Source organism: Pezoporus occidentalis, unplaced genomic scaffold (genome assembly GCF_034315485.1).
Source record: "Pezoporus occidentalis ecotype Australia unplaced genomic scaffold, CSIRO_AGI_Poc_V1 ctg40, whole genome shotgun sequence".
Lineage (NCBI taxonomy): Eukaryota > Metazoa > Chordata > Aves > Psittaciformes > Psittacidae > Pezoporus > Pezoporus occidentalis.
In genome coordinates, this window is record NW_026915725.1 from 4,017,520 (window position 1) to 4,594,235 (window position 576,716).

Sequence of the window (576,716 nt, forward strand, 5' to 3'; positions counted from 1 at the left end):
TGATCTATGGAGTTTGAATTTTCAGAGCCTGTAGACATATGATGCTGATAATTGAAAGTGGTATCTATTTGCTATTTACTTGGCCTACAACTATAAATAATAACTGAAATAGAGTACCCAGCTGTTAATGGAATCATATCTGCAATCACAATTTGCATAAATGCATGAAAGGACTGGCTATTAATGATTACTTTTCAAATTACTAGATTGCTTTATTTTCTGGGAAAATAAAAAAAAAACCTTTTGTGTGATACTATTAGGGTTTCCCAAGTACAGGAAAGGGGGGTTGTGAGGGGGCAGGAAGAGAGATACCTAGATACCTAGGTATCTGAATACTTATGAACAGTGATCAGTAAGAGCATATAAATGGTCACACTCAAAATAATGATTTGCCAGCCATGCCAAGAATCCATGGTTAGGGGAAACCTCCATCAATAGCAACCCAAATATATTACTCTGTCAACATGGTCTCTGTTCAGGTTTATTTATAAATCCTTCCCCCCCCCCCCCCCCCCCCCAATCTCTATGATAATGACTAGTTCTGAAATAGTACATCTAAGTGTGTAGTCAGGTGGCACAGTAGTTCCTTATTAAGCTGTCAAGATTCGTATTGTGCAAATATTTAGAGTGCATTATACGGTAAACCAGTCAGGGCTCACCCAGCAGAGGTGGACATTACTAAAACATTCTCCTACAAAAAAAAAACAACAGTGCAAGAGACAGAAGTCTCCACACTGAATTACAATCCTTTTGATAAAAATCAACTTAGAATTTCTCAAGTGTATTTCACTGAAACACAGCAGTTCTGACAAAGAACATGGATGTTCTGTTTCATGGATGAACTGATTACACTGATGATCTCTAAACTGAGGAGGAGTGGGGAAGTGATACCGAGTCAGTCAAAAATGTCAGCCTCGTGAGAGATTAGAGCAACTTGCTTCATTCAGTCTGACAACACAAGAAAACAGCAAAATGATATTAATGAAATACCTTAATAGTTCCCAGGGGAAGGAAACATAGCAGGAAAGGGAAAAGATGATTGCAAAAGTTAAAGGATGGTATTAACCCAAGGGTAATGACTGCATAAACTAGACAAAAATAGGCTGACAGGAATGTAAGCCTGGCACACCTTGAATAGGAATAGTGGGATGAAAAAAGTCTAACTACTTTTGTGATGAAGTTGTATGACTTCACTAAAAGAATCACGTAGTTGCCCAAGTGCCAGCTTGTAATACATAACTGATGCCAACAGGGATTTCCTCACCTATAAGTTCCCAAGATCAAATATCTGTAACACAAACAGAACTGTGTCTACCTCCAATTTGCCCATTAGCTCTGATGAGCAGAATTAAAACAAGGTGGTGACAACAGTGGTGTAGTTATCTACAGAAACAGACAACTTATGTCTGGAAGCATGTCTGTCATTGAAGATCCATATTTTCTAATCTAAGAAATGTCTTCTCAGGGTACAGAGACTACTACTCCAACATCGCTTAAGGCTCACAGCCCAAGGTCTGATGCAACTTCCTATTATCTCCAGCACCAGAGGCAGACATATGTTTATTGTATAAAGGTATCACTTCTGCCTAGAAAGCATTTTCCAGCTCATTTGGTTCAACTACGCCTTTTTCAGCACTATCATTCTATGGTTATCATTTTAACACCCTCAGGCCATAAACCTGATTGGAAAAATTCTTGAAGAAAAGCAGAGGTACTAATAAATTAAGAGTTTACTGATATACGCACGCATACATATATACATGTGTATATCTCAGAGTTCATCAAGAATGCATACCATTGAATTGTTTGCTTCCTTTTTATAAGTATAGCTTAGATTAAAATCTTATACAAAAAAACCAAACTACTATTCCATATATCATATTGCTACGTTTGTAAGGCTTAACTATTTTGTGCTATTCAGCTGCTTTGTTTCCTATTTTCTCCAACATACGATATTTCATCTTATTTTTTTCCCTAAATCTTCTAAAACTCCTCCTCACACTGTTGTACATCACAATGACATTTCCCAGTCTTTCAGCTTTCTCCCATTTTATTAAAACTTCTGCAACATTCTAAGTTGTTCTCCTGCTCGGTCTGTAGCGTAAAATTTGTATACAAGCTCTTTAGAAGGTAATCTTTAGCAGGAACTGGTATCCATTTATATTATGCTCTAAAACATTAATAAGAAAAATGGCATTACCCAAAGGAATTCAGGATCACCATAAGATTTGTTATAAGTGGAAATATAAGAAAAAGTCTTCAAATACTCAGAAAGCATTTAGGGTATTATCCAAGGATTGGCGAGGGGGAAGGAGGGGTAAAAAAAAAAAAAAAAAAGGCACAAAAAACAACCAAACAGCCAAACAAAAAACCAAAACTCATACCCAAAACCACAACCCCAAAAATATTTCATTGAAGATCTAACAAAAAGTGCAAAACCAAAGAAAAGGTGTCTTTTTTGCAAGTGTGTGGCTAAGTACAAGTAGGGAGAGCTCAACAAGTGCAGCAAGTCAGCCCTCTTGTCAACTAACACCACCACCACCAGATTTTCATAGCTCTAGGAAACATGTAGACAAAAAGATGGCCAAGAAACAAAAAGACTTGCAGGGAAAACTCTAAAGAGCAAACACTTGAGGTACTGAATCACAGGCACCCTGAAAGCAGAATCAAGATCTAGAAAAGGAGGAGCAGAGAGAGAATTAAGATGCATAAAGCAGTAAAAACATGCAGGATGTTAGAAAAGCATAAGAATAGGCAGTAATCAAAGGGTTTTTTTGAAAGTGGTAGAGAAATTCTGCAGAGAAATTAAAGACTTAGAAGAGAACAAGCAGATTCAGGCACTTTATCTGTTTTGAAAGTTAATTTAGCAAACAAGCAGTTCTCAAAAGGGGAAAAAAAGGTTAAAAACCTGCTTGAAATTACATCAAGGCTGGATTTATCTGGTTTAGCCTAGTTAATGTCATTTAAGCTAATACAAAATAAATTTGCTGTAAATGAAAAAAGACCGCTCGTTCATCCTTTCCACTTAAGTAAGTTTATTGAAAAAGTTTTAGACATTTAATTTATGTTGTTTTTAAAAAAAGATAAGCCTATGAAGAAGTCCAAACAGGCTCTGAAACACGGCCAGAAAAGTTTTGCATTTTTAAGTCTCTTTTTCATGTCAACAGAAAGTTATCTGCTTAAGCAGAAAATGGATTGCAGTCAGTAATTCTCCATTAAGTTTTTGTAGAGCCAGTTATCAACACACGAAACAGCGGAAAGAACTCAATAAATGGGATTAGTTTCACCATCTAAAAAACAGTGTTCAAATTATGGTGCCACTACTAACTTTTTCAGGGAAAGTGTTACAGAATAGAAACCATCTTCAGAGAAATCAAAATTTTACCAAATTTAAACTAATCTTTTAGTGAGAATATTGTAACATTTTTGCATATAATCAGAGTAGGGAGCATTACAACACCAGTGTATGTATATTTAACCTATTTCTGCCCTGTGGAGAAGGACTTGGGGGGGTTGGGTGATGAGGAAATGAACATGAGCCAGCTTCAGTGTGAGTTCACAGCCCAGAAAGCCAACAGTATCCTGGGCTGCATTGAAAGGAGCATGAACGAGCAGGTCGAAGGAGGTGATCCTGCCCCTCTACTCTGCTCTTGTGAGACCTCACTTGGAGTATTGTGTGCAGTTCTGGGGTCCTCAACATAAGAAGGACATGGAACTGTTGGAACAAGTCCAGAGAAGGTGCACGAGGACGATCAGGGGACTGGAGCACCTCCCGTATGAAGACAGGCTGAGAAAGGTGGGGTTGTTCATCCTGGAGAAGGCTGCTTGGAGACCGCATAGCAGCGTTCCAGTATCTGAAGGGGGCCTATAGGGATGCTGGAGAGGGACCCTTCATCAGGGACTGTAGTGATAGGTCAAGGGGAAATAGGTTAAAACAGGGGAAGTTTAGATTAAATATAAGAGAGAAGTTCTTCACTGTGAGAATGGAGAGGCTCTGAAAGAGGATGCCCAAGGACGCGGTAAATGCTCCATGCCTGGTGGTGTTCAAGGCCAGGTTGGACAGAGCCTTGGGGGACATGGTTTAGTGTGAGGTGTCCCTGCCCATGACAGGGGGGCTGGAACTAGGTGATCTTAAGGCGCTTTCCAACCCTCACTATTTGTCGTGGTTTAAACCCAGTCAGGCAACTTGTTCACTCACTCCCAGTGAGTGGTGCCGAGCTGACAACAATTGACCCCCCCCCCCCCCACCGGGGCTCTCCCCTTCCCCGCTCCCAGAGGAACGGGGAGGAGGATCGAATGGATGCAACTCCTACGGGTTGAGACAAGAACAGTCCAGCAACCAATGTACAACACAAATCACCACCGCTACTATCAACTACAACAATGATAAGGGAAAATAACAAGGGAAGAGAATACGATACCACCGGCCAAGAAACGAGTTCCACCTCGAAGCCCGTGATCTTCCGGGTAACTCCCAGTTACCCCCCACCCCGGGCATGACATGCTGTGGTATGGAATACCTCCCTGGCTAGCCTGGGTCAGGCACCCCATCTCTGCTTCCTCACGGCTTCCCCTCCTCCCTGGCAGAGCATGAGCCTCACAAAGTCCTTGGTCAGGGTAAACATCATTTAGCAACAACCAAAAACATCGGTTTCACCAACATTGTTCCCAGGCTGGAAGTCAAAACACAGCACTGCACCAGCTACCACAAAGGAGAAACATGCCTGCTACTGCTGAACCCAGGACACTATTCTATGATTCTATACTGTTGTTATAACTTATTTTCTCCTATTGTACAGTTTTAGTAAACGCCATTAATTTTAATACAAACAATCCTCCAAATTTGTTTATGCAAGAACAATTTTATCCAAGTATTAAGAAAAACATTCAAATTGTACCTTTTATGTATTCACAACTATTCAGCCAAGGCTCCATTTTGAGAGCTCCTTCCCAAAAATATGCTATCTGTGTTATCATAAAATCATTCTAGCTTTCAATTGTCAAATTGGAACTAAATGATATCTGCAAAGTGGAAAGTCAAGCAATTGCATTACCCCCAATTGATCAGGTTTTAAACAATAATTGACAGAATTCTTTACTTTGACATGGAAGGCAATGAGTGTACATCACCTGCTTCCACTTAAGTGATACTAACTCAAGAGTTAACTTGAAAGAGGACTAAGATATTAATACATTTGATTAGGATTCCACGCAAGGGTTCTTAACACCCATCTCCATTTGCTAAAAGAAATTATTAAAAATAATGAAGAGGTCAAAATCAAGTCTCATATAATGTCCAGTGTACAGCATGAACACCACAGTTACGACTAGTGATGGAAAGATCAGGTGACAGTCCTAGATCATTACAGACTGAAACAAGGTAACACTTCAGGAAAATTTTTGGTATCATAATTTCTATCCTTGTAATGACAGACCAGAGCACATTCAAGAAGACATAACAGGTGCTGATAGAAGAGAAAGTAAATAAAATAATCAACAGGAGGCAGAAAAGACTGATTCCCATGTGACCCCTATGCTAAATTTTTCTTAGCAACTAGAGTTTGAAGAAAATAATATTTCAATTCTGAACTGTTAAAGCTCAACAGAACTGTCCTTTTCTCCATCAATCCCTGTAGTAAGAGGAGAAAAATTTACCAGAAGTACTTCCAATCCATAAAGTAATACCCTTGCAGAAGGCAAAACTATAAATTGGCATGAAGTAACTCTGATCAGGAAAAAATAAAATTCGAACTCCTACATACTATATGCTTCATCAGAGAATTGGAGCAACAGTAGAATAATTATTTTTTCAGCACTTACTTTCCAGTCCAAAAACTTCCAATACATTTCAGCACATATTGCTTCCAGAGTCTTTTCCAAGTCAATAGGAAATTCTTCCATCACGTCATTATGCCAAGCATTTTGGTTCTGTTTTCTGCTCCTCTAAGCCCTCTTCAGCAGTAACTAGTTTACAAAGTAGCACAAATGCAGAGCTATGGAGTAAAACTCATGGGGCTGAGCCCCATTATGTAACATGAACTATTACATCATAAGAATAAATGCATTTCACAAGGTGTTTAACTCAAATTAGCTCCAGTCTCATTCCATGGACCCAAACCACCCATCAGTGTCCAAGATGTATTAGGTGTGCTCCTGGAGCTCATCCTCTTCTCTAGTCTCATGCAAAAGTATCCATTTCATACTCTCCATGGCTGGCTGCTCTGCTTTAGGTCAAACTGTGTGTAGGAATAACTGGGACATTCTTTTAATAATGCACCCTTCACTGGAGCAAAAATGCTCTTGTGCTAAGCATGTTTCATGTTCTCCAAACAAGAGAGGTCTTCCCCTCACCCACAAGAAATATAAATAGATCTAGCTTTCTTGCAAAGTTTGGAGAGAAAATATATTAAAAATTTAACTGGAACCAAACTAAACAGTTCTGCTATTCATCTCAACTGTATACATTTGATGATTCATCTATCCTAACCTTGGTTGCTAGAGGCTGAGCCAACAACCAAAGACTTTTCAGGTAGTAGAGACAGACAAACACTTTTCCAGGAAAAGTCACGCAAAAACATCTGAGTGAAACAACTTCAGAGGAGCCTGAAGCTTACTCTGGCATCACTTCAAGGTGTGCAAGTGAGGACAAACAAATCCTTCCCACGGTCTACCTGCCTGTTTATGTCTGTTAGCAAATGACATTAGTTAAAAAAGGGCAAGATCAGGAAAAATCGGGAAGAAAACAATCTCCATGGGCTTATCTTCCATAACTGGAGCAAGAATCAACACAGCCTAGCACTGCAACTTCAGCAATATTTATCCCTAGTCCTGAAACATGCCCATGTGCCCAAGAGCTTGAAACTAGGCTGTTAAGACCTAGATGAAGTTGCAACAGAGCACACACACTAGTAACTAAACTGGAAATTAATAAATCTATTCACTAGGTTCTCCCATATTTTTGAATCTGGCTTAAAGACGTCTCTGGCATGGCACTGGTCCTGAGAGTTTCTCAATAGTCATGCTTGCTTCTCACATTACCAGATTTTATCTCCACAGAAAGATACAAGAAGCATGATACTACAAAACTTTCTTGATCAAAATTCCCATTTACCTCAATTTCCTCATCTGCAATCAGATAAGTGATCTGAAAATTTCTGTATTGCTCTGATACCTCCTGGTAAGACTAAAGAGAAACTAATAGACCCAAGTAACGTCACCAATTGTAAGTCAACGTTTAATATAAGGGGAATATCTTGAAAATCAAAGAAATAGTATTTTGCTAAAAGTGAGAGGGGTACTCTCAAAATCAGAGCTGGAAAGTAATTGAAAATGTGACATTCTCCACAAAAACAGGTCCTTCAAAACTTACTTTTAGTGCAATTAATACCGTGTTGAACTTTATGCAGAAAAAAAGACACATGCATGGTTTTGGAAAAGGCTCAGGAATTAAAGCAATTGAGAGATTAATGAGAGAAGCTTAACACACAATGAAATAGTGTAAAATTCAGAGTGTGTGCTTCATTTGGAAAAAAATTAAAATAAACCACAGGGTCACTGCGTGGTGTCGCAATAAAGACCTTTGTTCCAAGTTTAAAGTGCTTCGTTATGCTTCTTAAATTAACCCAGGTAACATTAGAAATATTATTTATAGTAACCACTTTTCAGTTTGAGCTATGCAATACTTAAAGTAATTTCACACTTCACAGAACAACAGGAAATATGTCAGTTATTTTTATTATTTTGTATTCTACCATTGCAACAAAAATCCCCACATTTAAAAAAAATTAATTTAGTGATTTATCTAATCATAAAATCTAAGCTAAATTAATATGAATCTCAGTCTAGATGCAATAGTTAGTTCATGTGAAAATGTAACACGTTCTCATAGATCATCAGAAGGTTAGAACTTTCCTTACTAGTTCTAACATCTTGTTAGCATTGCTTTGTATTTTGAGTACTTTGCTTACAGTGAAAGATCATCAGTGGGTTAAGCAAAGAAATAAAAAAGCAAAACAAACAAAACTGCCTCCTATGCTCTTCCTAAAGAGGCTGCCACTAACACATTAATTGTTCCACTATCATAATAATTCTCTAGAGCAGCAACTGTAGATATAGCTCAGAGGGTCCTTGAAACTTCTCCAAATGATATTTCTGTAGCCACCTCAGATAGGGAATTAATCAGAAAGACCACAATGACACTATTCCCATATCCCAATCATACAAAGCAGCACCCCAGAAGTCCTGATTATTTCTAGGAAAGTGTGTGGAGTTCACAGACTGAATGAGCCCCAAACAGCTAAAAGAAATACATAAATCTCGCCAATCACTGGAAAAATAGCTAAATCCCATTCACAGCCTGAAAATCCTAAATACTTTATTTTAGAATGTAGCCTCCAAATCCTCCTGATTTCCTACCTTCCCCCTACAGTTCTTACCCAACCCATTGCTTCTCCCCAGGTGATTAATCAGGTAATCCACTACCTCCATTAAAGCAAACAGCTTTCAGCTGATGTCTTGGAAAAAACATCATGGTTTTATCTACAAGCTGTATAGAAAATGGATAGATTTTATTTTCTTGTAAAAGCTTCAAGTGTCAGAGAATCAATGTCAGAGCAGCTGCCATGGCAAGGGTCTACCACCATGGGGGTTGTTCTCCTACAGCAAGCAAGACTTGAGGGACACCACTCATTACTGGTCTCTAGCTGGACATTGAGCCACTGTCCACAACTCTTTGCGTGCAGCCATCCAGCCAGTTCTTTATCCACCGAGTGGTCCATCCATCAAATTGATGTCGCTCAAATTTAGAGACAAGGATGTCGTGTGGGACAGTGTCAAACGCTTTACACAAGCCCAGGTAGATGATATCAACTGCTCTACCCCTGTCCATCAGTTCTGTAGGCTCATCGTAGAAGGCCACCAAATTGGTCAGGCAGGATTTCCCCTTAGTGAAGCCATGCTGGCTGTCACCAAGCACCTTGTTGTTTTTCATGTGCCTTAGCATGCCTTCCAGGAGAATCTGCTCCAAGATTTTGCCAGGCACAGAGGTGAGACTGACTGGCCTGTAATTCCCTGGGTCATCCATTTTCCCCTTCTTGCAAATGGGGATTATATTTCCCTTTTTCCAGCCGTCGGGAACTTCACCTGACTGCCATGATTTTTCAAATATGATGGACAGATCATCATGGAAGTTATCTAATACCTCCAGCTTCCTCACCTGAAATAGAGCTGTCTTTTTCTCAGGGACTATATACATTTCTCAGACTTTTGCTGTAGAACATGCACTAACATGGGCTAGGCTACAGTGACTTGGCCAGTAGAAAAATGTTAATACAAGCTGAAACAGGACAAGACAAGCCTTGATGAATCCTGAGACCCTGCACCATAAAATTGTCACAAAAGCTATGGCCTGTGACTAGGAATAGCAAATATCATATATACTGGCTTATGCAAAAGGGTCAAGAATAATAAAATATTTTCACATTTTTATCTTTGACAATTTCCATAGAAGTTGTTCAGACCTATTCTGAGAGCCCTTTCACACAAAAAGTGAGTGGAGCTTTACACCAGTGGCACAAAATTGTAGATCTACAAATTTGAAATCTTCAAGATGCTGTACCTAACACTGAAATTGAGCACATTCCTATTCCCTGTAAAACTCTACTGATTAACAAGACTTCTTTTTGTCTTTATAAGGCCAAAAGCCTCACTGACTGCAATTAAGAAAATCTGAGGAATCCAGATAATAGTGAAGCAATTTCTGTATAACTTTTATAGGAGACAAAGTTAGAAATCTGTTAGTAATCAACATCAAAAGATGGTTTCTTGACAGTAGTGAGAGCTCAACCCTAAATAGTTAATCTTCAAAGATGGGTAAATGGATACTAACTGATTTAATGCATATTAAAATTCTGGTTTGGATAGTAAATTCCCAAGACACAATAAATAAATGATTGGACATCCATCACTGCAGGAAAATTACATTTTTAGCATGAATTATGTAGAAATTAGGTAACTCATCAAAGAATAGCTTTATAGCTTAATAGCATGTAAAGTTACAGTTGCAGAGGAGTTAGAAGTCCAGCATAATGTTTCACAAACAGATAGGAATTAATTTATAATAAGCAGTTTGTTATTTTTCATATACATGGTAAATGCAGACCACACATTAGAGTCCATCTTCAATATTCTAATAAGATTAGATGAAGGAATTAATTAATGGCAACTAAATTTAGAAAAAAAAAATTAAAAATCTAATAATAAGATCATAAGATACCCCAGTACTTGAAATGGAAGTAGTAATAAGTTCAGACTTGTCTGTAAACAAGTACCTACACAAGCTCCCTTTAAAACTAAGTTTTAATAATGGAAGTCTTCAATTAATAAAAGGAGTTAGAAAAAGTATCAGGACCTTCCCAAGAAACAGATTGTACCCAACTATCATGGTGATTGCCACTTCATATGTGGGAACAAGAAATTAACAATATCCCTAAAACGGATTCTCATGAGATTTAAAGTATCAGAGCTCCTCTAGATTTTTGTGGATTTGTTTCAGACTTTATTGCTCTTCAGTACCCTTGTTTTTCTGCTGAGGTTGTTGCCAGCAAGGTACTAGGTTTTGGCTGTTGTTGTTTCTGAGACGTAAGCTCTGGACAGCTTTGACATAGCTGACTCGTTTCACACGAGACAAGCAAACAGCAACTGGCAGGCACTAGTGAATTTCAGCCCCTGGTGGCCCAAATGCAATGTTTGCAGCAATAGGTGAATACACTGAGAAAGTAAGTAGCACAAAGTTTCTGGTACAAACCTACCAGTGCAGATCTGTAGTGTGGCTGGCTGAAAAATATGTAATAAATTTGAACTAATGACTCAGGTAAAATTAGGGGCTTCATTTCCAAATGTAACCCAAAGAATTCTGAATAAATAACTCCAAATCAAAGAGATCAACTCAAAACCTAATACAGAAAGATCATCAGGAAATAAGAACAAGTGTCAGAATAAAGCCCAGTCCTGCAGCTGGCTGAACACAGGTACAGGACATATTGACAGAAATTAGGCATCTCTTTCAGGTTTCTCCTTGCACATGATCCATTTCCCCTCCAGCAAATGGGTCACTGACAGGATAACTACACTGCCAATGTTATAATCCTTCCCAGAAGGAAAACCAGGCCATACTGAGGGAGTAATATCTACCAAAGTCTAGAAAGACAGTTTGGAGGCAGCCAACCTGTACACTGCATATCAGCCTGGGAAATCCCAGCCTTTTTCTGGTCACCTCAGGCCTTGAGCACTGAGAAAAGTTTGGTCAGAAGGGGAAGCCAAACTGACAAACATCTTTGCTAAAACTTCTTGCCCTGGTAGACACAAGTCCCTCACCAGTCAGGCCAGGAGCTGGCTTAGGAAGCTAAAAACTGGTAGTCTGCATCAAATACAGTATGGTGTCTTATTTTCCAGTGTGTGAAATCTGAGGAGGTTTTGAAGATGGCAATTGAAGAGGAAACTTCTGCTCTCTGGTGATAAATTAAGTTCTGAGAGTGTAATCAACAGCTGTAGAAATATATTTTCTCTGGATTTTTTTAAGAAGAAAAAAAAAAGTCAAAACCTGCCAGCGACATCAAACGAAGCCTCAATTTAGGGCTTAATTTTGTTTTTAGCTTTATTTGATGGAACTGGTTTCCCAGGGCGTAATAGACATGAATGATTTCTTGGATTTTGGTTTGGGGGTTTCTTTTTTGTGAAAAAGGAGGCTGGAATCTGAGCTGTTTATTTCCAGTGCCTAATTTGTTACTTTTAAGACACTGAAATCCTTAGCATCCCTATACACAAAAGTAACATAGTGATATTTACTACTGATGCACAATTTAATTATTTTGGACACTCAGACCAGATGATCAGACTAACCTGCTTTTTTTTTAACTCGCTGTCCTCTAAAAATCAGAGTGCCAGAAAATAAAGCTAAGACTAGAAAGACAGCCTTAGAACAAAACTTCATGAAACAAACAATCAAAAGGATCAGAAATCTGCCAGAATGGACAAGACAGCTTGGGTAAGGGTTGCTACATTTGAGCTCTGTACAAATGTCCAAACAAGTAAATTAAAACTAGTTTTTCAGGCAATAGAAGAAAACATCTCTGCTAGCAGATCCACCACTAAAGGCACATTGTCAGAATTCTCAGTTAATTTAATTTGTTAGCAGAATTACTTTCAGAAATTTAAAATAATGCTGTTACATGCCTCCCACAGTCGCTCACAGCTAAAAGCACTTAGAAAGCGAAAGAATTGTGTAGCAAAATGAAAACAAATCTGTTGCCCACACAAAAGCACATACATCTCCATACTGATAGAAATGGGCTTTTATCCAAACATTTTGCTAGCACCACAACACTGTTAATCTTTGAGTTCAATATTGAAAAAAATAATTGGGATTGTTTTTAGGCTAGACTTTCCGAAATTGAAATCTCATTGGGTTTTGGAAGGAGAAAAGGAGGGATAGCAAGTTTTTTCACTGGTGACTCTGCTAGGAAAAACAATCCTTTCTCTTTGTTTTCTTAAATCTGTATGGAAGAGGGAAGCTAAGAAAGTGCAATATTACTTTTTCATATGCTGTAAATGAAGTCAATCTGCAGGATTTTTACCTCTTTTCACAGACTGGCATCTGTTTTAAAGACTTTACCTTCTCTAAGTTTTTGTCCAGGTTTGGTACCAGAATACCCCAAAACAGAGTACAAGGGAAAACAGGGAAAGAGAACTACACAGCTGCAGCTCCCATACCACCTTGAGCACAACAGGAACATGCAATATATGCAAGTACATAAAAGTTACCTATGTGACACAAGATTTGCCAAACATCAGGCTTGTGGAGGATGAAGTGGGTGCTAGCTAGTGATAATGTATCTATGCATATGCATGTATGTGTACATTCACATGGTGTAAAACTCAGAACAACTAGGTTCCCAGATTTGCTCCTGAATGCAAGCTGTATTTGACATTAAGGCTGCTAGTGGAACAAGTTCTACTGGGTCAAAAAAAAGATGATTTGGATGAAATAAATACAATTAAACAATCTTTCTCAAAATTCTGTAGAAAACAGAGGTCATCTAGTGTAATGCTGAGAAGAATGAATCAACTCTTCTCTCATACACAGAACTAAAATGCCTATAATATTAAGTGGAATTAAGATATAAACTTCATTATGACAATAAAAGTTAAGCTTTAAAGCCAAAAGAAGTGTTCTTTTAATTACTGACAGTAAGTAAAATATGTGTGAATCTGATATAAATTGCAAAACCATTCACTGTCTAATAGAAGTTTCAAATAGGCTTATAGATGGAAAGTAAATGAGCTGGAAAAGAAAGACCAAATGTGCTGGGAAAGTTCTTTTTTCACATTGTGCTTTGTGTGAATCTGAAGAGATCCCACTGCACTGGCTTTTTCACTTTAGTTTAGAAGGAAATGTACTGGCTTAATGGAGGAACATATTTGCATTTCATTTCTTAACCTTTTTAAGCATTTAAGAATATTAAATACATTTTCTTGACAGAAGTACTAAAAATACATATTTCATTGTCAAAGTCATATACCCAGCATTATAATAATTATTTGCAGGCTTTTTAATCTCCAGGTACGTAAGAGATATTTATTTTAAATATTAAATAACTTGTTTTATTTTACTGAGACACAAAGTGAACGTATAAACATGAAAAAGAGATTAAATCCTGGCTGGACCTGACTTTAAATTAAATTTCAACTTTCTATAAAATTTAAACATTTTTAAGAGTAACAAGAAACCCAAAATGAACACATGGCAGAATGCAGCTAGTATTCTTTACCTCCTCAGCTAATAGTTAGGATAGGCTTTAAAGCCCATGCAGCTGAAGGAAATCCTGTCACTCATTTCAAAAAGCTTTGGATCAAACCCTACAGAAGTTACCAGGACTATTTACAAGTATAATATGAAAGTGTAGTCCTATGCTTAACTGTGTTGCTAAGCCAGTGTACTATTCTGCTACTGATTGTAAACCCCAAGTGCTGCGAAAAACACTGATCATCAGCTCATACCTCCTTAGTACGATACTTACCTGGGGTTACAAATGCTTTATCTTTCTTATTTTTCTTCCTCTCTTATTCTTCCAGGTACCCAATTTCAATATTTTCTTCTAAATTTATATAAATCTTATTTTTTTCTTTTTCTTTGAGTATCTGTCACTCTTGTTTTCTTCCTATAATATATATAAGAAGAATATATATAATATATAACTGTGTAACTAGTGCAGGAATATGTATCTGACCACACTCCCTCCGGTTTCTCTAAAGCTTTTCATTACATGAAACTGATGATGTTTTCTGATTGACATGCTTAAGATAAATGAGATTTTTATTACAATTAATGAAGATGGTTAAGACTTTTCCTTTCAGCTCCTCAATGAGTAAATTTAAGATTCTACAAAGCCCTTTTCTTATTATACTCATAATTACTATTCCTTTACGACTTTTTTTTTAATTAAGTTGGCTCTGGTTCTCAATACCAGACCATTTTACTAAAATTCATAAAAGTACATTAAACAAAGTATGATGGGTTGCCCTGTGGGGTCCAAATGATGACAATCAAATGACACTGATAACTGTGATTCCTGATCCAATTATTGATATTCCTTTAAAAAAAAAAAAAAAAAAAAAAGGCGAAATCTTGTTTCTGAGTACACTATGAGTCAGTAGAGAAGGATGTTTTGTTAGCACCCAGTGCCCTTCATCCAGGACTAAAATTTCTTTACAGGTTTCTCTCAGGCCTAAGTTTCCACCATTTGTTCTCACTGTGGCTTTGATTTTCACTGCCGTATCCTTAGTTTTTCTCTCAGATACAAACACATTTATCCACCAAGAGAGGGAGAGGCAGCTGCTTTTTTGGTGCATATGTGGTTTAGTTTTCTGAGTTTTCAACAATGCCAAGTACGAGCACTATGGGTGAAGGGTTTTGGTTTAGGTTTTCAAGTACACGAAACAGCTAACATTTTGTTTCATTTACTGTAATGAACAGCTATTTCATTCACAGTGTGAACAAGTTTTAACTCAACACTTACAATTCAAAAAAATCATAACAGTAGAAGAGCTAACCAATTTTAAATTGCTCTGCCCACCTGCTTCTGCTGCCAGTGGTGGTAGAACATAATCGCCGCAAGTATAGCTTATGTCATTGTGTCCATTCCTGACATAAAATAGATAATTGGGTGATTGCATGTTTAATATAGGTGATTTCAGATTTTTAAGGGTTTCCTGAGCTCACTTTTTATTAAGATTTTGGCAGGTACATAATGATTTGTACAATAAAATAAAGTCTTGATTAATCACCTTAGACTTTATTATATCTAAGTTATTTATAATTCTGTTTTGGCAAATATGTTGTAACGCATAATGTTATTTTCTGCATTTTTAAGAGAGCTTTTTATTTTGTACATTGTTTATTTTAATGAAATATAAAGATGTTGGAAACAATTTGTGTGTGTGATACAAAATAGACAGGCTGTTAATCATATGGATAATTTTACAGTATTGCCATATAATTTTTTACCTAGAATCAACTTGTGCTTAATTCAGGATGAATACAGAAAGAAAAAAACTGGGTTTTTTTTGCTTTTTTTCAATGAATGAATGACTTACTTTGACTCCTGACAGCAGATTATGGAGGAAAACCAAAGGTAGAGGAATGGATTTGGGTTTTGGTCCTGAAAATGGTTAAATCCCTGCTCAATTTTCTTCTGAAAGACGTGAAACAATTTCCTATGCAGAACTGAAAAATTCACTCAGCTATTCAAAACTTTCACACTAACTTTTTGGTTAGTGAATTTACAGCTATTGAACATATGGGAAGTTAGCTAACAGTCACTTGGTGCACATTGGCCTGAGGGGAATTTCATTCTGATGGGCACTTACAGTCATGCTTTATAAGACCAATGAGCAAATCATGACAAAGAAGCTGACTTCAAAAAAAAAAAAAGAAAAAGAAACCACTAAAAAAAAAAATCAAACCAGCAACCATAAAGTAATTTTTTTAATTGATGGATATCAACTCAAGCTGACAAAGCATAATTTAAACCTCGAACAATAAGCGTTAAAACAATACTGTGTCCTCAAATACACAAATACACCGATTTCTAAAGTGCCAGTTTCCTAATAGCTGTATATAATCCAGGTATGAATCCTCCTCCAGGAACTGCAACATGCGTAAAAGAGGAGAGACAAAATCCTGGACTGATTTACAATAATGACAAACCTGATGTCATCATATTTTGAAGGAATAACAATCACTCTTTTACTGCTCATCACTTTCCTGAAAATTCATTAATTGGTAAATTAGAATTACTATTTTGTTACATAATATAACAAACTTGCCACTGTGAAGTAATTGTGGATATTTATTTAGGAAATATAGCAGAGAATAATACAATTTTCCACTTCTCTATAGGAAATAAACTTCTGTTCTACTTCCATCTCACAATACTTCGGATGGTCTTGCTAATATCGTTTAACTCAACAAGAAGCTAGAAATCATGATGAGTTTTGTTGGAATTCTTTTTTCAAGTCCAGCACTTTGCCAGTAGAATCTGTATTTGCTGCCTTTGTTTCTGTAACAATCAATTATGGGAACATTTGCCATTAGTCCACAGCATGCACAAGCATTATATGACACTGAAACCATTAAAGTTCTTTTGGAGAACTGACTGCTGCTCTTTGCTATATTTTGGGTAGATAAACAATATTGTAAGAAGTGCATATCTGTTAGTTATTGTATATTTATTGGGTGTTTAGTTATGATTTCTTTCTGTGACATCAGAATATCAACAAAATATATGGAAGAGAAAACTTCCTGTCATGTACACATCCTGGTAAAACAGCGTATCTATTTGATCATAATTTGGTGTGTGCATATGCTTTTAGTGAAAGGTTCATAAGCTACAGGGCATATTACTGATTTCAAATCATCATACACTACATATGAACAATTTTTTGTGCAGTGGAAAGTTACACAATGGAAGTATGAAAATTTGTTCTATTAGCAAAGAAAATATTACTGGCATTATGTTTTACTGTTCAACCCTAGAAAGTAGATTTGCAATTATTGTCTGATTAAAGAACATTTTCTTCTTGCATGCAGTTAAAACTAATTAATTAAAAAGTACAAAACAAGGCACTTGCAATAATTTAACTAAAATACAATGAAAAATAGAGAAGATATTTTTGTATAAATTTTGACTATGATTTATTCATTCTGCTCACAATAATACTCGTTTCCTTTTGTGTTGACTTACCATGCTTAAAATGATAGGGTCTTTAAAGGTGATGCCACCTCCAGCAGCTTGGATTCAGTATGTCAAGTTCACTGACAGGAATAAGACTCAAATCCAGTACTGAAATTCACAAATATATCTTATCAGCAAGACAAACTTGAATATGGAAATAGTTAGCTGTGTCAGAAGAATGATCATTGTGCCTTTAAGGAAATAAAAGTTGCACAGAATTTGCATACAGTAAATGAAATATGGTAATTTCTCTGTAAACAGATGTGTTTTCAGCTTTGATTTACTGTCACCACTAAATGATGAGGATGTGCATGAATACTAATACGATGGTACTAAATCATTCATTTACTAGAAAAAGGTACTAGAGACAGAGAGAAAGGAAATGATCTTACATTCATTGAAAGAATTCTATTTGATGAGAGGTTAAGTAGATGGAGAATCAACTTAATTAACTTGATGCTGGAAAAGAAGGTAGGAAGTTCATACAGAAAATTTTAAAACTGTGTGGATATTGATTGACTGAAAACATAGGGAAAAGTTACTCATGGTTTCAGAAGTGTACAGAGAATTCTTCTTTTTGCAGCGTTATTTAATATGCATTTTATAGCTAAGAAACTTTCAAACACGTTATTTCATGAGCAAGTATAAATACTGTGCATTACTTATGTCTTAGGCTCAGAGTGGTTTAAAAAAGAATTTTAAACTTGAGCAAACATCTGTAACTACATCTGTGGACAGACACGTTAAGTCAAAGTAGACTGATTTTCATGGATACTGATCAGCCTCATATGCATTACAGTTAGGCAGAATTGGGAGTATTTAGGACTTCTGACATCAAATTATTTTTATTTCCATACCTAAATGCAAAGTATATGTTTATACCCAAAACAGTAAAGATAATAAACTGCTTGTGATGCAAAACTGAGGCAAATGCCTGAATCCAAAGAGCTCATGTAGAGTGTACTGATTTGGAGGTCAACCTTAAAAATTGTCCTCTTCTTATATTCTTTAGTTACTTCATGAGATATTAGGACTTTGTTTACAGCACCCAGGGCCTTTCCATTGTAAAGACTTTCCTGACATATGTTTAAAATTGTGTTTTCTTACAAGTGATTACATTGGAAAATACTGACTTCCCCTGAAGTTGAAGGCAAATTTCCCATAGAGTTCATCAAAGTGCAGGGTTTCATCCTTTTCATTAAGGCAACTGTTTCTGTAAGGGAAGAGGTAATTAAATGAGCTTTTAAAATTCTTTATTTATAAGAGTCAGTAAATTTAAAGTTCTAATATGAACTTTATCTTTTTTCTTATAACTCTTAAAAATTATTTTTTAGTCCTAGAGATATGCTCAGGTAGTCAACTCTGGACATGAAAAACTTACCAACCTAAAAGAATAAAACTAAGCTTGAATTTGTAAAATATGAAAAAAAACATTCCAAGGGAGGTTAAAGAAAAACATCAGAAAAACAGTCGCACTGTGCTTTACCTTTGACATTTTGTATATAGCTATAACCACTGAAATAAGAACGTTCTTGCTGTGTTCTTGCTGTACATCATCATATTTCAATATTGCAGCTTTTGTAAATTATTGTTACAAAATGATACATTTTGCTATATGGCTGAAATTTGAAGAACAGAGAATTGATATCTATGCACACAAAAGACAGATCTGTTCTCATTCTGTGACAAGTTTTCATGTGTTCTGATTAAATCTTCTCAAGAAATTGCCACCAATATCCAAGAAATAAACTCTTTAACCAGAATGACAGGTTAGAAAGTTGACATTACTTTATTACGGTACAGGGTGCATGGAGGATCACTACACCTGTTACACACATTGAGAAGAGACAGCTTACAGGATTATGTATCTTCATTATATACATATTCATTATAATTCTGCAAAATACCCACATAATTCCCATTACTCATTGCATATGGTAATTTTGGTAGATAAGGCCACAGCGCAGATGCAGGTGCAGTGAATTTTGAGGAGTCATCTCTGGGGGTCATGATGGTCATTTGGGGAGAAATACCCCCACTCATTTTACCCTTTTATGGAAATCCGTTAGTTAAAGACATTCGAATGTTTGTTCAGTCTTTCCAATTAACTGCATGTTCTTGCTTGGTATAATTTAGGACCTTGAGAGGCTCTTCAAGCTCTCACAGACATCTTGTTCTCTTGTTGCATGTCTTCCTTATCTCTATATACAGTAAAATTGTAGTTTAAGAATCCTCGTAGCCCTGTGTCTAAGTCTCTATAGTCAGTGAAATACTAATTTAATTTGATATCATCTATACAGTGAAACATTAATTTAATTTAGTGTCAAAATGGCAATGAGAAATAATCCAAACCTATTTGAGGTTAGTTTTATCCAGCCTGGCTGACCAGTTTGAATTTTAAGAGACAACTGAACGCTAGTTTTGTCTTCAGCCTATGAAAGTAGATGTCAAGATAGATACTACTTAAATGAACAGTGTGAAATTCTAAGCAGTGTTGCTAATGTCAGCAGATCAATTGCAAAAGGAATGGGAAAATAAAATATGAATGGACAATCCTAATAGAATAAAGAGGATCTTTAGAAAGATTTTTACACCAAATTAGTTAAATATGCGATAAAGTACACATGCACTACACGTTTTATTCCAATTTTTTATTTTGTCAGGTTTTGATGATGGTCAGAGCCATTTCTGTTCAGTCATCTTCACAGCCCTGTTGTACCCCCTATGCATTCTTTCAATGAATGTACATTCTTCTTAGGCAAGATTAAGGAGGAAAATCTGGATACTATAATGCTGAAGCGGCAGTTTTGTGTCCTGGAATCCTAAACACTATTGGAAGCTGGTCTTGTGCATGTGCTGATTACATAGAGAACAGACTTGTTTAGATCAACAATAAAAATAAAATATTCACCTAATATTAATCAACCCTAAACTCAATGCCCTGACCAAACCCTGTTTTTTATGAGTTTCATACAGATAACCAGAATGTAACACTCTAAGAAAGCCCAAAGTCTTCCACACATAAAGATCTTTGGATATGCAAAAAAAAAAAAATTGTCTCAGAGTCCTTTGCCTGAAGATTAATTTGTTTTTCATATCTCAAGTGCAATAAATTATGACTGTGATTTTCAATCCAGACATGGGGATATTTTTATACTTCTTTGCCACCAGATCCAGCATCTTTACTGTCCTCTCTGAAATACTTTCATTCCAAACACTCATCTCCTACCTGCATTAATTCATATGATTATTCAAAAAATAACATTTAAAAATCACCTTAGCATAAACAAATCATGTAAGTTTCCACACCTAGAAAGCTTTGAAAGGGTTATACTAACAGATTTTAAAACAGACTGTGGAAAAGTTAAAACAGCTACTTTAGAACATACCAACAGTAAACATATGAATATTTAATACAGTATTTTACATACCTTTTTCTGGAAAAAAATTAGATGCCGTTGGTGGTTCTTTGATACTGAAATAACAGACTGTATAGAACATTACAGATTTCTGGGTTCAAAGATATTTTTTAACTAAGGTATTGACAAGCAATTCTGGAATTTCATTAGCAGGTTTAATGACAAACTGCTCAGTGGAAGTCAAATGCTTATACTCCATTTACTCATTTTAGAATTTCTATTTTAAAAATATAATTTTATTTATATATGAATACCAAAATGTTGTGCTAATATTCACAGACATAGTTTTGTTCTATCTCAGGACTGCGCACAATGATGTTTTTCTCTTCTATACAGATAATTTTGGAGCATGCATCACATCAATTTTGAAAGAGTCAAATCACTCATATTGCAATCCCATACTCACTAAGAAAATAATCCCTCCTTCAAAAAAATATCATAAAATAATCAGCCTTCAATTATTGTTTGAGTAATGCTCACTGAATTTTCTTTACATGCCATTAATATCCAGTATTTGAAAGTAATACAACAGCAGCCATAAAGGTCCATATTGGAATGACAAATGCTGTATGCATCACCAAGACAGATTTTGCCTTGAGTGATTTTATCAGCTCATTTTGAAGTTTCTATCTGACATTTAAGTTAGCTATTAAATATAATTATGGGAACCATATGGAGGGCTAGTGTAGACAGAATAGCCTAATAAATGTGATCTGCCATGATGGCATGCCTCTGGATTATTTATATCTTCTGTTTGATTGCAGTCTGAACTAGCAATTTCTTTACTAATTTTAGAAAATTAAAATTTAAAGGCTTGCACTATTACTTACATATGATTGTATTTGACTAGAATTATCTCTGGACATCTGACTCTAGAACTCAGACTAATTTCTTAGACGAAAAGAAGACTAGCAATTAAAGTTTGTTTACAAAGTGAGAAGTGGCCGAGTGAGAATGAACTGCTGCTGTTTGGTATCTTCACCTTAAAGCATGTAAAAATGGAAGTGCAAAAACCAAAATGCTAAGTTCAGAGAGTAAGTGTAGGAAGAACTCTCACACCTTCTTACAGACATGAAATGAAATATTATTTCTGGAACCATCAAAATAAATAAAGCCAGGAATTTCATGTTTAACTGTACATGGTCAGCCACCTCAAAATACACGACACCCTACAACACAGTGAAAAATAAGGAATAATTCCTGCTGATTTCTTGGACCGAAAGCAGCAATAATTTTACAAATTCACTGAATTCATTATCTGAAATTATTTGAAGTTTTGAAGAGAAGCAGGAAATTTCCATTATCTTTCCATGTGTCATGGTTTAAACCCAGTCAGGCAATTCGTTCACTCACTCCCCCCCTTCTTGCCCTCCCCCTACTCCCGGAGGGACGGAGAGGAGAATCGAAAAGAATGCAACTCCCACGGGTTGAGATAAGAATAGTTTAGTAACTAAGGTATAACACAAATCACTACTGCTACCACCAATGATAATAATGATAAAGGAAATAACAAGGGAAGAGAATACAACACCTCACCACCAGCCAACCGATAACTTGCCCACCAAGCCCAACCAAGCACCGACCGATACCTCCTCCAACCCTGCAGTCTCCCAGCCCTTCCGGCTCACTCCCAGTTACATCCTGGGCATGACGTGCTGTGGTATGGAACACCTCTTTGGTTAGTTTGGGTCAGGTGTCCTGTCTGCTTCCTCTCAGCTTCCCTTCCTCCCTGGCAGAGCATGAGGCTCACAAAGTCCTTGGTCAAACCAAAACATCCTTGTTATCAGCTCTGTTCCCAGGCCGAAAGTCAAAACACAGCACTGCACCAGCTACCAAGAAGGAGAAAAATGACTGCTACTGCTGAACCCAGGACACCATGTCTACCAATTTCTCTCTTAAGCAATAATTATACTCCTTCATTTACCCATATTTATCCTGTGAACTCAGCCTTCCAGGAATTCTGATCTCAAGTTAGCCTCTGTTCACCCCCATAATTCTGCATGTTATCTCCTTCCTGAGGGTCCCAGCATATTCTATAACGCCTGTAGAAAATTTAACTGCCTTTCTCCCTGCCAAGGTTGGGAGAAGGAAGAAATCAGAAAGCCTGAGTTTCCCATAAGTATTAAACATGTGCTGTTCCACTGATCTCCCATTTCAGAAATCATTTACGTAGGTCTATGACCCACTGTGACTTGTCAGTTTACACTCCAATTAAAATTCTATGCATTATGGCTGAATAGTGTTTAAATATCTTGGCTTCACATCCCTAGGGCAATTTAAAATTCTTAAACATCACCTAAAGTTATTACAAACATTACTGTTTTCATTTTCACTTACCTGTGCGTGTGAGCTTTTGACCTTGCCAGCCCTTACCCTGCACGTAAAGCAATAAAATTGGAGCCTCTATCTTGTCTCTATTCCAGATTTCAGCTGATTTCATTAGACTTACATAATTTCATAATATTTCACTAGGCTTAGACCCTCAAATTAATCTAGCCACTATTAGTATATGAATCATCAGACACAGTCTGGTCATTTAAAAGCAAGTCACACACGTTTACCAACAAAAATAGTTAGGTACTCCAAGGAGAAACCTGAAGAACCCAAGGATAACAACGAATGATGGAAGATGATCACCAGAGACAAATGATGTGCAGTCAATTTGAATCAAGTAATATTTTAAAAATGGTTTGATTGTTGACTTTGTTTTAGCTCTGAAATCAATTTTAACTTGTAGTTAGCTTTTTAGAAAGCATTTGAACTGTACATCTTGTACAGAAGAGAGTATCCCTGATGCATCAGTGCTAGATATTCTTTGACCACACACTTGTTTTCTTTCTTCCAAAAGCCCTGAAGGAACAAAACCATGCATATGAAATGGAAGAAGAAACTGTAACCCAGAAAGCCTTAATATACTGTAGTCTTTTCAATTAATAACGTTACAGGCAGTTGAGCACCATGGAATTGGAGACTTCACGATGCGCTACTCCACATTTCACAGGAAAAAAGTATGACATATGGAGTCTTATTACTTAGAAGAACAATGGAGCCTGAAGCCCGTGCATTACTTTTGAGCAGCCTTGGTGAAAATGAGATCTCATTTCCTCATTATGCAATCCCACATCCTTCATCTAAAACCAAATGAGATAATAAAGTAAGAGAGATGAGATATATTTTCTGCATAAAGAACCATATAATCCTTTATCTCATTTAAATAATAGATTCATAAAATCCTTTTTTAAACATCCAACTAAATGATGCTGTGAAATAGTAATTAATCTGCATACTTAATAAAACTAATACTACATTCTAAATTATATCCAGATTAATTGATATCCCTAGAGATACACCAAACAACACCAACATGTGTTGTGGTTGGCTCTTGGACCTGAAATTTGTAAAGGACTGTAGGTAGCAACAGGTCTCTGCATTGTGCAAATACTGTAAAGTGATGCATTATCTGCACAGCATTAAAATACTGGCTTTATTTTATTCTTGCATATATTTTCATTGAAGAGGGGACTGTGCTGATGTTTGAGACTAAGAAGCAACATCCTTGGTGAAGGAAGAAATGTTGAGAATCAGTGTGATGGGATGTTTTCCAATATATCGAAAGCATTTGCCTCACACTTATACTAGGAGTGGGGCCTAAACAGGCCTTTTTCTCTTGACATCTTTGTAGCTGTGTCAAGCATAAATTCATAGTAAAAAATAAAATGTCAGGTAAGAATATTGATTAGGAAAACATAAGCCATTAAAGGAAAATCTAAATTATCCTGACTTTCCCTGGAGAGGACTAAGTAAATGGGAAATTAAGAACTGAACCAAATCGAATGCCTGACAGACTGAGTGTTCAGAAATAATAGGGACAGCACCAAGAAAATGTTTCCTGTTCACTTCTAGCTATAAAAGATTTTGCACTTCTATCGTTTTCAAGTACTGCATAGCCAAGAATTAATTTCTCTCTATTACAACTTTGCTATGTAAAGGAGGGCCTTCAGGATTTTAAGAATGGAGAAACAAGACATAAAATTTAAGACTCAAATCCAAAGTAGACTAATCAAAATATCTATAGTGAAAGTTAAGTAAAATATATGCAAGTAGTTTCCAATCTGAAATCCTTTAAATCATGGTTGTTCACTACCTATTTCTGCAGACCCCTTAAAGCTCTAATTACTTCAATAATTCATATGAATGGCTCCTGATTTTCCAAAAAAAAATTGTACTTTCTCAGAAGTACCTTATTGTTGACAGTGCAAAGCAATCTTATTATCTAACTTGTCCCTAATTCCAGTCATGGTCTTTAACCTATCTTCCTCTTGGGAGTGCAAGGGGAGTGTGTCTTCTAATAGGTCATTGGGCTGTCTGCAGCATTTTACTACATACTTCAAAAAGGGCAGTGGAAGATATATCTAAAATATGTAAACACTCTTTGAAAGGAGGACTTGACCTAGGATTCTTTATTTTAACACCTAGAATAATATCCTAGCAAAATGTGTTTTAGCTTCCTATTCCAGACAACACCAGACACTCTAAAAAGGGGCGCATTAGGATAGGGTAAAATGACAGTACAAAAGACAGTATCATATGAATTTCACTCATGTCTAATATATGAGTTTAGCAGAGTTAACAGAGGAGGAGAAAAACTCATCAGCTATCAGTTAACAATGCCACATAGCCACAAAAGAGATATGGTGAACAGAGATAACTAAGTATAACTCCATTATCCAAACCACTAGTGACAGTGCACAAATAATTTGCAGAACATTAATCCTCCATTTACAGAAAAATTTAATTACAACAATAAGCATAAACTACCTAGACTGAGGAGAGCCATGAAGAGAAAAAGCTATAAAAAATATCAAGCAGTAGTTAACTGGTTCACATAAGTAATGATCAGAGAACACTAAAAAAACAAGATGTGTGTATTTAAAAACAGTAGACTAAAAATAGTAAATTTTTTCCTTCCAAGAACTACTCCCACAATCATTTGCAGTATAGTCAAAGCATTTTTACCGTCAATAGTCTCAATGAAATACTGATGCAATAGTACACATTTATTTTCAGTATATTCAGTGTTTTCAGATATTTAGAATCCTCAGCTCACTTGCAAGCCTATACTTATCAAGTCACATACATTTTCTGTACAATACATTCCATGAACAAAACCCATCCTGTTTCTAATGATTTATTATTTTCATTCCTGCACATGTTTCACCTAAAATAAATGCCATTTGCTTTCATCACATAATACCATTATGAAGATTCATCTTCATATTTTCAAATCAAATAGACACCGTAATGGCAAATTGATTGCATGAGGAATGGTGGCTATCAGAATATATTATCATTAAAAAATGTGTACCTAAAATGAGGCAAATTTAAAGCAATGTTCTACAATCTCATTATCATGACAAATGAAGACTAAGACATTTTACCCTGACATTCTGTTATATAACTTCCAAAAGGGATCAAAGTGCACAGCTATTAGTATCACTTTAGAAGGATTCTTTTTCTTTAGTAGTGCATTTTGGATAGAATCAGCTTTAGGAAAGTTTTACCTAACTGAATTGCACCAGTTTTGATTACACTTTAGAGCAGCTTTATCTTAATTCTCAGCAAATCAAATTACATGACAGTTACTGCAACAATACACGTGCTGTCTGAATCAACATTCCTTTTGAATTAACCTTCCTTTTCCTCTGTTTTTAATACCAAGATGCGCTAATGTGACGGCATTACTTTTGTTGTCATGATTAGCAAATAAAGGTTTTCAACACAGGTCAGGAAGGATGTACCTTGAAATATGCTGCACTCCAGAACTAGAAATTGAAGCAAGGTGTAATAAAAATGTTGCTTTAAAAGAAGAAAAAAGAAACTGAATTACTGAGCTATATATTCTGTGAGAGTAAAATACTTAGCAAATGCTAGCCTTTTAAAAAAATGAATATCAAAAACTGTTACGGGATTACTTATCAAAGCCTAAATGCTAAACTGAAAATTGTTTGCAACTCATTTATTATAATGTATCTTACTTCTGGAGGAAAGTAAAACAAAATCAAAACTGAACAGCAACAAAAACAACAAATTTTTTTGCACAAACCATAGACACAATTCTGACAGTGGAAAAAAAGGGCTGTATCTGTATAAATTTTGGCTGATGGAACCATTCTTCAGAGAGAAGTGTAACTTTAGTACTGATTGTTACTTCACTGAAGGTAGAACCATGCCAAAGCAATGGAACAATATGCATTTCTGGCCTCTATCACTGTGATTTTCTAATTCTCAGCATCATTTGCATAGGTGTGGTGGAAACTAGAACAATAATGTTAAAAAACAAAATAGCAACATCACTAAATTTGATGGATTTAATCTGTGCAACATAATAACTTATTTCTGTTGTTTATATCAAATGGAATGGAACAAACCAAATCACTAATTGAAACTGATATATTATTGGAAATATTAATCAGAGCAGTCCCATAGAGAATTAACTTGTTTTGGTTGGATTGGTGGAGACAATCTCGAAGCAAAATTTTATTCCCATATATTCTTATGGAAATTGACTTTAAAATCATTATCTTGCATATTCACATGATTAATGATATCTTTTGGGCAGGATGTAGTGAACAGAAAGCACCATGGCTCCAGGAAATAAACTTTATCTGTATGTATCTCAGTGCAAATGGAGGACCTGAGCAGATAAAGGTGACTAAGACAAGATTAGTCTTAGAATTAAATTAGTATCTGACTGCATTCCTTCCAGCTCTATGCATATTGGAAAATACACCAGCTGGATTGGGAGATTATAGTTTGAGAAAATTCATTATAAACTAAGACAAAAATATATCCACAGACAGAATTTTTAGAATAAAATAAAATTCTAATTGCAACATTTCCAAAATTATCTCCCTATAAGTGTTCACCAGCTGTTTCTAATGTTATTTCTTTATGAAATAGTGAAAGACTAGAAAGTTACCCTCGAGTACTTCTTCAGGCAACAAGACATGTATTAACTTCATGTGTCTATTCACCAATTCCAATTTCTAAAACCAAGTGCAGAATGGAACTGTCAGTAAAGCAATGAAAAATAGTCAATTGTAGTTCTTTATTTGAATAAAAAAATCTGTATCCTTACTCCATCTTGTCTCCACCTGCTATATCACTTATGATCCTTCTAACAGGTTTCAAAGGGACCTTCAAGACCATCTAGTTCCAAAACCCCTGCAATAGGCAAGGACAACTTCCATTAGACCAGGTAGCTCAAAGCCCCATCCAGCCTGGCTATGATCTTTACTACAAACATAGCTTCAGCAGTCACCTCTTTGCTAGGACATGCAGACGCATTTCTGCCATCAAATTTGCCTCATTATATTCAAACTGAAATGTCTGCCAGACTTCTGACATTTTTTGTCTCCCCGTGTGTAAGCTAACCATGACTAAAATCATCTTTTCCACAGAAATCGCCACCTCAGACTATATTACTCTGGAAAACATCCTTTTTATACCTGCTACCTATAACACCAGTTAACACCAATAATCTAGGTGTCATCCTAACATCTGTCCACAAATCCATGTGATCTACCCACTTCCTGAAATGCCTTTATGGCAAAAGCTTCCATCATGACTCAGACACAAGTATTCCATTCAGGCCTTTCATTTTTTCCAATCTTGACAAACACAGCTTCAGTCTATTTCAAGCTATTCAAAGTGTGTTTGTAAAATGACAATCCTGAATTTAATTGAATCATGCCAATTTTCCTCTGAGTCTTGAAGATGCCTTAATTTTTTCACTGCAAGTATACACTATACATCTTCATCTAAAAGCCTATTCTGCTTTCAGTGGAAAAGTCAAGGCAAAAATTGGAAATAAGAAAGCAATTAGAAACAAAAGACTGAGGAAAAATAAAAATAGAAATTAAAATAAATTAGAAGTTATGAGGCATATAGAACAAAATATATTGGGGAAAACCAATTTTTGGCAGAGCAAAAGAACAAAAAAAATAGTTTTAAGCTATTGGAAAGAAATAAATCTAGCAACACTTTTTATTTGCTATCAGATGGATATGGTAACAATAATGACTGCATCAAGTAATGAAGAGAATGAAGAGTTCAATAAATACTTCTGGTTTATATTTGGGAAGAAGCAGGATAATGTACAAATCAGTAACTGTGGAAAAATTCACAACTAACAATAACTCAAGAGGTTGTTAATCAACACTTAGTAGCGACGGCTACATTCAAACAAGTGGACAGTATCTGACCTGTGTATATTCCTTCAAATAAATCTGGGACTCCAAGGAAATGTTACAATATTGCTAAAGAATTGACACTGGGCTAAAGTCACAAAAGCAAAGAGGATGACAGGAATAATTACTGACATTAAGTGAGACAAACTCTTGGAAAACCTGTTACAGAAATCAAATAATTTAATTTTTAATTGGTTTGCAGGAGACTGATCTTATCAAGGAAAATTGGCTTAATTATTCGATGAAATGACAAATTTGTTTAAGTGTACTTACTGTAAAAGTATAAGACTCTAGGAATAATAAAGGCATTTGAATTAGCACTGTGAGTACATAATGAGAAGATTACAAATTGGCCTATTAGCTAAGCATGAAAGGAGTGTGTGTGAGACTCATCAACAAATGGAGATTTTCTAATAACATCTAGACTGAATAAATTCCACTATCAGTTGTCAGACAGGAATTTAAATGTATTGCTTGCAAGATAGCATACAAAATAATATAGAATTCTTGGTTCAAGGGATCTTTACAAAACCTTAGATTTAATACAGCTATATGTAAATATCTACAGCTAGAAACAAGGAATGTAGGACTCACTTGGGAACATAAAATATACAGGTTGCGTAGGAGCTATACTAAATAGCCAGCTCCCGAGTAACCACTGGAAGGCAAAAAGGGTTTAACACAACTGTTACTTGCAAAAACAAAGACTAGCAAAAAGGGAACAGGGATTATTTTACTTCTGCTTTATAAGACCATCAAACACTGGAATATTCTGAAAAAAGCCTACCTGGGAAGTAAAATTTTCCTCGGCTAATATATAGGTATGTTTTAAATTAAGAGGGGAAAAGAAAAAGAGAGAAGAAGAAAGAGGAGAAAGAGAAAAGAGAAAGAGAAAGAGAAAGAGAAAGAGAAAGAGAAAGAGAAAGAGAAAAAGAGAGAAAGAGAAGGAGAGAGAGAAGAAGAAAGAGAGAGAGAAAGAGAGAGAGAGAAAGAGAGAGAAAGAGAAAAAGAAAGAGAGAGAAGGAGAGAAAGAGAAAGGAGAAGAGAAAGGAGAGGAGAAAGAGGAAAGAAAGGGGAGAAAAAGGGGGAAAAGAAGGGAGAAAGAGGAGAAAGTGGGAAAGAATAAGGGAGAAAGGGGAGAGAGGGGAGAAAGGGAGAAAGAAAGGGAAAGAGAGAGGGAAAGAGAGAGAGAGGAAGAGAGGGAGAGAGGGAAAGGATGAAAGAGGGAAAGAGTGAAAGAGGGAAACAGGGAATCAACTTCATAAGAAAAGAATTCTGCAGAAATCTTCCTCACAAAACAGAAGAAAAAAAAAACACAAAACAACCCCAAAACATGAAGAAACAATCTCTTAGCTGTTGTGCACGACAGATACTCCCTGAGGCTCTAAATCAGAATTCTATCAGCTATCATACTGTTTGTATTGCTTTGAAAATGGGGTGGGTTTTTTTGAAAGTTTTGGTTTAACAAAGAAGAATATTATTCCATTAAAAATGTTTCATCTATATTTGGTGTCTTAGAATAAATATTTTAAAACTGAAGAAATTTTAAAATAATAAAAATAAAGCTCCATGAAAACATTCAAGTGCTTAGCACCTTAGTTGAGAGAAAGCACCAGATACGAAGAGGCTACTTAGGTTAATGAAAGAAGCTTATGACAGCAGCTAAAAATGGAAGAAACAAGGAATAAGAATCTTTTATAAGCAGGGTGATTAAGCACTGGATGGCATTTCCCTAAAACAGTAACAGACTCTGCAGCTCAGTTTCTGATGCCTTCTAATCAGAAAATTTTTCTTTTTCAGGAGGTATGTTTTGACATAATGCTGTCAGGTAATTCCTTGTTCAGCATCTGCAAATGCCATAATCTCTTTTCAGTTAGCTTTCCTTGAAGAGCAGCCTTTGGCATTTCAGTACTGGATTAAAACAAGAAGAAGACAATGTTCCCTGTTCAGATTAGAGTTTGCAGTCCTACCCATAATGCACACTTAAGCACATGGTCACCTGGAATTTGCCACCTTAGAGGAGGATTCTGGAACTACAGCTAAAAAATATCTAAGCCAGATAGACATAGGCTCAATAAGTGTATCATGACATAAAATGCAATACCACATGGTATAAAGGAGGTTTACTGGGTGGTCTACTATGATCTAGTAATCTGTTCCAGCCTTAAATTTTCAGGCACTCTGCAGCCTTTCTTCCTTACTGGTTATTTCTGCACAGTTTTAATTCTGGTTCTGTGAGGGTTCTGCATAGTGCATTGTAGCTGGGTTGTGTGATAAGAGTTGTCTTTGCTGACACTGACAGTGCTTTCCAGATGTATGTGACAGTATAAAAAGCAATAACTAAGATCCACATTGCCCTGTAACTGCCAAGGTTATTTCAATAGCTGCAGAAACCAGTGTAATAACAATAGAGAGGGTTATATATTGACATTTGAATTCAACAGATTTCTCCCTTTACCCTCACATAGCAAAGACATTCCTCATAGGAGAACTGTAGCAAAGAATTATGCACACTAGTTCAACACAAGAAGACAAATTCCCCTTTTTATATCTAAAAAATGTTATGAATGGAGCTGCTCTGAATAAAGAAGTTATGTTATTCCATGTGGGATATGTCCAAATACTTTTACTATCCTTTGATAGATTTCATAACAAGAAATAAGTTGCTCCCTTGCTGTTGTATTTGATTAGCATTCCACTAAAGCAAATTCTTTGTATCCAAAGAAAACATCTTTTTTTTGGTTGAAAAAGAAAATCAATTTGATCAAGAGAGCATATAACTGCAAAATTGTCATTCTGTCATGCAACTGTATGTTTCACAATGTGTCTCAGAAAAGGAAAGGAAATTGCATTTAATTTAGTTATCTTGTTTTATGTACAGCCCTCATTTCCTCTTTCTTCCTGCTATCGCATACATTTACTTAATCATCTATTTCTGCCTCATGGAGCAAGGCAACCATTCGACCACCAGGAAACAGATGAAATAGGATGGGTTTACCTCTGAGTTACAGACCTCATCAAATTACCATACTTGGTAGAAACCTTACATTTAAAAAAGATACACTATTTTATACAACTTTATGAAAGTATCAAAGCCACTGAAATAGCAAAGAAAATAATGCTTTGTCCAATGCTTACTACAATTGCTCCTATGGTGCTTTAAAAACATGAAATTAAGAATCAACATTCCCCTGGAAAATAAATATAGAGACTATGTAAGTAGATCACTCATCCACTGCAGCATTGCCTCTAGACAGCAATTGCTCACTACAGCAAAGAACAGATAGTGAGAAAAGAATCTCATATCCACCTGAAATGGCACAGGGAATTTGGGAAGGCAGAACACAATTGTCTGAGATGAAATTTTGTCAGAATGCTACAGTTATACCAAGGCAACATTAATGATCACTTTGAAGTAGAAAAGCAGGACTCATATATAATATATAAACTAAGAATTCAGGGTGTAAGACAAATAGAGATTTCAGTTTTCCTGCGTCCCCTAATTAGCACACTAGAATAGAGCTTCTTCCTTTTGAGTCTGTGTTGGTTTTTTTTTTTCTCTCCTAGTGATCATCACTATAATACCTAAGGGGCAGACCTAAGAGAAGACTGACACACCAAGAGGGATGGACATCTGTACTACTACCTCTGGTCTCTTTCCTTTGTGATTCAGTGTATTGTCTCTCATCTCTTCTGATGAAACATATTTTGGTCAAAATTCTGTATCAGCAATGTAGCATAATGTGAAACTGGTCTACTTGCCTGAGACAAAATGCCTGCTTTACCAAAACTCAGAGTTCTTGCTGTCTGATGACAACGTGAAGTTGCATCTCAGTACTGATCCATAAACTCTTCTGTGGCAAAGACTGGCAGTAGCTGGCAGTGACTCTATTTATTACGGGATAGAAAGATGGAAGTTCTAAAGCTGACATGGTGATGTGTGATGCTGTGATGTCAGCTTCTATGACTCCACATCATTTTCCAAACAGTCTTTTCACCGCATTCCTTGATCTTGACTAGCTTATGGAGCTACTTAGAGAACAAAACCTTCTTTGTCTTGAAGACCAAAACCCTTTTGCAGTGGCAGACTTATCTAATGGGTAGTAATACAAGCAATCAATCTGAAATCACATAGTATATTACCTATATTCCACATGAAACTAAATTAAAAACAATAGGCCAGGTTGGATGGAGTCTTGGGTGACATCATTTAGTACAAGGTGTCCCTGTTCATAGCGGGGGGATTGGAACTAGATGATCTTAAGGTCCTTTCTAACTAACTTTTCTATGATTCTGTGATTCTATGTTCCTTTAAGTCAGATAATATCCCACAAGAATTAACAGTCCTATCTTTGAAAAGATGGAAAAAATAGCTTGTTTATGAACAAATGAACCTCTGACAAACACTATCCAAAGACACACTGAAGCTGTTAATATACCTGGTCTGTAAATATGCTTCTAGTAGACTGTGTCTTTATTTAGTACTCGCAGAAATTAATTTATAAGTGACAAAATGTTCTCCATCCAGGACATTTTGCACTCTGCTTGTGGGCACAGCTACTTTTCTAATGTGTTCCAGTACTGACTAAAAATGTGCTGTCTGCCATTATTTCCTGTGTTCTTACTCCTTTCTTGCTCCATGTATTGAAGTGAAAATACACATCAAAAAAAAACCTCAAAATTCAATTTCTTAACGAAGTATTGATTAAGGATTCTCAGTTTTGATATATGCATATAGTAATGGTTTCAATAACTACTGACTATAATTATAAAAAGACAAATATATTGAATAATGGAAACAAACATATCCACAAACAAATATGTATGTATAAAAAAAAAGGTATTTTTCAAAGAATAAGAACTCTGATGAAGTGACACTGACCACTACTAAAAATAATAGCGTGCACAAAGAAGTTCTAATGACCTAAAGAAGACAAGGCAAACATTACTCAGACCATAATTCATAGCTATAAGCTAGGACAGGGACCATCCAACACATGTAGCTGTATTCACTAAAATTCAATATCACTGCACTGCTGTCCAGCAATGTGCTTAAAAATCTTTAACTTTTTCCCCTAAAGACCTTTTGGACAATGAACTTCTTAACCCCATGCAGTCTTCTCCAGGCATACACATCATTCTGGTTGTCTATTACCTGAAAAGGTCCTGATGGGGTCAAAGTCATTATCTATAAATTCTGAACACTATAGAGAGAGATGGAAAGAAAATGGTACAACTTCTTCATATCCCTAAAATATAGTTTTGGATAAAGAGCATTTTTTGTAAGTATGAATAAATATGATACACAGATGATGTATCTTTGTAAACACAGAGTAGTCTATGGACTTCAGTACCTATTTCATAGAATCATAAAATGGTCTGGGTTGGAAAGGACCTTAAGATCATCTGGTTCCAATCCCCCTTCCATGGGCACGGCTGCCTCACATTAGACTTTGTCACCCAAGACTGTGTCCAGCCTGGTCTTGAACACTGCCAGGGATAGAGCATGTACCACTTCTTTGGACAACCTGTTCCAGTGCCCCACGACTCTTATAGTAAAGGACTTCTTCCTTATATCTAACTTGAACTTCCCCTGTTTAAGTTTTAACCCATTGCCCCTTGTCCTATCACTACAGTTCCTCACAAAGAGTCCCTCTCCAGCTTCCTTATAGGTCCCTTTCACATATCAGAAGGCTGCTAGTGGCATAAGGGCTAATAATAAATCTATAATAAGTATTCCAAAAAACAGAGATGAACAGCCTATGGGGGCAGAAAATGAAACCATAAAAGAAGTTCTTAAAGAAGAGAGGTCTTCAAGACATTTATACCTTTAATCACTGTTGAGATATTAGAAAAGTTCCCATGACTAAAACTTCCCTTGGAATAAATTGAAGAATATGTGTCTGATAAAAGTGTCAGTAGAGGAGGCTTTAGAAAAATACAGAAAATAGGAAGACAGAATCATAATATCAGAAAGGTTCTGAAAATTTGGAAAATAAAATCTAAAGATTAGAAACTGGGCGGCTGAACAATATTCCTTAAAATTGTATTAGTACCAGGTGAATGAAACACAGCAAAAAAGCTCTGGTAGCAAAACATTGACAACTTTCTGACATCTGCACGTGGGAAACTAGTATGACAATCATAGAACCACGGTAACACATAATAGCTGAAGTTGGAGGGAATCTAGAGATCATCCAGATGTAGTCCAACCCTCTACTCAAAGTAGGACAACAGAAGCTGGTTGATTACAGCAATGTCCAGTCAAATTTTGAATGTCTTCAAGGATGAAGACTCCACACTTCTCTCGGCAACCTGCTCTTTTTCAATCACCAACACAGTAAATATGTATTCATGTCTTGCTTGCGCTGGATAACCTGGTAGTGGATACAGCACTCCAGATGTGCCTCACCAGGGCTGAGCAGAGAGGAAGGATTACTTCACTCTACCTGCTAGCAATGCCTTTCCTGACACAGCCCAGGAAGCTGATGGCCTTCTTTGCTGTGAAGGTGCATTGCTGACTCTTGCCCATTCTTGTGTCCACTAGCATCCCTAGGGCCTTCCCTGCAATGCTCCTTTCCTGATGGTTGGCCCCAGTGTGTAATGGTACATGGGGTTTTTCCTCCCCAGGTGCAGGACATGTCATTTCCATTTGTTGAGCTGCATGAGTTTCCCGTTTATCCCTTTCTCCAGCCTGTAAATGTCCCTTTAAATTGCAGTGCAGCATCCTGGTGTATCAGCCACCCCTCCCAATTTTCTATCATTAACAACTTTGCTGATGGTGCTTTCTTCCAGTCCTCAGAAAACTTCCCCAGTCAAAATGACCTTTCAAAAATTACTGAGTGGCCTCACAATGACATCAGACAACTCCTTCATCTCCTGGGGCTGCATCACATCAGGTCCCATGGGCCAGAGTATAAATGGTTTCTTTAAACATCTTTAACCCGATCCTCATCTACTGAGGGTAAAAACTGCTTTCGCAGAACTTTCCCTCTGGTCTCAGGGACGTAAGGCTCCTGAAGGCCTTATAATAAAGATGGATGTGAAAGACACAAGCCTTTTCTGTCTTTTATCTCTAGGTCTCTTGACCCATTCAGTACTGAGTTCGTGTTTTTCCTAGTCTTCCTTTTGCAGATGATATGCCTGTAGAGGACCTTCCTGTCACCCTTCATAGAATCATAGAATAGTTAGGGTTGGAAAGGACCTTAAGATCATCGTGTTCCAACCCCCCTGCCATGGGCAGGGACACCTCACACTTAACCATGTCACCCAAGGCTCTGTCCAACCTGGCCTTGAACAGTGCCAGGGATGGAGCATTCACAACTTCCCTGAGCAACCCATTCCAGTGCCTCACCACCTTAACAGGAAAGAGTTTCTTCCTTATATCCAATCTAAACTTCCCCTGTTTAAGTTTTAACCCGTTACCCCTTGCCCCACCACTACAGTCCCTAATGAAGAGTCCCTCCCCAGCATTCTTATAGCCCACCTTCAGATACTGGAAGGCTGCTATGAGGTCTCCACGCAGCCTTCTCTTCTCCAAGCTGAACAGCCTCAACTTTCTCAGCCCATCTTCATACAGGAGGTGCTCCAGTCCCCTGATCATCCTCGTGCACCTCCTCTGGACTTGCTCCTGCTGGGACAAGTTCCATGTCCTCCTTATGTGTAGGACACCAGAACTGCACACAATACTCCAAGTGAGATTGCACGAGAGCCAAGTAGAGGGACAGGATCACTTCCTTCGACCTGCTGGTCACGCTCCTTTCGATGCAGCCCAGAATACAGTTGGCTTTCTGGGCTTTGAGAGCACAATGCTGGCTCATGTTAAGTTTCTCATCAACCAACAGCCCCAAGCCCTTCACCACAGGGCTGCTCTGAATCTCTTCTCTGCCCAACCTGTAGCTGTCCCTGGGATTGCTCCCACCCAGGTGTAGGACCTTGCACTTGGCATGGTTAAACTTCATGAGGTTGGCATAAACCCACCTCACAAGTGTGTCAGGGTCCCTCTGGATGGCATTCCTTCCCTCCAGCGCATCAACCGAACCACACAGCTTGGTGGCATCGGCAAACTTGCTGAGGGCACACTCAATCCCATTGTCCATGTCAGCGACAAAGATGCTGAACAAGACCGGTCCCAACACCGATCCCTGAGGGAGGGACACCACTCGTTACTGGTCTCCAGCTGCACATTGAACCATTGACCACAACTCTTTGCGTGCGGCCATCCAGCCAGTTCTTTATCCACCAAGTGGTCCATCCATCAAATTGATGTCTCTCCAATTTAGAGACAAGGAGGATGTGTGGGACAATGTCGAACGCTTTGCACAAGTCCAGGTAGATGACATCAACTGCTCTACCCCTGTCCACCAGTTCCATATCCCCATCATAGAAGGCCACCAAATTGGTCAGGCAGGATTTCCCCTTGGTGAAGCCATGCTGGCTGTCACCAAGCGCCTTGTTGTTTTTCATGTGCCTTAGCATGCCTTCCAGGAGAATTTGCTCCAAGATTTTGCCAGGCACAGAGGTGAGACTGACTGCTCTGTAATTCCCTGGGTCATTCATTTTGCCCTTCTTGAAAATGGGGGTTATATTTCCCTTTTTCCAGTCATCGGGAACTTTACCTGACTGCCATGATTTCTCTAATATGATGGCCAGTGGCTTCGCAACTTCATCTGCAAGTTCCTTCAGGACCTGTGGACGGATTTCCTCAGGTCCCATGGACTTGTGTACGTTCAGGTTCTTAAGATGGTCTCGAACCAGATCCTCTCCTACAGTGGGCGCACGGTCTTCATTCTCACAGTCCCTGCATCTGCCTTCCAAGACTTGGGTGGTGTGGTCAGAGCATTTGTCAGTGAAGACTGAGGCAAAGAAGTCATTGAGAACCTCAGCCTTCTCCAAATCCAGGGTAACCAGTTCTCCAGATAGCTTCTGGAGAGGGCCTACATTGTCCCTAGTCTGTATTTTATTTGCAATGTACCTACAGAATTCCTTCCTGTTATCTTTCACATCCCTAGGCAAGTTTAATTCCAACTGGGCCTTAGCTTTCTTAACCTGGTCCCTAGCTTCCCAGACAACATCCCTGTGTTCTTCCCAGGCCGCCTTTCCTTGCTTCCAACTTTTATAAGCCTCTTTTTTTTCCTTCAAAGTTTCCTCAGCAGCTCCAGTTTCGTGCCCCACACCAGTCTCAACATCAGGTATGCCTTGCCTTCCCTAACCCCATTCCTACATGTTCAGAAGGCATCGCTATATTCTTCCCAGGAAACCTGTCCCTGTTTCCAACTCTAGTATGCTTCCTTTTCATGTTTGATTTTAGTCAGGAGCTCTTTGTTCATCCTTAGAGGCCTCCTGATGCCTTTCTCTGACATCCTGCACATTGGTATTGGTCAATCGTGAGCCTGGAGAAGGTAATCTTTGAAAATCCACCAGATTTCCTGGACTACTATCCAGGGCCATATCCCATGGGATTCTTCCAAACAAGTCCCTGAACAGGCCAAAGTCTGCTCTCCAGAGGTAAGGGCTGTGACCATGCTTTTTGCCCTATACTGTGCTTTCAGTATCCTGAACACCATCACTACAGCCAGAGCTGTATCTGACCTTCACATCTCTAGTGATCCTGATTACAGGATAGACAAAGTCTCCCATGTGGACCAGAGACTGCCAATATAAGGTTCCTCCAGTTGTGTGAAGGAGATCTCACCTATTTCTTCTTTCTGCTCAGGCAGACTGTAAGCAGATGTCCCCCACAGCATCGTATACTGGTGTGCCTGCTAATCATGACCCAAGAAGAAAATGGATCATTAGGCACATAACAAGATAAGGAATCTTGAGGAAGCACTAATATAGATTCTGTAGAAGGAGGCCACGGCCTCATGTTCCTTTGGAGTTGCCAGAATAAATTGAAATGAGTTTCTAGACTAGACTAATTTGGTTAATAAATCATTTGCTTAGGCTTTTCTGTGGTGTCTTTTTTTTTGAACAAAGTCCCTGTCAAGCTGCTGTAAGTGTCATGGGATAAGAGAGAAAGCCCTCTTGCGGATTCTTTTATGCAAAATAGGAAGCAGGGTAAGGATAAGAATAAGCTCAAAAGGTGGCTCATTTGCATGCTAGAGGAATTTTAGCTGAATCTCTAACTCTTCACACTCATAAAGGGTTGACTATGGCAAGTTCTCATAAATCTGTAGAAAATAATAAAAGTAAGATGACAACATCTTATCAAAATTGTAAGCTCAGGATAGTAAATACAAAAAAACAGAAGCAAATGACTGAGGAAGGGCATGCTGGAGTTAAGTCACTGAGCAATGCATTGGAAGGTAAATTACTGATAAAGATAAGGTAATGCACATAGGAAAAACAACACTGACTGGATGCATACACATGAAGCATTCTGGAGTAGTTATTACCCCTCATGGAAAAGATATTAGAGTTTTTTAATAGGTTAGATATGATACTTTAAGAAAAGCAGTTAAGGTGTTAGTAATTTTTAGAAAAGGAATATTGAACATAGTAAAAAATACCCCTATATCACAGAATAAATTCACAGTACACTTGAGAAGCGTGTTCTGCTTCTGTCACTGAAAAGCTAGGGTACAACTAGAATAGGTGCAAGAAAAGGAAACAGAAGTGTAAAATACCTCACACTGAAAAGGTAAGTCAATAAATAAAAGGTAACTCAAAAAATTTGGACTCTGAAGCCTGGAAAAGAATTGTCTATTGGGAAATAGGGTAAAGCTTTACAGAAACATGACTGATGGGAGATAAGGAAAAATAATTTATCATTTCCCATTATATAAAAAGCAGAAGACATCAAATGCAAGTAGCAGGTGGCAATTCAGAATAAAAAATAGAATATTTTTACCACATAAATCAGAGATAAACTGCAATTCATTGGCCCAAGATGCTGAGGATGTTAAAAGTTGACTTGACTTCAGAAGTGACTAGACCCATTCATTGAACAGAAATCCATCAGGGACTTCCAAACAGAAAGTAATGAAATCTAGATTAATCTCTGAGCTGTAGGTTGCTGGAAGCTGGGAAAGTGTATTTGGGAACTACCTCTTCAACATTTCCTTGTTTCTAACCATGTCCTTACATGGTTCCTTAGCTGTATGCTATAAGCCATTGTCTACCTCAATGAAAACAGGCCCCTGCTGAAAGAGATAACACCAGAAAAGCATAGACTGGAAAAGTATGGTTGCAAATGAAAGAAAAATCTCAAATTCATCTGACATGGGAATTAAAGGGAAGTAAATATGCATTAGTAATATGAAAAGATGAAAACGAAAAATATTTTTTAAAATCACATTTTTTTCCATGCCCTAAATTTTCAGGAAGCTGTACAAAATCATATGTTTGCCCTGTATACTCAGGAAGCACTATCATCAACCAGTTCTCAAAGGTTTTCATACCCTCAGAAAATAGAGAAAAAGGGGCAAAAAAAAAAATCACCGGAGAAAAGTATTTTGCCCGCCCATTTTTGAGACATAACTCTTGAAATGAGATGGTCTGAGCATGCTGCACTGAAGACGCACAGATTTAAATCAGGAATGCTTTAGTGTAGAAAAGAGCATGAAAAACATATGAAACAACCTGACATCCAAATGCCCTGTATTCTCTATTTCATCAGGTATCCCACGTCTATGGGAGCAAAAGAGATAGATAGAGGGAGAAGAGGCAAGACTAAAGGACAGACGTAACATACAGTATCATATTTGAGGACGGTGTATACATTGGTTGACCCTGGAAGGAGGGTATTGAGGTGTAAGTAAGTCTGTGATGAACAGATAAATGGAGAAAGCTCATTTTCTGTAGTAGAAATATGCTTTGAAAATGAGTGAGTAAGATGCAGATATTGAAGTCAACCTTCTGTAGCTATAACATATATTTTACAAGTTAGGTGGGGATTTTGCCTCCAAAAAATGCCAAAGCCGTTTTGGATTTTTTTCAACTGCCTGATTTATCCATGAGTCCATCTTGCCTCTGGTTTCCTTCATAGCATTGAGTCTGAAGGGATTTTTTTGAGGAAGTCTGAGGTGTCCTCAAACTGCTCTGTATAACAGCATGGCACACCTTTTCTCCTTTTTTATCTTATATTTTTCAGCTTTGAAGATCAGAGTATCTTCATCTCCACCAGTAAGTAAATGAAAGTAACATTTCTCTTTGTCTTACAGAAGGCTGTATAATCTTTACCTTTTGCACTCTTCTGTTAGCATGGACTGCTCCACAGTCCAGGAAGACACTTTTTCTTCACAGGGGTAAGAGCTCAAACAGGCAGGAAAGATTGGAGAGCTTCACAAAACTGTTTGAAATGTGCCTTGCATGTGGAATGCACATTCCTTTGTGACACACGGGAAAAAGTGCTACAAGTCACAAGACAACATGGACTCCCATAAACCAGGTATCTTAACAGATCTGTCTGAGCTCAAGAAATATGACCTGTGCCTTTCTTGACTTTGTTTCATTATTTCAGAGAATATTTACGTTCCACAAAAGTCTGTTCTCTGTGCAAGCACGCAAAGCAGACAGTCATTAAATGTTCAATGCGTAAGCTTACCAGGAGAGCTAAAGAAGCTGGACCCCACCTTCTCAGTAGCATAGGCCAGTCAGAGATGGCCATAGCCAGAATGGCCATACAGGGAGCACAAATTGTTTCAAGTGAAGTCACAGAATACCATCACTAGGTAATAAATCCAAATGGAAGAGAGAAACTATAAAGTAACAGACAAGTATTATGTTTAGTACCCAAATATTCCTCATTTAGCAAAGTCTAGATGTCGATAGAACAAGCTTTTCTGGTTCCACTCTCACTTATTCTCCTTCAATTTGGAGGAAGCTGTTTTGTTAATTTTAGGCTTTAGAGCTCCCTCAGACACTCCATAAACAGAAACTGGAAAATGAAGCAACGAAAACACCAAAACACCACTATTTTCTTCGCTCTGTTACCAGACAGTTATGTCACTGTGTATTTACTTGAGCAGAAATGGCTAATTTTGCCTGGGTCCCCTCCTTACTCACACAGCTATTTTAGAGCTGCCAGTACAGACACTGCCATCAGTTACGACAGAGCTGCTGCAAGAACAGGGCACAATAGCTCATGCTTGTCTCATCTTCTGTCTGACAGCCTGTTTCAGTCTCAGTGGTACTAAATCATACACTCTATCAAAAACAACTTCAGGCTCTATGAAGCTCAGACATGCTTGGCTTTGTAATGAACAGCTCTTGATATTTCTTAGGGTTTTTTCATTTCTTGATTAGAGTTAGAGGTTGTTTTTTTCTTTTTCCTAGAAAGAAAGAAAGATTTTTGGTCAGGATGATGTTGTCTCATTTGGAGACTCACAATTTCCACCCTGGATCTCATAAATCATGTGCTTAACTCAAAGAACACAAGTAATGACTCTTGACTGACACCACTACAGTCCACTTTTACCCTACTATATAATTCTCTGTAAGTAGCAAATGCAAGATACTGCAATGTACACTACAATAATCAGAGCACAACTTCAGAGCACGAAAGCCTACTTATATTTGGAAACAGTGTCACTGATGTCAGAGAAAATGCTCAAGTGAGATAGCTGAACAGCCCTATCACAGATTATCTTTCCAAACTAGCATACATATTTTCATTGGATAAATGATACAGCTTTCTCTATTCACACAGCATTATATTTTTAAACCCACAAGTTTTATACAATCCCTGTACAAATAACATTAACAGCAGCATGTTTCCTTTTTTTAATATCAAAACCACACACAGAAAAATGAACCCTTGTTTTTGTTAAGGTTTCTTCATCTTTGTTACCAAACAAAAGATATTTCAAAGGCATTTAGAAAACTATGGTTCCCTGCATGTGAAAATATGCTTTGTATGCTCTCTCTTTCTACATTTTTAAACTCTGAGATGGTAGCTTTCACCCAAGATTGCAATTACTGTGTCATAGGTAAGGACCTTAGGTACCTGTTTTAAACAAACACAGATCTTTTCTTTTTTTCTTTTTTCTTTCTGAAACAAAAAGCTTATCAGCAGCAAAGTGGAATTTTCCTACTCTTCATTATTAAAGCAGTTCCACGAAATGCTGTCCTAATAATTGTTCACATTATCAGTCTTATTAGGGTATGATAAACTAGCTTCTAGACTTCTTAAATGACACTAGTCTACGTCTGCCCTACACGTACTTAAGTATTATGTAGATGCTCACAAGACTTGACTGGGAACAAGCATTGCTGGACAATATTAAGTGGTTCAACTTATGTGTAAGTTAAGAATGATAAATTATTGACCACCCATTAGTTCAAGCTGCTGCAAATTTCTAACATAACCATATACTTTGGGTAAGTACAAGATTTCAGGGCTTTCTTACAGTCATTTATTTGTTGCCAAAGACCAGGACAGGCTTCCTTTGCAGACCTAGATGAGCAATGAAGGCATTAGTATTCTTAGCTGCTTGTCACTGACAGCTGGATGGGTATTGCTGCCTTCATCTCTCTGTGTCTGGAGGCAAGTGCAAATGCAGCCTCACCCTAGTAACTTGAGGCTGCTTTAACCTGCCTTTGTCTGTTCTGTAGGGGGAACTGTGCGTATGATCCCTTCTGTTAGATGAGATATGGGGTGATAACCCCTGACAAACTGCAAGGAATAAAGAGGGCACTGGTGTCTCTTGCCAGCATAGATGTATGTAGTGTCTGCCCTGCCCTAGGAAGAAATAGTGTCACTACAATTAAAGGTCTTATTTCATACTAAAACAGGTATATTGACATAAAAAAAAAAAATCTCTTTTTTACTTTTAATTCTAAAAGGCAAGATCTTTGTAAAAGAAGTTGAAGTACCCACAAGAGGAAACCAGTTGTTCCAGTTTAACTAACCTGGTACAACCTTCCCTTGCAAAAGCTTAATTTCTAACTGTCAAGCTGACATTTTTTATAAATGTTTGTTTGTTTTATAAATGTTTGTTTAAAAATCATTAACTCCTCTTCTAGAAAAGCAGACTTGTAGTATTAAATATGAGTGATGAATATGTTTGTAGGGTTGATTGGTTGGTTTGGTTTTGATGTAGTGTTCAATCTTAAAATTCTGTCTACAACTGTTAAAATCATCCATATATGTAAAGGCACAACACAGAAACATCTACATCTTCCCCGCTTCACACCCAGTTATTTTTTATTCACTTTTGGTGTGAGAACTTTGATTACACCAGCTATGTGTTTCAGTATTATTCAGAACAGACCCCCTCAGGAGATGGGCAATAGCACAAGAACAAAAGCCCCACAAACCAATCACTATTCTCCTCTCACCCACTGCTCAGAAATGCATGCTTTCCTCCACAGTTCTTTTAAAACATTTCATCAAAGTGCCTCCTAATTTTGCTATGCCTTGGGAGATTCCCCACATTGAAATCACAGAGCTAAGGAGGTAATTTGACCCAAATAGCACTAAATTGAACTACCAACATAGTCCAAATGATTAAAAACCTACCAACAGGAACCTTCTCAGACCAGGAGACATGTCCAGTTTTGAAAAAGGTCCTGATCTTTGTAGAACACTTTAGGATGTGCTGCAAACAGCAAATTGATAATTTCTTTATCTCTAAGAAAAAAACAGTGACAAAATAGATTTCCAGTGCTGTGTACAATACTGCGTAGCTCTAGTTTCCAACATCGTCCAGAGTGGAAGATCTGTCAGACCAAACTGTGGTTCCTTTCCAGCTTATGTGCCCAAAATACCTTCCCACTGGTACAAAGATATAGGAAAGAGACACAATGAGCATTTTGATCTCAGGTGATGGAGTCAGCTAACAGGGAAGGTGCTATGTGCTCAGGAGATAGGCAATGCTCCTGAGGGACAAGCACATGCTTAACAAACACTTTGTGCTTCCTCACTTAAGAAATACTGAATAGAAGAGTGTGACAGCAAGGAAAGGAAATGCATACCCTTATATTGTGTGAAGTCCAGCTGCACACCACATTACAGTGACTTTCTTGGGTTTTCTGTGTTTTGATTGCCTGCTGTCCCATCCACCTCATTTCTCAAAGGTTAATGAGGCTAAGCAAGACAGAAACAAAAAGGTCAGCCAACAAAATGCTGATCTATTGACAAAGCCTAAGGAATGCAAAAATAATGCAGAACTCAAATACTGTTGTGTCTGCGTTGGTGATACCATGCTGGAACAAACCAGTACATGCTTCTTCAGAAAATTTTGCTGGGCATGAATTGAAGTGTCTCTCTCTCAAGTCCAAAAAGCTGAAGCGATGTATCACACCCCAAAGGCTGAAGTTCCTATTTCATTGTAACTGTGACAGGGTGAAGAATGACAAAGGAACTAGGGATGAAATCTGGAAAGTTACTGTAACTTTCTAATTGTGCATTCATTGGAGCAGGTACCTGTGGGAGAAGAATAAGGTTTGCCTCCCCACTGACCATGTCACCTCCGCTCTTCACGTCCAAACTCAGATCTTTCACCAAGGCCATGTAAGTGCCTGTTGTCACAGAAAGTGCTGCTCTCAGAGGTGGTACAAACAAGTGCATTACAGCTGGAGACTTGTTCTGTAATAAGGCTGAGAGTAGAAAAGGGCAGAAAGTCTGTCCTTCACTCCAAGTGACAACCAAGAATAATGCCTAAAGAGCAATTTATGATCAGAACATTTTTCTATTGTAAAAATTTTATCACTCAGGACCCCAACTTTTCATTGGAAATGGCACTTCAGTCACTAAGAATAAATGTCTGGTCAAAATGAGCAAGGAAAAAACCCATCCATTCCTTCCCATCACTATCTGAGCAGGGACGTAAAGCTGTTATTTTTATTAGGAAGAGGGAGGATTTGATTCAGAGCTCAAGATTCCTGGAGTTATCTGTTTCAGAAAAATGCAAATTTTTAGTTTTGACAATATTAAAAAAAAAAATAAATCTATTCCTAGCTTTGCAAGCAGACTGGATATTGTTTTAAAATATTCTGCTTTTTTTACCTAACACAGATCTCCACCTTTGACAAGCAACAGTTTAAAAGAAAGCAACAGTTTGCAAAGCCCTTCCTGGACTCCTTCTCTAATTAATAATGAAGCTGAAGAAACTACTATTACTGAAAACTACCAGCAAACTGTAGGACTACAAAATTACACCAAAATGGTTAGAGCATCAGATTTGAAAGAATAGTCTATAAACAACATGCATGCCTGCAATGATAATGTGGAGAGCTGGTGTGTAAAAAATACTGGAAATTTATGCTTACAATACTGCCCTTTACAGTTAAATTAAAAAATTTTTAAAGTTGCTTTAGCAGATGACTTCAGCAGTAAAGCTGAACAGTGAAGGAAGAAGAACAAAAAAGCAAAAAAGGATTGAAAATGTGTTTCCTTAGCAAAGTGAATCTCCTCTGTTCTTAAAGGATAGATTTCATTATCCAGACCATGTTATATGCTGGAGGCTAAAAAAAAAAAAAACAAACAACAAACCAAAACAACGAAACAAACCAACCAATATATTTGATTCCAGTAATTAACAAAGCATAAAATCGCACTGAAGATCTCAAAACACTGACTCATGTTTTATAGCTCTCTACAATTTTTTTCTGTTTTATTGCCTTTTGTAGGGATGGTAAGCGAGGCACCAGCACTTGTCACTAGACTGCTAAACAAATAATGTATCTTCTCTTTCCATGGACCACTGGAAAGAAATTGCTGCCTGGTGTTCCTATTACTCCTCCCTTGACATAAATTGTGAGCCATTTACAATGATGTAAAAGGACAAATGATTTTTCTTGACTGGAAACTTACTTGCTGAATACTTCGGAGCTTTGATTAGTGTTTTTGTCCCATTTTGTATGAGAGCTATGAACTTAAATATAATTGGTACTTGGCAAATGCATCAGTATAGCGGACAATAATAAGCTGTGGCTGGGAACAACTGAAGGTTTCAAATTGCTAATGGCATAAATAAGACCTGTTACAGTTCTGGAGGCTGAATTATAATGGCAATTCCTCCATCCTCAGTCATGATGATGATGGAAAAAGCTACTATATATTCAGAAATTTTGAAAATGAAATAGTAAATACAACACTGTATCAGTAGTTGTGGTATCTGTCTCCTATGACTAGGAAGTACTTTACTGAGATATTTCTTCTGTGTTGAATTATAAATAGATGTTATACTGTCTTGTAAAAAAAGTAGATATATGAGAAGGTCAGTGCCCTAGAGGGAACTGGTCGTGATCCTTGTGTCTGGGGACCCCAGGCAGTGCAAACACAGCCAACATTCACAAGGAAGTTTAAGTTTAAGGAACTTCTTGCACTATATTGCACAACTAGATTTAGGTTAGATATAAAGAAGTTCTTTGTTGTGAGGGTGGTGAGATACTGGAACAGGTTGCCCAGAGAAGGGTGAATGCTCCATTCCTGGAAGAGTTCAAGGTCAGATTGGACAGGGTCTTAGGTGACATGGTCTAGTGTGAGGCAACCCTGCCCATGGCAGGAGGCTTGGAACTACATGGTCATTGAGGTACATTCCAACGTGAACCATTCCATGATTCTAAGAAAAATGCAGGGACATCAGTTTCCATACAGAAGCAAGCTAGGAAAGCAGAAAGAGCACAGCAGAGGAAAGGGAGGGTGATCTATGCTTTTTTTAGATAAAGTTGGAAACTACTCATTATTAATATCGATTCATAGAAATATAGAATCATAGAATAGTCAGGGTTGGAAAGGACCTTAAGATCATTTAGTTCCAACCCCCCTGCCATGGGCAGGGACACCTCACACTAGCCCCATCATAGAAGGCCACCAAATTGGTCAGGCAGGATTTCCCCTTAGTGAAGCCATGCTGGCTGTCACCAAGCACCTTGTTGATTTTCATGTGCCTTAGCATGCCTTCCAGGAGAATCTGCTCCAAGATTTTGCCAGGCACAGAGGTGAGACTGACTGCTCTGCAATTCCCTGGGTCATCCACTTTCCCCTTCTTGAAAATGGGGGTTATATTTCCCTTTTTCCAGTCATCGGGAACTTCACCTGACTGCCATGATTTTTCAGATATGATGGCCAGTGGCTTAGCAACTTCATTTGTCAGCTCCTTCAGGACCTGCAGACGGATTTCCTCAGGTCCCATGGACTTGTGTACGTTCAGGTTCTTAAGATGGTCTCGAACCGGATCCTCTCCTACAGTGGGCCCAAGGTCTTCATTCTCACAGTCCCTGCATCTGCCTTCCGACACTTGGGTGGTGTGGTCAGAGCATTTTCCAGTGAAGGCTGAGGCAAAGAAGTCATTAAGAACTTCAGCCTTCTCCAAATTCAGTGTAGCCAGTTCTCCCGAGAGCTTCCTGAGGGGCCTATGCTGTCCCTTGTCTGTCTTTTATTTACAGTGTACCTACAGAATCCCTTCCACATCCCTAGCCAAGTTTAATTCTAACTGGGTCTTTGCTTTCCTAACCTGGTCCCTAGCTTCCTGGACAACATCCCTGTACTCTTCCCAAGGTGCCTGTCCTTGCTTCCACCTTTTATAAGCCTCTTTTTTCCTTCAAAGTTTCCTCAGCATCTCTTTATCCATCCAAGGAGGTCTCCTGGCCCTCCTGCTGCACTTCCTTCTACTTGGGATGCAACACACCTGAGCTTGTAGCAGGTGATCCTTGAATATCAACCAACAGTCTTGGGCCCCCCTGCCCTCTAGGGCTATATCCCATGGAACCTTACTAAGCAGGTTCTTGAAGAGGCCAAAGTCTGCTCTGTTGAAGTCCAGGGCAGTGAGCTTGCTGCATGCTCTTCTCACTGTCCTGAGGATCTTGAGCTCGACCATCTCCTGATCACTGCAACCAAGGCTGCCCTGGAGAGTCACATTTCCAACGAGCCCTTCCCTGTTGGTAAGCACGAGGTCAAGCATGGCACCTCTCCTTGTCAGCTCCTCTATTACTTGCAGAAGGAAGCTGCCTTCCACACAGTCGAGGAACCTCCTGGATTGCTTGTGCCAGGCTGTACCATCCCTCTAACAGATATCAGGGTGGTTGAAGTCCCCCATGAGGACAAGGGCCCGTGAGCGTGAGGCTGTTCCTATCTGTCTATAGAGCGCTTCATTCACAGAGTCCTCTTGATCAGGTGGTCTGTAACAGATCCTCACAGTGATGTCTCCCCTAGCTGTTCTCCCTTTAACCCTGACCCAAAAATTCTCTATTGATTGCTCACCTGTCCCCAGACAGAGTTCCATACTCTCCAGCCTATCCCTAACATAAATAGCAACTCCCCATCCCTGTCTGCTGGGCCTGTTTTTCTAAAGAGCCTGTAACTTTGCATTCTAACACTCCAGACGTAGGAGCTATCCCACCGTGTTTCTGTGATGTCAATGATATCATATCCCTGTAGATGTGCACACATCTCTAATTCCTCTTGTTTGTTCCCCATACTACAGGCATTGAAGCTGGCTCATTGGTTGGAGCTGTTGACAGAAATATCTCTGCATTGCTCCAAGCATTTATTATAGGTGCTGGCAACTGACTGGGTGTGTTGGGATGGAATGATGCCCCCCTCCCCCAACATATCTAGTTTAAAGCTTTCTTGACCAACCTGGCAAGCCTCCTACCACAAACGCGGGCAGACCAGCTCTGCCAGCCTCCAGTAGACCTGGCCTCCCAGGTAGTTGGTGTCCTTGATATCCCCTTTAGAAGGGGATGAAGTTCTTGTGGTGCACCTAAAGAATTTGCTGGGGAAGACAGTCTGGGTTATTCCTGCTTCAGGTAAAGAAAAACCCACTCTTGGGATTGCTTTTGCTCAGTGACCCAGTATACTTGGTGGGTAATGAGGGAAGATGGGGAAGTCCGAAGTGTACCGCAAGGGCATTTGATTTTAGGGTGAATTATTTTTGGCCCAGTGGGCCCATGACACTTCAGGCCATCAAGGCAGAGATGCAACATATAGATGGGCCCGTGATCTGGACACCGTGATGGTGGACTTAACAATGGACACTATTGCCCAGGTTATTCATGAGTGTGAAACATGCTACAGTTAAGCAAACTAAATGGTTAAAGCCTCTTTGGTATGGAGGACGATGGCTGAAGTACAAATATGGGGAAGCCTGGCAGATTGATTATATCACACTCCCACCAACCCGTCAAGGCAAGTGCCATGTGCTTACCATGGTGGAAGCAACCACCGGATGGCTGGAAACATACGCGGTGCCCCATGCCACTGCCCAGAACACTATCCTGGGCCTTGAGAAACGATTTTTGTGTCAACAGAGAGAATTGAGTCAGACAATGGGACTCATTTCTGGAATAACCTTATAGACACTTGGGCCAAAGAGCATAGCATTGAGTGGGAATATCACATCCCCTACCATGCACCAGCCTCTGGGAAAATCAAACAGTACAATGGGCTGTTAAAAACTACACTGAGAGCAACGGGTGCGGGAACTTTCAAGCATTGGGATACACACTTACCAAAGGCCACCTGGTTGGTCAACACCAGAAGATCTGCCAACAGGGCTGGCCCAGCCCAGTCAGAACTTTTACATACTGTAGAAAGGGATTAGTTTTCTTTATCACAGGAGCTGGAGTAAAGTCATCTCTTTCACTCCATCTGGGGACCTGCTCACCAGAGACTGGAGTCAGAGCTTTCATGGGACAAGCATCCTTGACCTTTGTTCTCCTCTTCAATTCATGCACCCATTCCTCCAAAGCTGAGGTAGGTTTTCCATCCCACTTTCTCATGTCTTCTCTGTGCCCACAGTCTACGGCTGCACCAACCCCAGCAACAAATACATCAGCTACTCAAACTCTGACTACAACAGACAACGCAGCTACTCCAGCTCCAAGTACAGCAGCTACACCAACCCCAGTGCCAACTACAGTAGCTACTCAAACTCTGCCTACATCAGAGTAATCAGTTCATAGCAATCAACTACAGTAATATTACTGGCGCATTATTAAACCTGTTGGAAGTAAATTTTCTTGCTGTTCCCCAGACTCTAGCATCGTGCTATTTGAGCAACGTTTCAAAGTCTAAATCTGAAGACCCAAACATGTACATTTCTCTGTCCCATGTGACCAGAGATGAATGTCTGAAAGTCCATGAAATAATGTCTGAGGCCAAAGACTAGGGATTTACTGTCTAAAAAAAAAAAACCTTTACTGTATGGAAAGGGGAAGTGGAGCTGAAGGGACCATGAAATGGCACCTGGAAGAGATGCAAGGAGCCCATCTAATCCAGCCCTCCACACGTCTAGTGGCTTTGGTTCACAAGTGAGTTTTGTTAATGTCCACATATTTTCTCATGCACCAGCTTTCTCTAGGGCAAAGTCTGTACACTTTCAATTTTTATAATATATTACTTTTTTAACCAATAAACACATATTCACATCCCTTGTGCAGGCAAGCACATAAATAAAGATTATGGTAACTATGTATGAAGCAGTAGTTGAATAACACATACAAGAACATAATTTAAAAGATAAAAAGATCATCCAGGTTGCTGAAAAGAATGGATGAGGTTACTACAAGGTTATGTGGCCAGGTCCAGGCAAAAATACTTATCATTTCATAGGTGTTATGTACCAGATGAACCATTAGAATTATTTAGTCTAAAATTTACATCACAGAAGTTATAAATGTTACAAAACATTTCCCAGATCTTACTTGCAGCCTTGTAACATTAGCCCAGAGGAAGACAAAAAAGGTAACAATGAAATATTTTTCTATTGTTTTAAGGAGATAGACAATGCAATATAGTTCTTACCACATCAACTACACTGTTACAGATACGTTCCTGTATCCTGTTAGAGAAAACTGTGAATACAGGTAAAAGACTATTATACAAAAGCACGTCCATGGGGGAAAAATTGTTATTTTCTGCAGGCATTGCAGATTTTCTTTAGGCATCAATGATTGAATTGTCCAAATAAAAACCTCATCAATATTAAAAAGAAGGCTATATTAATTACACAATAAATTACCTAGCTCTTGTTCATTTGATTAAACATAATGAAAAATCAAGTCAGTTGCAGAAAATGAGAATGAGGTAAATTAACTGGTTTTAGGCATATCTTTGTAGGCATGCCTGTGTCTTTAGAGTATGCAGTGAGGCAAATAAGCAGGTCTGAACCACCACCCTTGGCACAGCCATTCTGAATCCCTCCTTCACTGCAAGTGCAGACTTCTTCTAGTTATAGTTCTTGTAGCTCAGAATTAGTCCAATGTTGAGACCCTAGTAAATTTTGAGGTGGCACAACAGATTGTAACACTAACATAGCTACTAAAAATGGAAAAGCTGCAAGCATTTTACTTTTTTCCAATATATTACTATATATTAAAAAGTATTCAAAATCTATATTAAAGCTCAGTCTTTAGAGGGACACTCAGAACACTTAGAATGTATTTGCATGTAAACAAAGAAAACAATTCTTAAATGGAAGATCTAGTGTCTTCCTCGGTGATTTTCAGTTCCTGTTTTGATAATCAAATGGTGGTTTTCAACTGCAGTATGGAGGCTCCAGTTAAAGAACTGGTTTGCTAAATCAATTTTAGGCTCCATTAAGCTCATGGGGTCCAGTTGTCTCTTCTGAATCTTGAAGTATGTGCAACATTACTCATTCAAATTATGTTTTACTAGAATTGGGAGTATTCCACATACCAGAGGATTGAGTTTACTCTTGTTCTGCATGGCCAAACTAGTTTTTTTTATAGAGCTTTAATTTGATTTAAGCTCCCATTAAATTAAAGCAGAACAAATGTTATTATCTATTTTAGTTTGAGTGTACACAAAGAGTATTTAAGTTCAATTTAAACTGTGCCTCAGAATATCAAAGATTCAGACACCTGGTCAAGTTAACATCGTTAAACAAGTCACTAGTCAAAAACTAGGCTGTGACAGTCTGCTCCAAGCGTATAGCAAAAGGAAGCAGTGACACTTTAATCTTGTTTAACTGTAACTTAAGTAGACTTAACTCATGACTTGTCATGTCTGAAGAGTGTATAAATGAGCAATTATCATGGTCGAGTTGACACATGACAGGCTAACTTGCCTGTCTATTCCTTAAATTAACAGGAAATCATCCTTTTGGTTTTCTCTAATTAAATTGAGTTTTTAAATTATTCCTTTAGTTAAGACAAACAAATCCTTTTTTGTGTTTCCATAGCAATGAGCTAACTGGCATTTCTTCAGGGGGGAATCATAACTTATACACTAATTTAATTGAAAGAAAAAAAGAAAAAGGAAAGAAAAAAAACTGAATAAATAATTGAATTAAGAGACTGTGCCTATCGCATGCTGAAAAATACTGCTTTCTTCACAATGCAGCAGTTTCACATAAACAAATTCATCTTCCTTTTGAAATAACATTTGTCTTTGGAACAAGATGCTACCAAATAATTTATGTTTTCATTAAATAACTATTTAATTTTGGCCTGCTGATCTGCTAAATTTGTGGTTGCATAGTTGGCATAGCTCCGTGAACTTTGAGAAAAGTACTAATTCATAACTGATCAAGAGTTAAGCAATTTCTATTCATCACTTTCATAGTGATTTTTATTTTCTTGCCACTTTCTATCACGTAATTTCCTTCCTTTACATTTCTCAGAAATAATTATTTTTTCTTACTGAAAAATAATTCCTTCCAGAGATAAGTAGCTTTCTGGTGCATTTAATTAATATCAAACAAGAAAACACTGAAAACATAACCAGTCCCGTAAATAAAAAAATAAGGAAGGGACTATCATAAGTTAATACAACATGGAAGGCAAATATAAAACTTTAAAACAAATGCAATAAAAAATACCCATTGGATTAACATCTGTGTTAATGTTAGAAATATTAACTTAATTTCCCCCAAGCTATTTTATCTCTATTTCCTTTTCCTCATCTCAGCAGTTATTCCCAAATTCTATTTTAAGCAAATCCACAGCAAAGTTTCTGCACTAATCCAGAAAGGAAAATGGCTTATACTATTGCAGCCCATTAAAAATTATAGAGAGTAGGATGATTAGAAAGATGTCAAGTTACTGCTGTGTAATTGTCCTGGGTTCAGCAGTAGCAGTAATTTTTTCCCCTTCTTGGTAGCTGGTGCAGTGCAGTGTTTTGACTTTCAGCTCGGGAACAGAGCTGATAACAAGCGATGTTTTGGTTTGGCCAAGGACTTTGTGAGCCTCATGCTCTGCCAGGGAGGAGGGGAAGCCGGGAGGAAGCAGAGACAGGACACCTGACCCAAACTGACCAAAGAGGTATTCCATACCACAGCACGTCATGCCCAGGATGTAACTGGGAGGTAGCCGGAAGGGCTGGGAGACTGCAGGGTTGGAGGAGGTATCGGTCAGAGCTTGGCCGGGCTGGGGGGGGGGCGAGTTATCGGTCGGCTGGTGGTGAGATGATGTATTCTCTTCCCTTGTTATTTCCTTTATCATTATTATCATTGGTGGTAGCTGTAGTGATCTGTGTTATACCTTAGTTACTAAACTGTTCTTATCTCAACCCGTGGGAGTTGCATTCTTTTCGATTCTCCTCTCCGTCCCTCCGAGAGCAGGGGGAGGGCAAGAAAAGGGGGGGAAGTGAGCGAACGAGTTACCTGACTGGGTTTAAACCACGACAGTTCTTTTTGGCGCCCAACGTGGGGCACGAAGGGTTGAGATAACGACAGATCTGACCGGATTAATAGTCACTCGTCACAATGCTGATTTATTGGATCTCAGAGTTGTTTTGCTTGATCTCACAGCTTCAGAATGTTGTAACTTACGTAGAGCCGGTATTTGCTGTGATAGTGTTTATCAAGTATGGGGCTTGGGCTAAGGTTCTTGTCTCACTGTGCTTTATGGCAATGGCTTGTAATACGGGCGGGCTCCAGCAGCAGGGCGGGACGGACGTGGCCGTGGACTTGTACCTGGCCGTCCGGCTGCTCTTCACCGTCCTGGCCCTCACCCTGCTCTCCATCTTCGTGAGGCTGTGGGGAGCCGAGGGGGAGCGGCCCCGGGAGCCGGCGGCTGCTGAAGCGGCCCGGGAGAGCGGCCCCGGGGACCAAGCGGCGGCGGGAGCGGGGCCGGAGGCCGCGAGGGGACGGCTGCCGGTGGAGGAGGTCGGGGCGGTCGAGGAGCAGAAGGAAGCGGCTACCGAGCAGCGGGAGAAGGCGGCGGAGGAGCCGAGCCCCGCGGAAGAGCCGAGCCCCGCGGCCGAGCCGAGCCCCGCGGAGGAGCCCAGCCCTGCGACGGCCGAGAGCATTTCCCGGAAGCCGCCCGCCGAGCCCCAGGAGGATGCAGGAGACCACGCAGCATTTCCCAGCAAGGCAGAGGAGGAAGAGCTGGACTCAGGAAAAGAGAAGCTGGCGGTGGGAGAGCCGGCAAGCACAGCAGCTGCACCAGCCCCAGTGACAAGTACAGCAGCTACACCAGCCCCAGTGACAAGTACAGCAGCATCAACTGAGAGTTCTGAAGGTTCTGAATGGCCTTTGGGTATCCTTGGGACCTGCCTGCTGATTGTGATGGGGATCAGCATGTTGGCACACACACAGAGTGTGTGCTACCCACGACCATTTTGTCTGATCTCAAAAGTTAAGCAGAGTCAGGTTTGGGTCTTGTCTGGGGTTAGACGACAATACAGGGGGACCAAGAGGTTTTCCCCAAGGCTGGACAGTCATGAGTGGCAGGGTGTGTGGGACAGTATGGGCAAGTATCTAGTCCACTGGGCCCCTCCAGTGCTTTGGAAGCATCGGAGATGGAAGGCAGCTGTATGGAGTCCCCAGCAGCAAGCTGCAGAAAGTGCTTAAGGGGACAGTGAATTATTTTGAGCCTGGTGGGCCCATGGCACTTCAGGCCATCAGAGCAGAGATGCAACACAGAGATGGACTCATGATCGAGGGGTGGATTTAGCAATGGACACTATTGCCCAGGTTATTCACGAGTGTGAACACTGCACACAGTCTCTCCTGCTCTGAAAGACTGTTACAAGAGATGGAGCCTGGCATCATGGACCAGATGGACGCAGCAGCTTTATAGGGACTGGTCCATGCACTTAGATAAGAGTGATGGTATATTGAAAAATGTGGTACCTGAGCGTGACGTGAATGGTATGGAATAAGGGGTGGATAATGTCCTGGGTTCAGCAGTAGCAGTAATTTTTTCCCCTTCTTGGTAGCTGGTGCAGTGCAGTGTTTTGACTTTCAGCTCGGGAACAGAGCTGATAACAAGCGATGTTTTGGTTTGGCCAAGGACTTTGTGAGCCTCATGCTCTGCCAGGGAGGAGGGGAAGCCGGGAGGAAGCAGAGACAGGACACCTGACCCAAACTGACCAAAGAGGTATTCCATACCACAGCACGTCATGCCCAGGATGTAACTGGGAGGTAGCCGGAAGGGCTGGGAGACTGCAGGGTTGGAGGAGGTATCGGTCAGAGCTTGGTCGGGCTGGGGGGGGGGCGAGTTATCGGTCGGCTGGTGGTGAGATGATGTATTCTCTTCCCTTGTTATTTCCTTTATCATTATTATCATTGGTGGTAGCTGTAGTGATCTGTGTTATACCTTAGTTACTAAACTGTTCTTATCTCAACCCGTGGGAGTTGCATTCTTTTCGATTCTCCTCTCCGTCCCTCCGAGAGCAGGGGGAGGGCAAGAAAAGGGGGGGAAGTGAGCGAACGAGTTACCTGACTGGGTTTAAACCACGACAGTAATTAGAGCATCAAAAGCTATGAAAGCCCAAATGTCACATGCCAGATGCTTTTTCTCCAAGACAGCAGTCTCTACCAGGCTCAGTACTTCCAGGCCTGCTTGTAGAGAAGTTCTCAGTTCCTTGAAAGAACAATTGAACAAAAATTCAGCTTCATATAAATTATATTCATAAGGCAGCTTCACTGTTTTTCCAATGGATATAGGAAAGAGCCCTTGTCTTTATGTAGTTTTACAGTGCATGCAGGGGAGCTTTAAGGTTAAATATTTTTATCTACCTTATCATGATTACTGGAGGTGAATAAACTAGATTCAAAGACATCTCTTTTAGTCAAATTCCTAACAGAAATGTATTTTGCTAAATTAACATCAAAGAGACATTTGGATGAACGTCGTTTATCCAAAATCTTGATTCTCAGGGAGATTCAGTACAGAGATACAGTAAAACCTCATTTGGGGCCTCTGCCATTGGTTAATTAATGGAAGTCCTTTATCTGCAGGTATATGAGTAAATTTATTCAATTGAATCAATATATTAAAAAATAGAAAAAAAATCAAAACTTTAAAGCACATTTACTGGAAGCTATTGCAGTGATAGGTGGCAGAACAACTCAGTGGTAGAAGTCTCACATTATGTTTGAGTTGTTCACATTAATGAATTTCAGATAATCTGGTGTTTCATGCATGTGTGCTTGACTCGGGTTTTTTAAAGTCATTAAGGTGGTGAGGACATCATAGACTTCTTTGTAAAGAGTTGTTTAAATACAATTGCTAAGGAGACTTCACAGATGTTTAGAGGATTTTGGTAAAGATATTAACTCCAGCTAAGCACTTATAAATTCAAGGAGACTCTGTCATTTTTGGCATTTACAAATAATTTCGAACAAATGACTTTCTCACAAATTCCAACATACTGGCATTAGTGGAGTTACTTACTCCTGCTGCTAATGATTTTTAAAGTTTATAATAATAATGAGAAAATACAGTTAAGCAAAACACAACCTGAATTAGAAAAAGGCCACAACAGAGTAATATAGAGTGCATGCTACCGTCAGTTATAGTATGATACAAAAGAATTCTCTATGAGAAAGGCTACTGGTAAACACGGGGTTTACAAACAATAAATAGAAATTCTACATATCACTATAATGCCCTGCTCTGTTTTTAACCATGTAAATATTTTTTTCTGTACTGATGAGAAAAATGATAAAAAAAGTATACCAAACAAGTCAGAAATTGAATCACCCTCTTTTTGCCCCTTGAGGACACAACTAAAATAGCAGGAACTCGCATAAGCAGATTTATAACCACAGAGGCACAAATGTACATTCACACTGATTTTATTTACATGCGCACAAATGCACACAAAAAAAAGAAGGGCAGTCAGATTTCATGATGCAGTTGCATAGAGTTAATTGTTAATGAGAAGTATCAGATTATTTTCCCTTCTAAAGTGTAATCGCTTAGCATTCCTTCATCCTTCTTCCACATAGTGCTGTGTGATCTATAGCAACCTGTACAGAATGAAACTTACTGTTTCCTAGTTTGCACTTGGCTGCTCTCCCTTCATCTCAACAGACACTTTTGAAGTCCTACGGGGCCTGTTTCTGTTGTTAACACCTACCAGTGCTAAACTGGAAGTGTTGCTGAGACCATTTCCTACTTTAGGGCCAGCAGATGCACCAGATGGCAGATATTTTCCCCCTTCCGTATCACTAATCTTACACACAAGGCAAGTAATAACCCAGTTGAAGACCTGCTGAAGAGCCACTGAATGCAGATATCTGCAGTACAGTGACCCCATCGCTTTCCATGTCAAAAAAAGCATTCAAAATTGGACAGGGGAGACTATCTGCCAAAACAGTTACCTAGACCAAAGTGGGAAAGTAAATTAGCTAGCAATGCTGAACAAAATGATCTAGTAAAATTAAAACCACAAGCTCAGTAATATTATTTAACAATCCAGAAAAGAAGTCTGCATGTTTTTCAAACATTAATGGTTGAACCAAACAATTCATGAGAGTCATCATCTTCAGTAGAGAGACGGAGGTGTGTGCCCTGCACTGTGGAATTACAAAGTGGCGGTTTCAGATAGAAGTCAGAATTGGGCCTTAGCTATGAGTCTGGTGCCACTTAACCTAAGGGAATCAATGGGCAAGCAAGTCCATAAAAGAAAGAGAAGGAAATTATGAAAAAAAAAAAGGCAAAGGAAAGTTGGAATATCAGGCCATCTAGTCAACTTCGAGGTGTCATATTGGTAGGGGTATGATTTTCCCCAAAGAGAAAAGCATTTGGAAGGAATAATTAGAGAGGGGAGTTAATTCATATTTTGTTCAGGAGTAAGGTAGCCACCTCAAACTGAAAGTGAAAGAAATGGAGAATGAAAGAAGGAAAATTCAAGGAAGCTGTTCAGGCTACATTTGACACCTTCTCTACTGTTTACTATGAAGTTCTCGGAACATCTGATATTAACACTATGGAAAGCACAAATTAAATTATCTTCCAGAGGAGGAATTCAGGCAAAAATACTCAGAAGTATTTTTGCTATGTGCATGATGGTTGTACCATATTAAGATTGCATCAAATATTTCTTCATTAATACTTTGAAAGATTTCTCTAGTTCCTATATTAACCCAGGTTCATTAATCAGTAGCAGGCATCTGCACTTTGATCACACATAACAAAAAAATGAATACACTGAGATTTGTATAGTACTTAATTATAATCTTTCTGAATGAAGTCTATTATGGTTCCTTATTCAAATACTAGTGAGTCCAATTATCCTTGTATCACATCAAGCTGAACACCTAGACAATGGCCTTTGCTAGGTTATCTTGTTGCTCAATGAAACTTTCATTTTGCAACAGTTACTGAAATATCCAATTTTAGAGGCATCTTCATAGCTTTCTTCTGTACACAGTGAGTTGATTTTCTATTCTGCAGCTGTCAGATATTTTTTGCAGATAAAATGTCATTAATTCTCAGTAAGTTATGCTGAGGCTAGCTCAGAGAAAACCTCAGCTGATTTATGTCTTCATACCAATGACCAAAAAAAGCTGGAAATTTTGAGTTAGTTTCCCTTGGAGTAACAGAGTTTCAAACTCAGTTAAATGGATATTGGAAGAAAAGTATCTTCAAATGAATCTTGAAAACCAAAGTGCTTGAACCGAATACAATTAAAGTGTAACATCTCCTTTATGCAGGTGTGCCTGACACAGCAAAATATGCTCTGTCAAGAAGTGCCACGGAGAAGCAATTTGCAGATTTTGTATCTGCCTAATTAAGGAAGGGGGGAGGAGTGAGAATTCAGACAAATTTTAACTATTCATCAGGTAATGAAACTAAAAGTAATGTAGCTAACAACCAAGGACCAAAGATAAAAATTTCAAACAATAACAGCTCCCAAGCTGTTAAAATCAAAACAAGATGCATAAATGGCATGATAATGCACAAAACATGCCTAAAAAGTAGAAATCACAATACTGGGAAAATGGAGACTTACAGGACAGAAGCAACAAAGAAAATTAAAAACACTGCTCCTCTGAAAACTATGTTCTATCTTGTTCGATCTGGTTACCAAAGGAATAATGAAGAAAAAGTGTCTGCAGATTTAATTGTGATAAAAAATCCAAGGATTGACCATTGCTTTGAGAACGAACGGTACAAGTGTCTTTGTGGGATCCCATCTTGCTTGAATTTCCATCTTTCTGTTTCATGTTTGAGGAGTTTTTAACAAAAATGTTCTAGTCACCAATAACATAAATTTCTCTGTGCTGGCTTTTCCACTAATAAAGGCTGCACAAATCAAACTACATCTGCTCACCTCTACTGATAGCAGCACTTCCACAAACAGCTTTCTGTTTGCATGACAATTGAACAAAAATGAAAGTAAAGCTGTTGCAGAAGATGATGACATTTTCATTTTTCATAGCCTGCAGCCATGCTAAGTTAAACAAGTGTGGAAGTGTGTTTACTATCAGGCTGTTGTTTCCCCAGCATAGTGTTGCCAGTGAGTCTGACAGTGCTATGAATACACCAACCACCTTCTTTGCAGACTACAAATGATTGACCTGTTTTAAAGATGGTTGTCTGGGTTTTTAGTTTGTATGGTGGATTGTTTTTTTTTTTTACAAAACCCATTTTAAAAGTGTTTCTAGCAAGTAGCATTAAATACTCAACCATGTATCAGAATAAATTCCACACAGATAGATGAAACCATGTTTTTTCACTGAATTTCAATACTTGCCTTTGAAGGCTGAAAAATTCTGAAATTTGCAACAACTGTCAGGACTGTCAGAGATGAAAAAAAGGATGGCACCATGGCTCTACAGGCAGAGGAGAAAAATAAATAAATAAAAAAATCAAAGCAAGCTACAGAACTTCCAGCAAATTTATCAGGAGAGCAGCATAGAGAGTGCAGAGCATAGATTTTTCTTTTCTTTTTTTTTTTTTTCTCCATAGACAAGGAAGTACTCACTGAATAAAAAGGAAAATGTTCTTGATTGCTTTTTGTCAGGTACATGTTGCTTATCTAAATAAAACTTTTGTTTGAGAGAGGTTAATAAAGAAAAAAAGCAATGTGCAAAACAGACATGCTGAAATGAGAATGAACATTTTCCTAGGTTGTTTTTCATAGGCTCTAAGATAGATTTGTTCTGTTTTTAACAAGACTGTGTTTACAGTTTCCAAGATTAGCCGCTAAGCAACTAATCAAGTAGCCCTCTATCACCCTGACACAAAAAGGTTTGGGAATAGTAATCCTTTGAATAAGAAGATATCAGCATTCGGAAGCATGCAGAGTTATAATAAAAATTTCCACTTCACTTAGTGCATTGTTTCTAATTCTTTGCTTGAAAATCCCTTTCCACTGCAGAAATAACAATAGTGTCTAGACTTAGTGTGCTTCAACTACATCTGGTGCTTAAATGGCGCTGTCCTCAAAATGTTAACTGAAACAAAACGATTTGCTGTAGCTGAATACTTTGTCTATTTTTTTTTGTAGCTCTATTTACAGACAGAAGCAACTGTGCGTATTTCTAACTACATACTTCTTACAGCTTACATGATCAGTCAAACTGGTTTGGTTTATAGCCTGACATTGGCTATGTAATTTTTCAACACAAGCTGTAGAAGAAGGTTGCTAGCACATCACACGCACCACATAGCAATGTGCAGTGTACCCCTACATATGCATTTCATAATCCTTCTTTCCACTGTGGGCTGCAAGCAGAATAGGTGTTGCAGGAGACAATTCTCACTAGTTCTAAATGGGAGGATCACATTTCCAAATACTTTTGTTCCTCTTCCAAGTCATAATATAGAATATAGTATGTAAATGATAACATAGTATCGCAAATACAATTTGGGACTATCACACATTCACATTTTATATATCGTGGATGAAAATACTTGAAAAATTTTTTTAAATGTATTTTTATCAAAAATATCCTTCATCCAGGTATCAGAAACAATCATACACACTGCAGAAAGAAATCATATATGCCACTTGGGGAACTAAAGGATGCAGAGCTTCTTATGCAGCAATTATAGTGCTCTATTACATGCTCATATTTTTTTCTGCTGGTGCTATACTTCAACTTAAATTAGCAATTTGCAGGACAAAGAAATATGTGAAATTTTACTTCCTACCACTTTATATTAGACCATTTTTATTATAGCTTTCCCCAGGACAACAAAAGAAGACAAAAGCAGTGTATATCCGATTTATATGACAGCCTGAATTCAGCTTGCAAAAGCACAATCATCAAACAGTTATTAAAAGGCAATGAGTAGCTAGAGATTTGATTGAAATTAACGAGAGTCCCAGGTGCCCTGAGTCTTTGAGAGCCATCCAGATTGTGTGCAGTTCCTTGGAAAGGTGCAACTCCCTTGTGCAACTGAAGGGATCAAATCCTAACATCTTTGAATACTGTAGCACAAAGTTGAAACCATTTTCTGTCAGTTTCTGTGGCTTCTTCTAGACACCAGGGAAAAAAAAAAAACAAAACACAAAACCATAAATAAAAAAAGAAAAGATTCAGGGCTCAGGTTGTGGTTATTGAGATGAAAAATAAAAATTACATGGAGCATAACCCCAGCCAAAGAAAACTGCTGACTTCTGCAGCAAGCTACTAACCATAGAGGAAAGAGAGTGATGGAAAAACAACATGCCTAAGCTACAGAGGTGGAATTACCTGACTTGCTCCTCTCTAGAGTCTAGAAAACACTAGAGCGTGTAAAACAGTACAATGTGATGATGCATTTTTAAAAAGTGTGAAAGTTTTATGAAGCTAATGTTATTGTGTTAGTTTTATCAGCTTCTTCATAATTGCAAATGATGTCTTTTTAATTATTGCACTAAGTCTCACTCAGAACTTTAGAAATTGAAATCACATGGAGTGGAAAGCTCTTAGTAATGTAGTGTTAAACTAACAGCTCTTCTGACAGATTTGAATCTCTGCTGCGAAAAAAGAAAACAAAAGAAAAGAAAATAACCACAGCTGCTGCTTCCATCTTTACATGCAATGTTGAACTGTGTGTTTCTCATGGACAGGCTAGGTAGAAGTCACAGATGAATTTTATAAAATGGCATGCGTTATAACCTGAGAGACATCCCAGGTATTGGGACCACAAACCTGAAATGTTTATGAATTATTAGGGAAAACACAGCCAAACAAGCCGGATGACTAAAGTATAGAATTTCTATGTCTTCCATGTCAAAACTTCGCAGAATATAAATCAGAGTCCAAACTACTGCAGCCTTGAGTACAGTTGTTTGCCAACAACTCTATTAAGAGTGGCAGCAAAGGCAAACACATAGTAAAACAAGAATACAAACAAACCAAAAATATCCATGCCATACACGTGATGGAAACAAAAGTTATAAGTCCATGTGAAGTAATACAAATGCACAAAAACTCCACTTGGATAGTGAAGAGCTGATCTGAATGGGGCTACTAGAATGCCATACCAGGGAGACCTTTTCTCTGCGACTCCCTTTACCATTACTTAATCCAATTCAGTCAATGTACTCTTAAAAAAATGAGTTTTAAAATGTAGTTTTACATTTGCCCTTAAAGAAGGATTATACAAATCTCACTACAGGGTTGAACTTCACCTAGGAAAAGTTTCTACTATTTGTGGCAGAAAAAACCTTGTGAACATGAGTAACTCCTAGCAAGACCCTCATTAATATTCAATCAATGGCAGTGGAGGGGAACAGGGATCTCTAGAAAAGCCTTATTCCCATCAAGACTAATATACAGTAAACAGCAGAGCTTCCAACCATTGCACTCAAAAAACTGTAGTGCCTAATTTTTAGTGAGAAAAGGAGTGCTGAATTTTTGGCACCTAGCAGTCTCTTTAGAAAAACTCAGGTAATTTCTGTCAAAACACACATTGAAATTGACCGAATTGCTAGCTAAATGATTGCAAATTAATGTTAACCATATCATGTATTGTTTATGGCCTGGGCACTTTCTTCTCTTACAGAAATTCCTGTCTGAATAGAAAATTGTAAATCTGTGTTAGTTTCTGTTGCGTGGCTTCTGACTTACTCTTTTGCACTCAGAGGCTGGGAGCAGCAAAGCAGAAAAGCTTCAAAGAGCCACGGATTTACAGATGTAGGGAGCTTCAGCTGTAACCTGTGGAGCCCCAGACAGCTCTGTATGTTCCGTCTCTTCTTCATGTCTGTTCCAATTCTTAGTTGAAGTGTATCTTGTGATAGATGAAGTCTGTATTACTGGATCCTGAGTATTATGGGTTTTTTTTTTACTGCTAACAGTAGTGGGGAATCAGACCAGTTCTTCAGGATGCAGCTCAACAGGCTGGCACGTACCTGCACTGAGACAGCCAGGCAATGTCAGGCTTCGAGAAGATGCTTTGCAAAGCCAGCATATTTATTTTGCAAATAAGAAATGCATCAAAAGCCATGACATCCTCTGCAGTAATGGTACAATCTAAGAAAGCAAGGGATCTGGAAGAGGTTTGCTAAGAACAGTAAGTTTGAGAAGCTACTCGTCCTGCTAACTTCTCCTATGGAGCCTATGCAATCACCAAAGCTGACAACATGAGCTGTGCTAAAGCCTCAACTATGTAATTGCTGTTACTAAGAAAGTGCCCTGCTCTACATTATAATCTGTAAGAAATTAATAAACAGCTACCTCTTTTTGCTTAAAACTACATAAATTGAATAGAACAGGTAAACAAATAATTCTAAGAAAAAGCAATATCATATGTGGCTAACTTCTATTCCTAGTCTTGTATATTATCTAACTAGTTGAACATAGAAACAAACAATTTAAATTGTATCGTCTTGTCACTTTCACTCTAGCGTTTCAGGAACATAAACTGTGTCTCTAGTTACTGAAGAGTATCTGGGGATTTGAAATCCAGAGTGAATACTCCATCTCGTGGCAGATCATTATGTTCCCTGTTGACAAACTTACAAACCCAAGATTGTATAAGTCTGTTAAGACTGTTGTATAATTCTGTTAAGATTGAAAATGTAAAAATAGGTACCTTTTCCCAGAAATAACTCCACATATGTATATGGTTGTAGAAAGCAATTACGATTTGAAATCCCTAATTTGCAGTAACACTTCTCCCCACCTAAAAGAAGACCCCAAACCCACAAACAAACAAAACCCCCACCAAATTAACAATAAAAGAAAATTCCTACACTATAAAAATAACCCAGCATGTGGAATTCTGATATAAATTCTTCACAGCTTTCACAGAAAATACACCTAAATGGAATGACTGGATTAGTTAATCTGTCTTTTTGTGTATTATAGTTCTTTAGGTGTTGATCAAAAGCTTTAAAGCATACACAAAATAATGTAGCCTTCCAAAATTAAAATTTGTTCTCCAAGGAAAGAATGCGTAGTGCTACCTTAATTCTCCAGAGGTACACACAGATAGATATCTCCTGATCCACACATAAATAAAATGAAAAATCAATTGTCAAACCACTCTCTGGATCATTTACAAAACCAGTATTGTCCCTTATTCTAAAGAATAAAATAGAAGCCCTTGAAATTACTTGGATCATATCAATATCAAATTATAATACTGAATCACCCCAAGTAATACGAAAGTCAAAGAACTCATAAAACTTAACAGTAGTTCTTTGACTATTGGGAGCATGGCACCAAAGTATTCTTTTCCTGATAGACATGTGAACAGACAATGACAGTTCTGAAAAGTCCTGGGAAAAAATCAATAATAAAAAAATTCCCTGAAACTACTTCATGTCTCTTGGTTGTTACCCTTAAAGACTTAATGAGATACTCTTCTTTGTGGGTTAAGATTGTTTAAATCTCTTAGTTCTCTAAGAAATCATTATTTTCCTTCAAGAGCTTTTGCTATATCTCCACAAAGTGCTTTAGGAGATGTAACAGGTAGTGAACACCAAAAATAATATAGTTTATCCTCCCTGATATCCATTGTGGGAACACATCAGGCTACGCCTGTATTATTAAAGCCTTATCTGCATTATCAGATTGAAGCTTGTTTTCAGAGTCTCTGCAGTTTGCTCTAGCCATATACCAACTCCATATCAGGGTACATTTGTTTCCATGGAAAAGAGCTATACATTTGCAGATTAGATAGGAGCTACAGCATACTGGGAAAAGTGAGTTTGCAGGCATTCGGAATGCTTGCAAATGTCCTTCCTCAGCTTCAGACTACAGCTAGAACCTTTGTCAAAGGAAACATGCATGCTTCAAAGGGAAAAATCTATTATTAAACACTAATACACTTGACAAACAACTCTGAAGAAGCTATCGTACTATTGATGTCACCAGTTAACATCTTATGATCTAGATTCATTTTCAGAATAATACCAAACTGAAAAGTTTATAGAAAGTCTGCTCTCTGGTCTGGACATCTGTTTTCCTTAAGCGCATTCAGTCATAGTCTGATCAAATGAGATGCATAGAGTACAGCACTGTGCTCACAGACCATCTTTCCTTATCCATGGTGGAATACACAACCAGAATGCACCAGTACTGCTAGTAGCAGACAACTGGTTAAACTTGTTGTAGAGGTAAAAAAAAAAAATAAGGGTGAATAATCATTGCAAACTGAATCCAATATCTGGCTCTTTTGTCTTTCATGTTCAAGACCTTATGTAAGGGAAGTACTAAGCTAACATAAAAGAACATGAAAGTCATCCAGATGTCTCGTTGTATTTAATTTGTGGTACAGCATATTCCACCCCATCACATTACGCCCTTGTCTTCATGGGGGATTTCAACCACGCTGATATCTGTTGGAGGGAGAGTGCAGCCCAGCACAAGCAATACAGGAAGTTCCTCGATTGCGTGGAAGATCTTGCAAGTGATAGAGGACCTTAGAGGAAGAATTGCCATGCCTCTGGGTCAGGACAATCCCAGGCACAGCTGCAGGCTGGGCAGAGAAGAGATTCAGAGCAGCCCTGCGGGGAAGGACTTGGGGGTGTTGGTTAATGAGAAATTTAACATGAGCTGGCTTCAGTGTGCGCTCGCAGCCCAGAAAGCCAACCATATCCTGGGCTGCATCAAAAGGAGCGTGACCAGCAGGTCAAAGGAGGTGATCCTGCCCCTCTGCTCTTGTGAGACCTCACCTGGAGTATTGTGTGCAGTTCTGGTGTCTTCAACATAAAAAGGACATGGAACTGTTGGAATAAGTCCAGAGGAGGGCCACGAGGATGATCAGGAGACTGGAGCACCTCCTGTATGAAGACAGGCTGAGAAAGCTGGGGCTGTTCAGCCTGGAGAAGAGAAGGCTGCATGGAGACCTCATAGCAGCCTTCCAGTATCTGAAGGGGGCTACAAGGATGCTGGGGATGGACTCTTCATTAAGGAACTGTAGTGATAGGACAAGCAGTAATGGGCTCACACTTAAAAAGGGGAAGTTTAGATTGGATATAAGGAGGAGGTTCTTTAATATGAGAGTGGTGAGGCACTGGAACAGGTTGCCCAAAGAAGTGGTAAATGCTCCATCCCTGACAGTGTTCAAGGCCAGGTTGGACAGAGCTGTGGGAAACGTGGTTTAGTGTGAGGTGTCCCTGCCTATAGCAGGGGGGTTGGAACAAGATCATCTTAAGGTCCTTTCCAACCCTAAGCATTCTACAACCCCCACCCCAAACCTTGCTGTTTTACATCCAATTGAAGATGAATTATCAAGATGGACAGGAAGAAAAAGAAAGTATTTTTTTTCCTTTTTATTTTTTTTCCTCACAATATCAAACAAAGCAGAACTCTGGGATTCATTCTAAGTCTTTACTACTTTTCATTTCCATGATATCTATGGTCATCTGCCTCTGGTTACACAGCTTTCTCCACCCTTCTAGACACATACAATTGTGTTTCAGACACTTATGATCTTCAGCTAGAGTCATCATGACTAGCTCATAGCTAAGAATATCAAAAAAATAGCAACTGCCAGTCTTAAATACTATACCTGTCTACTAAGTGTCAGAGGTCACCATAAATACATCAGACAACTACTCCACTGTCTATACAGGCTCTCCAAAGAATATTGCGATTCAAAAGCCCTTTTCTGGTATGCACAACCTGCATTGGTTTCAGAACTACTTGATTGATCCCCCAGAATTTGCGCTGAAACATCTATTAAAAACTGTAAGAATGGGCATGAAGAGCCAGTTTTGTTTTTAACACTATATTTATGCCAGGAATCTCATATGAGAAGTATGACAGAACATTTATAAGAGACAAGGAGAATGCCGTATGATCTTTTTGTGATTAAACCTTCCCAATATCAGCACTTGGACAAAACTACGAAGTAATATACAAATCAGTATTCAGTCAAGATTATGCAGTCAGCATGATCAGCTGATCAGCTTAACACATTCCCTTGTGGTGAACAATAGTAGCTGCTTTTTTTTAATGATTTTTTTTTTTGCCATTAATTGTTTTTCTAAGAGATAATGAGTAGAAAAGAAGAATCAAGTGGTTCATAACTAAAAATTTTTCTCAACCCTATTACTACTATTACTACATTATTAGGCCTCTTAACTTCAGCTGAAAGAGTTACCAGATATTATGAAAAACTAAAGTACAAACAAAAAGACAAATAACTAACAGAACCTTAAATTCAGTGGTCTCCAAGAAAATCAGTTCTCTGATTATGTAAAAGATTCCTGGAGAAATTAAAACAAAAAAAAGTTTAATTTAGAATTAGAAATAAAAGAGCATTTATAAATCCCTAGGAAGAAAGTTTACCTTACTAAGTTTTAAAATCATCAGAATTGGATTACACAGGAAAACTAATATAAACAGGGTATTTGCAGGAATTCAGAATTAGTTTCTGATAAAATCTGATTAAAGATAACCACAGAAACGTTTTCAGTAATATAAGCAATCTACCACCACTATTTTATCTGCTATGATCTTGCTTCTACAGACAGGACATTTTTTAACCTAACTGAAACAAAATTAACCCAGCTTCAGATTACATTCTAACTGAATTCCTTTTTCTCTGTCAATTAGACATAATGCTATTCGCTTCATGCTCCCTTACTAAACAGACAATGTTTACAGCCCTAGAGCACATCACGAATTCGTGCAGGTGAGTTAATTTCTATGTATGTAATCTGAAATGCAGTTGGGGTGAAAAAGATGCCACAAGCATACAATTACTATGGAAGTATATTCTTCATTTGGACAAGTTAGGGGTTCTGGACATCATAAAGTTATCCTATATATAACCAGACCTGTTACCCCTTCTATTCACACTCTATTCCAGGCTCACTCAACACTATTTGTCCATCACATAAAGACTTCGAGAAAATAATCCTGATGCTATGTCTCTTGAAACCAGTGAGAAACACTGCAAAAGAATAATCTAAATTTTATAAATTTATACACTAACGAGTTCCGAAGCAGTTCTAGTTCTTTGAATATTTTCTATACAAAAAAAACTCACATTGCACATTCATCACAATAAATGCTAAGTTTTATAGCAATGAGTCAAATCAGTAAGGTGCCTTGTCAAAAATACATCTGATCTGGATATCTGGTAGAATTTTAATGGCATCAGCTACCAAGACAGGAAAGGTTAAGAGGTTGTTTGATGGGCTTTTTTTGTTTGTTTTGTTTTGTTTTGTTTTTTAAGGGTCCAAATCATAAAATTTATATTTTTTTTTAAAGTACAGAATGGTAATTTTATCTAGAAAAGAGTACCTGCCTTGTAACTTGCAGACCTACAGGTAAAGCCTTTTTCACCTACTTTTCAAGAAGCCTTTGAGGATTTCATCACAAAAGATACAAGGGATTTCCTTGTGGCTTATTTTTAAATTATTACTATTGTTCTATAGAATGACCTGCAGCCACACTGTGTATGCTATTCTCTGCATATCTATACTGTAAATTGGGAAGAACAGAAAGAGAAAGAAGCTTAGATTGCTATCTGGAACACTAACAAACCTTTCTGTAGTGACACACCACAACCCCTTTCTACTGATATTTTAAAATAGACATTGACAAATTGGAAAACAGTCAGAAGAGAGTAGCAAAAGCTAGTCCAGATTTGAGAAAGATATTTTGTACGAAGATTTTTTAAAAAAGTCTGTTCAGTGCATTTTAAAGAAGTTTACAGTCCAGAGTAAGCTAATTAGAAAGTATTTGACAGCAGAAAGCTTACTATGCTGGCCAAATGACCCCTCCCCTCCAAAGTCAGCTAAGAAGCAGCATGTCAGCATTTCCTCAGTCCCTTTTTTGTGAACTACAATTGTTAAAAAAAAAGAGGTAAGAGGCAGGGGTGATAGTGCAGTAGAAGTTTGAGTAGAAAGGGAAAGATGAGAGATGGATCATTTGGTTTAGTATGCTAATATATGTGAGAAATGGTGTCTAGGCTGAGGCAGGACCCATAGGTGAAGCACTGTATGAGCCCCCAGCTGTTGTAAAGGCTCAGGTTAGACACAACAGTGAAGCAGCTATTTATTTAACATTTTTGCAAAAAAGGGTGTCCTCGCAGGTAGGCAAACACAGATTTTTGATTTATAATTCCTATCCCATCTGCAAGTTCTCACTCTTGTTTCCCAACTGGTTAGGTACTCTGAGATTTACAGGATGGTGCGTTTAATCTACATGCTAGCTGTCCTGCCTCCAGTTACATCTCCCCTTACTTGATTTTGTATGCCCCTTCCTTTCATTTATCTCCTTTTATGGTTCAATTTCATAACTCTCTGGCAGACATGTAGTACCCCAACTTACTGTTTAACTACAGAACCAGTTTGCACCAGCTTAGTTTCATAGGTTGTACAAAGATAGCATTCTTCTTAACTACCGAGTGTGTCTGTTTCCTAAATACAACATTGTCTTTAATCACAGTGTCTGAGTCATGGTATTTTAAGCCCTTTGTTTTGTTTCCTTAGTAACTTAGCCCCAGCCCCAATGTTGTGAAGGCCCTAACTTTTTATATTGTGAAGCCCCAACATTGCGAAGCCCCAACCCCAATATTGCAATAACACTTTCTCTCAGAATATAGAATGATGAATAACTGTTAATTTGTACTACTGCTTTCATTATTAAAATAATCATAGTATTTAACCCAAGGGGGAATAAAATTGCTTATCACCTCCAGCATTCACAAGTCTTTGTCCCTTCTTAAAATGCAGTTAAATCACTAATCTGACTTATTTTCTTTTAAAATGCTTATGTACAGTGTACCGCCTATAACAGAATGCAATAACTTTTATCCCAGCACCTTCTTTTTCCAGTAAGCTCATTTTTCCCCTGCTTATTCAAAAACTGCATGTACTTTATCCTTCTGATTTTTTCAGGCCAGTATGGGGCTGAAGCTCATTCCAGCTCTGCTGCTGGGCAGAGCTGTAGCTGAGGAGCACCAAAGACACTCAGGACTGTAGAAAAGGAGGGTGGTAATACACTGTCTGCAAGAGTTAAGAATGAAGTCCAGAGAGTCAAACATGTTGCTGATCAACATCTGCTTTTCATATGTCAGTTCACGGAAACTTTAATAATCTAAGTAGAAACATACTGGAAAGCAAGATAACTTTCAAAGACATAAAGGTTGCTGGAAACTGGAGGAGCATAGGAGGGTAAAGCTCAGTTCTCCAGCTCTTTCGTAGGTATTCCTTATGATAAAGAGGATACTTGGGTGCAATTTTTGGTCTAATTCCATACAGCCTTTTTTAGGTAGGATCAAGCAAAACACAAAATAAAGCAGGGGAGAGGTATTAAAATAAAACTCATCAACTTGACTTACGTATTTCTCATCAGTTTCTTTTACTATCTTTTCCCTTGTATCCTTAATACTGAATGAGTTCCAACCAACTAACTAATTTATTCCCTTTTAAATTTGTCAATGCCTTCATGAGCACTCACTTCAGAGAACTGCACAGCCTGTGGCTAGAGTGAGCCAGTCTTCAGAGGGAACTGATGTAGGCCAAGCTGTAGCAGCCATGCTGAGTTTATGCCATGCCACATCAATCATTTACACTTGGAAAGAAATGGAACAGAGATTCAGTACCTGCACTTCGCCAAGTTGGCCATATTTTCTTTTTGTTAAATACATTCTTTTCCCTTTTGGTTCTCATTAAAGATCAAGACAAGTTTATGCAAAATGACTGCACACACTTGAGAATCAACAGCACTCTTTGTCATGAGCCAAAGCAGTACTTCTGTGCTACTATAGTTATGTAGCTACACAAAGGAAAAAAATAGGACTTGTTTCTAATCAGTTCCTCATCTGTTCCTAATTAGAAGAGCCTGCCTTTATGCAAAACATGTTGTAATTCTGAACTGAATACTTAAATGAGTAGAATATGTGAAAGTCATTGTAGAAAACTTGATTCTCAGAAATAATGTGAAGTTCTAGCTGCTGCCATGCACACCACTGGAGGAAATTTCAAGAGCCCTCTGTCATAAGACACTTCATAACTCAGCATTTAGGATTACTCTGATGCTACAATTGTATTTCACAAAGCTAATTTTACACATAAGCAATGACACCATTAATCGCAAGCTTATACAACTTATTATAGAAAAGGTTATGTCCTTACAGAGTTTTCACTCCATCATCTATTTTTTAATACCTATTTTCAAAATACCCTTTTTTCAAAGTGGTTTCAGAAACCATTATCCTACGCCCTTGTCAGACATAACAGCATACCAATGGCCACGGCACTGACTCCTGAAAGAATTTATTTCTTACAGCTTCTTGGAATAAAAGCTAAACAAACACCAAGATTTCTTCCTTTATCAACTTCCAAATTCCGTCATAACTCTGGCAACATTTAGGCTTAGTCTGTTGAGGAATCAAATGTGAATTTGAGCAAATTCCATCTAAAAAAAAAAATTAAATACACTTCTTTCATTAAAGGTGAAAAAAATGAGTAAGTGGAAAAGGTTCAAAACATTGAAGACAAACACAATGATGGCTGTTTATTAAGTATGTCTCTATATTAAACCTCATGGCACTCAAGGAATTCATGCTGAATTTTAAATACTCATGCTTCAGATCTTGGCAATACATTGATTACTGCAGTTTAAATTGAGGACATAGGTTAAAGGTATAAATGGAATATCTACCATATCTACTAATTAAGAGAAGAAAATAAGATCCATGCCTCTGATGATGACCGATTTGATTTGGGGGTGGCAGAGGAGGGCAAGAACTTTTTGAATTTTTACACTAGTGCACTTAAACTACATTTTTTATCGGAACAACAGCATATCGGGCTTCCATTTCCACCTGCATTTTGTTTTACTGGCCTTTTCCGCTTCTGTATTGTAGGCGGCATTTTAAAAATGTCCTAAAAGAATACAAGTAACTTCAAGATCAGCTTCTTTTCTGGTCTTTTGAGTCAAGCTACTCCCCTCCTCCTTTAAGTAAAGATAGAGTTCTAGTAACTTCTCAAAGACATGTCTTATAAAATACCCACATATTTTTTTAGATTTAAGAATAAAATTTGATTAAATTTAAAAGAACATAATTAGGGGCCTTAACCCAATTCTAGAAATACTTTTGAGGTTTGTCTTGTCGTATTTACAGATCCTTTAAAATAGCAGGTGGACAATGATATAACTGCCAGCATTCATAGCCAGGCAGTGCTAGAAAACATTCCCATTAATTTGACGTAAAGCTTATAGAGAGGAATGTAATTATTTGCAAAGCAGGCATGTAGCAACAGCGACAGCAGGAAAATCCTTGCTCACCTTCTCTGTTTATAAAGCAAGGAAACCCTCCTGTAACAGCAGAAGGTGAAAAAATGCTTGTATTAAACTTCTCTGAATGAAGACAAAGAAATACTGTCATAAAGATTAATTTATAGAAACTAAGTGAATTTTGCAGGGCTGACACCCTTATAGAACATGAGAATTATCCCATTACCACTTAAATCTGACAGAAGGGAAGGCATAAATGAGCAGTAGATCCTCTCATTTGGCACTTGCTTTATAGAAAAACTACAATATTTTCTTTTCTTTAATAACTTAACTTCGTCATCATAGGATCACAGAATCATAGAATATATGAAACTGGAAAGGACCCATAAGGATCATCAAGTCCAACTCCCTGCTCCTTGCAGGACTACCTCAAGTTAAAACATATAGCTACAAGCATCATCCAGACACTCCTTGATCTCTTGACAAGGTTGATGCCATGCCCATTTTGCCAGGGAGCCTGTTTCAGTGACTGACAACTCTCTGAGTGAAAAGCCTTTTCCTAATATCCTATCTGAACTTCCCCTGATGCAGATTCATTCCATTTCCTCATGATCTATCAATGGTCATCAGAGAGAGATCAGCACCTCCAGATCCGCCTCCACAACCCCCCCTGAGAAAGTTGTGTGCTGCTATGAGGTCACCCCTCAGCCTTCTCTTCTCCAAGCTGAACAAAACAAGTGGCCTCAGCTACTCCTCGTAAGTCCTGCCCTTGAGACCTTTCACCATCTGGTTGCTCTACTCGGCAAACTCCCTTACTGTAAGTTCATCTATAAAGACATTAAAGAGAACTGGCCCTAAAACTGAGCTCTGGTGAACCCCTGGAGATTGACCGCTAGCCTGATGTACTCCTTGAACCCAACCATCAGCAAACTGTATTATGAACTTCTCTAGCTGTGTGCTGGACCTTGTCTTATCCAGATGGCTATTGTGAGAGACACTATCAAAAGGTTTGCTAAAATTTCAAGATTACCGAAGAACCCTCACCTACCTTGAGGAAATATTCCTTGTAAAAAGACCAGTATATCCTTCTTCAAAAAAAAACCTTCAAATACTTCTGAATTATACACAAACACAGTGAACTAAGCATCTTTTTAAGTCTACCTACTGATAAACTACAAACCAAAGCACAAAAACATACATCCTTTTCAATGGAATATTGATTTCAAAGAACTAATGATATGGCATGGGATGGGATTAATCTGATTTGATATAAATGCCTACACTTGAGCTAATCACCCATCTTAAAGCAATAGCCAGTAGATACAGTTAAAGGAGGGCAGGTCAATAACGTTGACATCTAACACAGGTGAAGTGAATCACATGCTAGTTCTTTCACATGACTGCAGAAGGAGCATAGTGTAACTAGCTTAACTACTAACAAGGATTGTGAAATGTCTGAATTTAGGATTGATTACTCTCATCCAAAATGTCTACCAGGTATTTTTTCTGTTTATGTGGATTCATTTATCCACTTTTTTTGCAGAGTTGTTAACACCCAAAGAATATAGTAGCAAGTAAGGATTGATGGAACGAGGCTGAAAACCTCAGTTGTTCTAAAACTCGTGCTAGTCACGGGTCATCAGTGCTTGGAGCATCCAATTTCTGCAGGAACTCTGCTACACCCTCCTGCCTGGGTCTTTGAGTTTAAAAGCATGGGCTGAAAGATAGATAAAACTGCAGAGATATTGCCCTCTGGATTTTAGATAGCATACAACTATTATCTGCAGAGAGAACTTCATGTTTTGCTGAAACAGATGTTTAAACTATTGTTTCAATCACAGCATTGTGAAGGTATCTTTAAGACTGAGATTTGCTTCAAGTATTAGTTATTAGAAACCAGAGAACAAAAGCAGGAAAAAAAATAATATTAGATATTACCAGAAGTAATAGTCCTTTTTATGAGGTCAGTGTAATTGTTATCACCAAGAAATTGGTGAGAGTAGCAAACTTCAGTTTATATTAGTATTAACAAATAAGAAGGAAGCCCTTCAAATTGGTGGAAATACTGAGGAAAAAAAAAAAAGCAAAGCACAGCAAAACAAACAGTTACCAGAAGGACACAGTTAAAGCAACTGAAATTGTCCAATTGTTTTCTTAACTGTCAAGTTTTCAGTCATGATGAGAGTAAAGATTCTCTTACACAAAGTAAGAAGCAATTTAAGCTTAACTTTATAAATATCATCCATGACTTCTAAAAATAAAGGTTGCACCTTTCTCAAAAGGGGAGCTAAGTCTCCTCGAGCCTGCTTTGTGCAGCAATTCTCCTCCTCTTTCACACTGGGCCTTACTTTGTCAAAGGAGTATTTCAACTCAAAAAGCAAGTATAGTTGCACGCATCAAAAATATGCTCATTCTAAGTAAAGACAAATTATTTTCCATTTGAACAAGTGAAGAGGAATTTTTCAGGAGTCTCTGATAAATATAGGTCCATAAAGATAAGATCAGGGCTTTTGTTCTCAAATCACATATTACTGCTTGATACTCCCTGCCATGTGACACAAAATAGAATCATAGAATCATAGAATAGTTAGGGTTGGAAAGGACTTTAAGGTCATCTAGTTCCAACCCCCCTACCATGGGCAGGGACACCTCACACTAAACCATATCACCCAAAGCCTCATCCAACCTGGTCTTGAACACTGCTAGGGATGGAGCACTCACAACCTCCCTGGGCAACCCATTCCATTGCCTCACCACCCTAACAGGAAAGAACTTCCTCCTTATATCCAATCTAAACTTCCCCTGTTTAAGTTTTAACCTGTTACCACTTGTCCTATCACTACAGTCCCTAATGAAGAGTCCCTCCCCAGCATTCCTGTAAGCCCCCTTCAGATACTGGAACAGTAAGATAAACCTCTCTCTCTCTTCAGAAAGGTATGATCCAAGCAGACATCAGAAGAAACAGATATAATTTTATTCCTTTACATGGTGTATGCAATAATAATAATAAAGCCCAACTCCATTGTTTCCAAATGAGATATTTTTATTCAAACAGGAGAGGTAAGCCAGGTCTGTGGCATTCTAAGCATGCATTACTTTTTCCACAATTGACTACATTAAGAAATTATGTTAGTCAAAGAACTGTAGTCAAAGAGGAGCGGCTGACATGCATTTTCTGAGTAAGTCAACAAGTGAGAAGCATTTTCCTTTTGTCCACAGTAAGTTTCCTACTAATTGAAGAAAAAAGAATATTAATCCATTTGGAATTGTATAACGAAAGAAAATATCAGCTCTGGTTAATTTTTGTTGACATTTCCTGTCATCTAGGCAGCATACATTAATATTTGGTGGTAATATGTTTAATAAATAACCTTTATCTATTTCTTTTTCTTCTGTGTTCTCAGAGAGGTTTTAAAACTTTTATTTTTCTCTTTGCCTGTTACAGAGTGTTTAAAACCTCTTTATCATAGTCTGAGTACCTGAAAATTCTTTCAGTTCTTTGTGCCTTCCTTTGATGACTTTGACTGATCTAATGCAATAGTGTTTATTAAAAGTAGACAAGAAAGCTGAAACTTGATAAGCACAACAAAGTTGTTTTATTAAGCCATGTTGGGTTCCTCTTTTTCCCATACATAGATGATGCCATTTTTGGAAAAAGACCTGCAGTGTAAGCTCAAGATGCAGGCAGTTATTAGCAGCAGCATGCTAGTAAGAATTATTTTTTCCTATCATCAGGAAGAAAAAGTAATTTTAGTGCCTTGTTGGTTGAAATTTTTCAGCAGTTTATTAAGCCAATAAGAATGCTCATGGGCACCCCTCTTCATGAGAAAAAAAATAAAAGTAGCTTTTAACAGCACTAGCTTTGCAATCAATACTCTCATTGATTTTGTGTCATGATCTGAAGACTGAAGAGAGAGAGGTGTTATGTTACTGAATTATGTTACTGGATGTCCTGAACATCTGAGCACCAGGACAGCATCTAGCCTGCAAAGATGAGGAGTAGTCCTGTTGTGTCACCTCTCCCTCTAGCTCTGAGAGAAGGATGTGCACCCAGTGCTTCCATCTGGCTCACTCAGGCTGCTGCCGCCTAACCACAGGCAGGACTTGGATACCGATGGGAGTCAGAGCTTTCACAGCTTCCCAGGTGGTTCAAGCAGGGAAGTGGAGGGCTAAACTGGCATGACAGTGAAGGCAGGGAATGGGGTTTATTATTTTCTTTCTTACACAGTGGCTCACTTTGCAATGAAATAAATGTATCTTGCTCATATGAAGGCAGAGGAAGAAAGAAATAAGGAGCTTCCAGGGATTTTTGCTTTTGACTCTGAAATGTCCATGAAGGCCTTGGGATAATCATCCTCTCAAGTCTGTAAAAGCTCCCACATAGAACTTGGAGAAATGTCTCTAGGAAAAAAAGGCAGATGTAAACTATTGGAGATTTGACCAGTGTTAAATCTTTAATTGCAAATAGCAGAGCTGAGAATTCATTTCTTTATAAATGAACAGAATGAAAATTAAAAGCCTATTCATTGGCTATGAAAACGATGACTAAGTTTTATTAACAGCAGTGGCTATGTAGAGGTTTCAGTAATTGATTCTGAGAAGAAAAAAACAATTGTAGCCTGGGGAAGACTGAATGTATAAATGTAATAATTCTTTTTTCCCAGACGTTTTCGCTACAGACTTGAGCAATCAGGAGCCAGCTTTCTCTCCAGCAGAAAATAAGACAAGCACTGTTTTAATGTTAACAATTTTTTTCAGGCAGACCACTGATTCTGGAACAGGTCAGTAGATACGCAGCGTAATTTGTAACCACTTTCTACCTATACATGGGTCAATGCACAACATATGTTAATTCTACAACTATGATGCACCACTAACTGATTCACTATTGCCAGTGTGATCTTCACTCGGAAAAGATCAGAGTTGCAGGAAAAAACACCCCATAAAATCTCAGTCTCCTTTGATAAATAAAGATTACTTGTATGGCAAGTAACTTTTAGGAAAGAGATAACAGTGGTTTTAGAAAGTATCCCCAGACAGTGATTCTCCAGTAGTAACAAGGGCAAACTAAAAAGTGTTGGTGAAGGTGAATTTCATCCTTTGGAAACTGGCATATCCCACATCTCATCCTTCATTCTCCTATTTTAATTCACTCAAGTTAAAAAAAGAAAGAAAATCCAAAACAAAACCAACAAAAAAACCCAAAACCCCACAGAACCCCCCACCCCAAAAGCCAACTCCCAACCCCCTACAATCCTCATTAAAAGGAAAATAGGTGAACCACGGACTACCAGATACGTTACATTTTGTGCAATGCAACAGCACAGGCATATTTGAGAAAAAAAGGGTTGGTTGGTTGAAATTGTAGATAATGATGAAAAGCTGGATAATCTGTAAAAAAAAAGGTTGCTGTTACTCTTGCAGTCTGGGAGACAAATGCACAGGCTAAGGCTGCGGGAGGATTCAGGATGATGAAAATTTTTAATGTAGGAACTTCGCTATAGGTGTTCTACTCAATTGCACTTGTAATTGCCTTGTCTCTTCCTTGGCTCACCGATGCACAGGTGACGTCCTTGGCATCGTACCTTCTCTCCTGGCTGCATTTGCTGCTTTCTGGCCCTCCTAAGCAGGGAGGTAACGGCTGCTTCACAGGCAAGGAAGAAACGGGCACCACTGAGAGGGCGTTTGGAGCCAGTAGCGGAAAAATCATGAAGGATGGAGAGGGAGGTACTGAATTATGCAGATTTTATGAGCACGTTGCAAGCATGCCTGAATCTCTCAGGAATAGATATCCAGGATCCATCCCGCTTGGTTCTGTGAAGAAAAGCAGTTTTCTGGTTTAACACAACTGCTTTGTGACCAGATGTAGACACCTCACTCAGAAAAAGCGTAAAAATCTGGTCCAGTCCTGAACGTTGGAGATGGAACATGTGTCACAACAGCTGTTTCTGCACAATGCAGCTGCTGCTATTTTCTGTCATGTTACTTTGCTCCTGAAACTCACCTGTTGGGCAAATATAACAACCTAAATAATATTTGAACAGAGTGTACAAAGTGCTGTAGAGCTAGTTAAAGAGGAATTTTATATGATGCCTTTGAAATATCTCTACTAGGTATGCAAAGAAATCTATGAAACCAGCTGGTTTTGGGTTGCATTGGAAATAAAAGTCTACTCTCAGGAGGAATCTGACTGCTACTTCCTAATTTTACATGATATTTTGAAGAAGATTCAATGTACAAAAGCAAGATAAGATACAATGTATAGATAAAATACTTTTATTATTCCTTTTGAGTGGTGTTCCAAGTTACATGCTTTATAAAGATAAATACCAAATAAAAAAAAGAAAATAAGATCACCTCTGCACCTAAATCACTAAATGACTGTAAAAAAAAACAAAAACAACAAAACACAAGCAAACAACCTACAATACCTCTTAGGTAACACTGGTTTTTTATGTTTTATTTTTTGTATTTTTTAATATTTCATCCTGATAATGAGGCTGATTTACTCACAACTGATTTCATGGCAAGAGAAGCACACACAGGGCAGGCTGCCGCTGAAAAAGCTTTTTTAGACAACTCTACTGTGTCAAACGGTAAGGTGACATTGGCATATAGACAAACGTTAACTGGGGACAAGCATGCAAACCCATTTTAAATTCTGGTCCAAGCCAGATTTGAATTCAAGCTGGTACCTGAATACAACAAGCTGGGAAAGCTCCTTGTATGCAATTCTGTCCCACTCCCCCCAGAGCAGCTAATTTCAGTCACATCACTGAGGTCTTCTAAGCCTCAGTTGTGCCTGCAAATAACTCCTAAATGCTCTCAAGCTTTCTGATGCACATTATATCTCTTGTCCTTTCGCATGACATTTTCTTCACATTCTTTCATATAACATTCCCTAGTATAAGGAAATGGTTGAACATTTCACTATAAGAAGTGAATGGGAGGGTATGTAGCCAAATTGGGAAAAGAAAACTAACCAAACCATCAACACTTATACATAACTTCCTGAATGAGAATTACAGTATCACCAGTCTAGTCTACCACTCCTCAACTCTTGTTTACCAGGTAGCAACTGTATTCAGATAGTTCTCTCCTCAGAGTACTGATTATCTGTTAACATCTTCATGAAATACACCTAAACTCTACAGACTCAAAACATTATTGGCAGTGACTGTGCTAATATGCTGGCTCCAGTGTAAACATTTAGGAAGTATCCAAGCAGTTTTGGAGACATTTCAGTGTAATGCTTTCACCATCAGTAGACTTGCTAGCTTCCCTTAAAACAATTCTACTTATTTTAACCTTCTCGGGCTAGGTCATGTTTTTGGTTGGGGTTGATAAAGACAGAAAGTCTTAACCTGGTCACAGAAATTAGTGGAACTGTTAATGTGTTTTATACAAGCAAACAAAATAATTTCTTTGCAACTATCTCCTCTTATGGGAGTGAAGTTAGACAAACCTCTGGGGAGAGATAGTGACAAAAAATACACATTCAGACACAGCTGTGTTTGCGCATGATTTTGTTCATTTTTAAACACAATTTAAATTTAATGCATTATGTATTTTTAAGGAGACATTGTCCCTACAGATAACAAAATCTGCAGTCCCAAAGAGCTCAGCACAGCTGCACAAAGTTCAAGCCAGAACAGATGATGCTTTACAGAATGCACCCCCCATTAAGCAAACTCGCTAGAGAATATCCCTTTAAAGCTATCCATTAAACATTAGGTGGTATATACAATGAAATAAAACAGATTTTATTATTTAACAACTTCTTAGCAATTAAAAATGCATGCTCAATGTTTAGACAGTTTAAATGGCACTCAAGTTTTATACACTAAGTCAGATGCAGTACTTTTGTTAACTTTGAATGCCAAAACACAAAAAGCAATATTGTTTGGCTCTGTCCATGCTTCACAGAACCTTGAGAGTTTTAAGAGGGTTCAGAACTGATGATAAACTTACTTTGTAGCTTAGTAAAGCATATTTATGGGGCACATTTAATTTTCACAGGTTGTCTATCTATCTCACCAACATGACCTGAGTTTTTCAACAAGTAATGGAAAACTATATTGTGCTTCTTTCATGAATTTGATCTTGTTTTATTGTTTCCTCTTCATTGCTTTTCCTTAAATTGATGGTGATAAACAGACCATCTTACGTGAGACTTTCGCAGTCTGAATAAACCCGTATTTTGTACTGTATACTGGATAACCTGTGAACTCCTTTGTAGCTGACAAAGTAGTTCACTGATTATCATGGAAGATCACCAAAGAGTAACAGAGCTAAAAACCTAGAGCTTTAGTAGCAGGGTCTTCAGAATTGAATGAATTGTGGAATATTAATTTGAAACATTACATGCACATAGAATAAACTGTGCAAATTCTGTCAGAAACCTTGTTTCAGAAGTGCAGGTGTCAGGATTTCTACAGAGTGATGAATTCATTCTCAACTGAAAGAGAAGCTTTCTTGGCATATCAATCACTCCTGCAATCCTTACTTTACAGTGGTGTGAACATTTTTTTACAGACACTTGACATCTGTAATTTTCATGGTTTGTAGCAGTTAATATGTTGTTCTAGCTTTTAAATTTTATTGCCTCCAAGATATTCAACCCCAAGGCTTGCCAGCTTCCAATATGCAGAGTTGAAGTCATGTACTGAGTCTAAATTCCTGGCTGTTTGAAGAGTCTTTCTTTAGTACCTTTTTAGGATCTATGTTGTGTCTTATGCCTTCAAAACATGTTTTGCTGTCATAAAAGTATGCATCTAATGTTAACTTTTGAGCTGCCTTTCCAATGGCATAGATATTTTTCATCTTCCTAGTCATGACTGAGAACAGAAACCTGAGGGGTTTTTTCATCAATATTTCAGAAGTCTGAAATAAAAGTCTATTTATGTACTCATTTGCAACCAGACATTCATGTATAGAATACAGTTTGTTCTATGAGAGCACAGAAAGACCTCTTTTTCCAGGACACCAGTTTATAACATATGCTTCCTATATTTTGATGGCAAATAGAAGGAAAGGTGAGGAGGAAAAATAGGCTTAATTAAAATATAGTTAAATTTAACCAAACATCTTTAAGACTTTAAATTTTAAATTCCCAGTGACGCTGGGCAGCATTGCATAGTATGGTATACTAGATTAAATAACTTGATAAAAAGGAACTGTGATTCTTTGATCTCTAGAGGAAGCAACTGAGATCAAATAAGACCATGAATAACACTACTGAATAACCTAGTTTGAATCTTTGGAAAAATATTTTTTATATCACAAGTCCATCTCCTTAAGACTTCCTGCAGTATATGGTGTGGGAAGAACAGAAGGTAGGACTGGTACATGCAGGGAGAATTTAAAATTCATATTGCCTATATTTGCACAGGTCTCAAGATATTAAGCACTATTTTATGTTGAAGAAACTGTTCAAATAAAAAATGCATGCAATACACAGAAAAGATTGGTTACTCATGTGAGAATATTTAGAATTACAATACTCAATGCTATTCAGATAGCCCAATCTATTAAGCTTATCTTCAGCTCCACTGTAATACATAAATCTTGAAAAGAAAATTCAAAATCTTCCTAGTTGATGCTTAGAATCTTAGGAAGGAAAGAACAGAAACAAAGAATCCATAGAAAAAAACATTCAGAGAATGACAAAGAACAGGGAAAATCCCCAAAACCTACAGTTCAGTCACCATTTCTTTTTTTTCATATCTATCAAATACCACCTTTAGCTTTACTGTACCTGTTTTGCCACACACTCCCCCAGCTCCACTCCCACTCCCTTTTCTATTGAGTGTTTTGCCCTTATTGAGATTAAAAACCCAAGGATTTAAACAGAAACACAAGATCTTTGAACTAGAGCTGTTGTTGAATTTAAAGTACTATTACTAAAACTTGATCTCCATGATGTGATTGTCCTATTATCATGCTATGTGCTTCAAAAGCCCAACATAGTGCAGCAGAAATAATTTTATAGTTATTTATGAACTGTATATAGCACTGAACAGCTGTGAGAGTTAGCAGGTTGGCACAAAGAATCAGAATAAATGTAATAGCTCCCCATTGCAAGTTCAGATCTCCTAGAGGCTAAAATAGAGTATTTTTCTACAGCAAAGAATAAACCAGAGTGAATACTTTGTCACTGAGCTTAATATTAGGGTATGGAAAAGCTGAGTGAGATCTGGGACAAGAAGGTTTTGTGAAGCTTTTGTTTGTTAGTAGTACTTTTGTGGAGTTTTGTGAAGCTTTTGTTTGGTAGTAAACATAAGGGTTTAGAGTTTACATGTATGTTTCACACCAATTACAGACTTAGAATTTCTACTGAATTTCAGCTTTCAGTGAACTTTGAGAAAATTATAGTAAAATCCTTGGTTTCCACCATGTTTTTGCATGAAGACTAAATTTGAGAAATCGCTGAGGGATGTGCTTATGCATTTCTTTAATTTTGTTCTGGAGTTTTTTTGGGACATAAAAAGAATTTAATAGCTTCTCATTGTGTTGTTCATTCTTCCAAAGCACAATTTATTGTGATGAGATTTCTCACACGTTAAATGCAAGAGATTTCCTACATCAGTCCCCTGTGTGTACATGATGGGGGGCAAGGAAGAAAGGACAGATTTCACACTTGCAAAGGAGCTGCTCTTTTCCTGCATCTCTCCACCTCACTTCCTTCAGGAAGAGCATAGAGAGGATGCTGTTAACACCAATGTTGTCATTATCAAAGTCGCTTTATGGTTCCTTTTTAAACAAATCTCCTCCCTGATTCTCAGTGTGATCAAATGAATGCTCAAACTGGTGCCTTGGGCGCGGAGACATGACTGCAGCTGCATTGGCTAACACAGGCAAACACCAGCACTTGGTGTCCAAATTAGTTCAGACCAAGACAACTGGAGAAGGCTCTAAGCCAAAGTTCGAAGTTGGCCCCGTTTTGGTCAAGCAATGAACTAATGAGCCCTAAAGATATCTTCTGGCCTCAATTATTCTACTTCTATTCCCTCTGAGTCGAGCAGACTCCTCTATTTCCTCACCTGGGCAGACTTAAGGCACTTCCACCTCTAAGGCCTTTTCCCTTCTTTACCCCAAATCATTTCACCACATAGGCAGCATTTTCTGTCAAACACCCTATAAGACAGACAGGAAAGCAGGCATTTGCTTTTGAACAGTTACTGAATCAGGGAGGACATGAAACTAAGAAAATACTCTGAATATCTATTAACAGCTGAAATGTCCCGGAAACACAAAGGACAATGAAGAAGGTTTAAAGCAGAACTTCCATTTCTGGCTACCAGAAGTGGATTCAAGGAAGAAAGGAAAACAGGCAGAGGACACTATTTTTGCAAGCAACTAGTTCTGAAATAGCTTAAGTACATTTTTAAACACACAGTATGAAGAATAGGCAAAGGCAGGAGGAGACTCCAACTACAGACTAAAAAGATAAGCTTCTGATTTTTAAAGATAGTCTACGAGGAATCAGAAAAAAGAAACAAAAATGGAGTGTGAGACAAACTGTTAAAGAACTAGACGCAGAATTACTCTTTATATAAATAATACATTTCCCAGACAAGTATCACTCGAGGTAAAGCTTAGGACATACAAAGCAAACTACAGCATCACAAACATGACACCCCCCAAACCCAGCAAAAAAAAACAACAAAAACAAATGAGAGAGTGAGAAAGAAGGACTTGTAGACATTAACAAGGTAATCAAAAAGTCAAAATAAGACAAATAGCTGCATGTAACATTACATTTTGTGACAGACTCACAGACTAAGAATATGCCCGTCACTTATAAATAAAACAATAAAGGGGATCCCGTAATTTCTCAAGCAAATGCAAACATTAGAGTAGAAACAGCATGAGCATGGCTGGAAACAGCATTGTTAACATATTGGAAGGAATGAACATGGTGATAAAAAAGTGATTGGGCTATCAATTTTAAAGCAAACAGAACGTTCATTTCAAATTGAACACAGACAAACAACCTGGTATTACCATGACACGGTAATTGTTGCTCTTGACAGAAAAGCTGCAGGAAAACAGATGAAACTCAAATGTTGTAATAAAGATTTTATTCCCAACTGAAGAAGTTTATAAGTAAATGAACAGGAAACTAAGGCAAGAGAAAAGGTACAATCTGTATATAGCATTACCAAGGTGGGGGAAAGTCTTGAATAGAGTAAAATATGTGACACTGTCTGCATTTCAGCATTGGGAAGCTCAGAAGTGGGGTGTCAAGCCAAAGAAGCTGTGAGAAGAGTCTGAGGATGTTCCTCAAGCAGCATTCTGAGAGATGGCCTGAGAGAGCACATCTACTTTATGCTCCTCAGGCACAGAGAGCAGGTGAGACTTTTCTTGTGTGTGGGACTCACCACCTGAAGTTGGACATCTGAGACAAAACAGAGAAAGATCACTGCCTACTGGCTTCTGAACGAGTGGGCTGACCTGTTACCATTTCCCACCTGGTTGGGCACTGCCTGCTTTGGTCCATATGTATTGTATTTGTTTCTGCTTCATTAGGATTCCAGAAATGGGGTTTACAAGGATGCCCAAATACAAAACCTGCACACCAATCTTTAATTGAGCTATTTACCACACAGTGCCACTTTACAATCAGTGTTTTTGAAACAAACAAAATGCAAAAATCCCATTACAAGATTCCACCCAAACACAAGTAATGGCAGATATGTAACAACTATTTGGAAGTGAAGTGCATATATCCATAGGATTACTACTATTTATGTGCATTACTCCAATGGGAATTTTCATAATGTCTGTGCTTTTTAAAAGTACTTAATAGGAATTTTATTGAAACTATTCTGCTCTCAAAAGTTTTATTCAATAATTTCAAATGTGTTCAGAATGCCAGTATCACCGAAAAAGGACACAGTGCGGGGATAATTGACCTTGTCAGCTAGAAGCAGTCTTCTCTTTTCCTTGGAACATTTAACTCATAGATGCAGTCAATTACCTTCAGGTAATGCCTGCTTCAGGGGTTTTATTATCCTTCTCCTTTGAAAGGAAATAGATTTACTAGCCTAAGTTAGATTTATTTTGCCTGAAGTTCCAGTGGCATTTTAGCATAATTTAAAATTTTCTCTTATTCTAATAGTAGGATTTAAAAATAAAGCCACTGATATCTGTGTTTCAGAGCAATCAAATATTTATGAATCTTGCAAGTATTTTTTCCATACAGAATATAATTAGAGTGTATATTAGATTTATAAGTTCAATGACTGATTTTTACTTATCACAATGTATCAGACAACTTTTAATCTAAAACTGAGTCACTTTTAATCTAAAACTGAGTCTATACCTTAGAATTGGTTGAGAGAGTATTGTGTTTTAAGCCCAACCGGTAACTCAGAACCACGCAGCCGCTCACTCACTTTCCCCTGTCCCTTCCCGACTCCCTGTGGGATGGGGAAGAAAATCAAAAGAATGTAAATCCCATGGGTTGAGATAAGAACAGTCCAATAAATAAAGTACGACACAAAACTACTACTGCTAATAGTAGTAATAATAAGGGAAATAACAAGGGGAGAGAATATAAAACTAAAAAGGGAAGGAAAAAACACCCCAAACAATAAATAGCAGTGACACACAACACAATTGCTCACCACCTGCGGACCCATACCCAGCTGTGCCTGAGCAGCGATCTGGGACTTCAGGTGACTCCCCCTAGTTTATATAGTGGGCATGGTGTGCTGTGGTATGGAATACTCCTTTGGCTAGTTTGGGTCAGGTGTCCTGTCTCTGCTTCCTCCCAGTTTCTTGTGCCACTCCTCACTGGCAGAGCATGAGATTGAAGGGTCCTTGGTGAGAGTAAGCATTACTCAGCAACAATTAAAACATAGAATAGTTAGGGTTGGAAATGACCTTAAGATCATCTAGTTCCAACCCCCCTGCCATGGGCAGGGACACCTTACGCTAAATCATATCACCCAAGGCCTCGTCCAACCTGGTCTTGAACACTGCCAGGGATGGAGCATTCACAGCCTCCCTGGGCAACCCTTTCCAGTGCCTCACCACCCTAACAGTAAAGAACTTCCTCCTTACATCCAATCTAAACTTCCCCTGTTTAAGTTTTAACCTGTTACCCCTTGTCCTATCACTACAGTTCCTTAATGAAGAGTCCATCCCCAGCATCCTTGTAGCCCCCTTCAGATACTGGAAGGCTGCTATGAGGTCTCCACGCAGCCTTCTCTTCGCCAGGCTGAACAGCCCCAACTTTCTCAGCCTGTCTTCATACAGGAGGTGCTCCAGTCCCCTGATCATCCTCATGGCCCTCCTCTGGACTTGTTCCAACAGTTCCATGTCCTTTTTATGTTGAGGACACCAGAACTGCACACAATACTCCAGGTGAGGTCTCACAAGAGCAGAGTAGAGGGGCAGGATCACCTCCAGCATTGTTCTCACACTAAAGCCAAAAAACAGCACTGAACCAGCTACTAAGGAGGAAAAAGAACTGTTACAGCTGAACCCAGGACAAAGAGCCTGTGAGTCTCTAGTTTAAGCCAGAAATGCTGGCAGAATAAAAATAGGGCACAGTAGTATGCCATGGATCACAGCTCTATCACCAATACAGTCTTTGCCTAGGAGTCTGTGTTCAGTGCTATGAAATCCCAGCCAACAAGAAGCCAGCAGAGTAACAACTGTAAACAAAAAGGTCGGAGTGTAAAGCCCAAGGCTCACACATGGGCCCCTTGTTAAGTAGCTGTTCAGCACAATTAAAACCCTCAAATTCCCTTCTCTCCCAAAGAAGCACAGCAGAAGGAAGACCCAGATTTACATGAGCAAAAAATGGTCTGACCTTAGATGAGAGTACTTTTGCCCCTCCTTATTTCAAGTACTTTGCCCCTCCTATATAGTTAATTTTTTTTGTTTTATTTCTTTTCTTTCTCCTTTTTTTTTTTTTGTAAATATTTACAAATCTGCACAAAGGCTAGCAGAAAGAGTCTCGGCTGCACCGAAGAGTATCAAACCAGCAGCTGAATTTAACTGCTTATTATTCAGACATTCACAATTCATGCTAATGTAAGATCCCATTCTCATTACAGCTAAAGACAAAGCAAATGATAATGAGATTCATAGGAAGCAAAAGAAACTTTCTACAGCACTTGCAGAGAATCAGTGCATGGAATTGCAAGCAGTCCAATATTTTTTTCATTAATTCCTAATTAGACAGTTCTATAAAGAAGAATGAGGACTGTTGGATTACACATCCTACTGCAAGTCCCCAGACACTTCCTATATTGTGTTTATTTTCACAGAAGCAATAGTTTTTAATTCTACAGTAATTACTTCCCAATTTTCCTCCAGAGCAAAAATATATTAGATTTCCTACTAAACTGAAAATGGATTCTATCAAGCAGCTGCTGTCTTGCAATTCACTGATAAAAGAGCAAAGGGAAAACAATTTAAGAGTCTGCATTCATCTTGGAAAGGTACTGAATCCAACAGCAATTGTTGAGTGGGAAAAAGTAGGGCTAAAAACAGTTTGGGCCTTTGTAGAAACAACAGTAATCTTATTCAATATTCACTAGACAGACTGTAGTATGTATTTACATCAATTTTCTTTACCTGTAAGAAATTTGTATCTTGAAAAAAAAAAATCCAAGTCATTCATATTTTCCTACAAATTTGATCATCATTCTTTTAATTGACTTCTTCAACTTCTAATTGTGGTGTACTCATCTGAAATCTATACCAAATTTCTAGTTTGCCATTTTAGCAAAATGCATTCAGTGTTTTTCCCAACACTGAAGTTCAACTACTGGTGGTGATTGAAGATACACTGTTATCAAAATTTAAAGCTTGACCCAAACCCCTTTTTCTCAACATGGGATTAGAATAACAAATCTCCAAGCCTAGTTTCTGACAGCAACTTCCTTCTTGAACCAGCATCAAACTAGTGAACTTTCTGCTCCCTTTCTGTTGTCTACAGAATAGAATAAAACCTCCAAGGAAATAAGGGAGAAGCTGATGGGAAAATGAAAAACACTCAAATGATCCAGTGAAAACACTGCTTTAAAAGTGCAATCTTGAAAAACAAGGGACTGGAAAGCAGTTTTGTTTTGCAAAGAAAACTGCCATATTTTTCTTAAAACTAAGATAGAAGATTAGCCAGTTAAGATTTTTTTAAGTAACTATCAGTTTTAGCAGCATTGCTTTTGAAACATGTTTTCTGAGATTCTTTTCTAAGAAAGAACACAGCAGGCATTTTCCTGACCAACTTTTTTTTATTCATTTAATTTTGACAGGTCGGTGGTTACATCTGAAAAGGTTTAACCAATATGTTTGCTATGTTTCATCTTTGTACCTTTTATTTCAGCTTCCAGTGTCTTCTCTGGTAATCATGGCCATTTCTGGAGAACAGTGCAGCAAGACCAAAGTCATCTCTCAAGGCAGATCCACCTCATTCTTTGTAGATACAGTGAGTGTGTCATGAGCCATTGTGCAGGGCTAACAGCTTCTGGGGGCTGGACAGTCCAGCCACAGAACAGGTATACCTATTCAGTCAGGGTGTGGAGATCTATAGGTCAGCTTCCGTAGAAAGCATGCTTAAACTTTGAAGCCTATGTGGTTTTGACACACCCCTGAGCTAGTATATCTATCTGAGCAGCTTTGGGAACAGAATGAAATCTCACCCTTCAGATTCAGAGCACAGCTGAGCTAGGTCATGACTGCTCCTGCCCACACTAACAGACACCTAAAGTTTTACCTGTTAAAATCTTAGGGGCAACTTGGACACAGAAGTTACTGCTGCAACTAGCTGTGAAAGATAAGGCTACAGAAACAGAAAGTTTCAAGTTCTTGCTCACAGCTTCATTAAAGAACATCCTTAGAGAAGAGCTGAAAGAAATCATGGTCTTCTAGACTTTACTCCCTCCCCAGATGCCCCACACTGTTCATTACTTCTTTTCTTTTTCAGTATGGAGAATGAGCTCTTTGAAACCATACAAGTCAACTCCACCTGTAATGAAGACTGGCCAGCAGTAATAACATAAACAGTTCTTTAAAAAACTGTCTAAACAGAAATGCAAAAAAATAAGAAAATATAAAGAAAGAATTACAGCTTCCCATTTGCATTTATATAAGATTGTTTTTTTCTCTTGTTCATATTTCAAAGTATTTGACAGAAAATAATTTTAAATTCTTTCCATGCGCAGCCCATCTGAGGATTGAATACTGTTCCATTATTTTGCTACATCATAAAGCAAAGATTTAGCAGGGACAGGAGGAGAGCTGTTTTGCTCTCTTTCCAGCATTAACATTGTTTCTACCTGTTAACAGGGCACTAGTTCTAGTCTACCACTTCAGTTGCAAAGTTTGTGGCTGCACTGCCACTGCCTTGTGTGAGGATTCCTGCTTCCAGATTCATTTCACCTGGCACAAACTCCAAGTTTTAATCAAAGAGAACTAAACAGGACTAGCTAGCCTGAATTCTGCTGGATGTGCAAAGAGAGAAACGAAAGGAGTGATCAGAAAAAGATGGACTGAGGAAATATAACCCAAGAAGCATAGCAGAAACTATGTAAGAAAATTGTATTTTCTTCTTCATGTGCAACACTGCTCATCGAGTAACTGCATTCTATCACTGGCTGTGATCCTATCACTGGCTTCCCTGCACTTCCTTACACCTTTCTCTGTCTTCATCCTCACTGCACACCATCCATCTTTAAAACCCCTGGATATTGCCCAAGGGTTTTAGTATTTTGGAAGGTGCCAAGCACACGAGATGATGCTGACATTACACATACACACTGAATGAACACATTCACATGTATAGCTTGTGTCTTTCTAAAAATATAATCAGACCAAAAATTTTCCAAGTATTTTCTTATTTGGAACAGTGTTTTGTACAAGTCTTTCTTCAGGCTTGAAATAAAAACAGTAACTTGTGAACTACAAATAAGCTAAGAACAATTGTTTTTAGTTTGATTTTGCTCATCAACAATTAAGAGAGCAGGCAGCTCTAAGTGTCAAACAGGTGGATGCTAGAGAGGTGAATGTGGTGTAGTACCTCCTCTGGGTTACTCAGGGAAAAGCAGTGTCCTTTACTGTGTCCAAAGTGTCCTTTTGTCAAAAAAAAAAAAAAAAAAAAAAAAGACATTATTTGATCATTTTATACAAGTAACATAGTTGAAGACCATCATTTCACCACCATAAGGAGGTGATCATGAACACTCATCAAGAATTCGCACTGGCAACCAAGCCTCAGGTACAACCCAAGACTGCACAAATTCTACTGTCTTCATCCAAGTCATCCATAAAATACACCTTAGTAGAAGCTGGCATACTATTTTGTTAAACAGCACTAATTTTTCTTTACTATGATTTATCAAATCTGAGGCAAACGCATACAGCTTTCCAAATGACATTATTACTGAAGAACTGGTAGCATGCTGCGCTTCCTTGCTCCATTCCAACCCTTTCCTCAGCAAGTAGTAGTATATCAACACTACAGTTTAATCTTTCTTCTAGTCTCTCCTCTGACCCCTATCTGAACTTCAGAGAAAGGAAAATATTGTAGGAACAACTGCATCTCAGATACTTCACTTATTTGTATGAACACTGCAACATTTGGTACCACTCTACTACATTCCTTAGCTCTCTGATTTCATACATTTTTGATAAATACTGAACACTTATCACCAATTATACAAAATAGTGAGAATTACGCACCGTTTCACAGGAGACATACATAACATCAAATGCAAAAAAAATGACAGGGACAGTGAAACACTGTTGGTAGTACTGCACACTGGGACCATTGCTATTTTGAGCACTGCTTACCATTAAAGATGATCTAAACCTTGCAACAAAACTGTAATTTTACCTGACTTTAGCCGTCATAGGCAATAAATACTTAGGAAAAGCTACTAATTTTCATCACAGCTAAACAAACAGAAAGGTATATTTTAGAGATACAACTGACAAGTCGAACACTACAGATTCCAAACGTTATGGACAATTTGCCTTGCAATTTCTGAGGAGAAGTAGCATAACTTTGCAGACCCTTAGAGGAACAACTGTCAATTGACTAAATCTCAAAAAAAGGAGCAGCATGTCAGGGACAGGAGACAGAGGTTAGTATAAAAATTAACTATGACAGGTATTGTATTCATTTTATCGTCTCTGTTCTCAGATGGAGCAACAATAAATGGTGTGGAATAGAATTCTAGCCACAAATGATTAAGACAAAATGCTTTCAAGCCACAGAACTGAGTTTCAGTTTTACCATAAGCTTCCCTTCCACAGAAGGGATGATTCAGCCTCCCTCTCCTGTCTGCTTTCTCCATTGTATCTACTCAGTCCCCATGATTTAGCTACTGATACACAACCACTTTATTTTGGCAACGGACTCTTAAAACCCCTCACACTGATGCTGAAGCAGACAAGCTAATGCAGGTTTGGCGCTGTTAAAGTGATCCTTTCCTGCCATCTAGGGGACACATACTGGTGTGCAGAGGATTGTCTTCACAGTTACAGGAAAACTTTCTATACAAAATGCTTATCCCCACCCAGCAAAACAAAACTCAATTGAAGAGTAGCACAACTAACAATAAACAAACCTAACTGAAGAGACCATATGCATAACAGTTTAATTCTGTCCTAATTCTAAAATTTTCTACAGTAAATTTCAGTTAAATTCCCAGCAAAAACATTGAGGTGATAATTTAAAGCCCACTATGCACAGCCATGATTTCCAAGCTACTCAACTACATGTAAAGCCTTCTGATTTTCCTGGATACCTCAAGAAAGCAAGACCTATGCTGCTATAAACCGTATGTAACTATCAACAACCAACATAGAGAGGAAAAGGTTTGAGATGTCTGAGGTCCCCAAAAGTGAGGAAATCAGCAAAGCATATCTGCATGATACCTATTATAATGAAAATGTAGCTCAGTGTCAGAACTGAGCTGAACATGAAGCACTTTCTCAGAGCCCCATCCTCCTGCCTGTATGGTGACCACACATACTGTGGACACCGCACACCTTTTTATTGCTCTGCCCTAAGCAGCAAAATATAGAAACACTCCATGTCTAAAGGCGGAATCATAGAATTGTTTTGGTTGGAAAAGACCTTAAAGCTCCTCCAGTTCCAATCCCCTGCCACAGGCAGGACACCTTCAATGAAACCAGGTTGCTCAAAGCTCCATCCAACCTGGCCTTGAACACTTCCAAGGATGGGGTAGTCACAGCTTCTCTGGACAGCCTGTTCCAGTGTCTCACCACCCCCATGGTGGAGTAAGAACTTCTTCCATATATATTTTAGAAGTTGTTTAAGGTTGTTTCAAAGCGCAAGTTCCTATTGCTAGTGTTGGCATCATGGTTGTGTTTTTCATACTTGCTTCCTTCACTGTTGCCTTCTGTGCTCTTTCACAGGGCAAACTCTACAAAAAGAAACAGCAAATTCAGCTAAATACTACACATAGTCAAATGCACACACAAAAATCTAAACAATTTTTTCCTCCTCTTCTGTTTGGATTTGCTTTGTTCTTACTTTGAAAGGGAACAGTCCATTAAAACAAACACCCTCCACTAAACCAAACAAAGACTCTGCTTCTCATGGCTGAAACGATGTGAAAGTTTCTTTAGGATCAAAGTTGGAGCTTTTCCCAAAATGAACAGAAGCAGGTGTCCAACCAAGATGTTTTGTGAACTGGCTACAGTTGCACAAGATGCAGGCCCAGAGACTGAAAAATAAATGCTTTTCCCAGCCTCTACACATGAAAGCGTTACGCTACTTTGATACCTCTTCACCAAAGAACACATGCACAAACCCCCCAAATGTAACAGAACTCTATTTTATTTAGATAAAAATAATAATCAAAGAGTAGCTATGCCCAAGTCATCTTCCCATTGCTGTGTACAGTGTGTTCAAACAGCTGGAAAGAATCACTGGCTTGGGGATACTGAAGCTCTTTACCACCTATACAAGAAACTCCCTAAAATAAATAAAAAACCACATGCGAACCCCTTTACAGCAGGACAACATAAATCCATGTAAGACACCTCAATTTGTTGAACTGGAATATAGTATATGCTTGTGCAGCACAAACAGAAGTTTGACCAACACTGCTGCTGAAAAAAAAATCTCTCTCAATACTGTATGTATGAAAATAGTTATTCACAGAAAAAAAAGGAAGGTCTCCTGCAAGATCAGGATAACAGCACACACCTCAGAACAAAAACCCCAGTGGTGAACAGCAAGCCTTACATTTGATACAGAAAAAGTTTGCAAAGATCCAAACTAGAAAACTGCTAGTGCCTATAGGCATTAGAAGAAGCTGCGACATGGATGCCAAGTGTTATGACAGCCTGCCTTGCTAAACTTTGGGAAAACCGCGCCCTTGTACCAGAAACTGTTTCCCAGGTTCTGCAGAACATCCAGCTAGGAGAGACTCTTTAGATCCTCAGATTAAGATGCCAGCAGTGTCTTGGAAATGAAGACAGCGAAGGGCTAGAGGGTAAATACAAACAGACAAACTTGAGAGAAGGTTCTTAAGCTATGCTTCAAAAGAAAAACAAACAAAAAAAACAACAAAAAAACCCCCAACAGTTAAATGAAATTTGATTTAGCAGAGATCTGTATGAGGAAAATGTAGCTTCTGTACCAAAACCTATAGCGTATGACCACCTTTTTTTTTGTCTAGAACCCCAAATGCCTCTGTCAACATCTTTAGACAAAAAACATAAAGTACACCCTTTATGCAAACTGCCACAAACAGACTTATTAACTGGGGAAAAACTACACCATACATACTCAGGACCTTTCAGACTGAACCTTGCACTTAATGAAGCAAATTACAAAGAAGTCACTTTCAGCCAAGGAGAACTTCTGTGCCTAGAGAAGCTGACATATTCCAGCTTCAGCTTCCTGTAAAAGAAAGCAATTTCATGTCAGATTTAACTATTTGCAGTAACATCCATCTAGTCTTACAAAAGTTCTGAGCTACCCAAAATTCCATTATTTTGTTGGACTGTATCTACAAAGTTTTCTCATTTAACATATGCTTTTATTTCCTCTATCTTCGGAAACTGAAACCAACAAGAATGTGAGTTTTCTGGGTTTGTTTTTTAAATGTGATAAAACGTATGGTTTCAGGAAAAGTGTTTCAGGAGGTATATCCCTATGCAAGAGATGCATCATGGCCATTTCCTCCTAATCAAAGTTAGATGTATTACTTGAGGTGAGAGACTGTATTTTTTTTTTATTTTAAATACAAAATCATGCCTTCCCCCCCCAAACAATCAGAGGGCCATACACCCACACAGTGCTTTGCACAAATATTCCAGACTACATTCTGAATTACATAAACCTAAACTTGAATTACAAACTGAAATTAAGTCACCAAACAAGAAACCTCATTCACAGCATCATTTTATTTTTTTCATTTATCATTTGCTTCCCTAACAACAAATCTTATTATCACACATTAGAACAGTTGTTAGCATGAATATCAGAACAAGAACTTTTAGTATCACATTTTACCCTTGCCTTGCATTCCTCTCTTCTTTAAGCAATACTTTTAACTGATCTATTTTCTGAGCACTGACCTGACACTCAACATAGATTCACTCTTAAATGTGACTTTTGCTAATCAACATTAATACACAACTTCATTCAATCAGTCACTGCTCCCACATGTATTCAAAGTCTTCGCTTTAACACTTAGGACAACTTTTAAAACGTCATTAAGCTTTGTTCAAATAAAAATGAAAGCAAATTGAAATTTACACACCATAAAATTTTATTAAAGAAAACTCAGTCTGCTTGAATTATCAAAACAAGATTTACAACAAAAACATTTTGTCATTAAAGGCCTACAGTCAATTAGCAAAATGGTTCTAGTAACTAGACTCCATATGGGATTCAGGCATGCAAAGTGCAGAATGGTGCTTTTGGAAAGTCTGTCAAGCATTTATACAGGATAGATATTGGACTGCTGCTGGGATTTTACTATTTTATGTCCACTATTGTTTTGTGGGGTTTTTTGTTTTTTTTCTCAGATATGGTGGTTAGGGTTTTTTTGGCACCTAATGTTCGCAATTAACTTCATCCATAGCTTTAGATTCCCTTTACAGATCTAACTTCATCATTCATCCTCTTCAAATTGATTTAAGAGTCACTAGGTCTGCTCTTTCACCACTTGTTTTTTCAAATGGAAGCTCTTTCCCTTTTCAACTTTCAGTTCCTAAATTTCAGGTGAATGAATCCAATTTGAACACCATCAATGGTTCTCTGCTCCAGCAAATAAAACTAAAAACAAAAATTAAGGCAAAATATTTTCTCAGCAACAGAATCTGAAAACATATTTGGCAGTAGGAAAATAAACATCAATATTAGCTTTGCTCTGAAGTCTCCAGATATAGCACCGTGACTCTGTCCTGTTTATAAATCTGGCTTCCCTTTTAATTTTGCATTCATTTAGGAAACAGCAGTCTCACGAAAAGGTGAGGAAGGCTCATGTATGCAGTATTTAAAAATTTTAACAGGTTACAGTAAGTCTATACATAACACTGGCTGCCATGATTCCAAATTTAATTATCAAGAAGTTTATTTTAAAAAAGATATTCAAGTTCTAAATTATTAAACCAGCACTTATTAACAAATTTTTAACCACTGTAGAGATGTATTTTTAAGTTAAAGAATCATCTTGGATCTATGTACCACAGAAACTAAGAATGAAATAGATTTCTCTTGAGGCAGAAGTTCAATTATATACCAGGTTAGAAGCCATCACAGTATTAACTACAGCAAACTCATGAATGTAATTTTTTAAATGCTGAACAACTGTAACTCCTGTGCTGGCTAGGACTCTGCTAATGTTTCAGGAAGCCCAGTTGGAGATATGGTTATCCTCAGAGGCTAAAGCTATGCCAGAGTAAAGTCAACCTACTCGCTACTTTTTGTTGTTAAACAAACTGTGCTTATTTATGTTAGTCAGTTATACAAACTATTTACAAAGAGGAAGTGTGAAATATTGACGATGACAAAACAGTTTAAAAAGCTATCATTGAAAAAGTTAGAATACATATTCAGAGGAATTCCAATGCTTAAAACCAGATTCACATATGATCATCCAGTTGAAGATTAGTGTGCTAAAAAAAAGTTAAGAAAATACTTTGCATTTCAGTTCAACTGCACTTGATTCAAGTACAGCCTGGGGGTTGGCTGATATAAATTAAACATGGTCACTGCTTCAGCAGCCAGAAGTACAGAAAAATGTACATGTTCACAGGATAAATAGAAGTCTCTTCTTTTTTTGGGCATTAAGGGGTGGAAGTGTAGGAAAAGCAGCTATCTCACTCCAATGCGGGAAGTCATCCACTCCAAGCCTTGGCATAATCTGGAAGACAAGAGATGTTATATTGGTACTAGTTCTATCCCAACATCTTTAAAGTATTTCCTACTTGGTTTTATGTTTAAAAAAACATCTACTTAAAATAAATAACAACAGATGGAATTGGGACTGAAACCTGAACAAAATAAACAGTGTTTTAAACTAAGTCTACTTAGGTTTTAACCACAAGAAGGTGAGTTCAAGCATGCTATTTTACTGAAGCTCAGCATTCCTTTTTTTTCCCTTTGTAAATCTAAAAGACACTATTCTTAATATGCTTACTCATAAGTACATGGAACCAATTAAGTTTTTCTACAGGTTTGCCATGGAAGACTGCTAACTTGAAGGCAGAACCTTTACAAACTAATACCAAGAGACAAAGGACAGGTTACCCAGACCGAATTCGTTCATGAAAAGGCAGTGTATCAAGAATTACAAAATCCCATTACAAAATTAAAAATGTTTATATTCACCACCAAAATTGCACGGAATTTAATCTGCCTACTTGCTCAATTTATTTACAAGTCCTACACTTAAGAAGACGGACTTTCCTTTAATTTACTAGAGATCTAGTTACCTAGTTTATGTTACCTTTAAGCTTTACTTTTGTAAAGTAATTCAAGACTTGGCTATCCCAAGGTGGCTAGCTAATCTCCCTAGACACCTGCCAGATCTTCCCAAGGAAGATTCAGCTCAGCAATTTAACTCTAAAAATTGTTACATGAGTAGGTCTCACTACTGTCACAATGTAAGTATTCCAATTATTGACTTACTTTTAACCCCCCCCCCCCCATAAGAAAGCAGCAGCCTAGTATGGCCAATGCTCCTAAACAAAAATTCGTACTCATTCATTTCAACCTTCTTCCAAATGCCAAGTTGTTTGAAGATAAATCTAAGGTATTATATACACTAAGTATTCAAAAGCACCTTTAGCAAAATGGATAGAAAGTTAATTCTTAGAATGAATCAATGCAACCCAAAGACTAAATAACCCTCTCCCCCCCCAATTTATTCTTATGAACATATCCCACACTAAGAAAGTGAACACTACTAATCACTCTACAAGACATTTCTTATGTTAGAAAATACTGCATGCTAAAGTGAGGAAGATGCTCTCACTTCCCAAATACTCAGTTTATTCACTGCTTTAGATGTCACAAGACCACGTTACTGTAAAGGTCATACAACAGCTGAAAAAACTCTATTACACATGAGAAGACTCCTTTAAGAACTAAGATGAAAAATTAGCACACTTCAAACTAAGTAAGCAAGACACTACCCAAGTTGTTATAGACATTCAAAAATGCTTTTTGATCTTTAGAGGCAAAGGATCTAAGGAAAGCTCAGCTTTCCATTTTAGTAACTGCTGTCATAAGGTATAAAAATTTAAAAATTAGCTACATCAATCAGATACAAGTAAAAGCTTTAATATTTGTAATAATTTTGGGTTATGCCAGATCTATGTACCTTTTCATCAAAATTCTGTTTGAATGCTTATCAAAAACCCCAACCAACCAGTAAGAAACACAAACATATCCACACCAACCCCTCCACCTTAGAAGCTTATGGTAGATCAGAATGGAAAGGAAGAAGACAGTAGCTTATTTCTCCAAACAAAGACACACAGAATGAGAGGGTAGCACACAGAGATTAAACACCTATGCCAACAGCTACATATCTGGGGGATGGGGGACTGGGGGGAGTGCTGTGTTGTCTGGCTTTGGTTTTGTGGTTTGTTTTTATTGTTACTGACTGGTTTGTTTTGTTTTTTTAACAATAAGCTGAAAGACCTTCATACAAATTTGGTCTGATCTATGAAAAAAAAATCCCACAAGATTCAATAAAGAAACGAAAAATTCAAAATGCTCCTCTGACGGCAAAGATCAAAAAACATATTCTTTCAGGAAATCCACATTGGTACCAACAGGCTTCTAAATCAGTATTCCATTTACCACGTATTACTACAATAAGCAGTAAGCATTTACCCTTCTCCTGTCAAAGCACAACAAGACTGAATGTGCCACGGGTGATCCTTTATGGAGCTGAGGGTGAGGTATGTAGATATCTCAGCAGCTGTCATGCAACCTTTCATGTCCTGCTTGTTCGCAAAGATGAGAACTGCAGCCTTCCGTAAATCCTAGAAGTAATTTGAAGTATTCAGAAGAGGTATAAAATCAGCCAGCCAGCACAATTATCACTGGAAGAACATTCCAAAATCTACATTAGATACTATTCAAATGGAAAAGCCTGCCAGTTATCATTCCCTTGAAATTACTTTCAACTTCATTAAACAAGTTCTGTAGTGGTTAAAACAATAATAATTTAAGAAAGCCACCTACATTCTTGGAAGTTTTATCCTACTGTCACAAAAAAGGAGCTCTAATAATGCTGCAGCAGCTTCAGTAAAAACAGAAACTAGTAAGAAGTTGGTTTGCTTCTTTACAGAAATAAAAGATTCCACACAACGATAAGACAGGAACTGGGGTATATGGCTTTAGGAGTGCAAAGTGTAAACAAATACAATAATCAGGAAAACAACAGTTCTAATTAAAAGTGTTCAACACACTTCATTACATTTTAAGACTATTTCTTTATCAGAAGAAAAACAAAAACAAAAAAAAACAAACCCCCAACCACCAAACCTTTATCGTCCACAGTTGAAAATCCACTCCTACAAGCAGTCCAGTCTAGGCCTACCAACTGTTTTCAAGATACCACAACCTCTTAAGAGCATATAACATAAATAAACTACATGGAAACTAATGAACTACATGGGAAAACTTCTTCTCAAGAAGTCATATTTTCCCCCTTTTTGGTCGTGTATTTGCTCCTTTCTACCAGACCCAACCTACATTACCTGTAGAAGTAAAAACTCATTCAATGAAAATCTCTCCAAGAAATGAGCTCAACAGAATTACTTGCATTGTATGAAATAATCTTCCTTCAAAAACTGAAGGAAGTTACTTAGACTTAAACCCCCTAATTTACCTTGAGAGTCATCACAGAAACCTTTAATGCACTTTAGCTAATCTGACGTAGAAATTATTCTAGGATGTTTAAGGGAGTTGGCCCAGTGTTGGACAGTCCTCAATACAACACATAATAATAAAACTACAAGCAAAATAACTCAGAAGAAAACTGAAGCTAATTTATCCATAGTATTATATATGCTCCTTAATTTTAAGGAACAGGATTAAAACAAACAAGAAAGAAATGGAATTGCTGATTTTCTAAGATCAGCAATCAGGTTACCCACTGCAAATAGTTTCTTAAAATTTTAACCGTTTAACTGAAAGATGAGAGGGTGTGGTGAACAGTAATACCCAGTTACATTAACATGAAATTCAAAATATTTTACAAATTCGACTTGTAAGTCACGTGTGATTATAATCACGCAAGCCCTATCAGAAGAGTGCTTCGTAATAATGTTCCTCTTTATTTATAATTTAAATGGTTTTAAAATGTGACCAACATGCTAGGCTCAGAAAGTTTTTTGTGACAGTATAATTTTTGTTAACATAAGAAGCATGTAATGTCATCTGATTTTCACAACGGAACTATTAGCCCAACTCCCCATCATACCTCATGAGCCAGCATTCTATAAAGTTCTTCTTTTGTTATAGAAAGTCGCTCTCTATCAATGCTGTCAACAACAAGAATGATGAACTAGGAGAAAAAAGAATAGTACAGTATGTAAGTACAAAGTGTAAATTACAGAAAGCATGTTTTCAAGAGACCACTAACCACAAGTCTTCCTATGTAAGAGAGCTAGACTTTCACAGCACACTAGGAAACAGAACAAGAGCATTGTTGTTACAGTCTCTTGCTAGAGTCTTGGGAATCATACATGAAAATTATAGGTATGAAAAAAAAATTGTGCTTGTACATTTCAGCACTGCTATTAAGGTCTACATTCACATACCACGGTTAAATCTCCTCGGTGGATTTTCAGGCCCTACATCCTAAGATAATAGTAACATGGGTACCAAAAGCACCTACACATAGTGGATTACGTTTAAAATGTGGATGACAAACTTGCTACACAGCGATCAATGAAAGCAGCTATTACTGTCCACTACTGCCTGCATACTCAGAAAGCTAGGAAACTGAAATTGAAATTCCCTATTCTTAAACAAGCATTTTTAACAATTCAACATCATGTTACTCACAGGCTTAAGAAATGTTACTTCAAAGTAGACCTCAGAAAGGTATGAACCTGTAGGGTTTAGCATTATGTTGCGCAACACCTTAACCTTTGCGAAGGGCCTGTGCAAGTTGGCTTCTCACCACACTGCACTCTTCCACCTAGGCACTTGGAAATGGCTACAGCAGTGACTTTACCCTTATTGTTCCTGCTTGGCATGTGATTCGCATGGCCATTTACTTGTGAATCCTGAGACACTGCTAGGTCTGGTCCAGCAAGTCTCTGATGGGAAGCGATTCTCACTGCTATGAAACCCACTTTCTTACCCCACTCTTTCTATCCCCTGTTTTAGATCTTCTGTTTTATAGCCTTAAACTGGAGAGGAAACAGACATGCTCGTAAACATTACACAACAGTATTTGTACACAAACCATTACAACTGATTAGTGTTCAACACTTGCCCTGCTGAGTGTACCCCAAGCAACACTAACAGCATCATAGGTAAGAACAGTGAGTAGGGAGATAAAGCACATTCTGATGGAAATTATACAGATACTATAAAATAAATACATAAATAAATACAGTTAACACATGCTATGTTAGAGAGGAACCAAAGGGGATTACATTCCTCTCACTTCCTTTTCCCTCAAATCCTGTGTATCTAAGCCTGCCTCAACATCCTTTCTGTAAGAATATGATCCAATTCTAAAACCAGAATGCAAAATTAGCCTTCTCAAGTTGAAACTAGTTAGGACAGGTTTGCACTGAAAAGCTTATTTGTGGGATTTTTACATTACTGCAAATTTTTTGTTTAGATTGTTTCAATTTACAGATAAGGAAAGAGAGAAAAGAGAGACAGTAACAAAAAAGAAGCATCAGAAGTAACTACTATAATTTTCCAACATATGCTCCGAATCACTTTGCTTTATAAAACTAAGGCGATTCATTACCCATTGAAAATGACCACAAAGTATGAAAAATAAAGTCAATTTAATGCTGCTGTGACTCTGAGACGTCTAAGCAGATGAGGAACAACAATAAAGGAATTATTCATATTGGGGAGGCTAGGATTAGCATACTAAACAGACAGCTTTTCTTCCTCAAATGTTTCCAACAGACAAAGCTTCTAAGTAAAAGGGAAAGTTCTTTCCAAGTGCTAGAAAGCACTGGATTTCAAACACTTACTAGCCAGGATATGACAAAGAACATCACAAAAGGATAAAAAAAAAAACAAAAAAACTAATACATGCATCTCCCCAAGTTCCAAAATAAAGTTTCTCAATGGACAAGTGTCAGGAACGTATTATTATTGTACCAGATACTGCTGGCAGAAGTCTCTTCACCCTCATGAGTATGCATGTGTCTTTGATGTAGCCATACTTGTCTAGATAAAAATAAGTTTAAAGTATTAGAGATAAAGGTTGAGATGTCATCACCAGGCTTTCAGTAGGCAAAAAGGTTCTGAACATCTGGGCTGGATCACTCATCTCCCCTCTCTCAAAACGGGACGCAGGACAGAAAACCTCACTTTACAGGAGGACAGAATGATTATATGATGAGAAATATGTACAAGAGACCTGCTTTTAGCAGAGGTCATAAGTGAAGTCTAGAAGTTTTTTACACCAATGTAGAAGTCTCAGTGTGAGGGTGCAGAGATTTACATGTATGTTGTGTTGATAACCTTTTGGCATCAAGAAGGATGGCAAAAAAAGCAACCTTCCAAAGGACAAGTGTTGATGAGCTCTACTTACAACCTTTCCAGCAATGGCAGCTTTACCAGTACCTCATAAGTACTGCACAGTACTGACTTGCCTTCATCCCTTGGATAAAAGTCACAAGCTGATGAGCTTTTAAATACTGCTGCTTAAAATAACCTTCATTTCTCATCCTTAACAGTCGTCACCTCAAAAATATTTCAGACTAGATGTACAGAAGTTAAATTACACACTGCAAATCCACACCAAATTTGCAAGATATATGGCAAAATTTTTCTACTTGAAAAACATGCAAAAATCCTTTCATCTTCATCAATCCTTTCATCTGAAACAGGATTTTGATATAATTTGACTGTCAGATCAAACAACATTACTGTAAAGTATACACAACAAATACTTCAAATATTACCAGAAAATTGGCTGCAAACCAGACACAACTTACACTTTTTGGGTTTATTCTTCCTCAAAAATACTTAAAAACATTACAGCTGAAATCTTTATAGAAATTTACCAAAATTTCTAACACATAAATATACTTTCAAACAAACATTGTATCTGTAGAGTAGCTTCTCATACCTCTGTGTTTGAGTAATAGGTATTCCATGATGACCGTAACGATTCTTGTCCTCCAATATCCCACATTAAAAAATGAGTGTTTTTCACTACTATTTCTTCCACATTGCTTCCTATTGTTGGAGAAGTATGAACCACTTCATTCATTAAGCTAAAGGAGAAAATATCACATGATAAAGACATGCCAGTAAAATTCACAAGGCTTGTCACAACTCAGTTACAACAAATTTGTTCTAGAAAAATGTACATGTATGTAACTTTGACAGAAAAAAAGAGATTTAAAAAACTACACATATTTCAAGAAGCTAAAAATCAAATTTTTTTTATAGAAATAAAGAAAATATTGAAGAGCAGTTCTTCAGTAAAAAGATCAGTTAAATCTGAATTTGGACTGAAAACTGTGGTTGGCAATTTCTACTGTGCTTTTGTAGCAGAGACTGTAGACATGCTTGAAGACATCAACAATGAAAAATAAGCACATAAAAAAGGCTTATAACTAATGGATAAACATCGGCATTTTAGGAGATGTCCTCTTTTTAAAGGACACTCTTTAACTGATACTTAAAATGCACTTGTTTCAATGTAATAGCTGCTATGCTAAAGTTCCCAAAGGAGGGGAACATTAAATTGTGCAAAATATAAATCAGAATGTAATTTTATTAGAGCAGTCAACTTTGTAATTCAGTATTAAAAAAAAAAAATCCAAAGAACTGTTTGCTTACATTGCTAAAATGTCTTTATTCTGCCTTTAAGCTTTGACAAAAGTGCTTAGAAAAGAGTTTTCTTGAAAACATTCTCTGCTGCTTTCATATGCAAATATATACATACGAACTTTGCTACACCCTCCTCCTTTTCCACAATTACAACAGTAATTATGTCCCTGCCAATATTCTTAAATTTATCACACATACTGTAATGCTGGCAAGACTTGGGTGCAATGATGCTATTGAAAAGGTAGGAGCTTGGCAAGATGAAATAATATTCTGAGGAATCCTTCACCATGAATTTCAGACACTGGAATCAGGAGACACTGGAAACATTTAGGGACTTTTTGCAGAATGGCTAGAATTTCCAGTAACTTAAAAATAATTTTCTTCTTTTGTGAGACCTCACTTGGAGCATTGTGTACAGTTCTGGTGTCCTCAACATAAAAAGGACATGGAACCATTAGAATAAGTCCAGAGGAGGGCCACAAGGATGATCAGGGGACTGGAGCACCTCCCATATGAAGACAGGCTGAGAAAGTTGAGGCTGTTCAGCCTGGAGAAGAGAAGACTGTGTGGAGACCTCATAGCAGCCTTCCAGTATCTGACGGGGCCTACAAGGAAGCTGGAGAGGGACTCTTCATTACGGACTGTAGTGACAGGACAAGGGATAATGGGTTAAAACTTAAACAGGAGAAGTTTAGATTGGATATAAGGAAGAAGTTCTTTACTGTAAGGGTGGCGAGGCACTGGAATGGGCTGCCCAGGGAAGTTGTGAATGCTCCATCCCTGGCAGTGTTCCAGGCCAGGCTGGACAGAGCCTTGGGTGACATGGTTTAGTGTGAGGTGTCCCTGCCTATAGCAGGCGGGTTAGAACAAGATGATCTTAAGTTCTTTTCCAACCCTAACTATTCTATGATTCTATTCTCTGCAGTTCTTGGTGGAAGGATTATTTCTATGCTTACAAATAAAGATAAGCTTTGATGGCCAAAGAATTTACAGTCCACTTTGTGCTTGTATGAACAATTTTGCTGTTCAATTTACAGTTGCACGCTAAAACACTGTAGTTTCTTTGCTTATTCTTTACATACTTATTCTGTTTAGAAATAATATTATTAATGTTCAAACTGTGACCTACAACCCTAGAGATTTCATCAGATTGCAACACTGAATTATCAATGATTAAACAGTGACAAATATTAAAACATAAACAGAAAGAATAGTTCATGTACTTACAATTGGTAAAGAATAGTAGTCTTTCCAGCATTATCAAGTCCCACTATGATTACTTTGTGCTCTGCATATACACAAAAAAGACAAGAATAAATTAATGGAAAAAGCAACAGTTATAATTCTGGTTAATCAACTTTCCTTTGCTCCTTACTGAAGAAAACAACTGCTTGCTTGTCTTATTTCAATAGCTTACACAGAATATTGGTGACTTCAGCGGGGGGGTGTGGGGGGTGTGTGTGCGGAATTCCCAAAGCCTCATCCTCTCTTGATACTACAGTCGCAAGAAAAGTCAGTACTGGAAGTCTTCATAAAGGAATAGTTATAATACAATTGCTTTGTTTATATTGTCTCATTATAGAAAGAAAAGTACAATAAAAAAAATTAACTCATAGCAGTGTATCATCTTAAGGATATCACCAAACAGCCAAAGACTGCACAAACTATAAGGCTAACTTTTAAGGCTCAGTAACAGCCACTTCTTAAGGGACCACCATCATCCACACTGTAAAAAATACGAGGAAGCTGTATTTTGAGTAGATCACAAATTTCAGTGTTACAATTTCTAAACTGAAAAGTCACAGAATGACAGAATGACTGAGTTTGGAAGCCACTTCTGGAGTTCATCTGTTCCAAGCCCCTTGCTCAACCAGGTGCACCTACAGCCAGTCACCAAGGACCATCTCCAGATGGTGTTCAAGCATCTGCAAGAATAGAGACTTTATAACCCTTCTGGGCAACCTGTGCCAGTGTTCAGGCACCCTCATAGTAAAAACGCGTTTTCTGGTGGTCAGAGGGAACCTCCTGTGTTTCAGTTTGTGCCCACTGCCTTTGGTCCTGTCACTGACCACCACTGAGAACAGTGTCCTTTTTGCACCCCCAAGCCTTCTCTTCTCAAAGCTAAATAAATTCTCGGAGGTCTCTCAGCCTTTTCTCATAAGAAAGATGCTCCAGTCCATTAATCATCCTGTGGCTTACCACTGGACTCTCTCCAGTATGCCCATCTCTCTTGTACTGAGGAGCCTGGAACTGGACATACTACTCCATATGATTACTCACTGATGCTGAGTAGAAGGGAAAGATCACTTCTCTCAATCCGCTGTAAAGTCCAGCTTATACAATAGTGATCTTCTAATTGCTGCAATGTTATTTTTCCAGGCACAGGGGAAATAAAACCAAAACTAACAAAACCCCTCAGAACTTATATGCTTCGCTAGTTAATCCTTCTTGTAATTTCAAACACAGAAGCACAGCTAATTAGAATGGCGGTTCTTTTGATACATGGATGAAGTTAGAAGATACTGATCCACCTACTGACAAAAAGGCAAATCATTTGAGAGCAGAGAATTTACAAATGGATACTACACGTAAAACCTGAATAAAAAGTATGTGAGCAGGCTCCTTTTTAAAGGGGTAATTTAAAATTCTAGGGCACTTATTCCAAAGCATAACATGGTTCAAAGCTTAAAGACGTCCTCTAAAATACCACATTCAACCTATAAGACATAAGAACAAATTACTAAAAGGTCAAAGGAGCTATCATAAATATAAAATTGGTGGGGTTTTGCCTGCAAGTGGGTGGTCTAAGGAAGAATCACAGTGGTTTGTTTTGTTGTGGTTTTTTTTTTTTTGGGGGGGGGGGGGGGGGGGGAGAGGGCTTTTTGGTTTTATTTTTTACATCTATTTATATATAATAACCTAAGTCTTTTCATACTGAAAGTGATTTTAATGAAACAATCTGTTGCTTAGAACTTTTAGAATTTTTGCTATGTGATGTGGCCTTAACAAACGTTGAAATACATTTCCTTTTATCAGTCCCCCTACTACTGCATCCTGACAACACATTCTAAGGCAAGAACTTTTCCTGGACTTAAGTAGTACTTTTAGTACATAAGCAGCAGCATCAGTAATGAATAACCTTCCCCAATAAATAAATGGTATGAAATCCTCTCTGCTTCTAACTCTAATAAACCATGCCACATAGCTAGACTGCCCATTTCTTGTTCAAAGTCAGCTAAGTTTAAAAGGTTTTCGAAGTTCAAACAGAACTCCCCTTCTGTTCTTTTCAAAACAGCCATGTTATCAACTATTGCTTGGAAGAAGATGACACTACTTCTGCAACATTTCATCTGAGTTATTTTAAAGGAAGAAAAGGAATTCCGGACAGGTATTACATTGCTCTTTCCCACTTTCACATCAGAATACAGGGTCTTACTTAGGAATGAATGAGAAAAGCATTGGATAAACAGCATCAAGCTACTTAAGGTGATGGGGGGTGGGGGGTAATCTCCATCAAGATGACTTTTTGAAAGCCACTGAAGCGTGAGTGGTTCAACACAAACTGGAGAAAAAAAAAAGGCACAGCTACGTGTGTTACTCCATAGTCAGGTAGCATTTTATACAGCAACTGAATACGCACAAACAAACAGTCAAACAAGTGTTAATTTTGATTTGGGGATTGAAATAATTAGATGAAAGCATTGGTATCGCAGATAAATAGCAGCTTCCACCTTTAATTAATGGCAGTTGCTTTCAGGACTGTCATCTGTGGTAATGGAAACCTCTTCACTTGCAAACATATTCAAAAGCTGAATTTCTGTCTAGTTTGGTTAGATTACAGAATTTTTACTTGTATATGTGCATTAGAGAAAAAACACGTGAACTTAAAAACTGACAAACTAAGACAACAAAATTTTAGCAAGACAAGTACTTGTTTACAAGGACAATTAGTAGAAAATAGATGCTACATTAAAGAGAAAGGACAATTATGGAGTAAACCATAGGCAATGATTTTTGCTCGTATTTGTTTTCTGTACTTACAGACTAACCCAAGTTTCTCCCTTTCATTGGCTGGTATTCAAACTCAGTTTGGGTTGTATTCATGAATATCTTCCCAGTCCACCATGTTCTTGGCAAAGGAAGAAGAAAATCCGTAATAGAGTTGCCAGAGCAGAAGAGCAGAGTCTTTATACATCAGGTAGAAAGAGGGGAAAAAAATAAGTAGAAAAAGCAGGCATATGCAGGGGGAAAAAAGACAGTATTAGACTACTGTTTAAAAGAATCCAAAGAATTCTGTTATATCAACCACTCCTGGCAGGCTGTTAAAAACAAATTAAAAAAAAAATAGTATTTTTAAAGAAAATTCCTGGCAGCCTAGTATTACAAAATAATAGGGCAGCAAAGATGATCTTGCAGATATTAGAAGGAAGACATAATAGGCTCTTTTCTTCACTTGTCTATATTTCTCTGCGGTAAAAGGACCCAAAACTGAAGATCCAGTTCTCACAATTTTGCCCTTTCCTCTAATTTGCAAAAATTAAAAATAAAAATCCAAATTAATGATGAGCAAGGCTCTTCCAACATATCTGAAAGAAGAAATGAATATAGGAAAGGGTTTTCGGGCTGTGAAACCCCACATCTAGTTCTGAAGAATAACAATCTTGGAAGCTTCAGGGCTGAAGACACAATGCAGACAGAAGTTTGCTAAAGAGGTGGCAGGAGAAATAGCATTTTACTTAAGTTCAAAGACATTTTCATACAGGGATTCATTCTGCAAACTACAAGCTACCTTAGAGTCTTCTTTTAAACACAAAAATTGCTGAAATATGTCTTGCATTTCCAGACTTGAGTACAAGAAAGTAGAGAAACTATCAACAGTGCTTAGCAGTCAATGGAACCAAAATCCATTTGGTTTTCTAAATAATGGTCTCTGCTACCCTGACTGTACATACCGGTAACTGTCAGCAAGCCTAAGTAAACTGTGGAGTTTCAGAAGTTCAACCTCCCTGACTTGGAGCTTACCATTATTCTGCTTACAGCACTTTTTTAACACCCATAGCATTTATTCAGAGGACCTAAAAGACTGTGAACAGCTAACATAAAAGAATTTAAAAAGATTTGAGAACTTCTTTAAGAACCCTATCAGCGACACAAACACACACAAACACAAAGGAATAAGGTTCTGAAAACCGTCAGAGTTGCCTTTATCAAGGTTGTGAACACTTACTTCTGGTTTTACCTTCTGGTTTTATTAAGAACATTAAGAGACATCTTGACAGTATTGATGGAATGATAACTCAAATAAGCTTTATTCAGCTATGTGTTAATACAGGCAGTAAGTTAGTTTACCATTTATTTGTATTACTACATGTTGCTTAGAAGACTGTGCCATTTGAGTACTGAATCATAGCTTAAGCAAGTCATTTTTTAAGTCTTTTTTAAACATACTTTTCCAAGTTATTTAAAACTAAGTGTAACTTCAATCTGAACTTATAACTAGACTTTAAAGAGCTTCAGAGTACAGTATTTTAAATTTAAATAAAAAATAAAAAATTAAAAAAGAACCACTGGGCAATTTTTTGTCAGTTTCAAAAATAAAAAGTTAGGCAGCCATGAGTAAATCACCTAGAAGAAAGGCAAAAGTCTATTTTTAAGCCAACTATTTCTCTTATAAATAAAGTATCTCTATTTCAGTTTGCATTGTTCAATAATTACTTGATTAAAGAGACAATGTATATTGAGAGAGCTGAAAGACATGTAAATGCTTAGTGTCCTCCTTCTCCCAGGCTTTAATCCCTGCACGGAAAAAACACAGAGAACAGAAACCAAGATTAAGTAAGGCCCTGGAAGAGTTCTGACCACTACTACCAGCACCACAGAAACAAAATCCACGGAAATAAATAGATATTCCCTGATGGACTGTGCTCAGGGCAGGGCCTGTTAGCCTTCCTCTTTTTCATTAGTCATTGACTCACAGATCAACAGAGGCATTACCCAATTTCCTTAAACTGTTCTGCATGAAGCTTTTCTTGTTGCATAATCCCACACACTAGATTTGGAGAGTACATGGTAGAAAAGAAGTGCATTCTGCCAGGGGAGCAGAAGAAAGAGCTAAAGGATTTCCTCTTCTAAAAGTTCCTGCGTGTCCTGGGTTCAGCAGCTTAAATGACACTGTTACAGCTCAAAGCCACACGCTATTTTAACCATTCCATTTTCTACCATGAGCCAGTCTGGGTTTGCCAAAATCGGCTAACCATAATCAAAATGGGCGGAAACAACTGCAACAATTTCTGCTGCATGTACAAAGAGCTGATTCAACCCCCTAGAAGAAACACGCAGACGCTACCCAAACCATAGGGCTAAAACAATTGAATACAAACGTTGGAAGAGGTCAATAGACAGTATCAGCCAGCAGACAACAGGGAATGTCTTTAGAAACAGACTAGGTCAAGTTTCTTGACCTTCCTTTTCTAGTACTTCATCCTTAACATTGGAATGGATGGTAAGAGAATCAAACTGCAAGAGTAGTAACAATGATGTGCAAATTAATAAAATTACATTCAGTGCTTCAGGAGGATCTAAGTTACATTTATCACAAGGTTTTTCTGCAAGGCTGAAAGCACCCTAAATGAATACAATTTTCTGTACATCGCACATTTACTCTAACTGCACTGAACTCCAAAGGCACAGAAACAAACAGGCCCTATTTTAAGATGTTACCTCAAGATGTAACATTTTTCAGAAAGCTACCATCACTTCTCCCTGTGAGTTAACAGTTTTGGCTCACCAGCAGATACTCCTTTAACTTTGTCCAGACATTCCTATCAAATACCTTTCAGATTTAGCATTTTCAGCTCAGGTATTATTCAAATTTATGCAAAGCAAAGCAATTAATACTTGAGTGAAATGCCAAGGACTTTCTGTATTTTCTAGCACTTCGGCACACCTCCTCCCCCATGCTCTACTTGATGGAAGGCAGATGGTACTTTCTAAATCTTTTGCTTTGTTTAACCTTTCATTATGCCAGTATCAAATGCTTCAGACTATCAGCATAACCTGCATTAGCCACAATGAATTCATGCTATGCTCCACACATATCAGGGTCTGTTTGCAGCTTTGAAATACTCCCTCTATATAGTCAAAATCATTGTGTGAGCTACTGCACTAGTCTACCCAACAAGCAGTTTCATGGGACAGCCTATGAATTCTCCAAGAAACTGTCTGGATTTGACATAACTAGAAGAGTAAGCAAATCCAACTCAGTAATTACTATCTTTTATTATTACCAATAATATTATTTAGAGGAAAATAGTCCGGTAATTAGAGAATAATTTCCTACTACATGGGTCAAAAATTTAAGGTTAAACTTTCTAGGATGAAATTTCAATTTTAGACATGAAAACAAGCTTTCTTCTCTATGGTCACCACAAGAAGAGCAGGCAAGAAAAAACCAACAAACCAAATTGAAGAAAAGATCACAATACCCCTCAGAAGCCTCTTACTGGGATAAAAGCCAAATCGTAAGTATTTCATGGTACTGCCTCATCTTAATACTTAACTGTGATACTAATTTCATGAATGTTTTAAATGTGTGAAAATTAATTTTCCTTTCAGGAATTACTATACAGTAACAAAGACGATATGTTTTCCACTAATGAAATGAAATCAATGTAATCTAACAAAAACTAAACATGAAACTGCCCCTCTTACTTCCTTCCTAAAGTTAAACAGTGACATCATAAGGTACCATACAGACCAACATTAAAAGCCACCGATCACTTTCCTGCTTATAGATGTCTCTTCTTAGTCCTTCACAGAAGGAGTTGGTATTTGACAAAAAACAGGACAATACTTAACAGTTTTCTGGAGAATAGGGGAAACCTTGAATCTTACCAAATGGGCTTTCCAGTTAAGAAAAGTAAGAATCTTCAAATCAACAATAGCAACAAACTCAGAAGACTCTCTCAGAAGCCTTCAGGAATGATGTACTTGGATGTTACATGTGGGGGAAAGATAAATGGTCTAGATCTCCCTCCCACTCCCATCCCATGAAAAGATTGTTTGACACATGGCTGTTGTCAGTACACACACTGAGGTTTTGCTCTTGTATTTATAGAATTAGAATGAGTTATGTCCATGTACAATGACTATTAAACTATTAAAGAATCACCAGGTGTACCTGCTTCCCAAAACTTGCAAATTTGTACTGGCAACAAAGTGAAGCACAAAAACCCTTAAATGCATTTTAAGTAACTTTAAGGTGGGAATAAGGCGTGCACTTGGAAACCTGATGAGGGAGCAGTAACATTAACAGCAGTTTGCCTCCCTCAAACTCCGGGCCTCAATGAAAAACGATACAAACAATAAACTCCTTGATTATTTTATTTTCTAACCAAAAAAGGCTAGGTAAACAAGAATCATTAAAATAAACAACAGATAAAACAATCTTGGATTTTCATAATAACTATTGGTGGCAGCCACAGCTTTGCACTCTGGTGCGCTAGGTGGGAGAGAGCGGAAAACTATCTCCTTACGACCTCTTTATTTCTAGCTTCAGAAGCGATTATCATGGGTCAGTAACCACTAGCATCTTTGCCAAAACAAAAACAGATCTGTACCTCAAAGGCCCCAACACAAGTCTGGCGTGGGTCTTTTTTTTTTTGCTTTTGTTATTTTATTTGATACTAAAGATAAAAGTAGCATGATTTTAACAGTATACCCCCGACTTCAAAACGTCTGCAAACACAAACAAGACCTTCATCGTACATCAAAGCTTCAGACGCTACAACGGTGAAAAAAGCCATGCCTGAGAGGCAGCATTCACCACTCTGCGAACTCAGGAGCACATCTCGCCTGAAAGGCTGCCCGGCTGTTAGGAGCCGCCAGAGAGGAAGACGGAGGAAGGGACCTCCTCAATGAGAGAAACAAAGCAACTCCGAGCATGAGGGGCCGCGGAACCGGCGCTCACGGCGCCGCACAAAGAGAAGCCCAACTTTTGCCCGGGCACGTCTTCAGGGGAAACCCGGAGGCCGGAGCAGGCCCCCAACTCCCGTGGGCTGCCTGCGGCCCTCTCAGCCCCGCGGCAGCCTCTCGCCCCGCCTCAGGGCGCGCTGGCCACCCCACCTCCCCGTGGCTAGCTCGGGGCCCCGCGCCCACCTTGGCTACCGAAGAGACTCCACAGCTTGGCGAAGATCAGGCCCATGCCTGGCCTCAGCTTCCCCCTGAGCCCCCGGGCTCAGCCAAGCGGCGGTGACAGACTCCCTTCGGGCGGACACAGCCCGCAGCGGCCCCGGGGCAGCTGCCGGGAGGGGGGGCAGAGGGGCCGGGCATACAGCGGCACCGCCCCTCCCCGGCCAACGGCCTCACAGCGCAAGGGGCCGTCCTAACGCCTACGCGGCTGTAGCAGCGCGTCACTTTGTGCGTCATCACGTATACCCACGGCGTGTGGCCTTAGCGGTAGCGGGTTAGGCGTGTGTGGTGCGGCGGAGCTGGGGCAGCGTGGAGGGGCCGGGTTTTTCCCCGGGCTGGTGGTGAGAGCGGTGATTAGGAGCTCTCCACCAGGGAAGGGTGTTGCGGGTTATGCTTGTCCCCCGCTCTGGTAGAAGCGGCTCTGCAGCAGTGTTTGGCCCTGGAGCGGGAGCGTCCTTTCCCTCGTCACCGCGTTCCCCGCCCAGGTAGGGGCGGTCTTCGCTGTGGCTGGGAAGGACCTGTGGTTTTCAAGGCATTCGATTCTTTCCTGCAAAGCATTTAAAAACAGCGGTGTGTTTTTTCAGTGCTGTACTGAAGCACTTAACACATCGGAGGGGTGGAAATAGCCTGTTTTCATACACGCAGGAGCGTTTAAGCTTGCTCTCGCTGGGGGCAAGGGGGCACCAACACCCCCCCCCCCCCCAAACAAAATCAACATGTCGTGGTTTAAAGCCCAGCCGGTAACTCGGCACCACGCAGCCGTTCGCTCACACCCCTCTTTCTTACCGTCCCCGGGCGGGATGGGGAGGAGAATCGAAAGAATGTAAACATCAGGGGTTGAGATAAGAACAGTTTAGTAACTAAGTACAATATAAGACTATTAGTAATATTAAGGGAAACAACAAGGGGAGAGAATATAAAATCAAAAGGAAACAAAAAACAACCCAACAATAAACACAAGTGATGTACAACACAGTTCTTCACCATCCATCGACCAACCCCCAGCCTGACCCGAGCAGCGATCTGGCTTTTCGGGTGAATTCCCCGTTTATGTACTGGGCACGGTAGGGAATACTCCTTTGACTAATTTGGGTCAGGTGTTCTGTCTCTGCTTCCTGCCAGTTTCTTGTGCCCCTTCTCGCTGACAGAGCATGAGGGACTGAAAAGTCCGTGATTAGGGTAAGCGCTACTTAGCTACATCGGTGTGTTATCTGCATTGTTCGCAGACTGAAGCCAAAACACAACACTGCACCAGCTCTTAGGGAGAAAATTATTTCAGCCAGAACCAGGGGACACACACACACACAAAAAGGCGAAAACAAACCCCCAAAATTAAATGAACCCCAAAACTCCGTCAGGAACGCTTTGTCAAGAGTTTCCTTATGAACCAAAGCTGTACATTGAACTTGTGATGCGAACTACTGCAGCGTCGCAAGCTCGCTGCTGCCCCATAAGGCGGGAACACGCCGCTCTGCCGCAGGTACCTGCCGTCTGCGATCCTAGCAGCTGAATGCACAGCTCGATACCCCAGAGAGGGAGGAAGACATTGCAACGACCCAGCCTACAGCGCCGCGGCAAAGCTGGATCTGCCCGCGGGGCAAACTCCTCCGGCGGCAGGAGCTGTGAGGGCGCTGCTTATCCCGGCCAGGGATCAGGCAAGCCCTGTCGGCCCCGTGCTTTGGAATACTCCCACCCCTCTGAGGCACGTCTGGGGCCATAGTAACAGCCAAGCCAGCAACACCCTCTCGGCCTTCGAGCAAACCCTGCCGCGGCAGAGGCGGAACTTCCTGCCGCTGCGCCGGAGGAGGAGGGATTGGCGCGGTGTGCGGCGGTAGGTGCGGGGCTGGCGGCGTGTGGGGGTCAGCGCGCCGCCGCTGGAGGGCGGGACACGGCCAGGCCCGATTTCAGCGTGCTCCGTTCTTCTTTTAGCGTCCCGGCGAGGGGCCTCGTCTGTGGCTCTCTCAATGCCCGCCGTGCCTGAGGGGGCAGCGGAGAAACATCCCGCTGATCTGCGCCGCTTCCCGGCGCAGCCTGGGTTGAGGTGCCGGGCAGTGCCTCCCCCCAACCCCTCCCCGAGGTGTGTTCAGAGACGGGGCTGATGGGGAATGAAGGAGAGAGCCCCAAATTCTGCTTCCCACAGCAACGAACCGGCTTCTTCCTCGTGTGGGAAGGGGTGGGGAAAGGAGGAAGTTTGAAAGTTAAATTTTACTCGGTATGGCTGGGCGGTGGCTACGTTTGACAGCTTGCAGTGCTTATTCACGCAATTAGGTCAAAGCCCTGTACCGGCAGCGCATCCACCGCGGCAGCTCCCAACAGGGGCACAGGGGAGTCTGTACGGACATGGTGAACAGGGGGTGATGCTCCTTGAAGGGCTGTCTTCTGAAGTCTGCCAGAAGCCTTTCCTGGGGCAGGGCGTACAGCACAGCAGGTCTGAAAAAAAGCCAACAGCAAGGTGGTGCAGGTTTTGAAGCTGCTTCGTGCTAGTTCTGTTTGAAGTCCAACTCTTGTATTTGAAGAGGCGCTGACAGTCTCCCTCTTCAGCTTTTCTTCGAAAGTATTCATTAACTGTGGTTAGAAGTATCATGCTTATGTGTGATATCTACCCCATCTATACAGGGAGAAGTGAAATCTCCTTGGTTTTGTTCTTGTTTTTCTGTTGGCCCTCATTAAATGTCATGTATTCTAATATACTTCCCATCCTGTTTAGAAGGATAGTGGTTTCTAACACATTATAGCTTTTCTATTTTGGTATGAAATTTCAAGCGATAGAGATTCTGCATTATTGGCATAGTTGTCTTGTTAATTTGTATCATGGGGCTAGCTGCCCTTTATAACACATTTAGAGAACTTCATTGCAGTTCTGTCCTTTGTGCACAGTGGTTTTGACCAAGAACTTTTGTTTCTGACCACCTGGTGGGTTGTGTTTCATGGTGGCACTCTGTCACATCTTAAAATAGGTAGAAACAAGTCCTGTTGCCAACAGACTGTCAGGTTGGTTTTCCATGAAGACGTAATTGTGAGATCATCTCAGTCATTTTGTGGGATTCTGTGGTCATCATAAAATACCTATTTAATTTCCTAAAAATATACCATCATAATGTTAGTACCAAAGTCACTGTTTCACAATTCATTCCATTACAATTTCTTTCTTTCAAAGGCTGCTAATCTTGGGAATAAAACTTGAAACTCCTACTGATAAAACTGAAAGGTGCCTTTGTTTGAGCTCAAAAGTTACGTCTAAAGATAAAAAGATAACATTCTTTTAGCATTAAAACTTCAGCTGGACCTGAAATATATATAAAAAAAAAAAATGGTGGAGAGGGGGAGTTTGTATGATGAAAGTGACAGATAGCCTCTTATTCAAATATAATGAATACCAAAGTTTCTGATTTATCCTTCTTATGGATATAGTAAACCTCAGTGACAGGGGGTGTTCTCACTTTCCCTCCACTTATGCTGGTGTAAACTATTATTTTTTTCAGGAAATCTTATTTCAGACTGAAGTATATATAGTTTTTCAATATACAGGCAATATAGGGGTGTGCAGATACAACTTGGGAAGATAACTATTTTATTACCTACAGAGAAAAATAAACAGAGAATAATGAGAAAGAAAAAAAGCTGCATCAGGGCTGAACTACCATAGGAACTTTATAGCTGGGCTTTCAGAAGGAATTAAAACAGTCCCTTCATTATGAGGTTTGGATAATTTTAGGTACAGAGGAAATCTAAGACGTTAAGCTTGAGAAAAAGAAATCTGACAGTGAAAAATTAGAAGATTATCTGTAAAAATGAACAGATATGATGATGTAATAGAATAAGAATTTCAAAGAAGTGACTTAGAAGAGTCAAAGCTAAATTCTGTGAGAAGCCTTTGTGAATTAATTCTAGGACTAAACAGCAAGTTCTCCCCAAGGATAAGGATACCGAGGAGAGATTTAACAGGACACGATTTGGAGGTTGTGATGCTTTCTTCACATTTTAAACACTGATGGAATAGTCTGGGAAGGTATGGCTGGGAAAGGTGTGACAGCAAGGAAACCAGTAGCCTCGTTATAAGGTGATTGCAAGTGCTAACCATGTTAATGAACATATTCTGAAATGCAGTTAACAGTAGTGTTACGATCATATCCTGAGCAGTATTTGGATTTTTGAGAACAGTAAAATTGCATTATTAAACCAGAAGAATCAGAAACTGCAGCTTAGTTTGTAATTTTATGTTACGCTTATATAAAATTATAGAATATGATAAAAGCTGTGAAGCAGATATTTTGCTTATTTCATTTTTTCACCAGCAGATTTTAAAAACAAAAGGAAGATGTCTTTTTTCCCCAAAATCTTTTTCCAACGTGAAGTTGATGAGTATCTCACCAAAGTGTTTAGAAACAACGAGGTATGTGAAATAGATATCACATCAGTAAATATTCACTAATTGAGCACCGTTAATTTTTCTTTGATTTAATATGTTGTGTGACTTCAATGCCAGAAATAAAGTATCATTTCCATATTAGACACAGATTGTTGTATACAGTTCTCTTTAAAATACAGAATTATTCTTTATGCCTGTTGGCTCAAAGTAATATAAAAATGTTTAAGCTCAATTTAGCATAAATCTGAGACTTCAGGTTTGGACCCCACTGAAGAAATGTCATAGAAAATTAACCACTTATTAATCACATAATGTTGACAGGAAATACTCCCTTGCTGTAGTGTAGAACCAAAAATACTATAGGCAGTCTATGAATTCCTAATGTTAGAGAATGCAGAAATGACAGTTTTATATATCGGGGTAAGAGTTTATTAATTCACAGTTTTGAATCTACTCTTCCATCTTGGTAAGACTGTACAGTATCACAGAGCTCGCTGGCAGTTGCTTTTGGTACTTGCTGCAGCCTTTTTACAATGGTCTTGCTAATGCTACTGTTTTTCCAGCAATTCCTTCTCAATAAGTTTATGAGGCTTTTGGAATCTGGCCTCTAGACATAGACATTCCTCACTACTGCATACCAGACAACCATATTTCTCCATTTCTGCAGAATGTTTATTCAGTTGTTGGGTTGTTTTCTTTTTTTCTTTTTTTTTTGCATTGAGCAAGAGGCTGCTGTGTGAATCTCTTAATATAAAACCTCTTCTTTCGCTTTCAGCTTATCACTGCTTTGGGTACACAGGAGGCAGAGAGTCAATACCAATCTCTCTTAAGTCATCTGTCTCATCCACCAGCTTTCTCAGCTGTTAGAGTTAATACCCACTTGGCCTCAGTGAAACATGTGAAAAAATTGCTGTTTGAAGAGATCCAGAAGGTTTGTGCAATTTCTTTGTTACAGCAAAAATAACAGGGTATTTCATCTTTTGCCTGATTCTGAGAGCTTTTCATTACTGGAAACTATAACTTAATACATGTCCACTAATATTAACATTATGCAGTCATATTGACTTCCTGTCATCATTAAATGTAAATTTATTGTCATGCAGTATCATCTAATACATTCAAGAAAAGCAATAACAGAGGGAAAAGACAACCAAATCTTTTTCATCTGGCAGATCCAAACCTTAGATAGGATTGGGGTACTACTGTGCTAAATACTGTAAAGCCATTATAAGTTTAGATAACGTGGTACAAAGAGATAGAAATTGTAGTTCAGTATGGAGTGTTCAGCATGTTTAGAACACTTTAAGTTTAAAGGAGAATGGCTGTACGTCTAATTGAACAAACTGTTCAGGAAAGTGAGAAAATCTGCATGTTTTAGAAACGGAAGCCAGAGTGATGCCTTGCAGTTGTATTTTCTGGGTTTTAACCTGTTTTTAATCTTTATATGATTTCCTGGATTTTTACTTACCTTAAACATTTTTTTATCTAATAATATGTAAGACATTATGCTTAAGAAGTAGGTTATTATGAAACTGTATCCTGTATCTTCACTCTGTCTAAAAATATCCAGTTCTTCTTTAAGTAAATTATTAATATTAGTGGGAGTACAGGGAGTTACTGTATGACAGGAGCCAAGACATTTCTGTGATGCAGAGGCAGTTGACAGTATTCTGCTGGCTGGAATGGTAATGAGTTATGCTAATTTTAGCTTGATTGTAGAAGTCTGAAAATGGGTATTGCAGTATGATATTTTGCTTCAAGGGAAAATGCTTTTCTGAAAACATAATTAAGGCTGGGTTTTTACAAACTTTTTATTTTGAAATGTTACATTAGAAAAGGAAGCCACATAACAGTTTTTAACAAGAGTATGGTCATGGATTCTTTTCTTAAGAGAAAATACTTACTTACACGATACAAGTTAATTTATAGTTTTGCATGCTTTAAGTTTATATTTTAGAAGACTCAGCGAGAAGACATCATCTCTTTAAAGTGATAGGGTTATGAGTGTCAGAACACTGTCCCACTCCCTGAAGTAATTGTCGCCTTGTTATTTCTCAGTTTATTAAATATATTAAATGTCTTTTACACCAGTATTTTTAACATGGAGTGTCTCCTCACATGCTATTACCCAGCCTCTCTTTAACTGTTTCATTACTTTGGGGGGATTTTTTTGTATGCTACAGCTATAAAATTCAAATGGAAAAATAGTTTTCAGTCTAATTAAGCGATTAAGAATTAGATTTTTTAGTGTTGCTTAATAATTATGTTTTTTAATGAAACAGCAATTTAAAGGACTATGTGTTCCAGTTCTTGAGCACCCGAAACTCCAGGACATCTTATTAATTCCTGTAATTGGACCCAGGTTTGAAATTTTCCAGTCTTTTGGCATGTCATAACTCATATTTCACTTACAGATTTCTTGTTAAACAGTTATGATAACTAACTCACTGTAAATGAAACACAAGTTTGTTTATATTAAGACCTAGTGGACAGCACATACCCTAACCAGGTGAGAGTTTTAGTTCTTAAAATATGTAAGAAAACAGAGAGAGAGATCTCTCCTTATTGACGAGAGCTTTTATATGGAAAATGTAACATTATGTACATCCTATCTGGAAAGCCAGCTGAGTGGCAGACAGAAGAACTAAACTTTTGCAGTGGAATATGAACTGTAGCTACATACAGCTAGGGTTTTCTTCCACAAGAATCAAGTCCAGAGCAGAATTTAGAGAGACTGTATCATTAATCTGAAAGGATTCATCAATCAGTTTTATCCCCTACAAAGTGACTATTTGTTCTTCATTCTTAAGATGTGTTTGGGTATTTCCCATGATGCATTTGTGTGTGCCCCTATGGAGTTTCTTGACTGTTCTGTTGAATTCATTGATGGGCCTTTTATTTAAAATATTTTCATAATGAAGACTAGCATGCTTAAGATTCAGTTTATATCATGATTAGGTAGAGATTCATAACAGTTTGTAAATGCTGTAGGCTCTAAAATAGCATTTAATTCTATTTGTTCTTTGTCAATTCTCTCTTGTAGCATCTTTCTCTGAACATTCAGTTTTATTTATATTCAAATACGTTTACATTTTAGTAAGTTTGATTATGTATCATCTTGTTCACAGTTCTTCTGGTGGAGTTCCTAGCACTTGGCTACACATTTACTATAGAAACATTTAGCAGTTGTTAAACACAAAAAATTCACTTTACAATCATCTGGTCTAGGAAGGGATAGAAGATTATTTCTCCATCTCAGTATAATTCATTTGTATTCTAGCATCAGGTTCATAATAGTGGCAGAATGTACCAGAATATGTTTTATTTCGAGGACTGGTTTCCTTCTTGGCTCCTTCCTTTGATTCCTCTGGGACTAAAATAATTCTTTTCAATCTAATACAGGATAGTTAACTATTCTATCTATTATAATGTGACAAAACCAGTATTTATGAACTAGATTTCATTTGCAGGGTATTTTTTTTTCAAGTATGCTTTTTCTCTTTTAATTTAAACTCAACTGCATTTTGTATTTTTAGGCGAGATTTAAAAAAACATGCATCTGAAGTCATTGTTGGAGCCCAGTGTGGATATGCAGTGCTTCGAGGAGCACATGTTTATGTCCCTGGAATCATATCTACCTCAAGATGTAAGAATTCTATAATACACCAATTTAAGTTGTAAAGAGGACAGAAAAAATGTCACCACTTGATGACAGTTTCCAATAAATGGTGACATTTTTCTTCCTATTCACAGTTGCTTTTTCAATATGTAATTCCTAGCAGAAGTTTTAGTTGTCCAGGAGTTCAGTTTCTTATTTTCATTTGAAAATAATTTTAAAGAGCATGTTGAAAGTAAAATATGTCTCTTTATGAGATTTTTTTACTACTGAACACTGAAACTTTTAGTATGAATGTTCAGTAGAATAAACCCACAGAATTTTACCACTTGCCAGTCTTGTAAAAAAAGAACAAAAGTACAAAAGGAATGCCACAACAGATACATCTGGATGATAAATTGATGCATGTTGATTATTTCATAGATACTACTTTCAGATATATATTTTTTTTTTATTCAGTCACAAAGACACTTGCCTTCATGATCCTGTCAGATTCTAAGTTAGAGATCTAAAAAAATAGATTTTTTTAAAAATCCATTGGCAATTCATTTGCTATTGTTTATGAGTGAGAGATCTAACAAAAAGTTTCTATTGATGAGAAAAATTTTCAGTTTTAATGGCAGATTTTTTAAAAAGTGGAAATTTTTGTTTCAGTGCCTGATGGGCCAGTATAAAAAATCTACATATGCATGCTTGGTGTTCAGCAGCTTATTTCTTTTTTATTTAAAGGTCAAATTAACTTTATGTAAAATCAGTATAATTTTGGATGATTCACCTCATTATTGTATTGTGATGAGATCTACTAGTCATCATGGGTCTTATTATTAAACAAAGTGAGTCAGGAAAGCATTTATCTAGCCACTTAACTTCATTCCCTTTTAGGAAAAAACCTTCAAGAAGTTTTAAGCATGTGCTTAAGTCCAATTCACTGAACAGGGATGTTTTTCATTCTAGGAAATGATAATGAAATAAGTATATTGCCATGGCAGTTGTTGAAACTGCTTATTTAGACAACCTCATAAATATTCAAATCCCTGTTTGAGTCAACTAGTGATTTATCATAATTGCTGCATGTAATTATGCATGCAACATCAATTCAAAGAAAATAAAAGATACTATAAAACTTTAGAAACACTTCAGGGGAATTGCAGATAGGAAAATAAAGTAAAATAAAATGGCATCCTACGTACTTGAGACCAAATATAATAAGGCTGTATTAAGCACAGATGGTCTAAATAGGGAAAGAAAGAGTACAGCAAAAACACATACTTAATCACTGAACTTGAAACCCAAATGAGGGTAAACTAATTATCAGAGGGCTTTGAGTTTAATTTAACTAATCAGACTCTAAGCTTTATGTTTATAGAATGCCAATATAAGCTACAAAAAGCTTAAGAGCCATACACAGTATCAATGCATTTCAAAAACACGATTGTCAGAAGAGAGTGAAATAAAATCCTTTATGTTTGAATACTGCAAAAAATCACTGCAAAAATGCTTAATGGAAGAGTTAAATTGCTGCAAGTTTTGTTCAGTGAAGTTTAAGCAGACCATAACAGTAGGCTGTTCTATGATTCAGAGAGTTGTTGGGACACTGAACTGCCATTAGTCTTACTTGTCGTATCTTCTTGTTGCTTTGGCTAGTCTGACACATCAGGAGTAATTTTTAAAAACTGTTTATTGCTGACAGTGGAGACCTTTATTTTTAAGCTTATTTTTTCAGCCAGTCAGTGCATAGAGCTTGCTTACTATTATAAAAAATCACCTAAACCATCTTTCTTCATCTCTTTCTGTTCTAGCTTAGAAAGTTTGTTAAAAAGTCCCTAGGCAACTTTTAAAATTTGGTGTATATTTACATACTTTACTGTTCTGAAGGATTTAATTCCAGATGTAAAACTCTTTTAGAGGATTATTGATAACAGCAGTTGCCTTAGAGCGAAGAGAGCACCACCAGAAAAATTACTTCAACAAGAATATATAGTCATTTGTATCAGAGCAGTAGTTGCAGAAGAAGCAGCTATGGCTATTGTGTATCTAGCTATTGAGAGATCATTGGACAAATTTAGTATTACTGCCTTTGTACAGTAAGTGATGCTTGCAGGCTTGGAGCATACACAGAGGACTGAATCCTGAGGAGTGTGCTTAGAACTTATAGGTGACCATGCAGTGATAAAAAACCTCGGAAGATCTGTCTGGCCTCTTTAAGAACAAGACACATGGTCTGATTTGTAACCTTGTGTCTCTCAATAGCTCTGGTCATTTAGTAGCCATTGTTCACCATTTATTCTTTCAGATCTTAATATCAGTCTTTTTGTTTTATAACATTAAGAAAGTTTAAAGTTTGCTATGATACAGGAGTTGAAGTACATACTCTACTGAAAAACCTGAATTATTTGGTCACTGCAGTCTTGTCAAAATATTAATTTCAAAATTTCCGTTCTTTGTGCAGTTCTGAAAGCTGGAGATCTGGTCTCTGTGTATTCAGATATTGAAGGGAAATGTAAAAAAGGAGCCAAAGAATTTGAAGGAGTCAAAGTTTTCCTTGGAAATGGGATTTCCGAACTGAGTCGCAGTGAAATCTTTAGTTCAAAGGGCCCATTAAAGTAAGTCCATAGTGACTGCAATCTACACCTATAACTGCAAAGGGAAGGAATATAGGAAGACATTTCAAAATGCTCAGTACCACTTATAAAACACAAGGCGGCTTTCACCGAGACCTGTGTTACATGTTGGGATTTCCAGTAATTTTTAGGAAGTATTAGTTTCTGGGAATATAATAGAATTGTGCCTCCTGCTGTCTTCTGTAACTCTGGAAATAAGGAAGCAGTAGTGTGATATCAATTCTGATTAAAGTACTACAAAAGTACTGCAAAGTACTAAAGTATTAGAAGACTCAACATTTAGTTTCAGGGTAGTACCAGATACCAGTTTACTTGAGAGGCAGGAGAAGAGAAATGAGAGCCTTTTCAGAATTTATGTAGGATATAACTTCAATAATGTAGAACAAACAGAAGTGACAAACATTCTCACTATGGAAAAATTGCATTTCAGTAAATTGTTCTGTATCAACAGAACAGTTTCCTATTTGGAAGGAACAGAAGTACAGCCTTGCTGTTTTCTCTCATCTCCTAAAAATATTTGTAAAGGGTTTTTTTGGTGGAGCAGGGGATAGAACATAAGGTCAGATACCTTAAAAAAAAAACAAACCAACAAACAAACATTTGCCAAGGTAGTTGCCTATTTCAAGATTACTTGCTTTTCTCTTTTGTTGCCAAAGCATACAGTTTGTTCTCTTGTCATCTAAAATACTAAGGTATGCTATACTAAAATACATACAAAAAGCAGGGTAGAAGAGCATGGACATTAGATTAATGACCAAGACTTCATATCCTGAGAACAAACTACAAATGGTCTAGTTAAAAAAAAAATAGAAATTACACTGTCAGAGAATTTCTGATACATTAGAGCTCAAATATAGTAGAAGTAGTGGTAGGATGTACCTGTTAACTTGATGACAGGGAGTGGCAGCATGTAACACAAAATCTGGTGTCTGCAAGTTTGCTTTCTCCTTGTTTGTCTTGTTGGCCATTTTCTTTTTGTCTTAGTGAAATCTTTGTCAGAACTTCAACCATATTTAAAATTTCTAGGTTGCTTCTAAGCTCAAACTTTTGTGTTGCAGGCAAATCAATATTCCAGTAAGGTTTTTGAAATAGCTTTTCTTTAGTTACTGAAATCTGAAATCTCAGACCAATCTAGGAAAATGGAGGAAGACCTAAATGAGAAATCATATGCCAGTTCCCTAGTGCATACATGGCTAGCCAAAAGCAGTTATGGCTTGAAATTAACACAGTCTGGTTTAATGCATTTCTTTACATTACCAAGGCTTGGATTAGATCTCAGTTTGTCTTGTGTACAAAAAATAAAAATTTGCTTTTACAGCTATTTACAATTTATAACATAGTACCTTTATTGTTCTGGTTTACCCAACTTAATCATGTAGTTTTTCTTAGTTGATTTATATATGTTTTCATTTTTGTGAGATTATTGTTCCAATTTTCTATTTGTAAGTGTAATGATTTTAATTGAATACTGTTATAAATAATAAATCAGAGTAGTTGATTTATTTTTTTTTTTATGTTTTTCAGTGGGCTGGGCATAAGAATGGTAGAGCCAGTCTACCTTAGTCCTTCTTTTGACAATGTGCTCCCTAGTCAATTGTTTTTACAGGTATGTTTATTACAAAAAGTAAAGTCTGTACTATTTGCAGAATGATGAATGTTCTCTACTTTATAAATGTGGCACCTAATTCACTCTTCGGGTTTAAAGAAAAAAAACATTTAGAATGGAGTCAGTAACTGCGTGTTTAAACATACTGCATCTGAGACATAGTAAGGGACTTCAAAGTGACTTAAATACTCACTTAAAAACTTAAAATTCTTTTTGCACAGATACTTCTAGTAACTTTCAGTTACCACTATTGACTGGCTGCCAGCTGGAATTTGTGCCACTGTTTACAACCCTTTGTTCCAGCTTGTTTGGCTTGAATTTGCCATGTGTGAGGTGAATTATTGTGACTTTTTTTGAACACTGTGCTAAACAAAGACAACACATAACAAAGACAACTTTAAAAGGTTTTTGTATCTTTGTGTTGAACCAAGTTAATCTTTCAGCGTATTGCTATATTGTGTAAAATGCAGTACTGTGAACAGTTACTGCATATTATTTCTCTTCAATGCATCTGCTATGTTTATACCATTAATAGCACAGTTCAGCTTCTCAGTACCTTAATTCAGCAAGTTTAAACTCCTGCCTGTTGATCTTACTGCTTGTTGCTATACTACACCAGTATGTTCATACAGTAAATACCAGTGTAAAATAATTGTAATATACAGAGTTGCTCAGTTTCTCTGATAGTATCAGCTTATTTTATTTTGACTCTTAGCACTGTAGTCTCCATAGTCATGAACCCTTAAACTTCAGTCATAGATCTTCATATAAAGCTTTAAATAAAAAAAGAGCCATTGGAGATTTCTGACCCATACTGTCTCCTTTATGTAGTTGCAATAGTTCATTTTCACTAGGGATCTGACAGCAATATCATAGGTATCTTCACTGCTGAATGAATTTTTGTTTCAATGAGTCTGTCATTCCTTGATACAAGACTTGATATAGGACATAAGGTTTGAATTCTCCCTTATTTGTTGTTTTGGGTTTTTTTTGATAGAACTTGCCTTCTGTGGTTGTGAGCCATATTTTAAACCCTCAGCCAGGAGAGAGAATTTTGGATATGTGTGCTGCACCTGGAGGAAAAACAACTCATCTTGCAGCATTAATGCATGATCAGGTAAGAGAAGACTCTTGTCTTTCAGTTTGTTCTTTTTTCTGAGAGTCTCTCAGGAGAAGGAGTTACCTCTTTCTATCCGCAGTACAGTGCCTGTGTAGCAAGTTCACTGCTTTAGCAACAGATCTAACTTTGAAGCACAATCAGTTGTAAGTGTGAATGCGCAATAGGTTGAACAGTGATAGGTGAGAAGCAGCAGCACATGGTTTAAACCCAGCTGGCAACTAAGTACTATGCACCCTCTTGCTCACTTCTCTCCATCTCCCCAGTGGGGTGGGGAAGAGAATTGGAAAAAAAGGTAAAAGCCCATGGGTTAAGAACAGTTTAATAACTAAAAAAAAATTAATTACACTGTCTATCTTAGTTGTGTTACCCTTCCATAAGCCCCTAGAGTGCCATCACCAAATAGAAAAAAGTCGTCGTGTTTTCTCAACAGGTTCTATTTGCTATGGCCAGTCTAGTGGAAGATTGTGGCCTTTGGGGTTTTCTTGAAGATGGTATTTCTGTTCTGGATTTTACTGATGCTACTTTTTACTTTTCTTTGTGCTTACAGATTTCATCTAGCAGATAGTGGTGTGTGTCTGTTTTGATTTATCTTGGGAGAGAAAAAGAGAAATCTTACATAAAATGAATAATGCGTAATTGTGATTCCTCTACCCCCACATCTAAAATTTGTTCTAGTATTTACTGTATATCCCAAAGTAACTTGAGTGACAACTACTGCAAATCTAACAGTATATTGAGCCTGAGCAAGCCAGAGGCATGGATGTGGGCCTCATTTCCTCAGCAGTGAGCTGGATGTAATCATGTTTCTTACCATCTCCATGCAAATTTAAAATCTGTTGACCTATTTTACCGTGCATTTGAGACTTCTACCCCCTTTTAAATGCTTCCATTTTAACCTATTTCCCAGCAAAACAGTACAAAACAAAAAGAAAAAAGCAAAAAAACCCCACTTGCCGTTAGTCACAATATAGGGTCCCTTGGGGAGTGACTATGCATCTAGTGCCAGTCAGAATGCACACAGCTTCAGACTAGTACCTAGCCTGATGAGGGTATCATGGCAAATATGGGTGAACAAGGGCTGTGTGAGTGTGGATTTAAGAATAACAAAATTCTGCAGGGAAAACTAAGCTTCATTCGTTACACTGCTCATGGCAGGGGAAGGAAATCAGGAACTTCACATCCATTTAATCCCTATGCATCTGATGAAGAATTCATCTGTTTTTCAGGGAGAAGTAATAGCCATTGACAAGATAGCTAACAAGGTCAAAAAAATTAAGCAGAATGCTGAATTGCTGCAGTTGAATTGCATTAAGGCTTTTTGCTATGATGGAACAAAGGCACTTTCAGTTGAGAAGAGAGAGGATGAACAAGGTAAAGTAACTCGGGTCGTAGCTTTTCGAATAAAATACTAAGGTTTTGCACTAATGGTGTTAAAACTGCCACAGGTCTGCAAGTCCTTAAAATCTTGGCAGATACTTAAGTTGCTTTAGCACTGTGAATTCATTTATTTTCTAGTCTTTTCTGATGATCGTCTTCTCCATGAGGCAAACACAAACCTTAAACTATCTGTCCTTATCACAACCTAATATGCTCAAAGGAAGTGCATTTCTTTCTCAGATAATATCAAAGACTGAAGAAGCTTTAAACCTTCTTTCGTGGTAATGTTTAACCCCATGCTCTGAAATGATTGACTTACTCTGAGAGAAAAAAATATTTTGCAGAATTGTTCGGCTTTTCTGCCTTAGAATCCTATTTGTAAAATGAGTTATTAATACCTAACTCCCAGGAGTGCTGCAAGGTTTAGTTCATTGATGTTTGTTCAGCTGTTCAAGAGAAAGTTCTATAGAAGCACAGTGTATTATTTTAAGTTCATTTAATTTGCTTTTCTGAAGTGCTGTATTTATGATACTGGTTCTGTTCCCATGATGGAATGATTTAAGTGGTATCTTCTGTCTTGATTATTTTTAGTTTGTTGTGCAAAGTATGCTGTTCTTTCTCACTGTATATTATCCCAGTCACTGGTTAGCCTAAATAGGAATCGGGTTGCATAATTCACCTTCACTGTCTCTGTGCCTTACTGTTACTTCTGCTTTGGAGGAATAAAGGTACTTTCTTAAAGTCTTTCTGTGAACATAAAATATTGTAGGTGGTATGTAGCACTTACACAGATGAACAAGAGCTAGCTGTATTACTGAGAGATTATGAAGGCTTTTCTGTAGGTCCCTGCAAGTAAGACATGGCATATTTTGAACGTTTTAGTAATGGATCAGACGTAGATAGATAAGACTCATTTTGTAGTGCTAGAACAAGCTAGGTAGTAGTAGTGTGAAGTCACTCACTTGTTTTCACTTGTAACCCAGCTTGAATATTTGAGGAACTGAAGGAAGAAGGGAGGTAAAGCATATATGTATGTCTCTCTTCCTCATTAGATACTCACAGATATACGTATGGAGCCATTTTTGCCTTGGTGATGCTGATCTGAAGCGTCTCTGTAGCCCTAAGGCGATAGAAACTTTTGGGCTGTTGAGTCAGTGGGATTCAGATGAAAGGATAGGCTCTGCAAACAGAAGTTACATACTCCCTTATCTACCCAGGTGATATTCAAAAAGTGTTCTTGTCTTCACAATCCTTGTTTACTGAATTGTTCTGCTGTGGGGACAGCACATGTCACACATTAGAACATGTAATATTTCATGTTATTTTGAAGTGCTTTATTTCTACAGAAATATATGCATTGCAAGAAATAGTTATTATATAGACAGTATTATTACTGGCTGCCTTAATTGCAGGCTTCTCTTTGTGAAGATTTGCACACTTGGTTCAGTTATGAGCTGACTGGTTCATTGCAGCCTATATGTACAACTCTGTAGCCAGCACCTCTGACCAATCATATTTCAACATTTTGTTTGATCATTTTTACATTTTACTTTTGAATTATTAAGGTTAAAAAAATCTTATTGCCTAAAGAGATCATGTATTGTTTGAGCTCACAGAACTAACTTTTTGGTTTTCTGGAAGATGAAATCTACCACAAGCAATGCTGAGACTTCTCTCCAGCTGAGAGACACTATCATCTATAGCATAAATGTTCTGTAGATACAGTAACAGCTTGTCCTTATCTATGGTGAAGTCTCAAAGTAAAAACCAGCCACATTTCGCATTACTGCTTTTTACAGAAGGACCTCCATTCTTACCAGAGTCATTTGACAGAATTCTCCTTGATGCTCCATGTAGTGGGATGGGGCAGAGACCAAACATGGCTTATACATCAACTTTAAAGGAAGTGACCTCTTACAAACCACTGCAGCGGAAGCTTTTCACGGTGGTATGTATTAATCATTGAGTAGATGAGCTAAACTGACCATAAATGCTTTTGCAACATAAAACTTCATACTGAAAAACGGTACCTCATTTTCCCTGCCTTTTCAACAGTTAAGTAAAGAAGTGTTAGGATCCAGTTAACCTCTCAGCTGCACCATATCTGCTAGGTGAAATCAATTCACTGGAGCATGGGAAAGGTATATGTAAGTTATAGTAAATAAAACCCTTTGTATTCACAGGGAAGTGGGCATTTCGGAAGGGAGAGCCACTGTGCAGGGTGAAGTGGATAGGTTGGAAGAGTGAGTTAACAAGAAACTTACAATGTTCAGCAAGGACAAGTGTAAGGTCTTGCACCTAGGAAAACACAGTCCAAGAGCTGGGATCTGCCTGGCTGGGAGCAGCTTGTAGAAAAGGGACTTGGGGGTCCTGGTGGACAACAAGCTCAGTATGAGTGAACAGTGTGCTGCTGCAGCACAGAAAGCCAACAAGATGCTGGGTTATATCAACAAGAACACCAGCAGAGATAAAGTCATTGTCCCACTCTACTCAGCACTTGTCAGGCCACACCTGGAATACTGTGTTCAGTTTTGGGCCCTGCTATGCAAAAAAGATGTGGACAGGCTGGAAAGAATCCAAAGAAGGGCTGCAAAGGTGATCAAAGGATTGGGAAGCTACCCCATGAGGAAAGCCTGAGAGAACCAGGTTTTTTAAGCCTTGAGAAAAGGAGGCTCAGGGGAGACCTTATCACCATTTGTGGAATTTACAGGGTGACTTAAAGGAGTTGGAGATACCCTTTTTACAAGGAGTAACATGGAAGAGGTGAAGAGTTTTGAGTACAGGTTACTCCTGGGGAGATTCTGATTGAACAGTCAGCCATCGGAACAATCTTATCAGTCAAGTGGTGGACTCCTCAAGTGTTCAACTTTAAAGATTCAGCTGGGCAGGCTGCTGGGCCATCTAGTCTAGGTCATGCTTTGCCAGGAAAGGTTGGACCAGGTGATATTTGAAGTTTTTTCCAACCTGGTATTCTATGATTTTTTTTTTTTCATTCCTTCAGTTTCATCACTTTTAATTTCTAGTAAGTCATGGGGCAGGTTAAAGTCTTCTGTCTGCAGCAGCACAGACTCTTGTAAGTTCACTGCATAGTGCTGTGAGGTACTGCATGAGGTATGAGGTGGAGTACAAAGCCAGGAGGCTGTATTTTTCATGCTAGTAGAGGTGTGCTTGGGCTGATGCTTAAAGACAAGATTCCATGAAGCTTTTCTAAAGCTGAATTATATGTATTCAGAGGGAAGCACAGCTTGAAAAGCAGTGTATCTATAGCTTCCATGCCAAATATGTGGAAACAGTTGACATGTAATATCGCTGATAAAAATACTGTGTATACATGGCTGGCAGCAGGTGATGAAAACAGAACTAATTTGTATGGGATATGCAGAGCTGTACAAATAACAAATCTTACAAGATGAATCATCACAGTGGCATTAATAAACTGCAAGAGCTATAATGCTGATTTGGGAAGAAGAATCTTTGTAATCCGTGGGATCCTTTACTGTATTTCCTGAGAAGAATTAATATCCTAATGCCTGTCTCAGACAGAAAGATTTGAGTTTAATTAAGTGCTAAGTTTTCATATTATAGCTTAATGGTTTCTTGGTTAGTGTTGCTTAATATGAAAGTTTTTGCATTTAAAAATAAGCTGAACTGGTGCTTATTTCTCCCTGCAGGCAGTGAAATTGCTGAAACCAGGAGGTGTTTTAGTATATAGTACATGTACAATTACACTCTCTGAAAATGAGGAGCAAGTTGCTTGGGCCCTGAAAACTTTTCCATGCCTCCAGCTTCAGCCACAGGTAATAGTATTTTCAGGGTATTTCACACAATCCAGTGAGCTTGTTTTGGCACTCTGAAGATACACGCTATATTTGCTATCAATAAATCTTTTTCACTGCAGACAATTTTAACTGCTGTGGATAGAAATAACACAAGCATTTCTGAGGCTCTTTCAGATCTATTTACATGTTTAATTTAGCTTCATTTAGGGATCGTTAAGTAGTTTCTCACTGTGTGCCATGGTTGTTTTGATTTGTACAAGTCATTTAAAACACAAAAGGGACAAGAGATAGTTCAAGACAGGGTAAAAAATTCTCTTGCAGTTGTTCTTTAATGCATATATTTTGTTATCTTTTTTTTGCACATTCACAGAAGAGGTGAAAAATTTTTTATTAATGCCACTGAAGTAGTGAAGACTTGCCTAAAGGATGGGAGATAAATGGAAAGAACCTTATGTTTTGAGGAAGGAGGATTTAATATGTATGGGAGCTATATTTGCATTATGTAAAGGAATGAGGGAACAAATTTATTTCAGTCTCACTGTCCCAAGAATGTACCTTGTCATTTTTAGAGTCACTGTCTACCATTAATAAGTAAGTCTAGGAGGAGGTAATATATAGGGAGATAGTAGAATCTTTTATCTATACTAAATACATTAGAAAAATATGTTACCTTTATTACTACCTTGAAAGAATTTATCATCAGGCCATATGCATCAATCTTCCTCTTTGTTGATGTGGTGAGTTGGGTGCATTAGTTGTTTATCACCATAGTTTGAGGAAGAGTCTAACCTGTTTAGCTAACTTATATATTGTGATGACTTGCATCTGTCTTAAGAAGTTTAGATGCATCTTTTAACTGAAATTTAAAAAATATATGCAACAGGTGTACAATAAAAAATTGTTTGAAGGCTGGTAAAGATTTAACAGAACTGAAGCTTTTCTTAAAAAATTGTGTCAGGGTTTTTCCGCCTGTTTTCTCACCATCCATTTATTAGGAATGTTTTAGTTCCAGCTGTTTCAACTGAGATTATACATTTACCTAACAGCATAAAAATTGTCCTTGATTGATCAATAAAGCAAAACAGAAGGCATGTTAACTCAAATGCAAGATTAATTCCTGCTTAATGAGCTTCCTCTCACCAGTAATATCAGTCTTGAATAAAGCTCTAATTTTCACACACAAATGCCTTATCTGTAAAAATTAAGCTTTGTTTATAGTATATTTTAAATGAGACGATACTGAATTGTTTACCCACAGAAAGTCTCCAGTATTTTACAACCAGTTCCCTGGTAGTCAGGTGATCTTTTCCAATGAACAGGAACTGCACTCTAGGGTTGACTTACCTTATGTTCATTTATGTATTTCTCATATTATTCTAGTCTCTCAGTGAAAGCTTCCTTATATAATCAATTAAGTGTCTCCCATTTTCTCAAATTAGCAACAGGTCCTGGAATCATGTTAGGTAAGGAATGAACAGGAGACAGAGCCTTGGGTGTTGATCTCGTAGGTGGAGGTTACTGCATGGCAGTTGATCCTTTGTCTGTGCAGACTTACTTACTTCCCCTTAGGGGCTTACATGAGAGATAGATATTGTGTATCAGCTTAAATGCAGTAAATTAACTGGAAGGAAAAATGAAAAAGTAGAGGAGAAAACTGGTCTGTCTTTGAGCAAGTTGCTTGACCCAATGTAATAGTGTTTTCCCTAGGCTTCTAACTTTCCATCCACTATGAGTTGCTATCCTTGTCTCCCTTTGTATATTGTTTTTTCTCAATTTGCAAGAGACACCTCTTTTTGTCTCTTACCTGGAAAGCACTGAAGTCCTGCTGAGAGAAAGGAAGGAAAGAATCAGGCTGCAAATGCTCGGCTGCCCAGCTTTACAGCATACAGTATGTGGTTAAGCAACTGTGTCATGTGCTGACTGGGTGAGCTTGTGTTAGCAAAGTGGGATGGCTCAAAAAAAGTGCTTTGTGGTAGGCTGCATGATAGACTACACTAGATTTACAAAGGAAACTAATTTTTGATATTGCAATGCCAGCTTTTGTACATTTTGTTGTATCTTCTTACTGAATGCATGTAAAGAACAGTCCACTTAAGAATCAGGTTTTTCCAGGAATCGGTATATTTATACCAAGAAGCAGTCAAGGCTATTCACAGGAAATACTGAGAAAAGGGCAGTGATTTTAAGCCCTTCTCCTCTCCAGGATTTTGATGCCAAATGTTATCTCCTGAATTCAGATAGTGAAACTGTTCCCTTTATCTTTCTTTACCATCGTATACCTACACATGTAACAGTAGTCCCATTTACCCATTAGTCTAAATTACATGAAAAAAAATCTGAAGTTGACATTTTTCTGCTGCTTCATCTTCCAAAATAAATAATAGCTCTTCAGGTGGCAGAGTATTTTGGTATGGGGCTTTCAGTCTCCAGTTGAATTTTTAATGTGAAGAATCCAGTTATTTCTACTACTGTTACTGAGTAATATTGGTAACTGGCTAAGGATTCACTATTTTTGACTTAACGTGTAGCTATCAGTCAGTACACAGAAGCTCTGCGTCATTTAAAAGTAGTAACTTAAAACCTTTAGACCTTATTGTCTGGTGATAACAACCTTCTTGTGATGTTTCTGTCCTTTGAGTAATGCATTGATTTAAACCCGTACACCTGTCCTCAGTAAGTGCACTAAATTCCTGGGCTGAAGTGAATAGGGTGCACCACGACCTCCTCAAAGTAATTTGGACCTTATATGTATGCTTTTATACATCCTGGCCAGCTGAAGCCAAGAAAAGAAGGGCCACATTACTTTTAAATCCTCCCCTGGTATGAATGATACACACCCAGCTTGTCCATATGAACAGGGAGCTCTGCATATACTTACCAGAATACATTTAGGGCATTTAAGAACTTTACTCATGCAATAACTTGCTTTTCCTTGTTGCTTAAAAAGGAGCCTCACATTGGAGGAGAAGGCATGAGGGGAGCTGGACTGCCGCTTGATCAGTTGAAGCTGCTGCAGAGATTTGATCCATCTGCTGTGACATTGCAGGGAATGGATATTAATTCTTTGCAAGATTTCAGGGAAGATGATCTGATTTCACTGGCAAATAAGGACTGTATAGGATTTTTTATTGCAAAGTTTATTAAATCAAACAGTAAATAAGCATTTAAGAATGGCACCTGAAAAAATACCTCTGTGCGTCTATGGACAGTTGAGACATGAAGTGTGTTTCTCACTGCTGCAACGTTGCCAAGCCAACGCGCTGACGGCAGGGTTGCTATGGCAGCCATAAAATCTGCCAGCTGTTCTGCTGGGAAAGAGCCACAGGTTGCAGAAAGAAAATCATGTCTGGGGGAAGGGCAGCATCATTTTTAAGTCTGCATTTGCTTTTGAATTTACAGGAGGTCAGTGCATGAATGACAAGTATGATCACTCACACTGCTGTCTGCCCTGTGTGAGTAGCTTATCTAGTGCAGCAAGTGTAGGAAGGGGTTTCTTTGGAGGGGAAGTGAGCTAATTTATGAAATGCAAACGTAAAAAAAAATAGATGGGAACTATTATTGTGAATCTTAGAAAAGGTTGTTTCTCTGGAGGTTTACCAGTAGGCAATGTTTCATTAAATGAAGGTTTCTTCACGAAACACTAATATTTTACAAAGAACTGTTTTATAAATTGATACTTAGAACCTCATTTCTCTTTTATTTTAATACAAGCAAGATTCTCTGTACACATAGTATATACACAAAATACGATTAGGCTTTGTAGCATGTCTTTTATAGCAGCATGAATATATTAAACCATCTCACTCTGGGAATGTAAATAAATATTGTTTCAACATCAAACTTCCCATGCATTAACTGTATTGGTTCTGAAATAGCCTATTGGACTGGCTGACAAGTGACAATTTTAAAATCAAACATTTGCAACAGAAGGGGCTACAGTTGTGATTAATATATCAAAAGACAGAAAACAATGCATAAAACCATCTGAAATGTTGCAAATCACCTTTCAAACAACTAAGAATATTGACTCTTCACTGGTTAGAAAGCATCACCAGCTAAAATCATAGGAAAATTGAAACTGGGGAAGCATGCTAATGACAACTGCCTTAATACACTGCTCAAAGATTTAGTAATCTAATTTTTTTAAATTAGATGTACTTGAAAATTCTGTTTCAGTTCCAGTATTCTCTTAGTACTGCTAGAACTGACAATAGCACTGAAATCAGAGAGAAAAAGTTAGTACAATTCAAAAACATAACCTGACATCTGTGTGTGTTTAGTTTTTCCTCTTAATCATCGATTTCCAGTTTTTAAAAGCATTATCTGGAAAATGTCTGTTTTTTTCACACGATTATTTGGTTGGATTAGAAAGAGTGATACTTCTTTTATTTGTCTTTATACTGTCAGAAGTACTTTTGCATTTGCTCACAATCAAAACAATTTTTACAATTCTGTTTCTCAGTAGTTTGGTTGTTTACTTATATTTGCTGTAAATGTTTGGATACCATATGTTTTCTACTGTTCTTAAATAAATGTCCCTTCTGCCACAGTTGACTAGTACATCCTCTGAAAGGCTTACGCTAGCAGAATAGGAGGATGGAATTCCTGTCTAGTACTTGTCTACTTTCGTTGGTCACTCCTTGCAATTAACCACAATGTGTCTAAAGAAGATTTAAAATAATTTTGATTTCATCAGTAGTAGGTGAGATATCCTGTTCAGAATCATGAAAGCTCTTACTATAAATTACAATCTTTTTCATCTAAATATGGCTGAAATAATTACTTGGTAACAAAAGGGATTAGACTTTTATTGTAAGTACATGTTGAAATCTTTACCTCAGTACTAGTAAAAAAGAATTTTCATTTTGCAGAATAAGTAAATTCTGTAAACATTGATCAGCACACATAGACTATATACTGAAATTTGTGTATGCATGTAAAGCAAGGAACTTTGCCTCCAGTTTCAGTAGTAGGATTTTGCAACTGAATTTGAAAGAATTAAGATTGCTGAATGTGAGTGGAAGACTTGTTGAGACCTGCCCCGATTTCTTTAGTTTTGAATGATAAACAGGCTTTTCAAGAAGGTGGTATTACTTGATTTTATATGAGAAGTTTCGGGGGGGGGGGGCAGGAAGCGGGGAAGGGGAGAAAAATAACTGACTGTATTTGATTCCAGTGTAATTGCAGACCAGACTTCACCTGAAAATATTACTGATACCTGAACTTTAACTATTAGAGTTATTTGAAAGAACACTTAGCATATTAAAAGGAAAAGCCTCAGCTGTTTCCCCTAGGCTCCTCTCTCCATTGATAATTTGGGGAGTGGTGATGGTGATGGGAGAGAACAGAAACTCAATTAAGATGCTCCAAATCATCCCTTAAAGGCTCCAGCGGACTTCCTTTTGACTACAGGCTTGGCTAAATCAGATCAGTGAAGTTGGATATATGCCTTTTCTCCTTTTTGCTTTTCTCTTCTTTGTTCTTCTTTTCTTTCCTTTATTTTTTTTCCTTTTTTTTTCTTTTCTTTTTTATTTTTCTCTTTTTCTATTTTTTTACCTTTATTTTCTTTTTTCTCTTTTCTTTATCCTGTTTTTTTTTCTAACCTTACTACCTTACTGTGACTTTAACTGGAAGTGTAGCAATACTTTCCCAAAGTCACAATTCTGATAGTGTATATATATTTTTAATATATAACAGGATTACTTTCCTGATAAGAACGTTTTACACACTGAATCATTATGCTTCAGCAGTTGGTGCCGAAGCACAATTAAATATATGTATATATTTATATATATACTATATGAGATATTGATATATTAAAAAAGTTATCATTGTAAAGATTAACCCTACAAAATAGATAATTAGGCATGCAGATTCTGTCTTTAAGAAAGCCTGAAAAGTATTTTTCTCTGTCTGCAGAAATAGTGATTAGTAATAGTGCCAAATATAAATATTTATCTTTCTTTGTCAATATAAAGTATTAAAATAGGCAGCCTAGTATAGTATGAAATTATTACACAGCTTTTTCCTGTTTCAGTGTCATGGAGTCCACCAAGTTTTAGATCATATGATTTCATATGCTTTTTAAGGAAAAGGAAATTTTTTAGTAAGAAATAGAGTGGTGATGGTTATCAACAAGAAATTACTTTGGAGTGGGTAGTTTAAACCATAAAGAACCTTCTTCTTATGTTTAATTGTTCATTGCTAAGAAAACTGATGAGCAAATCCAACTCTGCTGCTAGAATTCAGTGCAGAGTAGGTAAGCATAATAGATAAAAGTGGTAAGAATGAAGTAAGAAAAGAGAACACAGGTGAGTTAGAAGAATCAGCTTAATCTCTATTATATCTGATAAAAATCTTTTTTTTTGAGCTGCGTAGGAACACGTCTCTAGGGTGGTATGTTATAAAAAGAAACTGTCTATAAAACTACTGTAAGCTCATATATAACAGTTTGTTATATAGAAGTGGAGAAATAAATTACAGACAAATTGCCAAGCAATAAATCTGATTGAATAACATTTGATTAAAAACACTCACAATAAAAATGGCATCCACATACTTTACAGACAATAGAAGAACTAAAATTTTGGTGAAAGATCTGCAATAAAGCAATAAATATAAGTAAATGTACACCAGAAATGTTATATTACACTCCAAAAAAAAAAAAAAATTCTGTTCTTTCTCTAGACTATGTAATAGTTTTTTGCAATGTGCTTTATTTTCATGGACGGAATAGAGTTAAAGTCGAAAGCATCTGGGAAATAGATTCCAGCCTGATGCATTAAAGCTGTCAGAGATCAAATGTAACCACGAACCAAAATAAATCTTTAAGAGGCTTTAGTAACTAACACAGGAGGTGGTTTACAAGAATCTTTTTACTTTGGATAGACACTGATTAAAAGCAATCAGATGGATCACTGCATTCCAGCTAAGGGAATGATGGATCACATTAAAACCTCTGCAGGTGTCACAGAATGCAAGCATGACTTCACAAACCAACAGAGCTTAAAGAAGGCAATTACTAACAAATTCATAAAAGACAGTAAGTGTTAAGGGCAGGGTATTAGACCCGGGCAGGAACTGTATGTATAGGGTAAGTAACCACATATGTAAGGAGAAGTAAAAATAGGTCTCTGCTTTTATTCAGGGTTTGATGAGTGAAATTTCATTTCCTTCTCCTCTATTACAGTAAGGACTACAGATGAAGAGCTTACAGATATCTGTGAAACCAGGTACACCACTCAAACTCACTGTGGGTTTAAAACCAGTCTTTGTTAATTGGGGCTAAATCCTTAGGATAAATTATCTGATTTTACACCTTAAGTAGTAAAAATTGTGGAACTCTAAAATTTTGAACTCCTGATGCCAGACAGAATATTAAAATAGTCTTCTAGAATACTCATGGATTCATATCTAGGCAGTAATTTATGGGTAGATTTAAAAATAGTTTGTCAGCTTTTAAATCCTAATTGATGCTGCCTTTGTGCACAAACCTGTTTGCTTACTCATCCCCACTGTCTGTCCCTTACTAGGTCTGGAGACTGTTACTCTCACCCCCTCCAGTCCCTGCTCAAGAATTCTTTTTTTCCACAGTGTTTGTGTGACACTAAACAACTGATAAAGGATAGACTCGGGCTACTGAACAGTACTGATGTGTATTCATTTGAAAAGACATACAAAAATAAGGTAAACATCTAACATATATACATGTAATTGTTAAAATGTATCCCATTCCTTCCATATACTGAAATTCTTTAGAAAAATACAGAGCAAGAGCTGACAAGAGCTATGTATCACTTAACTCTTTTTTCTTCCCCTCTTTCCTTCTGTCTCACTGGTTTTATCTTTTTAGCTCATTTCAATAGAAATTTTACAGGTTGCTTTGTACCACACATACATAAGACGACTCTGGAGCTCACTGGGACCTTTACCATTTCTCAGATTCAAAGCTTCTGAAACCACATATGGAAATATGAACTCATTAATATCCTAATGCAAACAATAATATTAAATTTTCTATTGGCAAAACTTTGCAAAGACATTTCATCACAATAACCCTTGATATGTCCTCCAGTTGGAGTATTTTTAAAGCTTCTTACTGAAATAATTCTATTAAAGTGCTTTTCAAAGTAATGCTCAGCAGGCAGGTGCTATTATGCAATATGTGTAGTACAAGCTCACATTACAAATGATTTATCACTCATAAAACAGTAACTGACAGAAAGTATCTTAGCAAGGCTAATAAAAACCTACTGAGTCTGCCTAAGAAATACATGTGGTGTTACTATGTTGTCTGTACATAATCAGCAGCACTATAGAAAACATGATTCATTAGCTGGATTGGGACATGCCTTATTTTGTGATATTTATATTTCATAAATCAATACATAGCCCATACTTAAATACTAGGGCTTGGACTATGCTCTTTATTTTCTCATTTATTTGTCTATATATGGCTACCTACTCCACGGTTTTCATCCACTGCTCAGTGCTCAGAAATTCTGCCACACATTCCTTAAGCATTACTTTAAGAAAGGTGGACAACAAACACTCTCTAGAGCAAAAGTAAAAAAAGAAAAATACACAAAAAAAACCCAAAATCAAAACCCACAAAAAAAATAGTAAAGTTACTGAAGTGGAATCCATAGATCACTTCTTGGAGGACACACAGCTGTCATATAACATTTGTAGGGAGCAACAGCATTTACTGAAGCTGGTAAAATAACTACAGCCAGGCTACACAGAACAAGACATTTTAACTTCTCTTCCCATTTAGCTTCTCTTCCCATTTACATGTGATCTGATATGAATCAAACAACAAAGTCTTCCAATATAGCTTTCCACTGATACCCTGAAAATCCTCTGGTATCAAAAGACACTGTTTTTATACTCTTATATATCCATTTAGCAACACAACAGATCTACTTACCTATAAATCCTTTGTCTACAATTTCATGTAGTGATGTTTAAAAAATGCTTATCATTTTATTTCTAGAAAAATACCCTCTTCCTTGTGTTCCCCACAGTTCATGTTTTGAGCCACACACTAACCTTGAATAACCACAACAGTCAGCAGCACAGGAGAAATGGCCAGATACCTGACAGCAGAATTTCACACTCTTACATCATTGTAAAAAAGTGCATATAAAGCATCAGGGGGCAGGGAAGCAAGAGGGAGAGGGAGGACAGAGTATGTTCACGGGAGTTAAACTGAATTGCTTGGATGCTGGAATAGGAGATTGGAGAAAACATGCACCTGCCATATATCTTATCCATTTCACTAAAATGATATTGAAAATCAGGCAATGCTGATATTCCCAGAATTAGAATAATAAATAGAACTTCCAGCTAAATTAATTATCATCCCACTACAGTCTTTATATAATGTGCTATTTACAGTGAAATACAAAAAGTATTTCATTCATACAGTTACTACAAAGACTATATATGTGATGCAGAACAGCTTTTACACTAGGCAAGGGTATGGAACCTGTAGTCAAAAACAACAGTGAATTTCCCCCACTTACTAGCGCAACAGGTGTTCAATGCAAAACAAACTCTGTTCACTCCCTTTGATTTCACTTCATTTTCTCTAGCAAGCTCCTAAAAGTATTTTCACAGACATTTTTCTAAGCTCTCACCAGCATCACAACAGTTTAGGTGAAGCAAAAGCAGTGAGCCGGCTGCAGAGTGGGAATGCAGAGGAACTGGCAAGTGTAGAAAAAGTGGAGAAGCTACAAAAATTTATTTTCCAACAAAATAACTCTCCACAAGCTGTGTAAGCTTTTCTTACTAAAACAAATACTCTAAACCACAAGGATTTTACATTTCCAGTGAAACACAGTAACATTTGCCTGGTTTTACTCTCTTGAAGTCTCAACAAAGAGCCAGCAGATTTATGCTTTCTCAATTACCTGGGTCAGTAAACTCCCTCATATTCCCTGACTGCAATTTGGATTTTTAATGTAATAGAATGAAGAAAAAGACCTGTTGGGCTTTTTAGTAACCTTTGTTTTCTTCAGTAGATTCTCACACTTTGCTGCCTAACATGCACACATACACGTATGCCCATCCACCACCCACCCGCTCAACATACACACCTCTGCCATATGTGCTCTATTACTGACAACAGAACAAAACCTAAGCTGTGCCCATTGCAATTTTGTGACCTCTACAGAGGAGAATAATTTATAGTGGTAAGTTCAGTATCTTTACCATAAATTTAAAATGCAAAACTGGGTTTGCAAGGTATAAGAGTTAGACCCTTTATCTCAAGCTCTCATTCGTATTTACAATAAGCTTTCTGCTACAGAAGAAAAAGTATTTAGATTGAACACTGTTACAGATTTCCTAAACGAGGCTAGTTCCAGTTGCCAGTAATTCAAAAGCAAATCTGCTGACTTGGCATTAGGACTCTAAAACAGTGTGATCAAACTTATATAGTAAGAAGGTGTCTGCAAGAAATAACATTTATAAACTGTATATACAGTACACAGTACCAGTACATAGAAAATAGATTTTGATTTATGATCCCCCTGTGTGTAAGGCAAGACTGAATTCTGTCTTCGAATGGAGTCCACCAGAGGTACAAGCAACAGAGAGGGGCTCTTAAATCAATCTTCAAATCAAGTGCATACAAATTAAAGATCAGAGCAGACAAAAAGTTTTAGATTTTCTTTTTTATGTGCTGATTCTGACTTGCTGAATACATGGGAAGTCATTAAACATCAAATGTACCTTTTTTTAAAAAACACTAACAACACCTTGATGGCAACAGATATTGTTCAAGTGGCAGCTACCAAAAAACAGCTTGAAAAATGGCATAGTACAACATCAGGAACACTGCAGTTGTACTACGCTAATTCATATAGCACTAACCAAAAAAATAAGTATATGAATATTCTATTTCATGCTATTGCTATGCAAGCAACAGCAATACAAATCAGCATACAGAAGGATACCATATGTTCTGCAATGAAGAACCCAAAGATATTTTCAGGGGGTATCATTACAAGACTTCAAAGAAACACAAGACTGCCGGAGGCAAAAGTTATTGATGGATGTAAACATCCCTGTTCCATTCTCCTGTGTCGTTACGCTTCTTCGATATCACTTCCCCATCCTTATCACAATATTGGTCCCTTGATTTATGCCGACTACGCTGTTTGTTGCATTCATTGTGGTCCTGCTCGCGGTCCCTCTCCTTTGAGCGATGCCTTGATTCTCTATGTCTGTGATCACTACTTCCGTGGGACTCGTCTCTATGATTGTGATCCCTGTGAGAATCATAGTGGTCACCATGCTCGTGTGAGTAGTCCTCCTTTGGCTCTACATAAGCCGAATCTCTGCTATCTTGTGTTTCTGAGTCAAAAGTTTCTTGCCTAGGAAGGCCTCTAACACCACTGCGATGGTTGTGGTGTTGGCTTGAGGAAGAGCGATGCTGGGACTTCTTGATGGGCTCAACCCGTGCTTCCTCTTCGATTTGTGAACTGCTGCGTTCAGGGACTGAATGGTCATTCCTCTGGTCTCCTTGAGATCCCTGCTATCACAACCAGCAGTAAGTTCATACACATGAAGTACACATTTAAAAACTTTCACCAATATCAAATTCAGCTAGAAAGGATCACAAAACCAATAAAATTGAAGTACACAATCATCCACTTTGAATCTAAACTAGAAAAAAAAATTAGAATTCAAATTTTACTGAGGATGCAGTATTATAATACAAACAAGTCCTTCCAGCAGAATGGAAGGTGGCACTTGGGTTATCCTATGACACGTTCTTGTCTCATGATGTTTCTGACTATTCCAGTTAGCAATATTTGCCTACTGCACTCCAGAAAAAAGAGAGCATGCAGAAGCAGGACAGACTGCAGAAAAATTAAGGAGGACATACCATGCCAGAAGAGGGTAGGTATCACTTGAGAGTTTACAGATGCCTGCTTGAAAACAGCCATTATGAGAAAGTGATTTTGGAGGGCTAGAGAGTAGATTCCAGAAGAGAATCAAAGTATAAAACCTGGGCTCGTTTAGCATAGCTTTTTTCTTTAGAAAAAAAAAGTAACTGAATCTGGTATGGATAAAGTTTGTATTATGATACTACAAGTATCACTGACCTTCTGCTTTTCTCAGCAATAATTCTGTTTCTTCATGGTAATGAAAAATGAAACTTTCACCTCACAATTTTAAGAGCTTAAGAATGCAGACCATTGCCAATAAAAGCAGGAGGAGAGTGATATTATCACCTATAGAATTTCCTAACACACCACTACTATTAAAAGACTGAAATAAAAATTACCATGTAATAACAAACTCTTCACCAGCATAATGCTTTGAAATCACTGCAAAATGAACAAGTGGCATTATTTAAAGTCATTTGGGAGTTTGATTGCATTACCCTGCTTTTGTTCCCAAGCCACAGCCAAAGACTTCTCAAGTTCAACTGCAAAATTTTAAGAAATAGTTTATAGTGAAACTGAATTATCCTTCTCACATGAAGTGAAGAACAAGACAAAATCATCTATACTGGCACAAAATTCAGGCAGGTTTTCACAGTTATATAGGCCTTTGTTAGTGAGACTGTTCTGAATTTACCGAAGTTAGTCTAGTTTGCCCTCCTATGTTCACAGTTGTCTAAAAATAAGGATTGCCTCTGGGACAGTTCATGGACATATATTCTTTCCATCTATTTTGTGGAAAAAAGCTAGGGGAAGGAAGAAATTTTACCCTTCAGCCACAGATCCTGCAGGTGGGTTTTCTAGCAACTCAAAAAGTAAAATTACAGAAATTGGACAGGAACAAATCTGTACTTTTATCAGAAACTAATAAAAAGTAACATATTTCAAACCAGGAATTATATAAATTTAACAAATCTCATTTTCTAAGACAACACTTTGTACTGTAAACTTCCCAGCAACTAGATGGGTTGCTCCATGTGTTCCTGATTTGAAACAAATGGTATAGATGAGAACAAGGTAACCGAAACAGCGGTCCAATTTATTTTTTCTTCTTGATTTTATGATTCTCAAGACGATTCTGATTTGCCAGAAAGGGATGTAGTAATTGTAAACATGTATAGATGTGTTCAAAGTGAACAGGAATGTCTCAACAGAGGTGAATTATAAATGAAATCAAGTGAAAAGCACGAGTCTAAAGCAATTCCTGCTTTGTGTGTGTTAAACACATTCTTACTAGTTCACAACCATGACTGTTTTTAAGGCATGTAAATGGGGTATAGATGTGAAACCCTTCAATTCTTATGGTCAAATGCCAAATATGTAGGTACCTATATATATATATATATATAATTGTGACTAGCAAAATCCATCATTACTGTGGTTTGAGAACAAATGCAAAATTTGAACCTGCTCTGAACAAAACACTACTTTTACAAATTCAGATGCATCTTCTTTGCTCTGATGAGCATATGTGGAGTAGCACAATGAATAGATTTAGAACCAATACCTGCAGTTTCAGAACAGTGTTAGGGATATTGTGCTTTATGAGAAAAGTAATTAACACTAACTTTCCTTAAATATTACTGGGACACTGAGCAGGTAATGTTTGAATCTGGGTTAGGGTCTGGCTTTATGATTCATAACCAAATTAAGTTTGGATTAGATTCAGCAATGCAGCGATTTTATGACCCCATCTCACATGGGTTTTGCCTAAAATGGAGGAAGTTTGAAACAAGCCCATTTCATTATTCGGTTGCAATTTCAAAGAAGCAGAGGCTCTTGGAAAGAGTTTAAGCAGTGTTGAAAGAGGAGAGATCTGTGTCCACCGAGCCAAGTTGGCTTGCTCCCTGTTTCCATGCAGTGGTCCCTAATCGCCTGCACCATATGTGTGTAAGGTTGCTCCAGTCTTCTTTTTGGAATTAAACAAGTGTTTCCCTACAAAAGGAAACCTGAGAAGAGTTGTCAGGACAGTTTGCCTCAAAACTCTCCACCAGATAGACAGGAAGTGTACAGTTTTCACCAACCTCATTTCAAACAACCCTAGGAGGCCTCATACCTTCAAGCACCTTGCGCCATGCAATACACACAGTCAGTATCATGCTATAAAAATACGACTCTGGCAGCTGGCAACACAAATCTCCCATTACAATGTACACCCAGGACTGAAAATGTACAAAAATCAATTACGTCTTACAGTAAAGGTGTGCTGCATTGGACTTGGCGAGAATGATTTGAATGTTTTGCAGCACGGATTTGGCTCCTCCAAGCCAAATGCTTGGTGGCACAGCTCTTCTCTGCAGAGCAGTCCACAAAAATGGTGCATAGACTTTAAACTGTCCAAATAGAGGGTCTTAACACTACTGAGAGTATAGGTTTAGCCACCATGATTAGAAAATAAAACCACTCTATGCCAAGACCATGACAGGCTCAGGTTTGAGATGTCAGCTGAAAATGCACCATAGGAAAATAAAACAAAAGGAACACAGAAATTCCGTGTCCCATAAGGGATTCGTGCTGCTTTGTGTTTTTGGATTAGTAGACCTACAAACAAACTGTGAAACTCCAAATACATTTGCATTTTTAGTCCCTAAAATATGTTAATTTGTAAGGACATAGCATAACATTCAGAAAAGTGTTATTAGAACTCTGTATAGTTCCACTAGAGAATGTGGTTAATAAAATGAGTAAGTGAATTATAAATCCGCACCCAAAAGGCACAGAAAAACTTGAGCAACATAATAAACAAGTCTACAAAGGAAAGAAAATTTATCTAGCAACACTACACACAACAACACTGAATTTCATACTCAGAAATTCTTCCAGCTCACAATTTTTTTTCAGGGTGTTTCAGCTCTGAGGACAGAAAAAAATGCAGAAATGAGCTATCGCTTCCAGTCTCTCTTCCTGCAATTGCTTTTGAAAGCAAGAGAAGGAGATATCCTGCAAGTTGGCTGAACCAGTTTTTGTCGTTAAAGAACAAACCTGTCAAGTTTGTGGTCTTCTAATGAGAAATAAATTCTTTGACACAAAAAATAGTTTTGCAAGACCATAAAAAACAAAAAGCAATTTTTCCACATTTTAATTTGGGTTCAGATATGTATTTTGCTTGGACTTTCTAGAAGTATTTTTCTAGTATTTTTCTTAGCCAAAGTTATGAATTGTAACTGACATGTAGGTGACTTATAGGCATATTTGGAACTTGAGTGGAAATTTAGAGGTAGTGAGCCATTATTTGATCTGGGACAGATGTATTTTACCCCCCAGTGGGATTTTCTTGGCCTCAAGGCAACATTCACTACTTATAATGAAGTAGCATCTTTAAAGATCTAATTTTATGCCATGCAACACATACAACAAAGGGCAGCACCTTCCTTATGCTGAAAATCTTAGTACAATTGTACAGCCCAAAAGTTGAAGGAGAAAAGAGGATACACAATATGTCTAAAGTCAACAGGCAGGTCAGTGTGGAGGTGGGAATAAAGCCTGTTTTTCCCAGCTCACTAGTCAGTACCCTTGCTGTTCAGAACACACTGCCCCAAGGTCTTTCTGCACAATGTGCAGGGTGACTTGTGTTTTATATAAGAGTTTGGCTTGAAGGAAGTATGTACTTTTCATAGCACTGGCCAATGAATAAAAGAACAAAGGAAACACTGGAAGGGCCACTTGTGCCTTGTGACTTCACTAATACAGTCATTTTCAACCTCTGCAGCTCCATAGCCTGTGAGAAGATAGGAACAGATTCCCTCCAACATTTGTGGATCTGCTCCGTACCTAACCCCGTTTGTCATGCATGGCCTCTGGGGCTGGGATTTGCCTATTAGAGATTGTGTGCCCATCAGTCAGAGAGTTACCAGAGGCTGTAACGTGCATAGTATCAGCCCAGTTTTATTCCTCTGACTGGATTACACATGGCCAGCTACGAAAATGCTTGTGGCTGGTACATGTACTGCTGGCACCGCGGTGGTGTCCTGGGCACAATAAAACCTTAACTATTTCACTTCACATCACTGTATGTTTTCAGTTAGGATGGCTTAGTCCTTGGCATCAAAACCAGCCCCCTAGTCAGTATGTAAACACATGCTACTGCGAATACAATAGTATCAATGATAATGTGCCTGTATTTGATTCTTATGCTGAAAATGGGTGAATATGCACTGAAAAAGCTCTTACTCTATCAACAGTAAGATATTCAGCATATTCTAGTATCAGACTATCACTGTTCTTTGGAAGAGGAAGAAATGGAGAGAAAAAAAAGAAGAGATGGCATAAAAACTGTACCTGTAAATTAATATTTGGACCTGGACTAATAGGAAGAGTGGCTGTTGCAAGTGTGCGAGTGAGAAGCTGGTTAGGAGGATTGCTGCTAGGTGGATGTGTGGCCTTCCAGTAGGCTTCCAGGTAGTCAGCAAGGTGCTCACAAGCATCTTCAAGCTGGTTCTCATCAAGAATTACATCGAACATTTCCTGATAAAGGAAAGGTTTTAGTGAGAATAGCCACCAGCTAAAGGGAGATCACCTGGAGACAATGATGGCCATGATTGCACTATTGCATTCATCAAAACAAACCGCACTTCTAATACTTTTGTTAAGATATTTCATCCCCCTTCACTTTTTTTTTTTTTGGAATGCAACCAATACAAAAGACAGCAATCATAATTAGCACTAATGTTACATTTGCTAATGCAAGTCCTCATGACCTCCACCCAGTCATGCACACAGTCAATGAAGATAGGAAGAAGCAGCTCGAACAAATCTTAAATACCCAGAAAAAAGGTTAAATATTGATGATCTTACCTATTAGAATAGAATGGCAAGAAAAGGAATTCATTCCCTATATCTAGAATAACTAAGAGAAAACTCAGACAAACTAAGACCAATAACTAACAGCAGTAAGAAACATGAATAATACAGATCATGCAGTTTCCAAGTGTCATACAAATATTAGGTAAGAATTCAGCCACACAGTCAAACTTTAGGCATCTAAGGTTAGGAGGTGAGTTTTCCTCATTCCCTCCCTGGTCAGGGAGACAGAAGTACTCCTTAAGGAGGCTCTGAGAGCCTGCACAGGTCTCTAGCATTCTTCACAGACATCTTGGGGACCCAAGGAGACTAGTGTCTTTAACAGAGATGCTTGAACTTAAATGAAGAAAACGTCATGCTCACTCAGCTCTGTAACTATGGCAAATTCCCATATCTTCAAGTGAACTGAACCTTCGTCTTTTGGTCTCTTACCCATACTCTCGACAATTGAGTATGCAGATAATAACCCTTGCCCTGTTTAAATCACAGCTGAGGTATCATTATCTCTACTTTCTAGGTGTAAATTGGTTGTATTTGCTTCAGTGCACACCAACAGAAGAACTGCAAAGCTCTCAGCTACACAGTACCATAAAGTTCTTTGCCAAAACTGTGACCAAAAATGCCAGCAGTGATGGGCTGCGGTGACATATGCCCTGAGGGAGCTACCAAACTATCATCCTTACCCTAAACTGCCAGAGGTAAAGCACTGTCACCAAGAGGGTTCATTTTTAGACAAATAACCCCAAAAGGATTATAAAGTAAAACAAATGCTGTGTTTGTTTAGGCAGTGAAACTGCTTGCGACTAGGACTGTTTTTTCTCTTCACACTTGTGCAGAGCTGAGATACCTCAGGAGATGTTCTACAGAAAAGCAATAGTGAAATATGGCCAGAAGAGGGCGAGCATTCCCAGAAATTAGGCCATTAACCTCGTACTTGAAAAGAAAGGCACATTTCAAAGAGGAGACATAAATTAACTGTGACTCACGGGAGGACACTGTGCCAGTTTATCAGCTGCCACCATCTGAACATTAAGGTGTTTGGCCTGAGATTTCCCTCGAGATTTTATTAGCCTCTGTAAAACCTGTGAAAAATAAGACATTAATAAAAGCAAACAGGTCTGGACTTCATGTATGTATATAAACACTTAAAATGTTTGCATTTTTAACTGTCCACTTGAACAGATCAAATTCTTTATGCTTCTCAAATGCTTTAGGAGCATTTCCATGCTGTTTACATCCAGAACAAGCTAATTTTCATTTACCTCCCAACATCTCCTTTCCTGTTACAAGCACTAAAAAGTTCCCCTCCTATCTTCCTGCTGTGTCTGGTTTTGTTTGTTTCTAAGTTGAAATTCTTTGATTGCTTTCCTTAGTTCTCCTCCCACAAATTTGTTCTCATTCAAACACCTCTTTGCAAGGTCTGTGCATGTTTTTTTTTTCCACAGAATGAAAGAGTACCTTATCAGGAGATGTTAAAGTTTACTAATCAGTCTGATATTCATTATGTGAAAATATTTCTGACATTTCTGTATTACTTTAACAAACTGTTAGCATTACTTACGTGATTGACACTAAAAGTGTAATCCCAATTTCAAAAAACACTGGAGCTACAGCATCTTTTCCAAAATGGATTTTGGTAACACTAAAGCTAAGATACATTTTTTGATTCATATTTCACCATCCCAAGGGAAGCAATAACCATATTAGCATAGCACTGAACTTTAATGAGTGCATGTGATTATCTCAATTTAAGACCCCCAAAAAGGGGCTAAAAACCCAAGCCTGACACAGTATAAATACCAGTAAAATATTTACCTTAGGAGAAGAAATCTTTACGTATACTATAATGGGAGCCAGAGAAGTTTTGCTTAGTTGAGCTGGGTGGTTAATGGTATCAGCATCGAGCACTACCAACTGCAGTGTCCTTGCTAATTCAAAAATCCGTTCAATTTCACTCTGAACTTCAGCTGCAGATAAGTACAAAATTAGAGTTATGAAAATATTAAATGACAATTATTTTTAGGAAATGTAAAAATGTGGCAGAATGGTGTGCTGCTCCTCCCTAGGCTGGCCGGAGTTGTTAGCTACACACACCCCTGGTGTGGTAGAGAAATGAATGCAACGTTAAGGAGAGTGTTTTGCCCTTGCAAGCAGCACTGCCTGCCTTTCTCACTTCCACTGCCTCCTGGAATCCCTTGTAATCTCCAGGGCCGGCCTGGTGAGATACTGTTAACACTTTCTCACAGGACCCCACTCCACATTTGTAAGAAAAGAGGTAAGAATGCCTGCTGCATCACAGAGTAATCTTACTATGTCATTAATTTCCTCCATGTAAATAATTTCAGCTTTGAGACTTTAATCAGTTTGCTCAAACTGCAGTGCCTGAGATAGCCATTAAGATAACTGAGGTATCTACATTAGCAGAAACTCCTGGTTTTCAATTTACTTCAACTTACCGCAGTTCTGGAAAACAGCATTTCCTTCATTTACTGGTCTCAGACTGGCACCATATTAAAAAAACTGATTACAATGTGTAAAACACTAACCCCCCCCCCAAATCCAAACAATGCCATGGTGTCCTCCAACTCCAGGAGTCCTGGAAAAACGATTTTGCTTGAAAAAATCATGTTGTCTTCTAGCAACTCATGCTCCCAGCTCCTCAGAACCCTGCCAGATTGGCAGTAGTTGCAAGGGGCAAACCTCTACAAGACAGATGGACTAGATCCACTTTCACAATTGACATAGAAACTGTCTTCATTCCGAAATGAAACAAAACTCTACCTTATCATAGCAAAATAATTCTTGAAATGGAATCACATTTTCCTGCTCAAATCTTGCCAAAGGCTGACTTCACAGAGTTGTTACAGAAATTGGGTGATTTGTGCAAGTCTATAAATAAAGTCAGAGCCGGATAAGATTGTAGTTCATACAGATTTCCCTTTAAAGGATGTGCACACTCCATGAACCAAAGTCAGATTAGAGATCTAGTCCATTCAAAGAAAATATCAGAAGATAACCAAGAGAAACTTAAAAGAAGAGGTACCAAAACCTTAAGAGTTTCTTGAAATTACAGCATTTTATTTATTATGCTGGCACAAGCATTACTTTTGCTTGAAAACACAGCCTATCTGATCTGGCTAGAGAGAGATTTCTACAGTGAATGGTTTCTTTCAAGAGGTGTGAAAAGTCTGATTTTTGTTACCTTAGAATAGCAACTGAATAAATTAGGTACCATGGTGAGGTTGCAAAACTTCCAAGAGAGCAAAGCATCCCAGCTAGAGTCCATATAGCTCAGTCTTTTCATTCCCAGCCAACAGGTGACTACTACAGTCATTTTATAAATCAAGCAACATCTTAAATGGCCATCAGAAAATCTGTATATGTTGTTCTCTATTGGAGGAGGTCGACATTGTTTTGGATCTATTAGAGATCACCTCCTTCTGTCTGTAGTTATCTCCAATTTTGGCTGAGTACATGCCAATAGGTCTTTTCCAGCAGAGAACACCGTGAGATGCGCACGGCATGCTGATATGGAAGGCATCAGCGCGTGCTCCCCTGCTTGTTGATAAAAGCACCATGGCCCAGCTGCAGTTGGAATTAGGGCCACAATTTTGAAGACAGAACATCCGATGCTTCTTGGCACATTCACGATTACATTTTCTGCAACTCTGTTACATAGAGATATTGCTGGAATGACTGAACACCATTGTCTCAGTGATTTAGTAGGAGATAGTCAATAGTCTATCCCTCGTTTAAGTCCAACTGACAACTAAAATAAACATATCAGAGGTAATTTGTCGTACTGTTCTGATGATGAGTTTGGATTGCTTTCCTGCAGTTTTAAACCAGGCTCAACACTTCACTCACTATAACAGTATCACTTAATGTATCATTTTAAGAACATTCCAGACTGCTACAAACCCTTGTTCAATGTAATTTACCACAGTAAAATCTGTCTTTTTGCCGGCGTACCATAATTTTGTCTGGCGAAGCAGTATTTGCTTCACTGCTGGAAGCACTTTTCTACCAGTATAGAGTACATCTCTGTGAACCAGATTTCCTGCTAGACTTTCTGAGACTTTCCCTGTCTTTGCCAGGGCACAGCATGCCTCAGGGTATCTTCTATTGTGAAACATATCTAGGGTAATTCCAGGCAACTATGGTCCTACGGATCAATACTTCCCACCTCAGGGAGAACGTGGAGAGATACCTTGTCCATCAATTAAAAAGTATTTCTGTATTTATTTTTCTTAATGTAGGTATAGGGAAAAAGTTTACTACACTGCATGATTTGTGAACTAATACATCGTGCCTCTAGCTCTCCAGTCAAGAATGAATGGAAAAAAAATGCCACAGAGATTGCTGAAGAGGTCCTGATCTCCTGTCCCTCAGCATACTCCTTCAGCTTCTGGAAAAGCCTGCATTTTACTTGAAATCTTCCTTGTATTCTGACTTTTTACTACACATTAGATTGTTGCAATTACTTATGTAATAGCAGCTTCCCTTTTTAGACGACAAAGGCTTTACCTACTGCAGCTTTGGTTTTCATCTTTCTTTGGCAACATCTCTAAAAAACAAACTCTATACCTGTAAAGATTCCTTCCCAACAAGACACTCAACAAAAATTTTCTCTCAAGACTTTTGCCCAAAGTAAGCAAAGAACCCTAAATATCATGTGGGGACATTAACACAAATGTCACTGGTAGTTAAAATAGGAAGCTGAGAACAATGACAGTTTGGTATCTTCAAAGCAGCACAGTAACAACTTCGCAATCTTCCCACCTCCATGAATACCATCTATTTATAATAATGTCCCTTCTGATGTACTGGAGAGGCTTAACAGTGAGGCTATAACATTAACTCCAATAAATTATATTTGCCAATCATAATGAGAGGCATAAACATAATAAGATCTAGTGTGACAATCACCATGACAATCAAATAAGCTATCAAATTTTAAAGTGACCCTTACAATCTATTTGATTTGGCCTCCTTGATAATCAGAAGAGGAATCTATTTTAAATGACAGGAGCGCTCAAGCATTTATTTTTTACAACAGGGGGTCAGCTCTAAAAAACAGGAACTGCGCATCTCCCAGCAAACTTTAAACATTACACATTTAAACTTACTCCCATATATTAATTCCAAATATTCTTTCTGTACTGTGAAATGAACAGGAATTCAGTGCAATGGGAGCCCAAGTAAGTGGCTTATCCCATTTTGGGGCAGACAAATATTCTTTATACCAGTTGGAGCTTGTAAGTGAATTTCAAGCAAAAACTTTTAACAGTTCTTTACAATGAACTCACCTGAAGTAAAGGAAAAGACACAGAAACACTGCATTGCACCTATACCAATTCACTAAGAACAAAATGAAATATGGTGGAATTTAGGGTCACTTATACAATGCCATGGTAAAAGAACATTCTCTACACAGCTGGAGAAATACAACCCTCTTTCAAACCTGGACAGAAAACATCCATAGCAGCCAAGAGTCACAGGGACACCCAGATGGACAGAACAGTGGCTACATCAGCACTATGTCTTAGGAAGGCCCTGATGAGATGGCAGTTGCGTGATGGGGATGTGATGCAAAATGGCTATGATTCTGGCCTGCAAAGGCCAAATTAGATTCAGAAAATACTGCTGATATGTAGCAAAGAGGCTCTGATCTTCAGCAGGAACAGCAAAGTTCATGTACCACCGAGTGCAGTCTGACTTTAACATCCTATTTGACCTTGTCTACTTGTCTGTGGTACGAGTGGCACTGTTTGTTCATAGAAATAGAACTGTAAATTATTAGTTGGACTGCAATAGCCACAAAGCATTCTAGTTTTCTAAACAGAGCTCTGATATTACAGATGTATAGCATGAAAAGAACATACCTACTTCAATGCATGTCATAAAAATGCTGAACAACACCTTGCACAAATGGCTTTCAAATAATTTTATAAATTAAGGGGAACAGGTATCAGTAGCCATGAATTTTCTTATGCTAATTCTTTTTAGAAGCACACTTTTACCACTGAATCACTAAATTCTATGAATGTAATTAAATTAGTAGTTTAAGGCAGCCTCAGGAGTTCCAAAAAGAAGGGAAAAGAAGAAAATGTTATATATGCCCAGTGCCTTAAAAGAACAGAGAAAGTACTGCACAAATAAATTGCTAAAAAATGGATAAAGGTCATATCTGAAATCCAACAAAATGAAAAAAGAAAACCAAAAAGGAAGCAATGACTACTGAGCTGTGCCCACACACCTCTTCATTAACAAGTAAATTAACAAGTAAATCATGAGCTGGACTGACAGAGCTCACATTTTAAATTTTAATTTGTGAGCATGTGTGTGTATACACTTTTATATTGTGGACAAAATCATCAAAGTGTCTACACTTTACATTAGGTATCATACTAGCCAGAATGCCGGTCTTTGGCCACAGCAGGCTATGCCAGACTACATTTGATGCCTGTGCTTGCTGTAGACAAAGTGGAGAGACCAAGGTGCGATCTAGAAAGCCACACATATAAAGTGTGAGCAGTCCAGAGCAAGCCAGTAAGAAAACCCACGTGTACATAAGTGCTTGGCCTCTTTCTTTTAATCTTCCCTTTTCATCCCTTCAAGCACCAGTGTTCCTCTGGGTAGACAGGGAGCTAACAGCAGGATCATGCTGGGCAGGGAACAGCTGACTCCATCCCTTCCCAGCCAGGGAGGTTCAGCCCGTGCTCTCCAGGCAGGATTAAGTGTCCCACTCCACACACGTGGCAATGCTGGGGAGTAGAAGCCTCTATGCCTCCCCACCAGCATACCCAGGTAAGAAGGAACAAATCTCAGAGGGGAACTTAAGCAAGAGGGAATAAATGCTCTAGTTTAGCCCTCAGGCAATGGGCTAGAAGATAACATGGATTACAGGTGGTTTCATCAAATTTCTAACATAAATGTAGTTTTGTGAATATACCCACATTTTCCTGGTCTCAACCAAATCCCTTAGCCACTAGCTTGTTACATAAAAAGGGGAGGGCTGGAGTGGGAGGATGACAATATTTTCCAGGGAAAGTGGCTGCATGTTACTCATGCCTAGCAGATGGGGCTCCTATAAGGTGAGGGATAAGGCAGAAACGAGAGGAGCATGTTTGCTGCTCTGCCTTGTGCTCCCTCCTGCCTGGGCTCCACTGAAGGGGACCTGTGGGTTAAGGGGCAGCAGGAAAACAGGGTTTCCCTCTTCCTGCCTGCTGAGTCTCAGTTTAGACAGAATTCAGATGGCCTTGAAGGCACACACACATCCAAGTGGTATTGACAGATACAATGTGATGTCTGGAAACCTCAACATAACCAAGATCTATTTATAATGGACTAACATCTCCTGAAATGCAATACTGTAATTATGTGAAAATATAAACCAGATAGTGTCATTTAAAAATACATAATAGCACATAAAGATGTCTACTTCCTCCCCTATTTCTCTGTGCTAGAAAAACAATAGCATTCATAGAATGATGCTTCTTATGCCAGGTTTAAAATGGAAGAAAATTTTAATGGCTTATGAATGGAAAAGCTTGAAATCAGTGGATTGCAGCAGAAAGATGAGCGGATGAGCACTGTGCAGGGGAGAGATGCCCTGAGATGACCACACTAGGTAAAACAGCAGCTGTTCCAGAAGGTGCCATACAGCAACACAGCACAGCTCCCATCATTAAGCTCCCATACACTCTGTTAGTGAGTAATTGGGAAAGTAAGACTGGGCAAAGAAGCAGTCTAGCATTTATTTTGCCCAGGGGACCAAACAAGCATCTCTGCAGAGTTCAGAATGGATATTATCGTGTCAGCCTAGCAGTAACTTGGACATTTTTTCACTATGCCTCATTACTCAGTGCAGTGCTATAGGCTTTTACAGCTCTGGTCCATACACAGACACTAAGTAAGTGTTCCCTAGGTCTGTTGTTTTATTCAGAACAAATATAAATAAAAATGCTCAGCCCTTCTCACAGATAGGATGTGAACCAGTCCATTGCTGGCAGTTCAACCCCTCCTGCTGATGGTGTGCCACTCGTAAAACGTTTGCGTATTCACTGAGTGGGAGATACTGACTCTACGGCCTGATGCTGAGAGTGGGAGGCAAAATACACGGATTCTAGTTCTTTCTCCAGGGAAAGCTTAATTATTATGCAGTGTATAAGACTCAGCAGGGCCAACTGACAACCACCATAAAGGTGATCACAGCCCTGCCATGGTGATGGAAATTATGAATTCATGCCTCTGTTAGTAGAGAACAGAAATGAACCCAGACTTCTTTGCATTGTGGTTAAACAACCCAAACCCTTAGTCATGGATAAAATGAGGACACAGACACCAACTTTTTATCCATTCCATAAGCCTAGGAGAAAGAAAAAATACCGCATCAATTCAACCTACAAATGTGAGTAGTTTTAAGGGAAGCAAAACTGTATTCTTATGCAAACAGCTAACTTGCTAAAATTATTACATTCACCTATCTCAGTTACCTGACAGGTTCATTTACCTATCTTAGTTATTATCACAGAATTGCAGAATCATAGAATAGTTTGGGCTGAAAGGGATGTTAAAGATCACCCAGTTCCAACTCCCTTGCCACAGGCAGGTACACCTTCCACTAGACCAGGTTGCTCCATCCAACCCACCAATCTGGTCTTGAACATTTCCAGGGATGGGGCAGCCACAACTCCTCTGGGCAACCTGTGCCAGTGTCTCACCACCTGCACAGTGAAGAATTTCTTTTTAATAGCTCATCTATGTCTACCCTCTTTCAGTTTAAAACCATTACTCCTTGCCCTATTCCTACATGCCTTTGTGAAAAAAGCTCTCAAAATTTCTTGTAAGCCCCTTTTAGGTACTGAAGGCTGCTATAATTCTCCTGAGAGCCCTCTCTTCTCCAGGCTGAACTAGCCCAGCTCTCAGCCTTTCTTCATAAGGAGAGGTGCTCCAGCCCTCTGATCACCTTTGTGGGCCATCTCTGGACTTGTTCCAGCATTCCACGTCCTTCTTATGTTCAGGGCCACAGAGATTCATTACAGAGACTCTGACCTTAGATGTTAATAAAAGTCAAAGCTGGTCCAGCAGGATAAGAACATTTTGAGACATGTGAGTCTGATAAATTATAACAGCTTCAGGATCTTCATGCTACTCTTTCCCTACCCATGTGCAAAAAGAAGCGTAGCTGCATTCCCATGATAACCCAAAAGCTCTTGGCTGCTATGTTACAGCATTCTGGTTCAATGCTGCTTCAGGTTTAGCAGATTACCATATTTGAAGGTTTAATGACTGCAAGTGAGCGGTCTGGACATTTTCCAAGCTATTTTGAAGATAAAATCATAAAGGGACAATCAGGATTTTCCATAACACACTGAACACCTTCTTCTCTTGAAAGAGAGATCTATTAGATCCTTGAGACTTTGGAATGAAAATACACTCCTGGGTAAATCCCAATTTTGCATTCCTGTTCCATGGCCTCTGTAAGTAAGGAAGGAACTTTATGAGGCTTAGCACTCTTTTAAGTTTATTTTAAATCTATAGGTGGGGAAGCACTTACTTGAAACTTATCACAGACAACGGTTGTCAAACATATTTACCAAACATGGAAAATACATAGTAACATTATAATTCATATATATATAATGTGTAGAGATATATATACACATTATATATTACATATATAATAAATTGTTACCATAGTTTCAAGCATTCAACTATCTTTTCTCATAGATATCGAGAAAATAAAAATAGAAAATTGAAATTTGCACTGATAATCCACTACTATTTTTCAAGCACTTATGTTTCACTTTCAGAAGACAATACTCTGGGATATGAACTTAATGATGTGAGTACACTTTCTAGAGACAACTTTCCAAAGATAGGCTTTCAACTGCACATGCAAACTGAGTGCATGTAATGCCCAACAGGTTACTGTGTATGCACACAGAAAGCAAATACACAGATTCCCAGCCATTTGACTGCAGTCAATTTACCACATATACAATGACATATTTTACACCAATATTCACACATCTGTGTTAGAATATGCAGATTAGGTGCACACACCTTAGAAATTTACAGTGGAAAACCTAATCTTTAGTGTTTCCTTGCCAATCTCAACTTTATTTTTAGGATTACTTAAAAATAAATACTGAAAATGAGCAAGATTTTCCAAAAGAAATACTTAGCAACACAGTATGGGATTAGCTTTTCTCTGTCAGTGAGCCAGCTGTGAGAAACACACAGTGGTTCTGTGAGGTACAATAAAACACTGAACACAAAACAGCAGGAAAAGTAATTTGCAAGCTTGTATACATACCCAGAACATCTGGAAAAGGAGAGCATTAATGAAGCAAAGAATGGAAAAAGCCAAGACAATCAGGTTCTTGTACAAAGCATACAGCATGAGGCAAGGTTATAACAAGTGTAACATACACAGAAACAACAAGAAAAAGGGTTGGATCCTTTTGACAAAGAAATGCAGCAAAAGCACAAAGCTGGTTCAGCAGTTTCTGCAAATAGCATGTGCACACACAGAAATTTAACTAAGCCAACTGGGACTGATCTTGAGGTGAATGGGATTTAACCATGTTCTGTACTTTCTTGGAGAGAAAAGTCTTTTCAAAATTATAGATTTCTTTTAGGCTTTTAAAGAAATAAATTTAGTTCTAGTATTTCACATGTTAAGCACATAACTATTTACAAGCAAACATTTCTCTTTATATACAAAATTAAGCTTTCATATAGAAGAGGCGTAAGACTGTACTGTCCCATCCTAAATCTTTACAAGCCAGATACTGTTTTTATAAAATTCTTGGATACATTAATTTTACTCTACAATATTCAGTGGTGGCTTTGGTTTCCAATGACCCAAATCCCAAGTCTGCTTTTAACTGATTCCTTTACAAAAGCAAACTTTCAGTCAATAACTGTGTGCAGTATTAAGCCCATTGAGACCTCTCTACAATCTGGTAAATCCAGTTCCTCATGGCAATTCCTGCTCCTGATTATCACATTGTTTGTCTGTGCCTCCTTGAAATTAATTCTGGGTTATCTAGTAAATCAGTTCCAAATATAAGGGTGCTTACTCCACTGTTTATTGTGCTATGCACAAGTATCAGCAACATGCACAATACTGCAAACCTGTATTGGGTGATAAGGTAAGAGTTCCCATAAAGAGGTTAATTCCCATTAACAAGTATTTTATATTAATATATCAAGTACATTACCTCTGTACTGTGTTAATTCATGAACAGAACACTTATTAAAATAATACAACAATGCATTTTCAAAAGCCTAAGAAATAGCCTTCTCTGCTACAGTTGCTACTGCTGTTCACAAACATGACCATTAACTAAGGGATAAATCAGTAGCTTGACTGCCTAGCTGCATGAGGTACCACTATGCAAGGGTGGGTGAGTAAAGGAATAGCTTCCCACTGAACCTTCAAGGGGGGTGGGATTTGGATTAACAAAGTAGTTTTGGGGAGCTATGTGTGCTATAATAAAATGCTGTTTTTAAATGATACCAGATGTAGAAATGAACACATGGCTCTCTGTCCATGCGCCACTGTCTGAGGAAGAGAAAGACAGCCAGCCAGCCCTGCAGCTAGAAGACTCCTTCAGACCAAACCAAACCAAGCCAAACCCATCCAAACCCTGTTTTTCATTAACAAGATCAAATTTTATAGCAATAAATACCATTTATTGCTATAAATAAATGGACCAGAACTATGCCATTTAATGTTTGCTAAAATTCTGTCTTTTGATATTTTTGTAGGTTTTTTTTTCCCCCAGTGATTTGAAGAAAAGGCCCTACTATTTTATACAAGGAAAAATGAAGGTAGAGAAAGAATTCATCTCCCAGGACCCCTCAGAAGACCTACTGCAGATACTAGAAAAGAACTAATGTTACCTGAGTTCCGACTCAGTGATTTATCTGTGACTGAAACTTGTATTAGAACAATATTATTTGGCTGCAAAGCTAATATTAATAAGGTAGAAAATGCCAAGATTTAATCAAACCTTCTGTGGTCTGTATTACAAGAAACATAACTTGTTTCTGCAAGGCTGCTGTTTCAATCAGTACATAACCCCATACACTGTCAACTGATAAAAAGCTACTGAATCAGTTACTTTCTCTTCATTGTCAAGTATGTGTCCCACATCTCATTTAGAGCACACTGTTCTAATGTTTTTCTAAAAACAGAATGAATAAGTTATTTTATAGAACTTACTGTGGTGGTATTTCACTGATGCAACAAAATGTTTTTTCACATAAATTATTTTATAGAACTTACTGTTATGGCATTTCACTGATGCAACAAGATGGTTTTTCACTTTGAAACATTTCAGTTAGGTGAGAAGATGAATTTATATTTTCCAGATAGAATAATCACAAGTTACCACTAATTTTGGGGAGTCGATTTTAGAAATACAGTCTGATTCTTCAGAGTAATTACCCTAGTAAAAATTACATCTGACTAGGAAAATGGAAGCCATCCTTCAGGAAATCCTGATTTCTTGGGATTCTTTCTTCTGAAATGGAACATAACCTTGAAGCTCATTTTAGAAGTCAGCACTAAGACTCAGGACATTACTGATACAGCTCTGTACTGTATGTGATATCAAGTACTGATCCAAGAGAAGGGGAAAAATTCTTTGAACAAGGCTGGGAATGAAAAGAATAGCTCCCCAGTTAAATGTCTGCAAAGAGGAGAGCCTAAAATGGAAGGACTTCTTGGGAATGAGGAGCCATAAGGCTGGTATTTCATAAGGTACCCAACAGTAGCTCCAGTAGTCCATAGATTACTGCCTATTTTCCATTTGTGTTTTCCAAATCAGTGCATTACCATGCAATGTGCTGATTTTAATAACATACATTACTGTTTGATAGGTTCAAAGCCTGAATCTCAGTTTCAGCCACAATGCTTAGTACTTCTACAAATGATCTTAGAATCACAGAATCAACTATATTGATCAGGAATTCAGTTTTGGATCTGAAAAATCTTTCCTGACTGATCTAATGCCACATGAAGTTTCGGTCAAATCACTATTTCCTGCCCTGCTGCCCCAAAATTTAAATTGCAAAAGTCCTATTGTGTTTTCAGAGAACATCATTTGCCTGCTTGAAATTTCTTGCCTCATTCACTGTACAAGATTCACAGCAAGCAAAACAGCAATTCACTACGCAATTCCAATTCCCTACATTAGTTTGCATGTTTAAAAAAACCCCAACAACTAAGGCAAAGCACTGGTGGAAAAATAATGTGCAAACACATAACCAAAGACTGAATCATAGCATACATAACCTAAAAATACTGAGAAGTTGCACAGTTAATCTTCTATTACTTCCTAACCTTTATTTTGCACAACTTGAGTTTTTAAACCTAATAATATTCTTTTAATAGCATTTTTTGTTGACTTACAGCAAATTCATCATGGAACCTGAAAAATAAAAATTGCACTATATGGTGTGATACTGCCACTCACCTCTGCGACTTGAGCCAAGTAAGTACTCGCAGTGGTAGTATACTGTCACCTTCTTTATGAGCCACTGCTCACAAAGGCCACCTACCAGCAGTCTACAGTGATATTTTCTAATTCTGACTCTATTTCTACGTTGAGTAGAAATGAGGTAGGCATTGCAGGCAAGCAAGGGAACAGGCTGTAACACTCCTTGTATTTTCCATCTTTTGCCTTGCACAAGGGTTTTCCCATCACCTTACAAAAAAGAAGCAGTTCCTTTTTCTGACTCCACGTTGTTCTATCATATCTCAGTCTTCCTCCCAACCCACTGCCTCAACTTCATTTCCCATCCTGACTTCCTTCCTGGCTGTTTCTTTTCCCCCCATGGTTTACCCTAAGTCTGGAGCATGGACCTTGGAGGTACTTCACCAGTGTGTTCGATTATCCCAGCTTCCATCCCATATATCCAACTTTTTCCATAATGTATTTTGACTACTTGCCTTTCTCCCTTAACCTGCTCCTCCAGTTGAACATCTTTAAAGTAAACAACTTTCTACTCCATCATTCATGCTGCACAGCAAAGTAGGGATTGACAGCTGAAAGATGAGCATCTTCCAGCCTTAGTTCTGCTTGGCTGCCCTGATCCGATCTGCTGGGGCAGGTTCTGCTCAGCATCATTTCTGGACCTTGCCCAGCGAGAGCTGAGTCTTTAAGCAATTCATATGCAAAGCTTGGCATGTGTTAGTGGCAGCCTCTAATAATTTGGTCAAATTTTTACATTATTTTAATGACAATGCAACTGAAATCCTTTTTAATTTACTACCACATTTCAAAACCCTGTTAGATTATTAGAAGAATGGGAATATTACAGCTTCTGGGAAAAAAAAAAAAAGTTTTGAGAATTCTTTAACATGGGTAAAATTAATTTTTGCCCTAACTTCACTTTTAACATGACCTAGTTGCTCTAAAAATATTTCCCAAGAGAATTCAAAATTCTTTCATAAATCACTTAATTTTTAGAACAATTATAACTAACTGAAAACCTGACATATAGCCAGAAATTTCAGATAATAATAATAGGACTGTTACGAAAACAGGAGACGTATCTATCCACATATTTATATATATTCATAATTGCAATCAGCATTTGGGTGTCTCCAACCAAGGTTCTGTCAGAACTTCCATTTTAAATACCTCTATCAAGAAAATACTTTAGCCCAAAGAAAAGGTGTTGACATTCTTAAGGGTAAGGTTCTCTATGAGATAAAGTTATATACAATTAGGCTGCATTCAGTTTTTATAATTTTTTTTCCTGCATAATTTTTTCATGATAGCTGTTTTATGTAGATGAAAATATTTTAGTATAAGAAATAGATTATACAGTTTTTATTACTGAATACATTTGTGCAGTATTGCACAAAATTGCACACGCTTTGATGTTCAGGTTGGGAAATAAATCACCATGGTTATGTTTGTTCCACGACTGCATGACCTATATCCTTATTACCAATTTTCAGTTCTATTCAACACAAGTGACACTTTTCATTAGATTATTAAACAGACCTTGGTGACAAGACTGAAATACATATAGAAGAATATTCTTGTGTGTAAACATTCATAGTGTTGTTACAGTACATTTTGACATTTGAACACTTAAAATAAGACATACTTGGAAGCTATCAAGCTACTTGCAAGTAGATTCACAGCTTCCACATAGCTGAAAGCAAGGGTTTTAAGAAGCAAGTTTTCAATAAAGCGAAGTCAAACTTTTTAAGGCAGAGAGTGGTGACACATAGTTACATCTTCCCAGATAAGCTTTCTTTTCTTTCTGGCTAATAACTGTTTAATTACTTACATAACTGGACAAACTATAGTACAAAAAGACTCATGTAAGGTGACAGATACGTATACTATGAACCTAGATATATAGTTCAACAATGTCTCCTCTTTTCCATCCTTCATATTTTGTACCAACCTCAGCATTAGTTTAAACTGATAAGAAATTCAGAAAATGTGTATTTAGTATTTGTTTTCAGGTCTAGTGTCAGTAGCTATCACTACCAGTAATCTTATCAAAGATCATGCACAGTATCAATAATATTCATATAATTTCAGGTATTCTGAAACCATCACTTCTATTCAGTGAGGAGAACACCTCTTCAGATTTTATGTACCTTATGGATGGCTACCTCTCCCCACTGAGGCAGACAGCAAAACCTGAAAACTGAACATAAGCAGGACAAACCAATAATCAGTACTATATGAAGATTACCTGGTAGTGATTTAAAATGATTTCTCCTGCCAAGATTTCTGAATTACAGGAATCGTGATTTTCTCACAGCAGAGAGAAGGCTATTTTTAGCTTATACATATGAACTGAGAGTAGAATCCTTTCCAGCCAATTTGTAGACAGCATAGTCATAGGTACTTACCTAAGCTTGATCTTGTGTTAGATCGCTCTATTATCGCATGCTTACTGGGATTGTTTAATACTGAGCGTTTGGCAAGCGAGATGTCCGCTGTGACTCTTGTAATTGATATACTGCAAAAATAACATACAGTGAAATAGAACAGAATGTTATTTATCTTGCAGGGATGTGGGGACAAAAAGGGACTCATTTAACACTAGAATATGGCTAAGACAACAAAAAAAAAGCAGTTCTCATCAGCACGGCATATTTTGCACAATGTGAACAGAGAAGAAGCTTTATCTCACTGATACTGTTACAAGAACTATTGGTAAGACACCCTCCTTTCTCCACAGAACTTAAATGCACTGTGACTACTGACTGCAAAACTACATGCGTCTGGTCAGAAGGGAGGCAGCAGGAGCTCAGATACATACTGCAGAAGATAAGACTTCCCTGGGGGCTCCAGGCCTGATATGCTTAGACTTTGCACCAGTACCCCCGGTATGAACAGGCTGGTTTTGCCTTTCCCTAATTTTGACTAATTTCTTGAAAGGTACTGAATAACAACCTGCCTTAATTTAACCATACCTGTAAGACATATAGGATATGCAGAGTTGGTATGTGAAGGTACAGCTTGGCAGTACAGCCATATAACTCTAATTTTTATGGCTCAGCTTATTAGCACACTTTTTTAACTGAGTGCAAGAGTTACCTATAATTTTCCAGAAAGATACAGCAATATGCTGGGCACATAAAAACAGTGACTGCAACCATAGAGAAGCATGCAAATAAAATCTCTGGGCTCCGGCAGGCTCAGTTTTGTGTTTATGAGAAAAGATGAGCCAAAAATGAAGTGGTTACTTCAAGTTGTTTGCAGCGACCTCCTACATAACCTTCTGCATATTCTTCTTGCTAGGAAAACAGTTAACTGGGTTTGTTTTGCTTTACAGGGTCAAAATGCACCCTTTGGATAAATTCCCTTTCAGACTCTCTGGCCTAAAGAGGTTTAGGGGTCACATTTTTCCAGTGCTGAGAGTTAAATCAGACAGATGATATTCCCTTGTTCTTCCTTGTAAGATTTTATTTGCAATTTAAAAGGCGGAAATGGATTTGCTAAGAAGAGGGTGGGCTCCCCTCTAGCAAGCAGTCAGATGCTGTTCATCCTGAAATGTAACCAAATAGGTCATTTCCCAGTGAACTCAACATGTGTATATATTTATCTAAACCCGCACAAAATGTAAAAAAGCCAGAAGTTAAGACAGAAAAACAGAATTATTTGCACAATACTGATTAGTAACATAATTTTTTGGAAATTTAGGCATGATTTAACTTAAGCTGAAAACATAACCAAGGATTTGATTTCTGGCTCAGCTCCTCACAGATAATGCTATTAGTTCAAAATGAAATCCAACATGTAATTTAGGTACTCATTATTTCTCTTTATTTGCTAATGGATGAAGACTACAAACTTCTACAGCTTTTTTTTTTTTCCTTTATTTTTCTTCCAGTCTTCCTTCCTACATGCAACAGAACATAATTTTCCCTTTTTAAAATACAATTATGGTATATTGAACAAAGCTAGAATTAGCAATCTAAAACTGCTACTTTTCATTTTAAGAAACTTTAATATCTTTTAAAGGTAATTTTATTGTCTTTTGAGATTTATAACATGAGAAAGAACAGCCTACTTTCAAAACAAAAGGTATATATGTTCATATAGTGGAACAATTGCAACGAGAGCGGGGACAGCTTGACAGCAGAGTGGCAGTGAAAACAGGAGCATGAATCTTAGAATCTCCTGTACAGATTTGCTGAGGACCTAGAATACCAATTCAGGTTGCTACTTTAGTTTGGTATGCTTCAAATCTGCTACTATAGACATCAACTGTATTGAAACATCCACATTTGTGGATTTACCCTGACACAACTGGATCTGCAACTGAATATTAGATATGCTTTAAAATACTTCAAGACATAAAGACATTTTTTTTTTTTCTGCTTGCAACACTCATTATTTTGTAAACTTCCAGTTCTGAAGGTACTTATCTAAGATTTGACAACTCTGACTAATATAAAGAGGGACTACTAAGTGGTTTGGTATCTACACCATCACTCTGGCTAAGAAAACACAATAGCTAAAACCACAATGTCTCGTATTTTAAGGAGATGAAACTATTGACTGAAAACTTCAAGCTCCCTCTTGAAAGTTTGACAGCACCAAGACAGACAGAATGGTGTTACCACTCTGCCCACTTCCAAATGGAATAGAACATTCACTGAAGTTACAGATATTATAACAAGACCTTCCCGTTTTCTCAATTTTTTCCTCCCAAACATCAACCCACTAGCACATACTAATCTGAAGCCTGATCCAGCAAGAATAGAATCACATGTGGAGAATGCACCTGATGTCTCTGGTCCATGGGTCAGTGACATTTTAATTACAGAACATGCCACTGCTTTTAGAGGTGGATCATCATTTGACATTTGTACCACAGTAATGCCTGGAGGCTCAAATACAAATCAGATCGGACCTTGCCCAGGGGGAACAGGCTGTAACAGCACTCAGACCAAAATCCAGCAAAGTGCAGCCTGTCTGCCACCAGGGGTGATATATTTCAGCAATGTGGGGGACTGCCTGCCCCAAGCAGTCCTTTTGAGTCTTCCCATTACAGAGTCCAGCACCACTGTCAAACCAAGCTTCCATCTTGGGGGACAAAAGGTTTGATAGTCATATACATTAGATAGTCTGAATCTTGTATCACTCTTTCCAGATTAGATGCCACTGTAAAAACTCAGAGCTGAGAAGGAATGGTGGCCCTTGTCAGCTTGTACAGAACCCAGGAAGTGCTGATGAGGTATCACTTGAAAAATACTTAAGCAAAAGAGTATTTTAAGATTACATATTTATTAAGTCTTTACATAAATATTTAGCTATTTGGAGTGTGAATATCACAGTCATCAAGAAGAAGACATCTTATTTTCCACTCTCAACACTTCCCAGTGCAAAAACAGCCACAGGGTGCTCTGCTAAGGAATCTACCAATCCACACTACAGTCCACTGATAAAGGAATTAGCTGTCATTACTAATTTTCTACAAAAAGAATGTCATTATTTCTTGGTAGTACCTAACAGGACTTGAACTCAAGTAGATCTGCATTGCAAAGTACTTACCGCCCTTCGAATCTATGTTTTAAAAAATCAAACAATGCTTTTTGCATCATATCTGTTACCTAGAAGCAAACAAACAACCTATTAATAATCACATGAGAAATTCATAATACTTAATGCTAATTATAAAACATACTAAATTGACAGTAAATCTCATATATATGAATATTAGTATTGGAATGTAATTTATTCTTAATTTGAATTCTGATATGAAATGAAATACTAATAAGCAGCTATCTAGTAGTAGTAAAACCTGTCTAGATTTTTGTCTATGATATAAATGATGTTATTCAGCTTAACTACCTTTGAACATTTGAATACAAATAAGGCAAAATAAAATCATTCACACAATCACTTACCTCGTATCCTTTCAGAGAAGGTCCCACTAAAACTACTGGTCTCATAGAAGGCACTACATCATAGGGAGGGATGTGCTCTGTCTGCAAAACAGAAAAAGCTTTCAGCATCACAGCACCTAAAGAAAGTGTTACACATTACTCACAATATTAGGAGCTCTGAATTTCCAGTGATGTCACCAATACAGGAATCACGGATTTGTTAACTTTTCCCTAAAATTGGTAGTACAAGAAAAGAACTTAATAGGTTCAGGGATTTCTTTTGAGAAAGCTTTTCTTTGATGTTTAGTTCTCCTACTACCTTCATATTTACTCTGGATAGCTACAAAGACTTATTCTGGAGATATTCACATGTCCCACGCCACAGCTCCTAACTGTTAAATTGAAAAGGTTATTCCAACAGTTAATGATTTGAAATGATTGACTCTAGAGCTGTGACACCTGTTTCCCAGCAGAATATTAATGTAGGCAAATTGTGCAAGAGAAAAATAAAACAAAAAGGGGTGGGAAAAGCATAACACATCTCTTTTTATGTTCAGATCTGCCCACTGCTTGACAAAGCATTGTGACACCACTGCAAATTCCCATAGGAGCACTCATCGTCTGTCTTCAAGATTTGCATCTGCAATTTACTTGCAAATGAAATCACAATAATGACTGATCAAGTTAGTATTTCTAGAAAACTTTCATAAAGAGAGCTTGGAATAACAATCCTTCCACTTGGGAAGTTGCCGTTACGATCCAAGAATGAATTCTGTTAGTATGATACTAACTGCTTACTGATGTATTGTGCACAATTTATAAGAAAGTATTTTAAAATACAAAGATAAAAAGATTGCCTGCTTCTAAAGATTGTAAAATATATTGCTGTCAAAATTAAATATAAACAAAATGGTTTTTTTTCTTTAATAAATGTCTATTCAATATATGTCACCAAAAATTAGTCTTCTCAGAACTCATTTTTTTGTTTGTAAGGAAGGGTTTGGTTTATCTTTATCTTGGTGAAAAAAACAATTGAAATCCAAACCCAGGAACATGTGGATGATATGGAAAAATCTACGCCAGATCCATTTTTCATATGCCTACATCACACAAGTACATCAGTCAAGATGACAGAATACAGCCATTTTTCATTGTTTCAGTACTCAACGTATCCCAAGGTGTTTCACAATAACATTAAAATAAGTATATACAATCCAAAACACAAAAACACACAGACGGACATTAATACAGTGACAGCACTTAATGCTACACAAGCAGCAGTCTAAAGCAGTCTAACAAACACATGGAAAACATTTTTGTGAATGTTTTTCAACAATATTTATCTTATTTTCAGTTACCTGTAGCTTAACCAGATAATTAGTAACACAAGAATGAATACCAGTGCCCAAGGCATCATAAGCATGTGAATTTATTACACACACTGCAGAATCTGACTTGACACATTTCAAAGCAAAACCCTGCAATTATGCTGTGACACTATCAAAATATAGCCCTCCACTGTTCTTGCTAACATTACTAATAACCTGACAAGCAAATCAGAGACAGATCCTGAGAAAAATTCATTGCAGATATGTAAGTGCTTATAGCATGACTGTCTTGATGTAACAGATCTTTGTCTTAAGGTGGCTGACTCAACTGAAGGTATTCAAGCTAAGAGTTAATCAGCTATATAAAAATGAGGGAGAGCACAGAAATTACCTTATTTGATGGAATATGGGCTATTTTTAAAATCTGTTCTGTTGAAAGAGGCATTTTTTTTCTCTAATCTTTACAGTTTGAAATAATGAAGCTGTCAGCAGAAAACTGCAAAAGTTATTTAATGGAAGCATTAAAGTTCTTTAGTGTTACAGAATCTAACATTTTCTAAGGGACTGCCACTGAGCTATACCGCTTTCACTTGCAGATTTAAATTCAAATATGAACTTGGAATAAAAACTAGCACAGTGAGCATTTGACTTTTGCTTAGTGGTTTGACTATGCAGGTTAGTTTGGGATGCTCACCCAGTATTTACTGTAAATGTATTACCAAATCTACTATAACCAGTATTGATTCCGGTACAGGAGGAAAGAATGCAGAGAGAGATAGGAATAGCCACCATCCACATCCAAGGGGGTATTATTTTTCCTTATGATTTATAGTTGGTTATTAATATGATTAAGTAAGAAATTACTCAGAAGCAAGAAACTGCTGTTCATTTCCATAGTGGGCTGGGAATTACATGGTACTTAACAACCCCTACTGAAGCAAACACTGGTGACTTTGGAAATGACAAGGATCCAATATTACTTGAAAGAGTTCAAAAAGGAAAGAGAGAGAAGTTCTATTTACTAAACATGAGAGCATCCACAGCACAGGCAATAGAGTCACTGGGAACTGTGTATAATCACTATAATAGTCTGTTGTTATCTGTAGATTTAAGTGGTTAAAACAAATTAATAAGAGCTATGAAGACTAAAGAATTAAAATTAAAAGAGTAAAAATGTGGTATTTTGCTGCATAGTTTGGCTCCTACCTAACGTCTTCATAACTTATTCCAGCCAAGATCCTAGAAACGTATTACACTTTGCTGTAACAGGATGCCAATTGCATAATTCTGTAGTTATCTGGGTTATCTATGGAGAGACATTGGCTCTCCTGGGAACTACCAGTACCATTTCCAATAGCTGAGCTACTAAAAAAGTCTCAGTGATGGATGGCGAGAACATTTGGCTGGTAATTTATACATGACAACAGGAAAAGCTCAAAGCAAACCGTTAAAACAAGTCTGTGGTTTTCCACTGGTCTTGTTCACCTGCAGATTTTTCACCTAGCAAATCACAAGTTTAAATACTGACTAAATTAATAATATAACAGTTTTGACTATTTGTTTTCTAAGTATAATCTGAGTATCTGATTAGATTCCAGTAATGACTTTAACAGACTGATTTATAGGGGAAAAAAGCTTGAAAAAGATAGATGGAAAGAATAAGTATGCCCTAGAGAGAAGCATGATATGGATTTCTTAGAAATACATTTCTCACTTCTCTCTACTTTTAGGTGGCCTTCCAAGTGTGTTCTATTATTCCATCAAAAAGGATAACTACTGTAACAGAGTTTCATGGATGCGCTGAACTTGGCACTGCTTGTTTTCTTATACTGAATCCACTAACAGCTAGATACATTTCTACCTTAATTCTAGAACAGCTGCATCATTAATCTGGGGTAATAATGCTAATGATGCCAGTGGCAGGATAAACACAGGTAATGTTGATATAAACTTACCGATTTCTGCTTCTGCTTAGCTACAGCAGCATGGAAAAGAAACAAAGAACAACAAAGCATGCATGTTATTGGCTTGTCAAAGACGCAGACAGTTAACAGGACTAAGAAATGTGACGCAGTGCAGGTGAGCAGGTGGACAGATGGGAGCTTGGAAGTCCGTGTTACCTTCTTAAAGAAGGGCATTCTTTTCTCTTTGGAGTGGGGTGATGTTACACTGTTTGCACTGGGTTTGGGGGAGCGATGGTTTGCTGGAATATCATTTTCTTCTGCATCTAAGCCAGTGGCATCTATGTCTATAGCTATATACAGACAAACAATTCAGAATTATCAGATGACAGGGAAAGTAAAGGTAGGTTAAAAAGGAAATAACAGGTAAAGAGAAACAAAACTGTCCAGAGTAATAAATAAATAAATAAAGAGATGAAAATCAAAAAATCAACCATGAGTGCACAACACAATAAAACAAAGGGAAAAATTCAAAGGTGCAGTACATTAGGATTAGAAGACAGAAGGCAATCTGACAGCTACTGTAACATTTTCCTCTGATCGCCTTTTACATAGCTACATCAGATATACGCAGAATTACACAAAACTGAGCAATGGCCAAGTCTGTTCCTGTTACATCAGAGTAAATCCAAACTAGTTCACTGGAACAGATAAGATTTTCTCCAGTGTAAACAAGAGAACTTGGTCAACAACATTTAAATTACTTTAAAGCAATGAACACTAATTCAAAATGGGTATCATCATCTGAAATTTGAAATGTCACTTGTATGTCCATAGGAGATTGAGAAACAGAAGAAAAATCACTTTTGAAAACAGAATCAGCCTGGATACAGTATCATCTACATCTCAAGGTGGACCACAATTGGCATTTTTAGCAATTTTAACTAAAAATGCACAGTACTCATAAGATACATTTATCAGAAATAACAAAACCAGACCTACTAATAGTGAAAGCTAAAAAGAATGGGTAGCAGAAAAGAGGAAATAGATCCCAGCTTGTCTCAGAGACCTGGATCTTGTTTTAAAGAGTGAGGATGTAGGCAGGGCAAAATGGAAGTGAATGCAATAAACCACTGTTGTTCAACCTCTACCCCAAAATAATATAGAGCACACAATACTTAAATCATGAATAGAAAATATTTACCCTCTTTAGCAAGTAAGAACAGTTTAAGTAAACAGCATCATGGACTCAGAAATAAATACATTTCAAAATGCAAAGCCATGTTATCCTGACTGTTGAGTTCAAAAGATACCTGCTAACTACTTGCGAAACAAAACAAACAGGTTTTCCTGTTTACAATGCTCAATCCTGATCTTATGTATTAAATTTGTCTTTAGAAACCAATAATGAACAAAAGTCATCCACAAACAAACTGTACAACATCACTCTGTTGTGTGAAGATCTTACCCACCTCGTGATACGCTCTCATAACACATTCTTATTTTGCTGTGCCATTATGTCAAACCGAATCTAACTCTAAATAGATCTGTAAGCACTATCATTTGCATTGACTTTATCCAAACCCATAATTAATCATTGCAAACTATTATGAAACCACCTCAGCGACCTGCTTTCAGATGCTTGATGAGTGGGACATCAACCAATCCAGCGGCATGTGCTATTAAATTATGCAACAAATAAATATTTCTGTCAAGCTTACATGCAGCTGCTGATTTAAGGGGCACTTGGGACAGTGATCTCTTCTGTTTGAGTAAAGTATATTTTCCCCCTGAAATTATCAACAGATCTAATGCCACAAAGCCCGACAATCCTTGAGTTTCAGAACTGTGCCTTTCAGCCTGCCTTTGCCAGGAAAGCCTGTGAGTAGATCCGCAACCTGTTTCTATATTGCTGCTCCTAAAAACAGCCACAGAAATCACATAACATTTTCTTCTAGCAGCACTGTTCCTTCATCCTCTTCATAAGTATAAAAAGAACATATTATCTTTTCTTGACTACAGGCCAGCACAGATGCTATAAATCACTCATAATAAGGCATAATAATGTTCAACTGAAATCGTCAGAAAAGAAAAATGAGGGTTGTTAAGCTTTCCCTGTAAAAAAGAAATGCAGTATTAGATCAGCTAGATATCAATATATTCTTTTTTCAATCTCAGTCTTCACACTATGTAACATCCCCTCTGTGACAGTTCTTTTACTGTTAATTATCTTTAGTTCATTGGGTTTTCTTTAAAGTAATTTTCACTATTATCCTCACCCTGTTTGGAGGCCCATACGGACCATATGGATTGATTATTATATCAATATAATATTATTTAAATGGCTATGTGCCTCCTTTTAATTTGCGGGATTTTTTTTTCAGTTTCTTCATCTTGTTTGTGTTTTTGTTTGGTTGATTTTTTTCATTTGGGAAAAAACAAAATAAAATCCCTGACTCAAAGTCAAAAAATGAGGTTAACTTATTCAGCTAAAATCTCTTTGACTCATTAAATAATTTATGTATCAGTCATTTATTATACTTTCAAAATGAGGAGGCCTGGGAATAATTGAACTGTACTTCAGAGTCAACTGAGTCCTTGTGTTAGTCACAAACTAGGCTTCTTTCACCCTTCTTGGGATGCCTTAAACAAAAATATAAATACTGCAGACCCAAAATCTTAAGATCACAGGATAAGCTAAGTGCACAGAATGTACACTATTCATAGATATTCTCAAATCTGCCATGTAGCAGAACAAACTTTACCAGATTTCCTTCTTTCTCCAGAAAACCGTGTTTCTGAAAACAACTGTTTGAAGAAGGAATTCAGTGCAATGAAACGATAGCCAGGATGGCTAGCCAAGATGGCTAGCAAATCAAGTCAGTCGGTAGCGGAAGTATGCTATCTGTTCTCTTGCCCCTAAATTCTCTGCAACAATCTCGAAATATACCCATGTCCAGGTGTTTTTTAGGATACAAAAGAATATTATAGCATTTCAGATGCTCTAACTTGCAACACAGGCCCAGGGACACGTAAATGAGGTTCTTGAAAACTGGGCCTTAATGGTAAATATGACAATTTGAAGCCATGGTAAAATAAAAGATTAAGGTGTGTTCTACAGACTTGTGATGGACACTTACTAGTAAACTAAAATGATATTTTCCAAGGAAAAAAAAAAAAAAGACAGGTAGGGAACTTAAATGAAATTTTGATAAACTGCAATTGTAATAAAGTTCGTTGTTATAAACAAATTCACTGCAAAAGACAGATATCTATTTCAATTAATTTAATTCAATTAATTTAATTAAATGAAGCTACTAGCACAACTTAATTGAATTCCTGTCTCTTTCTTAATGTCCATGTAAATACTTTAACATCTTCAGGATCATTTTAAGATGCCTGCTCTTTAGACCAGACTCCATATAAATTAGTATGACTGGAAAATAGATGTCTTTGCCTCATTAGATAAGGCACTAGCAACATTCATTAATAATTTCATATTTCAGGTATTCAAAATACAGATTTTCTCTCTCAGGAGAACACAAAACATCCAGCAATGCAGCAGCTGAATGTAGTAGAATTTCCTTTTTGGGAAGTAATCTGCTACAGTTTTTTTGAGGAGCTGATGCTAGCTTTTCTTCCATCAGCTCACTATGTATTTGCTTCAAACCTAACTAATGTTAAATCTGTCTGTTGATGCTCTAAAAACAAAACTTATTTGTGAAAAATTTGTCACAGAAGACAAAAAATGTCCAGTATGCTGGAATTGCATGAGACACATCCTCATTATCAGAACTGTGAAACTAACAGTTCCCATTATTATAAAACAATGCCATTCCGGATGCTACTGCAGAAACCTCTTGCGAATTCTTGCTGCTGCTTTTTCTCCTGTACCAGAAGGTATTTCTTGTTGAGCAGGAGTGCTCACACTGGACCAAACCTCTAACTATCCTGCTGCAATGCAGTCTCATCATTTTATTATGCCTTTGTTATAAAATACCATGGCAAAAGCAAGTAGGGAATTTTGTGCATTGTTAACAGCCCCATCATTGGCTGAACTTGAAGGCACTGACTCTGTTACTTCAAACCTACCCAAACCAGCCTTACAGGACAATGCAACCATCGAAACTGATAGAATCATAGAATAGTTAGGGTTGGAAAGGACTTTAATATCATCTTGTTCCAATCCCCCTGCCATGGGCACGGACACCTCACACCAAACCATGTCACCCAAGGCTCTGTAAAACCTGGCCTTGAACACTGCCAGGGATGGAGCTTTCACAACCTCCCTGAGCAACCCATTCCAGTGCTTCACCACACTTACAGTAAAGAACTTCCTCCTTATATCCAATCTAAACTTCCCCTGTTAAGTTTTAACCCGTTACCCTTTGTCCAATCACTACAGTCCCTAATGAAGAGTCCTTCCCCAGCATCCTTGTAGGCCCCCTTCAGATACTGGAAGGCTGGTATGAGGTCTCCATGCAGCCTTCTCTTCTCCAGGCTGAACAGCCCCAACTTTCTCAGCCTGTCTTCATATGGGAGGTTCCCCAGTCCCCTGATCATCCTCGTGGCCCTCCTCTGGACTTGTTCCAACAGTTCCATGTCCTTTTTATGCTGAGGACACCAGAACTGTACACAATACTCCAAGTGAGGTCATGAAGTCATGGAGTAAGAAAAATAGGACTAAATTTATATAAATTCTAAAAGATTATGTGCATGAGTCCATAAAGCAAAGGGTTCGTGACCTACTCACCAGATGATGGAGGCGTCGATTTTCTGGAACTAGGAACGATGTCACCCAAACTGGATGAAGAATTTCCTCCTGATTTGCTGGAGTAAAGCAACAAATTAGTTGGATGTTTTATATCTTTCTCAGTAGTTACTCATTTTTTCACCTGCCTTCTAAATGAGTTGCTAGCTGAGAGACAAACAGTATTTCTGGCAGCAGTATAAAATATACATCTTATACAAAATGTATATATATTTCAAGGACTGAGTAACTGCAAACATCAGTCATGTTCCTTGTTCTGCTGTGAAACTTCATTCGGCTGCATATGCTCTCACTACCTCACGTGGCTACTGATATATAATTATTAATACTAACACTCATTACTAAGTCTAATTCTTAAGCCAATGAGCATATCTGTTTCATTTAATGGCAGAATTACTGGTAGCTCCCTAATGAAAATATGTTTGCCTAACATCTTTTCAATTTAATTAAAGTACAAATTCTTTTCCTGTCACAATACAAGGTAGCACTTTGGGAAAAAAAGTCTCTCAAAGGAAGACAAAGCAGTCTAGGATTTTGCCAAGTTCTGCCTATCCAAGTTGTGATAATGAAACAGTATTTTTAGTCATTTTACTTGTTACCATAAAGATAAAAGCACTTAAAAGAATGTAAGAAAGGCTATTTCACTTTTCTAATAATTCTTGTGATAGTACTAGTTTCTACTTCATCTTAAAATACTAGTAAGATGTGTAGGACAGTGTCATCTCCCTTGAGAAGTTCCGGTGAATGGAAGCCTTTACAATTTGGAAAGTGTCTGAATCACTGGGTCAAATTTGGCTGTATCAGAAGCATAAGGAACTTCATGTCCCCCTGCTGAGGACAACACACATAGGAAAGGCATTTCACAGTTAGCAAATGCAAGTGAGCACTGTAGCATCCTGGTCTCCTCCTAGCATAGACTTGTTCTTCAAACACTGCTGCCCTTCCTATTGAAGTAGGAAATCCTCTCTGGCTTCCCAAATGTTCCCCAGCTGTTTTCTCAATTCTAGATCCATATGCTCAGACATCCTGGAAATATTTGTTTCCTATATACTCAAAGGGAAGCAAGTAACATTTACATTCACATGTGTTAATGTTTACTGGAAAATTACTTTATTAAGAATTCCACAGTAAAGATAACATTATTACCATCTTGCAGTGTTGTTCAAATACATTTAGAGACTGAATGGCTATTTTTATTTAATGACAGCAACAGTCAGAGACAGCAAACTATTTGACGTGAAACTTCTATCATAAAATGCAGTATTCTTAAAAGCTGTATTTGTAGGCATTGAATCTGACAAGACCAAAAAATGTTTTCCCTAAGATGTATCTAACAGGCATTGGCTTCAGCTTACAAATAAATTGATCTAAACATTTTCTGTAACTTCTAAAATTAGCTTTAAAGATGACTTTAGAAGGTTTAAAAATTGCAGGATCATGAAAGCAAGTAACAAATGCTAAAAAATTAAGGAAGCTCAAAAATTGTGCTTTCACATAGTAAATGTACTAACTGCAGTGTATATTTGCAAATATTTTATGAAAATAAAATTGAATAGTAGCACTGCAGACCACCACAGACTACCAATCTAAACATCTACCTTCTTTCTCAAATGGTAATTACATTAATTATATAAATAAATATTACTTCCTTCACTGGTTCAATTACAATAATTTAATAGAAGTATAGCATACACAGCATTAACTTCCAAGTTGTAACACAGGTAATGCTACTATTTTTAATGATTTGTCATTATTACCTGGAGTAGAATTTTCCTTGTTTTGCCTTTTGTTCATGCTGCAGCCTCATGTTTTCTAGTTTGACTGGGCTTGGTATGAATCCGATTTCACAGCCTTCTTTTACCAACCTTCCTATCCACCAGTCATTATTAAATTTCTATGGATTAAAAAAAAAAAAAAAAGCAATATATTAAGAAAATATGGTATTTGTCATGATTTTGTTATTATTTTTAGTTTGCAGTTTATCTATTTTACGTAATTCTTCCCTGCATGTAATCACTGTACTATGTTAGTATGGCAATGAAGAATCACGGTAATACCCAGAAATACGTTAAAACAATGATACCTTGCAAATTATTAAATAGCCATAGTACTTAGCATAAACCTTCCTTCACAGACTTCATTATTCTCCCTGGCTGTTATTTCCATCCATTTCCCCACCCTTATTTTTTTCTGCTTCACAGTTTTTTCTCCTCACACATGAAAGCTGCTTTTGCTCTCTCTTGATGTTTCTCCTTGGTGGACACCAGAGATTTCTTCTGATCTGCTTCTACCCACTGCAACAATTTTTACAGCTCTGTAATAATTTATTTTTCTTATTCTATTATATTCAATTCTCTGTTTGAAGTAAAAAGTACTACTTCTCAAACTCCCCCGCTTCTCTGAACTCACTAAAATCCTCTGAAATATGACTACATCCTGCTGCTTATATATACTTACTGCATACAGCTCATGTGATCTGCATCTTAAACGTACTATCGTAGATCCACAAGGAATGGGTATATTTGTATAACTGAAAAACCCTTATGATTATACAAATGCACTGAATTTCAACTATATGAAATATGAGATGACTACTCTAATCACTGTTTTTTCATACACAGGGTTTTTTGTTTTGCAGAGATCTCCAGAGCAGAACTATTTGCTTTTTCCTTTATTCATTTTTGGGTGAGAATAGGCCACTTATGTATGGCCCATATCAAAATTCTAGGAGTTCCATGGGAACAGCCCTAAAATATGAATTTTGGATACTTTGGATTATTTATGAAACTGTAAGAGAACATCTGAATGAGAAGAAAAGTTGCCTTCTTGAATCTGAAGCTATGAATGTATACATTATAGTGCATGTTTAATTATTGAATAAGTAGTTTTAACAGCTGTACAGTTAGGATTAAAACAGGTAAAATGTGTGGGCTCCCATTAAAAAGAATTATTTCACTAAGAATATAATGTTGGTGGATCAGTCATACACAACCTAAATGGCAGTATTATCTTTCATTTTGGCGACTATAGGAATGTGATGCTCAAAATGAACTTCAAGATATTTAGCTAACAAAAAATACAGATTAAAATAAAGACTTTAAAGCTCCTAAAATATAAGGGTATCTACAACATTCATCCTGTGGGATGCCTTTATGAGTAAGAATAACAATATTTAAAAGGGAGCTAACCTGGAACAGCAGTTTCTCAAAGCTGTATTAGAAACATATTATGAAAACCATAACTTTTCATAACAAAATGCTAACCAAAGATATGCATGTGTATTTAAAATATACTGCAGGATAATATAGGTGGAGGAAGACTAGAGCAATTGAGCCAGTGGAGGTTGCCATTATATGGAACTGCTCTAGGGTATACATGAAGTCTGCAGAAGTAGCATCATTAACTTTGTAAAAGGAAGAGATAGATAACTAAAAACCATCACTAAATCAAAACATGAACAGCCACTACTTCCTTATGCTGCCCTACAGTACAGCAGGCTACTTTGCAATCACATTAATCTTCTGCAGTAGCAGACATCTTGGTAGCGAGGTGTCCAGCTCTCAAGGTGCAGGCTGGGGTGAGCAATTCTCTGTAATCCACCTGTGCTTGGAGTGCCATGGCTAAAGATGAATTAAAAGCAAAGCTGAATTATGGCCACGCACCAAAGCCTCAAAAGATTCAGGAGCAACTATGGTGCAGTGCTTGTTTCTTCAAGCAGGAAGGAATCCTTCATCTTTATATGTACTGAGCTTTAATGAATGCAACCTGATAGTGAAAATAATCACTGCAGTACTTTTCACCACTGCCTGTGTACATTCTGAACTGAGGTTTTTTTTTTTGTTTGAGCCCTCTCAGCAGCACACACCTCGTAGACAAGAACAGAACAGCACTGATCCAGTGTGGCATTACTACGCAAGCAAAGTTACTGGAGATTTCATTATTTCTAGCAACCAGTTAGGTATAAAGGTACATTTTATAGTCAAGTATGTTTTTTTGCTTTTCATCTGAAGAAATAATTAAACTTTGGACATTTCATTCTCCCAGCATTAACTATAGGGAGCACCAAAAACACTGAAGGAGCAGTATCTGGTGGGATATAGCCCTGGAAAGTGAACAGAGCACAGCCACAGAAGATGGAGAGGGAGGATGCGGCTGTTCAGGGAAGAGCTGCTGCTTGGGGCACCCTCCTGAAGAGGTTCAACCTGCCCAGATGCAACAGCTGCTGCCAAACACAGGACCAGAGAATCCAGGTCCAAGTGTAAATCCTTGTGGATCCCTTTCCTACCTCTCCATCTGGCCTGGGTGCAGGATCCCTTCTGCAAACCCAGTTCTGACCTAGTACTGCCAGACGGTCAACTTTCCTTACCCACTTAGAGAGAAAACCAGGTATTTTTAAAGGCAATTATCACAGAGTGCCTGTTCTGTTACACCTGAAGCTGCAAGAATATTTGAACCTATTTTTCCATTCCTCGATGCTAGATGCAGTCACACATAATATAACAACTCAGCTGAGCTAAGCTTCCTTTCAAAGCATTTTTGAAGATCCAGAAAAGTTCAGGAAACTTTTTCTTCCTCATTTTATCCCATTCATATTTACATGTGAGTTTAAGTTTTGCTGGGAGGAAAAAGCATAAATTATAACAGAAGATCTGCTAACACTATATTTCTGGTTCATATGGAAACAGGGAAAACACTTGATGTGAAGTCTGAGATTATGACCTCATTTGAAATGCAGACAGAATAGACAACTATGAAAAATCATTTATCTAACCAAACTGTGATATATTTCCAAGTGCTCCCAGTCTCACCAAAGAATGCTGATGGTTTTCTTTTGATAGGACTCTGTATCTGCTCACCTCTACTTCTGTCACAACAGAAATAAATTTTTTTGCACTATCTGAAAACACATTTCCTTTACTATATACAATCTGAATCCAAATTAAGCTTTTTTTTTTTTTTTTGGTGCATTTAACATATATGGAAAAAGATTATCATTAGTCATCAGTATGAAGGCACTAAAGTCTATTTCTTGTGTTTCCTTAGCCTCTGTACACCTGTATTTCTACCTGTGTATTAGGAATGTTCATGGCTTTCACAAAGCACCTGCACTAGCAGATTCATTATGCATTATCATAACTACTGAGGGATTTTTCAATAATCTAAAATGGGGCAAAGATATAACTTCAAATGCATGGCTAGGCTGTTCTCATCCCTAAGTTCTTAGTTCTTCTGCTATAAATTTCTATTTCCGGATGGACTATTTTGTGACAAAACACAATGGAATATGACCAGAACCTGGGAAAACTTGTAAAATGAGGGAATCATTCAGAAGGGACCAGGGGGCTGCTATGGAGGGCCTTTATGGGAGAGTTACTAATTTATTTGCTTTGTATTGTTTTCTCAGAAGGAGAGAATGCAAATGATTTCAGGTGTTTGAAACTGTAAAAATTGGAATTTTTCAAAGCCAAACTACAGAAGAAATCCAATGCAGCTTACAAAAAGTGCCTTTTTTGACGGCTGTTCTCATCACGAAACACCACATCAGTTCTTCAGTATGTAACCATTAAAAAAATACTGCCTGTGCCAGGGAAGTAACAACAGTGAAAAAGAGACCTGAGGATTTTGGTGTTAACTGAGATTCAGTCATACAAATAAAAGAGAAGCAACCCTTAGCTGCTGAATCACAATGAACTCTCATAGTACTAGAATGGTAAAATCCTGAAAAATTATATCACTGAATATGCAGATGTAGATTTCTAAAGCTCAAAATAAACTATTTTTACTAAAGAAGAAAACCATTTGCTTTCCAAACCTCATTAATTTGATTGTAAGGATATTGTGCCATAGCTCTTATAAAAATAATATTTCAAAGAATATTCAGTTCCTTATTTTATAGCATTTGTATAGTGCAATGTGAAGTGTTATCTTAATGTTAAGAAATAGTAGCACTATTACCCAGATAGACCCTTAAAGGGGTATTCACCTACTCGTCTAGTTTTACTTACTTCTTTAACATGAAGAAAATCTTTAGCCTCAAATGAGATGGCCATGCCTGGGACTGGAACATCATCATCGTGAGCTGCACTGTACCCAACATTTGTTCGAACTGCAAATGCAACTGGTTTTGTCTGCAAAACAAAGGATAAACAGCATGAAGATTTCCCTCACAAACACATACATATATGCAGATGTACACACAGACCATGATTTATGTAAGTTATCTTTTAAAAATCATAAAAATTACTGAGAATGCTCAAAGCATCCATGTAGAACATCATGTTTACTTACCTCAGTTGTTTAATATCAACGTGTTTGGTAGAATATGAGATCTTTTTCTAGCTACTAGCACTCTAGAGTAAGTTTGGAGTAAGTCAAACCAGTAATTAGAAATCATAAAGCAGCTGGCAATTCATATATTATGTGCAGCTTGCAGTTCTGCTGCCACACTTGCCTAGAGCTATGAAGGGGCACATCCCAGCCCCCAGACAGTCTTAGGGAAATCACAAATTAGGAGAAGCAGTGCCAGCAGCTTCCAGTGACCCTTAAAGCAAGACATCTCACTGCAGAGCCATTCTGAGAGCAAAGTAATGTGCCCTCAGATTGTCAGCTCGTTACCAAATACCAATGACACGGAAATTTACTAGCTCCCATAATTCATCCTATGACCTATAGTGGTAGTTGATAGCAATGAGTTACAAGATTTTCACAAGCTTTATTTTCAAGCAGCAAGTGCAGGAAGAATCAGCAGCCCCCTGGTCCCACAACTGCTCTCCACCCTCCTACACAACTTCTCCTTCCAGGTTCCACTGATGCTGAAACACCTTTCAACAGTTAAGTGGTTAGTAAAAGCTGCTCAGCCCGGCCTACAGCTACAGAGGGCTTCCTCTTCTCAGAATGCAGAACAACCTTTATTCTGGTTTATTCTACGCTAAACAACACCTTGAGCTTGCTTTCCTGAGAGAGGATCCCTGGGACTCACTACCCCAGGCTAAACTTTTAGCCCACCCCCAAATCCTCCACACTGCTGTTATAATTTAATCTGAAGTCCCTGTACATTATGGCTTGTAAAATATTTTTAAAGACGCGAACTGAGTCTCAGGGGTGCTCACGAGGGACTGTGGAAGGCGTGACATAACTTAGCATCTTAAAATATACTAAAACTTCTACCAGACAACAATTTTAGCTTTATTAGTTGGTATCCATCATCACTTCAGCTTGGCTAAAAATACGGCATTTTGCTCAGATGACAAGCAAAAAAATTGTCTCATTTCCTATGTAAAGAACTGCTTCCATTTATTCTCAAAAAAGAGACTATGAAAAGCATCCCTTACTTCATGAGAGCAAACCTGAACACCTGAAACCAAAATTTTTCTGATTACTAAAAATCCCTGCCTGCTCCACCCAGACTTACTCTGACAGCCTGCATAGTGCTAGGGGACAAAAATCTGCCACTTTAAAATACATGATAAAATAATGAGGGAGATGAATAAATAATTCTGAAGACAGTATCATGCTACCTGGCCTGGAAATGACAGTTGGAAATAAAGGGAGAGTAAGTTCCCTGTTGCTTAATTTAGGTCTAATGTGCTGTAAAAGCCATGGGGTTTCAATAAAGCAGATTTTAAAACTCCTTAAATAGGCCTATATTTGAATGAATTACCAAAATCAAACAATTTACATCTCAGTGCACATTCTAGGAAGGCTTTTTAATTTAGGACGAGAAACAATGAGCTCTTTCATAACAGTGGGGTTGAGAGAGTATCTGTAGCCAGAAGTGAAACAGGCAATTTCAACAGAAATAAATTTTGGGAGGGGACTGCAGAATGGGCTTCATGTTTACGTGGTATTCTGTATACAATACGTATTTGTATGAAGAGACGATCAGGAAATTATTGGAAAAGGACATTACCACATCTGTTCTTTCTTCCAGAATTAGCAAAAAAATCTTGGGTAGAAGAAAGGGTGGGTAGAAGGACTCTAAAGACTGAAACTAGTTCCATTTTAACAGACACTTATTTAAACTGGAAAGCCTATGGCACACTAAAAAATTAAATGCAACTGAATACAGTTACGGGTTGAAATCACACATCCTAAAAGTTCAATGTCTTTCTTGGTGTTTAGCCAGAATAAGGATATTGCAAATAGTTGATTGCTTTTCTTTTCAGGTCACCTGAACAGAAAAAATATGTTAACAAAGAGGAGCGCTATGTGAAATGCAGTAATAAAATAAATACACAAATTTTTTAAAGTGTCTTTACTTTCAACAAGGAAAATCCTATTGGTATTGGAACATGCTGGAGCCGTTACTCAATAGATATAGGTGGTATAAACAACATGATTGTATTTGCACTGTGCAACAGAAAAAAAGCTCAAATAAGGAATGGTATTTAAAAAACCCCACATATATACCTGGCAAGTGGATCAAATTCATCCATTAACAGGGAAAATATGTAGAAATATATGTATAGCAAGGGAACTGGTTTAGATGAGTTTAGTAGACATTCTTATTCACTACCGTCCTATGTTAGAAAATTGACAAAATTTTATTTTTTTTAGAAATATGAAAAGCACAATAAAAAACCCCAATAGCTAGCTGAACTCATTGTGTTGTTGGGTGTGTTTCTCATACCGAGAACTTCTCCAGTGTGCTGCAAAAGGAGTTGAGGCACCTAAGAGAAATTTCTAGGCTCCAGTATGAAAGAAAGGTATGTCCCTCACTAAGCACGTGGTAAGTTAAGCTTGTCATTACACAGATGAACTGTTAGAAGGGCATCAAGATATGCCTATGCATTCATGATTACATATCTAAAACTGAGCATTTATGAAAATGTCCATCCAAAAAATCTGGTGATTCCTCCACAACAATTTAAAAACCTTGCGGTCTGAGTATGTCCACTTCGTAACAGCTCAAATTTGTATCTTACTGAACTCCTCTACTATGCTGTCAGTTGTTACCAGCACCCAGCTACCCAATGCAGAAGTCAGCAAAGTATTACAGAATGCCACAAAGAAAAAACATAGTCACACAGGCCCTGAGTTCAGTGATATAATGTATCTTCCTTAAAAATAAAAGATAACAAATTACTGGGTTTTACTGTTCATAAAAAGACCCAGTTTTCCTGAATTTTAATTTCAGACTATCCTGAAATTTTCCTGAATTTTAATTACAGACTATCAGAGTTGATGCTTGCTATGCTATTACTCATTTCAATACTGAAAAATACAGATATGAATAAGCATTAAATTGTCAAATCTAAACAATACTTCATCATTAAGTAGTACAGCATGGAATAAATCATTCATTGTTATTAAGAATGATCTTTTTGTAAAGCATAGTAAACTGTCATTGTAGAAATGAATCTCAGAACAAGACTGGAAGTATTAAGGAGCAACCTTTGCCAAACACTGATAAGGGGGATAATATGCTTTCTTATCCATTCTCACATTTGCTATATCCTCTAGTGAATATAGAAAACGCTCAACAGAGTATTGTGACTTACTCCTAATAATATCAGTGGATGAAAGAATTTAGGCTGACTAAAGACTCTAAAATCTCTTCTGCACTGCAACAAACAGACATCTTCAGCAAGTAAATGTCCTTGACATACTTCTAAGAAATGATCTAGAATTTCCTATTAGAGGACACAAATTGACTATCCAGGAAAAAGAGAATAATGGAAACTACTCCAGAACTATCTTAACAGGAAAGATAAGTAGTAGGTAAAAAAACCTCTGTCATTTTCTGCAGTTGAAAAAATTACTATAAAACTCTGAGTGGAAAAAACAAAGCAGAACATTGATCTACAGATATTCACAGAAATGATGTGTCCCATTTTAGATACTTGTCATACTGATAGAAAGGGAGACTGAAGTACCATGGGATTAGACTACAATAATTCATCTAATTGAATATTTAAAACTAATTAATTTATAAAAGTTAAATGCTAAGCCTTTTTACATAAATAAATAATTCTGACAGTGTCATAGAACTGTCAAAGTAACTACTTTTTCTTTTCTTGAACTACACTGCCTTGAACTAAAAAAAAATAAAATAATCCAGCTGTTATGTAATTAGGGCCTTACGTAAATTTCTTTCTTTACATATGCATATGTATATTTTAAAATACATCTAGCATCTGCTTACATATCCTCCAGTTCTAAAATTAGACTAGGTCAAAACAGTTAAGCACTTTCTGTTCACTCTCTAAATCTTGTGAAAATGTGATGTCAGTTTAGCATTCAGTTAATCCACAGCCTGGACTATAGGGACAGATGTTCCCAGTTGTTAAACAGTTTAACATTTCATCTCTCTCAAGAGAAACAATGTGGCCTGAAAAAGTTCAGTTATCTTCAGAATGAACATTTCCACTTTGTTTTCCCTTTTTCCTCTGTAAAAAATACAACATTCAGCAGACCAAGTATCTCCATAAGGAGAACATTAACCAGACCATGGACACCACCATCATCTGTACCAGTAGGGCAGCAGGGAGCACACGCTGGAGTGGGGTTCCTCATGAAACCATTTCAGCTTCTGGTTTAAATTCAGATTATGAATCAAGAAAACCTTATTCACCAATTGCTAAACCAACTCTGGCTGTACAGTTTTGGTAGCAGACACAAATTCAAACAGGAATAGGAAGACCTTACTTAATTTTCACTTTTTCCATCTGTTTGTCACTTCTTCCTTTTGGTTCACGAGTTACATTCCCTTTATACATCTTCATGCCAACCTTTCTTAGTAAACTAATAGAATTTACAGTATTGTCCTCTGCTACTTATGTTCCTTCACCCTTATCAGTAACTTGTACTGAATGCATTACACCAACATTTGCACATTGTATCTGCCTCAGTCAATTTGTCAGTTGAAATGAGTTTGCACCTACTTGGTTGAATTTGTATCCAAGAAATATTTCACCCAATAATAGAACAAAATCGTACAATCTGTTTTCTAGTAATGTACTTATAACATGACAAAGCCCTTTTTTTCTTGTAACTTGTTTCAGATTTTTTATGCTGCGCCATAAACCCAGTGGATGCAGTCCCTGGGGATCCCAGACAAGGAGGCAAATTTTCTGACACAGAATTTGCTCTCAGAACAGGTCATATCCCTTATGGCCACTGATTTTGGGAATGTTGCTTGATAACTGAGGTATTTCTATTCCCTATCCACTACCAGAATGTAGACAAACAGATCAGAGCATTCTCCAAAGCCTTTCCATTTACCCCTGAAGTTGTCCTATCTGAAGCAATAACTCTAGGGCTAGAGAAACACAAGCAAGGCTCAAGGCTGCCTTTACTTTCTTCAGCAGCAGCTGATGAGGATCTAGTCTCTGATCCATCTCATTTCTCACTCTGTTACATCATTCCCACACTAGAAGTACACTGTATTTACACCAGTTCAAACAAAACAGAATGCTAATCTGAATGCATCTTTCATGAGGGCAATGCCAGCAAAGTCAAGAACTGACTCAGAGAATTACTTCAGTTACCATTTTGGTAAGTTGCATGTCAAAGTCAGCATCTGTGGTGAAGTTTGGAAAATTTGTCTCGAAGCACATCTCCTTCCTCACCACTTCTACATAAATGCTACTCATCCTTCATCACAGCCACTTTTTACAGATGCCTGTAACCTTGTCCTGAAAGCAAGGAATTATTTTTCTCCACAGTAATGAATATAATGGGACTCTCTTGAAACACTACCAGGTTCACACTCCTGAAAATTTAAAACACCATACAGGCCTTTTTTTTCAGCTTAAGAAAGATGATACTACTGCTGAACTTTTCATTAGTGGTCTTGGTAGGGAGTAAATATGTCAGACAACGACCTACATTTGGCACTATTTCCACAGAGTAGCCTTGTACGTAATGAAACGGGGCTATAAGCAATATTAATACCTCACATAGGACAAAGATCAATAGCAATGTGATGGCCTGATAACTGCTGTCTTAAAACACGTCACTATATTTTCCTCTGCTGTTGAGACTGAGAGACAAATATATAAGGCAAAAGCAGTTTAAAACCTAGATGTTCTACCGAAACAAGTGATTTTCGTTATTATTTTACAGAACTTTAAAATTATATGAAACATAACTGTCACAAAAACAGGTCAAGAATGCAAAAATAAAAATACTAAAAGAACTTTGTTATTTTTTATTCTGTACACTAATCTATACATCTGTTACACAAGAAACAAAAATTAAACCCACATGAGTACACAAGCAATTCACATCCTAAATGCTGATTATTGCTGGAGCCTCATTAGAGATAAGCAATTGACGAATCTCTAGCAATAGCATCTGCCCAGCAATCTCACTGCTGAGGAAGCAATGACAATTCATGGATGTCCAACAGAAAACTAGAGTATACCTGCTGTCGCTAAAAGTAGAAATCAATACTATGACTTTCCAGCAAAGATTAGGCCTTCTTTTATTGGTGTGGGCATACGTATCAAACAAAATCTGGTAGCAAGACAGAAGCACAGAAGAATTGAGGTTGAAAAGGGCCTTTGGTGTCACATAGTCCAATCCCTGCCCAAAGCAGGTCTGGTTACATCAGGCTGCTCAAGGCTGTGTCCAGGCATGTCTTGAGCACCTCCAAGGACAGACACCGCAACCTCTCTGTGCATCCTGCTCCAGTATTTGACCCCTCACATGGTAAAAAACCATAAAGGAACTATAGTTCACTCATACATCTACGAGTGAAGGGCCTTATCTATAACGGACAAGAAACACTCGATATTATACTGCAATATAGGAAAATCAAGTATTATTACAAGTAGAGACAATTTCCAGTTTTAACTGTAAGTGGTCTAAAAAGAGGGTTATTTTTAACCACTTGTCCTGGGTTCAGCAGTAGCAGTCATTTTTCCCCTTCTTGGTAGCTGGTGCAGTGCAGTGTTTTGACTTTCAGCTGTGTGTGTGTGTGGCCAAGGATGTGCCTCATGCTCTGACACCTGACCCAAACTGACCAAAGAGGTATTCCATGCATGCCCAGGAGGTGGGAGTTAGCCGGAAGGGCTGGGAGACTGCAGGGTTGGAGGAGGTATCGGTTGGAGTTTGGTCGGGCTTGAGGGGGCGAGTTATCGGTCAGCTGGTGCTGAGGTGTTGTATTCTCCTCCCTTGTTATTTCCTTTATCATTATTATCATTGGTGGTAGCAGTAGTGATGTGTGTTATACCTTAGTTACTAAACTGTTCTTATCTCAACCCGTGGGAGTTGCATTCTTTTCAATTCTCCTCTCCGTCCCTCCGGGAGCAGGGGGAGGGCAAGAAAGGGGGGGAAGAGAGCGAACGAATTACCTGACTGGGTTTAAACCACGACACCACTAGGTCAAGGGCTTTGTCTGTGTGTGTGTGTGTGTGTGATATGGTTAAGACTGCAGTTGTATTACTTTCCTACAGGAGACAGCACTGTCCTCGTAACCATGTAATGCCTGAGGCTCGTCTCGATTAGTACCTCTCTGTGCAAGGTGCTATACTCAGCACTTCCAACAACTGAAGGAGCTGAAATAAAAAAGTATAGTGGGAGAACAAAACACAATAAACTTGTAGTTACTAATTAGCAGCCTGAGTACAACAGTGGTATAATGAAATTTAAACTCTTCTGAATTATTTAGGGCTATCAAAAGAAAGCATGGATCTCTCCTGAGGAATTTAGGAGAGAAGTGGTCAGCCAGAACAAGTAGTCCTGGAGCCAACTGTCATTACAGACTCAGGCACTGAGAAATTATTTGATCTGAGTACATTTTTACACCTATTTCCAAAACTGAGGCAATGTGAACTATGCCCAGCCATCACCACCGCCTGCACGCTACCTTACCAAAGGCTGGCTCACCAAATTCCTGCCAAGGAAACATTGCAACCACTGCTCTGCAGGCCCTGACACTAAAATGCACCCTCCTGCAAGAGTTGCCAGCAAGGAGACATACTCATCAGAAAAGCCACCACTGTGATAAGCTTTCCTTTTGGACTCTCTAAGCAAGTTGCAAGTGTTGCTGCCTGGACACTCAGCTATTAAAGCTTAAGCGTGATTTTCCTTGAGACTGAGACCCATTTGAGGTGAAATATGCTGAGGAAATCTGAAGCGTTTCAGTTCCTTGGTATACATGATAGAACAATGTCTGCTCTCAATGGTAAGGAAGGAAATTTAACACATCCAGCTGGTACAAAAGAGAGTCTGCCAGATCTATTTTTCTTACACAACAGGTAGGTTTAAGTGATTTTTTTTTTTTTTATCCTCTTGAGATACTTTTGTTACTATTTTAGCTCATCTTCACACACAGCTTGAAAGTTATTTTTCCTACTTCCTTTTACGAAATCGTATCTGAATAGAGTCACCAATGTCGGTTTACATTCAGCTCAGGAGGCAGCAAAGACCGAAATAGCTTTAGTGACGCACAACTGAGTTTTCTCATATGAGTGGGGTCTTTTCTTATTAGAGCATAATGCCAAAACTCATCGGTGGCTGTGTGTTGTTTGCATGCAAGTGTGCTAGGAAGGTGGCTCTTCAGTACCACCCACTTGGGGAGTTAATGGGAACAACTGGAAACAGGCACAGCTGAAGAAGTCTGTTTGTGCTTATGGAAAACATGCTTATTCTGCCAGCAAAAGCCAGTAGATGAAAACTGTCATTTGCAACAAAAATACTGTGTTGGGATTTCAAATTCTTTTTTTCAATGTCAGAGTGAGGACATTTTATGCTTATGAGACATTTTAAGCATATGAGACAGCATTTTAGTAGATCTTAGCTTTTTGGCTAAATTGAGGTTCACATAGATAAAAGATCTGCAGTAACATTTTCAGGCTGTTCACAAACAAATATTATCCAGGAAAAGCATAAAAGCACGTTGTGACACAGTCAGCTAAAGTAAACACTAAATGAATCAACAATGCAATGATTGGCTAAAAATGTAAATACTATTAACAACAGCTCCTGAAAAAAAGTAATATAATTGAAAATGTTTCTTAACTCACTATTATGCATGCAAGCTTTATTGCTAGTTCCAACATTTAAATGATTTTGCATTTCATTCTTTTCAACTGGATCAGAAAGTCTCTATGACTGCTAGAGCCAAAGGCTAATGTTGTTAAAATGTTTCACTTTTACATAATAAGTTAAGCATGTGTTTTTTAAGAAACTATACAGAAAAATTCTTCCTATATTAGAAATATACACTACATAGCTAGAGTTGTCCATTTCCAGGACTTATGTTATATGAATACATGTTCCAAGGACGGTATTTTAGGTATATAGAGAGAAAAGCCAAGTTATATTAGCTCTTAACTAATATGCTGAACAAAACCTGAGAATTTATGTCAGCATATGGTAAACACTACAGCTGACTCAATGCTCCTGCCCCTTTCACACAATTACATTTTATGGCCATAGCTTATGCAGTAATCATAGAATGATAGAATGAATAATAGAATGGTTTAGATTGGAAGGGACCTTAAAGATCATTTAGTTCCACCCACCCTTCCATAAGCAGGGGCAACTTCCACTATACCTTATCCATAAAACATGCTTATCTATTAGACTACTTTTTAACTGAGTAACTATTGTTTCTGTAAGTATTTCATTATCTAAGATAATTCTCATATGTAAATTCAAATGGAATCTCTTCTGAAAATCTCCCTGAGAGCCTAGACGCAGATTACAGAAATTGTAACATGTAGCATACACATTTAACTGTGCTAGAAGAGCATTTATTAAAGTTGAATGCTAAAATCCCAGGCTCCGGGAAAATGGAAATGGAGGTACCTTTAACTTAGGGGAATGGTATTGGTATTTTTAACTTAGCCCTCACTGTGTACACTACTACGGTACCGTCATTAACTTCACAATCATATATCCTCCTCACCTCAGTACTGTATCTTACTTACATTCAGGAAGGCCCTTCCCTTGTGACAGACTGTCCTGGGCTTAAAATACAACACAGATCAAGAATGTATGAAACACAGGGAGCTCTCTACAGACTCTTATACTTCCCTGATGGATTAACTTCTGCTGCCAAAAAGTGAGGCTCACCAAGTTCAACTGAGAATGGCAAGCAGTCTCTAAGGGACGATTTATCTCTTAAGATGGCATGAATCACCTTTGCCTCTCTCTGTCCCAGAAGCAGGGAACTAAAACACCAAGCCCTTGTTATTCAGGCATACCAAATCCTACCCACTACTCAATGTTATGGTCAGAAGGTTTCTTAAATTTGCCACTCAAAATTGTTATAAACTTTTGTTCTCAATCTGTGACTTAGTGGTCCAGCTGCAACACTGCAAGGACAAATCAAAGCTCACGCAGCATTCAGACAGCTTCTGCACAAGGCCCCACAAAAACAAGAAATCACTAGAGAACTGGATACGTCTATCTTCTTAATATGCAGCAAATACAACAATGGGCCACTACATAAAAGAGAACAAGAAAGGAGAAACAAAATAATCAACAACTGCTTGTTAAATATAATCAGTCTATACAGTAAAGACTATAGCATTATGTAATTGCATAGGGAAGTTAAGCTAGCACAAACCACTTTACAGCTTTCATTTTCTAGCTTTACAGTACCCAATATTGTGTACTTTATTTTTAAATTTAATCGTGTGTGTGTATGTGCAATTTTCTGCTTTTAAATAAAACAAACAATAAAATGATCCCTTAAGTAATACATTTCTAGTGTCACGCTGGCCTTTTCATACACCATCAGTATGACTGAAACCTTCACATCCACTGCCAAAAACTCCTTGCAACTTCAATCACAGAATTAACAAACTGCAAATGGTTTACTATTCTGTAAGACGAATAGCACTAGAACTGAGGCACGCTTTGGCTGTTATTTGCTGAAAGCAGAACAACTGTGAGACTTGGGAACTAGAGCTAGTTCATAGAATCATAGAATAGGTAGGCTTGGAAAGCACCTTAAGATCATCTAGTTCCAACCGCCTTGCCATGGGCAGGGACACCTCGCACTAAACCATGTCACCCAAGGCTCTGTCCATTAAATTAATAATTTAATTTTGTTTGAATTAAAGCCGATCAGAAATGTAGTTTATCTGAATTTTATCTTTTTCCTTTTTTTTTTTTTTTTTTTAATGAAGTCTAGCTAGAGCTGATATGAAGCATATAAAACATCAGGACAGATACCTTAATTTTGGCAGAATGACCCCCCCAAAAAAAAGAAAGGAGAAATTCTATGTCACTGAACTTCATCTATTATAATTCCCCTGTATCTATTGAAATCCTCCTTTTGCTCTTCAGGCTAAAATGGCCATCTTGAGTCCTCATCTTGACCATCACTGTGGCCATTTCCATCTGGGAGAGCAGTAAGTGCTTAACCCTTATTCTTCTCTTTCCATAGGAATGGTCCTGTGAGGTTTAGCACCAGCAGAGGTGCTCTTGCAATGCAGGGCAGCTCTCCTGTCCTGTTACAGGAAGAATCACGGCCTTGCCCACATGCTCTGGAGTTCCCTTTTTACCAAAAAAATCCTCAAAAAAATTCAGAATTAAATTAGAACAGTGCTAGGTCTTCTCTGACATAAGCCAGGAACCAGACAGAATTATGCAGGGGAGAAGCCAACATAAGAGTGGTTAAAAGCCAGGCTTTGGTCCATTCTCTGTCTGAGCCATGCCAAGAGCATCACATAATCAAGGCCTAAAGATTCATGAGAGTTTTTATCCCATTCCTGTTCAAAAACACTCACTCACAGTAACATGCTAGAAATGAAATTACTTCTCTTTAATACTTCCTAATATTCAATATTTACTTTTCCTTAAGACATCTCATTTGGATTCCTTGCTCAGAGCCCAAGATAAAACAGGTTTCCTGGTGGGTGTATGAGATGCAAGAGTGAAGTGCTATGATAATGATATCCTTACAGAATATATTATACAGCTGGTGCACAGCTAGTCATCTAGCCAGCAGATGAAACACTAGCTGGCAATAATCTTATTATAGCCATAGAACTACTAAGGTTTAGTTCCAGGTTGGATGCAGCAATATGTATTACAAAAGCATGAAACAAAATTACACAGCATTGTAACAATTTCATCTTTGCAAGAAAAAGAGATATGGTATCAAAATGCAAAGCAGCAGAAGGAATTCTAATTTGGGTTTCTAGACAGTTTTAATTTACTTTACTTTCTCTGGCTCAGTGGACTGAATTTTCCATAGGTATGCAGGGACATAAAAACAAGTAGAGCAGCCCATTCTCAAGTCTTATCACAGAACCAACCTGAGCAAGATACGACACAGCTTATATGATACAGCTTATACCCTTACATGATACAGCTGCCTATCTACACAAGTTGTTTTATCCACAGACAACAGGCATTGCACAAACTAGCATTTTATTCATAAGCAGCTGTCATTTACATGTTCAACATTACACAGGACTTTACATGACTTCACCTGTTGCTGCAACAGGTTCTCCTGGGAAGCATCTGCCACTGGGCTGACAATCAGCCCTTCTCTCCTCCAACCCCCAGACTGTGTTGCCCTTTATTTTGTAAGGTTTAGCTTGTATTAGAGAAACCGCAAATTTAATTTCTTTCTCCTGCCACATACTGTAGAGGGGAGAAGACCCAGAGGAGGACAGGGATGCTCATCAGGAAACCCCGCATGTAAAATCCAGGGCTATACTCCAAGGAGATCGGCAATTCTCTTTGAATTGCGGGTGGTCAACCAGAAGGTTGTAAATAGCCATTATGGCACGACTCATGTGCACAAAGTGATACTGGGGATACAGGAAAACAGATGGTACAATTCTGCACCTTATTTATTTTTTCAATTTAAATAAATTTTATTAATAGGCATATTCTATTTCCATATTTACTTAAGGAAATTAGGAGACTGGAGTGAAGCCTAAAAGTGGAATATTAAGTGGCAATGCTGTTAAAATATTCTATTTTTATTAATAAAACCTGTTTATAAGACATGGAGAATGGAGAGACAAAACAAAATCAGTAGGTATTATTTAAGTAATATATTTCATCTAGCTGTACATTTGTATTCCATCCCAAAGAGATACTCTTCTTTGCTAACTTTTCAAATTGGTTGACTTGTATTAAATTCAAGATATCTAGTACTTGTCAGCCATTGGAAGACAAAAGCATGTTTTACTGGTTATCATCTAAAATGAATCAGTTTCTGCACCATGGAATAAAACCTACTTTAAATTAATAAATATGAACACAATATTAAATTTAGGCAGCTTTGTAATTTCTATATCACCTTAATGCAACATTAGCTTAAGCTTTAAAACATTCATTGTAAAATAAAACTTATTTAATATAGTGCATGATATCATGGTGGGTTTCACATGTGGTTTCACATAAAACAATACAGATTGTGTACCTTACCAATCAGCATCCTTTCATTTGTTTAAACCAGAAGACAACTAACTCATCTTTTTACATATCAGTAAACAAATTAGACAAATATTTTGCTGTCACTTTGTGTTCTCACCAATATGGTAACTGAAAGGAACTGGAAGTCCAGTGCATAATAAAAATCATGTCTTAATTAACAAAACAGAGTTGTGTGAAAATCTGCATAACTAGAGTTTACATGAAGGATATTGCATTTTCTGGAAAGGAAAAGAAAGATGCTGCCTAGCATAACACTTATGTAGAACTTCTCTAAGGTTTAGAATGCACTGTGAGATAGACCACTGAAAGTCTCTGATTTCAGGAAAATAAATAAAATTAAGAAAAAAAAAAAACTAGGAAAATAGAAGAGACAAGTTATGAGCAATCAAACCTGGAGAAGATGACAAGAGTTTTATTTGAATAATTACTAATCATAAAGATAGGTCATTGCCATAATCACATATTTAAACTGTAGCCATTTACTGTAGCCATTTACTGAGAATAGAGGATAGGCAAGCAGGGTAAGAGTAATACCTTTGAATGTGCTGGAAACCACAGGTGGGGAAAACAAAATAAAAGGAGCTCTCCTAGGTTTGCTTCTAACCAATTGACAAAAACAGTTTAAGAACACAAAAGTGGAAAGAAACAAGTTCTCATGGAAAGGAAAAACTCATCAACAAGAGAATGAATGCAACAGTCTCCAGGAAAGCAGGTTTTAATACACTTTCAGTGTATTCTCAAGTATAACTGCTTCCCATGGGAAACAGTTCTCAAGCAAAAAATTAGTTCAGGAAAGTGACAGGTCCTCAGTGAAATAATATTAAGGGCACAATCACAAACTAATCCGTATGAAAAAACGTTTAAAAAGTACGTAATCTGAAACTTAGGAAAGAATACTAAAGGGTAAATTAACATGAACACAACAGAACCAATAAAGAGGGGAAAAAGCCTATAAAATTATATAAAATTAGTTAGCAATATTTGAAATATTTTTCCTCCTGCTTTTAATGTGTATTAATATTTAAAAGTAGATAAATAGTTTGGACAGGAACAGCAATGATGAGTAGAGGTGCAGTTAACAGCCGAAAGAACACAGAAACATTACTGATTTTCTAAGTGTCAGGGGGTTTAAGAATACATCACACAAAAACCTACGAAGGAAATACTTAGGTACAACTCATCCTGAGTTGATGTAGAAGAACGGGCTTCTCGGGAATGCTTCGAAATCCCTTTAAGTCTTAATTTTATTTTACTGTGTGAGCTTTTTCACATTTACGTAAGTTTATTTTAAAAAAACAAAATATCTCAATGCTATTAAACTCATTTAATTTTAGACTTTATCTCCAGTCTTTGCCAGCTCTTATGTCAAAACTGTTATTATTTAATACTAGTTAAATTTAAAGGAAAAAAAATAAGAAAAAAGAACAAGAAAACACCCCACATAACAACAAAACTCCCAGAAAGATACCATCACCCACCAGGAAATAACATAAAACACTGAAATTCTCTCTCTGCTTCACTACTCGCACTAGCTTGGTTAAACTCATACTGGACTTCATGGAGTCACCACACAGCTAATCTCTCTCTCACAGCTCATACTAGATTTTTTCTATGAACAGAAATAGTTCTAGTGAATTATTTTTTACCTACTTTTTGCCCCAGAGTAAAAAGAGAGGCTCTGTATACACATATATTGCTTTAGTTAATTATGATTTTCTGGTACTCTATGAACTTCTCATGTGTTTATTAATGTGACATCGAAGTGCTATATATTAAAATTCATAAAAGCATTCATATGCAGCTCACAATGGCAATATGCAGGCAGGGAGAGAAGCATAAAAAAAGATTAGACCCAGAGTGACAGAAGGAAAGATTTTTTTTCTTGGATCCTAAAAGAGACAAGGTGGGGTTTATTTCAACCAAAACAGTTACTAAGTTGCTGGGCAGAAAACCAGCCTTAAAGAAAAGACCAACCCTACTCAGAGCAGAAGTCATCTTTCTCATTTTGAGTTTTCTCAAATTCATGAGGTTTGCTGTGATAGTTTTAAGTAGCTTAGGGAGTTCTGAGCAGACTTCAGGCTCAGATTTCAGCAATAATTTGTTTGTTTGTTTGTTTGTTTTATTTGTCACTGTGATAAGAGGGACAAGAGAGCACCACAGCAAAGGAACTGAGTCACTGAAAGGGGAGGCAGGCCTTTGCGTGCAAGCAGATTGCTCCTACAAGAGCTGCACGAGTTCTATTTGCTGGAACTGCTGCTCAGTTGAGACAGTGTGAACTGCAGAGGGTGCAGCTGTAGAATATAGACCAAGGAGAGATGGAAGGAGCTGCAACCCAGGTATGACCAAGTAGTGAATGTGGTACATCATCTTCTGGGGAGAAGATGAGAGCACACAGGCCAAACACACAGATATTCACCACTTCTAGACAACCCATACCATGAGATGCTACAAATTACTGACAGAGATGTAACTTCTAGGAGGCATAGCAGCTGGGAGAGAAGTTACGAAGAAAAACCAGATCCCATGCAAGGCTTCTAGATGCCCCCAGTAGCACTTACATGTTCCCCAGTTAGAAAAAGGTATTTACTATTAACACTTTTCCTTAATATATGAAAGTTTTGACCACTGCATGAAACTGAATAGAGATAGTGATGTGCTGCCTCTATAGTCAAACAAAAGGCTCTAGATGCATTTAAACATGTCTCCAGAGGACACAGTTCACACCAGTAGGGTTTACACCAGAGAGTACTGCAGCCAGTACTGTAATAGCCCAAGAGTACTACAGACTAAGTTTTGGGCAAATAAAAGTATAAGGAGGTAACTTGGAGAACTAGTTACAATTTATGGAAGCAACTAGGAAAACAGCAAGGAACATAACGGAAGAAAACACAGAAGTACTTGGGCACCTTTTGCAGTTGAAGAAGTAGAACATTAGCCTTCAGCACCAAGTTTGATTGCAGATAAAGGACAGCACTTTGTATTGCTGAGAGGCTGCCATGCAGGCTGACAGGTGTGGGAAAGATGGATACATGCCTTGGTGTGGAAAGCACAGACCAAGATACCCAGCCCCATGAGGAAAAAGGTTAGATTAACACTGGAGACAGTCCCCCCGATCCCACAACATGAGATATGCAGGGCGCAACCTACAGAGAGAAAATGTCTCTCTGTAGGAGGTTAGTTAGCAACTTCCTGAGACATAGAAGTGTGGAAAAGTGGCTCACAAAGCCCGTCTTGATCCCTAATAGTAAAGGAGCTGCCTCTGTAGGGAAGAGAAACAGATGTAGCTGACCACAATTGTGGCAGACGTATCTGTGAGCAGAAAGGTTACAAAAAGAGAGAAACAAAGTGGGAAGTATAGCAGCAGATGGAAGCTCAGAGGAGCCAGAAAAACAGCAAAATATGATGCACGGCTGAACCCAAAGGATGTTACCAAGAAGTTAAGGTTAGTATTCAGCCCTGTCCCCAGAGTCAACCCACAAAACCTAAGGCACAGAGAGAAAAGCATCAGGTGTCTGCTATTCCCAGGCTGGTCCCAAACCTAAAGCCACCAGACACTGCAGTAATTTCAACACCCACACTTCCAAGAAATGGGTAGGGAAAGTGACAAGAGATGTGAACAAGGTGGCACTCCAGAGGGCATTTTGTTCCAGGATGGTCTGCTGCAGGGATGGTAACACAGGAGGGTCAGTTAACCATGCCTGGGCCTCCATAGGCCAGGCAGAGAAGAGTTAGAACTTGCTGATCCAAAGCTTTTTACACCCACCAGAAACATGACATTTAAAACACCCTGACAACTGATAAACTGTCATAGAGGAAAAATAAATAAATAAAAAGGCAAATAAGAGAAAAAGTGAGTCAGCTTACACTGTAAAGGGGTGTGTTGGGAGAGAAATTTATGGGATGCTGTTCTGTCACTTGTCTTCAGGCAGCAGCTGACTGAGCTCACTGGGCTACTGGAAGCAGCCCCAGCACGAGAGCTAGTACACCCTGCACTACAGCAGCACTCATGGAGAAAATTAGCAGTAGTGGTAGGTCTGGCCTGTAGCTTTAGCTCTGATGTGATTACTACAGAGCTCTCCTCAGCTGGCAAAAGAGTTACTCTGCAGCCAGCAGAGTAAGGACTAATGAGTCTAATGCTCAAAAGCTATTTTAAAATTCATCCGCCTCTTCCTTTTCCCTCTGTACTTCCCCCATCACCTTAAACTGTTGTGCCGAGCACTAAAGGAAGGTCATAAGCATATTCAAAGTGCAATACTGCTCCCTATCTCCCTGCTCTGTGTAGATTGGTGGACCTTCTTGCTAAAATGTGCATGTGTTAAACCCAGAGGTCACAGAGAGGAAGAAAAATCTGGCAAGTGTAACCTTAGTAATCTTTTAATCTTAAAAAAATTAGTGTCACAATGAAATGCAGCTACCAAAGCAGCTGAGGCATTTTGACTGGCAGGCGCTTGGCCTCAGTTAGACATCTCTGTCATGCCCACATCCTCCCCAACCACAGCACTGCAGCCAGACAGGTATGAAACAACTGAATCCTTGGGTGGCAGGACCAGCCCTGGCTACACTCCCAGGGCCAGAAGCAGATGCTGGACAGGCAGCAAGTCTGCCACCCTATGTGTTGATTTGGGATCTTTCTTTCTATAAAACTAATAAAAAAATAAATTTCCACTATAAACCCTATATTTACCAGCTCTTTGCACTTTTGTGATTGGAGGTACAAAACAAACACCATGTAACTTTTCTTGTCAGTTACAACTGTAGTGATTCTCATTCTATGTAATAAGTCAAAGGCAAAGGTTGGAAGCAACAATTATACTCTCCCTTTTTTACAGTCCAGCTTGGTATAATGTGTCCTGGCCATGTAACTCAATGTTCTCATAAATCCTCTGCAGCCCAACCCTTTCTATTTACCAGCACCAGTATTATTTACTCACGCTTTTTCTTCCTTCCACCCTCCCACCCCATCCCTGCACAGAATGAAATGAGTAATTTCTGAATTCAGAAGGAATAAGAATATATTGGTATACTGGCCTTTGTATTGCGTCTGTATTTTTCTTTCTTCTGACATTCAGAAGCACTGAGATTATGGGAAATCAGCAGACCAAGGGAAGTGCTTCTGATATTTTTATGCTGAGTGTCCAAGGGAATACGGCTCACAGCATCATACCCAGAGACGATGTGTGACTCTGCTCTGGTGCTTGCCTCTGCTGCTGTCCCACACACCATGACCTCTGCACCCAGTAAGTTTTCAGTTTTCACACAAATTTGATAGAGGGAATAGAAGTTTTATGAACTGAAGGTTCTTTTAAGTTTTGTGATGATAGGTGAGCAGGTAAAAGCAAAAAAGAAATATAAATGTGGAAACAGTGCAACTAAAGGCCAAACATCAACCACACTTTGCAATCAATCAAAAGTCAGTCACAGAAAAAAAGTGTTTAATTGTAGTACTGGAGAGCTCCTTTAGTTTGACAGTAGTACACATGACAGTCTCAAAAAAATAGATCCAGGGTCTATAAATGACATTTATTACCCTAAATATCAAATTAAGTTAAATATCAAACTCAACAAAATTAACTTCAAGATATTCTGTGAAAATCTGTGTTCTTTCAAGCAACCTGTGTGTTTTTCTGCCCTGTGTTATAAGCAGCAGTGAAGAGCACACTGCCTTTCACCAGCTTAGTACATTATATGAGATTTGAACCATTAGCACTGAAACCAACCAATGAATTCCTCAGGAAACAGAAGCTGTAGCTAACCTAGTAACCCTAGAGAGGCTTAGGAAAAGCTTAGAGCCTTTAAAAGCATAGCAGACACAAGCAGCCAGCAGATCCTCAATCGTAAATACTGTTTCCTCTCTGGAAAGACAAAATCCTACCACCCCAGTTGAAAGACCTTAGAAGACATAATTCTTCTCAGAAGGGGATATTTAGTCAGACTGCCAAGAGGAGCACCATCCCATGGGAGGCAGGAGGGCAGGGAACAGAACAAAGGGACTTTAATTCCTGGGAAAATGCCTCCAGAGGTCAGGAGATTACTGCTGATCAAGCCAAGAAAAGGAACACAACTATTCCCAGAAGGAAGAGGGACGGAGCAAACAACATGAAACCTTTAACCTTTTTGTTCACTGTGTCAAAGTGGTCAAGTGGTAATGATAGCTGACTGGCTTTCACATCCCATAACCTCACAAACAGCTAGAACCCTTGGCCTTGTTGTTTCTCTCCTGTCAGCATTTCATGAACTGTTTCAAGTACCATGATGGTTAGGCCTTTCTTGCTCTTTTTTAAACTTTTGATTTTTTTTTTTTACATATTATAAAGGAACTCTTTATAATCAAACTGGCATAGGTCTGTTGACTTTTCCCTTCCTGATCTTACACATACATCACTGGTTGAATGAAGCCCAAGCTCTCAATGTCTGACTTTAAAGGAAAAAAAAAACATTTACCTCATTACCATAAAACTTTTACCCAGTGCCAAGAACAGAAAAAGGCCAAAAGGTCAGGAAAGCAAATTCACATGTTCGACCAGACCTGCCATTTCTGTAAATGGGCAATGCATGTGAAGGAAAGGACTAAATTCTAAGACTTAGAAATTTTCCTTTTCATACAGAGGAAAATAAGATTCACAATTAAGTAGAGTCTTCGAGGTGCGGGCTAAAAGGTATCCTCTGAACAGACAATATGACAATAACTTGACAACATTATAGTAAGAAAACTAACTTATCTACCTATTTGTTTTTCATATATGCTACAGAAGGCATGATTTTTCTTCACCTTTACGGGAAGTTACATGTAACTGTGCTCCCAGACAGAAGACATAAATGAACATAGCAATGAAGATATGCCAGTACAGTGATGATCTTCTACTCCTACACAGTTCACAAGTTCCTGTCCTCAAAATGAGCACTGTAACCCTTGACACAGCACGTCTTCCCTCTTCCCACAAGGGCACCCAGAAACTCTCCAGCTTTAACTACATGCATCCTCTTGGCCCTTACAGACCTTTTCGTAGCTTAGAGAGAAGCTCACAGGCTCCTGGATTTCACTGTTCTGACCTTATTCTTCCAGCCTAAGGCAAAGCAGCAGCCAAAACCTACATTGCTCCCCTGGCTGCCAGGCAGTGCGGGGAAAGGATGGCCCTCCACAACCCAGCTAGCTTCAGCCTTTCCAACTTGGCTGCTTTCTGCCTCTGGCAGTCCTGTTCCTCAGAAATCTGACTGCTGCAGTGCTTTCACTGACCATCTCCCTTTCAGTATCATATCCCTGCTCCTTTCTGGCTCCCTGGTTTCAGAGAGGATGGAAAAAAATAGCAGGTTTCAAGCTAAATGTCATGATCTCAGTGCTAGAACATCCTGCCAACATTAAACAACCTTATTCAACTCTGATTGCTACCCTTGCAGGGGAATAAAACTTAATGCAACTCCCTGGCAAGTCAAAATCAGCAGAATCAATCTTGGTTTTACACCAGATTTTCAGCAAAATAATACCTGAGAAAACCCTTCTTACTGAAGTATGTTGAAGCATGGTCAGCTTTCACATGCAAGTCCAGGGAAGACTGAACAGCACAGCAAACCATGACAATAAGTTACTCAAGTGAAAAATGCAAGTATAAACTGTAAACACAGCTGAGGAAACACTGTATTTGTCCTGACCAAAATGCAGGTTAAAAAATCCTTATTGAACTCAATGGGATTCATTAATTATGAAATGGCATGAGGCCCAGACCCTCAGAGCATGACCAGCTCCTGCCTGAAGGGATAGGGTGGCATGGCTCTCAGCTGGTGCTGCTCTGCAAACGTGCTCCCCTAAAGCCTGTTCAGCATCTGGGGAAGCTCATGCCTCCATGCATAGCACAGAACATCCCCTCCTCTTGTATAACTCAGCTAAACTACAGAATTGAACAGGTAGTAGGCGCATTATTTAATTATGTAAGAAAATGCCGTATAGGATCTTAATCAACAGGACTGGTTAGCATTAAGGCTATACAGGTATTTCCACTACATACTGCTCTCCAACCTTGGTTATGGCACAGGAAACACTGCTGCTGAAAAATAAGGGAAAGCTTTTCAGTACCTCCTAATTTTGTAAGCAGGCCATGAATGGCTTTGTCGTGGTTTAAGCCCAGACGGTAACTCAGAAACATGCAGCCGCTCACTCACTCCCCCCGCCCTTCTTCCTCCCCCCACCCCCGGAGGGATGGGGAGGAGAATCAAAAGAATGTAATTTCCATGGGCTGAGATAAGAACAGTCCAATAACTAAGGTATAACACAAATCACTACTGCTGCCACCAATAATAATAATAATAAGGGAAATAACAAGGGAAGAGAATACAACCGCTCACCACCCTCCGACCGATACCCGGCCCGACCAAGCAGTGATCTAGCCCTTCCAGGTAACTGCTCCCAGTTCTACATCCTGGGCATGACATGCTGTGGTATGGAATACCCCTTTGGCTAGTTTGGGTCAGGTGTCCTGTCTCTGCTTCCTCCCAGCTTCCCCTCCTCCCTTGCAGAGCATGAGACTCAGAAAGTCCTTGGTCAGAGTAAACATTACTGAGCAGCAACTGAAAACATCAGTGTTATCAGCGCTGTTCCCAGGCTGAAAGTCAGAAACACAGCACTGCACCAGCTACTAAGAAGGAGAAAAATTACTGCTACTGCTGAACCCAGGACATGCCTCTCCACCCTTATCTTTTGACCAATTTTCTCTTCACACTTTTCTATGGCTAACATAAAAAGTAAAATTCGTTGCAAATTTTAATTTCATTTACTTGTTCCAAAATGTAACTAAGCTGTACTGATCCAATTACAGACTTCTTGCCTCAAATGATGTTTAAAAATTTATTTGGATTAGAGAATTTAATTATTTAATCAAATTTAATCAAATTATTAACAAATGAATTTTAGAAAATTAAGTATAAGAACAGTTTTACTTAAGTTAAATAAGAATAAATAATAACAATCACTTTCCAGAATTTATTCTATTTCAGAGAAAATTAATCTTCCCAATTTTTTGGGGGGGGGAAGAAGGAGAAGATGGCAGGAAGAATAAGATGATGATGGCAAAACATCAGTTTAATTCTCAAAGCAGTTTCATTCAAACTTGTGAATAATCAGACAATCATGCCTCTGACATATCCTGGCTGTTGTGGTTTAAACAAAGTCAGCCATAAATCACACAGTCGCTCTCTCACTCCGCCCCCTTCTTTCCCTCCCCATACTCCCGGAGGGACAGAGAGGAGAATCAAAAAGAATGCAACTCCCAGGGGTTGGGATAAGAACAGTTTAGTAACTAAGGTATAACACAAATCACTACTGCTACCACCAAATGATAAAGGAAGTAACAAGGGAAGAAAGTACAACACCTCACCACCCACCGACTGATAACTCGCCCCCGCCCAACCAAACACTGACCAATACCTCCTCCAACCCTGCAGTCCCAGCCCTTCCGGGTAACTCTCAGTTACATCCTGGGCATGATGTGCTGTGGTGTGGAATACCTCTTTGGCTTGTTTGGGTCAGGTGTCCTGTCTCTGCTTCCTCCTGGCTTCCCCTCCTCCCTGGCAGAGCATGAGACTTAGAAAGTCCTTGGTCAGACTAAATATTTGAGCAGTAACTAAAAACATCGGTGCTATCAGCGCTGTTCCCAGGCTGAAAGTCAAAAACATAGCACTGCACCAGCTACTAAGAAGGAAAAAATTGACTGCTACTGCTAAACCCAGGACACTGGCAGACAACTATATCCATCACAAGTTCCAGGGTAACTGGAAGTACAACTCATTAAAGTACAGTAATCTATAGGATAAAAATCAATAGTAAAGCATCCTCTAAGATACAAAAGAGTAATTGACTGTTTTCAAAATGTGATAATCCAGTTGCTTTGAAATCATATCTATTGCTGATTTGAAAATGTTTTATAAGATGTGATAATCAAATGAGAATGCTCAAAACAGAAAGGTCTTTTTTTTTCCATTGCATTAATTCACCAGCAACAAACTTGCACTGAATACAAGATTCTTGATTTTCAATTAGCTATCCAAGTATTTGACTAATCAATTCCAATTTAGCAGCGTTACCATTCTCCATTCAATGTTACTATTTCTGTTAGTAACCTTTGCAACCAATATGTTAAAACACATCAGTTGTGAAGGCCATTATTTTAACGCAATAATCATAAATCGTCTTTCATTTGACATTAGTCCTGGACAAAAAAGTCACTAAGCATAGCAAAGGTTAATTAAGAAATCACATATATAACTTCAAGCACAAAGAATATCGCATTGAAGAACCATTCTCAAAGGGAAAGTTAGTGAGACAGAAATCCTGAATAATACATCTCCCAAGGAGGAAAAGGTAAATTCTCTTCTTTAAGAATACAAAATTACTTACTGGAATAATACAAAACAAGGACAACTACTAAGCATGCATAGACTTAGTCCATGCCAAACACTTTTGTCTTTATTCTCCCACTGATGTGTAACCAGCTTAAAAAATGGAACCGTTTTACCACGGGAAAACGTTGCTGAGGCCTAGAAGGCCACAAGAATGAAGCTTGTATTGTTATTTTGAATGCCTCTCTTACGGACTAAACCTTGAAACCATCACAGTAGAAACTGTGAAGTCACAGGTATTCAGATCTGTTATGTGTTCTAAATATAGATAATTCAGGTCATAACTGTAAGAGATACAAATAGTCCTCCGAGATAATCCTCACGTGATACTGGTATTACTTTAAAAGGAGCATTTCTATAATAACTCCTGATTAAATATAGAAATATGACAGCAGTGACTAAATCTAGATGTTGTATGGCTTTTTTGTAAGGTTCTTCACATAAATCTGGCTGTGCAACTCACTGGACAGACAGCACTCCAGCTGCTCACAACAAAACTGGTTTTCTTCTTGGTAAATAAAATTCTGCTTTCCAGGCATTTGTATCTTTTGTTTCTATCTGTATGTTTTCTAGAATGTTTTCAGAAATACATTCACTTCAGAAATAGAAAAATAAACGAGGCTATCTATAGCCTTTGTCGCAAAATGGAAATAGATATTACCATCTCTAAATGTCACTAATCATTTCACATTTCACCTTCTTCACTGTCTCCATTAACTACCAAAATCCTTGAACTCATGAAGACAGTAATATGCTGCAGTTAGTTGCTGAAGTTATTCAGATACAAAGAACTGAAATGCAAAAGAGGAGATATACTGATGGCTACATGCACTATGGACAGTATTCAAAGATGAAACAATAAGGGACATTTCTCATCTCCCCTCTCCGTTAGCTAAAGGCTTTGTGAAAGAGAGTAGTGCTGCCAATATGTATAATTTTTAAGTCTCTGGTTATTTAGTCCTTATTCTTAAAGTCCACGGTCTTAAAATTTTATGATTTAGCTACATTCTTGAATTTCATGAAATAAAAAAAAAAAAAAATAAAGCTATTATTCTAGTCCTTACAATTGTGAAAAAAGAATACATTTCCCAAATCTTGCCTACAGGTTCAAAAACTTGAGAACACATTTAATAAATGACATTGTTTTTTAGTGTTTCACTCATGAGTTCTTGAGGTCTGCAACTGGGGAAATTGCATTTACTTCTCTGATCTTTTTCCCCATTTATTTTCTTCCTTTCATCACCATTTCATCACAAAGTGTACTTCTCAGTTCTACAGTTCGATTTTTTGAAGATCTTCGGGATTTTCTCCTTCCTTTCTCTCAAAGGGCACTCACCACCTCTTTTCTCCTTTGTCCTGCTAACTCTGTCAGGATTAACTGGATAAAACTGCCCAGCTCCTCAGACCTCAGTGCTGCTCTGCGATGCCTGCCTGCTACCTGTGCAAATCTTTTGCTTTCAAATGCTCACTGGAGAAAGTAGGAGAAATACCACCTGGCGGGTGAAGGAGTACATAAACCACCAACCTCCTATAGGCCTTGGACACGAAGAAATAAAGGCACGGGCTTATTGTTAAATTAGTACCACAGGCCTGAGGATCTTGTCTTCCCCTGCCTGGAGACTTGCCTTAGGTCCTAACAGAAATGATCTAAAGTCCAAATAACTGCTACTCGCTTTGCTTTACCTTTTGTTTAGTTTTGTACAACTGCATTGTGTAACACCTATTAAATGTATTTTTGCAAATAATAGCAACAACAAATAAACTATGCAGAGTGGACTGCCTGTGACCCTACAATAAAACACGGCAGAGAAGAGTACAGCACGGGATGAAGGCAGAGGCCCTGAATGACCCAGGAGGCCCAAGTGCTAGAAGCAACTTATCTAGTGGCCTAGACTGGCTATCAAAAAATTGCAACTTTAGTTCCTGTGGACAAAACCAGCCTTAAGGGTAAAAAGATAACAAAGAACCAGTATCAGCACACGTAAAGAACAGCACATACAGCACCTTTGATTGTAACGTGGAATTACAGCCCAATGCGAGCCTTGAAACATGCTGGCAAACAGAGAAGAACAACCCAAGATGGATCACGTATGGAAGAGGAAGAAATCATCAGTATCAGCACTGTGCTCCTTCCAGTAAAGGATGCTGATGTCACACTGCACACCCATCCTAATCACGACAGCTACTGTTGACCTTAGGACTCAGTGGTGCAGTGGAAATAAAAGGTCAGATATTAGAAAATTTGTGTATATATCCTTTTTAACTGCATGGAATTTTAAACTACTGATAATGGAATAGTAATATTTATTTGCCTAAACTAACAACAAATTCTGGGCTTTCCTTATAAAGTGCTTCTTATTGGCTGTAATGACCTTATGAGTCAAAACCTGATAATAATTCAACCAACTTCTTTCCAAAATGTCAATTCCCCCAAACCAAACATATTGGTGTTTAGAAGTGAAAAGTAAAATTTGGCTCATTTTTACCACAGATTACAACAGAGAAAGCTCAAAGGTTTTTGTTCTCTCAAAAAATTGCTTATCGTTAGCTAAACTTAGCTAGATAAATGCATGGCATTAAATCGCTGTTTTTCCACATCACTCAAACTATTTGCTTTGAAGTTGTCCAAGGAGCATCCAGCCAAATGTTTTCAATTCTACATTTCTCATATCTTTATTCTGCTCTTTTCAAGATTCAGGACTCACAAATGCACTGATTTTTTATCACTACAACTAATAAACAAACCAAAACTAAACTGCATTTGTAGAAATGAGGGCTAATTACTGAGAAAGCAATAATTTTTAAAGCAAACTAATGAGTGCAAAGATAAAGTAGATACACCAGGAACAGATTCAACCACTCGCATGTCTCTTAAGCTGTACTTGCACCCTGTTTACTTTTACAAAAAGTTACATTTGCTATGCTGCTTTTCCAAGCATGTATGATACTGCTTTTAAACTCCTTGGTATCCCAAAATACTGAACCAAGCAACATCATAAAAGTAAGAAAAAATGTCTAAAATATTCTGCCTGTGCAGGAGTATAAATCAGATTTTCATTTTGATTTTTTTTTTTTCCTGTGCATGCTCATATATCTAGAAACGAAAAGAATACGAGGAATCTTTTGTGTGAAATATTGTTCAGTTTTACATTGCCAAGAGCTATTTTTAGCTACTGAAAGTACGAAACATTCCCAAATGAAAGAATAAAGATTGCACTGCATCCAGAAATCAAGAGGCAAATATTGCCTCTGTCTTTATCCTTTCCATGTATAATGCTGAGGGCTATAAAATCAGAGTCCTTCAAAAATTAGTGTTTGCAAACACTCTACCTCAGCACAGCGAGCAGTCCTTTCAGTGTTCCCGATCTGCAAGTTAGTGCTAACCACTATGTGAACTCACAGAATGTGTTTGCTGGTTACAGTGAAGGAAGACAGTACCTTTGCAAGCTCAGAGATCCAACTATAAATCAGGCATGAAAGCATGAAACATGTTTTGCATTGTTATTTAGTTATCTTGAAAGGGATATCCATAAAAGCATGCTTGATATATGAACAGTTCAATACTTCCCATTCCACAACATTTGCAATCACTGCACCTACTCTTCTATGGAAAGACCATATCTCTCCCTCATAAAAAAAACCTGTAAGCAAAGGAAGCAGGGCAAGGGAAACTCAATCAGAAGAAAGCAAATGCAACAGAGATGGCTGAGATGGTGTTATTTGCAACAGTAAACTGCACTGTAAAATGTTAGAAACGTAAACTTATCTGTGACTTTTTCACCAAACCAAAAGTACATTGTCATTTAAAAACTACCAACTACAGAGTTGTCATTTTGCATTTAATAGACATGTAGAATACTACATTTAGCAATATTGTACATACCTCACAGTCTTTGTTACCATAGCACAAAAACTGCGAAGCAAGAAATGTTTAGACCTTTAAGCAAGAAAGCAAGCAAACAAACAAAGAATCAAGCACCAATAGCAACAGTATTCTTTTACTGTTGACCAGGAAGAACACCCGACACATTGAAAGATTATAAAAAAGTCAATTAACTGCCACAAAAAATGCCAGAACCTCAAACCAAATGAACAGAAAACCCTGGTAGAAATATATTAACAGCCTCAAAACACTGAAGAAGCTACCAAGCTCCTGAAAAACAACTACAGCTGATTTTGAACACACTATCAACAACGATTTAAGTGGATGACACATGATGAGAAAGATGTGCCAAAAAATCATGACCACATGGCTTTTGTGGGTTTTGGGCTTCAGTGCCTTAGCATTAATCTATTTAACCTACACTACACACCATATCACCAAAGTCATCATCAACTCACCATCAACTCACCATCTTAAAGCTGCACAGTACAGCTGCAAGTATGCAGGCACGTATGGTAACTCATATGTTATCAATCAAGAGGTTTTCTTACCTTGAAAATCAGGCTTAGTAGAAAAGAAACCCACAACAACACCTCATGCCTTAACATAATAAATTGAGAGAAGACATGCAGGATGACCAGGAAATAGTACCTGAGGTACTACAAAACAAGTTAACAGTTTTCAGATTGTATTTTGTATAATGAAAGATGGAACAATACTGCACCTCACAAGATAAACACTACAGCATTTTTAAAATCAGAGAGGAATAAGAGAACTATTAAAATTTTTGCAAATGAAACCTAAAAAGAAACAAGTCCTTAAGGAGTATGAGGCAGAGTTCTTGCACAGCAGATAGACAGGTGGGATATAGAGCACTGGTCACCCCAGCTGTACCAAAGTTATGGTAAGCTCACTTAAAAGTCTCCACCGAATCCAACAGGTACATTGCATTAGACCAGATCATTCATACAAACTAGCTAGGATATCTGAAAAAAAAAAAAAAACAAAAAAAACACAAAACAAAACAGACAAAAAACTCCAACACATCAACCAAGCAAACAAAACCAAACAGAAAAACTCCAGACACATACAAAAACTGGAACATGGAATCAGAGATTGTAACATATACCGCTGTTAACTGTTCAGCAGTAGCAAGTAACACATGCTAACGGAGGAGTAGCATATGGTCAGAGACATCTAGGTAGTGAAGATGTAAACCAGAACGTACTTAAAAAAAATGTGAACAGTGGAAAGAACAAGAGGAAAAAAAGAAGCAGCAATCAGCCCAGAAAGCTGCTTCACAGACTTCATGTTTGTTCAGTACACAGGATCCAGAGCCCATAGCCTTACATGAGTTGATGAAATCAAATCAGGTACTGTTTTTCCTATACTTGAACAGATTATTCATCAAGTAAAAGTCTGTGTCCTAAAACAAAAATGAGCATGTGGTTTGTAAAGACATGGAAACAGCTCCTAATTGTGATCTATAAAGCATTATGAAACACCAGTGAAAATATTTTCTACATCCAGAGAACTCACCACTGAATCAAATTAGAGCCATTGTAGAGGGTCAGGAAAAAAAGATTCATGCCTTGAATGGGAATCCAGACAAGTGAAAAAGCTGTGCTATATCTGAGATACATTTACAGTCTGGTTTTCTCTTACACTATAAAATGGAACTTGCCATTTATTTCATGTGAATTCAGCTACATTTTCACACAGGCCACTACATGGGTGTAATCTGACAATCTGCTAGTTGAAACATCACTGGCCACCTTTAAAAGATTTAAGGTCTGATACTCGAAAATAATGTAAGTTTATGTACATACAGACTGTCCTGGGTTCAGGAGTAGCAGTCATTAGTCTTGGAAGGCAGATGCAGGGACTGTGAGAATGAAGACCGTGCGCCCACTGTAGGAGAGGATCTGGTTTGAGACCATCTTAAAAATCTGAACGTGCACAAGTCCATGGGTCCTGATGAGATCCGTCCGCGGGTCCTGAAGGTGCTGGTGAATGAAGTTGCGAAGCCACTGGCCATCATATTTGAAAAATCATGGCAGTCAGGTGAAGTTCCCTATGACTGGAAAAAGGGAAATATAACCCCCAGTTTCAAGAAGGGGAAAATGGATGACCTGGGGAATTACAGAGCAGTCAGTCTCACCTCTGTGCCTGGCAAAATCTTGGAGCAGATTCTCCTGGAAGGCATGCTAAGGCACATGAAAAACAACAAGGTGCTTGGTGACAGCCAGCATGGCTTCACTAAGGGGAAATCCTGCCTGACCAATTTGGTGGCCTTCTATGATGGGGCTACAGAACTGATGGACAGGAGTAGAGCAGTTGATGTCAGCTACCTGGACTTGTGCAAAGTGTTCGACACTGTCCCACATGACATCCTTGTCTCTAAATTGGAGAGACACCAATTTGATGGATGGACCACTTGGTGGATAAAGAACTGGCTGGATGGCCGCATGCAAAGAGTTGTGGTCAGTGGCTCAATGTCCAGCTGGAGACCAGTAACGAGCGGTGTCCCTCAGGGATCGGTGTTGGGACCAGTCTTGTTTAACATCTTCGTCGCTGACATGGACAGTGGGATTGAGTGTGCCCTCAGCAAGTCTGCCGATGACACCAAGATGTGTGGTTCGGTTGATAGGCTGGAGGGAAGGAATGACATCCAGAGGGACCCTGACACACTTGTGAGGTGGGCTGATGCCAACCTCATGCAGTTTAACCATGCCAAGTGCAAGGTCCTACACCTGGGTCGGAGCAATGCCAGACACAGCTACAGGTTGGGCAGAGAAGAGATTCAGAGCAGCCCTGCGGAGAAGGACTTGGGGGTGTTGGTTGATGAGAAAATGAACATGAGCCGGCTTCAGTGTGCGCTTGCAGCCCAGAAAGCCAACCGTATCCTGGGCTGCATCAAAAGGAGCGTGACCAGCAGGTCGAAGGAGGTGATCCTGCCCCTCTGCTCTTGTGAGACCCCACTTGGAGTATTGTGTGCAGTTCTGGTGTCTTCAACATAGGAAGGACATGGAACTGTTGGAACAAGTGCAGAGAAGGGCCACGAGGATGATCAGGGGACTGGAGCACCTCCCATATGAAGACAGGCTGAGGAAGGTGGAGCTGTTCAGCCTGGAGAAGAGAAGGCTGCATGGAGACCTCATAGCAGCTTTCCAGTATCTGAAGGGGGGCTATAGGGATGCTGGGGAGGGACTCTTCATTAGGGACTGTAGTGATAGGACAAGGGGTAACGGGTTAAAACTTAAACAGGGGAAGTTTAGGTTGGATATAAGAAGGAAATTCTTTCCTGTTAGGGCGGTGAGGCACTGGAATAGGTTGCCCAGGGAGGCTGTGAATGCTCCATCCCTGGCATGTTCAAGGCCAGGTTGGACGAGGCCTTGGGTGATATGATTTAGCATAAGGTGTCCCTGCCCACGGCAGGGGGGTTGGAACGAGATGATCTTAAGGTCCTTTGCAACCCTAATGATTCTATGATTCTATGATTTTTTCTCCTTCTTGGTGGCTGGTGCAGTGTTGTGTTTCTGACTTTCAGCCTGGGAGCAGTGCTCATAACACCAGTGTTTTCAGTTGCTGCTCAGTAATGTTTACTCTGACCAAGGACTTTCTGAGTCTCATGCTTTTGCCAGGGAGGAGGGGAAGCCAGGAGGAAGCAGAGACAGGACACCTGACCCAAACTAGCCAAAGAGGTATTCCATACCACAGCACGTCATGCCCAGGATGTAGAACTGGGGGCAGTTACCCGGAAGGGTTACATCACTGCTCAGTTGGGCTGGGTATCAGTCGGCAGGTGGTGAGCAGTTGTATTCTCTTCCGTTGTTATTTCCCCTATTATTATTATTATTGGTGGTAGCAGTAGTAGTTTGTGTTATACCTTAGTTTTTGGGCTGTTCTTATCTTAATCCATGGGAGTTACATTCTTTCAATTCTCCTCCCCATCCCTCCGGTAGCTGGGGGGGAAGGAAGGGGACGGGGGAGTGAGCGAGAGAGACTGCATGCCTGACTGAGTTTAAACCATGACACAGACACACAATTTAAACTCTGGAGATATGCATCCATCTTTTTGAAATATAAGCCACATGCTAATTATCTTTACAGGTCAAAAGGGACAAGCTATGGACAAAAGACATTTTGAATTTAGAGAAAATGTTGATGACTGTTACAGAATGGCAAATAGAACAGGTCAAATGCCCATTTTACGATTAGAATATAAAAGCCCAAAGAACTGTAAGGAAATCATACAAGTGTACATTTGGAAAGAATTCACACATTCAATAATCCCTTTTTTTCACTGCTGGCAAAAGGAACAAAGTTCCTGCTCTGTCTAAAGGTAGCTTAATACATTCATTGTGAATTTTACCCAACTTGCTAACTGATTGCCAAACATGTGAATGAAAGCAGTTAAGAAAGACCCCAGCAACCAGACTAGACATGAAGGGCAAACAATGTGCGCTGTCTACACAGTTGACTTTATTTCCACAGTTGAGCTGCCAAATACTGGTGAAGGAATTTCTGCAAAGGAGGTCATATACTTCCCCTCATAATTTCCTCTCTCCTTTTTATACTCAATATGAGAGGCAGCTCTCAAGATTTGCAAAAATGCCATTTTCTTACTGTGATGACTGGTGCCTCTTTTCCACATGTGGCAGGCAGCAGCTCCCAGCCCCTCCTCACCCCCTACATCACCACCTGCCTGTGGAGATTCTCCAGCTGGGCATGGAGGAAAGGAGCAGGCTGCCTGGGACTTAGTGTACCTCATCACCATGACTAACAAAGAGAAACTAAGGAAAAAGGGGACAGGAAAGAATTAGAAATCTGAAGAAAGTAATAAACCAGGTAAAATATATGTAGAGATGGAGAAAATTAGGGTAAAACCACCACCAAGCAGAGCTATTGAAGTTGTTCTACAAACAAGATGTGATCTGCATGCAATCCTGTGTTGTAATAACTCTAGACAAACCTTGCATTTTAGAAAATTAGGCCTAGTCAATTTATGTCTACATATAAATTAGCTATCCCCTCTATAACGTGGCTATTTGAGAAATACGGAGGTGAGATGAATGGCCCTGGGTCAGATGCCATGTACTGCTTACTTATGAAGTGAAGCAGAAGTCTTTTAAATATACTTTCAAGGGTATTTAAATGATGAAATTGAGCTCTAATTCAGGATGACTTTCAGGCCACAGTTTTATGCATGCTTTCAATTCTTTTCAGCCAACATTCTCACCAAAATTAAATGCTGTCTTCCCATAATCCCCAAATTGTCCTCTTACTCTTGAGCAGCCTCTTGCCTGGTCCCAAACCAGAATTTGGATGGCAATGGGATGAACAGGATTGCGGAATTGATACTGCTTGTACCTATTTTTTCTCATTAGATTACATTTAACTCCAATAATGTTGTTCTACTTTGTCATGCAGTCACGTAAAAACTTTTCCCGCAAGAGGGCTGGACTACAACATTAATCTATCAAAAATACTGCATAAAGTTTACAGTATTAACCATCTAGAGCAGTCAAATAAAAACTAAAATAACTGTGAATTAATTCTGCTTATGAACTTGTTTAAATACATTATGTTTGAAATATCTGCATAATATTTGGTTGTTGATTTCATACCTTTTTAAATTAATTGTGGGATAAAAGCACTTTGCTTGATGGACTACATTTTGATTTAAAGTTGAAAGAATTTCCTTCTCTATTCAATCGGCAGAAATTCACTGCAGCCTACTAACAAAGAGACTTCTTTCACAGTCAGTGCAGGCTCATTTCTTTACCTGTATCTATTATTTGCATACATACGTTATACATGTAATAAGTGCTTGCTTTGATAGACATTCTAAACCGATCAGAGTAATTTTAAAAAATTGCAAAAGCATATCTGCTAACTTCTACTTTAACTAGGCTAAATATAATGACTAAGCCAAGGCTTGAATACAGAATTCATATTACAATTTAAACATTCAACAGTAAACAAAATATGTTACTCAAAACTGGCTTTCTGCATATGCAGCCTACCACCTCACAACTCTGAGTAAAGTAGGAGTGATTTAGGGCCCATTTAATATGTGACAGATTTTTTTTTCTTTTAAGTTCTAGAATGACACTGAAATATACTTCTCCTATTCCTCTGAATTTGACTCTGAGATGAAATAATAATTTAAACATGTTACTAAACAGAACTATTACATTTGCTTTGTAATGAAATTGATCCAAGAAATTCTCCCTCTGAGGGGGCTAAAACCAGGTCTCAAAACAGCTGGCTAGGAGCAAGACAATATTAATATGGGCCTAAGTATCATCTGCTGGACTTGGCTGGCTTTTTCCATGCCAGTCTGAGTTGGCTTTTAGCAAGTTTGTTAAATCTTTGAGTTGCTGGTCAGGAAGTAGAATTAATTAAAATCTTTTCCATCTCTAAAAGCAGACTCAAGGAAAATCTTGTGTTAAAGCTTCTGTTGGTCATCCCACGTGGAGAGATACTGAGGAAGTGTGTGTCAGGCTTCAGAAGTGAACAAAAGACAAGAAAAAGATCAGAAACATCTGCAGAACATTCAGTGCAGATTTGTGAGATTCTACCCCCTTTGTTCTCTTCCAAGACGAAACAACTTTCTATAAACAGAGTGTTGTGACAATGTGCAGTGAACTGCAATTATTTGGTACACCTACAGAAAACGTCAAACAAGAATTTGGCATTGGAAGACAAAATATAGGCAAGCCTACAGGCATACAACCAGGGTCTACTTGCTCTGAAAAACTCAAACAATGCAAACGAGTAAAGAAAATGTTTGCAAAGGATGAGGAAGACGCAAGTGTTAGCATCTTCCATGACAAGCACATTTTACGCAACAGAAATGTGACGGAGGCAGTGGCTGCTTCACTATAATCATTTTAGTTATGTTTTCTTCTTTTATTATCCTCCCTTTTTTTTTTTTTTTTTTTTTTTAGGAAGGTCACCAGTACATGCTGCAGTCTGACTGGAGAGAGCTAATATTCAAAGGGCTGAGAAATAACCCAAGTGCAGAAACAGCCTGATATTCAACAGAGCTCTGAGACACTTCAAAATACACAGACTGCAACACCCAGCAGTGTCTTTAATATGACAGAGTGACTGAGGGATTGTAGCAGAGATGATTACTGCTGTAACACAGTATTTAGTACCCATCATTTGGCATTTTACAGCTAATTAGAGAAGCCTTACTCTCCACACACAAAATTTCTTCGGGTGTTATTCAACTGACTGCTAAATTTGACAGTGTTATACAAGAACATGTGCATCCCCCACCTCTGCAAAAGGTTTCTCCCTGTGCAGACTTGATACTGACTGCACACAGGGCCCAGCATTTGCTAAAGCTGTTTCTATCCTTAATATAGTTAAAGCAACACTCAGCAGCTACTCAATGGTTGCTAGAAGAAATCATGAACTTAATTTGCGCAAACTTCAACATTTTCTCTACCCTTTACTGTACTAAAGGCCTCACACTTTCCTAAAGATATCAAAACTTACATAAGATCTGAAGAACCAAAGTCACAAGGAGCCCAGAATGAACTGAAAATGCTAATAATAAAAAAACCAAACTCAAATATAAAGCCTCTTTATTTGAGCAAAAATTGACTATGATAATAAGTAAAAAAAAAAAAAACCAAACCAAAAACCAAACCCCCAACATTTTAAGGTTTGGAATTCTGTAATAAGTGAAAAAAAAATCTACATGTTTGACTCTCCTCAAATAAGTATGTGACCAGACAGCTTAATTAAACGTATATACTTTGAACAAGATAAATTTGGGGTCTTAGATACTGAATAGCTGCTTAATTTCCTAGCTAATTTCAATCAGTATGTTCTGAGCTGCCCCAAGATGTTATCTGCTATTTCCATTCAAAGTTCTTCCACTGAAAAAAGGGCATCAACAGATTGCAGTAATATGGTAAGACCTCCTTTCCCTTTTATCTCCACCTAAACTTTCGGCTTGTTAGAAAATGTGTTAAACAAGCTAAAGAAAAAAAAAAAATGCCAGGACATTCAAAGCAGACAGCTTTACTTCTGAAAACATATTAAATAGATAATATTCTATTTTATCCAAGCAGAATGGCTTACAGAAACCTGGAGCAAGAGAAACAAATTTAACTTTTTGCTATAAATCAAGAGAAAAGGTGTCCAACCTAGTCTTCCATATTTCTCATAAATGGCTAGGCATTTCTTAGCTCTGAACTGGAAGGGGAATCAGTACATGAATGTTTCTCTACCTGTATTAATGCCGCATAAATCCTTGCGTGTATTTTGTCATTTGATTTCTTTTACTTCTACTTAAACTATTCAAAAGAAACCCACTAATTTTAACAGGGAAAAGAATGCTCACAGGTTTTGACATGGAAGTTCTTGAGTTGGCTGTGGTTTATAGAGATTTCTGAAAAGAAATGAGTTTATCAATGAAAATCAAGACTTCTTTTCCATAGCTTTTGAAAAGAATCTGCGTAGTATTTTTTATAACATCTAGAGCTTGATGCTACGATTATATGTATAAACAGAATCTGAACAGACAGTATCATTGCAATACTGCCATTAATACTCTATATGATCGCCTAAATGAACCATCTCACTAAACAAACATATTCTTTCTGCAATATCTCAAAATAAATGGATTTATGACTTGAAGTTATTTTGTTTTATATATATACATAAGAACCTTGACAATAACAGTAAGGCATTAATTTTTATCACTTTCAAAGAGAAGTGTCTCTGTGTTCACAATTAATAAAATTTCTGCTATTAATGATGATGAATTTTAGTTTCATACAAACATTTGAGAATAAGATACAGTTATGGCATATTTAGTAGCCTTTCATCTCTGCACTTCCAGACTCCCATAAAAGAGTTTGCTTTAGTGGCCATGATTTATTACATGTAGTGTTGTGGGTTTTTTTTATACAAAAGACCACTGTGGTGACAGCTTCAAATCAGGATTAAAACATACAGGGAGAATCCCTGGGAAGTCATGCACAAGGACAGATATTCATGGTGCCTAGAATAAATGATTATAGCTTCAAGAGCCCAGTGATGAATAAAACATAGAAAAAGGTATCAAAGAACATTTTTGTGATTACATGAAAGATGCATACAGGATGGTATTGATATTATATGTTCCAGCTGTTAAATTATGCTTAATTTCATTCCTGGATTAGTGTGCAACAGTCCTACAGTAATGGCAGAGAGCCTATAGCTCATGAATACAGGGAAACTGCTGCAACACACACTGAATTTTAGAGAGAAAATACACACTTACTCCTGACTGTGGAAACACAACTATCCACCAGACTGCATTCGGCAAAATTTCTAGCCTGCATTTGCCACAGACATTCAGGAAGAAATATGGAAACATGCAATTTTGAGACCAAAATAAAATCTTCTCAATTCATAACAGAGTGAAGAAGATAATGCAGATCCATTGCTTTATGCCCTTTCATGTCTTGCCCCTTTTCCTGGGATCAAGTAACAAGAGTGTAGGCATAACCCTGTTCATATCGGACAGCTCCTGAGGAAAGCCCTGAAGAGCAATCAAATTCACTTGGACTGGTGAACAACCAACAGCATGTGCTGCTATATAAGAAACTAGTATCAGTGGTAAGTTAAGCACAAGATCCTATCCCAGGCAGGAGAAGATAGGTTTCTCAGGTGAAAAGGGTACACTTACTTTTTCAGTCTTGTGGTATGGAGCACTCGGTCTCCATCCATGTCCCCACGTCATAGCATACGGCTGCCTATGACACTGCACTGTGCGCATTGTGCTTAACTGACCTGGTTTAGAAATCAACCTACCAAAATAAATGAACTGAGCAGCTTGAATAGAAACTTCTTACACTAATGCTCTGGAATCAAAGCCACTGCCGTGGAAGTATGTTGCCAGAGAGACACAGCATAATCAAAAGGTGCGAGGGAAAGACTGTCAAGTTGGAGAAATGCAAGGTAGAAGTCAAGTTTTTCAAACCTGCTCAAGAATGTCAATGTTTAACTCCCTACGTCTCCTCCTTCCCAACAGATTTTATTCAAACTGCATCACAGAATGAGGCTGTGCAAAGCAATTCACGTCTGCTCCTTTCCAGAACTCTTTTGCTCTGCTTTCCCTTCCCTGACCTCCCCTCATCCTCAGGCTTGTGCTTTAATCACAGGCTTTCAAGAGAAACTCTTGGTTTGAGAGTTTTCCTTGGAGATTTTACCCAGCACTGAGTCTAATGTCAAGATAAGCTCTTGCTCTGGAAGGCAAACACGACAAATACAGTTATGATTAGAATCTGGTGATTTTATGCTCAGTAGAGTTTAAAACTAGGAGTAAGAAATCCTTCCCTTTGTGAGGAACAAAAAAAGGGTTTCAACTGCTGCCACATATCCTTTGTCACAAGCTGCTGAACTTATCTGTGTTCCAAGGTCAAAGCCAGTTCAGTGGGGACAGGCACTGGAAACACCACTCTTTTTCACCTTCCTGTGAGGGAATGTAATGTCACATCCCTGTGTCTGCAGCAGACAGCCTGAGCTCCAGAAAGGCAGCAAGAGAAGACAGGTCCATGTGCAGCCCTCAACCAGACAGTTGAACCAGAAAGTTCACTGGATTAAACTACCAGGAAACACCAGCGGGGAAGGCAAGGAAATTGGTACTTTGTGGGTGAGTCACACGCCTCACTGCCAAAGGTGAATAAAGGGTCAAAATAATGAAATAGCTGGGATAAATGTGATAAATTCCCTTACTGCTCCTCCGGGAAGGATACTTTCAGCTGTAATTTGACTGCTCCTAAAAGTCAGGAATACATTTGTCTTTGCAATCACTGCCACTTATTACTGTTGATTACTAAAAGCAATGTGCAGAGCTGATTTGCAAGATGGCAGGTACTCAGCATTTCTTCTCATTTTCATTTCATTCAGGAAGCATTTATCTTACGACAGACAGAGGTGATCCGGAGTTACAGTAACCCCAAGTGCTTTCTGTTCATCTATTTCACCCCAAGTGAAATATTAGAATCCAACAACTTTTTAAAACTTAATTTTCAAATAATTGGCAGAACGGATGAAGCCAAAAAAGCAGCAAGTGCATCTCTTCTCTCATTTCAACAATCTGACATCTCCAGTCAAAATAATCAACGCAGCTGCAGTTTGATCCTTTGCCTTCCCTTTCAAGATACTTTTCTCTTCACTTTTTATCCAGGCACTGAAAAACGATGGCTTGCAGATCAATAACCACAAGTACATTTACACAATAAAAACCCAAACCATGGATTGCATCCCTGTCTTCATACCTGTCAAATGCAGATCTGTTCCAAATACTGAAAATAAAGAATCAATTTTCAAACTGAATTTTGGATTCTAGATACAGTAAACAAGAAATCACCTTGAGAATAGGTTTATACCTGATAAGATTTGACAAATAAGAATAAAGGACAATCTTGTTCATATGTATTGTAGTCATATATTTATCTAAATACTTTCTTTTACCACCAAGGTACTATCATAGCTTTCCAGGAACATAAAAGTACAAATTTTACACTCATAAGCTGTTAGCACAGAAAGATCATTTTATGAGTCAGAAAATCTGGGAAAATTTTATCTTACCAAACATTCCTACAAGAAAGAAAGAAGCCTCACTTCTAAGAATAATCAAAGTTCACATTTTAATGTCAGCTATTGGAGGCAATCAAAAGAATAAACAAAAAAGTAATATAACAATAACAGTATGCTAAAGTTACCCAAATATGGATAGGGAGGACACCAAGTGAAGTAAAGAAAAAGAAAATGGGAGAAACCCCTGGATTGTATCCAGCAGCATTAATCTGAATTGTCTGCACAGTTGTATCTCTTGACATTCTATCACTTTTCAGAATGTCGGTACTATTTGCATGTGTCTTGCTACCAATAAACTTGGATTTAAATAAAAAATCCTGGATGAAACCATTATCCTTTTAATTTATTTAGCAAGAAGAAGGGTTTTCAAGAGAAACAGCTGCAAGAAGTAATATTTCAGTGGGTACTATCTCATCTAAAGCAAGAGAACGCCACCTGAAACACATATTAAGATCTCATATCAGATCCAATGTAAGTATTTGCTTGCTTGCTATTAGAGCTGAACTTGTTCAATCAAATAAGTAAAAATGAAACTATGTAGTTGTAAGTTGTATGACTAGAACTCATTGGTGACATTTACATCACAAAAATGGAGTGAGAAGGGTAAATGCTCTTCCATACTTCCACAAAGGTTACCTGATACTTTCACATAGGATAAATGCCTGTTTCATCTTTGCTATGTTGTGGCAGCCTAAAATGTATCTCAGCATATACACTTTAATTTTAAAGGTATGAAATAGAGACTTTAATCATTGCATATTCTGCATCATATTGAATTTGGGAATAAAACCCAATCTTCATTTTTAATTCCTTTCTCTTATACTATGAATTATGCAGAATCCAGACACTCTTCATAGTTCGAGTTTTGCACTTAAAATGTTCCTAGCCTGGGAATGCAGAGCATCTTCCTCCCGGGTATCACAGGTTTACTTAAGGGTCTCCTACTGATTTTTCTTAAGTTTTATAAAACCAGTGACTTGTTCATTTAACTAATATTAAATTTCCAAAGGAAGCACTATTGAATTGGCACCTAACATCAGTCTAATTACGTATCAAAGCACTCTACTGCTACCTATAGTTAGAACTCACTGGCATCTTGCATGTAATGTTAGGGTTACCTAATTTTTTATTCTTTCTTCCTTCCTGTTTTTTTGGTAAAGTGGGCTAGCGAGGAGGGAGGGGATATAGATCTTTGCCAAGGACTCAAGAACTGTGTCTGGGGGCTTGTTTTAGCTGTAAATGACACATACTTCCCTGCATAATAAGACACATCAGCCAGGTGTCTGCTCTAACAGCAATCAGGTTAGTTCCTGAACTGGTTGGAAAATAGCCGCTTTTGTACAACAGCAGAAAGCATAATGCTTTCATTGTCCAAACGAGTCTTTCTCTGAGCCACCACACCACATCACATAGGCCAGTGTTAGCTGGGGTACCTCTGCAAGGTGAGCCTGCACTGAAACCTTTAATCCACTTCCTGCTTCCAGAAAGCTGGTGGCTGTCCACTACCAACTCTGATCACAGGGTAACTTTGTTCTCAGCTAAACCCCTTCTGTTTCCTCTCAAGTTAATCCTGTGGTGCAACACCAGGAAGTTACCAGCTGTAGAACATGAACAGCCAGTTCAAGTCACCAGTGCTAATTATCTAATACATGCAGACCCATAGACAAATGTATATCCATATATGCAAAGATGTGTGTATGGATATATATAATGTATAAACACACAGAGATATAAACACATTCAAAATCCTGTATTTTACCAAACTCAAGAATAACTAAGAGCCCTAACGCTTGTATAAACCTGCATCAGTAATGCCTACCTTGAAAACATTTTACAGCCTTAATTTTAGAAAAATGAAAGATTTACGAAAAGGTGCCCCCACCCCACCAAAAAAAAAAAAAATAAAAAATCTCCAGAGAGATTCTACAGTAAGCTGGAATTGAAATGGAAAATATACATTAATCATGTAGGAGACAGAAAAGATAAAATTATGTAAATTAACCCCAAAATAGATATTACAGATGCAAAAAGGTCAGCATTTACCATAAGGTGATTAAAAACATTTTAACTACCTTTAACAATGGCCTGTGCCCTGAAATCCTATTTTCCCCCTCTATTTTTGAAACAGTATTCTAAGAGTACAAATGTATGTTAGCTGCTTAAAACCCCATGGCATTCAGATAGCTAGATCAGCTGCTGAGAAAAGTGATGTTCTGGATTACAGCACAGTAGACAGTATGGATGTTGGCAAAAGTGAATCAGACTCAAGAAACCTAAAGAAAGTTAATGAACCAGGCCATATATATTTTAATTGGAAATTACTTTGACCAGCAGCATCTACCTCTAACACCAGCAAAAGCGTTCACTTTTGTGCCAGCCTGAGCAGCCTGCAAAGGCATGCCTTCATTTCTCCCACCCTGGGGCCCGTCAACCACTCTCACTCCCCACCAGTCTATAAACATCCCCAAAGCCACTTCTTAACCTCTCATGCAGTTCCCACAACCCTTCTGCTCATCCCCACACCAGCACCTGGCCCAACACCCAGACCCACTGGTCACCACCGCCCAAGCTACTGGTTTCATTTTCAGAAGTAACATTTGTAATGCTGCCCTTCACACAGTAAACTAATCATATAGATAATCTAATCATGAAAGTCAGAGCCGAGACATAGCATGAAGGAAGCATGCAGGCGTGTGTGAAAGCCACAGGTGAGAGCAGGCAGAAGAGCCGTGCTTGTCCTCAGGACTTTTTCTCAGTCTTGTCTCTCTGTTCCACAGACACAATTTATCTCTTTCCACTGATTATTTGAAGAACAACAGGATACTAAAGGATCTATCTACAGTTAGCTAGGCTAATATCCCTTCACTCTTTTTGTACTTAAGAAGCAGGAGACAAAAGGATACTTACGAAACAGATTTGGTCACTTTGTAATCACAGTATGAGTGAGACAACAGATGTTTTTTAATTAGAGGGGGTACTTTTGCTGGAGCATTTGATTCCCGAGAATCCTGGGAAGAAACAATTCCAGCCTCCAAACACTGCAGCCCAACAGTGAAAACAGATAAACTGTTTGAGGAAGTAACCAACATAATGACAAGCACTAGTGTAGAACAAGTGTGTACACTTAAATTGAAGACGAAAAGAGATCATGAATACAAACAAAAAACCCTGCAGTTCACGGACAGCAGTATAAAGGGAGCTGCTTTATGTCCCAGTGTTACAGCCTAAGAAAAAGCAGCAGAAATGAAGAAAATGAAGAAAACCAGTTTCTGTAACCTGATTCGAGCAGATCCAGCAATGCAGAACTCCCCTGCAGCTAAGCAACAGCCAGATTTGCAACTGTACTTTTGGATCAACAACTCATTTATTTCCAGCTAGACCACTATGCCAGCTCCCATGTAATCCCAGCAACTGTGACACGCAACATTAGCTATCTAAATGATAACATGCAATGGAAGTATTTTAAAACAAAAGGGCAAATGAGAAGAAATCAATGGCAAAAATATTACCATACACAGTTGACAGTTGACACAGAGCACTACCCTATGTTGCTGTGGCTTTGGGTGCTGTTGAGCACCATAATGTCCTCATAATTGAGACAAAGTAGAAAGAGGCTCCATGATGGAACAAGCTGACATAATATAAGGACACGCATCGAGGTGATGGGTATGCCTGGTCTGTCAAAAATGCTACTGCAGCTTAAACAGACATACCTTAACTAGCTTTGCGGCTGCCTGCTAGCAACATGGGGTAATTCAGAGGCTGTGGAACCTGTCTGAGAGTGAATAAATACTTAAATAGCTAGTCTTGGCACACTGCACTGAATAATTACATCTGACAATCTTTTTCATGCCTTCAGCCTTGCAGGGATATATAGGCATTATCCCAGCCTGCCACATGTTTCAAAGCTCTGGTCCCCAACCCATGCATGGAGGCAATGAATTACACTTAAGACATTGCATTATTACTCATAGTCACAAGCCATCACTATTACCACAGTACACATCAAGAAAGCAAAACACGACAGCTTATATTATTGCTCAATAGCCAGCAAAGGGATGTCTGGCATCAAAATTTCAGTGGCTCCCCATCTTAACATAAACACGATTTAAATGACATTTTAGTACTATGGATATTTCAAGTTTTAACAAACTCCTAAAAGGATGCCAGCAGTAGAGCATTAGGGGGTTTGCAAACAAAGCAGAGCTGAGGGGAACTGAGATTTTCTATTACGGACACATACACACTGACTTCTGGAACATCACAATCTTACTTTGACAGACATTTAAGAAGTTTCAGGACCAAAGACTGTAAAGACCAATTCCTAACAGAGAACAAAGAGCATAGGGCTGTGCCTTAGTCAAATGTGAGAATCAGAGCCTGGATTATTAACTGATGCTTTCAGCACCCAAAGTATTAGAACTAACTGAAAGAATAAAAAAAGTCATTTTCCAAAGTGCTGAAAATATTCTACAGATCTCATTTGGAAATTGTCTCTGCATAAGGAGCTCACAGAAGAAAAATACAAAGAGGCAGAATCTAAAAAATTAAAGAGAAGGGACTGAAGAGAAGAAATTGCTCTTGCAGAAGAGGAGGTTTGTAGATCACCTGACTAACTGTATGTCAGTCGAAAACTAGTTCGTAAGTATGATGTGCTTTATTGAGGCAAAAGAAATCAACAAAATAGGTGAATTCACTTTACCAGCACTAAAGAGGGCTGCAATTCATTATTCAAGTCCCCTTTCTTATGTGCAAACTTTAGCTCATTTAGTACTGAATTTAAAGGTCTCACTAATACTTGTACCTCACAATTTTCCTTTGATCTCATCCCTCTCGCTTGATGCAATATTTTAAAGGATAACTAACTGAATACTCACAAGGAATGGACAAAAAATATCTTTACTTACTATCATTTATTTTTAATCCCCACTCTTCAAAACTAAAAAGCTTTTCTCTGTAGAAGTGTCGATTTTTAAAATATTAACACTAAAAGCAGTTAATATCATTGGGCTTTTTATTTATTTGTGACTTGTGAATGCTGAAGATTCATGTTTTTATAGAAATGGGAAATCCAGTTAAGTATCAGTACAAGCCCTGAGATTTGGGAATTGTTAGGATGCTCTGCTCAGCCACAGCACAGGTCCTCTTTATCCTAGCCACGTGCCAAGGACTATGAGGAGGACACCGAGAAAATCCTCAATGCTTTGAAATACCTTTTTTTTTTCTATTTAAAAATAAAACAAAACAAACCCAAACCAAACCCCAAAACCCGTTCTGCATTTGCGTTGCTAAACTGTTCTAACCAAGAACATTTCATCTCGGCTTCAAGTTTAACAGCTTCATTTGAATATCTGTTACCCTTGGGATTAGCTGCTGGACTGCAGGTATCCTCATCAGTTGTCTCTTAATTTTCCATCCCTGGGTGACTCCAAACATGCTTCTGTGGCCCCACCTTCCTTACAGTAAGTCACATGACAAAGTGAGTCAGCAAAACATACTTAGCCATTTTCCAGAGAAGCAATGCTTGTATAAAATAAATAAATAAAAATGGCCAGAACATGTATTTTCTGACAAGCTTTTTAGGTTTTATTTTGCCTGTTTGGATAGGTAACATATATGCATATTATATTCTGGCTTTATGTTACACAAACACTTAGAATCCATTAAAATCCGAATTTAAAAATCTTAAAATCTTCCCAAACATTTGCCATCATGTGCTTTATTACTATATTTTTCTTTTCCATTTAAGGTGTTTTCCCTAGCTGTGAGGAAGGAAAATGGATGTCATTAAACTGGTTTCATTGTATGAGTGACACAGTTCAATAGTTTTTTATCTACCCTTAATTCATTATCATTTTCCCTCCACCGCTGCATTATTCATGTATGTCACCCTCTTCTAATTCCTGTGACAAATACAATTGTAATGACTTTATTTAGGACCAACACTTCCAGTCACAATCTGGAAAAGCAAAAAGTTAAAGCAGCTGCGTCACTTGGCTCTGCCCGATTGATAGCCAGCCAAGGCAAAGGCAAGCCAACCAAGGAGAGCAGGCAGCAAAACCTGCTACCTGCAGGAAACAGGTCTGAGGGCACATGGGAGCCAGGCAGCACCAGCAGAAGTTACTGCTTCATTAATTTTACTGTGTTTGAGGGAGGTGAAGGACTGAATCACCAATAAAGGCAGGAAAGCACACCCTGTCATATTTCAGATCTACTTGGTTAGGTTTACTTTATGTCTTTTTAAACATTTACTTCAAAGGAAGCACCAAATGCATATAATATTTTAGTTAATACTATTAATTCAAATATTACACTAGACTAAATATTATACAGTTACAGCCTCTGCATAAAATGATTCCATTACAGCCTGGAATGATTTTTAACATTTGACTAGAGAAACAAAAATGCTAATGTAGCTCCAGCTTTAATCCATTTTTAAGCACAAATGATTTAAATAATTCATTTTGTGTTTTCTATATGACTGGAACTACCCATTGTCATAGCAGGACGGTTTTGGCAGCGCCTTTGCTACTTTGACTGTTTGCAAGTTGTCTTACAGTTTCAGACGGTGTCAGACCTAGATGCTATATCTTATGCCAGCTGGAGTGAGAACATTGGTTTGATGTATAGAAAAACAGTTTTAAGAAGTCAGGGTCTGCTAGCAGTTTCTCTACAAGCTACAACAGCAGCAGTGCTAGAGGTCATGAATATTACATAAGGGCTGTCCATGCATTCAAGCCAGCATCAGTAAGCCAAATTCCCATAGCAACACTCGCATAGATTTACTGCTCACTAAGAGATGCATCAGTTCAGCAGTAAGTGCTGTACTGCTACCCTGATTAGTCTGCAAGATATTATTGCTTCAACTCTTCTTTTAAAGGTTGTACATTTACTGATAAAATCCAACACTCCACCTGAATTTCATGGCAGCCTTTATTACCTTTCCTAGGAGCACAGAAATCTCAAACTAGCAAAAAGCAACCCTGATACAACTGAGACTCCTGATTACGATCAGCAACATCTCTAAGATGCAAGGTGGAAGGGAAGAAGCGGGCTGCTTCTTTTGAGTTTCTGCTATACTGATCCCGGGACAGCAAGACCCAAGTTCAAAGAGATGTTCAGCATCTCCTACAGTGGGCAAGTTGCAGCAGCTCATTAAAAATTTGCTTTAGGAGCTCTTATTAAATATCAGTTAACAATTAACAACTCCACTCCACCCCTATCTTTGGCTTCCTTGTTCAAGTTTTCTGGCCTGATTAAGCTGTCTGCCTGTGCATTATAGTACCGTATTAGTAATGGACCTGGTCGTCAACTAGCAATCAGATGCTCAGTTCAATGATCTGGACTCCTAATTTCTGAAGAGCCCTTGTAAAACAGGTGGCATAAATGGGCAAATCTGGCAGTGGAAAAAGAAACAGTAAAATAAAAACCAAGGCAAAATGGAGGAGGGGAGTCAGAGAGAAAGTGAGAGAGAAATGCAGATCAGGTCGATCTGAGGAGGGACCTCAATAGTGTATTTAAATATTTAGATATTACATACAAAAATGTAAAAACAAACCTTGGAAAACAGTAATACACTGAGATCTGGCAGATGATAGCATATAAAAAAACAAAAAAACCAGGACGAAGTTATAAGTAAATGATAGCAAATAAGATGAACATGATTTTTACAGATGCAATAGTATTTAAAGATACAGCACACATGAAAGAAAAACAAGCCCATACCCTTTCACTGCTAAACCCCTCACAGTCCTAAATGCATTTCATGGAAAATATACAAACACAGCAAGAACCTAAAGCTCTTTTAGTATTTCCTTACTAAATTGTCACTATCTGCCAGGAGCATGGAGATAAAAGGAGAAATCTTAACAAGTCCTAGAGCATATTGCTCACAGGGTCATTTAACACACAAACTGTAAGGAAGTCAGTGAAGTCTTCAGGAAAAAAAAAGACCTTTTTAACAGATTCTCCTTGTTTACATATGACTTGTAGGGACTGATCTTTCACTGAAGGGAGATGAATAGGATGCTCGAGGGCTGATTTCTAGAACTGTAAGTTTTGAGTGCCATAGGGACCCATGGGTAAACTTTCACAAACATCTTTCAGTAAGAACTCAAAGCTTTGACCCTATACACCACAATAAATGTGTGCATTCAATAAAAGCAGAAGTGCACATATTTAGATAAGATTCTTCTGAAAACAAAAGCCAATCAAATGCCTTCTATGGAAAACTGATTCTAAGTGATTTTTCCTGGAAAATCTCCTTTCTACTGCTGTCTGGAAAATCTTTAGAAGAGGTCTTACACTGTATGTTAACACATTAGTAACATTTGTGTCGCTAATGGATGCCAGTCCTTTAAAGCTGAACATTTTATGAGTTTGTGACATGAAAAAACACTTTACCTTTGCTTTTTCCAGCTGTGCCTGGGCCTGTCGCTCTGCCTCTCTCCGCACTGCTTCCCTGTCTTCTTCCAGAGATACATCTGAATCAGATGGACGGCTGGTGTAGGAGTCCGCCGAACCCTGCACAAGAAAAAGGAAAATAATGTCACAAGTTGTTTTAGTGTTAAAACCCCCAAATCAACAGCACAAAAGCCCCCCAGCAGAAGGGGTTATAAATCTTGTCTTTTACTTTTGTACCCTTGAAAGGAAAATATCCCAAAGCAGTTAGAAAATAACTACCCAAAATAAATAGAAAATAACTACCTCAAAATACTTAGAAAATAAATACTCCAAATAAATAGAAAATAACTACCCCAAAGTCAGTAAGAAAAATTATGCCTAGGTGAATATTTTCTTCTGGGGACTTTCCAAAAGTGCAGGTGTCTTCCCCAGTGTTTTATTTCCTGCACTACCCCCATGCTCTTATTTGTGTGCTTTTCAGCAAGGAAAGCCAGTTGCTCTGCAGTTAAAGCACTGGTGCAGTGCAGGGCTGAAGGACACACAGCAGCTTCAAGGATGGCTCCCTAAATATTAAAACTCTAAACAGTGACAGTACTTGCAAGGAAACAGACTTTTTATAATCAAAATGCAAATTCAGTATCAATAATTACTATTACACAATATCTTTGCTAACAGATTTAACCTTTGCTATCCATTTTTATTTTAGGGCAACCTCTTTACCTGACACACTTTCCCCAACAGAACTGCAAATGGCTCATATCCATCTCTGCCTCTCAGCAAAACATGTAAATGACCACAAATCAACTTCTAACTAATAAAATCCGTCTGGACTCAACACACATCCCCGTATCACCACAATGGAAGCAGCCACAATGCCAGAACAGCTCTATAAATAATGACAGCTCTGCTTTTCCTCTGCATCTCCCTGCATACAAAATAGAGTTCTGCGAATTCAATCAGAATGAAAACAACTGTCATCTCCTTGCTTCCTTGTTTTCTCTCCCTCCCTGCAATACATATAATACATGCCGATAATGAAAACGTAGGGCTTACACAGATATCAGAATTCTTCAGACGTCCTCCTTTGGCTCTTTTCAGAAGCCTGATCCAGGTGGCCTTCATTAGCCAGACAGCTCAGTTATTGTCCGCAGCTGCAGCGCCCGGCACTGATCTCATAAAACATGTGCACACTGAGCACCGCAGAATCACTGTTCCTTTCCTATCCATGCTCTGCTCTGAGAGCCTTCCTTCTCTTCCCTCTGCCTTTCAAGCTTGCAGCCTCACTGTCCCCAAGTATTCTGCTACAATTAAATTCTCAAATTTTCTCATGCCAGTAAAAAATTTAAAATCATTAAAAATAATAATAATTTAAAAAAAAAACAAACCCCAAAAATCTGCACCAGCTCCAAAAATCTTAACTCGAACGATAAAAATGTAAAATAAACTAGGCGTCAGGTAGATGCTGTGAGAGATACTCCAGCTGATCATAAACTGAGATCAACCGCAGAAAAATACCTAGGGCTTTTTCCTTTCTGTTTTGGGGGGCGGATTTGGCTGTTAAAAATAGTGCTTATAGGGAGAACCTTTTAAAATCCTGTGCAAAATGTATTCAGTGACATTTGCAAGTGCAAAGTTCATTTCATCTCTTCCTAGATTGGCTGGGGGTGGGGTAATAGGCTGTTCATATCACTGGGCATGCTCCATATGTGCAGCCTTTTACGCAGATGCTCGCATCACACCGGGTTGTTAGCCTATGCCAAATTGCTATTTTACATCTCAAGGGTAAACAGCTGGAAAATGCAAGGTCCCTGCGAAACTGGAAGAGCTGGTACAGCATCTCCTTCCCGTCATGTATGTCTGCTACAAGCTGCCTTTCCTTTGGATGCTCAGTGCTGTCACGCAGCACTTCCCTCCACTGCAAAGCACTGAGCTCCACTCACAGCTCTCTTACAGAAAACGTAAATCCAAAAATATGCCTGTTGAGCAGGAATTTAACCCCCTAGTCACCGCTTACAATTTTTTTGACATAAGCAGAGGAAAGAAGTAAAGGATAACTGCAACACACCACTTACCATATAAATAATAGATCCTAATATAGCAGAAGCCAAACAAAACATTGAATTTCTATATTCTGCTTATCAGAGATACCCCGTACCCCTCCATAAACTGACATGGGAATAACATGATAAGGAACGGTTTTCTAGGGCATTTCTGATTCACTGACAGACATGCAACATTCTAGTTGGAAAAGATCACTGCAGCTGATGGCAGAACCTGCCTTTGACAGAAATTCACAGAAATTTAATAAATATACAAATATGTGATATAAACACGAGAAAAATAGAGAACAGACATCACAGCTGAGAACAGTGGTCATGCACTTGTCAGTATGTCAGCACAAAGGACTGAATCATGCCATGATTTATGTCTGTGTAACAAAAAAATTGCCCCACCACAAATGATGCAGTAGCCTACTTTTATCCACTATTAGAGCAAACAATAGTTGCCACTAAACTGACAGTTTAAAGGTAGATTTCAACTTTCCAAATGTTTTACCTTTTTCTTTCCTGAGGACTGTAATAGCTCGAGCACAGAGTTTAATGAGCTGCCTTTGAGCTAACATAAAGGAAATTATTCTCCAAGGGATATTTTGCTTACAGGAGTCCAAATACATCTGCTATGTTATAGCCATCTTCCAAACCAAAAATGCCTACTGAGCTAGAGCAAAAGAGCAGAAAATAAAAGCAAATACACTCAAACTTTTCTGGAAATTTTTGGAAAATCTTGTCCATTAGGAAATCACCAGAGGGCTGTAACTTCCCAACGCCTTGCAAATTTGGCTATTACTTGAAATTTCTCTTTGCCGCAACTTCTGACACAGCTCCCCAGTGGAAACAGTGGCAAAAGACACGCAGCAACAAGCATACAGAAGTTTAGTGTATAGTTTAAATCCTGTTATACTTGACACAGTAGTGGCCTGTGGTCAAAACCACTGAGTTATCATGGTATTAAAGCCGAGACTGTGATAACCCCCTCCCCACCATAGAGCCCCAGCCTCCAGGACATTCTGGAGCCCTTCAGCACCCAACCCCTTTCAGAAAGGGCACATCCAAACCCTTCCCCATCACCACTGCAATTCCTCAGCGTCATTCTGCCGTTGGTTTCATAAATCAATCCCAAAGCAACATCACCTTTAAATAAGAGGAAAACAAGCAAATCAGCCATTAAGCCTAACATGGCAATCACCATGGACAGTGGGAACATTAGACTTCTATGGCAATTCTATGATGAACACATCATATTTTCCACTGACCAAGCAGCACCGCATCACTTCTACTACCACTCATTCTGCTGTACAGAAGTGATGCTGCCTAATTTTGGGATGCTGCATAACTGGTCTTAATCCTGTGAGAAAAAAAAGAAAAAAGGGGTCATGAAGCACAGGAATATAATTCCCATCTCCCCTAAGGGGGGTCAAAATGCCTTTAAATGCCTTTTGGGTCAGGCCAGAACTGCTAAAATTGGAGTTCATCTTCTAGGCCACAGAGATCATCTACAGTGCTGGTCATGTCTTGTGTTGGTCACAGTCCAACGCACATCAAAAAAATATATAATATATATATCAATTTATTTTAATTATATTGACAAATCACATGAATCAAAGTCAACATTACATTTATTTTCCCAGTTGGATGGACATGATCATGTAAATTCTGTATGGAAAGCAGAAACTGGGAGCTTTGTTTCTTGAATATGAAAAAACAACAACAACAACTAAAAAAATAAATCAAAGTCTGACATCAAGGCAATCCAGGAAAAGGGGGAGCGTACCATTAAAATTAATTAATTTTATAAACTAGTGATCATTTTCCTATGAGCTAAGAATGTACTCAACCCTTTAACATAAAAAAAGAATCCAAACTTCGATAAAAACTATGATGAGACTGCAGTGGAAATAACTTGACTATTCATGGAAAATAAGGCCTGGCGGACGTGCACTGTCCATTCATGACAGCTAACAAAACTGCTTTTCCTCCCTGGGTACATGAGTTTTGGGGGTTGCTCTGGGGAACACTATGGATCCTTTCCCAAGAGCTTCTGAAATCCAGTCTTTCTGGGATTCTGCAGGTCTCCATAATCTTCCACTGCAATGTGGAAGAGCTGCAGTAATAAAAGTATGTAATATATACTACTGTAGCCCCCAATACCTAGTATTCCACAGGGAACTGACTAGTAAAAGTGACATAGGTCATGTTAATAATTATCCCATTCATTCCCTGTTCTCTCTTCCCCTCCCCCCCTCCCCCTTTTCTCTGCCTCCTTATTTGGCAGGTTTACAAAGCCAGTTTGAGAAATAATTTCCTGTTTTAATGACATGCTCGCAAATATTTACCAACTATTTTACCACTTACTATATTGGATTCTATGACATATTCTCAGAACATAAACCCAGAATCTTCACACAGCTAGTGGTCTTATGTGGTCATATTTGAGCTCCTTTTTCTCCAGGATCATAAATGTCTTATCTTTCTTAGTACTGTAGAAGTGTATCATTTCAAGAGACTATAGGTCCTTCAAATAAAACAGGTTGTTTATTACTTTCCTTTATTTGCAGGTAAAAACTCCTTAGTTAAATTTGGTTGCGCCTGCAGAGATCTTTATTTTTCTTGTTAGTTTTCTGTACCTATACTTAAATTTGGTCAGTACTGCTGGAGATTAAGTACAGATTTTGATTGCAGTGTTGCCTTCATAGTGTAAAATCTGTGGATGTGTTTGGTCTGTCACTGTACTAAATTCTCACTGGACTAATATCGCTATCATTACACTTGCAGATTCAGTCCTGGCCTTTATATTATGCCTTCTTCATAAAAAATTAAAGTGATCCTCTGAGTACCATGAGTTTCTCTTTAATAGGGTAATCCACTTATGAATTGGGTATCATTAGGACAGATAACTTTCCAAATTACTGAAAATTCTCAAATAATTCTCTTCCTAGGAAGATCATACAAGTCCGTTCAAGAAGAGACTTTTTACCTTATTATTTATTAAATGAAGGCATGAAGCAGTAAGCAAACATATAACAAGAATTTACAAGGAATAAAGTACATGTGACTACTCATATATATATAAACTCTTCATTTATAATACTGGGATCTTCTCCCGGATATAATTTGCATCTCTTCCTTGGTTTAATGCTGAAGAGAATTTTAAATCCAAAAGGAGAAATATCTTTATGCCTTGATTCAATTTATACTTTGAATATAAAAAGCTCAGGTCCCACTGTGCCAATAAGAGGAACAATTCATTTTAACGTTAAGAATTGATGCAGAGATATTGCTAAATGCTTATCTTCTAATCTTGTTGAAGTAGTAAGAAAGACATCACACATTCTGCTAGGACACAATCTGAGATAGTAAATCACGGCCTTGTGATGTGCTACTACTTCTTGAGTGTCAGGAAATAAGGTAAAGGGAATAAAATGTTGAAAGGCTATTTCCATAACACTTTTATTTCACTTAAAATCATTAAAACTGATTCAGAACAAAGGCAAATGTGAAATGTTGAAGTTTAGCATAAAGTGAAACTGTTGATACTGGCAAACTGTAATATGCCAATGCAGAATACAGATTGTCCTGTTTCACCATAAACTGACCAGCCTCAAATGCATGAGCCACAAAATTAAAAAATCAGAAGCACTCCCACAAAAGCACCTTCTCCACAGGCCTCAGTTTGCCAGAGTGGCCACAGCTGGTGAATGTGAAAATTTCTTATCTATGAAGTTTTCTCCAGATGTCTAAGCAACGTCATTGTTTTGGATGATGTTGAAGAGGACACAAAATGCTGCTCTGAGAATGCTATACAATGTTATATTGATGTTAATTATCTGAGGGCAGAATTTTTATGGAAATTAAATTAATTCCAATTGTTTGGCATGTATACTTGGCATGTATGACAAACTGAAAAAATACATTTTAACAAAGGAAAAAGGAAAGAGATCACATATTCATTAAGGGGATATCAAGCAGGAATTGTTCATTTCTTGTGTAAGGGTCACAGACATTTGACAGCCTGGCAACTTCCAAGGCTAATGATGATGTCCTCCCTGGTTCTTGGCATGGGCCCTTCCTGTACTTGGTCATTTGCCCACTACACATACATTTACACCTAAATGCTCTCCCACAGCTCCTATCACACAAGGAGGGCTACCAGCTCCTACAGTGGTCACGGAAATCCTTTGCTATGGTTCCATTTAAAAAACAAACCCAAGGCTGGTTATAATTTTATTGCTGTTGTTTAGAGCTAACTGGGAATTGCCATGGCATCAACAGCCATGGAGGACCTTCAAATAATGTGAGCAGTGAAATTTTAGAACAGTTGGTAGCTTTATGGCTGCAATGTGATTAAAAAGGAGATTATATAGGAAACCAGACTTCTCTTTACCCTTAACATGACTTTGGCAAGCTTGATCACAGCACCCAGCTTGACAGGAACAGGTTTCCAAGGCACTAATCCAATCAACAGCTGGATGAAAGCAAAGGTTTTTTTAAAATAACCCTTAGGTTTCCAGAAGCCTAGATTTTGGCATTCACAAGCCAAGTAAACAGTTGTACCAGGTACTTTATCAGGAAAAACGAAAGAATGAAACCTTAAATAACCCCACACACCAAAACCCGCCACACATTTGCACTCACAATTCATGAGGTTGCTTTCTTGGTGTTTTGTTAAGAAAAAGTATCATGAGCAGGTATTTTTAGATAAATAAGTCTTCTCCTGGTGGCTCTTCAGAAAAAATCTGGCAATATGCAAATTGCTTCCAAAAGGGCAGCTGCAGAGCTCAGCCTAGTTAGCAAACAGACAGACAGACTGACCCCTCAGAGTCAGAGCTAAACTCTCCCCAAAGCTTTGGGATGCTCTGGTGTGTTACGGTTTATCAACTTCTGCAAAAACCATCCTAGAGGGAAAATTACTTGAGATCCTATTGTACAAGGCACTGTACAGTTACAAAGTAAATTACAAGCCCTGCTTAAAAGAACTTCCAGTGCAAAGGATGAAAGAATATGAGCAGAATAAAAAAAGGAGTAAGAAAGGGATCAAGGTAGCAATGCAATAGAAAATAAAGTATCTTTAAATATTCGATACCAGCATTATGACTCATCCCTTGCATAACCATGGTGGGTTGTTGTTTAAGTAAGTTTTCTATATGTATTATGGCAGAGATTAGTTCTGTGAAAGCCTCTGAAGGAGGATAATCTGGTAGCTCTGTATATTCTGACAGAGAGATTCTCACACTTATGAAACTTGAGCAAGTGCTTTTGAGGAAGAGGGCAATGACAGGAATATACGAAGGTCTCCTATGCTTTAACAACAATACAATCACATCACTGAGAATTTTAAAATAAAATTTAAAAATCCCACAGAATAAAGAAAAAAACAAAGGGGGGGAATTTGATTTTTCAAGACAATTAATTGGATCTAAAGGATGGGATTAAATTATTGACTATTTTGCGCTGTAAGGAAAAGTCAGAGCAATGACAGAGCTAAGACGTTGCCAGTGGAACAACTCAGAGACAGGTGTCAAAGGAATTAAAATACACTAAGGAAATGATTGCAAGCTGCATGAACCTGAATCATCTCATTTTTGTCTCAGACCGTCAGTACACACATGGATATTAACAAAACTTGGTTGATTCATGGTAACTTTTTAAAGCTCTGGTAACTTGATTATATATTTAAGCCCTTAGGCAAAGATAAATCAGAATTATTACTAACACAACCTGACCTGTGGTGGTGTTTACTGGGATGGAAGTGGGTAAAAAATTGAAGGTTTTCAGGAAAAATGACAATATCGTTTTGACAATATTAGTTAATCAACAGCAGATATCACAAAGGAAGTATTTTAAGTCGCAGAAAAAAAGAATTTAGAATATAAAATGCTATGTGCTGATACAAGAGCACAGAGAGAAAGACAAAGATTGGGTCAACCACAAGGGCTCATTTAAAAAGAGGAAAAATGGAAAACGCATCTGGGATGACAACAAGGAAACAGAAAGACAACTAGAAAAGGAATGAATCTGAAGGAAAGCATGGCAACCATCATCTCAATTTGTCTCAGCTCAGTTAAAAGTGCCAATTTAGATTCTCTGTTCCAGATCTTCAGTGTATTTTTATCTGGGATTTTGGTTCAAGTCATTAAGATTTTCTGCATACTTAAAAATAACTTCCTTCAAAATTTAGCAGGAAATTCAGTTAGCAATGGAGAATTTCAAAGAAAAAAAAATTTCTTTGTATTTTTTTTTTTTTTAAATTATCCCTAAATGTACAATCCCTCGCTGTTTTCGAATGTAACATTTTTTAATTTAATCCGGATAACAAATGGAATGTTTGCGGGTGTTTCTGCTCTTTTGGTTTCTTTAACTTGTTAAAAATATTGAGGTTAAGTACATACAGCCAAGTCTTCCCTATTTTACTCTTTCAAATGTAACAACTGCTTTAATACATATTTTTACTTGCTACCTTTAATTTCTACACTGTGAACATAGCACTCATCTGTTTAAATAATTATCTTTTTCCCCATTTGTCTTCATGAGTTAGTTTGGCAAGAATGTACTATGTAAAAACTGCTGTCATACACTAGTTGTCTATAACATTTTTCAACCTCTGATAAGTTTATTTTCCGGCCCATCCTCTGCTATTGAAATCTTGATTTTCTAGTCATGATATTTTGTTAACAGGAATCAATGACTGTCATGACATAAAACACAGCAAATTGCTCATTGGTTAGATTAGGAGAGGTTTTCTTATCAACACCTTCGTTAAGTTACACACAGTGAAGACTAATGAATTAATTAAATTTCCCTGAGCTGAGCCAGGCTCACTGAAAGCTCAAGCTTGTTCCTCTGTGACTCAGCCCAGGTATCTCTGGCAGGCACAATCACCCTTTAAGCATCTGCAGCCTCTGATACTGCCAGAAACACCAAGCAGCTTTCACACTGCATGGCACCATTTACTTCAGGATAAAAACACTACATAAAACACACATATACTCATAAGTGAGCTAAATGTAAGCTCAGTTTCCAAGGGTATCGCCACATCAGTCCTTGTGGTTTCAGGTGTTATACCTTTGTTCCAGCCTTCATCCTCACGTACACTGCTGGAAAAATATCAGGACTGTTTTTTTATACCCATTACTTATCACCCAGGTCTAGCATAAATCAAAGCAAACTACTTGCAATTTTCTCAAGAGGATGAGGCTCCTTACACCATTTAGATATTTCAATTATTCTCATCTGGTTTCAGGAATACAACAATGTAATACTTCTGTCGCATCAATGGAAAAGTCTCTGGAAAGGCCTTTTGTCCCTTTTATCTATCACATGTCAAAATAACAGCCTTGAAAAATTCTCTCTCTCCAGCAGTTTTTGTTGTAAAATTAAAATATAGTAGTTAATGCACAGATTGCATGATGTCAACTGCTCAAATCCATTGGCTCTTCTAGATTTGACTCTTAAGAGATATCTAACGTAGTGCATCCACACAGAGAGGGTAAGGATATCAAGTGTGCAGTGTGTGTGATCTTCAACCAAGGGTGAGAAGCTAAAGCAAGAGCTGCATACCTGATTCTCCCATCCCAATCCATGTGGCTGCCACTGCTTGTATGGCTCCATAAACTGCTTTCTGATAGTGGTAAAGCAAGGTAGAGTTTGTGGGTCTAACTCAAGAATCATTCCTATTGCACTTTTACAGAACTACTAAGAAGCGAGACTGAAGTCTCTGTATGTTACTGAACCTGTTTTCCATCTGCAAGAGTGTATACAACACTTGTTTCCAAAAAACAAATTAGTAAAATGCTGTAGGAAACCATCTGATAGTGTATAATCTCTAATAATGAATAAATCTAAATATATTTTTTTACAGCTAAAACAGATCTCATAATATGGATTTATATTAGCACTATGGAGATATAACTGCTTGCTTAAATAAAGATGGGAGTTTTAGAACAGAAGTATGTATTTTAGGCAACCTCAAAACAGAAATGTGCCTGCTACTGAAGATGGTAATAATGATTAGATGCTAAACTGAAAGAGAATAAAATATAAATGAATTGCAATAGAAAACTTGAAGGAAATCATAAAAGCAGCACATGGTGTTGTGAAATTTCATAACTCAATCCTGGAATATTTTTTGTGTCCTGGAACATTGAAAGCTTGGTACAGCCCCTTTCCAGCATAATAAGTGAACTCAGGTTTTTTAAATTACTGCAACCTAGAAGACCAAACATTTTCTGGGTTGTTGGGGTTTTTTTAAGACTTAAAAGAAACATCAGGAGCAGACTTCTTTCTGATTCAGAGCAGACTTTGTCTGGGTCAGGAGAGAAAATTACACCATATCCCTTGCTAAGCCATTTCCACCTCTAGCGGAAGCACCAAATTTTGGACAACAGTTGCTCTTTCATTTATTGCTGCAATACACAATATTGACAGAAAATACATGGTTTTTTTGCTGATAAATCCAAAATCTTAAGAAAGGAGAGCTGAGGACTACCATATCTACATATACTCTCTCGGGTGCCAGAGCTATGATGAGTTTTAATACATCTTGTTCTCAGGACCACAAGGTAGTTCAGGCAGAAAGGGGGCTCAGAAAGTCTTTAGTCCAACATCCTGCTCAAGCTGTGAGACCAAAACCAGCTTGGTTCAGGACTTTATTCAGTTGGCTCTTTAAAACCGTGAAGGACAGAACCTCTCTGGGAAAACCCATCACACTGACAGAGTATTCTCACAGTGAAGTTTTTTCTTATATCCACTATGAACCTCTCTTTTTTGAATGTCCAGTGTTTGCCTCTTGCCCTCCCACCATGAACCTCATAGGAGCCTGGCTCCACGCTTTTGACAACCTCTTATAGATGCTGGGGGTCTCATATAAGACTTGGGGGTCCAGAATTTCAAAAGAATCTGCAACTTTGGAAAGATAATAGAATTCTTCTTAAAAAAAGAGCCGATGTACACCTTGGGCAAACCTGTATTAAGAGATGTGCTATACAGCAGTCAACTCATTTAAAAAAATTAAGACAAGCAATACATCATATTGATGTAAAGCAACATTATTAATGTACCACCAAGATCAATCAACTTTGTAAAATTCCTCAGATAAAGAGATACTTCCGCCACATCCCTAGCAAGTTCCTGGTCACAAGAGTCTCCTGCAACAGTAACACAAGAATGGAAACTCCAGTTCTTCAGGCTTTAAGGTCTCAAAGCATGCTGTCACTAAAGAAATACAAACAAATCCATGTTGCCCCTGACAATTTGTTTTCTTCAGGAACTGCACTGGCTAAACTCTGCTTTTTTCTCTCTGCCTCATAGTTTGGAAATGAAATTAATTCTCTCCTTAAACCCATCCGGTTATGTTCAATTAAAAGTCGTATTTCCTCCAGTTTATAAGGGAACCACTTTCTGCTTGAGAAATTACCACCCAAACTTATCAGCTGTTCCACTACTATCACCACCAGATTCCTGCTGAGAGGACAGGAATATAACAAAGACGTTGCTGAGAGTGTTTCTGTGCTAATTAGTAAGGCAATTACTATTCAGACAAGATTCCTAAAGGTAAAAAGGAAAAGAGTGAATAAGGAGCCACCAAAAAGTAGGTAGACAGATGATGGGCAACATCCATACCACACAGTAGAGTGGCACCTATGACAAAACAGTAAAGAAGGACAAGGTTTCGAGGGTAGAAATATGAGAGTAACATGAGAGATATATGAGAGAAATATTTAAAGAATGTTAAGAGATGGATGGCAGGCCAAAAAAGCATTTCTGAACTTTTACTAGTTAGTGCCACTCCAGTTTAGCAGCAGAGAAGATCACAAAAGGAGAAACATATCTTTTCTAAGATGAAAAATATTGTACAAATACACTTAAAAAAAAACAAACAAAACCTCAATGTTTTTGTGCTTATACACCTACACTAGAAGAAGAATTATGAATCTAATATCTGTTGTTTTTTTTTAAAATATACATTTTTATAACATCTAACCATTTCCACTTCTGTACTGTATGCAGTTTTCCATTACAGCCTATAAATACTCAGTGCTTCTATGCTTCCAAATTGAAGCATATAAGCAGAAAGCTAATTCCACAACTAGTTTTTCTGCTTATAACCACTCAACACTCGTGTTCATTCTGCTGTAGATGAAGTCAGTCCCCAAAGCATTCACAGACAGATAAAATTTACAAGATTCTAGAGAAACCCAAGATGCATCATTTTTTCCAGGTCACACCTATTGCCCACTCAATAGTCATGCAGATTGCCTACATGCTGCTAAACCACAATTCAAATGCATTTGTGCTCACACCCTCTCAAAGATTGTCCAGAGACACGGCTCCAGATTGCCTGGCCAGGGTAAAGTCAGAACTCAACACTAAATCCAAGATGGGCTTTTTATGCTTTAAGAAGTTCAATTCCTGCTGGGTTTCAATGGCATTCCAGTTCATCTCCACCTTGAAAAAAAAGGAATTTAGTATCTTACTTATTACTTCTTTTTTTAAAAAAAATTTTACATTTATTCTTAACTGATTTCAGTTAGGCTGAAACACTTATTACAAATACTATAAACTCTCATTTAAATGAGGCAGAATTTCACTCTAAATTTGCACTGTTCTCTTCCATTCACTCCTTCTGTAGCAATTATTCTATCTATAATCAGCAGTAATTCACAGTTAGCATCTCCCTTCCTGTTCAAAGTTTTTGAGTTTACAATGGGTAAAATAAAAATGATGACTTATTGTTTCTTTCCTCATGCAGAAGAAAAGGGAATGTTTGTTGCTGAAGTTGGCACAGTAACACAAACATGCTCTTTTATAACCTCTCATGTTCTGCTAGTCGTCTGCAGGCATGGATCTTTTTTATGATTTGAAAAAGCATCAGTATTTTTTAAGTCTTGTTCATTTTCAAAATCACCATAGCCTATGATCTCAACAGCAGCTCCTTCTTGTTTTCTCTTTGATTAGGCTAAAATAGACCTTATTTAAATTTAATAGTACCTCATCATGTCATAAAACCTACCAGGAAAGTGCAGGCACAACACTGTCAATTGTCACAAGGCAAGCTGATGCACAAAACATGTTGTGTAACTGTCAGGCCTAATTGCTCCCACCACACTTACAGACACAGATGTCCAGGTTTATTTAAAATAGCCCTAAGCAAAACAGCGCGACTTGTGGTGTTTGGCATTGTTTGAGGGGTTTTTTTAATGTATGTATTTTACTAGGAGACATCTGATTACAGAAAGTGCTCATATTTTATTCCTGTGCTGACATGGCAATGGTTTCAGGAAAATGGTATCAGCTGGATTATACTTTCAGCACACTAAGGATGGTCCCATCCAGACCACTTCCCAGATGCTCTTGCCTGCAAATTCCACCGAACATCCAGATACAAACTGATCAGAACATTATTTTCTACAAGTGACATACAGCAGAACAGAATTATTTCTTTTTCCTTACAAATCTATATTACTGAGGGGGAGGGGGGAAAGATATAACATTCATGCATGCATGGGAAAACTCCTAGAAGGCAAAGCAGCTATTAGCTGATATCAGCAGATACATTTATGTGGTGATTATTAAAAAAAACCCAAACCCACAATCAACGAAACCACTGTATTTGCTTGCTGTTAAGTTCTAGTGAAATGTCAATCAGCGAAAGCGACATTTCACATATGGTACTAGAGTCTTGTACAATGAGCCTTGTGATTTTGTTTAAGCATCTCTGAAGGCCACCCATGCTCTTGCCAGGATGTCCATATAACGAATAACAGAATTACAGCAAACAATACAAATAATTCCATCTTAGAAAGACCACAGGATAATTAAGGGGAATAGAACACAACTTTCCTAAATATATGGGGTAAACCACAATACAATACATATGTTGACTATATTTGAGCAACAACCTAATGCCCCTGTCCTTCTGATTTCACTTTATAGATGTATCACTACATTTATATGGACACAGATGAAAGCAACAGAATCACAGGGAATTAGAGGCCTAAAATTTCAGAATTACACAGGGCATCCCACAGCAATGGCAACTAAATTCTGGGCAATTGCTGGACATAATGAAGAACTCTGAGTTTTGACTTACTTAGAAAACATGAGGATTTCTACTTTGGTGCAGTAAGGTTTCTATATAGCCTGTATTCTTTGAATAGAACCACAGAAAACAACAGGTTGGTAAGGGGACATCTGGAGGACAGGACATCTAGTCCAGCCTCCTGAATCTGGCACTGCACTGAGCAAAGCGAGATTAGATCACCCTGGGCCTTCTGTAGTTGAGTTTTGAAAATCTCCATTGATGAAAATTTTGCAGCTTTATATAGAATTCTACTTGCTCATGTCCTGCACCAGAAAAATTTAAGGACATTCTAAGAGTAATCTAGCATCTTAAGAAAATAAACTAGGAAGTTATACAACATTTAGCCTCAAAAATTAGCCTGCTGAGCTGCTTCCACAAGCAGATGAATACAACTTTATCAAGTTCAGCACAAGGTCAATTTTAGTAAAACCCATTTCTGCACATGAAAAGACCTTAATTACTTCCAGTGAAGAGAAAAAATGAGTTTCTCATTTACTTTCAAGCAAATGAACATTATAAAGACATGCAGAGGCATTTTTCATGTCATATTTAGCTGTCCCTTAAAGGAATAGCTCTGGAATACAACTGCATTCGTGTATTATAAATAGCTATGCATGCATCAGCCTTGCTCCTATGAACTGTCCTACTATTGTTCCCTCTGCTTAAAATTCCTGTAATGGTCTACCTACCCTTAGATTCAAGAGCTCAGCTGAGAAGGGAACACTCTCCTTCTGGATTTCTGCACCAACAATGCTTTGCTTGTGCCAATAAATAAACACTTAGATTTTTAACATAAAATTTGCCAAGATACTTCAAACAAGACACAGAAACCTTAAAAAAGTCAAAAACCTATTAAAACCAATACTTATTAAGTCCATTTGACTTGTTTGCAAAAACTATATTGTAGATCATAAAATACAGTACGTTATTCTAGCATTTTAAAAGCCCAGAAGTCCTATGCATTGCTAAATTAAAATATGTAATTCACATTGTGTTGTAAATGACAATGTACAATGAAAGGTGCACAGGAGAATTTCTCAGAGATTTAATTCTTTCATTTCTCAGGGAAAAGCTTTGAAAATTGCTGGTTTCTATTGTCCTGTAGTTACAGCAATAACTAACAGCTAAATAATACAGCAATCATAACAGCTAACTTTCACTAAATTTTCCTCCCTGCAGAACCTTAGAAATTAATCTGATCATAGATATGTAAAATAATAAACAAGCCTGTCATGGCTATCCTTACCTGTTTCTATATAAATAAAAGATTTGCTGAAAAAAGAATTAATGACTCCTATGGAGGATTAGCGACTATCCCCAGCATTTTGCAATTCTTATTCATCAATTAAAGTTGTTATCTGGAAAGAAACATGTAGTGTAAGTAAACAAACATCACTTCATTTAGTCAGCCCAGTTGCCCAGAACTTGTTTATAATTTAAAGTAGACAAGTCTTCATTAAGACAGATGCCCATGATTTCAGTAAAGATTTAAATGAATTTTTTTTTCCTGTGATAGATCTCCTGATAGTCAATACTGAATAATAGGTTTAGTCTGATCAGCTATTTCTGACCTTGTTCAGACCTACTTACTATAACCTATTGGAGAACAAAAATGTATTCCCAACCAGACATGAACACACAATCTGAACTGTAAAAGAGGGGGAGAGGAAAGAAAAAAAAGGTAGTTGTGCCTGGAAGACATTATTACAGAAGTTTCAGACCAGATAATCTAAACCAGGATCTTGGCCCTTGGTTTCCCTATGTGGACGGTTTCTATCAAAATGACCTTGGACTATATCCAGCTTGCTAGGAGTGCTTAATTAAGCTGTCGTAACTACTACAGTGTTGAAAGGTGAAGAGAGCAACGTGCTACCTAGACTGCCAGACACTCTCTCATATACCATTGATGGGAGAAAAGTATCTGCGCTACCCAGGATAGAGCACCTAAAACAGTCAGTCTGCCACACCAGGCAGGCAGGCACATATGGCAGACTGTGTGAACATGCCTTTTTGACTTCAGTTTTTCATATGTGCTGAAGGGGAGTCATGCTTTCAATTTTTCATGTAAAACATCTCCTGCTAACCCTGCTGCTCTCCCTTCTGCTAACTTACATACATCCACAGACTAAACAACAATGCACCAAAATGCTTGTCACAAATACTTAAACGAAAAACAGAATTTAAAGTGACTCTGTTGTTAGAGACACCACACTGGGGCTCCTGCAAGATCTGGAATTTTCTTGTACCATATTTATGCATGGCATATGCAAGTCCCATTTCTGTAACTAGAGACATTCAAGATACCTTATTCTAAACAGCTACAACTTTCCCATGTATGGCTCCACCCTGAGAGTTATATATTAATGACTTAAGCCAAGCATGTCATTAGTATCTTTAACCACAAGATTTCTCTAGCTACATAGGTCTCCTGAGACCTAATTAAATAAAAAGTATCAATATATATGGTATTACAGGGAGCAAGTTGCAAATATTTCTAAAAAGCCTGGAAAAATAGACACACACAGAGGAACCACAGAATGACAGAATCATAGCATAGTTAGGGTTGGAAAGGACCTTAAGATCATCTAGTTCCAACCCCCCTGCCATGGGCAGGGACACCTCACACTAAACCATGTCACCCAAGGCTCTGTCCAACCTGGCCTTGAACAGTGCCAGGGATGGAGCACCCAAGTGCACAGAGGAATTCGAGATATCTAGTTATGTTACAGCTATGTAAATCACAGAAGGGTTGAGGTTGGAAGAAAGCTCTGGAAATCATTAGGCCAACCTCCCTACTAAAGCAGGTTTACCTGGCGCAGATTGCACAGGATCGCATCCAGGCAGAACTTTAGTATCTCCAGAGAAGGAGAATCCGCCTCTCTGGGCAGTCTGTTCCAGTGCTCTGCCACCCTCAAAGTAAAGTTTTCCCTCATATTCAGCTAGAACTTCCTGTGTTTTAGCTTGTGCCCATTGCCCCTTATCCTTTCACTGGACACTACTGAAAATAGTCTGGCCCCATCCTCTTGACACCAACCCTTAAGATACCTGTATGCTGTGATAAGTTCCCCTCTCAGTTGCCACTTCTCCAGACTAAAAAGGCCCAGCTCCTCAGTCTTTCCTCATGAGAGAGATGCTCCAGTCCTCTAGCCATCTTCATAGCCCTCTGCTGGACCCTCTCCAGTAACTCCTTATCTTTCTTGCACTGGGGAGCCCAGAACTGGACACAGTACTCCAGATGCAGCCTCACCAGAGCAGATGGGGAAGAACACCTCCCTCAACCCGCTGGCCACACTCCTCCCAATGCACACCAGGATATCACTGGCCTTCTTGGAACATTGTGGCTCATGGGCAACTTGACCAGGACTCCCAGGTCCTTCTCTGCAGAGCTGCTTTCCAGTAGGTCAGTCCCCAGCCTCTACTGGTGCAAGGACTTCTTTCTTCCCAAGTACAGGCAGGACACTTCACTTGCCTTTGTTGAACTTCATTAGATTCCTCTTTACCCAGCTCTCTACCCTATCCAGGTCTTGCTGAATGGCAAGCAGCACACCCCTCACTGTGAAGCACAATAAATTGGTTGTTGTTAGCTCTGTGCTGCCATAGCTGTATTACTGCCCCAACCATTGGTGCTTTACGGCTACATTAGGCTCCATTCAAATTCCTCACGGAAAAATAGCCGCATTTTTTTATAGCAAGACATGCAGAGCTGATGACAACACAGAAAACAAAAACTCAACTATTCCTGATCACAGGCTTTTTTTCTTAAAGCTCATGCTGGTTCACTTCAGTGAGGCAGACTGTCTAGCAGGAACGGTTGATAGGTGCTTCACCAGGAAGTTGGTGGTGTTATCATGTTTACCTCCTTCAGATGGAAAAAAACTAAACCAAGACAAAGCGATTTAAAATTTTTTATGATGACTCGGTGTTATTGACACAATTATAATCCTATAAACTACTCCTATATCCTGATCTGGACTTCCTTCCCTCTTTCCTGCTGCTGAGAGGTACAGAGATACCTCAAGCAACTTGGTGGAGAGCACACATTGATGAGTCTCTCCATTCATCTCTGCCCCTTGATTTTTTCCACCAGCACTTACTAAGGGCTAGAAGATGAAGGCAAGAAGCAAAGGAGGGAGCTACAAAAAAACACACACAAACAAAACAGCATTGGTGAGACCACACCTGGAGTAGTGTGTCCAGGTCCAGGCTCCTCCATACAAGAGAGATGGGTATACTGAAGAAAGTCCAGTGACGGGCCACAAAGATGGCTAATGGAATGGAGCATCTCTCCTATGAGAAAAGGCTGAGAGAGAGCTGGGACTGTTTGTTTAACCTTGAGAAGGCTCCAGGGGAATATCTTTAATGTGTACCTGAAGGGAGAATGTAAAGAGGACACAGCCAGGCCCTCGTCAGTGGTGTCCAGTGACAGGACTAGAGGAAATGTGAACAAACTGAAACACAGGAGGCTCCCTCTGAAGATCAGAAAACACTTTTTCCACTATGAGGGTGAGCGAGCACTGGGACAAGCTGCCCAGGAAGGTTGTGGAGTCTCCATCCATGGAGATACTCAGAAGTCACAAAAAACAGCTGAGACATCTCTGAGCTAGTCATGGGGAATAACACCATACAGAATTTCCAATTTAAGAAGGAAAAAATGTATTGCTTCTGCACTTTGGCTGCTGCAGAGAATCCACAGGAAGAGGCTTGTTAAGGGTGACTGTTTAACAAACCTACCTACATCCAGCCCTGGATGTGAGCACACCTGTATTTCAGAGTCACTAAACACCCAGTTTTAGGCATGAATAGTATACATGTACATTTGCAGTTGCAAATTAATCAAATACTAGCATTTGTTATGTGTAAAGCAGGTATTTTCAAAGCAATTTACGAGCTTTAGGCTAAACATCTATCTTTACCAGAAACTAGCTAAATATCACCTAAAATTTAAAGGCAGAGAAGCAAAATGTCAAGTGATTTGTCCAAGGATGGACTCCTGGCTCTGAAGTAAACCGCAGAGGCCGAATTTAATTTGCCTGTCTTTCAAGTCTGTTGTTCAAGTTACACTCACATGTGCTGTGCAATTTATTCACTTACATTGAAGTAAGAGGAACGAGGAAAACTCATTTCAAAATCTTAGGATTATTTTTTTACAGTGTTCTGCCAGAGGTAATTTGCAGAACAGTGATTGCAATAAGAAAATTACAATTCAAGTGAGAGTTTCCCAAAGAAGCAATCCTGATTTATGATTTTTAGACATGTTCCTGTATTAATCCAAGCTATGATAAAAACCACTATTGCTAAACAGTTATGTGTGACTCTCAGACCTTAAACAATGTCATTATTATTTTTTCTCTCTTTGCTCATTTTCTGAAATAAGGTAAGTAGTGATGACTCAGAGTAAACACTGAAAACACATCAATGTGCTCTCCCTACTGATTTCTAGGACTTAAAATAGCGTATTTCTAAAATAGGTGGGGTTTTCCCTTCACACAGCAAAATTAGCCCTATCAGCAGTGTGCCTGCTCCACACAGCACTGGAGTTTGTCTGATTCACAAGCAGTACTCAAATAGTAACTCTTCTCACACCTGAATGTCATTTGACTGCTTCAAGATCTTCCACTCCTTTAAAAGTTTAGCAGACAGACTTTCATACCTTTTAGAAGATAACACTACCCTGCAGGAGCCATGTGTATAGCTAGCATCTATCAACGTCATACTTAATATTCCATAAGAAGTGCTCCATCCTGCAAGAGGACATAAACAAACTCAAGGGAAGCAAAGATTTTATTTAAATAGACAACTGCAAAACTTTAGCCTGGAGAACACAAATGATAAATGCTGGATTTCCAAGGCAACCAAAACATGTGCTCTGGACATCACAACCAATTCGCTGGAATTATAAAGAGGTTTTCCATTTGTTGTAAGGATATTTTCAAAGAGACAAATCTATGAAGAGCGAAAGAGCCAAGTTTTGAGTTTCTCAAGAAAGTTAAAACCAGCTACTTGACTGCGAAAATTTAAAAGTTGCATGGAATAGAGTGAATGAAACTCAATGATTTTCCTTAAACGACCCATCGTCAGGAAAATTCCCTTCCTCTGAATTACTCTGCTATAAATGAGCTTTCCAATGATCAGTTTGTTCTCAAAAGAAATAATAATTAATCCTACACTTAACATCACAGTGTCTGATCAATCTACTACAACAGAGCCCAAAGTTTCTATCAGGAAAGACTGATAGGAGAGCCAAAACACCAACGTGCCCCATCCCTGATTAGAAACAAGTCAGTGATATCAGCTCTCACTCATGTATCTACAGCCAGGGTCCCCTGGAATGGCAGTGGTGGGATGTGGCCAGAGATTTCCAGTACCCTTGGCCCTGGCAAAGTCCACCTGAGGGATCAGGAGCAGAGGGCTGGCAACTATGGGAAATGATCTGCTGGGCCAAGCATAGCCTGCGGGCACAGGAGAGCCAGCTAGGCCTCCCAAACTGGCCAGCACTATGTTACATTTCCATTATTCCTTATGCAGCAACCCAAAGAGGTGTTGGGAGTAAATTATAGATGCTTTTGCTTTGGGACATTAATGCAGAGTACAATTAACCAGGTAGCTGTGAAAAAGAGCTCTCGCATTCTGCTTATGTTTTGATGAACTATTCCAATTCTGTTCTGTTATCAGAGGTTTGTTTTGGAAACAAACACAAAAATCCCTACACAAACAAGTTACAGCCACAAATGAGGTTCTGGCCTGTAGCTTTTTATATTCTCCTACATTTATTAAATTAAATTGCTAACTATAATCAAATACCTCTACATTTCCAGGTATATGGCATTGTCGTGGTTTAAACCCAGGCAGACAGCTTGTTCACTCACTCCCCCCCTTCTTGCCCTCCCCCTACTCCCGGAGGGACGGAGAGGAGAATCGAAAAGAATGCAACTCCCACAGGTTGAGATAAGAACAGTTTAGTAACTAAGGTATAACACAAATCACTGCTGCTGCCACCAATAATAACAATGATAAGGGAAATAACAAGGGAAGAGAATACAACATCTCACCACCAGCTGACTGATAACTTGCTCCCCCAGCCCGAACAAGCACCGACCGATACCTCCTCCAACCCTGCAGTCTCCCAGCCCTTCCGGGGAACTCTCAGTTACAACCTGGGCATGCCGTGCTGTGGTACGGAATACCTCTTTGGTCAGTTTGGGTCAGGTGTCCTGTCTCTGCTTCCTCCTGGCTTTCCCTCCTCCCTGGCAGAGCACGAGGCTCACAAAGTCCTTGGCCAAACCAAAACATCATTGTTATCAGCTCTGTTCCCAGGCCGAAAGTCAAAACACAGCACTGCACCAGCTACTAAGAAGGAGAAAAATGACTGCTACTGCTGAACCCAGGACAGGCATAAAAAACCCACCTCAAAAGATCACAAAAGATCCTCTATGTTAATTCCAGTAGCTCTTAAGAGGTACAAGCATCTGCCTGAACTGCTAAAATGCAGTGTGAAAGACACTCAATATCCCAAGTCAGAACATTAAGCAAACACTCATTCCAACATGAGAGGACCACAGCTACATGGTTTTATTACTGATGTCAAAAATACACCATTTATCATTATGTCATGAAATGACACATTTTTATTTGTTTTTAACCTGAAGTGGTCATAAACCCCAGCACTGTCTGTTGATAACTGATCCTTAAGTGTTATCATCTTTGTTTGGTTAGAGTTTGTGGAAGATGGCAAGAAAAATGATTATCAGTGCATTATTACGCACTCAGAGTAAGCTAATAATACAGGCTTGTTTCAACACAGGAACAAGAAGAAAACAAAAGAGGACACCCCATGCAAAAGCTAGTAGTAACAGTCTGTGGACTTCCACTATTAAAAGAGTTACAGTAACACTTCAGACACTAACATTTTTGCAAACGTGTGTGTGTGCTTGCGGGGACATATATGTGTGCATACATAATGCACACAATGATCACATGAAGTTATGTTTCTCTATTACTCTAAGGGTTGGGTTTTTTAAGAAGGTTTTACTAAATTCCTCTAAGAGGTGTTCTAATCACGCTGTTCCGTTTTATCAGTAACCTCCCAACTAAGATAAAAATCAAGTTTTATATGCATAGCTAGAATGCCTCAAACTAATTTAAAGTTGTTTGAAATTAATGGGAACTTAAAATTAAATCCTGAGATTCTTCACTGTCACTCTTTTCACTCACTTTGTCCTTCAGTGACTCAAGTAATTGTTTGTGTGGGAAGATAAAACAAATGCTTTTTCCACAGCGCAAAGCATATGGCTTCATGGACTATAGATCTGTACAGTCAGAAGTTTTACATTGATTCTAGCTTTTACTGAGCAATAAAACTATTCTTCAAGCTTTACGTAGGCTACCTATTCTATTTTATCACTGAGTCAAGCAAACATCTTTCAAGTCTGGTTGCCAAAATAACACCTAAAAAGTGCATCCATATTTTCTCTGAACTATCTTGATTTAAAAAAAATAAGAAATAAAAACCCAAATGATATTTTGGGTTGGACTTAACAAAACATTTTCTTTGAATGGATTACAGCACCTCAGTTTCAGGGACCTCTAGAGATATCAAAGAAGAAAAAAAGAAAAGGAGAATTAAAATGAAAATTAAAAAAAACACAAACCCACACAATTTATGGTGGACTTCTTACTTTTTTTATTGATGTTATTCCACTTTGCTTAACTATGTAGTAGAAAGCTGACTGGAATAAGATGCCCCACCTGCCTGAGAAAAGTGTACTAAACATTAAACTAGTTTCTGTGACACAGAATACTTCGATACTTTTTAAAAGCTAAATTAGCATCAAGAAAAGAGACTGAGAGTCTGAAACCCTAACGCCATCCTTCAGTCATCTAGGTTATTTCTAAGGTACCTAAAACTGTCAGACCCAGAGCTTCATTCTCTGTAAAAACTAGTAAGTTACTACACAGGGTACAATGAAATGTAGAGATTGGGCAAAAACTTAGTGAGAGAGATTTGCAACCCTTTACAAAGATCTACAAACATGTAAGTGGTTAAAAATGAAATCAGTCCAGTAAACCTTTAAAGTTGGAAACTGTCTTTGGCTTGTCAGCTTTATAAACAAATAATCAATCCATCACCTATTTACTACAATGCCATATTGTTTACTGCTTTGGAGAAACTAAGTTCTTTTCAGTTGCCTTGCTTGGTTTGTGGAAGTTTGTGTGAGTCGCACACACAAATGAGTTCAATGTGCAGACAGCTGCATTTAAATTATCTTCCTCAACAACAACTTCTACGTTTCCTGCATCTCCAAAACATGGCTGCTTGGAATTAAAAAAGAAAAAAAAAAAAAAAAAAGAAAAAAAAAAGGAAAAGGGAGGAAAAAATCCAAAATAACTAAATTAATTACTTTAAATGTGTTGTAGAACCCAGAATGCCATAAAAGGCACTTTCATACTTCAAAGAGCAACTTCAATAATCAAAACAAAACATTTGCAATTGCCAGTTATATGCAAAGAATGCGCCGCATTTTAACATGTGAAATGCATTTGGATGCCCTATGGTAGAGTTCATACACACGTTTTTCAGTCTCACTGCTTTTCCACAAAGCTCCTTGGGTCTTGACTCTGTCACGAGTGGTGTGCGGGTGCAAGAATCCATCCCTTTTCCTTATAGCTGAGTGCTTGAGCCCCAGGCTGAACAATCACAAACTCTTCTGTCGAATACCAATGCCATGCAACAGCACAGAGTTATTAGCAGTTTTCTTCTCGTCTTCTCTGACACCATCAACTTACTTCAAATGTTGTTTTACACAAATACTTGATAGAAAGTGACAGAACATGTTAGCGTGTTGGGGGTTTTGTTTTGTTTTTTAAGCTAGCTCTTTTGATGGATATTACATTACATTACAATGACATGTTTTGAACTGTACAAAAGAACTGGTTTGGCAACATCCCCACAAACATACAATTAAGGGCAGTCCTGTAAGCTCCTTCCTCGTAGTCCATCTACATTACAAAGTATGAGGCAAATTCTGCATTATCTGGAAGCATGGTTTTGCTTAACCTCAAGTCTGAATTGCCTAATAACAGTCAATATTTTCAGCATCATCACAGTGCTATAAACATGACAAGGAAAGTAAATTCTATTTTGTCTAGCAAATAGTACCTCACCACTTGAAGAGCCTGCAGAAAAATGTGATTTAGAAGCAGAACTGGTGAGTACTAAAGTTCAACAACGGAAAGAACAGCTCCGACAAACTCAAAGCTGACCGATAAACTCTGAGGGATATTAAAAGTAAATATTAAAAAAAAAAATAAAATCTTTAGTTTCCATCTTACCACTTCGTAATCCTCACTGCCGAATAGGTACATCGCTACACCTCCACAGCCTGACGCTCCAGCGCGCCCGGACCGCCTAAAGTAAGGTCTCCGACTGCATCTTCAACTTCTTGCTTTCCAGCCCGGCGGGCTTCAGCGCTGCGATGCAGTCCCAGCGCGTCTTTCCCACGCTCAAACCGCTCTTTAAGTGCTGTTTTCGCGCACGAAAACAAAACCTCTTGCTGCAAAGGGCCGAGGAAACGACGGTCCGGCAGGCTGCCCCGAAGACGGAACTCCCCAGGCGGAGAGGAGGCAGGGAAAAAAGGATGGGACAGGGGGAGGGAGGGAAAGGAGAAAGAGGAGGAAGGCAGCGGAGGGAGCAGCGGCGGCGGCAGCAGCAGCAGCCCGCCCTCCCCTCCCGCCCGTCCGGCTGCAGGGCCGCGCTGTCGGCTCCGCGCGGGGCCCAGCCGCTCATTCAGGCTCCTGCTCCGCGTCACGTTCTGCTGGCTCTGCCCTGATTGGCTGCGGGAGAAGCGGGGTCGGCCCGGGCAGCGGCGGGAGCACGGCCGGACGGTGCCGGGATCGGGATCGGGATCGTGCTGGGAGCTGGGAGCGGATCGCCCAGAGGCAGAGGGTGAAGCGGTCCGGTAAAGCGCGAACAAGCACAGCCAGCTGAACTTGGAGGGGGTCAGAAGGCGCTCACAATCGCACTTCACAAATGTATTCCCTACTCCTCTGGTAGCTCTGCAAAAACCATGGAGCTCTCTCACCACCCACCTCTATTGAGAAATAAAGATCAGTCCAGGACAGTTTTCTGTTGCTATGTTTCACTCACTCCATTGCTTCCTTCTAGGACTACACAGCACAACTTTAACATGAGGGCGCTCCGGTAACAGGAAAGTTATACCCGCTACCTCCACAGCCCAGGAAGCACACCCAACATAGGATGCCGTGCCATGACAGGAGATCCCTAGGCCCTACCTTGCTCCTGGCCAACTTCCAGTCCAGGTAGAGCAGGTGAGAAGAGTAAAAGCAGCCAAAGAGTGGGATAAAATGCAAAACAGTAGAAGACTTAAAAGTATAACTCACCAACATCATTCCCAATCTAATATTTAAATGGAGCTAACCATTCTATGATGCTATGATTGAAGATGGTTCAGGAATACAGCATAAGTAATCCAGGCATACATAGATACTGCCCTCCTGGAAAGGCTGTCCTTCACAAACTAGGGAAGAGGCCACAGGCTGGTATCAAGTAACACAACCCTGATGGAAAAAGCTTTGAAACAGCACACAGAAACCCATCCCCTCTCTGCTCAGCCCTCTAAATTCCTTACAGTTCACATTGCTGCTATCACTATAATTCATAATCAGAACTGTACTTAAACTCTAGGGAAAATTATGGAATATGGCATGTCATGAAGACACGACTGTCATGTCTGTATCTGTAATTGTGTTAACATACACAACATGTCATGGCAAGATATGTCATTAAATAGCATGAACGCACACAGCACTGAAAAACAGTTTGTATTACCCACCTGCCTTCTCTTCCGTAGGAAAGAGCACAAGACCCGTTTCCTAACAAAACCACCAAATGAAGCAGTTCAAATACATTGCAAACATCCTCCCTGTTCCTCTTACTGCTTATTTTAAATACCTCTTGTCTTGACTATCTCAGTTACTTTGTGTGAGTTAGTAGGTTATTCATCTCTCAATCTGCCTTCTCTGTCAAAACAGACCATTGGTACTCTCTTGATTGTATGTGATGTGACTCTCGAGTCTGGGTTTTTAAAGCTCTTGTAGGTATTCACAAGCAGAGTTAAAACCAAGCTATATACTCTTGGAAAGAGCAAATCAGAAATCAGAAATCATTAATTTTACTTCCAACCATATGTTTACAAAATAGCAGTAGTTTAAATAGACAGCAGCCAAAGTGGTCACTTCACATTATATCAATTGCAAAGTATGCTTCAAACAAGTAATATCATAATACTGTGTTCCCAGAACGTAAATAAAAATATGCACTATTCCAGCACGGAGGCAAATAGCAGACATAAGGAACCACAAACGGAATGTGATAATCCCTTGTCCAAATCGGGTGCCATTATTGATGCTGAGTGCGTGTGGTTACACACACTTGTAAGTTTACTGCCTAAACTTTATTGCACAGCTTTTTTAACACCACCTGTCAGTACTAGGCAAAGCTAGTGTCCTCACCCATTACTTCACTTGTCTGATACAGCTCTTGTAAGCAACTGAAGTTTGGATGCCATAACTTGATTGCTCTCTTCTTGGATATGACTCTCTCAACCAAACTTGGAAAAAAAAAGAAAAATCAGCAGGAATGTCACAACTGCTCATACTGTCACGAATAAAGCAAACACACTGCTTTCTATGTATTAAAAATTATGTTTGTTTGTTTTTTTTTTTTTTTATAGTTTTATCAGCTCCTGTACTTTGGCTATGAATACAAAATCAGCAAGGATTGCAGTTCACATCTACTCAATAGTGACAGGGCATTATTCAGACTGTCACCATAAGTGACTTTCATGTCACAAGTAATTCTCACTACAGACAGTACAAGCAGTCAGAGTCTGGCAGCTTGGACAGTAAATAAGCTGAATTGCTCATTGCTCTCCTGAACTGAAACATCATGACAGGTACCCACGTCTATCTCAGGGCTCCACAAAGCAAATCTGTATGTAGCTTTTATGGCTCAAGAGTTAAAGTCTCCAAAGATGCCACCCCTATTAAGCACGCTTAAACTTAGCACAGCACTTCTGGATGACCTGTGTTCTACTCCCAGCTAAGCAACAGCAGTGGGTTTTCGCTATGCTTCCTTCCTCTAATGGCACAGTGTGGCACTCGACTGGTCAGCACAGTGCAGACAGCGTGTCACTGCTGCTGACCCTTGCAGTGAGGCAGTACATACAAGAATGTTATGATCCACATAGAAAAAGTGAGCACAGAAGTGGAAATGGGAGAGACAGAGAAGTAGGCTGAAAAAAAAAAGAATTTTTGAGCAATGGGAATGGAAAGGTAATGAGAATGGGAAGAGCAGAATACCATAGCGCAGAAAAGGAAGGAAGCAGTGTGACTGTGTGACCTACTAGAAGCAAGCCAGAAGACACAAATTAAGATTAGCGAAAAAACATTCATGATAGGCAGGAAACATAATAGGATTTGAATAGGACCTGCACAAGGACAGCTGGCTACCTGACTTGCCTGAACTAGGGAAGAGGGGAATGGTAAGGACCAGCACAGAGATGCTGAGATGGGGTACCTGGGCAGAACTGACTGATCAAGCCGATAGGGGCTACTACAAAACCTGCAGAATGGAGACTTCAGCAAGAAACAAAGTTTAGGATTGTAACAGAACTGAGATAAAAATAGAAAGTGTCAAAACCACAGCAATGGCTCTATAGAAAAAGAAGATAGAACAAAGCTAAGAGTAGAATCGCTCCTCCTTCACTGGTACTTCCCAGCACCAGACCCATGCTTGAAGATGTATCACACAGTTACACAAACTTGATGAAGTCTGAGCTTTAAGAACCAGCCTTCAGACCAAAGGAAAACAAAGTACCCTGGAGGCTTGATCATGAGAGTCAAGACTGCAGTCCGAAATTATGTGTAAATTACAAGAATGAAAGAAATAACTTCTTTAGTTTTCTACTGTATACAAATACTGTTAGAGTAGCCCATGCTCATCTGTAGAATTGAGGACAGCAACAGCAACACTAAACATCTGTCAACAGAGGCAAGCAAGTACAAATGGAGGTGTGTCAATATGTGTGGGCTTTTTCTCTGATTGTTTCTGTACGTAAATTTTGTTCCTTTTGCAAAAGTCTATTAATATGTATAATAGCTGATGGGATGGAGTAAAGATGACAGAGCCAGACTCTTCTCAGTGGCTCACAGTGAAAGAGCAAGAAGCATTGGCCATAGATTGAAACAGAGCAAATTCCATTTAAACATTTTTTGGTAGTGGTAGGGTTTGGTTTGGTTTGGTGTTTTGTTGTTGTTGTTGTTACCATTATAAATATTTTACTGTGAAGGTGACTGCCACAGGCTGCCCACAGAGGTGATAGAGTCTCCATCCTCAGAGATATTCAAAAGCCATCTGGACATGGTCCTCAGCAACTGGCTGTAGGTGGCCTTGCTCCAAGCAGGTGACTGGACAGCTCCAGAGGTGCCTTCCTACCTCAATCACTCGGTAAAACTGTAACAAATTCCTGTCAAAAATACCTGATTCACATTGATATTTTCATCATATTGATGTTTCCATCTCTCCATTTTAATTTTTAAAGATTAAGCATAATGACTTTTCAAATCATCTAGGAGGATAGCATTTACCTCTGGTATTTAAACTCTGACCCATGTCTTTCAAGCATAGCTATGAATTGTCTACACTATAAATAACTTTGTATATCATACTACTTCAACATAGTGCCTCGGGGAAAACAAATGGAAAAAAATGCTGACATGGTTGCCAAGGTTAATAGCCTAAACAGACGTCCCTTGATAAACAACAATCTTTCAGCTTGAATCCAACAGTAACAATATTTCTTTCTTCAGGAACTGCAACAGAAAGCAATTGACTCTCTCTTAACTAATTCAGATTCAAATTAAAACCCCAGAGAGGAACGTCAACAGCTTGTAACTCTCTTTTGCGCAGCTAGCAACAAGAATTTTCTCCAGTAAACAGGAGTGTTTCATTCTTAAGGGAACTTCAGCAAAGCTTCTATTTTCATTTACCTGCGGCAAAAAAACCTCTGAAGAACTTGTCCCTTTTTACAGACAGGACCAAACAGCAGGAGCTATTTGGCTTTAAACTACCTAACATCCAAACTATTATAAATTAAATAAAATTCATTTAAAATAAAGCACTAAATAATTGCTTAACACTGTTACTTAAATGGGAAAATTATGATTATCAAGTAATTTTTCAGTTTTTCCTAGGATTTTCAGTTCTCCTACTGATTTTCTCCCATGGTGGTCAGGATAACTGTAGGTACCACACTTACAGCAGCATAAAATGTGGCTTGCTTATACCTCCAGGCATGTCATTGCCCTGAAAGAGCTACAGGTAAGATCTGAAGCCCAGGACTTCTTGCTCCTCTGAGCATCAGCACATTATGAAAGGTGGTTTTTTCCAATTCTTCTCATTGCCACGCCTCTGAAAGCTGTATGGTCTCAACTGCAGTTTCATCAGTTAAGAATAACTGGGAAATAAGACTCTGTGTTCTAAGAAACATCCAAGCATTTTATGAAAATGGTAAGGCTGTCTCAGCAAGGGAGACTGAAAGCAAGTTAACCCAGAAGAGTTAACAGTTTCATCATAGCACTGTGCTGCTCATATACTTCCAAGACAGGTAAGTAATTCAATTTGGGTTTCCCAGACTCCTGTTAAACAGCCCTATCTGTATGCTTGGGGAGGTAAGGAGGATGGAGGGGCCAGGACATGATTTGGACGTCCTCATTTGCTTCTTTTGAATGACACCTTTCTTTTTCAATCACCCCCTAAAAACCAGCATGTTTTGGATCAAGTTAAAGGGTTTTTTTGTTTGTTTTAATTTTCAAACCAGCAAAAGTGTTGCGCAGCATCCCAGAATATGGTGCGGATTCCAAACCATCAAGACGCTCTGTGGTCATCTCCAGCAGACTCTGTATTTCTTTTCTGAAGGTACTGGTTTACATATAGCCATAAAATCAAACTCCATCTCTTTCCATAAAATCCCATACATTATTTAGGATGATGAAAACTCTCTTTTACAGATGGCATACATCTGAAAGAGGGTTGATAAGTAACATTTTGTTCTATGAGATTTAATTTAGGTATATAATAAACCAATGTCAACTAAATCAAGATGCAATAATGAAACACTTCTTTAAGATTGTCACTTCTTAAATCTCAAAAACAAGCTTAAAATGAATGAATAATAAAATAAAATCTGAAACTATGCTCATGGAACTACTGGAATGCTATTTAAATTTTATTTTTAAACACTAAAGCTGCTTATCATTTGCAGATTGTTATTGGTTATTATGGTTACCATTCTCCAACACAATCCAATCTGCCTGCAGTCTTCTATTTCAGGATACAGCAGTGATAACATTAACAGCAGACTAAACTTCTCAGCTTGCAAACATACATACATTAGGGGCACATGCTATCTCCTCCTGCACTGAAAGATAACATGAGTATGTTCTCAGAGTGTCACAGAAATAACAAGCTGCCATTCTTCTTTCAGTCAGATGTTAAAACATTTAACCCAACTCACAGTGAGTGTCGGGAACATTGCAAAGGTTTAAAACCATTCGTTTTATGGATAGATAATACAAATACCTCTGCATCACCTGGATATTGGAAAGGTGCTATAAACACCATAAAACTGGAAGATCTGCCCACAGGTGATTGTTTCCATGTGTGGGCAAGATCGCTTCTGTTTATTTTTCAAATGTGATGCAGTCACGGGTAACATCTTCTTGTAGCCTTGCAGCAGTGAAGCAAGAGAATGGGAATACAGACAGAAAGAAAAGTCAAGTTCTCAACATGCTGTTGCTGGTCTAGGATGCTTACATGTGTTGCCTGCAACCAAATGTGCAGCCAAACACTTCTGAAACAGCTGTGAATTTTGTCAGAGCTTTAAGTGGTTGGGAATAAAGGCTTCAACAACCACATCTGAAAGACTTAATACCCTGAAGATTAAAAGCAAAATGTTCCTTTTACTGTATTTATGAATTGCAAGAAGAGAAATGCATATGCTTTTGAGCACAATAAAGTCAATAACAGAATCAATCTTCATAGTTAACACTAAGATCTTGAAGTAAAATATATAAAACTTACAGAACCTGCAAAAACAACCTGTGATGGCTATAGTGGCTTAAAAAATACAGCTTTCTAGTAAAAAGTTGCTAATTTAACTCTATAATGTCACCACTATATGCTGCTACAATAAATGGTACATTAAATAAACACTGGGATTTAATCTCGGTGAAAGGCTTTTAGCTCTCACACTCGGCACACATCTGCTTCTGTGTGCACCAGAATGTTTCAAGCACCACGAGCAGCCCAATGATCACCAGATGATGATTTCCCAGAGCTGGTGACTGAGGAGTAACTGGCCTGTAGCTTCCTACAGGAGCTACCACAAACTACCATGGATATTAACCACTTCTGGACACATCCACATCCTGAAAACTGTGCTTAAGTTACAGGTTGTCCTCTGGGTGCTATTGCTGTGCAATTCCCATACCTGGGACATTGACTTACCAACTGATACTTCACAGAAGAGAGGTCCAAGCCTCTACTCCTTTAAAACTGCTTTGGTTTTTAAAACAAAGTAATAATTCAGGTACCAAGTCCAACCATGTAGAACTTGCTTGTAAAACTTGAGCTATTGATACCTTCAAATTCTGCTTTCATTTCAGAAACAGAAGTGCATCTGATCAACAGAGCCACAACAGCAGGCCACAGGAGGCATTCTGGCACACTTTGCCTTTGTTTATGCATTTTTGGCACAAGCCATCATTCCACAATTTCATTAATTTAAGTAACTGATTCTCACCACAGGTTGTGGTTTCTTTGGCTTTGTCACTTCTTCAAATCTCAGTTGCCACTTCTCATTTTTACTGTGTTTAAAACCTTCAATATTTTTGATGTTCACATTTTTAGCAATCCTAAAAGCTTTATTAATTATGTTAATTTTTTGGTCAAGACTGGCTTGTATAATTTAACAAGTTCTAGTGAAATGAGCTGTGATGAAATACGAAAGCTGGGAAACTTGTCTCTGCAGAAAGAACTACGTATCACTTGAGACTCACTTCAGAGCTCAGAATAGAAATTAATTGGAATTTAGGCATCACATGTGCTACTGTAATGACCTCTCTCACCTATGAGGATGGGTGTCACCCTGGCACTGCAGGAACATTCTTCAGTTTAATGAGCAGGGAGCCAGATGTGTAACACTGGCTACTATCAGTGCACTGAGATGAAAACACAGTGAGAAGAAAACAGTATGTTAGCTAAGTGGAGTCAGTAGTTTGCACTGTAGTGCATCTGTACAGCAAGTTGTTCCTTACAAAGAACTAATGCAACATGTTACAACAACATTTTCAGAACTGCCCTGATGAGATGAAGCATTAAGGTAAGATACTTTTAGTCAATCTTCCTTGTCCACTCGAATTGACAGAATCTTGTTAGCAGAGAGCAAGAACGCGAACACTTAGAGCAGGATGGAAAGGTCTTCCCTTTCCTACAATGAGATTATACATAGTTTTTTCCCAAGTTATATTCTCCTACATTGGTGTAGAAACGTGATTTTTCAATTACATTTTTCTGTTTGGTACATTTTCCCTTCCTCCCCCCCTTGCTATGATTCACAATTAGTGTTCATATAAAGAACACTGTGAACAGCCTGGTCCCCCAGTGCTGACAATTCTGAAAGCTCATGCATCAAACCAAAGAGCATACCTCAAATTGCATTTTATGTCGGGCTTGCCTTCTCTGTCCAAGTCTGCAGAGCTCTGATACTCCAAGAAAGGCACTCCCGCATTTTCTAGATCCCAGTTAGAGTTTTAAAGGTGAACCTGTTCATGTGATTCGTCAGTCACCCCCCACTATCTTTTTCATGTTCAAATCCATGATACTAAGGGGAGTTGTGTGAGAATTTCTGAAGTCACCGAGGAACTCATCCTAAGTACAAAAAAATTACTAGACAATTGATTCACCATGATGTAAAAGTCATATAAGAAAAAGAAGAATTCTGATCAAATGCTAATTGTTGATCTTAATATGGTAGTGATCTATAAAAAGACAGTATTTTGAATTAAAGGTACAAGAATTTCTCCTCTCCTAACTCACGAAACTGAACCTAAATTGTATATCATGTTGTGCACGACATGAATGGAACAATGGATTTACACTAAAGAAGCATCAATGCAGAAAGTTTCTTTTAAGATTTAAGGAGGAAATGATTCTCTGAAGCAGTTTAGTTCAGACACCTTAAGCTTCTCCTAAAATTAAAAAACTTCTGCCATTACAGTGCTAGATGCTTTAAGTCTATACAAATTCTAACGAAGCTGGGAGATCCACTTGAAAGCACAGTGATAGATGCTGATCACATTTTCCCAACAGCAAATATTCAGCCAGAAAATATCACAATGTTCTGGGAACTCACTGTTTGAATTTGGCAGAAAGTTATCAAAGTGCTTAGTTTGAAATTGATTTTTTTAGCAATCCATTGTAGTGTAAACTATCAAAACTATTATATAATTAAGCATTAACCTTATAAAGTTCAAATGTTACTTTTTTGAATGTCTTATACATATTCAGTTACAAGTTTCTAGAAAGCAAATACTGAAGAGATTCCTCTTTCAAATAATGCTATGATTTGAAAACACTTGTTTCAGTATTACATTTATTAAAAGGCAAAAAAAAATGCATATTTTATTATCAAATAACTGTAAAGTGTATGTGAATGTGACATAAAAAGAAACCAGAAACTTTCAATAAAAGTCACTGGATACTGCTTGAATAAACAAGCAAAATCATAGAATGGTTTGGGTTGGAAGGGACCTTTGAAGGTCATCTAGTCTAACTCTTGAATCATAAGGTTCTTAAGAGGGAAAAACGTAAAGCCCAAGTGTGTCTGGGTCACACAGATTTTCAAAGAAACTCTATGCTTATGAGCTGAGCTGCGGAACTGCAGACTTACATGACTGGGGGGAGCTGCACAGAAACAATAATACATACTTGACTGAGGACTTTTGTCAAACTAAGACACTAAGTTACTACTGCAACCATGAGCCAGTCTTTCTACCACCATCCTTTGATGAGCATGAGCCTACTCAACGTGAAATTTAGCTTTTATACACAAAATTGCTAGCAGAGCTTTAAAATGGTATCTTTTTTCCCTCTGATACTAATATTCTACTAATACCATTAACTATCAAGCTAATAATTTTTAAGGGATGAGTATTCTAAACCATCAGTCTGTCAGCATCCTTTTGGCTGCCTCAACACATCCAGAAAAAAAAACCCTAGAAATTTATATCCTCTAAAATACTGCAAAATGCAATGCATCATTAATGACGAGCTGAAGAAAAACAAGTTGTTTTGTGAACAGCAGAAGTAATGAAGCCTGGTTTCCCACACACACCTCCACAATACCTTCAGCTCGCTCTCATTTTCCCTACACACCACATGCTCTGTACCCTCAGTTCCCTTCCCCAAACTCCCCTTTCCATGAGTTGCTGGTTGAACAAGAGGCAGCATTTGTTTCAGTTACTCTGGAGTTAAACTCGTGCTCATCAGCTGGCTGGATGCTATCTTTTGGATACCAGAGGAGCCCAGAGAGTGCCTTGACTCTCACACACTGGCATGTAGAGTAAATGGCTCTAACAGCTCCACCCAGCCCCAAGAAGGTCTGTTATAAGCACTCAGAGACCTCTGCAAGACTGATTTAAATTGGCCATTGGTTTGGAGTTACTGAGAAGCACAACTAACAGATGGAAAGTGGGATTGCATAAATCTTGTCTTAGGAAATCAACCTAAAAAATCAGAACAGTTATACAAAGACTGTCCATACGCTTTAATACTCAGACGCTTGTTTAAATATAAGATGATGGCATGAGCAGAAATGTAAACATTTAGTCTGTCAGTCAGTATGGAGAATTTCAAACTATCTTTTCCACAGAACAGTGGTTGCTGTTATTAAGCAGTTGCAAGTATGATATAAACCATAGGCTTTCATACAGTGTACGTGCAGCACCAGTGGCACATAGAAATTTGCATCGTGTTTTCAAAATTATAATGCCTTCTGTATTTTGTCCCACAGCAAAACAAAGAAAGAACTGCTCCCAACTAACCATCCCAATAGTTTAATAGCCAACAAATCGATCTCTGAATGCAGTGGAAATTTCAAGGCACTGCACCTCCCCTCCTTTTGCACCCTTTTCATGCCGTACTTCCACACTATCCACCCTGGGGAGCAAATAGCAAAATTCACCCTTTCAAGTTTATGAATTTCTAGGCCCATTCACTTGAAAACTGAATAAAAAATAGCAATTATATATTCCACTGATGCTAAAAACATAAATTCAAAAACCTCTGGGTAAACTGGCAAAAGACAAGATGTCACTTCTCTGCGTAGTGGGTGAGGTAAGGACAAAATGACAGCCTCAGGAGACTGTAAGGAATTACTGTGCTTGATGTGCTTACCCTTTTTGGCAGTTACCAAAATTTCCATATTGAAGAATATCTATGTCACAAGGACTGTGTTGGTGGTGAAAATGTTTCCATGGTTATGCAATAAGTATTATTTTTTTTCATCCTACTGTAACACTTTATTTGACTCAAATACTTCAGGGATCAACGTACTACAAGGGACATCCTGAAATTTGGAAATTTGGGAGAAAAAAGCACCTAGTAAATTTATCTAAATTTCTGTTCAATTATGCAATTCATATCCACTTTTGATACAACATCTGTCATTAAGACTATCAATAGTCAATTTACTTAATTATACATGCCAAGAAATACGAAAGTTCTCAAGCTATATCTTATTTTACTCCTCCCAATCTTCCCATTGCTTTCTTCCCAGCCTTTTGAACAATTCCTTTTTTTCCACTTAGGTAATGTTTGAAGACAAGTACCAGTAAAAGTAAGATAATCTGCAAGCACAGCTTCCTGTAAAATGCTTCTGAACAAGAAGTGACTACAGCCAAAATTGACATTAGCAAAGCTAAACCGTCTTCTTCCCTTCATGACAAAATGACCTAGGATAGAAACTGAGGAAACATGAGAACAGTCATCAACCATCATGTTGAAGGAAGAGTTGACCAAATGTTCCAAAATTCATAAAAACAATATTTTTCAATTGATTTTTCTTTTCATTTTACACCCTTTTCCACCAAAAAAAAAATATTCTTCATTTTCTCCCATTTACAATTGTATTGGGATTGTCAGAAAACCTCAAAATGCATTAATTCATCACAACTCATAAGAACTGCTTGGAAAAGATACATACTAAAACTTAAACTTTAAACTACATGGATTACATAAGAAAAGGCTAAAGGCACCTATAGCTATGGTTGGACTTGATGATCTAAGGGTCTTTCCCAAACTGAATGATGTTGTTCAACTTGTAGCTTTTATGTTGTTCTGAACATCCATTCTGAAAACAAGTCCAGTAAAGTTATGGAACTTGTGTGCTTTCCTACTTCATGGCACACTTCCTGTAAGAGCCACTGTTGCATTATTCTCCCTAGAAACATACAACCACCTTCCAATTTGAGTATGGAAAAGTTGTCCATAACAGGAGGATAGAATGGATGTTTGCAATAAACAGCTTCCTATGTGGATATCCCTAAATAATCCAGGAATAGGAATGATTTCCTTCTAGAAGAAAGCTGTGGTGCAGCTGCTACACCAGACACCATCCCTGTGTTTTCCTGGAATAACTCTGGAAAGCTGCTGTCATGCCTATGGTACGCCTCTTTCTATGCAACTATAATTGAACCTCTCATAAAGGTTATAGAAAGCACCAAGTTTAAGCCAAACATTTGGCTTAAGTTTGTATCTATGTTACTTTTCTTATTTTACTCTACCTCCTCTGTTTTCTACAGTGTAAAACAGAAACCAAAGCACATCCAATTCTAACATTTATAAAATATTTGCCATTTATTTATATTTTATTTCAGAAGCACAGCTGTAGTGGGATATCTGCTACTGTAAGTCCATGGCTCCAGGATACACATACCTGGTCAAATGCTGCCAAATCAAAACTCATTAGTGTGTTGCAAACTAACCCAAACCAAAAATAATACAGAGTGTAACTTCTGTGTCTGTGAAAAGAATGTACTTCAAACTACTGCCAGCAGAGATCCCCATTGCTCTCGTACTGAGGAGAAGACAATTTAACACAATCCCCCAAAACATACAACAGCACAGTATTTCTTTCTAACTGTTTCAAGAGGGTTATAGACAGAGGCACTCTCAGCGATACCTGTGAGTGCTTTCCTGTCCCCTCAACTCTAGTTTTTTGAACTTTTTCAACATGACAGCAAGGTAGTATGTTTTAAAAAAGGAGCTTAAAAAGTATAATTTGGACTTCCACAAAATGCTGGCACATTTTTCAACCACATTTCAGCTTGGCTAGATGCGAGCAAAGTCCCCCAGTTTAACCGTAATCAGGTTAACTTGCAAGGCAGCCTGTAAATTGAATTGTAAAATTAAAGGGCTCCCAAGCACCTGGCCTGCACTCTTTCAACATATGCTTACCCCAGGAGTATTTTGCTTAGCTTGAGGAGACATCAGGCGTCTGTCAAGCATGTCAGCCTCACTTCAAGCAGCCCGGCCCTTCCAGCAGCAGCAACACTTCTTACAGGAGCAAAGCAGTGCACCAGCGAAAACTTCAGCTCAGCCTGCGTTAACCATGTTTTGAAATATTTGTCCATCCAAGGCCTGGTTTAAAGCGCCCAGCTTTTGTCTGTATGCAGCGATACTGTTTGCTGGCGATCTCCCTCAGCTGTTGATCTGATTCAGTCCCTATGTTAGGTTACAGCTCAGCAGAGAGCCCGTCACCATCAATTACCAAGGAGGAGTGGGAGGGTTCTGCGCTCCCAGTGACGACAGACGCTGTAGAAGCAAAGCCTGCACACTTGCTGGAGTAACACAACATCTTACTAATCTCGGATGCACGCCTTGCAGCACGCGTGGCCTCCTGCTAACACGCGACAACTGGCTGTGCAGTCAGAAGCAAATAATGGAGAAGTATCTGAACATGAACACTGGATAATTGATTTCTTGGTGTTTGTGGAGAGGGGGTTTGTTAGTTCTCCTCCCTGACATCCTCCCTAGCCCTGGGACAGAGATATCAGGCACTGGAATTTCAAGTTGGAAATCTCATTTTAAGTTGGAAATCTCCCCTGTAAAATAAAAATTATGTTTCACCTTAATTAAGGTAGAAGATGTATTCTGATACATTCAAATGACCATTAACCATGATTCTTCAGAAAAACTACCATCCTTAAAAAGACCTAATTAGACCCATCAGCATGGAAGTACTTCCATGCATTAGCCAGACCACTGAAATCATCAGGAAAATTCACGTGCATATTATTATTGGCCCTGATGAGTTTAAGAGTTTGCAAGATTAAGGTTAACTGTCTTAAAGTAAGAGCACAGGTTAAATGCAAATAAGAATGAAGGATACATGCTTGTATTGGTTAGAGGCTTACAGAGGTGTAGTAAAAAGAAGTAAGGAGCAGACAGCAAGAGGAGTAAGAAACAGGCATGGAATAGTATAAAGATAGCTGTGGAGAAGCAGCTTCCTGCTGCTGCTACCATCGAGATGATAAATGATGAGGCAATGACTCCTGAGAATAGCAACAAGCACAAACATTTTTTTCAGCTCCAGTTGCACAATGAACTACACAATCCTCTCTGCTTAATCCTAGAGACTGGTCTTTAATAGGCATGGTAGGCAAGCAAAGGCCCATAAAGTCAAAACTCTGGTCCATAAGAATTGACAACATGGCCTATTTCCAAAGGCCAGATCAGTAACACTGAAGGCAGACTCATTAAAGTCAATGGTAGTTGGAGAGGAAAGGGCACACATGTCTCACAAAAAGAATAAAACCAGAGATTTTATATATTTTTTTTTTTCAATAAAAACTTTAGACTGGCTTTAATTTATATTAACCCCTTCTCATCTTTTCACATGGCTACTTTTAAGGTGTACCAAGATCAATATAAAGTTACCCACTTCCTTCTCCCTATCACTTAAAATGTGATTTCTTTTTTATACTAGTTGCATACAGTATTGTTAACAAGTCTAACTCACTAAAACTAGAAGTGACTTTTGGTTGACACATGATCAGGTGGTTGGTTTTTGCAAGAGGAGTCTGAGAATGCAGGATTGTTAAAATTTTACCACTGTCTCAGAAACTAGTATTCCTATTAGGTCCAATTCAGATGCCAAACTAGAATTAAATAAGTAGAAATCTTGCATAAGTTATTTATAACAGCCAAACACTTATTTCTCATGAAACAGATATTTCTGTTTACCTGAAATAGATTCAGCAAAGGAAAATACACCATACACTGACAACTCTCTATAATCTGACATGCATAAGGCACTTCTAAGATGCATTATTAAACTGGAAATTTTGAAACAACTACTGTTTTGAAACAATTCCTGTTTTCTGATGCAATTCTGTAATAATAAAGTTGGGGATTTTTTACAGTACAATTACTGAGCTAGCTTTTGGGCAAAATTAGCATCCTTAAAAAGTTTAACACATGCTGTGGAACATGAATACCTTAGGGCAAATCAAAACTCTGAAGAATATACAATCACAGTCCCAGCTGGAATATTGCAATTAGGACAGGGCAGCTCTGATTCCAGAGGCTGATTTTCTGCCCTTCAGCAGATTTTGCAGAATACTGAAACTAAGCTTGCAAGACCAGGCTGTCATCATGGCAAATTTTGCCATCACAATATTGAAACAAAAAAAACCTTTGTACTAGAAAACACAGTAATAAGATCATTTCAACTGCAGGAACAGCAAGAGAAATTCCGTGGTGGGAAGCTCCCTAAATCTTCCAGCCATAGAAAAGAAATCACCTCTTCTTCTTTCCTTTTTTTCTTTTTTAAACTTCTGAGAAGCAGACAGCGACGGAACTAGTGTACAGTAAATGCTAGATGACTTCTGCCCTTTTCTGCCCAAGACGGTGAATCATCTCCTAAGAACTACCAGGTCTGTTAAAAGCTGCCTGCAGTGCATATCCTGACCAATTCATTAAGGTGCCTTTGAACAAAAGTGACTAACCTCAGCCACTTACAGAAAAATATGAGGGCTTTACTAAGAGAACAGGAACACAGTCCAGCCAATGATGAGCAGATCATTGCTTGATCTGCTTGACCCTTGCAGATCAATAGGCCCTAACATATCCACCTGAGGGCGTTAAGAGAGCTGGCTAATGTTGTTACAAGACTAGAAGGCAGCAAATATCACCCATCTATACAAGAAGGGCTCAAAGGAAGATCTAGGGAATTATAGGCTTATCAGTCTTACTTCATGCCCTGGGAAGACAGATACAAAGATGTCATTGTCCCACTCTACTCAACACTTGTCAGGCCACACTGGAATACTGCGTTCAGTTTTGGTACCCACTACATAAAAATATGTGGAAAGGCTGGAGAGGATCCAGAGAAGGGACACAAAGATATCAAAGGACTGGAAAACCTGAGATACAAGGAAAGGCTGAGAACTGGGTTTGCTCAGCTTTGAGAAAAGAAGGCTCGGGGAGATGTTACCACCATGTTCCAGTATTCAAAGAGTGGCTACAAAGAAGACAGAGACTCCCTTTTTACAAGAAGTCACATGGAAAAGATGAGGGGCAACAGGTACAAGTTCCTCCTGGGGAGATTCTGACCGGACACAAGAGGAACATTTTTCACAATGACACCAATCAGCCATTGGAATAATCTCCCCAGGGAAGTGATGGATTCCCCAGCACTGGGCGCTTCAGATTTGGATGGACAGGGCGCTGGGACATCTAGTCTAGGTCATGCTTTGTCAAGAAAGATTGGGCCAGGTGATCCTTAAGGTCCCTTCCAACCTGGTATTCTATGACTCCATGCTTACTATTGTTATCATTCTTTAATCCTGTATAGTAGTAACAGCGGAGTAGCTTTAACATTGTATCTCAATACTCCATTTTTACAGTGTTTTCATCAGAAATCTCAATTAATTTTAAACACAACCTTATAAAATTTCACTGTGGTTGGACCATAAATGCCATTATGCCATATGAAAACAGAAGCACTGACTAAGTGCTCAGCAGCATACTAATAGAAACTTGCTTGTAAATGTTTAAGGTTTTTTGATTGTATCTTTTTTGCCTACTCAAAGAAGATATGTGGACTCTGCCTCTTTCCCTATCATGTTGAAAATGGATGTTTATCTAAAACGGTTCTTGTTGACAAACCAGATCAAAATGAGTTGTTAGAGATCACAACAGTCAGTAACTCAGAAGTAATAAAAGCTTAGACCTATGAGTAATTTTTCTCATCACCAAGTTATTGTGCATCAGCTGATCCATATGTGAACATGTGGGCACGCTTGGCATATGGCTAACAAATTAAGGCAATTTATTGTAATTCTGCCTCATCATGGATTATGCTATCTGGCATTTGCTGATGGATAAATACACAAAAAGATAATGCACAGCTATGTTTTACAGATAAAATGCACAGTAAGAGTGCCTGCCTTACCACAAACTGCACCTTCATATTCCTTATTTTTGACAAGCTAACTAGAGGAATTTGTCTTGCAGACTTGCTCCTGAGAGCAAACTGTTGCACCTTCATGCTGATTTCTTGACTTCAGGCACACACTGCTCTACAAAAAAAACAACTTAATAAAAAATGTGGCATTCCACCAGTCTAAATAGAGTCTCCCTTTTACATGACACTGCATTACTGATTGACACTCATCCACAAAGCAGGATCAGTGTGCAATAGTATTCAAGGTTAGGTGCTGGTTAGGAAAGCAGGATTCACAGAGTGCCTACAGATCAGTTTTCATTTCTGCAGAGAAGGATCTTCAGCACTAGATGAAAATTTAAGTTCGCTGATGGCACTGAAAGAAGTTTTACAAAATGTACAGGAATGTAAAACATAAACTTCACATAAACCAGCTAAACTAGCATTTTAAATAAATCAACGTCACTGCTGAGAGCAAAGCTTTTGGTCCTCTCCACTCCTGCCCCCATCCCTGGTACTTCCCGTCATCCCTTCCCTCCCCTCCGCTGATCCCAACACATGTCAGACTCTCCCCAACCCAGAAGAGCAGTGACATATGTGGCACAGTAGAAAACTACTTGTTTTGGGTTTATTGTTTTGTTTTGTTTTTTTTCTTTTTTTTTCTTATTTCTTTGTTGTGTTTTTTTTTTCTGCCAGGTCAATAAGGTGAAATAGCTGAACAGCAGCAGGGGAAAGGATGCTGGTAGTGGTGGGGTAGCAAGCCTCCACCACCCAAGCCTCACTGCAAAGCATGACAAGACAACCCACCACAGGCCTAACTGCCTTTGTGAGCTTGATTTCTATTTTGTAATGCATAACAATAGATATGAAATGTAGTGCTGTATCAGTTCAAAAGCAGAAGAGACATCTGCTTCAAAACAAGTATCTCACACTTAAAACATTGATAATTAACCACCCCCACACAAACACTCAAATAAACAGAAAAAAAAAAAAAGAGCTTTAAGATATATACAGTTGTGCTTAACATTGAAATGAAGTCTTTTTATTTTTACTAAAAATAATTCATGTCTCATTTTTTCCACTTCAAATTTCAACTCCAGCCATGGTGAACAAGGCCCACCTCATCATCCATACATTTTGATTTTATACTTATGATAGCGACACACATTGTTGGTTTATTGCACTCTCCTTGGATGTTAATTCTCCTGAAAATGGTCTTGCTGGTGCCATCTGAAGCCCACAAGGCTCCCTTCGGTTGGCTTTAGGTTAGGCCTTTACATAATGGTAACATCTGGGGCCCATTTCTACTGTGGAAGTTCCAACAGAAACATTTATGTGTGTAAAAATTCATTTCTGTTTAACAGATGGCTGTATTCTGGAAAAGCAGAATTGATACTCAGTTCTGTTCAACTGAACACACAAGTTAATGCACAGTCTCCCAGAAAAGAATGAAATAAACACCGCAATTCTGTATGACATACACCCTTAATGTATTCCAGTGTGCTGATCTTTTTTTAACTTCTGTGCTTTGCAAATTCATGTCCACTTCTGCACAAGGGATAAAACCCACAGCAGACCATTAATGCCACAGCTGAAACTACTGCAAGGGGGAAGGCCCAGGGTCAATACTCCTCTCCTACATAAGTTTTATACAAGGTATTACTACAAAGTATTTATACAAAGTATTTATTCAAAGTAAGATCCCAGGTTAGTCTGGGATCTTACTCAGGAGACAGCAAAGCAATCTAATACAGACATAAAGTACTACAGACATAAAGTACCACTGCATAGCCCACGTGAAACAATCATCAGTATGTGAGTGAATACATACTGTTTATGTGCAGCTCCACAGCCAAGCTTGGAACAGACTATCAATTGGTGAAACCCCCCCATGCAACAGCCTGTTAGTGTACATGTAATGAAGAAGTATGATGAAAAAATTCTTCACTGAGGGTGGTGAGGCACTGGCACAGGTTGCCCAGAGAAGCTGTGGCTTCCCCATCCCCCGCAGTGCTCAAGGCCAGGTTGGATGGGGCTTGGAGCAACCTGGTCTAGTGGAAGGTGTCCCTGCCCATAGCAATGGGGATGGAACTACATGATCTTTAAGGTCTCTTCCAGCCCAAACCATTCTATGATTCTATGATGAACTGTTACAATCTGCTTTCTTCCTAAGCATAGTTTTCCCCCAGCAAAGAGCAATTGCAATTTTTTGCTAAGTTACTTTCTTTTTCCTTCTACCAGCAATACAAATATCACACAAGGATATCTGTATCCATCCTTGTAACTGCATGAACAATAAAATATTAATAGGTTTATTACTAAAGACCTGTAAAGAATCCAGTATTACTACTATAGGGAAAGACTTGCTGAAATAAATAAGAAAAAAATTATGGCCTCTAAGATCATACCAAAAATAGGTCAGTTCATCAGTTCATTAAAAGGACTAAAAATTTTTAAATTTTTAAGTATTTTAAAATTATTTTCCCAACTTCTATCAGTGCAATGAGAGTGCATTATTCACACTCCCATCTACTGCATTTCATGTTTTCTGTGGAGAACCATTTATGTTATTATCTTTCCATAGTGACAGAAGTTAATAGTTTCTTAGTTACAGTTTCTTTCTATAGTTTCTTCTTATAATTTCTTAGTTACAGTTTCATATAGTGACACTTCACAAACAACAGCAGAGCCTCCACCCATCAATCTAAAAGGGACTGGACTTTGCAATTCACAGTTCAGCACCACTTATCTGGATTAGGAAAGCAATTACTTGCCAATTAAAACATATACTCAGGCTCAGGAAAACAATGTAACACAGCAAAAGAAGACTAACTTACTCTTTTAAATAATGACATTGTAAAACACTGTAGTATTTATTTTTTTCTTATGAACAGGGAAAGAATGACAAAAAACAGTCATACCAAGGTTAAATTACAATATATATTACACACGGAGCCTATTGTGACAGAAGGCTAGCAAGACTGAAAAATAAAGCAATTAAGCATTTGGTCAACCTTAATTGAGTTCTCTTGTCCTAACCTACAATTTGTGACTTCCAGAGAGCTCCTACATTTTTTAGCACGCAGACAGATGAATGTTTACTGAGCTGCTACCTTATATGTACTTTTATTCCTCTTTGTTGTCCTGAGTGTTTGGGCCCCAGAGCTCCTGCACTGCTCTGAAGCCTGTATTATTAACTTGCTCTTTGAATTTTGTGAGAAACTCATCACTAGTATTTTCGATAGCTTCAAAAGGAATTTAGCTTCACAATAAGAAGCACAGAAAGATAAACGGGGCTTTTTTCCCACTTCACAGATGAGGCTTAAAGCAGGCAGAATACAGGCAGAAGAGGCTGCTTGTTCTGAAGGCTGTGTATGTCCTCAATACTTGAAATGGCAGCAAGCAGTTGTTTGTTGCTTATGGCACCAAAAGTTGGTGTCTAAGAGAAAGCCTCTTGCTCCCAGTACCAGTGCCCCACCTCCAAGCAGTTCACAACTGCAAGAGATGGTCTTGTAAGGCCATGCATCTTTGGAAGACAGATAGAATACTTGTTATACACTCACAAGACCACCAGAAAGAACAAAGCTTTTTTTAAAGTAGAAGAAAGGTGCTAATTAATAGGTACAACAGAAATCAAATGCAGATGAACCCCTTAAAACAGAAGCATCCCTCCTGCTGCAGTTACATCTCAAAGATCAGTCCTGACAAAAGAATTTGAGCCATCACAACTACCCGCAGTGTAAGCTCAGAAACCATATTTCTGTTGAGTAAATAACATGCAGCAAATGACAGAACTGGACTGAAAAAGCAAGTGGACACAACTTATTCTTGGAATACAAATTGATTGAGAGCCACTAAACACACATTAAACAAACCTTAGATATAGTACCACTGTCACAGTCCTTGTGCCAGACCTTGTGAGGAATGAACTGTCTTGTGGCTATCACCACACACTTGCTTTGTGCTTGTAATTCTCTCTGCTACTGGCTACTACAGGAAACAGATCGATATATTTTTTTATCTAACTTGGTACAACAAGTGCTAAATTAACAGATGAGGGGAAGAAAGAGAGAAGAAAAGGAAACACACACCGTGTTCTTCAACTTTCAAAGTTAGGTTAAAGGCTGATATCAAACATAAGTCCCAGGAAGCATTGTGGTGCTAAGCTGCCCCTAAGGCTTCATGGCTCAGAGATGCTTCTGCAAAATCTTCCAGGGAATGAGTTTGGTGTTAAATGTACTTAAGGTTTCCTTTTCATTCATTTCATGGTTTTGTTTTTCAACTCTGGTTCTGTTTTTTGTGAGCAAGGACTTAGCTGTCCCTCTGGTAAAATGAAAAGCAACCTCTTGTTGTGTTAAAGTGCAAATTCTCCAGAAACATCACACTCAAATGTGGGATGCTAAGTGCAAGCAGTCCCTTTAGATGACTGTACACAGGAAAAAAAAGTGCACATTCAAAGAACTGCTGTGAATTTCCATTAAACTACATAGGTCACTACGGATGTGAGTAGTCAAGTACCAGGTTATGGGAAGGAGTTTTCCCTAGAGCATTAAACAGTGCTCTCAACCATGAACTAGGCAGCAGAGGGACAGCCCATGAGTGCAGGAACTGCGCAGAAGGTTACATTATCTCTGCAAATAGAGACTCCAGCTGATAGTGTTATTTTATTTTCCTCTCTAACATAATTCAGTCCATTTCTTTCCCATGATTACTTCCTTAATATTCCCCAAGAGCCAATGGGGACATGATACACCTTGCTTTTAAACCTGATTGTTTCCATAACCAGAAGCTACAGTAGACACTCCATTCCCATTTATATTTGCTATACAGCCGATGTCATTATTTTGTTTGAAAAGTTTCAACAGAGAGCGTATTTGTGAAAGTACTACTTTTCAAAAGCAGAAGAATATGGAGAACAATTTAACCAAGAAGGTCTTAATATTTTTTAACAAACAGTGCAATACCACTTATTTCAGATGAACTGTACTGTAAAAAAAGAAATTACTCTGAAAAACTTGCACTGCTCTGTGAATTATCAAGCACAACACAACTTACAAATGATTGCTAAAATGTAATCTTGGCTGTGCAAATGCCTGCTTTTCATACAGGGTAGAAACAGAAATACTTTTTCAATAAACATGAAGGTACCTCCAAGGGTTGGAAGAAGATCAGGACTTTTCCTCCTGGCTTATTTGGCTCCTGGACCACTCTTAGCAGATCGCAGAACGATCACTACAGGGCCCCAGAAGATAAATCACTGACTACCAGCAGGGGACAGTACTCATGGCTCCTCTTACTGGGGTCTAATGCATTGAACATGCATGGACCATTCTCCTGAACTGAAGCCAACCGGGCTGGAGTTGCCCAAGCCCACAGTGTTAAACTAACTCTCCTCCCCTTCAAAAAAGCATGGCTGAATACAGACTGGCCTGCAGGAATACTACATGGCCTGTGCTGTCTCACAAGTGATGCCAAAGAGCTGCCTGGAAGACTGCAAGTAAGTCCTGGCCAAACGCACATGGGCTGTTCTGACAACTCTACAGAGTTGCACTCCTGTGCCAGAAAACCTCTGATGTTCCTCAAGATCCCACATACAGAAACAGCCTTAGCACTAGACAGCCTCAATAACTTCTACAGGCAAAGCCAGGCCCCATTTATGTCCAGAAATGTACTTTAAAATGCGCCCAGGCAATCATTTCACCATCATTTCTAAGCCAACCCAAGTTTCTCATTTTATATCTTCACCTGCTCATCTGGAGTTTTGTTTCAATCCGGCACCATGCAGCATCAACCCAGACACTGTGCTGCTAAGCCTCTCACCTACCCAATGTCTTTCCAGAGACTCCCCTTCATCCCTGCCAGGTAGAACAGCTAGCCAGCCATCCCTCCCAGCAGGCAGGCCCAGGCCACTGGCTGCCCCAAAGCATGAAGCATTCTCACACAGTGCTTACAGGCTTTGAGGCTTTTCCTGAAATCTCAAGCACTGCTAATATCTGCTTAATTTTGCTCCAAATCTGCTTACTTGTTCACTTTAACTCAGTTAATTATTGCCATAAAGCTTTGGCAAAGCATGTAAAAGGAGATACAGAAAACAAAACTGTGTTGGATGCAGCACTGCCATTTAAATACCTGGTTAGTTTAATGCAGCTGATGTTTTAAGGGCTGGGTTACATACACATCTGCCACACGCCCAGGCATTTTACATGTGAATTTAGGATTGCTGATGGCATCCATTAAGAAAAATATATATTTATCTCACAGCAACTAGGGTTATTTCCATAAAACTCTTTAAGATAAATTTTCACTGATACTGACCCACCCCAACCACTGCTTCCCTTCTCATTACCTTTTAGACACAGCAAATATTCAGATAATATATGATTTAAAGCACACTTTCACTTTGGATCACCCAGATAGAAATTCAATCTTTCAATCTGGCTCGCCAAGACTATGCTTCCTCCTGTACAGCTGCAGAGAGAACAGGTCGGGGTGGGGGGTTTTATTTGGGGGTTATGTATATATGTATGTATGTACGTGTGTATATATGTACATGTGTATGTATGTACGTATGTATCTATCTATTTATTTTTGGCCACAAAAAGATTCCAGTGGCACAGCAAATTAAACCTACTAAATTTGTGCACTTCAGCTTCAGAGACTGGTCAGAAGCAGAAAGCAATCAGAGAGAGGAATTAAAAGAATCACTTTGTGTCCCAGATCTGGGGAATGCCACAGGATTTCTGGGCAGTATTTAGACAAGAGGCTGCTGGAAAGAAGCTTCTAGAAATAAAAAAAACTAACACAACTAAACAACAAAAAACCCAACCCCAACCCCAAAACAAAACAGATCAGAAACCTCCCATTTGCTGTTTCCGGTACACAACATATTTTGGGATTAGCTCATGATGGGGAGAGGTGAATACGCTGTAGAACAGAAAGAATTATAAAAGCAATTAGGCTGCTTGTGTAATAGAAATAAAAGGGAAAGAGATTATGGAAGAAAAGAGAATAAACCAAACACAAGGATTTTCTAAAAGAGTGTATTTTACTACAGAAATAATTTTCTATAGAATCTGATGCATGGCTGCGGCACACTCAGCACTGGTGTGCCCACCCAAAACCTTCTGCCTGCCCAACAGCTGAGGATGAAAGAGGGAGGATGGACATCCCTTTTCCAGCTCCTGGATGGTAAAGAAATACTGAATTAATCTTTTACACCTCTTCTTTAAAGTATTAAAACCTGAAATAATCTTGTAAACTGAATTTTTAATTATCACACGTTTTGTTTCATTAGTAGCACAGAGAAGTCAGATATGAAGCATTCTTCATCAGGCTATGTTGTCTTCCATGTACCATACAAATGTTGTCGGGAGCACAGAAAAACAAAGTTCACACAGTTTTATGGTTTCTGACAACAGCAAGCCCTGAGTTACAGATATGAAACCAGTATTCAGTTGTATGTGATTATTTGATTGTTTGAAGCCCAAATACCACTTCGGTACATCTTAAAACATGAAGATATGAACCACATTACCTTAAAGAATACCCATAAATCAGATGAAGTTTTGAAAATTTGATTATTCAGATTACTGCTGTTTAAAATGACAACTGCCTATTTCTATATTCACTTGTTTTTCAACCATGGCTGTTACTCAAACTGACTTAAAAGCTCACCTCCAACTCTGTATTAATTATTTTCTGTCTTCCCTCTGCTTTCATCTTCTGTCACTCATTTACAGACATAATCATTCTCTTCTCTCTCTCTATATATATATATATTGCTGCTCTCACCATATTTTCACTTTTAAAATTCTAATTAATATTTCTTTTAACCTCCAAATAGCCTTTTAATACATTCTACTTCAACTTATTCTGTTGTTTTCCTATACTAGCACTCCTTGAAAAACAAAAGAATGACTAAAACCCTGCACGGAAACACCTGCTCCAAATCCCACTTTCTTAAAACAACCAGGAAATCAGTATTTAACCAAACTGTACCAGAACTTTCATTTTAAATACTGAAACCTCACCTGACATCAGTCAGGGAATAGAGTTTCCTTAAAAAAAATATATAAAAAAAACCCAAACTTAATTCTTTTTTTCTCATGAAATCCAGAAGAGCTAAATAAAGATCCATTACTTGCAAAATTATTTCTGCAGTAAATCTATTAGACCAGACATGACAAAAATGAATTTGCAGCAGAGAACATAAATCATTCAGGTACTGGAAAAGTAAGGTCATTTGGAAGGTGCTACATCTCTAGTTCTTTTGGTTTAAAGCTGCTTTACAGGACAGAGAACAGAAAAATTACCTTTTCATTACATTTTTTACTTATACAATTTATTCCTTATTATACTGTGAGAGGAAATCCAAGCACAGTCACATTTAAGTAACCATTTCAACCCAGAACTTACTCCCTAGCACGCCCCATTCAACTTGTGGGCAAAGGCTGTGCACACGGAGCACAAAAGGAGTGCTCGAATGAAACTCCTCAACTTCTCATTTAGAAAAGTGCCTTGGATAAGCACAGGCAACACAAGACATGCATTTGTCCTGACACTGCTCTGCGTATGAGAGGAAACTCCTGCCCACCCAACCAGTGTGCCTCACAGTGATTGTTTCTTCCTAAGGAGATTTAGGCAGTTTGCGTCAATCAAGGATTTAACATGAGACATAAATGCCATCCCCTCTTAACACAAACAAACAGCTGCCAGCACCTTCCTTGATGAGCTAAGGGTGCAGGGGCGGCTGGCAAAAGTTACACTAGTTAGTCATTTCTAGTGTATTCTCCTCTTTTAAACATACCAACTAATATTATCATTTAATCATAGGGCTGATTTTAAAGGTCCCATTTTTCTGCAGTAACAAACATTACTTAAAAATATTATAAAGGCAGATCTAAATTAAATAGGAATTCTTAGGAATAGTAATATTAAATGCCTGGAATTACATACAGAGTACAAGAACCACTAACAGAGTAAGCATAGGCAATCATTAGAGGTTTTTCCACCTCCAACTGTATAAATCAGGAAACAGGCAGAACTCAAATAATGGATTATTGTATAGGGCTTGCTCCTTGGCCCATGAGGTAGAGTATATCTATAGTTCAGAGCTACAGCAGAAATTAGGAGTCACAAAGCTTCAAGCCTTGTCAGATCCTTTTTCTGTAAATTGAGTAATGATATTTTTTTTAAATCTTGAAATTAATCGTTTCAACTTGCAGTATCAGCACAAACCAGGCGTGATTTCGCAAGCAACAGCTTTTCATACGTGGCCACGTTCAACACATACTTACAGACCAAAGAATCACGTACAGGAATTATGAATTCTTTAAAAACTGGCCCTATCATTCCCACAATGAACTTTGGGAAATTAGCATGAAATCAGCAGTTTGCCAGATGCCCAGCAGAAAGCAAATGAGGAAACATCCCTGCCTCTCATTAGCTCGGTGGCAGGGGCAGATACATTCCTCCACCTCACTCCCTTCCACACACTTCACCATCAGCACAAGAGCAATTTTTTCCCAGGTAAAAATTAATGACCTAAATACAGCACGAATATTGTCTTATTTCCTTATAAAAGAATTTAAAATACGAGTACCCCTTCTCTTTGCCCTAGATTCTTTTTTCCATAAGCTGTTTGGTAGCTCCCATCGAGCACCATTAAATCAGTCGCAATCATCCTTTTAGCAACAGTTCCAAAAGTTCCCGTCATGATGTCAGAAGCTTATTACAATTATAGCAGCTCTTAGCACTTGAACTTTTGATCTGATTTCTTAAAAATAGCAAAGACTCCCAGATCAAAAGAACACTACAGAAAATAACAGTATTAATGCTATTTAATCAGCTCTAATTTCTAGCCTTTCGAAGCAGAAGGCAGCATGCAGCATATTCTATTCTACATTTCGACTAGCTCAAAATTCAAAGCTATGTCTTTGTATTCTGACACCATTAAATAGCAGTTTGGGAAGCTTATAAAGCCTCATGCTCACATTTTGGGGCAATGCTTGTCCATCCTAACTTTCCATGTTCTTCTGCTGACAGGTTATGGAAGTCAAAGTGAGAAGTTTCACCTCTTTCCTTCTATGTCCCTGCAGTAGCCAGGATGGTTGTGGGACCAGCTGAAATGCCTTGCAGGCTCAGCACCTACTCTTCACTCTGTGGCTTCCTTAGGAGCCTTATTGCTTTTCTGGAACACCTCTGTAAAAAGCATTAGGGTAATGCCTAATAATGTTTTCAGAAATCTTCAAAACTTGCTCACAGGGTAATACTGCAGAGTTTCTTAAACAAAATTTAAATCAGATGTATTTCTCTTGAAAGCAGGGTCCTACAGATACACTAAATTTCTGAAAACAACACAGATGCTGTGACTGTGTAGATCAATTTTGTCAATGCATCATCTGTTGGGTTTTTTTTAAGTAAAAGGGACATTGCAGCCACTCCTACCTGGGAAAAAGTAATGTCACATGCATACCACAAAGATTTTAAAATATAACGGCAATCACTGGAACAGTTCTTGTCTTCACTTATGTTCATGCAATCCTAATTAACATCGGGCAGAATTTGGCCAGCTGTGCATGCCCCATCTAATCCCCACACTGTAGGCTGCAGCTCCAGAAGGTTATTCCTTGAAACACTCCCCAGTAAGCCGGATAATTCTAGAAATGACATTTCAATGCCACTGAATCAGTTTGCCTAGTGCTACGATTTAAATTCTAAGCCTTTTCCACCTGACCGTACTTGCATTACAACACAGAAATGGTGACAATGGTATCTTTTTTGAGAAACAAATCAAACCCAAAGACAACTATTTTGGCCTGTGGATCAGGACACTCGTGGAAATAAATGAGTCTTTGCAAGGATAGCATTGCCCCTTGTTTATTGTTTATCTAGAAGGTATATCACAAATTTCAAAATGAAAGCAGAACAGTTAGAATCAGAAAGTCAGAGTACCATTTAATGTGTAAGATAAAAATAACAAACCCATTTGTTTAGTGTCTTAGGCTTACATTAAAAACAAGACTGGAGCAGGGAGAGCAGAGTAGATGTTTTTACAGCATTTAGCTCCTGGCTCCCCCAAAAAAGGGCCTGTAAGGGCAGCGAGAAGCAGTGAACTGAGCTTGAGGGAGCAGAGAAGGAGAAAGTTTAGATTAGGTCACATCACCGACCAAAGGCTGACAGCTCAAGGCCATTTTGCACCTCCTTGCCTGCACTACACTTCTGGTTCATTCTCTGTAACCCTGGATATAAGGCTGAGGGTTTAGTATAAGAAACTAAGATTTCTGATCTAAATAAATGCAGATCTTGCAAACAAATAGGTATTCTCTACTAATTGGAAACCACTTTCATAAATACTTCTAAGTTCAGCTCCTTGCTGTGCTGACAGTACGATCTATGTGAATAAACTGCACTCTGCAATGGTGCTGCCTCTAAGCAGAAATACTCTAAATTCAGTCTTTGATTTTCCATTTATGCCATGTAAGAATTAAACAGGGCCAACTTCTGCACCAGGTCCAGGGTTTCATGCTGTATGGCAGCCTGGCTTTATGGGCTCCATGCTCACATCCAGCTGCCTGAGCAGGCAAGGAAGGGCTCCTCTGGCTGTGCTTGCTATTTCTTCACAGCTCTGCAAAATGGGGAGCTCATAGCAGAGCTGAAAGGAGATGCTGCTCTTCCTGATGTTGAAGCCTGGAACACTGTATTATGAAGATAAACACACCTATACTTTTCAGGATATTCCTGTCCTCATGACACAAGAGGCATGAATGACATGACATATCTCTTCATTTTCATTGATAGCTTTCCTCAAATACCTGGGTGCCAATTAAAGATTTGTTAGATTATGTAACTGATTTTATTATAGCTTATTTTCCCATTTCACTCAGTTTTTTTCACCTGTTGTTTCTTGCTTTGTGTAAAACACTCAAATTTAGTATCCTTGCTAAAACTCATTTTGAACTCTGCCTGTTATGAGACTACTGTTTTATTTATTTATTTATTTATATTAGGGAAGCAGTAACATGAAAACTTTGAAAAATCGTGGTATAGCAGCATAAGAAAATATGTATCTGCTCTATAACACTCTATACACTTTCACAGTTCTTTGATTTTTCTTACTAAAATTGTCTTCAAAGACTATCAAGTCAACTAGAGATTTAAGTATGTGGTTTTCTGCAAGTCAGGTATCTGAAGAAATACTTTAGCATATGTGCAACAACACAGAGTATTTTATTATTTCCTATTTACCATAGACCATTTTTTTTTAAGTTGTCTCAGTAAATAAATTTCATTTGACTGCAACAGAATTTTCCAAGTTCTGCCATAATAACACCAGTAGAGTTTTATAAACCAAGAACCGCAAAACACTGAACCTCAAGCATAACGGTGACATAGAAACATTGAAAGACTTTTGGCGTGCCCCTCACCACATGATATATCAGACCACTTGCCTGTAGACCAGGGGACATGGTGGGGTTTCCTGTACCATCAACTGGCAACCAATAATGTTGTATCCTGAAACATTGTAGGCAACTATAAATATCTCTGAAGCCACCAAAATCCTTAGAAAGTAGTCAGGCAAGTGAAGGCTGTGTGCAACAGAATAAGAAAATCAGAGCAGAGATAGAAGTGGGCTTCAAGAAGGTCATTTTGGTGCAACAGGCAAGGCTACTTTTCAAAGAAACTCTGGATGATGTTTCATCCTTGGGATTTTAGTACAACTAATTAAATAAGGTTTTTCTTATATGAATGATTCAGACTATTCAGATTTACTAAAGAAAATTTAAAAGACATGCTATTACTATAATCTCACTAGAATTCATCTTGAAATTAGGACAATACAAAATACAGAAAAATAAAAACATTAAGTGCTGCCAGCAGCAAAAGCTCACTGTATGGCAGGATTTTGTGGAAGTCAGAACAAAAGAACAGGTTAAGAAGCTGATTCTGCACACACCCCCAGTGCAGCCTCGATTCCGGCTGGGAAGCATTGTTTAAATTCTCAAGCATATAGAAAACTGCAACTAAAACATATTTCTGAAAATTTAGGAACTGAAAAATATGACCTTAGACTTTCCAAACCAGCTTTCAGCTCAGTGTTCTGCAGCCTGTCTTTCCTACAAGGCTCTGAAATTTCTTATGGGACAGAAGCATCTCACTCTTGAGACAAACAATAGCTCAGCTCCTAACATTGAGATCCCAGAATATCTCTGCCTCCTTCCCCTGCCAGACTTCATCTGTCAGCTTCAGTGTGCATACAAACAGGAGCAAGCTACCACAACAAAACACTTGAAAGATGGAGACCCAAACATATAAAAAAATTAACAGAATAAAAGTAATGAACATGTAGCTATATGAAAAGTACTGAAAATCAGCAGATTCCAAGCACCTGATCTGCCAGACTGAAAAACAGGAATGCAATGTTGAGTATCATTTTCTATTCATTTTTGGGAGCAGGGTACAAGTCAGTGTCTTGTGACATTATGCAATGTCTTGTACAATACTAGCAATACATGGAAATGTTTGGGGGGGATGGGGGGTGTTCAGTCTTCTTTTACTAAAATGCAAGTACAAAATTAATCACTTTGGGTTACAAAATGTAATATATTAAAAAATGATTTCTAATTCCGTACTCCATTTTAAGAAACATCTGAATTAAGATTCTATTTATAATTACAAACCCTCATCAGAAACCTATACTTATTTGGGTCTAGGTAATGAACTGTGTCATGAATTCATTGATGATTTCCCTTTGCATCTCAGTTAAACATATCTCCCATCTGCCAGACCGCTGAGATTTCAGTTTCAGCTTCCATACTACATACTCATTATCACAGTTAATATTAATTGGTAATCAAACAGAAAAGCACCTAAAGCAAAGAAACAAGACAGAGATAACCTTTTTATTCCCAACAGGCAAGAACTGAGACATGGTAATAGGGCAGTATGTTTACCATTTATGTTTACCCTGTACATAATGAAAGACTTCACCAACTAGAATGAAGAAGCATTTTTCATCAGCACTTTGGGGTTTTAAATGGAAAGTTTTTATTATATGCAAAATTGCATTAAGTATGCAAAATTACTTTTTCAGTGATTTGCATAAACATCTTCCATGGTGTGCACAAAACTTGACAGCTGTAATTTGCCTTACCCATGCATAAACAACAACAAAATTGGCCCAAAGACTTTTACTTCACATTTTAAATATGAAGCCCAATAGGGTAAAGAAAAAATACTGGAGAAACACACACCACAGACCTAGTAAGAAAACACTAGAAAGAAAACAGGATAAAAAAATTATAATAAATAAAAAATTCTGAAATTCCTAAACTCAGAAGATTTGTATCTCAGGGACCTCAGCACTGACTGGGATATAAATATAACTACAAGGGATAAATCAATTGATACTTATTTTAAATTATAAAGAATATTTTAAAGTATTTTGAGAAATTAATATTTCAAGTATCCAATATTTGTGTATTTGGAGAGCATCCAAATATTTAAAATATTCTATTTCTAAAAATAAAAGTTAAACTTTAAGGAATTTCAAAACAGTTTAGAACTTTACAGTAATTAAAGTGTCTTAAAATACTTTGTTTAATCTATTTAAACTAAGATACTTTAGTAGTCTAACAAGGAGTAGCTACTGGCCTTAATTTTCCGATGGTTTATTGTTTACTTCTTTCTATTTCTAGCTACTCAAAATGTGTATAAATGTAATTTTTGCATTAGTCTAGGTGACTACACTGTGCCAATGGAAAGGCAGGTTTGTTGTCTGAGGGGACGATTTTCTTCAGATTTAATCAACTTTGGGGGGGGGTATGGAAGAAAATTACTTGTGTGGCCTTTACCTTCTAGCACTATCGGGTCTAGACCGTTTGAATACTTCACCAAATAAACACTACATCAAAGCATCCACTTTAAACAGTACAGGCTTTATTTAGACAATAAGGTGCTCAAGCTATAAGATTTATTATTTGCTTTCAGCATAATATGCACATTGGTCACAGCTGAAAATCAAAACTACTTTTGGAGTAAGTTCTACAAAACAATACCGTAACATAAATATAAAAGTCAAAATTGAACAATAAAGTGAAAGGCATTCCGTATTATGTCTTAAGCATTCAGAATTAGGAGGAAATAAGTAAAATTTAAAAACACTCAATAATCTTAACAGAAATCTAACCAGCAAAACATATTCCTTCCTGTTCCATGGAAATAACTAAAAAATACTGCAAATTTATCAGATTTAAAGGTTAACCACCCCCACTCTGATTTTTTCCTTCATTTTTATTTACAGCTTTTTAAAAAAAAAGACTTTGTTATTTTTTATTGTTTTTAACTTGTGAAAATATAAATCAGGACAGCTTTTGGACAGCAGTCTCTTTGAGTTTCTAAATATTTACTTAGCTAGTTGCTTAGTAAGAAGGTAGCAGAAATTATATTACCATGCTAATGCTAAAAAAAAGTTTAACAGCATTTGGGGTTAAGCCCACTACAGCCTTGACAGTAGTTTGCTGTCTTGTACCGGAAGGCATATACCATAGCACAGGAAAAGAGCCTTGACGTATTAGTATAATCCACCGAGGTTAAAGTAGGAAAGCTAAAATTATTTAATACATTTTAAGCCCATAGTACAGTAAATGGCCTGTTGCTAGGAAGCAATCCCAGCTAAAAATAAAGCTCCTCTTAATATGCTGACTTTATGTCTGAAAAAGAAATTCCAGAAATGGGTCTCACTGAAGGTATTTCTCACAGTCCGCCTCTCACTCAGTAGATTCTCCAGTTCACGTTCACGAACATATGAAGCTTTTGTGCCTGGAAGTTACATTTGACTAGGAAAAGGCAAGCTGAAAAGATGGATAATCTTTACTTTTGCTGAGGGGAACCATGGACATAGCTAAAACCTCTTCAAAATTACCAGATTTAAAGTTCTGATCCCCAGCTGATCATGGATTGACCACCCATGAGGGACAACACTTCCAGCCAGATACCTGAGACTCCAGGGATGGGCTGACTACTTGGGGAGGTCCGCTGGACAAAAGTGAGGGATGCAGTAAGCAGTCCCAAACCCCACCCTATATGTTATGATAAAGTGCCATGAATAACCAGCATTTGCTTTGTTCTGTGAAAACAAAAGCATTTGACTATCCTAATTTTACAGCTGTAAACAAATGAAGCAATGCTTATTCAAGGCAAATCAAGAATTAAAAACCTCAGAAATGAAAAGCAAAATTTGACAGTAATAGTGTTCATAAGTTGCACCCATTTACCTAGAGAACTTTATACAAGTGCATGGCTGATATCAGAAATAATAGAAATCAATCACTTTGGAAGTAGAATAGTTTTAAATGGCTTTACCTCAGCCTCCTCCTTTTAGTTAGGCACATTCATATACAAAAAAAATCCTATCAGAATGCATGCATGAAGTAGTTAATTTTGGGCACATGGCAAGTCTGGTTTTTAAAGGGTCTCATTTCAGTGAGAAACACTAAAGAAGTTTTTGCTGTCTGGACATGAGGAATTATCTACAGATTTTTATAAATTACACAGTTTGGCAAATCTTGAAAATTTCAATCTAAACTACAGTTTTAACAGTGCCATTAAGTCTCTTGTTAGTGATGGATGGACACCAAAACATAATGTACTTCAGAGATATTTTACCCTCTGTTTCCAAATAGGCTTCAACATTATTAACATTATCAATATTTATCTTCTCCTAGGTGTATTATATCTGAAATAACTGTAAAAACTTAACTCCCCTCCTTTTCACACTGTAGTGAGATTTGCCCTTGAATCTTCACAACTTTAATTTTCTATGTAGATTTAGATCTGTAATGCCATCCAACACAGCAACAATACAATGGTTAAAATAACTATTCAACAGCTACAAAATCACACTGCTAAAACCCACCAGCAAGACATTAGCACACTACAATATATGAAGACTAAATCAACTACTAGGAGTTCAAGAAGAGCCTGAATTCAAAGACCACCACAAAAACCTGTAATTAAATAATCTGGAATGCCTGAGTTATTGCTGAAGAACTTTTTCAAACCTTTTCCTTAAAAATGCAATATTTACAACAGAGAGTTTACATCGTCACTAGGAGAACACCAGTTCTCAGAGCCAACACGTTCATTACTCATGATGTAACTTGCAGCATGCGAGTTCCTTGAAAACCCTACACTACAAGAATACAGTAGTTCCCATTAGTGTGGGAACATACCACATCTCTCATAGGATTCAAAGTATTTCCCTTAGCAACAATAAATCTACAGAAATCAGATACAAGGGAGTAGTTAAAAGCATTGGCTGTAAGTGAAAAGAAGCCCTTAACTCCCTGTCATAAGGTAGTCAAGCACTGATCAGTCACAAATATGCAGTAATTACTACAGTATTTTAGGCTAACTGGGGTTTGGATTTTAACTTAAGCTGTTGTCATTATTATTATTGCTATTATTATTACTAATAAGATTATTTAGAGGAGGGAATGTGCACATTTTTTGATTCACTTTAGTTACAAACACAGTGTTTGTAATTTCAAAGGAGGTACTTTAAAAGCAACCCTTGGAAGAGGTCACCTACAAAATGTCCCTTGAAATAAACTCTTTCCAATTTGCCAAGATGTTAAGGGAAATTTACAGGAATGGCTGCAATTCAAAAGCCATCTCTTCATGAGTGCCTGCATCACTCACAAAATTAGTTCAAATTAAAACCTGTATGCTTACTTATGACCACTCAATTCAGCAGATTATTTTTCCACTATCAGTCCAGATTTGGAGAGGTACCAGCACCTCATTTACCCATCAATATGTGAACCCTTCTCCATGATCATCAAACTTGTCACATGCGTAGGTAACCCTCTCAGTAAGGTGGTATAAGGCTGTATTACCTGGGCAGATATATAACCCTGTTATAGATGTACCAAAACTGGGACCTATTGGGGAAAAAAGCAATCAGGGTTGGGCTGCTTATTTGGGTGAGAATGAGGGTGTGAAAGGGAAACAACTTGGGGGAAGGGAAAATAAGAGTGGTCAGACTGATTCAGTGAACTGACAGTGTTTGGGGGAGCTTATCAAGCAGCCCCAGACAGCCAAGCGATCCCAGTGATGGGTTAAACAGCCATGCTGCTAGGCTATCAATGGGAACTCGCTTTTCTTCAGACAGAGAAGTACCTCATCTCCTCACACCAACCTCATTCCAGTGATGCACACCAGATAAATGCTCCACTTGGGTTTCCTTCCAAACCCTGCAGACCAGTATTCCCTGGCCACACTACTTGGGTTGCAGGCACAGGGTCTGCTACCAGGTTTGTTGACAATGAAATAAACTTGCCATTGGCTTTGGAAAGGTGGGACATATAAAAAGACAATAGTGTACAGAGGTGACTGACTGATCCCATGAGACCTAAGACCCAGTTAAGCTTGTATTGCACTGCAGCCCACATTCCCTGTCACCCCAAATGCAGGTGAAAATACTGAAATGTCTGCTCTGGTGACAGCAGAGAAAGATACTGGGTGACTGGTGTTGTTTTACTCATCAGAAATATACTATAATCATACCTAGCATTGCTTTTGCACTCTTTTACAGCACAAAGAAGTTACACTAGAACAGATCTACTGACTTCAAACAAATATTCAGAGATAATTTCTTACCCTTATATGACAACGTTAAGCATGTGACAGAGCTGATATCTGAAATTATACTTGAGAGTACAGTTTGTTCAGAAGAAATTTGGAAAGTCACTTAAAAGATTTGCTCTATCTTTGTGTCATCTTGCCAGGAACTAAAGAGCACATCCCCACTCTGCCCTGTCCCCTCTCCTGCAGCTCTGTTGGCTGTAGCACTGGAAACACTTTGAAATTTCTGGCAATCCGACACTTTTTAATTTACTCTTCATGTCAAAGCTTGTATGAGAACTTAATTAAGTTTATGAGCTTTTGCAAGTGACCTTGCAAGTACCCAATTGACAGTGCTAAAATAGCTGGCATACAGCATGTTTAATTTCTGTTTAGATAGGAAAAATCTCCTAACACAAGACTGTGATACTGAGACACATTTTACAATTCAAAAAAACCCCAAGAATTCTTCAAAACTCTTAAAATGAAAACTATGTAAATGACACTGATTATAGAGATTAAGACTACATTAATAATACATTAATGTTCCAGTAATACTTTTTAATGCTTGAAAATATATTTGAAATTAGTTGTATTTATTTTTCATGGAAGAATACAATTTATCAGTTGCTGAACTGCAAAGCTGCTTTAGTTGGCAAAGGGTAATTATGTTTCCTGTTTTTCAACAAAAATCTGCTCCCAAAAATATGTTAAGAGGAAATTAATGCCTGCTCTATAGCTATGTTTTGCCTCATTAGCTTTATTCTCTATCAATTGCTAATGACTCCAAAGACTATCACCATGTATTAATGCCTTCCAACTATGGTATCACACACACCAAGTACTTACGCTTTGCTGTTTTGTCAGTGTTCAGAGACTAAGTCATAAAATAAAACCTTGATTTCCCCATGATAGAAAGTCAGAAGAAAGTGCACTCCTTCTTAAGTGATCAACCAAACAGAAACAAAACATTAACTGAGAAACAAGTCATATGGCAGACTACTGAGTCTGCAAATCAAGATTTTAATGAGAGGTCTTGAGTTCTTGACTTTGAGGGGTGTGCCGTGGTGCTTCTCCTGTGTATTCATATACCTGAATGAAATCAGAGCATATTAACTGCTGCTCTAATTTCAGACAATTGATAAAGGCCGTAATTATGCCAAGGCATTCCGTACCATCCCATTTTCACCAATAGATGGGAATTGCTCTAGGGCTAGATTGAGATGATGGTTTAGAAAGAGGAAGCAGTTTGTCAGAAGATGTCATCTCTGCCCCATGCCTTCTAATAAGAAATAAACAAAGGGGTAGATGTCAACAGCTGAGATAACATGACTTCATTTTCCCCATTCCCCTTGTGCTTTGGGGACTTCATTCTGGTTTTCCTCAGGATATCTTTAAACGTCCTTGCACCTTTAGGGAAAAACTTCAACAATTGAATGTCCCTTACTCCTCAAAGAAAGAGTAGGCCAGAACTTTGGTACTTGTAGCTTAACAACAGGAAACTATGTTCAGAAGCATAGCAATGAAAACTTCTGTAAAATGATTTATTGATATCAGTGCACTTAAAGGAAAAAACACACCTACAAACCATTCTTTTTTAATAACAGTATCCTCTCTTTTTTATCTTAAAGAGATTATGTTCTTTAAATGTCTCTCTCATATTGCTTATTAGTCTTATTTCAAGAAGTAACATTTAATATTATTTAAGAATTTTACTCTTGTTCACAATGAGACTACCTAATGCACCAGACAGTGCTTTACATATTTCATGGCCTTCTCTTTTGGTTACTGTTTCCTATACGGCATAAGATTTTTTTATTCAATACAGGGTAGATATAGAAGGGAATCTGACAGTAAAACCTCAGAATTGCTGAAAAACTCAGGGGAAATAAGATAAAAAATGCAATTCACTCTTTGCCACAGGGTAGATTTCAAATTGGAAGCAAGTCTTCCAGAGGAAGAAAAAGCCCACCAGACAGTAAAATCTCCAAGTATTAAACATGTATGAGCCCTGCAGTAAAATAATTCACACCTGAAGAACACATTATTGATTTGTAATGCTGAATATTCAAAAATCAAGATGTTGTTATTCTCCTATTATTTTCTAAAAAGTCTGAAGATAACAAGACGTTATTACAGTAACTATCAAAGTGCCTGTTGAAGTATAATCATATTAAATTTACTTAATAAATTCTCCTAGAGTTGGCTATGAATACTTTGCATTCAAGAACCAGGTTCTGTAATGTGGCAGAAGTGAGATCTGGCCTGAAGAGTGGCCAAGGACAATGCAGAAATAAGGTAAAAACATTTTCCTGGAAATAGGGCAAGAACTCAATATGCTGCATCTGACAAAACTGAATCCATCATAGTAGCCAGATACTTATTTTCCAAAGTCAACATGGAGGAAATTAAGAAGTAAAGACATCAGATAGTCAGATACAAAGGCTTCTGCAGAGGCCTCTGCAGAGAAGGCATCACTGCTGCACTCCAGGCAGAGGTCTGGATTTTTGAATTCTTGAAACCTAAAGCTTTTATAGCTGCATTTACTTTGCTGGGTTTTTTTAGGGCAAATTATTCTGTAACTTTATCATCTTTTGAATCTCTTTTCTCATTTCCTAGGTGTTTTCACTTGTGATTGAGAGAATTTAGCAATCATGTATAATGGAAAAGAGAGAGATCTTCACTGCCAATGTATATCTTGGGAATGTAACATACATTTCCACATATGTAACTTTTTTGCATTTTCTTTGTTTATATATTTTTTCCTGTGTGACATACCTTTGCATATCGTTGTCCAGATTTATTCTAGCATAGTCATCAGCTGTCATATTTTGTGTTAACAACTGACGATGCTGATTTCATTCTGTAGAAGACATCTTACTGACACCTCAAGAAGCAACAAATAAACACTTCTTAGTAACTAGGTTACTGGATGATATTCTTGATGAGCACTGAGAGACAATATGGTAACTGTGCTGTTGTTTTTGGGGTTTTCTTATTGTGGTAATTTTTATCACAGTTCTTTTTACCACAACAAATAATAAAAATGCATGCTTTACTTGGTTGAGTTTTCTGCACAGTATTATATTCACGTTGGCTCTAAATACTCAAAAAGAACTCTTCATAGGAAATCTTGCTCTCAGTTTCCTTCAAGAACAGGCTACCTAATGAAAACGGAATTGAAGAAGGCTTACAATGTAATCAGTAGCCTTATGAATTTTGTATAAAATAGTTAAGGAGTACATATAAATATCTTCTTATGAATGAGTAGAAATAGCAGGAAATAAACAGATACAAAAAAGTTTGAGCATATAATTACTAAATTTCCAAGAAATTCTGATCAACCGCATCCAAAACTTTCTGACTAAAAATATGGACAGATTTCTTGAATATTTCTCAAGAGACTCATATTGTATAAGTAACTTTTGTTCAGCATCACACATTACTTGGACAGTATAACTTAGTGCATACAATAACTACAGAACATTACAAAATCTATACACAAGCAGAATCCCAGTTGAAGTTTAGCAACCATGATGAGCACTTTTAAAAGGGAGCAAGATGAGTCCAAACAGAAAATTAAACAGCCTTAACACACAGTGCTAGTGTGTTCAATGTAACATAACATTTGTATATCATCTATAACATTAATCAAATATGAAAGGGTTAAAACTAACCTTCCTTAGTTTTTAGTCTTCCTAGTGTTGCAGTACGCTCTCAGCCCTAAATGTTCACTAGCTGTTTTCTTCTCTCCTTTTCAATTTCCCTTGTCTATTTTAGTCTCCCATTAAGGCACTGATGATTTGAGCGAAGAACTCATAAAATGCTTTTGCAGTTACATGTTTAAATTTGTCAGGCATCACTGGAAAAATAAACCACTTACAGTTTATACACTCTGGGCCCATTTATGCCTCTAAAATGCAGGATATATCTGGCAATTTGTCATAAATTGCAACCTCAGTCAGCTTTAATCTTTGAAATTCAAATACAGGAAAATACACTGCAAATTTATATTGTATGCTTCTTCAATTTCAGTAGTATCAAAAAAAAAAACAAAACTCAGAAAAGGGAAATTACAATAGAAATAACTGATCCACTGGAATATACAGCTGGCATTCCTGTATCCAGGTTTTAATGTCAAAGGCCAGTAGAAATACTGCTATGAAAAACAGGCATAGTTTCCTTCTATCCACACATGCTTCTGCAATTTTGCCTTCTATTTCAACTCAGACTACATTACCTTCAAAGTCAGGTTTGTATTTTGCCCTATGCTCTCTTCTATCCCAGAATAAACTGAAGGTCTCTAAAACTTTCTCTTTGTCAAGACAGTTCAAGGAAGCTCTAATTGACTGTGACTGAGTCAACATTAACTTATTCTGCCTTTTTGTTAACCCTTGATAGTGGAAAACCCCCTAAATTTACATCTTAAAAGGGGAAAACACATTCCTCCTACCTTCCCCATTGTATTTGTGTGATTACAAACGACTGTAGAGATTAGAAGCAGCAATTAGACATAAACTGTAACAATTTATGTATGCTGTTACACAGCCTTAGGAAAAAAGTACTCTAGGAAAGTTAACTTCTCATTACTGTATGAAGTCAGTCAACAACTTTCTACCTTTAACATAAATTGTCCTCTTTAAAATTGCAGCCTGCCAAACTCAGCACACTGACAAAGTGCTCAAATTAATGCCAGATTCCAATTTGGAATGTATTATTTATTTTTCAAATGGGATTGCTTAATTTTAAAGATCAAGCAATCTGCCTGAGTCAAGCACTGTTATTAATAGGGATGTATCACCCACATCCAGACCAGATCCCAGTGCCAGCAGACTGAGTGCAAACACAGCCTTGTACACACAGGCTACTACTGCCCACAGAAGCTGCTATCAGGATAACTCTGCTGGTACAGCCCAGCCCTCGTGAGGATACAGGCAAAATCCTGGACCCTCTGTCTGATCCAAGGGAAAAGTTTCAGAAACTTAAAGGGAAGCAAGTCCTCTATCTTACAGCACACTAAATTCTGCATGCCCTAATGACTTTTTTGCTAATCAGATTATGCACATAGCTTCAACCAAAATCAGTAGGCATCACACAGATAAATAAGTACACGAAAAAGCAGAGGAGGGGATAATACGTAATTAAGCTTTTTGCCTTTTGTTTCCTAGTGCTTTGGATCTTCTGAACTTTTTGTAGCCCACCACTTGAGTCCCGTGCAAGCAAAGCAAGATAATCCAGCAGCCACAGGAGCTTTTCCACAGGTTTGCTTCTGAAGGATGGATGCAACACAGGCCTGCTCTATTAATAGGAAAAAAAAACAGGCTGCCAGCAGAGAGACAAAGTCTTCATCAGAACTTTGCCAAACAAGCTTGCTCTGTCACCCCAGAAAGCTAAGAGCTGTCTCCAGTAGGAACTAAGGACTTGATAACAACCAGAAAGAAAGGAAATGGCAATGCCATTTCAGTCCATGATTATTCGACAGAACAAGTATCACATTAGCACACATTACGCCAGGCCTATATTTTCAGCCAAAAATATCTACAGCTGGTTTAGCTATGTCAAGCTTTAAAAGTCAAGAGCCATGATTTATCAAAGGATGAAGTCCTCCACTCAAGCCAGAGTTGAGTAATCAACTGCTTGATGTGCCACAGACTACTCCAGCTATTGCACAGATATATCTTTAAACTCACAGACATACTGTTGCTGTCAGCAATTCTCTGCTGAGATCTTTGCCTACCCTCTTTCAATAGCGTATTAAACCAGCCCTATAAAATGAGCAATGGCTTTATTATTCTTCCACAAACAGGTGACATTCCCATCTTTAATATTTCCTGACTTCATCTACTTCTGCTGTCTCTTCACAAGATCAGTACTAATCCAAACCAGAGTAATAGCATGCCTGTCTATAGTAAGTGCCTTTCTCTGATTTTTTGCTCTCATCCATGCACGTTGAGAACCTCAAGCAAAGAGAACACATTTGAGGAAACCTTTTATCCTCTCTGCCAGAAACACAGCAAATTTCATTTGTATTATTATAATCTTCTATATTTCAGGGTAAATCCAGGCTCAGATAATTTTCCAATTATTTGCAAGCCTTTCCCACTTTCTGTTCTGCAAACCACTTGTTTGATTTCCTGTTTTCAAGTTGACCCCAACACAGACACAAACTGAACTCTTACTGCAGCTTGTCCCTCCTCTTAGTGTTTCTGCATTTGTTTAATCCTTCCTTTCTACTACTATCCCATCACTTAAGATTCAATGCTCTAGTTTGCCTTTCTGCTTATTACCTTTTCTCTCTTAAAATTATCCTCTTCTTTCCCTTATTCTTCAACCGCTCAATCCTCAATTTCAAGAGTTTCCAAATCACTGTAGCTGAACTATTCTTTACATTTTCACAGATGTCTCATCCTCTCTTGAGACATTCTGAGCTGGAACAAGCATATCTCACTATTTACAGGGCTGCTCTGAATCTCTTCTCTGCCCAACCTGTAGCTGTGCCTGGCATTGCTCCCACCCAGGTGTAGGACCTTGCACTTGGCATGGTTAAATTTTGTAAGGGTGGCATCAGCCCACCTCACAAGCATGTCAAGGTTCCTCTGGATGGCATTCCTTCCCTCCAGCGTATCAACCGAACCACACAGCTTGGTGTCATCGGCAAACTTGCTGAGGGAGCACCCAATCCCACTGTCCATGTCAGTGACAAAGATGCTGAACAAGACCAGTCCCAACACCGATCCCTGAGGGACACCACTCCTTACTGGTCTCCAGCCGAACATTGAACCATTGACCACAACTCTTTGTGTGCGGCCTTCCAGCCAGTTCTTCATCCACTGAGTGGTCCACCTATCAAATTGATGTCTCTCCAATTTAGGGACAAGGATGTCGTGTGGGACAATGTCGAACGCTTTGCAAAGTCCAGGTAGATGACATCAACTGCTCTACTCCTTTCCATCAGTTCCGTAGCCCCATCATAGAAGGCCACCAAATTGGTCAGGCAGGATTTCCCCTTAGTGAAGCCATGCTGACTGTCACCAAGCACCTTGTTGATTTTCATGTGCCTTAGCATGCCTTCCAGGAGAATCTGCTCCAAGATTTTGCCAGGCACAGAGGTGAGACTGACTGGCCTGTAATTCCCCTGGTCACCCATTTTCCCCTTCTTGAAAATGGGGTTTATATTTCCCTTTTTCCAGTCATCCGGAACTTCACCTGACTGCCATGATTTCTCAAATACGATGGACAGCGGCTTAGCAACTTCATTCACCAGCTCCTTCAGGACCCGCGGATGGATTTCATCAGGTCCCATGGACTTGTGCACGTTCAGGTTCTCTAAGATGGTCTCGAACCAGATTCTCTCCTATAGTGGGCCTAGGGTCTTCATTCTCACAGTCCCTGTGTCTGCCTTCCAACACTTGGGTGGTGTGGTCAGAGCTTTTGCCAGTGAAGACCAAGGCAAAGAAGTCATTAAGAACTTCAGCCTTCTCCAAATCCAGGGTAACCAGTTCTCCTGATAGCTTCCAGAGGAGGCCTGCATTGTCCATAGTCTATGTTTTATTTGCTACGTACCTACAGAATCCCTTCCCACATGTACCACCAAGTACCTTTTTAAGTAATAAAGATACACAGAAATATCAGTCCCTTTTATTAGCTCACGGAATTCATCAGGAAATGTAACTGAACTACATTAAAGTCAGTCATCTTCCTCCTCTGCAAATTCCACTCCTTTGAAGTTGAGTGATGTTAGGTGTGCTGCAAAGAGCGTTAATAAATAAGACATCAGAGATAAAGGATACTTTGCGATCAAGAAGCTTTATCTCTTAAATACCACCAACAACAACTCAACTTAAATACTAACAAAAGCAGAAACAATGTGTATGCACTCTTAAGCATCCTAACAGTAATAGCAATGAAGCAAATTTCCTACCCACCCAAACCTGTCCTTCAGGAAGAAGAGTTACTCTACAAAAGTGGCACCCAGACTGTTCTTTTTTTAGCAGTGGATACCACAATGTGTAACTACTGACAGCAGAGCATGGCAGAAGCCTCTACTCCGAAGAGCTAGGATTTATTTTTGGGTATCTGCAGCAAAACGACCTTTCTGCTCAGAAGGCTGCCTTGGAACTGAGTCAAGGTTTGCAACCCTGCAGCAGGGCTTGCATAGCTCCAAAGGCCAGTGGATGTTTGGACAGGAAAACAGGGCTGTATTTGAAACTCTGTAAAATCATGCTACCCTTGAAAAATTACATCAGGTACGAAATTAAACATCTTTCACAAAATACTTAAAGGTGCTTATTCCTCTAACATACTGGTATAACAGACTGACCAAACAGTTTACTGAAAGTACAGGGAAGAAATCTTTCATTAACAGGCATAGCAGAATATTTTCAAAACACTATGGTACTTCAAATTTAAGAGTTCTTTTAAGCTCAATTCTAACCACCATCTGCTGCACAGATCAAAACCATAGGTCAAAAAAGTCTGCCATGCCCCATAACTGCATTTGTTGCAACCTATTGGCTTTTTCATAGGTGTGGGTCCTACCTACATCTACCTGTCAGAGAGCTCAAGAGCAGGTTTGCTTGCACATACATAAAGTAACAAACAATAAAATTGCATAATTTACACAATAAAAATTAAATTCATGTGCATATGCACAAAGGTCAAGATCAAATCACCAAACAGGTAAAACTGCCAGGGTCAAATTCCAGAGTTTCAGGGAGCTGGAGATCATCCCCACTTGTTGGGATTTAAACTAAGTGATACTTTGAGCAGGTATCTGATTCTGTAAGGTGCCCTTGTATTTCACTGCATGGTATCTCAGCTTTTCAAAACATTAGCACACTAAAATAAAAGTCATTATTATGTTCTGAAAAATTCTCATTACTTGCTTTAAACATCCTCAGTGCAATAGCAATTCTTTTTCTTTCTTTTTTTTTTCCTCATTTAAAATACTGGTCACAAAATTATTTTTATACTTTCTAAAGAAATTATGCCTTCTATCACTTATTAGTGTATAACTTTTATACTGTATTGTTAAAGATGAAGTGATTAAACACACACATGCACACCCCCCAGCAAGAAAATCAAAGGGAAAGAGATGAGCAAGAGTTACATAAAACTTTCTTCATCTTTTATAGAACTATGAATTTCTTCTGTTTGCTCTGTCTCAGATAGAGATCCAGTCACAACCGTAAATTAGAATACACTTAATTCAAAATTAAGTCAGAAATCCTTACAAATAGCTTGTGCAGTTTTATTTATTTTTGAAGGTCAGAAACACTACATAAAATAGAAGCAATCCCAAAAGCTACAGTGCTTTGGATGCTGCATCTATGTCTTCATACAACACACAGCTCCAAACACATAAATTGCAGTTTTTGCACTGCAATTTTCAAATCTGTTTATAGTTTGGACATTTCACATGTGCAGCTACACATTTAGTTGAGGCTTAGTGAAAGAACTGAAGGTCATTAATGTCTGCAACACAGGGCTATGCCATGATATATGAACTCTGTATCAATCATACAACTGAAACTATTACCAAAATTTACTATTTTCATAACAACATACATCTGTTTCCTTTTGTATGCAAACTGGTAGTGAAGGTATAGAGGGGGAGATAGGTTTTGTTTATTTTATTCTTGGTGATTATTCTACAGTGCAAAACTATAGGTAAGAGTCAGTACCTTGACATTCTCCAACATAACCACATGGAGACAACTGCAGCTGCCAACATATGACTTTTCTACCTCCAGGAAGACACACTGTGTATGGGAGCAGTTTATCCCTCAATACCTAAGTTGCAGGATACAAACAGCTATCAATTAACTATGTTTATATACAACCATACCCTGCTTTATGAACACACATAAATTTCTTAGTAATCTGAAACTTCACACATTTTCATAGCTCTTAATCACTAAGCAGTGACAGGGAAGGGCAGGTATCTGTACCCTGACATCTGGCAGTGATGTCCTTTAGTCACAAACAAGACAAGGCTGCACTATAGTCAAGGTAATGGAGTTATGGGCAACACAGTAGGGAAAGATCTGGGACTCAGCGAGGTCACTGAAGAAGCCCTAAAGCCATCTACTGAGCAGTTGCCAGCACGTCCAGGTTTCTATGTGGAACTAGGGTTTGATGATATTCTGTTTGTTTGGTAAAGCAGGCTGTGCACTGGCAGTGTTGTATAATCATACATGATGGGGGTTAGCAAGGGTCACTGCTACTTACTCTGGAATTATATTTCATGGCTTACTTTATTCCCCAACAGGGAATCCTAGTTTCTGACAGAAATATAATGTATAAGGACAAAGTAACAATGCATTTTCTGAGTAAAAAAGAAGAAAGTCAACATAAAAGACACTGGACATGGAATCCCTCATCCCACTGTGTATTACATCTTATTACTACATACTGAAACAATGCTGGGACTTATAATATTTAAAGATGTGCATCATACAGCACATAAGAATAGTCATAAATCATTGAAACATACAAAAATAGAAATAAAAATATAACTAAAATCATTAATCCCCTCCAGATCTTTAAGCCCTACTCTTAAGGCCTTGATCCTGTACCCTGAAAGCCATGCCAATTTTGCAGTCAATTAAAAAGTATGTAGCACAAACCCTTTACTAGCATAGATGAAAAGTAAGTTTAAAAAAAAAGTAAGTTGAAAGTCTGTAATTCTAAAATTTCCAAAGATACTTTCTAAAACATACAGGTGTTCTGATCAGTATATTTTTTATTTTTCTTAATTCTGAGGAATAATTTAATTAATTATATTTCATCACTTATAATTTTTTCATCTACCTTACACCTCAGTCTTTATGAGTTTATACTTCTACATATATATAGAGAGAAGCATATTCATATACATATATGAAAATACGCATATTTATAGAAGCTTTGTTCAACTTTTTGTACTTACCCAGGACACATTTTTAGCCTTGGGTGTTTTTAGCATGGCAACATGCACGGCTGAAACAAGCAACAACAGTCCCACCAGCATGGAAAGTCAGATGGAGGGGTAATCCAGGTGCCTCTGTTACCCCAGGGTGCGCAGTCCCTTAGCCTGGCTGACACAGGCACACTGAGCATGTGGTCAGGTAACAATAAAAAAAGTCATTTTTCTTCCTGACCTACAATCCAGTTAAACAGAGACGAATGTTTGTGAAATACCTGTCTTCAGCAGCAGCTGGCTGTATTTCCATATATCCATGAAATCCAAGGTTGGATCTCCTCTGGGGAAAGTTAAATCCTGAAGTCAAAAGGACCCATTCTCACAGACATTTCACCTGCCACCAGGAAAACGCAGAGCCCAGTTACCCTCCAAGCTTCTATCCAAGCATCGGGTTTGTAGGGCAATGAAGCCCAACACTGGAAGCCACCCGCCTTCAGAGGATGTCAAAGAGATGCTCGCTTGCTGGCTGCTCCGTTTAACTGCTGCTGTGCCTGAATATTTCACAACCCTGTGATCTTCCAAGTAGCAAAGAGAATTAGGATCTCAATGTCAATAAATTATGCACGCCACAGGTTGCATGGGTACCTGTTGTGCCGTGTGTGCCTGTGGCATGACAGCTGCTGCTGCAGCCCTGCGGAGGGGATCTACTGTCCCGGCACCCCACCAGCATAGACACGTGTCCCAGAAAAGGAATAAAAAGCAGAAAATCACTGTCCGTGCTTGTTTCTCTTTGCTCCTCTGCCCTTCTGTCCCATTACTTTTACCCCCTGTCAGTCTAGATTACCAGAGCAGATCCGGGCTAAATTTTGCAGCTATCAGTAGTGATTAGAGTGAGTTGACTGAAATCGGATTATACAGAAAGACCTCTGCTTCCTCACTCAGCACACAGGCCAGTACCATTTGCAAAATACTTATGCTTCACTGCACAGTATGAGAGCGCTTGGAGCAGTCCATTTTAAGTGAAACGGTGCGGTAAAAACAAGCCAGGCTGTGCTGCCTTTAAAAAGAGAAAAGGGAATTAAGGATCCTGTTTTTAATAGCTGCATGAGTTTACAGGGGAATGTTTCATACCTTTTCCACATGAGAAGAAGAGTTTGCTGGAATCTCCTGGATTCACCAGAAAGCATGGTATACCAAAGAGTGACATTACGAACCTAGAGTACTCTGTGTACCTGTTTGCTACTGCTCAAATATGGATCCGGTACAGGCATAACTGAGTGGCATCTGAGTACTGAATGTGTGAGAAGCATCATCCTTCCCTAGGGTAACACTTGCAAATCCTACCACCCATATCTATGCAAACAATCTAATTCAAATGTGCTTGTTCCAAAGCATATCATTAAATGTATGAGAAACTGATTTGCCTGAACCATCGTCAAATATATATATTCATTTATTCAAATACAAATATGAGCTATCAAGTAAAAAGGCAGGATGTATCATATATTCTATGATCATAAATTTATAGTGCCATCATAAAACTGTGACACTGAGTCTTGAAAATAAGAAAAATTAAAATACAAAAAGAGACTGGTGGAACAGAACAAGGAAGGAGGTGAGATGATAAAAAAACAATAAAATACGTACACAATTCAGTTAATTCCAGCTGACAAAACACTGTCAATGTGACACACAGATGCAGTCTGCATTACCGTTTTTCTAGAACTTCATGAATAATAACTTAATATCATTACCTACTCATGATACAGACCTAGCTTATGCTTCAAACATCATCTGTCACTACACACATTATTTAATGTATTTGAATAAATGCAATGAGCTCATCATTCCACAAATTCAATTTCTGGATGCTCTGTAATTTCTTTGTAGGTATTAAAGCAATACTAAGGTCTTTCCCAAGGTGACAGCATGAATGTTTTATTTTGTGGAAAGAAACTCCACAAACTGTTTACCCTGATTGGCACAGACAGAAAAGCAAAATCCATGTATTTTCAAGTGGAAATAACCATCACATTTCAAAATAATTGCAGTCTTCTGCAGGTTTGTAGTCTATACTGTAGGTAACTAGACAAAGTCTGGAACACACTGCTTTGAATATGCTAGAATGAAGGCTTATATGAACAGAGTTTTTTAGTAGAGCACCCTATTTTTAGTAAATCCACCCAGTCTCACAGAGCTGAAGCACTATCCATTACTGGCATATCGGCTGCTTTAACCAGAATAATCTGTAGACCTTGATTTGTATCTAGGAAGTCAGTAGCTGATGAACTCTAGAAGCTGATGAAGTAGAACCATCTATTTGAGACAGTATGATTTACCAGATAGTTTAACAGTAGGGTTTTTTTTTTTGTTTAAGAGAAAAACCATTATTCTACATTTGATGGTCAAATATAATTGAGTAGGCAGAAATCCTGCTAGAGTTAAGGAAACTTTAATTAGCTTCTGAAAAAAATAAAACCAAAATAAAAAATATTACAAAGAATGTAACTATTAAGTATCTATATTTGGAAAAAAAGGTTTCTAGCATTTTGAAAACTAATGATATATAGAATGCCTTGACTATTACAGAACAAAACTCTGAAATACTGTACTACTGTATGTTGGCAGCTTTACATGAGGACTTGGTTAGTATAAATCACAGGTCAGTACATATTCTAGGGAATACGATATTGGAAAACAGCAGATTGAACTTACTTCCTTCAGTGAAGCTCAAAGTCAGCTATGTATTTGTACCCCTAAATTGTACTAGTTCTTTTCACACCATCCTTTAAACAAGGAGGCCATCCATGAAATATATTTTAAAAGTTTCAGCAAAAAAATACAAATATCAATGTTAAAATACAAGGTCATGTATGTCCTTCTTTCTATTAATTTCATAACCCAGCCAGGCAAGAAAATCTGAAGATACATACACAGGTACATGCACACCTGTATCTATCTTGCTAAACTATGCAGCACTACTTCTTGGTTAGAGACTCTGCAAAATCTTGCAACTGTTGTCTCATATGGTATATGGAATAACTTTACTCAGTCTCTGAATAGCTCTGCCATTGATTTTCATCAGTGAGGCACCCTCTTCTTGGATTCATCTTTACATGAATAGAATCATAGAACCATAGAATAGGTAGGGTTGGAAAGGACCTTAAGATCACCTAGTACCACCACCACCACCACCACCCCCCCCCCCGCCATGAGCAGGGATACCTCACACTAAATCAAAATAATCATATATCAAAAGATACCTATTATCCCTTTGTTGATCATGCTGACCACAGTATCACTTGCCAGCAAGCCATTAGCCAGTCACTCCTGATATAAGAGGTTAAGAGATGCACAATGGCAAACATAAGCCCACATTTTATGCAGTTCCCATGTAATGATTCTCCCTTGTCTAGAGAAGCTGTTGCATCACCAGGAGAAAGTTCATTCAAACATCTGATATATCAACAAGTCTGAAATATCTGAAATGAATCAGAGAAAATAGCTGTGGTTCAGTCTTAATCACAGAAATACTTCATACTGATAATTTTTATCTTTTCATACATAAAAGATAAATATTCCTTGTCCTGAGAAAGAAACTATATATTTTAAAACAGTGGCCAAATAAAGGCCCCTCCTCCCCCTTAAAAAGAGGAAAAAAAAAAAAAAGAAAAAGAAAAAGAAAAAGCATAAGCCACAGATGGCAATGCACGAGCAACAGTTTCCAAGGCATAAAATGCCATAAAACAAAGCCTGTGAGCTAAAATTGTCCAGAGACAATAAACTATAAGCCAGTCTTGAACACTTTAGCAGTGCGTACTGATTGGAGCTGCCTTCCATTCATCAGTGACGTATAATCAGGAAAAAGCTTTTTAGGTCATGCTTTGTTCCTCTTAGAGCCATATACTTAAATGCATGGGATTCAACTTCAATACCAATGAAGGCTCTGGTATTTTTATCCATTCATTTCTATTGAAATCTAATTTGTATTCTAATCTAATCTGTGCTCCTCACCAAAGACAAAAGAGTGAGTATGTTATGAATAACTATGTGCTACAGACCTCTGTACTTTCTCTTAACATCACTGGAATAGAACTCTGATAAAATATAAATTACTTGTGTGAGATGAATAGATTGTTTCATCTCATATATGGGTTTTGTTAGCAGTAGAAAACTACCAGGACATTCTTTTTTTAGTGACAAAATCTCTCTTACATACAATATTTATAGCATGAAAATGAGAAGTAAATGCAAAGGAGGTATCAGTGTCGTCCTGCAACAAGTTAGTTCTTACCAACAGAAAAATAACTTCAGAAGCTAATTTGCTCTCCAGTGGCTGAGAACCAAGCAGACACACTGAACAGTCAACACTTGTTTGATTATTACTACCTCCCAGTTGAATTTTCACATTTTATACATTTTTTAATGTATCATACATATATCCCCGATGAAACAGTAAGAGTTTAGTGAATCCATTTATATGTCAACTTACAGATGTGAGTCATCACCAGCACAGCAGAAAGCCAATACATCTTTTCTGAAAAGCCCAAATGCAAAGCATGAACAAATGCTGTTCATACATATTTAGGGACGGCAACTGCAGTAAGCTGTGCAGTAACTGTCCATCCCCACACACACCACATACCAGACTCTTGTCCAGGTCCTACAGCACAAGGGCGATAGTGTCCTCTGGAAGAACTGAAGAACTATCCTCTGGAAGTCTGAAAAGCTACACTCAGTTTTTTAAATTATTTGGAATCAAATAAAACTGTGGATGGTTGCCTCCAATAAGTGCAAATTCTAGTAGTTGGACAGGTGAAATAAAAGGGTGTATGACTGGACAGACATCCCTACAGCAGTGTGGTAACCTTCTGCAGTGAAACTCTTAGAAATACATGAAAGATTCTCAATGAGATGTTAAGCAGTTATTAGAAACAGTTCTGTTTCAAATATACCATGTCTAGATATACTAAAGAAAACAAAATGTTTCACAGAGAAATTAATGAATTTATTCCATTCTGAAAGTTACAGATTACAAATACAGTTTGTTACGTGACTACCTAATGCAAAGGTATCCTACAGTACTGTCACTGGTGTAGAACAGATTAGATCAGATCTGATCCTATATACTGTGTTAATAAACATAAACTTGGTCCCATACAAACAAGCTGGAAAACAGCTGGCATTTGAGTTTTCACTTTCTTCTTAATATTGACTAAATTCACAGAATTTTAGAGCAGCAGCTGCTGATGCCTTGCCAGACATGTGCTCAAATAAAATGAACTGAATATGTTACTTCACACAGAAGGATTTAGAAATACTGAATTTTACTTAAAGCAGCTTATTTACTGCCATTAAAAAAACATATGGCAAAAAATAACAAAAGACAATAAAGGCTGAAACTTTAGATGATAACAAGCCTCGGAAGTCCAGAAATTCACCCTGTTTTAAGTAGGACCTATGGTATAATCTTTAATTCCAGAGGACGCAAATCTCATTGTAGAAAACAGAACATACTCATCAGATGAACAATAAACCTAAAATTACAGACATACTCTGCATGTGTTCATCATGCACCATTTCCTTTCTGAGGCTGCATTTCTTGTACAGTCATTGCAACATGCAATAGCCTTCCTGCCTCTAATGAGCGTATTTTAAGAAGATGCTTGTGAGGGAAGATGCTACTATTATTCACAATTTGATAGCTGGAATATCAATTCCAGATGAGTCCACTAGTTAATGAGGACTCTCCTTTGAGAGGGTTCTGGTCTGATCCTTCCAAGAATTTAACATTCTGTATTTTCTGTATTTAGAGCACACTTGAGGACTTCTGCTGTGTTGCATACTCAGCAGTTCTGCAAATAGATCTTTATAATTTCCATTTTGAGATCACCAAGATCCTACTTCAGGAACAAAGTGATGCCTCATAGCAAGAAAATTAAATCTTTTTCATCTTTTTTTTTTTTTTATTTCCCCAGAGTACCAGCCATCCAGAGATGAATGTAACTGCGATCTTGGGAAAAAGAGAATGTGGTTCTTGGTCTTGAAATATCACATTGCAGAGTATACACAAAATTCCAGGGTGTTTCAGCTTTCAAGTAACTGACTTCCAGATCTCAACACTTTATAACACAGATATTTTCCATTTTCAATTGTTTTATGGCTTTTATAAGTTTTTGATGGGTTTTGATTCACAACCAGGAAAGAAACCATATGAATGCATGGAATGATTTTGATCACAATAAGCTTCACAGTACTGCCTGCAAATGCCCTCAGTTCAGAGCTGTGGCTGAGAGAGATGCATGTTGCCAGAGTCATTTCAGTTTGGCTACTCAACCTAAGCAAAAACTGGAATTAACATGTCTGCTCTTTAGATATGAAACAGAAATAACAACATAACCTTGCAAAGAAACGCTGTAAATTTGCTCATTAGTTTGTGAAGCAGTTAGAGGAACATTACAGAAGACTTCGCTGCTTAATGAAGATTGTTAAAGAGAAGTCTTCATACACTTAACACAGGAATCCATGACATGACAGGGCTGCCAAAACATAATTTTTATTCTTCACATAAGTCAGGCCCCCCAGATGGATGAGGCACGTAGTCTTCTGGTTACTGTTATCAGAAAGATACTGAAACTTCGACACTGGTCCCTCCTACTGTCCCTGCCAGCGCTGCATTTTGATGGCCATCTCTTCACCGCCACCAGCCAACTTGTGACTGCACAGCTCTGTTCCTGGCCTCCCTTCCATCCTCCTCTGACTCCCAACCTCACTGTCCCTCCAGTCAGTCCCAGCCACCATCACTGTCACCACCCTGCTTGGACAGCCGAACACAGGAGAGTGGCAGATCGACCCCTTGCCCTAGGCAGATCTCCACAGCCTATTTTGCATCACACTTGTAACAACCTGATCCTTTGAGAAACCTCTTCTGGAATAGACACCATGGTTGCAGAAAACCTCCAAGTTGCACAACTACAGAGTCAATGTGTACAGGATGACAGGAGGAGTGGGGTGAGAAGTCTGTCATCGTGCCACTGGAGCCCAGCAGGCAGGGAAACAAATGGGATGGATTTACAAAGAGCTAGAAAACCCCTAACCAAGCTAACCAAAATTCAGATAACTCAAAGTTTGATTAAAAAAATTCTTTAGCAGTTGTCATAAGGTTACAATCATCATTCACATTTTCAAAATATATTATCCAAGATACTGCAGCTGACTCAGAGATTATGTTTCTCAGAACAGGAAGAAAGTGTACAGATATTAATAACACACAGCATCTGCTTCCAGTAGTTATTAACATAGGTAGGACAACAGGCTCCTTCCCATATCTGTCCTATTCAGCAGTATAAAGAACAAACATAAAGGTTTTATAACAATGCAAAGAAGTGTAAAGAAAAAAAAAGAAAAAAAAAGAGCTTCACCAAAACCCAGAAAATATCTGTAATTTTTACAAGCTTCTGCATGATGCTTTAGAGGTTTCTGAAAAGTTCACATTGGATATTTATAAGTAGAAAATTAATGACATGCTTACAGCAAAGGAAAGCTCAAAGAGTATGTAAATGCAGTATTTCAGTTGTATTTTGGTTCATTGCATGTAAGTAATAATGGAATTACTAAAAACACTCAGAACTGAGATTTAATACTTGGTGTCACATACTAAATTGTATTCAAAATCACACAGAAAAAATAATCAAAAGCATCAATCAATAATCAATAGTAAGCCAAATCAAGCCTTTGGCGAGAGAAGAAAATGTACTATGTGTTAAGAAAGGTGTCATCTACTGAGGTAATCTATTAATTCTAAGAATATTTAACGAAAATAAAAAAATTCCTCAAGCCTTGGTGAGCAACAGGAATTCTGGTGGTGAGGACTTTTGCAAAAACAATTATTTTTTTCTACATGTCTGAAAAGTTTTGTAATTTTTATGGAAGGAAATCAGAAGTACAACAAGTACACTATAAAACCTACAGCCACAATCCTTTTGTACCCATCTCTGAGCCAAATATATTTACATAATGTTCTGGGTTCAGCAGTAGCAGTCATTTTCCTCCTTCTTAGTAGCTGGTGCAGTGCAGTGTTTTTGACTTTCAGCCCGGGAACAGTGCTGATAACACCAATGTTTTTAGTTACTGCTCAGTAATGTTTCCTCTGACCAAGGACTTTCTGAGTCTCATGCTCTGCCAGGGAAGAGGGGAAGCCACGAGGAAGCAGAGACAGGACACCTGACCCAAACTAACCAAAGAGGTATTCCATACCACAGCACGTCATGCCTACTATATAAACTGGGGGCAGTTACCTGCAAGGGCTAGATCACTGCTCGGTCGGGCTGGGTATCGGTCGGCTGGTAGTGAGCAGTTGTATTCTCTTCCATTGTTATTTCCCTTATCATTATTATTGGTGGTAGCAGTAGTGGTTTGTGTTATACCTTAGTTACTGGACTGTTCTTACCTCAACCCATGGGAGTTACATTCTATTGATTCTCCTCCCCATCCCTCTGGAAGCAGGGGTGAGGAAGGGGGGGGAGTGAGCGAACGGCTGTGTGGCTGACAGGGCTTAAACCATGACACATAAAATCAATGCTTTTCACTGCATTTATTTATTTTAATGGTTGGGCAATACCCTTTACTATGACTTACTGACATAATGACTTTTTTCCTTTTCGTTTTTCTATTCTTCACCTTATGACTACTCTTACAGTTCTTTCAGAACACACATACACAGAAAAGCTGACTCATTTGCAATATTTTATACAACTTAACAACCAGAATATTGTACACACACACACAAGCAAAACCATGAATGAGTATAAATGTGCTTGGGGAAACAAAAATTTACTTTAACTTTTTCTTTACTCCTAACACTAATTAAATACACCATCAAATGAAACTATTTTCCCATGGTAGTCCAGGACAGACCAAGGGAAAATACCTGGCTCTGGCTTATTGTACCTTTGTAGTTAAAATCAGTGCGAGGCTCTGAGAAGAAAAAGCAGAAATGGGAGACAAACAAAAGGTAATTAAAGTTCAGCTTCTCCAGGTAATATTTACGTATTATCTACACGTATTATCCTACTGGACTGTCCAAAACAATCCAATATAATCAAGAGTACTGTACTGGAAAAATGCCACAAATAACATCATCCTTCATGCACCAAATTAAATGTTCCAACAGCAGAGCAAACTCAGAAGCACATCTTGGGCACTGATGGATGAAAGCGATGGGGACTAGCACGTGGCAGACTGACGTTCTGCAATTTATGGAGCCTGTTAACAGAAGTGTTGAGTTGTGAGTGGTGTCAGTAAGCAGCATCCTGAGCTGAGAGAAGAGCCAGTGGGACAAACCACCTCTCCAAAACAAAAGGGTTTAGGTGACAAAAAAATAGAAAAGTTTCTTACAAAGTCCATAAACTAACATAAACATCTCTATCTCAACATGACTCACGCTATGCAGTACTGGGGCTGCAATTACATTTAGGCTTATGTTTAGGTTGGCAAGGAGGCAGCATCACTCCAGCTTCCTCCTCCTCCTGCACAGGGACAGCCGTTTTCCACCTCAGCACTGCCAGGCCACAGCCCTGGACAGGCAGGACGGAGTCAGCAACCACAGTGGCAATGGCCTCTGGTGGGGTCTCTCTTCCATCCTCCTTCACAGCACAGCACAGCCACTGATAGTCTCAAAACATCATTTTGAAGAAAAAATGTGAACCTGATATTCATACTGATCTCAAGACTTTTGAGTGACTTGCATTTGGAGACGGGTTTCCCCTTGCGCAGCAGGGGACTGCAGGCTCCTACATACTGAAGTCCCTGCTGCTGGGCTGGCACACGTGTCCTGCACCAACAAGCTGAAACCAAATCAGGAAAACCAAGCCTGGTGGCTGAAAACAGCCCTGGTTCTACAGCTTTCTGGAGTCTGGATCTAGCTTTGGCAAGCAACATTCCATTACAATTCCATCATATAGGCCTTAAATTCTTTGAATTGGCTTGCCTGCAGCAAGAGACTAGACCCTCCTGAGACATGAGTAACTAGCACATTTTACTTTTTCACCCCAGTTCTTACCCAGAAATGTAAATTATTCTCCAGTCTAAAAAGAAGAAATTTCTTATAAATAATTTTTTCTGGGTTCTAAATTCACTGTCCCTGGCCAATCCTCCTGACTGGACAAGCTGGTCTGGACAACCTAGTAACAATGATTCTGCATTTGTTATTTTAGTATTACTATGTGGTAACACAGATTCTATAAAATGGATAATAATCCACCTCCATATTTTCTTCTTCTCACAAGGGAGAGGATAGCATCAAACAACAGATAACAATCCTAAAGCAATTTTATGACTAAGCCTTTCCTTCCTTAGCTGCTGAGGACCAAGACCAGCATCTTATATTTATTTACTGGTGCCGCTTTTGTGTAGGACCACACTATTTCTGCACACTTTTAATACTCTGGGAGAAAAAGAGAGCTAAACCCCAGAAGATTAACTGTACTACACTATTTTTCTCCTTCCTTCTCATTTGGACAACATTTTACCATGTTTGATTCTGATTACACAGATAATTAACCAAACGAGTTTATTTGCTGACTCTCCAGCCTGCAGTGGGCCAAGTCTTGCACACAAATGCTGCTCTTAGAAATAGTAAAATATCCAGTTTCGGTAAAACCCGTGGCTCACAGATTAATTCAATTGAAACAACATGTAATGCATTTAGGTCACATTTACAACTGGGAAGATAAGAGTAAAATTGACCCACTTCCAGTCAGGTAAAACCAGAAACCTTGAAGTTGTATATGCAACTTACTGAAAAAAGGTCCACATAATCACAAAATCTGGGAAAAACATTATTAAAGAAAAAGAAAGCTATTTAAACTGGGATAGTTTCTGGGAATAAAAAAAAAAAAAAAAAATGTAAATAGAGAAGCAATAAATGAAGCAAGATGTTTCTACTGGAGAAGTATCAGTGCCTGGTATAGTAGACCAAGTTCTGTGCACAAACCCATAAACAGAAAAGATTATAAAATGTCAAGATGATGGTGAGTGGTTATAAACCACTCACCATATAAAAATGAGTCTGGTTATAAAATCTGAAATAGACATACAGAGATGGGGGGACCAAGAGGAAGCATCTGACTGCATTTCTCCAGGTGCAGAATAAGTAGATCACCATTCCCATAAAGATAATAATTTTCACTACTGCATAATAGATTAAAGTTTGAAAACACTATCTTCAAACTGCTTATTTCCAGAGGCAACACGAAACCCAAGACCATTCCTTCTTTTGCATCTAATGCCGCACAGTATACTTTCTCCTAGCGACGCTGTGAGTAATTCAGCATAGATGCACAATTACAAGTGCATGCAGCAGTGGTTTCTTAAACTGTTAAATGAATAGTATTTCAGCCAACTGAAGCAGCAGAGTGGTTCCATCTAGAGGAAGAGTGTGTAAAAACTACTCATCCCTGACTAGCTATTTTTAAATAAAGAACAGGCATAAACCATTAATACAGCATGCTCAGTATAAACAGCCTGATACCTGGTGTCATAGCTCCATGAATAATTTTTTTCTTACAGCAGTGCATGCTTGGTTGAACTGTACAGAAAAGATAATGTTGTAACCATCAGTTATTAACATCTTCATCCTGGACAGTCCTGGCAATGTCTACACCCATGAATAACATTAAAGTAGCTGTGACTAGGAATGACATATAAAAATGCTCTACAAGTGAACTTGTTCACCAAGGTGTATACTGTATTTTCAAACAACTGCAAACTGAAACACCTCCTTGACTTTAGCCCTAATTTTATTTTGTCTTCCCTTGATTAGGCAAACTTTATAAGTTTAAAAGCCTAAAACATTTTCCACTACAAATAAAAGTCACATTAACTCATTACTTAAAGAAAATGAGTTCTTTCAGCTCTTTTAGGTTGAAGCAAATAACTGACCTTCTTTCAGTAATCTTGTTTGGCCTCTTCCTCTATCTCGATCTTGACCGTCTCTCTTTCTTCTTTCATTCACTAAGCAACAATTTCCCTTCCATAGAATCATAGAATGGTTTGGGCTGGAAGGGACGTTAAAGATCATCTAGTTCCAACCTGCTAGCATGGGAAGAGACAGCTTCTATTAGTCCAGGTTGCTCAAAGCCCCATCCAACCTGGCCTTGAAGACTTCCAGGGATGGAGCATCCACAGCTTTTCTGGGCAACCAGTTTCAGTGTCTCACAACCCTCACTCTCAGGTCTCTTCCTTCTCATATATAATCTAAATTTACTCTCTCTCAGCTTAAAGCCATTTCCCTTTGTCCTATCTCTATGTGCCTTTGTAAAACATCCCTCTTCAGCTTTCTTGTAGGTCCTCTTTAGGTACTGGAAGCCTGCTATAAAGGTGTCCCTGGAGACTTCTATTCCTGCTCTGGACTCACTTTAACAGGTCCATGTCTTTCTTACATTGAGAGGCCCAGAACTGTACACAGTACTGCAGATGGGGTCTCATTAGAGCAGAGTAGAAGGGAATAATCACCTCCCTCAACCTGCTTCTCACACTCCTATTTTGAGCCTACGATACGGATAGCTTTCTGGGCTGCAAATGTACATTGCTGGTAATGGTGAGCTTCTCATTAACCAATACCCCCAGTTCTTTTTCCTCAGGGCTGCTCTTCATCCATTTTCCACCCAGCCTGTATTTGTGATGGGGATTGCCCTGACCTAGGTGCAGAGTCCTGGCACTTGGCCTTGTTGAACTTCATGAGGTTGGCATTGGCCCACCTCTTGAGTGAGTTAAGGTGCCTCTGGATGGCATCCCTTCTCTCCAGCATATCAACCAAACCACAAAGCTTGGCATTATCAGCAAACTTGCTGAGGGTGCACTCTGTCCCACTGTCCATGTCACGGATAAAGATGTTAAACAGTGCTGGTCCCAACACCAACCCCTGAGGGACACCACTTGTCACTGGTCTCCACCTGGACATCACACTGTTGACCACAACTCTTTGAGACTGACCAGCCAACCAATTCCTTATCCACTGAGTGGCCCATCAATCAAATCCATGTTTCTCTAGCTTAGAGACAAGAATGCTGTGCAAGACAGTGGTAAATGCTTTGCACAAGTCCAGGCAGACGACGTCAGTTGTTCTTCCCTTATCTACCAATGCTGTGACCCCATCATAGAAAGCCACCAAATTTTTCAGGCACGATTTTCACTTAGTAAAACCGTGTTGGCTGTCACCAGTCACCTCCTTACTTTTCATGTGCCTTAGCACAGTTTCCAGGAGGATCTGCTCCGAGATCTTGCCAGGCACTGAGATGAGACTGACTGGTCTGTAGCCCCCTGGGTCTTCCTTTTTTCCCTTTTTAAAAATGGGGTTGTATTTCCCCTTTTCCAGTAGGAACTTCATCAGACTGCTGCATCTCCTCAAATATGACGGGTAGAGGCTTAGCCACTTAATCTACCAGTTCCCTTAGGAACATTTCATCAGGTCCCAATGACTTGTGTATCTTCAGCTTCCTTAGAGGGTTTGAGCTTGATCTTCTCCTACAGCATTTGGTTCTGCATTCTCCCAATCCCCGCCTTCACAGTGACTTGGGCACTGTGAGTGGAATGCTTGCTGGCAAAGCCTAAGGCAAAAAAGTTATTGACAACCTCAGCCTTCTCCATATCTCCAGGTTTCCAGTTTCCCTCCAGAGAGGACCCATATTTTCCTTAGTGTTCCTTTTATAACCAACACACCCTTGACATCCCTGGCTGGATTTAATTCTACCAGGGCTTTAGCTTTCCTAACCTGATCCCTGTCTGCTTGGATAACTTCTCTGTATTCCTTCAACATTCCTGTCAGAAGGGGATATTTAATCACAGCAGAACCATTGCAACACTTTTTCCAGAAGAGTTTCTCCTCACTGAAGCACTCTTGCTATGTTCAGCACTTCACCAAATCAATCTTTTCAATTCAAATCTAAAAGTATTTTTTATGTTCTGCCCATTTCCCTTTTAGTAAGTTATTAATTTTGCTACTCTGGTTTAGTATAAAGATAGTAGGGAAGACATTAAACATGGCAATCTTCCTCAGAGAAGTCAGGAGACTCCATTAGTATTTTAAGACAGACAGTTAATTTATCATGACTTCACAGACTCATAAAATTGTTATAGAATGCCAACTCATCAGAAAATGTATTGAAATTGCTGAGAATACTCATTTTGTCCCTCCACCACTGAAGTCAGTAAGCATTGTACCCAGTGGCCTTACACCCAAAAAGAACAGAATGAAAAAGTAAACTTTGAAGGAAAAAATATCATGAGGAAAGAAGATAAACCTCAAACCAACAGAAGAATAAGAAGAAAGGAGGAAAACATTTTTACCAAGTGAGGACAGTAAAGCTCACTGTGTAAGAAGTGGCAGAAATGCAGAGGGTAAAAGACTGTGAGCCAAAAAGAAATGAAGGATGAAAATAGGTTATATTTTACTTGTAATAATTTCTTAAGTTAGTTTTAAGTGTTTGTTTTTAACAAATACTCTTTTTTTCAGGTTTCATAGAGGAGAGAGGTAAAAAACTAAAATAGGGTTCTCTAACTCTTTATTTTAGTATATTTAAAATTTTGATATTGCTGATGACTTGAAACTTTAACTATTTTAAATCTGTTATTCAAACAGTTGCATTACATAAAAGCATATACAAAAAGAAAGAGCAGGCCCTTATTGCATATATGGTCACAATATTTTATCCACCAGACATATCGTTACATGATTTTACTTCAGAATGCACAATGAGCTTTAAATGTTCCATGTAACTCTCCTAAATGTAAGAAAGTTTTCAAAAAGCCCCTTTTGCTAGTTAATGCACTTCAAAGGTTGTACCTAGGGAATGCAGCAAGAGGAAAGAATTTAAAGGGGGACAAGAGAAGTTATTCTTATTTTGTTTCTTTAAATAGCAGTTTTGTAGTCCAAACTATATTCTAGTAAAACCGAATACAATCATTTAACTGCAGCCATAGAAGTCAAAACTAAGAAATTATATCCACCTAATACATAAAAAGAAAAAAGCAAAACGGACCAAATGTGTGAAGTTTCACTCGGAAGGACTGGACCTTGCAATGGAAACAGTTTAACTTTAGTAATACTCCCCAGTGTAATGGATATAGGGTGTTAAACAATTGTAGCAGAGTAAATGCAGATGAAGGGGATTTATTTCCCTTTATTACAGGCCAAGTTTGCCCTGGTTTGGTTGGTAAACAGCTGACAAGAGTCTTGATTCAGGTCACTTTCCCTTTAAATACTGCCACACCAGTTTATTCCATTTTATTCACTTACTGTTTTCTTCCACTGTTTTACTACCAAAGCAAAACACTGGAAAAGCAGGGTACAGTAAAGAAATTAAAAAAAGCTTCCAATAGATATTTAAAATACAGAAAGTATCCCCCAAGTACAGGTATCATGAGTTGCCCCGAACAGTTTTCTGTCAGCCATACTCAACAAGAACTGAAGACAATCAGGTCACTTAAAGGACTAGTTTGCTAATCCAATTATTTCCTTCAGGTGTAAATATACCATATTTATGATAAGTCATTTAATTCTCATCATCAGAAATCCACAACTTCTTTATACTTTCTTTCCTCCTTCCACGCATGTTGTTTTTCTGCCTACAATACATAAAGAGGAAAATCATGAAGGTAAATCCTGATAATAACAATGGCTCACCAACAGCTGCCTGAGCCTGCTTGTGAACAGCTCAAACTTCCACTAAACCTGACAACAGCAGCAATGGAGAAAAGGGGTAGATGCAAGGCTAGGGTTGATGGCACAGGAGTATTTAAGTGTCACAGAAAGAGAACTGGCAGGTGCAGTCCTGGGAAGGGAAAATACAGGTCAGGAACTAATGTCAACAGAAGGAAAAGAAGTTTGCAAATGTGAGGCAAGACTTCTGTACGTCAAAAAGAGAGAAGCGTGGTGCAGAAGAGAAAAAAAAAAAGTAGCTGTATCTGAAAAAAAAAGTAACCCTATAAATCTGTAATGAAGAAGAGATAGGGAGGTAATGAAAAAAAGGAACAAGGAAAAAGGGCAGCATCTGCTATGATGAAGAATGATCTAGTGAGAAACATGATTAAGTGATAGATAGAAAAGATTACAGTCTCAAGAGGAACAGACAAAAAACCCTAGTCCAAATCTAACAACACCAAAAAGAGAACATTCCCTCAGGAGGTTTGTGATATCCCCCAGACACAGGCACAAAAAGCCTGCTGCCTGGATCCTGCTTGCTGCCGCAGGCAGAAAGCTCTCCAGTTACAGTCCCCACCATTAGAAAAGAAGCATCTTGAAATAAAATCTTACCAAGGTCCTTAATTGCATTAAACTAAAATACACAGTGCAAGCCATACAATCCATTTCAAAACTAATCTTTAAATAAAGTTTATATTGTCTTGGAATGCATTTTTTTAAGTGAAGGGGCTGATATCAAATTGCAGTAGTCATTTCTTAAGGAGAGGAGTCAGAGTAATGAATATTTGCCCTCAAGGCATCATCGTTATCAAATTAGAAATATATTTGAGAAAAAACCCCAACATTGGCTCAGCTTTATTCTGAAAAGCAAAGCAAAAGAAAAGCAAAGCAAAGAATTCATCTGACAATTCTAAAAAAAAAAAACAAACCCAAAAAAAAACCCAAAACCAAAAACCAAAAACAAACGCAAACAGTCCAAAAGTCAATAAGATGAGTTTACAAACTACTAAATATGTAAGTATTGAATACAGTGTTGGGAAATCCAGAGAACTATAGATTTGAAGCTGCTATTAAAACAGATTTCAGTTTATGGCTTGCCTACTCAGATTATCATGGGTTGGTCCTCCCTGGCTACTTTCACCTACTCCTTGTGTAGCTGTATGAGTAGCAATAAAAATGTACTTTGTAAACACACCTGCACTCTGAGAAGCCGGGATGCTTTGTGTTACTTATGCTTTGCCATGCACTAATGTGCTCAATGTGCTTGGATTTGCCTGTCTGATATGCTCCAGCAGGTAACTTCCAGCTATACATTATGCCACTTCTAAATTCGCTGTCTTGAAGAGTCTTTCAAGAAACTGTAAGGACCCTCCTCCTTTACCCGTGATTGCTTTCACTTGCCATGGACAGTCAATCCCTACTATGTTGCCATATACATGATTTTTCCAGTTTGGCAGGTATGTTGCACCACTGCAAATGAGACCACTCACAGCAGTAAAAGGAAACGGTACATACCGTCTGTCAACATGGTTGACAGCTAATTGTTCTGTTAAGAAATATGCAGGTTCTGGAAACATCTTGAACTCTGTTCAACCAACCTTCCTTTCAGGATGCTTCGAGGGATAACAGGAGAGGGAGGAAGAGACTGCAAGATTTCTGAGTGACTTCCATCAGACTGCAACTCCTCCTGAAGGCTGGACAATAGGTGGGATAGACTGGACTAAAGTCTTAAAGCTGAAATATCCTGCTCAGCCTTCAAGCTCCGGTGCTTTTAGATATACTGTGGCATGCTGGCTGCAACTGCTGTGAAAGCATTTTGGGGCACCATGAAATAAGTACTAATGTTTCAGACTCCATGTGCCAGAAAGAGGTAAGATTGTCCACTGGAAGAACTACACAGAGCTGCTCTTCCACACTACCACAAATGATCCCATTTCACAAATGGCATGACCCCATGTCACAGATACAATTAAAGGAATAACAAGAATATGGTTTTAGAATTATCTACAGCTTCTGCCATGCAAATGTCCAACATTAGGGTCTTTATTTCTGGAGTGAGTATTAGTATGCAGTTGTAACAGCCATCTGACACACCCTATGTCATGGTTTAAGCGCAGCCAGTAACTGAGAACCATGCAGCCACTCACTCACTTTCCCTCCTTTCTTCCCCCTGCCACCGCTCCTAGAGGGATGGGGAGGAGAATCAAAAGAATGTAACTCCCACAGGTTGAGATAAGAACAGCCCAGTAACTAAGGTATAGCACAAATCACTACTGCTACCACCAATAATAATAATGATAAGGGAAATATCAAGGGGAAAGAATATAAAACTAAATGGGGAAAAGGAAACAATAAAACACAAGTGATGCACAATATAATTGCTCACCACCCACCGACAGACATCCAGCCTAACCTGGACCTTCCGGGTGACTCCCCCAGTTTATATACTGGGCATGACGTGCTGTGGTATGGAATACCCCTTCGGCTAGTTTGGGTCAGGTGTCTTGTCTCTGCTCCCTCCTGGCTTCTTGCGCCCTTCCTCACTGGCAAAGCATGAGACTGAAAAGTCCTTGATCAGGGTAAGCATTACTGAGCAACAGCTAAAACATTGGTGTGTTGTCAGCATTGTTCTCAGGCTAAAGCCGAAAACACAACTCTGCACCAGCTACTACAAATGAGAAAAGTAATTGTTATAGCTGAACCCAGGACACCCTACCATTAGAACCTGCAGATTATGCCACAGCATATATTAAATACACTGCATTAAATGCCCTCTCTCCCTTCCCCATCCCTGCCCTGATTAGGAAGACGAAGAGAGAGTGGAACCTTAGCGGATGCAAGCAGAACATGGTACCACCTAAAACAAGAGTCAATGATCAGGAAAGCCCAGGAAGAATGCCTGAACCAAAAACAGTCTTGTTAAGGTTGTGTGGTCTGCACATCACTCAACAGCAACAAAACCTGGAGAGAAGATGAATACAATCTATCCAGGCCTTCAATTTTAGCCCTGCACACAGATGCAGGACTAATCTCTGCGCATGGGTCTAACATGCAGGAGATAACAGAAAGGAGTAACTTCAGAATACAACCATCTTCTTTAACAGTAACACTGCTCCTCCAAAGAAACAACGTGAGCCTGTAATTATTTGCCTATTCCTTACCCAAAAGACCATAAAAAGGATTAATTATGCCTCAGATCTGCACAATTGTTAGGATCTGGACTAGAAAAAGCTGTAGTGGTTGCAAAACAATAGTCAGTTACACTTGGTGATATGTTTTGGGGTACATAAAGTACAATATCTTAAACTCCCCCCTGCAAAAAAAAACAACAAACTGGACAACTTCTAGGTTGGATCATTCACCACTACAGTCCACAAGGAACTTCAAACTGTAAACTTCTAAACCAGAATAAAAGTCTCATGTTTTTCCCCAGTGAGTCAGATGTTAATAAAAAGGGTCATATCTTGGCTTACTTTAATTTCAGTGCTTTCATCCCAAAAGAGCCACGCAGTACAACCTCAATTAACCCAATGCTGTGGGGAGCACCAAAAAAAATCAATAATAACAGGTTTAGATAATCAAGGATTCAAACACAACAGAGAGAATTTTCACTGTAATTAAGTTATTCAAGAACACGGTCATCTTTCACGTAATGGGGTTCAGACCAAAAAGATCAAGGGCAAACTCCATTTCACTTATCCTAAGTAAGATGGAGCAGCCTTCATTTTAGCAAACAAGTCTAGTGAGGTACCCAGAATACCATGAAGCCCAGCAACATTACACAATACCCTTTACACAGCAAGTATCACAAAATAAGGTACAAACCTTAGGACTTCATAACACATTAACTAAGCATCTTTCTCTCCGTTATCACAAACATTCAAAAGATGATGGGATTTATGGAGCTTAGCATGTTTAGTCTGAGACTAAACCCGAGCATACGTCATGGTAATTCACGAATGAGTATTCTGATACTTTCAGGTTGTGAAACAAACTTTGCAAACAGGTAAACATTTTATTCTATCTAGATAACGTTATTCCTAGTAGATCGTGCTATTGTTAATAACAAGGAGAAAAGAAACAGTGGGTAATGCATCTCAAGAGGTCATTATTTTCATATCCCTTATGCTCCACTGGCATGAGAACGCTAACAAATAAGTGCTTTCAATGCATCGTATTTCAGTTTCTGCGTGACAGGGGGAATAGCTATATATCAAGTAAGTATCTGCATAACAGCTGTCCAAGTTCTGTTTTTATATTGAATTGATAGTTCAAATGAACTACACATTGGTTTTAGCATAATTTATGCAAAATACTGTACTGTTTCATATCTAAGCAAAGATCTTATCTGAATCTCCATGCTTCTGCCTGCTTCTCTACAGAACAGTATCAACTGTTGCACCAGTGAGAACAAAACACATCCCAAGTCAAATTATACGTGCAAAACTACAAACACACACATACACACATTTCAAACTGGTTACATCTCTAACACATTCTGAAGAGGCTTGTTTTCTCTTTAATAATTCTACTGTCTCAATCAATTCCCTATACAAACTGACTTCGATCACACCTATTTACAACCTTGCTTGCTCTGTGATAATTTTTTAACCATTGTGTAGAAGAGCTTTCTGTGACACAGAGAAAAACACAGCCTTCATGACAATAGAACTATTTATCCTGATGTATTTGCTTTTTCTTGTGCAACAAGCTACAAGCTGCTTGTTGCAAATACTCAGCAATCTCAATTTGCAGCTTAGTCAGATCGTTTCAACCTCCTGTTTCTTATCACATCTATCTGACAACTGAACAGCAGAATAGAAAATAAATTTTAACACATAAATGAATTACTTTAAGAGATTAACATGTCAGCTGAGTATAGTTCAGACACATTTCACCAAATAGCCAACCTTTTTGATTGCTAATACTTAGGTTTTGGAGCTGGCCTTCCTTTTGGCATCTATTAGAGACAGCCATTTTGCAATACAGAGCAGTCTTATCATACCAGAGTATTGAAACACCCTGTTTTGGAAAGCAGACAAACCATGCAAACCATCAGGCCATACTTCTGCCACCATGTTACTGTTCTTTTTCAAAAGAACTACCTCACAAGATAATTTTTATGTTCCTCAGTGTCTTCCAAATAATTTTTGTGACAGCCCATAATTGCTTATAACTTTAATTATTTCTAGTTATGGGTAAACAGAAATATCCTTTTCTAATGACTCCATTTACGCAGGGCTACTAGCAAGAAAAAACATATAATTCAATAAAGAAATCAGAAGGGTCCAACTTCCAGTCTTTTAACACTTTGAAATAAGATATATTCTTGATATGAACAAGTTCTGAAAAATAAAGACGACAAGAAACTCATACCTGTTATCCTTGCATCTCTGTCCTGTAAAAACTTATTTCACAGATCCTTAGTACTCTGGTTGGTCACTGAGATTATACATTAAAATACCTGCCTAAGGCATACCATACCATACCAACTAATACATTAGGAATTGAATATACAAGTGAGCATCATTCTAGTACAAACGAAAACTTACATAGGAAACCTGTACTCGCCGTCGGTGCACCAGCCCACAGCACTGCATGAAGAGGACAGCAGACAACAGTGTTATGCTTTCACCAAGCTTCGATCATTCCTGTCTCCTCCGAGACACTGTCCATCTCCCCTCACTTTTCAGCCCCAGGTACAAGGAAACAGGTAGAAAAACAGTCCATCTCCAGCTCCCACGCTGTCCTTTTAAATTATCTTGAAGACAGATGAAACTTACTTTCTCTGAGTAAATCAATCTCTTCCGATTCAGATGATTAAAAAAAAAAAAAAAAAAGGAAAAAATCCCAACAAAAACCCAGAGGCACGTCTTTATTTCCTCAGCATCCAGTTATTACAAAGCAAATTCCATATTCATATACACCTTCTACAACATGTGGTGTAAGGTTTGTATCAACCATTCTGAACTTAGGAAAGACAGAGACGTAACAGGATCTTTATATCTCAGACAACTGCAACACCCTGCTTTCCGAAGGTCTCTTGCTGCTGCTGCTGCCGCTGCTGCTGTTGTTATTGCTGCTGCTGCTGCTAATACAGCTTTCTTCCCAGTGCACAAACCAGCAAGAGCATCCTTGCTTCGGCATTACCTCTGTTCTATCTTGGGCATATTTGATTTGTTATTTAACCCTCCCCAACAGCCTGAAAAAATGATGGGAGTCTAGACCTTAATTCACTCTGGATTCTCAGGACTACAGAACCACCCTCCAAATAGTCAGATGCTTTGTCTGGCGATACACGTTTCATATGAATTGTAGGCAGGACTGCTGAGTGGCCTTACTACCTGACTCGCATCAGAGGCACAGTCTCCTCTGCTGTTACTGTGTATAAAAAGGACTTGAGAGAACATCAAAACTCAGAATACACACCTAGACTTTAGGATAAACCTTTCTTTTTAACATAAAACACTGACAGAGCAAATTACATACTTGGACAATTGAGACTTACAGATAACGATTTTGAAAAGATAAATATAATGAAAAATTATTATCCTTAAAGTAGTAAGGGGACTCTTCTGAAACCAGGCCAGATTAAATTAACCTGTTTATGACCACAGTTCACCACTCTTCTTGGAGATACTGAATATTCCAATATTGAAAAGGTTTAATAGACATATCTTAAAATTAAATCCTCCAGTACTGTATGGCAGTGGTCTAAGAGTCTCAAATGTCTTCAGTACTGTACATCTCTGGTCAGATGAATACATGATTCACTTACTTTTTAAACACTGAGGCACACTTAACTCCTTCATCACCAGCATTTCATTAAAAAATAGGATACACAGCATACTTAAAATTGTAAAATAAGAGGCCAGACCAATATATCACTTTTAAAAGCTAAAGATACTTTTTATTGTTACTAAAATCTGAAATTTAAAAAAATCAGAGATTATACAAGATATTTCTACCCTGTCTTTGTGAAGGCTGTGTGATAAAGGCTAATAAAAAGGTTAAATCTTCTCACAAGGGTAAAGAAAATGATGGTCTTCCTCAGACATTAATTTGGCTTCAGAACTAGAAGCCTTCAAAGAAGGCAGTATCTGTGCGCAGGTAAAATGGCATCCCATACACAAACTGACTGACTGATCAACTGACACAAACTGGTCAGGGGAGTTTTATTCCAGGGGAAAATAATGACAGTTTGCCCATTGATGGGGGAAGACCTCTGACTCATGACCTGAAATCATGTAACTAAGAGAATTAACATTTACGAGCTCAAAGTCCGGCAACTAAAACTCAATTTAGGCACCAAAATGCATATTTAGCCATTCAAATACCACTAGCCTGACTGGTTTGGGGTTTGGGACTGGTTGGTTTCGGTTTTTTTTTCGTAGTTTCATTTCCAGACCATCTAGCAACCAGCAGTTTCTATGAACACTGATGGGTTGACTGGTATGCCTAAATCAAATGTACTTTTGGTGCAAAGCCACGATTGTTAATGAAGATGCATCACTGATATCTCAGCTGGACCTGCAGATGCTCTCAGCAACTTAAAAAAAATATAACAAGACTAATATAACTAAACCCAGGAAACTGTGGATGGTAGGGAGCCAATCTATACACCCAAATCTAAGCTGTGTTTATTTTACCTCTTACCAAACAGTAAGATATGTAAAGATTTATCTTTAGCAGAAGTAAAGAAACTTCACAATGTTGGTACTTCACAATGACGCACAAGGAAGTGTCCCTGTAACAAGCTCACAGTCCAAAAGCAGTATACTCAACCAAGAAACAATACAGAGAATTCATCTCTTCAGATCAGGACTGTATGGAGTTATTCTAACAAAACCATTAATAAACATGGCAATAATGATAACTAGCAGGGAAAAAAAAAAGCATTTGGAGGTCATATTGAACATTACCATAAAAGAAAAAAAAAAAGAATCACTTGTTCAAAACAGCTAATCAAACACACCTAGAAAGAATAATAGAGCAGTTGCCTACATAAATACATAATAATCAGTTATCTATATTCTCTCTTTGTAATGACTGCTTTTTACACTTGGGGAAGATCCATACATAAACTAATACCGGTATAAAAGCCATGCTTCAGCTATATGGCATACACTTCTTAAAAATATTTGTGAAATTTAATTGGAAAGAATCAATAATATTGCTTTCACATGTTTCTTGCACTGTTAAGGCAAACAATATGAAAAGGCAGCAATTAATTTTAGAAGCTTCAATTGCTTGTGAAGAAGATAAATCCATCTGTATTTTTAACTCTTTCTAAAATGCATTAAGACAACCCATAGAACCATGAGCATCCCTTACAAAACTAAGGGCACAAGAATCTTCAAGACAAGCTCATCTGTAATTGAAATCCAACAAAATTTTATGATCAGCAAAAATGACTTTGCGTACAGTTCCCATAGGACAATGCAGTGAATACAGAATAAGACTATTCACATCTTTGGTTAGGTTTTCTTCAGCACACAGACTGGATTTAACTCTATTTTTTCTTTCTCATTACCACATTTGTGATGACTGGAAGTGTTTACTGCATTTAAAGAAATAATAATGACTATTCAGGTAACAAATTTTATCACAATCCTTCCTGTATTTTCTGGCTGAGCTTAGTTTTCAGGCAAACTGCAACCACACCATGTAATGACTCTTGGCAAACCTGCAAACAAACTTTCTCTTAACATTGTCACTCTAATACGAAAAAAATCTCCATACTAACATAAACTGAAGGTGCAACAAAGCACCTAATAAAACAAGTAAAAATCAGAAGATCTCATTAAAGGACATAGTACTAGCAAGCCAGTGAAAGATAAATTTTCCATGCTCTAACACTGAAAGAAAATAGCTCTGTGAACACAGTGATTCCTCTAATTTTGTATTTCTTGTGACAGTTTTTTTAATGAATTTTTACTTAGCCATTATCATTAAGACAATACCAATGTTAATGTTCTTAGCGAATAATGTTATTTTTGCACAAAGGGCAAAATGAAGCCCCTTTTTTGAAGGTTCTATATCAAGCAGATATAAAACAATATTGAAAAGAATTGGTACAGACAAGTTGGGAGCAGGAAGAAACAGTGACACAGTTGTGATGAATATACCAGCAGGTAAAATATATTAAGAGAAACTTCAGAGGTGTTTTAAAGTAATCAGTAAGGTTGATCTTCAAATATTTAGAGACATCTTCTCCAATATTGAAACAGCATGGAAGAAAGGGCAAACGTTTTTATCTGAAATTAAATGAACAGGCTGGCACGAAATATTGAGTAGAAATGAACCCTTAGAGGGTAAATAAACAATACAGCTATTTGTATTCTCCTTAAGTGCTTCATTTCACAGGTTATATAAACTGAAAGGCGGGAAAAGAAAAAGAGGCTGCCAGAAAATTGTTATCATTTACTTTGATTGGCTTCCTCAGCTAACCACCACTATTTGGGTAAAGCCTCTGCCAGCTCACAGTCACACAAAACTCATGGCCAAAAGCTCCATAATCCAATCAAGTGACTGCCCAGAGGTAATGAGATGGATCTGAAGTGTGCAATGCCAGCAACCTCAAGGCAAAGCTGCCCCCACTACCTCAAATGGCATTGCATCCGCACGAAATGAGAGCAATGACGGAATAAAACCACACTGAAGCCATTTGCTGGATTAAAAAAAAAAGAAACCACAAGACACAACTTTTCATAGAAAAATTACTATCCACCCTATGCTTCCTTCAGGATCCTTTAAGGACAAGTTCCACTAAATTATTATTTCAATTTATCCACAGAATCACAGAACAGTTGAGGTAGGAAGGTACCGCTGCTGGAGATTGAGTCCAATCCCCTGCTCAGAGCAGGCTCAGCTAGAGGCGGTTGCTCACAGCCATGCAAGGTGAGTTTCAAATAGTCTCCACAGGTGAAGACTCCATAACCTCCTCCCAGTTTTGTAACATCTGCAAACTTGCTGAGCGTACACTCTGCTCAGTCATCTACACTATCAATGGAGAGGCTAAACTGCGTTGGCTCCAGGAGCAGCCCTGGGGCACAAAACTAGTGACTGGCCTCCAGCTGGGCTGGAATTCATGCTATTGATAATAAGCCTTTGAGCTTGGGAGTTCTGGCAGATTTCAGTCCACTTCACCATCTGCTTATTTAGTCCATCATTTTGTCTATGAGGATGTCCTGGAAAACAGCTTAGAGAACCTTGCCAGAGGCAAGATAAATGGCACCCACTTTTCTCCCCTTGTCTTCTAGGCAAATCATCTCACCATAAAAGGGTGTCAAGCTCATCAAGTCTGATTTGCCCTTTGTAAATCTATGCTGACTACCAGTCACCTATACAATCACCTACTTTTCCTTCATATGTTTTACAATGGTTACTGAAAAGATCTGCTTCATCACTTTCACAGGGATCAAGCTATGGCTGACAAGCCTGTAGCTCCCCAGATCCTCCTTTTCACACCTGCTGAACACTGCGGTTATATTTGCTTTCTTCCAGTTCTCACAAAACCTTCCATCATGACCATTCAAAGATTAATAAGATCTATTTTTCTAGGATGTCATCTTAGTGGTATGCATATTCAGTATAAACCACTGCCCATCATAAAGCCTTCTTCCCCTAAAACCTATATGCACAAGTATTTAGGTCTGATTTTCTCAGTTATAACAACTTCACCCACCTGAACGGATTCCTAAATTTAAGTAAAAAAAAATAATTTGCTTTTAACTGTAATCCTTCTTCTAAAGCTTCTCAGGCCTACTACTTAGTAATTTATCTGAGTCAGCATTTATGAAATAATGTATAATTTTCAGCTAAAGGTTTCTGGCATATTAGTCAGTTGTTAAATAGATTAATTTACTCAGTACCATTTAACATTCTTTCCATGCAGCACTTCAGAGAAAGTCATTCGAGATATTTTAAAGCAACTCAGCTATCTACAAACAAAACATTTCAAGCATCCATAGAAAACTGTATGAGTGGTCTATGGTGACAGAGAAAATATGACCAAATAATCTCATGCTTTTGGGCAGAATGACCCATTTCTGAATCACTTGGTTTTGTGAACTGTAGACAAAATGATGCAGTCCCTCCCTGTCAAAAATCAAAACCAAAACAGATACTTACTTTGCTTATTAAGTTAGTGGCAAAAAATTACACGAGATTCTCAAAAACAGTCCAACTTTTACAAAGCCTTTGCTATGTATTGTGAAATACATTACACACACAATAAAAATTATGAAAAATCTGGCTTTCAGAAAGTGCTGGAAATAACCTTAGGATATGACTTCTCTCCAGTGGTGTCGTCTTTCTCTTTGTGACATTGTGCTGAACTCAATTGCTGCCAAGGCTTTTTCAGAACCTACTGTTGTTGATGTCCAACACTTCCACAGCTTGAAAGAGCACAATGACGTTCTCTTCCGTCACCTGGTATTTTAGTGTTATTCCAAAAGGATACTCTTCTGTATCATCCTTATATGATCTGCATTCTCCAGGAAAAATTTAAGCAACTAAATTTAATATAAAAAATATGCAGCACAAGCTGAAGACTTCTGCATTCAGTTAACATTTGTAAATAACAGTTTGCTGATTTAATCACTGTTAATGAACTTTTGCCAACTATGGCTCCCACCTTCCTGTCTTCCACCAGAAATGAATGTTGTTGACTCTATTAATGTTATAAACGCCCTCTTCTCTGGCAGCCGTTCTCTGGAAAAGAATATTAGTGCTAAGGAGCCTTCATTTTTATTAAGAGGACTTCATGTTGGCTGGCATTATTTCAGATGTGTACTGCTCAATTTTTAATTTACTTTTTCTTGAGAAGCTACTGAAGTTGCAGACAACTCAACGTAGACTGAAAGAGCGAAACACTTATAACCTGAAATCTTTTGACTTAGTGATCTATCAGTATACTATTTTGGCTTGAGGGCATGTATTAACTAGCAATACTTAAAACACTCTTGCATACATCATCTAGGCATATACAGTTTCTGAGCAAAAATTAGTTAAATAATTAAATTATCTTTTAATAAAGCAGCCCCTCATTCTTATCATAGTTGATCCTGAAAAACACAGTATAGGCAAACCTCACTGTGCCTGTTAATCTAGAGAGTTAACATAAACTGCAATTTTTTCAAGCTCATTTTTCAACATGCTAAAAGCTCTCCAAAGACAGATAATAAATAATTTGCCTCAAATGATCACTAATTTTGGCTTGTATGAATCCATTAAGCTATCATTCTAACTACAGCTGTAGTTTTTCTCACGCTGATCTACATCAGAGAACTGCAATCATAGCTTAAACTTTCTAGATCAAATTCAAACAAGTAAAATAAAGTAAAGCAAGTAAAATAAAATATTTCTTACAATATCGGAGGCATAAAGTTCTGGAATTTGCTGCCACTGGCAGTACCACAGACAGTAATGGGGGAGAAGAGACTGGACAAATTCAAAGAGAGGAGATAGATAAACTGATACAAATGCAAATAGTCAGGGATACGTCCTCTGACAAAACAAGGAGAACAAGGGACCTCATAAGGCCAACAGGCGCTCTTATACACTCTCTAACTAGCATTATTATTAAGTACTGTTAAAGACTGACTGCTGTGCTAGATGGTTCACTGCTCTGCTGCAGGAGGAGATATGGTATGACCTGCTATCCAAGCTATCTAGCTTTCTTTAAAGGGATTTCCACTCACAAACATGTATTCTTCATGCCTGCTGAAGTTCCTTATGACCCATCATGCCCTTTGCCTGCAGTTCATTCTGTCTCTTGCTATCCAATTGTATTTTAACTTCTTTCTTGTGATCCTCTACTTGTATCTATCACCCTCTGTACTGGCAACCTGCTTTTCAGGTTTTCCTGTGAGACGGGTATTTAGACATACCATGTTTATATGTGGTATCCCCTCTTCTTTTCTCCATTTGGCTACAATCTTACTGGTTTTCCTCACCAAGAACTCTAATTTTTGAGGTATGTTCTGCTACCAGTTCAGGTTGCACCATGCTTACGCATTTGTTATCAGAAATCTCATTAGCAATGCATATTTGGCAGCTTCTACACCTAGTCACCTTTTTTAATCCTTCAATGTGAAGGTCATCTTTAATGACATCTCAGATGCTAGCAGCACTTCCCCTTAGTCCTCAGCTCAAAAGCCAAGGACTTGTTTTTTTCTCATTAAAGAAAGTCTGTACTACCTCCCCCTTTATTTTCTGCTTCTACATTTACTCACTCCTGTACTTTAAGGATTTATCGAATATATTCCAACAGTTAAATAATTTTCTGCATTGAATCTGATAATATGAATCCTATGACAACATTAACAAGATGTCCATGTTATCTTCATTTCTTATTACATACAGAATGCTCTCTAGTCTGTATTTTGATCAAGATGTATGACAGTCTTTCCCATAGCTTTTTAAGTAAGGTTTCTCTGGGAAAAACGCTTTATGTAATTTTGTGATCCTTCCTTTCATTCAGAAGATCTTCCTTTCAACATCTCCTCAGTTTTTGCACCTGTTAGTCAATTTAATTCAAATACTGGAAATTTCAAGGATATTTCATTTCTACATCTACATGTACTGTAAGATGGATAAAATAAGAGACACACAAACCCCTTATAACTACAAAATCATACTAAATTATAAACAACAGTCACACGCTCTGCCAGGCCAATTATACTATACAGTATATACTACATTGTGCCTATATGTGTGGGAAATCACCACATAAATAACTTTGAATCAGTTACAACACATGCTGTCACTTGTCTAGAAAGAACTACTGTCACTGGGATATACAAAAGAAAAACCGGACATAGAACAAAAGGAAATGTAGCTTCTTCAGCTCTGCTGCTCAGAGAACAGCTACCTTTTTTTTGCCTTTGGAACCTAAAGAGATTGAAAGAAGGTAACCCATTTCTCTTTCTTCTTGATCTGGTTCTGCATCAGAACTAAGAGCAAGTGGAAGGGGAGAAAACAATAGTTACATAGCCTTTATTATTCCTACTATGGACTCTGCAGTCTGAAAAGTTGCCGGTAAGACATACTAGAAGCAAAAAGCAGTGCAGATGCAGGTTTTTTTCCTTCCTCTACGTTGCAGGGTCAACATCTGAAGAAGGATGTTTTATTTTACATATGCAACAACAAAACTAGAGGAAGAAGTCTGCAGCACATACAAGAAGAGGTCTCAAATTACATCTGTTCAGAAGAGATTTTGACAGGGCTTAAGAGTTTTTCTTTTGCTTCTATTATGAGAAGACTACTTTCTAAAAAAACCCCAAAAAGTCTAGCAATAAGCTCTCTTATACTTGCAGTCACTTACTTACTAAGCTTTTAAACAACATGAGAAGATAAAGTGCTTATTTTCATAAGCATATTATGAGTGGTTTCAGTTGCAGCTGAAAATTATGCCAATTCAGTAAACAGAATATTCAATGCAAGGGAAAAAAAAAAAAAACAAACAAACAAAAAAAAAAAACCAGCACTACTGGTTTACATCATTGAAAAAAAAAAAAAAAAAAAAAAAATCAATAAAATGAACCGTTCTGTTTAATTATAGCCGCTAGGTGGCAAAGTTGGCCAAAGAACAATTATCAGTAACAATAATTTGAAACGACTTTAGATCTTTCTTCTCGATTATAAAAGGGCTTATTAAAAATGCCACAGAAAATAAAAAAGCATAAAATAATAAAAGTCAGTAATCAGAAACTTATTTTATGACATTATCTGTAGATATTGAACTGTTTGATCCATCTATTAAAATTACTAAAATACTGAAAGTAAAGTATTTTTAGCAAATACTCCTGAAATCACACGGAGAAATTACTGCATTGGGTAACAGTAGTACTGAATACATATTTTAAGTTTAGAAAAGAATACCTATGAACACATACATTATGTTCTGACTTGACACCAGGCACAGTAATGCTATCTTTTGACTACAAGAGGACACAGTACTCCTTATGTTTCTTGACATAAAAGCTGCTTTTCTTCAGTTCAAATCAGCACAGTAAAATTCTCCATATGGTTCAATTCCAGTAAATACTTTAGAAAGGCAGCCAGTCTTTTAACCTTTTCTTATAGTACTTCCTTCTCCTTAACCTTTTCTTGCTAATTCTTATTTTTAATCTTTATTTCAGCATAGCTGCTTATTGAATAATGCTTCAAGTTAAATTCCAAGCTGCCTACTATATACACTTACACAACCCAATGTGCTGGAATTAGTGGTACCTGCAATGAAGGTAACAGTGACATGAAATAGACTACACGTTAGCTGATCCCCAAACTCTGCAGATAATACTGCAGAGCAAACACCACTGACACATGTTGAAGGAAGGAGATTGGAAGAGTTTTCCTGTCCCACAGTCTCCACAGAACTACTGAGCCACCACTTAATAAAAATCTACTGTCATTATTAGCATCTCTCTCTTCCAAAAAAGAGTAAAAATTGCAGACAAGGAACATGAAGTGCCCAAAGAGTACACAAGGGAAAGCAGGATCCTGGCTTGTTTTCACATGTTGCATGAGACAAACCCGGCTAGCTCCAAGCAGAAGCATGGTGAACTCCACAGTCAAGGGCTTCTGACAACCTACCCAGTCAGAAAACTATAAACTTACTGCATTGAGTGGGTGTGCTAATGGTAAGCTCTTGTCATACCCAGCTCAAGCTCTTTAAAAGCCACTGCGGCTACAGCATCACACTGTCAAAAGAGGGAGACTGAAGAGAAGGAGTGAGAGCATCAAAGGCGAGCCAACCACTGCAGATACTAAATGCTTGACAGATTTGATCATATTCTTTACAGTAATGTGGGGGAAAGCTAATGCTGAGTATCAACACTATTTAGTTCGCATTTTCTTTTAAGTGAAAGTCAACAAAAAACGTCCCACTCAGAATGAAGAGGAAAGAAAACAGAATAAACCAGACTGAGAACAAGTCATTCCAAAGCAATGTGCACTAAGCATTTGGAAAGTTACCAGCTACACGCAGTAGATGTGGAATGTATTTTTGCCCAGTAGCATCCACTCCATTCCTAGATGTGTGTCACGTTACATGCCAGTACACTGCTCATCACAGTGATGCAGCTATAAAATCTATGAGCTGCCGTGTCACAGGAGAGGTTAAAATAAACAGCCAGAAACACAGAGTTTGAGTCCTACCTTGACCCCATCTCAAACTAAGCTTTTAACCAGAACTGCTACAGCTTTCTGACCAAAGGATGGGATGTAGGGAATGGAGATGGAGGAACAAAAGAAAAGCCACCTGCTAAGCACACCTGAGCAGTGCAGTTCCTGGAGCACACAAGAGAGAAAGGTACTCTCACAGCTGGCTACCTTTGGTTTTCAGCCCCCAGAAAGCAGAAGTCTGCTGACAAGTCACTTGGACGCAGCTTACAACTGTGTTCACAGTGAGGGCTCAAACTGAGCCCCTGACTCTCAGAAGGGTTCCAAACCATAGCACCTGTAAGGGGGGGCAGAGCTCACCACACATTTCCAACAGGACATAATTTTGAAAATCTTATTTGCCAAGGAAAATCCTCCTTCCTAGAGAAACACAGCTTCATCAAGACAGACACGGACACACTGGAGTGAGTCTGGCCATGGGCCATGAAGGTGGTGAAGGCACTGGAGCATCTGGCATGAAAGGAGAGACATAAAGCTGGTCACATGCAGCCTAGAGAATAGGAGGTTTGGGTAGATCTTATCCACATGCATAAATACCCAAAAGGAAGTCATAAAGAGCCAGACAACTCATTCATTCCCAATGGTAGGACAAGAGGCAATGGGCACAAATTGAAATACAGACAATTCCAATTAAATGTAAGGAAACTGTTTTTCATAGGGTGGTCAAGCACTGTAACAGGTTGACCAGAGAGTCCATGGAGCCTCCATGCTTGGAGATACTCAAAACCCGACTGGACATGGCCCTGAGCAACCAGCTCTAGCTGAGCCTGCAGTGAACAGAGGGTTGGACTCGATCCCCAGTGGTGCCTTCGCACTTCCACCATTCTGTGATTCTACAAACACTAAATACATAAAATTCCACAGAATTTTTCCCAAATTTAACTTGCAGTGATCTTACTTATAGAAAGAACTTACAATCTCCATTCCTTATACTACATAATCTCAGCATTTAGAAAACAATGGTAAAGTAATGCTCTACTACTTATGCATTTTAAATAATAAGCAAGGGCTTAACCAGTTTAATTTTTATTGAAGTCTGTTTCTAAATCTTTCCTTATTAGTAACTGAAGAAGAAACGTATTTAAAAGGTAATTACAAGACACTTTACAATTGGCTTGTCAAGCTTTTATAGCTACTAAAACAACGCTGGAAAATTTTAAGAATGTGCCACTATGATAAAGTAAATATAAATTACAACCGCCTGCACGCAAGGTTGGATCTGCAGCTTCCAGTGCACCTTGGCACCTGCAGTTTCATCCCTCACCTGTTGCTACCAGGCTTTGCAAGTGTGAGCAAACCCTTCGGGCCTGTGCAGCGAATTTTTTAGGTGAGGCACAGCATGCGCAGAACTGGCCCCACCCTTTACACCTGAGGTTTATTTGCCATGGCCGATGGTCACGGTTATCAGCAAAGTCCTCAGGTCACAGGTTTTGCAAGACTGTCCTCTTAGATGGAAGACTTTACAAGGCCACACAAGCTCCATCAGCCCAGGTTTGAAGATAGGAGTTTTCTTTCTCCTATGAGGAAGCCTTGTCTTCGCTAACGAAGATTTGGGAAGTGCTTTACCCACACATTCTGAACAAGACTCTCATCCCCTGGGTCAATCTCAAGCAACCAATGTCACAACAGCACAACATCAAGCATCTAGGCGGGATTCTGACTTAGAGGCATTCAGTCATAAGCCTGCAGATGGTGCCTTGCACCAGTGACTCCTCAGCCAAGCACACACACCAGGGGTCTGAACCTGCGCAGCTCCTCTCGTACTGAGCAGGATTACTATTGCAACAACACATCATCAGTAGGGTAAAACAAACCTGTCTTACAACGGTCTAAAGCCAGCTCACGTTCCCTATTAATACTTCTACTAAATCGGGCTCTTAGGCAAACTATATCATAAGGAACAGAGAAGTTCAAAAGCAACTCAAAACACATTTCTTCAGAGGTTCAGAGAACTCAGTGAAGTTCCCTGGTAGCTCTTTCTTATAAAACAAAACAAATAAACAAAAACCAAAACATATATATATCCCAGCTTATTTGAAACAAACTTTTCCTAGGAAAATAAACAGAACTTAGTATGGTAAAAGCAGCTGGTGCACTATGAAGTGGATATTCTGCAGGTGATGGGTAATATTTCACTATTTCCAACCAAACAGAATTAAGCAAATAATAGCCCTGTAGACTGGTTTTCTGATAAAATAAAACTTGTTCCTCCCTTTGTGTATTGGTCCCATTTGTGAGTTCTGATAGTATTTGACTGAGGGGAAAATCTCACTAAATATTAATTTCCTACAGATTTGCATATTTATGCAAAAACCTAGACAAAAAAGTAGACAAGTAAAAAGAAACTGTAGCTTCCGCAGGAAATGCTGAGGGATAAACACCACCTCCATTACACAAAAGTCACAAAGGACTTCAATTTCGAGACAAAAAGCCTTAAAAATTAAGGCTAAATAGAACTGAATAGATTTTTAAAAGAGCAAAATAAATCTTGTTTTATTAGTAAAATTTCAGCACACTTCATTAAAGTCATTTAAAACATCCTTCTCCAATCTGACCCAAGACCCAAAGACGATGTCTGCGTTACACAATGGTAAGTGATACAAACCACATGTTACTACCAGTTTTGTGGCACCCTCTGGGCTTTGCGCCCCCCCCGGGGGTGATGATTTACTGACCCCTGGCTCCAAGAGCAGCCACCATACCCAAAGAACACAAAAGCCCAGGAGCCCGTAAGCTCCAAGGCCAGGGCTGTGGGGTAGGAGGTGAAGAGAGACAGGTACATCTCTGCCACACATCAGACTCTGCCAAATCAAAGACTCTTCTCAAATCTGCATTTTCCAAAGAAAACCCACAACCAGTAGGCCCCAAGCTTGCATCCTATCAAACATACACAGCAAAAACGAAGACAGCTACATGGATGTCGTGAAAATGTCACAATGGTTGTGCCAAGTACACTTGTCTGGGGTTGGCAATGTTCCCACAATCCCCATGGACCTCACTGGAGCTTCTAGTGGATAATGATTTGGGGAAACAGAAAAAAAAGAGAAGAAAAGAGAAGGATATTCTGCTGCTGGTGACCTATGAAGAATTTTAAGGGACAACTGGGCACAGAGAAGAAGGAAAGAAGTAGTGCTTGGTGCACAGCAGTACACAGCAGCGAAGTCTGGCTTCACAGCGGAGCACAGTAACCTGGGCAACTCAGATAGAAACAGGGTTTTCCCCCCCCCCCATTATTTATTTATTTAAAATAAAGACTTCAAAATATTTCTCCCCATTTTATTTTGGGCACTTCCAAAGCAACTCAAACCGAGCACCTTGGATTTCTTCAGTGTCCAAAAAAGGCTGCAGCATGTGAATGAACAAGAATTTCCAGATGGTACGTCTCATGTACTTAAATAAGACATCCCTGGGGTATTAAGTAATGAAATTTCTACTTCCTCCAACTACTTCTTGCCTGGAAGAATTCAGATGGCACCAGAGTATTCCACTGGAAATAAAACCATTTTAAACCTTACAGTACTGCTTCACTTGAAACCTGATGTGGTGTCAGGAAGCCCTTGTCCCCAGAGACAGACTGCATACATGATAACTGAAGTCTGACTACTCTTGGCGTCTCTGGATTATACACTGTTTTGATAACAGAGTGATCAGAAATTCAAACCGACTGAAATAAGCAGCAGAGCAGGGACCACAGCTTTCATAGCTACGTAACATCCATATGGTAAAGAATACAGCACGCTATTGTGAAATGAAGCATGTCACAGCTATACATTTTTTTGCCTAGAGGCTAATCAAGTGAAAAAGTGTTACTAGATGCAAATAGAAGTATGATATAGAAAACAAACTATAGTGCTATGTCCTGCAAAGATCTCTACATCCCCCTGTAGATGCCAGTTTAAATCCTGCAACAATGACAATGAAATGATTACTAAAATAACAGAAAAACAGCAACTCCATTTGGAGAAGGAACGAAAGCAAATAACTAAAAGGTAACAGAAGTCAAAAGATATCCTTCAAGAAAATAATTTTTGGACTGCTACAGATTAAGAAAGTAAATTGGGTTCCAGTCAAAAGAAAAAAATCAGATTGTTACATTGACATGAACAGTTCAAGAAATACAATATTAAGAACCCAAACCATTCATTTGATCTTCACTGAAATGTTTGGTTTCTGTACTCTTAAACCACTTTTTTTCTTTTTTTCCCCAAGGTCAGGCTGGAAAACAAAAACATTGTTTCAAAGCCAGAACTTAAACTCCCTTTCACCAACTTTAGTAATTTATAATGCAGATTAATATCCTGCAGGGCCCTGCTGGCTGCCAGCCCAATGCTTTCCCACTGCCCACTGCCTTCTCCACAGGGTAAGGTCAGGAATCGGCATCAGCATCACTCACAGATGAACAGAGGGCCGTCATGCACGCTCCAGCAGCTTCCCTGGATGGGAAGCGGCTGCTGGGATGACAGGATTGCTGGAGATGGGAGACATCTTGCAGCACAGTCTCAGGCACTGCTTAGCCCCTGTTGAAGTCTGCAGGAAGAGCTCTAGAACACAGATCTGCTCTTGGTGCAGATGGCCCAGTTTATCTCACTTCAAATTATCCCTGGAAGAAGGCTAAGGGTGGCCTAAGAATGTCTAATATCAACCTATTCAACACCACCACTGAGTTTGGTCATGAATGGTTAAGAAAGGCCAGCATACCCTTTCATACTACTAGGGTATACACGAGTGCTGAGAACACAGAGCTAGTGTTTCAATCTCAGCTTTATGAAAGTCAAAAGAGAACAAATCTTTATGCAAAAAGATGTTCCTGTAACTCCAGTCTCTCACCTACTCTTCACAATGCATAAAATTCTTAACTGCTGCTAATTCAGGAGTGTCTATTGTTACTTGAGGATAATCTCTTCCATAAATGTATGCTATAGTTCTTTTAAAAAGCAAGACCATATTTATGCTCCTTTGATAACTGTTTTACCGGGTCACTATAAGCATTCAAATAAGTCTTGCTTTTTAGGACTTCTCCTCTTACAAAATAGAGGATTGTCATTTCTAGTTTTGCCAGAATTTCCTCCAAATATTGGAGAAGGCAAAAGTTAGGTATCGCTTAACTGCATGCAATACTTTATATATTTTGGAAATAGGACTAAAATCAAAATAAGACTATAACACAAAAATAACTTTCCATGCCCATCCTTATACCCTCACTGTTTTTCCACATAGGATTCAAAGCAGTTTACCTCACCTACAAAACAGTCGATTTACATCTGTATATTGCTTTAGTTATGATAGAGGGAATAATTATATTAACAAAGAGTGCTGCTGGATGTAGATTGATTGCAGATGTGATTCTGTGTAGCATCAGGTATACTGTCTTAACACCTGGTAACAGGCTAAACACCACTGTCATGCACCAAACGCTTAGTCCTGGCAAGCTACCAACTTGGTCTCATTCACTGAATGAAATTATTCAGAAGGATTTACCCCAAATTCTCTTTGTTCATCGTCAAAGACACATGAAAGTCTGTACATCTTATGCCTAGCCAGGCTCTCCAGCTTGTCCATAATGTGCCACCAGTACTCAAAAAGTTAGTGAGCTTATTTTTGAGACATCAGACATTATCATGAAAAAGACAGATATTTCTCATCACAGTCCTGTATCTCAGAATAACCAAGAACATTCCTCGCCATCAATGACTCATGGAGATGGGTATCTCTTACACTGTTCACAGATGTCACAGTGCTGGCATTGCATTCATCATAAGGACAGCAACCTTCCAGCACCACGGCACCGCAGCAACTTTCAAACTCACTGACAGGCTTATCTTTTTAGTACCCAACTACTTTGGTCAAAGAATAGAGAGAACAAGCTCACAATTACAATTCCAATCCTGAAGCATTTTTTTCCTTTTCTCCTTTCTCCTTCAGATGGCATGGGTTTTTTTTTCCCATCAAGGGAAAGAATAGCTGCAGCAATTAACCATATTCACAATCTAGGAAATTGTTTAATACAGCTGCTGCCACACACACAATAGTCACAGAACGGTTTTGGCACCCAATAAAGGAAGCGGCAGTTTTCTCTGGGATGAAGAAATCAGTTATCAAACACATTTATGGTCTTACTGTTTGAATTTATATTGTGCTCCAGCAAATTGTGTAGATTTGTCACCAGGAATCTCAACAGTAAACTCATGATTTTTGTTAAAATATGATAAGTTTGTTTCCTGCAAGTTTGGTTTGCTCTGAGTGCTGTGCCCTCGACAAAAAAAACTGTAAAAACTGAGCAACAGTAGGGATTTTAAAGTTAGCCCAAAGTGTCTCCTGAATTCTGGAAGAAAACACGTAACGATATTTTTGCATTTTCCTTCTTTTCTTTTTTCCTTTTTTTTTTTTTCTTTTTAAGTTATACCTCTATTTTTCCATTATGTTTCCTTAAAATAAAAAAAAAAAAAATAGATCTATAATCCTAGCTTAATTTTGTCTACTTTTCAGCATCTACAATGTGTGCTTAGGTACTATTTGTAATACCTGGCAATTGTCATTGCTCTCAATTGTGTGACGTACTTCAAAGAACTCAAACAGAGCAAAGCACATGTTACAAAGAGATTACAATGTCAATTTTAGAAATATCATAAAATGGAAAACAAACAACATGTGATGACAGAAGACAGGTATTAGTAGAATCAGTCCTAACTCTATTACTATGAATAGGTAAAACATGTAAACCGACAAACCAATAGGCTGTTTAGTTAATATTCCCAGCATGCTGTGCCATGAAAGTCAATTCCATGCTCAGAAAAAAAAATATGGATTTAGATCTACAATCATTTTCAGCAATGAAGCAATAAACATGCAATTTCAGGAGCAGCTTCATTCCACTTTGAAGTCTTCAGCAGAGAAGTTTCACTTCTAGAAATACAAATAATCACAGTAAGCTCACCATGTCTGGTTTTCTACTTAAACAAACATAAAAGGAACACACCTCCACAGTTAACCATAAAGCACTACTATAACAAGGATCAAATGTATCTTAAAAAGATTACTGTGTATTTGTAGCAGTAACAATATTTGTCCGTAAAAAACTGACCTAAAACCCACAAATGACACAGGTATGATTTTCTGATTTTGCTCTTTTTTTAGGAAAAAATGAAAAAATTAATGGCTATTTCCATTCTGTCTTGCAACCAGATACTAGACAACTCCCCCAGAAACAGGACCAACAAGCTCTTGCTCCTCTTCTTCCCCTATAGTGACACCTTGCAGTCCTACTCCAACTTCCCGGCAATACTCTCAGGGTTTTTACAAGCAAGTACAGCTCATCACAACTAAAGAAGCCGTGAATGTCTCACTTTTGCTGAAAAGGGATTAAGACAGTTAGAAAGATAGAAACGAAGCAGTCTTTTATTGGGTATAAAAGAAATCTCTGTAAGAAGTAGTCTTGTACATAAACTATACTGACAATGCTTATGACAAAAATTTCAATGAATTTTTTGTGAAAACGTCTATAAACTAGTCACTTAAAAGCCAAAACAGTACTTATTGTAGTCTTAACCAATAAGAAATAAATGGCAAATGCTTCATCTGTAATTAAAGATTATCCAGTTGCTAAATAACTACAAAAACTAAAACTATACCCAAAATTATCAAGACATGCCTGGCATAACAATAACATGCATTCCAATCAATAACTGAAATTTATTTATGCCAACATGGTGCAAATAACATTTCTTGTTCAAGGACACATTATACATTACCTCGTAATAAAATCTGACTTCTATTGGTTACTATGATTTGTTTTCCTTAGATATCAGTGATACTAAAAAAGAAGTCAGTCTGGACTTGCAAAATAAAACCTTGTCTTTTTAAGATCTCTGAGTTACATTTTTTACGATACACGATAAGCATGGCCTAATTTAAACCTCCTTGCTTAAAAAAAAAAAAAAAAAAAAAGGAAAAAAGAAAACAGACTGCCATGCTCCAACCTTCACAGCCAGCTTTTTGTTTGAAAGGACCAAAATACGGCGCAGAGTCCCACACACGAAAGAAAAACAGATTCTGCACCCATGTGGTCATGCATACCTACCTTCAATGCCATCCACACAGGTAAACATTTTAAGACAATGATTGATTTTGTAAACAGCCCAAACCATAAACACAGCAGAGCAGTCTTAATAGTGTCCTTTAAAATGCAACAACTTAAAATGACAAAATTAATATATCCTGGTGTTTCCAGGTGTCAGATTCTCAATGCATCTTGACCGACTAGGCGCAGCTCTCTAGATTAATGATCTTCCATTTTCATTAGCTCACATATAACAGTAACAACAAACGAATCAGAGCAAAAACATTCTACCCTCCATTTTAATTTTGACTATTACAGGAACAGCAGCTTCAGACAGCTTTTCTCAATGTTATAGTGTCTTGGGTGATTTAATTTTCACTTAAGCACGCTAAGCAAGACTTCAATATGAAGAATTATGCTGAAATGTGCATCTACTTTACTGTTAGTCTGCCATACATTGTTAGCTCTAACGGCATTTATCATCTCCTTTCTAAATATCGATAAAGTATTATGACTGTGAAAATCCACATTATTAGAATGTGAGAGGACCCAAACCCATAATCCTTCCAGACTGTTACAGAAGGCTTTTGCTCTCACTGCAAAGCCTGTATGTGAAATACAAACCCTGCAAGTTCCATTTGTACGTGTGTTGGAAAGTGTGCAATTTAGAAGCCAGTTCCTACATGATAAGCCTATCTCTCCCTCAAATAATCAAGAATTGTGCTTTGCACCCACAACTATGTGATCAAATGTTTCTTCAAGGTGCAAAAATGGTATTTTTTTTTCTAAACAAAGCCATGAGACCAAGATCAGTCACAAGAACAAAGAGAAAGAGAAGTGACAAGAAAAAGAAAAGTGGAAAGTGCAAGTGCCATGACTATCTCCTGATTCAGCTGCTCAGATGGTAGGTAATAAGCATATGTGCTATTCCACTCCAGCACTGCAAATCACATTAAGAAGAAATCCAATTCACCACCTCCATATATTTATTATGCAAATGCCTTGAAAAAATTTAAAACAAGATGAAGTGTGAGGTGTGAGGCAATTAGCTAGGCCAAAGAAGAATTTTCATTTAACTTATACCAAGCTTAACTCTGAACACGTAACATCAGTGGAGTTACACTAACATATAAATAACACATAAAACGGCAGAGGGAACCAAATGTTTGCAAAGGTTAATCTTGCATTTCCAAAGAGCATACATAATTACCCCAGAACCCCTTCTAAGAGAACAGACAATTTCTCTTTATTCCTCTTTAGTGGCAGTTAAATAATATTAAAGAGCATTTCACATCTGAAAAGGCACTATCATTAAATTTCCTGCCTCAAAATGAGTTCTGCTTTATGACTCAAAGTCTCCCCCTTGAAGCAACTCTACCAAAGCCATATACAGATGCACCCTGACAGTAATTTTCCCATCTTAGAGACAGATCTGCAGAGCAAGTGTTTGACAAAGCTTCAGGACATAACTGGAATCATCTAAACACTGCACTATTTATTTATGAAACATTGCAGGGAAAGGGGAATGAGGATTTTTGGGACCTCTCTTGGGTGGCAAAACTTGGGAGCAAACAAAATCCCCATGAAACTGGCTTTGCTTGAACAGAATGGTGTGACCAAGGTGCTGTTACAGCCCACCACAATGGCACAACCTGGTTCTTGCCCCCAGCACAAAACCCCTGAGAGGCTGGATAACCCAAGAAGGGAGGCAAAGAGTCACCAGGCTCCTGCGGCACAGACACCTCCTGAAGCCTTAGATGCAGGGGAAGCTTCGCTATTTTTATGCTGCGTGGGCATCTCTATTGTTAAGTGTGATCAAAATAAATCAAGTATAAGATACTAATAAACTAAGTCAGGTGGCAGGCAACTAATTGCTGAACATTTGCTATGGGATGTCGATATCCTCGCTAACCTGCTTCAGATGAGGCTTCTGTTCTGGATACAACTATTCTGCATGAAAAATAACCCAACCTTCACCTCAGAACAAGACAAGATCATTTTCTTCACCAAGGCTTGGTCCATACCATCCTTAGAGTGTTTCTTGATAATTTAATTTTTGAATTCTGATATTTTATTTTTTTCTAGGTTCCAAATCCAGCAAGGAAAACTGTAGCACAGAACTGTTACTAGCATTACACACTACACCAGAGTGGTTTTGTTTCAGGCTGGCAGAAGGATGAAGGTTGGAGGCCAGGACAGCCATGCTCCAGGTTATTCACTCTCAGCAGTCCCAGTGGCTGCTGACTTCAGGAACTGCTACAGCTGCAACTAGCAACTGCAGACTGTAAAACCAGCTTCTCGGGCTGGCACAGTGGCAGTGAGACCTGAGGTCCCTGCCTTCAGAGGTTGTGGGTGCCTTGCGTACACTCATCCTCAGTTAGGGAGTGTGCTATGGCAAGAAAAACAATCCTGCCTAACAATGAATTAACACAGTTATTTTCTTCTAACATGAAACCTGTATCTGCAGAATTCATTAAACTAATTTTGCAACTACTTTCTGCCTGTTGTAGCCAACAGTTGGCGGTAGAAAGCATTAATTAGAGTGTCACATTACTCCATCCGCCATTAGAGAATACTGATTGCAAGTTAACCATTACATGGAGTATCACAAAAAATCTAAATGACACTTTACACATTGCAGCTCTCTGCACACCATAGCAACAGGGAGAGATTAAAGTAAAATGGTCTGGTTTCTATAGCAACTATCACACAGACCATCTGTAATCAAAAGGAATACTAGCAAGAGAAACAAAATGGGTGATTCTGCATATTGGAAGGCTATTCATGTATTTAAAATATATTGCTCCTTAATGTTCAATTCCAGTGTTAAAATGTTATTTAAGTGCAAGAAGCTTCTGAAAAAGCTTTTTTATTTAATAGAATATTAAATGTAGTTCACCAGCTCCGTCTCCCAACAAGACACCTTTATGAAAAAAACAATGCTTTTTCAGATACCAAACATATATAACCCTCAAGATCCACAATCCATGTGCCCATCGAGTATATGGCTACTATTTTATTCTGAAACTCAAATACTGTAAGAGGGCTACTAGCATTATACTTCTTACTACCTACTATACAGAACTGCTTTTAGAAAGATACAGTTTCAGACCAAAACATTTGAACACCCTGCTTCTAAAATAAAAAACCTTACCCAGTTTCTGAAACAAAAACAACCAACCAAACAAATGAGGACATGAAAAACCCTGAACTCCTGTATAACCAGAGAGGCATCTGTGTCACGCAATTCGTGTGCTGAATAGAGCAATATTATATTAAAGGCACACCACACATGAATATAAGGTAAATTCAGAGTTAGCAATGCAAGGCATTCTCTTCTCTATCTTTGAGTATTTTAAATCCTGAGCAAATAAAAGGGACCATTATATCTGAATGGTGAAATACTTTAGTACTAAATGAAATTTTTGGTGAAAATTAACTGGCTATAAATGGTCTTTTGATAAATTACAGAACCAGTAATCAGCAAAAATTATCATCAACTTCAGTACATTTCTTTTGCATGGGATGATGCTGATTTGCAGAACATCGGTCACTCACATGCTGAAGGCAGGCATTACAGCTCCCTGGTTCATGCAAAGCAGAAAGGGGGCAATCTAGAATAATCATGAAACCACTTCTCTTTTCAGGATGGGGAAGGGGCACTAAGGAACCACTATGGTGATTCTATGCTGTCAGAAGTTTATTCTTCACTAGAGCTTGCATGACATCTACTTAAAGCCACTTCCTCACCATGAGTATGGACTAACACACAGATGCTGAGCCTACTACCAGAATGGTCAGTATGGCCCCCATCTCGCTTCCCTGGGACAAGGCAGCAGGATGACTGGACAGCAGCACTGATGACTGCTCCAGCACACACCATCCTCCTCTGCTCTGAGGTACTAAGATGAGAAGGAACAGAGTCGCTGGACAAGATGTCACTTGAGAGCGAACAGGTATAGCCAAATATCCACCAAGTCTGCAAACCTACTCTCTGCCTGTTATCTAAACAGCACTGGAAAAAGGACACTGGAAAGATGAATTGCTGTGGCAGCATCTGCATATTCCCTGCCATTATCTTTTCTACTCTTCAAACACAGAAGAGAACAGCCTATCTAGGGGGCTTCAGGTGAAAGCCCATCTTGGTCCTTCAGGTGGCACAAAAGCTACTACACAAATGACCAGTGTCCAGTCTTCTCATGCCATCTGAGAAAGAAACATGGCCTAACTCAGACAGAAAGTGCAATAGGAATAAAATAACTGAACAGTGACATTTTCATCATCGAGATGTTTTTATTTCTACAGGAAACCCTATGCCTTGGCACTCAAAGCAGACATTACTTGGCTGAGTATAGTTATAAGAGTTCAAAATGATTCTTGTAAGAGTCAGTCTAGTGTTAGAGTGCCTTTCATGTCACAGACTTCCAAAATCCATTTTGTAAAGATGACTTTATTTGTTTAGATTCGAGAGTAATCTCGGCACTCAAGCAATCTTAACTTAGACCTATAATTATCCTGAAAAATAACCAACAGCTGTAGTCAGTGTATACCCTTCTTTCACAAGTTTAGGGAAAATCAAATAGATCTAAAGCATTGTTTTCATAATTCTGCGCACAAACCCATTTGGTGAGTTTATCACACTACTGATATCAGTGAACAATGAAATAAAAGTTAAGATGTTATACATCCTTCTTGATAATACATGTGTACGTAACAGCTTTCAAAATCAAATCCTCTGGCTTCACAAGTACCCTCTACTACTAGCAATCCATTTTCTTTTTTTAGCCAAAGTCAAGGCCACACCATGTCTACCAATAGGTCTGCACAGTGTGCAAGAAACTGAACCTTACAATTAAAAAAAAACAACCTCTATTTAACTCTGATAGTATCAAGTTTTACAAAATGTACTAGCACTTATACAAGAAAGAAGTGGGGAGATCGTGGAACGCTAAGGAGGAAGCCTTGCAATGGGTGATCTAAGGAAGTTGTCATCACCCTCAGGAGATTATATTCTTGGCTATGTCTCCATTAACAATTATGAAGCATAACAGAAGTCATTAGATTGAAGAAATTGGTTCCAAGGCCACTATAGGCGTCCACTATGCACAGAATTGTTTGTATTTCAGACAAGATTTAGCCTGGTTCCCTGGACAAAATATTTCCAGCACACATACGGTTCAACCATTGATTTGGACCCTACTGGAACCATAAAGGATTGGGGTACCTTTGGGCACACCTCGAGCTTCTGCTTTTCCACATAGCTTCCACTTGAGTTTCCTATTTAAGGAATCTGGTTCATGCTTATCAAAACAATTCTGTAATCAAGAGATTTACTTCCATATCAATCCTTAAATTATTCTCAGTAATAAAGAAAGAAGACCCTGAAAATCTTGCAGTAAACTAGAGTTCACTTGTGCCTGTTTAATAATATCATGCAGAATTTTCAGCACAAAGTCAAGGAAATTTATGAGTTTTGTTCAGGTTTCATTTTCAGATGTGTTCAAACCTGACAGTGAAAGTAGCAACATGACAGCAAATGGATCATATGTGGAGATAACGACAATTCAGAAAAAAAATCCAAACCACGACACCAAGAAACCCCCCACCAAAAACCCCAAACCCACACACATGAATATTTAAACCAACCTCCTTAAAATTACATTATTTCATAAATGTTTAGTAACGACATAGTGTTTGATCCAGTCTGTTTTTCATTTTCAAAACACGTCTTAACAAGTTAATGAGCTTTACTAGTAATTATATCCTCAGATACAGTATAGTAGAACTTCTTCCCCGCAATTGTGTAACTAACATAGAATTTATGCTATCTGGAAATTCTATGCTGATTTATCCATTACGAATTAATTGTTTTGATGCTGTATCTATGATCAATATACATGCACTACCAGAGAAATTAAAATCTAACATCTTAAAAACAACATGAATTTTAAATACAAAATAATCCTGTTAGAACAGTGATCTACTTCCAGCATAAGATGGTGAAATATAAGATGGAATCAAAACTATTCTTATAGCAAAGTTTGTCTTCATCTCTGACATCTGCAGAACTGCAGACTGAGACATATTCATTTTAAATGACACTACAAAAGGTCAGAACAATTCCCCTAACCTTGTCAAGGCTGGCAAGATTGATACTTGTTTTAGGTAAACTTAGTATCCATGTCATGTGTATTGGACTAAATATAAAATTCAGAGAGCATGGGGAACAAACATATATTTAGAAAGAAAAAATGGAATTTCATTTTCCAGACCAACAAAAGAGCAACAGTTCTGTATCCAGGAATAAAATTCTGTAAATATTAACCAGTTCACTATCATCTGATTGTTCTCACAATGTATCTGGAACTTGCATGCAATTGCACGGAAACTGAGTCAAAATATGATTAATCTCCTTGCTGGTCTACCCTTTATAACTATAATAGAATTTCTTAAGAGTTGTTTTTTTTTTCCTGTAACTCTTTGAGTTCCAAAACCATCTCAGCAAGTACACAAAACAAATGTTATTGTGCTGCTTCTATATAAATATGCTAATTAACTATTTAACATTATCTTCTGCATATTAAATCTTTATTTTAATTCAACAAAACTGATGTGCACAACATAAGTATTTTCAATATTAACAAAATTTCTTATGTCTAACTTTTAACTACAAAATTTAGGAGACTGGAAAAACATTTGTGTTGTAGTCAAAACAATTTTCCTTTCATCAGAGCATCAGTCAATATTACTGACAAATCATTTTCTATAACCACCCTTGAAACAGTTATTTAATACTCTATCTGTACTCACTGCAGCCTAATTCAAACGGAACTAATAAGCATGTTTTGTCTATTCACTGTATTGAGAAACTTTATGAAGTTTATGAATATTTTAAACAGCGAAGGGTCAAAATCAGAATTCTGAAAGCACATTTTTAATGTATTTGTGTCCTTAAGCTTAGACATTACTTAAACTGGCAGCAACACTACAAGCATGAAAAGAAATCTAACGTTTGGGGTCACTGAAAGAATATATTCTGAATATTACAATTATATGAAGCAAAGGATTTATCTTCAGAGAATCTATGGAAACACAAAGAGAGGAATCCATCAAGCACACGCACATGCAGCTGGCCAATACATATAACAGAATACATATTAGGAAAAAAACATCTCGGACTGGCAAGTGCACAGTAACTTCAGTTCTATGACATTTATCTCTGTGCTACTCTAGTGCAAAAATGACAAAAGATAAACATCCATATTCAAAGCAACCAAAGCCTGATTGCCAAGAGGAAAAAAAAAGACTTATTTCACAAAGAAACTATGCAATTTATAGCTTTGAAAACGCTTTGATTTTATTTAAATTAATAAACATCACCCTGTAGCAATGATAGGCACAGTACCTCTGCCATTACATGATACATATATTCTATATTATCCTTTTCTAACAATGATTTCTATTTTAGAACTACAGACGTCCACATTTTCTGTTTCCCTGAATACTTGTTGCTGAGATACAACAAAAACAAACTACCCGAATTGGACATTACTGTTGTCATCAAAAAAATATTATAACTTACTCTTAAATAAAGCTATTGTACCTCCACTTTGAATGTTATTAGATTCTGAACCTCTTTAACCTTTTATTTTTTACTCATAATATATGGTAGGAAATGTTAATGCTATTTTACTCTGTAAAAACTTAGAAAGCATGGGCAATAACAATCATGAAGAGCTACCCCTTGTGTGATAAACACAGAGGCACACAGCTGTGTTCCAGCAGTGACTGTAAAGAGAGAAACAATTACCAGCTCCTGCAGCCTCTCTAAAGTATGCTCCCATACACACTCATCTGAACTGTATTTTGCATTTACAGTATGCTTTGCTCAGTTATTACTGAAGCGGTGACAACTTCTTATTCTACCTTGCCTGATTCATTGGTCACTATCTTTGACTAATGTAACTAACCTAGCTGACCATATCCGCAATCACAAGAATAAAAATAATTCAAATTAACCAAAGTGAAAAAAAAAATACTTCAAAAAAAATTCAAAAAATGACACTGAATATTTTCCCTTTTTTTTAATTATTTATCCTGTGTACAAAGTTTTTAATGCTGTGCTCCAAAATTTGATTAAGAAAAAAAAAAGAAAACAAAAAAACAAACAAAAAAAAAACACCAAAAAAACAACTTTATATTTAACACATTAATCCACGATGCTCACACATCTCGAATAATACTTCCCTGTAATGCCCTTCTGCCTTCCTCCCAACTTTCAATAACAGTTTTAAGCACTTTCTATCACTTCACCAGGATTTCCAGAAAACACCAATAGCAGCATGGAGTTCACACTTGAATGCAAAGTATTTCACAGGAAATCAAATATGAATTTAGTGAATTAGTTTGCATTCACAGAACAGCATGTATTAAATTTTATTGTCCCTTTTTAAAAGTGCCTTTTTTAGTGTTTGCTTTGTATATATATGACTACAAGATCTCTTGAAGCAGGCCAAGAGTAGGTCACTGGACCGCAGTCTTTACAACTGAAACTTACAAATCGAAACAATTTGAACTGCAGAAGCAGCTGCTGGCAGCCACTCTGTAGCTCACCAAGGAGTTGTGTTTTGCCAATAGGCATGGCAATTTATTAATAACATTGAAAAAAGTACCCCAGAGATCAGAAATCCATTCTTGGTTCTTGTAATGTAATATAGGTGTACTGCCATCATGTCAGCTGTGAAAGCTCCTTTTGAAGGTCTTACAGCTTTTAATTCAATCTGCTTGCATGGTAAAGAGACACCCCTCTGAACCACAAGAAGAAAGGTTTTCATGAAATTCTTAAGACAAAACAGGATTCTTGTGGCCTTATTTTGAATGGCCAGTACAAAAAAAAAAAACCAAAACATTCAAGTTGCTGCATTAATAAACTAGAAAAATATAAACTGACTCTCCAACAAAATACTGCTAATAGTAGGCATAGTAAGAAGAGCCTTAAAATGTCATGCAAGACTTTAACAAACATCAGAGTCTGACTTGTTAGACACCACATAGACATAAATGATACAATGCTGGCCTTTAAAAAAACTATTCCTGGTATATCTACAGAGGACATTAAATCTGCATGTGACCTCACAGCTACCAAGGAAAAGAGAGCAGAAATTAAAAGCATTTGGATATTAGCAGATCACAGAAGGTTGGGGAGAGTAGGATTGACCTAATTTCCATACTGTTATATAAGCAGTCTTCAGAACAAATAAAATACTCCAATGCCTGGCTTTTATAGCGATTCTCTTCATTTTCATAAGTCACATCTACCACACCACCGTCCTCAGGAGGTGTTGACACTCAAACTGAACATTCGAGCTTCACAGTTAAATGCTCTGTGGCTCAGCATCTTAATCTTGTCAAGTCCCACCTTTATATAACCATAACAAATCTCCTGTTATGTCAGACTTGAGAGACATTATTAGAACGTTTATTTGAACAGTGCCTGGACACCAGCAAAATATTTATAACAGATAGCTTTGGTGCAGCAAATTCAATGGGTAAATCATTTGAGATGGACATGAAACATGAGTTAATTTCTATATTTATATCATAATGCATTATTATTTAGAAGCTATTCTTAACAGAAAAAAAAAGACAAACAACAGAAAGTATCATAGAAAAAGTCAAGTAATCTAGCCTGGTTTCTAATTCTAATTAGAGCTTTTTAAAAACAACTTCTGAAAAATACCACCTAATATTTTCATCTGTTTCTTCTTTACGTACAAGGTTAAAAACTTTCCTGCTAGAGGATTTTTAAGAAAGAAAATATTACTTTGATAAAAAATACCAAATATGCAAAGACAAAATTATTAAATGGTTGTTGCTTGAACCACTGTCACCAAAAAATCCAACAAAAGATTAGTATCTTCTCATTGCCATTCCCTTTTTACATTTTACAGTCTGGTGGCTTTCTATACAGCAGAGCATGGGGTCTAAAGTGCCCAGCAACAGCATGATGTGAGCCTGGTCATGTTTCCCCATGGTAAACAACAGCAAGGAAGACTAGATACTACTGCTCTGGCCAGCCATATGTAACTATCAGTAGAAATCTATACCTCTCTCTAGTATCACATGAATAACACATTAGCTGCCTAACCATGCAGGATTTATCTTCAAAAATAGAGGACAGGTCTCAAACAGCACTCTAACCAGTTTTCACATGGTACCTAAAGCGATGCAACACTAGGTTTCTTCTGCTGTTTTTAAAACATTTGCTTATTGCTTCTAGATATAACTACCTCCTATTAGAATTTCTTCATTGTGAAAAACAATGATAGTATGGTTATTTGTTTAACCCCCCAAAAATGTAGGGTTTTTTTTTCAGATAGATTTGGGTGTTTAGCACTGACAAATAAACAACATTCAACAAGAAAACAAAGCACAAGCAATTAAATTTCAGTCTAAATACGTAACCCACACTCCTGACAGATCTAATAAGTGAATATAAGAATGGCTAAATGGGATTAGATTAGTTCAGTGGAGCTAATGGCAGCCTAAACCAGCAAACCCTGTATTTGTCTGTCTTAAGTCCTTAAGACATTTGCCCATCACAAACACTGCATTATCTCAGTGTCCCTGATTCCCTAAGATCCCTCATGGACCAAAGCCCCTTTCTCAGCATCACCACAGTACTCCCAGTTTCTACAGATATCCTCTTCTACCTCTGCAAGGGCAAGCTTTAGAAGACAGCGGCTCTCCTGAAGGTACACAGCTTCATGCCTCATGATGAGCTGCGCATTTACTGACCATCCAACCATTGCCATACAGAGTGGATAAAAGCCAGATGATTTCACCTGTCTGCCCACTATAGAACCATCCATTTCTGTCTGCTTCACAGCCCCCTCTGTGTTTTTCACTAAGTCAGCGTAAAATTGACATCTTTGAGATGTCCACTGCTCTGCCAAGTTTGGTGAAATAAGCCAATGTGTTTGAAAGAAAAGGGTAATCAAGAAAGTGGAAACTTCACTGGTAGTTTGATCTGAAAGCTGTAGGATGCAATAAATAATGATGGAGCTGACTCATATATGTGGAACTTAGCCTGATTAAATTAAGTTAATTTAAGTGAAAAAACAGACCTACTTACAAAAGGGGACTAGGTAATAGTAGACCACCTAGGAAAACAGCAATCTAGAAAGGATCATGAACTGACTTCACACAAAGCCTCCCTGCAGCTGAGAAGAAGCTTCTGCAGCTTAGATGGTCAACCTGATCATTGAACCTAGAAGTAACATCGAGGGAGAGAGAAGGTAGGTGGCTTTGCGGTATTAGCAAGATTATTACTGGGATAATAAGTGCAGGACAGGTGTTCACACATCTTTTAGGGTGCTGCTGAAAACTGTGAAATTCTAGAGAAGTGCTAGAAAAATTACTTTGGGCATGTTAAAGAGTTGAATGCTTACTCCAGTGAGAAAGTTAAGCAGTTACTTGAAGGACTACATGCAAACTAGAGCAGGAAGGGCTTCTAACAGTGAACAGGCCTGTAATCTACTAGAAAATGTCACAACAAAAGCAAAGGATTAGAAACTGAATCTAAGCAAATTAGGCGACAGCAATTGCATTTTGGACAGTCCTTAAGAATAAAAGTAGATGGAACAGATTTTAAAAACCAGAAAAGGCTATTTGAGAGGAGATGAGGAAGCACGAAGAAAAGTGGCTCAAAAGGGTTTTATTAGCATTAAAAAGAACAGAAAAAACTTGTGATCATCACCACTGACTCCATAAATACTGAAATGTAGAGGAACACCTTTGATGTGATTCAGTAATTCAGATAATGTAAGGCTAACATAAGCTTGTCACCTGAGGGACAACAATAAGCCTGATTCACAATGCTGTGAAAAAAAACAAAAAGCTAAAAAAGCTTTTGGAAACCAAACTCTACCTCATGCTTTCTTCTCCTCCTAAAAACTTGGTATTGACTTATGAAATCTTCTGATTTTCATCTAGAATCTGAAATCACACATGTAATATGCATTTGTGCTTTGGATCATTTGGTATTTAATGCTGTGTGCCATTTTCCACTCCTTGGTTTGCTGAAGTGAGGTTGCTGGGCATTCAGGTACCTGCCCCTCTGAAACTAATCTGCCGTTCTCTGCTTTCACAGCTCATGGGGTCCCCTGAGTCACCACTTATATTTGCCTAAGTTATGGCTCCTCATTATGAGAAATGATTCACAATTCTCCAGCTGCTCACAGAAGTTTCACATAGGGCTTGGGCAGACTCATTTCAAAGGGCTTTAGCACTGTAAGGTAAGTCATGTAGTGCACTTCTTTCACCTCTTTCAGCACCAGCTTACTGACCATGGCCAGAGACAGCAAAACCTACCTTGAAAGAAGCAGCAGTTTCCTGATTCTTCAAATTCAACACAGCTTCAAAGCCAGTGGGTTACTTCAGGTTCAGAAACAACAGCAATGTGCCAATAAACTACAGAACAGCTTGAACAAGCAAAACCCACTTCCAGTTGCTGGCTTGAGATTCATTATGTTGCACATTTTTAAAACAGGACTCACCCAAGACAGGCCAGTGATGTAGGGCAACATCCCATGTCCAAGTGAACCCTGTTACAACCACTTGAAGTAATCATTAATGCAGATTAGAAGAAAAGTCAAAAATCACAAGAGCATTCTTACATACAATTATAAGAATTTGTGGGAAATTCACAAAGCATAAGGCAGTCTGACAAAATGTGTATATGAATCCCCTTAATGGAAGCAAGCCATCACCACAGGCATTGCAAATTCCGACAAATAAAATGCTACTGAGAATAGCAAACAGAAATCAGGCAGCTTCAGATGCAAGATATCCATCACTACAAATACTCTTTTTTCTTCCTCCAAGGATACTATCAATCTAAATTGCTCTTGATCACATGCAGAAACAAGAGCTGCACATCCACTCATTCTAATGTACCCTGAACATATGTGACGGTGACACAAGAATGCACTTCCCAAAGAAGGCATGATGTAACAAATGCTGGGAATGAGCCAATGCTGCAGACTCCAGGTCCTTTTAGGGTTGCTTTCTGTTTGCATCCAAGAAAGCGCTAACAGAAGAAACCAGTGGTATGAATGTGTATGCTATACCAAGCAGCAAGTCTGAGGCAAACTATGGGTTTCTTTGCATGAGATCTTTTAGACTAACTTTGAACAATCAATGCAGTTATTCTCATGGACAAAGGGAGTAGCACAAGCAGTGCAGAACAGGAAACCAGAATTGGAGGGGTGCAGAATAACACCTTGACAGCAATGCTGAAGCAGTAGCATCCCAATAGAGAATAGTAACATAGTCGGTCCATTCACACAAGTCTCTCATCCTTTTTGGATTACCTAGAAGTGCAAGTATGTGGCTGAACATTTCACTACTTCTTATATGAGCACACACACACACACACACTTTACAGGAAGAAATGCAACTTTTACAGGAAGCAATCTTCTTCTATGCCCAGTTCAGTCTGGGCTCCCATAACAGTACATGATCCTGCAGTTATTCGAGCCTGCTTTTTACCACTAAGGACTCCCCATTTCTAGGCTAAGACTAATAAGAAATGGTGGCTTTCTTATTTGTATGATGATCCTGGGCTGGCCGCTGCTTAACCTGGATTGATTCTGCAGGTAAGAAACCGGAATTTCCTAGTCCATTAGACCGGCATTCCTTGCAAGCACTACTTTCACTTTAAAGAGAGAATAATAGTGGGATATCTGAATCATTACAAAATTATGCCAGAAAAAAAGGGGCGGGAGGGAGGCAGGCAGGCAGGGAGGGAGGGATGAAGGGAGAAAGACACTTAAGATCCATAAATCTATTATAAGTCCCTGAATATAAAGGCTGGGGAATGAATGGCATTTGTACTGATGTGTTAGAAAACAAACTGTATTTAGTCTAGGCATCTAATGAAACTGCAGGCTGTAGTTTCTGATTACTTTCTGTCACCAGGCAGAATCTGCTGTATCTCAAGTTTAAAAGTTCATAAACTAAACATTATTTTAAAAGTTCAAGAACTACACACACATCATTATATAATGCAAGTACTCAGTTTCCAGAATACACTCAAGAGTTTGCCCCTTAACAGTCCTAAGAAGGCAGAAATATTTTTAAAAGCATAGATTGCACATTTTGTATCATTAGTAACAATAGCATTTTTTAATTCTTTAAAAATGGCACTTTTATTTACCTCACATCAAAACAATAATGGAAATCATCTCTAAACTTACTTATATCTAGTTCAAAGTATTAAGAAATTTCCTAAGAGAGAACATATTTTCTAATGAGCCGGTTTTTTTTACCTAAATTAAATGTTCATTATTAAATGTTTATCATTAAAGAAATGTTGGGATGTACTTTAAGAACAATAAAAAGAGCTTCTGAATATAAGTAAAGAACTCCTGCACATTTGCCAAGATTTTTGCAACTTTATTAATGTGATTAATAGTTTTACTTTGAAAGGGGCCATGTACACACAACCCCGTAACACGAGGCCCTGCACACAGAGTCAGGAACAGCAAAAAGAACTCAGGAAACTAAACAGCAACAACTGCTCCCAGCTATTAGACAAAGAAAATGGAGGGCTATGCCAAAGCAAGTGCTTTCATGGAGCTGTATTTCTACGTTCTGAAAACGTATGTTCAGCAGCGTCAGAGCAAAGTAATATCCCTTGCCAGGATTAAATCACATGGTTTTGAAAACAGCCCTTGTCTCTTCTGGCTTGCACACTTGAAGACATGCGCTGGGACCAATTTCATGTCAACTGGGCTTTACAAACCAGCCTGAAGAATATAGGACACAGGTAATGGGATCCCATCTGCTCATTAATCCAGCACACATTTGCATTTGGCAATGATTAATTTTACCTGGATAGTATATAGAAGATGCACTGTTAAGGTGGAACTTGAGGAATTCCCTCACACTTTAACCTTAGAGATGAACTAACATTCTCAGTAAATAACCAAAATATTTAACAAATAGGAAAATAAAAGATTTAAGGCTAAGATTTAAAGTGAAATTGGCTCATAGCAAGAAATCATTTTCAGAATTAGAAAGCCCTGCTTAAGCAGCATTTTATTCAAATTCATCCAAATTTTAGTACCCAAGTTCTTCAATGCTACATTAGGAGGATTACCATCCCACTTTCACCATTCTTCTTGCTACAGCTCAGACAAACTCTCAACAAGAAAAAGAAAAAAATCCTCTCAACATGAGAAGTTTGTATTTTTCTGACTAAGGCACTCTGTAAAAACAAAAAAAAAAGTCTTCAGATTCCTGAATTGTTATAATGTCAGACACTTGTTAATTTTCTTGATGTATTATTAAGTATTCTTTCATCCAGAAACAACAGTCATCTTTTCATTCTGACATGGAATTCTTCCTAACATTTCTTGATTCAGAGTTTTTCAAAAGAACCCCACTGTAGAGAAAAGCAGCCAACCTGTCAGTGCAGACATTTTGCAGCAATATGCTATTTTTAACACAAGTTTCTACGGGACAGACTTCTCAAGTTCAGGATAGGACTTCTGGTGAAAAATTAAATTTAAACCCCCCCAAAACACTCACCACAAACCAAGTATTCAAGGAACAGAAAGACACCCATGCAGGATATAGGCAGCCATGCTGAGATCTGACTTCTGGTAGATCTGGACTACTGGTTTAGAGGAAAAGATACAGACCTGTTAGTCTGCTGGGTAGGATGCTCACCCGGAGTGTAGGAGATGTTTGAACTGCCTACTGCAGTGATGCTGAACAGCCTTCACAGATGGGAAAACATTGCATGGAAATGTTAAAAATGGAGTTTCTGTCCAAGAACACAGTCCAGTGTCTAGGACATGCCTGCTTCCTGCAATGGGAAGGAAGTCCTGCAAGGACTTACGCTGTAGCAAAAGATCAGATCACCAGGACTGTTCATCAAAGCCTGGGTCTCATCTTTTTATTGCCCTTGTTTGGAATAACACTAAAAAAGATGTAAGGTTCATTCCATTGTATAAAGTTTTTTATATGTGCTCTATGTGAAGGTCCCAACATACGCATATCTCCTTGTGCATGGAACACAAGTTTCTACAGAGAAACATGATACCACAAAGAAACCAAAGACTATCACAAAGAGAAAATCATATTTTTAGCCTCATTTTGAACACAGACCAGTAATTTCAACTTGCACGCAAAAGTACACCGCATATTAGAATAGCTTCAATTTCTCCACTATGGATAGTGCCCAGCGTTATACCTAGAAGTCAGCTATGTAGGTCGGTTTGCAACAGATACTCTCATCCCACTCAGTTCATCTGAAGATGACACCAGCATACAGAAAATTCTTTTGCCTAGCTAAGGCAAACAAAGGCTTGCATGGCATGCACCAAACAGCCCTGCACCACTGGCCTTGCTGGGGCTTCACAGGTCCTACCTCTAGAAAAAGAAAGGGTTAAATCTGTAAAACCCAAATAAACCTTCTCAAGCATAACTGAGAAAACTGGTGAGTTTACAGTTGCTAAAGAATATGTACTGTAACCCCAAAAATGCCCCAAATCTTTAACCTGTAGTATCCCTTTGTTGTACCTTCCCAGTCTCAGGTTTAATGTCCTGTGTTGCTTCAGCAGGAGCAGATGCTTTCAAGTTCTCAGGTTTAAGATCTTGAATTTCTTCCACAGGAATTGTTTCCAGCTCATCCTTGGGTATAAAACTTAAAGTATCCTCTCCAAAGTCTGAAATATTTGATTCCTGCAGACTGTCAGGCATCAGGCCCTGTGTCTCATCTCCAAGAGCCAATTCCATCGCTCACCCTGAGGCAGAGAAAGGAAAAGTGCTCCTTGCAGAAGCAACCCTGTAACGATAGCATCAGCACAGGCAGGGAAAGATTACAGACACCTGAACCCTATTCCCAGCAAGCAAGTAGAACTAGAAACATCTGTTTTAAGGTGGTGAGACACTGGTACTGGTTGTCCAGGGAAGTTAGGGCTGCCCCATCCCTGGCAGTGTTCAAGGCCAGGTTGGATGGGGCTTTTAACTATCTGGTATAGTGCAAAGTGTCCACTGCCCATGGCAGGGGTGTTGGAACTGGACGACCTTTAGGTCCCTTCCAACCCAAACCATTCTATGATTCTGTGCATTTAAAATACCACAATACTCTTAAGCAATCTTATTCTCTGTTCATGAGATGTATCTATTACAGATTAGAGTTCATTTTACTTTAAAGAATTATTTTAAAAGTGACTTAATGGGTAAAAAAATAGAAGAGTGGGTCCTATAAGAAGAGAACTCAAGGCATTGCAGTGGCAAGACAGAGCCAAAACTGATGCAGATGAGTCAGGATTACTGAGCTTCAGCTCATATCTATCCATGTGCTCCAAGGAGCCTTTTTAAAGCTCCTGGTAACCGGGCCTAGAGTTCAATGCAACCCCAAAATGGGACCAGGAAGAGAACTGGGAACAAACTTCTTCCAATGTGCAAGTATCCACAAGAGCACAGAAGGAAAGGGAAGGAAACTGGATCTTAGACTAGATGTAAGGAAGAAATTCTTTTATGATGAGGATGGTGAAATAGTAGAACAGCCTGGCCTTGAACACTTGCAGGATGAGGCAGCCACAACTTCTCAGGGCACCCTGTTCCAGTGCCTCACCACCCTGTCAGTGAAGAATTTCTTCCTTATATCTAGCCTAGATCTCCCCGATTAAGTCTGAAATATATTTGCATACATATATATATTCATTAATAAGAATAATATTTAATGCATAAAATTTTAGATTTTCTTCAGTGAACAATGGACACTGCCGTTCTTACCATAGCAGCTAGATTTTAACTCACAGGATAGAATGAAATATACCAATGTCCTAAAACATCATAAAATGAAAATAGGCCTCAAAAAGAAAGATTAACAGTAGAAGGTAATAGTTTGCAAACCACTGCCTCTATGTTCTCATCATCCATGCAGAACTGTGACACCATTCTGTGATGTTGCATGGCATCAAATGCCTCGGCTTCAAGGGGGTAAACACCTTTCCTCAGCAGTGCTCATTTGTGGCTATTAAGTCTGCACTTCATCAAGATCAGGGAAATTCATACTCATAAATACAAAGCTCAGAGCCTTCGCAATCCTTTCCTGTAACTTTTGTACCAGGGGACTATTTCAAAATCTCTTATATAAATAATTCAAACATACATGGAAAAAAAGATATAAAGTCATCTGTGCAGGCAGTGAGTTGTGTCTTTGAGGCATTTTTTCCCTCCTCAAAATAATCCATTACTTACAGCCCAGATGAGAGCTCCAAGAAGGAAAAATGGCTGTAACAAATTGTGCCTCTTTAATCCTTAAATTTGTGGGCAGATAAGGATATTAAATACTGAACGTTCCTGTCGGCTGTTCAAGTACTTCATATTTTTCCCTCCCTCCCTGCTCACTTCACACAATTAACAGGCTCACACGCAGAAGAGCCACCCTGCTCCCCACTCACGCATTAGATACCACAGCCTGACACATATGCCTTGCACATAAGCTGATAGAGGCCATGAGCAAAACACTCCTGTTTGCTTTTCAAGCTGAAGAAAACAAAACACAGGATACACTTTCTTTGCTTGGAAATCCATCCACAACTTGCTTGTCACAGAGCTGGCCCCCTGCCTGTAGGTCACCAAAGAAACAGTACAAAAGGCTGCACTTCCCCGTGTTTGTGATTCCCACCACAAATTAACCTTCTCTTTGTCCCTTCATGCTCAAGGATGAGGCCCTCTTCAGCCCCTGAGGAAACTAGGGCTCAAGTGGGACGCAGGAACCACTCGTGTCGCGTGCCCTTTCCTCACTCCCTGACTACTCAGGCCTGCTGCTTCCCACCTTCTTCTCACAGGCTGGTCTGGGGGTTGCCTTCCTGGCTGTGGCTGTGGAAATGCACCCCACAGCCCACTCGTCCTGAAACCCATCCTGGTGCTGAAGCACTTGTCCCTGTACCTTGCCAAATTTTAATCATGTTCTGACTCCCTCTCATTCCTCTCGCAATTTTCCCTGCTCCCAAACATATGGTAGTGCCTATTGCCTCAACCAAAGCTGCTTCAATATCAAAGGATATTTAAATCACATTTTAATCATCTGGGTAATAATACATTACTTTTCTTTTTTTTTTTTTTTTTAAGGACATGCAAGATATCTGGAGCCAAAGGCGTTCTATAAACCCAGCCTGAAAGTCTTTTCATTTCTAAAGAAACAAAGACAAACCATAGAATCATAGGACGGTTTGGGTTGGAAAAGAACTTAAAGATCATCCAGTTCTAACCCTCTGTCACGGGCCAGAAGAACTTCCACTAGACCAGGTTGCTCGAAACCATGTCCAACCTGGCCTTAAACACTGCCAGGGATGGGGCACCCACAGCTTCTCTGGGTAACCTGCTCCTATACCTCACCACCCTCACAGTAAATTCCAATACTAGAAATGTTAGTGCACAATCATACAGCTTGTAAGTAAAAAAAGGGGAAATAAAAAGTCTGAGAAGATGTAGTTTCCAAAAAAATCTGAAAACCTATTCTAATTCACATAAGTATTCCAGAAAATCAGTGAAAATGTGTCCAACACATTCTAGAAAGATTATGTACTCAGTTTTACTGCCTGTAGCAAACAGAGGATGTTAATAATCACAGCTAAAGACACTTCTATGGACTTTTTTTACAAATGAAGTTTGGATACAAACTGCTCTTTCAAACATACCTTACAAACATACCCACAGTTATTTATTCTTTAGTTTTATTTGATAATTAAGCAAGGTATAGGATGATATTGTTTTTGTCTTTTACCATAAAACTGCTTATATTTGGGACATAACTTTCTGACAAAATCTTCCTGTTTTACTCAGAACTGTCACTAGAATTTATCCAGAGACCAATCCTGTGTCTTAAGCTGTGAAAAAAGGATAAAGGTTTAGACAGAAAATCAAAAAGAAAAAAGGTGACTATTTTGGCATTTAATTCAGCCTAGAAGATAAGAGGCCTGGGCAGACAATGGAGAAAGGCTGCAAAGGAAATATCCAAAGTTGTGTGTGGACTTCAGGTATCTAAAAATCCATTAGTTACAAGTAATTATGTCCATACAATTTGTCTATTGCTTACTTATTTATATTTCTGTATCTTGAACCAAGATGTGATAAAACACCATCTGGTAGACTGGTCTACATGTAGTTACGCTCTCCACCTTCAATTGGAGATCACAATCTGAAGTTATAGGAAGTTAAAGAAGTATTTCTTAAACTGGAGTTTCTGTCCTTAGTCTTGTACTTGCAATAAACAGAGTGCCTGGAACGTATACAACATTGAACAGAGCAGATGTCGCCTACATGAGCAAAAATCACTGCAACTCAGGGAACACTTCTCTCCAGAAACTGTCAGACAAATTCACACATTAGGTGCCCACCAGACTGCCCAGAACTTTCAGGATAAGAGAACTATTTTTATGTCTTCCAGAGAAAAAGAAAATAAAACATGTACACACAGACATACTACGGATAATTTACCAAAGCAAAGCTCTTTACTTGAACTTGCACATGCACCTCATTGCACTATCTGCTAACAGCAGAAAACAAATAAAAAAAATGCAACCGGGGAGTTTGGCTCAAGTTAAGAGCTGCCCATATATTTTACCATAAAACAAATCTTCATCCATGGTATGTCACTGTAACAACCTGACTACTTCAAAAGTTATTGCTCCCAGAAGGTACACAAATGCTGCAAACTCTAACACGCACCATGAGGTGCATTACACCAAACACCAAGCTTTTGCTCCAGATAAAGAGACTTCATGTTTAAAGGTCTTTTCTACCCTAAACAATTCTATGATTCTATGTGGAGGCAGGCTGCCCAAGCCCAGGAAACAGGTTGCTCCTAAGCCTGGCCTAATATTACTGTCTTCGAAGTGAGAGGTTTGAAGCTTGACTATGGTTAAGTGTTTAGCAGCAGACAAGACAAAGTAGAAACAAATACTGAAACAAGAAGATAAATCACTGTAGTCCTCAGAATCCAACAAGTAGCTCACTAGCTCTCCTCTGCATTAAAAGTCTTGTCTAAATGAGAATCATAAAAAAACAAGGAAGCAATGCTGTTTGAGGTTTTCAATTTGTTTTCTTATCCTGTATCACTTCATAGAATCATAGAATAGTTAGGGTTGGAAAGGACCTTAAGATCATCTCATTCCAAACCCCCTGCCATGGGCAGGGACACCTCACACTAAACCATGCCACCCAAGGCTCTGTTCAACACTGCCAGGGATGGAGCATTCACAACTTCCCTGAGCAACCCATTCCAGTGCCTCACCACCCTAACGCTAAAGAACTTCTTCCTCATATCCAATCTAAACTTCCCCTGTTTAAGTTTTAACCCATTACCCCCTGTCCTATCACTACAGTCCCTAATGAAGAGTCCCTCTCCAGCATCCCTATAGGCCCCCTCCAGATACTGGAAGGCTGCTATGAGGTCTCCACACAGCCTTCTCTTCTCCAGGCTGAGCAGCCCCAACTTTCTCAGCCTGTCTTCATATGGGAGGTGCTCCAGTCCCCCGATCATCCTCATGGCCCTCCTCTGGACTTGGTCCAACAGTTCCATGTCCTCCTTATGTGGAGGACACCAGAACTGCACACAATACTCCAAGTGAGGTCTCACAAGAGCACAGGAGAGGGGCAGGATCACCTCCTTCGACCTGCTGGTCACGCTCCTTTTGATGCAGCCCAGGCTATGATTGGCTTTCTGGGCCGCGAGCGCACACTGAAGCCAGCTCATGTTCGTTTTCTCATTGACCAACACCCCCAAGTCCTTCTCCACAAGGCTGCTCTGAAACTCTTCTCTGCCCAACCTGTAACTGTGCCTGGGATTGCTCCTACCCAGGTGTAGGACCTTGCACTTGGCATGGTTAAACTTTGTAGAGGGTGGCATCAGCCCACCTCACAAGCATGTCAAGGTTCCTCTGGATGGCATTCCTTCCCTCCAGTGTATCAACCGAACCACACAGCTTGGTGTCATCGGCAAACTTGCTGAGGGAGCACCCAATCCCACTGTCCATGTCAGTGACAAAGACGCTGAACAAGACTGGTCCCAACACCGATCCCTGAGGGACACCACTCGTTACTGGTCTCCAGCCGAACATTGAACCATTGACCACAACTCTTTGGGTGCGGCCTTCCAGCCAGTTCTTCATCCACTGAGTGGTCCACCTATCAAATTGATGTCTCTCCAATTTAGGGACAAGGATGTTGTGTGGGACGGTGTCGAACGCTTTGCAAAGTCCAGGCAGATGACATCAACTGCTCTACTCCTGTCCATCAGTTCCGTAGCCCCATCATAGAAGGCCACCAAATTGGTCAGGCAGGATTTCCCCTCAGTGAAGCCATGCTGGCTGTCACCAAGCACCTTGTTGATTTTCATGTGCCTTAGCATGCCTTCCAGGAGAATCTGCTCCAAGATTTTGCCAGGCACAGAGGTGAGACTGACTGGCCTGTAATTCCCCTGGTCACCCATTTTCCCCTTCTTGAAAATAGGGGTTATATTTCCCTTTTTCCAGTCATCCGGAACTTCACCTGACTGCCATGATTTGTCAAATGTGATGGACAGTGGCTTAGCAACTTCATTCACCAGCTCCTTCAGGACCCATGGGTGGATTTCATCAGGTCCGATGGACTTCATCAGGTCCCATGGACTTGTGCACGTTCAGGTTCTTAAGATGGTCTTGAACCAGATCCTCTCCTACAGTGGGCCCAAGGTCTTCATTCTCACAGTCCCTGCGTCTGCCTTCCAACACTTGGGTGGTGTGGTCAGAGCCTTTGCCAGTGAAGACTGAGACAAAGAAGTCATTGAGAACCTCAGCCTTCTCCAAATTCAGTGTAGCCAGCTCTCCCGAGAGCTTCCTGAGGGGGCCTATGTTGTCCCTAGTCTGTCTTTTATTCGCAATGAACCTATAGAATCCCTTCCTGTTATCCTTAACGTCCCTAGCCAAGTTTAATTCTAACTGGGCCTTAGCTTTCCTAACCTGGTCCCAGACAACATCCCTGTACTCTTCCCAGGGCTCCTGTCCTTGCTTCCACCTTTTATAAGCCTCTTTTTTCCTTCAAAGTTTCCTCAGCAGCTCCTTATCCATCCAAGGAGGTCTCCTGGCCCTCCTGCTGCACTTCCTTCTAGTTGGGATCCAACACCCCTGAGCTTGTAGCAGGTGATCCTTGAATATCAATCAACAGTCTTGGGCTCCCCTGCCCTCTAGGGCTATATCCCATGGAACCTTACTAAGCAGGTTCCTGAAGAGGCCAAAGTCTGCTCTCTTTGGATTACTGTTACATAAAATAAGATCTTTAAAATAGTTTTCAAACCAATCTCTTGCTGAATCAGGTGGCTGCCATCAATTTCCAAGCTTTATATTGAAAAAGAAAGAAAAATGTCACTGCTCAGAAAAGCATCAAGATTGATGACAATGAATGGTATGACTAACAGAATTAAACTGCAACCTTTTAAAGCTCTTAATCCAATGCTCCCTGAGGTCTGAGTTCCAAGACATCACTTTCTGGATTCTGCAAAGGAGTCTTTGTATTGTATTTTCATTTGCTAGAAAATTACACCTAGAATTGTTACATGCAGACCATGGTATTATCAATCAAGTAAAGCTCACCATGCAACATCTGAACAATAGGCTTTTTCACTGTAATGTTTCTCCGGAATTACAGTATTAATGAGATGTGCAAATGTTTTATCAACTCAATCTCCAGAGCAATGAGTCACTAACAAATTCAGAACAGCAATAAAATTGAAAACTGCTTATGTACTGCTGTATTCTACAGCCCACAGGTATATACCTTACGATTTCAATAAAGTAGAACAGATGTACAAGTTTCATAGAAATAAGAAAGCTTCATAGACACAGAAAACTCTAGCAGTGTGCACCGAATCTATGCTCAACAGCTAAAGAGGTGCTAATAATACTAAACAGCTGCAGAAACATGAACTGAGGAGAGTCTCCTTATACTGAGGTATGAGAAAAAGAGACTATTCAGAGCAACCAACCACACGCAGGTAAATGAGAAAGCCATTTCCCTAATGTTCCCTGTACTCAGTGGGACTACAATTATCTTCTTCTGAAGAATAATTCAGAGCAAAACACTAATTTAGGCAAAACAAGTCAACTTCTGGAAAAGCTGCTCTGTCTCTGTAATATCACCAAGCATGCACAGGAATGCTGCTAGCTCAGGTGAGAGCTCAAATGGCACTTTCTGCCTTGGTTGATGCCAACAGCATCCACTGGAGGCATACAAAAAGTGCTAAGCAACAGTAAGGGTTGACTTCATATCAGGTCCTCCTTTTCTCCTAGAAAACCAAGATAAAGGCAAGGAAAAAAGCATTCTAAAACAGAATAGTACAAATTGTACTCTATCGTCTCTCAAAAAAGCAGACAAGTTTGCAAAGTGAACAGTAATTACTAGACACTCTCTTAGATGGTAAGGATGTACCATATAAGGAAGAAGCGAAGTTTATCCAAATGCCTCAAGTCACCCTCATTTCTGGTGCCTAGAGACCTAACAAAAAACAGACTGCTAGTAATCAGATATATCAGTTCTATTCAGAAATCCCTAGTACACTCTATATAGCAAATGGGCTGTGTAAAATATTTGTAGGCACAGTAGGAAAAATTCTCTTCATTCACCGTGGTATTGTGGGTTTTCCGCTTACAAAGGCTGGGAGCTACTTTCTGCACTGATGTATTAAATTCATTTCCATTTCTGTCTGTTTGCAGGCCTATCGCACACTGAGCACCTGCTTACCTCCCAATATACAATGCATTTTATGCCAAAACACTCTTTCAAAACAGGATTTGATCCCTCCTTTTAGTAGCTGAGGACACCCATGCCCACAAGACATTTGTGCATATGGGGAAGGAATACCCTGCAGCCACCAGGGAGAGAATCATAGAATAGTTAGGGTTGGAAAGGACCTTAAGATCATCTCGTTCCAAACCCCCTGCCATGGGCAGGGACACCTCACACTAAACCATGCCACCCAAGGCTCTGTCCAACCTGGCCTTGAACACCGCCAGGGATGGAGCATTCACAACTTCCCTGGGCAACCCATTCCAGTGCCTCACCACCCTAACGCTAAAGAACTTCTTCCTCATATCCAATCTAAACTTCCCCTGTTTAAGTTTTAACCCCTTTCCCCTTGTCCTGTCACTACAGTCCCTAATGAAGAGTCCCTCTCCAGCATCCCTATAGGCCCCCTCCAGATACTGGAAGGCTGCTATGAGGTCTCCACACAGCCTTCTCTTCTCCAGGCTGAGCAGCCCCAACTTTCTCAGCCTGTCATCATATGGGAGGTGCTCCAGTCCCCCGATCATCCTCATGGCCCTCCTCTGGACTTGGTCCAACAGTTCCATGTCCTCCTTATGTGGAGGACACCAGAACTGCACACAACACTCCAAGTGAGGTCTCACAAGAGCACAGGAGAGGGGCAGGATCACCTCCTTCGACCTGCTGGTCACGCTCCTTTCGATGCAGCCCAGGCTATGATTGGTTTTCTGGGCCGCGAGCGCACAGTGAAGCCGGCTCATGTTCATTTTCTCATCGACCAACACCCCCAAGTCCTTCTCCACGGGGCTGCTCTGAATCTCTTCTCTGCCCAGCCTGTAGCTGTGCCTGGGATTGCTCCGACCCAGGTGTAGGACCTTGCACTTGGCATGGTTAAACTTTGCAAGGTTGGCATCAGCCCACCTCAAAGCATGTCAAGGTCCCTCTGGATGGCATTCCTTCCCTCCAGCATATCAACTGAACCACACAGCTTGGTGCCAAGGGGGCACTCAATCCCACTGTCCGTATCACCGACAAAGACATTGAACAGGACCAGTCCCAACATCAATCCCTGAGGGACGTCGCTCGTTACTGATCTTCAGCTGGACATTGAGCCACTGACCACAACTCTTTCCATGCGGCCATCCAGCCAGTTCTTTATCCACTGAGTGGTCCACCTATCAAATTGATGTCTCTCCAATTTAGAGACAAGGATGTCATATGGGAAAATGGTCTGGCCATTTCACAAACTCAGAACCTTCTGGGAACACACAGGAGAATAGGCTTCCATGCAAACCTGTTTTCTTTCAGGGAAAACTACAAGGTAGGGGTGAGGCAAAAAACAGTGGTGACCACACACACCTCTGTTTGCCACAGTACAGGTAGGGTGCGCTCCAAATCCTGGGGTCCCTGCAGTTTGGACAAAACCAGAGGACTGTGTCCAGGTCTGATGGTTTTGGTAAAATGAGGATGTCAATCACACTCTAGCTCTGGACTGTACTGTATGTAGTATACATCCATGTCCCTTGTCCTACAGTACTCTCAGGCTGAGAAGAGGCATGCAGCACTTGGCCTGTAACAGCATGCCAGCAATGCACAGGCCACCAGGGGCCAGAGAGGAGACCTTCTGGGATACAGAATCCAGACCCTTCCCCTTATAGCAAGCAGGCTGAGTAGCCTGTGCAGCCTCACTGCTCCAGCAACCCAGCACGAGTGCAAAGTCTGGTATCTGCCAGCACTGGTAAACTAATATCCAGCAGCTCACTCACTTGTCTGAGGGCTGTCTCCTTGCCCCAGTCACTGGCAAACATTCACCAGCCAGGTGCAAAGCACAGAGAAGCACTTTCCCAACCCGGCAGAGGTGGGTTTATACACATTTCAGATTTTGTAGTGTTATGGTTTGGGCATGACTTACGTAATAAAACCAATGATGTCTTCTGAGACAGGCCCTGCCTTACTAGAAACATAAAGGCTATTGTATTTCCAACTCTGGGGTGACCACGAAAAAAATACCACTTTCATAGAAAAATGTAATGATGCACAGTTAAAACAGACTTGAAAGGAAGGTCCATTAGTACAAGTAAGACCAAGTTAAGGTCCTGTTCCATAGCTGACAGAACCACATTGGTGAGACATTTCAAAGAGCCATATAGAAACCTAATAGAGAAAAATCCCTGAGTGATACTCAGAGTGAGCAGAGAGGTAAATGTTTGCCAGATTAACTGTAAATTGCAGCTGCTTGACTTCAAGTATGTGTTATGAAAAAAAACCATGAATTATACTTTCCTAACTTTTCTATACTTTTTTAACTTTTTTAACATGAGAAATAAAACCTTATGTGTGCTGCCAAGAAAGTCTGCCTAGAAACTTTCAGCTTCAGTTTTGTATAAGGGGTTCCCTCAAGTCCAATGTCTACCAAGTAGTCAGGCAATAAGAGGAAGGCATTAATGCTCAAACAAAGAACTCTCCTTTTTTGATGTGTAAACTGTTCCAGAATTTTAAGCTGACTGATCACAAATTTCCCAATGATGGAAAATTAAAACTACCTTGGAAACAGCAGAGTTAATAATTTCATCTGGCCAAGGCATGTCTCTTCTTGAAAATGGCCTGCAGACCCAACAGAACTTGGCAAGCCTAAGCAAGTTAGTGTTTTACAGCACAAAAATTGGAAAATATGGAGCAGATAAATGCTACCGTCTGAATATGCTTCAGTCTTTAGTAAGGAGCACAGTATAACCAGATCCAGTTCAGAGCAACCCCAACGGAACCATCACAGAGGACTGACTCTCTTCCTTGCCAGGGGTGGGGGAAGCTGTGCACTTTTGTCCTGCAGACGTGATAAATGGATAAATGAAGTAAATATCTGCCAAAATTATAATACTTCAGACCCTACCTGTTCCCATGAATGAACCTTCCCTTTCATTTAATGAAGCAAATACTGCAGCAGTGGGTTTCATTATCATTCCATCTGTCTCCCCTGGTGATTACTAACTCTTAGCTAAGCCTAAATCACTCACAAGTGCTTCCCTGGATCAACATTGAAACATCTATAGCTATAGTTATAGGCAGGAGCTAAAGTACCAAACACAGATTTTTTTCAGTGGTTTGGGGCTCCATTTACAATTTCTGGAAGCAAGAACTAACAGGACATTCTCCAAAGCACATACAGTTGATGCATGATGGAAATAAGCCCTATATTTAGCCGACCCTGCTTTGCAAGAAAGTACAGGGTATAGGATAGCAAGAAGTTTATGACACCATATGTCAAAAAAGACCAAAGAATTATTCTGAGTAGCATGTAAGGATTTAGCTCTGGACTGAAATGATGAATCCTTTCAACATAAAAAGCTAATTTCTGATAGAAAGTAGAGCATCAGATTAAATGCCACGGTTGTGTTAAAAATGAAGTTGTGTTAAAACAGATTTCACCATGTTGAATTTCAGGAATACAATAGGGTCCAAATTAAGTAAGTACTGAGCTGCAATCTGCATAACGAAAATTTGCAGGAAGAATAAAATGTGATATTGCTGTATATTTCAAACTGCCAAGAGTTTGGTTACTAGATAGATAGATACAGATACATATATATAAAGTATGTATAATTTTTTCAGTAGATATCATAGAATCATAGGATGGTTTGGGTTGGAAGGGATCTTAAAGCTCATCTGGTTCCAACCTCCCTGCCACAGGCAGGGGCACCTTCTACCAGACCAGGTTGCTCCAAGCCCCATTCAACCTGGCCTTGAACACTGCCAGGGATGGCACAGCCACAGCTCCTCTGGACAACCTGTGCCAGTGTCTCACCACACTCACAGTAAAGAGCTTCCTCCTTACATCTAATCCAAATATCCCCTCTGTCATCTTATATATATTGATAGCAAAAGAAAAACAAAACAACCCTTTCTACTTAAAATGTTCATGACCGAACTGGAAGTATTTAAGATTTCTAGAACTACCAACAAATACATGGTCCCGGTCTCCAGGTTCTAAGGAGAGAATTCTGAGTGCAAATGTAACCACAGAGTTTTAACCTGTCACAAAGTTTCAAATCTTCTTTGCTCTGAGATGAATGGAATTAACGCTTTTCATTGTTTTGGAATGAGTAAGTGTTTACATTAAAACACTCTTTGTATCATAAAGTAATTACTTCATGACATCAGTCTTTGAGGTATGAGTCCTTCAAAAAGCATGGAAAAAGACAGGTAGAAATAGGCAGGGTGTATGTAAACTATCCCAGTGTGACTATACACACATATTCACCGGTCTGAGATGATGAGTCTATAAATGCTTGAAAAAAGTTAACTGCAAAAATAAAGGACAGGGAACCTCTGAAACAGTGATCTAAAAGCTAAGTTGCAGACAACAAAGGAATTATTTCTATCTTTTCTAAAATTACTACTTCCTTCTAGAAAACTCTGCCAAGTTCCAAGTGGGTAAAAAACTGGTCTGCTAAGGATATGCGAGATTATTATTGGGTAATACAACTCCATTCTTCTTAGAAACAAAGCTTAGACTTTGATGAAGTGAAGCATAGCTCATAAAACATTAGACTGACCTGAAGCATTTGCAAGCACCCTGCATTCAGATGACAAGTCCCTCACGGCATCCTGAATCTTTTGCAGTATCACATCCACAAAGCCCACAAAACTTACCACACACCATGACCATGAGTCCATCAGTTAACACAGGGCATACAAATCAAGCAGACTGACAGAAAACTCAGATGTAAATTTAAAAAAAATAATTATTTTTATCATTCAAAATCAGCCAACAAACAAAGAAGCAAATTACTGCAAATCCTTCATCAGAGGCTGATAACAAATGTGACTGTGGCTCATAAACAGTTAATAGGTATTATTTGCATATAAAGGAAACTGCATTTAGGAGATACAACACAGGCAGTGTACAGAAAGAATATGCTTTGCTTCTAAATCCTTTGTTACATTTTTAGGTTGTGGCTTAGATTATTCATTTTCAAGTGTGCCACCAGAGATGCTAGCTATGAGTGGGAATAAAGAATCCAGCCCCACTGGAAGAAAGATGACATTTCTTGGCTCTTCTTCAAGACAGAGTAACTCACGTAATCTGTCCATAGTGTTTCTGCAGGATTTATGATATTTGAAAAACTGTTCAGGCAGATACATAAAACCATACAGTTGAGCAAAGAGATGCAGAAATACAAAAGAGCCTATTGGGTTGAGATGAGGCTCCTGAGCAGGACTGAAAAAGTAAAGCCATTGTCTTGTTGAGGGAACAAGAAAAAAATAATAAAACAATCTTACTTTGGACTCCTCTAAATGCATCTTCTTCACAAGTTGCCTCCTAACAAGACCTTTGGTTCATGCAGAAGTTCTGGAGTTTGTAGACCTGAACCCAAGGGTAATACTTTGCCTTAAAAGTTAAGAGTTTAGTGCACATGGGAATTAGATACCTCAAAGTGCAAAGCTGATCCTCTACATCTCTCAGTGAAAACCGTGGATGGAAGCCCATATGAGCCCAGGCTTTGACATGGACCTGGCATTCACACGTTTTCTGGACAGGTGGAGTTCCCCTGCACAGTTTCCACTTACTAGCACTGCTCCCTCCCCTGCACCTGAGCCCAAGAGAATTAGAATTAGTCACTTGGGTTTAAGAAAGAGCATGTTTTGTGGTGAACAGAAAAAATTCAACACAAAAGTTTTAATACAGCATTAATAAATCATCTACCTCATTTAACGAGCGACTTTAGGAAACGCATGCAAACAGGGACAGGCATGAGAGCATCATAAAATGGGTACTAGCAGATTTGCCTCAGAGTGGAGGAAAGGAGAAGAACTGAATACGGAACTGACTGGTTATCTCAAAACCTTCTCACATACACTGCCCATCGCAAGTCCACTCTGGCAAAGTGACTGACTTCAACTGCTATAAGCAGCCAGGGCTGAGAGAATATCAGAGCATGCTGTTTAAAATTGAAATACAGATATAAGCAGTGGTTCAAATAAGAACTGCACGCTGCTAATGCATATGGGTATTCTTGAAACTTGAACAATACCTATGGAAGGCAGTCTCAAAATTTTGTGCAAGTTTGCTGACAGAATATTATAACCTTCAAGCAGATTCTCTCTTCATAACCTTTAGCGGTATGTTACCTAACAATGCAAATCCAAGTCATTTTAAATTGCATGCAGTCTTTCTGAAATAAATAAATATCACACGTAGGCTGGACACGATGCAAAAAAATTTAAGTACCAGTCTAAGTAACTCTTGCTTATGAGCAATTAATCAAGTAAGATTGTTTCTAATCTTCCAGAGTTAAGTTGATTCCATTAAAAAAAAGTAAGTAAATAAATAAAAAAAAATTTAAAAAAAATAAAAAAAAGGGCGCAACAGCATCCTGCCAATTCTTCCAGATTATCTCCAGTGAATCACTGCTTCTTAGGCCTTAAACTGACGCTGTGTCTCTTCCACTTGGCTGCATTATCTCATTTGGAGGCTTCCTCTCAACACCACACTGTATCACCACATTTACTGATTATGAAAGGTTTTGACTCATTTTCGGCATTCATATTTCAGTACAGTAACAGCATAGTTGGTCAAATCTATTAATGTGCTTTCATTTTTTTTGTCATGTCTGTAACAAAATACTGTTAACTTTTCTCAGGTAGAAACAGGAACTTGAAGATTTTGCAAATCTTACCCTTTGATATCTTCAACTACTGATGGAGTTTGAGTAAATAGTATTTCTACCAAGCATAGGAAATTTTATTTTAACGTATTATTTTAGTATGTTATTTAACAATACAAGCATCTTTGGAAAGCATCTTATTTCCATTTCAGTATAAATGGCAAATGATGGATAAATTGTAGCTAATGTTGAAAAGAGATGTGTAACATCAACCATCTACTGATTATTACTAACTATGGCAATTTCCTCAGCAATTATTTCAAGAACAAGGCTGAAATGCTCTTTAATCTTTTCATATTATAATCAAACATATCCTTGACACATTACTGTTTTCAAAAGAATTCTTAAGAAGTAAGGTCAAACAAGGTGGACAAAGAATGAGAGCTATGCATGAAATAACATGTTTTTAGAGAAATAGTAAGGGGAGGTTACTGAATATATACTACAATTATCATAGTTTGTAGGAAAAATAAACCCAAACAGCCATGCTTCACTGTTTCTAGAGGAACAACAGCACCTGCCTTCAGCTTAGTCCCTCCAAAACCAGGATCTGATACGCAGACCTTAAGACCCAACAGATCAAGCACGGCTTAAAGCTCTATTTCTAACATAAAAGACATAGCATCTCAAGTTAATTCAGCATAACAGCAAAAGTCTAGTTTTCACCCTGTAACAGCCTTCCCAGACATCAGAAGTATTTTCTGGTTCAAACTGCAAAATAATTGAAAAATCAATTATTTTGGAAATAAGGAAAGATATCAAAGGCATATAGAGATATATTTCTTCATTTTTCATTTCAGTCATCCTCCCCTCTTTTAGCTCCCCACTGGTTTGCAGAAACCAGTTCTCTTTCCTACCCAAGACTTGATCGTCTTATGAGTAAACAATCTGATGACAGTCGCTGCTCATATAGTACACCACAGGTATATGTGGAGCTTAGAATTAACACTATGCATCTCAACAGGATTATTGATATAATATTCTACAATATCAGATTTTAAGGAAGAATAGTGTTCCAGTTTTTTATATACCTAGGACTGCTTCAGGTCCTACTATTTTTCAGGCCAGTCATATTTGGAAACTAAAATATAACATGACTATCACTGAAAAAAATACACACTAACTGTGCTCACATGGATGTCACTCTGCAATTCAATATCCAGAAAAAAGCTTTACTGTGAATCCTTTAGGAGATTTACAATTCGTTTTAGGAGTAGTGGAGCACTAAGCTTTCCAATGAACCTGATAGTCTAGCAAAGAAAAGTTTGAGTGAGATCACATGAAAAAAGCAACATTAAAATCTACAGGAACATATAGTCTGTGTTGTAGGTACTGCCTAAATACATAGCCCAAGAGAAGACAGCTTTCTGCTGCAACTGTCCATAAAACTGGCATATTCATGACTAATTGGACTGAAACGGCACATGTACACATTACAACATATCTGCTTAGTGAGGTACAAAACCAAACACTCCTAAATTGGTGCAGGAACGTACTGGTGGGGTATCGTGAAAGACAAAAGATTCAGTAGATCCCTCTGAATAATTGCAAAGTATCTTCCTTTGCTCCCTGAGCCCTGACAGTGACTAGGAGCAGCTCAGCTCCATGCTGGAGAGAAACTGAAGCAGCTTGCTGCACGTCGGCCAAACAACAGTTATTTTTCCTTGAAACTGCTTGCATTTTGGAGCAGATGACATTTGCTTTCAGAAGACCAAACTGTTCCTTTTGTTACGTATTCATTCCCAATCAAAACCATACAGCATAAGTGCAAACCCTGAAAATCAATACAAGATTTAAAATGACAAAAGTCACTTCAGGTTTACTTTTCCATAAAAGGAACTAAGTCAACAACTATGTTTATGATGCATTTACATATAATTATAAACTTAAATTTTGCAAGAGGCTTAAAACATATTATTTCTATTAAAAAAAAAAAAAAAAATCCAATGGTCAACTACTTTAAAAAAAGTAGTAAATTAAAAAAAAACACAACCCTATAATGAATTCACAAATCCAAATTTAACAGACCTGTGAGAAAGTTGTGAAAAAACTGCATTTATCTTCATGAATTATTTTTGAGAGTTTTTGCATTAGCTATAATTAAATATATGCATTGGAACCCTTGTCCCATTGCAAATGCTTGGTATGCCTGTGCTTACTGTAACTAGAAGACATCTATGATAATATGTAATAAACCTTGCATCTCACCACAATGTTCAGAATTATATTTTGAGTAAGACTGCACATGAGAACTCTCTGCACATGAGAACCACAAACCGCAGTGAATTTCCTGTGAGAAGCAGGGACAAAATAAAACAAAACACTGGATTCCCATTCAACCCTATTCCTAATTTTGATCTTAACTGTTTACAACTGTGCAGTTTCTTCTCTTGGATCTCCCGCTATATCACACCCAGAAAGACCAGCAAATAAAGGCAAAAAAGTTCTCGGTGCAGCTCTAAGGCTTTGAGAGGTTCAGCACGCTCTGATTAGCGCAAAAGTGCAAGATGGAGACTGCCAGAGAGCAATCGCCAGTCTTGAAGATACCAGGCCAAAGAGAAAGCCTAAACACATGATCAGGCTTAAGCCTTTCTGCTCATTCCCTGTGCCATGCACTATGATGGAAGAGCCTCTGAACTGCAAAAATTATGCTTTACTTCCATCTGTTTGCACAACTGCTTAGAAACTCTCACCTCTGTGACTGCCTGAGCCACTAAGCCCTTACCTCTCTCCTCTGCAGCCGTGTCACCTACAGAAATCCCACGTTGCTCAGGAATGCACAAGTCCTGTCATGCTCTTCAAAGACCCTGCTACAAAGGATGCATCTAATGCTGACAAACTTGAGCGATAGAAAGCCCCATTTCTCCTCTCTTTGATAGACCCAGAGGAGAAGCACATAACCAGGAGGCACACGTGAAACAACAGCAATGGGAATGCCAAAGAGTAAGGTCCAACAGCTGCCAGCAGCAGGAATGCCACCCCTCAATGCTCACATATCCCCTGCCCCCTCACAGGCAGCCAGATACATCCTCTCAGACACCTCACAACACCAGCCCATCACCTTAGCAAGCTCAAAAGCAACACTGGCCAGCATCTCGGCAGCCACCAGATATGAGCCCCATCTTCCAAATTGCCACTGCTGCTTGGAAAAGGATGTGCTGACTTCAGCTGCATGCAAAGTAACATTAAACATGTACGCCCATTCACAGCTATAAAAAGGGCTCCTATCCTTCAGTTTTTAATAAAGTATATTAGTAGTATATTTAGTTGTTGCCCCCCCCCATAGTTTTTCACACCCTGCTACAAGAAGAGTAAAAGGATGTGTAAGAAGAGCTTTATGATGTTTTGCCCGTTTGTTTTGGTTAAAGGATGTGTGGGTTTTTTTTAAACACATGGCAGCATTCTGATTTCTATTCTTAGAAACCATTTGAGGCAAAAAAGAGCCCATGAAAGAACTGAAGTCCGCAAATGAACTTCCTTTCTGCTGGGTTTTTCTCAGCCATCTCCCCTCCAGTCATGCCTGCCAAAATCCCATGCTTTATAGGGGCATCTGTTCTATTCTCTCCAGGCCAAAAAAGGAGACTTTTCAAACCCTTACTATAGCTGAGGAAATCTATAGCTCAATGTGCCTAATGCGATTTTCCCATGTCTACAGAACCTGAAGTTCAGCTCCACAACTGCCACCAGAAGGGAAAGTAAGTCTCTTTCTCCTCCTTGCACCTTTCCTTCCTCCAGCCATACACCCCCAATCCAGGCCTCTTCTAAAAGCTGTCCTCCTCCCACCCCCATCTAACTGTTTTTTACCATGACTGAGGAACTGAGGTATCAGCCGCAAATGAAACTCTACATCAACAGCTGAACTGACATACTCTTCTGAATCCCTTCACTGCTCTAAGCGCTTCACCCACTCTTCTGCTGTGAACTTAGTATACTTCATACAACAAGAAATACATTAAAAATAGTCACTTTCCCATACTAGAACTGCTCCTAGAGACATTATCTAATTTTGTGTCATAACAAATGCAGACTAATTAACATTGCTTGACACAAACAGCACATCACCCTGAAAGTACATTGCCTGCCCATGATTTAAGTTCACACATTGGCCATAGCAGCAAAATTCGGCGGCTCCCACTAATGCCAGAAGAACACAGCAGCACAGACAACACTCTGCATACCAACCTGTGTGAGGTGGCTCTATCCAAATGCCGTACACTTCCTTCAAAGACTTGTAATTTACAGTGAAAAACACAGGATACCACAATTCCATCAAACTAAAACCCCATGAAATAACAGTTTTAATATGTTTCAAATAAGCAGATGTTCTAGTACATATCACTTGCATAAGGTTTCAATGCAACCACAATAACAAGCATAAGCCACAAGCATCACTGATGTGGCTTTCAGTGAAATCAGCAGAATCAGACCAGAAAAAAAATGAACCTAACAAAATGTGCCCAGACATTAGCATCGGAAAGAAAAGATGAGAAAATTAAGCTGAGCAGAATGCATTTTCATGTATTACAGTCAGTGTTTGCACAATACCCCTGAAAATTTCTGAAATACCTCATTTTGTTATGTGTAAAAACTAAAGGGAAGTCTGAAAAGCTCCTTTTCTCTCTCCAAGCCAAACATGTCTCATAATTAGAGGCACACAAAGAATACAAGAATATAATAACTGGCAAATGATCTTTTTTGGGTAATTACTCATTTAGCTTTTCTGGCTAGCCAGTCTTGTTCATACATAGTCTTCAAGAAGCAGGAATAGTTCTAGCAGAGAAAGCATAAACAGGTTTTCAGCATAAGATATTAGTACTAGGCATTAAGACAAAAGCTAATATCTGTGCCCATTCTAAACCAGCTCTTAACAGCTCAGCCTGTAAATGCATTGCCTCACTGGCAGGCTGTGGGTATGAGCTGAATACATAAGCTCTTCCTCACATGAAAGGAAAAATATCAAAGCTAAGCTCTATATTGGGGGGGGGGGGAAGGAAATTTAATTTAAAGAAGAGGAACACATTCTGACTCTGCCCATCTTTCTGGTGAACTCAAGATTAAGAGGCATGTTTATGAGCAAAACTAAGTCAATATTTTCAAATCATTTTTTTAGTGCAAATCTTAGTTTTACCATTCACAAAATTCAATAGGTAATTACACAGTTCGGCAAATGTCCTTAGAGAAAAGTAGAAGAATAATGAATTCCCTATGTAATTATTTATAGCTGTGTTTTTGAGTGAACACAGTGTAACAGGCATCAAGCCAACATTTAAAGGCAAAAAACCCCCCAGATTTGTAAAACCTTAAATATTTCAGTAAGCAAGTCCATAGTCTACAGTCTATTTCACAATCTAATCTGCTTTGCAGTACGTAAAAATCCCAACAACTCAGACTGCCTCTGTGATTAATCATTAGGATTTAAAATAAAACCTCGACAAAGACAGGTCCAGAAGCACAACCACAAAATATGTAATGCTATCAGAACATGCAATTTGCTTGAAATAATATTGCTGGAAAGTGCCACAGTGTTGTCTGCAAAATATTTTGTCTGATCTGTATTTTGAAAAAACCCTCAGGAACAAAATCATTACCATGCATCAGTCAAAATGGCAGCAAGCAGAGATCAGACCCAATTTAGTCTTTCATAGCTAACCCTCAGAACAAGCTGCTTATCACTCCAAAGCTCAAAAAAGATGATGAAAACTATGTAACACAATGTTCTTTAGATCCCTAAAGACAACTGATTAAAGTCAGTTAGGAGCCGACTGGTGTGCAATGATGCTTCTGCTATCCAAATACACTGCTTAATTGCCAATACAACTTCAAAACACAACAGAGGGGGAAAAAATTCTTCTCTCTCCTACTACTGAAAAGTCAAGCAGTAGCTACTGGCAAGTGAAAGGAAGGCCAAGTTGTTATTTTTTTTTCAGCTCCAATATCATCAATAATATTCTGGAGACAAAACTAAACAATTTTTTTTTTTTTGCAACAAACAAATGGAACATAATCCAAAACATTCTCCTAAAATCATAGGTTTCACAGGGTCACAAGTGAAAAACAGAAATAAATACCTATATCAGTAGACAAAATTCACAGTACAGACAAGGTTTAACCAGATGGAAAAGAATGTTTTTAAAATTTGTATTTTATACATATATATATATTTATATATATATAAATGCTTTTGCTTTGGTTTAGTGCTTCTACATAGATTGCTTTTCTCTATTCCAGTGCTCTGAAAAACAGATTTAAATGGGAACGATCATTTTGCACAGGGCTGTGCAGAGAGCATTTCATTCTCATTATACAATAGCAGGAATTTTCAGGCAATTTTAATCAAATGTTACTTTGTTCTCTCTTATTCAGATAAAACTAGATTGGCATTATTTTTACTACTGTAGCATTTGGTATGCATTGCAGGAAACTTGCCAGGTACACACTGGAGCCAGAGGTGCATAAGTCCTTAAGGAAATAGTAAAATACAGACACAACAAAGCTTTGTCAATGTAAGTAATAGATACTAACTCCCTCCCTCCTGCAGCAACTTTAACGTAAATGGCCAGCAGTTCTGTGGATTCAAAAGAATGAATCTTATATCCTTGCTCTTGCACAATACCTCCACTGCCCTCCACATGCATAACATTTCTTTAGGACTAGACATACTTGCCTTCTTTATCCAGCACCAATATACTTCTCTGTTAGGAAATGTCCACTTTCCACCAATGCTTACAAGAAGAACCCGCACACCTCTCACAGCCCTCCCAGTTTAAGGACAGTCCAGCTTAATATGACGCAAAAGTACCTTCCAAACATTCTTTCTTCTTTACAAGGAACATACACAGACCTTAGCAATAAACGGTCAGGAGAATCCCAGGATTCATTGAGTACAGAAGTGAGCACTTGCAGAGATGTACATAAAAGTTGCAAGATGAGTTAAGAAGTAAATGCAAAAGGAGATGGGAAGTGCGGGGGGTGGGGGGAAGAAAGTTGGAGGAAAAAAAAAGGCAGCTGTATGTATCATAAGCATCACCGAAACACACAAACCCCTTTCAAAGCAAAAACTAAATTATGGTTTTAAGATAGCACTAAACTAAAATAACAGAAAATAAAAGGTATGTAAATAATTCTACTGGGTTTGGATGCATTTGTCCACTCTGCTTTTCTGCAACTTTTACCCATCTCAGGAGAAACACCAAATTCCTGGAGTCACTTTTTCTCCTGAAAATAAAGGGTTAGGGAAAAACAATTATGTCATCTGTACTGTGTAAAATATCCTCCAAGAAGACAGAGACAAGCAATATGCAGCAACGACGTAGCTTCTGGAAAGAGCACAGCTGCTACACGAGCAGAAAGCAACTGCACCCATTATGTTTAATATGTGGGGAACCAGGCACCCTGGTCCTACTGGTGGCAATTCTTCCTTAGTGAAGGAGAAAATCAAGCTATTCCAGGAGGAGAATCACAGCACGAAAGCCTGTCGAAGATGCAGCCCAACCTCTGAAATTGTGAATTTGTCTCAGGAAATGTGAAGAGACACTTCTCTCATACATCTGCTGCTACATCTACATACAGACCCGGCCTGCGCGTTACTGACTAGAAATGTTTTGTGATGATTTTGTTCTTTTTTTAATTTGTTTTGGACCATGTCACGTAACATCCCCTCACTACCTTCAGTGACAATACCATTTCAAAATTGAGTCTTGCTTCAGTAATCTATTAAATCTCTAGGTTTTTTGCAGAAGCCTATTTCCATCATTTATATTGTATCACCTAAGTAACTACTAAACTGGGATTTATTTCAGGGAAATATATAAATCTCTTCTGTAAAAATCTACACTGAGGTAGTCGTACTCTATGCTCCCTTTACAGCCCTGGGAAAGATACAGGAAAGATACAGACACTTTCATACTACAGATCAACAACCCTTGTTTATATGTCTGTTTTGAAGATATGATAAATCACACCCCACTGTCTATGGAGACAACCAGATCTCTGTTGACTACAGAGGTCCACCTCAACATCTATCTGTAGTTTGATGATCCACCTCCTTGTGCTACGCTCTCTCTTTGCCCTGGTCCCCCTCATGACAGCAAGAAGAGACTTGAGATCAGCTTCAGACTTCATTTAAGTAAACAAGAAAAGCAATGAACCATGTGCAGCCGGTGTAAAAAAAACCACTCATACTCTGCTAAAAAAAGTTCCAGGCTGAATTCAGCATCCACAAGGAGCTAAGGAAAACAGCAGCACAGATTTCCCTACAAAGATTTCTTGGAACTGGAAGATGCTGTTGCTGCTCCCAAACAGTACTTAAACTGCTTTTTTTCAGAGTATTTTTAAACAGGATAAAACGTCATAAATAAGTAATTTACTGATCCAGGGTTTCCACCTTCATATTGTTTACTTCCACTGAAAGACTCCCATGATCAGTTAGTACTTCACACCTATGTCCAATAGACACTGAAATGTAAAAGGGCCTGACTTTATCAAACCCACAGCCTATCACAAAACCTACTAACATGATCACAGTAGGACAAAGTAGAAGAGTTTTTCAAACAGATGATGTGTACTGATACAACCAGTGCAACAGCAGTGGTGCCATTCAGTGTTTTGAAATGGAGGGACATGAAAGACAAGATGATAGAGAAGGAGATCTGGTGCCTGCTTATAACAAACCCGAAAACTGCAATGAAACCTCACAAATTCTAGAAGCCCTCCAAAAAAGACGGCAAAGCCTGCACTTGCAAACCACAGCTTAAACCAGCAGGGCACAAAGAACTGTATTTCAGACTACACAGGTGCAATTACTGTGATGATCTGCATATCCTTCATGTTCTCCAAGGTGTTGTCAACTAAACACACAAAAGCCCCCTTTCAGTGGCACCGTTCTGGAGCCAAAGACCATGCTGGACTCTGGATACCCTTCCTTTCATTTCTTGTCACCTCTGTTGGCCAGACTGAGCCGTCCTCTAAGCACCTACATGGGTTAGGATCTCCACAAGACTCCACTTAGGTCTCTCCCTTCGAGGCAAAGACAAACGGCACAGGTCATGGGAGCCTACATCATCACTCCATCCTCTACAGGCCTTCCAGCATCAGTGCTATGGGGACAAATGCTGCCAGGGATTTCCCCTCCAACCCATGCCTTAAAATAAGACTGGGATGTGGGAGGAAAGCATGTAAGTTAACAGTGCCTCGCACAACACTATTTTAAGGAGGAAAATCCTGAGGGCTGGTAGGGTTTTGCTGCTTTCTCCCAAATGTTGCCACTTTAGGCACTCCCATCATATTCTGCCTCCTCCTCCAGCTTCAATCACCTGACAGCATTACAGTAGCAAAAATAATGAAGACTACTATACATGGAAATGAATAAGAAATGAGAAAGCATTTTTCTGCCAAGATCAAAACAATAGCAATCAAGTATTTTTCATTGTGCCAGCAAAGACTTCTGCTGTTTCTCAGGCTGCAGTATCACTCTTTGATTTAACAATTTACCAGAAAAAAAAGTAATAAAATAAAATTACTTGAACATTAACATCAGCAAGTCATCCAGTCTCTTAAAAGCTGAAAAACATACCTGGCGTACGAAACTGTTAGAGGTAGTGTCAGAAGATGTACTCCCATCGGATCCTTTGAAACGGTTTTTTCTTCTTGCGCCTTTACCGTAAGGCTGTAAGAGGGAAAAAAAAAACAAAAAAAAACAAAAAAAAAAAAAAAAAAAAAAAACACACAAAAAAGAAAAATAAATTAGAGGAACAGTGCTAGTCTGTGTTGCACAGAAAGCTTTCAGTAAAAGCATCACCAATGTCTCCTAGGCTAGCACAGATTCAGATGACTGGCTTTGTATCAATTAATAAGCACCTATTCAGTAAGTACCTAACAGACAATGCGCAGAACTGCTCACCAACACAACTAGGTTTGGCCAGCTGAGCCCCAAATGCTTTGTTGGGTTTTTTTCCCCCATATGCAGGTTCAGAGAAGCGTTTACAGACTTGTACAATTGTAGTATTCTTCACCCAAGTCACAATCATTAAAAAGTCCAGTTTGTTTTGCAGCTAGTTTAAATAAACAAGCTAGGAAAGAAGATACTGGAGCAGTCTCCAGTACATTACAGCTATGAGCCAAGTCAGCTGAGGGAACATTAAACAGCAAGAAGTGACCAACAACTTGTTGATTTGGATATAATCTTAAAACTAAGGAAGAATTTCTAATTTATTTTTTAAGAAAATTTTAGGTAAATAAGTACAACAATAAAAAAGGACTAAACACGTAACTGGAAAAGAATAATATGCAACTAAAAAGCAAACCATCGTTTTTATCTTTAGAAAATCAAAAAGATACCAGAAGAAAGCAATAGTTGTCTGAAGCAAAATTAAACTATAATATAGGAACACAGCAAATAGCCAACCCCCTAAGACAAGCTGCTTGTTCTGCGCAATGAATACTGTCCATCAATAAATATCATAAAACAAATACCAAAAAATTCAAAAGAGTTTAAAGCTATGCTATTTGCATCCACCTACTTTTGTAGTGACTGTAATCCATGCCATTACACCAGCTCAGACCCTTCCCAAAGCTCCCCTCCCAGGTATAGCAAAATCTCACAGATTTATTCTTTACAACTACATTAAGAGACAGCCCTTCCTACCCAGGCACACCACTTAAATTCATCTAAACTTACATCAAAATCATGTCTTGATTACTTCAAACATTATGTTCCTTGAGGTTGATAGACGCATTTTTTTTTTGTCAGTCATCACACTTCTGTAAAGGTCATTTTACTAATCCATCTCTCTGGATCATGTCTCCTGTCATTGAATACCTTCCACAGCTCCCTTCAATAAACAGGGTTTTTGACTTCACTTTCAAGGTCTACCTTGGCCTGTTCCCAATCTTAGCTCTCACCCTGCATTCAGCACTAAACTTTTGAGCTCCCCAATAACTTGGGGGGGAGGGGACGCAGGGGGACACGACAAACAAACACAAAACCCCCAACAAAACCAGAACCAGCAGCACAAAACCAAACACCAGATTCCATCACCTATATGCTGATGTTTCAGAGAGTAATTCCCTATCCTCCCTCATACTATCTCACAATCCTTCTCCCAAGAATTTCTTTACAGAAAAAGCATTGTTATCCTTAAAATATTAGACAAAAACCCCTCTTGATAATAAGGTACTATTATGCTGATATCTCAAAATACCACATTAATAAATCATATTTTTTATTCATTATTGGTAGTTAGCATTCCAAGTCCATGCATATGCATCCTGCTGTTGACCTTGGCCATAAGCCACTGTTGGTCCTGGGTTTTGGCACGATGAGAAAATTATAATAAGGTTATCGGAGAACATGGCTGTGCATGCATTACAATGCAGCATTCCTGACAACCCAGCCTTCATACTTCAAATCCTGGGATAAAACTGTGCCTGGGTACATAAAGGGCATCCTTCCCCAGACCTCAGCAACCTTCAGAGCACCACACTGAGCTTTGGGCCCAAGTCTCATCGGTTCTCATGGTACAGAAAGCAGGCTCCAGCACAGGTTTGGGGGCACAAATTTTTAAGATCATAACCTCAAAATCAGAGCTGTAGCTCTTTGCAGTAACACATATGATAAATATGATGAAATACTGTGCAATCTAGGAGTAACTGAGGAGGACAACAGATAGCTACTACTAACTCCTGGCCATTTGCCAAACTGACAAATCCAGGTAACTTGATACCACAAGATGCAAGGGAATGATCCCAGCCTGTATCTGGACCATTAAGTGTTGATTCAGGGCAAGTTCAGAGAGCTGGTTGAAATCTAATACCAATGTTTTAGAAAGAATGACTCAAGTAACAATATATCTGTCAGCTTGACACTGATTCGGAGAAAAAATAATTTAGTATCTGTTATGTCATTAAACTAACAAGGACTTAGGAGAAAAGCAATGGTTTTCCCACAAAATACAGATTTGCAGGAAAGATATTTTGCCAAATATATTATTTTTACGAAACTGTAAATAAGCCATGTAAAAACTTTCTGAAGGGCACATGAATCAACACTACATGTTGGTTTAAGGCAGAACTATATGAAAATATATATATAAAAGTTAGCATGCTACATATGATGGGGATGAAAACAGGACTTTCTGATGAGTCTAAAGCTGTAATCCAGTAGGTAAAAAAAGGTAAGCTTAAAAGTGAAAGAGGAATGGCTCTACATGGTTGCATTTCTAAAAGGGATCTTTGATAATAGAACTTTTTGATAATAGAAAGGCATTCATAGATCTGTAAGAAAGAAATGTAGATCAGAACCAATGTTGCCAACAAATTACGCAACACATTTTCCAGTTACTGTTAGAATAGACAGTTCTATCAGAACCATCTTTTTCCACCCAATACTCCACCTAATACCTAAATACATAAAAAGTATCTTTTACATAAGTAGTTTGAAATAAACCAACATCCTTAAATCAAAGTTTACTTCCTAAAAATAGTTGTTACTGAGATAACTGACTAGTTACTCATGACCAATGTTCTGGCCCTCTTTTCACCAATTTTTGTGGAAGAATATGGATATATGCTTACAAAAATAAAGAAATCATAACATTCACACGGCATCTCAAGAATATAAAGCATCTATATAAAGTTCACACTACCTAGGCAATTTCATAAATAATGTACAGTACGGTATTGTGTAATCCCCAAAGAGATACAGGAAAAAAAATGTGCACGTATTCTTCACAGGGACTTTTTTTGTATTTGTTTCCAGTTTCTACAACATTTAATTTACAAAATCAGTGTTCCATTTTGTAACACAAAAAAAAAACTAATACAAAGGCAAAAGAGGGACTGTGTCTAGAGCAATGAGGATAAAAACAAACAAGAGCAGAACAAAAACACAATACAAGCACAAATAAAATGCACAACTAAACACTAAAAACATTTATTTCAGGCAACATCACACAGCAAATGAAGCTAAGACTGAAACTCACCTTGATCTTTCAGTTTGGGGAGTTTTTGTTTATGCACAGCAGGTGCATGGGTTTGTTATAGTTTTATATGAGTGGAAATTATTCAGCAGTACAAGCTAAATACTAACTTTAAACACAAAAAAAAACCCAGCTGACAGAGTGGGAGGCCAAGGCTACACAATGTAGGGAAAGTCAAGTTTTATACCTGCTTCTGTGCACAGACTGATTCCGTGGAATCAGAGGAAAGGGGGACAATTTCAGTACATGGGAAAAGTGGGATTTGATGACCCTTCTCTTTATTTTAAAGGACGCTAATCTGGGATTACATTTATCTTCCAGACCTTTCAAGCTTATTCCCACAGTCAGAACCTTTCTTCTAAAAATGAGATAACTCTTACATAAACAAAACAGGTTTTTACATATTTTAAAAATGATTAACTATCCCTGTCATGTGGAGAAGCATGAATACTCATCCTGTTATATTCATTATGTTTTGCTTCTTTGAGGGTATTCTTCCCATAAGATCTTAAAGTGAAATCAAGAACTTTGCACAAAAAGAAAATAATCTACCAGTTACTTTCAATTCTGGGGAGAAAAAAAAAAGAAAAAAAAAAAGAGATTTTCTTTTTTTTAACAATGAACCCAACATGTTACCACGATTTTCATATTAAAATTAGCTGCCTTATCTGTGTTCTGCGCAGCAGTTGGCTGCAATTAGGTAGCTAAAAATAAAGGACTGAATCACAATCTATGGACATTGACCAGTAAAAGCAACAACACTGGGCAGCTGTTCTTAACCTATGAGGTTAAGCTAACAGAACAACCATAGGGGACCAAATGTCTCTGCACCCAGTATACCGTGGTAGCAAACTCAGTATCATCATTTTTGCCAGTTAATTTTAATAGAACCGACTCCAGTCCTGCAAACAACCTTGTTTATATAAAAGTTTGCTGAGAGGAGCATTCTCATTGGATTTCAGCAGAACAACTTAGACAAATAAAGTTATGTACACGTGTTTACGAGACCAAAACTGTAGCTTGGTTTATTAGTCAGATGTGCAAAGTTCTTTTTAAATTGGCTGAGTTGCCAAAGACAAGAAGCACACACCCGCATTTATGTTCTACAGTTTCTTCAAAACCTGTCAAACAATGTGAAACTTAAAAAAAGAGGAAAAAAAAAAACAAAAAAAAAAAACTTACCCAAGTAATCTTGTAAAAAAACCCAAACATTTCATCAACAAAGTCTGCTTTCCAACTCTGACGTGAAAGTACATTGTGTAACCTTTATTCAACCCACATAATCAAATGAAATATGGGAATCATATGAAGCATTAGAGGCATGCATAGCAGTTTCCTGATAATTAGCGGTTTCATATACAATTACTCATTACTGCAAATGGATGAGATCAATGTCGCCTAATGAAACCCTTTAACTTTAATGAGGCTCTGCCTCAACACATGAAAAGCATACATCCGTAACATTTAATCTTCTAACACACACAACAAGCAGAAGGCATGGTTTATCCCTGTAGGCAAAATACTGTCATCTGGAAGAGGAAATATAAAACATTTAAAATGACCAACTATATACAACCAGAGAACTTATTGTCAGCAACAGTCTTAAAATGCCCTTCACCAGTAAGCACTCCAATGGTATTTTATATCAAAGCAGAGGTGATGACTACACACAGGGTGAGCCTTAACCTTTACTGATTATAATAGATAAAAATAGCACCAGTCTTTGAGACTGATGGTAGGTGTCAAAGATAAACCCTTAAAAACTAGCCTGCTGATGTCATTCAAAGAAGGAAGGAAAGGGGCAGAAGATTTAGACAGCAGAGTCCGATGTCAAGTCAGGTCTTGAAACATAAATGCAAGAAAGGAACTGGGGAGCACAAAACCAGAAAATAAAAATTCAGAGCTTACATGATCTCAAATGAGCAAATGACCAATTACAAGGATCAGAAGAATACCTAAAGGTAAAGACAGACCCCCTGAAGGATTAGGGAATAACTGGAAAAGTCAGAAATGAAAGAGTGCACTAAGCATTCTTCCTTCCCATACAAAAGCTTTGAAAGGTATTTAAAAATTCTCATGCCCCGGACAGCATACTGGGACAGTGCAGAACATGCACATCCACCTCTTAGATGAATAAATCACTGCCACTTTAATGAATGCCTTACAACGAGGCAACAGAATGTTCCTTTAGGTCAGACCTCCTGAGGTTTCTCTGGTCAACAGCCAAGCTTGCCACCTCTCAGAAACAATACCCTCCAGCGTGGTGGGGTAGCCTCCAGCTTCGGCTGCATAACTGTAAACCCCCACATCCACACTCCAACACCACAAACGGGGCATCTTTGGGTATAAAAGGTCAGCTACAGAAGGAGACATGCATATTCCTGATCTTTACACCACAAATCACACTAATCTCATAAAGCAGGGGAGGTCAACCTTCTGACAGTACAGAAAAGGGATGGGAGATCCACATAGAGGAGCTCCTCAACACTCCCAGAGATCCACTCCACGATGGAAATGGGAGAAAAAGGGCAATGTTGGACATAGCAATATATCCTGGCTTGCCTTCATCTTGGGGCTGGGTTTCAGAACACCCTACATGGTCCACATCAATGCAGTTCTGTGACAGGCACTCACCCTTGTGACATACCTGAAGTTGCCTGAGGAGCACAGACTAGTGTGCCCATAGCAAAGAATCTCAAGGTTACGTTTCAAAACCTGAATTTCTTGAAACAAATAGGTGCTATTAGGACACCATTCAGAAAACACAAGGCTTCCCTTCAGGAATCCTATCAAATTGAGGATCTCCATATACAGTCATCAAGTTCACACAAGCTACAGTGATGAGTCTGCAAAGACCATTCCCTGGTCCTTGTATAAAATCCTCCGCCTACACCAAAACAAAATCCACGCAAACAAACAAAAACAAAAACCCTCCACAAATAATTTATTTACACAAACTTTCATACAGAGTCCAAAAATAAGTATTTGACAGATGCTCCTTTTTTCCCCATATAAAAGAAAATACATTTGTGCTGAGAAATCTGTAACAGGGTTAAATCTTCGATGCTCTTTTCTGCCAGCCTGTGATAAAGGCTTGCCAATACTGCAGCTAGAAATAGCCTAATTCTCACCAGTTCCTACACTTCTAAGCCACATCCCAGTGCTCTCAGCCTGGCCTCAGACCAGGTCACCTGGCAGTTTCCACCCGCTAGACAAGGAGTATGGGACTTGGCCTGCTCTCCTCCTGCCCGGTGGCTTGGAAACCCACCTCAGTGAAAATCTGCTGCACATCTCTCCGTAATGCCGGTGATGAAGATGTCTGCTCCCAACTCAGCAAAACAGGAGCACACAACAGCAGAAGGTGTGGAAGCTCATGCCCAAACCCTGCTGTGCCTCCTGCAGCCTTTTAAGATTGGCAGCTATGGTTGCAGGCCACGTGCCTGCTCCTCCCCACCTGCTCTCCATATATTTCTGTATTGCTTTTACACAATCAAACAGAAAAAGAGATCTGACTCTATGACAGAAAGGTATTTTCAGGGAGCAACAGCCACCTATGGGAAAGCTTCCCTCTGCTAAGTGTCTGCTGCCCTGCTGACAGAGAATAAGGCGAGCCCTTGGAGGGCAGGGAGGGTAATTTTGGTTGCTTTGTGTTATTGCGAAACTCTTCAGTCCTGGCACAGGAAATGACTGAGTGAAAGAAGAAGAAAAAAGTTTCCAGAGAAGTCAGTCTTGAAAGAGTACAGGAACTTCTGATCCATAACAGTTTGAAATCATAAACCTAGAAACAAAGCAAGACAAAACCAGAGATCACCTCTAAAAGACGGTTACCAGATATGTAAGTTAGGACTGAAACTGCCAAGCTGTCTCAGAGTCTACACTCTAGGAAAACGTACAAAACAATTATTACATCCCATATATGCTGCTGATGTGTAATACCCAAGTGGTAAATAAAAGTCTCTGGAAGAGACGCAAGACTACTTACTACTGACAGAGTTCAGGACAATGCAAAGTAAACCCCAAGAGCCAAAGAGAATCATCAGAAAGGTAACAGCTGAAACTTGAGGGGCTTTCTTCAATGAAGGGCTATTAACAGTTATTTTTGTCAGTAAGAGGAACAACACTGAAAGGAGGTTACCACCATCAGGAGAGAAAAGATTACCTCTTGCTGAGGAACATGAGAAAGTCCAATGAATGGCACTGGATTTCATCACTTCTTGGTTTGTTTATACTCCACTGAGCTGCTGCCACACTGGATCTGGCTTCTAGGATGCTGCCAGAAGAGAGTAAAACCTCCCATGCCTCTATAATGAATGGCTATTGCTATTATTTAAGTAAGCAAAGGGATATAAATTTTGTTTGTTTACAGGTTGCAAAGTATTCTTGCAAGTCAGTGCTGGGAAATACACTGCTGCAAAATGTTATTTGAAGAATAGGTAAACACGGTATGAATGTGATAAATCAACTCAGCTGAAAGAGAGAAGCAGAGGGCAGCGTGATTCATCTCCTGAGAATAAATCTCTCGCTATTCCTCCCATTCTTTATTACCCCAAGTCAGGCAGTGAAGGGATGGTGCTATGCAATTGAAAAGATAGCTGGAAATCCAGGAAAGACAACGGTCAGTGCTAGGGCCAAATAACTAAGCCGATATTCTGGACGCACCACTTGCACATTACTATAAAAGTCACGTTAACATGGATCACAGCCAATACAAAAGGAGAACTGAACAAGCCCATCCCTAACCCCACGCCTGCAGTTCACCTTCAGCTGTGCAACCCAACCAGCTGGAGTCAAGCGCTCCTGGAATGATGAAGCCTTTAGACTCAGAAAGGGGAAGCACTTAACAGAGGAAAACTAAATGCAAGTGAAAGACCTAAAGAAAACCAAAGGGAGAATTGTTTTCATTTAAAATGTGTCAGGTTGTTAGGACCTGCATTGACAGATGATGCATAAGAAGGCAAGAAAAAGAACAGGAGGAAAATAGTAATGGGGAATAGGGAAGTATTCATCCAGGATAAGTAAGATTCTTCCTCCCTCCACAAGGTACTCTGCAGTTGCCTGATACAAGGTTTCATTATATTTTCGTTGAAACATCTTCTATAATTTACTGATCTGATGTGCTGTGACTGTTCCTATGACACAACACAGGAAGCTTTGCGATGAGAAAATAGCAATAGGAATTGAATCTAATGATTTCTGGGGACTGAGGGACTTTGAAGTAGGATCAGAAAAAAAAATTACACAGGAGGAAGGAAAAAGAGAAGCCAAGAGTCACCATGAAAGGCATTAATATGCTATGTTATATTATAAACAAATCAGCATAGCATCTGGGTTAATTAAAATTATTAAATTGAACCTTCTACTGGTTCAACTTCCTAGAATTAAAGGGTTCTTGAAGCAAAGAATTAAAAAGAGGACTGGAGTTGGTCTTTTAAAAAACAGACACTGACCATCAAACACTGATACATTTGAACAGTTTGCTTGTTTTATGATTTCAGACTGAGGATACTGATTTTATTACAAAAAGCCACACCCAGAACTACCACTTTGCACTGACATATACCTGACCACTGCGAATAACTCCACAGTGTAAATGTCAGCATGTGCTTTGATCTGGATAAAACTGGGCACCTGAAACAATATCACAACCTCATCTGGCCTCGGAACACGGTGAGTACCTAAAACTATGTTTTTACAGTAATATGGACCTAAAAGCCACAGAATTTTAGGTGATAAAGCGTAACACACCAATACTTTGTTCTCATTGCAAAGAACTTCCCAGGAAGAGTACAGTAGAACTGTCACAATGAATGCCTATTTTATTTTGTTTGCAGATCTTGTTAGCAAAACGCATCATGAAAGTAAGAAATAGATTTTACACAGAGGCCATCTAGGAATATTTCACATATTTAACTACCTTTCAAGAATCATTACTTCCAGAGTGTTAACTATATTCACCCCTCTGCCAAGTGGTGACAAATTTGGCCAAAATGGATGGCCAGGCACAATTCAAGATAATGGATCATGATGTACAGCCAGGTTAAAAGAAATCCTCAGCTTTGCAAAAAATTCTTGGATAAGAGAAATTCTGAGGCTTTTACAACTCTACAAACGCTCTTCAATTACATTTTGCTAAATCATAATTCCCAGAAGTAGCACTTCAGAGAGCATACTTCTAGGAGTGACATCACTATGTAAGCTTGCATGTCTTTTTCCCTGATGTATTACTTGGCATGAAATGTTTCTAGGATTGATAAGTACTTTAGTGAAAAAGATAGTGGTGGGCATAACTGAAGTACCTGTAGGCAATCTACTTGATGATTAAGCCTCTCCTTCTCACTGTATGTTGCAAAGCAGCAAGCCCTTGCAATATTGATTTTTTTCAAAATCATGTTAATGGAGCAAAAATTCAAATCAGAATAATTGTCTCTCAGTGCAGTGCACGCTAAGGAATTAACTAACATTACGATTCAGACAAAGGGCTCTTTTGCTTCCATAACCTTATCTCCCCTACACCAAAGGTTTACGTATGACTAGAATATGTATGTGAGATATGATCCTTGCTTTGCCTAATGGCTTTGGTTCCAAAACCTGAAAAATATTCCCCGAACTAAAAAGCCACATTATCACTATCTTAAAAAGTGGATCTTTTTTGGCTGCAAGTGTCCAGAAACCAATTCTATTAAACAGAATACAAGTACCTTACCTGAAACATAAATAGCAAGCTATCCTTTCTCTCTAAGCAGAGGCTCTTTACGCCTAGTTAAAAGAAGGGTGAAAATCAATTTCATGATCAGTATTTGACATTTGTCCACAGCAGAGAAGCACCATATGACTAGACAGTTGCGATTCTGTGCTTAGGGCTGAAAAGACACAAAAAGGGGTGTGATTTGCAGGTCAGAAATTAGTTCCCTTGCCACTGCTTCTGGAGAAGCTGTCAAAGCATATGGCCCTACTGAAATGTCTGTTCTGCACTTGGAGGCTGCAGTCAAATTCACATCCAAAAAGACATTTTTTTAGCTTAACCTAGTCTCTGGTTCAGTGCCTGGATTTTGCTCTGCTGTCACTGGTCCCCAGCAAATACAGATCAATTAGTGAGCCTTTTGACAGACTGACAGCATTTTCCTCTGGCAAATGAGCACTTCTGTGATGAAACCGGACCACCTTCCCAAAGAAAACCAAGCATGAGAGACAGTTTTGGGAACAGCAACAAAAACTGCCACCCCAAAAGGAAAACAAAAACTCTGTCCTAACACGAACAAGCATGTTTGTAATTTAAAACGCACACAATCAGATTTTACCACCCTTTTACAGGGTTTAAAAATAGCACTGTAAGTCTTTGTAGCCAACTATTGCAAACTCGAAGATATTATGCAACATTCATATATTACACACGAACCACCTTTCAAAATATAAAGTCTTTACCAAGTGCACAAACATCCATACCCTGCCTGCCTCTCTCTCTCCATCCATCCACCTGAGCGCAGCGCACACGGCCTCAGCTGTTAAAATTTCAGGGATGACTGTACAACCACCTTCTGCACGAGAATCGAGCAGCTTAAATCTGCAGCGTGCTCAACACCTTCAGCCTCCCTAAAACAACCGGCGTGAACCACCTTCCCCCATCAGCACAGGCTGTCACCAGCCTGGGTAACAGACGAGGAAGGTTTCAGCAGTGCGTGGTTAGCATCAGGTACAGATACAACAGGTTACGGGAGCAGGGAAGACGAGCCGTAACCTGTGAGTAATACGGAATAGCACCTTAATAGCAACGTATTCTGGTACAGTCATCCTCCAGATAACTATAAGGGGATTCTTCACTTGCGAAGCTTCCATGGCATACAGCATCCCACTGTGCGGGCTAACTAATCAGCATTTGGGGGTGCGGACGGGGAACGGGGGGTCGGGCGCCTCAGGAGAGCCGTCAAACTTTTCTGACGGCGGGGAGTTGAAGGGCAGTGAGCTCCGGCAGCCCCGCCGTTCTCCTCCTGCTAGCTGCCTCGGTACGAAGCCCTCCGCGCCCGGCCCGGCCATGCCGCCCCCCGCCAGGTCCCCGCCGCAGCCGGCCGAGCCCTCCGCTCCCGCGGTACCTGCGCTGCCGCGGGCAAGGGGTTGTCCAGCAGCTCCATCTGCACCTCCTGCGCCGGGCTGGGAGGCGATTTGGACATGTCGCTCTGGACCATTGGCGAGCAGAGGGGGCGGCTGGGCGCCGAGCCCCTCGGCGGGGCAGAGGCGTGCCAAGCAAAGCAGAACCGAGCCGAGCCGAGCCGAGCAAGCCGGGGCGGCGGGGCGCCCCTCAGCGCCCGGCCATGCCGGGAGAGGCGGCGGTGGGCAGGCGGTCGCGGGCGGCGGCGCGGCCCTGGCTGTTGCCGTTGAGGAGCGCGCGGCGCGGCGCCGGGGGACGGGGCACGGCGGCCGCCGCCGGGCGCGGGGGGAGGGCAGGGGGCGGTGCGAAGGGGGAGAGGGAAAGTGACAACGAGCATCGCCCTCCCGGCAGCTACCGGGCGGCGGGCGCGGGGCGGTGCCTCGCTGAGCCCGCAGCGGGAGCCGCGGGGCGGGGAGGGATGCGCCGGGAGTGCGAGAAAGTTGGGGATGGGGGCCGGGCCCTGCCGGGCCCTGCCGCTGGGCAGGGACGCGGGAGCGTGGGGCAGCCCCGGCGCGGCCGTGGCCGAGGGACGCAGGGGCTCGCTCCCGTCCACTGTCTGTAAGTTATCTGCAAACGGAGCCTCCCGGCGCTCGGAGCACTCCGCGGCTTATTTGAGTGCCGACCCTCGGGCGTAGCTGGAGCAGGAGCGGTGGGAGAGGAGCGGTGCGCCCCCTGCGCTGGCCTTGCCCCTGCCTTGCGCCTCTCCTGCCCCCCCCGCCCCTGGCCAGGTAGCGGGAGGAGAGTCAGGACGCGCCCTTCCCTGAGCCCAGCGGTGCTGCCCGATCGCGACCCCACGGCATCCCATGGCTCAGCCCGCATCGATGCGCGAATCTTGCGGTGCCCTCGGGTTTAGTGACCAAACCCACTCTTCGCAAAGAGAAAGTTCCCTGGGTCTGTGGTGTTGACACGTTTTCTTCCTGCACTTCTTGGAGATGCCCGTGTATGCATCAACAAGGGATCAGCAGTTCGTAACTAGAAGGCAAGAGGAAGCCCACTGTCTAATTCTATATAACCTATAGCAGCACAGTTTCAATCGTGTTATCAGGTGCCCCACAGGAGGCTTCAAAAGGCCTGTTCAAAGCTTGACCTGCGGAAATCACCCTCCACCCCTGAGATGCTCTCTCATCCATTTCTTGGAAACAAAAAACTAACAACTGTATGACTGCCCTGACAGAGACCCGTGTAAATCTTCTGACCACATAAGCACACAATGGACCCGTAGTCAAAGGTTTTAGAGGAACATTCCTTGTCAACTTTGGATAGCACCTAGCCACTCCCCACACTGTGATAAAGAGAAACTTATGTTTTCAGAACCACTTAGTGATTCTGAAATCTGTTACAAGCTGATGGTAAACAGTGAAAAATCATTACAGAAACTCAGAACGGCCTAATGTCGTATACTTGAAATCACAGCCATGACCAGCGGCAATAGGATAGTCAGAGGAAAAGAAGCCAGCAAACCAAAACCAGCACAAAAGCCAGTTCAATTTTAAGAAGTACCTTCAAGCTTTCTCCCAACTGTGACTGATTCACCACATTTTTCATTACAGCTAATAAATTTCCTCTCTGGATTAGCTTACCCCTAAGATTTTCTCATATGGATAGTGAAAATAGCATGCAGGAACTACCCATCTATTGTGAAGGAACTCGCTTTCTCTGCTAGTGGAAGTACTCCAAGATTTGAAGAAGCTTGGAACTTTCACTTGTCCAAAAAGTTTCACATTTCATTTTGAAAAGTTGTAGTATTCTTCAAGAATAATTTTCAGAATTTTGTCAAACTTGTTGTCAGAACCTTAATTTTTAGTGAGAAGAATGTCTTTTACATGCTCAAATTTCATTTAAATTGTTCAATAGACATGCTGAAAAATCTTGAAACTATAAAGATTCTAGAACCTGGACTGCTTCCAGATACTCTCTTAGTGGCTATAACCAAAAAGATATTTTCTCTTTGCACATCTGGTGGGAAGAATGGATACTTCACCTTCTAATACAGGCCCTGAAGTAGTTATTTCTTTGTCATTTGCAAATTAAACTGTATTAATGGAATTACTTTTTGTAACCATCATAATAATTAAGGAAGGATAAGATTTACTAAAGAACCTAAATGCAGCACTTCCTGTTAATGATTGCTAAGTGGGGTATTATCGAAATATGTTTGCTTTGACTTCTTTATAGCTTTGGAACCACTTTATCCTTCTGTTTCAAACCATTCTGTATGAAAGGCACTTGGTCTGCTGTGATTCAGTACATTTAATTTTCAGTACATTTAATTTTCAGGCATCTGTCAGAGATCGCCTATTCTCTCTCACACAAAGAAGGGAATAGGAGTTATTTAATCCTGTGACAGTGGTCCTTCACATTGCCCTCTGGATTTTTCACTTTGAAAAGAGTATATAAATAACATAGGTTGGTTTGGTTTGGTTTGTTTCTCAAGTACACAATTCTTCTTTAAGAGTAGTAGAGATCATTTTGGAAGCATTACAGTTTCTAAAACCATAAATTCTGTATCTGTGTTGAAAGGGTATTTCTACTCCCTCATAAGTTAGAGCTTGAATGTATCAAATGAAGTTTGTTTTTTATTTGAATAGTCTTATGTCTTTTATGATGACTGTCTTCTTTCCTTTATAAAAAAAGATAAAGGTAATGGTTTTGCTTGTTTATATACACACATAAAAGGGCTGTAGGAAGCAGAGACTCTGGAAATTTTTTAAGGCACAAAATAAACAAAAGGGAACTCACTGACTTTAAAAGAATAGTTAAATATAAACAGTTGTGTTGTACAGTTTTCTCTAAAAGAAACCCAAAACAACAAATCCACACCATCCCTAATCACCTCCAATGTTCTAGAAACTTTTTTGTTTGTCTTCCTGAAAGTACTCCACCTAACTGTTCTTCAGTAGCAATTATCGTTCATTACCTTGATGTAATGAGTGGCTAGAAGATTAGCCGAGAAAAATAATTGTAAAAAAGTATCTTACTCTGTTTCCCTCCTCTTGTTTAGCAGTTGAACAGAGTTCTCTAACCTTGAAATGTGCAGTGAAAATCCTTGAGCTGACCAGACACATGCAGTCATCCCTCTGCATGCTGTTTTTGGCCACATCTGCTCTAGGACAAGGGTCAATGTGTAAAAACAATATGCAAAGATTCCAAATTGCTCATTCTTTCTAAAGGGGAAAACAACCTGCTATGCCTAAACACTTCTCAGCAAAAGAAAACCCACTCTGCTGCATTTTTTATGCTGTTATCTGCAATGGAGAGGTGTTGTGCATGCTTATTTGGATTTTTCTAAGCATGTAAATGTTAGAAGACCCGAAGAAGAGATAAGCTAGATTGCTTGGGTTTTTTAAAACAACCCCAAAACCTTAAGCTGACAAAGAACATAACCTGATTTGGGTGCCAAAAAAAAATGGGGGGTTGTTTGGTTTGTTAGAGATTAAGTATTTCTACAGAGCAAGAAACACTGTATTACTTTGCATACTTAATTGTCCTTTAGCACCAATATAAGAATGTGGTGTCAGCACCATATTATAAACTTTGCACATATGTACTGTGAGTACAGGATTGATTTAGTCTATAACTATCACCTGAATGTGCAAAAAATAGGCCTAGGATGCTGATACTTGTCCAAAAGCAGTGAAAAGCTAATAACTTAGGCCCAAGGGAGATCATTAAAAACCTGCATAAAATATAGGCTGGTGAGCTTACAATGACTGTAATGAAACTACTATAGTGCTTCTAAGTGGACATATTTTTAAAGGCCTGATACAGTGAATTTCTTTAGGAATATTAGCTAAAAAGAAACGCTGGACATTTATTATGCTGTGCCACCTGCTTAAAATGCATTATAGCTGGAAATTCAGTATCATGAAAAAACTCGGTTACCTGGATTTAATATCTTGGAGCAGACACAGTTCATCTTCTTCTCCAGTGATAAACTGGAAGCTGGCTGTCACAAAAGCAAACTAAAGAGATTTCTCTTATTTTTGTACTTTATCTTTCACACAACAGGCCTGGACAAAACCACTCCAGACAGCCTCACTTATGAATCTATTATCAGTCTGTATCAGAGCACAACACCACCTGGCTGGATTTAATGAACTGATCCATTCTTCCAGCGCGTGTTTATTGTGCTTTCTTCTTTAGAATGTAAGTGCCATGCAGCAAAACCTTGACTGATATTGTTACGGTATGTTTGGCGAGGACAGGATTGAAGGAGCAAGGTTTCTACATGAGGGAAGATATCAGCAAGATACAAATACTGGCAAAAATGCTCCTAATGCACAGGAAGGCTTACAATATGTGCAGAAGCCACAACACCTACTAAGCACATATTTTAAGCCCTTTGCAAAACGTGACCAAAAAAGGCATGCTCCCATTCTCAAGCTCTTCACTTTGTGAGAGGCAGTTTTGTTGTCTATGGGTTGTATACAAAGTGCATGTTTGATTAAGCACTTCTGCAGAAGTTGCTAGTTTCAGCTGGTATTTTCTTTCCCTTTTCTTTGCCCTCCTGTCATAACTGAGACCACATATCTCCTTTTGTATCCCCAGTCCTTACCAACTATGGCGTTCCTATTTATAGCATTATTGCTGTCTTATTATTAAATACTTGAATCGCAAGAGCACAAAAAAGGCTTTATAGCACTCTCACCCACAAATATGTTCAGCCCATGTGAGTTACTGACATAAGAGACAGCTTTTAATAGACCGTGCAGCCTGTATCCAAGGAGAGCACTCAAGCTCTTCTTAGCTCCTTCAGGTTGGCCTTTCCGCTACCCTTCATTAAGCCCTGCGCTCAGCTTGGGTTTTTCTGCTTTAGGGAAGACATTTTATTTCTTTTTACTGCCAGACAATCACTTATTTGTGGCACTGAAGCAAAACTCCATTCACAATACATGGTGTCAGAAAAGACAATGACAACCTCTAATCTGCATGAGGGTTGCAAAACCATCAACATGGTTGACAGTTAACGCATCATTACCAAGGTTGTTGGCAGATTTAATACGCCTAAGAGTTTACAAATACTTTGCCAATTTATACAAGCACAGATCGGAAGTGCAGATCACTGATGGCACAGCTCCATGTTATCAAGTCAATTTCAGCAGCTAGCATTTGCCAGAAGTTGTTTCCCTCCCTTGTTGCCTTACCCAATCCTCCATTGCACACCACTTTACTTCTCTAAACATGAAGGACTCCATTCAAGAATTAAAATGTAGCAGAAGATTAATTACCTTTCCACAGGGTTAATTCTCTGCTGCTTTATCTCCATGAGCCATTTTACCATAAAGTCCAAACACTGCAACTGCCAAGGTGAAAGGGGAAAGGGGGGTGGACCTCAGGAATACACAGCTTAGAGCAGGGTTGCAGGAATTCCTTCCTGGCTGCACACCAGCCCTTAGAGCAGCTTAGCTATAAACATCAAACTGCAACAAGGTCCCTTCTTAAAACAATAGTGCAGAATAACATTGGTTTGACTTCAGAAAAGTAATTTTTTTCTAAGTACTTTGAGTTTTTGCTTCAAAAGGAGAGTGAGGAAAGACAAGTCTTCAAGCTTTCTTTGTTTCTCCCTTTTTCTCCCTGACTGCTAAGCCTTTTTTTCAGCTGCTCCCCAGTCTTTACTAAGATTGAAGTTCTCATTTTGTAAGAAAGTAATTTTCAACAAAGATTTATCAGCCTTCAAGTTTCTGAAAAGAAAGATATCAGCAGTCATATTAATATTGCGATGTAAATGCTGTATTAGCCACAGTCAATTGATTGCCATCTAAACCACTGTATCTATTTCCACAGTAAAATTCTGAGAGAAACATATGTCCACCTGAAATACAGAACAGTGTCTATGGCTCCACCAACTTCCTCTCTGATTCTGTGTGGCCCTACATTTTGTTAGGACAACTGTTCTTGAAGTGTCCTTCAAAAACCTCAGAACCAAGACTGTGCTGAGATGGTAGGTTTTTATTGTAACATCACAATGGTATCCTAATTTCATTTTCTGTAGAAAAAATGCTAGAAGGCTAGTAGCAACATTTTGTTCTTAATCATGAAAAAAAGAAAGCTCTGGCAAACATCAATGAGATTTGCTGTACATTTCATAGCTAAATATGTATTTAAATAATATTTTGAAACAATGTATTTTAAATACACTCTCAAGTACTTTCTATGACATGTTTCTTAAATCTGGATGGTTTCTTTATGTCATTAGATGGTAAGAAAACTAATTTCCCTTCAGTTTTGCCCTGGTCTGTTTTTTAGGGAAAATATCTTGAAATAGACATAATATGGTTTTTTTTTGCGTGATAGAATTACACTGATAAAAGTAATAGAAAAGGATCAACTTTTAAAACAATATATCTGTTAGAAGCCAACAGATATTGTATTGGTGTCCAAGCCTGTGACACCCAGGACATTAGAGCTCAAAACAGTGCTGAACTACCCCAGCTGGGTAGCACAGGAGCTTCCGCTCCTGGTGAATGCCATGGTGAAACACATCCATGTTCGCTCTTGGATTAGTTCCCTGAATGCATATTTCTGAAAAAGTCAGCAAAGAACAATAATGATGAAGCATTGTGCTTTCAAGGAGGGAATGTCAGGCCATCCGTGATCTCACAAAGCATCCCGTGAAAAAAACAAACCTTTAATTTTACTTCAAACTATTCCGTAAGAGGGAACAAGACTTGCTTTTCCTTATGGCCTTTATGAAATTCCGCAGACATGTTAGTGACAGACTGAATCAACTTCAGTGTGCCATCTGAAGTCCACTCAGGTGAATTCAACAGGCAGAGGCAGCTCCATGGCAACAAATGCTAAAGAAGCAGCCTGCGAGCCAGAGCCCTAATTCTACAATGATATGTGGAGCGTATTCTAGCACAACAAGAAGAAAAATACATTTCAGACAGTGATAATGAGCAAAGCCTTAAACAATTTCCTCCTCAAGAATGGAAGTGGAACACTTTGGTAGTTAGCAATTTTTCTCCACATTGAATGATTGTTCCTGAGAACAAAATAAATTCAGATTTTACAGCCTTTGTTTGGGCAATATTCAAATCAGTGTCACCAAATTGCTTTTTTTTTGGTTGTTTTTTTTTTATTTAAATAGAGCCATTGTGCATCTGTTTATTCACTCACAGCACATGAAGTCCTAAACTAGGAGTTACTACAAGAACAGGATGTTGAAGGTATTTCTCACTAGACTAGTGCCTGTGGACTGTTTGTGTATAGGGAGTCAATGAGGACAGGAAAATAAGTTTTGAGTGTCATATTAATCAATGGCAACATTAAAAAAGAATCTGTAAAATCAGATACATCTTAATTTTTTTAAAGTGAATACTCGGATTACCCTATCACAAAAATAAATATCTTCTAAATGTTTCAGCTTTCACAGTAACATACATGAGTCTATATTTTCCCATGACTGAATCACGGTAGAGGCCACAAAAACAAAGAAACTCCAAAGTCTCTATTTTCTTCTAACAATGTGGTTTTAGTGATAATATATTTCTGACCCCCAAAATAACTAGTCAGAGACAATTTTAAAGCATAGCTCACTTCAGAAACGCTTGACAATGATATTGTGGGAAATTAACTTAGTTTAGAGTGTCATAAAGAGGCATGTGAAGGTTGCTGAAGTCTACCTTCCCGATTAATCTTCAGCATTGTTGGCTTCCTAGCTGAGCCATCTCTCAGCAAAATCACCTGTTTATTTGCTGACATCCAAATCTGGCTAGAGAAACTGGGGGGAAATGTAGTCATGTTCTAGTGGTAAGAAAAGAAAATTTGGATACAACCCTGCAGCCCAGACCTTGCTATTAGTACTACTGACTGCAGTGCCATTTTTGGTGGACACCTAAAGACAGAAGCATCAAAAAGAACCCCCTCAAAAATGAACAATTTATATTCGTCTATTACTTAAGGCCTAGTTTTCCCAGATTTGTGAATGAGCTGTATATAAAGATACCAAAGGAATCCTACGAATCATTCATGTTAAGTAGCTTCTTTTGCTTCATAGAACCTTTCATGGTTAAAGAAATGATCTACACAAGTTTTTGACTGGATGCCAGAATCCCAAACAATAAGTTTTCTTTTGCATTGGATTTATTTCAGTATGGCTCGTAAATACTAACACAATTCTTGCTTCATGCAAGTATTCCAAAGCAATTTTATAAACTAATTCAATATTTACTGCAGTAAATAATTTGATATATTCCAAATGGTCATCTACTATTCAACACATAGCAAAGCCCATGTTTTTGTTCCTACAGGCTGACAAACATTCCGAATAGATCAAACACACGTGAAAAAAGCCAACAGTGTCTGTTAGAGTAAGTCTTCTAACAACAGAAAAATACATTGTTGAATGGCTACTTTCATAAGTTATATGGCCAATGTCATAAGTATTTTCATAAGTATACTAGTGTGACTCTCATGATTAACTACTTGGGGATTTGCAGTTTGGTTCACTGTGAGGTTGTTTTCTTTGAGAAAAATCTGTATTGCATGCTTTTACCAAAACCAGTACTGTTTTATTCAGTTTTGCTATATATGTCACCCAGCATAAAGGAACAATGGCAGTAAACACAGTGAGATAGTCAGCACCAAAACTTTAGCCATTTGCAGCCAAACCATTGTTCATGAATCAACTCCTGAACTCCTGCTGTTTCAAATCCAGGATGCTAATTTAAAACAAGATTAATTTGTGGTTCTCACCCATAAATTGAGTGCAGTAGTGCTCCAGCCAGTAAAGTAGCCATGTGGCCATCTTCTTTGCTGGGGCAGCAATGTCCTAAAGCATCAAAGTGGCCAGCTGAGGGTGGTCACCCATTCAGCAAATCCAACTTCATTTGCTGTGTAGTTTCTTCTGGAAGAAGCATTAGTTCAACTGCAGTGTTTACTCAGCCACTAGTGTAAACTAAAATGGCGTTTACTAGGAACTTTTGACAGTGTTAGTATACCAGAAAATCTTTCTTTCCTTTTCTTTTTCTTCTCCTTATTTTTTTTTTCTTATCTTAAATAAACGAGGTTAAAGCTGTTATAAGGGCTTTTACATGCCTTTCTTACCAATTGGCAGTGCAGAGTGCACACCAAAGTATCAGGAAAAACATGAAAATCGTGTAGACACAAAAAAAAACTTAGATCATTCCTGCTCTGAGATTTCAGAAACTGAAGATTAGGTGCTGCTCCAAAGTTCTCCTCCTAAAGTGCGGCTGTCAAAACACATGCTACTCCACAGTGCACCCTCAGTTCACTACCTAGCTGACCTAGCCGAGTCCCTGCACTGTTTTTCTTGGATTGCACTAACACTGTTGTGCAATAACAGTCTATAAACTCTATTTAATTGGCATTCATCTTGCTGTTTGCTACTGCAATAAAATTTTATTTACTACAATCTAATATACTGTTTATATATAATCTCCTTATTTGTATAGCTGCAGTCTGTGTGTTGTAAGAAAAATTCACAGATCTTCTACATTTGCTACCAGACTTCAACTAGAAAGGGAAAACCAACTTCATGCACAAGTATGTGTTCCAACACATTTGATGCTTTAATTGTTCTGAATGTCTGGATTAGTAATTTTGCTAATTATCTTGCACTGTGTAATTAGATTTTTTTTTTTACATTTTGTTATATAATATTGATTACAAATAATAGCATAATAAGCCAGTGAAATTATAACTTGCAGATCAGGAAGAAGGAAGTACAGAACAGTTAAATGTTTCCAAGGTGAGACTATTCTGGTTTTTTAACCAAAATAAGTATTGGATAATTTAAAATGTCCTTTTAGAACAGAAGTCAAATTTCAGTATATTCCCATCTTGTTGGAATATTCAATATTAACTAGATTAAAACCTGATATTTACTTCCCCCTCCCTTCCTAGTCCCAAGAAACCTTCTTTCCAGAATATGCTGTTTATGCTGGTTACAGAAACCTCCTGCCAAATAAATAACATAGATCTAAGCATCCTCATAGGTGTTTCTTAGGGAAAAAGTTACCTAGTCTTTCTTACCGCTGCAACTCAAAATAGAAATATGATGGCCGTTGAGCTGAGTGCCCTTGAGATCATTTGGCACCCCAGCAGGCCTTTTCAGGTTTGCTCTTTACTACTGCAGAACCTCAGTTCAGATCACATTTAATGAGAGTATTCCCATTTGTAGATCAAACCTTACATTTTAGAAGTAGCTTAAATTTCAGAGATACTACACAATGCCTTTTAGAAGAAATCCAATCTGATTGTCAAATCAAACAAAACAACCCCATATCCAACTAGAAAAATATGACAGAAAGTGTTGAAAATGTAAGTGGTAAACAAAGCTGATATTACACACACAAAAATGTGCTTTTGTGGTCTTGGGGTAATGAAACAGATATCAGGTTATAAACCAAAGTACCTCTGTAAACAGGAACCAAACCTCTTTCACCACAGTTATTGTATGTTCGGTTGCTTTATGGACATACATATTTTTCATGATGAGCAACATAAATATTAAAAAGGTAGAATACTTGTAAATGTAACATACCAGTACGAAACATAGAAATACTATAAATGCAAAATGTTTTAAAAATAATTCATTAAAAAAAGATCTTAAAAAAAAAAATTCTGTCCAGGAGGTACAATGATGTATTGCAATCCATCAGTGCAAAGGAAAGTACAGCATTCACTAACATTTGCTGTTAGTGAATCTTTCTTACTAAACTCATGCTTCAGTAAGGAAAGTGCTTATGAATAAACTTAGGTAGCAGGTACAATATTATGAAAAGGTAGTCTGATTATCTTTCCAGAGCTCAGACAGTTAGAAGCAGCATTGTGTTACATTAAAAGAGTGGTCAGACTGAGAGCCATATGCAAGGGGTGTAGAGGACCAGTTTATTATAAAAACAAACATAACCCCCTCCAGCCAAAACTAAATCTTTCAAGGTTTAGTATTGTTTGCTGCCTAATCACTGTCATCACCCAAATCAGTGGAATCAAACATCTTTAGAATAAATTGCTTCAATTACTTGACAATTCTGTAACTTCTGTAGAATATAATATCTTTTCCAAACAGTTTTAGTCTTTATTTAGCCATCCAAGCTAGCAGTAGGAAAATCATGTTGTTAACATGGACAGGTTGTGGCCTTTACCAGGTTGTTTCATTTCACTAATATCAGAGCAGTACTGTAAGTCCTCAGAAAGTGTGAACCCCCGAGGTTGTACTGCCACAGAAGTACTATCAGCGCCCTTCACTTTTGTCAGGTCTTTCTTACAGGCATGCATGATCTTTGAAACTTTTCCTATCTTTGTCAGTCAGAAATTGTAAATCTCCTTGCGATCTGTGATTAAGACGCACCAGCCTTGTCAAGAGGCATTTTCATAATCTCTGTGTCAATTTACATTGCTCTCTGTAAAAACACCCCAAGATGCCGTTAATACTGCAGGTAATTACATCTGCAGATAGATTGCATCTTCGTATTTCTAGCAAGAAGCATATGAGTTGTTAAATACTTGTCAGCCAGCGGCTTTGCTGAGAGAAAATTGCTCCAAATTGGAAATCCAAATTATTTCATCACCTTCTCCCATGCTTCAAAATGATTTTGAAATACCACTGCTGATCCACAAAGACTTACCGAGCCAAGGGTAAATGAAAGCCTGCTGTGGAACAACTGGCCTGTGACAACATGTTTTAGCAAGGTGTGTAAAGATGTCTCGCGGTACATCCTCAGGCAGCCAGAAGTCTGTATGGCAAATGATCAAAGTGAGACAGCACAGATAACATGAAAGCAGCGGGGTTCAGCACTGGCTATGAACTCAGCTTGAGCAAGCTGGTAGTACTCAGGTGGCTGGCACATAGTGCGCTCCATCCTGCTGCAAACGTGCTTTCTGTGCAGGCCAGCTATCGTAAAATGAGCTCTGATTCATAGCTGCAGCTTTTGTGATCCTTGGCTATGGTGGGATACATGCTGAAACTCAAAGGTAAGCTAAGTGCTGGGCTCCCATAGCACCTCTAATGTTTCTGGTGTTTATTTTCCTTATTGTTTTAGAGGGAAGATGGTTTAACTGAGGATTGCTACATGTGGTTATGACTACATACATGGAAACTATGAAGCCAAAATGCCCCAAGATAAACACAGCAGGATTTCATGAATGGGAAGTGGTGCTTGGCTATTTTCTGGATACTGTGAGCAAATCTCACATGCAACTTCTGTTAGCACTAATCCCCATGCATTTAGAGCAAAGACAGATTAGAATTCTGTGGTGGTGCTTTCCAGAATGCACTATAATCAAGAGAAACAATACAGATTTCTCATGTTTCCTGTATCTTATAAAGGTGTCCAGTAAAATTGATTCATGCAAAAACCCAGGTAACTGCAGCCCTTGAAGCCCTCCAGGAAATAATGTACAGTGCCAAAAAGGCAAGTATCACGTGTACCACAAAGCAAGGACATCAGGGCTGACTGGGGCAATGATAAAGTTCCTGGAACATCGGGTGATTAATCTTATTTTGGAAGAATTTAAAAACTTTGGCTTATATGACTAATTCCCTTTCACTCTAGTAAGTATGTATATGCCAAGAGACCTTTGCTTCTGCAGATCCTCAGTTGCTTTTCATGAAGTTTAAATGAAAAACATGCTCAGCACCATACATCCCACTTTGGGAAAAGTCAAAATGTCAAAAAGCTAAACTCTGCTGAGAGGTACCACAGAAAAAGTTTTAGCTGTAAGGTGAGCAGAATCAAAACCCAAAGTTCATTGACATAGATTAAGTCAGATTATTTCAGAGCTTGAAATTTATCTGATAGCTGTTTATATGTACCTACCAGGTTGGCATATTGAGTAGCAACCAATCAAATATCTGTCATTTTGCAACACTGATCCAATAGCTACTGAAGCCATTATACAGAGTGAAAATATAGTTTGTTGCCTAATAAATCTGATCAATTTTTTGAGGCTAAAATTCCAGCCTGCTCTCTGGTGTAACCTACCTTTTCATCAAAGCAATAGTTGCTTTATTGCTCCATGCCATTCCATGCTATTCTATATTATTCCATGTTGTTCCGTGTCCTTGTACTCTGGTATTTATTCTGATTTTAATTTGTGCTATCAATGCCCTTCTACCTGGGGATTTTATTACTAGAGCCTTGCATCCTGGTTATTTTAAGCACATAGGGTTGTAGCAGTCATGGAAGCCTCTCAGGTTAATAATGATGCTGTGAACACACTTCTAACAGCGCTAGTCTCATGTGCAGGAATTCCGCTGGTAAAAACGCTATGTATGATAACATTTCCAAAAGCAGCATTTCACCAGTGTTACTTGTGAGCAGTAAAACTCTCCTGAGGGACCTGTAGACATCACACCCATGTTAACGGTGTGACAGGCAGATAATCACATCATACTGCACCAGCTCTAGGCATCAGTTTTTGAAAAAGCGGCATTTTAGTTCAGCTCCATAATGTAAATTAAATTTAATAAAGGATATTTTATCAAGCAGGCTAGTGTGAATGTAGTAATAATTTAAAAAGAAACCCTTTCTGTAATGTCAGCTGTTCTTGAATGACACCACATTTACCAGTAGGCCAGCCGAAGAATATCCATTTGGGATAACTTATTTGTTATTTTGATTCATAAACTCCTATAGAAGAGCTCTGAATTGAGGCAGAGATCATGCAAGCTCTAGCTACTGTAATAATAATTTAAAACAATCAATTACTTTTGATGAAACTCATTTTATATGGATGAACTATTTTGCAGTTACCATAAATCTTTATGAGAAAAGGGAAACATTAACAATATAAACATCCACTCTTATTTATAAACAGTCATCTCCTTTACAGGCCATAGGGAATGTTTCATACTACTATAGAATTCTTGCTTTAAATCTATGTCAGCATGATAATTGTCTTTAAAATGATGAGTCATTTGGATTTCAGCTAAGACAGCTCAGCTTGCAGAGCTGCCTGGTAGAGTAATGAGATAGGATACAGACACAAGCCACCCTTTGCCCCTGAGATTTTATCAGGAATAGTTTTTAAGTGCTTGTGTCACATTTCATATTAGCATGAGTGCAAGAAGGGTTGCTGAAATTAGGTCAGGTTCTGTGAGCATTGCCAGAAAAGTCACTCCAGAGGGGAGATCAAATTTTTCTAGTTTGATTGTTCCAGTGCTCTGGGCTTCTAGCAAGTATTAAACCTGCCATGGGATGAAGCTGGTTTATTGCAGTTCTTCAAATTTGCTAGAACTATTGCTCTTCAGAGAATTTATACCACTGACAGCTCTTAGATAGCCCTGTTTGCACAGCAGCCTGAAAAACAGGTTGGAATTTCAAGAGTACGCCTCTTCACTATATGGATACAATAATGGCATACTGTAATACTAAAAAATCAAAGTTTGGCTCATAATCTACACACCTGAGTGATGCACTTATCTAGTTCCTGTCCTGACACAGCTCCTCTGTACAATCACAGCTGGTGGAAATTTGAAACCTGGGGAAGTAACGATGCGGCGCACTACCTAGCCCTGAGCTGGGCATTCGAGGCAAATCCAGCTCTCACACTCATATTCTCTTACCCTACAGGCTGGTGAAAAAAGCAGGTAATACCTTAGCTACATTTACTGCCATCTTTTCAGTAGGAACTTCATGTGAGTGCAACTGAGCTGCTTTGATTGTGATCCTCTTTAATAAGTAAATAAACAAATATAAATCTCACTTCAAGTTTTTGTACCAGACACTGTTCAGAATACCCAAGCCCTTAGGATGACATCTATTCACATAGCTACTATTATTTCCTTGCAAAACATCCTCACTGAATAGACCTGAAATATCCACCTAAGCTAAGCTTTGAATAGAAAACAAGTTCATGGGATAATAACCTGTTTTCCACAGCATTTTCTAGATTTTCTCTTCCATTAAGTTAAAAGCCTCAGACAATCTGATCTTGCTAGGAATTCCCAAATGAGAAGCACAAATGCAAGTTAGAAGAAAGGAATGCTTTAAAATGAGAAGAGCTAAATATTACTTCAACATTTTTGAAGGTTTAAAGCCATTTTCTCATTTGGTCTTGGCACAGTGCTTTATATCAAACAACAAATATAAATATTTATTTCAAAGCCTGGTTTTGTATATCCAAAAATTTTAAGGATGAGAGCCAAACATCTTGTCAATTCACTGGGAGAGCCCAAACAGCAACAACCCTTCTCTGTTGTGATATCCACTGCATAATAATGGAGTAAACTCTCCTGCCAGAAAATAGCTATTAATTTTCTTTTCTACTATCTTGGATCTGCCCCACACATAAATAAGTGATTAGTATGAAGTATACAGTATTCCTAAGAATGCATTTAATGCCACTTTCGTTATCTCCAGATATTCTTCAGACCATAAATGTGTTCTGAGGGCAAACATGCAATATACAGGTAGGGATCATGACTAAAAATGTTGGTATTTTCATATGATTTATGATATGAACTGTTATTTGCTATGATTTTATAAGCAGTATGTAGCTGACTCAGAAAGAATTGCAGCATTTAGAAAATAAAAACTCGTTTCTCTAGAAAGGCCATATAGTCAGCTTCTGGTTTATAGTGCTTATAACTAAAAGATGTCAAGAAACAATATCTAAAAAAATCCGTGGTGAAATCAGACTGGATTACAAACCAAAGAGCTTATAATGCTAAACCTACTAACCTGTGTCATTAAAAGGATAGGAATTATATTTATTAAGAAAATGATAATAATATAAATAAATAAGAAATTATCAAGGAAATCTTTAAAGATTTCACGTTAAATAAATCCCTTACTTTGAATTAAATATTATTGAAGAATAACATTCCTTGGGTGAATTGGTATTGTTTGCAATTCTATAGCTGTTTAAAGCACAAAAAGAGATTATCTTTCCTTTTACCGCATTAAAATACAATTTTTAAGGTGAATAAAAGAGCTGTTCCTGGAGCAACTGAATGTAGAGCATTTTCAAAAAAAGTGAACAAGGGCAAGTCTTGATGAAATAGCATCACTGAATATTCCCCCGCTTTACCTTGTAGCGCCTTTGTGAAGCACTAACTAGCTGTAGCCACCTCATGAGAAAAACAACACTTTCAGAAAGCATGTGATCTTGAAACAGCACAAAAGTGTATGTTTGCAAACTTCCAAGGGACTTGTTTCATTCTTAAAGAAATAATTCAAATTTGATTTTCTACAGAGGAAATATTGATCGAATAACTGCATTTAAACAATGATAGTTTTTTTGATAGGAAGAAATGAGCAATTCCATTTTTTTTTTGGTGGATGTATACATATTGACCGACTGCTACACTTAGAAGCAACATCTTCTCTGTATCTTTTAAAATTATGTTACCACTTCATTACTTTCATCATTTTCTAGACCAAAGTGAAACATCTTTTTCTTTTCCTGCCTATACAAATATGAGGCTAACTAGAGACATACAGCTCCGGTGAGAAGATGGGAGACAGCACTTCATAAAGCAAAAGCAATCCAAACATTTTTTTTTATTTGAATTTTGAGAGTTGGATGTTGTTTTGGATACTGTCGTGTTTGAATAGCATTGTAGAATCTTCGTGTGCCTTTAAACAAACTTTCCTGAGTATGAAATTTCCTTGAGTTCCCTGTTGAAACTCAAAATGCTGTTAAAGCCTTGAACATCAGAGTGAACTACATCCCACAGTGGTGATTTTTTTAGCTTACTTCTGGGGGGATGTAAAAGCTGCATGATCAAATAACCTGTTAACCAGTCTGTCCTCTGCTTTCTCTCAGCTAAATTTGCCAGACTTGGGGATGACTAAGTTGTAACATAGATTATGAAAAGACTAGTCTAGATAGAGGAGCATTACCTCAGTGGCTGCCTTCAAACTGAGCTGTTAGAATATGAGCTGAAGAAGCCAGTGGGTCAAAACCTGATGACATTTTTCTCTCTCAGCTTGCAGAGGTGAGAGAGTCATCATGTATTCAGGAGGGAAAGAAGCTGTTGCTTGTGGGACAACCATTTTCTGATGTACGGTCTGTCTCATCTAACATCTTCTGGTCTTCCCATGTCCCATATTTTCCCTAATTACTGTTTATTCCCTGTTCTGATGAAATACTGAATAACACAAAAATTCTGCTTTCATTCTACCACAGATGTCTGGTCTTCTGAAGGCATCGCAGTTCTGCATATTATCCATTTGTATTATACCAATTCTCTCAGACAGGTACAGATTTTTCTTCTTATATTTGGACACCAGAGGAGCCCTGACATTTGTCAGCTGGTATTTCTGTTAAAACAACCCCTTGGAGTCCCTGTGGGGGTGCAAAACTGTTTTGTGCCAATGAATTTCAATGACTTCAAGGAGAAGTCAGGCCCAAAACTGCCATAGAAATTAAGCAGGGGCTTTGAAAAATGCTCTTGTCAAAGGCTCTGTTACTTATAAAATTTGTCTTAAATTAAACTATACATTTAAAATGCATTGCAATCACCTTTGAGATACATCTGTTTCATTATTGTAGTTCACTCCTGTTTTATTTCTTCCTGGTTTCTCTCAAGGCAATCTCTGAAATGTAAGGCACTATTACTTTAACTGAGGATGTATTTACTCAGATAAAGAGACATCTTAGTAATTTGGCATTTTAAAGCCTATGTCCCAGAGTTATGAACAACTTTGGAAAGACAACAAATGCTATCCAAATAGAAAATTTTATCTGATGGGCGCATTTTGGGATTAACAAAAATGTGGAAAGCTCATGCTACAGTCAGAATTGTGCAGTACAGGAACAGAGTAAGTTTATTGATAGCAATTAAACTGTTCACTTATGAAAAGAAGTTGTTATTCTTTGAATTTCAGATTTCCAAGCAAGCTCATTAACAAAATTGTATTTGTGTACTTCACGTATTCACATAGCCTTGGCAGAAACGGAGATGGCTGGAGATGATAGGTAGTAAGTAGAGGTTGCAATTGTTATACTTACTTTTTCAAAAATGCTTACTTATTTTAACTTCTAGACATAAAATCTGTAGCTTTAATACTCTTTGTACAGTATAAACTGTACTAATTTTCAGGGATGTGGACTGGCTAGGGCTGCTAGATAGGATGAAGTAACTGCAATATCTGACTCTAATTCTCCTGCCTTCTCTGGAGTCTGTAGCAGTAGTTTAAAGTTGATATTGTACAATGTGGGGGGTTTAGAGGGCTGGATGGAAAGGAAAAATCCGTCTAAAGTTGCTAAATTTCATATGTTTCAGACCAGAAGCTTATGACGTTTGGTTTCCCTCTGTAAGTCCTTCTAGACTATGAAGATGTCTGGAGCAGAAGTTAAGCAGGTGTTAATCACTCAGTTTAAAAGTTGCAATCCTGGACCATCCACTTATTTGATGCACGACTTTTAGAGGTACATAAGCACGTAGAGTAACTCCCATTTGATTTGTAAGCTCCCTAAAATTCAGTTTCTGTCACAGTCTGAGCAAATCAGAATTTATCTCAAGGATTCAGGATCTAGAAATAAGCATTTTCTAGGGCCCCGTGAAGACATCCTTTAAAATTGCCCAATGTAGCCTGAACTGGATTTTGAAAAAAAGGTATTGCCACTGTTTCTCCAGAGATGGTTGGGAGAGAAGCACAGATCCTTATACTTACATAAGATATCTAATGCATAAAGCACTTTACTGGCGATACTGGCTTGTTGCTTTCATCAGGAGAACGTTGAAATCCCTGTCTCCTATTCCCCAGAGGACTATGCTTACATCACGCTTACAGGTCATTCTGAGGAAAGCAAAAAAGGAATATAATTTGCAGGTCGTACAAAACTGGGAGTAGCTGACCACAAGGGGTTGTGCTGCCAATAAGAGGGACCTCGGCAGACTGGAGAAATAGGCAAAAAGGAATGTCTTGAAGGTCAACAAATAGACGTGCCAAGTCCTACCTCTGGGGAGCAATAACCTCACGCACCAGTACAGGCTGGGATCAGCTAGAAAGCAGCTTTTTTGAAAATGCTCTGGGGATATGAGCCAGCAGTGTGTCTTTGCAGCACCTAAAGTCAAAAGACTCCTGGGCTTAAATTAGGCAGAACATTGTCAGAAGGCTGAGGGAGGTGACTCCCCCTCTCTACTCAGTCCAGGTGAGCCATGTCTGGGGTGCTAGTTCCAGTGCTGGGCTCCCCAGGAGAAGAGGCGCAAAGACATACAAGGTCAGCAAAGATCCACAAAGATGGCAAGGGGCTTGAAGCATTTGCTGCATCAGGAGAAGCTGAGAGAGCTGGGACTCTTCAGCCTGGAGAAGAGAAGGCTTAGGGGCATCATATCCGTGAGCATGGACACCTGAAGTAAAACAGAGCCAGACTTTTCAATGGTATCTAGTGATAGGACAAAAGGTGATGTGCTCAAACTGAAATACAAGAAATTCTACTTAAACATAAAACAAAAAAAGATTTTTACTGTGAGGGTGACTGGGCACTTGCCCAGGTTGCCCAGAGAGGTTGTGCAGTCTCCACGTTCATAGATTCAGAAAACCTAGCTGGACATGGCTGGGGGCAACCTTCTCTAGCTGAGCCTGCTAAAGATATTTTGCTACCTTTTGCATTAGATATCTCTACAAATGGCTGGTTTCTGTACAGGATATTTTTGGCTTTTCACTAACAATTTTATTCTGTTCTACTGCCCTCATGCTCTCTTCTGAAGTCTAGTGCAGAGATAAAACCATGCACCTAAGGAAGAAGCTTTTGTTGTATCTAACTACTGACAGACAAATTGACAAATTTACCAAGCCCTAGGGGTTACTTGAAGTACCCACAGATGCCTTTTCAAACTTTAGGGAAAACCCTGTGATCTGATTTTTCCACTGAACGCTTGTGGGAGTCTTTCCATTTTCTTACCTGTCTGCAAGCTCAGCCGATGGGGTAATGCGATGGACAAGGCATGGAAAAATCTCATTTGGGAAGGGATTCTCTTCTTCATTAGATCTTTCCTGAGCGAGCTGGTTGAATTATTTTCTGATTTAAATAGGTAATGTGAAACACTGTATAATTAGAGTGAAAATAGCAGATGTAGCCAACAGGCAGGGTTGAAAAGAAGCAAGGTACTGCCAAAACTATTACATTGTCATCGCTGATTATTATCCGTCAGTCACAGAGGTTTCAAACACTGCTTCTTCCCTGTCACTGTATGGGGGTTTGCGCTGTCCTACTTGTCTTCTTAGAGCTAAAAATTGCACTGCATTCACACGCAGTGTGAGGTGCAGAACCATATCATTTAGAAGTTTGCTTTCAACTCTTTTTTTTTTTCCTTTCCCCCCTTGAAGCGGATTAATTATGGTAGAAGTATTTGCAGCAGCCTATCTGTCACCAGAAAACAATAAGGCAGCCAGAGCTGTAGTGGTAGACTTACTGGAAAGGTATTGCGTGATCAGGTTAAACTTAACAAACTGAATTTGCTTCCATTTCGGTAAGAATCAGTTCCACAATGAATTAGCTAACAAAACGTCATTGCGGTGACTGAAGGATGTAAACCAGATATAGGTTTGTTGAGTATGTCTGTAGAAGAGATGTTTATATCTCACATTTTAAATAGACATGGGGGATAAATGAACACGCAGTATGTTTTTCATCAAACATACTGCCCAGGAACTTTCAGTACTTGAGAAACAGTACTGGTTGCCAGCTGTATTTCAGATGATTTCCTTATCATGTAATCTCAGCAACAGAGGCACTGTGCAGACTTGGGGTTTTGCTACAAAGAATGCAAAAGCCCATGTTTTCTTTTGTTTCAAATAGTATAAAGCAGAAATTACTGCTTTTGGTAAACTTTCAGTGATACAGAACTAACCTGAGAATTCAGAAGGTCTATGCATTTACTTGCTATGAACTAAGTCTCACTGATTATAAGAGCATTAGAGAGCAAAGTCTGGCATCTGCCACTATTTTGTAACCATGAATATAGTGAGCCTGAATGTCTCTTCTGCCAAGACTGTTTCTTAACCATGTGAACCACCAACTGCGCTGACAATTCTTTGTCAAAAATGGCCATTTCTGAAATAAGTAGGACAAGAGTGCAGAAAAGAGGAGAGGAAAGGTCCTTTTTGCTATTCAAATGGCCACTCTGAACATACAAAGTGTAATTCTTGAGAAAGCTAGGGACCTGAAGGTTTGTTCTTTGTCCTGAATCTGAGACACCTTTTGTGTTGTGAATTCTGGAGGAAGAAGGAAAGGTATGAAATATCTCATTTGACATAGATACAAGAGATGCAAAAGCAACTCTTGTTAAAGCTGTGGTTTACATTCAGACCAGTAGTGTAAACTGCAAGAGCGTATTGCAAATTCATTAGTATCTACTTCAAGTCATCAGGAATTTTCAGTTTATATTGCCTATATCAAATAGCTCTCCATTATTAGAAACTGTTTTTCTAGTCTTTGTCTGTAATACTAGTAGGCTGTAAAAGTGAAAGTGGTTAGCCATATTTTACCAAGAATTTGCAGAAGATTAGGCACATGCCCAGTGTCAGCTAATATGTCTCAGCTGGGAAGCAATAACTTCAAAAAAGAGTGATTGAAGAAGTGCAGGAGATCTGATCACTTGCAGCCTGGTGCAAACTGAGTGCCAGTGAATACCAGTGTCAGTATTTACACCATGCCAGTTAAATATTTTGTGTTGGTGTTTTTTTGTTTCTTTGGGTTTGTTGTTGCTTTTTCCCCTTTGAAGCTAGAGTATGCTTTCTGATACCAACAAAAAGTGGGTAGGAACTGTTTTTGTTCTATTTATGCTTCCTTAGAGTTCACACCATCTTTTCTGAGGTCCCTCTTGACCCTAATCAAACATACACCATAATTATAAAACATCTGGAAAAAAAATCTTCTGCAAAATTAATTTTTCTCCACCAATACTGAAACTTACAGCAGAAATTTACTGGGGGAGAAATGAAATGAAAGGAAGGGACTGAAACAAGAAGTCTCATTTCACTGAAGAAGTACATAATAATTACTTCTAAGAAACAGCTTCATCCAAGGTCAGAAATGAAGGGTTAATTGAGTGCAATCCAGCCTAAGAATTTTGATGGAGTATCACAATATTACATACTAAAAAAGAATTTACAACAAATACTCATGTGCTTTCTTGGTCCTAATAATGCCAGAAATGCCAGATAGTCCGCTACTGTGTTGTCTAGACAAATGGCATATTCTTGCTAATTGGAAGTACAAAAAAGCCAAATTAAAAAGTAGGGATTATGGTAGTAGGAAATAGTAGAAAATGGACTGTGCTCTCACAAGCCTTTTTCCTTCTCATTACTTGAGATAGAATTGAAATCCTGTGCCTGAAATTATACTGATTTCATCAACTATGAATATGTATTTTCCAAAATATATGGCTATGAACATATGGATCATATTTTCAATGCATGTCTCAAGTTTAAGAGTTATTAAAAGTCATCTGTTTCGTAATATTTAAACTATTTCCAGTGTTAAAGCCTGATTTCTCAGATGCGATATTTTCCAGGAACATTTGCAGAGAACTGTGTGGGTTTTGTGTTTACCAATGAGAACAAACTACAGTGAGGAGGGGGTAATAGTTTTTACATATTTGTTGTTTGTTTTGGCATTTGCACAGTCATACACTAGAACTTTCTCCTGGAGACTTCCTTGTTCTGCCTTTCCTGTTATGCATCTGATTTGCCCTGTTTGTCTCAAAGTGAAGGGGGAGATGCTTTCCCTTTGTGCAGAATGGTGAATCACTATGCAATTTAGACTGCGCTGCCACTTGTATTAATTTCTGTATCAGGTTACAGAAAAGGCCTTATTCTCCATTGCATCCTTTCCTCTAAAGCCTTGTGCAAAGTGCACAAAAAATTTGTCATCACTGAAGTCCTGGAGTATGACAGAATGATTCTCTACTCATGGGACACCTCCTGTCCCAGTACCTGGGAAAAGAATTGCGTTCATAGCTATAGCTTGTTTGTGGATATTATGTTTTCTGAATGCTCCTATGCTGTCCTGGGCATACTAAACCACCAGATATATATTGTCCCCTTACACTCTTCTAAACTTGCTGGTAATTACAGCTACTTGCTACTAAGCTACCATACCATGTATATAGCTGACTTTCGCTTGTATACTTAAGAACTGCAATACCCGCCTACTTCTGGACTGGGGTGGCAGCCATAAAGTAGGCACACTCTTGCTCTGAAGCTCCTATTAAACCCTCACATAGGAATATGAAGATGGCCTTTGAAATCCTGAAATTGGAATACGCTACCAATACACTGATAAAGCCACCTAAGACCATCAAGACACTACCAAGACACCACGGCATGGAATATGAAAGAAAGACTTACTTATGCTTGTGTTCAGTACTCATAGCAGTGCCTGCCAAGAAGATTCAAATTGCTGGTACCACAGTGTAAAGAACAGTTTCTCCTTTTGTGTTGTTCTTGGTGAAATTTCCAGCGCTCTGTTGCCCTTTCCGAACATCAGAAGTCACAAACAGTTGCAACACATTACTCCAAAAGCATCAGTATGTGTGTTGAGGGAGAACAGGGAAGAGCCCATACCATATGGGTTATGATATTTGCGTAGTGCAGACAAGCAGGTGACAGGACAAACACTGGAAAGTCATTGCTGGAAAAGCTAAAAAGAGTTTTGTATGAGGTGGTGTGCTGATGGATGCCATATCTGGTATGCCATGACAGGGACACCTGGGGTACAGCTGTCAGGCCTGACATACTGCTGCTGCTTGTCCACCATGTAACCTGGCTAGGACAGCCTGGGCAGCTACCCAACAGACCACTGCCGGCATTGTCCTCGTGCCTTCTCTTTAGTATGAGAGTCTGTGGATAGACAACAGAACTTGGCATGGTCTTAAATTAAGACAGGAATGTGTCATAATACCTGACTAGTCTATTCCCCTAGCCGTATTTTTTGTAATCTCTCCGGTATAGGTCAAGTTAGTTTCCGCTGGCCCCTGAGAAAAGGATGAGGGAGGGATCCCCAGGCAGCTGCAGTGGGACAAAATGCTGTCACATATAGACATGTCTATAGCATGGATTAGTGGTTGGTCAGCATTATCTTGGGCCAGTACGTAAATGTTTGCTAGTCAGATTGCCAGGTAATCCTGTGTTTAATGCTGTCTGGCAATGGCAGCGCTGAGACCCTAAGGAGGAGGGACTGCCACATCGCTTTCTGTTCAGGTGCTCTGCAGCTGTAATGTGGAGGTGTACCACCCTGACCAAGACTACAGGCATTACCCTGTATTTATGACGGTACTGTGGGAGGTTTCTCTGCAGAGAAGTGGCATTTCCTCAGGTCACTGTGACTGCTGGGGTCCTGTGGATTATTGCACTGCAGGAGCCTGCACTCACAGGGTTATCAGCCAGATCACTTTCATGACATCCTTCATGTCCAAAGCCAAGACAACGTGAACTGTCTGAGAATTTGCCCTTAAGTGAGCTCCTGCAGGATGATGCAGAGACAGCTATAAAACCTTTGATCCTTCTGCTACAAGTGTTGAAGTGTTGCACTAAAGCAAACCCCTCTGGAGTCTCCCTGCCAGCTCTGTCTCCAGTCTTCTCTGCAAGAGGAAGCAGCACCAGCCCTCTGGGATTCCTGAACCTCCTGCACCAGGATGCTGTTCTGTGCCGCTGCCGAGGGGAGCTTGGCAGCAACTTCAATGAAACCAGATGTCTACACAGGGTCTCCCATTGAGCTTGGTCCTGTTATCAGAGACATGAAAGGAAGGAGGCAGTTCTTACATTTCCCTACATGGCCCAGAGCAACAGCTCTGCATGTGGATTTTCTGTTCTTTTGCAGAGAAGGGAATGAAGGTGGGCCTAGTAAAATAAATTGCAGGACTTTTTGTTTTGATTAAAGCCATTGTGTAACTAGTGCTTGTATTTTCTGTAGTTACATTCCTACAGCTACATTCACAATAGAAGGCAGCTTATTTTAAGCTAAGAGGAAGACTTGACACAAGGTTACAGCAAAGAAAGAAAAACTAACAATATTGATAAAATACATGCTTCTTATAAATTCATCAGCCCTAATCCTTACAATGAAAATATGCTTTCCAAATCCAGTGGCAAGGTTAAAGGAAAAACATCCAAATACATATATCAACACTAACCGTGTTTTCTTATATGAAAAAGATTATTTATTTTTTTTTGACTCTGAAGAAATTCCACATTCATGCCAAAAGCATAAAATACAGTGAAGAAAAGGCTGGCAGTATTTAAAACATGCAGATGAGCTCCAGAAACTTCTAAGGGCATTAGCATAGCTGGCTGCAAAGGAGGCACTATTTATCTTAGGAGTCACTGGGTAATGTGTAACATATACAGAAAAGAGAGGTACAAGGTCAGCTCTCATATGCTTAGGAGCCCTGGTAGTTTGGAATTGGAAGTATTTTGAATGAGGCTGTCTGCCATTTAACTTCCAGGAAAAAATACTGTAGCAAACAAAATCTTTCAACCTTTTATTTTCTTTCTCATTTTCTGTATAGGAAAGTAAAATATTTTCTATTTTTTTCATCTCAGGAGGGTCTGAAAACTGAGAACAGATGAAAGAGAAATACTAACCATCTTCTTCCAGAAAAATATATCTTATCTATAGATTCATATATTTTAGGGTTTCAAAGGAACATTATGATTATCTAGTCAGAACTGCCTGACAGGCTGTAAAACCTCACCAAGTAATCTCTCCATCAAGCACATAACATCTGCTTGAGTAATTGCATACCTCTTAGAGAGATACCTAGTCATGATTTAAGGGCTGCAAGTGATGAAGTTCTGCAGTCCTTACTCAGAATTCGACTCAGTGAAAACACTGGCATATTATGCTCTCTGTCTGTTAGGTTTGGAGGAACAGAAAGAAATACCTGGCTTTAAATAGAGTCTTGTTTGAAATCTGTATGAATAAACTCTACAGAATTTAAAACAAACAAAAAGAAAATGCATCATAAGAATACTTGTGCACCACCTTCTCTTTTGTAAGGACACAAACCCACATTCCTCTATCCTTTTTTCTTGGGATTTTCAGAAAGCATTGACAAAAAAGTTAAATCCTGCAGGTGGATCTCTTTAGGTTTAAACTGACTTACATTTCTAGTTCAGTTACCTATAGGAACAGTTTCCAGCCCCGTATGATGCATTGTTCCTAATATACAGTCTAGTCTTTTTTTACATGTGGTGATACTCCACCTTCAGTATTCTTTTAAAGATGCTAATTTCAAGAGAATTACATCAGAGGCACCAACTCTAAGTAGCGAGGTAAGTTCTCTCACAAATGCCATAGTAATTCAAACCTCTGTATGCGAGCTAGACATCAGGTGTTCAGACTTGACACTAGGGCAAAACAGTGACTGAACTGCTCACTTACTGACAACTATCACAAAAGCTATGAGCTCTGAGGCAGAAATTAAGACTAACTGGGATTCTGATCAACATATTTGTGCGTGCGGTGGAAACTGTATAAATATACTTGGTTGTGAAATGTGATCAAGAAACCTGATAAATCTGTACAGCCAAAGGTGGTATTTTCTGAACAGATGCATACCTTATGTTCACAGATCATATCATGATGTGAACCTGTGCATGTATGCAACTTTAAAGTACACACTACCAGAAGTCACTTGCCCTCTTTCAGATCCATTAATATTTCAGAATACAGCATTGTCAAAACACGATCGTATTGGTAACCTTGTTTTCTGTGGTAGTGAATATTATGCATACATAAACATTCAAACTGTGGTAGCTCTTCTCTTTGAAATAACAAATGTTTCCAATATTCATTTGCACCATTAGATACAAGAATAGATTTTGTTTACGTCCAGCGGTGTCCTGCTATTGCTTGAATTGACTGTCACAGCTGAAAGTCATGGAGTGACTCGGTGCCCATAAAAACAGATGAAATACTGGGAACCACTTAAAAAAAAAAATGAAAATCTTACCTTATTAAAAGCAAGCACAAACTCCTGAAAAATGTAAACTTTGAAAAGAGAAGCATCAGTCATAGCTTCTCAGCTCATCTTTCAGAGTTAAATCAACAGAAAAAGCAGTCATAATATTTCTACACCTAAATAAAACAAGCTAGGAATTTCCTTTGGAGCTTAAAGCAGCTCAGATCATTTCCCTAGTCAGATAGAGACTTCATGTGTGACCTTAGATAAATTGCCTGGGACAAGGTTTCTGAAGGTATGTATATGCCTAGGTGTACATTTAGGTGTGTATTGGGGTATTTGCTACAGATTCTCATAACTAGCAGGCACTTTACATGAGTGTCTGTCTACTTTTAAAATGATCCTTCAGTGTTTTACCCAAGGGTCTGCGGATGACTAAGGGGTTCACAAGCCCATGAATCTTGGCTATTGTAACTAATGATGTTCAGATCTATTTTCACTTTGTATTTTGAAAAAAGTAGTATGGTGCCTATGAAGCCTTTGAAAACTATCAGTTCTGACAGTCTGCTCTAGGACAGTAGACTCTATTCCCCTCTGTAATATGAGAATAATTGTACCTTCAGTAGGAGCTGCCAAATAAACAGGACACATGGTGGGACAGTCATTGAGTCATAATGTAGCCATATTTCAAGCTTGAGATAAAGAAAGGAAAAGAAAATATCCACTTGCTGCATAAAGAATATATGTTTGTTCTGTAGCTTGTTCTCCCTAATTCCACAGTTAATCAGAGGAGGGAGAAAGAATACATCTTGGGTCTCATACAAAAATACAAATAAGGTAGTGGGGAGATCTTACCCAAAAAGCTGATAGCATGTAAGTAGCAGAAATTGCAGAGCTGAGTGTTGCTCAGTACCTCCTGGAGGTTGCTCAGCACCTCAGAATCAGGGCAGAACTTGTATATTTTTTTCAGGTTTGATTCTGCAATACTAAATTAAATGAGTCATATCAACTTATGCAGAATTCCCCTGAAATCAAAAGGGCTAATTGAACAAAAATCACTCAGGATAGAAAGAGTTGCAGTGAGGCCCTTAGAGAGCACAGCTACAGGCACTTTAGACAATTGAAAATGCTCTGCTCTTTCCACAAATGCACTTCACATCTGTATGAATAAGCTAATTGCTGACGGGAAGGCACTGTTGGTGTTTATTAAACATGAAGGCTCAGAAACAACATCTGGCTCAAGCAATCCCTAATTTTGAGAAGCCTGGAAGCAATATCAGGGAGAAACAATTTAAACATATTTCTTATTAACATATTTCTTCAGAAGCATTTGATATGAGCAATCATCAGAGCTGGGATAATGCAGAAGGCAGTTACTCTGACAGTTGCTATAGTCCAATGCTTTACTGTCACAGATTCATCACACATATGAGAAGCTATATTAAAGTCAGAAAAGGTCATTCTCAGATTTCTAGATCATAAACTTCAATACTTATTCTTGTCATTTTTTACCTGCCACAGTGGATCAGTAATATATGACTACTGAGGATCTTTATGGTGACAAAGTAGATAGAGCAGATGCTGTATGCCATTTAAGAATTTAGTTCTGCTATACTTTTTAGTTTTATAGAAATACATTTATTTTTGTACTAAGAGGCAGAAAACATTTCTGCTTCAAATTATTCAGCTATGGTTAGTCCACTTTAATTATTGTATATAAAAACGTTTTATTCTTAAATCTGACTGGTAGAGATCACTTAGAGCATTCAACTAGAATAGTCTCAATAAAAACTAATTAAAAGCTCCTGTGAGTTTGAGCATTGTATCTGGTAGACTCAGTAACAAATAAAACATAATTCTAAACATTCATTTTTACAAAAAAAACCCAAACAAACAACAAAAAAAAACACACAAAACCAAAAAACTAAATTTGAACAATAAGTTAATAAACTGAAATAGTTATCTATTTTCAGATATAAAATCCCAGCGACTCAATTTATATATCACTATAGCAGACATGACACGATTGTGAATAATGCTATCCACTGTCATAAGTGGTACTTCAAGGTTTTCAGCAGAAAACTTATATTTTAATTTTCTGTTCATATAAAGCCAAAAGTAAGAGGCAAAGCCAGCCTAATAGTAATCCAAGGTTCTGTAGGAGAAACATCAACCAGGGTCGCCGTGTCTGAATATGAGTCATTTCAGGAAGCTAAAAAAAGAATAAGAACCAGAATGAGAGCCAGATATATTCATCTCTGGGAAAAAAATTCTTATGGGAAAACAAGGCAAACTTCATTAAAAAAAACCCTTTCAAAATGCTGTTTCTGAAATATAGTTATTAAGCTGTAGCATTTTCTGTACATTGCAACAACACTGACCTTGACAGTGGCATGTTGAAATTAAACAAATTCTACCCACTTTGGTTCTTTTATCAGCACCAACAAGAATTATAAATGAGATTCCAAAATTTGTTAACTTCTAAATAGTTTTTAAAAATTCTATACAGCTGTCTGTAAGGAAATGCTTATTTAGTAAATTCAGTGATTCCCTTTTGAGGGAATAAACTAGTTTGAGTTTTTTTGTTTCAGTACTATATATAGGGTCAATCCTACTCTTACTGAAATAATTGGCAACCCTTCTGTTTGCTTGGGCTTTACTAAGCATACAAGTAGAAAACAGGATTTTTTAAATATGCCTGAAAAAATTATGCTTAATATTTTTCTCTGGGAGTTTTAAATCAATTAAAGGAGCAGCAGCTATTTAGAATCGCGTTAAAAGCTACTTACATTGATCTTCCACTCTACATGGTGTCTTTCATCAAGGTTTTAAGTAAAATATATGTCTCAACAGACCCAGTGAAAATGATGCCACAGGCTCAGACTCTCAGTATTTATGCTCTATGTATTACAGGCGTCAGGGGAGGCACTAATGACTGCAGATACTTTCACATCAATTTTTGAAATAAATATAGAGCAATGGCCTGGTACTGACCTTTGGGTTTGGTTGGGGCTTTTTTGTTTTCTTTTTTTATTTGTTGTGAACTTCAAAGGAAGAGCAAGTGGTCCTGGCACTCTCCCATCCTCCCTTCCTGCTCTGCTCACAGACTGTGTTTGAATGAAGCTCATTACTTCCTCTGCTCTTTAGAGCCTCCTCAGAGGAGATGTATCAGCATCAGCCACTGGGAGACAGTGCAGTGGTGCTGACCAAGGACGCTAACAGGGTGTGTTCACATCTATTTGTTATGCTTGTCCTTCCCTCTGTCAGAGGGGGGTCTCCAGCTCTGCTTCTCCTGCACTCTTCCTTCTCTGGAAGTTGGCATGGGCCCAAAAGAAAACTAGAGTGAAAAATCTGCCTCCGCTTTAAGGTTTTGCATAAAAATAACAGGCAAACCCAAATGTCCCAGATCTTCATAACAGCTGGCAGTGGCTTAAATTATGGTACAAATTTACATCTTAAAAACTTACATAGTTATATTTAATTTGTATTTGAGGCTCATCAGAAACTTTCAATCTAAACCAAATGTAAATACCTCAAAGTTCTGATGTAAATCAAAATCTGAACTGACAGTTTGTAAGTGTTCAGAGCATGTGGGTTTTGTTGTGTATACAGTAAAAACTGTTAAAACCTAGGCCTGAATCCATGGTTTCCAGTGTAGACCTTCGGTATTTCTTATTTATCCTAATAATCTGTCTATTGTGTCCTCTTTCCCAGCACCTGAATGAGCAAGTTCTCTAAATAGGAAACTTTTCCCCTCCCACTGCAAAAGCCAGTTATTTTTTTCTTATTGCTGTCAGTGCAATTTCTGAGTTACATACATCGACGGAAGGCTCCTAAGAAAGTTTTCAAACAGAAGCCTTAGCAGATAATGCCCTTCCTGTATCCAGTGCAGATGTCTGCTCTCTCCACCTAACCTATATGCATATTATCAAGCACATAGATCATTTCTACACCCTTATGTAGTGTGACATCCCTGCTTAAGAAAGCATGCCACAGCATCAGCTATGGTTCCCCAACTCTCTCTGGACACAAACGTGTGTGCTCTAGCAGAGAAAAGCTTGTTTAGGAAGCATAAGCCTGTTCAACTGGCAGATGCAAACCACTTCACAGATTCAGGGAAGACAGCAGAACATACAAGCTGTTGAATGCCATTACGCTTGCTAATGCTTAAAGTCTGTTGGGGGCAAAATAGTTATTGTTAATGAAGGGACTACTCTATTCCTACTGCAGCTTATATTATCATGAGCACACAAAAGACATGAAGAATTAGGAAGCAGCATGCCAAAGGCAGGCTGAAGCAGGCTGCTGAGGGCCTCTCAACCATGTGCTGGCTAAACAAGAGTTCTACCAATCTGGGGCATATATGGTATTACTGCTGTGCTGCAACAGCCCAACAAGTCACTTTAAAAATGCTTCTTTTATCTCCAAAATTCAAGGATTTTTAAGGTTAGTCAGAGAAAAAGTCAGTTGGTTACCTCAGGGAGCAGTTGGCTAGCTCCTATTTCTTGATATTCTTACTTTCTTGCTTGCTTCTATCTCCCTCCTTTCAAATTAGACAACAAATCCTTCTGGTCAGGAACCATATAAACCCCTATGATCTGTAAAATCGCTCAGAAGTGACATCCAGTCCTTGGGGTTTAATAGAATACATTTGATTTCATAAACATTTATCTGTAATGATTACTTCATAGATACTCATTTAAGAGGATGATACAGAATTTTCAGGTTTGTTTCCCAAGACGAAAAGGGGACGTTTTGTCAAAAAAAAACAATTCCTTAGAAGTGACTTGGTTTTCTCCATTCCATATATTAGTGCCTCAAGTTTCAGTTGGATTAAGGGTATGTTAAAGAAATGGTATGTTATTAATTAAAAGATCCTTGGAAATAGTTCAAAGTTATGATTATACTTACACTTGACCTCTAAACAGACGCCAAGTGCAAAAAATCTCACTATACTGCTCATAAAAAGCTATTTTTCAAGGAACTTAATTATGGTTAAGTGACAATTAAACCCACAAAATTACAGGGCTTTACAAACATGCTTACCTTGAAGCGACAAACAATTTATATTGCAATATTTCACCTGTGCATACACATTTGCAAGACAAAATACTCCTCCCTTCCACCTTCCCCAGTTACTGGGAAGATGAAGTTTTGCAGAATTTCTTTGTGAAAAATGGTGAATGTTGTGCATAATTTCATCTTTTGTCCTTTTCCTCAGATTTCTAAAATTCTTAGTCTACCCCCGCTTGTTAATGGATCCAGAATGCCATTTGTAGAAATGAAAAGCCTTTAATTAACCACAGAAAGTAGTTTTGTGCACCTTTGGCTGCAGCAGCAGTCTCACAGTGCTGTCCTGTCAATGAACCTCCACTCATACCCCTCAACGCTCCTCAGTGCAGAAACCAGTGAGGCTGTTCAGTTTTATTTAACTGCTGCTCTGACAAGCACATGAATAACTGAAAGCCCATAAAACAAATACTGAAAATTATAGCTAAGCTTTGTGCACCATGAAGTATTTGTATGCCATTGGCAGTGACACTGATGACTGCTGTTTGCCAATGAGAATGCAGCAGAGAATAAAAACGATTTCTGAACAGAAAGTTGAAAAATACATAAAGAATGGCTGATTTTCTTTTGAGATGTACTGTACAAACACACAAAACTTTTCAGACCTATAGACTCCTGCAGTGCCACAGGAATAGTTATTAAACTAAAATAACCCCAGTGATAATAACACCTGCACTTCTGACAAACACAGGTGAGGAACCCGATGGCAATTCTTTTGTCAAAATGCAGAGAAAAGCTGATTGGAACCATATTAATAAAAGTGAGGTGAGAGAAATAAGATCCTCTCTCTCCTCCTTTCTCCTCTTCACGTCAAGAAGAAGATTATGTTGACAAGCTGAGAACAAGGGAAAATATGTCCCAGTCTCAGCCTGGAACTGTGTCATCTTTTGGGATTTACAGCTGTCACACTGCTTTGCAGACTCAGGGGAAAACATGATGTTCTAGGAGCCTGTGGGTCCCTGACGGATGCTGAACCTACACTGAAGGAAAAACATGCCTAAATCATTCTTAGCCACATTAGTAAAACCATGCCTATTGAGTAGGTAGGCAGCCTCATTTCTACATTTCTCTGTGCCAGAATGAGATGCAACTTGGTACACAGTGTTCTTGTCTATTGTTTACCATCTTAGTCAGGACTGTTGACACATCCACAATCCTTAGGCAGTTCCCACATAAGTTCTTAGGACTAGTTTATGTTATTTTACTTTTGTTATGGTAGCAAAAATAGACTAAAATATACCTAAAGCGAAGGTCAATTATTACAAGTATATTTTTGAAAACAGCATGGCACATCAGGTTTAAAGTATTATGCTTGAAGCTGGTAAATGATTTTGAAGGTATGAAGTGGGAGGTGGTAGTGAGCACAACAGCCAGCCAGGCTTGGGAAAAATCTAGTAATAATTTAGGAAGAGGCAGACCTCTTTTTTACCTCTTGATGTAATCACTCTAAACATTCTATCTTTTTTCAGAAGCATGCAAACAACTTTACATTGACACACATTGGTTAAAAAGCCATGTGTCAAAGCTGGCAAGGTAATTAAGCTCTGCACTGTTACAAGTGTAACAGCTAGCAGCCTCTTCAACAAATGATGTGGCCTGAGGCATGAGTTACGATTCCACCACATTATTCCACAGTCCTTAGACCTTCTTCCTACTGTATGTCTTCACACTTTATTTTTCTATAGTCAGATCACTGTTATTGAACTGGGAGTATGAAAAATGTTGGCCAAATATGAAAAAGTTGAGGCAATCTGATGGAGTTTTAATTGCTTAGGAGCTCATCCAAACCTCTCTTGAGATAGAAAAGCTGACCAGGAAGAGCGTAGGATAAGCATCTTGGATTTTAGTTCAGAAACATAAAATTCATATTGAAACAATGGATGAAAAATATATAAAGAAAAGGGCAGTGAAGAGAAAAAAAGTAACCAGCTTCAGGAATTCAAAAAAACACCTGCAGGTTCAAACGTTTCTTTATGTTGACTAAGTAACTCTATCAGACCTAAAAAATACACTGTTCACCTTTTCTCCTTTAAAATTCCCTTACGTCTTTCTCATATATTATCCTCCTAATGGCCTTCATTTCATCTTTTTATTGCTAACTATTGTGGCAGTGACATGGAACAGAACCAGACTGTTGTTCTAAGTACTGTACAAACACAGGGCAGGCAACATGCTCTTCCCAAGAAGCCTATGAACATTTTTTTCTCTCCAAGTTTATCCACCTGCATTTGTCTGACACTCATCTGTGATGTGGCTATGTTAAAAGAAAAACGTAGCAATAGACTGAAGTTCTCACCATTTCTGCTAAAGATAAATACAAGAACATTCCGGCTGTAACAGTAAAAATCCAGTTTTGAATGCATGGTTCAGCTGATACAGAAAGGCCAATATAAAGTCCTAAGAATGCTGTTAGTGCGCTTATGAAATTCATCATAATTGCAATCTTTGTGGGGATCCCTGTACTTAGCAGCACAGCAAAGTCACCTGCATCGAGAAAAAAGACAGAAAATTTATTATTTAGGTGATGAATGTATTTTTAAGGCTCTCTGTAATAAAACATGAAGGAAAATAATGAAGATATGCATGGTGCATGATGGAGGACTGCCCTTAGATTTCTGTAGAATTAATTATAAACTCATCCTGTGTGAAAAACCCGAAAACCCCATATTGACTTGTATTTGTTTAGCTGTTCCTGAAGATAGCAGACAGTATACAGAAGCGGCTTTCTGTTAGTTCTTGGTGGTCTGTGACATTTCCAACTTGGATACATGCAAAAGTGAAGTCACATGCTTTCCCAGAGTTTCTAAATCTTTCTCAACTGGCAACTTGCCAGTTCAATTCATGTGAGTATATCTGCAGTATGGTCTATGAGTGTTTTACAGGTGCTGCAAGTCAGAAGAACCTATGCCAGTATGATTCCTGTTTAATTCCATTGATTCCAGGCCTATTTAGCTTTGGCAAATTGTACATTAGAATAGATTTTTCTTCTAAAATAAACAATCCCATAACAGGCCCATGGTAAAAGGTTTTTCAAGTAAGTTCTTCCCTGTGAGTGTAGAAATGCCACTTTAACACCGGACCACTATTGTCGCAAGATTAAGGTCTGCCTTTGGAGTTGACTGTTCAGTATTCTGGTAATTTCTTTGATATGCAAACAGAAGGTTCAAGTTTTACAGCAATTCTCCACCCCACATTTTTATTTGGGGTAATTTTCTATGTACACAGGGCATGAAATCTTCATTCATTTAAGAATAGAAATGGGAACCTGCAGTTCTCACCTCAAACTTGCCAGGTTATAAATGTCTAGCAATGCAACATCAGAAACAACTTCAGCCATACTGAAACATTTATCACAAAGAGATGATTGAGGGCAATGTTCAATAGAATGATCTGCTTGTCCTGTCCACTAATAAAATGGGTCATATATCTTCTTTTATTATCTTTTTATACTTAATTAGCAGGAGAAATAAGGGTAGCATGAAGAATGCATTGTTAAATGGATCTACTGCATATTAACACTCTTAGCCCATTGTGTCAGGCATGCCTATTGCACACACACAGCTCTTGCTCTCAGCTTTACTATATTTTTGTCTGTACACATGAGAATAACAGGTCACTCTTGAACTGATGGCATTTACATTTGGAGAAGGCAAGATGGGGTGGCATCCAATAACTAGGGCAGAAGCCTCCCCTCTTTTTTGTGAAGCAGTTAGAGAACACAGCCTCTATATATCCATCTCACACACTAATCTTAGAGAACAGGAAAGAATTATTTGGAAAACCTGGAACTACAAAGACAATCAAGAGAAATACAAATTATATTTCTTACCCATTTCATGAGGAATTTCATGGCATAAAATAGCAATCGTTGTTGTTACACCTGCTTCTGTTGAGGATGAGAATGCTGCTCCTATTACCAAGCCATCAGCAAAATTGTGAAGACTATCACCCACCAGAACCATTATTGCTAACAAGCTAATTTTCTTACCTAAGAAAAACAAAAAACAAAAAAGCCCAGAATTTTTAACACAGATACTGTAATTTTTGCTATGTTACAAATTATTTGGGTTTTTGGTCACTTCACATATAACATTATGAGAAGTCATAACAATCAGAGAAAAACAGAGTTTATCCTGTTTTTCTTCTTATTGTTTCCCTTGGTATATTTGAAACAAAAAGTAGGTGTATAATACTTCAGAGGTGCAAATACCAGGAAGTAGCTTCCTTATTTTTACTAAGTAAACTATTAGACAAAAAATAAGAGCATGTTTTAACTCCAGCCTCGTAACATATCCTAAGGTTTCCAATTAATCTTTCTTTGGTTGCTGAAATTCACATTTTCCTATGTTTTTTCTTTAAAAGATGTGAATTTTCCCCACATTGCTTACAGAAATATATAGCTATAATGAAGACAAATATTTGGTCTTATGCAGATGATCATTTTAATACTGAAAATCATACTGCTACTGAGTCACATTTTCAGGGTCTTTTCTTTACGAGATTGTATTGCAGTGAAAAATAGAGACGAAAGGCAACAAGCCTCAGTGCATCCCTATTAGTACAGCATTAGAGCATGCTCACTTCCAACTTTTGTTACAACCAATTAGTGGCTGTTATGCTTATAGTACTCCTATCTGCAGCATCATTCATGGATGCAGATGGCTGGTTTTTATCCATACTCTTCTGTGACCTTGCTTTAGTATGGAACAGTACATTGGATGTTCATCCTTGGGCATCAGATGTGAGTGGACAGGTGCTAGTAGCGATACTGATATCAAGCTAGGGAATTATGGACCATCTCTCTGTCGACCCTGTAACACAGACAGTTGAGTAACATGCTGAATGGATTCATGGGGAAGGATTTTATCTCCTCAGGTAGCAAGGAGGCTCCATCCACTGGCTCACTATCTAGGCTTAGCAACATATAGTTAGTTCCCCTAGTTTGTACATTGTCCCAATCATTTTATCCATAATCTTATACACTGGACCTCCTAATGTGTCTGAGGAAACTCATCCAGCTTCCCTCTGCATAGTATGGACAGAACACTTTGCAAAGGATTCCTTTTATGCCTGAAGAAACAGGGTTGTGATTTAAACCCTAAACATGTAATTTCTTGACTTTTGATGGCCCCACAGAGACATAATATGACAGTCTAAGGAGCTAATGTGAAGCTGCACAGAAATGTCTGAACATAGTTATTACAAGGTTTCGCTTCAGTAATGTTTTTGCAGAGATGACCGGTTTATGGTGATGGGGGAGACTTTTTTCTTACAGAAACTGGCTGGAACTGAAGTCTTCAGACTATTGTAAAAAAAACACATAGCACATAAATGCCTAACAACTGTATTCAGAAAATCCTCCCTAGTTGCCCAGGAGCTCTGCGGGTTCAGAAAAATTGGCAGGCTTGTTAGATTTTCCTGCCAGCTTACAGAGCTGGAAGTGGATGTCCCCAGTTTACACAGTTCTTTCTAAACACTATGGGCAGTTTATAATCGATAGTGCAGAGCATGAATTACATAGAAATAATAGATTGCTGCATTAGATTAAGTTTGTGATTTGTAATAAACAGTGGCAAGGACAAAATTGTGGCCTGCCCTAAGATATTATTAGTCTGTTTTATTCAAGTGTTTGATTGTTGAAGAAGATATACCATGGTTACTGGAACTCACTCCAGTGTGGTGTTTATAATATAACATGGGGATCAGGTTAACATTATGGGGCAACTGCGAATGTAAGCTTTGTGAACTTACTTGACTGAAAGTTAAGATGATGCATATATAAACAAAACTGAATGTTTATCTTAATTTACTGTGAGCCTATTTTAAAGCAACTTTGTTATTAGCAGTTATCATATGGCATTATACTGTTGCAACAGTAACTATTAGCTATGAACTTACTACCCTATTTCTACAAAGACGCCTCTTAAACAATCCTGCATTTATTTTTGATAATTTTCTCAAATTGATGATCAGAACTCCTAGCAAATTCTGTTTCATAATTTTCATAAAGCTGATGGGTACAGGACCCCCACCATAGATTAAGCTTTTTAAATATTGAATAAGAGTTTAAAGCAAATATTTATCCATAAATAGGTCCTTTTCCCAATGTTTTCATTACTTATAGAGCAAAAATAGTTCTAGTTAATGTAAAGTCTCACTGAGTATACCAAGCATACAGTGGTAATACTTGATCTTTTCAGATATTGGTAGAACAAGTATGGATAAATGAGGAGAAGGCCACTAAGACATCTTTTTCTTCTAGTAGCTTCTTGCTTTCTGAATTACTCACTGGCTATCTAAGGTGATGACTCGTTTTGCAGTTGTACTTGACATGCATTTACAGAGAAGTCTGGCACTTTTGGAGATGTCATGCTCTGTCTTAGAGCTGTAAATTCCATTCCATTTTAGGGAAAAAAAAACCACGTAAAAGTTTAACTCAGTACCAAAGTACCTGGGTATGTTTATACATTCAACTATCCACAAGACCTTTAACAATAAAAACTTTTGAAAACATGTATTCTCAAAAATTGCTCTTAAAAAAAAACAATGCCCCTTCCCTAATATGCTCCCTCTCAGTGATTTCTAATATAGAAGTAAAATTGGGGTGTAAGATAAAAATGGAACCAAACAAATAACATTGTTACTGAGACACTATCCCAAATTTAGTTATACAGCAAATTTAGTTATTTGAAACAAATAATGCTGAGAACACCAGAAATTTGTTTGTGCTTAGCAGGTAGCGATGATTGAACAGAATGGAAACATCTTGAGGTGAACTAGGTAGACAGTCACATTGAAAGTGGCACTGGACTGTGTACTGGTGGATAGGTGACACTGAAGCAATGGAAATCCCAATTTCAAAAGCCTCAGAAATGGAAATAGAGTGCACCAGAAAAAAGAATATTAAAAACTTAGAAGACAATGACATTTTCAAATAAATCAAACTGATGACCTGAAATCCAAGATCATAAAAGAAAGGGGAGTTCATTATAGTAAATAAATTGATTTCAATTAAAATGAATGACTACAACTCTATGAAATTTAAGTTCACACAAGTACAGTCAAAGGCACAGTTTGGTTTATTCTCTATTTTCTTGGTTTTTGGAAGAGGCAGCAGCAAGACAGAGAAGAACTACTTTGAAGCTCTCTGGAGAAAACAGTTTATCCTAAAACTGAGAGCCATCATGAGCCCATAATTCCATACATGTAATAAATAATTATTGGTTTTAAAAGGCTATTGCTTTACCATATATGAGAAGAAGGAAGCAGAATTATATTAGTACAGCAAGCCAAAAAAAACCATCATTTCACTGCTTTCAGAAATAAAAGCCCTAGCAAAGTTTATGATTATAAAAATCTGGTTTGTATTAGATTTTGAATATTTTCCTTTAAGCAAAGGCTGTAGAAAAATAGTTTGCAACAGTGAGTAAACAAACACTAAAGCATGGACATTATAAGATTAATTAAATTCACAATTACAGGGTTGGCAGCTGAAAAGATCTTCAAGCAGAGATTAAATTATGAGCCAAGCACCATCAGATGTAATGATGTAGTACACAGCAAAGGCAGAGCTAAGCCAGCTTCACACTTTCAATTCCATCTTAGGTCTGAAGATTTTTCCTGTAACTTCTCTAGTCTTGTTGTTGATACTAACTTTTTTTGCTGATGGCCTTACTCTGTGGAGTATCTTCAGCAGACTCAGAATCTTCTGGGCTTCTCTAGTTAAAAGCAAAGATAATAGATCAGTGTTAAGGGGCTCTTCCAGCTGCTGCTGTAAATACAGGAAAATATCAAATAAGTTCAAGCTTTTTTGAATTAAAGTTAGTAGCTGTTATAGATAGATATCATTAGAATAATTTACTGAGCACTGGCAGTGTGATTGGTACTTCAGAAACACACAAAAAAGAAATCTCCCTTGCCCAGAGGAGAGATTACGGTCTAATTCAGGTAGGAAGACAGACATTCATTGTTGTAACCCAAGAAAATCACGCTTTTGCTTGAATACACAAAAATCTGAGCCAAACACAGGTCTGAAAAGGACATTATAATTCAAATTGTATCTTTCAATTTTGTTATGACCACATAATTGTAGTTTCCTGATGGATAGGATGTCTAAAGGATTTCCAAGGAAAAATGGATAGACACCAGTGTCTGGAGTTCACCTACTTCACAGTTACTCCGTGAAAACACAAGACTAAAAAAGATGATCATAAGTAGGCCTCACACCCTGTTAAAATATAGATTGTTTTTTTTTCTTCAGGGTGGTAAAGCCTCCAGTGCCTTGCCTTGTGGCCTTTAGTTAGGGCTTTGTTTTGGTTGGCATCAGGCATCACTGGTTAGGCATAGAAGCACATAAGTACACTCCCCTGCAGTGGGTGAGTGAAGAAAGAGAAAGTATCTTTGCCCTTATCCTAGAGAGTTAATTTGATGCATCAGCCCTAGTATTTAATTAGCAGAAACCGCTGCTGTGGGGAGAGAAGAGACAACATGAGGAACCTCTCTCCCCATACCTCCCTGCGGCTTTTCCTTTTGGTTAGACAAATTATCAGAAATTTGTGCAAGGGTGAGATAAGCCAGCAAAACTGATTTGCTAGAAACCAGAAAAAACGAATTTATAATCACTGTCTTTTCTTTTATTGGCCAAAATTATGACAGCCAGTGAAGAGTCAACATCAGCATGAAAGAGTGCTTTGTCAGGGACTGCAGCCACCACTCCACAAGCTGCAGAAGAGCTGTGTACTGGTGGCAAAACAGAATATGTTTCTCTGCTGGTATTAGCTTGGTTGTGATGTGGGGTATGGGCTGTACCAGCATAAGGAGGGAAGAGATAGGATTTGGCTTTTAATGTCTACATTTTAAAGGAAAAATTAAAGTCTTTCATTCCCATGATGGCAGCCAGTCATGTGAATTCCAGTAATTGTTCCACTTCTCTTATAATATTTACTCACATGCCACTTCTTTGAGTCAAAACTGCAAGACTAATCACTGACCTGAAGGATTTATAAGCTTTTCTTAGTCAGACAGTGTTTGTCTTATTATTCCTCACACGATTCTGAAAAATTGGCCACTCTTGCACAGACTAGATAGGCAAGGCTAGTTCATGTGATCTGCACAGAATATTACAGGGATCTTGCAGTTGAGAGGAATGACAAGGTTGTTCTTTATCATAAACAGGAAACTATGACGTGGTTCACAAATTAGTAAACATCCTTCAATGGTCTGCTGCACTGCATTCAATTGAGGGTTCCCCAACTGTATTTGAAAGATTAGCAGGGCCTCATGAGGTTCTTGTCCATCACAACTGCATGAAGTAAAATGGAGGTCACATTATAGTAGATCTCTGGCAATCCTGATTTAAATAATCAGGAACTTATGTATCTAGATTCTACATATAAAATGAAGAGATCTGCTGAGGAAAAGAAAAAAAAAGAACAGAACCCAAACCCGGGTTAAAAGGTATGAGGCAATTTAGTTTCCAATGATATATCTGTCTGGATACTCTCCACCAATAGAAAGTTATGTAATTTCTTATAGGTAAGCACTACTCCCATATACGCAGCTTGTTTTTGTTACTCTTCAAAACTGTGGAAAGTGCCAAAAAAAATCCAGGATAATCTGTTCACTAACTGTGCATTTAGCTCTTACTGCAGAAAATCCTGAAGTTTTTTCCCATGAGAGAATCTGCCCTTACATATGATAATTTTTTTGAAAAGAAAGGAGAAGAAAAATCTTCCAAAATTTAATTAGCAAGTGATAGAACAGGAAGTGTATTGTTATAACAGTATGATACACACTTCAGAAAAGTCATTGTAAAAATTCGCTTTTAAAAATCACTGTAAAAGCTCATTATAAACTTCAAATCCTAGAGGTTCTTGACAATCACATCATGTAATAAAGGACAAATTAATAAAGACTGAAAAGTAATACTGATTTATGACATTAACTTGGTTCATTTTTTTTGAGGAACAGAAAAAGAAGGATATAAAATCAGGGAAGTATGTCATATTTGCAACCTACCAACTGTATGGTTGAAGTAGATTTGCCTCTGCCTGTATGTTCATTTAATTCAGATTCCACTGGAAGATCATGGGAATGTCCCCAGTGCCCATTAACTAAAGAAAAGCCCTGCTGAATGAAGATGCTTTGCAATTAGTTCTGAAACCCAATGAACAGAGGTGCAGTCTTTTTCAGGCTTTTGTGAAAGCTTACAATTATAAGACTTAGTTATAACAAAACAAACCCTATTGAAAAAGAAAGATTGTTGGCTGACATCAACATTTCCCAATGTTTTTTTTGGTTAAAAAAAAAAAAAAAAAGCCTGAAAAGGGAATCAGATAAATCAGTGACGTTTGTAATAGTTTGATAAAACTTATTTTGTATTAAAATTGAAGATTAACTTTTGAAGCTGAGAAGGATATAAAAATTAATTTTGAGAATTAATATAGCTCTCAGTAGAACAAGTTTAACAATTTGTGGAACAATGATAAAGCCCTTCTTTCCAAATAAGTATCAAAAAGGACTATTTTTTACCAAGCATGCAAAATATCACCATCATCAAAATATTCTCATTCTATTAATCTCACGTGATACCCTTATGGCTGACTCAAAGATAGTGCGGGGACTCGTTGCTATATATCTAAATCAGGCCAGTCCTTAGACACTCTCGTTAAAACAGCAAGTAAAGGTTTAGCCTTTTTTTAGCCTCTCATGCTGAGAAACTTAATGAGCCATCACACTTTGCGTTATATTATATCCTTGTGCGTAATCATATTTTCAGGCACCAGCCACACTGAAATACAGTAGTAGAATTACTATAAGCAAGGCAATGAACAAGGAGATATTATCTTAATATAAGATTAGGTTCCACTGACAGCCACATACATAGTGGATTTTCAGATAAATTGGGATAGGGGTCAAAAACCATTTGGAAATTTTAAGACATCATTCTTGAAGTTATCTTGTGCTTAATTCTCTGTCTTCCTCCTATTCGAACAAAGCCTAGAGTAAACAACTGTCATTGCTATTTCATGCAGATACATACTCTTCACCTGCTCCAGTGCTAGTCATGAAAGCATTCTTATGGAACACGCTCAAATAAATGTTTCCTTCTTGAGTCATAGACATATAGAATACATTAATGAAGCATACAAAATCCATAGAGCAAAGCAAAATAGAAATCAAATGTCAAGCTGATAGGGACACTTTGGAAAGCAGTTTTTAAAGCTTCATTTAACTCACACAAATTATAATTATTTTCTACAATCATTTTAACATTTTTTGCACTATAAAATCTCAAAATAAAAGAGACTTTTAATGGATGAACTGTAAAAGCTTTACCTGGTCACGGGGTGTTACCAGAAGAAAGAAACACTTTTCTATCAGAAAAAATCCATGAATTCCTCCAATCATTCCCAAAAGTTTCCAAATATATTCTTTCCCCTCATAGAAATGTTCTACCTCTTGTGCTTCATGTTTGTGTAAACCAAGAGTCTAAAGAAAAAGAGATAAAGTAAAAAAAAATTAACATGACAATCCTTTAATTTTTGATAATTCATAGTGTGTTAATTCAATTTACTATCAACATTTTCTTCTGCCTTCTCTTTCAGACTTTGGTTTTGTTTTGAGCTAATCAGCTGAACAGTAGATGGATGAAATGAATTATTAGGAGACTCTGCTAACTTCATCATCTTACAGTGATGAAAGTGACATTTTTAGAGGCAATTTAGTGAAATTGCCCTTTACATATGTATAGATATATATTTAGTGTATTTGTTTAGAGTGCATTGATCCTTAAAGTCTAAAAAGTTACTTTCATCATCTTCAGATGTAAACTTACTATTGAAAAGAATTCAGAAAGCTTTCCGCTGGTGGGTGTACTTCCATTTTTACCCCAGTGGCACAGGATGGCAGCCCTCCTTTGCTCTGAATGTGGGCCTTTTAAAGACTACTGCCTTTGTCACTTAAAACTGACGAAGGACAATACTTTCACACTCAAAATGTGTTTCTAAATGACAGACTTTTGCCTGACATTCACTGAGAATTGCCTTTCTCAGAACACTCTCCCAGTTCTGTTTCCAGAGATGGTGTATTGAGTACAAAGAACATTTTGACCAGAATCTCAAGTGAAGGTGTGAAGGTCTCTCAACAACCACTTGAAGCTTACTCATAACAGTTGCATTATATCAGATGAGACTCAGTCAAAAATAGATGAATATACCATGGAAAATTTGGGTTCTGTTTTGCACACTATTCTATTATTAAAATTTATTTAATTAATTTAGGAAAATATCATAGAACTAATTTTATTACAGTTCTAGGCAGCAAGATTAATTAGGCTAACAGCCCTGGGTCACTGGAACAATATGTAGAGGGGACTGTGGATGCCGAATACAATCTTTGAACAATTTCTCCTAGGATGCATTGCAGAATCTGCCTCATAAAAGAGTTTAATATATCTTGAAACATAACTTGTACAGGACTTGTGGGGTTTCTGGAATTTTTTTGTGAAAATAGGAACTGGGTTTTCTCTGAATTCATTACTCATTGCTTTCTGCTTCTTACTACTTGGAATCTGTCTCTGAACTACAAAGTGCAAATGTATTTGAAAGGCTGGGTAGCTAGTTCACAGATTTCATGGGAAGCTTTATTTTTAAACAGATGAATATTAGCCAGGTTTAAACTAAACTTTTCTCTGTGTGTGTGGTGTGTGTGTGCATGTATATATCAACATTTTAAAAACACAGAAGTGTGTGATACCTACCTGAGGAATAAGGTGTAGCAATGCATCTCCAGAAAGAGTCCCAACAGCCAAACCGACAAACAGCTGTAAAATGAGTGTATAGATTTCTTGGCAGGAGTTAAATAAAATGAGGGTTGTACCAAACATAGATCCAATAGTAATAAGTAAAACAGCAAGAGTGCTGTAACCATATTCTGTAGGAAAAAACAAATGAAACAAAACAAGGGCACCTTTTAATCATTCTGTATTTCTATTTGTGTCTGAGTATTTGGTTTTGTATTTGTTTTTGAGGCTGTGTTTTGTCACCTCTGTGTACAAGCAAACAAATTTTTCTAGACATTTGTGGTAGAGATTACAGAACTGGAAGCTTACAAAACACTATTTTTTTTCATGCTTTACAGGCACTACAGTCTAATGTTTCCAAATTTCAGACTTCAAAGAGCTAAATAGACTGTGCAGATTACAGACACTCAGAGCAGCACAGTGAGTGCTGGTCTGCATTTGTTTCCTCTCGTAACAGATTTATTGTTTGTTATTCTATGTCCTCATATGCCACACCTGTGTATCTTTACCATCAATACCACTTTCTTCCCCAAGGCCTAAAACCTCAGAGGAATGTAGGCATCTAATTTAGGTTCTAAGCATAAACATTTTTGTCAAAATTATGTTTACAAATGTGTTGTGGACATACACTCCTTTAGTTACTACATCAGGACCTAATTTTCCCACATTACTGGACTTTTGGTAGTTATAATTCTTCAGAGTTGCATGCTGCTCACATTTCCAACCTTTTGCACGACATGAATCCTGTTTAATCTGTATGGAAGTCTTATGATGGAGGTAAAACACTGATGAGAAACAGACATAAAGGAACTAATGCCAAAATATTAAAAAGCATCACTTAATGTTTCACACTTTAGTAGTACTGCAAGTGCTCAACACCTCATAAAATCAGACAGTAAATTTCACAGACTGCACATCCAAATATAAGAGTATAGTAGATATCTATGAAAGGTCAGGTCTTTGTGACTCACCTAAAACAGCACAGTCTGTCAGTAAAATAGAACTGAGAATAAAATTAATGAGCCTATGCTCAGTTCACTAGGTCACACACAGGTCAAACATGAAGTTCTTTGTCTCTCTAAAGCCAGCAGAAGTGTTCCTGTGGTCATACAAACCCTCCTTTGCTAAAAAAAACACAGGGAAAGGGCTGTAGAAAGGGCTTTTATTAATTCCATTCTGTTCGTGTATAGTTCAGCTTTTCTCATCTACACATATCTCTCACCTTTATGAGATCACTAAAATGTCATCAATGGTCTGATGGCCTTAGACTTGGGAGAATCTCACTCAACTGTGAATTTGCTGCAGACCTTGTATATGATCTAAATAAGTTATTTCCTTTCTTTGTCCTTTGATTCCTCATCTGAAAAATGGGCATATCTGTGTAGCATAGAAAAGATAAAAGTGGTAAAGCGTGCAAGGTGTTCAAGGTAATGAGAAGAAAGATAACATAAAAAGGACCTCTGCCTTCTGCGGAGTCATAATGATTCTTTCTATTCTGCATATTTCTTTCTCCTCTAACAATACTTGGGATATCCACAAATGTCCTTCCATGCCCTTATCTTTTTTTAAATTCATACTCATAGTTCAAATATTCTGTACACCATGGAATGATAGCTCAGCTCATTCTGATGAGCTGCTTTAACATATGTAGCTTAAACTACAGGTAGAATTTAGAAATGGAAAGTGCTGTTCATAAGGATCTTTGGCCAGCAGGATGTGGGGAAAACTTACTAGCTCCTAAAATATCTAGTTATCTAGAATGGGTCATGTATATATTAGGATAAAGGTACTGAAGGCATTGATTTGTAGCCTGAAAGTGCTCTTCTAGATGCAGGTGATTATGGTTAGATGCCCATTCCTTTTTGTTCAGTCCCAGCTCCCCAGTCACCCACCAGAAATTAATGCCCGCTGTAATACACCAGCACATCTAGGTTTGTAACCATTTGCCAGATATGGCTGATTTAAAGTAAAAACAAAACTAGGAAGCACATTAACAAGCCCTTAGGTCAGATCAAATTCATATTGATTTTTGGCAGTGTGGACTAGAGATTAGTTACAGGAGAAATTGAATCAGAACAGATGAGGCAGAAATCCCTGAAGCAGTAGCATGTGAGGACTACAACAGCAACTGGAAACAATCTGATTATACTGTAACTCAGTTCTTGTTCCAACTCTGTCACGCAAGTCCTGATGCCCATGTGACTGGCTTTCTGGTTGTTTTTCTCCCCACAGTAGTACCCCCAAAGCTTAACTGCTGTAAAATATCGTAACATGGAAAAATGGCAACAGGCACACAGAATTTATCTATATCAAGCATTTGCCACATCATGGTATAAAATGCCAGCTAACATGACCTTGAAACTATATGTAAGAGCAATGCAATGATCCCACTGTAAGCCTGGTGGAAATTTCATGAAACAGGTCATTGTTGCACAGCAATCCACTGATATGGACCTGTCATGGCTCACCTCAAGCAGTCCTCTAAGAAATGAACAAAGCCATTGAGATGATAGAATTCTGCCTAATATAAAACTGAGACCGTTGGATCCCCTCACTTCTCAATATAGTACTATTATCTGACATGTATGCTATGAAATTACGGAGTTCACAAATTAGAGAGTGAATAGATCTCATCATGCTTTGGCTGAAGTTTATTAATGAATGAAATGCCTCCAGAACTTTAGTCCCTGCATCCCTTTATCTGAATTTTCACAGTAGTTTACTGGTAAGAACAAAACTCACTTTCCAGAGTTGTTGGTGGAAGCTTTGTCTTCTTGGAGTCAGGAAGCTGACATGAACAACTTAATAGCTGCTGAATGATAGCTGGACTGATTTGCTTGAAGTGGTCCTCAGAAATGGAGGAAGAACTGTTTCTTAAAAAAATCTTCACCAGTTCATTGGCAGAGAAACAAACCTATGCAGAAAAGTATATACAGTTATTGAATATGTTACATATACCTGCATCTGATGCTGAGGTTAAATATGGAATCTTATAATGACGGTGTTATATAGTCTAGAAATATATGCTAAATAACACTGTTTTTTTTTTTATATATATATATATGTATTCCATATACCCATTTCTGGTTATATTAGTTTAATTACTTCAAACACTTCTAATTATTTTTTGGTTTTCCAATTAAAACTTGATACTACTATATTCCAGAAAAAACAGAATCTTTGTGGTGAAGTAGCAAATTTTCTATTGAAGCCTGTTAATATCGTGAGGATCTGACACAACAATATCTCTAAAAATTTTATTGTCATATGTGCTAACAAAGGCCTATTAATGCTAACACAAATCATAGTCTTAGCTTTTAATGTATGACTGCAATAATAGCAATAATATCATGGAAGCAATAATTAGTAGAAGATACTGCCTGGAATTTTGCCTTGTGCTGCATGCTTAGTGAGATATGGAATTAAGGTGCTTTTTAAAATTCTTTAACAATGGCATCTTACTTTAAGGTCAGCAAATTAGATGTTACATAGTCTAAATTGGGTCTAAATATTACTTAATAATTGTATTATTAGAGGTACTCAAGAATTTCAAGTACTTTTTTTTCTTGTTAGGAAGGTCTCTTTGCAAAAAAGAAAATAAACATTTTTTTAGGAACATCTATATTTTGAAAAACATTCATGAAAAGTCTCCAGGATGAAACTTCTTGTAAGAAACGTACGCAGTTAGCATTAGAACAGTTCAAGTGGCAATTTCTATGCAAACTTTTAAAAGAAGTCCAGATCAAATATGCTATTTTATTTAAAGGAATAATTGTCACTTCTTAATCTCATCTGATCAGTTGTGATTCAATTGAATTAGTATCCATCTGACAATCAAGGGGTTCCTAAGTATTCTTTTTCTAATCACTGAAGCTTACGTTTCTTTTGAAAGAAAATTACTATTTAAATGAAAGAGTTGTAATTATCATTACTTTTAAATAACCCAATTAAGCCCCAAAACCTTCCTGCCTTTGTTCATCCATTATTAAAGTAAAATATGTCTTGTAGCTCACTAAGCAACCAAATGAATTAAGCACTGATACACATATTGTGAATGCCACGTTGAAGTCTTCAGGATAACAGCTGATCTCACCACCTGAATCTAGTCTTTTCTGCCTCCAAGGAAAAAGAAATAATTCAGACAATTCAGGGGCTACCATATTGGAAAAGACCTCCTGTTTGCCTGTTCTGGGCAGTGGTTGCCTAGAAGTAGGGAACATCACCAAGTGGTATCAAGTTGGACGTCTAGCTCATGGCTGGTTAAGAGCAGCATCTCTCACTATGCAGTAACTGATATTATTTAATGCCTTCACCAATGAGCTGAGTCATGGAACAGAGTCTACCATACCACATTCACAGAAGAAATCCAACTGGGACACGTAGTCAATATGCTGATTGGCATGGCTGCTATTTAGAGGCATCTTGACAAGCCAAAGAAATGGGCTGACAAGACCTCCATGAAGATCAGCAAATTTATTGTGCTTCCAACAGAATAACCCCATGCACCAATAAAGGCTGTGAAAAACTGGAAAGTAGCTTTACAGAAAAGCGCTTGAGGTCCTAATAGACAATTGAACATGAGTCACCAGTGTGCCCTTGTGGCAGTGAAGGCTAACTGCATACTGGCCTGCATTGGCAAGAGTGTAGCCAGCAGGCAGTGGAAAAAGATTATTGCCCTCCACTTAGGACATAATGAGTCCACATCTGGACTATATCCACTTTAATAACTAGCTGTATAAAAAAGACATTCGCAAACTGGGGGAAGTCCAATGGAAGGCCACCAGGATGGTTAGGGAACTGCAGCACATAATGTGCAGGGGAGAGGCTGAAGGATCTGGGTTTATTCAGTTTGGAGAAGGGTTGTGGAATAGCTCAAGTCTTCAACTATCTAATGGGGTAATAAGGAAAATAGAGCCAGAGTCTTTTATGAGGTGTACAGCAAAAAGATCAGAGGCAATAGCTATTATTTGCAACAGGGAAAATTCCACTTTGCAATAATAATAATAATAATAATAATAATAATAATAATAATAATAAACAACAACAAGGGTAATAAAGCAGTGTTACAGTTTTCCTGGAAAGACTGTGGAATTTCCCTTTTTGGAGACATTCAGAATTCAAGTGGACGTGACCCTGTGAAACTTAATCTGACTTTGATGTTGGCCCAGTGTTGAGAAGTAGGATAAAGATGAGGTCCAGGATTACTATGAACTGGAATTTTAATGTGATTTTTATTATCAGAAATTTTTAAATAAAAAACAAGATCTCATCTAGAAAATAAACTGTCCAACTGCACAGAAAATAAAGTCTTATTTTGTAAAATGTTTCTTTAAGACTTGAGGAATAAGGACCTGCATCTTTTTTCAGTTGCAAGCCTTACTCTTGCAAGCATTTAACAAAGGGTGGCAGAGTACTCAGTCTCCATTAATACTGCAACTATGTGTATAGTCCTGGCAGATGATCCTAAAGAAACAAGTGAATTAAATTTGCATACTTTCATATGAAAAACTGGTTGCATGTATGGATGATTTTGGTTCCCAAAATTGACGTTTCATTAATGAGGTATAATATATGAATACATAGATCTTGTTACATAATAAAATGGAACTCAATATTCTTGCTCTTATTAATGTTACTTGTTTTACATGCATTTTTTAAATCAGTAATGACAATGATGATTTAAAAAGAAAGTGGCTTTTTCAGTCATAATATTTCAAATATGATTCCAGTATGAAAATCTAATTTCAGGTCTTCAGGTAGTTAGCAAACACAAGCCATAAGCAAGTCAATGCCTCATATGTAGCAGCATCTGTTACTAATGGAGCATCATGGCTGTCATAGATACGTGCAGAAAGCAGGAGGCAAAATTAGCAACACAAGAGTGAAATGCAAAGCTTTCTGATGGAATGATGCATCAAAACAGACATAGCTTGAAAGAATCAGAATGAAACGGAACAAAGAAAGTAGGAATTAATACAGAAGAGAAATTATTTTCTCTCCAGTTGTTTCTTTGTGATTTTTTCATCTATACAGAATATTTGCCTCTCAGTTTGACTCCCAAGCCTCAGATAATAAAAAAGACAAGTATGCAGGGGAGTTATTACAGAGAGTCTCAGAAGTTCAAGAAATCAAAAACTGTGTTTTATAAATTATTCTATTGCTGGAGGACAATTTTATTTCTTGAACAGATAACATCACTGCTGATTACCATCCTTCATAACTTAAAATTAATACGAAACACATTTAAAATGAACCTTATTTGAAATTATTTTGAGACCCTACTAAATGCCTCATCATGCTGATCAGCATGATTTTCTTTTGTTGCCAGCTGGAAAGAAATAAACATATTGACAGAGTATGTATTCCAAATGTAATAAAATTACACAGATAAATATCTATCAGAATGGCATTTACCCAGACGCTGTTTGTCTTAGTTCCACATCATAAAACAACCACACAGCAAAAGTAAATTGCACATTGCTTATTCTCCTGAATTGAGAAGAAACAGTGACTTAAAGTTAAATTGTAAAGAACTGGAAATAATAGAAACACACTGTTTGAAGTACACATTTCAAATGTATACATCAAACTAAAGATATATACTTTGAAATCTCTTTTTTTTTTTTGGTCAAAGGAGTTATTTCCAGTGTAATGGATGCCATCTTAATCACTGTTATAAGCAATATTTGTTTATTCCCAAATATTTAGGATAAGAATAAAATCACCTGCAATGAGACACTGTCCTTCAAAGCCCTCAAAGAGGATACTGGGTAGTAGCTAAATTTCTGTCTTACAGACTCTATACTTTCCAAAGGAGCTTCTGGACTCCATGTCTATTAAAAGTTTTTGGAAATGCCCAGTCTTCAGTTTACAGAAGCCTTTAGAAACAACTTATGCAGAAACCTTAATTTACTTTTTCTTTTTCTCAGTACAAAACAACCCTTCTTTCTGCAAGAGCATAAGGGGCCCTAGAAGCTCTGTGACAAGAGCAAAATAAATCTGACAAATGTGTGGAAACATTGAAGCCATGGTACTAGTCATCTCTGTCTCGAAGAAACACCTGATTCTGCCTAACACTAACCATTCCATTAGACCTTCCCAGCTACTTTAATCACACATTCAACATCCATGGAGTTCTTAACCCAATTAATATTTAAACAAATATGAATATATAAAAATATGGTTTTATCTTTATCAACATGACTTCTTGAAACTAGTAAATTTTAGCTCAGAATTAACGTAGTCTTTCCAAACCAATTTGAACATTTATTACTGAAATTCTGTGACCAATACTATAGTAACATAAAAATAAATTGACCTGGTCCCAATCTGTGTTCCTTTCATGATCTTCAGAATAACCTTTCAGATATTCTCCTTTTGTATGATTTCCTTTGACTGGAATATTTCTGACTCCAATATCTCTGATTGCTGTACTATAATGTCTTCTTTTGTGACTGTCAAATTGTCCATTTACAGTGCAGGTCTTTTTGGCTGCAAGCACATTTAGTAGTTGTTCCAGTTCTATTAATTCATTAGAAAACAGATATGTTACCATGGGAAAATATACATTTAAAAAGATAAAATCACAAATAATTGTTAAAATTTCATTGGTTTTAACATTAATTCAACTCTCCATTTTAACACTTTTTTACCTCCTCAGTTTTGTACTGTATGCGATTTCTGCTTTGCGCCTCTAGAAGTTCAAGACACCTATATACTCAGCCCAACTTTTAAAGTTGTTTTAAACCCTACTTAACATACCTTTTTAAAAGTGCTTTGAAAAGTTTGCAAAGTGTTGCTATTAGCAGTTACCACAAAAAAAAAGGAAAAGTAGATGTCTTACAAAAAACCTTTAAATCTGTAATAGGCCCCCGGGTTGATGGTTTAGCTTCTTAAAGCGCTAAACATGCTGAATCTTTTACAGAACTTGATAGCAGCTGCTATTAACACCTGTGCTTTCTATTTATTTTTTTTTAATTATTATTATTTTTGAGCACTTGGAACTCTCCTATGCTTTTATTTATGGTTAAGTAGCATTTCTGATACGGCTAGCAATGGAGCTCCTGAAGAAAATAAACTTACATATTCCAGACTCACTGGGTACTAGGGTCAGAAAGTGAGCAGGGAAGCACAAACCATAAAGATGTTTTCAGGTACAGCAAGCAGATATCAGAGAGCATATGGTCACAACATAGTGGTCTGTACCTATTTCATCTCTCCTGGGGATACCGCTACATTGAGGTGTGAGCGACTGAGGTGTCTAACCTGGCTACTGTACATGAACTATCCTATCTATGCCTAAACAAGTCTTGCAATGTATAAAGATCTGCATAAAGAAGAAATGTAAATAGGGCTCCAGTGAACTCTGCTTTCACAGCTAGATTGACACTCTCAGAGCTCTCTTGGGTAGTTCAGACTGTGCTGAGCAATTAAGTAATAAATTGTTGTGACGGTACACATTTCATGATGTCAGTAACAACTAGTTTTATGCCTCTCGGAGATTTATAAAATTAGAAGTTCTTTATCCAACCTTGTTTTTAAATTTAGAGCAGACTACTTAACATCTCTAAAATGAAATAGCATTTAAATGTAAAATTGAGTGTAAAAGGTCCTTTAGGCATTTAAAGATGGTTTACATCAAATGTGTGTTGCAAAAGGCAAGGAATAAATAGCTTACCTGTCACTCGGAGTTCAGTGGTACTGTTTAGAGAACTGAAAATATATTTTACAAAGAACTCTGGGGATGGCAAAGTTGCTTTCCCCATACAGACTCCTTGGAGAGCCAGAGTAATGATTAAAGCAGCAAGGCGTGGAAGAGTGTTTTCATCAGCACCATCTTTGTCCATTATATCAGCATTTTTCTCCAGAGTACTCACATCAACACACTGAAATAAGGAGAAAACTGCATGAAGAGAGCCCTAGTGCCCTCCATTCAAATAATCAGTGACAGGAGGAGAAAATGGAGAGAATGCTTTCAGACAGCCAGAGTAGAAAAAATACTGAAATTAAAGCTGTAATTGCCAGCAGATGAGAAACAGGACATTTTCAGGAGAACAGACATAAACAAAAAATCCTGGAATTTTACTCAGTATATGAGGAAGAAGTATAGTCCTTCATCCAGGTTATTTTTGCTGTTGTTTTCATGCTGTTTCTTTTATTCCTCTGCTCCTGTTCCATTGCATCTAGATCAACTTCCAGAAAGCAGCAGAAAAGGGAGGAATTTTTGTTAAGGTACAATAAATTGGTTCAAATACAGACTTTAACTATTTATATCAAGAATTCTCCCAATGTTTTTAGTTCCCTATCTATTAAATGGAATCAATAATTTGCTATGTGGCAGCTATCTGGAAAGATACAATTCTCCAGATAATGGATGACTTCCCAGCTGAGTGACCAAACAGGAGCAGCAGACACTCGCGTACACTTGTGCATGGACACGTGCAGGTTTGAAGTGAGAAAGCAGCGTACAGCCCTCTCAGTTGTCTGGAAACTCATCCCTGCTTTCTTCCATTTCTGCCCACTTTGTTTATTTTCACCACAAACAGTTGGGGTTTGAGAAACTAAAAAAGCCAATCAACCAACCAACCAAACTAAAAAAAAAACACCTCAAAACCTTAACTTGGCAAACATTATTTATTTGTTTCAAACCCATATTATCTAAATTGAAAAGTCAACCAGATAAGCCAGTACATTTTACACATGCTCATCTCTCTATATATATGCCTTAAACACTGCAGAGAGGAGGCTGGCATTTCTTTTCTTGTCCATCCATTACACATTTAAATTTCCACAACCTAAATTTCATCTCTCATTTCAAATAATATATTAGGTGCTATGACTGAGAAGAAGATAACTTTCTGCAAAATCAACACATATAAAGAGCCACTAAAAATGCTTTTACTACCCTGCATCATTGGCCCCTTACCATAACTCAAACATTGTGATTCAAAGCATTAGACTATAATGTTTTGAGTACCTTTCCTAAACTCCCCTCTTGCTTCATGTCTGTAGCAGTAGAGTCTCAGTTACTGAACAGACTTGACAACTGATATTGCCAGCATAAACAAACAGACTACACAGTAAAGCACTTCATGGATTGTTACTCTACCTTGGCATGCCAAATACCCACCGATGTCTCATTACAGTTGCCCAGATACCGCTGGAGTTCTTGGAAACCAGCACATTCACCAAGACTCAGAACCAAAAGTACTGGTCCATGAATAATTTATGATAGGAAATGGTCACACAAAGGACACAGAAAGAGGAACTTTGTCCATTATATCAGCATTTTCTGATATTCTCAATATTCTGCTGCACAGCCAAGACTCTTAGCCATCTTCTTCTGTGTAGGAAACTTTACTAGAGTATGGTGTAAATTATAATCTACTTATATAAAAAAGGAAAGGGCAAATTCAAACCTTGCAATAAACCAAATTTAACTGTATATTACAAACATCTCAAGGGTTTCTCAGAGGAGGTCAACCTGTACTTTAGGAGTTATCTAATCTGGCAAAAATTAATTTTATTGCCCGTTACAAGGAAAACAGTTTTTCTTTAGATAGTGAATTTTACAATATTATCCTATTATTTTATAGACCGTACTTGAGCTAAGGAATAATAAACAATGGTGAGAAAAAGCGCTTCATGTTGCCTGACTTAAAAAGGATGTTTTTTTTTGCTGGATATACCCAATATACATTAAAAAAAAAAAAAAGTTTGAATTAAGTTTATCGGTATCAGTCACCATACAAGGCATATTCCTGCTCATAGATAATTAGGATAATTAGTCACAAATGTATGCGTCCCAGCTGTAGGAAGCCATAATATCTTTGGACAGATTCCTTATTCCACCCTGCTTTGGATGGACATCGAAATGCAGGGGTTGGCAAGGATTTAATCACCGCAAAATGAGTCATCAAGCCAGATCAGTTTTGGAGCTTTTCTGTATACCATTTGAATACAAGCTAGTATATACTAATAAATACAAGAGGTGAGAAAGTATTTTCTGCCTTTGAAGCTGAGTGCAGGTCTTGCACCTACACAGCTATGCTCTTTTCCATCTGCCTTAAGCAGGGCAACTGTATCTAAATTGCCTTTTGGGAATGGTTCTTCATATACACTATCTCCTCAACCATGTCTCAGCAGACTATGGAAGTGTACACGCCAGAAGGAAGTCAAGGAGAAAGATAGTATTAAACAGCATGTGGAACAAAAGACTGATGTTCAGCTTATGCTCTTCTACTGTTATTTACCAGTTTTCTGAAGGACTGTAACAGTGACACAATGCCTGAATTAGCTTAAAGGCACTATACCAGTAATAAATATGAAGCTATTTTTATGTTTTCTTTACCTTGGTTTCAGAAGTTTTAAAATGTTGCCTTACTGCAGCCAAAATATCTTCAGTTTCATTCCGTGAAAAATAATAACAGTCTTCATCATGTCTTAAATTAAGCATACTCTGTAGGTAAAACTTATAATCCTTATTATTCAAGCTGAGTTCTGAAGAGCATGCATCTCTACGATGAAGAATGTAGTAGAGAAGAATAAGAGAAATTCTCTCAAATACTTCTTCACTGAGATAGTCTTCTAAATTTCCACCAGCTATTAGTAATAAAGCATCTGGTTCAAGGCACTGCAAAAAAAATAAAAATAAATGGAAATTCAACTCAAGCAACACATTGCCAGTCATCTGCCAATACAGTGAGAGAGAAAAACAGGAGAATTCAACTCTTATATTTAAGGAACTGAACCTAAGACTACACAGCAGCAGGCTGATGGAATGCCAGGAGGAGGGTGCAGGTAACTCATTGCAGTTCCATAGTGGCAAGATCACAGGGTATTTTTTTCCAGATCCCCTTGTGTCTTAATGAAATGTCAAGTATCAAAGGGATTTAAGATTTACTACAAACCAGGATCAACTGATCAATCATTGTAGCAAACTAAAAGCCTTCAACTGGCTTCAACAACTTATATTTCTGGTTATAAATATATTAGATAAGCACAAGGGCTATTAAAATTTTCAATTGTGCATTCTATACGCATTTCTAAGACAACTACTGTGTCTGGGCTATAGATAATTTATGGTATGTAAACAGAAGTTATATCATACTCAATGCACTGTTAAGAGACTTAGTTGACCCTGCAATTATACAGCTATTTTTATTTTTTTCTCAATGAATTCTGTTAACTGGAAAAATTTGGTCCTGTGCAGAGAGCCTTCACAGTCTCCACACCATTTAGTTCTCCAGATGCATTTCAAGAGGGGCTGAAATCATATTCTTAGGTTGTGCAGGCTTTCTGTTTGAGCACAGATTTTTCAATACATATATTATTAAATATGTATATAAACCTTGCAATTTTTCCTGATACAGACACTTTCCAGAAACTTTTGCCAGCTCAAGCAGAAGTTAGTCTTTAAAATTAGACCAGAAGACTAAAAGAGCTCTATGTCATGCTATGGGAAGGAAGATGCTGAATCCCAGAATAAAGAATCTTTCTTGAAGAGATCCTACAACTATTTTCATTCATTGTGTAGCTGTTTCATTCCAACTGGCTCCTTTCCCAGCATGTTATAGGCATGCAAGCTAATCTCAACTATTATTGTAGAACAGGCAGACTGTACATTTCAGAGAACAAAGTACAACTCATGATGGTACCATGGGATGTTCAAAGCTGTACTTTAATAAATTCATGAATCCAGACAAAATCTAGTTTGTCAGACTAAATTGTTTGTGCCTGGAAGCATGATGTGTTGGTTGGTGTGTCTCACTTTGTATGCTAGTTCATTTTCCTATACAGAACCTGAGTAGAATCAAACGCATTGTCTTGTTCAGAAACCAGTGTTCCCTGGAGGAACTGAGGGAACTGCTACTTTTCAATAGAAACAATTCTAACAAAAATTCTCACAAACAGTCTAAACAAGATCTGTAATTCTTTTCCTAATGCATGTCTCCGAGCATTAGTATTTGGCCTAGGAGGAATACAGCTATCCTGTTTTCTGTCCCCAAAGCCCTCAAGTTAATCAACTAGTCTTTTCAAAAACTCAGTAATAATAAAGTAAAAACAGTGCATGTAGTGGAAGATTTTCAAAGACCTCTATAAAATTTGAAAACCCAATAAGGATGAATTGTAATCACTGAGGCTGTTGTTTGCTCTTGCAAGGAAAATGACCGGAAAGGACATTGCTAGTTGGAAAGAAGCAGGTTCATTGCAAAAGATGCAGCTACTGCATAGTATATTGGTAGCCCTCAGAGGATAAACCTTAGGGAGATATTAAGAATACAAATTGCTTCATCACTGGTTATCTTGCTTTTACTAGTATTTTACAGCCATAACCATCTGCATGGCCTTGCTTTAGAAATACTTAGTTGCTGGGCAATGAACCTGAGTTTCTCTCAGTTAGAAGACAAGTTAGAAAACAATATCTTCCCACTGCAAGAAATACACGAATTGTGTTCTTAGGAGACAGAAAAAGACTCAAATGCCTTTCAATAGCTCCCACCTCCTGTCCAAACAGTCTTGGGGCCAATTTATAACTACAACCAAAAACTGGTCTAAAAGAGTGTTAAACTTCACTGGTTTTAAATACCCATTGGAGATATCAGTAACAAAAATAAATTTGAAAACAGTCATGTACTATGACCAGAATCCTGGATTTACAAGGGAAAGTTGAGTCTGAAATCAATTAGTAATTTCCAACAAATATGTGGAAGAAAATACCAAGCTAGGGTGCGGCATTCTTTTTCAAATGTTTATGATCTTGAAGGATAGTGCTTCTTGCACAGTTTTTGTTATCTTGGTTTACCAAATCGTCTTGGAAGATTTCATCACGGTGGTATGTGGGCTGTATGTGACTGAAAATACCATCTCTCATAGATTTTCCACAGGGAATTGTGATCTTGTGGCACTGTCAGTGCAGAATATGAGCAGTCCTACTAACACAGCTGACACTGAGAACTACTGAAAATAGTGAAAAACCTCAGATTCTTCCTCCAGGAAATTTCCAAGATGAAGCCTACACAGAGTGGAAGTCCTGACCAAAGTAAGATATTTTTTGTTTCCATCCAAGGACACAGGGTGCATGCTCTCCACAAATACAGGAAAAAAAATACAACAATCAAGAGAAGTGAAACTGAAAAGGAGAACAAGAAGGCCTAGACCCCTGCTTTGTGAAGTTTAGGAAGACTCTATACCCATTACTTTTTAATACTTTATCAGCTTTTGATCTGGGTCTGTATCTGGTACACATCCGTGGCCTGAATGTGCAAAAATTAAACTGCATGATCTCCTTCGTGAAAATTACCCATTTAGGGAACAACAGACACTTGGCTTATTTACATATGAAATTCACATTGGGGTTAATACAATAAGTGGGAGCATTTGCAGAAAGGGCCAGGTAGGCAAGTAGATTTCTACTGCAAGGGAGGAAAAGTTCTCCATTACGTTGCTTGGCAGATTGCCATGAAGAGTATATTGTGAAATCATTCACCTTTTTGACCATCCTCATAATTCTGATAGAAAATGACACTCTGCTAATAGTAAGTCACTGAACAGTGTCAGAGCCAGAGTAACATTAATCAAAGCCAAGACCAATCGAGCCCTTTGTAGTCCCTTTAGCTAAGCTGCTCACTCACCACTGTCTCCATCCTACCAGGACCTATGATCTGATTAGACTTGTTCCTTTCTTTGTCAAATGGGGAATCAGTTCTGAAAACATTCTAAACTCAACTAGACAACCAAACCTCTGTGAAGCTGTACCTAGGACTTTATGCAGTTTCAATTTGGATTTGTAGATTCCTTGTTCTGCCTTTGATTTTCCTTGACCTGAACTGCTAACCAAAACCCTCCCCTAAATCTTGATTATTTCAGTGAGGTGGCCCACAAATCTGAGACAACTCAGTGTGGGTTTTATTTTTTACGATCTAAAATACAGTAAACAAAAAAAAAAAAAAAAGAAGTGTCAGAACTGGTCACCAGTTTTTACATACGTATTTTCACAGTGGAAATCATCTGTGTCCCAAATTCAAGCTTTCATGGTTAGATCAAGGTAAAGGAGAAAGATCTTTATTGGAAAATAAACACTTGCTAACTTTTAAAGGAAAATTATTAGTGTTATGCAACTGAAACACAACACTTTAAAGGAACGCCTGTCATGTTTGGAATACTTCTTCATAAGCTCAAAAAATAAGTAATAATTCAGAATGAAATGATCAAAGCAGGGACAACTTCCTGCTGCAACAACAAGCCCTTTACATGTTTAGGTTTTATATTCAGAAGAGTATCACTCTAATAAATAATTTTCAAACTCACTGACAATTCTGTAAATATATCCCTCATTAATTGAAGCACTAACCAGATTACAATCCTCTTGCATGCCATAAATCCGCTGTGGGCACTCAGTTCTCTCCAGTAATATTTTGACCAGTTCTTGTGAATGGTTCATGTGGAGCTCAGTGTTGTCAGCTGAAAGAACGCGTAAAACTTCCATCAGATAGCCTCGGCTGGGAGCATAGCTGCCATTCTGCCCATGCTCTTCCCCAAGCTGTCCTTCAGCAATGAGCACGCTGAATATGAAAGCGGAACATACCATCCCAAGAGCTGGGTGCTTGGTCAGAAAACACATCTCCTTTTCCTGCAGTGCGTGATCTGCACTGAATGTTGGATTGTTGTTTGCACTTCACAGCTTAAACTTGAAACCTGAGGAATCTGAATGGTAAAGGGAAAAAAAAAACAAACCCAAAACCAACCCTTTAATTAGTGTGAATGCAATACGTTTGCAAGGATTTATTAATTGGTTGGCTAAGCTGATTTGCAGTGACAAGCTGTTTTTGAACAACAGGGAGCCTGTAAGGGCTTTGCAGCCCAGAACAGCAGGAAACTAAGACAACCATGGCCTTAAAACTTCTGTAGAATTACCAACAAGATGTTGACTCAAAGTGCCCTTCTCTCCTCTTAAAAGTGTAAGGTTTTCATTTCAGTGCTATGCTATTTCATTCACTAACAATCCTCTTCAGTAAGAATGGGAAAATACCATAGCTTTCACTTTCTTTCCATTATGAAACAGGGGTTTAGTAGCAAAAATAGCTTTAAATAAAGATTACTAGTCTAATTCTGATATGAGTGTGCAGTAGTTATGTTACATGAAAATGATACAGAGCAGGTCTTATTTTTGATACACTTTACCAATGTTACCAAACTCTAACTATACAACACAAAACAGGAATGAGCAGGGTTTATGTAAAAATTAGTGATATTTTATGGTCAGATGAAAGAGATACAAAACTGAGGTCATCATTTCATTCGCAGAACTTGGTAAATAAACAAGACAAACATAGCAGAAGCAGCAAGTTTAACTTGTTAATTCTAGATGTAAAAGACATTTTGTACTGTAAATCTATCTTGTCACTATCTTTCCTAATATACCATCACCTCTGCTTTAGCAGTAATCTATCTCAATATCAAAGAGCAAGAGACATAAAAGAGTTTCACTTCTGTTTTCCACAAAGAAGTTTTGATTTTATTCATGGGCAGATGCTGGCAGTGACCTACATTTTCAGATGATAATGCACATGTTAAACAGCTACACGTAAGTTCAGATTCTTTTAACTACTATATGATATGTGTGTCTTATTTTAAAGTCAACTCTGCTAACCAAGTGTTGAAAATGAAAAAAGAACTGCTAAATTCAAGTTGGCATTCACTCAGATAAAGATTAGTATGTTTTCAGAAGCTAGGAAATCTTTTGGTATTTAGATATATTTCACTGTTAGAGATTAGGAATATGCATCTTTGTTATGAGGAAGCACTTTTTTCTAAACATTATTTTCTTACCTTCTGAAGGGTAAAAGAATGCTTGTGTATCTAGCTTTGTGGCCTTCTGAATCCTTAGAAGTATTTTAGCTGCTGGAAGTCCAATGTTTTTAAAATTCCTTGATGGTGCTCTGGAAGCTGGAGAGGATTAGTTTATTGCTGCCTTGAAAAGTTTTCAGTTGCTATGGAGAGAGCTGCTCTTAAGGTAGCAATGGAGGTGGATGGGAATTAGAACATGTTCTTCTTGGCAAGTTCTAAGCATCATGTTATTGAATGGATTTCACATATTTTAGTAGTTATCATTTTATGTAAACAGTCTATTTTAGTGGTGCAAGATGCACAAAATCTACCGAAGAATGTATTTCATTGTGATGGATAATACATGAAAGCACTCTGTTTTCTACATTACTACATTAGCTGATCAATCCTATGACAAACCTGACCTTTTTTTTCCCATCAAAACATTAATTCTTTTTACAAATAGGAGAACAGAAAAGAAATAGAAACCTTTTCAAGCACCTCCATAGAAAAATGGTACTTTCCTTTGTGAAACACTGTCCATAGAGAACAGACTCTTTCATCCCCTTTTATTCTGTGCCACATATGCAACCATTAAAAAAGCTGGGATAGCTCAGACTGCAGTGAAAAAAATTTCTTCCACCCACTCAGATTTTCCAGAGGGATGCCGTTACAAAGTCAACATTTACGGCACCATGCCATTACAAGAGTATTGCACAGGCAGTTGGTTAAAACTGTCACGTCTGACAGTTTTCCACAGCAACAGGTATGCCAGTCATAACCCTCTCCCACCTTCCAAACCTTCAGTGCAGTAAATGAAGAATTAGTATCTCAGTTGGCTCAACAGTGGAGCAGTAAGCCTGTGATAATAGAAACGTCATAATTCCCTTTAAAGCTAGATTGACAAAAATTCCTGGGTTATAAAACGCCAGTAATATTTCTTACAAGGTGGTGAGCTTAAAGAGAACAGCCTTGTTTTAGTAAGGCTGAGAACTGGCAACTGATACTCACTATAAAAAAAAAAAAAGAAAAAAAAATATTGAACTGACAAGACCAGTTTGAGGGAAATGAAAAAATGTAAACAAATATTCTCAAAGATTCATGAAGTGTGTGCAAACTCTTGTGTGACCAAGACTCGGCATTTTAAAAATCAGTCTTACTAATAGATACTCAAGTACAAAAACCACCTCATATTTGTAGCAAAGTATTTTTCATTTTACTTAACAAGTTACAAAAGATATTTATCAAATTTTGCCAAATATGCAATTTCATGCAAAAAAGAATTACAGAAATTTTCATCTCCGGCATTTATTTTTATATAAATGACTGAAAAGCAGAAACACATGATAATATGCATCTCCACCAGCTTTTATATAATTTGCTCTGTGAAACAAGGCTAACTATGTCCAGACTTGTTCCACTAATAAAAATAATTCCTCAGATAATGAGGGAATACCTTCCAGCATTTAATTCCAGGGATTGCTCAATCTCCAAACAAACATAGAATAGGTTTATCTATGTATAACTTGGTGTTTTGCATATAATTGCAGATTGAAACTAAGAACTCATTCTATGCAATTAAAGTGTACAAAAAGAGGGTGAATTGTTTCAATTTATTGAGAGAAGCTAACATTCAAAAACACATTTGATGAGTTATAACTACTGAAAGCTGCTGAGAGAAGATTTACATAATAATACTGGCTATATCTTACATTAACATTTATATAACAGAGTGATGGTAAAAAAAAAAGGGGAAGAGTTCAGTGTATTAAAATGATAATTACTGGTACAGGGTACTATGGCTGATTTCAAAGGAGAAATTACTTCCCTTTTCAAGTGTTGCAAACCTCCTCTAGCTTGTAAATGAGTTTCTCGGTGGTGGCAAAACCACTGATGTTGACTCAGGCCCCAACCTCTGCTTTTACCCCCGACATGAGAGCACTACCCGTGCTTTTCTATCACTGTCAAAGAATTTTTCTGTCTACACAGCATTTGGATTGCTACTTTTGAAGTAATTGCTAGCATCAATTGCTATGTCCTTTTCTCAAACCCTTCATTAGTATTAGCATTTTTCCCCTACTACCTACCTATCCTGATGTGCCAACTGATAAAATGGGGCAGAGGTAATAACAGAGCTGTGCAGTTAGATGACTATTAGAAGCTCACTAAGATACACAGAGAGAAAGAAATGACTAGTACAGCTTAATGTCTTAAAGCCTCCCAAAGCACCTATCACTATTATTATTCTCTCATGTGGTTTGTAACGTTCTCTCCTAAGTCCCTGCTATTTTGGCTCCAATTCAATTGCATGTCTTTCAGTGATTTTTATTAAAGGGGGGAAAACGTCCATGCATAATACTTGTAAGTCAGTGACCCTCAACTAACAATAGAATGATAAAATGCATGGAAGAAAGAGCCCTCAGAGAAACTGAAGAACTGGGGTAACTCAAATGGAAGTAGCTCACCATTCTAATATGACAACAGACTGCATATTGCAAAACCAGACACATGTTGAACTTCCTGATTAAATAAGCAAATGAAACCTTATTTTTATTCTATTTTACACTTAGTTAAGGGCCTTGGCATGATCAAACACGGATCTGAGCTCAAGAATTTACAGAGATAATTGGTCATTTTCAATCATTTTATCAGTTACCATGGAGGTATACTTGCAAGAGAGTAACTGATTGCTGACAGGCGTAGGTACACGTCTCAGGAAAGTAACACAAGAAACATGATAAGAGGAAGATTGATAAAAATGGGAACTTCTCAAAAATTTTTATTTTCATTTCATGATTGGAGTCATGATCTCATACAACCACATATCAAATTTGCTCCACACATGAATTATTTTATGGCTTAGAAAGCCCACATAGTATTACCTAACTTGCATGCTAGTGAACAGGAGTGAAGGCAATTTCCAACTGGCATAACCAGACACAGAACGTGACAAGCACATGCAGCAAGCCCTCTTTGATTATAGGATTTTTACTTATTTGCTTTTAATTTTAAGTGAACCAGTAAGATTTACTGCAGCTTGTTTCTCCCACCTAGACACCTGCTGCAAGAACAAAAGCAAGTTGCACATTCAAAAATGCCACGTATAACCGCACTTTGCAATTAACTCTTTTTTCAACAGATTGGTGAATGGACTACATAGGAATAGGAAAACTCTTTAGAGAACTCACTTCGAGATGGCAAGGACATTTCTGAGAGTTCCACCAACCTGACAAATGCCTTAATTGTATTTATACAGCAGAATGGGAGACGATGCAGGCATCATTTTAGCAAGACTCCTGCTGAACTTCACAGATTAGTGAGAAACACAGCTACATAACTCTTATTCTTTAGATACTGTATAGCTTGTTTTGATAGACCATGCAATTGTGTTCTTTGCCCTTTTATCAATCACAGCAATCATGGCAAATAGAAAAGAATCCTGTGGCACTGTAGATTTCCTCCATGTTATTAATGTGATATGTGCACATTGCTATAATTACAGCTGTAGGCAGCATATTGACACATGAAAAGGCTACATTTTACATGTAATTTGTATAGATTTTCAATATATAAAGCATGCTTGCCAATGAATTAATGCCAGACTGCTGCAATAAAAAATGCCAAAGCTTTAAAATTACCACAGTCTATTCAGCTTCATTGGCCTCACATGTCAATCCTAACAATATCACATATATTAAGATTGTCAATGAATTAAAATAAATGAATGCTATTGAAATTATCTGAGTTAAATATATTAGCAAAGTTACATACAGTAATATGTGTCTGTCGTGGTTTAAGCCCAGCCGGCAACTCAGAACCACTCAGCTGCTTGCTCACTCTCCCCACCTTCCTCCCCCTCCCCACCCCTTCCTCCCCTTTTCCCAGCTCCTGGAGGGATGTGGAGGAGAATCAAAAGAATGTAATTCCTATGGGTTGAGATAAGAACAGCCCAGTAACTAAGGTATAACACAAACCACTGCTGCTACCACCAGTAATAATAATGATAAGGGAAATAACAAGGGAAGAGAACACAACCTCTCACCACCTGCCAACCAATACCCAGCCCGACACGAGCAGTGATCTAACCCTTCTGGGTAACTGGCCCCAGTTTATATACTGGGCATGATGTTCTGTGGTATGGAATACCTCTTTGGCTAGTTTGGGTCAGGTGTCCTGTCTCCGCTTCTTCCCTGCTTCCCCTCCTCTCTGGCAGAGCATGAGACTCAGAAAGTCCTTGGTCAGAGTAAACATTACTGAACACCAACTAAAAACATTGGTGTTATCAGCTCTGTTCTCAGGCTGAAAGTCAAAAACACAGCACTGCACCAGCTACTAAGAAGAAGAAAAATGACTGCTACTGCTGAACCCAGGACAATGTCTCTGGAACAAGCCTTGTATTACTGTAGGATTGCAAAATTCACCTATTAGCTGAAAGTTTCCTAAGACCTGGAAATCTAGTTACATTAAAAACAGTTTATATGGGTTAACAGAAAGAAAGTGTTCATTGATATAGAAAGTGTGATCTAAAATTTTATTAATTGCCCCCATCTTACTACAGACTTCTTTCTCACACAACCTCACCATTGCTGACTATCTGGCTGTGTTTCAACAAAAACACCCCCCCCCCCAAAAAAAAAAACAACAAATAAACAAACCAAAACCCCAAAGCCATCAATACTATTCAAAGGTAACTTTAATTATAATAAGAACATAGTCAGAGTAGGGGATGTAAGTATCTTGGGCAAGAAAATGAGGGAGCTTCAGAAGGAAGTATATGATGCTGCTCATTTTGAAGTTAAAAAAACATATGGGGAAAAAATGTTCTTGTGTTCATCCCTAGGAAATTAAGTAGCCTAGCTTTGCTGAAGGTATCTAGACATTAAACAACATTGCCTGTTGTTTGGTTATGCCCTGGAGCATAATCAGACTCTATTATGTTTACTGTTTGGTCCTGCTTCTTTGGGTTTCCAAAAGACACAGGGCAAAAACCCCACAAGCTGATTTTACTAACAAGGCTTCATCCAGTACAAAGCATTTACAGTCCAACTAAATAAGTAAAACTATAAATTTAAATATCCCAAATGAAATATTATGCGGTATTATAGCATAGAACACCAAGTAATATTTTAAAGGAAAAAAAAACAAGGTTTTAAAATTGAAAACTAACCTTTCAACAGTTATGCTATTTACCTTATAGGAAACTTGTGTATCTTACATTGCTGCTTCAGCCACTAACTTCTAAGCCCAACATATTGGAATGTTCCTTTCTTGTTGGATAGTAATCGTATGCTCAAAAACCATTCAAAGGTCCCTTTATGTAATTTTTCCTACTTCATACAATATTTTATATATAATTTTTACTATTATAGAAATTAAGAAGTGTTTACTCACATGACTTTTGATTTTCAAACTATGACTCAGTGTTCAGTTGCTCTAAAGAAATTCTTCTCACAACAGGGAGGAGTCATTGCAAGCAAACACCATGGTAACTGTTGCACGAGAGAAGACTGATGTTCCTCAAGGCCTTCTAGACTACCTAAAAACAAAGGAAAAATAAGTTTCTGGGTCATGAATAAAAGCCGGGGTGAGGGGAGGGAAGAGAGTTTCTTTACCTCCTTTGTTTAAATTCAGGAAGTTTGTAGGTGGCACCAACACTAAGAATAGCTTACAGAATAGTTGAGTGACTAGATAAGCTTCAAGTAATAGTTACTGAAAAAATAAAGGTGAAAAGAAAAAAGGAAAATCCAAGAATAGAAGGACCCTGAAAAAAAACAGTATTGATAAGAAACAAATAAATTTAACCAAATACAAACTTCTTCACATTACAATGAACCTAATTTCCACCTTTATTAAAACTACTGAGAAACTAATATTTCTCCCATGTAACCCAGTATTATACCCACTGTCTGAAGGTTTGGTAACAAGAGAAGTGAGAAGGGAGTTTTTTATCATAAGAAATGCTCATACCTCATGAAAGATTTTAAAGTTTTTTATCTGTATATAACCATAGATAACCCAAATACCCATATTCACAATGAGTGCATACATACAGCAAATACAAAATCAACTTTTCAAATACAGTTTGAGTTAGCACAGCATTGTTCTATCCAATATAGGAACAAGTCCTATTTTATCATCAAGAGGACACACTGTTCATTCTGCTCAGTGTTGGCTACAGAATTCTTTGTATAGAATCATAGAATCGTTAGGGTTTGAAATGACTTTAAGATCATCTAGTTCCAACCCCCTGCCATGGGCAGGGACACCTCACACTAAACCATGCCACTCAAGGATTTGTCCAACCTGGCCTTGAAAACCACCAGGGATGGAGCATTCACAACTTCCTTGGGCAACCCATTCCAGTGCCTCACCGCCCTCAATAAAGAACTTCTTCCTTATATACAATCTAAATTTCCCCTGTTTAAGTTTGAACCCATTACCCCTTGTCCCACCACTACAGTCTCTAATGAAGAGTCCCTCCCCAGCATCCCTATAGGCCCCCTTCAGATACTGGAAGGCTGCTATGAGGTCTCCACACAGCCTTCTCTTCTCCAGGCTAACAGCCCCAACTTCCTCAGCCTGTCTTCATACAGGAGGTGCTCCAGTCACCTGATCATCCTTGTGGCCCTTCTCTGGACTTGTTCCAACAGTTCCATGTCCTTTTTATGTTGAGGACACCAGAACTGCACACAATACTCCAGGTGAGGTCTCACAAGAGCAGAGTAGAGGGGCAGGATCACCTCCTTCGACCTGCTGGTCACGCTCCTTTTGATGCAGCCCAGGATATGGTTGGCTTTCTGGGCTGCAAGTGCACACTGAAGCCAGCTCATGTTCATTTTCTCATCAACCAACACCCCCAAGTCCTTCTCCACAGGGCTGCTCTGAATCTCTTCCCTGCCCAACCTGTAGCTGTGCCTGGGATTGCTCCGACCCAGGTGTAGGACCTTGCACTTGTCATGGTTAAACTTCATGAAGTTGGCATCAGCCCACCTCACAAGCATGTCAAGGTCCCTCTGGATGGCATTCCTTCCCTCCAGCGTATCAACTGAACCACCTACCTACTGTCCATCAGTTCCGTAGCCCCATTTTAGAAGGCCACCAAATTGGTCAGGCAGGATTTCCTCTTAGTGAAGCCATGCTGGCTGTCACCAAGCACCTTGTTGATTTTCATGTGCCTTAGCATGCCTTCCAGGAGAATCTGCTCCAAGATTTTGCCAGGCACAGAGGTGAGACTGACTGCTCTGTAATTCCCTGGGTCATCCATTTTCCCCTTCTTGAAAATGGGGGTTATATTTCCCTTTTTCCAGTCATCGGGAACTTCACCTGACTGCCATGATTTCTCAAATATGATGGCCAGCGGCTTCGCAACTTCATTTGCCAGCTCCTTCGGGACCTGTGGATGGATCTCATCAGGACCCATGGACTTGTGCACATTCAGATTTTTAAGATGGTCTCGAACCAGATCCTCTCCTACAGTGGGCACAAGGTCTTCATTCTCACAGTCCCTGCGTCTGCCTTCCAAGACCTGGGTGGTTTGGTCAGAGCCTTTGCCAGTGAAGACCAAGGCAAAGAAGTCATTCAGAACCTCAGCCTTCTCCAAATCCTGTGTAGCCAGTTCTCCTGAGAGCTTCCTGAGGGAGCCTACATCCTCACTAGTCTGTTTTTTATTTGCTATGTACTTGTAGAATCCCTTCCTGTTATTTTTAATACCTCTAGCTAAGTTTAATTCTAAGTTTCCTAACCTGGTCCCTATCTTCCCAGACAACATCCCTGTACTCTTCCCAGGCCTCCTGTCCTTGCTTCCACTTATTATAAGCCTCTTTTTCTCATTTGAATTTTCCTCAGGAGCTCCTTATCCATCCAAGGAGTTCCTGGAACAGAATTGCTATATTTTAATAATTCTTCAGTGAATTTAGCATCTCTTTGCCATTGGCTGTTTCCTTAGTTGTAGAAGAAAACAATTGTGGGTTCAGTGTTTATTATACTAAGAAGCACCAGAATAACTCATCATACTGAGGTGCGATATTGGTATCGTCATTCTTTTCCTGTCCTGTAAATAAATATTCAAAGCAGCTTATGAAATGTATAGGAGATCCCATGACGGGCAACAGGAGTGCTCATCTAGATAAGTATTTTATTATATCTGTATATTCTCTGTGCACAAATGTATATACAAGCAGTATGACACAAGTCAAAATAATATAAAAGAACAATAAAAATCCCTATATCTGATTCAATACGATTATTCTGTTCCTTATATAAACACAACAAGGTTTTCTCTCCACTTACTGAATTCACCTCATAAGTACGTGTGATAATAACCATAATTATTCCCAATGAAGTATCTTTACAATAATATTAGATTTTTTCCATCTTTCCTTTGGTTATGTGCATGCGAAAAATTACATTTGCCTCTTTTATGATTAGACAGTCTACATACCGTGTAACTCCTATGGATGAGTGATACATGCGGGTCCTAATCCTCCATTATTTCCCATCCTAGAAATTCTTGTTATAACCCTGTAAAAAATGCTTATTATATAGTGTTATTTTTCACATCAAGCCTAAAACTCCATGCATCTAATTCTTTCTGCATGAAGATGAGTATCCTCTGTAGCCAATGTCATCAGCAAACTTTATGCCAACAAAAAAAATTTAAGGAAGTATAAGAAAAGTCTAAGACTTGAATCTTGGAAGATCTCTCTAGCAACCTAATGCCAGGTCAATCAATCCCTTTTCCAAAATAACCTATAACCTTTTATATTTTTACCCAAACTCAATTTTTCCATGTCCTCCAGTTTAATAAGTAATTTCCTCGTTGGTACCACACCACACAGTTACACATAATTGTTATAGTGACATTCTGTAGATCAACTGCATCTGCGTTATCCTGGATAAAAAACAGTAATTTAAAAACAAAAAAATTGACATTCCTAGTAGTTTATTAATTCGTTCCTCTTTACCAACTTTTGAATAGAAGCAATGGCTTATTTTTAGCAATAACCATTTCTTTTTCATAAAAGTAGAAAGTCACAAAATACAGAATTAGATCTTTCTAGTTGTATAGATGTATTGAATATATTAAAATATTGAAAATATAAAATACTCAATATTAAAAATATTGAACGTATTGAAAATAAATCCAGTGTAGATGTAGATTACAAAAAAGCACTTTAAAATAACATGCAATTATACTGCATCAAAACGGTTGGCAGTAGAAACACTTTTTTAATCCTTCTAATTGTACTCAGACTGTTTGTAGGTAAGTAAATATTTGTGTTTGTTCTGGAAGTTACTAAATATATATATACATAATCAGCCAAGCTAAAATACAAGTTTGCTCCAATCCAAGCCAAACGAACAGGGTACTATGCTAACTCTAAAGACACTGACTCTATTCCCGCTAGACTGCTGTTTCTGAAGAACTAAAAACCAGTTAATGAAATGTTGCTCAACTTTTGAAGGTAGCAGCACTGGCATAACCAGGGCTCCATCCTGTTCTCAAATTGCTTTTCTTGTTTCTACTTGTTTTATCTATGTTATATACGACGCTTATTGACTATACTTACAAATTATATAGATGGTACCAGTTAATATCAATGCAAACACATGGAAGCCTGTGAGTTGCAAAGCAGATTTCAAGCATGGACCTTGGACTCCTCCTTTGTTAATCATCTCAATAACATCAGCTCATTGTCTAAACACATTTCACCATCTCCAGAAAATTAATGAAGCTACAGTACACTTTTTTTTTGCAATAAGGCTATTCTCGCATCACAAATAATAATGAGGAGCTCACTTCACTTACTAGTGAAGACACATGTAAGGATCCTAGCCATGCTGACAGTGAGCAGGAATAAACAAATCAATAGTGGTAATGCAGATACATTTCAGAACTAATACAGGATACTTGGTTTCAGGGCTGAAGGCCTTCTCTGTCAGGTACCAGAAGAGAATTTACTCTAAAGCAGCTGGCAGTAGTGTATGTATCACACCAGTGGGCCCTAAATTTCATCAAGCATAGAAAGCCTTATAATACTCAGCTGCAAATGTTCACGCAGAAGTCTTTGTAACAACGTCACTCATTGTGATGTTGGTTGGTATTTTAAGCCTTAATTACTGATTTTGAACTGTTACCACCCAGACAATCTAGGACTAATCAGTACCTGTAATCTCCCACACACTGTTCCAAGAACTACTTGCCTGCATTTTCTATTTAGTTCTAATTATAATGTCCTATATAGGAAACATGAACAGCCTGTATTACAGTTGTCTTTTCATCAAGATAATAATTGAAAATTTAAAGTAAATAACTCTAATTTTGAATGTTTGTTCCTACAAACCACTTGGTTATCTCAAAGATGCTCCATACTGTATAAATTCCACTGTCCACTCACTGAAAACATGTTTTACTGAAACTATGCCTTTTAGAAAATTTAAGGTAAGCTAGAGATTTCCTATAAGAAATTATAGTACCAATAAGAAATTACTTTCTTCTTAGTTTTGCATATATAATTTCTACGCAATTACGTGGAAGGATTTCCACCTATGTCTTCCAATTCACGCTTTTAAGGACAGAGGAGATCATTTAGGATCATTACACAGTCTGGCATTAAAGCAGGACAAAAAAACTATACCCAGGAATTTCTGAAATAAACCCATTGTGGGTTTGTATTCTAAGACATATTTATGTACAAAATTCAGCCCTTATCAAAATCTTCATTTGAAGATCTAAACCATCAACAGGGAAGTTATATCAGAGCTTTATTACTCCCACATTTAAAATGTATGCATCATACTTCCAGTGTGGATTTGTTTAGCTTCAGGTACTTCACCTAAACTTCAGCACAGTTAAACGTTCAATACAGTGGAAAAACTGTTACAAACGTAAGCAGATGCTGACCATTATCATTATGTGTCATCTTTTCTTTTTTGTTAAATATTGAGAGAAATGTTAGCATTTGATCAAAACCACCCTCCTGAAAGCCGGTTCTGATATTTAACAACTTGCCATTCACAATTCATTTAATTGAACTGATATTGTTTTATGGCATCCCACAAAGTAATTTTTTTCAAACTGCAGTCATTCAGGAATCAGGTGAAAGCTTCATAGAAGCCTAGGCTTCTGCACTGTTACCTCTGTCAGAAAGGATTATTATCTTATGAAATACATATCATAGTTGGCTTGTCCTTGTCCATTTCCCATATAATCATATTGATTAGTATTAACTACGTTACTCTCCTTTAACTCTTTACTAACTGCATTCTACAGTGCTTTTCTCTGCTTGATGTCTGGTGAAATGGTCTTATAGATACCCAGTCACCCTGTTTACCCTTATTGAAATATTGAAACAAGTTACGCTTTTCTTCCATTCTGTGAAACTTCATCATGCTCCAAGACATGTTCTTTTAAGAAAAAACAAACAACAATGGGCTAGAATGCTCTGTAACCAAGTATATGCTATCTTGTCTGATAAAATGGAAAAAAATTTAACCGAAATAATTTGGTTATAACAGAGTAGAAAGTATATCAAAGTAAGGCACTAAATAAACTATTTCTTTCCAAAGCTACCATACTAATACACTTACTTTTACTTCAGTGGTCAATCCTTCTCTATCAGTGACAGTGGCCTTTAATTTAGAACTAGGATACACAGATTTTGGCAAGCGTGCTAATTGTAATTTTAGAAAGTTCTGAAATGTTAATTTCAAAGCACTGTGCTAATGATAATATCTTCATCTTAAAGATTAAAAAAATTAAATATTCCAATTATATTTATAAGGCAAATTCTTATTAGCTCCCATACCAGTAAACTATTTAGGCAGTCTTGAATTGCAGTCCATGCTAACTCTCTGCTGAGCAAGTGCTTGTACTTTGATTTTGCAGCTGGGAATTTATACTGAAATGCTCAATGTGAGTAGCTTGGAAACACCAGAGGCAGAACCCTTCCTGGAACTGAGGGTCTGCTACAAGCAAATTGTCCTCTTGGTATGATACTAACCAAGCTTACTGGAGTTCTGCTCTTGTTTCCCTGCTCCCTTCTACACACTTGGAAATACATTATGAAATATGCAAGAACAACATTTAACCTAACTTCCCTTTTCCCCACTGCCCTTTTTAAACATAAACACACAGACAAATTTGAAAAATCAGAAATGTAAAGTGTAATCTTAGTTTTCACAAGTTACTTAGATGAACCTGAAGTATTTATTAGCAATTAGATACACTTGCTTACACTTAACATACAATCTGCAGCCCAGTGTAAGGTCCAAAATAGCCAAGCAAAATAAGTCAATGGCTGGCACTCATAATCTGGAAAAAGAAAGCCTAAGTGGATTAGTATGCAGAGCCTTAGTGCACCGGGTACTTCTAAAAATTAACTCTCTGCAAGGAGGTTTGTGGGGGTTTAATCAGAATTTTATTTCAAAAATGCTGGTTTCCTCCCCCCCACCCCACCCCAAAAAAGAAGTCCTGAAAAGAACTAAAGCAGAAGCTGAGGCAATTTTATATAATAGGAAGAAAACTAAGATTCTTCATAAACCAGTGGCAAAGGGAAAAAATGGAAGTGTGAGTGTGTATGTACCTTCCGATGGAAGTCTGGAGAATGAATACACCCAATGTACCAGATTTCCTCCCCACCTCTGAGTGATGACTCTCATTGCATTATTTCTATGCCTCCCTTTGAGCGCCATGGAAATTCTACAAGCAAATCTTGCTAACTAAAGGCAATAAATGACACAGGCATATTGATTGTACACTGTGCTAACTGCGTAAGTATTAATTCCTGTTTGCTATCTTATTGCAGAAAAAAAATTCTCAGATACACCTTCCAAGACTGTCTTGACTGTCATCTTGAAAGAGGGAAGTATATGCAAATGAGAGAGAGAAAAATACACCCTGCTTTCTTTTGACATGTTGCTTTGTATTATCTCTTCTTTAACACATCTATAAAGTGGAATTGAATCTTTCAAAATGCAGCTGTATGTTTATTATAAATCAATTATTTTTAAAATAACAAACTTTACAGTAAAGCTGACACCCTTAACATGCCAACAACTATTTGGTTTTGATCTGAATGTTTTCCATAAAAGCAAATAAACAGAAGATTTTTAACATCTACATAAAGCCCGCTAATTCCTATATCTGCGCAAGTCACCCTATGCTCCCTTGTTTAGTCATTGGAGAGAAAAGCATGTGAAGAGGCAGCTTGTCTGGCCTATTCTAGAATAAAATTTTGGATGACAGGAATTGTGGTCTAGCCTCTGTGATTATGATGACTTCCTTCACAGTGAAGAGAACCTGGAGAGATTTTCGTGTTGTTGAAATCCTTACTATCAATCAACTGCATTTTCCCAATTAAATTCCTCCCTGTTTCTGTATAAATTCTCCCATTTCTTCCTCCCAAATCTTTGACAATTTTGCCACTTTCAAATATATTTGATAGAGGAGTAAAAATCTCAAAGGTATTTAATTCCTGTACAACAAGGGCTAGAAGAAGCATTGTACTAGTATGTACACACAGGAAAGCTGTAGACATAAGCCTCAGCTATATACATGAAAGAAACTAAGATAAACTTTACAAATGCCATAAACCATCTTACTCAAAGAATCCAGAAAAAGATGCAAAACGATTGGACACAATCAGTTTTCATTACATCTGCTACTTGTTTAATTTATAAATGCTTTCCAATATTTTTTATAGCCATGAAAAGGAATGCACTGATTGAGAGGCAGTATAACAGAGTATTGACCACTAGAATGTAATGAAGCAACCCCTAATAAAATGCACCTGTGGAATTAGCAATTTACAATCTCAGGATAAAAATATGTCCAATTGCTAATTCAGAACCGGATTTAATTAAATTTGTTCAAAGAAAACCCACAAAGTTAATAGGGTAGGCATTTCAGTGACCTTTCTATGAAGTGAAAGCCGCAATAATTCTAGTCCCAAATTTGGAAACAACATATGAGAATAGTTTTCTTATTAATGAAAAGAAATACTGGCACAAACATCATCAAGAAAACTGAAATAAAAGGTTTAACCCTAGGTTTAATAGCTTTTCTTTTTACTGTTTGAGCTACATTATATTAAAGATAATAAAGGTAGACATACTGTAATGACCTATTTGACACGGCATTTTACCACTGCTGCCCTCTGCTGTATGGAACACTTTCCAAGTGATTGTATACTGTACTAAGCTTGTGAATTATCAGTTTTAGAGATGGATATTCAAACGCATATGCCAGATTGCTCTTGTTTATTCCTTTAACTTCCAACAAAGTTTATCTGCAACAAAAGAATGTGGGTTTTTTAGTATGGCTTAAAATTATCAACATAAACAAATGATTATTAAAGATAACATATATATAAAAAAAATATTCTCAAATTTGATTTGTAAAGTAGAATGACTTTCTTCAGGGATATTTTGCCTCAGTTAAACATGTTGCAATATCCATTGCATTAATGTTAATGTCTTGTTAAATGTCATCTCTCAATGAACATTAAAAATGAGGAGGCAGTAAGAACAGAAGAAAATCCAACATGAACAGTTGATGAATGTATCCATCTCTCAGTACAGTTTGTCTCCAAAATGTTTTTTTTTTTTTAAAAAAAAGAAGCCATCTCAGGAGAAAGTGTTATTCTTACATGCTATATACTCCCTACAGCAATAAACCTATTACCTGGGAAAATGTAACTTGCACTGCAGGCTAGCCTAGTTACGTTAGTGTGAGCTAATACAGATTTGTGATATTCTCAAATGGGCAGATACATGTTGAACTACCTCTGCATGTTGAACTACCTGTGCGTTTAGCTAATGAAAAGCATGGACAGGAATGTGATGCTTGTCAGAGACTTAACAATGCCAAAAAAAAAAAAAAAGAAACGTTTTTATTTTCCAGCACAAACCATAGCTTAAGCTCACCAGTAATTTAGCAATAATTCACAAATGAGGCAGGTTTTTTTTTTATTCCCATGGATTTTATGAAGGATTCATGGTTTTGTTGAAAATCCTTCAAAAGTCCATGGCTCTTTTTAATTTTATGTTTTATAAAGCTCAGCATTTTTAATTACTTTTTGACTGGAATAAGCATCAAACTGCAAGGCAAACCTTATGAAGAGAAGGATGGTAAGCAAAATGAAAGGAGTAACCCAAAACACACCCAGAGCAGAGCACCATAAGGGCTAAGAAACGCACTGGCTTTAAGCAGTGTATTACCCAGTTTAGCGCTCTATCACAACAACAGAAAATGCTGTTTCCTGTCACTGCCCTAGCTAGCTAGACCGTGGCAGATAAACCTCAGGTGTAAAGGGCGGGACCAGTCCTGCACATGCTGTGCCTCACCTAAAAAATCCACTGCGCAGGCTGAAAGGGTTTACTCACACTTGAAAAGCCCGGTAGCAACAGGCAAGGGATGAAACAGCAGGTGCCAAGGTGCACTGGAAGCTGCAGATCCAACCTTGCATGCAGGCGGTTCAGGACATTGGTTGCTCGTGATTGACCCAGGAGATGACAGTCTTGTTCAGGAACACCCTGAATGACCAAGCAGCCTTTTTTCCAGCCAGATTTGCCTATCCTACATTGCCCTTGGTCATTGTGCTTGTAGTAAGCGTGGGTAAACCTCTTCCCAAACCTTCGTTCACGAAGCCAAGCCATCAATCAATATGTCTGACACTGTCTGTGGTCTGCTCCTCTCACATACCCAGCACAAGTAGTCATTACAGTTAGCTGTTAGAGGGTACATCCATGACTGTTGCCTTCAGCATATACATATAAATCTGTTTTCCCACATATTTATCAAATGCCCTCTTTGTACTGTCTACCTTCAGAAGATCTTGTGCTAAAAAAAAAAATCAGAAATTCACTACACGCTATGTAAAATAGTATTTTTTTATCTCTTTTAAATAGATCTATTATTTTCAATTAGTGTACTGTAAAATTTGTCAATAACAGATCTGTATCCATTTTATCCACAAAATTTGTGACTTTATAGCCACAACTAATATCTTTATCAACTTTCTCCAGTCCAGATGTATTTTCTTTCTAGCTTCTCTAAGACCTTTGCTCTATCAGTAAATTTTACTTGCCTTTGTACCCATTCAAACCCCATGTGTTTCCCACTTCAAACAATACTCAAGATGTGGATAGTTCACTACACTCTTGGATAGCCAAAACTGAATGTACCCAAGTGGTTTCTTTTTCTTTTTGTGGATTTTGGTGCTTTGTTTTTGTTTTCTTTTCGGGTTTTTTTTTAATAAAACTAGCAGAGCCATTTCTTTTTCTTCTATATTTCTGAGCAACTGCTTGTAGCAGGCATTTGATTTACTTAGATGCCTGAGTGGGGGTACTTTTTATACTTAAGTGGTAAATAAATATAGCATGACATACACTAAAACATATGGCTAGCGAAGTTGAGGGCAGGAGGAAACATATCTTTATTTACAGAAGTCCTATCCCACAGCATATTCATTGCAATCAGAAGTTAAAAGGAGGTGCCTCTTGCTGCTGACTTGTGAGTAAGCTGTAAATATGGATTCACATGGTAGCTAGTTAAGCTTTTTAAAGGAATTTATTCAAATCACAAATAAATGCTGCTTGGATTTACCACAGCTGCTGATGAACAATGCATCCTGCACTCCTGAAGAAAACCCTGTTTCTAACTATTTTTTTTGGTATCTTGGGGAGCATTCTCTGTAAGCCATTATTAAGTTCAGGCAGCACTCAGCTCAGGAAATCAGAGATGGCATTGCTTTCTGTTGAGTATGCCTTGGGAAAATTACCAGAACACTTTTGTAAAATTAATTATTTATAATCCAGATATTTTTTTGAGAACTTCATGAATTTTAACAAACTGAAATATGACCCGAGGCTAAGTGTGAGCAGATTCAGTTCTAACAGATAACAGAGTTGATGACTGACAAATTTTACTTGACTTTGTTCAGTTTTCCTAAGGAACAGATGCTAGTTTGAATGACTTCTCTCTCTTTCTCTCTCTCTGTAGCACTTAATTCTCCCCTCCCTTCCTAAAGTTCCTATTGTTCCAGATGATCCTTGTTAATACGTATCTAACCCATTAAATGCAATCCTTCGTGCACTTAAGAAAAATACCATATCCCCAAACTGGAACTGTTAAATTGCTTACTTTCAAGCTGTTTACAGAGAAGCAATTTTCTTTTTAAGTTGCTGTCTTTCAGGCTTCAGCTAGCTCCATATAAACACTGCATACAGTCTGCTTTTGTTCTGACTCTTTTAGCAATATAGCACATTTTCAACATACAAGCCATTGGAAACACCATTAGTCTAAAAGCAAAAGAAATTAAGACAGTATATGTAATGACTCATGGGAAACATGAGCATATCGTCTTTATTTTTTGTAGGGACTGCTTCCAGCTGCTGTTAACACACCAATAATAACACAGGAATTATGTAGTGAGAGTGTTTATACTTAAGACAGCAACAAAGGACATCATACTGACAAAGGGTTGAGAAATGCTTCACAAATAAGGGAGTCACTGCCCAACACAGTTTAGAGCTGTTACTCATTGCCTCAGGAACACTTTAAAGCTGTTTTAGGTATGACTAGTCTTACAGTTTCCAAGATCAAGATCATACAGTTGTAGAAAAGTTTGGGTTGGTAAATATTGGTAAAGAGAATCTTGGTAAAGATTTAAAGATATAAAGATTATCTTTAAAGATAATCTTGGTAAAGATTATCTAGTTCCAAACCCTTGCAGGGCAGGGACACCTTCCATTAGACCAGGTTACTCAAAGCCTCATCCAACCTGGCCTTAAACACTTCTGGGGACTGGGCAGCATCCAGAACTTCTCTGGGCAACCTATTACAGTATCTCACCACCCTCTCATTAAAGAATTTCATCCTAATATCTAATCTAAATCTCCACTCTGTCATCTTAAAGCCATTTCCCCTTGTCCTATCACTATCTGCCCTTGTAAAAAGGGCCTCTCTAGCTTCCTTGTAGGCCCCTTTTAGGTACTGAAGGCTACTCTCAGGTCACCCTCGAGCCTTCCCTTCTCCAGGCTGAGCAACCCCAACTCTCTCAGCCTGACTTCATAGGTAAGGTGCTCTAGCCTTCAGATTATTTTTGTGAGCTTTTACCTAAACAGAACTGCCTAAACTAGGAAATACTGGACATATGTATAGACACACACTACCTTACCAATGCCTGCTGACTTTGTTGCCTAGGGCTGTAATATATCCAACGTATTACTTCCACTATTATCATCATTCAGGAAAGAGCTGCTCTGGAGTGAGCCAATGTGAGAGAAGACTAGCTAAATATACTAACTCCCTTTGTAGACTAGTTACATTTTCTTATTTGTCAGCATGAATTCAGCTGCACTTTACTAGATGTGGGATAGCTGAACTGACAGGCACCAAGACATTCACAGTCACAGTGAGTGCTGTGAGCCTCTGAATCAGTGTCACACATGAGAGCAGATGTGCCTTGACATGGGGATTTGTAAAGTGTGACGGTAAACACTGTACTACATGCTAGAACAGAAGAAATGCTAGTACTGGATAACATCTAGCTTCTTGAGGGTGATAAAACTGAATCTATACATCAATGCAGCCAGCTTTTGTTCTCTCAGCCTGCCTAAATCAGTCTTTTTCTAGCTGTGAATGCTCCATCCCTGGTGGTGTTAAAGGCCAGGCTGGACAGAGCCTTGGTTGACATAGTTTAGTGTCAGGTGCCCATGGCAGGGGGTTTGGAACTAGATGATCTTAAGGTCCTTTCCAACCCTAACTATTCTATGATTCTATGAAGAGATGGTCTTATAGTTTCCTTTGCCGTACACCACCATGTTCCCTGTCATCTGGAAGATGATGCACACAATCCCAGAAGCTCAAAGAGGAATCCCTTTATCCACAGGCAGGAAACTAGAGAGAAGAGGTACACCTGTACACTTGCCCCATGATGTTTTCTTTAAATGTTAATATGAAGTAAAGATCTTTGAAATTCATTTTCAAGCCTTGGCTATAATTCATATTGGGAACTCATCCAGTATATTACTGAAGACTAAGAATCTTAAACCAATATATAGAACACCTTCATAAGTAGCCAGCTTAATAAGGAAGCTATTTAATTTGAAAAGAATGGAGCTGTTACATCATGTATTACAGAGGACCATACATAAAACATTAAGGATGACAACAGCATAATAAAAAATATTATCAAGACAAAGAATTAATTTAGAGTTTGATTATACACTATCGTAAAAACATGATAGACAGCTGCATCACTATCACTAAAACCTACTGAGCTTTCATTTTTAATTTGCTAATTGAGGCAATGAGTATTCATTATCTCAAACTTTTAGCAATCCTGCAGTTCATTTGCCTGCTATGTGATTTGCAGCACTACCATAAAAATCCAGACTAGCAGAAAATGTCAAAGAAAACTAGTGGACCACGCAAATTTCCCTTTATGCATTGCTTCTTACTCCCTATGCAATAACACAACACTATATTGCAGACCCAGCTCAGACTTAAATTCATGTCCTATTTTTTGAACAGGGAAAGCAACTGCCCACAAAGGATGTTTATCATTTAGGGCTGTATATTAATTGTACCTTTCTCTGATTCACCACAGTTGAAAGAAGTGGCTTTATATATTGTTTTGCTTAAAAAGATGGCACTTGCAATTGCCCACTATTTTTCTACTACAAACATAAAATTAAAATAGAACAGTAAAATTACTGAACATACTAAGTGCTGCAATGGTAGTTTTGTGCAATGATTGCTTAAGGTTGGCAATAATTCTAGATTACTTGCTTAATGGTTTAGTAGAAAGCATTGGATTAAAATCTAATATTAAAAACCAAAACCTGCACAACTAAACAATGACTGCTTTAAACTTTAATTTAGAAAGATTTCTTTGTTCATAAGTCATCCATCTGTCAAACAAAACACGATAGTTTTTTGTTACCCCCGCTTTTTAACCATGTTTGTTTTGTTTAATAATACATTGCGGGACTAATGTCTAAAAGACAGAACCACTGAAACCTCCACTGATTTTGTAAGATTATGATGAATTTCACTGACAAAAGTGTTTATATAAGTGTAATTTATGCCATTGCAAAACCAATTTAAATACAGAAAAGAACTCACTGGTTAGGACTGACATTTGCAGTGAAAAATCCGTCACAACAGATGTCTCAATTCCCTGAGACATTTTCTCAAGGAAAGACAGATAAAGTACATCAGCTAGATATTCACAAGTTATTGGACTTGAATTCATCAATACATCTCACCTATCATGTCTATATAAGGCTCCAGTTCTGCCAGTCACTATGTGATGTGCAGCACAGAGCGTCTGACTAGAGCGAGCAGAGCCTACACAGGAGTGCAAATATACCCAGCTTACATTAGGCAAGCCCCCATCTTTAGCAGAAGTGAATTTCAAATAAATTTCTCAGGGAGCAGCTGTACATGGTTACAGGCTTGTTTACATGTAGATTTCTTAGTTTTGAATGTGATATTCAAACTGTTTTTGCTAAACTTGGAAAAAAAAAAAAAAAGAGTTTAGAGTATCATTTATTGTGATATAAAGAAACTACACATTTTTCATTTTAAATTGACTAAAAGCCAAGCTACCTTTCCATGAATATGAGGGAATCAATGCAGTAGACTGAATCAAGGTAATGACTGATTAAATTTTATGTACAAACAAGGATAAAACCTCATTATGACCAGAAATAGCCAGTGTTCCTCAACTTTTTCAGTCTTCAGGAAAGAAAAAGGTAGTGACCAAAGAGCAAGGCTGAATATTACTTACAGGATTTTCATTTGGTCCAACGAGACACTTTCTTTTCCATTTACAAACACATCCACTCCTGTTCCCTCCCACTCCATCCCCCCCCGGCCCAAAATACCCCCAAATAGACCAAAACCCAAACCAACACCCACCCCACCCATCACCCCCAAAAATTACCCACAAAACATATTGAAAGCAAACAGAATTCTGAAAGCCTACCCTGTGGGTTACTAGTATATTCATATATAGACACAATTCTCTTCAGCAATTTAATAACTGGGCTTGACTGCCTTTTAAACTGCATCATGGCTTGGGTTTCACAGCTATGCAGTTACTAGCACATCTGGAAAACAGAAATTCTGGAATTTGTCCTTCAGCTCTCTAACAATCCTCTTATTCTTAACCTTCTCTATCTTCCTGCAAAATCTGTTACATATTCAGGAAACTTTAGTTCTGCCTGCCTTGATGCATGCAATCTTCTGGGATAGTGCTCAGCTGAGAATTTTCTAGGTCCTGATCATTTCAGAAAAACAGACCTCAATCTTGGGCAAGATTCAACCAGAGGTTAAATTTCAGCAGATTTATAGCTTCTGTGAAATAGAAGGATTAGAAAATCTTGGAAAGGGTAAAAAAACCCCAACCTTTTGAAGTCAGTTTCTTCTCTCTCAGGATTTTTGCCTATTATTGTTAGAATGGACACTGAGAGGATTGTCTTGATTGAAGACCTATTGCACAGTATTGGATTCAGAACAAGAGGTCATACATTCTTAGGATACAAGCAACACTGGAAATCATTCTTCTCTGCTTTTTTTGAATTTGAAATAACTTTCCCCGTGTAAACTTCTTATCTCATATTTTCCTTTTATAACAGATTTTTTAATTTCCAAGTGTTCAACACAAAGGAGAATAATTTTTCTTTAGAAAACTCAAAATACTTTGGAATGATGCAGAGTTTGCCACAGATGTACAGGAAAGCTTTATTCTGATTCTAAAAAAGTAATTCAGCTATATCTTAAGATTGAAAATTCTTCCTGAAAGCAAGTGTACTAGACATTCTATCATGCATTTGAAAATAAAATGGTTATTTCTTTACATAATCTTTTGATAACTCAACATGAAACCCATAAGATATGATCCTTCTTTGTAGTTAGGAAAAAAAGAAACATGAAACTAGGAGTGTAAGCTACTACATTAATTTAAAAGCTCCTATTATTACAACAAAACAGTCTTTGATTTAGTAAGAATTGTAAGGCTTCCCATTCATTTCAAATTATTTGAATTGAATAACAAGTAGCCGGTATCTAAAGCAAAACATAACAGGTGAAGTACTAATGAGATAAATAAAAGGAAAATATAGTCTACCTCTGATTATTTGCCTCAAAATTCCTACTTTTGTCTTGAATGTTTTACCTGCGATGAAGTTGGTTTTGTTAATATTTATCCATTCAGTAAGCATGTTTGAGTCAAATGAAGGATTAGCACCTTATGCAGAATTTGTTTAAAGATTCTTTTTTGTTCATGAAAAACATTAATTTCAGTATGACTCCAGAATGCCCAGTAATTTCTTCACTGTAATTATTTAAGCTATTTTCATCAGTCTTTTTTTATTCATTTTCCTTTCATTTTCTCCTACACAACAGCACATGTTGAAGCTTTTCATGAGCTTTTTCAGAGGAGTTGAATTATACAGTGGTTTTACTTGCCTATCAATTCTGAGATACCAACGGTCTTGACAGGCTTACATCTTCTAAATGTTTTCAAGAGATCAATACAAGTTTCAGCTGGGTGAAGTTGTATAAACTATATAAGAATTTAATTCTTTTCTTTACAACAGCATGCAGAAGATCTAAAGTATTGATTGGAGAGGCAAAGCTTAAGCTACAAAAAGGCTTCTCAGCTGTTTGAATTGATTTACAGTATATGTGCATGTATACACATGTGCTTCCATAGAAGCTGTAGAATGGCTATGAACCCTTTTAGACAGGTCCCTTATTGTTCAGTTTGTCTTGGAATCACTTCCAGCCACCTGTTCCTCAGGTACAATTCAGTATCTAAGAATTTCTGAATGTAAAGGTGCGATTGTACAGATAAAAGTTGAGTAGATGAGCATTTTTCAAACCAAGGCTTTCTTAGGACAGTTAAAACCATGTTGAACTCCAGGAACCTTTTTCAGTAGTGATCACTAGCAAGGTGGACCCAGATTGCTTGGAAAGCCTTTCTGATACTCCGTTGTGTACCCGATGAAATAGCTGTATGGTCATGTTAAACTATGAAATGTGTTTCCTAATATACGCTTTAGAGGACAAAACTCACAAACATTTTTGGGAGCAATGAGAAGAAGAAATACTTTGAAATAATGGGTTTGTTCCAATTTCACTAGAAACTTTAGATGAAATATTATACTTTCCACTTCCTATTATTCAGAAATACTAGGAAATTTTTTCTTCATCTGCTCATTGCTCTGTAACTGGAATTATGGGGAAAAAACAGAAGTGCTGATGGCAACTGATGTTTCTGATGATACAGACAGCTTTTAGATATCTCTCTTTTCCACAACAGTTGAAGCACAGTATTTGTATGTAGCCAGATATAGAGTGCACTGTTTATTTCAGGAACCTGTAAGTTCATCAGTTAAAATAAAGCTGAGGTTGATTTCCTTCTGAAAAGACCATTGATTTATTAGGACAGCTGGCTTTCTCCTGCAAAGCCTGAGAAATGACAGAAATGACAGAACAGCAGAAAAGGGGGGGATGTAAAATATCAGTGCATTGCCTCATCAGAAGACATGCATTCTGAATAAGCGATAAGGTGGTTGATGGATGGTTGTTAGAAGGCTTCTGAAAAGCATTATTAGTTGCCCTACCCTAGGTCTTTATAGGTTAAGCAATCAGTATTTTAAGTCATCTTAGATCTAAAGGACAAATTAGCCTGCTCTGTATTCCCAGCATAGTGCTGAGATAAAGACAGTGCTGAAGGTTCATTATTTAGTCCCAAAGACAAAGATTAAAGGGTGTTTTTAAGGTGAAAAGCAATAAAAGGCCCAGAAAGGAAATCTTGCAGGAAATAAGGCAGTGTATTTTTGAAACAAAGCTGACACTACAAGAAACAGAGCTGGGAGACTGTTCAATGTTTGTTTCGGTTGTTGATGGTAGTGGGAAAACATGTAATCTCTTTACAAAATAATCAAGAGATATGGTGCAAGAATAGCTTGACAAGAATTGATTCAGATAAGTCTTACAACCTCCGGTCTCTGATTAAAGCAGGTAATTACCATGCCATTTTCTGGCTTTGTAATGTATGAATCAATTGTGCTATATAAATATTTATTTAATGCAAGCAATTTGGCGTAGCCCTACACACTTGCTAAGCACCCAAGTCAATAGAAAAACAATGTTGCAAAGTATATTAAAGTCAAACACTCAACATTTTTCAGAACACTGAACATAAGGATTTTATTCATGTCCTGAGCTCCAACCAAAGCACTATTGTGGAAGTCCTCAAAATAATTTTTTACTAAACAGAGGCAGAAGCCACTCCTGAGTGGAGTGGAGTATATTCCTGACATTTAGAGTTATAGAAGGAGTCTTCTGTTTAGTCACTAAAATATGCCTCCACAAATAATTCCATACAAACAAACAGACCATATTTCAGGTTTGTACTTCAAAGACTGGAAAACTGCAAAGTATGCAAGTATGGAACTTGCGTGCATATTTCCTTCAGCAGAATACACATGGCAATGTCTTATGAAAAGCTACATTTTCTTTCCCAAAATAAAATTGCTATAAACTGTCAGAATTCCTGAGTAGCAGGCAAAGGAAAGTTAGCTGAGTTTTTTACTTTAAACAGTAAAAGAAACACTTTGGAGAAATCACACCAGTGGACACATGCAAAAGAGAGAAGTAAATTTTTTAGCCCTCTGAGATACGCAGTGTAAGGTATTTAATCTCTTCATGTCTCTGAAAGAACATGAAAAGGACCTGCTTTTGTGAAAGCAGTGATAAAGCAATCAGTCCATTGCTCAAAAAACATTTACAAAAACAACAGACTACACATGCAATAGTTGAGAGTTGTGTACCTTTTAGAAACATTCCAGGCATCTGACAGGTTGATTTAAAAGACATGCTACAGAGCCGTACTTGAGATACTCAAGGAGTCAAAGCTTATTCTTTAGCTGAGTGAAGCTCACTTCTTTTCAGCTTTGTCACTAATAACAAGAAGAATTAGAAGAACAAGTAGTACTACAGTGCCTCAGACCGGAGGTTCATCTAATAAATTATCTTGTCTTTAACAGTCTAATAATGGGCACTTTTAGGAGTGTACAAATTAGCATGTACTGAATAACTCTTCCTTGCTACATCATCCTGTTTTCTTTGAATTAACAGTTTAGGAACCTTCTGAGGTGGAGTTTACACTTGGATGATTGTATTCAAGAGCCCCTGTGGCCCTTCCCCAGAAACATGGCAAATTCATTTTTGACAATATGCCACCCTATGGTAACTAAAAAGCTCACGATTTTATCGGCTTCCATAATATTTACCCTCAATCACTTAGTCTAATGAAAGTCTAGAAAGCTCTTAGTGCATTTAAACCTCATTGAGTCCAGTAACCCCATTAAAAAGTTGACAATTTTGTTAACTGCCTGTCACTGTACATGTATTTTTAGGGTTAATTTTCCCAAATACATTACCTTGACCTTCATAACACTAAATTTGGTTTCCATTTTATTATCTCATATCTCAGCAGTGGACAAACCTGCAGGTGTTCACAGTCCAGCTCCAATTTTGACAAATGTGAATAATTATGAGTTATCAGTAAACACCATCAGTAGCTCTTCCCTCCAGGTGACTCAGGAGATTACAAATAGCACATGACCTATATACGCCACATTTATTGCATCTTTCAGGAGAGTTGTTAGGCCTTATTTCCCAGTACAAAAACCACACTTAATCTTCTCTAAGCTATCATAGATATTTCCTAATTCTTTCCTTATTACTGTTTTTACCAGTCTACCTGGGAGAAAATTATGTTAGCTGTTTTACAGTGCTCAGGAAAGATAAGGATTTTTTTACGGGCTCATGTGTTATTTGTGACTTGCTGTTCCTTTGGCACTGGAGGTGTTTTCAAGAACAAGTTATGTACAAACAATTTTGAGTTCTTTGCGAACAACTCCCAGGATATTGTTTCTTTTTTTCTTTTTTTTTTTTTTTTTTGGCCAATATGTCAAATTTGAGAAGAACGTGATCAGTATTACAGTAACCTTCACCAAGCAAATCATGAACAAGGCCTTGTGTTCCTGGCATGGATTAACCTTCTGTTGCAAGTTTTCAGTCCACACAGCAGTGATGTGTGTGTACATGTATGTGTGGTGTTTGCATAACAGCACATACGATAAATAAAAGTCTATGTACAAGTAACTGAAGTCTTCCATTATTAATGCTTGCTTTATTTGAAGCCTCTCAATCTGTTGCTGTTGATAGCATCTTAGTGAACAGCTGAAAAAATGAAAACAGGAGAAAAGAAGTACTGTTAGCAAGTCCACCGATGCTTTCTGACGTGTCAAAGTCATATTGCTTCTAAGTGCAATTCCATTTCACTTCTTGAAAAATCTGTAGAGAAATAAATGTAGCTCATTAAAGTCTGGAAAAACATAAAACTAACAAAATGGACATTTACTGAAAGACATGAAATGGACATTTACAGAAAGACCAGTGATGTGGTGAGATGTCTTCATCCTGACAGTAAGACAAAAGTGTTGGAAATAAAAGTGGCCATATTTATATCCCCAAGAGGGGTGAGTCTGGTGTGTAAACAAGTTTCTGAAAGTGAGCCAGGAGAATTCCTGTTAGTTGTGCCACTAATGATAATAAGCTAATGCTCTTTGCATTTTTGCAGACTTTTCAGTTTTAAGATTTAAAAGCAATTAACTGATCTTGAGAATGCTTCTGCAAGACAAACACACATTATTATCCCCTCATTAGTGAGGGAGACAGAGGCACTGACTACCAGAACCAACAGTGAATCACCCACATCTTCTGTTGCTAATACTGTACAAACTGACCCTAATAGTGTAGATGATGACAAATGTCTACCTGGAACATTAAAGTGATGATCCCATAAGACTTGTGGCAAGGAGGAAGAAAAAAAATAAAAGGGAAAAAATTGTACACACATTAGAATAGACATTAGACTAGAAAAGGAGACAATTCTGGCTGAAGAGAGAAGACCAGGACTATCTTATTCATCCTCCCAAAAACGAATCATGAAATCTGAATCACTTTCCTCTCATCTCCACTGTTGTTCGTTTGCCTCCAGGTTCTGTCTTCCAGAGCGTTACCTGTTTTGTTTCACTCAAACCCTGCACCCTTCGCGCTGGCAGTCCCTCAGGGCAGAGGCAGCTGCCTTTCTCTGGAGGTACATCCCGGAAAACTACAGTAATTCACATGGCACCGCGTTGACCTGCAGAAAAAAACTCAGTCTCCTGTCATAGCACAGATGGCGTCGTAGGCTCCAGAGCTTCTGCCAGCGCTTAGTGCACTTAAACAAAACTAAAGCGGATCGCGGCCTGGGCCGGCTGAACGGCCGAGGCCCTCTGCTCGCTCGCTAGATGGCGCCGCCGGCTTCCGCGGGAGATAGCGCCCCTCGACCCCAGCCGCACCGCGGCCGCTCTGCGCTGCCGGTTTTACCCGTGCGCCGATCTCACCGCGTTCATCTGCTCCCCAGCCCCGACCCGTCAAACGAGGGAGAGCCCAGCTCCAGTGAGCCTGACTGGCTCCCATGGAGACGGAAGGGTAGGCTTCACCGCTCCCTGACAGTGCGTGTAGGCTGCGGGGAAGGTAGCGCGGCGCCGGGTTCCTTTTGCAGGCGGTGCGGGTGCGGAGGGAACGAGAGCCAGGGATGGGTGGAAGGGAGGGATGCGCGCCGTGCAGAGTTCCGAGCTGGGGAGCAGGGCTCAGTGCTCCCAGGACCTAGGGAGAGCTCGCGGATTGGAGCCCATAGCTGCATGTTAACAAGGCGGAGGGCAACAGGTGGCTGTGTGCCATGGAGTGTGGGGCAAAAGAGGGAATTGGGAAGTCTCCCTTCGCTCTGGGGCACTGTTCATTTGTGGTGCCTGGCTCGCCATAGTAGAAGATGCTGGAATGGTTGCCCATTTGCTTCTAGAACGGCTGTAGTAGGGAGGATGGCTGAGTCATGGAGTCGCTGCAGGGTTGAAGGTGGAAGGGAAATCACCTGGTCCATTCCCTGGCACTGAGCAGGGCTGTGGATATCTCCAAGCCTGGAGACTCCACAACATATCTGGGCACCCTGTGCCAGTCTTCAGTGTACTCATTAGGCTCAAATCTGGAGTCTTTTATTGTGCAGAAGATAGGCTCTCCAATGGTCATTCCTCAATCCCCTGGCCAGAGTCATCGGGGACACCTAGAAAGTGGCCCAGGATGGGGAGGACCCTTATCCAAGGCATTCAGTTGCTTTGTAGTTCCAGGAGAAATAAAAGCTTGCTTATGAGCTGTGGATGGTCTGTGATGCAGCCCTGTCCTCAGCCCCTGGCTCATGCAGTACTGGGATGCCAGTGAAGACTTGTCATCTCAATGTCTGTGTGATCTTGTAGGAAAGACATTTCTCCATTTCGCAGCTTCTGCAAACCTACCTAGAACTTGACTCAGCCAAAGTTCAGAGTAATTTAAATCATGCAAGTTCTGTTTCTGTTAAAGAAGGGATCAAATCAGGAAGTGGAACGATGTCCTCTGGATATATAGCAGATTTATGAACAAGGAATTCTAAAGTTAGGAACATCTGGGAACTGCTGAAACGCAATGGAGAAGCTAATGTTCAGTTAGGAAGAAAAATCTTGTCTCATTGTACTGCCGTGCTAATGAACATAAAACTTGTATCATTTCTTTTAGTTCAAATAATCTTTCTCAACCATAAAAGTTTGCAAAAGTTTCTTAAGTATTTTATAGAAATGCTGAAATAATTACATTGAGAACTTACATTTAAATGTCTTTCCAATATGTCTCTTTCAAACCTCTATGTGGTACATAGGTAGTCTTGGGAAACTGAATTTTCTCCAGGGTATCCTATATATGTATAACAAATTAGGTAACTGTAGTAACCAGTCCTCTCCCACTGGCATCATCTCTGCAGTATTCACTGAAAAACTGTGATGTAGTGCTTTGATCTCCTTCTAACATTTAAATTTGGAACTTAATATGGAAAGAATACAAAACAGAGAAAGAAAATGAGGGGATGAAGAGAGAAAAAATCTCTATGGGGCAGGCATAAAAGGCAAAATAAAAGCTAAAGATTCAGGGGAACAAAGTCATAGAACAGGAGAAAAGAGGAGAATGTGGTTAGGATCAACGATTTGTGCTTTCATAGGAACGTCTGTCAATGTTCTTAACATATACTTAAGAAAAGCTCTCTGCTCAATTTCCATTCTGGATTAGTATGAAAAATAAAATCAACAGAAATTTTTTCATTTAATAGAAATTTTGTTTCCCAAAGTAATGGTTTTGAAGGGGGGGGGGGGGGGAGGGAAGATCTACCAGGGCTGCTTTTGGTAACTGTTCTCTGAAATAGCCTGGAGCTATTGGCGATAAATGTAATCAACAAAAAACGATTAGTGTGTGCTGTGCCAGATTGCATAAGATACCAATTAAGAATTGGATCCTGCAGAACTCAGTTACTGGGAGATAATTGATTTGGGCTTCCTATGTGTTAGTGGAAGTCTAGAGTTTCTCATCAGTCCCTATGAGAGATCAAGTAATTGCACCCTAATGTATCCATTTCTCTGCGCTGACCACAGAGAGGGCCTTGGGTGAGTAGTTTAGCTAGATATGCCTGCATTTTAGATAGCTACATTATGTGAGATTAATACCATCCCCTTCAGATGTCTTAAATAGCTGAGCCTATAAATGAAAAAGATGATAGTGTTATTGTAAATTATTATGATGGAAAATATTATGATGGAAAATATTATGTGAAAATGTGTCCACAATTCTTCTTCCTGCAACTGTTGAAACTACCCTAAGACTATTTCCGCAAAACTTATCTTCGTCTTCTGAAGACATAGTAGGGTTATTTGTAGAAATGTGAAGATTAAAAGTTTATTGTAATAAGCAGTTTACACCCAGGTTCAGTCTTTATACTTTGTCCAAGTGCAGAGGTTTAAAATATGTAATTACTGAAAATAACCCTTAAAGTATGCAGGGTATACTTTACTTCTGTTTTCCTAAATGTTTAAAGTACTTAAAATACTAAAAAGACTAAAAATTATTTTTATAATTGTAATGAATGAATTTGCATGTTACAAATTTTATATAATTCATACAGGGAATTTGTAAACCCCATGGCCCATATCTGGTCCAGCCTGTTACATACAGCAGTTTATAAAGGTCAGCAAAGAGAAAAGTAAGCCCACTGATACCTTCTAGAGACTATAATAAACAGGTAGAAGAATATGAATTAATTAATTAATGGACAGTAGCAAGAAGACTAATTGTTTCGTGATGCCTTTCAGGGTCCATTGTTTGACAGATAACAGAAGGGTTTAGAGAGAGGATTAAATTTTATCACTCTGGGTACTGCATTTATTTTGTATGAGGGCTCATCGTTCACAGTGATGCTGCTGTGGGTCTTTCTCTTGCAAATTGAATGCAACCAGGTAAAACCAACCACAGGCAGCAGTGCCAGTCCTGTTTTCTATACTAGAATTTTTCATTCTGTCAACAGTTCAGTCCATTTTGCAGCAGTAGTATGAGGTACAAAGTGTTCTAACAGATGCAAAAGAAAATTAGCACAGAAAGCTGAAAAGATTAATTCTTGGAGAACGGACTTTGTAATTGTGAGACATCAAATTAGTTGTAATCCCACACATCCCCCTGTTTTAACTCTGGTATTTCAAACACAGTATCATACCAACTCTTCTTTGGCCACAGTTGAAAAATAAAACTTTTCTTTCAGCTACAGGAAGACTGAAGATTCTGTATTTTCATTATTGAATTACATTTTCCTGTCACAAATTTACCACAGTCTAGTTGCAGAGGAGGTGGCGTGTCTTCAGAAACTGGTGAGGAAAATCAGGCAGGAAAAATCCTACATGAATACACGTACACGCATCAGTATAAACACTTATATTTGAAAACAGTGCTGGGGTGTTTTCTCCACTCTGAAGATAATTTAAACAGAGTCATTCAAACAGTGTTTTTCTTATCTCAGACACTGAACTGACAGTGTGTTTAAGTACACAGGACTTTTTGAAGAGAAGAGAGATACATGCAAATAACTGACTTGTAGAAACACTGGGGTTTGGGTTTTAAGCATTGAGCATTGAAAGGGGTAGGAGTCTCCTCTGCCCAGTACAGATTAACCAAGTGCAACCCAGCCCTCTTCTGCATCTGAGCAAGGCATGACGTGTGTGGCCAACGTCTTAGTCCTATCCAGTATCAATTCCAAAAGACAAATACAGAGGCATCAGAGGGTTCAGATGCATTGGTCTCTGCCCCTGTGGTGGTTCAGTTGAGACTTAGTAGATTGAATGACCCAACCTTGCTATGGCAATACTGTTCTGTGCTGCAAGCAGTGGTTAACAAGCCTACTTGATGTGAGCAGGTCTGGTCAGGGCTGTAGCCCTCCTCTCAAGTCTTTCTCCAGATACAAGTACCACTGCCCTGGCTCACTCTGCCCTGGCCTATTTTCACTGCTGTTCTCACCACAACACTCTCTGTTGTTCTGTAAGAGGCGCTTCAGATCAACCTTTGCGGTGTCCCAGTATCTTACAGAAGGATCAGCAGCATACCTTAGGCCTAGCATGTGATCCTGTCCATTTCTTGGTCAGTCATAATGTTATTCAGTCTAGCTGCAAAATAGCTTTACATAAAATAGTATGTATACCAAAAGATTTTCGTATGATAACAGATAGCTAGCATGCAGAGGAGCCTGACTATTGAGCTCTCCATGCTTCCTGAATAGTGTTGATACCAGCCCAGTTTTCCCTGTGTAGGCTTCTCTGGAGGCTCTAGGCTTTAAGCTAGTCAGAAGAATACCTCTGTTATGAGCTCCCAGTTTTTACAGTTAACTTACAGAGAAACAAAATTTCGTCTCTTCTGTTGTATGTTTCCATTTTTCTTTTGGGAAAGGTAATTTTAATTTATCAGATTCACTAAGCAAGGCATATATGATAAGATGCAGCAGCCTGTACTGTTTGTAAGCATAGAACAGGCAAAGCACTTTCAGTATTTACTTGTCCAAAAGGCAAGCATAGCTATATATTCCCTGATATCTGTAGGACACACCAGGAAACAATTTTATCTCTAGTCATCTCCATGGGAAGCAGGTGGTGTTTTTCTCATCTGCAGAATTTTCTGCAAAGTTCTTTCAACTATTTCCTGTTTCTTCCTGAAAATAGCAGTGAGCATTTCTTTATCAGAGGAGTTGGTATTACAGGGCTTATTATAGTAATTTTAGGAATTTCTTTTTATCTCAAGGCTTTTATCTCGGGGGTTTAAAAAGTGATCAAAGAACATTAATTGTAAAGTTTACTTTTGGTTTACTTAATTTTAACTCAATTTTAAATAACCTATAGGGTTTTTGTTTGTTTGTTTGTTTATTTGTTTTACCAGGTCTCTTGGTTAAGTAATGTCATGTATACAAACCAGAAAGGGAAGAGCAGTACAATCCTTAGACGTCTTTCCGTACCTGTGATTAGTGAAACTTCTCTACAAACTTAGCTAAAGGTGTGTCAATCCAGCAAAGAAGTACAGTGGTGAAAACTGAAAGCTCAGATGAAACATGTTGGCGAGGTGCCCCATATTTTAAGATAGCCCTTGATAAAACTGAAGTCAGTATTCCTAAAGGAAGGGATTACTTACGTTCTAAGTACCTGTCAATAGCATTTCTACTTAGGAGACATTATTGTTTACTGAATATCTAGAAAAATGGTAAATAATAGTGGTAGCACAAATGTTCTTAAGCTGCTTGGCCATAGGCACAGATGTAGATAATAGACAGTATCTGTTATTCTAGATACTGTCTTCTATTCAGCATGACATCATCTTTTTGACACTCAGAGATGCAGGTATTGTAACAGGTTTTAAATGAATGTTGAAAATCTGAAGTTAGCTGTGTTCCCATCATACCCTAGATAACACTGAAGTAATACAGCAGGAAAAAAATATTTAAAGAATTGAGTATAATGATTTCCATTGTGTGCAAAAAAGAGAATTTCTGCATTGAGTTAAATAAAATAATTTCACATAGTAAATTTCTGTCAGGGCTTTCCTGTAACGCCTCTGGAGCCAGCTTTTCAGCCATGCTCATTTATATGAAAAATATGTGTACTACCCAAACTAAACAAAAGAAATTCCTTTGGAGGGGATTTTGGAGGGAGTATGTGTGTGTATTTATAGAAATCCACTAACTGTATTTGTGAAGAGAGGAGACTGTATCTGCGTAGGAAAATGCAAAACTGACGTAAGATTTTCGTGAGTTGGAACATACAGGCATTTCGTCACCCTACATCTTGGTATGTGCATCTTTTTCTTGGATATCCGTAGTTGCTTCTAGTACACTCATTCTGGTCAAACTTTGTAGCAGATTTTGTCTGTTGATGATGCTGGTGGGAAGTACTGTCTCCATTTTCCCTTCTGTAAGTGGATAAAATGAAATCAACACCTTTGATTTTAAGTGATTTCAGAATCCAGTAGTGAATGGGATTGCTTTAACCAGAAATCAGACAAATACAATGTGCGTGTGAAATTTCTCTTCAACGCTTATTTTTAATGGGCTTTTTTAGCTATTCAAACAAACAAAATATTATGTCTGGTCAAAACCAGATTTACTTCAGAATAATCTGCATTTGCTACATCTAGATACAGATTAAGTTTATAGACTTTTTATTTTAAATTTTTTGTTTTAAATGTGTAATTATATTCTTATATTTGAGCATTTAATTATAATTCTACTTAAAAGGAAGTATGCTTACCTATAGCTTCTCTTAATATCTCTGTGTTTTCAGGAGCTTTTCAAAGTAAAAGAAAATGTTTATTCTGAATGCTTTAATTAAAAAACGAAACAAAGAAAGTTTAAATTGTTTTGTTTTTTTGTTTAAGTCCAGATGCGCCTAACAATTCCCCCTAAATCCACTTACTGGTGACAACTGCTCTCACAGGGACGTGGAGCTACGTATATGTAAACCTCTAATAGGATGATTGGCTCTTTAATTCCAAAAATATCTGACATCCTCAGTTGAGATACCATACAAGACAAGAAATTAAGAACCAGAACTCTGTTCTTTCTAAAAGTGTTTTCAAATATTTTCATTTCTGAGAAACTGCCCACAGGATCCGTAATCCTTTTAAGGTGTTTTCTGAAACATGAAAAATTTCTTGAATGGATGTGTTGAGTGTTAGAGGTGTATCATGAGCATTTTACTTGAGCTGAAAAGGATCTTCTGTAAGTTTAGCCCCTTCTGTCAAGAGACAACCATACTGTGTGGATGTGTTTCCTGTGGTAATTGTACTTCCTAAACTTAGCAGGTAAGGAAAAAGTGAGCAGGAATGTGAAGTTTAACCAAACAAAACGTTCATGCTCTGGACCACTTTCAGTTAACGTTGGTTGGTAATTGAACTCATGTATTTTCTTGCAGATTATCATTTTGCAATCAGGATAGTACCAGAGTTTTATTGCATATGCTCCTACCATGCTGTAGATCAAAAGTGCCGCAAGAATGTGTCTAATCTTATTCCTCTAATGCATCAACTTAGCAAACAGTAATGAAAGGAATCACCAGTTCCAACATTTCTACAAGACAGTTTTCCTTGCACTCATCAGAGCAAGATACAGCTTTTTTTATAATATATTCAGCCAAAAAAAAAAAAAATCTGTTTTGATCTTAGTCGGTATGATATTTGAGGGAAAAGCCTACTAAAAACTGAGTTTTTATTAAAAATGAACGGTCTTTGACAATTCTTTTAGCTAAGCATAGGGGTCTAAAGTATTCATGGTGGCTGTGTGGGACTGATGGTAATTTTACAGGATTTATGGGAGAGGCAGACTTCTGAGGAGGTAGTCAGGAGCTGTGTAGGGCTTGTCAGTATTTAGGCAGGTGAATCCTGCTATTGGGGTCTATAGATTTTTCACACAAGCCTATAATGTTTTACATATTACATTATATAATGAAAATACAGTATGAGGTATTATTTACCTTAATGTATAGAGATATTACTTAATTTTTGTTTTTTTTTACAGATATATCCTTTTTTGAATTAACAGATGTTGGTGTTCCAGAAGCCAGACAGTGCATACATTTCTCTGCAGTCTTCCTGCCTTGTGTGTGAAGGTTCTCCCATTTGCCATTTGACAAAATCCATTGCAGATTTGTCTGTCTACACACACTGTTCTAATATTTAAAATGAGCATATATGTATAAAATACAGGGGTTAGACAGAATAAGTTGTGATGAGGAAAACAAAAACGTTAAATGTTTCAGGTACATTTCTAAGCATACGTAAGGATTCTTTGAAATAAACTTTGATGTATTTTTTATATGTGTGTATTTTTCCACTATACAAAGTTAATTTCTTTCTAATATAACATATCATCATTTTGTATGATATGGTAATGTATAATCAAATATAGAAGATATTATCTTTCTCATTTTTCTTTAGTCCTATCCAAAAGTTTGGTGATTTTCCATGGAGTATCTTAATGGTGTCTGCCAGAAAGTTTACTTCAGTATAGTCTCCTACCGATACCAAATTGGTAGCTGAAAAAATATTAATAACACATCACAATGTCACATTTTTTCACAGTGTAAGTCAATAAACACATAAAAGATATGTAAAAAGATGTAAAAGACACTGATTCTTGCATGCAGTATTCACTAGTCTATTATATCACTGCATTGTATTTTGAGCATGACTCTGAGCTGTATGGATTCTAGTTGGCACAAGGACATGGATTTTGTTTAGCCTGTGGTATTTTGGAGAAGAAAAATTGATGTCCTTCAATACCATTTGGAGAAGCCCAAGGACAACACAGAATGTGGTGCAAGTAGGCTGAAAGTGGTACATATGATGTAGTTAGCACCAAGTATGTTACCACTACAACTCTATCACCCACCAGCAGCTCTGCAGCATTTTTAGCAGTGCCTGAAACTATGTACTGCAAGGGTAGATAGGATGTGTAAGGAACCCTTACACACTGCAAATTACACATATTACGCATTACAAATACACACAGCCGTGTTAGGGTCTTAAGAAAATGACGATCTTCCTGGCATGGCCAGTGGGTAAAATGTAGGCAAAAGTCTAGAATTAGACCAGTCTCCAAATGTGACCTTTCATTCTGGTTATTAGTGTGATATTTACATTCTGTAGTAATTTATTTTTCTGTAGAACCATTTCAGGAATTCTGCTGTCAACAGCTATAAAGTAAATTATCTTGCAAAGCTACTTTTTCTGTTTACTCAATCATAGGCCCATGTTTTCATACACATGAGGAAACATCCTACACATTAACACTGTATGTCTGAGTGATACTTTTAATCGTAAGAGAGAATATGAGGGTTTCTTGCAGCGCTTCCCTATGTGTATGAAAACACGGAATTCTGAAATATATGCTGCATCATGGCATTTGTCACTGGACACTCAGGAGAAGTCAGAAATGTAATATGTAAAATGCCTTTTCCTCTCCCCTGGTCCACGTACTGTTCTTCTCTCCAGCTTGCAGAAGCTGCATGGCTGGGCGTGTTTTACTGATTCATACAAACTGAATGACTCCTCCATCTCAGTTGTGGGCCAGCCAGTGCGATCCATTTAATAAACTGTGCCCTGGAACTAACAAGGGCAACTTTTTTATTTTACATTGTGTGGGGATTCTCTCTTGCTTGGGGAAGAAAAAGAAAATGTTTATTCTGAAGTCTGTGTCTTCCTGGAACTGTAAAAGTGTTTATCTCCCTACCCAATTACTGAGGTTTATACAACTAGTAGGAATTTAGTTTTTGGGGGATATTCATATTTCACCTAGTATTTGAGATACCAGACACCTCTGTCTTTGACATAAGTTTTATTGTGAAAAAGTACACTCAGAAAAGCAAGCTAAAAATCTTGAAGTTTGAAGTTTTAAAGTAATTTAAGATTTGCTTAGCAATATCATCCATTCTTTCATGTGTTTAAATGACATCTTCAATCTTTCTGAAAAGAAAACTCACCTAGTCGGGCACATTTCTGGTGAGCTTGAGACCAGCTTCTTTTCCTGGAGGCCTCAAAGTAATAGCAGTGACTATGGAAAGGTATCCAGGATTTGTACCGCTTTGATTCAGGGCTTTTTCCAGGAAGTAGTGGTAGCTCAGTAGGGGCCATTACTGATAAGAGATCAGGTAGTTGGAATCCAGTTATTTTATGAAACTTTTTTTATCCCATTATATTATTTTTTATATCCCATTATTATTCTATGATTATACTAGTAAGACAAAACTAAACAGACAATATTAGGTTTGTCATTGTAGAAGAAATGAAGCATGTTCTATAATGAGTTTGAGTATGGCTTCGATTTTGATTTTTAGAGAATATTTTGCTTTATTTGTCAAGGTGTTTGGGAAGATACACTAGTATGCAACGAAGTATAGATTTCCTCTAATTATGATTTTTGTAATTACTCTAGTCAACAAAATATCCAGCTGGTTTTCTGGCATAAATATCTTCCTGATTAGTTAAAACTGCTGTTTTTAAAATGTCTTCTGAGTCTTCAGTCTCTCTTTTTGACAGGATCAAAACCTTATAGGAGAAACAGTGACTGTGAATTAAAGTGTTGGTATGACTAAACATGGCTTGCAGGATTTTTTTTTTTTAAACTGCTTCCTGAATATATTCCATAGTGATTTATATAATGGGAAGATTTTGGATGAGGAGATAAATGCAGATGGAATGAAAATTAAATGTTCTGCCAAATTACATTTTCTTCCTGTGAGTCTTCTACAGTCTATTTCTCTCCCTGTTAAGGAACATTCAGCACTCAAATTAGATTTCCAGAACATTAAAGTGGAAAGAGACGTTTTATATCAAATCTGAGGATTTTTTTCAAATTACATCATTTTAGACTGTATTTTGGCATGCAATTTTAAAATTTATAACTGTTCAAGATCCTCCATAATGTTGAGAAAAGCAAGAATATAGCTAAATTGTTAAATTATATTTATACTTGTTTCCATAGAAATCGTAGAAGTTTGTGCTTAGAAAGCTCCTCAAGGGGTTATTTATTTCATCCTTGTGCTCACAGGTGACATGAAGTTGATATATAATTATATAATTCCTAACTGATGTTCATCCTGTCTATTCTTAGCCAGCAGTAGTGATGGAGGTTCCCTGACCTGCTCAAAGTACTTATTAAAGGCTTCTGTTTACCTTGACATATTTAAGTCTGATACTCCTTTTCAACTGATAGCAGACATAGGGGAGAATTTAATTCCATTCCTTAGGGCTCATTTTTAATATTCAAAATTCATAATCTAGATCCTCTTTAGTCTTTTGCTTCTTACTCTTTTGTGCAACACCAATTATGATATTGCCTTTAAATTCTTGTAATCCTGGTCATCTGAAAACTCTATCTGACTGACAGCCTTTTCAAACTTTGGTGTCCCAAACTGGATACAGAATTTCATGATGTCTAATCAAAACAAATCTCATTGCAGGTGAATGACTTTTCCTATAATAATGAATAATTAAGAAATTAATGCATATTCAGTCCTTTGTTTCTTGGGCTTTTGGCAATTAGTGTTATGAACTGATTTATTTCTGGGAATAATTCATGTCAATATGTAGAGCTAGTTAGTTAGCTACTCATGTCTTCCTTTATACTAATGTCTAAACCAAGTATTTTTCTAGTGGCTTCTTATATTTACCACAGTTGATAAATCTACACATCCTGTACTTAAAATGCTTTTATACAATTGCTTACCATCTGATTTTTTACAGAGAGAAAAGATTTTTTCCTTGCAAGAAGCTGTCTTCCAGGTGCCATCAGTGTCTAGGCAGACACATGCTAATGTCTGACCCTCAGGTTTTACTGATCCTTTAAAAAAAAAAAAAAAATCACTGATCTAGAGCATGTTAAACAAAAAAAGTTATTTTAATCCTTGTGATATAAATTTCAAGATTAGCAATACAGAGCTCACTGCTATTCTAGCATGTACCTGAGTTTAATGCACTCCTCGTTGTTCCTTTTTCCTGTCATCAGCATGACCTCTCATCAGAGAAACACAATCAAACTGTTGGAGTAAGGAAAAGGATATGAGTACATTGATACTAGAACTTATAAAGCAAAGTATTATAGCTCCCTGGGTAGTTTCACTCCTTTTTTAGAATCACAATATCGTAGGGTTTGTATTACAACTCCAGAAACACCTTTCTTTTACCCTTTTCTGTCTGTTCTGGCCTCCTTCGTGGTGGACAGCTCCCCTTTGGTACTGTCTTGTAAATCTTTGTTAACTTCAGCTCAGCCTGCTTGTTTGGTTGGTTGTTTTCAAGGATATATACTTGAAAGGCACTATTATTTTCAAGAACTTTCTGTCATACCTTCTGTCTTGACTAATGAGTGACTGTCAGCAAGTTCTTTTGAATAGGAATGAAATAAACTGAGATAGTGCTTTATATTTGACTTGAAAAACTGACTTTAAATTGTAGTTATTATTGACAGAATCATCTAAATGGTGATTCTTCACACAGTTATCATTACCTCTAGTTCTTAGGATTTCCCTTTCAACTACACCAAATCAGGGTACCTGAGTGCTTAGGAGGTTGGAACTTTGTCAAAACCTGAAACAAACTACTAAGTTGCCATGCAGAAATTTTAGGAACGTCTGTTTTAGTGGCTCTTGCCTCTGGTTTCTCAAGCTTGAGTAATTTTCTGATGTTATTTCACTCCTTTGAAAAGGATTTTCTGGAGGAGATATCTCTAGTAACTTGAAGGTGAAGGAGAAAATTAGAATGTACCTTTGTATTTCTCTGCCGCCCCAGCTGATATTTCTTGGGAGTGTTATTAGAGGAGCAGTAGAGCTATGTATTATACTGTGTCCTATTTTCCTTCCTGCATGCCTTGGCCAGTGGCTAGATGGGCAAGAGCAGATTGGCTCAGATGCAGATTAAGATGCTGTAGGATTTCTGGGTTTCTCTAGAGTTGTGGATGTCAAAATGAAGGGAGGATGAATATAGAGAGGAATTACATAGTGTGAAGGGCAAGTTCTGAAACCATGATACGGAAATAAAGAAGAAAGGCAATGTGGGTGTTCAAATCAGTCTATATTGACCTGAATATGTAGAATGCTATTTGCAACATTCTGAGGTTTAATTTCAGTGCTAGCAATGGAGAGAATTTGATTGCTTTAGAAAGCAGTTGCCATCTACTAACCCTTAGCCATTCAATTATGATTTTTAAATAGAGAAGAAGTAGAAAAGAATTGAAATCTTTCCTCCTGCATCCTCTCCTCTTCCTTTTCATGACTTAACTTGTCAAATGTGAAAATACTCCCCATGTGTGCTAACTTCTAAAACCTGAATGTTACATTTATATTTTCATTTTTATATGAAAATCAAATCACTATGAAACCCAAAATTTGATTCAATCTATCTAATATTTAATGCCATTTTGTGCTCTAAGATAGCTAGAATACTCAAACATTGAAATTTTTTATTGCAATTGCTAGTGTAAAGGTAGATGAATAAGCTGGGGAGAAGGCTGAACCAATATCTGTATCAAAGTGAACTGTTACTTGAAGTAACATTGCTCAGATTTAACGATGTTAAACACTAAGCAGTATTTACCTGTTGTATTTTGTGGCCATCTTCTGGATGTAAAGTATCAAACAAAACAGATTCTACAGGTTTTGGGGAATCTGGACCCCAACTTGTATAGGAGACAGCATTTCCATCACTCCAAAAGAAGTCGAGATCACTGAGAATATCATTCAAACCAATCCAGGGATCACTTGAAAAGTTCTTCAAATGATATGTGAGAAAAGCTGGAAAAAAGCCAGTAGAAAAGCAGATAAACACATCATCAGACAAGATATCAGCTCCTAAACAAATCCTTAACTATTTAGATCATTAAAGTCTTGTATATATATATTTTGTATATATATATATAATTATATATATTTTTTTAATTAGCATTTGATCAGAAATTTCACCAAGTTTATTATTTCAAGGTTATGCTAAGCCTTTGTCTGTGAAGAGTCTCAAGCAGTTAAAGTATTTGGAACTATGAATCAAGCTTGGAAAGAGGAAAGATAAAAAAATATGCCTGTTACCTAATGAAACCCCATGTTACCTAATGAGTTCACTTATTTCAATACTCGAGATGAGCTGATTGACTAATGGAAATGTGTAGCTGTACACAGCTGCAGATGGATGACCAGGAGCACAGGCAAGGTGAAAATGTGTTTTCTTCTGACATTCTACTATTAAGTTTCAGAATGCAGACAGTCATTTCAGAGAGGTATAGTAATATACCTCTTCCTATTTCTAGCAGAAGCAGACCACGGATTCCTTTTCTTTCTCTGTGTCTAAAACTACAAATGCAAGGTCTCAATTTGTTATTTTATGATAATTCATACCCTATAAATAATGTAAAGCAGTTTGTGTGAAGCAGGAGGAGGCAATCTTTATTATCAATAGCATGCCCTAGACGGACAGCTCCAGTTCTTCTAAAAAAGGTTCATGCCATGGCCATGTAACCCACATTGAGTATACATATTGTAAAATACATATATTTACATACTGCCACTTCTTTGCAGGAAGTGACCATTATATACAGAGTAAATGCTATCTGTTACATGAAGGGCTGTTGCACTATACCTTGTACTTGTTCATTATGTATGCTTGCCAGGTTTCCTCCATGGTCCAGATAAATTCTTCTTGCATTATACCAGTATTCATAGAAAGAGCCAAAAAATTTGTAACACTGAGGAAAAATGAGAATAGACTGTTACTGAGTGACAGCAAAAGGAATTTAGGTTTGAATTACACTAGTTTTAGTAGAAATTAGCCTAGCTCAGGCCCAAAAAATAGTTTTCCAAAGTTAACAGGGACTCATCTCTGGAACCAGGTCAAAAGCACTGACAAATTGAAAATTTATTCTGTGTCTTTCTATTAGGGAACTGGGAAAGTCACAGCAAAGCTCAACCAACCATTTATAAACCACAGCAGGAGTCTGATGAAATTTTAATGCATTAACTAACACAGAGATTTTTGAGAAGCCATACTCCATTATTAGTAAAAGACAAAAGAGTGCTGACTGTACAAGAAAAGCCCAGCCGAGGGTTTTACATGAAATCACATGAACTTTCTGAAAAATGTTTCTGACCTGTGGTCAGTGTGCTTTCATGGATACATTGAGCCTTTTTCATTTTACAGCTCTTTAGTTAATGGGAGATATGATTCATAGTTATTAAAAAGTGTGTAGTCATCATATTACTAATACTCACTCACCCTGGATTGGGTTTGATAATTATCAGTCTGCCTAGCGTGCCCTCTCCACATTTCCAGCTCACTCTCTGCTCTGTGGCATGGCAATAACACTTTCAGAGACTTATCTTGCATAGCTGGTGGAATATAACAATTCTGCAGCTGTAATAAAAATGCAAAAAACCTGTACTGCCATAAACACCACTGGTGTGAGTTTCTATGGTTGTTTTCATAACAATACTGTATATACTAGAAAAAAGAACTCTCATTTAATAAGTACATCAGATTTGTCCCTTTTGGGAAGAAACATGTAATTTACATTGAAATCTCTTTGGAAAGATTTGGCTTTATTTCTGGTTTGTTCCAGCTGAGATCACTGATTTTACTCTATAGCTGGTACTTGCAGTTGAATTCAGTTCTTTTTTTTTTCTAAGTGTGTGAAATTTAGCGTTTTTTTCAGTTTGCCTCAGATGACCACTTCTCAGGAAAACAGAAATCTATAAAACCTCCATTTTGCAAGCATTAGAAAAATGGTTCAATTTTTGATGCAGCTTTGGATAATCACTGTCAATCCATAACTGAGACACAAAAGCCCTCTTGCACTTTCTCAAGGACTAATACCATTGTGCTTAGATGGATGTTACCATATCTGTTTTTTTAAATAAAAGCCAATCCTCAGGACATTCTCCAGGAGAAAACACTATAAAATGTGAAACTGCATGTATGTTCTATTCCTTTGATAACTGTTCTCTAACTAGTTTTTGAAAGACCAATTTGCTGTTGATTTGAATAGAACATTTTGTTGGTGCAGCTGAAAAATCAGTGATGGAATTGTCCCTGCATTCGCCATTAAAATAAATTTCTTATATTCCACTTTCGTGGCTGATATTGTTCCTGAAAAAAACTCAGATGTAATGACTTTATTATGTATATTTTCCCAATTTGCTGGGAAAGAATGGATTAAAATTGGTAAGATATGGTTAACATATGGGGGAAGAACAGTACCCATAAAAATACTTTTTTAAAGAAGTCTTGTAACTCACCATCCTCTTTATTTAAGACCACACAATTTTCTTGATCTGTGGCAAATTTGGGCTCACCCAGTGCCCAAGCTACATAGTGCACCACGCTTCCATCCACCCAACTGAAAAAGACCAGCAACAAAACAGTAGCAGTTGCTCAGACAATGTTCATGGAAAAGTTCAGAAATATCTACCTTAGCACGACAAAAGTATTTTTAAAAAAGTCACAGCCAAGTCTGTAATTTGAGTTTCCATTAGTACTGGAAGCCCTTAGAGAACTAAATCCTTGCATGTTAAGTCAAAGAAGAAAAATTCCATTATTTTTAACATTACCTAAGTATTCATAGCATGTATATTCCCTATAAAAACATAAAAGCAGTGTTTTTGCAGTGTAGTTGAACCAAGGGAGAGCACTCATTTCCACGTGCAATATAAATCTCTGAACCTGCATTTAGCTCCCTTGTAGTGGTCCCTCCAGAAGGAATTCTGGCAGTACAGAACCTTTACAACCGCTTTCTGTGAGTCTTGATACAGCTTGTTTATCTACCGTAACTGTCAATGAGCATTCTGAATTAATCCTATGAGGTGTGGCTCCAATTTGCCATTTTTTAAGATCTAAACAACAACAACAAAAAAAGTGCATTTAGTTAGTGCTTTCTAATATTTAGTACTTATCTAATATAAGAAAATGTAACTTTTGTGTTATGGAAGCAAATAGAAGAATACACATTGTAGAAATGGTCATGTAGTGACCAGGGAGCACCCCTGATGAAGTAAATACCATACAACACATATTTTTGCTTTATCATCTTTAATGCTGCTTTCCCAGTTTTGGCTGCATTAGCGGTATGCTTTCAAAAGCTTTCGAGGTTGTTCTCAACTGAAGAAGAAATGAAGATCTGAGAAAAAAAAGTATACTGTTTTTGGTACTTAAGCAGCCGTGCAATTCATGTGTCTCAAGCTGTCTGTTGTTTTCCTCCTTTCATATCCTTTCCCATATAATAAAAGCAGGCATCTAATACCATGACACAGAAAGGAGATTATGTAGCTACTTTGGTATTAGTAAACCTGACAGGATTATGGCAGAGGTTTGAGGAGGCAGCCATGCCTTTAAACTGTTACCATGCCCCTGTCATAGCTTTGGCACATGCCCAACAGAACAATCTCAGGCAATGTATAGGCAGTGCCCTTGAAATACATGAACAGTTTTGATGTGTGTTGCAGGAAAACCAATTCATGCAGGTCCTAGTTCATCAGTCCCTGACCTGGATCAGGCTAAATCTTTCTTCAAATAGTTGTTTTGTGCAGCAATATGGCATGGTCTATGACTGCCAGAGATATGCTGCCAGTAGCCTCACATCTACACGTTACCATGTATTCTGGACTATGATATTCAGATGAGAAATAACCACCCTCTCAAAAAGACAGTTTTCTCAGTATGCAACCAGTCTGCCTGTTCATTGCTCCTTACATATATTTGGTCATATTTTTTTTTCATGAAACATTTATATCTACTGCTAATAAAGTGTTTTAGTATTATGCAACAAGCACGTTCTCCTGCATTTCACAATCATATGCAGCAGGGTGTACAGGCCATATATTGTAGAAGATAGCCAAATTTCCTCTTGTACTTTTCCACAAAGATTTTCTTTCACTATTATTTCCAATAATAGCAAAATCACCATGATTGTTTTTGCAGAATGTTCTGGCTTTCTCCAGAGAGGTCTTTTCTGTGCTGAAAAAATATTCTTTTGTCTCTTTTTTTAATCCAGCCATCTTCTGTGACTTCAAATACTGACACACAGAAGAGGAGTCTCTGTATTCTTCACAATTCTTACACAAACTTGGTGTTGTTACATGATACCACCCTTCAGATAAGAGAAAATAAACAGAAGCATACTGGCAGGAGGGTCCAGAGGTTCTGGTTTTAAGAGTGTCCCTGTAATGAAATGGGGAAAAAAAATGAAGGTGTAATATGTTTCTGAAATATTAAACCAGTATAAGTGTTCAATTAGTGGAAAGTGTCTTAATGTCTATAAATTTTTCATATTTTAAATATTCAACACAGAAAATATATATATAGTATCTTTGGTATAGAGAAAAACATGGATGTTCAGGGCTTTACAGGCCTACATCTCTGTCTTGGTAGATTTTTTTGCAAGTGCATCTTGCACATCAGGAGTGTTGCCTAAATTAAATGATTGAAGTTAATCTGAATGAGTACTTGTTTCTGAAAGAAAACTGAAGCGTAAAAACACTTCACCTCAGAGATTCTTCATGGACATTGTCGTATATCTGGACAAAAAATTCAAATACTAAGCATTGTTTTTTGCTTTGAAGTGTTTTAAATTTTATTAGTATTCATTTACTTGTGAAACTTTTGGCTGTTTTGTTTGGGTTCTTTGGTGTTTGGTTTTTTTCTATGAAGCCACTTTGTTAAGAATCACATTTGACTGAATTTCCATCAATTTTTGAGAAAAAAATGAAATGAGAAATTTCCACATCACTCAGAGTGGGATACTGGAGCAATGTTTCTTCAAACATGTGAGGCCAACATGCATGAAAATATAAGACAAATGTCACCTTTTTAACTTTTTTCCATGGAATAATTTGTAATGTTTGTGTTGCTGTATGTGTAATTACAATAAATAAAGTAAGTGTGTAACACACGTGCTTGGGTACAAAAAAAAGTCATGTCACCTTTTACAAATAGTCTCTGGCATGATTCATTAAAAGATTTAAAGGCAAAAGTGTATTTCTTTTCTGGAAGTACAAAGTATTATGACTATTTCAACATCTTTCAGTATGATATTATGCACTGCTGACTAGTGATGGTAATTTCTTCAGGCTGTAATTTCTGTCCTTTATATACTACTAATAATTAACAGTATACAACTACTGACACTTTTGCTAATGATTTTTAGTTTAGTGCTGGTCATGCAGGTGAGGTCTTACAAAAGAAGTTACCACGAAATGTGTCTTTACATTTCTCTGAGATAGATGTCCATGACTATTACTTTTGAAGCATGAGAAGCAAGGACAATATGTTTTGGTTAATATCAGATTATTCTGAATAATTCACTAGCACAGAAATAATGTTATTTAGAAAAATATCACTTTAAACATTAACCCTTACTGCTTGTGTTAAGGAGTGCAGGGAGCCATCAAAATAACCTTACTTCCTAAGTCTTGGAAGTAAAATGTGTAACTCAATACAATTTCTCTCTTATTTTGCTAAGTATACTTCTCAACAGTTGTTAGATTTTGAACACCCGTCCTCTCCCGCACACACATAGTAGTGTAAATATAGAAGTTTTTGCTACTCGTATGAAAGGAAGATGTGAGCCTGACTATTGTCTTAAAGTATATAAATTCTGAAGTTTAGATTACCATCTTTTCATTTCAGCAAGCCTGTTCTTATAGGAGTTTCTTTACATGTCATATTACAAAGTGAATTATTCTAGTATGCTGGTAGACTTTAGATTAGAGTAGGTGGATTAGAGTAGGTGACTAGAGTGTCCTTGTGTAGCATTCTAGCTACACCTGGGTGGAGGAATTTCTTTTCACAAAGGAGACAGAAATTTAAAGTGATTTTTTTTCTTCCAAATTGTAATTTTTTTTCTCCTCTCTGTCCCCTTAACCCCCAAATTGGGAGTAAGTGAAAGTTCCAAGAAACATATATTTTCATGTCAGTCAAAGCATCTGTTTTGATAAAAAAAAATTTTTGTGCTCAGGAGTGGATTTTACCAGATAAGACCTTGAGGTTGCTTTTACGTTATTTTCTATAATTTCATAATTATATAAGCAAGTATATTTTTAGCAAAGCTTACCATATAATATACTCTTTTAAATAAAACAAACCAAAAAAGTTTATCAGGAACAGCTGAAATCTTTCATTCTGAAAGTATTTATGTTTTGACCTATTTGTCCTTAAGCAAAATTCCCATTCAATCTACCAAATTTTCTACCAGCATGTAACTTGGAGAAATTCCAGTTTTGATAGAATGGGATTAATCTTAAATTTATTCCTAATGTGACTTTAGAGTATAAAGTAACCTACCTTTCTTTATTTTACAAATCCAGCTATGACAGGGCACCATAATCCAGGACATGGAAGACCCTGTCCTGATTGCTCCACAATATTCAAATGCAATGTTGTCAATATAAGCATTCTTCTCATAATCCACCTAAAGAAGAAACACAGCTTTGTTTTTCATTCTTATCATACAGGGGAAAAAAGTTGTACCCTGGAACGAAAGAGAAGTAGAACTGAAGTTTCAAACCACTCCTTACTTTCCTCTTACACCTGTGCAGTCTATGATGTGGCCTATCAAAGCAATACAGTCACTCCACAAGAAAAAAGAAATGCTCTGGGCTTATGCAGTGTTTTACAGGCTTTTGCAGTCCCATGGAAACTTGAATCGAATGAGGTTATAAATCAATAGCAGGGGAAAAGAATGTGGCAGTGTATCACCAGAGACTAATAAAAATCAAGAGAAACATTTCTTGTGTTTGCCTCGTAGATAATCATGTCTGTATCTGTAATTAGCACTCTATCTAGTTTTCTATGCCATCACTGTTGTGATAGTGTAGCCTCAGGATTTATTCGCCTCTTTTAAACCAGCATAGAGAATTACGATTTAGAGCTACCTAGGTAGACATTTTGGGAATTCTTATATAAATTTCATCCTCACCAGTCATGAAAACAGCTACAACAGCCAAAGTCAGAACAGAAGGAAACTGGCGAGGTCAAATACTGGTGATCCATCACTCCAGGAAAGCCCAGCATCAGAATCCAAACACCGCAAACCTATCCAGAAAGGCTGAGATGATGGTGTTTCTTTTTCTAGAGCATGAAAAAATGTATCAGGGAGGAAAGGGATGTATGTGGTTAGCGCTGCTAAATTTTGAAAGTTACATGGGACGATAACTCTCACACTTACTGAAGATAAAATTTAAAGAGATTTTAAAAATAACAAAATGGGTCAAGTAACTCCCATTAACAAGTAGGTTAAGGTCATGCCTTAAAATTTGCTACTTTGCAAATGATTGTGCTGAAAACACAGCACATTATTTTTCTTCACTGATGTTGTAATTAGTGTTCATTTTAGAAATAAAATGCTCAGATTTTCTGGAAGACACAATTTAATTTCAAGACAGTTCATTGAACAATCTTACAAATGGGCCTGAAGGAGAAGCATTCAGTTTGGTTGTTGGATTGGTATTCTTTAATTTAAGAGATTTGCAGTTGATGACAAATTTTAGGAACTCCAAAAATGTCTTTGAAAATGGTACCCATATGAAACATATTCTCAGCTCTTTTTCTTATGACTATGATGTTAAACAGATAAAGATTTTCAGCTAATTATCTCAGGAGCAACACAAACATATTATAATTTAGTCCTATATAAATTTATTGTTGCACAAAAATATAAATTACTAGGTAGTTTGTTTACTTACATTTTTAAGTTTTCTATCAGTTTGCTCTTCTTCGCTTCTAATGGCAGCCAGGTCTCCTTCTATTCCTTTGCAAAAATCTCGGGCTTCATGTTTTCTTTTGCTTTTCTTCTCTCACAAAACCCTATAGATATAGGTAGAACACTGTTTCAGCATGTTAAAGACAAATCTGCTGACTGCCTTGTACAAGCAAACTAGGAAAAATTCCATTACAGTTATGAGGTATAACATGGATTAAAGATTATGCTAGATGGATAACCTAATGTATCACTGCCAGAGTGATAGCTCTGTATATTGTACATAAGCTTACTATGTTTATGCAATAGCATGCCATTCTCTGAATTTAGATGCCCTGTTTGATGCTCTTCTGTCTCATGAGTAGGAGTGTTGGAAAAAATAATCATTACTCTGAAATATGAATTAATGCTATCGCTTGTATCCCAGCCCAAGGGACATCTGGAATCAGAAATGGTTTGGGGAACAAGAGGAAGAGTGATTATTTCAGCTAGTTTTTTGCATAGAAATTTTGCCTTTACTTCAAAGTTTTGAATATCCCATAGTACAGCTGCATTTCCAGTCCTTAGGACAACACAAACAGCTTCATTTCCTTTGTGACATATAGAAGAAAATTGAAATGTGTTTTAAAGTGGTTCCCTAGACAGTTTTACAGCTCATGTGATTAGTTTACCAAAGATTGTTCAAAATTTTAAGTGTAGTGTCTGCTCAAAGGAAGAGTGTTGTGAAAAGAGGAAACCAGCAAATGGAGTTCATCATCTTCCCTCTCCTCTGAAAAGCTTTACAAGCACATGAATAACCCCTTGCCTGCCTCTTTCCTATACCACTCACTGCAAGGATCTGGCAACACAGGCTGGGAGGGATTTCATGCTTTCCACTCAGTTTGATTCTACTTTTGCAGTGAAGAGCCAGGAAAGAAGTACTTTCATGGCATCATAGAAAATCACAGAATCATTTAGGTTGGAAAAGACCTATAAGATCATTCAGTCCAACTGTAAAAATAACATTGCCAAGTCCACCACTAAACCATGCCCCTAAAGCACCACATCTACATGCCTTTTAAATACCTCCTATGATGGTGGCTCCATCACTTCACTGGGCAGCCTGTTCTAATGCCTGACAACCCTTGCGGTGAAGAAACATTTCCTGATCTCCAGTCTAAACATCTCCTGGTGCAATTTAAGGTCATTTCCTCTCATCCCATCACTTGTTACATGGGAGAAGAGACTGACCCACACCTCACTACAGCCTCCTTTCAGGTAGTTGCAGAGTGATAAGGTCTCCCCTGAGCCTTCTCTTCTCCAGACTGAACACCCACAGTTCCCTCAGCTGTTCCTCATCAGACCTGTGCTCCAGACCCTTCACCAGCTTTGCTGCCCTTCTCTGGACCCCTCCAGCACTTCAGTGTCTTTCAGTGAGGGGCCCAAAACTGAATACAGTATTCGAGTTGTGGCCTAAACAGTGCTGAGTATATGTATCAGTGACGCTCCTGTTTCAAAGGCAGAATGTTCGTATGTGCCATCATATGAATATGTTTTAGCAAATTTGGGTAACAGTTTAGAATTACAACATAGAAAGTTCCTTGGTAGCATAAATTTATTCCAATGGCAGAGTAAAGCATTGCTGCATTCCAGTTTGTCTACAGAACACCTTCAGCAGTCACCCACTTGAACATGCCTTGCTATTCTGTGTCTGAGAGACCAATCCAAAAATACTTCTCAGAGCTCAGACCAATGAGGCTGGTAGGTAAGCTTGCTCATATCTGAAATGACAGAAGTCAGATAGGGGTTAAGCCTAGCTTTCCCTTAGTCTGCCATTTCTCATCATCGTAAACTACACAAGACTAGAATGAATGGAGTCTCTGTTAGGTTTCCTTTTACATGGAAGTATGTGCTTAACTGGTACCAGATAGACTAGTTTCAATAGCAGGTGAAGCTGCGCTATAGTGAAAAACTGCTCCTTACAAACAGAAGAAGCTGTGATCTGTTTTTTTTCAGAGTAAAGTACTGGAAAACATGAATGTGTAAAATATATTTAGTTAGAAAAGACACACGGTATTTATTGTTGGTTTGTTTTGTTTTTTTTTTCCCAGAAAAAATATATTCTTTTTTTCTGGTTTCACATTTTTTTCCAAAATGTCTTTCCCAGCCCTGTCAAGAACATGTGAAATTTACTTGCAGTAGTAAAAGCATACGTTATAGTAGTTGAACTTCAGTGTATACTCTTAAATCAACTTATTTTTAATATAACCAAATATGATAATGTATTAACTTGAATTCCAGTGTGCTACTGGAAACTAAGCTTACTAAGCATGTAGACAGAAGATTTAATGCATGAGTCCAGCTTTTTTAACAGTTAATAACTGATAAATTTTAACTGATAAAGAAGTCAGAGGCACACAGAATGGAGAATGCATTCAGAATAAGGTGAATAAAATACTTCTTTGGTCAGAACCAAAGAGTAGTCTGTTTTATAGTGAGATGCTAACTCAAGTTTCCTGACGTTTCTATGCCAGAAGAATAGTAACTAGACTGATTATTTTGACTCATCAGTTCACTTAAAAAGTGTGACTGAAGAGGTAGCATAAAAAAATATTGAAAAGCAAAAGCCTCAAAATTACACCTGAATTCCAAGTCACTTTTTCCCTTCTATACCAGCTCAAGATTTGCTTGCTGTACCCAAGAAAGGTAAATAAAATCTGGTTTCAGTATTTGACTGCTGCCTAGTTCTATCTAGCACAATAAGTCTTAGCTCTGTTCCCCATATGGGGTTGTGGGAAATGTTACTAAATACAGAACTGTAGTACACAGGAAAGTAAAAAGAGGGAAAAATAGAGGGGGGTGGGAGGAAAGCAATAGAATACAATTACTTGTTCAAAACAGACTCACTCATAAAAGCAATTTGATTGTTTTAGTTTGGCCTCAATAGTGAAATTTGTCATCATCTTGCATTATGTCACATAGTCCAGAAATGGACCCCAGTCTCTAGTATGTCTTAAGACAACCACAGGTGGTTGTAGAATAATATAACAAATATGTAGAAAACCTCAGTAATGGCTTCAGCCTCTTTCACAGGCAGTTCTGAGAGATAATGGGCATGACTCATATTGACTAAAAAAATTTCAAAATAACTATTTTAAGAAAGGGAATATAATGAAAATTATCACCCTGAATCTGATGTACAATCACACTTGTTGGGGGAGGGGAAGGGGGAGGCAAAAACTATCAATGTCAAGTGGAACTTGTGAAAACAGACTTCACACTTGGAAATTGTGCAATGGATTTTTGCTAACCAGATACTTGGTTAAGCTTTCTTTTTACCTTCAGGCAGGCAGGATCAGCCTTTGCTGTCCCAGAAACTCCTTGTAGTGAGACTCTTCTGCAGTCTCTTTCTATCACAGGCACTGTCTGCCCAGTATCCATCCTAGATTCACTTTGGAAAGAGGTGAAAAATAGTGAGGTAGAACCTGTTTGTTTTTGAAACTTTATTGATTATATTGTTTAAAATATTGTTTCAGTGGGAGAATAAAGATCTGTACTTTTTAATGAATTCCAAGTATTTATGCTTAATTGTGTGGTTATATTAAGCTAACTGACTGTCACAGGCAGACTGTTAAGGTTTGCTTGGCATATAATGTACTCACAATCAGATATGAGCATTGATTTAGTTATCTTTAATGTAATTTTAAATTTAGCTTAGAACAAACAACTTTTGTAGTGAACAAAGATGCCGTTCTCTGACCTGTTTCTGACTTGCATTCAAAAAAACCCTAGAAAGAGAAACAAAAATCAAATAGTATAGTGCTACACAAATGTGGAATGATTCTACCTCTCCTGCCACAGTGACACAATCTTCTTGCCCATTAACTGCATGGGTTGGTTCTCCAGGCACCTATTTGGTGTATGTCACAGGAGTTCCATCACTCCACTCAAAGTACACTTGAGCGTTGAGGTAATTCAGACCAATCCATAGCTCGTCCACAGCTTCTAAGAACAGAAATTCAGCTGTGTTAGTACCCAATCAGAAATAGTCCATAGGAGCAAAACTTCATGCAAATAAGCAGAAAGTACAATAGAAATTCACCCAGATTAAATAACAATGGAGTTTATTTTAAGATCTAATGCACAGTCTTCTTTCAAGAAGTTAAAAAATTAGATACCAGCAGGAAATGAGACTCCTCAGCTTTATCTGTAAAAGCTCATTACTGTATCTATAGCTACAAGGTGTTTGAGGCAGATAATCAGCCCAAATATTGCAGTAACTTCAGCTGCTATTTCCTTTAAGTGATTTCATCCAGTAAAAAAAACATATTAAAAAGAAAACCAACAGAAAACCAACACCACAAATTAAGATCAAAACAAACAGAAAGAAAAAGGAAATGAAGACAGCACCAATGACCCCTTGTGTATTTTTGGTGTTCAGTTGAGGGGTTTTTAAACCTACATATCTGTGGGCTTCCCTATAAATATTCATAACAAACAAAAAAAGATATATTTTTTAAACCTGTAATATATCTAATAATATAATTCTACAACTATATCAATAGATAGAAATCTGTCACATCAGATAGAAATCTGTAGAAATACTCACTGTAGCCAAGTTGAGGCAGTATGAAACCATGCTCTTCAGGGTTGTGGATACTGGCCAGATTGCCATTGCTCTCATTGCAGGAAATTAGGGCTTCTTTCCAGTCTCTGGGATCTCTATGAGCCACAAAACAGTGATCTCTATCAGCCAACCTTCTGGGCATTTAACAGGCTCTGCATCACCTGCAAATCAACAGATATTTCAAGTTATTAAGCTGTGCAAACTGAAGCCTAGAATAGTTGCAATTACATTGGAAATCAGGAAAATTAAATGTTTATAAATAAGTAGTACTCCATTCCTTGTACATTTTAGACTTCGTTGTTGCACACTGGACTTTTGTAGAAAACATACTGCATTTAAACAAGAGGAGAATAATAGGTTCTGGACAGAGGACTATTTTGGAATTCCATGTATAGTGTCTTCACACAATGTACCCCACTCAATTATGTTTTAAAGACATTATTACTGCAGCCCAAATAACTCTCTACACAAAAGGCTTTCCATACTAAGTTTCATTAAATAAATCAGAGGAAAGCATAGTAGAAAAGTGGGCTGAAGGATCTTGCTAATTTTGCCATCTTTGTGTTCTCCAGAAATCCCACTGAGAAGGTGGTTGAGCCTATTGGTACCATCGTTCCAAGCCTTCCATGGTAAGTCTCAGTGTTCTCTTATTAGAATGCTCCGCATGAAGGGTGAGGCATCTCTAACTGTATTTTCATATTCATGCAGTCCATGATACATTTGTGAAGGTGTATGGCTTAGACCAGTGCCTCTGGAGTTGTGAAGAGTAACCTGAAATAAAAGTGGCTTCTGTGGTTTCCGGGTTCCAACAACATTTCAGTATTTAAACGATTTGGTTAAAAAAAAAAAACAGTATGCTTTGTGCTGTGCCACTTATTAAAGCAGAACAACAAATGACAATGCTTTTAAAAAAAAAAATTTTAAATAGCCATGAAATTTCATTTAGGGACATAAATCCTGTTTTTGTCAAAGGGTTTTTATTTGCTTGACATACTTGATGGAAGAATGAAAGGATCCAGTGTGGAGTTTTCCTTTTTACAGATATAGCCAACTGTCAGGTCACACGACTGTTTTTCCCATTTGGCATCTCTTGTAGGATTTAGTACTGCACAGTTTCTCAGGCTGAGGCTCAGGATTTCCTTCATTGAATAAAAATCAAATTAATTTTATGTAACACATATTCTATGTCAGCAGCTAAAAGAGCAATTTACTTCCAGCATTTTCATATGCCAATTGCAAACTCAGGACTTGCTACAGTTACTTTTCTACTGGAGATAAGAAATGTAATTTAAAACTACCCATCGAACACTTCTTTACTTTATAATTTTTGCTTGTTGCATAACAAACACTTCTGCCATATTTAATTACAGAATAGTAGTCTCAAAAATAAGACATTCCTATAAGTTTTGTGGAAACTGTTGGCTCACACTATAGAAATACCAAACTTTAAGCCTGCACTGATGGAAAGACTGCAGCAAGTCCTTTTCTTGTTCCCCCCTCCCCTCCCTGTTTGATCAGCAGTACCTCCCTTAAGGAATACATAGCTCACAACCAGTTGCAGAATAAATTATGTTGTTGCCCAGTCAGTAGATGCTGGACTGAAGAACCCAGGGTACCTGTTACTGCTGCAGCTGCAATGCCATAACACAGACTGTAGGAAATCAGAGTTCATAGTTTCACAGCTCATGAAACATCTAGTTTTATACACAATTGTTGCCAGGACCCAATTATACTAATAGGACTAAGTACTGAGCTTAAAACACTCATGTACATTCATAAAATCAGACAGGTTAAGTTTGAGCTGATTTTTTGGGGCAGGCACACAGTAAGGTAACATCCTAACATAGCTCATATTCAGACAAGGAATTTTACAAATGTAAAGAGAGAAGAGTGTCCTTGAGAGTAAGAACCGTCAGGTGCTAACAGTAAAAGCAGACTTCAAAACTTTAAAATTAGAGTTCTAGCTCTGCATTGTAGAGCTAAACCAAGCTTAGTGAATTAATATTATTTGTTAAAAACATGAGACAGAAGCAAAGTGCCACCAATTGCTTAGACATGTCTGGTGGTTGAGCAGGGAAGAGTGGGAACCTACTCTGGATGAAGCCTGGCAGGGTAAGCTTCCTCTTTGTGGGAGCATGTTAAATAGCTTCTAGTTTCAAGAGATGTGTTTAGCAGAGCACAAAAATAATAATATTAAATGCCTAAAATAAAGTATAAGGCAAACCTTTTGGATGGGACATACCAAATCGTATGTGAAAACTAATTTCCTCATTTCCACAATGCCCTTGTTGGGGAGTCTTTCCTTTCTATATGAGGTTCTGGTCCAATAGCTTTCAGTGGTATGCTGGAACAAAAAAGTTCCACTCAAGTCTTTGGGAAAGGACCTTTCTGCATATCCCTTTGGCAGCTTGGCTGCTGATTTGCTCCTTGCTGCAATCAGAGCCCAGTTACACGCACTCACAATTGCTGTCTCTTCTCTGCTTGCCACTGCAATCAGCTCTCCAGAAGGTTCTCCATGAGCACTGTCCCTGGAGAATGGACAGTGTTTTCCCCTTCTTAGAGATATCTGCAGAGTGATAACTTCCTTCCCCCCCCCCCCCCAAAGATACAACTTACAATAATTTTGCAGTAAACTGGACATGTATAATTAATTCATAATAGCCACCGCATGGGAATACAGGAACTTCAAGGGTGTGGGATGTTTGACCTGAGAGCCAGCTGCTCCTCTTCTCTGCAAGGCTTAAGGAATTTAACCAGCTCAGCTAAAGGTAGAAAACCCTCTAGCAGCTCTGGGCTTTCTCTTTGTCCTCCGTGAGAGATAAGAACAGGTGGCACCTTTGAGACTTGTGGAAGGCCAAAATATATGTGCATTTATTCACCAAGCAAACATACAGTATTTTCTGCAACTGGCTGTTGCTATGACAATCGAGTTACTTTCAAAGATAAACTGCCAATGATGTGAACTCTATTTACAGTCTCACTTGAATGTTAAAGAGGAGAGAGTGAAAGAGGAAAAGCATAAACAGTGAAGGGGAAGGCTTTGCAAGACTGATGCTCACTGACAGCTGAGTCCTTGCAGGATGCAGGGTCTGATAACCATCGTGAGAGCTGAAGAGAAACACAGAGTATTTAACTGACTTGAAGGCATTTTTAGTATGCTACAGCTCAACTAGGGCTTCTCATTGAGTCTGTTTCTGGTACAAAATGAGTTTATTTAGCTCTTTTGCTTGAAGTTACTTGTGATATACCCAGTGAAGAAAAGCATCACTCTCAGCTTTTTAGTTTCACATATTTTATAAGCTTTCAACTCAATTCCCTCATGTTCATGGGGAATACTACAAGACTGTAATTAATATGCACTCATCATACTGTCGGGAAACATTAATTCAAAAAACTGCTAAGAAAATGATTACCTGGTGCCCCCTTAAAGTACCTGAAGGGAATGTCACCGCTCCAGTGCCAGCCACTGTTGAGATTCAGACTGTTCAACTCAATCCAGAGAGAGGATCTCTTGCTGTCAATCAGATCTAGGTAACCAAAAGAGTTGAATACTAATAAAATTTCTTAGGAAATTCTCTGCATTGTCAAAGTTCAGAGTAGGATAATAAATGTCTGCTTTCTAAGTTTCAGTACAGATTCCTTATTTACTGGCAATAAACAGTTTATTCTGCAAATAAGGGTAGTGAATGGCAAAAGACTGTTTAGCATAATAGTTTATCTGAATGTAAGGCTATTCTATAGTTATATGTAAGGAATAAGCTTTGAAAACTGAAACACTGATATTTGACAAATATTTGATAATATTTGTTACAAGTTTGCTTCATTATAATGGAATTAATACAGGGCCTTTATTCTAGTCTTGCATAAATCCAGAAAGTCTTTAGATTTTTCATAGTGTTTTGTATAAAATTTGTACAGTATTTGCAAAAATCTGTTTTATAGATACATATACCATTTTTATATCAGCTATTCATCATAATATTATTAAAACTGTATTCCAAAATCTGTCATTGTCTGTATGAGAAAAAGGAAATTTAGTGTTGCAGTTTGTATAAGCACCTTGCACAAAAATTTATGAGAAAATTTAACTACAAGCTTACTTATGAAATGAGATTCTGGAGCAAATTAGCTCAGACCCTCCAAACCCATACTCTTCTGTTAGCTTGTTCTTTGTTAAGCAAAAAAGAGCTTGCTATTGATTTCAGCAGAGATGGGCCTGTCATCCTTTATTTTCAGTTTCCCCAGTCAATTTGATAATCTCCAGGTGAAAAAATAATAGTGTAAAGAGATCAATAAAGCAAAACTGTACCTTGGTCATTATCTACACTGAAAACCTGTTCAGCAGCTCATGGCGTATGCCTGAATAACGCTTGGCTGAAATACAACTGAAATGCAAACATTTCCAATGATAGACAATTTTATTTTCAAACTATGCCACCATTAATTACATTGGCAACACTACAGGCTTGGGGCAGAGTGAATGGAAAGCTGTCAGAATAAACCTGGGGATGCTGATTGATGGCTGCTTATCATAAGCCAGCTTGTGCCCAGGCAGCCAAGAAGGCCAGCAGCATCCTGGCCTGTATCAGAAATAGTGTGGCCAGCAGGACAATGGCAGTGATCATCTGCATGTACTCAGCACTGAAGAGGCTGCACCTCAAATTCTGTGTCCAGTTCTGGGCCCCTCACTACAGAGAGACATTGAGGTGCTGAAGGGGTCCAGAGAAGGGCAACAAAGCTGGTGAAGAGTCTGGAGCACAAGTCTGATGAGGAATGGCAGAGGGAACTGGAGTTGTTTAGTCTGGAGAAGAGAAGGCTCAGGAAAGACCTTATGCTCTCTGCAACTATCCAAAAGAAGGATGGAGCAAGGTAGGGATCAGTCTCTTCCCCCAAGTAATAAACAATGGGATGAAATGAAATGGCCTCAAGCTGCACTAGGGATGGTTTAGATTGGATATTAGGAAAAAATTATTCATTGAAAAGGTAGTCAGGCATTAGAACAGGCTGCCCAGTGAAGTGGCGGAGTCACCACCCCTGGAGGTATTTAAAAGATGTGTAGATGTGGTGCTTAGGGACATGGTTAAGTGTTGGAAGTGGCAGTGTTAGATTTCCAGGTGGACTCAATGATCTTACAGGTCTTTTCCAACCTAAATGATTCGATGAATTTTGAAAAAAGTATTCCCTATTTCTAGTCTGCATGGTTTTTTAGGTAATTGGAATTTCTAAACTGTCTGGCGAGAGCTTACTGTTAGCAAAATTGTTCCCTGGGCAAGTGCTAATGAGCTGTGTTTAAAACTTCCCCTAACTTTCTCTTTTGTTGAGAAAAGTATATGGAATTTCTTGATTGATTCATTAGAAGAAAAGTTTTCTATTTTTCATTGTGTTTCTTTATTGCTGATTCACTTCAGATTTTTAACATTCTTTTTTAATTGTAGACTCAAGCGTCAGTGTCCCAGCAATTTTATAATGCCAAATACTTCATGTTTGCAAGTTTATATCGAGGATGTTCTGGGATATTTCAGGGTATGCCATGTAATATTGCACCAGGAAATAACTGTCAGTAATACTAGTCAAAACTATGGTGGTAGTAATTGGTGGTTGATATTGAATTACACTGGTTTTCCAGTGCAATTCCCATCAAAATGACAAATAGTCTGCGATATAGCACTGAAAAGTTAGCTTTTGGGCAGCCTTTCTAATATCTTCATTAATGCCGTATTTTGGTGTCCTACATCCTGCTCTCAGATGCACATACATTTGTCTGTTAGGACAACTTTGTCTTGAAATGTAATTTCAGACATTACAAGGGAAGGGCTAGCACTGCTGCTATTTCAGTAAGACCTTTGAGCCAATTTTCTCATTTCATGTCTTTCAGAAAAGAAACTGCATCTTTCCATTGACTGTAAACTAATCTTGTAAAACAGAACAAGGATTAGCATTGGTAGAGAAAGTTATACTACTGTTACCACAAATAGCGATGAGGCAAGGAGAATTAGGCTTAGTCTCACTTTTCAGATTATTTTCTGCTGAATGCAGACATATTTAAAGCATACTGGTCTTTTCCTGGGTGTTAGCTACTGATAGACACACCCAGACAACTTTTACCCCGACTGTAGACTTATAGGAAACATTTTTGTTTCTTCTGTAAGGAATGCTGTGGCATGACAGAGACATCTTTTAGTAGACTGAAGTAGTTACAGGGCTTTTCCCTTCCTCTGGTAAGTACATGTAAATACAATAGAGAGGAATAAGAGCACATAAAGTACATTATGGCAGCATCAAAAATGTCATCACTATAATGCAATTTTCATTAACTTTCCCCTGAAATACACATTTCTTTCAAGAGACCTTACTGAAGATTTGGAAGTTTGCCATCACTTCATGAGCTACAGATTTAGCTCATATCCACGGGGTTGCATTTGTGCTTAATACAGTCAGTGAGTGAGCCTCCTGTGACTCTTGCTCCTTCGGCATGTTCTTTATGGTTTGGATTTCTTTTTTAGGAAGAAAAACCATGGAACAGTGACTTGTTATCTCACCCTGTTCCATTATTCTCTCATTAGAATGTGTATCATAAGAAGTTGATGTAATTCACACAATCAAATCACAAATATTCTCACAAGAACCAACACTGAGCAGCATACAGAGATAAAGATACCATAGCTGTGGGCCTGTCTGTCTGTACATTGTCATGGAAAGGCAATGTGTGAATGCTGAAAAAACTAGCTAACACCTCCATAGGATTATAGGAAGCCTAATTTAGTATTCCATCAAGACAAACAGGCCCTTCTGGGAAAGGCTGCCCAGTACTGCAGTTGTACTGTTGGCATGTAAAGCAGGTCATTCAGTGCTGGACATCAGTCTGAACACAGCTGCCTGATTTTCAAGACATCATACAGCATGCAGCATAACTATGCCTCTCATCCTTACACTAAAAGCCATAGTGATTATTTCAGGCTTGTTCTGTTTTTTTCATTGGTGTCTACTCAGCCACAATCTTAACATCTCACATCAGTCCACAAGCTCCATCTCATCCACACAACCTCATCCTAAGGCTAGGAGATACACATACAACACCCTATTTAATTCCTTTCTCTTTTTCATTTGTTGTAAGTCACTCACATATACAGACAAAGACTGTGAAGCACACTGTGAAGTCCATGAACTTCACAGAGCAGACATAGCCAATAATTAAGTTGTATCCAAACGGAAATCTTTATCTGCACACATGACTCTCCTGACTTCTGATTCCCAGCTTTATTCTGTCTTAACTCTAAAAATTAACCAAAATCTCTGATTCTGTACCTATTTAAGCTTCTACAGACCACACCAGTTGGTTAGGATAAATATAAAATGCAGGGTAGTCAAGCTGCATGAAAATCTCTAAGAGCCTGAGAAACAAGCAAGACAACAAAAATGCCCGCGTTTACATCCACTCTTGCAGGGGACAAAAGACAAAGACTCACCAAGTGTCTGCAAAGCAGTATGAACAAAAGACAAGAAAGCTAAGGCTGTAGAAAAATACAAGTGTTTCATTTCTTTCTTCATATTCACAAACAGATGAGATGAAATTAACTGCTGCAGTAGAAGTCCTTAAGGAACCAGCTGATGGTGGCTCCTTCTCAGTTTTGGAAAGTTTTAGTTGAAAGAGAAAACTCTGGGCTCTAAATAAGGAAATATCCTGTCACATGTGGTATTTTGAAATCTATAAATAATTACAAAATTCAAACTTTGCATCTGAAAGTGAAGTTTCCATCCATTTGCAAGTGGCAAAGTTCAAACAGTATAACATCATTCTGCTGAATTATCTTTCTTGGTTCTGCTCTGGGATTGTGAAGTCTATACCCTCAAAGACAAAGAAACAGAGAGTGCACTTTAAATGAATGCGCTTGAAATCTCATACATATGTACCTGGGAAACTCAGAAAAAAATACATGGAAATTTTTTGGCCAAATAGGTCTTCACTACTACAAGAGTTGTACTCATTTCATTTGATGAACTGAACAATGTCAACTCTTTCAGTGTGAAGAATTAACCTGGAAGGGAAAATTTAATTTTGCTTGGTAACTTGACAGACTGAGCGCTATGTATACATTTGGCATTTATTGTCTCCGATCAACTGGTAGAACTACTGTGCTGTTATTTCATGTGAATTTATCTCACCAATACAGATTAGCCTGATCTTTACAAACTTTTCTTTTAACCAGTGATTTGGAGAAAAAAACAGCCTTTCAAAATAGTCCACAAAGTACAAATTAATTTTAAAACTTAATTTTAAAGAGTGCAAGACAGAGGCAGTAATGGGGAAAACCAATTCATGTAAATTTCTGTTTATTCCAAACACCATTTTACTTGAGTAGCATATGCATGCTTCAGTGCATTATGGTGAGATATAGTCTTAAAGCGCAGGCTTTGGGGTTGAGTGCTCTGCAGAAAGCGTGCTTACTGTATGTCAGCACTTGCCTCTATGTGATGCTGCCACATATCTCTAAAAGGAGAGAGCAATAGGGTGTTTTAAATCTAACTTCCCATTAGTTTCATGCTTGTTTAATTAGCCATTTTATACATTACTGGGTTGCACTGTCATGAGAGTATTTTTTGAAGAGCATACAGCAATAGCTCTTAATCCTTTCCAAAGAAAGGAATAATTGCTAATTTTAGTTCATAATATCTATTAGGTGCATTTCCTTTGTTCAAGCTAGATATATTTTTTTAAGCTTAATCATCTGGCTGTGTTACCCCATTAGAAAACACTCTGCTCACTTTTTGTTGGTAGAATCATTTTCATCATCCCTTCGAGTTAGGGCGCAGTTGTATTCTAGCACTGTGCTGTACTGCCTCGTCTCTCTTTCAGTCTCACTTTGAGTTTTGATCTTGAATAAAAAATAAGTAATGAAGCTCATCCCTAATAAAATGATGAGGACCAGAGTAAGCAGTATCCACATATTCATGTGACCATGTTCTTTGTCCTTTTTTGGCATCTGTAAATAAATACAGCAAACAGAAGTGGGTGTACTGTAGCCATAAATAAATACAATATTGAAAACTATTGGTCTAAGTTCCCCCTTGATTACTAGGGACAAAACCTATTCTAATGTTTCTGTGTCAGTCACCCTCATAGGTCTTAGCGTGCAAATGGAGGAGCAAAGAGGAGGTGGTCAGTTTACCAAAGCATTTAGTTATCCTAAGATGCCTTAAATGTCTTGTGGATACTGCTAAATTATGTTGGGAATTAATTCAGTGGCAACTAAGTAAATTAAGCCAATATAAATAAATCTCTAAACCACAAATAATAAATAATAAATACCAAATCATAAAAAAATCCCAAATATTTATTTTTGTGTCTCTTTGACACTATTAGGAAGGAAAATTAAATCCTACCTTCTACATTTGCAGCGGCTTTAAGAATAGCTGTCAAAGATAAAGACAAATGTTTAGTCAAAATCTAAAAAGGTCACATTTTCATCCTGACAGTTTCATGTTAGCAAAAGGACTCTGCATCAAGGTTACCCCATCACTTCTCCTGGAAACACATTTGCTAAATTAACAGGGATGAAAAGGTGAGATTGATTTTTAATCTGATATTCACTGTAATAAAACTGCTATTTTGTATATTAAAGCTCCCTTCTTGCTCCTTTTTCAATAACCAAAGAATCTCTAAGCACAGGTAGTGTCCAGCTGGTTTAGGTGAACTTTCTCTTCTCCTCTGGTTAATAAATCTTGCCCTCTTCACTGGTTCTGCATACCTGCAGAGACTGGAGACAACTTGGTCAAACACTGAGGATATTTGCCAGTTTTCCTGTACTGCACACAGTTCCTTAGAGACCCAGCAGATTTCAATTTACCATCGCTCATTTGCATCTACAATTGTAAGTTTAAGGTTTCTTATGCAGTTTTTCCTGGCTGTGCAAAGAGGGCGCCATCTGCAAGGTCTTTCCTGGCTCTCTGGGTGAATAGCTGGATGGCGGCCAGTGCAAGAACAGGTTTTCCCCATGGGCAGCCTGAGCCGCAGGGATAGTCAGGGTGTGTGTCCCAGCCTAGGAAGCACCAGGAGCTGGGGAGCTGCAGCAGAAGCACGGCAATGCTTTGAGCTCCGGGGTGTTTGTGAACAGGAAGGGAATGCGATTGTTAAATTGTCCCTTGGAGGGATGCAGAGCTCAATGTAACGTAATATTGGCTTGTGCTGAAATACTGTTCTATTGGAGAATCTGTCAGGGAATATTCTCTATACTTTGGCATTGCACATGGGGGCTGCATCAAATAAAGTCTGTGTTGACAGGGGGTTTCTGTGTTTCCAACATGTCTAGTGACAAAGGATAAGCCTTCTGTAGTGTTTATTGCCCTGACTATCCAAAGAAAACTAGGAGTTGCCCTAAAAGGAGAATTTTTCTTTTCAGGAAATGCTCTGACACCACTATGAATGTGTATGTCTGCTATACCCCTCACCTGCAGCCCTGCTCTGAGTGGCGGAAAAGGACAGAACCACAAAACCATCCCCAACCTCAGGGCTGTGAAACAGGGCAGGAAATCATACTTTTTTTCAGCATTAACAGTTAAACTCCAAAATACCACATGGCTGCTTGGCTCATGATATTCTGATATTTCTACTTCCTGACCAAAGCAGATGGTACACGGTTACACAGAAACACAATATTAAAAAGAAAAAAAGAAAAGCTAACAAAAACACTTCTACTATTTTCAAAGGTCACTATATGCTCTCTGGATCATGCTTCCATTCTGTTATTATTTAAATAGAATTGCTTCATCCATCCCTTTCTGGAACAGCATGTATCATAGTACAGGAAGAGGAAGAAAAGCAAAACATTGTCCCATAGAAAGTGAATACAAATGTTAACAGGAAAGTATATGTGTATGTTGGAGCAAAATGACAAAGGTGTTTAAATTTTCTTAAAGAAAATATCGATCATCTTTAGTTATTGATTATTCACCACACAATGCAAGAAAATCTGAAGTTATGAAGCAGTAAAACATGAACAGAGCAGACAAGAAAAGATAACTATATATTCATATTATTTTTGACTGAATGCTGAAACAGGTGATAACGAAGACTGCAAATACAGCTTTTTATGTCAGTCTTTTGTAATTACCGTATGTGATATTAGTACTGAAATAAAACCATGAACGTGAAGAGCAAATATTAAAGAAGTCACTTACTCTTAGGTTTCTTACAAGTAAAACCCCTTTGGGAAGAGCAAGGAAGGATATTCCAGTAGCCAGATAATGCAGGCAGCTCCACACAGTAGTCAAGCTCATCCCCCAAGGACTATCCTTCACCCCAGCTGAGAAAGTCTAAGGCACTGCTGTCTTGCCAAAGCAGCTGCCCTTTTGAAAAAGTTAGTAGAAATACTAATAGTTCCATATCAAAGACCTTTGCCATTATGAGTGAATATTCATATTAATGTTATTACTTTACTTGGCCTAATAATGCAATCCTGCTTTCTTCAAATTCTATCTGTGGATGTTTTCTAATGCATTTTATTTCTTTAAATCCTTTTCTAAAAAACAATATAATTGCTTTTCCAAAATATGATTTGCAGATTTTTCCATTCCATTTCCAATAGTTTTAAGTTGCATATCCCCATATTTTTGTCTAGGGTACTAAAGTTTCAAACTGAAAAGAAATAAAGCTAGGATTTTAGTCTCTAAATTAGTATTTCATCAGTACTCATTGAAAATCAAGCAATTTTTACTGTAATACCTAATTTTCCCCTTACACTAAACCAGAGGAGTTTGATGCTGTGGACTCTGGTTGGACAGCCACAACTCCCACGTGGGTTGCTCCCCAGCTATGAGAAGATGAGAGCCAGCCAGGCCATGTTTCCCACCAGAGCACAGAGCTAACCGAGCGGGAAAGGCTTTCTCACAGTTCAGGAGTAGGAAAGGTGTCCTCATGGAAGGCTGAGGTCAGTGGCGCAGATAGTCAGTGGTCCTCTGTGAAGGCAACCATACTGACACTGCAACATAAGCAGCTGCGCAAAACTATCATTGATTACAGCAGTTTCTGGATTGTTCAAATTTAGAAATGAGGTGCCATGACTGCCTCAGGTACGGGCAGCTGGAACTGCATGTTATATCTTGCTTTCTTAACACTATCTTCTCTGTTGTGCTTCTCAAAAGATATTCCTAACACTTCTCCATGTCTTTGCTACTGAACCAGATATAGACAGGATATTTGAATTGAGGCAGTCCCAGATGAAGGCATCCCTTTGGTGGACACATGCAAGACCCATAATTGAAGCCAAGCAAATTTCTACAGCCTTTCACACCATCGACTTCCAAGCATTTTCATATTATATGTTATCATTCTATCTTTTTTGGTTTTAACTACCTTCTATTGTACTTCAACTATTTCCTTAAAAACAACAGTGTATCTTATTCATATTTCTGTCCATTTAGTGGAGTCTATTTGTTATTTATAGAAGTTAAAATAGTTACCATTTACATTTCTATATATTCCTATCCAAAAGCCACTTGTCTTGCTTGTGTACAAGTCTGCATGCTCTGCTAAAAAGTTTGAGTCAGTCAGATTGTCTACCGAAGTCAACAAGAAAACCTACAAGAAAAACAACAGAAAATAACTGAAGATATCCCCTGCCACAGAAGTCAGTGGCATGTCATAGTAACAGCCTTTGATATAGGATAAGGTTAATAATTAAACCTCTCCTGATGGTAAGGAGTAAGCAAGGATATAGAGACCAGATAGTAGTGTCCATCTGCAGCTGAACAGCACCAACTGTGGGTGATTTCATCAGAAATGAAAGATGTAAAAGCACAGTGAAGATTAAGAGTTTTACACATCAGGCAAAATGCACATTATTTTCAAGTGAGTGGATATTTTTATAGGTATTACAGATTTTTATTTGTTCTTCATGGTTTGACAGGATATTATGTAGCATGTAATACTGCACAGCAAACAAATTTACGATTCAAACTGAAGAATTATTTTTCTGGCAATGGTGGTGGAGGAAGAGGGCTAAGAGGATCTGAAAAGATATAAAGCAGAAGGATCAATTTCTTTGGGGCAGTACAGTGCTTCCCTTTCTCTTTCATAGCCTCCTGAAGCATGGATGAGGTAGCAGCATAGGTGGAAGGGCTCCAAGGATCAGCTCATGGTTTTGGCTGAGACCAGATGCCTCCAATATGGGTAAGGGAAGCTTTTGCCCTCCCCTGGCTCTGCAGGCTGCCAGAGAGCCCTGCTGCTAGAGCAAGGACTTTCAGGCAGTACCTGCAACCCTTTTTGGATCCCCCCATGTTAAGAATAAGTGATTGCTGTTATGATATTTGCTTCTGCTCTTGTGTAGGGACAGATAGAGAAAAGAAGGAATGAAGATAAAAAGAAGTAATTTAAAAATCTTACTAAAAGAAGATATTTTGTGAATAAAACATGAAATAAGAACAGCTGGGGAATAAAAAAAATCACCTTAATTTCAACATAACTGAAAAGCAAAAAACATCAATGGTGAAAAGTAAATGCAATGCTGATTTCTTTTTTTTTAACCTGTAGATTTTGCTGCATTAGTTTTCAGGTGTTTTTTAAGTGAGCTTTCTTTATGTCAAGATTGAAATCCTATCTTTAGGTAAAAATAATAATTACCCGATCGAGTGCACTGTGTCACAGACTAAGCCCAGCTCGCTTGACTGGCACTGAAGTTATAGCAATGGCTTCAGAAAGGAATCCAATATATGTGATCAGATTCAGGACATGTTCCAATACCCTGTGGGGGATCAAAAGGAAGTACATCTGGAAGAAGTGAGACGTTACAGATGCTTCCATTCAGTAGGGATCGCAGCTCTTCAGCTTTGAGATCAAGTTTTTTAAAAAACTCTTTCTTAAAATCACTTAAAATATTCTTTGGCAGTCTGTGCTAGAATTGTCAGTGACTATATCGAGAGTGGCAATGAGGAGAGCCAGTCATAGCTGAATGATTCAATGAGAGCCTGCACTCTTCTGTGTTACCAAATAAATCAAACTAATCAAACTTGGACTGTCTCAAGGATATTTGAGTATTCTGGGGGGGTTGGTTCTAGTTTACTTTGTTATAAACAACAAATCTGTATAAATAAAAGGTACTGTAAAAAACAGAAAAAGAAAAGCTGTAAAAATCCCAAACCCTCAGGAGGTTCAGATAATAATTTTACTTTAAATGAAATAATAATCTAAATCATAGTTTGCTGTCGGAATTTCCCATTTAATATTATGCTCAAGGTAATAATCCTCATATAAAATTTCTGAACAGCTTTAAGTCTGACACTGCATGGAATACTCTGATGCTCATTGAATATTTATGTAGTAGCCTCATATTTTCCTGCAAGCAATGAAATTATGGAAACAGTAACATTGTCAATTAGTACATGCACTTTAAAATGAAAGTTGCAAATGAATAGATACAAAGTTCAGAGCATGGCCTGGAAAATGAATTAAAGAAAAACTACACAAAACCAGATCAAAAGAAACTCAGATTTTCCATGAAGTCTGTGTCACTAAAGCTAACAGCAGTTCTCTAATACAAATAAGAAAGCAAAGTGGTTCGGTCTCATCCTAAGATCTGCCTGTAGCTTTTAATTTGTAGCATTTCTGGGTGACACCCATAGAATCACAATGAAGTATGAACTTTTGTTTGAGTCAATAACAGGCTCTTTTTTTTTCCCCAGATACAACTCTTCTTCCTTTCCCCACTTTTTAGAATCTAGTAACAGTAAAGCTGTAATCAGTGTATGAATGCTGTTTATGTTAATAATTTATTTTATTCTTAGTGGATTTTTTTTATTACAGTCCTTCCCACAAAATTCCTGCCAGCAGAAAGTTTCACATTCTAGACTTGAAGCGAAATGTTTACTAGTCCCATAATTTCTACCTTCTGTCTGCCTGCAATGTAAGATAACTCCCTACAGCCGTTATCACCCAGTACAGTAAAACGACAGTATCCTGGCTGATGAATGACAACTTCATCAAAATAAACATGCAAAATAAAGGTATTGACATTGCATATTCAGGCTTATTCCTTAAAATATATTTAGAAATTTGTATTTCAGTCAGAACAGATAGAGCAAGGTTTCTGCCATAAAACCAAAAGTCATTGCAATAGCTTACCCTCAGATTTTTTGCAGACAGGAAAGTGTTTTTCATTACAAGGTGCTGTTTTCCAGGCCCCACTGAGTTCTATTTAAACACAGGCTGTTTTTTTTTTGGTTCTCGATAGTACCACTTTGAAAAATTTATTTTTCTTTTATCTGTCCATCTGTAATAGCCATGATGCTAAAATTGAAACAGACATTTAACACAATTTTTCTATGCTCTCATCTGCTGTTTATGGTGAGTGGATTTATACAAATGCACATTTTCACAGTCCCATAGAGAACTCGGTTTGTAGATCTGTGCTACTATTGTTAAATATTGAATTGAATTGAATCAGGACTCAGCAACGTAAAAGTAAAACACAGTAGTATGTCTCCCATGCTGAGACAGTTTTGGATAGAGATGTCCCATGGATGTGCATGAGTGGAAGTATTAATGTCAACGTTGGTGATTACTGATCGCTTATATATTCTAAGAGCAAGCATTTTGCCTGATGGGGAAAGGCACTGTTGGAATCATGGAGATACATACTGTTAATCAACAAGTTCATTGGCTCGGACAATGCAATGTTCTAAGAGGCTTTATTAGAGTGCTGCTCATTATACAAGAAAAGCTATTTTTGCAAAATATTTATTCTAAGTTCTCCCTAGAGATACTGAGTTCCAAATATATTGTGCTATGTTATATGTCAGGGTGGAATCACAGCTTGTAGAAACAATCACTAGTTAAGAAGATTATTACTGATGAAAGAGCTCTTTTTTATGATTAAGGTAGTTTAGTTAGTTCAAACAACAATGCAATAGAAACATGATAATGAAGTGCATTGAACAACTGCATATTCGCTAGAGAAGCTGAAGCTCCTTTTGTCACTCAGTCATAGATCTAGTAAGACTGATGCTTACTCAAGTGCTCTCTTACACAGTGGTGGACCTGGATATCCATATTCACTTCTAGTACAGTATAGCTTTTACTGCTTTTAATCTTTGGGACGCAGCAGGTGTAACAAGGAGGGTGTTCAGGGGCACATAATATGCCCTTGTGAACCCTTCTGAACAAAAAGCAATGAAAAAGTTATAGCTGCCAATGATCACGAGGCACTAGCCTTAGTGACCCTGTTGGTACCCTACCTGTTGGGTAAAATTCCCCTCTTCTAAAAATGGCCACCTAAAAGTTAACCAGGTAGTTTTACCTAAGTGTCTAAGATTCCTATAGAACTAGTAAAGAGAGGCCAGCACTGTCAGAGGTTCCCATCTTCCATTAGCTAAAATGAAGTTTAGTGATTTAAGATGGGTGAAGTCAAATGAAGTGGGTGCTGTCCACCGGTCCTGGGATCCTAAATCTATTCATGCTACAATTCTCCCTGCTGATAGTAATCCAATCATAGCTTCTAACTACACCATCTATAAATTGATTAATCTTACCACATTGCTATTGAGCCTAATCCATAAGGGCTCACCATATTGCACTGCCCGCAGAAGCAGGAATGTATTACTGTAATAATCAAAAATGCTGGCAAACTCTGAAGATTTCTCCTTGCAGGCTTTTTTTTTTTTGCTTCTTCCCAACAGCTGCTGTTATCATAATGGATGAAGGCAGAACCTGGAGCAGTTGTGGAATGAAACAGTTCAGGCTCTGTAGGAAAAAGGTACAAATTTGAGAGGAATGGGAGAAAACAATGAAAAAGCAGTATTACTTTTGAGTAACAGATGACTATAGTGGCAGCACCATCATCAAATTCTTACCTAAAACACTGAGATATATTTTAATGGTAAACTGGAATTATTTTTAACTATAGAGTATATTCAGGGATTAGGGAGAGGCAGAAAATGAGTTGTGGACAGATAAAAAGGACAAAAAAAACTGCCTTCATATTCAGTCAGTATCAAGAACACTCTGGCAATTGTTTTTGTTACAATTTTTTTTGCGACAACTTTTTTGCTACAAAAAAATGACACCATTATGCATCTTTCTGCACTTGTAAGGAGCAGAGCCATGAAACATCTGGCCCAGCTGTGGCTTCTTCCTGTATTTTTAGTTGCAGTTCCCTGTTTCTGTTTCTGCAGACTCTGCAGTGAGCTATGCTCCAGATGTATTTCCCACCCTGAGGATACATAAATTAAACTAGAACTTTCACCCTTCTGATTATTCCTGTTCTTTTAATATGAAAACATTTCTAGGGACTGAAGAGCAAACTAACCTGTTTAACTGACCTTAGTTAACCCCCAGAGGAGTATGTGTGAGGGTTTGTGCTAGCTAGATAAAGCATAAATGGCTAAGCATTTTATCTATCTGTCAATAGATAAAAATGTATTTTGAAGGCATAGATCTTCTAACAACCTGTTTTGGACATTTGCCTCACAATGAGGCAAGTGAATCCTGCCTTCAAATTATCTACTCGCCATGTGCAGGCAACTGATTTGAGTGTAGATGTCTGTAGGGCAGGTGAAGTCATTCTCTCTAAGTGTCAGTGGGTATGCTGGTAGGTGAGGGGCTGTAAAGATGAAACTTTTCTATAATCCTTATCACAAAACAGGTTTTGAGTCCGGAATTCCTGAGCTGGGAAAGTAGCCCTACTTCTCTCACCCTGGCTGCTACAGGCGCATTCAAGCAGTTACAACTGAGGACGCGTATAGTCAGATTGTTCAGTAAGCGCCTTCCAACAAAGAAGGTAAAACATAAAATTTACTGCTGTCCATCTGGCAAATATAGCTTTTATTATGCTGTCATCAGCACTTTTCCAGTACCTTGCTTCATGTATAGATTCTTTAGTCACTACAATGCAGTCAGTCTAGGGAAAAATAAAAAATAAAATTAGAGGCAGTAAAGTACAAAATGTCTGGTAAAATTACAGAAATAAGATTGGGGAGGCAAAGTTAATAGCTTTCTTTTCTCATTTTCTGGCTCTTATTTTCATTTATTGTTTCTTGGGAACTAAATGTATTATATACCTCAAGCAAATGTATTTTCCTTGGCAGATTACTGGAAGAACTTTAGTCAGTTTACTAAAATTTCTTAAAGTACACCAAAGCTATTTATTTTTACCATGTAGTTTATGGTAATTTGTACTGAATATAGTTGCATTTTCAGATGGATTCATGCTGTACGAGGAAAAACAACAAAACAAAGTGAAAATCCCAGCTAGTAAACTGAATATTTCCTGTAAAATCTAACAATTCGAGTAATTTTAATTAATTCTTACAGTTATAATACAGCCCACCATTTCTACAGTTCTAAACTTCTGCAAAGGAATGACAATAAACGTAGACTCTAAACAGGCCTATTAGTCTCCAGCTACAGCTTTAAAAACTTGGTCCCTGAAATACTCCGTTGCCTTCTGGTTTAAGCCATTGAAATATAGGATCCTATTTGGGACAGAAGTCAGGCTCATTACTCTAACTTTGACTATGTTATTTGAGTTACCTGTTTTCTGATTTTTTTTCTGTTTATCTGTATTGTAATAAACTTCCTGTCAGCTTGCATATATTTATCTCTAAATGGCAATCCTCTTACTCACTTATAATAGCAAAAAATTCTTTCATCTGACCAAATATATGTACTCTCTCTGTTAATGTCCTCCGGTCTGATCCATGTTTCATTGGCAACATCCTTTAGGTGGAAGGTGAAGAAGGCTATTATAAAAAAAAAAAAGATCATAGAAAAAGAGTAGCTGAGGAGTTGCCTTTCGTCAATTTCAGTGTAAACCAAACTTCGAATGAAACAACTAATCAACTTAAAAAAATTTGGAAATATAAAGTTCAGTATCGTTAGACTATGAAAGAATGGTAAAAGAGAAATATTAACACTGATATTTGGACTGAAGCAGTTTGATTTCATTAAGGGAATACAAAAGGATATTTTTTATAAAAATTATACAGACTTCTTGGAAATATTGTAGAAATTAGAGCTAGAAAGGTCTTCAAAAGGATTAATCAGTCTTCCTCAAGGTAACATCAACTACACATATATCATTTCTGATGGATATTTGTTTACTAACTTGAATATCTGTAGGCGTTTCATTACTACGAACTATTTACACCATCTTCCAAGGCCATGGGTAACAGATTATTCTGTTCCCTCCACATGACACGCCAAGAGATAAGAAGTGTCATAATATTGCACTCCAGTCTTCTGCGTGGATCAAGCATCTTCCTTCATAGGTTACACTATTTAGCTCTAAAGGCTAGTTTGGCCTTGTCATTAGATGGTGAAATGTGCTGGGTTCATACTTAGTCCTGAAAGATTCAAATGTCATACCTTGCACTTGCTCATTCTGTATACAGGCCAAATTTCCCCCTAATTCTATACAAAAGCTTCTAGCAGAGTGCCAAGTCAGTCTTTCTTCTTCTCTGGATCCAAATATTTTATAACACTGTGGGGAGTAAAGGAAAAAACAAAATTTCAGGTGTCAAAGAGTATTAGAACCACTGGGTTAGATTAATACAGTTCTAGTCCTTGCATGTAGAGAGCAGCAGATGGGGGAATCTACTGAAACGTGAACTCTTTCAGCCACCAAGGTGATGCAGGTAATCACAGTGATGTGTGTGCGCAGCATTTACAAACCTGTGGGCTGTCCAATGTTAGTGCTCGGCAAGACTGGGCAGCCTCCAAAAGCTTTTGAGGAGTTAAGTGGATATCCAAGGTGCACAAATAGAGGTTTTGGGTAACATAGAATCATGGAATAGTTAGGGTTGGAAAAGACCTTAAGATCACCTAGTTCCAACCCCCCTGCCTTGGGCAGGGACACCTCACACTAAACATTACTGAAAAGTAGAACTTTTGAGGGACTGAAACTATTTCCTGATTGAGAACACAGGTTGGGGCAGGTATCTCTGAGGTCAAGTTCCTTCAGTTATCTATTGCAGATGTAGTGTTAAAGCCTGAGCTTGTGTAAGCCCTCAGCCTAAGTGGAATGGTGTCAGGAAGAAATGCTCTTCTGTACAGTGTATTAGTATCCCATGGGGATTTTTCCCAAATACTGGTGTAAAAAATGTTGCTTTTGTGGTTGTATATTTTCTCAGGGACAGAAGACATGGTTTGTAACTGGCATGTGCTGCTTCTCCATTTTAGTATCATTTGAATGCCTAAAACCTTTTCCTATTGTTTGTACTGTGGGATGGATTTGTGATTTTCATCTGATTTGGGGGCTTTTTTGAAGTTCATCTAGCTAGATATACTTTCGGTTAACTTAGCAAATAACAACGCTTGCTTGTTTTCTATATTTCATTTGACATTTATTGCTGCTTGTGTTACTCAATTTAAGATGAGTTCTTTTGGTAGCTGATTACATATGAAAAGCGTGACCTTTCATTTTTTTGTCTCTGTTATTCAGAAAAGGAGACAGGATAATGGAACAGGATTTCTGTGGAGTAAAATAGATTCTAGAAACTGGAAAAGTAGCTACAGCTAAAAGCACATGGACATTTACAAAAATTGTAACTTAAACCATTCAAGTTCAACTTCTTTTAGAACTAGATACACACTTGCCAGTATGAAAATTATTTCGCTGCTAATTAGAATACCACTTAGTAAACTGGTGAGGGAATTTATATAGTGAGATAAAAGGGACAGTTGTTTTCTCTGCCTCTAGTAAATTAGCTAAATATGGCTGAGATTTGCTACTGCACCTTGTTTTTAAACAAACGCCAAGTTTCAGGACATCCTCCCAGAGATGGAAGTACAGTAGGAGCAAATCCTGAGTACTTTGAATTGTGCCTCTCACAGATGAAGGCATTTTTCTCAGCACAGTTTACAACTTTCCAGAAACCTGTAAATAAATGGAATACAGAGAATCATTGTCTGAAACTCCCATACCACCATTACAGCATTAAGCCCCAGACAAAATTCATAAAGCACAAATGAAACCTTCCTGAGGTAGGTGAAACAGTTGCCGTGTACACACTTACCCAAATAACTTTGGATGAGGCCTTGGGTGATATGATTTAGCGCAAGGTGTCCCTGCCCACGGCAGGGGGGTTGGAACTAGATGATCTTAAGGTCCTTTACAACCCTAACGATTCTGTGATTCTATGATTCTATAAATACACTCCTCCTTTCTCTGTGGTATGTTTTGTCTCCTAATAGTGATGGTGTGTTTTAAACCTGATCTGGTTTTGGCTGGGATAGAGTTAATTTTCTTCCTTGTAGCTGGTGCAGTGCTGTGTTTTGGCTTACTCAAAACACCAATGTTTTAGTTGTTGCTCAATAGAGCTTACTTGATCAAGAACTTTTCAGTCTTTCATGCTCTGCCACTGAGGAGGAGCACAAGAAGCTGGGGGGGAGCAGAGACAGAACACCTGACCCAAATGAGCCAAAGGGGTATCCATACCACAGCATGTCATGTCCAGTTATCTGGAAGGGACTGATTGCTGCTCAGGGATGGGCTGGGTATTGGTCAGTGGCTGGAGAGCAATTATATTATTCATCACTTGTTTAGTCCTTCCTCTATTTCCTATTATTATTGTATTATTATTTTTTAGTTTTATTTCAATTATTAAACTGTTCTTATCTAAACCTGCAGGGTTTTACATTTTTTCCAATTCTCCTCTCCATTCCACTGGAAGGGAAGGCAGTGGCAGCTGCATTGTACTTAGTTGCCAGCTGGGCTTAAGCCATTACAAACCTCAGCATACTTGTTCTGAAAAGCTGTCAGTATTGTTCAACTACCTGCTTATAGGGTAGCCTCAAATTTAAACATGTAGCAAATGTCTGGGATTTTGATGTTAAAATTTTCACACAAATATTTCTTGTTGCTATTTTACTTACCAAAATCTGACATTATCACCCAGTTTTCAGCATTATTCACAGAATTGGGTTCTTTTGAAGACCAGGCAACATAATTCACTGGAGTCCCATCCAGCCAGCTGAAAGAAACAAGGAGACAATGCCTGCCAGACAGATCTCTAGCAGTCATTTTGTTACAAGGTCTGTTGAGGCAAGGGAGTAAGAAGGCATTAGCAGTGATGAGAGGGCAATGGCTCTTCGTATACTGGAGAGAAAATGTCCGTAGCATTACTGCTTCTTCTCATCTGTTTAGTACTATCACATTCAAGTCCCATCCGCGTCCCATTTTGCCAGAGGTGGGATAAACAATGCCATACTCAAAGGGAAGGCTTTTTATGGTCTCGACAAGACTGAAACCTCAAAATCTCACCAATGCACAGATTTCCCTTTCATCCCAGAATGATGTCCTACTGAGAGCCTTCTACAAATACATTTCTAAAACAACTTCCCTACCAGCAATTTCAGAAAGCCATTGGGTGAGATGTTGTTTACACTTCTTGCTTCAAGCTCGTATGACTTGGCATTAGTCTGATTAAACCATTACGGCTACATTTAATCAAAATCTTTCTCTCTAACCACTGGAGAACTGGTCAGAGTTAATCTCATTCTAAGGCTGATGTCTAAAGTAGATCAGGTGAATAACATCCTAAAATTAGCTGGTTCTCCTCAACTACGTATGAAGGGTTGCTTAGTTGTTTAACTCAGTTCTCTTAGTGTAAGACATTAAGTGAAATGTATCTTAGTCATGAACTTCTACTGGCAGTGCTTTCCCAGATTTGGGAGGAAAACACATTGCTCTCCTTAACTATAGAAGAATTTCACATTTCTGATCTGAGGCTTCTCCTGAAAACTATCCAGAAGTCAGTTGCACGAGTTAGTAACTTGTGAAATGAAAGCACACACTAATGCTCTCATAGAGCAAGGTGAAATTATCATTATTTGTTATCCCTTAACAATTTTCCTTTACTCACCTGAATTTCTTATCAAACCTGACAACTAAGCCGACTAAATGTGATTCCACTTGGACTTCTGAGGTAATCTAAAACAAAAATGATGAACAGTTAAACACTAAACAGTTCCTCAACTGCAAGCAAAAATCTGGAAGCCCATTAACCATCCCTGTGATTTTTTTATTCTGTTGGGGACGGAGGAGTGGGGGTAATGCTTTTGGTGATTTGGTTTGGTTTGGTTTTTTTCCCCAGTATTAGAGCCTCAGGCAGGTTCAGACCCAGATTTCAAGCAGTCACAGGGATATGGGAAACATAAGGAAAACTGCACAGGAAAGCAATAATCACTGTGCTGAACACTACGTATCTTAGAAGAGATAAGAAACCTGGGCCTGAAACTACCCTTTGCTGCACCTTTAGCATTCGCATGTCTTTTTCTTCTACCTATGAAAAGCAATAGTAATTTCTGTATAGGTTCTGAACAAAGATATTGTTATATAAATAAGTAATGTAGGATGATAGTTCAGGACTCCAGCCTAGCTAAATTCATAGGCTGTTCTATTTATTTTATCAGCTGCTCTGCTTTAGAATTCAAGTATAATTAATAGGCTTAGTGCTTACATATTTACATAGAAATTGTCTTTCACTTTCATTCTCAATGACAAGAAGATTTGCAAACTTCTTCTGACAAATTCTCCATGCCTCTTCTATATGGACACGTTCTTTGCTGAAATAGTACTGCTTATCTTCATATATAATCCGTCCATCATGGGTGGCTTGATATTCTAAAAGATAAAGAATATTACATTCATATCTGGTCTGTGCAAAGCCTGAAAACTATACAGTAAACTTTTCTTTGAAAGAGGAAAAAAATCCTACCAAGTTTGTAGTTTGGTTCAGGTTTTAGCAGTGTACCTATAAAATAAAAGATCATCATGAGCAACATTCTAAATACAGAAAAAAATCCAGAGGGGTTTGCTTTATGTGGTTGCAAATTCTTTGTATAGTACAAAAGGGGAAAAAAAGAAAACTATGAATTATTTAATGTAGTTTCAAGATTTTAGGATAAATACCACTGGATTAAATTTAAAAAATATGCATATTTTAAAAGTAATTATCTAGTGAACAATATTTAGAGTATATGTATGTATATCCAAAAGTGCTGTATTAAACAATCCAGGATGTACAGTAAACACTTCGTAGAAGAAGCTTACATCAATTTGAAAATTTATTTAGTATTTTTACTCTGCATGCTATTGTTAATGTTTTATATTCATGAGAATAGAGCCAAACAACATAATCCAGCCAATGTAGTAAATCCTCAAGTTTGCTTACATAGTAGTAAACTATTCGCAAGTAGTGAAAGCTTAATGCTGGTATTTTATTAATACTGCACCTAATTTCCTGTGTCTAGATGCATTCCTGCTATCCTGATGGCTTGGGCTTTACTAGGAAAATACGGTTTAAAGAGTCCTGGAGAGCTAGTAGATACCAAACCCAAGCTTCTGATTACAGGATGGACCCGGAGGAAGTAATTAACCTGTTGCGATTCCTAGAGCCACCTATAGCTCCTCAAAGGTAGTTCTGCTTTCACTTGGATGCCTATTATCTTGTTCTTCACAAAGGCTTCTATTCTTATCTTTCGCCATTTCTTCTGTGATTTGATGGAACAGGAATAGTTTAGATGGGAAATAAGTAAACAAATTTAAAAAAATATTAAAATTCCTCATGAGCTTTTAAACATTTTATTCTTAAGTACTGAGTGAAGAATAGATCTAAAATAATTCATCTATCATCTTCATGATGAATTTACATTCTGAATCTCATATTTATTTTACTTTTTAATTCTAACATAATGTCCCTGTTTTTCAAAAAAATGGAGTATCTAAAGTAAACGTGTCTTAAGCGAGCATGTGGGAATTAACACTCACGATGATCATATAATATAGAATCACAATAACAAGGGCTATTTTTCTTTTTACTTTTGAAAGGTCACCTAGGATCAAGACTAACTGATCAGAGTCTTTATGTAGTGGTTTCTTGAGTAATCCCACCAAGAGCAGAGAGCCACATCTGCACAAAGCAGCAGTGCTCAGCATACCAGAAAGGGCTGCACAGGATGTACTGCTTTGAGTACTGGTATGCAAAAGTCACTGTTTTGATGGTGCATTTGTATGACTAATCTACCCACAAGGGAACTATGACTCTTCCTTTTCTCTTAAGCAAGTTTTCCATGTTAGCATGGTGCCTTATTCAAAGGAAACTTTTGGCAGAGTAATCAAATATTACAAATACTCACTACTTTTTTATGCAACTACTTCTCCCTTCCCCTCCCAATTGTGCCTCACATCCTACTAGTTCCCTGTGCCCATCCAACTTTCTTTTAATTTCAAGAAGCTTTTAAGGCTCTCCATGAAGATGCATACAAGTACTCAGTTTACAACCAGGAAGCAGGGACATAAAAACAGGACTGAATAAGCAAGACAGTTTCTCTTATTATCAGCTACCACCTGGGGTCCTTAGCCCATGAAGACCCTGTTTCCTTCTGGCAGGCACCCCAACACATGTTCATCTGGTCCATTTTGTGCCCTGGCATCAGGTGCAGGAGGCCTAGTGTTAGGGTCTGTCTACCCAAGCAAAGTTGGGGGATGCAGGAGTCCTTCAAGGCTACACCAGCCTCTACTTTTGACCTCTTTTTCAGAATTGCCTGTTCCTATAGCAACTGGTCTCTTGCTTTGGTACTCACTATTCATTTCACATTTCACAAAGCTTTTTTCTCTTTTGTACAGAGAATTCTGGTGTGTTGCATCTTTGGCTTTCCTGGGTAAGCCTGAAGCAGAAGATAGAAATACAGAGGGGAGATAAAAAGAGTAGGGATAAGGGCAGCCTTGTAAATTTATTCAACCCATTGCAGGAAGAGATGAAGCCAGAAATAAATAGGGACATCTTTAGCCTCCTTCATTTGAAATATCTCAATTTATTCCTCTTGCTTTATGTGCTCCCTTCACTGCAACTGATTTTAAAATAAACAATTTCCAGTATCTTTTTTCCTTTCAGTTTGTTTAAATCCATACAATTTGGTTTTGAACATGAGTTTATTGCTCCGATTAAATGCAGAAGTCATCATAATTTTTTTTTTGTTTCACAAATCCAATTAAGTAAATGTTCACAGCGCAAATCATTCCAGCACATTTTGGGGGATTTATTAAACATAACACAATGTTCAATTTCTTCATAGGTGTTGGGTTCATCTTCACCCCAGTTCTCATAAATTACCTATGTTGGAAATGTATCTCAATTACTATGTGATTAGAACTGAGTAGAAGTAGTTGAGATTGCCACTGTAACACAACTTCTCAGGATCTCATCATCTCAAGTACCTACTTTATAGAATCACTAGGAGTTCAGATAGGGCTGAGAGGGCTGTGAAAGTCATGCTGATCAGCTTACTTTCCCTATCAATCCCAGAAGAAAGTGTGAAAATTACAGAGTATAGAAAAGCATGTGTCTGATGAAGGGAAAACTGATGGATGGAGGGAGTCTTGTTTATCTTATTTTGTGAAAGATGGCAACCTGCCTTCTCTGTTCTGACATACAGCAGTGCCCAGCTGGGGATGCTGCGAAGATCTAAGAGTATGGTCTGTGAAAGATGGGATATAACATAGTACTAGGAATGAAACAGAGCCAATTTTATACTTTCTTTATTGTGTTAAGATAGTGGCATCACTGAACACTGCAGTTGATCAGCTGATATAGATAAAGGGCTTCCATGCACTGTTGAAAGTTTAAAAGAGATTGGGAAAAGGGCATAAAAATATGAAAATCTATGTATTCTAAAGGACAGAAAGTCAAATAATATTCAGCAAATAAGTACTCACAGAGGAACCATCAATCCAGGCAAATCCTTCATCAGGATTTAAAAGAAATAAACCAATTCAGAAAGCCTGAGTGTGCAGTCCTTTATCCCTAAAATAAATTATACACTATAGCTACATGAGCGTAGAAAGAAGGGCCATGATATAAATGTTAGAAAGCATGGAAACACGCTGCTTTCTGTCACATCTGAGTTGGGAGCTTCTCCCGCACTGTTGGCCCATAGCCAGGCTCACCACCTGCATTTCGTCAAGGGGTTTCATTGAGAAACTGTCTCCACGTCTCCAGACTCTGGTCTGTGTTGGGACCAGACTTGCTATACTTGAATGGAACTTAAAGGACAAGTGATGTAGCACAGAACTACCTCAGGCTTCCATCCTTGTGCGTGCTTCTTGGCATTTTCTATATAGTTTATTTAATAGTTCATGCTATTTATCTTGTTGTACCTATGGACCAGATTAAATAGTCCTATTTCATTCACTACATAACACAAAGATTTCCCTTCAAAATGATTTCAGAGTCTAAAGCAAAGAGACTTAACAAACAAGTAAAAACACCTTCAGTGTCTCATAATACTGAAAAATAATAAAATGAAGGGTGAGGTCATGAAAACTGTTCTTTTTGATAGTTTTAAATCTATTTGAGAAATTAAACCTAGATATACGACTAAGTGAAACAGTTCTGGTTAAATAGCTATTTATTGTATGTCATTGAGATGTCTTGACATTACAGAATACAGAATGTAGTCGTCTAATTTTGGGGGAAAATAATGGCATCATTTCCTTATTGTGGGAAAAACATGGCATCCACAGTACTAGCAAAAAAATAAAACAAATTCCTCTTTGATTTCAGGAGTCTTCAGTTTAGAGTCATAAAATTTCCACATTAAGTCCTTGGATTTTGGTTTACATTACATGTTAACACAAGGGGGTTTTTAATGTGTTCGTTAAAATTTAATTGCAACAGTTCAGAAAAGGCATAGTTAGAGCTGAACATTTTATTGTCTCCCTTTCAGGAGTGATACTAACATGTACAAAGTTGGTAAGAGCTGGAGAACAAACAGGGTAAAAACGGATAAAAATTTCAAAACTATCAAGCTCTTTCTGAAATATTCATGATTTTTTTTTTTAAAGCAATGTTTCAGGATGATATTTCCAAGTAAAAAAATTCAATTTTAATTAAAAATTTTATTCTGTTTATTCACTCATTTGCCCAGTTCCACATACGTTTCGAAGGAATTCTTATGTAACATAGCATGAACATGAAAGATAATTGTTGTGCAAGTACTTACAATGCTAATTGCCATAATAAAATTTGATCCTCTCGAGTTAATTGTCACTAGATTTCTTCCTATTTCTCTACAGAATTCTTCAGCCTCAAACCAAGACTTCTTTTGATTTCTCTCTCTCACAAAAAAAACTATTGAGAAAATAAAAGGAATAGATTACTAAATGTGTAAATTTTGGCACATAATAATATATGTAATTTTGTAATTAAAATCAGTATCGCTTTAGCACCTCTTTATCCTGTCAAGACCTATAATATTAAACACAAGGACAAAAGTTATCACAATAGAGTATAGGGAATAAAAAAATAATTCATAACATAATTGGAACTTTGACCACTGAACGACTCAAAGAAAGATGGAATAGCTGTGTTGTGGTATTTTGCAGTAGAAAGCAGGAGAGTTTTGAGAAATGAATGGTAGAGGGACTCAATCAGTTGCAATAGAAGAGATAGTATGGATAGTGAAAGCTGTTTGGCAAAGTGCTGTCCCTGACTGAGGAAGAGATTTTTGTATGGTGCTTCAAGCATACAAATATCTCTACTTTGTACTTTGAAGTACATGTGTTCTTGAAGTAAGGAACTGGATCCTTGACATTCTGGTGAAAGGATGATCAACAACTTGGTTATTGGAAGAACCAATAATGTTAGTTACAATAATTGTGTGACACAGAAGTTGAGATGCTTATAAATACAGGGCTAGAAACATCTCTGGCCTCCCAACAGGCAAAAAGTCTCAAGAAAGAAAGAGATTTTTGTAAAGACCTGAAGTGCTTTGCTGCATCTTCACTTTTACTTGATCTATTTTGCCTCTTCTTTCTTTATTTTTTTTATTCTTTCTCTTCAGAAAGGAGACTTTAAGGCATTTTTAGCTAAGTCAAGAGAATGCCCAAACTTTTACTTGCTGAAGAGTCACCGATGTCAAACTAAACTTGGATCTAAGATTATCACTAAAAGTATCACAAGCTATGTGAGAAAAGGTTGGTGGAGGGCCAGGTTTCCATGATTTTTCTCCTGGGAACAGTCTTGTGCAAATGATGCTGCCAGCTTTTGAGATGCAACACTGTGCTTTCCTGAAGTCCCAAATTCCTGGAAGCAAATAAATTAGGTGAGGCTCTCACCTGACACATATTTACTTTGAAGCATGCATCTGTCTGAGCAGCTCCATCCCAGCCTTCAGCACAGGCAGCTGCAGGGACCCGTACCGTCACAGCAGGAGGCAGCGCTCCCGCTGCCTGCTGTTTGCAAAGACGATTTGCTGTCTTCTCACAGCTAACAACATCCCATAATCCGGCTGCAATTCCAGTTCCCATGGCAACACAGCTTTGCTCTTTTGCTTTGTGATATGGAAAAGAAACGAGTAAAACCAGTCTTAATTTCTGTATAAGAAATGAGACCTTTGTTTTTACTCACAGAAAATTATGAAAAAGAAGATGCAGATCATGCAGATTAAAAGTCGTTCTGGATATAAAATTATTTTTAATGCTTCCCACCAGAGCCCAGATATAGGCCAATGAGTCTCACAGACACATGTTTGCCAAAACCAGAGATTTTCAGCTTTAGAATACAAATCTTCCTTATCTTGCCACCTCAGGGAAATCACAGGGCAAATGGCACTTGATTTTATTTACATATGTAGCAGATGGCCCGAAAACTACTTAGGGGTTTTCAATATCCAGGTACTTAAATTTCAAGAAGGCTGATGTCAAGTGCAACAAGTTTGTTTTAAGGCATAACTAGCTAACCTTATGCTTTAATGCATGCATACATACATACATACGTACTCTTATACATGGAAGAGTTTCCATATAGATGCTAATCAGTTTTGCTGAAACACACATGCAAAACAACTGGATGTTCACTGCTCATTTCTCAATATACACTTTGTGGGTTAAAATAATCTTTTTTTTCCTCAATCTGATGAGTTGTTGTTAACTGGTGTTAAAAAAGTTGGGTAAAAAAAAGGGCTCATATACCTTGTTAACTCCTGCATATTATCGCCTTCAGTCTTTCCTACAAACAAATCTCTTTCTGTACAACTTTGCAGGAGGTTGACTTACACAACACCTGACACTCAGGTGTGACAGTGCTTGTTGCACTGGCATCAAACACGAGGTCTGATGGTATTGGCCACCTGCAGCTACAAGCAAAAAAGGAAGCGTTTATTATTTCTAACACTAGGGGATGGAAGCAAAAGGCTGCATGAATTGCAGCTGCACTTCTATCAACAAGGGTTGAGCCTGTACAGAACTTAGCTGGCATGGCTGTGTTCCAGCGTGTGACGAGAGGAGTTTCACCACTGCTCCACCTGAAACTCCCTCGTTCTTCTGCACTGGAGAGACTGATCCAGAAATATTCGTCAGACCTCAGCCCCGTCAGACTGATCAGAAAAGCTTGCTCATTTCTGAAGTGGAAAAGAGTGTCCTTTCACAACTTATTACCTTGCAATACTAATCTAAGTGATACAAATCATCGTTGTGCTAGCATGAGCCCTAGGAAAGTGTAGGCAAAACCTCAGAAGTCTTTTAAGTGTAGTCAAAAGAATTTGGTGAGGGACAACTTTCTCCTTTCCCCCAGTTCTGTGAAATGTCACAAGCAACTACTCACATGGGCTTCCACTTGTATTCTGCTATTTTCCTTGTCTTTCCAAATCTTTGAGGTGCCTCAAACAGACCACCAAGTCAGGAACAAATTGTCAGCTTTTGTAGCCATCACCTCTGAAAGCAGTCATGCTCTTCAGAAGCCATGAAAACTGCAAAACCTGATTGAGGTATGGGTAGGTTGGAGATGATACATTTGGCTGTGGGAAGATTTGCTGCGTTTGTTTAGAATTTGGCTCAGAAGGTAGTTTAGGAAAATATTTCTGCTAAAGGTTTCTTATCATAAATAGATTAAAATTGTAGTAACTACTTTGCAACAGAAAATAAAACAAACCAAACAAACAAAATAAAACCACCAAAACCAACCAACCAATAAAAACTCACAGAAGTTGCTTTAATTAGAGATTGAAAGATAAGGGAAAACTGTTTAACTCATGAACCCTCAGAATGGGAATAATACCGTAAGTAGAAAGCCCTAAAGCAGAGTCTGTTTGGGTTTTTTTCCCCTCCAAGGATGATTTTATTTGGCTTAATACAACATTTTTTTAAAAAAGAACTGATAAAGCTCTTTAAAGAGTTCAAAAACAGGACAAGTTTTGCAATTTGATTCATCAGAAGCACTGGTTTTGAAGTATACCTGCTTTCCAGCGTAGCTAGATCACCTTTGCTCTGTTCACGTCTTACTTGCTTCTGGTAACATCAGAAGTGCAGAATAACCACCAAGTAACAGTGTAAACCATATCTTTTCCAACCCTGTGACAAATACAAGGTTATGTGAAATTGAAAGATATTTCAATACAGAAATTAGCTCTGCTCTTTTTTGTGCAAATACTTGATGTTGAGTTTGTTGCAGCTAAGCTAAAAAGCATGGCACTGGGCTGATCTTTTTATACACTAAAGCTGTGGGTTTTTGCTGTTTGCTCCCACAGAAGGCCTTTTTTTTTGTTTAAAGGATGGCGTTGAGATCGTTGTTTCCATCTCTTGCAGGTGTCCATGACTTTTCAAAAACGGTGACTGTGCTATTTGCTAGTGCTTTTCAGGCTGGGATTGTGCAAACTGCACCAGAATGAGCCAGTGATTCATCCAGGGGGAAAGCTGCAGCTCCAGCCTTCCAGAGCTGTGGGATCTGACATAATGAAATATAAAAATATTGCAATATGGAAATAAAATCACACACAAGCACAGCTCCCTAAAGCTGCCCCTGCCAACCCTAAGTGCAATGTCTGAGGAGACTGTATGAGCCAAGAGGAATCCAGTCAGTGGTTGTTACTGGAGAAAGTAGGAGTATCAATAGAACACCCCTGTTTCTTCCTGCTCTCAGAGAAAACTGTGCTGACCAATAAGATTTTCTGAAAGGGTCAATTCTGGAAAAAAAATCTTGGGAAAAAGAAGCCAACTAAGGCCATCAGTAGGAACAGGGTACAGAAAAACTGTTCCTTTCCTGTTTTGAAATTACTTTCTTTCTTTTATAATTTTTATATAGAATCATAGAACAGTTTGGGTTGGAAAGGACCTTAAGATCCTTAAGTTCCAACCCCCTGACATGGGCAGGGACACCTCACACTAAACCATGTCACCCAAGTCTCTGTCCAACCTGGCCTTGAACACTGCCAGGGATGGAGCATTCACAACTTCCTTGGGCAATATAATGGTGATTTTGGGCTGATGTAGTTATTAGTTTGCATTAATATAAAATGACTGGATGGTTATACCTGCCCCTTCATAACAACGCAGTCCTCCAGACCACCTGTATATGTGGAATGACCATGCTGCCATGTAATGAATGTCACAGGAGTCCCATCACTCCACTCAAAATAGAAGTGAGTCTTCAGGTCATTCAGTCCCAGACATAGCTCTTCGGTTGAATCTGAAGCATGAAAAGAAATAAGTTTGCTTATGGTGCACCGTGCAGTATGGTGAATGTTTTCTCATGCAGAACAAACAGGGACTGCTGAACATGAGAGGTGGTCCTTGTGTTTTAACACAAATGCTGGTTTCCTCTCACATCTGCAGTAACAGGTATCTTGGTTTATAATAACAAGGCCTCAGATTGCATACAGAAATGCTGAGTTTCATAAACATAAGGCTCTTTATGGCTGGCAGAGGACTTTTAAAAACTTTCTGAGTTTCTGAGATTCAAAACAACATAATGGTCTCTAGCATGAAGGATAGGACAATGAGCGGCTGTGAGTGTCACATCTCTCAGAAAATCATACTGAGCCCAGGCCATGAAGACATCTGCCAATACAAGTCCCTAATAGTGAAACATTAGACAGCTTGTAATAGCCCATCAGGGGTGTTCACCAAGTCCAGCGTGTGCAGCAAGTGTCAGGACTGGTTAGTACATATCCGAGGAAAATCAGAAGTGAAAATGTATTATTCTCTTAGGAGGATATATAGCAAGTGGTTAACCTCAGCAAGAGGATTAAATCTCAGCAAAAATTTTAATTTCTTGTGAGCTTGGAGTTCAGTTCTGAAGATGTTTGCCATAGAATAAAGGTGCCCAAAGTGCAATTTTTAGTTGTCTTTAGTGTCTCTTTAAGGCATACTTTTTTTTTTCTTTTCCTCCTTTATGATATTTTACAATCTAGATTATTCCTTGGTAAATATAAATATACTTCTATGTTTATGCAACAACAGCACATAAAGGAGCACTCATAACTTAGATTTAGCCTTCCACTTGTGACATCTCAGAGTAAGCATTAATATTTAATATGAAGCCCAGCTTTCATGTTACAGATAGGGCAAACACAATACAGGCCTACATATATACTCACATTAACCAAGCTGTGACACTAGAAAGCCGTATTCAGCATGTTGTGGGCACTTGCCAAATCTCCACCTTGCTTCTTACATGAAGTCATAGCATCTTTCCATATTCTAGGCTCCCACTGAATGCTGTAGCAGTGACCTGTGTATGGCCACCAACCATCTGCGCACTCATTAGCTCTCAATTCCTCTAAAATCAAAATGCAATTTTTCAGATCAATTTTGTGGGAGGAAAATAGAGCACACTAGAATGAGATCCCTCGAGCACACTTTACAAAAGTGGGACTATGTAAATAAACATAAAGCTGTAGCTAGAAATGCAAAATACATTCAAATGAAAAACAAATATCATTAAGGCACAGTATGCTAAATATGCAAATAGAATTATGTCTCCTTAAGCAAAGAATCATTAAAAAATGCCTACACTGTGTCAAAAATGCAATTTGAAATAATGTTCTGGAACAGAAGAGAGACTCAAGAAGACATTAGTCTCTCCCCTCTTTGTCCCCCAGAGCAATTCAGTCAGTGTGCCATGGTTTCTCATTCTTTCTGTGGCGGCTAACATTAGGCTCTGCTTTCTGTTCAATGTCTTCTTAAAGACTCGCAATATTTTCAGATATGGAAAAGTGTGAAGTAATTCCTTGGAAACTGCAGGTCATTAAGCACTGCAAATTAGCCCAGAGCTGGAAGACTCCTCTTCATATTAACTCAGTAGCTTTTTTTATTACTTATATCCTTAAATATGTTTAAAAGCTTACCTTAAGCTTGCTTTAAAAATAGAATCCTGCATTTCTTTTTAAGGCTAATACTGGAATAAAGATTCTCTGAAATTATGTTTCTACTTTAATATAACCACCTCTTTAAAAGCAGCTTTTGTACGATTCCAACATGACAGCCTCCAGCAGATCTCTCCTGTCTGTGGGATCTGCTGACATGTGGATGTGGGATCTGCTGACATGAGATCCCACATGTCTGTGGCATGTTAATAGCCATGTTGTTGCCATCAAAGCTGTAGGTCGGGATGCCTCCATGGCTGAAATGTAGCCTGTACCAATACTGCTGCTTCTCATGCTCTGCTTGTATGAATGCATTGCATTGCATATTATTGTCTCCAGAGTACTTTTTGTATGAATATTAAAGAAACTGCAGTTGCTCATTTGGAGCAAATGAGAGTAAGATTTCTAGTGCATTTATGCAAATTTGATTGGTGGTGCTGGTTACCATGACAGAGCAGCTTCTATCTGTCCTGCAAGAATGAATAATAGAGTGATGGAAAAACATAATAATATTCTCCTATGAATGTCAGTTACACAATGGGAAGACAAAAGCAATATACAAAGTCTGCGTGTGAATGCGTAGCTGTGTTTTTCAAAGGCTCCTAACTTCTTGGTTGAAAAATAATCTTGGATAACTTTTACAATTTGCAGATCTTTACAGACTGTTCTTTCTAGAAGTCAAAGAAAAATCTTTCTTTTTATTTAATTAACCCACCTTTGGGTATAAGATGTGGAACTGAGGCTTTTCTTTTTACAGAGGTAGCCAAGTACCTGATTACACGCTTGGCTCTTCCATTTATCATTCTTTCTGGGATCCAGTAGGAAACAACTTCCTTTGAGTAAGGGAGAAAATAGGAAATCACAACAAAATTAAATGTAAAAGATTGACAAAGCCTTCATATTATCAGTAGAAACATCAACTTATTCTGATTTATGCAATGCTAGATATGAAGAAGCCCTCCCCTACAGCATAAATTCTGCTGTAGCTTACTGCATGCTGGTTTTGGTCTATGTTTTGAGAGTGAAGTAATGACCTACCATTGACTTTGTGTCGGGATAATACTGAGAAATTTCTAGTTCTTTTCTTGATACCCTGGTGCTCACAGAGAGAACAGCTAGAACTTGACCATGTCAAAATTTCCAAGCCTTAAAAATAATGAGTTTTAAGTTCTATTATCCCTCCAGTATATCTCAAGATTTTGATAGTTTTTCTCCTTTCTTTGCAGTGTGTAAAAGACCATCAAAGGAAGACTCCTGATACAGAACTTTTGGAAACATAAAGCAGTTTTTAATTATTCTTTTACTACCCTGTAAATTTTTTGAAACAGGAGATGGCTTGAAATACCCAGGGCACAAAGCAAACACAGGACCAAAAGAACAACAAGCAAAAGAATTCCCTGTGTGTCAGCAGCACCACAAACCCACCTCTGTCTGCCTTCCTTGAGGTGGCCCAGTGAAATTTTGCATAAACCCTTAAGGAATTACAAGCTGGCTCTTTAAGCCTCTCAATAATATTTAGAATTTCTCCACACAGCATAGTGCCATTATTTTCTAAATATTTTGCTGCCATTGGAAGATTTCATTTATGTTCATAATCTTGGACAACATGTTATGGAAAAATTCCAATCTCTGATCTGTGGGGTTATAGATCACTCCAAATGATACTCTGCTTTCATAAACAAGATCTTTGCTTAGATAAGAAAACAGAAGAGCCTGCTTTAGCTGATAGCCACAGCAAACTTCATAATTTGGAAGTGTAATTCTTAAAGTAACAACCTAGATCTTCAAAATGGCCTTTCCTGAAATAAAAGTAGCTATGCCAGTTTTGTTAGTTGGTGTCTTATCAGAATCCATTCAAAGATTACAAAATGGATACAGTTCTTACCTGGAGCCCAGTTTAAAAACCTGAGAGGGCTGCCACCAGCCCACTGCCATCCACTGTTGAAATTTAAAGTGTTCAATCCAATTCAGAATGAAAGACTGAAATTTTTAGTTAGCTCTAAATTAGGAAAAAAACAAACAAACAAAAAAGTAAGTTCCATCTCCCTATTCTCATTCTTAGCAAGTTTATCTGAAAGAAATTAAATCAAAAGTAAGAAATTTATATTTCTTAGTTTAAGCCAGCCCCAGACCACTAATTTCCATTTTACTGAGTTGCACAGGTTAGAAAGTAAAATAGGTAAATGGATAAACATTGATTTGGCAGAGATCTCAGTAGTTGAAATGGTAAATCAACATCCTATTTCACTACTTAAATAAGAGTTTACTTCTCTCATTTTGTTTCATTACAACATAAGAGATGTAAAATATACCTTATTTTCATAAGGGAATTGTGCTAAAATATTTCTGTAACAGATTTCATGGAGTAAACACATCAAAAAAGACAAAGGCAGTGTGCCAGTCAGTTGCTGCCAGATATTTTCAATGTGATTGGCTTCAAAGCCTCCTTCACAACATTTGTAATCAAACTGATACCATAATATTTACATTTGAAATCCACTGGAGTTATTTGGAGTTTATGTATGTCAGTGTACCCATATTAGCACCAATCTAGCCATCTTCATACATTCCCCTAGCAAGATTAATAACCCTTGAAACACCAAGGAAATAGGGGGTCACTTTGACCATAGCTGTGCTCAGGAATGAGTGCACCAGCATGAAGTCAATCAGAGCAAACCCTCCCCCTGGGACAGGCGCAGAAGATGATGCAGTTCCCGCCTAGAGCACAGAGTTAGGATGTGGTCATCTTATTCCCATAAAGGTTTAGGGCCAACCCTTCATATAAAACCACCAGCTGGTAGAAGGGTACTTCACACCATCCCCCTTTTGGCAGCTGCTGAACCAGCCCTGACACCCTTTCTTCTTCACTGAAACAGAAGACAAGGCAGCCAATTTCGTAGTCTAAAGCTCTAGGGAAGCATATTTTAAGGTCATGTTCTCTATCATTTTACCTCCTATATATGCTTGCTCACAAATCTCTGTGATGCTTAGTAGTTCTGCATTTTGCTGTTGACAGCTTTTCCTTGCTTGTTGTCATGTTAGAGCTGATTCTGAGTTTATCTGATAGCAAATGCCAGTTGAAACATCTTCGGTCCAAAATCTGTGTCATCTGGAAGAAGTGACACAGAACACTGCTGTTAGAGGACTGACATCACATAAACTAAAAGCAAATGAAGTATGTAATGAAGCAAAATCTCTAAAAATTAACTGCATGGTATCATACACCAGAAAAATTGAAATCAGATTAGGCATCAAGTAGAAAAAAAAAAAAAAGTAAACTTTTTAATTAAAAACATTATTCTAAATTTCTAATTTTTTCAGAAGGGAGTAAATGGGTTTCCAGACTTATCTGTTGATTGATTGAAAAAAAGAGATTCCAGGGTGAAGTCAGGGAAGGAAAGCGAGCATGTAGGTGAACTATGACTCTGGAGGCTCTTCATCCCTGCGGGGCTGGAACTTCCTCTTAGCCCATCATCAAGAGAAGCATCTTTCTTAAATGTGGCAGAACCTGACCCTGTATAGTCGGAGGAGCTACAAAGACAGTCTGTGTAGCACCAGCGTGCAGATCAGCTGCAGTCTTTTTAGCAGAACAACTCACAAAACCTTATGAAACTGTTGTAGGAAGGCAGTTGGTGAAAAAAGTGAAAAGGTTTGTCCTAAGGTGGAGGGATCCAACCATAATATGGTGTCAAAGATATAGTATAAAAATGGCAAAGGAGGATAATTTTAGCTATAACATTTTTATGTAGGCTGGCAATCGGAGACAAGAAAAAGGTAGGAAATGGATGTTAGGGGGAAAAAACAACATGTAGCAATTTAAGTGATAATTGACCTACAGGGCATGCCTGAGGAATAAAGAGCAATGGGAATTTTTTGAAAGGAAGATACTGGTCTGAATTTATGTTGGTCATGCCATGCACTAAAGTTTCACAAAATGAGATATCAAAGAGCGTACTCATGTCTCTGATCCACAAAGAGAAACTGGATTTAGAGTCTGAGATATATACCTTGTAGGACAGCCAAATTCTGGGATGATGTGTTGCTGATAAATGTGTTTCCTAAAGGCAGAAAAACCACACGTAGATCTCAGACAAAAGTGAGTTCACTTCATTGTTGTATTCTGTAGAGCTCAATAGGTTTGTTTTATTATTCCATCTTTTCATTAATTGATCAAGGGATAGCTGACCAGTGAGAATATGGAACAGGTCATCATGAGCATATTTACACAGTAAAACTTTTAGGTTTCCATTACACACTTCTGCATTGGAGAAGTCTTGCATAATCACCCCCAACTTAGACTCTCTAAGGTTAGCAATCTTTCACTTTTTTAAACTATCACAGTATTATCACACACACATATCACGGTATCCTTCTATTCTGAAATTTCTAACGTATGCTGTCAATGTGATATTCATGCAAGCACATTCATCCACTCAGTTCTACATACATTACTGCTTTACCATTTCTCTCTCTGGCAACACCCAAAGAGTGCTATACATCTTCAGATTAGAAGTATTCGTCTAATTTGGTCAGGCTGAGGGGAGGAGCCAGTTCTTCGTCTCTTCTTCCTCTCATACCTCATGTCTTGAAGCAGAAAGAGGAACTTGCACAGCTATCATGAAAACATGGCTCCAAAACCCTTTTACTGATCACTGCACCATAGGTGTGATGGGGAGAATAAATAGAAAGAGCTCCATGATTCCCTATCTCTCACCACCCTCCCATATATGTATCTAGTTTAGTATTTCCACAGAATGGAATTCCAGTGTAAAGTTCCTGCTTTTGTTAACTCCATTTCCCCCAACATCTCCCTAAATATCCCTTTTTTTTATTCTGTGAATCAAGAACTGCCAGGATAATATAAAACATACTCTTTAGATCATGTATCAAATCTGAGAACAAATACAAAATAATCAGCCTATACATAAAAACTGTAAAGCTGCCCAATAAAAAAACATTTTCATATCTAGTTTAACGCAAAACCAACAGAAAACGTACCCAGTGACTCTAAGGAACCATGTATGAGGGAAAAAAAAAAGTAGGAACCTGGAGAAACTCATTGCAAATGTAACTTTCTTTTCATTCCTCTAGCAGAAGCTGGACTACAAGACTGGCAATGTATGAAATCCTTGTAAGTGAAGATAGTGACAGGTCCTTCTCTGTGTCAAAGGGTCGATGGATAAAGCTCTGTACTCTAAATAGGGACATATCCTGTCACATGGTATTTTGAAACAACTGGAGTGCACATTGCAAACGCTGCAGTCTTTGAAGAGCAAGTCACTTCCAAAACTGAAGTCTCCATCCTTGTAACTAGAGGTGGTGACATCTGCCTTTTTCTGGGACTTTGCTAGTATTGCATACAGGTCAGATTTTTGGGTGCTACATGGGGCAGGCCTCTAAAAAAGGCAGCTTGAGAGTTGGTAACAAGAAACCTGCAGTGAAGTATCACTCATTAAAAACACAGTCTCTGCTCTAGCCCTTACACCTCAGAAAAAAAGGGAAAACAATCCACAGTGGTTCAGTACATCACTATGACGTCACAGCTCTTCATATCTAGAAGAAAGAGAGCAATTTTTACAGGCTCTGCAGTGTTCAGTGTATTGTGAATTATTGCTCCCTTTGTGTTTTTTCTGCACTATTACACTACTTCCTTGGATAACAGTTTGCAGCTGGGCTGTTCATAACTACTTGTCAAAGATCTGAAAGAAGCAAAGATATTCCATGCTATAGGCTAGTGGTAAGCTTCCCTGTAACAGGAGGGAAAAGCTTGCCAGGAATACTTTTGCAAGCAAAAGGATGTGTTCATCTACCTGAGAAATTCCTAAGGAGTGTGTTCCAGGGCAAAGCCAAATGTAAGCTAAATTGGAAAAGCTCCTTTTAATCTGTAAGCAGAGTGCTCATCTGGAAATACATTGTCATGGCAATTCTCGTACAACTAGGCTGCAACGCTGTGCTGTCAAATATTCACATCCAAACAAGTCCTACTCTTCCTTCTGTTTATTTACATCAGTGAAATTGAAAGAAGTTGTGATAATGAAACTGAAATATGTGAGAAGTGAAAGAGCCATTAGTAATATATATATATAGAAGCTGAACAGATCTTATATGATGAGCAACTATGTTATTTGCTTTTGTGTATAAAGCATTAAGGAAAATCATTGCAAGAATTGGCTAAACTTGCTGACTTTTAGAAAATAGTAAAAGAGAAAAATATCTTCTTTTAAAAAATGTCTGGATTTCAGTAAAAGTAGGAATACAATAGACTGTTTAATAATAACTATTTTATTTTAAGGTGACATTCAGGGAGAGCTTAGTGTGAGCAAGGCTTGCAAAAGTAGCCCAAACTCATAAAGCTGAGTTTACAGAGTGAAATCACATTTCAGGTATGTCTGAAATCACAAAATGAGATTACTCCAACAGGGAGGATCCCAAAAGACAATACCTGGAAGTCACAATTCCTGCCTAGTTCCTACTGATTCATGACGTGCCAGTTGTGTTCCACTCAAAACCAGGCTTTAGCCCCCATCTTGTGTAAATGGATGCTTGCGAGGATTCAGCTCCCGAAGGCTGCAGACTGATGTGGGAAATTAGTGCAGGAGCTGAGGTAGGCTAGAAGAAGAACTGAGCACTTCAGAGCTGCTCCTTCACATGACCAATCAGCTTGATGCTCGTTACAAACTTTCTGGGGTCAGTGCTCTGCGCGCTGCATTTCACTTGTGCAATGACCTGTTCTCACCAGCATGTTAATTTCTTGATTGTATTGATGCCAAGAAAAGGGAATTCAGTGCTTAGAAAAGAAACTTCATTGCTAAGCACTTTTCCCTTAAAGTGTTGTCTGAATCATATTTGCAGCCCACATAATCCTATTTTGTACCGATTTCCATGTTCACCTAATGCTATTTTGTACTGCTTCCAGAGGTTTTTTAACATCTAGTCTTTTGCAGATTCCTAGTGCGGCATCATCTGTTGCATTACTTAGTTTTCAGTTCATTTTTCTTGCGTTAAAAAATGGCAAGTTGGTGCATGTTCATGCGGAATTCAAAGTGGCAGGGAGAGAAGCTGTCCTTGTTATTGACAGAAGAGTTATTGTGCAGACAGGAGCAACTCACTTCCCCTTTCCTTTCACTTGATTCACAGGGAAGGCTGAAGCTGAAAATTTTACTAATAATTTCATTTATTTCAAACCATTAACAAAATGAAAAGTTCAAGGGTGAGAAGATTTTAATTCATGTTAGTGAACACACTATTGCTAACAATCATATCAAAAGAAAAAAGACTAAAACCTACACCTGAGCTTAATACACTTTGCTGGTATGAACTGTATTTTCCATAGCAGAAAATCTAAATAGTAAGGTTTTCTATGCCAAAGTTACCTGATATAGCTAAGTCAAGAGCTAAGTATATGAGGCACCATTTTATAATAGGAAACAGCTTTTGATAAGGATAAGGAGCAATAAAATATACTGATATCAATAAGGAATAACAAAAGTTCTGGTCTGATGGACTGAAGTTTGTGGGGCAAAATGAGACAAAAGACTTTGCTACTGCAAAAAGAGAAAACATTTAAGATTACAGATATCCTCTCTAGAGACTTTTAAGGTACATCCTTTATTTTCAGCAAATAACTTGATCCTCTGAATTGGCAAGTGCCAGGGGATCCATTTTCACCAATTCTTCAGTCACCAACACATCAGTTTAGAAGTGTTTCATTGCCTGAATCTGTTGGTAGTTGGTTTTGTCTTTTCCTCTTGTACAAATAAACTGACACACCAGCTCCAAGAAGGGTGAGAATAGCCAAGAAAATGAGTGGCCAAACAGAGACATGAACATGTGAATGAGTTTCTTCATTATTTTCCTTCCCTGAATGAATCCATATAACTTTGAGAGACCTTAGTAATTTTTTACACCACATAAACCATGAAAAACACAGAGGAGGGGTGCTCCCCTGTCTGAACTTGGAGTCTGCTCAGTTTAAATCAGCTTCAAATTGTTGCCGGCCAGCAGCCAGGTCTCTCTTGCTGAAGATAATGTGGTTTTCGCAATCTTGATTACAGTGATACACAATGCGTGCAGCGGATGCTTGTAAGAATTTAATGAAAATGCATGCGTTAGATTATGGATATGGGATGCTAATTGTCTGAAAACTAGTTTGCAATATTTTTATCTTACAGTATTTGCAATAATACTTATGCAAAAATATTGCATATACATCTACATAAGTTTTAATAGCCTAGTTAAAGCTGTCTGCCTGTTCTCAAAGTTAGTCACAAGTTGGGTCACTGCTCAGGGTAACCCCTTCAGCAGTCCAGTTTACCAATAATATGTGAGTGTTCACATGCCTGTAAAAGGCACCATGGAACTACTCTGATTTATAATCATGCATCCCAGTAACTGTCAGCAGGACTTGTTCTCTAAAAGGGGGTGATTTGGGAAAACTTGGATTAAGTTCTTCTTGTATCAAGAGTTTTGTAAATTCTCATAGGAAGGCTCTTACCTTTTCGCTGTAGAGGAATCCCACTTGATTCCACTTGAATGAATATCAGAGAGAAATAATATCACATTTCATCAGAATTCATAAATTTGAGTGTTTTGCTAAAAGTATACAGGAACAAAAATTCTTTAAGTATTACCATTGCATTAATAAAACATACGTCTGTTATAAAAGGTAGCATAAGTGAGGCAAACAATATGCTACTAAGGTTTTACAGTCCTATGTAAGATTACCAAACTATAATATTATTTCATGTAAAACTTTACACTGTTTTTATAACTACCAACATTCAAATACTGTTTTCTTTCTATATTCTCTTAAAAATAATTTTCCATGTTTTTCCTGAAATATTAATTTTCATTTATCAAGAACATGAGCCATAATTTCACATAGCACATTTTAGGAAACTCTCTCTGAATCAATGCTGTAATCTTCCCATTTGCCTATGTGCATAAGAAAGAGACAGAGAAAAAGGTCTTCAGAAAAAAATTTTTTCCTTAAGGAGGTTCAAAATTCCTTGATTCACATTAACTCCTCCTTGCATGGATGCAACAGCTGTTCCAATACTTAGTTCCTTGAAAAGTCATAAATTTGCACAAGTATTTGACAGGCGCCATACTAATGTTTGTGTTACGTATTCCAAAGGTTTCTGCAAGTAGAGAGTATACTCTCTAGAGGCCTGACTAGTGCAGACTAAGACTTATAAATTGGATATTTGCATTCCTGTGCTTTAGGTTATTTTGATTAAATCTGGATATCTGAGTGTACACGTATTTCAGATCACTGGTAGAGAGGATATAGGCCTAGATGTTTAAGGCATTTACTGTTGTACCCTCTTGTCACACAGCCTGAGACTTTGATGTTTGTTAATTGACCACCACTCCCTGTTCACTCAAAGTTGTTAACCTGTCTGTGAGTGCTGCCTGAACAATTGCCTCTACGTTCGAGTCAGGCAGTGTGTATTTCCTCTTTTGAAATGTGAATGCATTCAGAAGAGCTATAACTGGTATTAAGCAAACTAAAAATGCCACCCTAAAACTATATGTTTACTGTGCAGGGAGAGGGAGTTCTCACAAGCAAGTTAGCTATGAGAGTGAACAGTCTACAGGAGCTGATTGAAGTGGGGGGAATAGATTTTACTGATGCTGTAATGAAGGTGAAGCATAGTGCTATCTGTGCTTTGCCTTCTCTATTCCCATTATAGGGCTGGGCAGCAGGGATTTGCATAATTAAAGTTCTCCAGCAGGAGAGTCAGCATTCATTACTTATTTTGGTACCAAAAAAGTGAAAAAAAAAAATAAAAAATCAGCATTCTTCTACAATAAAGACACAGCCAAAAGGCTGTACGTTTTAATAGACATCACACTCATTCAGTTGAAATGTCAAGAGAGAATTAAATGCTCTGCTCAGAGACAGCCAGGTGTACAGGTAGACCACTACAAGAACATGGTTTTGCACTGCATTTAAAGAGGTTGCCAAAAAGCCTCATATTTCATTGAGAAGAAATACATTTCCATCTTTTATTCTGTAGTATTATTCATTATTTAAGTACAAAACTCCAATTAAGATAGTAGTTCTTCTCCAGCAATTTCTGTGGAACAAATTATGATAAGCCTTAAGACTGGTGGAGCTCTGAAAGCCTGAAATGCTCAGAATGAAATTCAGAGCTGAAAGAAATCACATCAGATTATATATTCAAGCTTATCTATCCAAGATGCAGTTCCTATTTAGGAGACTGGGTTGAACAGAGCTCACGTGAATTCATCTGACATGTATAGCCTCTCTTGTTGCCACAGATCATTTCTCCATTTCCCACCTAACTCCATGATGAAGACACAATCTATCTGGAGGGGAAGATACCCAGCCATTACAAAAGTCAGTCAGGAGGTGGTGAGCTGAAGCACCTATACTCCTAGTGCAAGCCTGGTAGCAGAGAGAAGGGAGAGGAGGAAAATCATATAGCTGTCTAAAATAAACAGATAATTTAAATTTCTGGTACCTCACACAGTGGTGCCTGTCAATGTTTCCAAGTCATAATAGTCAAAGTGTTTTTTGTTTGGGGTTGTGGTTTTTTTTGAGGGGAGGGGGTTCATTTTTTTAGCAGAACACAATGTTCTGTGTTTTATATTTCAGGCTGCAGCTTGATCTGAAGGCAAAGTAACCATGGCAGCTTTGAATGAGCCATTTGAAGCTCCAATAGTAGCACAGCTGTAGCCATTTGTGCTTAATTTGAACTGCCTTACCCTTCTGCTCCTTATCCAAGCTCTCCACCCTGTGTGTACCTGTTTATAATTTGTTCAAGCTATGGCATCATCACATTGCAGGCAGCAGGGGAAATATACCAGCAAGTAAATTTGAAATGAAAATGCATCTGAAATGGATGAGATCCAAAACAGTGGATCAAGATAAAGGCACAATGTAGTGTTCAAACATACTTTATGAAATATGTACCACATTCTGGGGGCCAATTTCTCAAGTTAACATAATGTTATCTAGGGATTCAGGTTGCAGATTAAGATACCTCATTTCAGTCATCAAGATATACACTAGGCTTCTAAGCTCCTATTATAGTCAATAAAGAGCTAGGGCAGGATTCATTCATCTAAACAGAGGTACTTAGTACCGTTTGGGAGGCTATGCAAGGTACTTGCAGAGAGCTGACAGATATGGCATTGTTTCTGTGGGAAGCTTTCAGTCAGGTGGGGCAACTCTAGGGTGTCACAGGTGGCTACAGTCACCTACATATAGGCAACTGAATACTGCACTGGTACCAATTGCTCTTTGGGCAGTGCTGGTTCTTCAGGTGAGATCTCCATGTGACCAAAATGAGACTTCAGAGGTCTAGCTTACGTTAGTTACATCTTCTTGTCAACTCAAGCTTGATGCTTTCCTTATGGTCCAATTCAGCTTCCCACATGTAAACAGTTGGCATCATTTGAGACAAGATCAGGAATGCTCAGCCATGTATGCAGAGCTGGTAGATATGCCAGGGACCAGTGGGATAACTGCCTCTTTCTGTATCAATAACTAATAATCAATAAGAAGGACGGATGCACCTCAATCAGACCAGATGCCTGTGTTTAGAAAAGTGAACCTTGTTGGTGTCTCCATATAAAGGCAGAAAATCAGGTGGGATTGCTGAGTCAATTCATCATAAAACATAAATGGGGAGATTGATTTCATTGCACATATGTTATTGAGCCTCATTAGCCTCAGCTAAGTTACAGAAATACCACCAAGAGAAAAAAATAGCTCTAGGATTTACAAGATATTTACATTGAAGAGTAATTGCAAGCATGTAAAAGTCTTAAGTCATTACATGTATTTGTCTTTCTCCCTTTCTCACTGGCTTGTACCTTCAATCCTCTTATTGTAGCTGTCATAAATGTTTCTTAAGTTCATAGGAGTGAAAAGAGAGCCCACTCAAACTGTTAGAGAGAGTGAAAAACCCTATAAAAAGGTGTAATATCAGTCTTATAAATCCAGAGACATCTGATTAAATGACACATAGTACTAAAATCACCCAGTTTTAAGAACAGGGATTCTTCCATGACTGGTATTTTCATCAGTTACTGCAACTTCTTGGCTTGTCACTGTAAAGAAATGGCAGAAAACAACCATAAAAGATTGTGTGACAGCTGACAGTAGAAGCTTGACAGCATCAGTTATAATCCAAGCAGAGACAAGTAAAATCTAATAGTTTAGTCTTGTTACTTACCTTGCTCTGAGAACATTACCACACTATTTTCCTCATTATTTGCAAAGCTGGGTTCATTCGGTGCCCAAGCCACATAGGCTACTGGAGTTCCATCTATCCAGCTTAAAGAAAAAATATACAAATACTTATTAATTAATACATTTCAATTATGAGATGAGAATCCTAATTAACATCTCAACATCTCACAATTAAAGCTCACCTTTATGGTATGGAGCATGGTTTAAGTGTGTGTGTTTATAGGCATAAAATCCAGCATAGTAAAGTATCACTCCAATTTATGGGGAAATCTTTGACAGAAACTTGAGAGAGCGTGTATGAACAGTACAGCTGCCAAGCCTCTCTTCGGGTAAGTGTTTACTCAAGAAAAAAATGTTCTTTTCATATTTCTTTTTGGGGAAAACTAATGCACTTTAGAATATTGTAGGACTGTTTTGTTCTGCTTTGTACTTGTTATGCGGGACTGCCCTCAGCCCTTGAAAACAGCACATTTAGTACCTCCAGCTACACAAAATACTGGATTTGCTTCTACATGTTAAGAGCTGCAGGGATCATCTTTGCTTACCCAAACTTTTGTCAAGACTCGCTCTTAGACCAGAGAAGTATCCTTCTGATGAACTCCAGAATTCCTTCTAAAACAGAAAGATACTATTTCAGTAAATAAATATTTTAAGCAAAACAAGCAGAAATGGATGTGTCATTGATTAGGTTCACAGAGAAGTCAATGAAGGCACCAGCAGTAAGGCTCATTCTTACAGTAAAGCACAATGATGTGTTTGCACACTCAGACATAGCAGAAGCCAGATTTTTATCTGGAACATCACAGCTGAGTCCTGCAGCATTGAGGGCTCTTAGGATGGAGTAGGAGAGAAGCAAATCTTGTGTCAGAAGCTGGTACACATCTTTGATTCTTCCTCCAGGACTGCAGAACCTTCTAGTGCCGACCTACAGTTTCCCCTCTCATATCAGCTACTTTCCAAGCCAACACAGCTGGCAACTTCACACATTGCTCTGTCCACTAGCTTGTCTCACAGCCTCAGCACAGCTGGCACAGAGCAGGACAGACCAAATCCCACAGGACCAAAGGGCTCATTTGGGGTGAACGTCGTAGATCTCCTCTCAGGTGGATTTCATTATTGAAAACGCTGATGGCTCTACTTCTGAGTCAATTGAAGTTTTGCAAGCAGATTGTCGAAAACATTTCTACTTTAGGCTCTTTGTTTATAATGATTCTTACATTTTCTTTTAGTGCTCTCTGTAGGAATATTCTCTCAATATTGCTATCAATAAAAGCCAAGTATGTAGAATTCATCCTGCAAAACTCCTGGGCTTTTTCCATGGAGGTATATTTTTTGCTGATGTAGTATAGCTTATCTTCATATATGACCCATCCATCTGCAGTGGTTTTATATGCTGGAAGGTAAATAAGGTAACCTTAAATTCTGTATCTGTAGAGCACAAAAGCTCATTTTAGAATAATGATTTGATAAAAAAATATTGAACAAGATTGCATGTACACAAAACCTACCGTACATGTTGACTGCTTCATATTTTAGTGTCACTCACAGTATGCTAGAGATTGGAAGGGACCTCAAAAGAACATCTAGTCCAATCCCCCTGCCGGAGCAGGAACACCTAGATAAGGTTACACAGGAATGTGTCCAGGCGGGTTTTGAATGTCTCCAGGGAAGGAGACTCCACAACCTCCCTGGGCAGCCTGTTCCAGTGTTCCGTCACCCTCACTGAGAAGAAGTTTCTTCTCAAGTTTAAGTGGAACCTCTTGTGTTCCAGTTTGTACCCATTACCCCTTGTCCTATCATTGTTTGCCACTGAGTAGAGCCTGGCTCCATCCTCGTGACACTCCCCCTTTATATATTTATATACACTAATAAGGTCACCCCTCAGTCTCCTCTTCTCTAAACTATAGAGACCCAGCTCCCTCAGTCTTTCCTCATAAGGGAGATTCTGGTTCTGATAGAAAAAGAAATGCTGCTGCTTTGAACCATTGCTTTTTCAAAAGCAGTTAAATCCTGAATAATATTAAAGGAGAACTTGGAACACCACTAAATGTTTTGTGTACAAACATGTTTTATTTGGTTTTTAGCTTTACCTGTGTTAGTGTAAAAACCAGTATTATATGGAATTCACAACTCCTTACTTCCTACATTACAAAAATATAACCAAAAAACTTCTCAATATTCACAGAATTTGTAATCTCTGAAAACCTCTGCAAACACATGGGTTATTTATGCATCCTAACTTATGTGATGATATAAATTTATTTATTTTCATTGTCTATCATTGAAAAATCCTGCCCTATGTTACACAGTGCTCTTGACCTCCATTTAGAAAAAGTAGTTCTTCAAAATTTTATCTTTCTCCAGCAGCTTGCACTAGAAAGCAGCTACTTTGTAAAGTTAATTTAGCTTCTTGTTTAAGGAGTAGAATAAATCTACCTTTTTTTTATTTGACAAAGCCAGTGAAACTGTTCTTCATAGACTGAAAGTAGCCATTGTTTAGAATAACTCCTAGTACAGCACAGAACTTGCATCCTCCTGAATTTCTTGAATCATCCACCCAGTTTGTGTGCCTAACCTAAAGAAGAAAACACCTTGGTTACTTTTTCCATCTGTTTCAGTAGTTATCCACTCCACTAGCAAACAAACTATTTCTGTCTGAATGATTCTGTCTCTCACTAAGAAAAGGTATAAATACAGGGAAACCTATGGACTGTTTCTTCACTTAGCTATGAAGTGCATCTTCATTCCACTCATGCCAATCATGTCCAGAGAAGGCAGCTTTCACTTCATCTACTGTCACCTGGTTTAAAATTACATTGTCCAAGAGCTGTCTGGTGGTAGTGACTATATTGTGTATTAAGTCATAGAATCATAGAATAGTTAGGGTTAGAAAGGAGCTTAAGATCATCTAGTTCCAACCCCCTGCCATGGGCAGGGACACCTCACACTAAACCATGTCTCCCAAGGCTTTGTCCAACCTGGTCTTGAACACTGCCAGGGATGGAGCATTCACAACTTCCCTGGTAAACCTATTCCAGTGCCTCACCACCCTTACAGGAAAGAATTTCCTCCTTATATCCAATCTAAACTTCCCCTGTTTAAGTTTTAACCCATTACCCCTTGTCTTGTCACTACAGTCCCTAATGAGGAGTCCCTCCCCAGCATCCCTATAGGCCCCCTTCAGATACTGGAAGGCTGCTATGAGGTCTCCACTCAGCCCTCTCCTCTCCAGGCTGAACAGCCTCAACTTCCTCAGCCTATCTTCATACGGGAGGTGCTCCAGTCCCCTGATCATCTTTGTGGCCTCCTCTGGACTTGTTCCAACAGTTCCATGTCCTTCTTATGTTGAGGACACCAGAACTGTACACAGCACTCCAAGTGAGGTCTCACAAGAGCACAGGAGAGGGGCAGGGTCACCTCCTTCGACCTGCTGGTCACGCTCCGTTTGATGCAGCCCAGGATATGGTTGGCTTTCTGGGCTGCGAGCGCACACTGAAGCCGGCTCATGTTCAGTTTCTCATCGATCAACACCCCCAAGTCCTTCTCCACAGGGCTGCTCTGAATCTCTTCTCTGCCCAACCTGTAGCTGTGCCTGGGATCACTCCGACCCAGGTGTAGGATCTTGCACTTGGCATGGTTAAACTTCATGAGGTTGGCATCAACCCACCTCACAAGTGTGTCGGGGTCCCTCTGGATGCCATTCCTTCCCTCCAGCATATCAACCGAACCACACAGCTTGGTGTCATCGGCAAACTTGCTGAGGGTGCACTCAATCCCACTGTCCATGTCAGCGATGAAGATGTTAAACAAGACTGGTCCCAACACCCATCCCTGAGGGACACCACTCGCTACTGGTCTCCAGCTGGACATTGAGCCATTGACCACAACTCTACTTGCAGCCATCCAGCCAGTTCTGTATCCACCGAGTGGTCCATCCATCAAATTGATGTCTCTCCAATTTAGAGACAAGGATGTCATGTGGGACAGTGTCAAACGCTTTACACAAGTCCAGGTAGATGACATCAACTGTTCTATCCTGTCCATCAGTTCCGTAGCCCCATCATAGAAGGCCACCAAATTGGTCAGGCAGGATTTCCCCTTGGTGAAGCCATGCTGGCTGTCACCAAGCACCTTGTTGTTTTTCATGTGCCTTAACATGCCATCCAGGAGAATCTGCTCCAAGATTTTGCCAGGCACAGAGGTGAGACTGACTGCTCTGTAATTCCCTGGGTCATCCATTTTCCCCTTCTTGAAAATGGGGGTTATATTTCCCTTTTTCCAGTCATAGGGAACTTCACCTGACTGCCATGATTTTCCAAATATGATGGACAGTGGCTTAGCAACTTCATTCACCAGCTCCTTCAGGACCTGCGGATGGATTTCCTCAGGTCCCATGGACTTGTGCATGTTCAGGTTCTTAAGATGGTCTTGAACCAGATCCTCTCCTATAGTGGGTCCAAGGTCTTCATTCTCACAGTCCCTGTGTCTGCCTTCCAAGACTTGGGTGGTGCGGTCAGAGCCTTTGCCAGTGAAGACCGAGGCAAAGAAGTCATTGAGAACCTCAGCCTTCTCCAAATCCTGTGTAGCCAGTTCTCCTGAGAGCTTCTGGAGGGGGCCCACGTTCTCCCTCATCTGTTTTTTATTTGCTATGTACCTGTAGAATCCCTTCCTGTTATTCTTAGCATCCCTAGCCAAGTTTAATTCTAACAGGCCTTAGCTTTCCTAACCTGGTCCCTAGCTTCCCAGACAACATCCCTGTACTCTTCCCAGGCCACCTGTCCTTGCTTCCACTTTTTATAAGCCTCAGAGTTCACATCTTCCATTCCTTGTGGTTAATGAGAGAAGGAGTGTGGTTTTTGGGACAGATGTCCTGCAAACCTAGTGAAGTTATGTCTTAAGAAACTAACATCCAAATCAGAAAGAAGAACCATGTGATATAACCTACTTGGGATTTTCAAAAAGTTCTTGATAAAATAGCTTCCCAAAACTTTTATGGAAACTAATGTTTGACAGGATAATAGGAAATGTCATTAGTTGTGTTAAAAAATAAGGAATAGGGAGCAGAAGTAAAAAAGGGTAATAAGGAGGGGAATCCTGCAGCAACATTTCAGACCTCTGTGGATATTTATGTGGTCTCAAGAAATGACTCACTAAATTCATAGAAATAAATAAATTTAGATTACAGGTCTGAGCTCCCGTTATGAAAAACCCTGAGCCATCACTTACTGGGGGAATGCATGAGTATATTGAGAAATATGCTTTGCTGTTTGATTAGCTCGTAAGATGCTTCCAGCCACTGCCAGAGACAGGATGCAAGATCTCGTATGATGAACATTTATTTTCTACATTATGTGTTCATATTATAGTATGGAAAAGAAAGTTTGTTGGAGTGCTGTGCAGAAAGCTGGAGTTCCTGAAGAGATACAGATAATTTCTATGTATTCAAATGTGTTCCATGATTTTAGCTGTTGCCATGATTATAGACATGATAATAAGGGTTAGTGTTTTCTTTGCTGAGGATACCAGTAAAACCCCCAAAACATCTTAGCAAACAAATGTAATGAAAAATTAAAATATTCACTGGAGAGCCATCACTCCAGGCAAATCCTTAGTTTGGATTCAAGGAAAATAAACTAATCCAAACTGTTTGAAAGCTACAGCGACTGCCACTAACAGAAATTACAAGGCAGAGCAGTGTGTAAACATCAACACAAAAAACACACAGAAACACATTGTTAAGCATTCTGGAGCACACTGCAAATTTCAGTGAAGTTGTAATAACCACCTCATTACCTTTTGTGAAGTGCATACCTTTTTTGAAGTGCATACATATACCTACGTTCTTCATAGAAATATGTCACATTTCTATGGCTCAATGGCAATAGCTTAATTATCAGTCTTAGTACTAGTACTGAACCTGTATTTCCTCTATATTCTCTTAGGAAAGGCCTTCACAGATTCAGAAACTGATCTCAGCATTGACTGCTTCAGGGTGAGTCAAAAGTAAATCTACTGGTCATGGTTTCTACCCCACTAAAAATACCACCCCCCACAATTCCATCTACCAATAATAATGATACTAGATTTTTTTAATTTCCTGCATACAAAAAAACCTCTTTTTTACATGAAAGAGTTAAAAACATTCATGAGCAGACAAAATTTCTAAGCATCACAGTTTTTTTGCTTTTGAGAAATTTTTATGTTTCAGAAATCATTTAAGAGCATTCATAACAGCTCATATGAAATGTCTCTTAAATCTGGCAAGATCAACACACAGCAAATACTCACTATACTGCTCTTCTTAGCAATGGTATCTCATCTTTACTGTTAATATTGGTCAGATTCCCCCCTATATGTCTACAAAACTCTCAAGCTTCAAGCCATGATTTCTTTTTAATATCCCATCTGTAAAAAACACTATGGAGAAATTACTTTAAATCACATTATAGACGTTATAATAAAGAATCAGTCTCACTCACCCACAGGTGAGGTTTCATACAAGCCAGGTAAATATCCATAAGAGAAATAACATTAATTACTCTATTCATAAAATTTTTGCACTAGAGCCCTCTAGCTAGTTAGTGCAGTGGTGACAAACAAAGGGAAGGAATTCCTAGAAAGAAATACAATTCCCTTTAGCTTGTTTTGCCTAGAGGAGAGCCCAGGCCACCTTTCAGATAAAGGGAAAAGAAAGTGTTTGTGATAGAGAGCAAGGCATCCTGGGAGGAGTCTGAAGATACAGGGTGTGGGGTTTTTTTGGTTGGTTGTTTTTTTTTTGGTTTGGGGTTATATGGTTTGGTTTTTTTGGTTGATTGGGGTTTTGGGGGGGGGGGTGTGCTTTTGTTTTTCCTATTTGGTTGGGTTGTTTTGTTTCCTATATTCCAATCTCAGATATTGCAAAAATGAAAACAACACTTAGTTGTTCTTCCCTTCTCCCCTCCTCCCTCAAGCAGTTGAAAGCCTTTGTCATTCTTTTGATTAATTAGGCACTTACTTTAAAACAGGAACTACTAGGGTACTTTGATATCCAACCTTCAGGGCATGTGGGGACTGGAGCAGTAGTTGGAACAAGTGGAGTTGTTGCACTCTTTGCCCACTGCTAACAGATATATTTCTGCTCTGTCTCACAGTTAAATATACCCCATAATCCAGCTGCAGTCCCAGTTCTCATGGCTACACATCCTGGATTGCTTCTTTTGTGAGAAATTAAAAAACACATTGTACATCCTATATGAAATTTTTTAATTCTTATTGAAAACCTTTGAGCAGTAGCTATTCACTTCTTGCCAGATTACACTTAAATAGCAGTTATAATTTAGGTGGTTTTCCCACAGGCAAAGAGTAGCATTTTCTGTTTGAGGAGGCCATGATCAGTTCAGGATAATTTTTTTTTTTTTTTTCGGTTGGTTGGTTGGGTTTTGGTGGATTTTGGGGGTTTGGTTTTTTGTTGTTTTTTTTTTTTTTTAGTATCCTGCATAGTTTCATGCATAGAAAGAAAGTTTGTGTTGGCTTTTTTGTTTGTTTGTTTATCTGTTTGTTTTTTCCTACAGTGAAAACAAGTGTTTTCAAGTGAGGACCTGTTCCTACTTATATTAAACCTGTTTCATACCCAGTACCACAACCTTGGTCATTAGTGCTTTTCAAACAGATGGAAACAAAACCCTTGGTGCATTCATACGGCAGGCATGGAAATCCTGACAGAGACAAAATGAAGCTTATCCTGTGTCACTTCTGTAATTTTAGTATATTCTCTCAGAGCGAACCAGAGGAGCATACATCACATAAGATACATTCAAATGCATGGAATGAACTTACATGATGGCTTATTTGTGTTCTTTCTACATTTCCTAGGTATTCTTAACATTCTTATTTGGTTTTTGATTCCTGCTTGTTGGAGACCTGATGTTTTAAAGGACCTGTCCGTCATGGTGCCAGGAATTGACTCCTGAAATGAAATGGTCAGCTATAAGTCCATCAAAAACATTAACCTGCCATTTTACCATCATGTTTGGTCACATATTCTAACAAGATTAATCTGTGTTTTCTCACAGGTGCATCTTCACTATCAGAAATAATTTCATATCATCAGCAAATCTATTCACCTCACTATTTCACCTTTTCCATATTGTCTGTAAATATGGTGAACAGTGTGGGCTTTGGCACAGATCATTATGGGACACCTTTATAGTGAAAACCCTTGCGGTGAGCACTCTTCTACAGTAAAAACCAGCAACCATTTAAAAAAAAAATAAAATAAAATAAAAAAAACAAACCACACACAAAAAAAAACCCAAAACAAAAACATACCTTCCATCCCCTCCTTTTCAATCAAAATTTTTATTCAAGAGCTTTCCTGTGTCAGATTAGCTTCAAGGCTTTTGGTAACTGAGATAGACCACACAAACTAGATATCACTTATTTCTATGCTTTTGGCTCCTGTGCGGAGCTGCAGGAGAGCGCTAAGCATGACCTTCCTTTACACAAACAATTTTCTGTCTCTTTCTCACTACAACTTCTTTGTTCTATCCTTTAGTACAGATTCTGCTAATTTACCAATGACTCATTGGTCTGTATTTCGCCACATCTCCCTGGAACCATTTTAAATGTTGACAACAAATTCGCTCTTTTTTCACCCGTTAGCTGTTAAGGCAGTTTTAGCAGGTACTCACAAATTAAAGTGAACAGTTTGCTTAATGTAACCTTTACAGCTCATGGATGCTTCTGCAGCTGTGCTTAGTCCTGACTTACTATTCTTCAAGTCATCTGTTTTTTCCATAATCTAGTCTCCTGGTATTTCAGCTTGAAATAGACTCTCTAATCATACCCTCACAAGAAACTTTCCAGCACAAAAGTCATTTTCTTCCTCAGTGAGCACAGAGGCAAGGAAACTAATTTTTCTTTACTGTTCCAGACTGATCTGAGTGCTAACTTTATACTCTGATTATCTGCTGGCATCATAGACTCTCTGGCAAGCTGTCTTTTCTTGGCATTTACAGAAGTTTAATTACTCTATGTCTTCTGGTTTTTTTTATTGCTTTTATTTTATCTTACATTTTATAACCTCACTGAAGATTTTTGAGAAAGTTTTCAGACAAATGATCACCAGGAGGGACATTGTATATCTTGAGGAGAGCAGATTCCTTCATGGCATTTTGAAATCTTGTTTTCTGTGCTGCTGCACGGCATGATTTTGTGAATATATTTCTCTTAACATCACAAGAAATAGTGACATAATCATCTTTGATACTGATTTTTTCATTCTAACTTGAAATCCTTTTTTTACAGTTGCCATTTCAGACTCTTCTCTGAGGTTAACTTTTCCACCAGAGAGATGAGTGTGGAATAGACTCAGGACCTGCCTGTAATTCCTGTTTATCTCCTCATGAAGATGAGACAAAAAGTTAATCTTATGGGTGAATATCTAAGATGTCCCAATATAAAACTGCGCTTCAAATTGTTCCCCTTGAAATTAAAAGATGGTGTTTTAAAATTGCCAGTTCTTGTAAATATAATGAAAGCTTAAAGAGTAAAACTCAGAGGACATTGTCAATACAAATCCAAATAGGGATGACAACCTCAGTCAGAGATCACCTAGCACCCACTGTCGCTGCACCTACCAGGTATTTCCACATCCCAGTGTGTGAAAGAGACAACTTCACCACTGGCCCACCTAAAAGTGCCTTGGCCACCCATGTCAGAGAGACCAAGCCAGAAATATTTCTCAGGCCTCAGGCCAGCAAGGCTAGCTTGCTCATACCTGTAAAGGGATCATAAAGACACAAGTGACAAATCCTACTTGTCTAATCCGATGAGTCCTTTTCTCATTTTCCTTGCTTCAGACCTGGGGAGAGAACCTTGTGACAAGATTCTGACTCTCTATAAATCAAAAACCAAAAGCAAGACTTTTTTGTTGTTCAACTAGAATCCTCATTTGTAACTCACCTAATCTGCCTAATTTGCTCCTTGATGTTGTCTTAGATTTTGTAGTTCCAGGAATATTTCAGAACACATAACATTTATCTATATAAGCCAAGGAAAAGTTATTATAATACCTACTTTCAACTGTGTCTAAGTAACCACCTTCTTCACAAGTGGTATTTGCTTTTGAAAACATTGCTGGAACATGTCCAGTAAAATAGCAGTAGGTTCCATACCTTCTTCAGACCTGTAACACAATTACAGGATTTTCATATAAATTTTTAATAATTGTGATGCGATATATATGAAGTGAGCTATAACATTTTGAAATTAAGCACAATAATCATTACTATTATGAATTAAAAACCTTTTGCAATGAGATTAGTTTCCTTCTAAGCATTTTTTAAAATTTCTGTCAAAAAATTCTGTAAACTTTCTAAAGTTTAAAGTAAGTGAAAGAAACTACATAATAAACCAAAAAAAAGTAAGTAAAATTAATAAAAAAACAATTTTAAAAAATCTGAAACATCTATACATAAATAATATAAATAATTCAAATAATTCTAGATGATTCTCAAAGTATCTAATTGATTTGGGAAACAGATATTCATTTCTATATACTTACTTTTTTGCGACCTTAATCAGTAGTTTCCTTTTCTCCTGATATTTGTGATATATCTTTTCTTTTGCAAATGTAGCCAGCTTTCTTTTCACAGACATAGTCTGCCCAATAGCCATCCTATGGCAGGAAAAAGAATGAAATAACCAAGAGATTAAGAGGAATAATCTAAAGAAAAAGAATAATTTCCTTATAATGTAAACTATTAATTTTCTTTTTCCTTTCATTTTGAAGGAGATTTCTTTTTACCTTATCCAGTTCACCTGGTTGATAACAAAAAAAAATATGCTCACATTCAGTGATATAGTAGACTGAGTTATAATAGTAGAGCTACAGCTGGTAGTGGTAAGAAGGGATGATGATAAGGGGAGAATGTACTCAAACTACATTCAGAGGTCTGTTTTATAGCCTTAATAATTTCATTGGTGACATTCAGTTAGTTTCAATATTGAAGTAAAATTTGTATTAAATAATGTTACCTGGCCCTTGATCAGTACACAGTCTCCTGGCCTGTTGTTTCTGGTGGATGGCTCTCCCAGGTGCCATTTTGTGTATGTCACTGGTGTACCATCACTCCATTCAAAATACGTTTGAACTTTATGATCATTCAGCCCAATCCATGGCTTGTCTGTAGACTCTGAAACATGGAAACACAGAACTAGAAGACCTCTTTATGCCATTGCATCCTTTTCACAGTGCCCTCAAGCTCTAGAACGTATAATTCCTTTCATAAGTTTAAGAAACAAAATTTAGTGTTGTATGATCATTTTGAACACAAAGACATTAAAATATACTTTGAAAAATTAGAATGCAGTAAAAGCCCTGCACTTCATTAAAAATTTGTACTTCTCCTCCTCATAACAGCTGGAAAAGAGTCAATTACCAGCCCAATGTTAATACACTATGTTGGTAAGACAGAACTACTTTTTAGGTTTTGTTGCAATGGTCAGGTTTTAAAATACTGGGTTTATGTAGACTGAAGCATGAATGTTTTTAAAGCTACTTTCAAGAAAATGAAGAAAGCAGGGAAAGCCCCTAAGACCACACTCACCAGCTCAAGATCAATTGTTTAGGCAATAAGTAACAACAGAGGTTTGACAACATCCAAAACTTTGCAGGGAAAGTCTGTCAGCAGCCACATCTAACTTTGAAGCTGGCCCTGCTCCAAGCTGAGTCTGGACTAACAACACCCAGGGTTCTTTCTGGCCTAAACCAGTGTATGATCCTATGGCTTTAGGCATTCTTAACAAAAGAAAAGCAAGAAAAATGAAAGGTAAATTTAGACAGTATTCACAAAAATGAGAAAGAAAGATACAGAAGGATGCTCACAAATTCTTCAGTAGTCACTAAACTATTCTATGATACCAGAATCAAAAAATATAAGAAGCAGAAAATATCTCCTTGTGCGGTTGGACACCAAGCAGGAAAATTACTCTTTCTGAATAAAAATGTTTTCTGCCTTGAATATCTTCCACTTTTTCAACAATTATATTAGGCCTTTCACCACCCTAATCATAGAAAAAGGCAAATAGTTAACCGGGGCAAAAAGCAGCAGCAGGTCTACAGACTCCTCATGTTTCTGCCAGGGATATTAAAAAGACCATGGGGATATTAAAAAGACCATGGCAAGACCACACTGACATGTTAGATCCAGTGACCTGAGTACTATTCTTTAGGCAGCCCAGGCAATTCCACAGCTTGCTACGTGGAAACCACATTGGCTAGCTTTGCCTATCATTTCCATCTGGCAGTGCAGAACGCTACACTTTTCTTTAGTAGGTTTCGTCTGTCACTTCTTCCATCATGCAAAGACCTGTGAGCTTGCTGATCTGGCTGCTGGTTGACCACAAGATGCAGATAATGACTTAAAGCCATGTTGTAAGTTCCCTAAATGCACAGAAAGATGTACACATATGTGGTTTTTCCATAAAAAGCGTTTTTTCGAAGCGGAAGTTATATTTCACAATCCTTTTACTAAGAAACCTCACTGGGATGACTGATGTCTTTCTACCCTCATGCAAAGCAAAGCATAAGTCAAGACAGTTGAGTAGGTCTGCAAGTTGCAGCACAGAAGGCAGCATCTGTTTTAAATCTGAAACGACAGCGTTGCACTAGCCTAACACCACTGGACCTCTGTCTCATGCAGGCATTTCATGGTAGTACAGTTGCTACATCTCAATTCAGCTAACTGGAACTTCTTATATGCAAAGACAAAAGCCCTGCCCTGGAAACACTCACTGTACCCAAGCTGAGACACCATAAAGCTGTGCTCCTCAAGGCTTTGGATTCTGGCCAGGTGACTCCCTTCCTTCTGACAAGAGGCCAAAGCTTCTTCCCATCCTTTGGTCTCCCTGATGATCTTATAACAGTGATCTATATACGGTACCCATCCATCTGGACAACTAATAGGCCCAATGTCACCTTGGAAAAAATACCATCATTCTAGAGGAGTTCACATTGAAAATAATTTCACGTATTCTGTGCAGAAGTTCTAAATAAAAAATTCTCTTTGAAAATTCTCATTATAAGGAAATGATGGACACAAAACATAGTAAACATAGGTACAAGTCTAGGTTGTAAAAAGCAAACCAGACACACAAGAAATAGCTTCTATTTCCAGTAAACTTCTGTTGCTCATCCATGTCAACATGAATGCCAAGCAATTCACGTAATGGCTTCTACTTTAATTATCAACATATATAAACTTACCTGAGGGAACCAAGCTAAAGTTTCTTTTTCTACAAATGTAACCAAGTTTCTAATCACATTCCCAATTTTCCCATTTAGCTTTTGTTTCAGGATTTAAAACCATGCAGAGTTTTCCAGAACCTGGAGAAGGGCTTCGTTTGGGAAAGGTACAGGTGAAAGAAGTGAACTTTTCTGAAAGGCAAATAGACCTCTAAGCTCAAAGATGCACGAGAGGAGATCACTCCTGGCTGAAGTGAGAGCACCAGAGATCATGTCTTTCCCAGCTTTAGAAAGAACTGAGGTAGCTCTCTAGTAGTGGGCCTGTTTGCATGAAATGTAGTATCACTTAAGTGGATATGAACATGTAACCCCCTCATAGTTTTATTGTTAGAGACAAGAGAAGACAGCATAGCTTGGGAAAGACAGTATTGCCTTCAGAGCTAAAGTAGTTTCAAAGTATATAGAAGTTTCTGGCTTATATCTCTATAGAAAATAAAACTTTTTCTAAAGCTAAAGCAAGAAAGCTAAAATCCGTATCTCGGGGCATATCTATATAATAACAGAATTTAAAACAGTATTTAGGGTATGTAATTTTTTCTTTATTTTGAAATAGAGAATCAAAGTCATGGCTACCTGAAGCCCAGTTTAAATATTGGAAAGGGCTGCCTCCCATCCACTCCTCAAGTCCAGTCTGTTGAGTCCAATCCATAGTGCAGAATCTGTACCTTCTGTTAACTCTATGTAACCAAAAGAAGATAAATGATTTTATAAGTCACTTTCTTATTTGCAATAATCACTAATAACGTCTCTAGGAAGACTAGCAATTCTTAAATATCTAACTGTATATGTCATTAGATACTGAGATACCTGAAATATTGACATAGGTCAAAACTTTGATTACTGTAAAACCAAGCAAACAAAAAAATCCTGTTTTATTCTAGCACTTAATGCAAATGAGCACAGATAAGATTCTACAAAGTATATAAAAATAAAAGTGGTTTTGTAGAATAGGGTAAATTCTCTACAACACTGGATTTATTTGGTACAGTGTAAGTTTAAACAATAAAGCTTTTAGAAGTTAAATTTATCATTAAAAACAACAACAGAAAGTTTCTTCCATACTGTTTCTCCAGCAGTACATGGGTAGGTAGAGCCATGATTTGGGAGCTATGAATAACTGATATGTTTCAATTTGTCAAATGAATGAAAAAAATATCAGATATCAAACTCCATTTGCAAAACCACATCTTTCTTTAGGCACAAAGATATCTCTTAATTCTCATTTTCAATTTTAAAGCTTCCTTTTGACCAAAAAATGAAACTTCCATTTACTTTTCAGATCTCTTTTTCTCAAAAACAAACAAAAAAAAACAAAAAAAAAAACAAAAACAAAAAACAAACAACCACATAAAAAAAAAAACTCAAAGTTTTAATAGAACATTTTTAAACAGGAAGTCAAAGTTACACTTGCAGGATACTGGAATGCTTTGGATTCTGTTTAAACTTGACAGTGATTTTGATATTAACTTGCAAATTCTGAAGTATTTTGTTTGCTTACTCATGCTTATTTAGGTCCATAGACATTAGCCAAAGTTATACTAAGTAGTCTTTAACTGCGATGATAGACTGAACAGATCCTGAATGTAAGTCAGGGTTTACTTCAATTCCTTACTTTAATGTATTTGTTCATGAATGTCTGTGATGCTCAATAATTCTGCATTTTGCTGCTGACAGCTCTTCCTTTCTTGGTACCACATAAGAGCTGATTCAGAGTTTATTTGGTAGTGGACTTTTGTTAGCAGATCTGTAGTCCATGTGGTGTCTTTATCTGTGGAGAAAATAATTGTTTTGGGGATGATAGTAACTCCACCACAGAAACAAATGGGCCGCAGGTTCTTGTTATGCACGGATTTCTGATTAAATATCACCTGCACTGTTCTTTCAAGAGCACCAAAACTGTTACGAGCAGGATGGGGAAGGATGAAGTTAAGTCTGTAAACTGACAGATAGAGCTGTCAATATTGCCTCCTGTTCCATGAAGATGCATATTTCAGAAATTACTAGAAGAGCAGTGATCACATAGAAAAATATGTGGCATGGAGTGCTGTGTCAGAAATCCGGGGGGAAATCAATAAAAAGACATGCAACATCTCCTCCTTTTCGTTCTGGACAGCAGCTCCCACCGAGAGCTGTGAGAACCAGCTCTAGCCCTGAATTTAGTATCAAAACAGTTCTTAGACAAATCCCCACCTTGCAACCTGCTTCTGGATGTGCTTCTCACACAGCTTCAGAACATAGGCACTACAATGGTGCTGAGCTGGGTTGCACCCCTCTTCTAATTACCTTTGCATCTTTGTTCTGTTGAAGAACTATCTATACACACTCAATCAAGCACAATACAAAAGGGAATCAGATTATTATTCCCAAAAGACTGTATGAAGTTGAATTGGGAAAAAGAACTGAGAGATGGGACTGACTTTCAAAAGCTTTGAAAATTATTCATTGGCCCTATATCATCACATACCTTTTGGGGTCACTGTCCTAGGTGACTTTGTAGGGACTTGGAAAGTGTATTTGACTATGGATTTGAACCACATCAAAACCACATTTTGAATCAACTGGAGTAAAGGGGAGTTTCAACAGTAAAAGACATAATGCTGAACAGGAGCAATGGGGAGGAACATAGGGTAAAGCTCAGAAGTGTTAGGACAAGCCTTCAACACTTTGAATGCAAAGCTTTCTTGTCAAGAACAAGTCTATAAGGGGAAATGGAGAGGGAAGTGATCCCAGAAATGGAAAATAGTTTTCAGAAAGTGATTGAAGTTGTAAAGAAATTCCAGGGATGGAGCTACGGAGTTAACTGTCACAATAGAGTGGAAAGACTGCTTCCCTGGAAATACGAATAGGACTTGATATCATGGACAAAAGGACATATTTCACTTACCTAAAAAAAAAAAAAAAAATTAAAAAAAACAGGAAAAAAAAAAAAACAACAACCACAGCAAAAATCACATGAGAATCATGAAGACTGACATGTTAACTTCATCATTAATCTTCCCACATCATTAATTTCTGTGTCCACATCCATTGCAGCAGGGGTCCTCAGAAAAGGATTGTACAATGGTGACAGCACACATCCTGGCTGGAAAACAGCGAGGAGCTCAAAATTATCATGCTGCTTATCAACACCCCCACAATTAGTGGGAAGTGCATGCTGGTTTACTCTTCAATCACATCTTTCACCACATCTTAATGTGGCATTTTATTTCTTTGTATAGAGAGCTTCTGAATGTAGCAATACATCATATACTAAAACACATTATTGTAAAATATGTTATTATAAACATTCATATTCCACTAGTGCTGTTTTGCCCATACCACCCCAAGGGAAGCTACATGGGAACAGTGAACTTACCTTTTGATGGGCAAAATCCATATTGCTACTCTGTGTCATAGTTTGCAGTGGTTGCACACCATAGCCAGCCATCTGACCAGCCAGCCTCTGTGCACTTGGCATACCACTGCTTATTGCATATGAAAGGGAATACACAGGGTGCCCCAAAAGCATTTCCAAGCAGTTTAAAAGTCTCTGAGAAGACAAAGTGCACATTATGGAAAATAATAGATGGATGTAAAGTGGAAAATGTGAAGCCTATGCTTCATCACAGTATCACAGTATGCTAGAGATTGGAAGGGACCTCAAAAGATCATCTAGTCCAATCCCCCTGCCGGAGCAGGAACACCTAGATAATGTTACACAGGAATGTGTCCAGGCGGGTTTTGAATGTCTCCAGGGAAGGAGACTCCACAACCTCCCTGGGCAGCCTGTTCCAGTGTTCCGTCACCCTCACTGAGAAGAAGTTTCTTCTCAAGTTTAAGTGGAACCTCTTGTGTTCCAGTTTGCACCCATTACCCCTTGTCCTATCATTGTTTGCCACTGAGTAGAGCCTGGCTCCATCCTCGTGACACTCCCCCTTTATATATTTATATACACTAATAAGGTCACCCCTCAGTCTCCTCTTCTCCAAATTATAGATACCCTATATGGCTCTATTCATGGCTGAATTGCATCTCCAAGTACTTTCCATGTTACCTTTCTTATAACAAAATTCATTTTAACAGTTTTTCAGATTTAAGCTGCTGACAGATGTTTTACAACAGCATTATTCTGAGGTAATATTTCATAGATGTGGTCTACAACTAGATTTTTTTTTCTGACAAAGATGCTTTTACAAATTTAAGTCTCCAGAGCTCTACCATAAGATACCACTACTGTAAACAGTGTTAAGATTTACATATAATGTGTAAGAGGAGGAACTAATTTTTAAGAGTTCTACTTCCTGGAAAAAGTAAACATCAGATTAGATACTTCATCTCTGGTTTTATTCCAGTGAATATTTAAGTATCTCTCATACAGTGGAGCAGCTCCCACATTGCAAGGTTCAGAGTTTAATACTTCAACTATACCTTGAGGTGGTTTTTCGAAAATTCATCCTAGATGTAGGAAGGCCATTCAGAACAATCAGACTTCAGCTAATTACAAAGGGTAATTGCACTGTTAATTACAATCATTCCATGAGCATCCTCATCTGCTGAGTCGCAAAAGCCATGTTTCCTCTGCCTACACTGGTACTTCCAGCCCTTTCTCAGCCCACACATAATGTGTTTCTTGAGGATGTAATTTCATTTCCATGTTGCTGTAGAAGAAATTTATCAGTGTTTATACTCTTTATTGACAATGTAGTAATACAGTATGGTAAGCAACAGTGACTCTGGAGAATACTTACATACAGTATCAAAGCAGGTATATCTGTATACACTTACATATTTAGATAATACAGAGAAAGCATATGAAGTATATGAAATACTTTTAATACTAATATCCTATAATTAATATACTGAAATAATGTGTATATAAGATACATATAAAATATATATGAAATACATACTTAGCCATAAATATGAAATTCAAGGCTAAATACCTCAATACACTGATTTTTTTAAACTCTGAACGTTACTGAGAGAATCAGAATAGTCAGAGCCAAAGACCCAAAACACTCTAATGCTCACAAAGAATGCTCACAAAGAAACTGGTGCAAAATGTGAAAGAATCAATTTTCTGTACCTTCATATCCCCAGGAACATAAAATATCTATGGCCCCAAAGATCTTCCACTTACTCTTCACTCTGAAAAACAAATCTTCTCCTTGGATTGCAAGGAAGCTTTCATTTCTGCGTTCCCACCACTGGAGCTCACTTGTTCAGTTACATGGGTACAGGGCAAACAGAGCCTAACCTTTTGATGGCACCCCTAGGCATAGGCATAGGTTCAGCCTCACACTCATAAGCTGATAATCAGTGATCTACCTGAATTTTTGTGATTCATTGTCTTGATTGCAAGTGGCAGTTTTAGCAGAGTGTGCAACAGATGCCTGAAGACAGGCCTTGTTGAATTTATTATATATTAAAAATGTTTCAATGTCTGTAAAACAAAATAAAACAAAACAAAAGCAAAAACCTAGTAAATGATTAATATATAAGATATGTATAGTGGAAATATGCCATGATTCTATCTCCCATTCACATAAACAAGGAGTAATACCATTTAAATCAGATAAAAACAGATGGTTTTGAATAGTCCAGTGCAACATCAATTTTGTTTCACAAAAAATTTACTTCATCTGCTTTATCAATGACAGTGAATTCAGTGAGTCTGTCCAAAACAATGAATGAAAATAATCTTCTTTATAAGCACTAAGTCTCCCTGGTTTCCACAGCGGTCATCTGTGAGTATCTTTATGCCCTACAAAGAATTCCACATTTCACCCCTTCTGAAGTTTTTCCTGCCTGACTTTGTTACCATTACCCAGACACCAACAGCTAAAAAAATCAGAATACACATTTAAACATATCTCATTATTTTTTTCAGTCTGATCTTCTTCGGTTATTGAACTGACTGTGCCACTGTATCTGGATAAAGCCGTTAAGAATTCAGTCTTTCCTTCCTTGTCATCCATTTCTTTTTTTTTTTTTCCTGTTAGATCCTGCCATTAAGAAGCTCCCCATCCATATGTCCCAAACTACTAACGTACATATAGGCACTGCCACAGAACCAAAAATCACCCAGAAATGCCAGAGGACATCAAACCACTTTCACAGGCAGCTTCATAAGAGACAAGCTGGAGGTACTTACCCACCAGCTGCAAAGCACTGTGGACAAGAGAAAGAACAATCAAGAACCCAGAGAACATAAGTGCAAATGCTGTTTCCTTCTCTTCCCTTCACCAAAAGCTGGATATGAGAACTGCTGGCAATAAAGTGCTGCTGAAGAGTGGACAGTGACCAATCCTCCTCAGTTTTGAAGGCTGGGCGGATGGATAGAAAGCTCTGAGTGCTAAAAAAGGAAATATTGTCACATGCCACATTTCCAAAAACACCAACACACAGCACAAACTTTGCCTTCAGAAAAATAATGACTTCTCACTGAGAACTGTGCTGCCTTAGGAAAGCAGGTATTACACGGACAGTTATATCTCAATACCTTCCAGCCATCTCTGCTAATGAGACGTCTGGAGAGCTCGTGGGATCAAAGCAACAGTGATTTACCAATGACAGAAATTCAGCCTCAGCTTTTAAATCTTACACATTAATTACACAGAAAAAAAGTATCACCAGGAAAACATGTTGGTCTCATTTCCATGTGTGAGATGTGGCAGGATTGAATTTTAGAGAAGTGAAATCCATTCTGCAGGACATTATAGAAATTTCTGTGCTTCTAAATGAGACTGCCATTGTCCTAACAACCTGCATTTCTGCATAAATGCAACTAAGAGACCATCACCCAATGGTAATACTATCTGAAAAACGGCTCATTTTAACAACAATCCCCATTTTTCTTACAAAGTAGGTCAATCTTGCCGGACAACCATACCAAGAGCCAGCCAAAATTTCAGGAAATGCCACAATTCTCTTCTTACCTAGATCACAGAGCAAGCACTCAGGAGTTTGGTTTCCAAACAGATGGCTGGAAAGAAACAGCACTCTTCTCCTAGCCACTATAAACTGTCCCCATAACTGCACAGAGGCCTGGCTTTGTCACAGTAGATTTTTACCACAGAAATATTTTGTTTTGTTTAGAAACACTGCAAAATGGAGAAAACAATCTGCAGTGTGAAAATATTATTCAAAGCATAGTAACATATTTGTTCAGCACCTGTAGCAAAAACATGATAGCAAAGAAATTTGGCATCATCTCCTGTTTGTTGCCAAGACAATTGCCTTTCCCAAGAACAGGATTTGTTCCTGCTTGCCTGCTCAACAGAAAGGGAATGCAAGAAAGAGTTAGTTCCCTGAGAAAGTCTACAGGCTAAAATAAAAAGGAGAAATTGAATTGTGAAATAAGAAACTTCAAGGAAATGCCAGGTACAGATGTTGGGAAGTTACAGGCAATGTTAACTGGATTTTCTTTTCAGATGATTACAAAACGTAGTAACAAGAACAATAAAATAAAATGTCTTTTTCTGGAAAATACATTTCTAGAATTTTTTTCTTTTTTTCTAAACATAAGTCACTTTATCAGCTTCCAAAGAACTTGCCTAGAAAGAGCAAAAGTTTTCTTTGGCCTGAACTGATTGGTCTTAGACTGACTTAGATTTCCTTACAGCATGTGGCCTATTATTATAAAAGATACATTGTCATTTATACTGACATGAGTTTTAACAGCCTTGTTTATTCTGGAGCTTGTATGGCATGAGGCCCGGAGGAACTCCACTCTCTTCTTGGTTAGACATTGTGAAATAACAAAGAAGCAAAAAG

General features: G+C 38.2%; 4 protein-coding genes, 1 long non-coding RNA gene and 2 pseudogenes across 25 annotated transcripts; 1 reads left to right on the forward strand and 6 right to left on the reverse strand.

Annotated features, from left to right (window-relative positions):
- Window positions 1–95,948: 95,948 nt before the first annotated feature.
- Window positions 95,949–114,624, reverse strand: ARL5B (ADP ribosylation factor like GTPase 5B). Its single transcript, XM_062633662.1, is given in 7 exon segments — window positions 95,949–98,059; window positions 100,039–100,190; window positions 101,636–101,719; window positions 104,489–104,636; window positions 106,426–106,486; window positions 114,355–114,504; window positions 114,507–114,624. Coding segments are annotated over 7 exon segments (762 nt in total). The 3' UTR covers window positions 95,949–98,010.
- Window positions 114,625–115,702: 1,078 nt separating this feature from the next.
- NSUN6 (NOP2/Sun RNA methyltransferase 6) lies at window positions 115,703–141,468 on the forward strand. 5 transcript variants are annotated; one of them, XM_062633692.1, is made up of 12 exons: window positions 115,703–116,218; window positions 118,686–118,780; window positions 119,532–119,687; window positions 121,039–121,118; window positions 122,293–122,402; window positions 124,822–124,975; window positions 126,518–126,599; window positions 127,597–127,716; window positions 128,946–129,090; window positions 130,896–131,044; window positions 132,768–132,893; window positions 140,408–141,468. In XM_062633692.1, exons 2-12 carry the CDS (start codon window positions 118,706–118,708, stop codon window positions 140,477–140,479), a joined length of 1,269 nt encoding a protein of 422 aa, XP_062489676.1. In that variant the 5' UTR covers window positions 115,703–116,218; window positions 118,686–118,705; the 3' UTR covers window positions 140,480–141,468. The 5 variants fall into 5 exon arrangements, with proteins under 5 accessions (XP_062489676.1, XP_062489675.1, XP_062489674.1 ...); XM_062633691.1 differs by lacking the exon at window positions 140,408–141,468 and adding an exon at window positions 135,823–137,424 and having other exon boundaries at window positions 130,899–131,044; XM_062633690.1 differs by lacking the exon at window positions 140,408–141,468 and adding an exon at window positions 135,823–137,424 and having other exon boundaries at window positions 115,704–116,222.
- A 756-nt stretch (window positions 141,469–142,224) lies between these two features.
- CACNB2 (calcium voltage-gated channel auxiliary subunit beta 2) lies at window positions 142,225–394,741 on the reverse strand. 11 transcript variants are annotated; one of them, XM_062633682.1, is made up of 15 exons: window positions 394,409–394,741; window positions 382,919–383,011; window positions 230,670–230,789; window positions 183,031–183,153; window positions 178,783–178,919; window positions 177,008–177,084; window positions 172,474–172,607; window positions 169,047–169,127; window positions 168,691–168,749; window positions 165,537–165,646; window positions 151,448–151,599; window positions 150,619–150,714; window positions 149,111–149,296; window positions 147,640–147,685; window positions 144,275–144,414 (listed from the first exon to the last, which is right to left on the reverse strand). In XM_062633682.1, exons 1-14 carry the CDS (start codon window positions 394,499–394,501, stop codon window positions 147,680–147,682), a joined length of 1,467 nt encoding a protein of 488 aa, XP_062489666.1. In that variant the 5' UTR covers window positions 394,502–394,741; the 3' UTR covers window positions 144,275–144,414; window positions 147,640–147,679. The 11 variants fall into 11 exon arrangements, with proteins under 11 accessions (XP_062489661.1, XP_062489659.1, XP_062489662.1 ...); XM_062633683.1 differs by having other exon boundaries at window positions 144,284–144,417; XM_062633684.1 differs by having other exon boundaries at window positions 144,324–144,414; window positions 147,661–147,685.
- A 26,321-nt stretch (window positions 394,742–421,062) lies between these two features.
- On the reverse strand, window positions 421,063–467,899 carry SLC39A12 (solute carrier family 39 member 12). 6 transcript variants are annotated; one of them, XM_062633666.1, is made up of 14 exons: window positions 467,798–467,899; window positions 461,382–461,526; window positions 455,994–456,171; window positions 454,516–454,868; window positions 450,514–450,795; window positions 447,841–448,048; window positions 446,482–446,684; window positions 441,906–442,077; window positions 439,122–439,294; window positions 437,699–437,851; window positions 434,016–434,079; window positions 430,191–430,349; window positions 428,658–428,845; window positions 421,063–423,503 (listed from the first exon to the last, which is right to left on the reverse strand). In XM_062633666.1, exons 4-14 carry the CDS (start codon window positions 454,783–454,785, stop codon window positions 423,375–423,377), a joined length of 2,001 nt encoding a protein of 666 aa, XP_062489650.1. In that variant the 5' UTR covers window positions 454,786–454,868; window positions 455,994–456,171; window positions 461,382–461,526; window positions 467,798–467,899; the 3' UTR covers window positions 421,063–423,374. The 6 variants fall into 6 exon arrangements, with proteins under 6 accessions (XP_062489650.1, XP_062489648.1, XP_062489647.1 ...); XM_062633664.1 differs by having other exon boundaries at window positions 455,994–456,166; window positions 467,580–467,820; XM_062633663.1 differs by having other exon boundaries at window positions 467,580–467,820.
- Window positions 467,900–490,968: 23,069 nt separating this feature from the next.
- Window positions 490,969–516,872, reverse strand: LOC134171393 (macrophage mannose receptor 1-like; annotated as a pseudogene).
- LOC134171394 (macrophage mannose receptor 1-like) lies at window positions 516,447–548,032 on the reverse strand (annotated as a pseudogene).
- A 7,346-nt stretch (window positions 548,033–555,378) lies between these two features.
- On the reverse strand, window positions 555,379–558,373 carry LOC134171459 (uncharacterized). 2 transcript variants are annotated; one of them, XR_009967640.1, is made up of 4 exons: window positions 558,113–558,373; window positions 557,185–557,217; window positions 556,413–557,069; window positions 555,379–556,288 (listed from the first exon to the last, which is right to left on the reverse strand). It is a non-coding gene; the product is annotated as an uncharacterized LOC134171459 (long non-coding RNA). The 2 variants fall into 2 exon arrangements; XR_009967639.1 differs by having other exon boundaries at window positions 555,379–557,069.
- Window positions 558,374–576,716: the final 18,343 nt, after the last annotated feature.

Bases quoted from the DNA above. Each gene is read 5' to 3' on its own strand.
- CACNB2 (XM_062633675.1), bottom strand. From the start codon at position 394,501: ATGGTCCAGAGCGACATGTCCAAATCGCCTCCCAGCCCGGCGCAGGAG. The intron at 172,608-177,007 runs GTGAGTAGGTCA...GTCTGTATATAG, and splicing joins ATCGACGCCTCCATCATCTG to CTATAGACATAGATGCCACT. The intron at 168,750-169,046 runs GTAAGTGATTGT...GTTTGCTTCTAG, and splicing joins CTTCTCTGAAAGGATACGAG to GTAACAGATATGATGCAAAA.
- SLC39A12 (XM_062633666.1), bottom strand. From the start codon at position 454,785: ATGTGTTTTCTGACCAAGCACCCAGCTCTTGGGATGGTATGTTCCGCT. The intron at 439,295-441,905 runs GTGAGTTTTGTT...TTTTTCCTACAG, and splicing joins TCCACCAACAACTCTGGAAA to AATATGGTTACAGCACTCTT. The intron at 428,846-430,190 runs GTAAGAAATATA...TTCTCGATGCAG, and splicing joins TGAAATTCCTCATGAAATGG to GTGACTTTGCTGTGCTGCTA.
- NSUN6 (XM_062633690.1), top strand. From the start codon at position 118,706: ATGTCTTTTTTCCCCAAAATCTTTTTCCAACGTGAAGTTGATGAGTAT. The intron at 129,091-130,895 runs GTAAAGTAACTC...TGCTTTTTACAG, and splicing joins GAAGAGAGAGGATGAACAAG to AAGGACCTCCATTCTTACCA. The intron at 131,045-132,767 runs GTATGTATTAAT...TTCTCCCTGCAG, and splicing joins AGCGGAAGCTTTTCACGGTG to GCAGTGAAATTGCTGAAACC.